The 534,653-nt window shown below is 48.7% G+C and overlaps 189 protein-coding genes across 189 annotated transcripts in view; 97 read left to right on the forward strand and 92 right to left on the reverse strand.

Moving 5' to 3' along the window:
- Positions 1 to 1,657: 1,657 nt before the first annotated feature.
- On the forward strand, positions 1,658 to 5,048 carry T069G_03462 (mRNA capping enzyme, beta chain domain-containing protein; the record flags this gene model as incomplete). The annotated part of the gene is made up of 4 exons (XM_056170672.1): positions 1,658 to 2,187; positions 2,257 to 4,249; positions 4,316 to 4,801; positions 4,866 to 5,048. 4 exons carry the CDS (start codon positions 1,658 to 1,660, stop codon positions 5,046 to 5,048), a joined length of 3,192 nt encoding a protein of 1,063 aa, XP_056031564.1.
- A 730-nt stretch (positions 5,049 to 5,778) lies between these two features.
- On the reverse strand, positions 5,779 to 7,634 carry T069G_03463 (permease family domain-containing protein; the record flags this gene model as incomplete). The annotated part of the gene is made up of 2 exons (XM_056170673.1): positions 5,779 to 7,159; positions 7,216 to 7,634. 2 exons carry the CDS (start codon positions 7,632 to 7,634, stop codon positions 5,779 to 5,781), a joined length of 1,800 nt encoding a protein of 599 aa, XP_056031565.1.
- Positions 7,635 to 10,388: 2,754 nt separating this feature from the next.
- Positions 10,389 to 11,159, forward strand: T069G_03464 (uncharacterized protein; the record flags this gene model as incomplete). The annotated part of the gene is made up of 1 exon (XM_056170674.1): positions 10,389 to 11,159. The coding sequence occupies one exon, from the start codon at positions 10,389 to 10,391 to the stop codon at positions 11,157 to 11,159; it is 771 nt and encodes a 256-aa protein (XP_056031566.1).
- Positions 11,160 to 11,746: 587 nt separating this feature from the next.
- On the reverse strand, positions 11,747 to 13,126 carry T069G_03465 (uncharacterized protein; the record flags this gene model as incomplete). Its single annotated transcript, XM_056170675.1, has 2 exons — positions 11,747 to 12,786; positions 12,865 to 13,126. 2 exons carry the CDS (start codon positions 13,124 to 13,126, stop codon positions 11,747 to 11,749), a joined length of 1,302 nt encoding a protein of 433 aa, XP_056031567.1.
- Positions 13,127 to 13,637: 511 nt separating this feature from the next.
- Positions 13,638 to 14,914, forward strand: T069G_03466 (glycosyl hydrolases family 18 domain-containing protein; the record flags this gene model as incomplete). The annotated part of the gene is made up of 3 exons (XM_056170676.1): positions 13,638 to 13,729; positions 13,790 to 14,107; positions 14,158 to 14,914. The coding sequence occupies 3 exons, from the start codon at positions 13,638 to 13,640 to the stop codon at positions 14,912 to 14,914; spliced, it is 1,167 nt and encodes a 388-aa protein (XP_056031568.1).
- Positions 14,915 to 16,266: 1,352 nt separating this feature from the next.
- On the forward strand, positions 16,267 to 17,517 carry T069G_03467 (glycerophosphoryl diester phosphodiesterase family domain-containing protein; the record flags this gene model as incomplete). The annotated part of the gene is made up of 1 exon (XM_056170677.1): positions 16,267 to 17,517. One exon carries the CDS (start codon positions 16,267 to 16,269, stop codon positions 17,515 to 17,517), a length of 1,251 nt encoding a protein of 416 aa, XP_056031569.1.
- A 304-nt stretch (positions 17,518 to 17,821) lies between these two features.
- T069G_03468 lies at positions 17,822 to 19,038 on the reverse strand (the record flags this gene model as incomplete). Its single annotated transcript, XM_056170678.1, has 2 exons — positions 17,822 to 18,397; positions 18,457 to 19,038. The coding sequence occupies 2 exons, from the start codon at positions 19,036 to 19,038 to the stop codon at positions 17,822 to 17,824; spliced, it is 1,158 nt and encodes a 385-aa protein (XP_056031570.1).
- A 638-nt stretch (positions 19,039 to 19,676) lies between these two features.
- T069G_03469 (uncharacterized protein) lies at positions 19,677 to 20,237 on the reverse strand (the record flags this gene model as incomplete). The annotated part of the gene is made up of 1 exon (XM_056170679.1): positions 19,677 to 20,237. The coding sequence occupies one exon, from the start codon at positions 20,235 to 20,237 to the stop codon at positions 19,677 to 19,679; it is 561 nt and encodes a 186-aa protein (XP_056031571.1).
- Positions 20,238 to 21,704: 1,467 nt separating this feature from the next.
- Positions 21,705 to 23,482, forward strand: T069G_03470 (fungal specific transcription factor domain-containing protein; the record flags this gene model as incomplete). The annotated part of the gene is made up of 4 exons (XM_056170680.1): positions 21,705 to 21,776; positions 21,838 to 22,383; positions 22,437 to 22,732; positions 22,798 to 23,482. The coding sequence occupies 4 exons, from the start codon at positions 21,705 to 21,707 to the stop codon at positions 23,480 to 23,482; spliced, it is 1,599 nt and encodes a 532-aa protein (XP_056031572.1).
- A 484-nt stretch (positions 23,483 to 23,966) lies between these two features.
- Positions 23,967 to 26,157, forward strand: T069G_03471 (pyridoxal-phosphate dependent enzyme domain-containing protein; the record flags this gene model as incomplete). The annotated part of the gene is made up of 10 exons (XM_056170681.1): positions 23,967 to 24,041; positions 24,101 to 24,187; positions 24,281 to 24,494; positions 24,548 to 24,619; positions 24,672 to 24,712; positions 24,764 to 24,928; positions 24,986 to 25,241; positions 25,301 to 25,313; positions 25,423 to 25,586; positions 25,643 to 26,157. The coding sequence occupies 10 exons, from the start codon at positions 23,967 to 23,969 to the stop codon at positions 26,155 to 26,157; spliced, it is 1,602 nt and encodes a 533-aa protein (XP_056031573.1).
- A 2,251-nt stretch (positions 26,158 to 28,408) lies between these two features.
- Positions 28,409 to 29,847, forward strand: T069G_03472 (uncharacterized protein; the record flags this gene model as incomplete). Its single annotated transcript, XM_056170682.1, has 2 exons — positions 28,409 to 28,616; positions 28,679 to 29,847. The coding sequence occupies 2 exons, from the start codon at positions 28,409 to 28,411 to the stop codon at positions 29,845 to 29,847; spliced, it is 1,377 nt and encodes a 458-aa protein (XP_056031574.1).
- A 240-nt stretch (positions 29,848 to 30,087) lies between these two features.
- Positions 30,088 to 30,978, reverse strand: T069G_03473 (nmrA-like family domain-containing protein; the record flags this gene model as incomplete). Its single annotated transcript, XM_056170683.1, has 3 exons — positions 30,088 to 30,182; positions 30,240 to 30,633; positions 30,697 to 30,978. 3 exons carry the CDS (start codon positions 30,976 to 30,978, stop codon positions 30,088 to 30,090), a joined length of 771 nt encoding a protein of 256 aa, XP_056031575.1.
- Positions 30,979 to 31,564: 586 nt separating this feature from the next.
- Positions 31,565 to 33,537, reverse strand: T069G_03474 (fungal specific transcription factor domain-containing protein; the record flags this gene model as incomplete). Its single annotated transcript, XM_056170684.1, has 5 exons — positions 31,565 to 31,686; positions 31,758 to 32,071; positions 32,173 to 32,529; positions 32,612 to 33,340; positions 33,404 to 33,537. The coding sequence occupies 5 exons, from the start codon at positions 33,535 to 33,537 to the stop codon at positions 31,565 to 31,567; spliced, it is 1,656 nt and encodes a 551-aa protein (XP_056031576.1).
- A 2,637-nt stretch (positions 33,538 to 36,174) lies between these two features.
- On the forward strand, positions 36,175 to 36,695 carry T069G_03475 (membrane-associating domain-containing protein; the record flags this gene model as incomplete). Its single annotated transcript, XM_056170685.1, has 2 exons — positions 36,175 to 36,253; positions 36,319 to 36,695. 2 exons carry the CDS (start codon positions 36,175 to 36,177, stop codon positions 36,693 to 36,695), a joined length of 456 nt encoding a protein of 151 aa, XP_056031577.1.
- Positions 36,696 to 38,363: 1,668 nt separating this feature from the next.
- T069G_03476 (uncharacterized protein) lies at positions 38,364 to 39,064 on the forward strand (the record flags this gene model as incomplete). The annotated part of the gene is made up of 2 exons (XM_056170686.1): positions 38,364 to 38,417; positions 38,516 to 39,064. The coding sequence occupies 2 exons, from the start codon at positions 38,364 to 38,366 to the stop codon at positions 39,062 to 39,064; spliced, it is 603 nt and encodes a 200-aa protein (XP_056031578.1).
- A 451-nt stretch (positions 39,065 to 39,515) lies between these two features.
- Positions 39,516 to 41,114, reverse strand: T069G_03477 (putative diphthamide synthesis protein domain-containing protein; the record flags this gene model as incomplete). The annotated part of the gene is made up of 1 exon (XM_056170687.1): positions 39,516 to 41,114. One exon carries the CDS (start codon positions 41,112 to 41,114, stop codon positions 39,516 to 39,518), a length of 1,599 nt encoding a protein of 532 aa, XP_056031579.1.
- Positions 41,115 to 42,196: 1,082 nt separating this feature from the next.
- On the forward strand, positions 42,197 to 43,474 carry T069G_03478 (uncharacterized protein; the record flags this gene model as incomplete). The annotated part of the gene is made up of 1 exon (XM_056170688.1): positions 42,197 to 43,474. The coding sequence occupies one exon, from the start codon at positions 42,197 to 42,199 to the stop codon at positions 43,472 to 43,474; it is 1,278 nt and encodes a 425-aa protein (XP_056031580.1).
- A 674-nt stretch (positions 43,475 to 44,148) lies between these two features.
- Positions 44,149 to 47,966, forward strand: T069G_03479 (mutS domain V domain-containing protein; the record flags this gene model as incomplete). The annotated part of the gene is made up of 5 exons (XM_056170689.1): positions 44,149 to 44,538; positions 44,592 to 44,751; positions 44,814 to 46,999; positions 47,150 to 47,224; positions 47,292 to 47,966. 5 exons carry the CDS (start codon positions 44,149 to 44,151, stop codon positions 47,964 to 47,966), a joined length of 3,486 nt encoding a protein of 1,161 aa, XP_056031581.1.
- Positions 47,967 to 48,360: 394 nt separating this feature from the next.
- On the reverse strand, positions 48,361 to 53,433 carry T069G_03480 (uncharacterized protein; the record flags this gene model as incomplete). The annotated part of the gene is made up of 3 exons (XM_056170690.1): positions 48,361 to 49,059; positions 49,117 to 52,871; positions 52,926 to 53,433. 3 exons carry the CDS (start codon positions 53,431 to 53,433, stop codon positions 48,361 to 48,363), a joined length of 4,962 nt encoding a protein of 1,653 aa, XP_056031582.1.
- A 912-nt stretch (positions 53,434 to 54,345) lies between these two features.
- On the reverse strand, positions 54,346 to 55,615 carry T069G_03481 (transaldolase/Fructose-6-phosphate aldolase domain-containing protein; the record flags this gene model as incomplete). Its single annotated transcript, XM_056170691.1, has 6 exons — positions 54,346 to 54,757; positions 54,804 to 55,035; positions 55,089 to 55,197; positions 55,245 to 55,394; positions 55,451 to 55,494; positions 55,549 to 55,615. The coding sequence occupies 6 exons, from the start codon at positions 55,613 to 55,615 to the stop codon at positions 54,346 to 54,348; spliced, it is 1,014 nt and encodes a 337-aa protein (XP_056031583.1).
- A 510-nt stretch (positions 55,616 to 56,125) lies between these two features.
- Positions 56,126 to 57,619, forward strand: T069G_03482 (ubiA prenyltransferase family domain-containing protein; the record flags this gene model as incomplete). Its single annotated transcript, XM_056170692.1, has 2 exons — positions 56,126 to 56,253; positions 56,338 to 57,619. 2 exons carry the CDS (start codon positions 56,126 to 56,128, stop codon positions 57,617 to 57,619), a joined length of 1,410 nt encoding a protein of 469 aa, XP_056031584.1.
- Positions 57,620 to 58,329: 710 nt separating this feature from the next.
- Positions 58,330 to 59,549, reverse strand: T069G_03483 (uncharacterized protein; the record flags this gene model as incomplete). Its single annotated transcript, XM_056170693.1, has 2 exons — positions 58,330 to 58,821; positions 59,010 to 59,549. 2 exons carry the CDS (start codon positions 59,547 to 59,549, stop codon positions 58,330 to 58,332), a joined length of 1,032 nt encoding a protein of 343 aa, XP_056031585.1.
- A 3,273-nt stretch (positions 59,550 to 62,822) lies between these two features.
- T069G_03484 (uncharacterized protein) lies at positions 62,823 to 63,170 on the reverse strand (the record flags this gene model as incomplete). Its single annotated transcript, XM_056170694.1, has 1 exon — positions 62,823 to 63,170. One exon carries the CDS (start codon positions 63,168 to 63,170, stop codon positions 62,823 to 62,825), a length of 348 nt encoding a protein of 115 aa, XP_056031586.1.
- Positions 63,171 to 63,334: 164 nt separating this feature from the next.
- T069G_03485 (uncharacterized protein) lies at positions 63,335 to 63,631 on the reverse strand (the record flags this gene model as incomplete). Its single annotated transcript, XM_056170695.1, has 1 exon — positions 63,335 to 63,631. The coding sequence occupies one exon, from the start codon at positions 63,629 to 63,631 to the stop codon at positions 63,335 to 63,337; it is 297 nt and encodes a 98-aa protein (XP_056031587.1).
- A 431-nt stretch (positions 63,632 to 64,062) lies between these two features.
- Positions 64,063 to 65,160, reverse strand: T069G_03486 (uncharacterized protein; the record flags this gene model as incomplete). Its single annotated transcript, XM_056170696.1, has 1 exon — positions 64,063 to 65,160. The coding sequence occupies one exon, from the start codon at positions 65,158 to 65,160 to the stop codon at positions 64,063 to 64,065; it is 1,098 nt and encodes a 365-aa protein (XP_056031588.1).
- A 1,826-nt stretch (positions 65,161 to 66,986) lies between these two features.
- On the forward strand, positions 66,987 to 68,446 carry T069G_03487 (fasciclin domain-containing protein; the record flags this gene model as incomplete). Its single annotated transcript, XM_056170697.1, has 2 exons — positions 66,987 to 67,697; positions 67,820 to 68,446. The coding sequence occupies 2 exons, from the start codon at positions 66,987 to 66,989 to the stop codon at positions 68,444 to 68,446; spliced, it is 1,338 nt and encodes a 445-aa protein (XP_056031589.1).
- A 486-nt stretch (positions 68,447 to 68,932) lies between these two features.
- Positions 68,933 to 70,033, reverse strand: T069G_03488 (nmrA-like family domain-containing protein; the record flags this gene model as incomplete). The annotated part of the gene is made up of 3 exons (XM_056170698.1): positions 68,933 to 69,273; positions 69,344 to 69,767; positions 69,860 to 70,033. The coding sequence occupies 3 exons, from the start codon at positions 70,031 to 70,033 to the stop codon at positions 68,933 to 68,935; spliced, it is 939 nt and encodes a 312-aa protein (XP_056031590.1).
- An 812-nt stretch (positions 70,034 to 70,845) lies between these two features.
- On the reverse strand, positions 70,846 to 72,725 carry T069G_03489 (fumarylacetoacetate (FAA) hydrolase family domain-containing protein; the record flags this gene model as incomplete). The annotated part of the gene is made up of 3 exons (XM_056170699.1): positions 70,846 to 71,838; positions 71,896 to 72,075; positions 72,129 to 72,725. 3 exons carry the CDS (start codon positions 72,723 to 72,725, stop codon positions 70,846 to 70,848), a joined length of 1,770 nt encoding a protein of 589 aa, XP_056031591.1.
- Positions 72,726 to 73,969: 1,244 nt separating this feature from the next.
- T069G_03490 (oxidoreductase family, NAD-binding rossmann fold domain-containing protein) lies at positions 73,970 to 75,180 on the forward strand (the record flags this gene model as incomplete). Its single annotated transcript, XM_056170700.1, has 2 exons — positions 73,970 to 74,564; positions 74,630 to 75,180. 2 exons carry the CDS (start codon positions 73,970 to 73,972, stop codon positions 75,178 to 75,180), a joined length of 1,146 nt encoding a protein of 381 aa, XP_056031592.1.
- A 113-nt stretch (positions 75,181 to 75,293) lies between these two features.
- On the reverse strand, positions 75,294 to 75,779 carry T069G_03491 (uncharacterized protein; the record flags this gene model as incomplete). The annotated part of the gene is made up of 1 exon (XM_056170701.1): positions 75,294 to 75,779. The coding sequence occupies one exon, from the start codon at positions 75,777 to 75,779 to the stop codon at positions 75,294 to 75,296; it is 486 nt and encodes a 161-aa protein (XP_056031593.1).
- Positions 75,780 to 77,488: 1,709 nt separating this feature from the next.
- On the forward strand, positions 77,489 to 79,963 carry T069G_03492 (patatin-like phospholipase domain-containing protein; the record flags this gene model as incomplete). The annotated part of the gene is made up of 2 exons (XM_056170702.1): positions 77,489 to 77,758; positions 77,819 to 79,963. 2 exons carry the CDS (start codon positions 77,489 to 77,491, stop codon positions 79,961 to 79,963), a joined length of 2,415 nt encoding a protein of 804 aa, XP_056031594.1.
- Positions 79,964 to 82,224: 2,261 nt separating this feature from the next.
- On the forward strand, positions 82,225 to 82,973 carry T069G_03493 (ahpC/TSA family domain-containing protein; the record flags this gene model as incomplete). The annotated part of the gene is made up of 2 exons (XM_056170703.1): positions 82,225 to 82,565; positions 82,646 to 82,973. 2 exons carry the CDS (start codon positions 82,225 to 82,227, stop codon positions 82,971 to 82,973), a joined length of 669 nt encoding a protein of 222 aa, XP_056031595.1.
- A 4,936-nt stretch (positions 82,974 to 87,909) lies between these two features.
- Positions 87,910 to 91,146, forward strand: T069G_03494 (kelch motif domain-containing protein; the record flags this gene model as incomplete). Its single annotated transcript, XM_056170704.1, has 2 exons — positions 87,910 to 90,276; positions 90,364 to 91,146. The coding sequence occupies 2 exons, from the start codon at positions 87,910 to 87,912 to the stop codon at positions 91,144 to 91,146; spliced, it is 3,150 nt and encodes a 1,049-aa protein (XP_056031596.1).
- Positions 91,147 to 91,656: 510 nt separating this feature from the next.
- On the reverse strand, positions 91,657 to 93,687 carry T069G_03495 (AMP-binding enzyme domain-containing protein; the record flags this gene model as incomplete). The annotated part of the gene is made up of 3 exons (XM_056170705.1): positions 91,657 to 92,805; positions 92,866 to 93,623; positions 93,681 to 93,687. 3 exons carry the CDS (start codon positions 93,685 to 93,687, stop codon positions 91,657 to 91,659), a joined length of 1,914 nt encoding a protein of 637 aa, XP_056031597.1.
- A 2,274-nt stretch (positions 93,688 to 95,961) lies between these two features.
- T069G_03496 (heterokaryon incompatibility protein (HET) domain-containing protein) lies at positions 95,962 to 97,812 on the reverse strand (the record flags this gene model as incomplete). The annotated part of the gene is made up of 3 exons (XM_056170706.1): positions 95,962 to 97,001; positions 97,095 to 97,281; positions 97,324 to 97,812. The coding sequence occupies 3 exons, from the start codon at positions 97,810 to 97,812 to the stop codon at positions 95,962 to 95,964; spliced, it is 1,716 nt and encodes a 571-aa protein (XP_056031598.1).
- A 1,148-nt stretch (positions 97,813 to 98,960) lies between these two features.
- Positions 98,961 to 99,902, forward strand: T069G_03497 (uncharacterized protein; the record flags this gene model as incomplete). Its single annotated transcript, XM_056170707.1, has 3 exons — positions 98,961 to 99,039; positions 99,105 to 99,760; positions 99,828 to 99,902. The coding sequence occupies 3 exons, from the start codon at positions 98,961 to 98,963 to the stop codon at positions 99,900 to 99,902; spliced, it is 810 nt and encodes a 269-aa protein (XP_056031599.1).
- Positions 99,903 to 100,418: 516 nt separating this feature from the next.
- T069G_03498 (phosphatidylinositol-glycan biosynthesis class S protein domain-containing protein) lies at positions 100,419 to 102,096 on the forward strand (the record flags this gene model as incomplete). The annotated part of the gene is made up of 3 exons (XM_056170708.1): positions 100,419 to 100,652; positions 100,723 to 101,754; positions 101,821 to 102,096. The coding sequence occupies 3 exons, from the start codon at positions 100,419 to 100,421 to the stop codon at positions 102,094 to 102,096; spliced, it is 1,542 nt and encodes a 513-aa protein (XP_056031600.1).
- Positions 102,097 to 102,417: 321 nt separating this feature from the next.
- On the forward strand, positions 102,418 to 103,531 carry T069G_03499 (uncharacterized protein; the record flags this gene model as incomplete). The annotated part of the gene is made up of 2 exons (XM_056170709.1): positions 102,418 to 102,677; positions 102,748 to 103,531. The coding sequence occupies 2 exons, from the start codon at positions 102,418 to 102,420 to the stop codon at positions 103,529 to 103,531; spliced, it is 1,044 nt and encodes a 347-aa protein (XP_056031601.1).
- Positions 103,532 to 103,788: 257 nt separating this feature from the next.
- On the reverse strand, positions 103,789 to 105,426 carry T069G_03500 (amino acid permease domain-containing protein; the record flags this gene model as incomplete). Its single annotated transcript, XM_056170710.1, has 1 exon — positions 103,789 to 105,426. The coding sequence occupies one exon, from the start codon at positions 105,424 to 105,426 to the stop codon at positions 103,789 to 103,791; it is 1,638 nt and encodes a 545-aa protein (XP_056031602.1).
- A 3,299-nt stretch (positions 105,427 to 108,725) lies between these two features.
- Positions 108,726 to 110,549, reverse strand: T069G_03501 (uncharacterized protein; the record flags this gene model as incomplete). Its single annotated transcript, XM_056170711.1, has 1 exon — positions 108,726 to 110,549. The coding sequence occupies one exon, from the start codon at positions 110,547 to 110,549 to the stop codon at positions 108,726 to 108,728; it is 1,824 nt and encodes a 607-aa protein (XP_056031603.1).
- A 2,165-nt stretch (positions 110,550 to 112,714) lies between these two features.
- T069G_03502 (uncharacterized protein) lies at positions 112,715 to 113,652 on the reverse strand (the record flags this gene model as incomplete). Its single annotated transcript, XM_056170712.1, has 4 exons — positions 112,715 to 113,005; positions 113,067 to 113,194; positions 113,254 to 113,346; positions 113,409 to 113,652. 4 exons carry the CDS (start codon positions 113,650 to 113,652, stop codon positions 112,715 to 112,717), a joined length of 756 nt encoding a protein of 251 aa, XP_056031604.1.
- A 559-nt stretch (positions 113,653 to 114,211) lies between these two features.
- Positions 114,212 to 114,904, reverse strand: T069G_03503 (uncharacterized protein; the record flags this gene model as incomplete). The annotated part of the gene is made up of 2 exons (XM_056170713.1): positions 114,212 to 114,813; positions 114,877 to 114,904. The coding sequence occupies 2 exons, from the start codon at positions 114,902 to 114,904 to the stop codon at positions 114,212 to 114,214; spliced, it is 630 nt and encodes a 209-aa protein (XP_056031605.1).
- Positions 114,905 to 115,697: 793 nt separating this feature from the next.
- T069G_03504 (uncharacterized protein) lies at positions 115,698 to 116,225 on the forward strand (the record flags this gene model as incomplete). The annotated part of the gene is made up of 2 exons (XM_056170714.1): positions 115,698 to 115,763; positions 115,824 to 116,225. The coding sequence occupies 2 exons, from the start codon at positions 115,698 to 115,700 to the stop codon at positions 116,223 to 116,225; spliced, it is 468 nt and encodes a 155-aa protein (XP_056031606.1).
- A 557-nt stretch (positions 116,226 to 116,782) lies between these two features.
- Positions 116,783 to 117,914, reverse strand: T069G_03505 (alcohol dehydrogenase groES-like domain-containing protein; the record flags this gene model as incomplete). Its single annotated transcript, XM_056170715.1, has 2 exons — positions 116,783 to 117,513; positions 117,572 to 117,914. The coding sequence occupies 2 exons, from the start codon at positions 117,912 to 117,914 to the stop codon at positions 116,783 to 116,785; spliced, it is 1,074 nt and encodes a 357-aa protein (XP_056031607.1).
- A 7,406-nt stretch (positions 117,915 to 125,320) lies between these two features.
- On the forward strand, positions 125,321 to 127,290 carry T069G_03506 (amidase domain-containing protein; the record flags this gene model as incomplete). The annotated part of the gene is made up of 9 exons (XM_056170716.1): positions 125,321 to 125,584; positions 125,636 to 125,734; positions 125,803 to 125,847; positions 125,904 to 126,027; positions 126,099 to 126,466; positions 126,514 to 126,595; positions 126,687 to 126,806; positions 126,861 to 127,052; positions 127,106 to 127,290. 9 exons carry the CDS (start codon positions 125,321 to 125,323, stop codon positions 127,288 to 127,290), a joined length of 1,479 nt encoding a protein of 492 aa, XP_056031608.1.
- Positions 127,291 to 128,110: 820 nt separating this feature from the next.
- Positions 128,111 to 129,801, forward strand: T069G_03507 (fungal zn(2)-Cys(6) binuclear cluster domain-containing protein; the record flags this gene model as incomplete). The annotated part of the gene is made up of 4 exons (XM_056170717.1): positions 128,111 to 128,170; positions 128,235 to 128,852; positions 128,920 to 129,057; positions 129,121 to 129,801. The coding sequence occupies 4 exons, from the start codon at positions 128,111 to 128,113 to the stop codon at positions 129,799 to 129,801; spliced, it is 1,497 nt and encodes a 498-aa protein (XP_056031609.1).
- A 307-nt stretch (positions 129,802 to 130,108) lies between these two features.
- On the reverse strand, positions 130,109 to 131,759 carry T069G_03508 (serine carboxypeptidase s28 domain-containing protein; the record flags this gene model as incomplete). The annotated part of the gene is made up of 5 exons (XM_056170718.1): positions 130,109 to 130,159; positions 130,212 to 130,882; positions 130,949 to 131,036; positions 131,097 to 131,440; positions 131,495 to 131,759. The coding sequence occupies 5 exons, from the start codon at positions 131,757 to 131,759 to the stop codon at positions 130,109 to 130,111; spliced, it is 1,419 nt and encodes a 472-aa protein (XP_056031610.1).
- A 1,103-nt stretch (positions 131,760 to 132,862) lies between these two features.
- Positions 132,863 to 135,170, forward strand: T069G_03509 (bacterial low temperature requirement A protein (LtrA) domain-containing protein; the record flags this gene model as incomplete). The annotated part of the gene is made up of 10 exons (XM_056170719.1): positions 132,863 to 133,033; positions 133,087 to 133,110; positions 133,162 to 133,209; positions 133,266 to 133,318; positions 133,378 to 133,550; positions 133,612 to 133,741; positions 133,828 to 134,015; positions 134,068 to 134,142; positions 134,200 to 134,804; positions 134,856 to 135,170. 10 exons carry the CDS (start codon positions 132,863 to 132,865, stop codon positions 135,168 to 135,170), a joined length of 1,782 nt encoding a protein of 593 aa, XP_056031611.1.
- Positions 135,171 to 136,077: 907 nt separating this feature from the next.
- Positions 136,078 to 137,034, forward strand: T069G_03510 (alpha/beta hydrolase family domain-containing protein; the record flags this gene model as incomplete). Its single annotated transcript, XM_056170720.1, has 1 exon — positions 136,078 to 137,034. One exon carries the CDS (start codon positions 136,078 to 136,080, stop codon positions 137,032 to 137,034), a length of 957 nt encoding a protein of 318 aa, XP_056031612.1.
- Positions 137,035 to 137,409: 375 nt separating this feature from the next.
- Positions 137,410 to 138,588, reverse strand: T069G_03511 (eukaryotic aspartyl protease domain-containing protein; the record flags this gene model as incomplete). The annotated part of the gene is made up of 3 exons (XM_056170721.1): positions 137,410 to 138,126; positions 138,184 to 138,369; positions 138,424 to 138,588. The coding sequence occupies 3 exons, from the start codon at positions 138,586 to 138,588 to the stop codon at positions 137,410 to 137,412; spliced, it is 1,068 nt and encodes a 355-aa protein (XP_056031613.1).
- A 1,880-nt stretch (positions 138,589 to 140,468) lies between these two features.
- T069G_03512 (ankyrin repeats (3 copies) domain-containing protein) lies at positions 140,469 to 146,388 on the forward strand (the record flags this gene model as incomplete). The annotated part of the gene is made up of 9 exons (XM_056170722.1): positions 140,469 to 141,121; positions 141,179 to 141,252; positions 141,301 to 142,028; positions 142,086 to 142,278; positions 142,325 to 142,573; positions 142,706 to 142,765; positions 142,826 to 142,850; positions 142,906 to 143,481; positions 143,532 to 146,388. 9 exons carry the CDS (start codon positions 140,469 to 140,471, stop codon positions 146,386 to 146,388), a joined length of 5,415 nt encoding a protein of 1,804 aa, XP_056031614.1.
- Positions 146,389 to 146,828: 440 nt separating this feature from the next.
- T069G_03513 (methyltransferase domain-containing protein) lies at positions 146,829 to 148,403 on the reverse strand (the record flags this gene model as incomplete). The annotated part of the gene is made up of 6 exons (XM_056170723.1): positions 146,829 to 146,951; positions 147,090 to 147,552; positions 147,652 to 147,919; positions 148,022 to 148,107; positions 148,167 to 148,183; positions 148,296 to 148,403. 6 exons carry the CDS (start codon positions 148,401 to 148,403, stop codon positions 146,829 to 146,831), a joined length of 1,065 nt encoding a protein of 354 aa, XP_056031615.1.
- Positions 148,404 to 149,159: 756 nt separating this feature from the next.
- T069G_03514 (cytochrome p450 domain-containing protein) lies at positions 149,160 to 150,947 on the reverse strand (the record flags this gene model as incomplete). The annotated part of the gene is made up of 5 exons (XM_056170724.1): positions 149,160 to 149,328; positions 149,405 to 149,571; positions 149,655 to 149,765; positions 149,837 to 150,675; positions 150,740 to 150,947. 5 exons carry the CDS (start codon positions 150,945 to 150,947, stop codon positions 149,160 to 149,162), a joined length of 1,494 nt encoding a protein of 497 aa, XP_056031616.1.
- A 726-nt stretch (positions 150,948 to 151,673) lies between these two features.
- Positions 151,674 to 153,662, forward strand: T069G_03515 (uncharacterized protein; the record flags this gene model as incomplete). Its single annotated transcript, XM_056170725.1, has 1 exon — positions 151,674 to 153,662. One exon carries the CDS (start codon positions 151,674 to 151,676, stop codon positions 153,660 to 153,662), a length of 1,989 nt encoding a protein of 662 aa, XP_056031617.1.
- A 733-nt stretch (positions 153,663 to 154,395) lies between these two features.
- Positions 154,396 to 155,487, reverse strand: T069G_03516 (alpha/beta hydrolase fold domain-containing protein; the record flags this gene model as incomplete). The annotated part of the gene is made up of 3 exons (XM_056170726.1): positions 154,396 to 154,511; positions 154,569 to 155,271; positions 155,350 to 155,487. The coding sequence occupies 3 exons, from the start codon at positions 155,485 to 155,487 to the stop codon at positions 154,396 to 154,398; spliced, it is 957 nt and encodes a 318-aa protein (XP_056031618.1).
- Positions 155,488 to 155,813: 326 nt separating this feature from the next.
- T069G_03517 (uncharacterized protein) lies at positions 155,814 to 158,260 on the forward strand (the record flags this gene model as incomplete). The annotated part of the gene is made up of 5 exons (XM_056170727.1): positions 155,814 to 156,020; positions 156,089 to 156,297; positions 156,360 to 156,504; positions 156,568 to 157,513; positions 157,578 to 158,260. The coding sequence occupies 5 exons, from the start codon at positions 155,814 to 155,816 to the stop codon at positions 158,258 to 158,260; spliced, it is 2,190 nt and encodes a 729-aa protein (XP_056031619.1).
- A 1,298-nt stretch (positions 158,261 to 159,558) lies between these two features.
- T069G_03518 (uncharacterized protein) lies at positions 159,559 to 161,236 on the forward strand (the record flags this gene model as incomplete). The annotated part of the gene is made up of 2 exons (XM_056170728.1): positions 159,559 to 159,584; positions 159,655 to 161,236. 2 exons carry the CDS (start codon positions 159,559 to 159,561, stop codon positions 161,234 to 161,236), a joined length of 1,608 nt encoding a protein of 535 aa, XP_056031620.1.
- A 3,071-nt stretch (positions 161,237 to 164,307) lies between these two features.
- Positions 164,308 to 165,558, reverse strand: T069G_03519 (zinc-binding dehydrogenase domain-containing protein; the record flags this gene model as incomplete). The annotated part of the gene is made up of 4 exons (XM_056170729.1): positions 164,308 to 164,492; positions 164,559 to 165,057; positions 165,127 to 165,301; positions 165,413 to 165,558. The coding sequence occupies 4 exons, from the start codon at positions 165,556 to 165,558 to the stop codon at positions 164,308 to 164,310; spliced, it is 1,005 nt and encodes a 334-aa protein (XP_056031621.1).
- Positions 165,559 to 166,860: 1,302 nt separating this feature from the next.
- Positions 166,861 to 167,760, forward strand: T069G_03520 (nmrA-like family domain-containing protein; the record flags this gene model as incomplete). The annotated part of the gene is made up of 1 exon (XM_056170730.1): positions 166,861 to 167,760. One exon carries the CDS (start codon positions 166,861 to 166,863, stop codon positions 167,758 to 167,760), a length of 900 nt encoding a protein of 299 aa, XP_056031622.1.
- Positions 167,761 to 168,104: 344 nt separating this feature from the next.
- Positions 168,105 to 169,194, reverse strand: T069G_03521 (uncharacterized protein; the record flags this gene model as incomplete). The annotated part of the gene is made up of 3 exons (XM_056170731.1): positions 168,105 to 168,229; positions 168,298 to 168,437; positions 168,503 to 169,194. 3 exons carry the CDS (start codon positions 169,192 to 169,194, stop codon positions 168,105 to 168,107), a joined length of 957 nt encoding a protein of 318 aa, XP_056031623.1.
- Positions 169,195 to 170,067: 873 nt separating this feature from the next.
- On the reverse strand, positions 170,068 to 171,681 carry T069G_03522 (peptidase family m28 domain-containing protein; the record flags this gene model as incomplete). The annotated part of the gene is made up of 6 exons (XM_056170732.1): positions 170,068 to 170,142; positions 170,194 to 170,350; positions 170,421 to 170,563; positions 170,624 to 171,001; positions 171,079 to 171,245; positions 171,318 to 171,681. The coding sequence occupies 6 exons, from the start codon at positions 171,679 to 171,681 to the stop codon at positions 170,068 to 170,070; spliced, it is 1,284 nt and encodes a 427-aa protein (XP_056031624.1).
- A 557-nt stretch (positions 171,682 to 172,238) lies between these two features.
- Positions 172,239 to 173,832, reverse strand: T069G_03523 (uncharacterized protein; the record flags this gene model as incomplete). The annotated part of the gene is made up of 6 exons (XM_056170733.1): positions 172,239 to 172,668; positions 172,723 to 172,821; positions 172,898 to 173,259; positions 173,336 to 173,406; positions 173,495 to 173,551; positions 173,625 to 173,832. The coding sequence occupies 6 exons, from the start codon at positions 173,830 to 173,832 to the stop codon at positions 172,239 to 172,241; spliced, it is 1,227 nt and encodes a 408-aa protein (XP_056031625.1).
- Positions 173,833 to 174,957: 1,125 nt separating this feature from the next.
- Positions 174,958 to 176,852, forward strand: T069G_03524 (cytochrome p450 domain-containing protein; the record flags this gene model as incomplete). The annotated part of the gene is made up of 9 exons (XM_056170734.1): positions 174,958 to 174,981; positions 175,044 to 175,359; positions 175,421 to 175,504; positions 175,559 to 175,655; positions 175,719 to 175,848; positions 175,917 to 176,033; positions 176,102 to 176,273; positions 176,341 to 176,614; positions 176,681 to 176,852. The coding sequence occupies 9 exons, from the start codon at positions 174,958 to 174,960 to the stop codon at positions 176,850 to 176,852; spliced, it is 1,386 nt and encodes a 461-aa protein (XP_056031626.1).
- Positions 176,853 to 177,393: 541 nt separating this feature from the next.
- T069G_03525 (uncharacterized protein) lies at positions 177,394 to 177,786 on the forward strand (the record flags this gene model as incomplete). The annotated part of the gene is made up of 1 exon (XM_056170735.1): positions 177,394 to 177,786. One exon carries the CDS (start codon positions 177,394 to 177,396, stop codon positions 177,784 to 177,786), a length of 393 nt encoding a protein of 130 aa, XP_056031627.1.
- Positions 177,787 to 178,418: 632 nt separating this feature from the next.
- T069G_03526 (major facilitator superfamily domain-containing protein) lies at positions 178,419 to 180,140 on the forward strand (the record flags this gene model as incomplete). Its single annotated transcript, XM_056170736.1, has 2 exons — positions 178,419 to 179,237; positions 179,289 to 180,140. 2 exons carry the CDS (start codon positions 178,419 to 178,421, stop codon positions 180,138 to 180,140), a joined length of 1,671 nt encoding a protein of 556 aa, XP_056031628.1.
- A 1,217-nt stretch (positions 180,141 to 181,357) lies between these two features.
- Positions 181,358 to 183,919, forward strand: T069G_03527 (phosphorylase superfamily domain-containing protein; the record flags this gene model as incomplete). Its single annotated transcript, XM_056170737.1, has 4 exons — positions 181,358 to 181,745; positions 181,803 to 182,312; positions 182,374 to 182,460; positions 182,514 to 183,919. 4 exons carry the CDS (start codon positions 181,358 to 181,360, stop codon positions 183,917 to 183,919), a joined length of 2,391 nt encoding a protein of 796 aa, XP_056031629.1.
- A 1,440-nt stretch (positions 183,920 to 185,359) lies between these two features.
- On the forward strand, positions 185,360 to 188,739 carry T069G_03528 (ATPase family associated with various cellular activities (AAA) domain-containing protein; the record flags this gene model as incomplete). The annotated part of the gene is made up of 4 exons (XM_056170738.1): positions 185,360 to 185,675; positions 185,737 to 186,783; positions 186,860 to 187,615; positions 187,715 to 188,739. The coding sequence occupies 4 exons, from the start codon at positions 185,360 to 185,362 to the stop codon at positions 188,737 to 188,739; spliced, it is 3,144 nt and encodes a 1,047-aa protein (XP_056031630.1).
- A 191-nt stretch (positions 188,740 to 188,930) lies between these two features.
- On the reverse strand, positions 188,931 to 189,276 carry T069G_03529 (CFEM domain-containing protein; the record flags this gene model as incomplete). Its single annotated transcript, XM_056170739.1, has 2 exons — positions 188,931 to 188,974; positions 189,057 to 189,276. The coding sequence occupies 2 exons, from the start codon at positions 189,274 to 189,276 to the stop codon at positions 188,931 to 188,933; spliced, it is 264 nt and encodes an 87-aa protein (XP_056031631.1).
- Positions 189,277 to 190,960: 1,684 nt separating this feature from the next.
- On the reverse strand, positions 190,961 to 193,047 carry T069G_03530 (glycosyl hydrolase family 71 domain-containing protein; the record flags this gene model as incomplete). The annotated part of the gene is made up of 5 exons (XM_056170740.1): positions 190,961 to 191,622; positions 191,700 to 192,268; positions 192,345 to 192,517; positions 192,575 to 192,762; positions 192,822 to 193,047. The coding sequence occupies 5 exons, from the start codon at positions 193,045 to 193,047 to the stop codon at positions 190,961 to 190,963; spliced, it is 1,818 nt and encodes a 605-aa protein (XP_056031632.1).
- A 1,053-nt stretch (positions 193,048 to 194,100) lies between these two features.
- T069G_03531 (ATPase family associated with various cellular activities (AAA) domain-containing protein) lies at positions 194,101 to 196,953 on the reverse strand (the record flags this gene model as incomplete). The annotated part of the gene is made up of 3 exons (XM_056170741.1): positions 194,101 to 194,403; positions 194,458 to 195,461; positions 195,522 to 196,953. 3 exons carry the CDS (start codon positions 196,951 to 196,953, stop codon positions 194,101 to 194,103), a joined length of 2,739 nt encoding a protein of 912 aa, XP_056031633.1.
- Positions 196,954 to 199,284: 2,331 nt separating this feature from the next.
- Positions 199,285 to 201,087, reverse strand: T069G_03532 (major facilitator superfamily domain-containing protein; the record flags this gene model as incomplete). Its single annotated transcript, XM_056170742.1, has 3 exons — positions 199,285 to 200,201; positions 200,262 to 200,852; positions 200,898 to 201,087. 3 exons carry the CDS (start codon positions 201,085 to 201,087, stop codon positions 199,285 to 199,287), a joined length of 1,698 nt encoding a protein of 565 aa, XP_056031634.1.
- Positions 201,088 to 203,294: 2,207 nt separating this feature from the next.
- Positions 203,295 to 204,372, reverse strand: T069G_03533 (amidohydrolase domain-containing protein; the record flags this gene model as incomplete). Its single annotated transcript, XM_056170743.1, has 2 exons — positions 203,295 to 204,006; positions 204,071 to 204,372. The coding sequence occupies 2 exons, from the start codon at positions 204,370 to 204,372 to the stop codon at positions 203,295 to 203,297; spliced, it is 1,014 nt and encodes a 337-aa protein (XP_056031635.1).
- Positions 204,373 to 205,276: 904 nt separating this feature from the next.
- Positions 205,277 to 207,710, forward strand: T069G_03534 (fungal specific transcription factor domain-containing protein; the record flags this gene model as incomplete). Its single annotated transcript, XM_056170744.1, has 6 exons — positions 205,277 to 205,814; positions 205,890 to 206,104; positions 206,169 to 206,563; positions 206,623 to 206,699; positions 206,751 to 207,180; positions 207,233 to 207,710. The coding sequence occupies 6 exons, from the start codon at positions 205,277 to 205,279 to the stop codon at positions 207,708 to 207,710; spliced, it is 2,133 nt and encodes a 710-aa protein (XP_056031636.1).
- A 776-nt stretch (positions 207,711 to 208,486) lies between these two features.
- T069G_03535 (FAD binding domain-containing protein) lies at positions 208,487 to 210,135 on the forward strand (the record flags this gene model as incomplete). Its single annotated transcript, XM_056170745.1, has 6 exons — positions 208,487 to 208,906; positions 208,968 to 209,434; positions 209,493 to 209,553; positions 209,610 to 209,805; positions 209,866 to 209,944; positions 210,003 to 210,135. The coding sequence occupies 6 exons, from the start codon at positions 208,487 to 208,489 to the stop codon at positions 210,133 to 210,135; spliced, it is 1,356 nt and encodes a 451-aa protein (XP_056031637.1).
- Positions 210,136 to 210,602: 467 nt separating this feature from the next.
- On the reverse strand, positions 210,603 to 211,735 carry T069G_03536 (dioxygenase domain-containing protein; the record flags this gene model as incomplete). Its single annotated transcript, XM_056170746.1, has 5 exons — positions 210,603 to 210,785; positions 210,840 to 210,920; positions 210,988 to 211,100; positions 211,165 to 211,403; positions 211,476 to 211,735. 5 exons carry the CDS (start codon positions 211,733 to 211,735, stop codon positions 210,603 to 210,605), a joined length of 876 nt encoding a protein of 291 aa, XP_056031638.1.
- A 694-nt stretch (positions 211,736 to 212,429) lies between these two features.
- On the reverse strand, positions 212,430 to 214,304 carry T069G_03537 (coA-transferase family III domain-containing protein; the record flags this gene model as incomplete). Its single annotated transcript, XM_056170747.1, has 4 exons — positions 212,430 to 212,948; positions 213,017 to 213,508; positions 213,573 to 213,871; positions 213,929 to 214,304. 4 exons carry the CDS (start codon positions 214,302 to 214,304, stop codon positions 212,430 to 212,432), a joined length of 1,686 nt encoding a protein of 561 aa, XP_056031639.1.
- Positions 214,305 to 214,977: 673 nt separating this feature from the next.
- T069G_03538 (serine aminopeptidase, s33 domain-containing protein) lies at positions 214,978 to 216,016 on the forward strand (the record flags this gene model as incomplete). Its single annotated transcript, XM_056170748.1, has 4 exons — positions 214,978 to 215,176; positions 215,253 to 215,504; positions 215,592 to 215,838; positions 215,893 to 216,016. 4 exons carry the CDS (start codon positions 214,978 to 214,980, stop codon positions 216,014 to 216,016), a joined length of 822 nt encoding a protein of 273 aa, XP_056031640.1.
- Positions 216,017 to 216,103: 87 nt separating this feature from the next.
- On the reverse strand, positions 216,104 to 218,026 carry T069G_03539 (AMP-binding enzyme domain-containing protein; the record flags this gene model as incomplete). The annotated part of the gene is made up of 5 exons (XM_056170749.1): positions 216,104 to 216,433; positions 216,497 to 216,692; positions 216,757 to 217,264; positions 217,315 to 217,863; positions 217,963 to 218,026. 5 exons carry the CDS (start codon positions 218,024 to 218,026, stop codon positions 216,104 to 216,106), a joined length of 1,647 nt encoding a protein of 548 aa, XP_056031641.1.
- A 1,288-nt stretch (positions 218,027 to 219,314) lies between these two features.
- On the reverse strand, positions 219,315 to 223,879 carry T069G_03540 (tetratricopeptide repeat domain-containing protein; the record flags this gene model as incomplete). Its single annotated transcript, XM_056170750.1, has 3 exons — positions 219,315 to 222,805; positions 222,871 to 223,402; positions 223,460 to 223,879. 3 exons carry the CDS (start codon positions 223,877 to 223,879, stop codon positions 219,315 to 219,317), a joined length of 4,443 nt encoding a protein of 1,480 aa, XP_056031642.1.
- A 1,095-nt stretch (positions 223,880 to 224,974) lies between these two features.
- Positions 224,975 to 225,425, reverse strand: T069G_03541 (uncharacterized protein; the record flags this gene model as incomplete). The annotated part of the gene is made up of 2 exons (XM_056170751.1): positions 224,975 to 225,042; positions 225,098 to 225,425. The coding sequence occupies 2 exons, from the start codon at positions 225,423 to 225,425 to the stop codon at positions 224,975 to 224,977; spliced, it is 396 nt and encodes a 131-aa protein (XP_056031643.1).
- Positions 225,426 to 226,299: 874 nt separating this feature from the next.
- On the forward strand, positions 226,300 to 227,454 carry T069G_03542 (zinc-binding dehydrogenase domain-containing protein; the record flags this gene model as incomplete). The annotated part of the gene is made up of 3 exons (XM_056170752.1): positions 226,300 to 226,810; positions 226,860 to 227,217; positions 227,274 to 227,454. The coding sequence occupies 3 exons, from the start codon at positions 226,300 to 226,302 to the stop codon at positions 227,452 to 227,454; spliced, it is 1,050 nt and encodes a 349-aa protein (XP_056031644.1).
- Positions 227,455 to 229,016: 1,562 nt separating this feature from the next.
- On the forward strand, positions 229,017 to 229,731 carry T069G_03543 (DJ-1/PfpI family domain-containing protein; the record flags this gene model as incomplete). The annotated part of the gene is made up of 3 exons (XM_056170753.1): positions 229,017 to 229,185; positions 229,240 to 229,448; positions 229,513 to 229,731. 3 exons carry the CDS (start codon positions 229,017 to 229,019, stop codon positions 229,729 to 229,731), a joined length of 597 nt encoding a protein of 198 aa, XP_056031645.1.
- Positions 229,732 to 229,871: 140 nt separating this feature from the next.
- On the reverse strand, positions 229,872 to 230,489 carry T069G_03544 (uncharacterized protein; the record flags this gene model as incomplete). Its single annotated transcript, XM_056170754.1, has 2 exons — positions 229,872 to 230,134; positions 230,198 to 230,489. The coding sequence occupies 2 exons, from the start codon at positions 230,487 to 230,489 to the stop codon at positions 229,872 to 229,874; spliced, it is 555 nt and encodes a 184-aa protein (XP_056031646.1).
- A 787-nt stretch (positions 230,490 to 231,276) lies between these two features.
- T069G_03545 (major facilitator superfamily domain-containing protein) lies at positions 231,277 to 233,100 on the reverse strand (the record flags this gene model as incomplete). The annotated part of the gene is made up of 1 exon (XM_056170755.1): positions 231,277 to 233,100. One exon carries the CDS (start codon positions 233,098 to 233,100, stop codon positions 231,277 to 231,279), a length of 1,824 nt encoding a protein of 607 aa, XP_056031647.1.
- A 2,555-nt stretch (positions 233,101 to 235,655) lies between these two features.
- Positions 235,656 to 236,841, forward strand: T069G_03546 (mitochondrial carrier protein domain-containing protein; the record flags this gene model as incomplete). Its single annotated transcript, XM_056170756.1, has 6 exons — positions 235,656 to 235,758; positions 235,830 to 235,850; positions 235,939 to 236,070; positions 236,136 to 236,283; positions 236,340 to 236,597; positions 236,679 to 236,841. The coding sequence occupies 6 exons, from the start codon at positions 235,656 to 235,658 to the stop codon at positions 236,839 to 236,841; spliced, it is 825 nt and encodes a 274-aa protein (XP_056031648.1).
- Positions 236,842 to 237,141: 300 nt separating this feature from the next.
- On the reverse strand, positions 237,142 to 237,645 carry T069G_03547 (uncharacterized protein; the record flags this gene model as incomplete). Its single annotated transcript, XM_056170757.1, has 3 exons — positions 237,142 to 237,285; positions 237,368 to 237,556; positions 237,628 to 237,645. 3 exons carry the CDS (start codon positions 237,643 to 237,645, stop codon positions 237,142 to 237,144), a joined length of 351 nt encoding a protein of 116 aa, XP_056031649.1.
- A 928-nt stretch (positions 237,646 to 238,573) lies between these two features.
- T069G_03548 (uncharacterized protein) lies at positions 238,574 to 239,754 on the forward strand (the record flags this gene model as incomplete). The annotated part of the gene is made up of 4 exons (XM_056170758.1): positions 238,574 to 238,594; positions 238,701 to 238,963; positions 239,006 to 239,117; positions 239,194 to 239,754. 4 exons carry the CDS (start codon positions 238,574 to 238,576, stop codon positions 239,752 to 239,754), a joined length of 957 nt encoding a protein of 318 aa, XP_056031650.1.
- A 1,114-nt stretch (positions 239,755 to 240,868) lies between these two features.
- T069G_03549 (protein-L-isoaspartate(D-aspartate) o-methyltransferase (PCMT) domain-containing protein) lies at positions 240,869 to 241,691 on the forward strand (the record flags this gene model as incomplete). Its single annotated transcript, XM_056170759.1, has 3 exons — positions 240,869 to 240,922; positions 241,001 to 241,479; positions 241,550 to 241,691. 3 exons carry the CDS (start codon positions 240,869 to 240,871, stop codon positions 241,689 to 241,691), a joined length of 675 nt encoding a protein of 224 aa, XP_056031651.1.
- A 364-nt stretch (positions 241,692 to 242,055) lies between these two features.
- T069G_03550 (uncharacterized protein) lies at positions 242,056 to 242,892 on the reverse strand (the record flags this gene model as incomplete). The annotated part of the gene is made up of 1 exon (XM_056170760.1): positions 242,056 to 242,892. The coding sequence occupies one exon, from the start codon at positions 242,890 to 242,892 to the stop codon at positions 242,056 to 242,058; it is 837 nt and encodes a 278-aa protein (XP_056031652.1).
- Positions 242,893 to 245,553: 2,661 nt separating this feature from the next.
- T069G_03551 (short chain dehydrogenase domain-containing protein) lies at positions 245,554 to 246,442 on the reverse strand (the record flags this gene model as incomplete). The annotated part of the gene is made up of 2 exons (XM_056170761.1): positions 245,554 to 246,074; positions 246,154 to 246,442. 2 exons carry the CDS (start codon positions 246,440 to 246,442, stop codon positions 245,554 to 245,556), a joined length of 810 nt encoding a protein of 269 aa, XP_056031653.1.
- A 931-nt stretch (positions 246,443 to 247,373) lies between these two features.
- Positions 247,374 to 248,324, forward strand: T069G_03552 (nmrA-like family domain-containing protein; the record flags this gene model as incomplete). Its single annotated transcript, XM_056170762.1, has 1 exon — positions 247,374 to 248,324. One exon carries the CDS (start codon positions 247,374 to 247,376, stop codon positions 248,322 to 248,324), a length of 951 nt encoding a protein of 316 aa, XP_056031654.1.
- Positions 248,325 to 251,403: 3,079 nt separating this feature from the next.
- Positions 251,404 to 253,179, forward strand: T069G_03553 (uncharacterized protein; the record flags this gene model as incomplete). The annotated part of the gene is made up of 2 exons (XM_056170763.1): positions 251,404 to 251,530; positions 251,588 to 253,179. The coding sequence occupies 2 exons, from the start codon at positions 251,404 to 251,406 to the stop codon at positions 253,177 to 253,179; spliced, it is 1,719 nt and encodes a 572-aa protein (XP_056031655.1).
- Positions 253,180 to 253,583: 404 nt separating this feature from the next.
- On the forward strand, positions 253,584 to 254,583 carry T069G_03554 (4Fe-4S binding domain-containing protein; the record flags this gene model as incomplete). The annotated part of the gene is made up of 5 exons (XM_056170764.1): positions 253,584 to 253,879; positions 253,959 to 253,986; positions 254,070 to 254,162; positions 254,241 to 254,439; positions 254,507 to 254,583. 5 exons carry the CDS (start codon positions 253,584 to 253,586, stop codon positions 254,581 to 254,583), a joined length of 693 nt encoding a protein of 230 aa, XP_056031656.1.
- A 1,276-nt stretch (positions 254,584 to 255,859) lies between these two features.
- On the forward strand, positions 255,860 to 256,714 carry T069G_03555 (phosphopantetheine attachment site domain-containing protein; the record flags this gene model as incomplete). Its single annotated transcript, XM_056170765.1, has 4 exons — positions 255,860 to 256,084; positions 256,392 to 256,409; positions 256,484 to 256,613; positions 256,668 to 256,714. 4 exons carry the CDS (start codon positions 255,860 to 255,862, stop codon positions 256,712 to 256,714), a joined length of 420 nt encoding a protein of 139 aa, XP_056031657.1.
- A 1,651-nt stretch (positions 256,715 to 258,365) lies between these two features.
- On the reverse strand, positions 258,366 to 260,875 carry T069G_03556 (uncharacterized protein; the record flags this gene model as incomplete). Its single annotated transcript, XM_056170766.1, has 4 exons — positions 258,366 to 258,708; positions 258,763 to 259,874; positions 260,181 to 260,299; positions 260,452 to 260,875. 4 exons carry the CDS (start codon positions 260,873 to 260,875, stop codon positions 258,366 to 258,368), a joined length of 1,998 nt encoding a protein of 665 aa, XP_056031658.1.
- Positions 260,876 to 268,952: 8,077 nt separating this feature from the next.
- T069G_03557 (uncharacterized protein) lies at positions 268,953 to 269,339 on the forward strand (the record flags this gene model as incomplete). Its single annotated transcript, XM_056170767.1, has 3 exons — positions 268,953 to 268,957; positions 269,039 to 269,131; positions 269,186 to 269,339. 3 exons carry the CDS (start codon positions 268,953 to 268,955, stop codon positions 269,337 to 269,339), a joined length of 252 nt encoding a protein of 83 aa, XP_056031659.1.
- Positions 269,340 to 271,561: 2,222 nt separating this feature from the next.
- Positions 271,562 to 272,674, forward strand: T069G_03558 (uncharacterized protein; the record flags this gene model as incomplete). Its single annotated transcript, XM_056170768.1, has 2 exons — positions 271,562 to 272,106; positions 272,161 to 272,674. The coding sequence occupies 2 exons, from the start codon at positions 271,562 to 271,564 to the stop codon at positions 272,672 to 272,674; spliced, it is 1,059 nt and encodes a 352-aa protein (XP_056031660.1).
- A 4,179-nt stretch (positions 272,675 to 276,853) lies between these two features.
- T069G_03559 (bZIP transcription factor domain-containing protein) lies at positions 276,854 to 277,462 on the reverse strand (the record flags this gene model as incomplete). Its single annotated transcript, XM_056170769.1, has 1 exon — positions 276,854 to 277,462. One exon carries the CDS (start codon positions 277,460 to 277,462, stop codon positions 276,854 to 276,856), a length of 609 nt encoding a protein of 202 aa, XP_056031661.1.
- A 3,996-nt stretch (positions 277,463 to 281,458) lies between these two features.
- T069G_03560 (phosphotransferase enzyme family domain-containing protein) lies at positions 281,459 to 282,577 on the reverse strand (the record flags this gene model as incomplete). The annotated part of the gene is made up of 3 exons (XM_056170770.1): positions 281,459 to 281,786; positions 281,853 to 282,075; positions 282,127 to 282,577. 3 exons carry the CDS (start codon positions 282,575 to 282,577, stop codon positions 281,459 to 281,461), a joined length of 1,002 nt encoding a protein of 333 aa, XP_056031662.1.
- Positions 282,578 to 283,042: 465 nt separating this feature from the next.
- On the reverse strand, positions 283,043 to 284,748 carry T069G_03561 (uncharacterized protein; the record flags this gene model as incomplete). The annotated part of the gene is made up of 4 exons (XM_056170771.1): positions 283,043 to 283,736; positions 283,800 to 284,201; positions 284,272 to 284,439; positions 284,540 to 284,748. 4 exons carry the CDS (start codon positions 284,746 to 284,748, stop codon positions 283,043 to 283,045), a joined length of 1,473 nt encoding a protein of 490 aa, XP_056031663.1.
- A 1,493-nt stretch (positions 284,749 to 286,241) lies between these two features.
- On the reverse strand, positions 286,242 to 289,084 carry T069G_03562 (uncharacterized protein; the record flags this gene model as incomplete). Its single annotated transcript, XM_056170772.1, has 4 exons — positions 286,242 to 287,537; positions 287,591 to 288,298; positions 288,352 to 288,798; positions 288,917 to 289,084. 4 exons carry the CDS (start codon positions 289,082 to 289,084, stop codon positions 286,242 to 286,244), a joined length of 2,619 nt encoding a protein of 872 aa, XP_056031664.1.
- A 444-nt stretch (positions 289,085 to 289,528) lies between these two features.
- T069G_03563 (ribosomal proteins 50S-L15, 50S-L18e, 60S-L27A domain-containing protein) lies at positions 289,529 to 290,345 on the forward strand (the record flags this gene model as incomplete). Its single annotated transcript, XM_056170773.1, has 4 exons — positions 289,529 to 289,560; positions 289,704 to 289,812; positions 289,876 to 289,965; positions 290,127 to 290,345. The coding sequence occupies 4 exons, from the start codon at positions 289,529 to 289,531 to the stop codon at positions 290,343 to 290,345; spliced, it is 450 nt and encodes a 149-aa protein (XP_056031665.1).
- Positions 290,346 to 290,879: 534 nt separating this feature from the next.
- T069G_03564 (protein kinase domain-containing protein) lies at positions 290,880 to 292,346 on the reverse strand (the record flags this gene model as incomplete). Its single annotated transcript, XM_056170774.1, has 2 exons — positions 290,880 to 292,006; positions 292,067 to 292,346. 2 exons carry the CDS (start codon positions 292,344 to 292,346, stop codon positions 290,880 to 290,882), a joined length of 1,407 nt encoding a protein of 468 aa, XP_056031666.1.
- A 600-nt stretch (positions 292,347 to 292,946) lies between these two features.
- Positions 292,947 to 296,788, forward strand: T069G_03565 (non-SMC mitotic condensation complex subunit 1, n-term domain-containing protein; the record flags this gene model as incomplete). Its single annotated transcript, XM_056170775.1, has 7 exons — positions 292,947 to 293,179; positions 293,291 to 293,796; positions 293,852 to 294,117; positions 294,177 to 295,697; positions 295,758 to 296,413; positions 296,477 to 296,552; positions 296,618 to 296,788. 7 exons carry the CDS (start codon positions 292,947 to 292,949, stop codon positions 296,786 to 296,788), a joined length of 3,429 nt encoding a protein of 1,142 aa, XP_056031667.1.
- A 1,271-nt stretch (positions 296,789 to 298,059) lies between these two features.
- Positions 298,060 to 300,339, forward strand: T069G_03566 (NLI interacting factor-like phosphatase domain-containing protein; the record flags this gene model as incomplete). Its single annotated transcript, XM_056170776.1, has 1 exon — positions 298,060 to 300,339. One exon carries the CDS (start codon positions 298,060 to 298,062, stop codon positions 300,337 to 300,339), a length of 2,280 nt encoding a protein of 759 aa, XP_056031668.1.
- Positions 300,340 to 301,250: 911 nt separating this feature from the next.
- T069G_03567 (short chain dehydrogenase domain-containing protein) lies at positions 301,251 to 302,228 on the forward strand (the record flags this gene model as incomplete). The annotated part of the gene is made up of 2 exons (XM_056170777.1): positions 301,251 to 301,320; positions 301,381 to 302,228. 2 exons carry the CDS (start codon positions 301,251 to 301,253, stop codon positions 302,226 to 302,228), a joined length of 918 nt encoding a protein of 305 aa, XP_056031669.1.
- Positions 302,229 to 302,544: 316 nt separating this feature from the next.
- On the reverse strand, positions 302,545 to 303,250 carry T069G_03568 (GRIM-19 protein domain-containing protein; the record flags this gene model as incomplete). The annotated part of the gene is made up of 4 exons (XM_056170778.1): positions 302,545 to 302,590; positions 302,655 to 302,807; positions 302,905 to 303,011; positions 303,200 to 303,250. 4 exons carry the CDS (start codon positions 303,248 to 303,250, stop codon positions 302,545 to 302,547), a joined length of 357 nt encoding a protein of 118 aa, XP_056031670.1.
- Positions 303,251 to 305,113: 1,863 nt separating this feature from the next.
- On the forward strand, positions 305,114 to 305,752 carry T069G_03569 (uncharacterized protein; the record flags this gene model as incomplete). Its single annotated transcript, XM_056170779.1, has 1 exon — positions 305,114 to 305,752. The coding sequence occupies one exon, from the start codon at positions 305,114 to 305,116 to the stop codon at positions 305,750 to 305,752; it is 639 nt and encodes a 212-aa protein (XP_056031671.1).
- Positions 305,753 to 306,336: 584 nt separating this feature from the next.
- Positions 306,337 to 310,840, reverse strand: T069G_03570 (GRAM domain-containing protein; the record flags this gene model as incomplete). Its single annotated transcript, XM_056170780.1, has 6 exons — positions 306,337 to 306,570; positions 306,629 to 309,313; positions 309,384 to 309,821; positions 309,878 to 309,975; positions 310,039 to 310,173; positions 310,225 to 310,840. 6 exons carry the CDS (start codon positions 310,838 to 310,840, stop codon positions 306,337 to 306,339), a joined length of 4,206 nt encoding a protein of 1,401 aa, XP_056031672.1.
- A 2,250-nt stretch (positions 310,841 to 313,090) lies between these two features.
- T069G_03571 (acetyltransferase (GNAT) family domain-containing protein) lies at positions 313,091 to 313,685 on the forward strand (the record flags this gene model as incomplete). The annotated part of the gene is made up of 2 exons (XM_056170781.1): positions 313,091 to 313,374; positions 313,445 to 313,685. 2 exons carry the CDS (start codon positions 313,091 to 313,093, stop codon positions 313,683 to 313,685), a joined length of 525 nt encoding a protein of 174 aa, XP_056031673.1.
- A 379-nt stretch (positions 313,686 to 314,064) lies between these two features.
- On the reverse strand, positions 314,065 to 315,659 carry T069G_03572 (uncharacterized protein; the record flags this gene model as incomplete). Its single annotated transcript, XM_056170782.1, has 2 exons — positions 314,065 to 315,083; positions 315,143 to 315,659. 2 exons carry the CDS (start codon positions 315,657 to 315,659, stop codon positions 314,065 to 314,067), a joined length of 1,536 nt encoding a protein of 511 aa, XP_056031674.1.
- Positions 315,660 to 316,091: 432 nt separating this feature from the next.
- T069G_03573 (uncharacterized protein) lies at positions 316,092 to 317,351 on the forward strand (the record flags this gene model as incomplete). The annotated part of the gene is made up of 1 exon (XM_056170783.1): positions 316,092 to 317,351. The coding sequence occupies one exon, from the start codon at positions 316,092 to 316,094 to the stop codon at positions 317,349 to 317,351; it is 1,260 nt and encodes a 419-aa protein (XP_056031675.1).
- Positions 317,352 to 318,199: 848 nt separating this feature from the next.
- On the forward strand, positions 318,200 to 319,147 carry T069G_03574 (uncharacterized protein; the record flags this gene model as incomplete). The annotated part of the gene is made up of 1 exon (XM_056170784.1): positions 318,200 to 319,147. The coding sequence occupies one exon, from the start codon at positions 318,200 to 318,202 to the stop codon at positions 319,145 to 319,147; it is 948 nt and encodes a 315-aa protein (XP_056031676.1).
- Positions 319,148 to 319,323: 176 nt separating this feature from the next.
- T069G_03575 (isochorismatase family domain-containing protein) lies at positions 319,324 to 320,205 on the reverse strand (the record flags this gene model as incomplete). The annotated part of the gene is made up of 1 exon (XM_056170785.1): positions 319,324 to 320,205. The coding sequence occupies one exon, from the start codon at positions 320,203 to 320,205 to the stop codon at positions 319,324 to 319,326; it is 882 nt and encodes a 293-aa protein (XP_056031677.1).
- A 2,865-nt stretch (positions 320,206 to 323,070) lies between these two features.
- Positions 323,071 to 323,752, forward strand: T069G_03576 (PLAC8 family domain-containing protein; the record flags this gene model as incomplete). Its single annotated transcript, XM_056170786.1, has 2 exons — positions 323,071 to 323,418; positions 323,498 to 323,752. 2 exons carry the CDS (start codon positions 323,071 to 323,073, stop codon positions 323,750 to 323,752), a joined length of 603 nt encoding a protein of 200 aa, XP_056031678.1.
- A 583-nt stretch (positions 323,753 to 324,335) lies between these two features.
- T069G_03577 (sodium/calcium exchanger protein domain-containing protein) lies at positions 324,336 to 325,481 on the forward strand (the record flags this gene model as incomplete). Its single annotated transcript, XM_056170787.1, has 2 exons — positions 324,336 to 324,506; positions 324,570 to 325,481. The coding sequence occupies 2 exons, from the start codon at positions 324,336 to 324,338 to the stop codon at positions 325,479 to 325,481; spliced, it is 1,083 nt and encodes a 360-aa protein (XP_056031679.1).
- A 1,794-nt stretch (positions 325,482 to 327,275) lies between these two features.
- Positions 327,276 to 328,852, forward strand: T069G_03578 (cellulase (glycosyl hydrolase family 5) domain-containing protein; the record flags this gene model as incomplete). Its single annotated transcript, XM_056170788.1, has 3 exons — positions 327,276 to 328,187; positions 328,268 to 328,545; positions 328,618 to 328,852. The coding sequence occupies 3 exons, from the start codon at positions 327,276 to 327,278 to the stop codon at positions 328,850 to 328,852; spliced, it is 1,425 nt and encodes a 474-aa protein (XP_056031680.1).
- An 843-nt stretch (positions 328,853 to 329,695) lies between these two features.
- T069G_03579 (o-Glycosyl hydrolase family 30 domain-containing protein) lies at positions 329,696 to 331,132 on the forward strand (the record flags this gene model as incomplete). Its single annotated transcript, XM_056170789.1, has 1 exon — positions 329,696 to 331,132. One exon carries the CDS (start codon positions 329,696 to 329,698, stop codon positions 331,130 to 331,132), a length of 1,437 nt encoding a protein of 478 aa, XP_056031681.1.
- A 1,377-nt stretch (positions 331,133 to 332,509) lies between these two features.
- Positions 332,510 to 333,568, forward strand: T069G_03580 (uncharacterized protein; the record flags this gene model as incomplete). The annotated part of the gene is made up of 2 exons (XM_056170790.1): positions 332,510 to 333,044; positions 333,195 to 333,568. 2 exons carry the CDS (start codon positions 332,510 to 332,512, stop codon positions 333,566 to 333,568), a joined length of 909 nt encoding a protein of 302 aa, XP_056031682.1.
- Positions 333,569 to 333,814: 246 nt separating this feature from the next.
- On the reverse strand, positions 333,815 to 334,775 carry T069G_03581 (uncharacterized protein; the record flags this gene model as incomplete). The annotated part of the gene is made up of 4 exons (XM_056170791.1): positions 333,815 to 334,385; positions 334,455 to 334,492; positions 334,546 to 334,592; positions 334,697 to 334,775. The coding sequence occupies 4 exons, from the start codon at positions 334,773 to 334,775 to the stop codon at positions 333,815 to 333,817; spliced, it is 735 nt and encodes a 244-aa protein (XP_056031683.1).
- A 1,356-nt stretch (positions 334,776 to 336,131) lies between these two features.
- On the reverse strand, positions 336,132 to 337,313 carry T069G_03582 (glycosyl transferase family 64 domain-containing protein; the record flags this gene model as incomplete). The annotated part of the gene is made up of 2 exons (XM_056170792.1): positions 336,132 to 336,885; positions 336,997 to 337,313. The coding sequence occupies 2 exons, from the start codon at positions 337,311 to 337,313 to the stop codon at positions 336,132 to 336,134; spliced, it is 1,071 nt and encodes a 356-aa protein (XP_056031684.1).
- A 4,216-nt stretch (positions 337,314 to 341,529) lies between these two features.
- T069G_03583 (CFEM domain-containing protein) lies at positions 341,530 to 343,078 on the forward strand (the record flags this gene model as incomplete). The annotated part of the gene is made up of 4 exons (XM_056170793.1): positions 341,530 to 341,646; positions 341,715 to 341,850; positions 341,904 to 342,576; positions 342,637 to 343,078. 4 exons carry the CDS (start codon positions 341,530 to 341,532, stop codon positions 343,076 to 343,078), a joined length of 1,368 nt encoding a protein of 455 aa, XP_056031685.1.
- Positions 343,079 to 343,899: 821 nt separating this feature from the next.
- T069G_03584 (flavin-binding monooxygenase-like domain-containing protein) lies at positions 343,900 to 346,003 on the reverse strand (the record flags this gene model as incomplete). Its single annotated transcript, XM_056170794.1, has 5 exons — positions 343,900 to 344,606; positions 344,667 to 344,981; positions 345,034 to 345,108; positions 345,214 to 345,822; positions 345,970 to 346,003. The coding sequence occupies 5 exons, from the start codon at positions 346,001 to 346,003 to the stop codon at positions 343,900 to 343,902; spliced, it is 1,740 nt and encodes a 579-aa protein (XP_056031686.1).
- A 997-nt stretch (positions 346,004 to 347,000) lies between these two features.
- T069G_03585 (uncharacterized protein) lies at positions 347,001 to 348,501 on the forward strand (the record flags this gene model as incomplete). Its single annotated transcript, XM_056170795.1, has 5 exons — positions 347,001 to 347,317; positions 347,372 to 347,471; positions 347,538 to 347,679; positions 347,737 to 347,945; positions 348,004 to 348,501. The coding sequence occupies 5 exons, from the start codon at positions 347,001 to 347,003 to the stop codon at positions 348,499 to 348,501; spliced, it is 1,266 nt and encodes a 421-aa protein (XP_056031687.1).
- Positions 348,502 to 351,513: 3,012 nt separating this feature from the next.
- On the forward strand, positions 351,514 to 353,205 carry T069G_03586 (major facilitator superfamily domain-containing protein; the record flags this gene model as incomplete). The annotated part of the gene is made up of 6 exons (XM_056170796.1): positions 351,514 to 351,804; positions 351,885 to 351,899; positions 351,974 to 352,131; positions 352,192 to 352,375; positions 352,442 to 352,634; positions 352,706 to 353,205. The coding sequence occupies 6 exons, from the start codon at positions 351,514 to 351,516 to the stop codon at positions 353,203 to 353,205; spliced, it is 1,341 nt and encodes a 446-aa protein (XP_056031688.1).
- Positions 353,206 to 353,717: 512 nt separating this feature from the next.
- On the forward strand, positions 353,718 to 354,108 carry T069G_03587 (uncharacterized protein; the record flags this gene model as incomplete). The annotated part of the gene is made up of 2 exons (XM_056170797.1): positions 353,718 to 353,963; positions 354,037 to 354,108. 2 exons carry the CDS (start codon positions 353,718 to 353,720, stop codon positions 354,106 to 354,108), a joined length of 318 nt encoding a protein of 105 aa, XP_056031689.1.
- Positions 354,109 to 354,210: 102 nt separating this feature from the next.
- Positions 354,211 to 355,302, reverse strand: T069G_03588 (porphyromonas-type peptidyl-arginine deiminase domain-containing protein; the record flags this gene model as incomplete). The annotated part of the gene is made up of 1 exon (XM_056170798.1): positions 354,211 to 355,302. The coding sequence occupies one exon, from the start codon at positions 355,300 to 355,302 to the stop codon at positions 354,211 to 354,213; it is 1,092 nt and encodes a 363-aa protein (XP_056031690.1).
- An 894-nt stretch (positions 355,303 to 356,196) lies between these two features.
- Positions 356,197 to 358,389, reverse strand: T069G_03589 (tetratricopeptide repeat domain-containing protein; the record flags this gene model as incomplete). The annotated part of the gene is made up of 4 exons (XM_056170799.1): positions 356,197 to 356,840; positions 356,901 to 357,661; positions 357,713 to 358,129; positions 358,184 to 358,389. The coding sequence occupies 4 exons, from the start codon at positions 358,387 to 358,389 to the stop codon at positions 356,197 to 356,199; spliced, it is 2,028 nt and encodes a 675-aa protein (XP_056031691.1).
- An 883-nt stretch (positions 358,390 to 359,272) lies between these two features.
- On the forward strand, positions 359,273 to 361,020 carry T069G_03590 (SMP-30/Gluconolaconase/LRE-like region domain-containing protein; the record flags this gene model as incomplete). Its single annotated transcript, XM_056170800.1, has 8 exons — positions 359,273 to 359,530; positions 359,589 to 359,743; positions 359,801 to 359,994; positions 360,062 to 360,169; positions 360,236 to 360,445; positions 360,498 to 360,594; positions 360,676 to 360,755; positions 360,812 to 361,020. The coding sequence occupies 8 exons, from the start codon at positions 359,273 to 359,275 to the stop codon at positions 361,018 to 361,020; spliced, it is 1,311 nt and encodes a 436-aa protein (XP_056031692.1).
- Positions 361,021 to 361,129: 109 nt separating this feature from the next.
- On the reverse strand, positions 361,130 to 361,762 carry T069G_03591 (acetyltransferase (GNAT) family domain-containing protein; the record flags this gene model as incomplete). Its single annotated transcript, XM_056170801.1, has 1 exon — positions 361,130 to 361,762. One exon carries the CDS (start codon positions 361,760 to 361,762, stop codon positions 361,130 to 361,132), a length of 633 nt encoding a protein of 210 aa, XP_056031693.1.
- A 1,401-nt stretch (positions 361,763 to 363,163) lies between these two features.
- Positions 363,164 to 365,184, reverse strand: T069G_03592 (fungal specific transcription factor domain-containing protein; the record flags this gene model as incomplete). The annotated part of the gene is made up of 4 exons (XM_056170802.1): positions 363,164 to 363,898; positions 363,986 to 364,531; positions 364,583 to 364,870; positions 364,969 to 365,184. The coding sequence occupies 4 exons, from the start codon at positions 365,182 to 365,184 to the stop codon at positions 363,164 to 363,166; spliced, it is 1,785 nt and encodes a 594-aa protein (XP_056031694.1).
- An 863-nt stretch (positions 365,185 to 366,047) lies between these two features.
- Positions 366,048 to 368,110, forward strand: T069G_03593 (ABC transporter domain-containing protein; the record flags this gene model as incomplete). The annotated part of the gene is made up of 6 exons (XM_056170803.1): positions 366,048 to 366,475; positions 366,568 to 366,826; positions 366,902 to 367,245; positions 367,285 to 367,433; positions 367,476 to 367,882; positions 367,937 to 368,110. 6 exons carry the CDS (start codon positions 366,048 to 366,050, stop codon positions 368,108 to 368,110), a joined length of 1,761 nt encoding a protein of 586 aa, XP_056031695.1.
- A 1,291-nt stretch (positions 368,111 to 369,401) lies between these two features.
- Positions 369,402 to 373,265, forward strand: T069G_03594 (uncharacterized protein; the record flags this gene model as incomplete). Its single annotated transcript, XM_056170804.1, has 9 exons — positions 369,402 to 369,516; positions 369,605 to 370,181; positions 370,248 to 370,415; positions 370,461 to 370,593; positions 371,263 to 371,291; positions 371,515 to 371,872; positions 371,946 to 372,421; positions 372,692 to 372,827; positions 372,885 to 373,265. The coding sequence occupies 9 exons, from the start codon at positions 369,402 to 369,404 to the stop codon at positions 373,263 to 373,265; spliced, it is 2,373 nt and encodes a 790-aa protein (XP_056031696.1).
- A 539-nt stretch (positions 373,266 to 373,804) lies between these two features.
- On the forward strand, positions 373,805 to 375,475 carry T069G_03595 (fungal specific transcription factor domain-containing protein; the record flags this gene model as incomplete). The annotated part of the gene is made up of 4 exons (XM_056170805.1): positions 373,805 to 373,864; positions 373,943 to 374,434; positions 374,487 to 374,630; positions 374,684 to 375,475. 4 exons carry the CDS (start codon positions 373,805 to 373,807, stop codon positions 375,473 to 375,475), a joined length of 1,488 nt encoding a protein of 495 aa, XP_056031697.1.
- A 675-nt stretch (positions 375,476 to 376,150) lies between these two features.
- On the forward strand, positions 376,151 to 378,024 carry T069G_03596 (carboxylesterase family domain-containing protein; the record flags this gene model as incomplete). The annotated part of the gene is made up of 4 exons (XM_056170806.1): positions 376,151 to 376,461; positions 376,526 to 376,814; positions 376,885 to 377,076; positions 377,149 to 378,024. 4 exons carry the CDS (start codon positions 376,151 to 376,153, stop codon positions 378,022 to 378,024), a joined length of 1,668 nt encoding a protein of 555 aa, XP_056031698.1.
- Positions 378,025 to 378,261: 237 nt separating this feature from the next.
- Positions 378,262 to 379,438, reverse strand: T069G_03597 (uncharacterized protein; the record flags this gene model as incomplete). Its single annotated transcript, XM_056170807.1, has 2 exons — positions 378,262 to 378,634; positions 378,708 to 379,438. 2 exons carry the CDS (start codon positions 379,436 to 379,438, stop codon positions 378,262 to 378,264), a joined length of 1,104 nt encoding a protein of 367 aa, XP_056031699.1.
- Positions 379,439 to 379,792: 354 nt separating this feature from the next.
- Positions 379,793 to 380,816, reverse strand: T069G_03598 (nmrA-like family domain-containing protein; the record flags this gene model as incomplete). Its single annotated transcript, XM_056170808.1, has 3 exons — positions 379,793 to 380,242; positions 380,311 to 380,724; positions 380,787 to 380,816. The coding sequence occupies 3 exons, from the start codon at positions 380,814 to 380,816 to the stop codon at positions 379,793 to 379,795; spliced, it is 894 nt and encodes a 297-aa protein (XP_056031700.1).
- A 1,076-nt stretch (positions 380,817 to 381,892) lies between these two features.
- On the forward strand, positions 381,893 to 383,979 carry T069G_03599 (fungal specific transcription factor domain-containing protein; the record flags this gene model as incomplete). Its single annotated transcript, XM_056170809.1, has 4 exons — positions 381,893 to 381,961; positions 382,026 to 382,435; positions 382,488 to 382,578; positions 382,645 to 383,979. 4 exons carry the CDS (start codon positions 381,893 to 381,895, stop codon positions 383,977 to 383,979), a joined length of 1,905 nt encoding a protein of 634 aa, XP_056031701.1.
- A 2,142-nt stretch (positions 383,980 to 386,121) lies between these two features.
- On the forward strand, positions 386,122 to 386,612 carry T069G_03600 (PLAC8 family domain-containing protein; the record flags this gene model as incomplete). Its single annotated transcript, XM_056170810.1, has 2 exons — positions 386,122 to 386,292; positions 386,358 to 386,612. The coding sequence occupies 2 exons, from the start codon at positions 386,122 to 386,124 to the stop codon at positions 386,610 to 386,612; spliced, it is 426 nt and encodes a 141-aa protein (XP_056031702.1).
- A 1,390-nt stretch (positions 386,613 to 388,002) lies between these two features.
- T069G_03601 (uncharacterized protein) lies at positions 388,003 to 388,490 on the reverse strand (the record flags this gene model as incomplete). Its single annotated transcript, XM_056170811.1, has 2 exons — positions 388,003 to 388,077; positions 388,185 to 388,490. The coding sequence occupies 2 exons, from the start codon at positions 388,488 to 388,490 to the stop codon at positions 388,003 to 388,005; spliced, it is 381 nt and encodes a 126-aa protein (XP_056031703.1).
- A 1,132-nt stretch (positions 388,491 to 389,622) lies between these two features.
- On the forward strand, positions 389,623 to 390,174 carry T069G_03602 (uncharacterized protein; the record flags this gene model as incomplete). The annotated part of the gene is made up of 4 exons (XM_056170812.1): positions 389,623 to 389,794; positions 389,846 to 389,941; positions 389,994 to 390,058; positions 390,112 to 390,174. The coding sequence occupies 4 exons, from the start codon at positions 389,623 to 389,625 to the stop codon at positions 390,172 to 390,174; spliced, it is 396 nt and encodes a 131-aa protein (XP_056031704.1).
- Positions 390,175 to 397,080: 6,906 nt separating this feature from the next.
- Positions 397,081 to 399,057, forward strand: T069G_03603 (heterokaryon incompatibility protein (HET) domain-containing protein; the record flags this gene model as incomplete). The annotated part of the gene is made up of 1 exon (XM_056170813.1): positions 397,081 to 399,057. One exon carries the CDS (start codon positions 397,081 to 397,083, stop codon positions 399,055 to 399,057), a length of 1,977 nt encoding a protein of 658 aa, XP_056031705.1.
- A 1,241-nt stretch (positions 399,058 to 400,298) lies between these two features.
- Positions 400,299 to 402,040, forward strand: T069G_03604 (cytochrome p450 domain-containing protein; the record flags this gene model as incomplete). Its single annotated transcript, XM_056170814.1, has 4 exons — positions 400,299 to 400,406; positions 400,499 to 400,609; positions 400,691 to 400,857; positions 400,918 to 402,040. 4 exons carry the CDS (start codon positions 400,299 to 400,301, stop codon positions 402,038 to 402,040), a joined length of 1,509 nt encoding a protein of 502 aa, XP_056031706.1.
- Positions 402,041 to 402,514: 474 nt separating this feature from the next.
- T069G_03605 (uncharacterized protein) lies at positions 402,515 to 405,226 on the reverse strand (the record flags this gene model as incomplete). The annotated part of the gene is made up of 1 exon (XM_056170815.1): positions 402,515 to 405,226. One exon carries the CDS (start codon positions 405,224 to 405,226, stop codon positions 402,515 to 402,517), a length of 2,712 nt encoding a protein of 903 aa, XP_056031707.1.
- Positions 405,227 to 409,097: 3,871 nt separating this feature from the next.
- T069G_03606 (NAD dependent epimerase/dehydratase family domain-containing protein) lies at positions 409,098 to 410,199 on the forward strand (the record flags this gene model as incomplete). The annotated part of the gene is made up of 2 exons (XM_056170816.1): positions 409,098 to 409,821; positions 409,883 to 410,199. 2 exons carry the CDS (start codon positions 409,098 to 409,100, stop codon positions 410,197 to 410,199), a joined length of 1,041 nt encoding a protein of 346 aa, XP_056031708.1.
- Positions 410,200 to 410,374: 175 nt separating this feature from the next.
- Positions 410,375 to 412,323, reverse strand: T069G_03607 (sugar transporter domain-containing protein; the record flags this gene model as incomplete). Its single annotated transcript, XM_056170817.1, has 7 exons — positions 410,375 to 410,519; positions 410,606 to 410,683; positions 410,762 to 410,893; positions 410,955 to 411,729; positions 411,778 to 411,976; positions 412,042 to 412,169; positions 412,218 to 412,323. 7 exons carry the CDS (start codon positions 412,321 to 412,323, stop codon positions 410,375 to 410,377), a joined length of 1,563 nt encoding a protein of 520 aa, XP_056031709.1.
- A 476-nt stretch (positions 412,324 to 412,799) lies between these two features.
- Positions 412,800 to 414,021, forward strand: T069G_03608 (alpha/beta hydrolase fold domain-containing protein; the record flags this gene model as incomplete). The annotated part of the gene is made up of 4 exons (XM_056170818.1): positions 412,800 to 412,868; positions 412,942 to 413,236; positions 413,297 to 413,677; positions 413,738 to 414,021. 4 exons carry the CDS (start codon positions 412,800 to 412,802, stop codon positions 414,019 to 414,021), a joined length of 1,029 nt encoding a protein of 342 aa, XP_056031710.1.
- Positions 414,022 to 414,046: 25 nt separating this feature from the next.
- T069G_03609 (uncharacterized protein) lies at positions 414,047 to 415,765 on the reverse strand (the record flags this gene model as incomplete). Its single annotated transcript, XM_056170819.1, has 2 exons — positions 414,047 to 415,631; positions 415,683 to 415,765. 2 exons carry the CDS (start codon positions 415,763 to 415,765, stop codon positions 414,047 to 414,049), a joined length of 1,668 nt encoding a protein of 555 aa, XP_056031711.1.
- An 836-nt stretch (positions 415,766 to 416,601) lies between these two features.
- T069G_03610 (carboxylesterase family domain-containing protein) lies at positions 416,602 to 418,278 on the forward strand (the record flags this gene model as incomplete). Its single annotated transcript, XM_056170820.1, has 2 exons — positions 416,602 to 416,925; positions 416,971 to 418,278. 2 exons carry the CDS (start codon positions 416,602 to 416,604, stop codon positions 418,276 to 418,278), a joined length of 1,632 nt encoding a protein of 543 aa, XP_056031712.1.
- A 272-nt stretch (positions 418,279 to 418,550) lies between these two features.
- On the reverse strand, positions 418,551 to 420,442 carry T069G_03611 (major facilitator superfamily domain-containing protein; the record flags this gene model as incomplete). Its single annotated transcript, XM_056170821.1, has 5 exons — positions 418,551 to 418,601; positions 418,654 to 418,752; positions 418,811 to 419,852; positions 419,928 to 420,100; positions 420,179 to 420,442. 5 exons carry the CDS (start codon positions 420,440 to 420,442, stop codon positions 418,551 to 418,553), a joined length of 1,629 nt encoding a protein of 542 aa, XP_056031713.1.
- Positions 420,443 to 423,091: 2,649 nt separating this feature from the next.
- T069G_03612 (sugar transporter domain-containing protein) lies at positions 423,092 to 424,930 on the reverse strand (the record flags this gene model as incomplete). Its single annotated transcript, XM_056170822.1, has 3 exons — positions 423,092 to 423,389; positions 423,448 to 424,695; positions 424,752 to 424,930. 3 exons carry the CDS (start codon positions 424,928 to 424,930, stop codon positions 423,092 to 423,094), a joined length of 1,725 nt encoding a protein of 574 aa, XP_056031714.1.
- A 3,026-nt stretch (positions 424,931 to 427,956) lies between these two features.
- Positions 427,957 to 430,908, reverse strand: T069G_03613 (glycosyltransferase family 20 domain-containing protein; the record flags this gene model as incomplete). Its single annotated transcript, XM_056170823.1, has 5 exons — positions 427,957 to 428,513; positions 428,598 to 428,805; positions 428,881 to 429,574; positions 429,620 to 430,539; positions 430,783 to 430,908. 5 exons carry the CDS (start codon positions 430,906 to 430,908, stop codon positions 427,957 to 427,959), a joined length of 2,505 nt encoding a protein of 834 aa, XP_056031715.1.
- Positions 430,909 to 433,930: 3,022 nt separating this feature from the next.
- Positions 433,931 to 436,139, forward strand: T069G_03614 (fungal zn(2)-Cys(6) binuclear cluster domain-containing protein; the record flags this gene model as incomplete). Its single annotated transcript, XM_056170824.1, has 2 exons — positions 433,931 to 435,060; positions 435,125 to 436,139. 2 exons carry the CDS (start codon positions 433,931 to 433,933, stop codon positions 436,137 to 436,139), a joined length of 2,145 nt encoding a protein of 714 aa, XP_056031716.1.
- Positions 436,140 to 437,286: 1,147 nt separating this feature from the next.
- On the reverse strand, positions 437,287 to 438,449 carry T069G_03615 (zinc-binding dehydrogenase domain-containing protein; the record flags this gene model as incomplete). Its single annotated transcript, XM_056170825.1, has 3 exons — positions 437,287 to 437,367; positions 437,423 to 437,788; positions 437,859 to 438,449. 3 exons carry the CDS (start codon positions 438,447 to 438,449, stop codon positions 437,287 to 437,289), a joined length of 1,038 nt encoding a protein of 345 aa, XP_056031717.1.
- A 585-nt stretch (positions 438,450 to 439,034) lies between these two features.
- T069G_03616 (nmrA-like family domain-containing protein) lies at positions 439,035 to 440,063 on the forward strand (the record flags this gene model as incomplete). The annotated part of the gene is made up of 3 exons (XM_056170826.1): positions 439,035 to 439,067; positions 439,134 to 439,556; positions 439,617 to 440,063. 3 exons carry the CDS (start codon positions 439,035 to 439,037, stop codon positions 440,061 to 440,063), a joined length of 903 nt encoding a protein of 300 aa, XP_056031718.1.
- Positions 440,064 to 440,901: 838 nt separating this feature from the next.
- T069G_03617 (uncharacterized protein) lies at positions 440,902 to 441,391 on the forward strand (the record flags this gene model as incomplete). The annotated part of the gene is made up of 3 exons (XM_056170827.1): positions 440,902 to 440,973; positions 441,037 to 441,151; positions 441,210 to 441,391. 3 exons carry the CDS (start codon positions 440,902 to 440,904, stop codon positions 441,389 to 441,391), a joined length of 369 nt encoding a protein of 122 aa, XP_056031719.1.
- Positions 441,392 to 441,892: 501 nt separating this feature from the next.
- Positions 441,893 to 442,850, forward strand: T069G_03618 (NADPH-dependent FMN reductase domain-containing protein; the record flags this gene model as incomplete). Its single annotated transcript, XM_056170828.1, has 3 exons — positions 441,893 to 442,176; positions 442,231 to 442,429; positions 442,485 to 442,850. The coding sequence occupies 3 exons, from the start codon at positions 441,893 to 441,895 to the stop codon at positions 442,848 to 442,850; spliced, it is 849 nt and encodes a 282-aa protein (XP_056031720.1).
- A 247-nt stretch (positions 442,851 to 443,097) lies between these two features.
- Positions 443,098 to 444,196, reverse strand: T069G_03619 (methyltransferase domain-containing protein; the record flags this gene model as incomplete). The annotated part of the gene is made up of 5 exons (XM_056170829.1): positions 443,098 to 443,129; positions 443,183 to 443,377; positions 443,437 to 443,779; positions 443,842 to 443,946; positions 444,005 to 444,196. The coding sequence occupies 5 exons, from the start codon at positions 444,194 to 444,196 to the stop codon at positions 443,098 to 443,100; spliced, it is 867 nt and encodes a 288-aa protein (XP_056031721.1).
- A 2,277-nt stretch (positions 444,197 to 446,473) lies between these two features.
- T069G_03620 (pyridine nucleotide-disulfide oxidoreductase domain-containing protein) lies at positions 446,474 to 447,724 on the reverse strand (the record flags this gene model as incomplete). Its single annotated transcript, XM_056170830.1, has 1 exon — positions 446,474 to 447,724. The coding sequence occupies one exon, from the start codon at positions 447,722 to 447,724 to the stop codon at positions 446,474 to 446,476; it is 1,251 nt and encodes a 416-aa protein (XP_056031722.1).
- Positions 447,725 to 449,077: 1,353 nt separating this feature from the next.
- Positions 449,078 to 457,834, reverse strand: T069G_03621 (KR domain-containing protein; the record flags this gene model as incomplete). The annotated part of the gene is made up of 1 exon (XM_056170831.1): positions 449,078 to 457,834. One exon carries the CDS (start codon positions 457,832 to 457,834, stop codon positions 449,078 to 449,080), a length of 8,757 nt encoding a protein of 2,918 aa, XP_056031723.1.
- A 2,097-nt stretch (positions 457,835 to 459,931) lies between these two features.
- Positions 459,932 to 461,487, forward strand: T069G_03622 (cytochrome p450 domain-containing protein; the record flags this gene model as incomplete). Its single annotated transcript, XM_056170832.1, has 3 exons — positions 459,932 to 460,607; positions 460,656 to 461,238; positions 461,322 to 461,487. 3 exons carry the CDS (start codon positions 459,932 to 459,934, stop codon positions 461,485 to 461,487), a joined length of 1,425 nt encoding a protein of 474 aa, XP_056031724.1.
- Positions 461,488 to 463,422: 1,935 nt separating this feature from the next.
- Positions 463,423 to 464,577, reverse strand: T069G_03623 (zinc-binding dehydrogenase domain-containing protein; the record flags this gene model as incomplete). The annotated part of the gene is made up of 1 exon (XM_056170833.1): positions 463,423 to 464,577. One exon carries the CDS (start codon positions 464,575 to 464,577, stop codon positions 463,423 to 463,425), a length of 1,155 nt encoding a protein of 384 aa, XP_056031725.1.
- Positions 464,578 to 465,489: 912 nt separating this feature from the next.
- Positions 465,490 to 466,616, reverse strand: T069G_03624 (short chain dehydrogenase domain-containing protein; the record flags this gene model as incomplete). The annotated part of the gene is made up of 3 exons (XM_056170834.1): positions 465,490 to 465,623; positions 465,687 to 466,188; positions 466,257 to 466,616. 3 exons carry the CDS (start codon positions 466,614 to 466,616, stop codon positions 465,490 to 465,492), a joined length of 996 nt encoding a protein of 331 aa, XP_056031726.1.
- Positions 466,617 to 467,686: 1,070 nt separating this feature from the next.
- On the forward strand, positions 467,687 to 469,465 carry T069G_03625 (FAD binding domain-containing protein; the record flags this gene model as incomplete). Its single annotated transcript, XM_056170835.1, has 1 exon — positions 467,687 to 469,465. The coding sequence occupies one exon, from the start codon at positions 467,687 to 467,689 to the stop codon at positions 469,463 to 469,465; it is 1,779 nt and encodes a 592-aa protein (XP_056031727.1).
- A 1,225-nt stretch (positions 469,466 to 470,690) lies between these two features.
- Positions 470,691 to 472,937, forward strand: T069G_03626 (enoyl-CoA hydratase/isomerase domain-containing protein; the record flags this gene model as incomplete). The annotated part of the gene is made up of 1 exon (XM_056170836.1): positions 470,691 to 472,937. The coding sequence occupies one exon, from the start codon at positions 470,691 to 470,693 to the stop codon at positions 472,935 to 472,937; it is 2,247 nt and encodes a 748-aa protein (XP_056031728.1).
- A 513-nt stretch (positions 472,938 to 473,450) lies between these two features.
- T069G_03627 (uncharacterized protein) lies at positions 473,451 to 474,209 on the reverse strand (the record flags this gene model as incomplete). Its single annotated transcript, XM_056170837.1, has 3 exons — positions 473,451 to 473,536; positions 473,650 to 473,682; positions 473,750 to 474,209. 3 exons carry the CDS (start codon positions 474,207 to 474,209, stop codon positions 473,451 to 473,453), a joined length of 579 nt encoding a protein of 192 aa, XP_056031729.1.
- Positions 474,210 to 477,743: 3,534 nt separating this feature from the next.
- T069G_03628 (uncharacterized protein) lies at positions 477,744 to 478,334 on the forward strand (the record flags this gene model as incomplete). Its single annotated transcript, XM_056170838.1, has 2 exons — positions 477,744 to 477,947; positions 478,098 to 478,334. 2 exons carry the CDS (start codon positions 477,744 to 477,746, stop codon positions 478,332 to 478,334), a joined length of 441 nt encoding a protein of 146 aa, XP_056031730.1.
- Positions 478,335 to 479,973: 1,639 nt separating this feature from the next.
- T069G_03629 (haloacid dehalogenase-like hydrolase domain-containing protein) lies at positions 479,974 to 480,705 on the forward strand (the record flags this gene model as incomplete). The annotated part of the gene is made up of 1 exon (XM_056170839.1): positions 479,974 to 480,705. One exon carries the CDS (start codon positions 479,974 to 479,976, stop codon positions 480,703 to 480,705), a length of 732 nt encoding a protein of 243 aa, XP_056031731.1.
- Positions 480,706 to 482,445: 1,740 nt separating this feature from the next.
- On the forward strand, positions 482,446 to 483,557 carry T069G_03630 (enoyl-(Acyl carrier protein) reductase domain-containing protein; the record flags this gene model as incomplete). The annotated part of the gene is made up of 6 exons (XM_056170840.1): positions 482,446 to 482,497; positions 482,562 to 482,937; positions 482,991 to 483,085; positions 483,149 to 483,180; positions 483,246 to 483,481; positions 483,542 to 483,557. The coding sequence occupies 6 exons, from the start codon at positions 482,446 to 482,448 to the stop codon at positions 483,555 to 483,557; spliced, it is 807 nt and encodes a 268-aa protein (XP_056031732.1).
- Positions 483,558 to 483,806: 249 nt separating this feature from the next.
- On the reverse strand, positions 483,807 to 484,523 carry T069G_03631 (uncharacterized protein; the record flags this gene model as incomplete). Its single annotated transcript, XM_056170841.1, has 1 exon — positions 483,807 to 484,523. The coding sequence occupies one exon, from the start codon at positions 484,521 to 484,523 to the stop codon at positions 483,807 to 483,809; it is 717 nt and encodes a 238-aa protein (XP_056031733.1).
- A 545-nt stretch (positions 484,524 to 485,068) lies between these two features.
- On the reverse strand, positions 485,069 to 487,063 carry T069G_03632 (carboxylesterase family domain-containing protein; the record flags this gene model as incomplete). Its single annotated transcript, XM_056170842.1, has 3 exons — positions 485,069 to 486,477; positions 486,542 to 486,771; positions 486,846 to 487,063. The coding sequence occupies 3 exons, from the start codon at positions 487,061 to 487,063 to the stop codon at positions 485,069 to 485,071; spliced, it is 1,857 nt and encodes a 618-aa protein (XP_056031734.1).
- Positions 487,064 to 488,200: 1,137 nt separating this feature from the next.
- Positions 488,201 to 489,089, forward strand: T069G_03633 (alpha/beta hydrolase fold domain-containing protein; the record flags this gene model as incomplete). Its single annotated transcript, XM_056170843.1, has 4 exons — positions 488,201 to 488,381; positions 488,437 to 488,626; positions 488,679 to 488,943; positions 489,000 to 489,089. The coding sequence occupies 4 exons, from the start codon at positions 488,201 to 488,203 to the stop codon at positions 489,087 to 489,089; spliced, it is 726 nt and encodes a 241-aa protein (XP_056031735.1).
- A 530-nt stretch (positions 489,090 to 489,619) lies between these two features.
- Positions 489,620 to 490,869, reverse strand: T069G_03634 (short chain dehydrogenase domain-containing protein; the record flags this gene model as incomplete). The annotated part of the gene is made up of 4 exons (XM_056170844.1): positions 489,620 to 489,765; positions 489,835 to 489,987; positions 490,061 to 490,735; positions 490,800 to 490,869. 4 exons carry the CDS (start codon positions 490,867 to 490,869, stop codon positions 489,620 to 489,622), a joined length of 1,044 nt encoding a protein of 347 aa, XP_056031736.1.
- A 494-nt stretch (positions 490,870 to 491,363) lies between these two features.
- On the forward strand, positions 491,364 to 492,323 carry T069G_03635 (uncharacterized protein; the record flags this gene model as incomplete). Its single annotated transcript, XM_056170845.1, has 2 exons — positions 491,364 to 491,490; positions 491,554 to 492,323. The coding sequence occupies 2 exons, from the start codon at positions 491,364 to 491,366 to the stop codon at positions 492,321 to 492,323; spliced, it is 897 nt and encodes a 298-aa protein (XP_056031737.1).
- Positions 492,324 to 493,045: 722 nt separating this feature from the next.
- Positions 493,046 to 494,394, reverse strand: T069G_03636 (uncharacterized protein; the record flags this gene model as incomplete). The annotated part of the gene is made up of 5 exons (XM_056170846.1): positions 493,046 to 493,442; positions 493,506 to 493,858; positions 493,926 to 493,993; positions 494,050 to 494,106; positions 494,205 to 494,394. 5 exons carry the CDS (start codon positions 494,392 to 494,394, stop codon positions 493,046 to 493,048), a joined length of 1,065 nt encoding a protein of 354 aa, XP_056031738.1.
- A 1,091-nt stretch (positions 494,395 to 495,485) lies between these two features.
- Positions 495,486 to 497,138, forward strand: T069G_03637 (transferase family domain-containing protein; the record flags this gene model as incomplete). The annotated part of the gene is made up of 3 exons (XM_056170847.1): positions 495,486 to 495,707; positions 495,805 to 496,533; positions 496,605 to 497,138. 3 exons carry the CDS (start codon positions 495,486 to 495,488, stop codon positions 497,136 to 497,138), a joined length of 1,485 nt encoding a protein of 494 aa, XP_056031739.1.
- A 3,249-nt stretch (positions 497,139 to 500,387) lies between these two features.
- T069G_03638 (zinc carboxypeptidase domain-containing protein) lies at positions 500,388 to 501,704 on the forward strand (the record flags this gene model as incomplete). Its single annotated transcript, XM_056170848.1, has 1 exon — positions 500,388 to 501,704. The coding sequence occupies one exon, from the start codon at positions 500,388 to 500,390 to the stop codon at positions 501,702 to 501,704; it is 1,317 nt and encodes a 438-aa protein (XP_056031740.1).
- A 515-nt stretch (positions 501,705 to 502,219) lies between these two features.
- Positions 502,220 to 503,649, reverse strand: T069G_03639 (saccharopine dehydrogenase NADP binding domain-containing protein; the record flags this gene model as incomplete). The annotated part of the gene is made up of 4 exons (XM_056170849.1): positions 502,220 to 503,086; positions 503,145 to 503,217; positions 503,268 to 503,424; positions 503,478 to 503,649. The coding sequence occupies 4 exons, from the start codon at positions 503,647 to 503,649 to the stop codon at positions 502,220 to 502,222; spliced, it is 1,269 nt and encodes a 422-aa protein (XP_056031741.1).
- Positions 503,650 to 504,669: 1,020 nt separating this feature from the next.
- T069G_03640 (short chain dehydrogenase domain-containing protein) lies at positions 504,670 to 505,614 on the forward strand (the record flags this gene model as incomplete). Its single annotated transcript, XM_056170850.1, has 1 exon — positions 504,670 to 505,614. One exon carries the CDS (start codon positions 504,670 to 504,672, stop codon positions 505,612 to 505,614), a length of 945 nt encoding a protein of 314 aa, XP_056031742.1.
- A 298-nt stretch (positions 505,615 to 505,912) lies between these two features.
- Positions 505,913 to 506,779, reverse strand: T069G_03641 (uncharacterized protein; the record flags this gene model as incomplete). The annotated part of the gene is made up of 1 exon (XM_056170851.1): positions 505,913 to 506,779. One exon carries the CDS (start codon positions 506,777 to 506,779, stop codon positions 505,913 to 505,915), a length of 867 nt encoding a protein of 288 aa, XP_056031743.1.
- A 1,195-nt stretch (positions 506,780 to 507,974) lies between these two features.
- Positions 507,975 to 509,291, forward strand: T069G_03642 (GDSL-like lipase/Acylhydrolase family domain-containing protein; the record flags this gene model as incomplete). Its single annotated transcript, XM_056170852.1, has 1 exon — positions 507,975 to 509,291. The coding sequence occupies one exon, from the start codon at positions 507,975 to 507,977 to the stop codon at positions 509,289 to 509,291; it is 1,317 nt and encodes a 438-aa protein (XP_056031744.1).
- A 958-nt stretch (positions 509,292 to 510,249) lies between these two features.
- On the forward strand, positions 510,250 to 511,994 carry T069G_03643 (sugar transporter domain-containing protein; the record flags this gene model as incomplete). The annotated part of the gene is made up of 2 exons (XM_056170853.1): positions 510,250 to 510,899; positions 510,965 to 511,994. 2 exons carry the CDS (start codon positions 510,250 to 510,252, stop codon positions 511,992 to 511,994), a joined length of 1,680 nt encoding a protein of 559 aa, XP_056031745.1.
- A 323-nt stretch (positions 511,995 to 512,317) lies between these two features.
- On the reverse strand, positions 512,318 to 514,364 carry T069G_03644 (sulfatase domain-containing protein; the record flags this gene model as incomplete). The annotated part of the gene is made up of 5 exons (XM_056170854.1): positions 512,318 to 512,697; positions 512,767 to 512,931; positions 512,992 to 514,065; positions 514,120 to 514,212; positions 514,307 to 514,364. The coding sequence occupies 5 exons, from the start codon at positions 514,362 to 514,364 to the stop codon at positions 512,318 to 512,320; spliced, it is 1,770 nt and encodes a 589-aa protein (XP_056031746.1).
- Positions 514,365 to 515,040: 676 nt separating this feature from the next.
- T069G_03645 (sulfatase domain-containing protein) lies at positions 515,041 to 520,959 on the forward strand (the record flags this gene model as incomplete). Its single annotated transcript, XM_056170855.1, has 12 exons — positions 515,041 to 516,374; positions 516,431 to 516,606; positions 516,911 to 516,931; positions 517,672 to 517,700; positions 517,750 to 517,847; positions 517,935 to 518,221; positions 518,286 to 518,376; positions 518,435 to 518,805; positions 518,868 to 519,532; positions 519,594 to 519,786; positions 519,841 to 520,078; positions 520,143 to 520,959. 12 exons carry the CDS (start codon positions 515,041 to 515,043, stop codon positions 520,957 to 520,959), a joined length of 4,320 nt encoding a protein of 1,439 aa, XP_056031747.1.
- Positions 520,960 to 521,105: 146 nt separating this feature from the next.
- T069G_03646 (fungal zn(2)-Cys(6) binuclear cluster domain-containing protein) lies at positions 521,106 to 523,211 on the reverse strand (the record flags this gene model as incomplete). The annotated part of the gene is made up of 2 exons (XM_056170856.1): positions 521,106 to 521,898; positions 523,024 to 523,211. 2 exons carry the CDS (start codon positions 523,209 to 523,211, stop codon positions 521,106 to 521,108), a joined length of 981 nt encoding a protein of 326 aa, XP_056031748.1.
- Positions 523,212 to 524,422: 1,211 nt separating this feature from the next.
- T069G_03647 (lipoxygenase domain-containing protein) lies at positions 524,423 to 526,252 on the reverse strand (the record flags this gene model as incomplete). The annotated part of the gene is made up of 2 exons (XM_056170857.1): positions 524,423 to 525,883; positions 525,944 to 526,252. 2 exons carry the CDS (start codon positions 526,250 to 526,252, stop codon positions 524,423 to 524,425), a joined length of 1,770 nt encoding a protein of 589 aa, XP_056031749.1.
- A 2,640-nt stretch (positions 526,253 to 528,892) lies between these two features.
- T069G_03648 (ankyrin repeats (3 copies) domain-containing protein) lies at positions 528,893 to 531,580 on the reverse strand (the record flags this gene model as incomplete). Its single annotated transcript, XM_056170858.1, has 2 exons — positions 528,893 to 529,281; positions 530,872 to 531,580. The coding sequence occupies 2 exons, from the start codon at positions 531,578 to 531,580 to the stop codon at positions 528,893 to 528,895; spliced, it is 1,098 nt and encodes a 365-aa protein (XP_056031750.1).
- A 224-nt stretch (positions 531,581 to 531,804) lies between these two features.
- T069G_03649 (ankyrin repeats (3 copies) domain-containing protein) lies at positions 531,805 to 533,478 on the reverse strand (the record flags this gene model as incomplete). The annotated part of the gene is made up of 3 exons (XM_056170859.1): positions 531,805 to 532,924; positions 533,003 to 533,099; positions 533,301 to 533,478. The coding sequence occupies 3 exons, from the start codon at positions 533,476 to 533,478 to the stop codon at positions 531,805 to 531,807; spliced, it is 1,395 nt and encodes a 464-aa protein (XP_056031751.1).
- A 240-nt stretch (positions 533,479 to 533,718) lies between these two features.
- T069G_03650 (uncharacterized protein) overlaps positions 533,719 to 534,653 on the reverse strand; it is a gene marked incomplete at both ends in the record, with an annotated part of 2,391 nt that continues 1,456 nt past the window's right edge. The window contains 4 exons of the mRNA XM_056170860.1: positions 533,719 to 534,169; positions 534,220 to 534,234; positions 534,371 to 534,436; positions 534,488 to 534,653. The exon at positions 534,488 to 534,653 is cut by the window's right edge and continues 37 nt beyond it. Of these exons, the coding sequence (XP_056031752.1) occupies positions 533,719 to 534,169; positions 534,220 to 534,234; positions 534,371 to 534,436; positions 534,488 to 534,653 (698 nt within the window). The remainder of the gene's footprint in view (positions 534,170 to 534,219; positions 534,235 to 534,370; positions 534,437 to 534,487) is intronic.

A 534,653-nucleotide genomic window follows, 5' to 3' on the forward strand; every position in this document is an offset into this window, starting at 1 on the left:
GTGATGCAGCATTTATTACAGGGAGAAGACTTGACGGTATTAATCAGGAATAGAATTTATGTAGCAGAAAACAGATATCAATGGTATTTTACAAACAACTTCATTCTTCTTTGAGCTTCTGTCACTTATAACACACTGCACGTACAGGTACCTACTAATTCTGTCACTGACGCTGTGCTCCGCATGAGTCGATTATGTAATACGCACTCTGCCAGTAATAAGCCCCCAGACAATGACCCAACTGCATTAGTCCTCGTTGTAGTAATTTCGCCACGTGACATCAAGCACCTCTCTCTGGTCAGGCTGCAAAAACCGAAGCGCAAGAGGAAAAAGGCAAATCAGGCTACCAAGGGCTAGGCCGCAAGCAGACTAGCGGGGTCGAGGTTTTTCATGCAATTTGAGACAGAAGGCTGAGCCAGCCAGTCGCCAGAGGGCTGGGCATGCAGGAGACGGACTAGTGCAAAGCACAAGGCTAGCAATGGCGCAACTCAACACGGGACGATAAGCGCTGCTGTGCACGGGGGGGGAATTACGAACCTGTGGATGTACTCTCTGATAGGTTGGTACAAAGCAAACAACGACAGTGGGGGAGGAATAACAAGTACAAATAGGTAGTACACAGCAGGGAGAAGACATGGTGGTGGTGGTGATGATGCTGGATGATGTGCTATAAAGTTAAGAGGTGGAAAAGCAGAGGGCAAGCAGAGGTACAAGCAAAGACGCGTGCGGCTGATGCTACGTCGGGGTACCTGTGCTTCTGTTCTGCTCCACACTGCTGCCCGAATTGAGCGGCAGGCCCTCAGGTTTCGGATGCATGGCAAATCAGTAGACGGGCCATAATGCAAGGAGGGACAAGGAGAGCTGCACGCGAGAGACAGACATGGAAAGCAAAAAAAAACCATTAAAAGGGCCCTTGGAGACCGACCCAGTCTGGTCTGGTCTGGGCCGCTGAGTGCGAATTATTGCGAATTGCATTGCATGTGCGTGCTTCTACTTCTGTTTCTGGTGGTGACTCAAAAGCAATTCAACTCGAGTGACCTAGAAACTAACTAACAGTTGAGCCCAGCCCAGCGCTCAGACGCCACTGGCCATCGTCGCTGGATAGCGCCTGGTTGCGCCTACTTTAGAGGGCCATCACGGAAGAAAAAAAAGTGTCCTAGGCGCATCCATCCAGATACCCATCCCTGCGCGAACCGTCCGTGATACCTCAATCCACCAACCCCATAGCCATAGCGGCCGCAACTGCCGAGTCCCCTCGTCGACGCGCATCTGCCCATTGTTCTGTCTCTGTCTCTGTCCAGATCCAGAACCAACAGCCCGGCCGAGCTTGTTGCGCGCCTTGGCCTTGTCCTTGCCTTGTCCTTGTTCACTCTCCCCCCACCAAGGAAACGCATCGCGACGCCTCAGCCTCTTCAGCCTCGAACCCTCGTCATCCCGTGCAAGCTCGAGAAATGTCCGTTTGCGACTCGGACGGCCCTGCATCCTTTGCGCCCTCGACTGCCATCTAAAAATCCCCGGCGCCGACGAATCCTTGCCGTCGCTCCTCCAGGCGCACGAGAGCGCGGCTCTGGATGCTGGACAATTGAGCCCACCGTCCAGTCCCATCCATCGTCTCGCGCAAAAAGACACACGACCGTGTGACAAAGGCCCAGCAGCCATGGATCTCCGGTCGGTTCTTAACACGTCCGACAACAATGGCGACCGCGCTCCCGCAAGGCCACCGCCGGCCGCTCAGCAGCAGCCTCAACAGCAACAGCAACGTCAGCAGCAGGAACAGCAGCAGCAGCCTCGTCATGCTCCCAGCCCGGCCCAGTACACTCCGGGCGAGTATTCGCAGCAGCAGCCGCCGCCTCAAGCATCGCCAGCCGAGCAGCCTGCGATGCACGACTATCCGCACCCTCACCAACAGCAACAGCAGCCTCACCCGCATCGACATGCTTACCCTCAGCCTCAATCTCACCATTACCCTCAGCCGCAGCAACAGCAGCCGCCGCATCAACAGCATGCACAGCAGCTCCAGCAACACCAGCAGGCACACCAGCAGCAAGCACATCAGCAGCAGCTACACACACATCAGCAACATGTACAACAAATGCAGCAGCAGCAGCAGCAGCGTCCTTCCAACGCCTATCCTGCGACGTCGCCCTTCCAGGCCCCGGGCCACTATCAATCCCAATCCCGATCTACGCCAGTACCTGCGCCGCCGCCGCTCCAACCACCGAGTCAATATCATCATGACCCTCGCTCACCCGGCAGCTCGAGGTCCAACTCTGGCCCCGTGATAGCGTCACCCTACCGGCCGTCACCGACCTCGTCCACGACGCCTGGAGGCAGTGCGGGCTATCCATTCCCTACGCAGCAGCAGCAGCCTCCGGACATGGTCAGCCCAATCCAGCGGCAGTATCCGAGCCAATACCAGGACCCAAGACGAGACAGCTATCCGCAGCAGAGCCCACAACTGGCCACGTACCAGCAGCAGCAGCAGCAGCGACAGCAACAGGAACAGCAAATGCGTCAGTACATGCCACCACAGCAGCATCAGCGGCAACAATCACAACCGCCAACACCATTGCAACAGCCATTGCAACAGCAGCAGCAATCACACGCCGGGCCTCATCAGCCTCAACCTCATCCATCGCCTGTCAGGGCGAGCAGCGCGTCCTCTTCGCTCCAGTACCCCCAGCACTCACCGACAGCGACTCAGCAGCACTATGGGCCCTACGCACGGGGCAGCCCAGTCCCTGCAGCGCAGCCTCCACCTGCGGATTACAGCCGCCACCCTTCTAATTCGCAGCCGCCAACCCCTTTGGGCCCTCCTGGCAGTGCTAGCGGCGTGCGGCAGCCCTCGACAGCTTTTGCTCAACCGCCAAGCCCGTACCAGCAGCGCATGTCTGTGTCTTCCATAACGGGCGCTCCAGCTCCGGCACATGCACACGCACACGCACATTCGCACTCGCTCTCCCACCCGCCATTGCAGCCCCAGCCACAGGCACAATTGCAATCGCCGTCGCCCTCACAGTCACAGTCTCAGACCCAGAGTACTCGGCATCAGCAGCATCAGCCTCAGGGACAGCCCCAGCCCCAGGCACAGGCACCGGCTCCGCTGAGCTCCCGGCCGCCGCAGCCTCAGGCACAACAACAACAACCACCACCACAGCCATCACAACCACATTCACACGCTCAATCACAGGCACAGGCTCGTCCACCTTCTGCGCAATCCTCAATCCCGACTGAGGCTCCGGCCAAGACCCCGACCCAGACCCCGACTCAGATCCCGGCGCAGGCACAGGCTCCGCCTCAGCCTCAGGTTCAGGCACAAACTCAGCCGTCGCCAAAACCAGCGCCGCCGCCACCTGCAACCCCTGCCCATCGCCTGTCCTCGCACTCCTCCCACGGCTCCTCGCCCGTTACAGAGTCGACCCAGCATCCACGATCCCAACAGGGCCGAGAGCAGAGTCTGTCCGTTAGTCCCAAGACCAGGCTCGGCTCCATCCCTAGCAATCCCGACGCTACCCCGGCCTCGGCGGACCGAGCCGCGAGATCTTCTCTCAGCGCCCATCCCATGGCGATCGATTCAGACCGAGCGGTAACGCCTGCAAAGCGCAAGCTGGAGGATCTTAACATGAGCCCTGGTGAATTGGAGTATAAGGAATCGAAGCCACCTCCGGGCGAGGTCAACGGCGGCTACGCAGAACGCATCCAAAAGTCGGCGTCTCCTATCCTGCCCAGGAAAAGGCGGGCAAGGCGCTCCCAGCCGCCAATCTGGGCCCTGAGCGTTCACACTCTGGGTAGGAAGCTACCATCCAACGTCAATTTTGTTCTCCAGAAGCGAATTCACTCCCACATAAACACGGCCCTCAATGGCAAGCACGAGCCTGCCGTCAAGAACGAGCACCCTAGCCGCCAGCCTTCGCCGGAAGCAAAGAGAAATCAACAAGCCAGTGTCAGCCAGCAGCCAGCCAGTGCTGAACCTGACCCCCAAGACATATTAGGTCCGTGGGAAGCCAGCATCGCCGGTGTTAAGCCCATTGAGGAGCTGTCCAAGAACGTGGCCGATTTTCTCTTCGTCAACGTCGTTAGCAACCAGGACATACAAGAAATTACAAGCAGGGGAATCCAGTTTGAGATCGAAGCTAAGCTGGGCACGCTCATCGACAAGGATACAAACCAGCGCGTGGACCGGTTTGTTGCTACTGAATGCATCCTTGACGACAACGGGCGGGTTGCATTCAGGAGTAGCATGACTGAGGTACGTCAACATTGCCACTATGGCTGCGGCCACTCTTGTCTCGTATGCTCAACTAACCCGACATAGGCACATCACAAATCATTCAACGACTACCTCAACAACGTCGTCATACAGACAGACCCCCGAAACCCCAATGGCGGCGCCAAGCGAGTCCCGGTCATTTACAAGCACAGGCGGGAGATTGATCGCTTCTACGATCTGCCCCCAGAGATGCACGGCCACCTTCCCGGATGCGTGCGGGCCCGCCTTGGCTCACGCAGTCGAAATGTTCGAGTACGAGTCACATATGACCAAAAGACGAACCAGACCCTGAATAAGATCATCAAGGCGCGTGTGGCAGACATTGACCTGCACATGCCCATGGCCCCGATGGACTGCCGCATAAGCATCAACCTTGAGATGAACTGGGACGGATCTGTCGAGGAGCTAGAGCAGCTGTCGGCGAACAAGTCAGATCGACAACCTGATCGTAACAAGGACCGCTTGAGCTACAAGCAAGGTCACTACCAAATTGATCTAACGCAGGTTACTCATGCCGTCAATGGTCCAGGAGTATGTTTTGTTCTATCCCTTTATTTCACCCTTTTCTCCCAGCAAGCTAACGCAAATGTGCAAGAATACCCAACGGATGGACAAGGAACACGAGCTCGAAATCGAGTTGAATCATCTAGCGCTCCTCGACCAAGGACGAAGAGCCATGAGCGGCGCCCCCCACAGATACCAAGAGCTAGTGGAGGGCTTCGTAGACAATGTACGCCTGTTGGCGCGAAAAGCAAAAGAGTTTGCTCCTAGACCATGAAAAGCAATTACTTAATTTTACAATTCGAAACGGACGAACGGGGGACATTAATCCATCACCCTTTTCTCCCCGGAATCTCGACTAATAGCACATCATCAGACCTTTTTGCGTTTGGACAAAAATAGGGGGAGGCGTATTTCGCGATACGTGGTTTGGCTACCTTTTTTTCTTTTCTTTGAGAGACATTTTCGTCTCTATTCATTTTCAGACGGTGCCTTACGGTGGACGTTGGGGATTCCCTTGGTTTTTTTCTTATTTTTTTGCACTATTAGGTAGATCACTGATATTTCTGGATCATCGGTATTATGCGGGACATGAAAATGAAGGAAGGAGAAGGAAACGAACGAAAGACTAAGGAAGCGCGGCGCATTTTTTTTGATAAGAAATTCGAGGGGTCTTTCTTTATTCATTTTCTGGAGAAGGGGCTGCGAAGACGACGGACGACTACAGGGAAGTAGGTTCGAAACGCGAGGTGGTGAGAGAGGATTTAGCTGAGCCAGAGAAAAACAAAGACATACCCAGGCAGTTGAGAAGATGAGCATGGCGGTGTTTAAGGCTATTTGTTTTACTTGAAGCATTCTTGGGATATTATAACAAGTAGTATTTATGAGTTGGGGTATCTGTAATACATGATATGGAAATACTAATCCACCACATTTGGGCTGGCTTTCCTCTCTTTTGATTCATTCATGTCTTCTTCTTTTTTCATATCAGGCCATTTTGCTTCAGATTAGGCCTGCTTCTCTCCTCTTGTTGTGTTTGAGCCGCCCTCACCTATATCCCGAATCTCATCGCTGTCGTTGTTCTGCTCATACTTCTTCACAGGAAACGAACTGACGTTGCGAACTGCGTCCACATCGTCATCGCCATCCGCACTAATATCATCCTCCATCTCCTCCTCAATCAACAAGTTCAAAATCATGCTCACCGCCGCTGTAACAGCGAAACCAGTCTCCATAACGAGAACAATAGCATCGAGGAAGCCGCTGAGTGACTTATTGTCTCCCTTGTAGGTAAAGATTTTATCGAAGTAATTGGGCACCAGAGTCGCTCCGTAGCCGAGAGCCAGGCCGGCAGTGAGAATGAAACGATTCCTGCGCGTAAATGGCACGCCGCGCGAGATGATGGCGATACCAGAGACAGCAACAGAGGTGAAGAGAAAGGTCGTCATGCCGCCAAGGACCGAAGACGGGATAGCGACGAGAGCGGCAGCGAACTTGGCAAAGATGCCCATCACAAGGAGGAAGAAGCAACAGGCGTATCCGGCCTTGCGGTTGGCGCAGCGGGTAAGCGCAATGACACCGTTATTCTGGGCAAAGGTGCTCATCGGCGTCATGGTCATGAGGGCTGAGAGACAGCCGTTAAGGCCGTCCGCGAGGACTCCTCCCTGGATACGAGACTCGTAGATCATGCCTTCGACCTCAAGATGAGAAACATCACAAGTGGCGGTGATGTCTCCGATGGACTCGGTAAGACAGACGATAAAGACGGCAAGCACTGGAAGCACCAGCGGTCCATAGACAGACAGGGGAAATGTATGTACCCAGATGAAGGAGGCGACTGGGGCAGAGTCGATGCCGGATCGGTCGAAATAGCCACAGGCAGCGGCAATGATACATCCCACCAATAGGCCGATAATAACAGACGTCGACTTCATAATGGGAGATCCGAAGCGCTCACATATGATAATTGTGACGAAGACACTGAAACCCAAGCCAAGGAACTCGGCGGAACCCCAAGGTAGAGCATGTGGTGCGCCAGCGCCAGGACACAGAGCTTGGGTTGTACAGCCACTTCCTCCCATCCAGTCCTGGAAGCCGCTTTTTATGAGGTTGATGCCAATAAGCATGACTGTCGGACCCGTAACGATGGGGGGGAACATTCGGAGCAGGATGCGAGGCGGGATAAAGGACAGTAGCATTTCGAGTAAGGCGCAGACGGCACAAGTTCCCAGTAGAGCACCGTACCCACGAGGGCAGGCCAGAGGATTACCGGCGGCGTCTGAGGGACAAAATCCATTGACATACATCTGAGAGAGAGCTCCTTGGGCAACGGGAATGATGCTGAAGCTGATACCCACGACGGATATAAGTCCAGTTCCGAGATAGTAGCTATAACATTGGTTTAGTACGCCATGGGGTGGTATATATGATCTTTTACAACTTACGGAGTCTTGTAGATGTGGAACCTCGTGATTTGAATGCTTGACAAGATTCCGGATACAATCAGCGCCGTGGAAACCAGGTACTGTTGCTGTTCAGTCGACAAGTTGGCTCCGCCTGGACCGGACAGAATCAACGGCGGCGTGATGATGCCAGCCAACATGGCCAACGCATGCTGTAGCCCTAGTAGCAGACCCAGGAACACGGGCATGCGATCATTGAGGCCAAAGAACGGGCTCTTTCCACCCCCTGAGCCCTTGGACATGAATGGGAGATTGGGCCGGAACAGGACGCCATAGTTGTAGTCGCCAAGAAGGCCATCGCGAGTTGTAAAGGCTCGACGGAGGGACCGAAGTCGACGGCTAAGAGACCACCGGGGCGCAGTTTCGGGGGTGATGGTCGTAGGTCCGGTGCCTTCATCCATGATGAGATGAGATGGATGTCGGCAGAACCAAGTTGAATGTTTTTGAAGGCAGCGATCAGGTCAAAGGGTTGAAACCTGGCGGTTGTTGGTGGCAAACCTGCTGAAGCCTACGTTTTTGCTAGATCAGGAGTTTATGCTGTCACGAACGAGTCGAGATAGATGGAGCTGACGAATTCCCGATTACTTCCAGCAGAATAAACTGTATCGCAAATAGACAAGGTGGAGGATGGGTAATAGGACCGTAACACAGACAATGGATGCGATTGTTGAATACACCTCCTAATCAATCGCACCACAGGGGCAACTGGTGATATATAATTTTTGCTTCTTTAAAAAATCTTTCCACTTTTTCAGTTACGATAAGCAAAAGGCGTAGTAATGCAATCAATAACTATTTTTTTTGCCAACGGCCGGCCGATGGTGTGGATGGGCCAGGTTGATGGACCCCGGCTTTTGCTTATCTTTTCCGAATTGTGAGTGGTTGAATGGATATGGCTGCGTGGAATAATGCCGATGTCAATAGCCAGTGTTCGGACAAACGAAGATTCAATTGCGGAATTGAGTTGAAACTAGCGAATTATTGGCCGGCATGAGTCGAGGAGCTGATGTCGACAGAGTGATTCGCATGCCCAGCCAATTGTTGATGGGACCATGCCAAAGATATACACATCCAGCTAAGGGGTATGACGCCTGGATCAGCGTATCATGCGGAGTATCTGCATTGATGATGGCGGCTATATCGGAGCCTTTTTTTCTCATGCTTGTGTCTCATCTCGTCGATCAGGGAAACACCATCAGATGAATGCAACGGTGTTTGTCTGTAGGATCATTTTCATCAGTCATAATACCACCTTTTTCGACACCGGCATTGCAGCATCGCATTCCGGATGACCGAGGGCCCTAGCAGTGAATTCCCCGGACAAGGCATGCGGACGCTCCTCTTGTGGGGGAAGCGAATATCCAGAATGAAGAGCCTTGCCTTGTTCCGGCATCTCTGCGGGGGCCTGATTGCGGGAGACATGGGGGTTCAGCTCCATCGCTGCTGATAGTGACTGTCCGCGATAAGAGATCAGTTGTTCATGATCGTTATCTATCTCGGGTCAGCTACTGCAGGGCTTCTCCAGACTTAGCGCATTGCTAGGGGAATTATCCCGTCTGTCGATGTGTGAGATGATTCTAGATAGGGGCTCTCCGGGCGCTGGTAACAGACAAGCACTCGGTGAGCTCCGATGCAGGCGCTCAAATGAAAAGGCGCTCTCCGGGTCTTTGTTCCTGTCTTTGGCATTGTCGACACGCCATACGGCTGACGGAAAGACGCGATGATGTTGGTGATGGGCAATGATTCCTAACGTAGTCGCGACATGTCTGCGTTCCGAGGCATCCGTCTAATTAGGCTGATAAGGCTTTCAGCTTGGATGAAAAGAAGAAAAGCAGAAGAAAGATGATGTAAAATCAAGATGTCCGAACGTGATTAGATTAATAGGTGGCGAGCATCTTGTAAGACGGCAGAAGGATGGGAGTCGTGCCTTCCCTTGGGGAACATACACCATAATTCAGCTTACCCTGGAGCTTCAGATGCTTCAGGCGGGCAATCATGAATACCTACTTCACGGCGACTGTCCCGACCAATGAATTGGTAGACAATGTCAAAATATCAGGATTTTACTATATTTCCAAATATACGGGGTAATGCACCGTGGGCAATTGTTCAATGCATTGCTGCATCTCTTTATATGCGACGGCAATAGGGCTTTAGCTTTATACTGATATATCCTAATCTGGCTCCCGTGTCAGTGATGAGACGTGTAAATAGAAGCCTCGGCTTGCAGTTTTAGTACTTAGAACAAATATCTCTGACCAAGGATATCAGCAGTAGGTAGGACTACACGCATGTTTTTGTCATTGTCATGTTAATACTGTGTCATATTAAAACTGCCTTGACAGCCGTCAGACTGCCTTGCTGATATGTAAGGGGTGCGGGCGATGGCTAGACGGCACTTTACACAGCCAGCTCCTTTTCATCCTGTTTCCCGATTGACTTTGACGTATAGTCTGCCATTTCTAGTAGATCCTGATTCATACGCCTCTTCTTGGGCAATGTGTGTAACATGATGACATTAAAAGGCCCCCTAATAACCGAAAGCAGAACAAGCGCCTATTATATGAATCATCTCACAGTAAACAAATTGTTGAATGACATCCGCCACTCTCTAATACATTCAATCACACACATACAGAGACTTTGCTCCAATTATATCCCCCTCACCAATAAGCTCACAACGTGAACGTCAAACCCCCATAAAACAGCAATAAAAAGCCCCAATCCCCAACCCAAAAAATCGCCACTCCCGCTGTCACGCCCCCTTTCAAGTTATCCCATCAAATCTCATTGGCGCCTCCCAAAGCCGGAACACAAACTCCGGAAAGCCATACAAGTCGATCATGGTCCCCTTTCGGCTACCGGCCCGGATTTCTGGATTTTTTTCGACCTTCCCTTCGCTGTTGCCGTTGCCTTTTTTTGCTCTCAAGGGTCCTGTCTAACAGTGCGCCACACATGCAAACATGGGAAAAGTTATGGGGATTTCCAGAATTCCCATGCTCTCGCCACTTTATGATGGAGTGGCGGAAAGGGAAAAATTGCCAAAAATGAATAAAAGGATCGTCCCATTGAGCGTACATTTCCTTGTTCCAAAGATTGTTAGGTGCTAGTTTCTTGAAAACTCGCAACCAATTTTTTTTAACACAAGACAAGTCATGCCATCTACCTCTCCCCATTCCAAGTCGGGTAGCATTCAGAAAGCATCTTCTCGTTCGCCTTCCTCTATTCAGAAAGCATCTCGTTCGCCTTCCTCTCGCTCGCACCGCCATCCATCTCGCTCTCTCATCTCCAAGATCGAGTCCGTGTCGCCCCGTGTCGTGCTCGGTTACGACGCCCTCGCAAGTCTCCCGACAGAGCTCAACAAGCTGTGCCTTTCGTGCCCTCTCGTTATATACAGCCCGTCCCGGCTCTCCCTCGCCAACCGCATCCGCGCGCTGCTGCCGAACCTGGACGCCTGCTTCATATCGTTGGATACCCATCCCGGTCCGGCGATTCTAGCTGGTCGAGACTCCATCATCAGCGTGGGAGGGCCCCGGGCTGTTGCGCTGGCGAGACGAATCAGCTTCAAGATGAGCATTCCGCACATCTGCGTGCCGACGACGCATAGCGGCGGGGCGGCCGGCGATCTCCCACCGTGGGGGCATCCGGGGGAAGAAGACAGCGGCGATTCGAGGATGGGCGAAGAGAGAGGCGATAATGGCGATAGGAATTTGCCGACGGTCATACTATATGATCAAAGGCTGACGGAGAGCCGCATAAGACGATTTTCTGCGCCATCGGGAGTTTGCGATGACACTGAGACTGAAGCCGAAGCTGACGTCGTTCTTGTCGGTCCGGACGTTGCGACAGGCGCAAACGCACCCATACTGAGATCCGCACAGAGCAGTGCGGCTCAGTGGAGTTATATCGACTTGCCTGGCGTCTGAAGAAGACCTGGCGTTCCCATCATTTTTTTTTCATTTCAGCCCGCCGTTAGCTTAGCAATGGCACTTGTTTGGACTATCAGATGTTAAGACCGATCATCTTTCACCATGATCCTTTGAAACGAGCACCATCACAGCTGTATAATCGCATCGCGACATCTGTCATATCCTTAAAACTATTAGAAGGCAGAGCGAGAGGAGCTCCGACAGACAAAGACTTAGAAGCTCTCCAGAGAAGCTCCCCGACAGACACATACTTCCCATCAGATCGAGGGGAAGTCAGGATGATGAAGAAATTCAAACAAAGAGGTACGATTTGAAAAATCGGCCTAGAGGGTTTGGGGATATTAATACGATTTAAATCAAAACAGATTGGGGCGGAAAAAGAAAACGAATCGAGGAAGGGATTCGGCTTCAACCATAACCATTCGTCGAGCACACCTAGATATGCAATGCTATCGTTATATAAATCATGTGAGCTCTGCTCAATCCTTCGAGCCCTTCAAGGTATCACAAACCAAGGTAACACAGACCTTTTTTCTCCCGAAATGCTTGCCCATCTTTAGGGCTGTAAACAGTACAGTTTTCTTTTAATCTAGCCCATCAAAGCCCAAGATGCCGTGAGCGCCCATGGGTCCCAGCTTTTGCTGCTGCATCTCCTTTCGTCTCTTGGCCCGTTGCTTCATCTCTTCCACTCCATCATCACTGTCATCGTCGCTGTCGCTCTCAGCAGCGCGTTTGCCGTTTGTCTTTTCTTCATCATCATCCGAATCATCATCGTCATTGTCGTCATCGTCATCGTCCTCATCATCGTCTTCCTCGCTATTACTGTTGCCGCCCTGAAGCGCTGATAGCTCCTCCCAAATCTTGACTGTTCGACCGCCAGCGCTAATTAGACGGTTCTCTGAGTCGAATCCTAGGGAGACCACGCCCTCCATATCGTCGTGCCTCAGATTGAGGGTCGTGTCCACCTCTCTCCGCACAAGGTCGACGATTCTCAGGCTACCATCGCCAACGCCGCAAACCACCTTTTTGCCCACTCCCAGCTCCTTGGGTACCATGACGACAGCGTCTATGCTTTCTCCTCCAGACTTTGCCGGATCCACAATGATACGTTCTTGCTGGTCATCCCAAGCTCCTTTGTCCCACATGGTCAACACGCCGGATCCAGATCCAACAACCATGACACCATTATTTCTGTTTTTCTTGGGCCCCAGGCCAGGCACAAAGCAGGAGCTCAGAAGTTCGTCCTCTTGGTCCTCACTTCGTACAAGCACTCCTCGGCGCACATCTGTAACAGCTAGGGTCGTTCCACCGGTGCTGACCCATTGCTTGGGAAAGCCGCTGGTGCTTTCTTCCGACGGTGGGAGGGGCGTGATGGACGAGACGTAGTCGGAATGAGGATAGTGCGTTTGCGCAGGCTTTTTACCTAGAGCGCCGTCGCGCAAATCGACAATGTGTAGAGCGCCGGTATCCGTAGCAAGAAGGAGGCTCATCGGGTTGAGCACGTGTAGCAGTGCTGGGCCGTCGGGCCGCGAGGTATTGGTCGGGATGGCAAACTTTGAAATGACTTTGCCCGTGGCAGTATCGTAGTGCTTGATCAGAGCGTCCGTGCCGGCAGAGTACTGGTCTGAGAGATTGGCCTGTCAGTGTTGCGAATCTATGTAGAGGCGATAAAGGCTTCTTCAGAGGCGAATTGGGCACCTACATTGTCCATCGTGGGAGTTGGCCAGACAGCGACAGCTTCCCTTGTGCCTTTTGGTCCTCCAGACCGAGTTGATCGTCGATCTACCGTCGCTGAGCACGCTCGAGTCTCCATCAGCATCGTCATCTGAGGAATTGCTAGATGGCAGTCGAAATGTTTCGACAAGGCCGTTGGACAGGCCAACAGTCAATAGAGGCTCTGTCGGGTGCAGCGCCGTGGTGAAGATGTCCGCGTGAAGCGGGAGCGTGCAGGTGTTTTCGAACATGGCTCGACTGATGGCGGCCGCTTAGCTTCGGCGACCAAGGTAATTGCGACTAATTGCCCGGAGCAGGATTGCTAAAATAGTCGTGGTAATTATGTTGAGGATGCTGTCATCCTGCAGCAAAAGCAGAGTCAAACAAAAGAGAGTTGTAAAGTCAGAGCTACACTTGGAGGCTCAGCTGATGCAATGCTTTCAAGAGAGGAAGAGGAAAAAAAAGAAGCTTTAGATTAGATAGCCGTATCGATTGGAGTTGGTGCACTGTGCGTAGTACTGTGCGGGTGTCAACTGCCATTCTATGGACTGATGGAGTAGCGTCACCACATAATAGAGCCCATCACTCGTCAAGAAGAGAAAAAAGATACAATCCAACTGGTACTGTTCAGTCATGGGATTGGTAGATTTCATAGCTCGATACTGATGAGGAATTGGGCCTTTGACACAGCTTTCATCTTGACCAAGCAGCAATCACCTTGCCAGGTTGACGGCATTTACAGCTCCAGCTATGCATAAGCCAATGGTCTATGCGGCCTTGTGGCTAGTCATGGTGACCGGCTCCCTTGCGCTAGGAGCTCACGAATCTATTCGGACCATCATGTATCTCACTGGGTGAGCTCTTTTACTTTGACCTGATATACTTTATTTGATGAGCGGCTGACGCTTCTCCAGGCAGCATGTTGTCGTCCCGTCGGATGCCCATCTTGTGAATTCCATCACCCATGTGATTTTGGCATTCATGCGCTCAGATGTCTTTAATGTAGACAAGACACCAGCAGAATTCCCTCTGTTTACGACGGTGGATACAGTTCGACAGCAGTTCAAACCGGATACCAAAATCATGGTGGCAATTGGAGGCTGGGGAGACTCCAAAGGGTTCGAAGAGGCTGCGCATGACGATTCATCAAGGAAGCGGTGGGCTACTCAAGTCAAAGCTATGGTGGACCTTACAGGCGCTGACGGCGTCGATATTGACTGGGAATATCCGGGGTAAGCAGAAGTGAGAGTGTCAACGAATGGAATTGACTAACGGCGTATAGGGGAAACCGTGACGACTATAAGCTTATTCCGAATAAACAACGCCGGTGGGAGATTGAAGCATTCATCCTCCTTCTGGGGGAACTTCGTTCAGCTTTAGGAACAGGGAAACTGCTGTCAATTGCAGTGCCGGCTCTAGAACGGGATCTGATGGCCTTTACAAATTCGACTATTCCAACTATTTCGGAACATGTTGATTTCATCAGTGTGATGACTTACGATATGATGAACCGACGTGATAGCATCGTCAAGCATCACAGCGGCGTGACTGAGTCGTTGGAAGCAATGAAACGTTTCATAGACCGCGGTGCGCCTCCGAACAAGCTGAACTTTGGACTTGGCTATTATATCAAGTGGTTCATGACGGAAAATTGCGACAACCAGCACCCATTGGGGTGTCGCACTCAGTTATTGGAAGATCCAACTAATGGAGCTGATCTAGGTAAGACGGGTGCTTTTAGCTGGCATGACGAGGTTCCGTCAGAACTGGCAAGTTCTTTTGCCAAAGCCCAAGCACTGGGCAACTACGATGATGATGGAAGCTACGGGTATTGGGATGCTGAAGAGAAGAGGTGGTGGTCATACGATAGGCCGGAGACGATCAAGACCAAGGTGCCTCGGCTTGTCGGCGAGCTGCAGCTTGGCGGAGTGTTTGCGTGGGGATTGGGCGAGGATGCTCCGCAGTTTGATCATTTGAGGGCGACTGTCGAGAGCGTCCAGGCCTTGAGCGGAGATGATAATCAGAAAGACGAGCTATAGAGCCTATACGAGCACTAGGAAGTTGTTTTGATGTCATCCAAACCGGACCAAGTCTATACGCACAAGTTAGTGTTTCTGTTCCCGAATCCCTCTAGAATTCTTCGCCACGTGCGTGCATCCGATAACATTGAGCTATGAGCTAGAAAATGTAACGCTCCGGCTAAACTCTGCATCACGGCCATAAGATCCGCACGTGGTCCCGATATGTCCATGATATATGAACATAAAACCAGGATGGGACGAGATGGTGCTGACGGACAGAAGTTGGCAGTGGACCTTGAAAGGCTCTGGGCGGGCGAGGCTAGGGGCAAAAAAGCCACCCCGGGCTAGCAATTAACCTTGCCGTTAAGAATAATCAGCCCGAGCTTAAAGCAAAAAAAAAAAAAAAAAGGATTCGGTATTGTTTCGGTACAAGTCCAGCCAAGGTGAGAGCCCCTGGCAGAGATGCAGCACTGGGCGAATCACAGGCGCGGGCCTGGACACGCTGTAATTGAGGACAGCGGTTTGTGGAGAGGGAGAATCGCGGAGGTTCTGGGCCTTTTGCTTGTCATTATCGAGTTCCTGGCCGATATGCTTCTACTAAGGGACCCATGTAAGACCCCATCTGCATCTCCGCCTCCGCCAGTGAGTGACAGGATCAAAGAAACATGGACGCAATGCAACCATAGGAACCCTGGCCTGCTGCGGGTTTCTCGGGCTAGCAGCCAGTTGAGGCAATAGAGGGGACAAGCATGTCGAGGCCGTGTCGCGCGACAGTGATTCCGAAGAGATGTGGTAGGTATGAAGGCAGAAGAGAAGCAGCAAAATCAATGCAGTAGAAACACCATCAATTAAGCGAGTATACAACAGATAATTCCAAAAGCGAGTGCACAGACATAAACCTACACACCAGAATAAGAATGCAAATATATTTGGAACAGCCTATCTAGGAAAAAATAACAGAAAGCAACCACACGCCGTAAGCCTCAGGCACACAGCTTCCCTCGGGCTCCATACCGGCCCCCAAGCGTGATTCTTCGCCTGGCCCGGAAGAGCCCCGAGACTCTCATCCCCTCCATGGCAGGCATGTGGTTGATCCGTGAGAAATAACTCCTCAGCCTGCCAAATTGGATCCTCCTTGGAGCCTTGGCTCCCAGGGCATCGTTAATGGCTGCAATGTCACCGTATCCGCCGGTGGGTGCCAATGCAGACCGCCGGCCTGTTCGGGGAATTCATTGGCAGTCTAATCGGGGGAGAATATAAAATGCTGTCTGAGTCCGCCGTCTGTTGTCGTGGGGAGGTGGTTTCTGGTGGTTTCTGTCCGGCAGCAGCAGCTCGAGTCTCACATCTCTCTCTCTTTTGCTTGAATCAATATGCACTTCACGCCCTCTCTCGTCGCCGTCGGCCTCGCTGCCATCGGCCAAGTCGCGGCCAAGCCTTATCCCAATCCCGCTCAGGGCCTCAAGCCCATCAAGCAAATTGAGCTGGGCCCGCGACCTTACTTCCTGGTCGACAGCATGGAGGACGGCCCCCTCAAGAGCATGCTGGACTCTTGCAAGGAGATGAAGATCAAGCCTTCTTCCTTCTCCATTGCTCACCGTGGTGGTGGTCCTCTGCAGTTCCCCGAGCACTCGCGAGAGTCCAACCTGGCGGGCGCTCGCATGGGCGCCGGCGTGCTCGAGTGCGACGTCGCTTTCACCAAGGATCTCGAGCTGGTGTGCCGCCACAGTCAATGTGATTTGCACACCACGACCAACATCGTCAACATCCCCGAGCTCAACAAGAAGTGCACCACGCCCTTCCAGCCCGCGGCCAACGGCAAGCCCGCGGCGGCCAAGTGCTGCACCAGCGACATCACCCTCGCCGAGTTCAAGTCTCTCTGCTCCAAGATGGACAGCTTCAACGCCAGCGCCACCACGCCCGCAGACTACCTGGGTGGGATCCCGACCTGGCGCACCGACCTCTACAACACCTGCGGCACCACGCTCTCCCTCAAGGAGCACATCGCCATGACAAAGGCCCTCGGCCTGCAGTTCACCCCCGAGCTCAAGACCCCCGAGGTGCCCATGCCCTTCAAGGGCCACTACACCCAGCAGCAGTACGCCCAGCAGTTCATCGACACCTTCAAGGAAGCGGGAATCCCCCCGTCCCGCGTCTGGCCCCAGAGCTTCCTCTACGACGACCTCCTCTACTGGCTCAAGCACGAGCCCAAGTTCGCCAAGCAGGCCATGTACCTTGACGAGATTGCCGATTTCTACGGCATGGACGCCGCCGTCACGAACCTCACCCAGTACCACGCCGACGGCGTCAAGATCGTCGCCCCTCCCCTGCCGTACCTCGTCACCAGCAAGAACGGCAAGATTGTCCCCAGCGAGTACGCCAAGAAGGCTAAGAAGCTGGGCCTCAAGATCATTACCTGGAGTCTGGAGCGCTCTGGGCCTATTGCTGCCGTGCACGCCAACGGCGACTACTACTATTCTTCCATCCAGGATGTCGTTACGAGGGACGGCGACATTTACACCCTTGTTGATGTGCTGGCTCGACAGGTTGGTGTTTTCGGCATGTTCTCCGACTGGAGTGCTACTGTGACTTACTACGCCAACTGCTTTGGTCTCGGACTGTAAAGGGGGTTTGCTGCGTAGGGGATGGAATTCTTTATTTTTGTCTGTATATGTAATTAATGCTGTGATGAATGGACGATGAAGGAGGTGGAGATATATACGACTTCAGAATAGAGTTGGTGTATACGAGCGAATACTGGTTTCGTTCACCCTCATGGCCGAGTCAAGCTTAGTGTAAAAATAAAATAAAATAAGAAGAAAAAGGTCTATCAACGAAATGATTATAGTGAGAATGAGAATGAATACAAAAGAGATGTCAAGATGCAATCCGTCTTAGTGCGCCACCTCCCATCCCATCCATGTCCCCCTAAATGTTGCCCCGCAGAATAGTAACATTGGCAAAGTTATGAGGAATAGCCTTCAAAGACTGCTTCTTGCCATGGAAGAGCAGATCAAAATACGCCATCAAGATGCCATTCAGATCCTTATCAAGCTGGTGCGGGTCAATGCTTCCCAAAACCTGCGCAATAGCCTCCTTAGCCGCGACCGGAAGATTCAAAGCACTAACAAGCATCAAGTCATCCTTGAACGCTCCGTGCTGGGTGTTGGCAATGGAAAGCTCCATGCGCTTGCCCTTGAGACGAGGCCAGAACTGGTTCCACGACGGATCCTCGGCATCGTGGCCCTCGTGTCCGACCAAGACGAAAGGTTTGGCGACGTTGTTGCTCAGGACAGGGTCCGTCACCATGCCGTCAAGGTCAAGGCCGCCGATGACGCGCTTGTCAACGTTGATGACATTTGCAGAGGTGGCACCGCCAAAGGAGTGGCCCCAGATGGCGAGCTGCTTGTAATTGATGGTGCCGGGGAAGTCTGCGAGCACGGGCTTCATGACTTTTTGGTTCTCGAGCTGGTTGATGATGAAGGTAATGTCGTCGGTGCGCACCTATGATTGTCAGTACACGATAATTTCTATATATGGAGTACGAAAAGGGTGCGGGTTACCTTCATAAGCTTTGGGAGAACCTTAGGATCAGAGGGGTCAAAGTCGATGCCCTCGATGATGGTCCCGTCTGGGTACTGGATGGCGGGTGCTTCAAACGGGTGGTCGACGCTGACGACAACATAGCCGTGGCTGGCCAGGGACCGAGCCATAGCACTGTAAATGAGTCGCGACTCCTCGAGACCAGGCTCAAAGAGGATGAGAGGATATTTCTTGTTCTTGTTGGAAGCCTGGCCGCAAGGGGAGAGCTTCTTCAGGTCGCAAAACTCCATCTGAAACGGCTGATAGAGAGTATCCGGCAGACCAACCTGAGTGGCCTGTTGCCCGTAGCTAGCGGCGACTGGAGGAGTCATGTACGGAACAGTTACAGCAGGGCAGGATCGTCTGGATTTGTCGACCGGGAGGTAGAGCGAGACCAAAAGACGGCGGCTCTTGGACTTGCCCGTCGGATCTAAGGGATCATGCCGGCTTGTATCCGTCAGAGGCAGCTCCTTCATGGCAACGGCATAGGGACCAGTTGGGCCAGGGACGAGGACAGCCCTGGTGACGGATAGAAGTAGGCAAATTGATCCGATGAAGCGCATGGTGTCGGTAGCAAGTGGTGAAGATGATGGAATAAAGTCGAAGTGGGAGTACACAAAGATGGAAAATTGTGGAGCGAATTGAACTGAATTGATAGTAGTTTTGAATAACTAGAGGGTTGATGTTGTTTCTTTATAAACTCATCTGAGGCCCCTCTGAATATCGTGTGGAGGCACCTCACAGCCTCGTTCAATGACCACAGCCGTGTAAGTCCCCAAAAGCCAAACCCAAATAGTATATGATGGCACGAAGCCAATGACGACGAAACAGTTTGAGCCTGATGGGGTTGCGACTGTACGACGCGAGATGAGTACGTAGGCATCTCCTTCCCCTATATAAGTATATTGGAAAGGGCATGATTGCAGCCCGAAAGCTGCCAAGTGCGGCTGAGGGCGAATTTGCTGCCGCGAATCGACTCGCCATGGCGTCGCGATATGATTGCCGTTTTGGGTAAAGCATGATGATGAGGTCGATGGTAGATCCGCACTAGCAGGATGGAGTATCTCATCTCGTAAGAAGGGGGCATTATGCGCACACACGCTATCATCAATGACCTTGTCTGCGTTAAGCAGGCACAGGCACCCCCACTAGCGGTTAATCAATCAAGAAACAGAACAGAACAGTGCGTGCTCGTTCCACCTCAGTTCTTCTTGGGGGGCTTATTATTATTGATAAAGGCTTCAGTGGAGGCGTAGAATTGGCCTTCGCGCAGTTTACGTTGGATGAAGAAGATGTCAGCCTCGGAGATGTTGACCGAGGGGCGTTCGTTGCAAATGTCACGAGCAATGGTACTCGTCGATGCTCCCTCGGCGGCCAGGCGAGTTTCCACCATCTGGAACAGGTCCTGAATGCCAAAGGGACGGGGCACCTTGTTCTGCAGGTCCTCCATGCTGGCGGGCTCATGGTTGTGCTGGCTCGACCGCGCAGAGATGATGTAGTCGGCCATTCGGGTGCGCCGAGCGACGATGAAGAAGAAAGGACAGTCGGTCTTTCGAGTCGAGGTGATGTACTTGTTGCGGCTCAGGTGGTATTGGCGATAGATGCCGCTGTGCCGGCACCGCACTTCACCACGCACGACGACGCCATTGCGGCGATTGACCCGCTCCTTGATGGTGATGAAGCCGTGCGAATATTCTGCCCGCTGGATGGCATCGTAGGCTTCCTCAAAGGAGAGAAACGTCTGCCCGATCAGAGAGGACATGGCAGGCAGACAGACAGATGGACAGCTGTGAATGATTTGAAGGACTCAATGGCAGCAGCACAGTTCAAGACAGGTCAGGTTGGGCAAGGCAGGGCAAGAGAGGACAGGCCGGGACAAGACAAGACAAAAGAGGCAGCAAAGCGAGCGGGAGGATGCAATGACGATTATACCACAGGTGCGGAGTCTGGAGGCATGGAAATGGAGACCAAAAGACGCGATCCGTGTCGCTTTTCTTGTTTACGAAGCGAAGCATCCAAGGCAGCCACGTGATGCAGCTCCCGCAGCCAAAAGGTGGGGTAGCTCCTCTGTAGGCCTCAGGTTAGTCTGGACAAAAGTGTGTGTCTGTGTGCGTGCATGCACTTTTGGTCTATGTACCTAATCTAACTTAATATCAGACGAGGAATACAGCTCATTTTTGTCTAATTTATACCAAGGTATACAGGGACAAATAATTTACTTTTTGCTGTGTTTTAGATGTCCTGATTACCTGAAATGTGGAAGCACCAAAGTGGTGCTCAATAGCTGTGGCAATTATCGGCATACACACTCCATGAGCTCCGGAGCATTACAGCACGGCAAATGCGCTAGGGGAAGACGGCACAGAGGGGATCTTAGCACCAAGGTTGCATGCTAACTGAGCAAGGGTGCGACCCCCTCATAGTAACACCTGTAGATCCTGTTAATACGAGTACCAGACTTCCAATGACTGCTCCTCTTCCTTGGCAAAGAGGAGCTGATTCAAAAGGCCGTCAGCACCCGTGTTTCTCAGACAAGAGCATCCATTGCTATTCATTGCTCAATCTTTGAGTCTCATTACTCTTCTCTTGTATGTATTCTTACCCCTTCAGATGGAATCCGTCTTGCCTCGGAAATGTGCAACTTGCGATTGCCCGGGGTCAAGATCCGATCCATCTTCATGTCTGTCATCCTATGTACTCTGCCTGGCTGGCTTGAGGCAGTTCACTTAGACAGTATGAAATAACGACAGAGAGAGGGATGAATGAATATTCCATATGCATCATAGGTTTTTAGTTTATTCGGGATTTTGTCTGCCATGGTCAACTCGATCGGGCTTCACCGAGAGCGCTGACTCACCCCGGCGAGGCCAAAAGCAGCCACTGTAGACGTAGACCCGCCTCAGCAAGGGCGGACGGTAGGTTGATTTCACCTTTGGCAAACCCGTTTGAGCTCCCATCCGATCGGATAAGGGGTCCAACATCAGGAGAAGAAGCCATATTCACTGTTATCATTTCAGCGTCTGAACACACTTTGTGCAGTCCAAATCAGGCGCCCCCTACCCGTAAGAGGCCCAACGCCTAGGTCAAGGGTAGGACATGCAAAGACACCACACACCTTTGTCAATACATTAACAAGACCAAAATATCCTTCTATCATCGCCCAGATACTAGAGACCAGAGCCAGTTCTCAATTTTACTTAGCTCGTATTCATCCGTTCATCTAACCAGCATGTTTGTCGGGCCCTTTGATGGCCGCAAGAAGCGGTCCCGCTGCCAAGCATGTTCAACCAGCCACCTCAAGGTGAGATGTAAAAGAGTCTACCGTGAACTCACAGATGCATGCTAATACATGTGTGTGTTAGTGTTCTGGCCAGATGCCTTGCAGCCATTGCGAGCGCCGGCGTATTGCTTGCGTATTTGGAACCACTCAAAAAGACAACACACGAATTATTCTGGTTGATCGAGGGAAGCAAAAGACTCCAGCAACCTTCAAGTCACCTAATCAAGAGAGGCGGAAACAGACATCGTCAAGTAACGGAGGATCCGCTGTTTCTTCTCCGTCACGAATTTTAGACAACAACCTGCCATTTCTGTACTACTTTGACATTTTCATTGGCCGGAATAACTTTACTGGAAAGGAACGTTCATTGGTCGATGAGGTGAAGCAGCTCTCCGGCCTTCATTCCAACTCATATCTTATGGATGCCATGCTGTCGCTCGGTGCGATCCAAGCAGTCAAGCTGAATGCTTCAGACGTTCCCCCGCGGAATGAATGTTTGGCAACTGCACTAGAATACTACTCAAAGTCCATCATAGGGCTACGCGATTCCATCAATAGCCCAAGGAAAGGTGACGATAGCCTATATGATACAGTGCTATGGACAACACTATTCCTTGGCCTGTTCGAAGTGAGTATCAACTTTATTCTTGCCAAATTCACAAAGAGACTAACCCCGGTCAGTTGATTAATGACGAAACTGGTGATGGATGGCAGCAGCACATGACCCATGGCACAGCAAAAGCCCTTGAAGCCAGCGGCCCGGCCAAGTGTCGAGCTGGCCCTAGCCGAAAGTTTTTTGTCCAAGCACGCATCTTCGAAGTATCGCGTACTATCCTGGGGAATGAATCAACATTTCTCACACAACCTGAATGGATGGATCTTTCTAGGCGGATGTGGACTGGCGAGCACGGAGATGAATGGCATCCCTTGGATTCTTTACTGGATATCATGGTCATGATATCTAATCTGCGAGTTCGGTGAGTACTCTTTGTAACACTGCATATTGATAGTCATGCTGCTTCGTTTACTTATCATGTTATAGAACGGCCAAGTTTATTGAAATACAAGAAGAATGCCCCGATGAGGAGCCCACTCCAGAAGCTCACTCGATATGCTCCGACGCCGTTACTCTTAGAGAAGCTCTCGGTAGCTGGTATGCATCATACGCGCAGCCTGGAGCTAAATCAGCCACCTACCTTTCTGATGATGGAGATGCTAGCATGCTACTTTCGAGGATATTCTTTGCTGCCATCAGTATCTACTTGTCGGGCATATTCGACTATGAACTCACTCATTGGCACCAGCTTGGCCTCATATCGCCCACACTGGATGAACAAGCTGTCCAATCGCATACAAACACAATACTTGGGCTCTCTAGCTTGGCTCTCGACACAACTAATCTCTCGCCGCTGTTATTCTTGTTTCCATTGCGGATAGCTGGAGCTAGATCTAGAACACAGTGGCAGCGAGATTGGATAAGCAAGCTGATATCTAGGATTGGCAGCGGGTTCGCTGTGGCGACTGCTATCGCAACAGAGCTGAGCTATGTTTGGGAAATATTTGGTCTTAAAGAGACGCCTGATGGGGATGAGAATGGGCTGGAGGTGTTTGAAGAGACATCGATGCAGGGAGCACTCATGGTGCCTCTGATGCCCACTGCGGCGACAGAGTTTGTCCAAGCCAGCGACCTTGTTCTTACTTTTAATGACCAGGAGCCCTTATCATGATTTCTTACTTCAGCTGGCGAGCTTAATTCTTCCATTTTTACTTTTATTTTTACCTTTTTCCTCTTCTTCTTTTTTTAAGGATTCAGGCTGTTTTAAATTTTGGCTTGTCCTTTAGAAGAGGGCCGGGGTGATATAGATGGAGTACATATAGATACATGCATTTTGTCCAAGTTAATTCGACGAGGGGGCATACAGGTAACTTTTAGGGTGAATCACCAATTTAATGCGCACATGGATACACATTCGAAGTTATTATTTATATGTCGTCAATATCTCCAATAATAACTGGACACCGATCCTCATTCGTCCTTGGCACAGGCGGCGTTACCACGTGTATAGCGCATTTGCCTCTGACTGTTCAGAGGCTTTCCGGTTTCGGCCGGCCAAATTGATCCTCCGGCGGCTGACTTCAAAACCTACCCACCACAGATTGCAGATCGGAGGGGCATCACCAAGACAAACAACAACGTGCAACTGCGACAAAATGGCCAACAGCACACAGGACAAGACTCACAGCGAGTCGCAAGTCTATCTCTCGACCAGAGGCGGCGATTACGATGTTTGTCTTCTTTTTTCTTCACTGGGCGATGCCCGTGGCCACCTGCTGACTCTTTGCAGCTCTCCTTCGAGACCGTTGTCCTCAAGGGACTCGCCGCTGACGGAGGTCTCTTCTTGCCGCATCAGATTCCCACTGCTGAGAACTGGGTACGTATGCAGCATTCGAATTTATGTTGTCGCATGGATGGCTTCTGCCGTTTTATTGCATCTGCATGGACCAATGGCTAAGACTGGCTGCAGCGCAACTGGAAAGACCTCTCCTATGCGGAGCTGGCCTTTGAGATCCTCAGCCTCTACATTTCGAGATCCGAGATCCCCGCCGACGACCTGAAAGCCATCATCGACCGAAGCTACTCTACCTTTCGCGACGAGAATGTAGCTCCCTTGACTCACCTAGAAGACAACCTATACCTTCTTGAGCTGTTCCACGGCCCGAGCTATTCTTTCAAAGACTGTGGGTTCTACATGGACGATTGTGGTGACATCACCAATCTGACAGTTTATAAGGTGCTTTGCAATTCTTGGGAAATCTGTTTGAATACTTCCTTGTCCGAAAGAACCAGGGAAAGATCGGAAAAGGTGGGCTTCCTATATGTCGATAAGCTCTAGTCGGATGCTAACTGGCCAGCAGAGAGGCATCATTTGACTGTTGTGGGCGCAACAAGTGGTGATGTAAGCTTTTATCCCATACATATCAGCAAACGATGTTCTAACACCTCATAGACTGGATCTGCCGCCATTGAGGGCCTCAAGGGCAAGAAGGATGTCTCAGTCTTCATCCTGCACCCCAAGGGCCGCATCAGCCCCATCCAAGAGGCCCAGATGACGACTTGCCTGGATGCAAACGTTCACAACCTCGCCATTGAGGGAACTTTTGACGACTGCCAGGTTGGCTGAACTAGCGACAATCCGAGAGCGACTCAACTCACTGATGATGGCATATAGGATATCGTCAAGGCCATGTTCGGTGACCCCGATTCCAACGAAGCTTTGCAGCTCGGCGCTGTCAACTCGATCAACTTTTCCAGAATCCTCGCTCAAATCGTCTACTACTTCCACTCGTACTTTTCACTTGCCAGACAGTCTTCTTCTTTCCAGGTTGGAGACAAGGTCAGATTCGTAACCCCCACAGGAAACTTTGGCAACATTCTGGCGGGATACTTTGCCAAGCAGATGGGTCTTCCCGTGGCTAAGCTTGTTGGTAAGTTTTGCTCCAGTTACAGTTGCAATATGTGAAACCATGGCTAACTCATTAATCAGTGGCAACGAATGAGTAAGTAGCAAGGAGTCCCATGATTGCAACAACCACCCAGTGGTCAAATTGTTCACAAAGAAGAGTGCTTAGCAGGTGGAGGAGTATTTGCTAACCACCATCACCATAGGAACGATATCTTGCACCGATTCTGGATGACTGGCAGATATGAGAAGAGTGGTGTTCAAGACGAGAACGGCTCCAAGGCCGAAAACTGCAAGGAAACCATGAGCCCAGCCATGGATATCCTGGTCTCCAGCAACTTTGAGAGACTAATGTGGTTCCTTGCAAGAGGTATTTTTTTTTTGTCCCGTGTCCAGTTTCCTCATTCACAACTAACTCACCTCTAGACTTTGCCGCGACGGTTGGCATGGATGAGGAGTTTAACAGGAAGCAGGCCGGACAGGAAGTCTCTGCCTGGTATAAATCCCTGAAAACGACTGGGGGCTTCGGGCCGGTCCATGACGAGATCTTGGAAAACGGCCGCCGAACCTTTGAGAGCGAGCGCGTAAGCGATGCGGAGACTGTGGAGACGATCAAGTCCTGCTACGGGAAGACCAAGTACGTCCTGGATCCTCACTCGGCTGTGGGAGTCACGGCATCAGAAAGATCCATTGCTCGCGCCGGACCGGCAACACACCACATCTCGCTCTCAACTGCCCACCCCGCCAAATTCTCCGGCGTCGTCACGACGGCGCTGGGCGAGGAGCCTGGGTTCAACTTTGAGGAGCAAGTACTTCCTGAAGAGTTCAAGGCTTTCACTACAATGGAGAGGCGCGTGACGCTTGTGGAGAATTCATGGGAGAAGGTCCGCGAGGTCGTCAAGGCTCAAGTGGAGGAGGATCTCAAGACTGAGAGCAACTAGACTGGTTGGCTGGATACACGAAAAAGTTTGAATTGCATTATATAATCATGGATAGATTGAATTGGTAGCCAAAAAAAAGTGTCATTGCCCATTGAAGCAGTTAGAAACCCCATGCACAGTTTGAGGTTTTGCTCGTAAATGGGCGAATGAGATACAAGTCAGGTAGCATTTTTAGAAGTATACCAGGATCTTTCATAATCAAGAGAAGTTGCCTAGATGCCTGAATGATTGTGGCGTAACATTCGGACATGATATCATTCTCCAACTTCTCGATTCTATAAGTCCATCTCGAAAAAAGGCGCGCAATAATGTGTCGATATTGCTAATCAGCCTAAGGCAATACGAGTAAACTGAGGGACTATCTGAAGTTGCAATCTCGAGTCTAAAGATGGATAATCGGCCGGTTTAGTCCCAACACGACAAGGCTATTCCGACCCCATTCTAGAAGAGTACGGCGCATCCCACATGCCATTTTGTGTTGACATTCCGCAATTGGCAATTACATGGCTTCTAGAGGGCTCCGCATTTGCATGGGGGCTCGTATTGTGCAAACCTCTTTCGGAAGCAACGCGCGTTTATCTTGCCAAATCTATGCATGATGTGTATTGTTATTGCTTTGTATAGTGAACCTTGCTAGTAGTATCGAAGGGCATATCCTGTCTGATGTCGTCACCTGGATGTGTGGAGATGGTTCGGTGCCAGTTGAAGTTAGGATGGGGAGTACTTCCACGAATAGGATACCGTAGGGCTCTCCCCTCCTGCGGTAATAATTTCAGATGAATAAATTATATACTGGATTCTGGCTATTGGTGTTAACTTGCCTGTAGTGGAGATATTCCGTATAGTTCAGAAACCTTGCTGAGCCATTACTCCGTAGCTCTTCAATCGATACGGACAATATATCAGACGATTTGCAGAGCGCCGCCGCTTGATAAGCACCTAAACGACTCTCCTAATCATAATATTAGCTCAGAATCAGCAAAATCGCTGCATCGATTGCGATTATTCGCCTAACGGCCATTTTGTTAAATTGCCGATGGCCGGGATGCATTCGGAGCCGGGGTCCCCCAGAAGTGGGGCCGGCATCCGGCATCCAAAATGGCGCCATGCAAGGCAGAAGGAGATAAAAGAATAGGCATGTGCAGTTTTGGCCGAGACAGGGGGGGTCCTGAACCTAGATTTCACATGCGATTCAGCCAAGCCGAAGGCGCGTCTCGATTAGTTTGATGAGCCTCAATGCGGCGATCCCTCACCTCCACAAAGGTCGCAATCAGTCGGTGCCATCCCCGGCCCCCCCGGTATGTGTCATTGCGAGGTTCTTCGCATGGTCCAAGTTCTTCTTCTTCTTCCCCTCCCCCCCATGGCCCAGTTTGCCGTCCGTACCGGATGTTACTCTCAGAACGTGGGTCTCGAATTGATCTTTATAGGCAGCCGAATAAAGACGAACAAAGAAGGTTTCTAGCCAAGAGAACAAAAGTAGCTCATCGCGTGTGCTGCGTGTGTGTGTGTGTGTGTCTTCACCGAGTGGTGGATATTCCTTCACAGTTCAACCCGCTTTGCCCGATTTTAGCACTCTTCCCATCTCCCCACATGGGCCAATACACCTTCTCAGAAAGACGATGCTGCAATCTGCAACCTAACTGATTAAGCTTAGCCAGACGAGTAAACAACAATCATGGCGAAACGCTAGTACGGGGACTTGTTCCACGGGGATGCCGCGGGAGGCTGTGCACGACGATAACCCAAAAACAATAAAAAAAGATTGAAACAAAAAAAAGGACATGAAGCTGAAGCAGAAAAAGAGTCAGTGAGTAAAGTTGCTAAAGGCTTGGCCTGTTTACTTCTAGAACCCAAGGATACTATTCGCGAGGATCATCGCATGTTTGGGATGTGGCACCCCTTGTCCGCGCGTGGGTTTCGGATGGTTCCGTAAAGGCAGGTGGTTGTTTCAGTCGGGGGCCTTGCTGACAGGCGGCTCCAGTCCTGGGAAGACCCTTTACTTTCACGGCATTGAAGGCAGCCGAGTTAGGATTGCCTTTCTCGGCGTCTCCATCCATTGACGTATCGCGAAGTATATTAGAATGACGATGGCCTCACTCTGTGTTGTTGATGGAATTCCCAAGCCAGCGGTTGATTGTCTATTCGATCTAAGTGTTTCTTGCAAGCCTAGGACCTCGTTGTTGAGTCTCTCGTTTTTCTTGAATTATAACATCCTGTTGTGAAGGACAAAAAAAAACCCCCCCAATTCATCATGTTTGTCAAGAGTGCTGCTTCGGCCGGCCTTTTGTTGGCCTTGACCAACTTTGCTTCTGCGAGCCCGGTGCTCTTGAAGAAGGATGCTGCCACACCAGCTGTGGCCAACAAGATCCTGTTGACTCCTGCTGCCCCCGCCAGTGGTGATGGCTCGAATCTGGCTCTGGCAAGCCAGGACAGCTTCATCTGGACTCACGATGACCAAGGTTCGTATAAGAATGACCCCATCTTATGACAGCTAAACCAGTGTTCTAACCCTCCTCATCAGGCATCCAGGCAAACATGACTCTCCAGGCCTCCAAGAACTTCCGTCTCCTCAGCGCCCCCAACTTCCAGGACGTCGTCCAGTCCGTCGACTGCTCCACCGAAGACATCACCATCAAGTTTGGCAGCGCCTCTTCCCTGCAGGCCGCCCAGGCTGCGTGGAAGTGGGTCAACCAGGCCGCCAGCAACACCATCATCTACGTTGCCGACGACGAGGCCTGCGCCGGCGACAAGGGCCGCCAGCCCTTCTCCGTCGAGTCCATCACATACGACAGCACCGCCAACACGGCCCAATTGGCTGCCACAAAGGCTCACTGGAGGGACTTTGCCGAGGACGCCAGCATCCGCATCTCGGGCGTGCCCGCTGCTGGAAACACTGCTAGGGATATCGGCAAGGACGTGAGCATCGACATTGGACATGACTTCTCGCAGCCCATCTACAGCACTACTATTGATGGTGTTAACCTGGCTATTGCGTGCTCCAACTGCAAGACTCAGGGCACCCTCAACGCCGATATCACGCTGTCGCTGTCCAACGGCTTCGAGGCCTCGCTCACCACCTCGGGCAACCTCGGTGCCACCGTCGAGGTCAGCGTCACTGCCGGCGGCAGCATCAGCTCGCCGCTGTCCACCAACATCCCCATCGCCACGGTGCCCCTGGCCGGCTTCTCCATCGCCGACGTCGTCGACATTGGCCCTCAGCTCACCATCGTGGCCGACGCCAGCATCTCCGGCTTCAGCGCCTCTGCCACGGCCACCGTCGGCGCCACCGCCAGTCTCCCCGACGGCTCCGGCTTCACCCTCGGCCAGGGCGCAAACATCCAGCCGACCATCTCGGCCACCGGTCTCTCCCTGAGCGGCGAAGTGTCCGTCTCGGCACAGGTTGCCCCCGTCTTCACCCTGCAGCTTGCGGCTACCTTCCTCGGCGAGGGTCTCGTCGGAGGACTTGCTCTCCAGGCTCCCGTCCTGAAGGCCGATTTTGCTGGCCAGGCTACTTCTGCTGGTACTGCTCAGTGCGGTGCCAACACTGGCATTGCTGAGGTTGGTGTTGAGGTTGATGTTAGTGCTGAGCTGGATGTGTTTGGAGGATTTGGCGGAGCTACTGATCAGCCTAACAAGACTTCCCTCTTTAACAAGTCGACGACTCTGTGGAAGGCTTGTTTGGTTGTGTAAATATGGGTTGCTATACAGATTTGTATACATGTTTGGATATCAAGTTGATCAAGGGTGGTTATTATGTACTTCATTTGCAAAAAGGGTAGTTTGTTTATAGGAAACAAGGATTATAACTTGAAAGAATTCACTTAATTTTGGAACAATTGTCTTTATTTACTAATATCAAAGCGTCTGCTATAATGCAAGTGCTATACATGATTTAGATGATTAACTTCTATTTAATCAAATCCACTCCCTTCACGCAGTCCAATGCGTTGCCAAAAACTCATCAACCTTGAGTGGCTTCACCTCCGGAACCCTCTCGTTGACATTAGGCGTCAGATCATACTCTCCTAGAGCAATGATCTTGAAGAACTCATGGATCATTAGCGTCCCCGGATCCGGGTTACCAGCAATCACCGCATCAATAGCATCCAGCGAGACATATGACTTGTCGAGCTTCTTTCCCGTAATCTTTTCAATCTTCTCAACGAGTTCATTGATGGTAACCTTGTCGCCCACAATCACACTGTCCTCATCCCACTTTTCGAAATCCAGCGCCGCAGCAGCGTACTTGCCAACGTCTCGCATATCGGTCACGCTGATTATGCCGTTACCGTCTCCGGGAATGGTGATGCTGCCGCTGTTGATATCGAGCAAGAAGGCCGGGCCCTTGTATCCGGCTCGGGCAACTTCTTCGTCTCGCGGCGCGCCAGGGGCCCAGACGTTCATCCACAGACCGTTGATGAAGCGCGTGTACTCCAATCCAGACTTCTTTACCGCCTCCCAGACAGGTTCCTTGGCCTTGTAATAGGCGACTCGGTCGTATGCGGGAATGGACCATTCCGACGGCACGAAGCGCTTTACTTTGGCTTCCTTGGCCGCTTCTAGGAGAGCGATTTGCAAGGTGCCAACGGTTGGGCCGTAAGTCCAGATGCAGCTGAGAACAGTGTGGACTCCTCGGAGAGCGTTGGTGAGTTGCTCGTGGGAATCATAGTCGACGACTTTGACGATGGCGCCTTGGGCTTCGAGCTCGGGGCGTGGAGAGCGAGAAAGGATGACGAGTTGGTGCTTCTTGGTTGCGAGGATGGCGTTGATGATGTTGGAGGCGATGGCTGAGCCTCCTCCAGCAATTGCGACAGTAACCATTTTGATGAAAGGTAGTTAGATTCAATTTGTTACTTGAAAGAATAGAATGGATTGTTGAGCTGTGAGTGTGATGAATGTCTTCGTGTTTTGACGAGAAGAACAAGCACATTTATATACATCTGATACTCCATCACCCCCTTACTATTCAAACGTATCCATTTGTTACAAATGTCTCAATCAATAATCAAAACTTGCAAAGGTCATCAAATTGTTGTTTTGCCACTATTCATCTTGCCGTGTCCGCATCAAGTTGCAATGAAGTTCAGCCCCCCTGTTCTGATTCGTCGCGGCCGACGGCGGCCGCGCTTCTCATCTGGGTTTGCTGTTCCCGGCCCCAGTTCGCTGACTAGCAACTCCGCCGGTGGAGACATTGATCTTAGAAGAGAGCGGAGACTAAGACGAATAGATAATCAAAGAATTGTTGATTACAGGAATTCTAGAGTTATAAAGCTTAGCTGTTGTTCGGTTCTAAAGAGGGTACAATTATATTATATTACATCCTTTTTCATTTCCTTCTTCTATCCGAGTCATATCGTATGCCTTTGAAATTTATAACTATATAATACAAAATAGAGTAAGATGAGCATTATTTAGACAGTAATGCGACCAAACAAGGATCGTTTTGAATTGGTTGAAAGTAGTTAAACGTGGATGGCGAATCAGACATGAGATCCGAAAGCACATTATCCACGGCCTGAAGGTGTTTTGCTGTAACAAGGTAGGGTAAGTAATTAGTCATGTGTTGCTTTCTATACCACCATTCATGAAAGATAACTTACCTGCAGCTTGCCATCTCCTGCCATAATTCCAAGTAGCCTCCCGGAGTGTTTCAAGCGCCGCCGTCCACTCCGCCTCGTCCATGTCGTCGCGGAAAGAAATCAGCTCTAAGGTAGCTCGATAAATGACGTGGCAATACGTCGGCGGAAACGATATTATATTAATCTTACGGTAATGGTTATTAATCGTGTCCGCCACATCGACAACCATGCGGACAATTGTCTTGACTACTAATGCGGAGGCGACGCGACATGATGGTGGGAAACCTTTAATATCGCCTTTGCATAGATCGTCCGCTGTGAGGGGTGGGTGTCGACTGTGTAAAAGGAGAAGTGAACTTTGACAGGGGTAGGTTAGCATTCATCTTTTCCTCTTTTGTTGTTTATCACCACGATGACGTTGAAACAAGTGACTTACACGAGCGTTATGGCGGATGGCTCACAATATCCACACATGGCACCGCCGGACCGCTCAACAAGTATTCTCATAAGTTGCTGAAGTTCAATATCCAACTGATATTTCTCATCTCCTAGATGCTCTGGTGCATGAGCGGTCGCTATACTATGGCGAAAAGACACCGTCCTGTCAAACAAACACCACGCTTTTGCCTGATAGCCAAATACACCGGGCTCTTCATCCTGGGTAAGAACGGCGTCACCAAGGCGAGAGTATGAAGGATCAAGATCAAAGGCTTCAAAGGGAAGGTGCTGCGACATTGAAGCCTGGTGGATTGCAAACGGCTTGGAGAACGTGGCATCGTGCAACATGGTTGACCTGCATGTAAGCGCATCAGTTAGTGCTCGATCAAAGTCATGGATAATCAATCCGGGATTCACACCTGTCACGTATAACTAACGCCCACCAAACGTTGCATCGCTCGGCTACTCTGATCCATTCATCGCTATATCGAAGATGGTCCGACGGCGGCTTCTCATCTTGCAGGTCCATCCAATGACCCATTCGTGCGCATGTGCCAATGGTTTTGTAGCATTCTTTATACATGCCGAACCCGTACTCATAGCAAGACAAGAGCAATCCGGCTTGTATCATTTCCAAAGATGCATCTATGGTTGCGTTTACACTCCAAAATATGGACCGTGTTGCCTTGTACAATGGTTCTGGTGCCGTGCCAGTTGCAGGGCAGTGGATCGACAAGAGGATGCTGAGCAATAGAATGGCAAAATCTGGGCGTTTCGTTTTGCTAAAGTCTGTCATCTTGCTATAAAACAGCTTTTGCGACATGATGGGTATCCATTTGTGGACATTGTCAAAGTAAAGGCTTAATGCTCTGTATATCTCCCCTGGATGTGACTGGAGAAGCTGATAGACCTCTTCACCAACATTCAATTTGGAGGCAAGCGCGTCTAGGCGTGAGATGAAATCGGCTTCATACTCAATTGGTCCCAATTGACTTTCTACCTCGGGAGGGTCCGGATCTGCGGCTGAGGGGGTTGACCTGGGCACTCTGGAAGCGCCAGGGACGAGCATCTCCTCGAATAGCTTGAGTCTCTTCCTAAGCTGGCGGAACTCTTCTATTACCGGCACGCTATCGGCGGCATCTTCGTATACACATTGTATACGTAACCTAGAAGTATGAGTCTAGGCCCACCACCTTGTCAAAAGATCAGAAAAAGGTGTAGTCGCTTACCGCTGGCAATGTAGACATTTCGGTAGCGCCTTGTCACACTTCTTCTTCTTACGGCGACAGGAGAGACAGACGTTGTCTGCCCGTTCCCGTGTGGGTCCTTCAGCACTTTCAGGGGAGGGCAGATTAGAACTCATAACTGCACATCTATGGGAATTTAGTAACTTTGAACCTTGAAAACGAGGAGAATGAGCCTGCTAGAATGATATGTGCAAGTATGTGTTTAGGATTGGACGGCTCATTGAGACGGCCACTGACGGAGCTGCAACTTGTATCGGACTTAAGGCGCCGGAGCCATGAGGCGGACTTTTGCGGATATGAGCCAAGTTGGTTGGCGGCCGCGGTCGGCCGCCAATTGATGGCTCCATTCGCTTGCCATGCAAATCACATAATCAACATGAGTATGTAATCTAGACTCGAAGCCGGGATGCGGATGAGCTGAGCATGATGAGCACATTGCAAAAGCTGCTTGATGTTTCAGTTATGAAGTGCATACCTGGCTTACAAATCTCAAGTCAACTCCCTATTCCGCCCAAACACAAAGAGTGTTTGATTCCGCCATGAAATGAACCCGACTCTGTGGAAGAGACATACGAGGCGCTTCTTCACTGGCAGTTGCTGTAAGAAGACACTCGTGACAACTGCTGCATAGCAGCAGGAGATGTAAGACGGCGCATCTTTCTCCCCGTGGGCTCCCTGGGATTCTTTTGTAGAAGGACGTGGGTTTGCACAGCAAAGTGAGATGATGACTTATAGCAAAACTGAACAATCATAAGAAGGCTCTGGTCTTTCAGAGCATATAGAGCTCTTTCTAACATTTCCATGTCATTCCTCACAATACCGGGGTTGCTGTAGCTTGGTCCAATGTTGCTACTCTGGCCAATCAGTTAGCCAGTTTCGACTAGAAACCAGCGTCTGTCGCACAGCGAGCTGCATGCTGAACAAAGACATCAATCGGGAGATTCAATCTCAGCCAACGAACTGAGATTCTGCCGCCCTCAAGAAGAGGTTTGGACTCAGGCGAAGCCATATAATTGGTCTAGTGGCGCAATGGCAGCGCGTTGCTTTCCGGTGGCAGAGGTTCCAGGTTCGACCCCTGGCTGGATCGAGTTTCATGATTTCTTTTTTTGCAAAAATCTCGAATCAAATCGAAACAAGCAGTGGCCATACTCTCGCTTTCTCTATTCTTTGTTTGGGTGGTTCGATGAGTGGATTCCAGTTGAGCTTCTAACTCGTCGGGGATAGCACAGCGATGGTGCTGTAACTACCGTACCGGCATTCTGCTCCTGTCATCAATGGCAGCTGAGCATCTGCTTTCTGCAGTTTGTGTGGCAGTTAATTATTCCTGGCCTATGGCGCATCAGCAAGTCCGAATACGCGCGCCCTTCCTGGTGTCCTGACCCCTGTCTGTCGGCTTGTAGTCTACATTTTTAGCTTGGCTACACTGATTGTTTTACAACTGATGCCAGACTGGCCAATCATGAGCGCAACAGGCGTTGCTTCAGCGGGAGGAATGTGAAGCGCAAAGAGCGTCGCCGGGTTCTGAAAATAGCATCAGCATTACTAGCTCCCGACACGGTCAAAATTTCATCCTTTTTTCTCTTTGTCTTATGGCTCTCGCTCAAGTTTGGAATCAGAGGGTTCCATATCATTGAAGTCTCACCGTCATCATCGTCCTCAGTAGCATTCCATGCAGGATTGCGGCTAAACCAGCCACTACGCGCCGTCATCAGCACGTAGGCAGGCCACGCCATTTGGGCTGTGAAAAAATGGCATAGCTCAGCCACTGTGGCCCAATCAAGGGGAGGCGTGTAAATTGACCACCATTCTGTCTGATTTTTTCTTTGTTGAGGGTTGAGGGCAGTGAAAGAGGGCCCTGGTCCAGCCAAGCTAGATTCGCAGCTTGCTTGCATCATCAGTGTGAAAGTGCAAGTCTGTACTGTCTGATCATCTGCCGTTTTTGCTGCTAGCCTGCAGTGGAGCTGAAAAGACGATGCGATTAGTCTGGTACCTAGGAGATACCTGGGCGCGGCATGGATGAAACAGGGCAGCAGGCGCTTAACCGGTTCGCATCGTTGGTTCTTGCCGGGTCTCTTGTTAATGCTGCCGGGTTCATGGTGACGTAGTGACGAGCCACATCGCATGACATCACGCAGCGATTCCATGGAAGTGTCTTGTTGCTGTGATTGACTTGCACGGTAGCAGCTGCTTTAGATCGTGTGTAAGTCGTCGGTTGCCTTGGTTTGCAAACATGTAACAAGTATTAAATCCTCTCGTGCCTCGCTCGTATCGTGTCTGGTCTATTGATCCATTCTCAACTCTTCTCATCCTCCTTCACCCACCAAACTCTGACACTATACTCTGGTGATTATTTCTTTGCAACAAGTGAACGTGAAACAGTCACAATCGCTCCAAACGAGACAAGACGCATTCAAGCCTAACTAGCCCGAAACTGGCCCCTTCACCAAGGGCTCTGCAGTGACTGGACCGTCATTACACGCCATCCTCTAGCCGACACACCCTCACAGTTAGCTCCGCAGCTTTCAACATCCAATTCGACGCCACTCGCCTGTGGGAGAGCTCCTTGTTCTGGCAGCTTCTCAGGTGTTATTAAAACCCTTCTCTCCTCCCACCCTCTGCGTTTGATCGGTTTCTTCAGACATTTGTGCGGCTCTCTGCAAAGTTGTGTGATCAAGAGCATTACAAGGCATCCCAGAAAAGAGTCATCGTTTTTATAACCAGAACAAGGCCGTTTGCCTAAACTACTGCCCAACATGGCTCTCGGAATGATTACCATTATCCACATCGTGCTTGCCATCCTCGTCATTATCGAGCTCGGCATCACAGGCTATCGTGAGTTGAACTTAACAAACCTATTCATTTCTTGCTGTCCTCCCCACTAACAGTTCTCCTTGTAGTTGTTAATGTCACTTCTGGCTTTGGTTATTCGTCGCCCGCCACCTATGCGTTTATGCTGTTCAACTCCATCTGGAGCTTGTTGATCCTCGTCTACCTGGCCGTCACGCCACTTTACGTTGCTCGCTTCTACCATGCTCTTGTAGCGTTTGTCCTCTTGGTCATTACGACTATCTTCTGGTTTGCCGGTGCGATCGCCATGGCTGCCTTTATTGGAGTCCCCGCGTGCCACGGAAACACCTTTTGCCAGACGTCGCAGGCCGGAGTCGCGTTCGGATTCTTCTTGTGGGCAGGATTCTTGGGCCTCACGATTCTCGAGGGCTTGACTACCTTGAGGGGCCACGCACGTGCTGATAAGACGACTCCCTCAAATGTCTAGAAGTTTTGAGCCTTCTCGATAGGAACAGGTGGGGTGGAGAAGAGGAAGAAGGGGAAGATGGATGTCGATGAAATGCGGCAATGATGCGATGCGATGCGAAGATGCTGAATGCTTTGGAACTGGAGTGATGATACCCTAATACACCTTTATGAGGATTTCTTTTTTTGTTCAACGGTTTGCTACGGAATTTTATGTCACTACCTGCCTATTGATTAAGCCAGCAAAGGCCAAAAAGAGCGACAGTATGAATATATGAGTCTCGTTTCAATATCCTCATCCAATGGTGACTGTTTTAATGCTAAAGTGCTAGATGCAGTGTAAAGTCTAGTTGAGACCAGCATTGTCCATCCCTGCGTCCTTGGGGTTCGCATCGCAGGTATTGACTGTATGCTGCCCTACCCACGAGAGCAGAATCCTGCATCCGGGAATTAAAAGTCTGTGCAATTGCTGAGTGCCGACCCCACCAGTTGTCTTGGCCCACAAGCGGAGTGACGGAACAAAGGCGTTGACAAAGAGAAAAGAGACACGTCCAACAAGCGGGACAAGGTGGCATTTCATTGTTTGGCATTACTCCCTGTGATTTCAAGTTGCCAGCAATGAGGGCTTACGAGATGCACCAGCATTGACAGCCAAACACGTGGCAGGCGGTGTGCCCAACTTTGCATGATCAATGCCTTGTATAAGTGGCCTTGCTTGGGTCTGAATAGAATAGATGGGGCCGGCTGATGGAATGGGGGGCTTCTGCAGAGGAGATCCCCATCAGTGACAGATTCTGGGTCAACTGCAGTTCCTTTCTTCGTCTCATGTCTGCCATAGAGTTTGCGGCGTCGCCAAAACTAATACGCCGTTGCCGCAACTTTGGCTCCCATTAGCTTGCGGGAACTATTGCCTGTTTACGCGCATATTTCGAGTGGCTGGTTTTTTTTCGCTGCTCTGGTTACCAGCCACTCAATCCACGTTTTTTCTCTCTTCTCTTCTTCAGAAAAAAAAAAGACCCCTGGCAGCCATCCAGCCACACAGTTTGGTTGGTTGCCCCCACCCAACGACAGCTTTTCCCCTGCTATTGCTGCTGCATGCTTGGTTGTCTTACAGCTTCATTGATTGCGCAACATGCATCCATCTTTTTCTTTGACTTCGAGTTTAGCCGTGCCCTCCCCTCCCAAGAGCTGGCTTTAGCTTCATATCGCCAAGTATTGATTTGTCTAGTAGCCAATATTCAGAAAATCCCGCGCAAAAGGGCCTTTTTCTCCCATTCTTTCTCTGTTCAATTTCCCCGCCACACCCCCAAGATACAACCATCTTTTTGGTTTCTTTACCCAAAGCAGCGGGTTTCTTCCCAACCACCTCATATTCTGTTGACGCGCATATGCACGGGTTGGGATTCAGGTACTAGACTATTGACTAGGTAGAATAATAAAAGCGTGGAGGCGCATTGCCACGTTTTTTTGCGAGATCTTCCTTTTCTCTCTCTTTCTTTTCTTGTGTTGCATCATTCCTGTGATTAGAGACTGAGGCTACATAGCTTGGTGTTGCCCGAGACTTCGATTGCTTTAGCTGCAGCGTTCCGAATTGGATCAGCTCAGGTCAAACCCAGTTGCATAGATACCGTCACATCGTCATCGTCATCGTCATCGTCACTCGTCGCATCTGCGACCCCGATTGCCCACGATGTTGTTCGCAATCGTCTTTGTGTGCACTCGCATCTCACAAATTGTCACTCTGGTATGCTCCCTCTCCCCCTCTCTCACCGTAGCTCTCCCTCTCAGCGCATCGCAATCGCATCGCAATTCTCTACCGAAGAGATACTCATATCCTTCCAGACACCGCCAGTTGGCATGCTCAGCTGGTTCGTCGGCAAGTTCAACGACGCAAACGTCCTCACGCCCAACGCCATCCTCGTCCTCTTCATCGTCACCGTCCTCGCCCTCGCATGGTGCCTCTTCACCCTCCTCGCCTACAGCCGCTCCTCCCACAACGCGCTCTTCGTCTCCTTTGTCGATCTCTGCTTCCTCGGCGCCCTCATCGCCGGCATATACTTCTTGCGCGGGATCCAGTTTGCCGACTGCCAGGACCCCTCGAGAGACGAGATTTGGTACAACAAGGTTCATGATGTGGGCATTCCTGGCTTCTCTTGGGGCGTCAACAAGCCCTGCGCCATGCTCAAGGCTTCGTGGGCCTTTGCGATTATGAACACCGTCTTCTTTGCCACCACTGCATTTGCTGCGTGGATGCATGGCGATAGCGTTGTTGTGGAGGAGCGCGTTGTGCGACGGAGCTCGCACTCGCATCGCGGCAGTCACAGCCATCGTCACCGCAGCCATTCGGGTTCTGGTCACAGCTACCACTCCGCTCGTCGAGTATACGTATAATGGGGAGCGCTTCAGGGAAAGGGGGAGAGAAGCAAGCACAATTAATAAATGGGGTTTACTGGGAACGGATTAGACGTCAACGTCTCCGTATACGAAGGACGTTGCTGGGTTCAAAGGAGGATCAGGCGCAGTACTGATGACTTATGACTGAAAGAGAGGCACGATTGCTGCAACGATAATGTTTTGTCTTTTTTTTTCTTGGTTCTTCTTTTCACGATATACATGTTGGGCAGCTCCAATTCAGGAGAATATTTACATTTTTGCGCTTTGTATATAGTACGAGGGGCCAGCAGGTGGAAAAGCCCCCGATGATATCTAGCAGCGTTGATTGTCTGCGACGAGTAAATGATCAACAGCCAAAGTTTCTACCTTATTCAACTTTGCATCCCATATGTGTCCCACGTGGTCATCATAAAAAGTTTGTTCACATCCCAAACATCTCACAGGACCACTAGTGCTTGTCCGCCTCTTCACCCACATGATAGCCTCTCGCTATGCCACTTCGTCCCTCTTCTACCACCGTGCTAGCTTCGTCATTAAAGTCGCTGCCCAGTCCTTGCCATGTCCTCTGAGATCGGAGATATTCCGCACCAGGGCTGGCCACGCCGTTGATGCTCGCCAATTCGCCTACTGTTCTCTTTATCAATGCATCGGATGACCGCGGCTCACTATTGCCCTCCACTTGCTGAGCCTTGGATGCGCTTCTCGTCGGAAGCTGCATTGGCCTGCTACTGCTGACGAGTTTTCCTGTTCGCAGATCAAATACGGGCGGTAGCGATTCATCTTCATCCAGATCGTCTCCGGCACCATCTTCAACCGTCGCATCCGCCTCATCCTTGTCATTGTATTCCTTCTCTTCTTTCTTAGCACCGTCGTCAACTTCAAGCTTTAGCTTCTCGATGCCTCCCCACCACTCTCCACCCCATACTCGTACTTCTTCGCTCATCAATGCCACCTCCATCTCAAAGGGTGTGATGACAGGCCGCCAGTAGCCAGCATCCTCTTCGATCAGCCCGCTTTCCCAGCATCCCACAACGACCCAGCCCTCGATTTCGGCAAAGTTAGCCAGCTTGGCGGGGTTGAGTTTGCCCACAACAACGGTATAGCTCTTCTTTCCGGCGGCCGCAATCTTCTTCCGCAGCAGGTCAATTGACGAGAGGTAATTTGATACGGAGAGGGTGTTGACGAGGATGCCAATGACACCCGCCGAAGCAAGGGTGAGGACGCGAGCGAAGCGCCGGCGCAAGAGACCCGCTGTTCGGAAGGTCGGGTTGTCGAGGGTGGGAGATGACGGTGAAGGTACAGAGAGGACATGTAGGGAGGCGAATCGGGACTGGAGCGCGAGAAGTAGAGATGCGGGAGGATCCGAAATGTGGAAGAGCGAATGCGACTTGAGGAGTTCTTCGTCTATTGAGTTGCCCAATATTCTCCTGTTGGGTATTACCCCAGCAGGGTCTCTGATTACCTCCGTCGCTACTATGTTGCTGTATCCCAGCTCTCCGAGCGCCTTTGATATCGGCTCCACGTGGTTCTGATATGTCAAGTCTGCCATGATGACGACCTTTGTGTCTTTGTGGCCGAATTCTTTGGTGAATTGCTCAATGACGGCATCGTAATCCAGCTCCTGGGATGTGTATACGTATATAACCGGTAGTCGACTCGTCGGACTCAGGCATGTCCTTCCATAGTGGACTACCACATCTGCATTTGTATGTTCGGCTGCAATCTCGTCGACGCAGCAAGCGCTGTAGCTTGTGTCCGCAAGAATGCATATCCTCCAATCCTTTGCGCCCTCTTCTGTGCTTGTGTTTTCCAGTTCCTGCTTTAGCACTTCAACTACTCTTGGAGCGTCGACGAGCATGTGATCTGGAAACTGTAGTGCGACTCTCTTCCATCCACCTTGGCGGATCTCTGTCGCAGTGCGCGCGATCTCGTACGTCGTCCTGAGCGCATCGAGAGAGAGCGTAGACTTGGTTTCGCTTTGTTCGGTGGTTGCGAAGAGGTTATCGTCTGGAGTCGACAGCACGGGGGCTGAAGAGAGTTCGGTCATGGTCGCCTATTTGATCTGTTTGTTGCAAATCGACCGGCCGGTTGCGCTTTGAAAAGTTGACGAATAGCTGGAAAGAAATTTCATATCAGCTCATTCACAAGGGCCTTGAAAAGTTGAAGTTGGAGGGGCACAGCGCCCTGTGTAATAGTGGGGTGCGGGTGTCAATGTTGCGCTAAAGATGCGGCAAAGGGGGTGTAAATTATGTATTGGATTCATCATTCATCATGTCGACTGGAGAGTTGGTTATAAACAGGAAACTTGACATCTATATGGTAAATTCACTAGAAAAGAGGCCTAGCAAGACAATTATCAAGTTGATACTTTTTATACACTTATGCATTTGTGCATTTTAAGTATACGTTCATTAGCACTTCTTTATGATATTGCATCTGTAGTGTTCATTGTGTTACCTGTGCATTACTTGCGCTACTAACCGTACCAAACCCGTAGTAGATCCTAATGATCAAGTGTTCCAGCAGAGCAAGACATGCTCATAACTCCTATTGGTTATTTTGCAAGAAGGCCAAGTGACAGTTCCGACGTTGATAACATGATGCAATGTCTTAGAGGTGTCTCATCCAAACAGGAAATTCGTCTCTTTTACGAGTTACCACAAACGGATACCCGTCAACCGAGCTAAAGGCATCATCATCTCGGCATCCACAAGCTCGGGAACTATTCACCGCTAAGCGCTTGGCAGTTACTTGCTTCCGAGAGCTTACATCGATATCGTACGGTTTAAATACTCGTAACAGTGTGCCTGAAATGGAAATTCGTCTATGTCAATGAGATTGTCCAATTGGATGCTAGGCGACCTCAGATTGTCTCTCAGCCAAATGTCTTGTTTGGTAATTTGTAGTATCATGTTGGGCCAAGTTGAACATGGCGTTGTGGCTCTCGAAATTGAAAGGATCGTGGTACGAAATTAACGGCATTGACATTGTTGTACAAACGTCTGATCAATGAATCACCCGTGACATGTGAGACTTTTTACTGTAGGGCGGGCGCACTTATAATACCTGTTTGTGTCCCATCTTCCCTCTTGTTTTACACTGTCGTCTCGGACATACACCATCGGCACAATGTCCAATGCCAGCGAAAAAGCCCCTTCTAGTCACTTTCTTGAAAACAAGACCATAGTCATTGCGGGAGCAGGCCTTGCTGGGTCTGCTTTCCTTGTCGGCCTTCAGAAACTATGGAATGCAAAACTCGGCCAGCCAAACATTATCATATATGAACGCGATGCACAAGATGTAGCTGCCCAGAGGGAATCGTACAATCTATCTTTGACAGGATACGACGACTCAGGCGGCCTCGTTGCGCTCAGAAATCTTGGTTTACTCGACGAAATCTTGGAAAAAGCTGTGTCTGGACTCGATGGAGCTGGCTCTTTCAAGATATGGGATGCAAGGTGGAAAGAACAGGTCTCTTTCACCAGAAACCCCGTCTCTGGGATTCCAACAACAAGCATTCGAATTGCTCGAGAGGATATCCGTCAAGTGCTCCACAACTCATTCCGTCTTGATGATCATTGTGTTATCAACTGGGACTCACAATGTGTTGCTGCCACCCAACTGCCGAGCGGTCGCCTAAAAGTGCGGGTGGTTCACGGGAATGGCGACGAGAGCGAGCCCGAGTGTGATCTCCTTATAGCTGCGGATGGGGCGAGCAGCAAACTACGACAAAGCCTTCGACCAAATGACACACTTCTCTCTAACGGCGCAGTCCTTCGAGGAGGAATAGCTACATTCAAAGAGTCTCTTCCGCAGCCACTCAGTGAAGATTGGGGCTTCGTCGTCTCACGCACTGGTGTTTCGGCGTTCTTTTCCCCCATTGGTGAAAACAGAATCTTTTGGACTATTGGACAGAATGAAACTCAGGTGCCCAGACTAGATCGAGGATCACTAGTCCAAGCGCAGGCTGTCATAGGCAAGAGTCTGGAGCTTGGATCACACATCCCTGAGCCTTTCTCGAGCATCGTTAAACGGACGGACCCCAAGACCGTTTTGCTTTTGAACTCACGAGACAAGATGCCGTTTTGTCATAACGACATTACGAAAATACCTGCCATCTTTCTTGGTGATAGCAACCATGCGCTCAGCCCGTTTGCAGGAGCTGGAGGCAATTTGGCGCTGGTGGATGGGTGGGATCTAGCAAACCAGATCTGCAGCCAGAGCAGCCTAGAGGAAGCAGTCAAGGCATACGATGAGCTCAGTGTGCCCAGAGCAACAATGTTCATCAAGAGATCGAGACGACTGATAGAGGCCGCTCATGACACCGGCTTGCGATACTATCTGTTTTGGTGCATGTTGTTTGTGGGCAAGTTTGTGAGATGGGTCATGTATAAGATGGGGAACTGAGCTGAGGTTCTAGCGGGGGCTTTGCGGGACGCGGGAGAAGCGGCAGACTACCTAGTAGAACTTATGCAGGGATGCTAACGGGTTGACAGGTCATTGTATGGAGTTTTTGTACTGTGCCTAGGGATAATTTACTACGGATAAGATTGCTGAATTTCTTATTGTTGATATCGTTACTGGAGCCACTACCTTTTTCAAGAAAATTGTTGACTGATCAAGAGGACGGATTGGGTTTTGAGTGTTGAATAAATCACGTACAAGCATCTCCATTACACTGCTAACTATGCACTGTACCGCAACTGTCACTGAGCGGGCTTTCTTCTCCACGCTTCAGGGGATACAGTGCTGATAGACAGTGCACTTGTGTATCGCACGCCACACTTTACGCGAGATAAGCCCAATTCGTAGCGATTAACGAGTCCCGACGCGATCGCGACGCGCTGCACCTCGACCGTTGCATGGGTTCTCTCTCTCCCATGTCGTCTGATTCTCAGCCCGCCGCTGGGGTGCCGGGCTTGTCAATTCTATAACTCTTTACTTCCAATTCTGCATTGTTTTCTACTTTATTCATTCGTTATCGTTCGGATCCTCACCAGCTCCAAAATATCTAGCAATCTGCCCCTCGCCTGGTGTCCGTCGTTGATCTGTCTGAAGCGGTCGTCTGCGTTTGAATCAAGATGCCGAGCGACAAAGCAGCGAGCGCTGCTCGCACGCCGGCAAAGGCCACTCGGCCAGCTGCTGCAGCCTCCTCTTCAGCCAAACAGAAGTCGATAATGTCCTTCTTCCAGAAGTCATCGCCCGTCTCTGCTTCTTCCGCTGCTCGAGAAAAGGTCTCTTCTGATAACCAACACTCCTCCCCTCTGAAAGAGACCAAAGCCAACTCTCTGCCAAAGATGAAGGCCTCTGCCACATTCTCCACCCCAGTGCCCTCCAGCGATGCCCCAGAACCCACAAGCTCGCAGGAGAATATGGAATCGACCGTCAAGCGGACCAAGGGCAAGGCCTCTGAACCTAGATCTGTCAAAGACGAAGGGAGTGAGGTAGCTCCCAGCAGTCCCATCCGAAAGGTTTGCACCGTCTTCTCCGCAGGTCTCCAATGACTGCTAACCAGGCTATGCAGGGGAAGAGGGCTGTCAACTATGCCGAATCTTCCGATGACGATGAACCCTTTGCCTATGGAGCGGCTTCACAGACTCGGCGGCGTGGTAGAGCCGCCCGCAACGTTGTCAGAGACGAAGACGAATACGGTGGAAGTGATACAGCCGAGCAAGAAGAAGAAGGTCGGTACTATCAAACTAACTTTATTCCATCTTCGAGAAGACAGCGCTAACGAGAGTTGCAGATGACATGGACGACTTTGTTGTGTCGGATGAATCAGACGGAGAGGCTTCTCGGTCCAAGAAGAGAAAGCGACCTTCGAAGCCTCAATCGGCACGCAAGCGCACAAACCTTTCGTCTTCTCCCAAGGAAGACGTAGAGCTGAATACTACAAATTTCGATGATGATGACATGGATTTGGACGATATTCCTGCTGGATCTACAGCCAAGCAATGGTCTTACAACCCAGACTCTACCGAAAAGCAAGCGGTCGTCAAGCCTACCGAGCGAGTCGCTACCAAAGACCCCAAGGTGAAGGAAAAGGCGTACATGAAGGAGCCTGACGAGCGTTATACTTGGCTCGCTAACATTCGAGACAAAGAAAAGCGCTCGCCCACTGATCCTGACTATGACCCACGAACTCTTTACATCCCTCCCATCGCGTGGAGTAAGTTTTCACCCTTTGAGAAGCAGTATTGGGAGATTAAACAAGATCTTTGGGACACAATCGTCTTTTTCAAGAAGGGCAAGTTCTACGAGCTTTATGAAAAAGACGCAACCATCGGCCACCAAGAATTCGATTTCAAGATGACTGATCGAGTCAATATGCGTATGGTCGGTGTCCCAGAGGGCTCACTGGACCACTGGGTCAATCAGTTCATCGCTAAGCAGTACAAGGTGGCTCGTGTAGAGCAGATGGAGACCAACTTGGGCAAAGAGATGAGAGAACGCCAAGACAAGAGCGGCAAAAAAGCCGACAAAGTCATTTCTCGAAAGCTTGGTTGTATCTTGACTGCGGGAACCCTGGTTGATGGCGGCATGCTCCAAGACGACATGGCGGCTTATTGCGTTGCGATTAAGGAATCTGTTGTGGATGATTTACCAGCCTTTGGCATTGCCTTCACAGATACTGCTACCGGTCGGTTCTATCTGTCTGGGTTCGTCGACGACGTTGACCGGACCAAGTTTGAAACGCTGGTCGCTCAGATCGGCCCCCGAGAGCTTTTGTTGGAAAAATCTGGCTTGGCGACAAAGTCTCTTCGCATCCTCAAGAACAACACTAGCCCTACCACTATATGGACAAACCTAAAGCCAGGTACAGAGTTTTGGGATGCAGACACTACTAGACGAGAACTCGCTTGTGCAAAATACTTTGTTAGGGAAGAGGACGAAGAAGATATTTGGCCAGAAGCACTCCAGGAACTCAAAGATGACGACCTTGTCATGTCTGCCATTGGTGGTCTTGTATCCTATCTTCGATTCCTCAAGTTGGAAGGCCCGCTGTTGTCGCAAGGCAACTTTGAGATTTACAACCCTATCCAAAAGAACAGCACACTTGTTTTGGACGGCCAGACACTGACCAACCTCGAACTATTCGCAAACACTGTTAACGGCAATACCGATGGCACCTTGTTTGGTCTACTTAATAAGTGCATAACACCTTTCGGCAAACGTCTGTTCCGCCAGTGGGTTGCTCATCCGCTGTGTGATATTGATCGCATCAACGAGCGTTTGGACGCCGTTGAGTTGTTGAACGACGATCCCTCCGTCCGCGAGCAGTTTGCTTCCCAGTTGGTCAAGATGCCCGACCTTGAGCGACTTATTTCACGCATCCACGCCGGCGCTTGCAAACCTGAAGATTTTGTCCGGGTTCTCGAGGGTTTCGAGCAAATCGAATATACTATGACTCTTGTTGGTGCCTTCAAAGGTGGAAACGGTCTAATTGATAGGCTCATTTCGTCAATGCCTAACCTTGAGGAACCCCTAGCATACTGGAGCACGGCATTTGATCGTCAGAAAGCAAAGGAAGAGAAACTTATGATCCCAGAGAGTGGTGTCGATGAAGACTTTGACGCCAGTGTGGCCCGGATTGAGGAGGTGAAGAATCAGCTAAATGATTTGTTGGCTGAGAAAAAGGCCGAGCTCAAATGCAAGACGCTCAAGTTTACAGATATTGGCAAGGAAATCTATCAAATAGAAGCGCCGAAGAGCGTCAAGATCCCATCCAGCTGGCGTCAAATGTCTGCAACCAAGGACGTTAAGCGATGGTACTTTACTGAGCTCACCGGCCTTGTTCGAGAACTCCAGGAAGCTGAGGAAACGCACTCCCAGCTTATTCGGGAGGTTGCGTCGCGCTTCTGCAAGAAATTCGACGTTGACTACGAGACTTGGCTGAAAGCTATCAAAATCATTGCCCAACTTGACTGTCTAGTCAGTCTTGCCAAAGCATCGATGTCACTTGGAGAGCCAAGTTGCAGGCCGCAGTTTGTCGATGAGGAACGCAGTGTCCTGGAGTTTGAAGAGCTGAGGCATCCTTGCATGATTAATACGGTGGATGATTTCATTCCAAATGACATCAAGCTCGGTGGTGACCAGGCTAAGATTAACCTTCTTACCGGTGCCAACGCAGCTGGTAAGTCTACGGTTCTCAGAATGGTAAGTATCCCTATCTACAATCCTCCAAAACCCACCTGTTCGCCTTGGAAATCTAACTCGCATATAGTCCTGCATTGCCGTCATCATGGCCCAAGTTGGTTGTTTCGTCCCAGCCAAGTCGGCTCGTCTCACTCCCGTTGATCGCATCATGTCACGCTTGGGAGCCAACGACAATATTTTCGCTGCGCAATCCACCTTCTTCGTGGAACTTTCTGAAACAAAGAAGATCCTCGCCGAGGCTACTCCTCGCTCCCTCGTCATTCTTGATGAGCTAGGCCGAGGAACAAGCTCATACGACGGCGTAGCTGTCGCTCAAGCTGTGCTGCATCATGTGGCGACTCACATTGGTTGTATCGGCTTCTTTGCGACGCATTATCATTCTCTTGCTACCGAGTTTGAGAATCATCCAGAGATTCGCGCTCGCCGCATGCAGATTCACGTTGACGATGAAGAACGCCGGATTACCTTCTTGTACAAGCTTGAGGATGGTGTTGCGGAAGGCAGTTTCGGCATGCACTGTGCCGCCATGTGTGGCATCTCAGACCGCGTCATTAAGAGAGCTGAGATAGCTGCAAAGGAATGGGAGCATACCAGCCGTTTGAAGGACAGCTTGGACAAGGCCAAGACAGGATGCTACATTCCCCTGGGCATTCTCAGCGATGTCGGTTCTTTGCTCGGGAATAAAGGTGATGTCGGTGCGAAGGGGGTTGAGGTTTTGCTTAAAGCCATTGAAAGCCTGTGATGTTTTTACGCGCGTTTCTAGCATAAAAGTTCGAGGTGGCACATTGATCTCACAACTTCGGACTGGTGTTTGTGGGCATTGTTATAAGGGATTTTATAAGTCATTAAGAAGGGTATATAAACCACACATACCGCTTAAGGCGTAAAGGCATACAAATACGTATATTAGACATAATTTAAAGGTCAACAGAGTATGTCCACTTGTCTATGATGCGAGTAATGATCTATGTAACTGTACAAATAAGCGTTTATATCTATCGAAGCAAAACCAAACCAAACCAAAAACATTTCCTAGCATGTAAAATTCCAACATCAAGTAACACAGCTACCATAACACAGACACTCCGGCAAACAATCTAACCCAAAATACAAAACTCCTAACCAATATAACACCTCTACCCAGTCTTTTGGCGTTTCCTCGCTGATCTTCTAGTCGGCTCCTTTCTTTCCGTCTTCTTTGGCGCCGCTTTTCGTGGTCTGGCTGCCTTTCCCTTCAGCATCTTCCGTACCACGGTTTCTTTCTTCTTAACAGGTCGAGGTGTGGCTGCTTTCTCTGCCTTTGCATCAGGTTTCTGTGGCATCTTGCCAGGTATAGGAGTCGCATGTCTGCTGTTGACCGCAGAAGAAGGCCTACTCTTCCTCTTCCTCTTCCCGTTAACATCCTTGTCCGAAGCTATTTCCTCATCATCCGAATCCTGAACATTTTTGTCTTGGACATATGTTGAATCTCCCACCGCCCTCAACTTGAACTGCTTCCGAGCCTTTCCAGTGACGGGAAGATTGATTGCATCGGGAGCTTCCCAACCATTGGGCAGAGGAGTCGGGCCTCGGAACGGAGGCCAGGGAATGTCCCAGCAGCCTTTGTTGTCGTCGTTGTTTGGGTCGGAACGCCAGTAGGAGCCGTTTGCATTGGAGACGTTGAGGGGGTACAAGGTGCGAGAATAAGCGGGATATGGGCGAAGGAATTGTTTGCGAAGATTGCCGAGGGGTTTGGGCATGGCGGCTGAGGGGATCCAGCCGCTTCGGTTGGGGAGGCGTTTGGTTGATCCTATGCCGCGACGGATTCCGCAGCAGCGATTTTTGTCGTAATGGAGCTGCAAACAGTTAGTTATGAGCACACAGATAGTTTGAAAGTGAGAATTATGTCATACCTCAATTTCTTTCGTTCGTCCCAAGGGTGACCTATCCCGTTTATGTTTCTTGGGAGCCTTGCGGAAGCATTTCGAGCAGTAATAGTCGTCAGTCGGCTCAAACTCCGGATCGTCTCCAAGTTTCTTCTGCCAATTAGGTGATGGAGCTCGTCGAGGTAGCCTAGTGCGAGTCCCATCTTCGTCTGTCTCGCTATCTTCGTCGTCGTCTTCTTCGTGTGAGTATGTGTAGTTGCGGTCTCCTTTCTTGCCTCGCTTCTTCCCTCCTCGTTTGTGGCGTTTCGAGCTTATGGGATCTCCATGAGGGTCATCTTCTGACTCTTCGTCATTGGACTTGTCTTGATCTGGCTCGTTCTCGAAATCAGACCCATTGTCCGGTTCGGATTCTGAAGACTCGGGGGGTTGAAGTTCAAGGGATTCCGCCGCCTCACGGGTCTCTGGTTGGATAACTTCAGGCTCTTTTTCGCTCTCGGTCGCCAGTGAATCTGAGTTTTCTGGTTGGAGGGGAGCCCTACTTTGGGTCATGCTTGGGGAAGATACATCGAGTTCATCGAGTGGAACGTTGGCGAGGACTCTCTTAAGTGCGGTAGGGAGAGCTTCTTGATGTGCATCTGGATCAAGAGCCTCGGTTGGAGGTGTCTCGTAGCCAGTTAGTGCACGGTTAACGGCTGCCTGAAGTGCTGATATGTTAACAGTGCCATCCATTGAAAGATCAGTCGACTCTTCACCGGATCTTCTCGCATGGACTCTTTTTGTCGGCTTCGGTCGTCTTGGCTCTTCATCAGACTCATCCAGATCCATTTCTTCTGGATCTTGCTCTGCTTCAGAGTTGATGGCGTGATGGATAGCTTCGATGTTCGGAATTTCCTCTCCTTCGTGAGAATCGAGGGCGCCTGGCTCGGCTTCATTTATCTGCATTCGAAGATTATCCTGTTGTTGATTGAATGCCGCAACATCTGGTGGTAAAAACAAAGATTTTTGTCCATCATTCTTCTTATAGCACGCGACCATATGAGCTGCGTTCCGATCCCAATCCGCTTGACCAGCGTTGCCACTGAACTCGTCGCCGCAATAGCGACAGTATCTTCCACGCTTTACGCCGGATCCCTTGCAACTGTTCCGATTCTGATCTCGTCCATCTTGAGCAGGATGGGTCGTGTCGGATTCGCAGTTTTTTCCATCGTCGCCACAACGATCACAAAACTCAAAAGCCTTCTTCTGCTGATGATTCTGTGCTTCCGGTTGGTCAACAATCATAGCATCATTCGCCGATGCCACTGGTGAAGGCTTATGACGCTTTTCGACCCTTTTTAGGGGAATAGAGATGACTCCTTTGCCGTCGAACCGCCGTATGGTTGCTTTGGTAACTCCCAGCGCTTCCATGAGCTCATTCCTATGCTTTTGCCTTAGATGGCGATGAACTCGTTCCTTGCTCCAATGATTGGGTATAATGCCGTTGCAAAACGTACACTTTCGCAGCATTAGGGGTGGTATCCGATTCAAGCGAATGTTTCGCATGTCCCATAACGCTCGTTGAAGGCGTGCTTGCTCCGTGAGCGTCCTGAATCTCGTCGCTACCCTTGGCGTCTTGTCTCCTGTGCAAAGCTGATGTTCGAAAGATGGCGCATTCGTTGGGATTTTAATGTCAGAGTAGTTCGACTGTGAGCACGATCCGCAGTTGTCATAGAGACTGGGTTGCCGAAGCCATGAACTTTCCCGCACATCGCTATCACCAGATGCATCTCTGCCTAGACGTTGGGTTTTGGCAGGCTCAGGATGGGTCGCTTTAACCAGTTCTGTCTCTCGTAGTCTTGCCCTAACAGCCTCTATACCAATGGGGCTTTCAGGAGCTGGCGTCTGGACTGCCTCCTGGGCTGTCTCTTCAGCTGCATTCTGAGGAGCTTCTTCTTCCTCTTGCTCCCTGGCATCTTTGTCTTCGGGTTTTTCGATTGCAGCTTGAGCGTCGGCCATGCGTCCATATCGTGGGCCCCAGATGTTGGTCTCGTCAACTTGATCCCGCCAATTCCATGCTTTCGAATCAAGAATATTGATCTTTGCCGATGGAGTCGGTATCCTGGCACGAATACTAAACCACTCCTCGTCCGTGGTATTGGGCCCAATGAAGAAACAAGGCATATCAATGATATCTGCGGACTCATTCTCCATCTCGGGCTGAACGCTTATGAATGCGTCTCCACGCTTCACGTCTTCGATACGACTGGGTTCACACTCAGCGAGCTGCATCAGCTCAAACACGCTGGTCCTGAAGTCATCAACTGTCGAAGATAATGAAGGCATGTGTACAGAATGCTCAGCTCCATCTTCTCCATCAGATGTTGACAGATGGAGAACGTTCTCATCTTCTTCCCACTCTGGGTACAGAAGAACAAAGGCTTTTTTGGTTTCGGCAATCTTAGAAAGAGCCGCAGAGTAGTCAATCTTGGAGTTCTGTGGGATATCATCAGACATGCAAATTGAATGGTATTCCTGATCTCTGCGGATTTCTGGTCCCAATGTTGCACGTCCATCAAGCAAGCGCACATATTTGAGGTTCTTGGCGTAGTCACCAAAGGCTGACGATATTATATTTCGCATAAAGTCCAATACACCGGTCAAGGGTATTTTGCCAAAACTGTCTGACGTTGGGTTACTGATCTTGAAACAACCAGGCAGCACGATGGGAACATTGTTATTGCCAAGGGGGCTGCGGCTCAGGTAAAAGTGCTTCCCTTCACCGTTGGGGATTAGTGAAAGGACGCCAGACGACGGGGTTGTGTAAAGACCATAGACTGGAGGAGCATTGGTAAAATCAAGGTCCCGTCCGCTAAGTTGAAAATTCGCGTGGTGAAAGGAGCCCTGCGGGCGACCAAATAGAACCTCAAAAGCGGTGTTGATGTAGGCATTGAGCTGGTCAGCTCCCCATCCATAAACGTCTTGCTGAGAAGGCTGCGAGTCGTTGAATCTGGGGAAAGTCAAGTAGCAACAAGAATCGACAACACGTGCTACTTTGCCCTCCGTTCCGTCGGATAGGCTTCTGACAGAAGAAACACTGGTGTATAATTCCTCTTCGCTGGGTTGCCAATGAGTGGGTGTTGACTCGTGTTCCAGATGGACAAAGAATGAGTGCTGGTTGTCTCGAGAATTGTCCTCTTCAAGTTTCTTTTCCAAGATGTACTGCAGTGTTATACTATCGGGATTCAAAGGGAGGGAATCCTGGATAGTATTGACGATCGTTTTCGTTTGTACATCGAAATGCACGATGGAGAACGCTTCGTGATCTTGGGGCCCAAGAGAGAGTAATCTCCTGATTGCATTCTCATATGTCTGTCCATCCCCTGGGATAAACGGCACAAACCCCTGGAAACCGTAGAGGTTCATCCCGATTGAGCTTTGGGGAATAATGGCTGACTGGCGGGGAGAAATAAAATTTCCATCATTGTCAGTGTTTTCCATGGTGGCGTCTTCGGCTTCCTTTTCTTCCCTGTGAAGCTGGGCTTCCGGTGTGTCGTCTTCATCGTCGCTGTCTTCGTTGCCGTCTTCTCCATTGCTTTCACTGCCAGCGAAGTCGTCATCATCCCCACCATTCCAATCGTCATTGTGTTTGCGCCAGTCGCTGTCTTCGCTTGTTCCACCGCCTCGAAGTCGCACAGTTGGTTGCTCAATCTGTGAATCTTGTTCTGTCAAAAAAGTATTCGAAAGACTTGACAGCCAACTCTGCGGGAGCTCAACGGGTATAGGATACGATGAGTCCTCTTTCCCTAGACAGCTGTTAATAAACGGAACATCTGAATCTCAATTAGGAGCGAGATTACCTCTGAGCATATCCTTCCCCCAATTGCGCTCTTTATGCGCCGTGAGAAAATGCAACGGTGGATCAATAGCATATCGGGGCGGCTCTGGCTTTCGACTCTCCATTTTAAAAGTCATCTTCGCTAATTGGAAGTCCATTGGCTCAACATGGAGCCCAAAGTATAGCATTGTCAATTTCGTGGGAATATCAGGTGTGACGCCTTGGAACCGGGATTCTAAGAGATCGTGGAAGTCGCGGGTATTCTCCTCTTGTATGGCTTTTAGGATCGCCAACTCCGATGGTATAAACAGACGAGCCTCGTGTGTGGTAAACTTGTCCGATAAGATTCGACCTATCGTCATGTCGGGATCTGCGAAAAGCCTTTGAAATTCCTGAAGGACATCATTCCACTTCTCGTCCTCGGGTGAAACGAGCAAGTCAATTCGCTGCTGGGCTTCTTCTTCGGTAATCGATGAGGTCTGTTCGAAGCCTCCTAAGAATGCTTCTGCGACGCCGCTCTGCGTGCGCATATCGTCTTATAGTCTAAGACGACGTTCGCTTGTTAAAAGATAATAGAAGAAAAGGACCAAGAGTGGCATTGACTCTCAACAGTAGTTGTATAAAAGCGTCAAGACATGAATCAGTGTAAGAAGGGTCGAAGACTAAGAAAGAAAATGAAAATGCATGAATATTGTGAAACGCAGCAGAGGATTTGTGGAAAATAAATGATTGGGATATGTGTGATCCAAAACAAGAGCATGACTATCCTCGGATGCTGTTGGCTCCCGCATTAAGAAATGTCTTTGTCTCAACACCAGTATGAAGCGCATCTCAAAGGCTCTTTGTATTCACATGTCTTAAAAACAGGACGTGCGCCCGAAATGATTTCATATCCGCTTAGAGTTGACAGGAAAACAACCAACATGTGTTCTAATTTAGGACTTCGAAAATCCATCTAAATGCAACTCTTACAAAGAACTGGTTGCAGCTTTCTTATGCCATCTTGCCGGCACAATACTTGGTGTATTCTTGACAAAGCCATCTTTCTCTGCATTATTTGTTATACGAGGAAGGGATGAAGAAGTCTACGCACTTGGATCGGTCTTCATGAAGTAAGATTATCCCATAGCTCACTTCGCTGAGACTTTGATGCCTTCAATTGAGATTCCATCTCCTCCAAGTTGCGCTCTGAGTGTAATTCTTTGTTAGTTTAACAATGGTGAGAAATATGAGCGCATAGCAACGTCTTTGTATCATCACTTGTCCTGTGCTCGCGCACAGATATTCTGGAGCTCTCTTGATGCTCTTACTACCGCATTCGGCACATTAATCATTAGACGACAGGATAAAGCCAGTTTCCGTTAATGAGATTCCCTAAATAGATGTATGTTTCCTCTTCTCTTTCAATGATGAAATAACACGAAAGCGGCCCCACACGCTCTTCATGATACGTAACGTCCAGCAAGCTCTTCCAGCTTCTCTTGGAAGTCGGAAAAGTAATTGATGGCTTGAATGATCTTTCCTTCACTTGTTCCAAAACCGCTCCTTGTGAATGCAAGTTTCCAAGCGCTCTCATCTCGCAGAATGGAGGCATATTTCAGGGCATTCAAGCTCTTCGCGGCTGGTTCATCTGCAAAATACTGGCCCGGTCTCTTTGTCGTTTTAGAAACGTCCAGACGCGATAACGCATGCAGAAGTATCGGAGAAATTGTGATGTGATTCACCCCTGCTAGTTGTAACACTTCATCGACAGACGTGAGAGACGCAGCAAGAACGCGGGTGCGAAGATTGTGTGCATTGTAGTAAGCCTGAGCTTCACGGCAGAAGGCGAAAGCTTTATTGTGGTCAATGTACCTTGTAAAAAGTCAGCTTGCTCATGATACGGTATTGCTTCACATACCCTGTTTCGAAGTGCACCTTCAGTTCGTTGATATAGGGCGCGATATAAGTGCAATTTGCATCCGAGGCTAGAACTGCTTGCTCCATGCAAAACATCGTTGTCGCCAGCGTGGTTACGCCGTTGGCTTCCAAAGTGCGACATGCGCAAAGACCCTCCCATGTCGCAGGTATCTTGATACAGATACGCTTGGTATCAAAATCGGGTGCCAATGCTCTGAATATGGCAATAATCCCTTGCTTGAACCTTAGTTTGCGATTCTGAGCTATGCCTGGTCAAATGACTTACTTTGAGCGTTGACCACCGTTCCCGCCTGTGAGTATGACAATTTGGGATTCGTTTGAACATGAACGTATCCCGTGATATAGGGAGCAATCAACAACTGCAGCTTGACCATCTGTGTTTATTAGCAGAATAGCTTGGTACAGGTAGAGTTTTACATACCATAATCTCGACGATGAACTCGGGTAAAGACGTTTGACCTCGAATCTCATGCAGTCTATCGGCGTCTCTCGCACTCTCTCGGATCAATACTTCATGGTGTAGGGAAGGATCTCCATTAGAAACTTTAGAAAGTTCGAAGAATGCAATGGCCTGATGACACGGTCAACGTCTGTTTGCGGGATAAACTAGATGACTTTATAAGCTACCTGGTTCGAAGTGCAGTCTACAAAAGGCCCCAGATTCTTGGCCACTTGTGAAGCCAATTAGTTTTAAGTCCATATCTTGTCGACGAAGGCGCTGTTACCTTCGCTGTCTAGTGTATCGCAATCAATAACACTGTGTTGCCGGAGAGCATCTAGTAGAGACGGCATCGTGTATCTTAATGTCACTTATAGATTCTTTAAATGAGACCTGAAAGTTGAAAAGCCTGCGGATATTGATTCAGGCAACTCGAAGCCTCAGGAAGCCAAGCAACAGCCGATAACGGCGGCTAATTGAGGTGGTGCCACTCTTCAAGAGGAGAGTTTCAGTCTCCAAATATGAGCGATGATCTTTTTGAAAACAATTTAGCTTGTCGATCGTTTTCCAATAAGGAATACTTGAATGTCTTTCTTGCCGTAAAATATACATGTATGTACGGTATCATCCCCATATCAGCCCACTGACCTCAGGTTGATGGCGCTGAGGGTGGTCACATGATCCACCACGTGCCCCCATTCTGATAGCCGAATGCAGAGAAAACTCCAAGCTATCAGCCGATCAGCGCTAGATTGCCATCGCCGTCGAGCCGCAGAACCGACAACCCGCCAAAAGACCTCTAAAGCAGAGGGAAATGGACTGAGCCTTGCGTGGGACGCCATGCGCTCTGATAGTCGGCGATTATGCGGTCACCATTGGTCTTAGCTCTTGCGCCGGAGCTTCAATTGCTGTCCAGGCGCAGCATTCGAGCATCGCCGAGATGGCTTTCCACAAGCCCCAGCTTGGGAGCTCCTCGAAGCTCCAAAGCGCCGTTGGGCACTGTGTTTTTCCTGCAGAACCGCCTTTTCGACAGATCCAGCTGCCTTGATTCTATAATATCGAGACGCAATTCCAGGGCAACTTCAACCTCTACAAGCTCAACAACCCCGCCATCAAACCCTCAGTCGCAAACGCCTCAACAACTCTCAGAACTCGCTCCCCACCGTCGACGACAGGCCCGAAAGCAAGCCCTTGCTCAAGCTACCTCGTCCGAAGCTCCTCTACCTCCCGATGCGTCGTCACTCCTCACATCAGCCGCAGCTGCACAGCCCAAAGATTCCTTCCGCCGAACATTTTCCACCTTTCTGTCTCTTTCAAAGCCCCGCCTGACCGTCCTCGTTGTCTTGTCGGCCATGGCTCCATATGCGCTGTATCCGGTTCCCGAAATGCTGATGCCGACAATGACGGAAACGCCAAGTCTGAGCCCATTGACCCTCTTTTTCTTGACAACGGGAACTGCGCTGTGCTCTGCAAGCGCAAACACTCTGAATATGCTTTACGAACCATCCACCGACGCCAAGATGACGAGAACAAGGAACCGGCCGTTGGTGAGGGGCCTGATTTCGAACCGAGCTGCGGCATTGTTTGCCATCCTTTGCGGCGCAGCTGGTGCCGGCGCTCTTTACTTTGGTGTCAACCCCACGGTTTCGTTCTTGGGCCTTTCAAACATTGTTCTTTATGCTGGCGTCTATACGCCATTGAAAGCAGTCACTGCGTTCAACACCTGGGTGGGTGCCGTTGTTGGTGGAATTCCGCCCCTGATGGGCTGGGCCGCCGCGGCCGGCGAAGCTGCAACCAAGGACGGTTCCTGGAGGGAGCTGCTCTTGGCTAGTGACGGATCGTCCATCGGCGGATGGCTGCTCGCCGGCCTTCTTTTCGCATGGCAATTTCCGCATTTCATGGCTTTGAGTTGGCCCATCCGTGAGGAATACAAAGCCGCCGGCTTGCGCATGCTCGCGTGGACGAATCCGGCCAGAAACGGACGTGTCGCCTTGAGATACAGCCTCGTCTTTTTCCCATTGTGCTTTGGTCTTTGTGCGGCCGGCGTGACGGACTGGTATTTTGCATTGACCAGTTTGCCCATCAATCTCTGGCTGGCCCGTGAGGCCGTCCGCTTTTGGAAATTCGAGGGCCACAAAGGAAGCGCACGGGGTCTCTTCTGGGCAAGCGTTTGGCATCTCCCCGGCGTAATGATACTTGCACTGCTGCACAAAAAGGGCATGTGGAGTCGAGCTTGGAGGAGCGTGTTTGGAGATGACGAGGAAGGAGAGTGGGAGGAGGAAGAGCTGGAAGAGATGGCGAGCATGACAGCCACTACCGTGGCACAAAAGGACGAGTCGACACAACCAGGACGGTGATGGTCACTGCTCCATGTAGGAATAGCTTTATGATCTCTTTGAAAGAGTGCAAAAAGGAGGTATGTATGTGTTTGATATAGTGTCTGGGCGGCGCATGTATAGTAGAGCTTCACTCAACGCTGTTTGTACAATTAGATAGATCACATTGGGTACAATCATCAACGATGATGAGCAAAAAAAAAAAAGACATTTATAATTCCGTTCCACCAGATCCCATGCATAAGATGCCTCTGTCACTATTATACATTCCCAAGACCATCATGTCTTTTCGATTTTCCTCTTTGATCCAAAATTCCCCGTGTCGACAAAAAATCAAAACAAACAATCTGTATATCCCATACGCATCTATCTATTCAAGTAGACAAGGAAAGGTCGAGAAACCAGTCTTCTGTGACGAGTTCCTCTTTTTTTAAGCTTCTTTTTTGTCCAGAGGACGTGAGTGCGTAGGGGATTAAATGGTTTCAAAAAACGCCAGATAACGCCAGTACTGTGCCATGAATGTAATAAGACAGGACTCAGCCATAGAAGACCTAAAAAGGAATGGAGGTGCAGCTCATGCGTAATTATGAGCTGCCATTACGACGTAGAGTCGGATAATAAAGGAAAGGAAAGCATGTAGCGAAAAAAAAAAGGGGGGGGATAAACGATCAAAACAAAATGCCAGAATTATAAAGAAAGATTTGACAAAAATAGAGAAAGAGAGAGAGAAATCACATTCGACCCCCATTGGGACGGTGGACGAGAGACTCGATGCCCATGTCGCTGGACAGACGCTGGCTATCCAAGTAAGGGCTGCTGTCCTGACTGGTTCCGGTGCCGCCGCGGGACACGTAGCCGTGGCTCATGCTGGTCGTGGAACTGACGCTCGACGAGTATCCGTGACCGCCGTAGTACGCAGGCCCCATGTTGTAAGGGCCCTGATGATGCTGGGGGTGGAGGTGGTGAGAGTGAGGTTGAAGATGTTGCTGGGGTTGTTGCTGCTGCTGTTGGTGGTGGTAGCTGGCGGAGCTGGAGTAGGAGTGTGTGCCGGAGGAGCTCGTCGCGGGGCTACTGTAGGATGCGTCTAGTTCATCAACGGGGGTCAGGCCGATGCCGGAAATGCCGCTATCGTCGTCATACCCTGTGAGTCCCGTCTCGAGACGGTCACGGCGCGAAGCTGCGCGGGCGGCGCTCTGGAGGTTTTTGAGGCCGTTGGACATGCACTAGATGGTTGGAAGGGACACACAGTGTTAGCAAATGGCGTCTGGCGAAAGCGGAGGTAGAGAAGGGGGCACGGCGGTGAAGAGAAGGATGAGTGTCTTCTTCCTCCCCAAGTCGGTGTAAGTGTGTAGAAGCACACATAGAGATGTGTATACAGGAACAAGAAGGATAAACGAAATGGCTTGCTTACCTTGGCCTCGACAACGTTCCACTTCTCTCCGGTTCGAGCTGCCAGACCGCTCCAAATCTCCTTACGCATGCTCATGTACTCCTTGGCCAGCATTTGCATCCTGCGAGTGTCCCAGTCGTCGACGTTCTTGCGCTCAATCAGCCGCTCATGACGCTTGCGGCAGGCATTGGGAGTCTTGGACTGGAAGTATTGATCCCTGATCTGGTTCCAGTTGAGGCCCTGCTGGCGAGCAGCCAGTAGCTGCTCGTCGTCCTGCTGGGTCCAGGCTCCAGAGCTGGGCCGGTGCTGCGATGACTGGGCCGGAGGCATGGGGAGAGTAGGCGAAGGGGCACTGGTAGAGTATGGGCCGTATTGCGGTTGCTGAGAGGGATGAGAGAGAGGCGGGGGAATTGGCATGGCAGCAGACGAGGAGGACGGGGCGACGTCGTAGTAGTTTGTAGGAATCATGCGGGACGGGGCAGCGTACATGGGAGACGGCGCCAGGCCAGCCTGGAGGCCGCTGTAGCCCTGCTCGCTGGAGTTCCTAGTGTGTCTCGGCATCATGGAGAAAAAAGGTTTGACAAGTCGGTTTGTTTCGGTTCGATGAAAGAGGCGAATAGAGTTGCCACAGGTGGAGAAGTTGTGGTGATGATATGCAAAATGATGGAAGAGAGTGGGAAGAAAGACTGATGCTTGGATGAGGTGATACGAGACCGGCTCGGTAACCACTTGCCAAGTAATGAAACAATTATAGATTAAAAGGTCGAAATGACTGGTCGAAGTTGGTCCTCGCGGTCTTGACCGAAGTGGCCTGCAGTGCGGTCTACCGTGAGGGTCTGGTCCTTGTAAGAGGGGGGAGGTCGTCTGCAGGGGGGAGGAAAAAAGTCCCAAAGAATGATGATGACAAGCAGAGAAGATCTCCACAAACTTGACGAGTTGACGAGAGAGTAAAAAGAGAGGAATGCAAAGACCCGGAAAAAGTAAATAGTAAAAAGGGGGGACAAGGAAAGGAAACAGATACGAAACAAGTTTTGAGTGGAAGATTTTGAGTGAAAGGAAAACAAACACACACAGACAAAATAAAAAAGAAAGCTTCTGGAGAAGAAAAGGAGAGGAGAAAGCAGGCTGCCGGGGGAGGACATGGGCCTGCTTTAAGTTTTGCGATGCATCATTCTGTCAAGAGGAAAAGAGATGAAATTCCAATATGGCCTTGGGCGGCTGTCAGGATGAAACAAGAAGATCTAAGCCGAATCGGACATGAAACGGAGCGCGTGTATCTGAACAGCCCAGTTCTCTGGGAATGGCTCGCCCACATTGGTCGGTATGCCTCGACGATAGGGCCACGGGCGGTTAGACGGCCTCTTTGGGAAAGGCGGCTATCGTCTGTCTGGGAAGGCTGGACATTGCTCTACGGACATCAGTACACAAGTCCATGGGCACAAAAAAAGGAACTTTGATGGGTGTTGTGTTGGGGGAATGGTACAAGCAGCAAGTTTACTAGGTAGTTCCCAGGAAGCGCTCGCCTCAAGCCTGCAAGGCGGCTAATAGAATAGTAATGAGACAAGGGCATGGGAAACAAGACACAAAAAAGGGCCTCGAAAAGGTTCTTTTTTCCTCCTCCCCTTGTCCACAATTCTTCTAATGCCCGTTTAATGACCATGTGGACCAGGCCGAGCCGTCAGGGTTGTATGGAGAAAAGCTCGCTCACTGCCTTGCAGAAAATGGCATGTCCCAAGATGCCACCCCTGGCAGTAAAAACCAGGCTGGAGCAGCAGATTACCAGAGCCTGGCCCGAAAATGACATCAAGAGCCATTCCCAAAGGGCATTGAACATCCCTGAAAGCCCTCGAATAGCGGCGCGAACAGGAAATGAACGGGATCATTGCATTGCATTGCATGTTGTTTTTTCATGGGTCAGGCGGGAAGATCACCGTGGGGGAAAAAGACGCGCCTAGACGCCCAAGCCTGGAGGGGGAGGAGCTTCCCAGGGCAAAGACACTCGCATGGCGGGCCCGTTTCCGCACATGGCAGACGCATGGAGCTGCAGGGTTTCTTTGCCGCGCTGCCCTTGCTAGATAGACCCAGCTGTTGCGCATCTTTTGCAGCGTCTTGTATAAGTCGAAGTAGGGTTGATGGAGGGGGATATTACATGGGATCAAGTCTCTTCCCTTTTCGCAATAGCGGCCGCCCGACCCCACAGGCGGGTGAAGCGCGATTGGCTGGTTTGCCATAATCAAGCGCGCGTTTAGGCAGCTTCAGCTGAGGCTAGTCCGCAAGTGTCACTAGCGTGGGTCTATTTCTGGCCTGCGGGCCAAGAAGCGCCGCGCTAGGATCTTACCGCGCTGGTCTGATTGGCCGGCCGCAGCGGGTACTCTGCTTGTACCTTGCCGGTTGCGAACTGGTGCTACGGTACCTCGTCAGAACGGCCGCCGTGAGACCACCTGAGGCCGAGATCCAGGAAGCTTGAATAGGTTCGACGGACTTAAAGCCGGCCGCGCGAACTGGTCATCGAGAATGCAATGCGGGTCATGAGGGCAGAGGAAACGTTTCAGCGTGACCTTGTTTCGGAGGAAGAAACTCGCCGTGTCTTCCTCGAGTTTGTACCTTGAGCTGTTGGTTGTGTCTATGTGGTTATGTGTCAGACCCAACAACAGCTACAAAAGCGCGTAACCTGCTGTTGGTTGCTCTGTGTTGGTTGTCCTTCTGCCTCGATGCAGTAAAAGTGTCTCTATATAGTAAAAGCGGCACTATACCCCAAACTTTGCGCGTAATATTAATTATAGCATCGCTCTGTGTTACATGTTTCGCTTGAGCATCACGTCATGATTCTATTTATGGGAGATGAATGTCTCAATGACGGTTTACAAACGGTATAAGCTTGTGCAACGCTGAGAAGACAGCGGCAAGAGAAGAGGTCTCGAAATTGGATTTTATTCTCTTCCTACCTAGGGAGTGATCGGAATCAGGTGACTCCTTACATAACTCATGAATCATGAGAGAGAAGAGCGACTTTTGTCCTACTCCTTCGGCAACATTCGTCTACGCAACTAAGGCCGAAGTTGCCGACGCTCGGCAAATTCAAATAGACTCAAAAACTACCAGACACGTAAGAAAGCAGACTTAGTAATTTCAAGATGCACTATGATAGGGTAAAGCGCTGGGTAGTGGATGAGATCTAGATGCTAAGAGGCACAAATATCCAGAAACTCAGCCATATCCAAGCCACATCGCACGATGCATCATCTCCCAAGAGCCTCAATATTGACCAAACAGGCAATGCTTCCTAATATACAGCCTGGAACCCTGCCAAAAGCCTCCTAACCGACTTTTTAGGATCAGGCAGCGCTCATGTGAGCTCATATTTGTCCCAATAGGAAAAATAGGATAAAATAGACTCGATGCTTGGCACTACCCTGCAGTAAATAGCGTCGGCCAGTTCACCGCGCTTTGCATGATGCCAAGACGAGCTGAACATGTTAGTTGACGACGATGCGGCTCAAGGCTTTTTTCTCTATGTTTTTGGGAGCCCAACAATGGCATGTTGAACCTGATGGAGAAGATAAAATTACGGAAAAGTCCTTGCAAAAAGTGTTTATAAAGGACATGTCAAGCTTCTCGGAGGCAAAAGACGGAATTGCGACTCTCTGGACATCACGATTGAATTCCATCTACTTGTCACATTAATAATAATTCTCAACGTCTTAATAAACAATGGTGTCCAATTCAGTCATGAGATGCTCGCTCCACACGCTCCTCCTCCTCAGCCTGTCATCAACAACCCTCGCCGCCACAAACCTCTTCTCGCGTAAGCCTCCCGCACGCCTCCTCGCCCAACTATCGCCATCCTCCCCCTTCCAAGACGCCTCCTCTCACTTCCAAGACGCCTCCGCCGTCGTCATCGCCGCCCAATGCCGTCCCGGCGAGATAGTCTGCAACGACGGCTGCATGCCCTCCGTGGGAGTGTGCTGTACCGACGGCGGCGGGGGGTTCTGCAAGCAGGGCTTCTCTTGCGTCGCGGACGGGTGCTGCCCCATTGGACATGTCTGCGGCGATGAAATCACTTGCGATCTTGGCGAGGTGCCCTGTGGCGAGAAGAAATGCATGCCGAAGGACGGGGTGTGCTGTCCGAGCGGGTCGTATTGTCAGGCTGGTGAGGAGTGCTTTCAGAATGGGTTTGATCATTATTGCCAGCGTGTTGGTGGGAGTGGCGATCCGAAGAATGGTGGTGGAAGCAAAACTACTGGAGGGACCATTGGCATTGCCGAGACGTCGAGTTCTTGGAGCCAGAGCACGAGTTTGTCCAAGACGACTCAGGGAGAAGCTCCCGCTTCAACATCAGCCGAGACTCAGGGAGAAGCTCCAGCCTCAACATCAGCTGAGACAGGGACACAGGCACAGACACAGGGAGAAGAATCGATATCCACCTCGACATCGATCTCATCCCAGAGTTCCACTTCCACGCCGATGAACCAGCCCATAGTCACTCCATTTCTCCCCAACCCATCAACCACGTCGACAACGACAACAGAGATCGCCTCGTTATCAACAACTGAAGCAGCCGCAGCGACCACGACAAGTGGCGGAACTCCAGCAGCTGTGAAAATGTCAGGAGTGACACTGGCATTGACATTTGTATCCATCATGATGATGGTTCTCTGAATAGAAGAAGGGAGAGAAAGTAGATTTAATTTGCACTAGCATTGGAAACACATTTAGCAAAGCATTGAGGATCAAGCATGTAGAGGGTATCCAAAAGAAAAAAAGCGCACAGTGGTATTCCAAAGTTCCAAACTATCTTTCCAAATTCCTCCAAAAATCAATGCAATATCAAGGAAAATACCGCGCAGGGTATAAGTATACACAAGAAAATAATACAAAAGAAATTGAGAAATTACGCTGAAGTGTATACCGGCAAGTTGCGCCCAAAACTCTCCCATCTTTAGCATTAACCGGTCTTTCTTTCATTCTTCTCTGTTTCCATCATGCGACTTTTCACATCTTTCATAAAACTGGTGCCTTGTTGCATTTATGCCGTCTTCATCAAAACTCCAAACATTAACTTTCGGGCATGCATCTAGTACTCTGATTTTTCGTTATGTGTTGCCAGCTCTGACACAAAGCCCGGATGTTGGCCCGCGCTGCTGGTAGACCCGGTGCTCATTCTTTGCGGATGCATCATGGACGGGCTGGGCTGGGCAGACCAGCGTGGGTCAGACGAGGATGAAGAGGGTGGACGGTATCCCGGGCTCGGCTGTGGAGACGGGTAGAGACCGTGTTGAGGCGGGTAGTCGCCGGGCAGTTCCATGATGACCATTTGCTCCTTGGGAGGGATTGGCGGTGGCGCGTACATGCCAGGTTGGGGCGTTTGTTGGTATGTTGACTGTCGAGGGTCGTACATCTGCGGTGTTTGAGGCGGGGCAGGATAGGCGTAGGGAGAATAACCCGGGGAGTAATTTGGTGGCATATGGCCTGCCTGTGCCAGCTGAGGGCTCTTTTGGCCCATTCCATAGGAAACGGAAGACTGTCGTCTGGGGTCTGCAGACGCGGCCGTTGCGGGCGTATGGGAACGGTCGTTGGGGTTGACCGTCCTGAGCTTGCCGTCCTCCATCATTGCCTTCAGGACACCAGCATCGAGCAGCTCGGCCTTCTTAATGATGCGCTGGACCATCTCCTTGTTGGCAGCCTTGAGCTGGGCCTTGACAAAGCTGACCATGGCGATGTTGGTCTTGATCTCGATGTCTTCGCGGAGGTACAAGCCGTCAGAGGGGGCTCCGAGGGCCTCGAGGCCAATCTCGCGATGCTCCGGAGGCTCGATTCCAGGCTGGTTGCCGCAAATGCGATACGTGTTGCGCAAATCGATGTTCAGGGGAGCGTAGATGTGAGTCTGGAGACCCCAGGGCATGTCGTGGAAGCAGCCGTTGAACTTGATCTTGCTCCCGCCCATCTTGCCAATGCCAGGGATGACCTGGACTCGCTCCTCAATCTCATACCAAGTGCTGTAAAACTCGTCGGCGGCGGCATTGCGAGGCGCAGAAATGGGCTTGTGGCCGAGGACAAGCGGGTTGAGGGTGATGACTTCGCTGTGGGAGTGGAGGATGTCAATGGCGAGTTGTCGCGGGATGAAGCCCGGAATGGGTGTGACGAGGGTAAAAGCCTCTTTCTTGCGCAACATGGTGCTCATTTACCGAGTGAAAACTCTGAGGGAGCCAGAGTTTTCGGCGTTGTAGAAGAAGAAAAAGAAGAGGGGAAAAGGAGAAGAAAAAAAAGGTGAGATCAGATCCTTCTGACGTCTCTCCCTTGATACAGAGTTCGAATTGGACAATAGCGATGACAATAACTGGATTCAGCCCCGCAACCAGCCTGAAGCCCCCCGTAACCGTAATTGGCGCAACGCTCGAGTGGGTGTAGGGGTTCGATTTACTTTATTTAGCGGAGGTCCAGCGCATGTATGTACAGGTACCGAGGCGGGATAGATGGAAGATAGAAGTTTTAGAGTTGAGATGGATCTAAAACCACAGACCAGACACGGACGGCAGAGAAACGCGAAACGGGCGATGAAGAAGAAACAAAACTCGAACAGAGCCGGGAAAAAAGATTTTAAACGAACCAACGCCGGTTGAGTCCCTGGAGCATTAAATCAAATTCCCAGCGTCAGCATTTGCTTGGGGCGGGGGCGCACAGGCTTTTCCTAGAGCCGCATAGCTGGATCCCGCTAATGAAATAGTAAGCACTGGCAAGGCCTTTTCATGGTCCTGTCAGCACGTCTGGATGGGCACGCCACCAACATTAGCGAGCTGCTTCGCCCCCTCCGATAAACAAGATCCATATTCTGGTAGTACGAGGGAGTGGAAGGGGAGTGGCCGGGAGTATTGCTACATTTGGGCGTTGTACGAGTGTGTTGGTTGGGGTTGGGTTGAGAACCAGAGTCACACTCAGGCTGTTAGTTACAGTAGTATGGAACCTGACTAAAGAACCCGACTGGACACTACATCAAATGGAACTCTTGGTAAGTGATATTGTAACTAGAAATCGAAGGTGCTAGCAGTCCCTGGTAAACTGATACAAAGCACGGACAAATGCGTAATTCTTTCTATCAGTCCTCCAAGTAATTGAAGCCAAGCATCTCAGTACCGTACGAGTACGAGTACCTACTAACTCCTGCGCTTGCGGCGGAGCCCGCGGGAACGAACTGGGCTTGGAATGTTTTGGCCTCAACTTCTTGCTACCCAGTTGATCGATGATGCGGAAGCGTGGCTTTGACGTCAGACGTCCTGGATCACAGCAGCTGGTCAATGCCCGATTCAAGCTTCTGGTAACGTCGTAGGATCCGTCGATTGCGCGTTCAGTGTACATCTACTCGTACATGCAGCCTTTCGGTGCTGTTAGGCTTCGAGTAGCGCACTTGTACTCTCTGCACCGCCTGCCGGAAACGCAGCAACCCGACTGTGGCACTTGAATTGAATGTTGGTCTTAGCAGGGTCTTCAAACGCCCATCAGCCAGTGCACAACAAGTGACTGGAGGCACAAGGTCCAGCTGTTACTGTAAAAAGGTAAACAGGCTGATCCCTGTCAAACTCTGAGAGCTTGGCTTGTCCCACTGTCTCGGAAATATCTGGCCGTGGAACATTGATGGGAAGCTTGCGGCCCAGAATATCAGCGGGTGCGAGTACTTCCGGATACCTGAAATAGATCTGGCGGTGGAGCCCCGGGGTGACTTTGGCGGCGATGCCCCTTGCTGGAGCTTGTAGCTTTTTGCCTCTTGCAGCTTGAGTTCATGGAGACCCGGTTTGCCATCTGTTGCTGTCCCCTTGCAGAAATGGCGGGCAGAGGCGATGCTTGTTTGTTCCGTCCTCCATCATCACCGCCTGGAGCGTCTTGTCTTGCCTGCTGTACAGCTACCTACCTAGTAGCTATTCCTGCTTGTGCTCCGTGACAGCTCAGCTTCGTGCTACAGCCCGTTGATCCCAACATCTACACACCCATCTGACCTTCTGTACAATGGCCAGATTCGCTGCCATTGGCGCGCTGTCGCTGGCCGCTATTCAAGCAGCCCACGCGCTGGTTTTACCCGAAGCAGCCGTGCCAAATCAGGCACCGCTCGGTGCAAATGACGAGGTCACAGCCTTGATCAAGGACAATGCCATGATCGGCCCCCACCACCTGGACGACGATATCGAAGCGGCCGAGAGCTTCTTCAACGCCGTATCGTCCATCCGCGGCCACATCCACGAGGACTTTGGCCAGGCCGTGGCCGATCTCGTCGGGCTGGGTAACGGCAACGGTTACACGGCAGACGTCGGCAGCCCCGGCCACCATCACCACGACGACGACAGCAGCTTTACGATATACGAGCTAATCTCCAAGAGCAAGTTCACCAAAAAGTTCGCCAAGCTAGTCGACGACCACCCTAGCGTGGTGGATCTGCTCAACAGCACCTCTGCCAACTACACGCTCTTTGTACCTGTGGACAAGGCCTTTGAGGACATCCCGGACGATCACAAGAAGCCTAGCAAAGAGTTTATCGAAAACGCCCTGCTCTACCACATTGCCGAGGGCGAGTATCCCGCCCGCAAGATCCTGCACTCGTACACGCTGCCCACTGCCTACGACGAGGAACTTCTCGGCGGTGAGCCTCAGAGGCTTCGTCCCTCTGTCAATCTGGGCGGAGTCAAGCTCAACTTCTACAGCAAAGTGATCGCTGCTGACATTGTAAGTTGCCCCGCTGAGCAATCGCGTCTAATAATAGCCAACCCGTCGCCGGCATCCTGTTGCTCGTATGTACTCGTACTTTGGACTGACCCTTTCATTTTCCTTCCTTTTCAATTAAATAGGCAGCCAAGAACGGCATTATCCATGCCGTCAATCACATCCTGGTGCCGCCCCCTTTTATCGGTCGAATCATCACGCTGTTCCCTGACCGGTTCTCGACCCTGCTGCTTGCCTATGAGAAGACGGACTTTGTCAAGGAGATTCACGGCATCAACCTCAAGGGCAGCACCGTCTTTGTCCCCACCAATGAGGCTTTTAACTGGCTAGGGCCCAGGGCAAATGCCTTTCTCTTCAACACCAACAAGGGCCACAAGTACCTAAAGGCCATTCTCAAGTATAACATTGTGCCCAACGCTACGCTCTACACCGATGCGTTCTACGACGAGAGAGAGTCGGAGCAGCAAAAGGAGCCAGTTGAGGAGCTTACGAGCGAGCACTACGACCTGCCCACGCTGCTCGGCGACGCACACATCAGCGTCGACATTGCCCGCATTTTTGGGTTTGCCTCCATCAAGGTGAATGGCTATTCGCGAGTGGTTATTCCCAACGGTGTGGCCAAGAACGGCGTCATCCATGTCGTCAACCGAGTTCCTCTCCCTCCTCACAAGGGCCACCGCCACCACCATTCAGAGAACGTTGGTGAGATCGACGTCAAGGATCTGATGAACAGACTTGCGGATTACGTGTGATGAATTGTGTGCGACTGCGCTGAAGAAAACAACAATCATTTGGATAACTGCCTGGAGCAGATGATGAATACACGGTAAAAATGAATTTAACGGTATGTACCTATGTTTGAACGACACCTGAGTCAACCCGACTATCGAATGTAAGATTCCATGACTTGAAACGCCGCATGCAATATGTTTGAGACCAGATTGAAGGATTGAACAATGTGTAACTATCGATGACCTCTCTCGTTTGTATTCCTAAATAATATTTTAGGTACATAGCATTAGCATCAGCACTCATACTATGTGGATGCTGCCACGCTCATTGAACAATTTTGGCAGCTACTCTGTCTCGTAGTAGTGCGGTTTAGAACCGAGGTAAGCGACTCAATACACAGAATAAGATAGTATATCTTGTAAGATTAACAGCCACATGAAACCCTAGCAACCATGTCCTAAATAGCAGATGATTGGCTCCTTACTGTAACTGTGCTTATCATCATCTCAATGATCAAAATTAGACCACTTCTCTTTGTTCTTCTCCACAAATTCCTTCCAGGTCGTCGGCTTCTCTTCCAGCAAGGCCAAGCTTCCAGCCAGAGATTCACCGGCATAGTAGCCGGGGTCTTCCAGAAGCTTCATATTCTCCAGCAACTCCTGTGCCGCCACTGGGGAGAGAAACGACTTGAACTTGTCGTCGTCGATCTGCACAGCGTGGGCCGGTTTGCCCATGACCTCCGAGAACTCGGAGATGAGCTGGTCAATGGTGTAGTAGTCTGACGCCGCAAGGATGCGGCTTCCCGCCTGCGAGGGGAAGTTTTTTATAGCTGCCTTTACAAACTTGCCTGAGGTAGTATTGCTATCAATATGTGGATCTTTGTGCTCATATGAAGAAGTTGCAGTAATCATTCTTACCCGTGTCTTCGGCGGCATCAAACAGGGGCGCCTTTGCCTTTGACGGCTCAACAGGCAGAGCCAACGTGTACCCTGCGGGCTCGTTGGGCGGGTTCTTGCGAATCATTGTCTCGAAGCCGCTCATGAACATGCCCGGCAGGACAAACGTGCCGGGGACACCGCTGGAGCGGATGTACTCCTCGATCCTGGCCTTGCCGTCAAAGTGCGAGATGTTGGGCAAGCGGCCGCTGCTCGCTTCGGAGGCGTTGATGAGCGAGGAGAAGATGATGTGCTGGACGCCCGCGGCCTTGCTGGCGTCGACGACGGCCTTGCCTTGGGAGATTTCGGTGTCGGAGGACATGCTCTCCCAGAAGTTTGTGACGAGGAAGACGGTGTGGGCGCCTTGCACGGCGGGGGCGACGGATGAGGATGAGGACATGTCGGCCTATATACACGGGCGATTTTATATATATAATCTCTGATTAGAGCTTTATTACTGGATTGTCGTGGAGAGGATGGTGTTGTCTTTTTACGCACTGAGACGAGCTCGACGCCCTTGGCTGCGAGCGCTTTGGCTTTTGGCTTGTTTACGTCGCGGGTGATGCCGCGGATTTTGAATTCTTTGGATAGGGCTGGGTCTGCGAGGATGGCTTCGACGACAGAGCCTCCTTGGTTACCCGTGGCGCCGAAGACGGTGATGATCTTGGACATGGTGAGATATAAGTGGTGAGATTATAAGTGATGCTTCAATTGATGTCAGCGTGAATTAAACCAAGCAAGTGTAATTGAGTCTCAGTACAAACGAGGTTCAAAATAATTTAAGATTGCCAGCTATAGATTCTATGAGATATACACAGCCTGGCGGGTTAACTCGTCATGACGTATGAAGCTCAACACACAAGAGGAGTAGCGCCCCTCCGCACAATTTGGTGAGGAGGATTCACCCAATCTTCATGTCCACGCATCATCTTTGAGGTGGTGAAAACCACCATTATCGATGGCTTCTCATAGGTCCAGCTGAACTGAGATTTGCCCTCTAGCTCCCCGATTCGCGATGCGATTTGATGCTTTCTGATGCTGTGTGATGTAATGGCGCTGGCTTGGCCTTTAAGAGGTGTGGTGTGCTATGCGTGGATTTTAGTGGCCTTCCGCTCCTGCGCCTAGCTGAATCTGAGAAGTTGCTAGGTAATGCTGCATTTACTTTTAAGATTGACATATTTTTGCATGTGGTATTAGGTTTATGTGGCATTCCACGGTTTGTCTGGGGTACTTATATTCCTGAGTAGGCCAATGAGTACCTAGGCGGTATAAGTACATGCATCTCTAGAAGATTCATGAGGAGAGCTAGAAAATAATTGTATATATGGATATATGGCCTATGGATAGCCGGTATTTCATGTAAGATTCTATTCAACCTATATTGACATGTATCAAGTAATCTGTCACCATCAACGGTTCAGGAACTGTTACTCTTCAACTCTGCGTACTACACAAGATCGGGATAAAGCCACCACTATAAAATTCTAAAGACCAAACTCCGTCAATATTGCGGATACTGCTCTCACATTCTCAAAAACAGCCCATCGGCCAAGATCATTATTCCAATCAACATGTGCTCCCTTGATCCTCTGTGCATATCCCTGCGCCACCTCCTTTGAACAAGTTGAGTCTCCGCCCCCTGAGATAATCAGCGTCTTCACATCAAGATTTTCCAGTGGAAGATCTCCTTCAGCCATGGCAAATGCATCACACGCCTTGGCAAATGACCCTGGGTCTTGCCCAAGCAAGCTTAGCCGAACCGCTGACATTGCAACATATTCCGTTGACCTTGTCTGTTCGGTCGTGCCCTCGGATATAATGTCATCGACCACTGCTCCCATTCCCAAGGTGCGAACGAGTTCACTGCGCTTCTTCCACACTTGCCTAGAAGCGTCGGAGAGAGGTAAAGACGGTGGGAACAACAACACAAGCCTAGTCACCAAACGAGGGTTGAGAATGGCAAACTTGAGGGCAATCAAACATCCAAAAGAACTCGCAATCAGTGTTCCGGGGTTAGACTCGCTGATTCCCACGTGCGAGAATACCCCTGCAAGATCCGCCGCTAAGGAGTCTACGCTCAAGACGCTCAACGGGTGCGTAGGACTGAGGCCATGGCCTTCAAAGTCAAACAAGTGCACGTTTGCCTTTTTCTGGAGTTCTAAGGATGCAATAAGGGGCGAGAAATATTCTGATGTCTCGCCGAGGCCATGAATAAAGGCGACGCTGTTTTTGTCTTCAAGACCGAGTCTTTTGTAATGTAACGGCTTGCCATTGATAATGGTAAGTCCAGCTGTGCCGTTCAAAGAACGTGCGGCGTTGTCAAGACTAAAGACGGACTGGGAAGCGAGACGTTCTGTGGTTGCGTTCACAGTGGTGACTCTATTGTGTAGAGCGCCAATACCAGGAATGGTCACGGTAATTTCGTCTCCCTCTTTTAAAAAGAGAGGTGGGTTGCGTCCAATACCGACTCCCGCAGGCTAACAAAGCAATGATTGTCAGGAATTGTGGCATGTATATCATGGGATAAAACTAACCGTGCCAGTAGCAATCACATCACCGGGTAATAGTGTTTGCCCTTCAGAAAGCGTGTTTATCAAGGTTGGAATATCGAAAATGAGGTCATCTGTCGTGGCGTCTTGCCGTAACTCGCCATTGACATGCGTTTGAACGCGCAGCACCGACGGAAGGGCTTCCTTTGGAACTGCAACCGGGCCCTGTGGTAATCAGCAGCCAAACAACGAGGAAGAAGTACATGCAGAAGACATACCATGGGACAAAACGTATCCGCAGACTTGCCAATGTAAAACTGCTTATGATCTCGTTGCCTCTCGCGGGCCGTCATGTCATTGATAATCGTGTATCCCCAGACATAGTCCATGGCCTTTTCCTTGGGAATCCGGAACCCGGCCTTACCAACAATGACTCCAATCTCACCTTCATAATCCACGCTCTTGGAAAACTCCGGGTGCAAGTAAATGTCTTCGCCATCTGCAATAATGGATGTCGCACGCTTTGTGAAGATGACAGGATGGCTGGGCTTATCGACCTTGTCCGAACTGTCGTATCCCGAGGCATTAAACTCCTTTGCGTGCTCCATGTAGTTCTTGCCCACGGCTAACACATCGCGGCCCACAAGCGGTGCCAGGATCTTGACAGATGAGAGGGGCAGAGCAGAACCAGAGGCAACTATTTGCGATGGGCCGGCTTCGATGACCTGGTAGAGATCTCTGATGGGGTACCCGGAGAGGAGGCTGAGTGGTTGGATTGTGCGGGCTTCTGCGTCTAAATGGCCAATCTGGGTGATGCCCGTTTCGGAGCGAATAAATGCGGCATAGTTGGTTAGATGTTGCGATGATGAACTCATTGCGGTATTTGCGAGGAGGAGATGCTCGCTTGTTGGAGGCGTTGATGATCGTCCCCTCAATACAACTTATAAATATTAATAGACAAAGGAAGAAGTCTGCGTAAATGAACGAAATCTGACTTGAGTGTTTGTAAAAGAAAAAGAGGAAGGCTTTTTGGACGGATAGTAAACGACTTGAATTACTATCTGGAGTGAGGAAGACGGTGATGGTTTAGCTCAATACATGGTTTCAAGTGCGGGCGAATTCATTTTGCCGGTAGCGTGTGGAGAATGGCGAGCATTCATGTAAGATAGAAACCCACGCCTTTGGTTTCACTAACCACGCAAAATGATACAAGCAAGCAAATAAAGATGGATTGAAAGATATTGAACACTACATTGAGATTTCAGCAATACATTTGAATTGCGGAGATAGAGCTTAAGCCTCTGAAAATTGCCGTCGCCTGGGTACATATATGATATGTTGATTAAGTGCCCACCAATACCTTGAGGATTAAGCACTAAACAACAGTGGTCGTGAAGAGGTGAAAGATGAGAAGAGTTGAGCAACAAACACACGGTAGCTACTATATACTCCTTCAGTTTCTTAGAATTTTTCAGTCTCTATCTCATCTGATTGTGATCCGACCAAGTCCCATTCTACAACTCTTAAAACCGCCTGTTGTTTGTAATGCACTTACTTGCTGAAGATAAAGTATCATACCACCTTGCCCACTTTCCCGGAGGGACGAATGCTTTGCATTAGTCGTACTAGGTACTGAGAGTTTCGAAGCTCAAGAAACCCGACTCTAAAATTGAAAGCCCCCTGTAATGGAGACGCATAATGGAAGCGAAATGCCTCAGACAGACCTCCACTTCCAAGACTCTATGGAAGTAACCAGATCTCACCCCAATAAGAGAAATTACTGTTCTTGTACAATGCGTGTAGATTCAGAGCTATACATAGACAAAACCGTATAGTATTTGGGTTAATACTATGCACCCGCCATAATTTGAAATAGCCAGACAAGCAAATCAGAACTGAGATCCTTCGCAACCTCCAGCATTATAAATCGCTGCTTAGAAATCCCCCCGCACCATCCACCTCATTGCACGATATTTCGATTCAAGACGCAATAGTTGAGGAAATACGGAATAAGCCCGCTATATATACAAAGAGACCATGTAGGCAAAAAAGGACTTGGGAGCCAAGTTAAGGAATCATCTGTAATTACAACAATTCACACATTTGGTTATCATTAATCATGGCGCCTATCCGCACGGCCATCATCGGCCTTTCTAGCACCGCAACCACATCTTGGGCCAGCGCTGCCCATCTGCCTTATCTTCTCTCCGCCCGTGGTCGTGCAAAGTATCAAATTGTGGCCTTGTGCAACAGCAGCGTTGAATCGGCGAAGCGCGCCATTGAAGTCTTCAAGCTGCCTCCCGAGACAAAGGCCTACGGTAATCCCCAGGACGTTGCCGATGATAAGGACATTGACCTCGTTGTTGTAAGCACACGTGTTGATGTCCACTACGAAACTGCACTGCCTAGCGTCAAGGCCGGCAAGCAAGTCTTTGTAGAGTGGCCGTTAGCTCATGATGTAGCTCATGCAAAGGAGCTCGTCGAAGCAGCTAGGGTTGCTGGTGGACGAACGCTGGTTGGTAACCAAGGGCGCGAGGCTCCTCCCATTGTCAAAGTCAAGCAGCTTCTTGAGCAGGGAAGCATTGGCAAAGTCCTTAGCAGTGAGGTTAGGGCCTTTGGCGGAACTGTTGACCGAGAGGCTCTGCTGGCAGGACTCAAGTACTTTACTGATAGGGCCGTTGGTGGTAACGTTGTAACCATTGGAGTTGGGCATTGTGAGTGAAATCCCCATCATCTGGAGTATATTGAGTGTCCTCTTTTCACATCTAACTTCTCCCAGTGTTTGACCAAGTTCAGTATGTCATTGGAGACTTTCAAAACATCCAATCACACCTCCAGCTCCAGCGCCCCAATGTCCTCCTTCGCGACCCTTCCACCAAAAAGGTCGTCGAAACAGTAAAGTCCAACGTCCCTGATCTCATCATCATCAACGGCACCCTCGCCGCATCGCAAATCGTCACCGAGGGAGCCAATGTGCTCTTCCGATTCCGTCGAGGCCAGCAATTCCCCGGCGACCCTGCCCTCTCGTGGACAATCAATGGCGAAAAGGGCGAGATTCGACTCCAGGCGTTTGGCGGATCTTCCCTGCACGCTGGTTCGTACGGTGCGCCCGTCACCATTGAGGTTCATGATTTCGCATCGGATCAGGTGCAGAAGAGTGAATGGAGCTGGCAGAGTTGGCAAGAGGAGCTGGCGATCGTGGGGAGAAGCGTTGGTGTTCTTTATGACAAGTTTGCGGACGGAGAGTTTGAGGGGGCACCTTCGTTTGAGACGGCTCTGGTTCGCCATGAGCAACTAGCAACTGTTCTTGCTGGGTGGGATGAGAAATGAAGGGTTTCGAGGAATGGGGGAAACGGAAAGTAAGGCACTTGTAATTGAATTAGCAGCCATTTTCAAATTCAAGGGGTTGAATTTTTTTTTTTTTTTAAATCAATCTGGAATAGCTAGGTCTTCTTCTTGATGAAGTCCTCCAAGTCCGGACAGGCTTGTAAAACACTGGCCAATTCATCGTCGGACAGGCCACTCATCGCACGAGTGTCTTTTGACGTCTCCTTTGCCTTTCGTTTCGATGTCGTCCACTGAACACTGGCTGCTTCATCGCCGCTCAACTGGGGGAGATCGTTCAATGTGAAGTCTCCCTTCAAAGGACCTGTGCTTCCGTCGTCAAGCAATCCTTTCCTGAAGAGCTCAGATAGTTCCTTTTCCTCGACAGTGCAAGATGTCTCGTCGAATCTCTTGCGTTTCTCATCGATATCGAGCCGCCCTTCGAGGTACTTTTGATTCTCGACTTCTTGGTCGAGTGGATTGGTCGGGGCCTGGCTGCTACCCTGGACGATATTCGGGGCCGAGTGCATCTCTGCGGCTGTCATGGTGTTTTGTTGGTCTGTTGATTTCTCGTCTGAGCGAGCGTTGCTCGTTGATTCAGCCATGTTGGAGGATGTGAGGATAGGCGACGCTTTGCTGAAGAGCGCAGCATTGTTGTTGAATATTTCTACTGCTCTTATACATGATGGATGATACTTTATTCACAATGCTATGGTGCCTTGTATTGGCAGATTGCATTAAATTCCAGACGTAGTGCAAATGCGCACCTGTGAGTCACTGGCTGCTTATATGTGTCACGCCGTATGACAGTTTGCTTGAATATTAGCACCAAACATGGTATATATTGCAGGGTATGCTCATGTTTTGAGAACTTGAGGCTTAGCGCTCCATATTCGTTGACTCATTCGCTGTCCTATGTCTTTATCATGAAGTACATATTTATATGGTAAATCCCGTCTCGTTCCATGAACCAGGAACAGACGCTTCTTTCTTTCGCCTATCTAGCGGTAGATATGAGCCAATGCACCCATCTCGATGACGCACCCTGTCGGAACGATTCCTTCTTCTAGAACACGTCAGCGTGACATGCAGATGAGACACCCAAATAGCTTCCCTCAAGCGTAGCTGATCAGCACTATTTCGTCCACCCGACACACAACTACAACTTTTGAACACATCATGAGACAATTCTCGCATCCGACGTCATTCCTGGCTCCCGACCGTATCGGAACCCGCGGTCGCGGCGGTGGGCAATGGCGCTTTCTGGAGCTTTATTGGAACCTTAGCAACTTAGTTCCCCTCTGTGCTGCATCTAGATAGAGCTAACACCATTACCGCCTCTTGCAGCCGAGTACCAGTCCGGGGATCCTGGGGTACGAGATGGGGGAGTACTGCTACTCTGGGTTTGCCAACGTCAGACGCAGCCTGATTGGTACCCGATCGGACGATTTGATGTACAGGTGAAGCATGTGCCGGTGCCCGACCTGATGCAGGGTTGCTGCAGACTGCAGACAATCTCCAGAATGCGGCCCCTTTGGCATGTGAAGATTGATCTGTCGCCAGCATCTGCGAACCCCCGAGTCAGCGCTGCAGCGGCATTGCAGCACGTGGACGCAGCAGCGGAATACGGGGGAGTAGCTGGGGGGAGGATTACGGGGGGCTTACAATATGGGGGATGGATGGATATTGGGGGTGACCCTGGGCTGCACCTAATTACAGATGAAGCTCTGTGGGTGGTACATGATGACGGCACCACGTTTATGTTGAGCTGTTGTCCGGTGCCTTCAGTGACTGCTCGCTACGATGTGCGACAGTAAAACAAAAGTAGATGTACCGCCTCTTGGGTGCACGCAGCGCTGTACTCGGCTTGTACGGCGACCATAACAGGTTCATAGCAGCACTGTAGCCCAACTGCCGGGCTGGTCCCAGGTACGACTCCCCGAGTACCCCCAAAGTACACCTGTCCAGCCCGCGCCCCAAGCCGCTATTGTCCCCACCTGCATATGCCATCAGCGGGTGTGGCAGAGCGGTCAGATGCTCAGATGCTCCAACCATCCCCGGATTCTCCAAGATTGCCTCAAGAACTCCCCTGTCGCCCGTCCTCCCTACCAACAACCAACAGCGCTTTTATTCCCCAAGTCGCATTGTTCCGTAACCTCTTCCTCTTGATTTTCAAACCGCCATCTCAACTGCTCGTATAATTAGAATCGACGCTGCCTTCAGGAATGGGACTGCAGCTGAGCCGAAGCCTCCTGCTGCCCACCTGAAGATCCGATCCTCAACAAATCCCGGATGCAACGCAGCACCTCCTGTCATGGCCGACTTCTTCCTCCGCGCACCTCCGATACCTCAAATACACACCGGCAGCACCTCTCCGCCGTCGCCAAAGCGCCAGAAACAAGCATCGGCATCTTCGCAGCCTCTGCAGCCTGCTGACCGGACCATCGTACAAACCGTATCCCAAACAGTCAAAGGAGCGGCAAGTTACTTGCGATCCTGGAAAGATGGCATCAGCCCCGAAGAGCGCGAGAAGGCGAGGCTCCTCGAGGAAAGAAAAAACATACTCTGCCTGCGCATGAAGAGCGTATGTGCCTATTGAATCCCCCCGTGGGTGTTGGCTGGACCGGACTAATTGATGTGATAGGCTGAGACATTGAAACAATGGCAAGCAGCGGCACAGGAACTTGACGTTCTCGAGGGCAACGATGACTGGAGACGAGACGATGAAAGCGACGATTACAACGCTAGGCTCATTGAAGAGCGACTCCGGGCGCTTGACGAAGCCCGAGAAAGTCGAGACATCCGCACCATGATGCACCTCATCCGAACTGCCCTGTCGCGCGATCTCGGCGGCATGGGTAACGTCGATCTCTACCGGCACTCATATCTTGGCACGAAGACGCTGATTGAGCGCTACGTTGAGTCGACAATTGAAACCATCGATGCTGCCATTGTCCATAGCGCCACGGACCAGGGCATTGCGTACAAGGACCTACTAGAAGGCATGTTGCTCGCGCGCCAGAGCTTTGGACGAAGCGCCCTTTTACTATCTGGCGGCGGGACATTCGGCATGGCCCACGTCGGCGTTCTCAAGGCCTTGTTCGAAAACCAGCTTCTCCCCAGGATCATATCCGGCGCCAGCGCTGGAAGTATCGTCTGTGCCGTTATGTGTACGAGGACGGACGAAGAGATTCCGCAGCTGATTAAAGAGTTTCCCTATGGTGATTTAGCAGTCTTCGAAGCCCAAGACAACCAGGATGGCCTGTTGGACCACTTTCGTCGGCTGCTAACTGAGGGTTGCTGGTCAGACATTGCCCATCTGAGGAGAGTCATGAGGGGCATGATGGGCGACATTACCTTTCAGGAGGCGTACAACCGCACTCGACGTATCCTCAACATTTGCGTCTCTTCTGCATCCGTATACGAGCTGCCACGGCTGCTCAACTATGTCACTTCGCCCAACGTCATGATTTGGTCTGCCGTTGCAGCGTCTTGCTCAGTACCTCTCATCTTTAACTCGTCGCCCCTGTTGGTCAAAGATCCGGTTACGGGCGAGCATCGCCAGTGGAACCCGTCGCCCCAACGGTTTATTGACGGCTCGGTGGACAATGACTTGCCCATGACACGCCTCGCGGAAATGTTCAACGTCAACCATTTCATCGTGTCGCAGGTGAACCCACACGTCACTCCGTTCCTCGCCAAGGATGATCACCTTTCACCCGAGAATCAACATACTCACAAGAGCGCCAAAAATGGTGGCGATGACATGGATTGGATATATGCCTGCACATCGCTCGCCAGAGACGAGGCTCTCCACCGACTGCAGTTTATGGCCGAGATGGGTTTCTTCCCTAACATGATGACCAAGTTTCGAAGTATCCTCAGTCAAAAATATTCGGGCAATATCAACATTTTACCTGATCTGACTCTCGATAACCTCCCCGTGCTTCTCAGAAACCCTTCTGTGGATTTTATGTTGAAGTGCTGTCTCGTTGGTGAAAGAGCAACGTGGCCAAAGCTATCTAGGATACGAGATAGCTGTGCGATAGAGTTGGCGCTGGATCGCGCAGTGCACCGGCTCCGGACGAGAGTCGTCTTCTCAGAGAGCCAGAGCAATCTCCGAAGCATAGTTTCATACATGGGAAGCTTGCGGCTTAACAAGCATGATCAGACACCCAACCAGGCTAATCTTGGCGTACCGATTGCCAGTCACGGCCAGAAGCGTCAACGACGAAGATCAGGCGGGAGCCTCCTCTTGCCCGGCCCAGGGTTGGTCCTCGACACCGATCTAACAGATGAGGAGACTGCTGAGGAGGAACGCCTGGAAATCGCCTCAAGGAGACATGGACTTCCATCTTCCACTTCTCTTCGCAAGCCGCAGCTGAAGAGGTCAGCTTTGAGTCAGACGCATGTGCCTCAGTTGTCCGCCTCCCAGTCTCAATCAAACCCAAGATTCAACTTTTCCAAGCCAATAACACCTCCGGCAAGTGTTCACGGTGAGCTGGATGCTCTTGACGTCGCGAACGTCAACTATTTGGATCCAAAAGTTCCGACTACTTTTAGTGACGGCGGGGATGGCCGCGTCGGGCCGCCGTTGGGGCCTGAGATTTCTCCGGTTGATGAAATCGAGACGAGTGAGCCAAATCACACGAGCGACACGGAAGTGGAGCAAGGGACCGAAGAGAGTGATCCTGATGACAGCCAGTCTGCGCCTGTTGAGGACACTCCTAAGCCAGCTAATTATGGCGCATTTGGCCCTGCTGGGGAAGTCATTGGCGGCTTTTGGTGATTATAAAGGATTGACCCCTCCACTACGAGCCAGAAGGGGGAAGACACACGGCATGGTGTTTTGGCGGATCAAGCCGCACGAAATCCAAGCATAGAATGGCGTTATCGTATACTTTGTTTGACAATTGGGAGCCTTTTGTTTCCGTTTCTTTTCTTGTTCATTATCATTATTGAGGTCAGCTGTTTCAGGATTGTTCGGGCGGATACTTTGGTATAGAGAAGGACCTGGCATCTGGCCTGCGAGGCCACAGACGGTCGTTGAGGCGAATCTTGAGGCGGATATTCGGTGTTGGAAGAGGGAACAGCGCTACATTAGTCGGAGGAGAGGAGTAGCACTGCTGGTCGAACGTGTATCTTGGCATATATCTGAATCAAATTCATACCAAGAGGCTGTCCAAGTTTCTTCAAGTATCAATCGTGCGGCATTACGACTAGCGACTTGTCCATTGTGCGAGCGCCATATACCAGAATAGTAGGCTCATCTGCATCGACGGCCGCGTGGCCTAATGGCTAAGGCGCTAGATTTCGGTTGGTAAACGCCACCTCTAGAGATTCCAGGTTCGACTCCTGGCGTGGTCGATTTTTTGCAGTTTCCGTCTAATTTATAATTTTTTTATTTCTTCTGAATGATATTGGTGCCCTTTTCGTATGAATATGGCGTGGTTGCTTTTATCAAGTCGCTGCGTTTCATCTGCGGCATCTGCGGCATCCTAGATATCAAAAGAAACATTTTTGAAAGCGCTGAGCGGATCTCGGGCTGTCGGCAGTGGTCTGCACAGGCTCAGGATCTCGGGTCAGCACGCCAGAAAGCCACATTGGGTAGGATGTTGTTGTGGCGGCTGAGAAGGCGCTTCAACACGTATGATGTTACAGAAGTACTATGGGGTGACTTTTTAGTCAGGTGGCTACCTTGCGAACAACCTTGAAGGTTAATGGGATAGAGATTGCGAGGTTCGAGGGTCAGTAGGGCTGATGGTCTTTGTGTTACCATCCACGCCTGTTATAGACTACGTATACACAACACAAATTTTGAATCAAGATTAATTGTGTGGAATGAGAAAGAGAAAAGAGAGCTTATTAGGATGACAATAATGCACCGTCAAAGGGTAACGCCGTTTCCAATGTGGTGCCCAACAAAGTGGAGGAAAAATATGCTCACTTACAAACCCACATGCAAAACCCGCTCTCCTCTATATCTTCACCTACAGACTGCAGTACATGTCCGTTCTACAGTGGATGACAAGTGGATTTCTCATCAGTAATCCGCATCTGAATCGTACATGTAGTTAGTTTACCGATACACGACTGCATGCGCAAGACACCAACAACCAAGACGAGTAACGAAGTAAGACCTTGGTCAACAGCAGTACTAGTCCAAAGGTCGAGACCTACTAGCCCATGGCCAAGCTCAACACTTTCAAATCAGACATCTGCAAGCGCCCTGTACTGACACTATTGACCGTAAGGCTTACATTCCGTAACCGCAAATGTATCCGTGATTTGTCTTCTTCGCCCTCCAGCCCAAGTGAGAGCTACCTACTGTAATCAGCTCAGCTCCCTCCCGGCCCATCGGCGTTGGTGTCACCATGGCCCGACCAGCCGCAGCAAAAAGAGGATCCATTCAGCCCGCAGCCCGTCTCGTTCTCTCTTTAACCGCAAGTTTTGATTGCACAAGCATGAGCCCGCAAAGCTAACAAGGGGGAATCAAGAGGGCCCAGCGGGAGCTAGTCGCCCATTGCGTCAGAGAGACTCGAATTGCAAAATGCGCACGGCGGGCCAATGAGGCGGCGAGCTCAGCACGCAATCGCGGCGCCTTGCCGCATTGAGGACCTCCCTAGGCCAGGCACTTGGCGCGGATCGTGGGGTTTGATGAGTGGAATGTTGCAATGGTTCGTTGCTTTTGGTAAGGAGCAGAAGCTTGAGCTTGAGCTTGGGGGCGGGGGTTGATGTCTTGTGTGCTGTGTTGGGTGTTTTTAGCTCCGTAAGCAAGACGAGGGGCAAAAGGGAAAAAAAGGTGATGAGATGATGGAGGGGGAGGGGCTGGCTTGGAGGGGGGAAGAAAAAGAGGAGGGAGAGAATATTGGGTGATTGTGTTGCGTTGATGGGCCCCTCGATTACGTTTTTTGGTGGGATGGGCAATGAGAGATATATATAAGCCTCATTTCTCTTCTTCTTCCTGTAGATGATCCCTCTCTGTTCTTGTTTTCCTTTCATAGCATAAACACCAAGCTTTACAAACAAAACCCCTCCATCATCATCACCATGTCTCAGCCTGCTCCCCTCCGTCTGGGCTCCGAAGCCCCCAACTTCAAGGCCGACACCACCCAGGGCCCCATTGACTTCCACGAGTTCGTCGGCGACAACTGGGTCGTCTTCTTCTCCCACCCCGAGGACTACACGCCCGTGTGCACCACCGAGCTGGGCGCCTTTGCCAAGCTGCAGCCCGAGTTCACCAAGCGCGGCGTCAAGCTGATTGGCCTGTCTGCCAACACCGTCGACTCCCACAATGGCTGGATCGACGACATCAAGGAGGTCACTGGCGGCCATGTCACTTTCCCCATCATTGGCGACAAGCAGCGCCAGGTTTCCCTGCTCTACGACATGTAAGTTATGCTGTTGGTGGTGTTGTTGTTGCTCTCTACTTTGTTCCTGACACTAACAACTCTTCTTCTTCCCCAAACAGGATCGACCACCAGGACGCTACCAACGTCGATGAAAAGGGCATTGCCTTCACCATCCGCTCCGTCTTCTTCATCGACCCCAAGAAGAAGATCCGCACCATCCTCTCCTACCCTGCCTCCACCGGCCGCAACGCCTCCGAGGTCCTGCGCATCATCGACTCCCTCCAGACCGGCGACAAGTACCGCGTCACCACCCCCATTAACTGGCAGCCCGGTGAGGATGTCATTGTCGCTCCCGTCATCAAGGACGAGGAGGCCAAGAAGCTGTTCCCCAACTTCCGCACCATCAAGCCTTACCTCCGCCTGACCTCCCTGCCTGAGGTCTCATAGATTATGGGCGCTGGATACTTGAAAGCAACAAAAAATTAATAAAAACTCTAGAAAACGAGAAACCCTAATTTTGGGAAAGCAATTTATTGGATCTGCGATGGGGGTGAAATGTTGTCAGAGAAAAAAAAAAGTTCCGCTAATCGTGCAAAGTTACGGCATGGCGCTTGAGGGCGGTTTTTCATTCAAGAAGCACGTCACTGATGTCAAAATGTTGTTCGTGCCACGGAAAGCCTGATGATATGCATCTCTCATCATGGCCTATGAGGGGCTTTTCTAGATGGGGGCAATGACCATGATGTTGAATAATAAAAAAGATACCAATTTTTTTCTTCTAATGACATTGTTTGATGATCAGTGTGAAGTTTAAGCAGAAACCCGTATTAAAATCTTGCGTGAATGCATTAAGAGTGTTGATGTTTTACATATGGGGTAGGCATGCATTGTTTCTGCGGCTGTCGAACTTAATATTTAGCAGAGTCAATTATAGGTCAACTCTAATTTTGATGAATCTTTCAAGTTGCATGTGAATGGGATTTGAGAAACGCATTGGATGACGCAGGTTGCGTGCTCCTCACTGGACAGATAACCAATCTTGTTTGTTTCGAATGGAAGCTAAATCTTATGGCACCAACCGCTCTCATGACTTCAGAATCCTTTCTAATCGACTTGGAGAATAATGGGCTAGCATTAGCAGCTTCGGTAGGGGCTCTCGTAAGCTTAATGAGTGAATATCCCTATTGTCGAATAACACAGCTAGCTCCAGCAGTCAGGCCAAATCAGAGAAAGCCACAAAATAGTGTGCATACCAGATAAGGTCCATGAACTTGTATCCGTATCTTTCGAGTCACTGAATACTCTGAGACCTTTACGAATTGCCACAAAGTGCTGCCATCAACCCTCCTCTGCAGCCTCCTGTCATCTTCAGCAACGTCCACTGGCCACAATTGGTGGTGTCAGTATGGTGTAAGCAGCTGCACACCCAGTGGGGGTATATTTTTTGTCCTTGTCTTTGTTGTGTTGGAGATGTGGCACACTATATGCAACGGTGACTGCCTTTACGGTGGTTGTTTCCACGATCATGTATACGTTGCCAGGCGTGGGAGTTGTAAGAGGGGTGTCGTCGGAATAGTTCTTAAGAATGATTGAAATAGACATAGGGCAATAGTGTTAGCTCTTCCTAGTATACATATATACATGACGACACCTCCTGCTAACGCCTAGATCGGAGACTACATGATGTGAGGTTTGTTTGCATGAAGACATGCTGAAACAAATAAGATGACATCCAGATGCAGCCATGATGCTGCCCAATGGCATATACAGCAGATGATGTGTTTGTTGGTTTCCCGCCTTCACCCAACATTGATGTTACCCTGTAGCCTTTCATGAATTTTTGGGCATAACAGCGATTAATGGCATAGTTACACATACATCTTAGTGAGCCATCTGCTCTGTATACGGTGTCATGAACATTCATATCAAATACATACACTGGGCAGTTAGATAAATACGTAAATGCATGTGGCCGTTGTTCGCGTTCGGTATACTATCCAAGCGCCTTTTTTATTGCCAAATCTGGCATCTAATTCGTTGGCGCGCCTGTTGGTGAGCCATCATATGGATGGCGGCAGAGCCACTCATGCTAACGTTTCAGGCCAACGTCTAGCACTTGCATCGGCCATGCACATTGAGTCGCCGATACGAATCATGGCAGTGTCCATGCCTGGAGACTGGAATTTGGTGTGCTATCCGGGTGACCCGACTGGAAGAGGGGAGAGAAAGCTACAAGTAGCTGCGACTGTGATCTACTGCCCTGTTGCTCGCAGAAAAGGAAGAGCGAGAGTCAGGAAAAAAAGGTGGTGCCATCATGATCGACAAAGAGGCTGCTGCAGTATTAATTAGTACGCATAATGGACATGGAACTGCCCTGATGAGTTTGACGGAACAGGCAAGATCCGAGTGCCAACTGCCGGACGGCATGAGTCTTGTGTGCGTGTCTTCATTTTACTTGTTTCCTACTCATGTTGTTGTGCAGAGAGAGGATTTGCTCGTCGATTTCCCGCATATCATCTCAAAGAGTCAATGCAAAACATACAGTACAGTAGGCTGCTGGTTGGTCGCTAGAGGCTGAGCTTATCTAGACTGGCCTGTACGAGTACTGGAGGGAAATTGAGCCTCTTGCCGGAAATCACGTAATCAAGGGCCTGGATAAGGGGATTGTTCAATTTTGACCTGACATCTGCCATCACCACGACTAGACGGGGCCGTTTGTTTCATGAAGCATCAAAGTGGTTTAGCCTGGAAGCATCTCCATTCCATCCCACGTGCTAATATGCCCGGCTGGACAATGTGGACAATGGGCGACCCTGGACTTTTTGCTTGGCAGCGGTGCGGCAAATGAGTCTGGAGGATTCGAGAAGCCCAGCCACCAGCTTTAGGCGCTCGTTGTATGTACTAGCATCAATAGCAGTGGCATATCGAACACTGCTAATGCTAATGCCAACATGATTTGATTGTTTATTGCTAGTCTAGTACAGGTACGGGCAATTCCCGAGGCATCCAGAAGGGCGGGAGAGGAAAGCGTGTGGAGACGGACATGCAAGGGGATTGGATTCGCCTCGTGCTCACTGCATATCCTATGTTGCTGTACGAGCACAGGAGCTTGCGCAAGGAACGTGAAGAATTGACGCACTCGCCATTGTCAAAATGCATCGACTCCATCCATGTACTGCACTGTACTCTGTACTCTCCTGCAAACAAGCACGCGGACCCCCAGCAGTGTCCACGAGGTCTTGGGACGATGAAGAAACCCACGCTGGATGGGGCCATCTCTCTCAGCCCCAGCAAACATTGGGACACCGAGGGAACAAATTCGATTCAGCCAGCCAGCAGAGCGGCTCCCCTTTCGCTGCTTGGCATGGCTGCGTATCGTGTTCCCACTTTGTGTCTCCGATGCAGCAAGGAGCTCCGTTGTTGCAGTGGTGTCGGTAGTCGCTGCGATAGTCGACGGCGCGAACACCCCTATTGAGGCAAAAGGAGAGAGAGGGAGCATGCACTTTAGAGTACCTACAGCACCTGAACACCTCCATTGCTCCATATCAACATGTCCGCGGACTGCAGATTGAGTGGCCTCCGGTGAGGGGAAATGCGGACCGGGTGCTAGCTCTGGGCTGAGTGAGAAGCTTAGCAGAAGCGGACAGGACAAACAAATCTGGAGGAATCAGTCAATCCAATTTCTACTAATGATGCTGAATGTTGAACATCTTGGACGTGGACGGGGTGGATGTGCTTGGCCCCACGATGGAGAGTCATTCTGGGCTGATGTCAAACTGCAAAAGAGTCATTCATTCGATCGATGGGCTTGTCTCTCGAGTTTCAGTAGAGAGCTGTCACTTTTTGCCGCCTTGTTTGAAGCAAGATGACGACAATCGGAGGATACACGTACCGTAGACAGCCCTTGTCCTGCAGTCTTGACCATCTGGAACCGCCATTGAGCGCTTCCCTGCCGCAGTGCCCCTGGCCGTCGCATGCACACTAGCAGTAGTCGAACGTATTTTCTTCTTTTTTTACATCATCCGCTGCCATCATATTGCATTTGACCACACGCAGGCGAGCGAATACGGAGTGCAGAATGCCCTGCCTTGGCGCTGGCATGGCATGGAATGGCAGGGCTCATCGAATGGGATGGGATGGGATCCATTGATGGGATGGGATGGGATGGGATGTACTCGTACGGTACACGCGGAGGTACCTGGTCTGGCGCTAAACGGTGGGTGCTCGAGGGTGTACCGCAGAGGGACCTTATCGAGAGGCCTTTGGTAGTCCCTGGTCTGTCTGTATTTTTGTCGATGCTGGCTGGCTCTTCTTATTCTTCCCCTTCTTCTTCTTCCACTTCTTTTTTTTTTCTTTCCGTAATCCCCCTGTAAACAGTTCCCCATCTTACCCATCTTACCCTTTTGTAAATCCTCGTTTTCAACTTTATCCTTTGCTCTCTCACGCCTTCACAATCTACTACTGCTACTACTGCTGCTAATTTCCTGTCTGCTCCAACTCTCCAGCCACTGCCTCCAGCTACTGCTACTGCTAAAATCCCCCCGCTGTCCAGCCTATCAGAACCGCCTGTCACCCCCTGCCAGTAGCCTGTACTTGTCCCTGTAGTTCTTCGGCAAAGCCCACAACCCCCCTTCTTCGCGTCTGTGCGTCTGTTTGCTGGAGACTGTATTTTTTTTTTGTTGCTCGACCTCCCTCTGAGCCCACATCGTCAGCTCCATCGCGCCAAACGGGCTGCGCACATCACAAGCAACGAAGTGCGACGTTGGCCCTCAGACAGTTTCGGCTGCCGTCTTTGAATGGTACGTCATGGCCGCTTTGAATCTGAATTCTCCCTTGTGTCGCTCTGCTGCCAGCTTCTGTTCTGCCCTGTTCCCCCGTGCCCTCTCTGCCTTGCGAACTGCGAGCCTCGAATGCCACATCATCGCGCACTTTGGACACATTTCACGCCTCGCCGGTCCCACGTCGCTCCTCCGCCTCCCGCAAGAGATTCTCGGTTCCCGGATCGTCTATCCGGGCTCCTGAAAATCGCTGCCTCTGCCGGGCCTGCAAGAGACGGAGGCTGTGGCGACCATCATTGCGTTTCTATCTCGACTGGGCCACGGTGCGGTCAGGGAAAATCATCCCCCCCTGCCTCCCGGCCTCTTCTTCTAGGACCCAAGCGGGTGGTCCTAATCCCCATAGTTGCGCTGGCCAAGAAAGGGCTGATCCCATCTGACAAGCGTCCGGGAAAGGGATTGTCACTGTCACTGTCATCTTTCTTCCATTCTCTCATTCTCTCTTGATCCTGTCATCATCTCAACACCCCCTTCCTTTCCTTCCTCACCTACCCTATCCAGCGGTGTCATCTCTCCTCTCTGCGCCTCCAGAAGCATTGGCCGGTGTCATGGCCGAATTCGCACCACTGACCGGTTTTCAGAGCCCATCACCGAATAGCTTCTACACTTACTCCGACTCCGGGGCCAATGACCCCCGTGCGCATAGCAGCAACACCGACAGTACCTACCGAACAGCCTCCACTAGACTTCCTCGAAAGCCGTCTCTCCAAACAGTCCAGGGCCACGCGACCTCACCATCCGGCGGCGGATCCTCGTCTCACCCTTCCAAATCAAGAGCGGCGTCCGTGTCCAGGCTTCAGCAGCAGCATGGGCGACAGCTGAGCCTTCAACATAGCCTTGAGAAACCATTGCCAGAGCCGCCGGCCTCGACAAGTCCCACAACGCCTCCGACGGCGACCCACACTGCCTTCGACAGCATTTCGCAGAGCATCGGTGCCGTAGACCCGCGCTTCGTCGAGTCCCGGTTGGATAATAGAACAAGCCCCATGGACTCGGCGGGCTCGGCTGGCGCCAGCCAGATGTACGGTGCATCGGGCCAGGAGAATTTCTACACGCAGGAGATGACGAGCAACATGGGCGGCGGCGGCTTGACCGCCGCGAGATATGCCAGTGCTGATGAATATAGAGAAGCTCATAGAGATGCGCATAGGGAGCCACATAGGGAGGGATTAACTCCGAGGAGCAACGGCTCTGTATCAGCAGGCATGTCGCCCGCGATTGTGCAGCAGCCTCAGATGCAGACTCCCTCTGCTACCCCAGTCGGCGGCCCTTCTCAGGGAGCTGGGGGATCTTCAGCACATCTGTCGGGTTTGATGTGCAATGTACATCGAACGACGGGCCAGGAGCCCCCACCGCTGGTTGGAGCTACCACGACGATTCTTGGTGACAACCTGTACGTGTTTGGCGGCCGGATTCTCTCGCGAAGCCGTCCTGCGCCCTTGACCTCTGACCTGTACGAGTTGGATCTCATACGCCGCCACTGGACGCGACTCGAGGTGACTGGTGATATTCCACCGCCGCGATACTTTCATTCCATGTGTGCTCTCGGAGGCACCAAGATGGTTTGTTATGGTGGTATGTCCCCGGCGCCAAATCAGCCCATGGGCGCAGATCAGCAGCAGCCTGAAGTTACCGTCATGTCCGACATTCACATATACGACGTCCCTACAAAGAAATGGTCTTACGTCCCGGCACAAGACGCCCCCCAGGGCCGTTATGCCCATTGTGCAACCATTCTCTCGTCCTCTGCCACGTTTTCGTCGAAAGCCGCCCCTCTCTCTGCTCTCCAGCACAACCCATCCAACGGCAACCCCAACGAAGGCCGAATTGGTATCAACATTGACGGCTCAGGAGGCGCCCAGTTGGTTATTGTTGGAGGACAGGATGGTGCAAATCACTATATCGAACAGATTAGTGTCTTCAATCTGAGGAGTCTCAAGTGGACGACAAACCAACCTCTGGGAAAGAGTTGCGGTGCCTACAGGAGTGTCGCTGCATCGGTACCTCCCGCTGTAAGTGCGAGAATCGGAATGAACGCCCAGAACGGCCAGCAACGCACCGATAGCACCGCTGGCCAGGAACCCGGATCATCAATGCTCATCTACTCCAACTACAACTTCTTGGACGTCAAACTCGAGCTCCAGATTAGGTCTCCTGATGGGACCTTGACAGAACGGCCTATGACCGGCAGCTATTCGCCACCCGGTCTTCGCTTCCCGAATGGCGGTATCATTGATACTCACTTTGTGGTCAGCGGGACGTACCTCACATCATCGAAGCAAGAATATGCGCTCTGGGCTCTGGACCTCCGATCTCTCACCTGGAATCGCATCGATGCGGGGGGCAGCGTATTCAGCCAAGGCAGCTGGAACAGGGGCGTCTTGTGGAACCGACGGAATACATTTGTCATACTGGGCAACAGGAAGAGGAGTTTGGTCGACGACTATAATCACCGACGCATCAATTTCTCCAACGTTTGCATGGTAGAGCTGGAGGCCTTTGGCTTCTACGATAACCCGCGCAAGACAGACCCCATGTCTGGCTTCATCTCAGCCAGCAGCCCTTATTCCGGGTTGGCCCTGAGCCTTGCGAAGAAAGCTGGTGCTACCGCCGGCGGCCGCTTCCACTCTCGGGCGAGCGAGGACTTGGGCGAGAAAGTACTCTCGTTCCGGGAACTTGCTGACATGGACATCCTGTGTATCGGCGGCGAGCGGATACCTGTCAACTCTCGAATTGTTGCGCGGAGATGGGGTCCATACTTTGTCCAGCTTCTGCGAGAGGGCACCGCAACACAGGATGGCAGCGACGCTGTGACCTTGCGATCTGGCTTGTCGAGCAATCCTCTGCGCGCGTCAGCATTGACCATCACGCCAGGCCGAAATTTTGACGATGCGGCAACGCTGGTTGGCAGCACGGTAGGCTCCGTAGGGGGTTCTATCTCAGGACCGTCTGGCGGCTCTGGACCGACGATTCATCACGGAATAGGAAACTCGACCGCACAGAATGATGATGCAGTTGCGGCCGTCAACAACGCCCCGACACCTCGCAGCTTGATGCCCAATTCAAGGCCGCGGTGCCTCTATCTTCCACACACATACCTGACCATTCAGGCTCTGCTACACTTTTTGTATACTAGCTCCTTACCCTCGCCGACCTCTTCGCTGTGCACACCGCAGATCCTCTGCTCTCTCTTACAAATCGCGCGGCCATACAGAATTGATGGCCTTCTCGAAGCCGTCGTTGAGCGCCTACATGCTTTGCTCGACTCTAGGAACGCAGCAGCAGTGTTTAATGCGACGGCCATGGCAGCTGGTGGCGGCCGGGGCATCGACGGATCTCTGAATCCCAACTTCTTCGTCGGCAGCCTGGATCCCGTTGGATCTCCGGTGTCGACATCAGACTTTTCCCTCAGCGGCACTACTGCCAACGACTCCTTTTCGTCGGACCTGGCTTCGCGTACAGCCAGCCTGAGTCTCGCTCCTGGTATGCAGCATCCGGCACGTTCATCTAGCGGCGAGATCTCGGCGTCAACGAGCGCGAGCGGATCTGAGTGGGGATCGGAGATGGGTGACAATGATCGCGAAGGTGTTGTCTGGAATGGAGAGCTCAGCAGTGTCATTGGCCTGCAAAAGAGAGGTCTCCGAGGACTGATGGAGGGCCGAAGAATGAGGGAGAGAACCGGAACCGGGACCGGAGGCGCGGCAGGCATGGGGGCCGCTGGCATTGCAGGCTATGGCGGCCAAGCTGGCGGCCAGCGTGTAGGATTGGGCATTGCCGGACCGTGATCGGTGGAAAGAAAAAAACAGCGGGAAGTGATGAGAAAGAGGAGGGAAGAGAAGGCGAAGGCAAGCTTGGGAAACTCTGATGTTTATATCATGAGCGATTTGATTGATCATTTATGTAGATATTCTTTTTTTGATTGGAGGAAATGCGCTTTGTTCTTTTTCTTTTTGTCAAGATTGGAGGATCTCTTCCAGGTATATATAAATGAGGTTACGAAGCATCGGCGGGGTCATGTTAATGCAATGGCTGATGAACCGGCCGCGATTCTGGAGCCAGTGACGGAGATTTCTCTTTTTTTTTTTCATGTACTACTCTCCCCCTCTTCCTTGTTCAACTTTTACATATTGCAGCGCTGCAAGAATCATCTGAGAAGGATACATGATTTGTGAGACTTGGGGGGCTTGTTAGTATATATATTGCTGACTATGTAATAGATACATGTATGAAATCGACTACGCGAGGCAACCTGTGTGCCCTTATTATCGCCGCTCACCGTTAGGACCTGAAGTCGGCTATAGTTTGACTCTACCTCCTTCGAGCTCTTTCCATTCCTTCTCCCTAAAGGGCACGTACGAATTACCCCTGAGCCAATACAGCTCTGCCTCATCTTCGCCCGCTGTCGAGGTTGGCTTCACGCCCGCAGCTCGCAAGGTCTGCTTCTGCTGCTTATTCGTTCCCGTGGTCTGGCTCCCCACGCCCACGTCTCGGACGAGGCGCAGGAACAACGGCCGAGCATACCGCGGCAGCGACGCCTTGACGTGGGCAGCCAGGCTCTGCAGCGTGGTATCGTCGGGCACGGGGGTGTTGAAGGCGATGGCGGCACAGCCGGCGCGGCCGTCGTGGTGCGGCAGCTGGACGCCGTAGACGTTCGCCTCGCGGACGGACGGGTGCAGGCCGACGACCTCGCTGACCTCGGTGGTGGACACGTTCTCCGACTTCCACCGGAAGGTGTCGCCGATGCGGTCGCTGAAGAAGGTCAGGCCGCTGGCGTCGCGGCGCAGGACGTCGCCGGAGCGGAACCAGGCGTCGCCCGGGGCGAAGACGTCGCGCAGGATCTTGGAGTCGGAGGCGCCCTTGTTGTTGAAGTAGCCCTGGAAGCGCATCTGGATGTCCTCGGGCGGCAGGCGGTAGAGCATCTCGCCGGGCTCGCCGGGCTTGACGCGGCGGCACCGGCCGGTCACGGGGTCGCGTGCCGGAGCGTCGGTGGTCCAGTCGACCTCGACGATGGCCGCGCCGCTGCCCAGCAGAAGCGAATAGAGCCAGCCGGAGCGTCCGATGGCGCCGCGACTAAAGTCATTGCTGCTCAGATTCCACGTAGAGCCGGGCGACTCGGTGGCGGCGTAGAACTCGGCAATGGTTTCGATGCCGAAGCGGTCCTTGACGCGGTCCCAGATATCCGGACGGAGGCCGTTGCCGAAGGCGGCGCGGACGAGATGCTTCTTGTCCAGGTTCTCGCCGGTGACGGGGTCCAGCTGCGGAGGAGCAGCTAGCAGGTAACGCATCGTCTCACCGACATACTGGATCGATGTGGCCTTGGAAGCGCGGCAGTCGTCCCAGAAGGTCTTGGTGGAAAACTTACGGCCGAGGGCCTGAGTTGAGCCCGACACGAGGGTTGCACAGAAGGAAAGGAGGGCGGCGGATGAGTGATATAGGGGCATGCACTAAAAGGCTGAGTTAGGTTGATGTTGAAAAGCTGAAGAGAAGACTAAAAGGGCACTTACAGTATACATGATGTCGCCATTACCACGACCTAGCAGTGTTGAGGCCATGCTTCCGCCATAGATACATTTCCCCCATGATACCACCGCTGGCTTGGGCAAGCCTGTGGTGCCTGAAGTGTAGATGAGCATCGCCATGTTGGCCATGCTATCATCTGATCTGGCTGAGTTGGGGGCTCTCTCCGGAGCTGTTGATGAGGCCTCAGCCTCAGCCTCTGACGTGAAGATGACAAAGTTGACGTTGGGTAGAGCCTGTCTCACGCTCTCATCGTCGAATTTGGAAGCAACAGCAGGATCTATGAGACACAGCTTGGTCTTCGCCGCCTCAATACAGTGCGATAAGGGTTTGCCGGACAGGTTATAGTTGATAAACGCCGGTTTGGCACCTATCGACCACAGAGCGAACCAGATGAAGATGAAGGTGTCTGAGTTTTCAAAGTCCATGGCCACGACATCCTGAGGCTTGACATCGAACCGGGTCCTGATCCAATGGCCATACCGCAGAATCTTGTCGTAGGCCTGGGCGTATGTGTACGTCCTGCCCTCAAAGATAAGAAGTAGTTGGTTGGCGAGGCGAGGATCTTGAGCAGAGGTTTCTAGGGTGTAGAAGAGGTTGATTGTATCGTGCTTGAGGCCGTGACGGACACGGAGAGCGGCCTTAGCGATGCTTTTGATGAGCCTTGCGTCGTACCAGATGCTGCTTTTGGCGTTGAGGTAGGCCAGAGAGGCGGCCGCCGCGGGGAGGAGGATGGGAAGAGGGACTGGCATGGCATTTAACGTTTTGCCTTGATACCCTGAGATGTAATGGGAAAACTTACCTGGCATTTTGTTTTAGTGAGGGAGTCTGGATAAAGTGAGAGCCGCTGCTGAGGATAAAGTGAAGCAAGTCCGGGTTCAAGCCGTTGTTGGACCTCTCTGGCTCAAGTTGTAGTCAACTTCCCCTCAGTTTCGTATTCAGTCTCCTTAAGGGCCTATTGTTTCTCTGTGCTTTATTTACTAGGCGAATTAAATGTCATAATGCCCATCCGGATAGGGATTACCGCCGATTCGGGGTTGATGAGCCTCGGCATTCAGGGTAAATTGTTTCCTAGATGAGTAGGTTGGAGTATCGAGGCGCATGTATATCAATGTACCCCGGATTTGGCGACACACGTACACAATAACAAGACGCAGACACCAGAAAAAGACAAACCAAGCAAAATGCCACGCTGCAAAGGAGAACCGGACAGGTAAAGACAAACAGACAATGGAGAAAAAAAAGAAGAAGAAAAATCTCTGGGCCAACAATGGAAAGACTGTTGGTTGAGTTCGTCTTCAGAAAAACCCCTGTGGGATAGTGATTTTTTTGGCCAGGGAGGGCGGGAGGCGGACATGCGGCGGTCGAAACGCGGCGTTATGCATACTGCATGTGTACTGGTAGCATGTGTGCACGAGGGAGGGATCGGTGTTGGTTAGGTCCGCCGCGGCCGGGGCTATGGGGACGGTAGGGGGCGAAGGCGTGGTTAGGCTTGCGAGAAGTCGATGGGTGAATGATTCAGAGTCGTGGTGATGGTGTAAGTGCCGGTATTGGAGGACAGCAAAGGCATCCAGTCCATCCGACAGTGATGAAGTACCGCTCAACTCGACTAGACACCATCTCATGCTTTGCTCTGAGTGCAGTTCAGATAGACAAACTATCTATACAGACCCAGCAATAGGAGTACCTTCGAGTACATGAATCAAACTCCAGGACCTTTGGAATCTCCACACTATCTTCCACGGGATGCCTCCCCCCTTGCCTCGATGAAGACGCGGCCGGCCGGACCAGAGATTCGTACATCACCCCGACCCTCCGCTCACCAACAAAACCCCCAAATCCGTTTATTCCTTAAAGCGATTAATCGCGGGGAAACACATCATCATCTCATCACTTTCCACGGAACCAGATCCGCGCTGCGTCTGGTCTGCCCTTGGCGGCTTCGTTGCAAGCGATGCCTCGGCTCCACGGGCTAGCTGGCTTCCTATTCCCTGCGCTGCCGTGCGGGGTTCGTCCGCAGTGGATCAAGCAAGGGTTCAGCTGCGAAGCAAATTGGCTGCAGAGAGAGCCTAAATCCGGACGAGGGTTGTGCCTTTGTAATCTAGTACGGAGTAGTTGCCGGACTCTGGGGGTCTCGAGGACGTCTGCTACGCCAATCCAGATCCAGAAAGCGAAGGCGATGGTCGTCAATCCCATCCCGTGTGTGCGTGGCTGTTGAGAGCTGTGCAGACTAGGTCTAAATAGTATAGCAATTCGGCGCTATAGATGCCTCGGAGACAGTGCATCTTTGGGCCATTTTGCTGCTTGGTGGTCCTTACCAGATGGAAATGGCATGCTGTGGAGTAGGATTGTCGCGTGGCCGGTTGCTTTGTGTTCAGAAGTTTAGCTTGCTTTGTGTTTCCAATGCCGTTTCCCCCTTTCGCATCTCTCTTTTTTGGTCCAAGGGTTCATCGCGATAGATGGTATATCTGCGATAAATTCCGTAAAAGCTTGGTATCCCATTCAAGCTCTATTCCTCATCTTCGGTACAATTCTGCAAGCAGGTTCAAAAGGCGGTCACTGATGCGTGTCTTCGGCCTCCTAAAGACTCTATACGTGCTGTTGAGCTGGTGATCTAATGGGTCCCCAATAGTAAGATGCTCAAGTGAGAAGGTCCATTATGACACCCAGCTATACACAAACATACATGCGGCTTCATCAAAAGGACTTCTGGCACTGAATAACTGCTGCGCAACCGAAAGACTGATAAAGCAGTTTTTCATCATTTGGTGATTATGACCTCTTGGTAGCACCGTAGTACCTATTGATGAACCTCGGCTGCCGGCCGCACAGTGCTCGGAACTGAGCCGAGTGTATTGAGACACGCTTCGGCAAGGGTAATTGAATTCCGACGTCGTATATTCTGGTTCCTCTGTGCAATGTGATCTGTCAAGTGTTTGGAGTCCCTGTCTGTGGGATATAAGTGTAATCAAGCAGTCATGGTAGGATGCAAGGTAAGCAGGATTATGAGTAATGAAGGATTTCATAGTCCAGATATCAATCGTGCTTCGGGCCGCCGATAACCAGAGGAGCGTGCTCATGGCTCATGTTAACCATATTCCAACTTTCGCACTCTTGTCCCATTTTTCGCCGCCCATTAGGCCATGGATATATGCGTGGCACACATACAGGAATCGTCCCTGGTCAACCGGTCGTAGAATGACTGGCATGTGTAAACCAGAGATGAGCGCAACAATATCTCCCACTTGTACTATATCTGGAATAAGCCTAATCTCTCTATTCTCTGTTGTGATGAAGCGCTTCCTTTGGCAGGTGATCATGATCTTTAGTTGAAATCTCGATCCTTCGCCTTTGGTAAGCGTAAAAAATGACTGGAGCGCAGTAGACGATCGTGGAGGTGTGTGCTTTTGCTGCATTGTCGTAGATGCATAGGCCTGGATAGCTTCCAACCAAGGCCAGAATGACGACTTGAGATTCACAATCTCTTGTTCAGCCTCTTTGGAGCTGTGATACTCCAGCAGCGTCTCACACAAGGCGTACCGGCTATTTTCAGCATCCTTCCCATTCGAATGCGATCTTGCAGAAGACGCGAGATCAACCCAACTGGTAAAGACTTCAAAAGCTGCATGAATGTCTTCGGCAGTGTCATCGAGGTTCCACCCATTATTCGCTTCCATTCTAAGGCCATCCCAAACAAGCCTCTCGTTTATCGCTGAATGTTGGCGGCTTTTCACAGACAGCGGTTGTCCGACCTGCCGTACGCGGTCGACAATGGATCCCTGTATTTGGATACGAAGCGTGTTCTCTGAGAATTGCAAGCTCGGACTCGACATTCCACTAGCGGTAAACGGTTTCTTTGTAACGGTCACACGTTGATCGGCTGCTATCCAAGCAGCATCTCCCCAGTCTACCGTCCACGAGGGTAGCCCTGCTCTCCGATTCTCTGAGGGGACATGGTAGAGGAATTCCATGCAAGAGTCGTTTGTGAAACATGCCACAGTGGCGGCTGCGTAGATTCGGCCCAGCGTTTCCGAATAATCTGGAGCCGGAACAATAATATCCAGCTCTTCGAATATTCCAAAAAGGGCAAAGATTCGATCTTTTGGATCTGTGCATTTCTTCTCTGTACCGTATAGCAGAATCTCCAACAGACTTCGTTTATTGCTGCTCTGGCTCACGGTTCCGTTACTCTCTCTCTTCTCCGCCAAGAGCCCACTCAAATATGCCTGCAGTCGCATAGCAGAATGCCAGTCTCCCCATTTGTAGTCTGATGCTCTCAGCATATCCAGGGCAATAGCCAAATAGAGCCAAGGGAGAGAAACGCTTCCACAGAGGACTCGTACCAGCTGTTGTGATGGCAAAGCCACTTCCTGGATTGTCCACATGCGAGAAAACCATGATCGCTTAAATAGAGGGCCAATTGGGTCATCTGAATCCTTCTTCACCTGTAAGCCGAGCAAGATTGGAAGACATCTCTCCATGCGTTCCTTGTCCACGCTCATAAGGGCAATATCTTCCAAACAGCCAATGGCCCTTTTGCTCGGTTCGTCTTCTTCTCCAAGCCACACGATTACCTCCGCAGCCTGCTTATAAATGTCTCGCATGAGTGCGACCTGAGCGCTGCGTTCGGCTATGGATGTCTGATCGATACAGATCCCATCGATCCATAAAGTCAGGTCGTCCATGCTCCTCAGTCGCCGGAGGGCAGCCATACAATTTTGCGTGATGAGCAGCGTGGCACCATCGCATTCAATGGGATGTGACGGAGTTTGTGCGTCCCAGGAGTAGGAGAGTGCCTTGTAAACCGGGTTTGAGTCCAGGGCAACTTCTGCTAGAGTGCATCTCAAGTCATCTGTTAGATGAGCCGCAGCTTCGAGATGGATCAACCTTATTGATCTGGTCAACGTGAGGGGGATATGCGTGTACGAGACCATATCTTGTGGAATCGTCTTCTGCGTGGCCAAGCACCATGGTTATGAAATGGTCAACACAATCTGATATTAGCGGACGATGACGATGTCTTCGATGACAGCTCATGTGACTTGTTTCACGTATCCGAGTTCGCACACGTGATGAGAGAACCAATGCGCCATCCCATGCCTTGGTATGCACACAACACAAGATGATAGTACAATATTAGCTGGTGTCTTTCCAGCGGATTGGAGAATCAAGGATTTATTGATATGTATATTCCAATGGAAATAGCCAACGAGAGATTGCCCTCTTGTTTCTTATGGCGGCCATCACTGTATCTTGTGCGAGTATTGGTCATGCAAAAGCAAGTACTAATGAATCCAGAGAGCTCTTGTTTGAGTATGGATGGAATCACATCCACGCTGTTTCTGTTTCTGTTTCTGGAGTAAAAGAAAAGTCTCTCTCGTCTCTATGCGACGGTGTTTCACAAACTCTTACCTGTTCTGTGGACTATAGCCTTATCTATGGTTATAACTTTGTAATTGAATGCCGATAAAGCCGGTCAAGGGGGCCATCTCGAGGTCTTCGCCACAGTCCGGAGTCGACATGGTTCGAGATACACTTTATATGACATCGAATCCATCAATGAGAGCAATCCTCGGAAGGCTAGAACATTGTTAGACCGGGACCTAAAATATAGCTTCTCTCATCGCCATGCTGCTAGGCGTAGAAAGCAGGGGCATCTGTGTTGTTTCTGCGGATTTCAAGGTGTCCAGCTGATAGCCCAATGCACTCTCATTTCAGCTCCGCCACAACCGATCTCCCGCGCGCGAGAGCTTTTCCAGAATCGCATCAAGTGTCCAATGTCTTAATAAACCAGGTACGAATTAGGCGGCAGCAAATTAACATGCCTGGCGATCGTCGCCAATATCGGGCTAGCTGTCTCAATAGTTCGGCCTGCGCCAGCTATTATCGCCACAATATTTGCGCGCTATTGCACCAGCTGAAAACTAGACAGGCAAGACAGGAAACCGTGAGGCATCCAGCACCAGCAAGCATTGTTATAGGAGTAACACATATTTAAAAGCCACAGACTTGGCACTGAAAACGTTTGATGGGAGAGTGAAACCCAAGGCGTTGAAGCAGAAAAACCATTGGTCAAACCACAATGGCGGCTCAAAACAAGTTCACAACCTGTACCTTTATCCTCAAGAAGTGTGACTTTTCTAGTGCTTCGCTCGCACCAAGTGAGTCGTTCCCCAGTACTTGGGTGTAACTCATATCAAAGCCACATTGCTAACCCATCCATCAGCATGTGTTAAGAACTTTTGTCAAGGAGAGCCATACGGCTTTGGCTCTTGCACAGCGGACTTCACTGGCGTACCAGCAGAATGCTGCTCGCAAAGCACGGTTGGCGATGTAGCACAATGCATGGCCGACTTTCAGCAGCAACAGGGATATGGCATCTTTGGCGATGCTTGTCTCTCCGTTGAGAGATATGTGACCGAATGCGAAAATGCCAACTCCGGGTTTGACAACGCTTCCTTCAAGCAGCAGGCTGGGTGTCTTTGCTATGACAGCAACGGCAACTATGCTCCAGACACATGGGATAACGCGGTGGCCACTTGCGTAAGCACAGGAGAGAGCGCTCACCCGACCATCTGGAGCGCTCTGCAAAAGAACTCCCAAGTGATTGGTCTGTGTACCAAGTTTGCCGGTGCTGCTGCTCCAACCGGCCCCGCGACAACCGGTCCCATCCCGACAGACACCACGGCGAGTTCCACTGCCACCGGTGAGGCACCTCCAGGAACGACAGCGGCCGACACGGCAAGCCAAACTGAGACAGGCTCAACTCCTGCTGGAACCACAGGCTCGAGCAACCAGACTCCAGCACCATCCAGTGCAACTAGTAGCAGCGCGGCTGCGACAACCACAACGACCAGATCTGCGGCGGCCAGAGTTGGAGAGGTGAGTTGAAGACATTAACTCTTTTTGCTTGTTCGAATGCATGCTGACTTCTTCGGGATATGTAAAGATGAGCTATTCTCAAATCAAGTGGGCAGCCGTAGGCCTTGGACTGATGTTGCCCGCATTTATGGTGACATTGTAATGGGCAAATCATCGGGGATAAACCTGGCCAGACAGATGGGCATAATTGATTCATGATGAAATGCGGCGTTTATGGATACCTTTGTGTTGATTTATTTGATTTTGAGGTTGGCATCATGAAGGCTGGATGAATTGTGGCTTTGATCGTTCAAGTACAGAGTAGTAGCGGGCGTTAGTACAGATAGCGCCTAATTGGAGATTCGTGGTTATTGTGTGACCTGATAGATCATGGCAATTGTTTGAACAGATTTATCCATTTGAGCGAGAATAAGGACGAAAACAAAGCCCAAAATATTAGGCCATGTGATGTGAAGAAGAAGAAGAAGAGTTAATGTGAAGTTGTCATCGTCACATCAGATGCGTAGAAATGCTGCGGCAGCCAGTGACATTCACGTGACTGCGCTTGTACCTGAATTAATGCCACTTAGCCTCCAACTTCCATCGCGTCTCAAGCAGCCAGTCAGTTCAGAAGCCAATTCGAGATCCAGCTGCTTGCATATCTTCCAGGACGGCAATCATGGCGCCTGGGGAATCAGGGCAGCCGCAGGCATCCGGCGATTCTGCGCCTGCTGCTCCATCGCCTACCTTGCCCCCTCCTGAGAAGCCGTCGGCAGTCAGACAACGGTCATATGTCGTGCTGTCCTTCTGGCTGGTTGTCCTACTGCTTGGATTGCCTATCTGGTGGAAGACAACGGCGATTTACCGAGCCGAATTACCTCTGGATAGGATGCTGAAGTGGGCTGATGGCAAGGTAAGAGATCAAATTCCAAGTCCTCAAAGCGGCGCTTTGTCCCCTCCAACTGACGCAATATGCTGCACAGGCTTGTCGACCCGTCTTCCCCCTCCAGATCTCGATACAGGCCGATTCTCTCCAGGAGCAAGAAGCCCAGAATCTTATCCGACTGACCCAGCATGCATTGGACGATCTAAACGACTTCTCCGGCCACCACCTGCGCTTGCAGCTTGCGCCACGGAATGCGCCCCTTCCGAGAGACGACTTCCAAACCGCTTTGACGATTCGCCTCAAACCGGGCACCAGCAGCTCGGCCTCACTCAACCAAGAATCTGCTGTTCTCGACATAACTTACCCACCCAACCATGTTCCATCTCTCACTTCGCCATCCTCCCCGCTTGCATCTTACATTACGAACGAGCTCCGAGCCACCTTTGCCGAGGAACAGTCCATTATATCGTACCTCCTTTCTACATCGTCCATGTCCACCGGCGTACGTCCCCAAGGCCTGAGTGCTGAGGCTGCCGAGGCCCTTTCTAAGCGGACGACTCGATCTCTGCGATACGCTCCGACGTACCATCTCACCTTTTCTCTATTCACCGATAATGCGCTGCCCAACACCTGGGATATTGAGACTGCATTGGACGAGTACATCAGGCCAATGCTGGAGGTTCTGCGCCCTATCCACAATTTCACCATCGACACACAAGTTCAGCTGTATGCCATACCCGGTGTACAATCTCAAGTGCTCAGCAAAGACCACCTATCCTCATTCATCAATGCCGCTGAATGGCCGCTGTCTCCATCTATTGGCAAAGCGCCGACGGTCAACTTTGTCATATACATTGGAAATCAGACAGTTGGTCTGGATGCTGAGGCGGAAACATCTCGCTCGTGGATGATTCCCCAATGGGGCACTGTATACTTGCTTTCTCTACCCGATACGGAGAGCCATGTGTCGACCGCAGCGCTGAAACAGCCCATGCTTACATTTGGTGGTCATTTGCTGACACTAATGGGCACCCCTCAGTCTGGATCTCTACCTTTGAGGCTGTCCACTCTTGGCCGTATTCGATCTACCGATCTTTTGCTTCGTGCATCATCTACCCTAGGGTCTCTCGCGAGATTGTCACTCGCATTGCCTTCCATCTCAATTCCTCGCAGCGTTGCGGATGGTGTTTCAAAGACGATGCATCACTTGGAGCTGGCGTGCGCCGATCTTGGAGGGCCCGAGGGACTGATGCATGCGAGAATTGCTGAGGAAGAGGCAGAGAGGGCCTTCTTTGAGAAGAGTATGGTGGGACAGTTGTATTTCCCAGATGAGCACAAGATTGCCGTCTATCTCCCACTGCTTGGGCCGGTGTTTGTGCCGCTTATCATGGGGTTAATTAACGAGGTGAAGAAGCTTATAAAGGAGGCCAAGCAGAAAGCACTGGATGCTAGAACTAAGAAACAGCAGTAATAAATTTTAGATCTTTTTTTGGTTATATGAAATAGAAGATACCCACGAATCCGGTCCCTTTCCCACTGTCTTTTGATGTCCTCTTTTCTGATATTTTAGTCATATTATGACAGCTTTCTGTGCTGATTGAATGGTTACCTGCAAATCAAAATGACGTCGCAGCCAAGCTAGAGCGAAGCTTCCCGACGAATAATTGGAGCTCCGGCAGTCCCTTCAGCAACCGAAACTTCATCTCCACCACTAAGACAAATACACACCTTATTGTTATCCTTGGCGATAGCCGCCCTTTGCCGCCCTGCTCAAAATGCGAAAAAGAAGAAGATGCTGCCCGAGCCTTCCTTTACGCTAACAATCCCCAGCATCCACGACGGCACGGCGCTGGATTGTCGAGTCTATCACCCAGCCTCATTGTTTGCAGGCGCGCGCAGCTCACAGCACGGAGCGGCGCCTTGGAAACGACATGCGGCTGTTTTTGCACATCCGTATGCTCCGCTGGGCGGGAGCTTTGACGATGGACTGGTAGACATTGTGGCATCGCAGCTGCTTCGCAAGGGGTATCTGCTGGGGACGTTCAATTTCAGGTGCGTGTCGTGGAGCTGAACTGAACGAGGCGCTCGCATTTGGGCTAATGAGAGGGAAACTGAGATGTAGAGGTGCTGGGCAATCTGGTGGACGGACATCGTGGACGGCTAAGCCGGAACGCGACGACTACATCAGCTTCGTTGGCTTCATGGCGCATTACGTTCATCGCCTCGTGTCGTCTGGCGTAACTGAGCAACAGGCAACGTCAGTTAGCCAGCGTCCTGTCTTGCTTATGGCGGGCTACTCGTATGGAGCCATGATAACGACACAATTGCCGCCTCTTAATGAGCTTCTGGAACGCTTTGCCTCTCCGGACAGTGGATCCAACGCTGCTCAGATTCGACTGCGGGCTGAGAGTTGGGCTGAGAAGCAGAGCCAAGCTCTACAGGAAGCTCGCGGTGCCACCACAGGCGGACAACAAAAACCCCACGGAACCACGAGCAAGTCAGCTAGTTCACAGGTGCCGGCAAATGGCAAACTTTCGCCGGTAAACGGCTTCACCATACCCCAGCCAGCCTATCTGCTCGTGTCTCCACTGCAGGGCCTCGTTACGCATCTTGCCACCATGTCCTTGGTGCCGTCGGTATTCGCGAGGCGAAGTCCCCCTCCGGACGATGAAGCTGAGACTAAGCTGGTGCGAAATCCCACTCTGGCCGTCTTCGGAGATGGTGACATCTTTGTCCCTGTGGGCAAGCTGCGTTCCTGGGTGGCTCGGCTGAGTTCGCAGCACGCATCACAGTTTCGTGGACACGAAATTGCGTCGGCTGGGCATTTTTGGGCTGAAGAGGGAGTGTTGTATTCCATGCTAGATTTGGTTTGTGATTTTGCGGGTAAGCTGTACGACAGCAATTAGAGTGATGGGTATACAAATGGGATCAATATTTATATGTTCGATAGACCTGAAGGTAACAAATGCCTTTATGATAGCAGGCTTAAATTGCTTTTATTAGCGTATTATAATACTGGCTGTCACCTTTTCTAGCCTGTTGTACACATCTACCATCTCCAAGATGCATGTGCTATGCTCTTCCTGTATCCTTCAACCAGGTGGTAAACAATCAAAAAAATCAAAACCCCATAAACGCCTCTGTAGATTGCCACGATACTGGCCTATTTTGTGTCCACCGATGTGGCGACCTGAACATTTTGCTCGTCATAGGAGAGTTCACGTACAACTTGGCCGATCAACTCATCATCCATCTGCATAAAGGAAACCCGGCCCTTTACAAACCAAAAGCCAACGGCTGCAACAAGCATAACGCCGAAAACGGCAATGGCGTAGTTCATGTCGCTAGGAGCTGGGTTGGGACTGCCAGGGAACAGGAAGAAGACGGTTGTGATGACGCAGTATACGATGGAGATGATGTTGAGAGGCACACCGAAGCGACCAAGGCGGAATTCTCCTGGAGGTAGCTTATCACGGCCGACAAGGAGGAGGACGATGATGGGCATGCCGTAAGAGACTGTCAAGGCGATGGTGCTGACACTGAGAATGGCTTCGAGCACTGTGTTTGCAAAAAGATACAAGACGCCTATCAGGCTGATGAGGAATGCTTGAAGCCATAAAGCACGTCCAGGAACTTGCCATACCGGGTCGACGTGGGAGAAGTAGGCGGCGTATGGGATTCCGCCATCACGGGCAAAACTCCATGTAAGACGGGAAGAAGAGGTCAAGACACTGACCCCCTGGCCCATTCCATTGAAGATGAAGAGGGCAACCAAGACGGCGGCACCGTTGAGTCCAACTGTCTCCTGGAGCAACTCGACAAATGGAAGACCAGTGGGAGGGTCCAGAACATTGTCGAGGTTCTGGATGGTGAAGAGGCAGATAACCATGAAGATGAAGCCGGAGATGGCACCGCAGATGACGGACAGATACATGGTCTTGGGGCCATTGCGTCGAGGAGCAGGAATCTCTTCAACCATGTGGATGACAGAGTCAAAGGCAGTCAGACCATACGCGCCCTGGACAAGACCCATGAACCAAGTGACACCATCGGGCCAGCCAGTCTGGTTGATCCAAGTGCCAAAGACAAACTTGGCTGACTGGTACTGGAGGTCGTGCTTGACGCCGACGGAGATGAGCAGCGCCAGGCCAAGGATGAAGAACAAGCCGACGTACCAGACGCCGACGAAGTTGTTGAACCATGGAAGGAACTTGTCGTTGCGGCAGCCGACGTGGTTGATGGCAGTGAAGAAGACGGTGATGCCGACGTAGACAAGGAACTGCACCCAGCCCTTGCTCGCGCCGTCCCAATCCGGATCAAACATGACCTTCATGCCCAGCACGAACTCAGTCATGAAGGCGTTCTGCGAGGCCGTGAGAGTCCACCAGCCAAACGTGTTGATCCAGGCACACATGTAAGCCGTGAAACGCCCAAGCGGCGTCTGGCTCAGCTGTGAGATCCAGAATGCCTGGCCTAGAGCGGTGGGCATGCTGCTGCAGAGTTCGCCCATGGACACGGCAACGCAGATGTTGCACAGTGTGACGACGAGGAGGCCCCAGAGCACGGCAATAGGCCCGCCGTTTGTGAGGCCGCTAGACATGCCCTGGGCCTCGGTCGAGTAGGTGCCCAGGACGCAGAAGGCGAGGGCCAGCATGCTCCAGATGTCGAACTTGCGGGTGAGGGCCTGGGAATGGCCGAGGGCGGCGAGATCGACGGCATCGCGGGTGGCTTGGTCGGCGGTGTCGAGGTCGCTGTCGATGAGCTTGGTGATGTTGGGGTCTTTCTTACTGCTGCTCGCCATTGTGGATTGTTGTTGTTATGGGTTGGATTATTTCGTCTCTGTTCCGTTCCTTGTTTCACTTGTTGAGATATTTTGCAGTGATGCAAGAGGAGAGCAGCAGATGTGAATGGTCAGACAGCATTCCCTGAAAGCCTTTGTCTTGTGAGATGGAGTTTCGTCCAATGTCTCAGATTATGTAGATGAAAAGTGATGAGTGGGCGAATTGCAAAGCGGCAAGTCTTCAGTAATTCAAAGGGTCAAGGAGGTTTTATATAACGAGAAGGAGGAAGGACACAAATTGACATCCCGGCGTGTAGGGCGCGTGATGGCGTTTATGTGACATTCAAGCCGTCTCTCCTCGGTCTTCTCCTCACCTTGGCTTTTAGATCCCGACATGTGTGTGTGTACGCGACAACCCGGACATGTGTGCACGTATGCCGTCGTTACGCACACACACTCTGCTTCCTCTTTCTAACCCCCTGTACATACCGAGTGCTTATCTCTACAACTTGGAGTCTCCGATCTCAGGCCAAGCGTCAATCTGTGTGCCACACCTCATCCACGCCTCTAGGCGACATGCGGACTAGACGATGATAGCGATGGAGGCAAAAAAGACTCAGTTGCCACGACGTAACCTGACCAAGGCCGATAACGACGGGGACCTGATAGGGCGGCCCTGATAACAGCCGCTTTCCAGCCAACTAACGAGCTTCCAAGATATGCTAAGGGGCGGTGCTAAACCAGGGTTACCCCGGACTTCCCCAGATTTCTTCAAGCCCAGCAACCCAGCTCCGAGGCTGGCTTCCCAGAGACAATGGATCGGCGCGAGCGAGAGGACTTGGAAACCCCCTCCTTTTGTTCATGGCTTGCTTTAGTGTTGTCGCTTTTGCTGCTTTATGCCCGTTAGCAGTTTAGTGTCATGTCGTTGACTCCGGCGTTTCTCGTTTTGTGAGAGCTTGGTTCCCGGCATTTTCGCATTCTCTAAGGACAAAAGCTGAGAAAGCGGCCTCTCCCGGCCGAGTTCGATGGAGCGCGTGCTAACGAGGCACAATCCCGCCCTTGACGCCGGCACCCTTGTCAGACCCGGCGAGTTCTCCGCTAGGAAACATATCCAGATGACTTTATCTGCGTATCTCGCATTGTTAGGTCTGATATGTGCCTTGATACCCGTCGATTTCTAATGGGATGCGAAAGTTTGCTGATTTGCATCACGTACGTGAATGTTTGCTGTTTATCTATCTGGTGTCCATGTTCAGATTGGGAAACTCGGCGAGAAGAGAGGGGTGGTTGGCTTCGTGCTTATTGAATGCTCGTACTGTACGCCAACGCACGAGTGCTGAAGCAAAGCCTAAACAATACAATGAATGTATCGGCCTGCTCCCGCGACTAATAGGTTGGCTCCGAAATGCGCATCGTAATGAATTGATGCTTCCGCAACAAATAGAGCAACTATCCAAAGCGTTGAACCTACGGCTTCGCTTAACCTCCGTATTCCCTTTTCGAGCCCTGTTACAGGTCCACAGATCGTGGGTTCTCCTGTCATCTAATACGCGGGGAAAGGAGAATACCGGGCTCGTGAATTCAATGGTCACTCAGCTGGATTCGCCGTTATCGTTTGTCCAGCGTCATCGTGGCGATGATCCGTTGTAGCGCCCAAAGTGGCGAAGATCCGGTGAGCGGAGCTGATGGAGTTTGAGGGGGAGATGCTTCCCGTCTTACCGGTCTTGGCAACGTCTTGACAGGGCATCAAAGCTGGTGCGCGTAAAGCTGTAAAAACGCCCCTTTTCCATTGTCAAATAAAAACAACATTACCTTCTTGTTAATTAACTTTCGGGTTGTTAACAAAGTTGTTAGCATATGCACATGTTGTCATTGGATGTCTGCCGATGCCAAAATGTTGACCGATAAGACATAGTGGCGATTATAGCGTTGCCTAGCAATAAAACCAAACAACGTCGTTACTAAATTTGGACAAGTAGGGGTGTTGAATCGATTATATGTACATAATCCACGGCCATGCGGGCGCGAACAGCGGGAGCTGAAGATAGAAGCTCTGTTGGCAAGCGACTTTGGGTCCTAGGTTGGGCGTGAATTGCAGGGCAACCGGAATTCGACGGAAATTGGGCACACGCAGTCAGTTATCCATAAGCTCTAATGATGAACAACCAGGGATTGACTTTGTTGAGAACAACTGAAGATACGTAATGAAAATATAATCGTTGCATTGAGACTGTAAAGCTCGGACTAGTGGGTGAGTAGATAGGAAAGTGATTGGCCTCAATTTTACAGAAATACGATGCAATGATACAATTTCTCCTCGAAGTAAAGTGCCACAGATCCAGCAACTTACTACGTGTACATGCATCATAAAAGGCGAACTGCAGTTGTGTGTGTGAATAAGATGAGTAGCAATGAGAATTTAGGCTGTAAGACACATGTATCTATGATACCAAATCTTATCATGGTATTCAACAGCATTTCCATTGTCCAATTTGTAAGTGATATAGATGTGCACATGGACTGTCGGTATCAATGATATTCAGCTCTGTTCCCAAGTGGAAGCCTCGCATACGTATTATTATATTAGGCTTTCATAGATCAAGTATAGTTATCACTTACAATGTATTTGGATTCGGGTGTGGAGTAGCAGTTGATGCCAGCCCAGCCATCCCCATTTTGCTTATCGTTCATTTCAGAGCACAATGCTTTGTGAAACGGAATTTGCCCCCTTATACTGAATAGGCTAATCAAATTCTTGATAGCTAGCTCCTGTGAGTGTGCAAGGCACGTTTAATCCCTCGGGCGAAAGGAGCCTTGCAGGAGCCCGCTTGGAGTCCCATATTCTCTCAGCATAGCTAGAATAGCAAGTATCGAAGACCTGGTAATTGCCTATAGGTCTCACTCTCGCTGATATCAGCTTTATTGGCTGAAGATGACAGGATTAATGTTTCCCTGCTTAGTCGTGCCCAAAGTCTCAAGCTACAGAGCATTCATAATCACTCTCAAGATTACAGCAGTAACTTGGCGCACACATGCCTTTGACTTAGCCAACTTGCCATTACTGGCAATAGTTGGTAATGTAAATATATGATCTCCATTGTAATAGTGACTCACGGGCTATATTGACATTGCCTGACAGTTTGTTCTGACAAGAACTCTGACGATGTTACTCCAGGTAGAAGAGCCGTGCTGTTTGAAGTTGTATTTTCGTGTCCGTTCCTGAAACGCACATATCGGATATTTGTGAGAAATTAGGTGCAAAGAAACCTGCTAGACATTTATTGCAACACTTTTGGCAGAGCTTACATACATAACTCTGTTCAGTCTGTTAATCTAGCCAAAGGGAAGCTATGCCACTGATTCCTTCGATCACCCGGACTTCCTGGCCATATATCCATCCAGACAGCTCTTAGGTCATCGCGCTCAAAGAAGTCATCCTTTAGCACGTCAAGGTCATCGCCAAAAGATTTGATTTTCTGAATGACTAGACCTCCGTCACGAGAATTCCTTCTCACAAACCAGCTCTGTCCAACCCATTCCAGAGGGATTTTTGGTTCATTGTCGACCGAGAACCTCCCAAAGTTGCCAGCGCCATAGATCTTTAGTTTTAGATCGACAAGAGAATTGCCGCCAGTGTACGCTCTCGTAGTAGCGATTGTCTCAAAGATGGATTTGGCAAGGGCTGAATCCATTGCGTTATTGATGAGCGCTGCGCGGAAAGCATCAACGGGTAGCTCCCAGCCACCCATTTCAATAAAAGATTCTCCATGCCTTACTTCGGGAGGATCGACGACAGAGCAGTCAAGAATCAGAGAGATATGTTTCAATCGTGGAAGCTGGCCAAGAATTTGATAGATGCCAACTTCGTCTCTATCACCACGGGTTCGAGGAATACGCAGCTCCAGCTTCTCTAGGTTCAAACATATGCCTGAAAGTAGCCTTATCCTACCACAGGAGAGCACGAGAGCTTCGATATCATCATAGTACTCCGAGGCTGGGGCAAAACGAAGCTCTCGAAGAGAATTGCCATGTTGATCAATCACTGCTCGCCAGGCGCTGTCTCCTACTTCACCTTCCAATTCGAGGCTCTGCAGTGGCTTCATAGCTCGCAATAGCCGACATACGGACTCATCGGCAGCTATTGCTTGCTCCCGATTTTGTGCTTTAGGCATTAAAGCGAGAGAAGAAAGAGAAAATAGTCCACCACCCTCTGCAATAATAGCCAGGGCCTGTACTGCATCGATAATAGTAAATCCCAGATGCAGTTTAGTTAGCTTGTTAAAGTCAGTATAGTCAGACCATTGATGAATGCGTAGCTCTGAAACTCCATTAAGGTACAAGGTGTGCAAACTCCCCTTGCCCTGCATTTTATCGCGTACTTGGTCGTCGTTGATGAAGAAACCCTTCCATTTCGGCTTACCAGACTGCCTGTGTAGCTGGATGGCATGGGCTAACTCAATGGTACCACCTACCGGTTGGCCAGCTATGCCAACATATGAGAGCCTTGGCGCTAAACCTCTAATCATCTGGATTACGGCTTCTTCATTGTATCCAATGTTACCATCTCCATCGTAAGAGCAATATTTCATGTAAAGCCCATAGAGATTCAGCGATGTAGCAAGGGCATACTCCTCTGGCGAGATGTCGTGAGATTCGTTCCTTGGCTGATAGAGACTTCGAAGGCTGAAGGTATAAACATGTAGTCTGGCATCTGGGCAATTGTTGCGCAGCGCTGAGAGTAAGCACGACGGGACCTGAGTCATGCAATCATATACAAGATCAGATAAACAGCTCAGTCGGCTGATGAATTTCGCTATTCCGACCCAGGTTTCTTGATACTTGATCTTCATCCGTAGTATCTCCTCTGGCGCTTGTGGTGGTTCCTTTGACTCATAAAGAGGGGATCTCAATCTTGAGGGACAGAGAGGACTAGGCTTCGCAAAAAAGCTTTCCTCTTCAATCTCTTCACGTCCAATTTCGTTTTGTTCCGAGTCCTTTTCATAGGCCTGAGAACCACTAATCCTGAGATTACGAACAAAGCTAAGGCGGATGTTTATGTCGGGTATCTCATCCATGAAAATGAAACTTTCGTCTGGATTCAGTTGATCGATCTTGAGATGGATACGCCGGAGACGGAACCTCATGGCCGCAGAAGCGCACTGTCTATTCGCCAACGAAAATGCGAGTAGGCCGCCGTCTTTTGACGAATTCAGCCAGGAACATATACCCTCCAAAAGATGAAAAGGCAGCCTCTCTAATGGCGCTGAGAGGGTCTCGATTGGCATCCTGGAATTTTTGCTGACTTTGTTTCTCTGTGGCTATGAAGTGAAGACGCGGAAGACTAGAGGACGGCGTCAATATCGGTGGGTAAGCTTTGATGTCGGAGAAAATTAGAGCACGGCAGGTTGTTCAAGGCCAGTCAGTGTTGCCGCCAGATGTCTGATTCCAACATTGAGCAGGTTGGGCAGATCGGTTATTATCGTGTTGTCAATTTATTTGTATAAGTAATGACAAGGGAAAGATAACGCAAAAATAAAAGTGGAAGAACAAATCATATATACCCCAAAAATGGTAAATTTCACGTGTTATTCCTATTGCGCGGCCCGATTAGGCCGAGTCGTGTAATGAAGGCCCAACACCAACATGTAGCTGCAGTAACGATCACATACACGACTACGTGTACTTAAATTTGAAGTGGATATAGGTAAGCATATCAAGTGGTACATCTATCTGGATGTCTCCCTGTCGAGGTCATGTTCATCAACAGCTCGTTCTCATGGTATTTTATCTCCTGCGGGACATTTCCATGGACAACGGACCTGATTTTCATGAAAGACTCTGGCTTTAAGAAAGCTAAATAGGTGCTGACGATGACTGAGTTTACACTCCATGAAGGGACGCCAAGCAGGTCTCCCGTAATTGTCGCTATTCGGACCAAATTGGAAGGATACGTGCCCTCGTTCCGAAATGTCCAGCAGGTCTTCCCCATGAACGCATATTACATGAAGAATGCTGATATTTAAAGGAGGGTAAAACTAGTGAAATAATCTTTGGCTAGATACAGATGGAACTTTATTCTCTCTGGTAGAATTTTCGTAGCTAGTGTATTGAATGAATGAATTATTTTATATCGAGTGCGCCAGAGAGTTCTCATTATATGGATATGTACTTTTTAGATGCAAATGTGTTATACTGGTGAACTAATGGTTCTTGACTAGAATAGGCCCTTCAATCATTACACTTTCCCCCTACAAGTCGCAGACTACGCCCGTTGTAAAATAGGATACACAAAGTTTGCTGGATTGGATATCTATATTTGCTACAGTTCCATCTTCAGAAGGTCTATAACCGCCTAAGAGGGTAGGATTGATGTATCCTATTAGCACGAGGGTGCCGGGTACAACATCCGTAATCAACACCTATATAAGATAGAGCTATGACCCTAACCTCTTGGCTCTAAGCTGTTGAAATTGTAAAAAGGCCGAAAGCTAGAGGACTGTTGAGGCTCATGTATCGTTGGTTTCATCATAAGCCTCACGTCGTCTCACATGTCTCACATCCACGACTCAAGACCCATACCGTTAGGCCATCAACCGCAACACCTCAGGTGACACTCTGGAACAAGCAGTTGTGTACAGACTTGACAAGTGCCGCGGCTCCCCTAAAAATGAATAGCCTATTGTTATCCCGAGTTGGAAGTGAATCTAATGCCAGCATAGCCCAACGCTCGGGGATCGCGCATGCCAATTTGCAGGTACAGTAGTAATCATCATCAATAGTGAGATCGATTTGCGACTCTTGGCAGATTGCCGATATGAGAGGGTTACATTGTTTACCACATTACCCACGTTGCAGTCATGCAAACGTGCGCATCCGCATCTGCAACTACTGTATGTCAGCACGGCCAAGACGAACGAACTCCACATGCACTGTCCACTTCAAGCCAAGTTACAGAATCTGCTTACATAGAAAGACTTGAAAGCTCCAAAAGCATATAGTTGTATATGGATACTATAACTGGCATATAAGATTTGGTTTTGCTTTAGTTAATCAACAGTTGGTGCCCATATTGAGGAGTGCCACACGTAGTTGCTAATATTGAACTTTGCGGCTGTGCATTGTGGCGCTCGTCTTCGTCTTGGCTTCTGCACTAAAAGAAGCATAACGTGCAAGCATCAAAACTTTGTTATTTGACTGTATTGACGGCGCAATATCTTACAAAGCATTCGCTCTGTTAGAAAATTAATTTTTCTGGAGTAAATTTAAAGCCTGTGCCTTCAATATGTCGCTGAGTTGAACCGGTCGCTTTTTATCCCTCAAAGGTCTCGAATCCTTGATTATCGTTGTACCGAAATCGCTCAGCCCAGTTTCTCAGTTTTCCAAAATCGCGACACTGGTGCGGAGTGCCGTATCCGTCTACACCCTTTCTATCCGCAGCGCTGTCAAATTTTGGTTTAAATGGCTCCAACGTTGAGTCGGATGTGCAGAGGATACTCTCTCTAAGGTAATCCAAGCAGTGGAGTGTGTGGGAGTGCGGTTCGGTGATGTTTGCTTCTAAAGCTTCGAAAAGGTCGGATTGAAGAAGATACTGCATCAGGATCTGTTAGATACAACACACAAGAAAATGATGAAGCAAAGTTAGTAATAGATTGTTCACATACTAGACAGTGCAACTGGTGAAATACTGCGACAGAGAATCGTCCGGTGCCATCTGTGCTGGTGTCCTGGACATAATCGGGCACTGGACCTGCGGCCTCTATGTTTTTTATTGAGACATATCCCTTTCCCTCTATATCATCACACGTCAGATGGCTGTGTTATATCGTATGAGAATGTTGAAGGGCGTACTTGGGAACAGGTTCATCCACGCTTTGTGGCCTTGCTCCGTGCGAGGGTCATCATATACCCTCTCAGGCATAAAGGCTTTATGAATCGGTCCAACTATGATCTCCCGTTAGTTGTAAAAGAAGCAACGAGAACAAAATGAAAAGAATTTTGCCTACGAGGGGGAATGTCCAGTCCTGGAAGTAATTTTACATTTTCCCTTGGCCCAGCTCCGGGCTGTACACTTTTCCATACAATGAGGCTCACTGCGACGGAAATCACTGAACTCAGCAAAGCAACGAGAGAAAGCTGTATAATCCCAAGATTGGCTCTTCTTTTCTCCATCATTTGTAGAGAAAGACTCTCGCTCTTGGAGCCCAACAGCGTGTCTTCATCTTCAGAGCCAGAACTTCGCCGAGACATAATGCATTACTTGGAACCAAAAGATCAAAGCAACTCCCAAGATAGGGAACCAGTTGTAGTTTGTCTGGAGTTATCCACCAAAACGAAGTCGGGCGACATCATGTAAGCGATTAATTTAGTTGAGCTGTGCTAAGAAAGGAAGTTGGCTGTGCACAATGAGGGGCATAAGACAAACTACCTCATGTGCTTGGCGGGGACTTGACCCTGCAGATGCAAAAGTCCTGATGGTGATAAACGCCTTGCAAGTGAGCAATCACCAGAATAAGTGGCGACAATGACGTTTCAAATGGCTCGATCAACGACGTCTTGTGCTGTTCCCAGCTTGCCTTGCATACTGTATGTCGAATAGATTTAGCCGATGAAGGTTAAGTCGGCACAAACCTAGCAAAAGTGCATCTAAATCACACCCACAATAACCGTGGACGGTTAAGATGTCTGTGTTCATGCCCACTGAGAATCCACAACCTTGCATAATCTTACAGCCCATCCATGTAGTATAAAAACACTCATTGACTATTGTTTGTGAGCCGTCCTCGTACCACACACAATTAGTGTCTTTCTAAGGCGCGATATCTAGGATCTTATCACCCTCTTGCAATTCCACCACCATGTCCTCGAGACTTTGGTGTGCATGAACCCACTCTCTTACTGGTTCCCAGTCGATGCACTTGTGGTTCGTGTTGAAATCCACGAAAGAACCATCTATGCCCTGAGCCGGGTCTTTTACCCAATACTGTCCGAAAACGCCTAAATCCGGCTTACACTGGATGACCTGCCGTAGCATGTCGATGCAGTGTGTGACATGTTTGGCAATTGTCTCCTCATCTTTTCCAAGGTGGTGCCCGGGGTAGTCGGGGTCTGAGTAGTAATTGTAATTGAAATAGACGGATTTGCGGATCAGATTGAGGCAGTGCAAGTGGTGATTGAACTCGAAGAGAACTGGGAAGTCCCCCGATGGGGTTTTGAGATGGTCGGAACTGATTCCAGCACGTTCTGCCTGAGATTTGGACAGTATGAGCGGTTTTGAAGTGGTACCAAGACCTTCCCATGCTTCGTCCACCTCTGGAGAGGGGGGAAGGCGGAAGGCGGAGGTCGAGTTGGCGAGAAATGTCCCATCATAAAGAACAGAGTGATAATGAATTGGGATATCAATGGGAGTAGCTGGAAAAGAGTTAATCGAACCGTGCTCACAAGAATGTTGGAAAAGGACAAACTCAAACTCACGATTTTCTTGCGTATGCCGTACGCACATTGCGTCGAGGTAGGAAGCCCTGTGGATGTAGAGATATGTCAAGACATGAGAGCCTAGAGATACTCCCAGTAAGCCGATCAAACAGTACAAGAGTATATTCTGCCGTCGATGACTTCTGGTCTGCCCTTTCCCGAGCATTGAGCCCCCTAAGAAAGGGTCTGACTCTTCAATAGAGCTTTCATCTCTTTCCCTCTGCATATCCATTTCTGTTGACTTGCAACTGATTACAGTAACAATCTGAGTTGCTTTGTTTTTTCTTGAGTCGTACATTAAAAAGTTTCAAGCTTACCTTTCTTTGAAAACAACATAATGTGACTGATACGGGTTAGCTCATTCTCATTGTTGTTCTCGGTTATCGTCGCCTATGTATGTAAACCCCCGTCATGATATCAATGACTATTTTAGCTGCATTGTCATACAGGTGTTGGGACCACACTCGTATCTACAAGCATGGAATCCACGACATCTCACCTTCCATTTGCAGAACATCAAGACTTTTTTCGGACAAACCTTCGGAATCACGGAATTCTTATGCCTTGGCACGATCAACTACTCGGACAAATTGTAAGCCTGTTAATAGGCATCAGAACTAGCTTGTATTCATTCACAAAGCAGGTTCCGTTGGGGACTGCCCCCCACTGACTAATGAGCCCCATTTGTCGCACACGACACTGTGATGGTGGGATTAGATATCTTAAAGGAAGAACGATGCCACCAGATCCGATCTCTTTGACTTGTGTTTAATAATTATCCCACCAAAGATATTTGATTCGCTACCAATATCACTATCAAAATGAAGACATCTCTTTTCCTCAGCTGCATTACACTTGCGGCCACGGTGGCTGCTGCTCCTGTCCCTGTAAACCATTCACTTCTTATCCTCTATCTTCTCAAAGCTAACTGCTTGCTCTTTTCCTAGGGATCGGACGCTGTTGCTAGCTACGAATGGAAGAAGGACACCCAGAGCACTGATGGTGTTGCCAATTATGAATGGAAAAAGGATACTCAAAGCACGGACGGTGTTGCCAGTTATGAATGGAAGAGGGGTACTCAGAACACTGATGGTGTTGCCAGCTATGAATGGAAGAAGGACACCCAGAGTACTGATGGTGTTGCCAGTTATGAATGGAAGAGGGGTTCTCAGAACACTGATGGTGTTGCCAGCTATGAATGGAAGAAGGACACTCAGAGTACTGATGGTGTTGCTAGCTATGAGTGGAAGAGGGGTTCTCAGAACACTGATGGTGTTGCCAGCTATGAATGGAAGAAGGATACTCAGAGCACGGATGGCGTTGCCAGCTATGAATGGAAAAAGGAGTAAAAGGGATACTAGCAACATTACCAAAGACAATTAACAGGTTACTATTATAGTGTTCAAATTAAGCTTCTGTAAACTCAAGTTATCAAGTCCCCGCTAAAGATGGTAAAAACTCGTTCAATCCAGAATTCTTCTCTGTTCTTTTCATATCTTAAGACTGAGTAATTTGATTCATTTCAAAACACAATTCGCTGCCGTATGCTCTATTAGGTGCTGAAATGATTGATGAAGCATCACTTGGCTAATTACAGAGCACCGGCAAAATAAATGCCGGCTTTTCGCAATCTGTTTCCTTGGTTCCGTAACGTGTCTTGGCAAGTCTTTTGGCTGTCAAGTGTTACAGAGGTTCGTATTCAGGTAGCGGCCGTCCCCTGCTCAATTTTTGTTCTAGTATCTTTCTATATTCAGAACTGATATCAAGGTTGCTAACGAAAGTTCTTTACCTCAACAGGATAAACAGCTCACAACCCCACCATTCAGTGACAATGCATCGACCAGGGTGACTCCCGGCCTTGATTAGCCACTGTGGTTATTAAGCCACCAGGTAGCTGTGTTACGGACTAATTCCCTAAACCATTGGTATCCGATATCCTCACAACAAGCTTAGTTGCGCTAACTGAACCATTCTTCAAGCGTGTAAGTGCGCCCTCTAGCCCGTGAAGCCCGCCGGGCACTACTTCATGCGGATGCGCGCTGAACCAGCCTTCATTCAATCCTCTACCGATGAATCTCAGCATGACAGTTGTGAAATGCGTGATTCCTACGCTTTGTCCCTTGGAGTTAGGCCAGGTAAGCGCGTCATTGCCAAGGTCTACCTGGCTTGTTTCAACTGCTGAGTTGATAAGCGAAATCCCCTCCGGAATTAGATCGGATGGAATGTTCAGTACAACAGCAATCTTCCCAATAGTTTTGTTTATCACCCGAGAGATGTTTAGAACCGTTTCCTTTTCGCTTACAGCATCAAGGGCGAATTCCGGCTCTTTGTTGCCTAAAGCTGCCTTGATCGCTTCGACCACAGCATCGTCTCCTTGACGATAGTCAACAATGGTGTCGCCACGAGACCTGTCGATAAGCGTCTCTACAAAATCGATTCCCCTTCCTGCGACTGCGACGATAGGATGAATATTCGAGAGGGCGGCTAGTTTCACAGCGTAGGCACCTACAGCCGATGCCGCGCCGTAAATGATGAATGGCTGAGGTCTATCGCAAGGATCCCAAGGGTAAGGGAGTGGGAGACGGCGATATAACCCCAGACAAGAGGTAATGGCTGCCAGTGGAACAGTTGCAGCTTCTGTTCAGCAGAGTTAGCGGTTCGTGTATCTTCTCCGAAAAGTGACTTTGAGACTAACCTTCGAAAGAGACATGGTCGGCCAGATGAAATGCCATGCTCTCCCAAGCAATAGCATACTCAGCCCAGCCCCCTCCCGGGCTCAATGTTTTATGGAAGACGCCCACTCGGTCGCCGACTTTGAACTCGGTTATACCCTGGCCAACTGTATGAACAACTCCTGAAAAGTCGTCGCCCTCGTTGGAATAAGTGACTCCGGGTACGGCACCATCTGCTACTTTCCAGTCCTTGGGGTTCAGTCCAACGCAAGACACCTTGACAATCATCTGAAATGGTCCCACAGTTGGTATAGGGGATTCGACAACATCAACCTTGGGCCCTGGATATGCGAGTGCCTCCTTCATTCTGGATATTGGCACAGAAATTGACAGACAGGATATCCCTTATTCGCAGCAGGGAGTTGATACAAATATCGCCAGAGGCTCTTTCTTGAGTATATGCTCTCAAAAAAAGTATTGCATCATTTATTTTCATGATCATAAAATATTTATATAAAGTCTAAAGCGGACTTTAACAGACAACGCCATCTGTCTCATGCATCATTGAATCGCGACAGAGCGGACATGGGAATAACTATTATTAATATTTCCGTAATTGGGAATTTTCAAGGGAATATTGGTCGGGTACCCCTTGAAGCTTAGAAATCGTTAATATCAAGAACCTACCCGTCCTTTCTCTTTCTGGCCGTGAAGTTCCAGTAGTGCCCATATCTATGCTCAAGAAGGCAACTCATGAGTGGGGCATGGAGTTGCAACAGTTCTCAGAAAGGCATTACATAGAAGCTTCCGCCTCCGCAAGTCCGCATCACAATCCTAAACATACGCAAGTACATGTATGTATGTAATAAGCTTAAAGCGCATACTCCCCGTGATTCATGAATGAATGGATGACTTGTGGTTCCGCGTCAGTAACTTCAAGTTTTCACCAGTGCAATACTACACAGGTACTAGTGGCAACGACAAAGCGGAACTCTGCTCTGGGTCCAAGTACCAGATATAGATATGTATTAGGCAGCAAACGTTTCAAATCTGCTGCGTCAGAAAAATGAGTGTTTCCACAAGCAAACTAAACCTTTGTGCCAGAGTAACTAGACTTAGCTCACTATTTCTAGCCACGTTTACGTGTAACACCAGGAATGCCAGAGGAATATTGTCAGGGGACGTGTATCGTAGGTCGGAGGAGATATCACAGCATCACAAGTGAATGTCCCACTCACTTCACATTTGCGCGTCAGCCACGTCCCTGGCGGTAACACGTGCGTCTGTGAGATTCACGGAGCCCGCGATGATGTTAAGACTCAAGATGGACAGCCGAAGTCTCCAATTGCCAAATTTTCACATGCCACTAGACCCCGGCGAGATTGATATGTCGAATGTGCATAACCTCTAGGATGCGCTCCAGGGTTGGGACGTCCGTTTCTTAGAAAAGTCACCGCATCGCCGAGAGTCAGCGTGGTGGTAATGCTTAGGCTCCTGATCCAAAGTCACTTATCTGTAGGCTGTAGATATAGTCGCCTTTGTATGACAATGGCACCGCCGACAAACAAAATGTAGCCTCGAAATAGGACTGCCTGGCGTCGTTACGCCCCCATCGATATCAAAAATAGTTTAGACGATAAATCGTATGTGCTGAGATACCAACGGATTAAAAGGTTCCCTCTGAAGAGATCCTAGCTCGAATGAGTTTCAGGAAGCCGGTGGGAAGATGCTTCTTCCACGTCTCTAGAGTCGTGCTAGCGTTTGGTAGTGATCAAAGTCTCCATACTGTTCAGTAACTGTGGCTACAGTCTAATGCCAAGGGTGATAATGAAGATGAAGTATTTTCAGTCATAAGGACCGTTTGTAATCTCTATGAAGAGCCCCCTCCCAACATCTCTTCCATCGATGTGAGAGCTGTACCGGGCTCTGGATGGCAGCCGAATGATGTTGTACTCGCCGCAGCATCAATACATACCGTCACAACTAATATCATTGTCCTGTTCTCAGCTCGTAAAGGCGCTAACCCTTGAATGAGTGACTGCGAAGACGTCATTTCAGGATCCTGCAGCAGAATGGGAACATTGTCAAAGTCAAGATACAGCTTTATAGGGACTTGCAAGTCTGGTCGCGGGTTGATCTTGCACACGATATCACTGTATCGATGATTTGCACGTGAATACTGCTTTTGACCAGGCTGATGAATATTACCAACAAAGCCGAGACACAGGACTCAACCATCTCATCTACACCTTTAAACATTACAGGCGGCAACATCTCACTGATTAGTCTCAACTTCGTGACAGAAGGGGAGATTATTGTCCATAGCAATGCAACAGCTGAAGCATTGTTAGAGGCAATCGTGTTATAACTATTCCTTGTGAGGGGCTTGATAAACTTAGGATGGATAAACAAAGTGGCCTAGTATGCTGAGTACTATCTAAATAATAACTACGCCTGCCCCCAAACCAGAGTATTCTACATACATATAAGCTGTGGGCAATTAAACCAAATCGAGGTTAGGAATATAACACAGTTTATCTGCACCAGAATCTTAATTCTGTGACCCCATTGCCTATCTCCGAGTTAAGGTAGAGAGCGTCGCTGCAGGAAACATCTTTATCCCAAAGATGCTGTCTGACAGTTTTCCAAGCTCCCGGCACGCTTGAAGAATATCTGCACTTACAACCCCATCCGTCGTTGAAATGGCCTACCTCGGCGGCAGATTTCAAGCCCCATTGACCAGCCATTTTGTCCATGCACTCTTGATACCAGCCATCGTGATGTGCACCCGCAATATGGGCGTTGCAACGGACCATTACCACAGGCCCGAAGATCGCTGCGGCTTTGGAGGGCGTGGTTGCGTTAACATGAGTGGCAGCATCCACGGCAAGACTGTGGGCGCCGCCCCAGGTGCCAAATAAAGCCAGAGCAGGTAGTCCAATAGATATACGTATCTTATCCCTAATCATAAGATCCTGTAGATTAGCTTTCCTGTTTTACTAGATTGTCATTGTTATGGGGGCATCTGCAGGACAACATACCAATTAACAGAATTTAAGGGACTGAAAAAACGCAAGATAGCCCTCCTTTAGTTTCTGAGGGGATAAAACCTGAAAAGTAGGATCAGGATGTTCTATATTGGTTAGAAAAGACAGGCTTGGTGAATGACCTCTTTCATTTTCCGGCCAATTAAGCATCTTATAAAGGATGTGAGGGTTAGCAAAACTATTACAGCTAGGTCAATGAAAGGCTATGCAGGATCAAAAATTAGGATCAATCCTTAGCTCGTTTCAACCGGTGATGACTGATTGTTTGTTTGTTTGCTTGTTGTCTATGAAGGATCCCGCTGGCAAAGTAATAAAATCCCCTATGGGCAAAGAGGTTGGCCTGAGCTGGATATGTAAGTATTACCGCTCTCAATCAAGCAAACAGGGGACTATTCTAAGTCCGTCGTCTGATATAGGAAATAATAAAAAGAAATCTAGGAAAGCCCTTCTGCGCTATGAGAAGGGGGAAAGCCCCCAAGTAATAAATGCCTCTAAAATATTAACATAATCTCTAAAGAATACGAGCCCTTTTCTCTTTCTTTCCGATTATTACTACGGTATAAGGTAAATTAGTTGGTAAGCATATTGCTGTAGCCTATCTTCTGGCAGCCGATTTACTCCAGTTAGTGAGCCTGTATTGAGTTATTTGCTAGTGTAATTGTTTGTTTGGAAGCAGCGGGCCGAAAGCCCAAGCTGAAGCTGTAAATAGCCGCGGTATAGCGTACGCAGCCGGAGCATAAGCGCATAACTACGGGTAGGTTGCATTGTAGCTATACTTATAGCTAGCTAGCACAAAGCCGGCGAAGGCGTAAGATTCAGGAAGATTGTGAGGTTATGGTTGGAGGAAGCCATAGCCGGAGCCAGGTTTTGGGGAAAGTCAAGTTCCTTGAAGGAGAATAGGCTTATAGAAAAGACGATACCCTTTCTTTTAATATGCTCATTAGTATTTAAAAGAAAAAGGATTGAGCGTCTTTTAGTTGAGCGAAGGAGGTACTGTAATGAACTCTTCAAATTCCCTCCTTTTGTGTGCTGTTAAAGGTTACCAAGCTTTGCCAGCGATTTTTGGCATAAGAGTCCTAGAATTACCCCACTTCTGCTACTGCCGCACCAACAGCTGTAAAAACGGGGAGATGTTCACAGGGAAGAGTTGGTATAACTGATTAAATAGTATGCAAGGCATAGGCATAGCCAAGGGAGTTCAGGACCGGCCGGAGACATAAAATTCAATGAAACACAACAGAACAGCTGGCTTATAAAATACGATCTATCGTTCAATCACTCAACCAATGTAAAAAGCTAGTTGATCCATTTGGTTATAAAGGCAGCGACAATCCTACCCAAAGTGGATTGCACATTCCTTTCAAGATCAAACAACTCCACGAAACAAAGCAACAGGCACCAAGAACCCCAAACCTACCAAGGCGGCAATGATAGTCATCAAATTGGGCGATAAAGCTAGTTGAAGGCAGCAAAACAAGCTTCCTCCATACTGGTATATTCGATTTAATATCACCAGATCTAACTCGCATCATCTTAATAAGTTCTGCTGCTCGTTTCAACTTCTTCCCCTAAATATTCTCACAATTTTGTCATTGTCAGACTTCATGTATACTTGATGTTAAAACAGACTCTGTTTGTTCTTCGGAAAGCTACTTTCTGTGCACTGCCGTTTGATGCTATCCGTGGGTACATGCGGTAAGCCAGGAGTGTTGGTTGAAATAAACTGCGGGCGTGTCTCGTTTGCGCCTAGTCTGGCGGATCTATACCTCTCAATGGCGAAAGATTAAGTATTCATGAAACATCGGGCGAATGCACGATCCTTTCGGCAACGATACAATATTAATTCCCTCATCAGATGTGGAGAAAATGACTGATTGAAATCTGTTGGCATCGGCAGGCGACAGGCCGCATTGACCATCCAGTGACACCCTCTCTGATCCTGTGCTCTTATTCTGACTCTTGTTCTCGGCCTCGCCGATGACAACCTTGATAAGCCGTGCGGTGTCTGTCTAGTGGGTAAAATCATGCCATGCCACCCTTAGTCTCTCATAACTTTAACCTTCTTCTCGTTCTAGTCCTCCCAAGCCCGACCTTTTGATGCCATTTCATTCCCATTATCCAAGTCTCAACACAACATCCTCCTCGATTTGTTTCCATGGCTTCCAGTCAGGATGGGGAGCAAGCCCCCCTTCTACAAGCAACTCATCATGTCGACAATGCCAGAGAACCTGCAGTCGGCAATGCTCCCCTATCATGTCTGGCTATCATTGTTAAATGTCTTCTGTTGCTTGCCTTTGTTGGTATTGGAAAGGCACTCATTATAACACCAATAAACCATATACAAGAAGACATTCTATGTCACAAGCCCAACATGAAGGACACAAATGTTCCAGACAACTCCGCTTGTGAACACGACAAATTGTCTCTACTTCGAAGCTGGACAGCTGCTTTCGAAATGATCATGAATTTTTTGACCGCTGCGCCATATGGTATGGCGGCTGATATATATGGACGTAAACGAATACTCCAATTGTCCATTGCGAGTATCATCTTGGCGCAGGCATTTGACGCGGTTATATGTGCGTAGATATAAATCACGACATATTCGAATACGTCTGGACCGATTGGCTGACTGACCTTATCACACTGCAGGTGGTTTCCCAGAAACGTTCCCAATCCACTTAATGGGGTTGAAGGGACTTTGGGCTCTAATAGGGGGCGGTAGCACCGTTCTTTCGGCTATGACGTTCACCATAGCAAGTGACATCAGTCTAGATACGCAAAGGTAAGTTGTCAAGACTTCCCTCATTTACTTTTCGCGCAAATTGTTAACATCCTTGGCTGGTCAACTACGTTCTTTTATCTTACAGGTGCTGCAATCTTGAGTCAACTGGTCTCCTACCCGGTATTGCTGGCTCTTGAATATGCAGGCAGCTGGATATCCATATACTCCGGGTTTGGTTGCCTAGCCGCATCGTGCTTTATCACGCTCTCCTTGCCAGAGACTCGCGTACCAGATCTCAGGAGTTGTGGCCTAATGATGGCAACCGAGACACGAATCCTATCGTTTTACGACTTTCGACTCACGCAGTTCCTAACATCAATGGCCGGGTTAACCCATCAAATTTTTGCCGAGAACAAGAAGCTAGGCGTCCTTATAGTTTTCTGTGTGTTCACCACGACGGGCAGCAACTTACCACTCCTCGTCACCCAGCAATCTTCACAACGACGAGCCGACTCCGCAGACCTACCAGTTAGTTTAATATATTCTGCGAAAGGCATTCTATGAACCATCTTCCATCGCTGACCACCTGACATAGATCCTTATATCGATGACTTATTCTAGCTTTTTGAAAGTCATTTTGTTGACCATGATACTACCGCTGACCAGCCGCTTCCTGATCGAGAAGCTACGCTTTAGCCCACTGAGAAAAGACATGTCTATCTCACGGGCTAGTATTGTAGCTCTTGTGGCCGGATCTTTAGGGATAGCAATTGCAAAACATGTCCAGTCTACCATAGTGATCGCAGCCATCTACGTCTATGCTCTTGGGTGCGGCTATAGCCCAGCTATGTATAGCCTCCTTGGCCTTTTGTCCGGGGGCAATCACATTGGCATATTGTATGCAACCATTGGCGCTATGCAAAGCGTAGGTACTTTTATAGCTGTCATAATGTTTGGGGCCTCGGTTGAAATCGGGCCCTTTATTTTCACATTTTTGTTCCTAGCCGTTGTTGTGGGTACTTTATTTTGTTTACAGTTGGAAGAGACAGAGGAAGGAGAGCCAATTTGGATTGATCTGGATTATCTTGAATCGCACAGCAATCAGTAAAATAGCTCTTAGTTATGAGGCTAGAATCCGGAATTTTAATGATTCAGTCAGAATCCTATAGCTCTAGATTTGAAATCTTCGACAACGTCAAATCATGTTATATGAGAGTCTATTCATATAACCTGGTCTCATCCAAGTTTTCATTTTATCTTTCAGTCTCGTCTCTTCCATGTGTTCTCGCATTCCAAGCCATTCTGGTGCCACTTTATGCAACTCAATTCTCGTTTAGGCTCGGTTTCGCAAAGAAGCTTCTTGCACGACCTTCTGCCCCATCTCAGACTACGCTGCTACCGATCTTACCTTTCTTACTGTTCACCGGCAGAGAATCTTGGTGCAAAATATACACAGTGTGTCGCTGGCGCTGTCACATATCTGACTTAGAAACATGTCTGGGGTAGCATCTGTAGCTTTGCACTAATATAGTATCGCCATCAGGGTTGATCAACTCAGTGGACGATACAATGTTGGCCAACCCCTCCCAACCTCGAAAATATCCCACCAGGGGCGAATAAGATCTAACGAAGCAATCGCATTGTACAGCAAATGCTGCACGGGCCTCATTCTGTTGTGACCTCATACTTCATACCCCCGCCTCTCTGGACTGACGAAAGGAACCAGCCGTTTCTTCCAAGTCGATTCCCCCATCTTTCCTATCCGTCCGGCCTGTTGCGGTGTCCCTCCACATCTCATCTCGGAGCTATCACGGTTGCTCTCTTCTCACTCCCTCAGTGACTGCATGAAGTTCTTTCAGTCCCTCTCATTGATCTGGAGCTGTGGTCGAGCGACCAGCGTAAAGTTTCAGAAACAACGGCCACCTTACAATCGAAACATTTGCAATTTGCCTCGGCGTTCTTGGACTGGCGGTCGCATTTCATTGTCACAAGAAGAATCCATGGCGTCAAAACCATTCAACCTCCTCACCTCGACCGCTCACGACATTCAACAACTGTTCGACTGTTCTGAACTCAATGCGGAGTCGCTGGTAAAGCAAGTCTTGGATCAGATCAACAAACACAATAGAGATGGACTTAATCTGGGTGCCTTGATCTCTGTTGCTCCAAGACAGCAGCTTCTAGAGCGAGCGCAGTTTCTTGACCAAGAACGTGCCGCCGGAAAGGCTCGAAGCCTGCTCCATGGTATTCCGTTCATCGTGAAGGTATAAGATTCTCTACAGTATCATCTCCATTTGTGCTGATCAATCTCTTAGGATTCAATCGCGACCGATCCTCAATTAGGTATGGGCACGGCTGGGAGCTGGGCTCTTGTTGGCTCTCGGCCGTCTGGGAATGCCCCTACAGTACAGAAGGTATATAGAACTACTAGCCACCAGTATCGAAAGGGGAATTGCCTAATTTAATCTCATGTTCGATTTAGCTTCTTGATGCTGGGGGCATCCTCATTGGCAAGGCTAGCTTGACAGTACGTGTATTGTTACCTTTCTCTATGCAAGTGTTCAACTGACAGTGATACTACAGGAATTCAACAACTTCAAAGGCCAAGGCCTCATTGATGGATGGTCTCCCGTCAACGGCTATACCCGCTCAGCGTATGTCAGAGGACCTCTCAAGTTGGATGAGGGCGCAATGGGCCACTCAGTAAGCCTCCTTATTCTTACCTGGATGAACCAGTTCATTGACTTCTTCCTTTGACACCTACCGGATCATCGTCAGGATCTGCCGTCGGTGTCTCTGCTGGGTTCGGCATCGTGTCTCTCGGTGTGGAAACTGACGGATCTATTGTATCCCCAGCTTCCCGTGCCGCGCTCTATGCTATGAAGCCGACCATTGGGACCGTCTCCATGGATGGAGTAATTCCAGTGTCGAAGAGCTTAGACTCTGTCGGTGCTATGGCTAGGTCCCCAGCTGACCTCGCCATGGTCATCGAGATGTTGCAAGCGACAGGACTGAATCATGATGAAAGACTGTCGCAGCTCATGACACAAAAATGGGACGGGCTAAGAATTGGATTTGTGGATGAGAAGATTTGGAAGCTACCAGAAAATCTTTGCAAACATAACGATGAGGCGCTCATCCAGATGGTAAATCCACCATTCCTCGATGTCACATTGCCCTAATATTCTCACAGAGGGAAGATTACCACACCGTAATGAAAGTTCTATCTGATGCCGGTGTCCACGTCGAGTATCCGGTCCAGCTTCCTCCCGGTGGCAACGTTTGGCCCAGGATTGGAGACATCCTCTGTAGGTATCTTAGAAAGTCCCGAGTTGCATTGTTTACCAATTCTAACGAGGTTTGAAGCCTACGAGTTTCAGCAAGTCATCAATCACTATCTTGAAACTCTAAATTCATCTGAAGTCAGAACCCTAAAAGAACTTGTCGACTGGAATCGCCAGCACGCCGACAGAGAACTCCCCAGAGGTACGCGTATATGGATGAAGTTCACCATTAGTTCTTATGCTGACGCATAGACAGAATATCCATCACAATCAAGCCTCGAAGACTCGTTACAGTGCAAGATCTCTGCCGCCGAAAATGCCGAAACTCTGGCCTTCCTTCGCAAGCTTGCCGGACCCGATGGAATCGATCGAATACTCAAACTGTTTAAGCTGGACGCCGTCGCGTCATTAGCCGACAGTCCACTATCGAGTGTTGCTTCTGCAGCTGGTAGGTTTCCCCCAAGTCTGAATGTGTACAACCAAAGCTAAACATTCTTTGAGGCTATCCCATCGCCACAATGCCTCTGGGTATTTTGGACATGAATGGGCGACCATTCGGTATCAGTATGACTGCTAGCAAGCATCAAGAGAAAAAATTGTTCCAGATCATGAGTGCTTGGGAGACTCTGGGAGCTCGGAAGCCACCGCCTACTTTGATGGAGGAAATAAATCAGGCCCAGCCGTAATAGCCTCCACCAGCCCCGTATATTATGTCATCTTAGTACAAGGGGATATAGATGCCTATGAGTACTTTGAAGTACATATACTGAATCAAAGACATATTCTCTGCAATAGTAGCTACCCTTACCCAGCAAACTAATTACAGCACTGTATCAACAGTTAGTGCGTATCTGTACTGGAAGACCAAAAGTACATATTCACACTTCAATGAACATCACCATATTTTATCCTAACGACGCCTCCAGCAATGCGTGATGGCAATAAAACTACGCAGTGATACATGAACAAGGTTGACATCTGTGTAGCTAGCTAGTCTTAGCCATAGCTTAGGAACGGGCCGTTGTTTTTCGTATGATGGCAGTTGGAGCTGACCTCCATGAGTCTTATGTGCGTTGTATTGGACCTGATCATTCAGTAACAGGACCTGAGCTAAAGCGCCGCATCCAATGACATGGATGCTTCTTATAATCACGGCTGCTTCTTACTGGTTTAACGGCTACGCTGCCCCCAAATCCTTCGGGCAGGGATTGTAGGTGGTTCGACCGCGTTGTTTGCCCAAAACGGTTTGAAAGATCACCACATCCCCCCACGCTATACCCTCTATTGTCTTGTGTCATCCTAGTTAAGGCGACGGAGCTCGCGAGGCAGAACGTTTAGAGCATATTTACTTTGGCGATGAGCTGATGCCCACGCGCCATCACATAAGATAACTATAAATTGCGAAAGCGGCCAACTTTTGATCGCATTTGACTGCGTAAAGGAGATCTAAGGCTTTGTGTTTCACAACCTCAATTAGACCTCGACAATCACAATTCGGACTGAGCAATGCACCGTGGCTCGAGAAGAAGCATTGGGTGCGGGGCTTGTCGGCGGAACAAGATCAAGGTGAGGGATGAAAACGACTGTTTGCGTTCCGCAACGATATCGCTAACATTGTATTGTGTCGCAGTGCGATGAAGTCCGCCCAATCTGTGGGCGCTGTCTGCGAACAGATCGCGAGTGCGTGTATCCGCCTCAATTCCAGTTTGTCGATACGAATACTCGATTCGGGGTGCCTGAGATGGGACAACGACCCGCACTTTGGAAAGCAGGCGCAGAAGATTTAAAGGCTAAGCTGAGCCTGCTTTATGGAGAAGGCGATGACGATGGAATGATCTATAAATTCCAATTGCTTCGTTACAGATCGACAACGCCTTCGTCATCATCAAGAGACTCTAGCCCTCCTGTACCCAAAGCTCCCAGTTTATCTCGAGAAGAGAAGCTTGCTTCAGCGTTGACCGCCTCATTCAAAAGCCCTCCCGATGGGTACCGGCTACATCACCTTGGCAGATACATGACTGAGATACCGTGTCGCCTTGGTCATAATCCCGCCCTCGATGCTGCGGTAGAGTGTCTCCTACAGTCTCATACCCAATTGCTTGAGGCAAACCAGTTTTCTCACCTCAGTCCTCAACCTAGCTCCGAGTATATGAGAGCGCTCCAAACCCTACAGAATGTAATTGCAGATCCTGTCTTGGGCACTTCTGCCGAAACAGTCTGTGCCACCATGTTGATGGCCTACTATGAGGTAAAATGGTCAAGTTCTTTTTTTTTCTTTTAACCTAATATTAAGACTAATTCATAATTTTGAGTAGATGATTACCCCAGAAAGGCGTCCTCACCAATACATAGCGCATGCTGGGGGCGCGTCGAAGCTAATATCCGTCCGCGGTCCGTGGTGTGTACGCACAAATTTTGAGTATAATCTTTTTCGCACTCAACGAGGTCGAATTGTGAGCATCATGGCAGACTTACCTTACACTCTTGGTAATATTGGAGCTTATTCATTTTATTAGGTCCTTGAGGCGTTGCTCCGAGGAGAACATTGCTTCCTACTCACAGGTGGATGGGAAGACATCTGCCCTGAGAAGCGCGACAGCATCAAGTTTTCAAGCGTTGACTACCTTTTTGAGAGTATCTGCAGTATTCCCACACTCGTAAAATACGTTGTAGATTGGAAAGCTGGAGTATCTGACTTAGGTATGGGCGAGATTATAGAGTATGGGAGAAAGCTGCAACAGGAACTGCGAGCCGCTTCGCCTCGGAGCTCAATAGCTGGAAACGTCGAGGATAATCTTGGATTTGAAGAGCGTCAATCTTCAACGCCAGATGCCGATTTCCCACTCAGTATACATTTCTACTCGTCCGAGGGCGCTATATTTCACACGTGGCGGTGGATGGCCTTGATAATTACAGACCTTTGTCTAGTCAATCTTGTGGCTGATCCAAGATTGCGACTGAGCATTGTTGACACTGCGCGGCGAATTTGCATGTGCTATGAATATGCAAGCTTATCAAATCCACTTGGAGCTCAGTTCTTGCAGGTGCCATTAATCATCGCATACATTGTGAGCGACCAGAAAGGCAAGAATTGGATTATCGACAAGATTAATTTATTGATGGGAGGTCTTTATGTAACATATACTGCGGAGTACTTGGACTGTATATCGACGATGATAATGAAGAGCATAAGATGAAGATTGATGTATTACTTCTTCTACTTCTTCGTTGTTCTACTAATTAATCAATGTAATGTGTAAATGTGCATCTTGTGACCATGGTGAAAGCCTCAGGAATGTGAAGCAGAAAGAGAAGTAACGTCGCGCTCCCCTTGTCCAAAAAAAAAAAAAAAAAAAAAGAGAATTATATTTGAAAGATGAAACTAGTGAAATAGACTGGATGGCGAGAATAAAAGACAATGCATCAGAGCCGTAGTAACAAACGTTACTGCCTTGTCAACATTGAAGCATCGTCATGTAGTGGTGCCGCTAACCTGTGTTACTCTCAGTAAAGTCCAAGCCACTCCTTGATCGTCTCCAACTGTACTCGTCTCGCCTAGATGAATCTGTCAGTTGTAGTACCTCTGATCATGTTTTGGTGAGCTTACGTGGACAACGCTTGGTTTATCGCCTGAAAAAGACGCAATAGACTCCTCGCCATGCGCAGCCTGGCTAGTGATCATCCATCTGGAAGCGTTGCGGTCCGGCGAAGGAGGAAATGGATGAATACCAACACCAGTTGTAGGATCGTTCTCTGCATATGCAAATATGATACGAGGCGCTTGGATTAGGTCTGCTCGTGAGATGTGCCACTTTGCCTCAACTTCCTCTTGAGTTGGGGGAATAAGCTTGTATAGCGTCTCGCAAGTCATAGGATCCGATTCCGTTTGAACAGATGTTGGGGGGTAGATATTTCCCTCGAGAATCTCATTGCTGCTCAATGGGAAGTAATTGCATACAAGGTAGTTAAAAGGAGCTTTCTGAAGAGATGCTTCCGAAGATTCATCTGAATCCCAGGAGATGCAAGGAACTAGATTAGGCGGGTTTCTCAAAGTCAGAGTTGCGTTAACAATGTCGATCGGGTTCTTTGCACTAAGAGATATGTTGACCATTTTTTCGGGAGTAGCGCCGAAAGGGTTTGCATCTGGGCTGCTGTAACTGAGCAAGGGAATCAGTTCGGCGTTGGTAGTAATGACTCCCATTACCAACTGAAGGTCTGCTGCTGTCTTTGGGACGTTGCAGAGATTGAGATCTTTCGCAATGTCTTCTACCTCGCCCACTTCAAGGCATTAGCCGACATTCAATCTCAGTTCTTGAGGACAATGATAAGACTTGTAAGACGTACAGTTTTGGAAACGTTTTGCCAGCAAAGCGAAAGCATCCCTCATCTTGGTAGCCGCCGCTGCAGACAAATCCCAGTAGACTTGGTTGACCTAAGAGTTACGTTCACTTAGCAAATTAAATCTCACGCAATAGTTCTAATAGGAACATACCCAATTGAACCAGTCGTATCGCCTCGGGTTCTGGTAGTTTGCTCCAATTGATCGGAGGGGCGGAGCGTACGGAACAGCTCCAAAGAACACTTCAGGATAATTCATCTTGAGTACGGTAGTCAAGAAGCCACCATATGAGCCTCCAGAAACAATAACCTTGCTATCTTTAGCTCCAGGGATAGTATGCTTTATATGATTGACAAAGGTCACGGCATCCAGCATGACATTCTCAAGAGTTAGAGACTTGTACTTTTCGATGGGATCTGTGGCGTTTGACGCATCGCTGAGGCCAAAGAAACGGTGCTCGAGACTGATGACCATGCCGCTGACTTCTTGAGCCCATTCTGGATAAATGGTTCTCTCCTATTCAATGTTAGAATCCACACTTGCTTGAGTACTTGTTCTTCTATATACCAAACAGGCAAATGTTGCAGTCTCGGCTTGCTGATAGTAAAAGATTGGACCCCCAGGCTTGAAGTGAGGTTTGATGATCTGATACTGTTGTTGAAAAGTCCCATTTGTAGTCGAATTATGGTCAACTAGCTGCGTGAAGAATTGCGTTTTGATTGTACAGTTGGGTGAAGAAGAGCTTTGGCCATTAACCACAATAGCTTGGAGTCCAAGCAATGCTGGAAGCCAGCACTCTACTGTGAACAAACGCATTATGCCGTTAAATGGGACCAAAATATAATTGTGGTGGTGAGAGTTGATGATTAAAGTAGAGAGAACTGAAAATTGCTGAAATCATGAAGTGCAACAATCTGCCATGTTTTATATCAATTTGTCGAGCACTGGACCAGTCACCTCATAACGAGGACGCCGCAATGATGTCCAAATCAGGAAAACATGATCCTATTCATTTCGACTTCGTGTAGATGTACTATTTCAGTTTGCCGACGCACCACTTCACGCATGACGCTGTAGACAGCATCATCATTCAACAATACAATAGTTTGCAGTATGGCATTGAATTCTTTTCGGTTAGGAGAGCCTGAACAAGGCTTTGATCTCAAATGAAGCACACGGCCTCCCCGTAAGTAGGCACTGACCCGACATGGCTTATTGGGCACAGATTTAGTTGGCTTCCTCTGACCCGCTTTCATATCCCTTCGCCGGTTTTGGAGCAGATTCCATCGCGTTGTTGCCCCAATCGGGAAATGGTGATCGTCAGGGCTGTGCCAACCTGAAATGGCTACAGATCTTAATACAGGTTTTGCTCTACAACTGACGAGGGATCAGGATGTAAATAGCATACGGGCGGCCTACTTGCATCCTTGATTGGTAAAATTCCTTTGCGGTGCAATTTGTAAATGCTGGTAGAAATTTCGACTGGTTCTATGGTGGGATCCCGAGAAGCAGTTAGTAGGGCGATAGGAATTGTGACGCTGACACCAAGGGGCGAAGCTTGTAAAGCGCGGAATCCTTCCAGCGCTATTGGATTGCGGTTATCCCTTTGAGTGCCATAAGGCATCACCTATGTATCGCGTCCACTTTTCTTCTATATTGAGGGGAGAATACTCAAATTCTCACTCTTTGATTGGCTGCAGCTTTGAAGTGTACATAGGTTTACATACCACGGCAGGAAGTGCCGTCGTATGTCTCAAAGGGATACACTGCTTCTTGTAATGAGAACTTATATAATGGAGAGAAATTCTCTGCCACAGGTCAATTTGTAGTGAAACAGTAACGATACCCTGATTCTTATAATTGCATTTCGACGCATTCCTGTTCTGCGATTGCTTTTAACCACTATTTGTGCTGAAATTATGGCTCGCAGCGAGGATGCTGAAGTCGCTGCTTATACTAGTTCCACCCTTCAACTGATAAAAAGCCCACTAGCCGAAAGAAAGAACGTCGAAGAGGCAACGCTTAACAATTCTACAAAGCCTCCATTCATTGCTGATGCCGATGTAGACGATGGCCTGGAGTTTGCCAAGGTACAAAGTGTCAGCCATTTCTGATAGACACGTTGCTGATACGAAGATAATAGCATGAATCTTCTTCTACTCTTGAGGTAGCGCTGATATCGATATTCTCCGTATCAAAAGTCAACTGACAGTATAAGCTATTCTATGATCTTTGGTTTGTCGCGAACTTAAACGTTTTTTCAACAGTATTTGCACCCTCTATAACCACTTGATGCACAAACTTATTAATTCTACCATCCAGGTTCATGAAATCAACGATGTTTCAAGTCTTGGGTCATTCGTGGGATACATACTGTATGCATATGACCCTATGATATAATTGTTGATACCTGATGTTGCTAACCCTGTAATAGACTTCTTTGGACGACTTGGCTTTTAACAACCCTATATGATGTCCGCTATGTCACAGACAGTGTCTGGGAGCGACTGTGTCGTGCCGTGCACTTAGCTGTCATGGTTGGCTTTGCTGAACTCGGTCCGACATTCGACTTTTTCAAGGAAGCAAAATCTGTCTTCCGGGCCATGTGTATGGTTAAAGATTCAAGCATTCACGGATCAATTTGAGCTAATACGCTAATTGATGATAGGCCTGTTTCTCATGGTGTCTAGATTGATGCTCGCGCTTCAATATTTTACAGTATTGCTTCAAGTTCGCAAGCATAGAGAGACCAGAGTACCACTCATGGTTGCAACGGGTATCCATTCGCTATTTGCTGTGTAAGGGAAACCTTTACTTTTGTTGGCAAACTACCATCAAGAGTACTCCACTTCATCAAGGAACATACTGATTAGAAACTATGCAGAATATATTTAGCAGTATCCTTTTTGTCCGTTCATGAAGCAAGCTCAGTCGTTGCCGTCAGCTGGTATATTGGGGCAGTAGCTGAGGTCACCATCCACCTTGGGCTCTCCAGTCTCAAGGCTCTCAGCTTGACTGATACTCATCTAAGCGAGCGCATGAATCTACTGACTTTAATAATCCTTGGTGAAGGTGTGTTGAGACGAATTAAGTCGGATCTGTCATCGGCTAACTGGTCACATAGGAGCAATCATCATAGCGAGGAATATCCAGACTGTCGTGAAAAATACCTTCCTGAAGAACAGCGGCGATATATGGTGTGCGTAATATTTAGTCCATCTCATTATTTTTGCACTCTTATTAACAGCCTTTGTAGCTGCTGCTCTCATCGGGGTGGTCACATGCGCGGTTGCCCTGATCTACTTCATCTACCAGATGTACTTTGATTGGATGCATTCTGGCAAATTAAGTCATAAGCGACAAATGTTTTGGGTTTCCTGGCATCTTCCATTCCATATCGCTCTAGTACTTCTTCTAGAAGGCGCAAATCAGTTCATTGCTTGGTCTCAAGCGCTTCAGTCGATCAAGGCAGCCGCACAGAGCATCGTCAATATTAATTACGAGCTACCTAGTAGCCCAACTACAAAAGAAGTGGTTCGAATATTGAATGAAACCATCACAGAGCTCCTCGAGTCATACCCTCCCGAAGATGAAGTCGCCGCTCTGGACGATGTCGAAAGAACTTATAAGAGCCTACTTACTCTTCCTGACTCCTTTTGGGATGTAAATGGCCAACTAGCCGACAATGACCCAGACATGGTTTGTTGGCTGAATGGCACAAGGGATCTTGCGCAAACTGTCTTCGATGGAATATTTGCTTCGTTTAGTCTCGCGGCGCCTGCAGAGGAGACCGAATCTACTGATGTACAGTCTGCCACGGAAGCCGCATATTTGGCCACTGCGAATAAGTTTGAAACTGTCGTAAGTTCAAAACCCCCCTTCAAAAGTTCTTCAGCTAATCCGTTCTACAAGTTTATCTATGCCTTTATTACAGCTGGCCTAGTATTGATCCTGATGACCGCTCTACATGTTGTATGGAAACAACGTGGCTGGTCGATTTTCAACATACTTCGAGCACTGATCACCGTTGGGATGGGTCTCGGGCTTGCATTGACGAGTTTGCTCACGTTGAACCAGGGTGCTCTCTCCAACTTTTTACCAACGCCATGGCCACTACCGACCATTACGATCTGTTATTTCGTTGTTCTGGTTCTTAGCCACATTCCTGAGCCTAAACAACTTTTCCCAAAGAGAAAAGCAATATTATATAGCACCCTGGGGAAATAAAAACGATGCTAAGCTAGGGACTGTGCAGGAACTCTGGAGGGATGCTTGGTATGACAAGGGTGGATAGCGCTAACGTTGACTGTTTAACACAGGACATCCAGGAATAAAGACAACATCGAAAACAAACTGACCTAACCGGAAAGAGCCGTTGTAATGTAGTTATATAGTTATGGATAGTCAATTGTGAAGTATTTATATATATAAATACCTTACATGTTCTGAAAGCACATGTAGTGTTGTCTATTCGCAAGGCTGCGACAGCTGTTTTGGTCTTGAAGAAACAGCGGCGCATATAGTGTAGGTTGATCAGGTAGTTGTACCACGCAAAACGCACCTAAATATGCGGCTATGAAAGCAATCTAGTATAACTCAACGCCCTACAACGAGCCAAATACGAAAACAAGAGCTGTGAAGGTATATATCGAAGGACTTTTGTGAACAGTGGATATGCATGGAGGCGCTAGTTAAGATGCAAGTGTGAGTTAAGCCATGTCAAGTCGCTTCTATAGCCAGAAGGATTGTTGACGCATGACTCATCGGCCAGATGATTCCACATACATGTACACATTGAGATATTCGCCATGTAAAAGCGTGCTTATACCGATGGTAATTGGTCACTTAATATGTCCAAATATTGGATATCACGACAAAGAAGTGCAAGACATACACAGAATCACGCTTATGAATCCGTACAAAGGACCAGACGTTGAATTTAATTGAACCTGGTGACTCGATCATCTTGGAATCTTCTTAGACTCTTCTCCTTCAGCACTTAAGGCTTCCACCATAGATTACAACTTGTTTCGCTATTGAGAGCTCTTGCATATTATACCCAAGCTCATCAAGAACTCAAAAAGAGTAGGCTATTTACTGAAGTCTTGAGAGTTTGTAAAATCGTCACTTCAAAATGGCCCAATCAACTCTTCCTTCAAACGGCGCTCTCGTCAACATTGGCACTCACTCTCTAGCCCTCTACATTCATGGCCCAAAACCTAGCAGCTCCAAAGATCCCGTTGTACTTTTTGTCTCCGGTGTAGCAAGCGATGCTCTCAATTGGCAAGCCGTGGTGCGATTGCTTCCTCACTCGCTGCGAAGCTACACGTACGACCGTTCTGGCTATCGCAACTCGGAGTCCTCGCCACTCATTCCTTCAGCCGAGAACGTTGCTCTAGAGCTCTCTTGTTTGATCGAAAAGGCTCCCATTCCAAATCCTCTGATCATCGTGGGGCACTCCTGGGCCGGTGTGATCATACACGAGTTCATCGCACTGAAGGGAACTGACCAGATCGCTGGTCTAGTGCTTGTTGACGCCAATCATGAGACAGCGCCAATGGTTATGGATGTGGATGATCCAATCCTCTGGAATGTTATAGCAGCGGGTGTTGAACCGTACGATGCTTGGGGTGTTGAAGCAGAGCACAAGTTGACGCAGGAAGAATGGGATGCATTCAAAGCTACAGAATCGACCGATAAATACAAGCTGATTGCGCACAAAGAGGATGTAGAGCAGTATTTACCGAGTTTTGAGACTCTGCGCAAGAAGAATCTGAGCAAAGAACAGCCATTAGTTGGGGATAAGCCGGTCTATATAATTGGCGGCACGCGAAGCAGAGACTGGAATGGATTATACAAGGCGGGAATTGCGAAAGGAAATGGAACTGAGCAGCAGAGAAATTACGTTAGAGAGTTGATCAGGACGGTTGATGAGAAGAATGAGCGTCTCATGAAGGAATTTCTGACACTCTCTACTAAAAGCGAGCTCGTCTTTGCCACTGAGAGTGGACACTTTGTCCAGATGACCCAACCGGAAATCGTTGTTGATGGAGTGAAATGGGTCATACACAACTTATCAACATCTTCTTAGCTTGCAAGGGAAAAGATATTTCACACTGATATCCGACCACAGTGAATAAGTGTAAAAGAGAGAAAAAACTTCAAAGGAACTGGTTGCTCCACTACCAATGGCCGTATGTGACTTCAAATGCGAGATAGCCGCTTATATTATAGCATCACTCACGACTCCATTTGGCGGAACCTCTTGCTCCCTCCGTTACGTTGACGTCTTAACATGTATATTCTTAGTTTTTTAGGTATGATATGTAAAGATAGGAAGGCTGTTTCCAGTTGTTATCACATTTACATGCACCTAGCAATGAGCTGTCTATTATGCGCACGTATTGACCTTAGACTGTCATCTTTTTTTTCTCCCGACGATTTCTATTTCCATAGATGACGATGCCTACTGCAAGTTGGCAAAGCCCATTGTTCCATCGTCGACGTTGTGGTCAATGTATTTGCCCTGGAAGAACGCCTGTCCAACCAACCACTGGCTACCAAACTCACTCGTCCCGTGGATACTAGCTGTGCAGTTGTTGCCATTTTGGCTGAATGCCAGGGCCTCGGGCAAGATGTTGAAGTTGTTGCCGCCGAATGCCAATCCAATGGTGGGCGGCGCATCACAGGCGTAGTAGCCAGTGATGCCATTGCTGTTTGTCACAGCTTGGATGCCCGCCTTCTGGAACAGCGTCTTGACCTGTGAAGTAGGCCCGAAAATGACAGTCGTGCCGGAGTCTGTGATGATGGAGGCGCTGCGCTGAACCGTCGCGCCGTTCACCGTGACATCGCCAGTGACGATCCACTCGTCGCTGGCTGAGACTGAAGTCAGGCTGCCGCTGAAGGTGTCCGTCGCAACAGAACCATAGTAGAGCGTGCCGGTCTCGTCCGCGTTGAGCGCCAGCCCGAAGCGGCAGGATGACAGCGTTCCTTGGTCGCAGAGACTCTGGAAGAATGGCGTCTGGCCGAGAGCACTGCTATCGATGCCTGCGTAGCCGATGAGGCCGTCGTGAGGGAAAGTCGGCGGTGACTTGGGGCTAGTGATGGCTCCAAGGTACTGCTGGGAGACGGTCAGGTTGGCGCCGTGTTGAGTGATGACATCTCGGTAAACTTGGCCCGACGCCTGCTGTTGGTCAGTAACCACGACATTTTCGGTAACTGATGTTTATTTTCCACTTGCAGACAAAGTTCCAGATCCATCAGGATTCGTCGTGGCGTATGAAATTCGGAAGGTCTTCTTGGTGTTGACCGAGCTGGAGCCAGGCTTGTAAATGCCCGGGTTCAAGATGGCGTCAGCGGAGCCGGTATCAATTAGGATCTCCAGGTTGGAGCTGCCACCGATGGTGAAATTGGAGAACCAGAAGCCCTAAGTATATTAGCATTTCAAACTGACATAATAGTATCGTAGGGATTCAATTACCTGGTCAGCCCAGAGATCCGCTGTTCCTTGCACCAGCCGTCCCTTTGCTGTGGCAATGCTTTTCGCAGCCACGGCATCGACCTTCTTGAAGTGCAGAGGATGCGAGAAGTCGGCCTGGACAGCTTGAATAGCCGCCAACAGCGACAGCACCGTTTTGAATGACATGGTGGACTAATTCTCAGAGCAACTTGAACCAACACAACAGATGGCAAGTAATTGTCGGTAAGGACAATGCGGGACCATCCTACGTACATATAGTACCCCTTATAGGATGCATAAATTTTCGTGAATCGTTACACCGTGTATCCTGAGGGGTACTTTCACATGCATTCATGCTGACCTTCTCAATTGAGTGTTTCACGGCCGCTGCAGCGTCGCATTGTAAACAAAGCGACGATCAACTAGGCTCAGATCAGCGATGGAGCTATCGTGAGTCTTCGGCGATCCATAATAACGTGACCGAAGCTTTCAAACGTTCCCGGTTTATCCGTTTCCAAAAAGGAAAATAAATAAATTAGAGAGTCGAGATCTTTTGTAGATCAAGATTCTAAGATATTATTGGGTAATTCAGTCCTATATTCGTAACAAGGGATGGATAGCCGAATGCATCAATGAAGGAGTGTGTGGCTGATGTCAGGATACTAGTGAACACGCCCTATAACTTCTGTTGATTCACACCTCATTCGCCCAAATCGTTGAGATGTCTGATTCGCGCTCATTGTCCTCTAGTTGCCTCGAAACCATTTTTGAAGCTTCGTAACAGCATTCTAGGCCAAGTCACGATAGATTCCGCGCATTGCTGAATTACATGAGCCTATATTCCTAAGGCCCTGATCAGGATTCAAGACGACTTACTTTGACAATCACCAGTGTTTCCTCTCCAATGACTTACCCTACGTGCAATGGTAATTGCGCCTTGTAACATCGGAGCTTCTGGGTGATTGCGCAATCCAGGATATTCTCCCCGAAGATAGAGGCATTTACAACATGGAGATAACATCATGGGAAGTGATACGAAGACGGTTTTACTAGCTACCTACCTAGTATGTTATGGAGCAGGTACACAAGTCCACAGCGCAGTCGCGGGAATGCACGAGGCTGCTGATACCACAAATGGAATGAAGCTCTTGCCAATCAATTAAAGTAGCGGCTATAGTTCAGTGCAAATGTGTGTCATCTTTTTTTCTCTGTCACGAGGTTTTTCAGCGGATAGGGAGCTTATTTTATGCTCAGATGGATTTATGATTTTTACTATTTGCTTCCATTCACAAGCCGGGGTGTAGAAGTGGAATGCAATGGGTAAATTTGTCGAGGGTGAAACCCGAAAATTCTGCGGTTCTTGATCATATATGCTCAGTATGGCTAAAAATGGCTTCAAAATGCAAGATAGACCCCTAATGTAGATACTTCATAGACCAATGAGCAAATAACGACATATTTAGACGTAGAATAAGAGTGAACCACACAACGAAACCTCAGAGTTTCTTCTTACTTCTCATCTTGTGCGCAAAGCTATTATTTTACTTGAGTGCCAAGAATAGACAACCTAGACTAACTCATTTATATTTCTAATCTTGTCATCTCAGTAAGTTCGACACTTGAGTTCAACGATAATTCCTGTAATGGATGAATGTGCAATTTTCTCCTTGTGTCAAAGCTGATACTGATGCGACACAATATTGGGACTAGGCATCGGTCCGCCAATCACCAATCAGGCTTCCATAATCCTTGACGTTGAGCCTCACCGTAACCGCCCGCAAATAGGTCATTTTCTCTAGCATTACTTTCTCCTCTCTCAAATCTTGTTGCGACTGAAGGATATTCGAGATATGACCACAATTTTTGGCCACAGACTCGATCGCACCTAGGTCAACGTGATGCAAATCGCTTCAACTGGTTGCGAGGACCGCGGTTGCTCAGTTTTCTCGTTCCGCCAGTTAACCACAGCTTCCTACAGCTACAAGGCCCCAATGAGTACAATAAATCACTCGGAATGCGACATTAGCTTTAGCTGTTATCCACGCCACATCTAGCATCAGCCAAATATGTCGGTTTCTTCGGGCCCTCCCTCATCAAGCGGCTCTGAATACACCTACCATCGCCCATCTCATCGGAGGGACTTTCAGATAGCTATTATTTGTGCCTTACCACTCGAATACGATGCCGCCACGCTTATCGTTGACGAATTCTGGGACCAGGATGGTAAACAATATGGGCGAACATCTGGGGATACCAACATATATAGAAATGGGAGGATTGGCATGCACAACGTGGTGCTCATGCTTCTGCCAAATATGGGCAAGGCCGCAGTCGCTGGTTCAGCAGCCAGCCTACGGACAAGCTATTCGAATTTGAGGATTGCGTTCCTCGTGGGAGTCTGTGGCGGGGTTCCTATCCTTGGTGCACATGAGGCACTCCTTGGCGATGTGGCTATTGGCGAGGCTATAATTCAGTATGATTTCGGCAGACAGTATCCAGGAGAATTCATCCCTAAGAATACAGCCGTGGCTACCCAGAGTCTACCGAACAAAGACATTCGCACCCTCCTCGCTTACTTTAAATCCGATACTGGGAAATTCGAGCTGCGACAGAATACCGCAAGGCATTTGAAAGCTTTGCAAGGTGCAGCTATTCTAAAGGAGTACCAGTACAGCTACCATTATCCTGGTTTTGCCGAAGATAAGCTCTTCGTCGCGACGTACCAACACAGGCACCGCGGAGGACCGTGGGGAGATTCATGTTGCGAAACTGAGAGCTATTGCGACAATGCCGCACAGTCATCCTGCTCTGAACTCGGGTGCGACGAGAAGAAACTAGTCGAGAGATACCGTTTGGAAAGAAAACGACACTTGTCATGGGAAGAGGCGCAATGCCCAGATATTTTCATCGGGCGCGTTGCATCAGCGGATACGGTGATGAAGTCTGGCGATCATCGTGACCAAATCGCTAAACAATACGACATTATAGCCTTCGAAATGGAAGGGGCTGGCCTTTGGGACGAGTGCCCCTGTATCGTCGTTAAAGGCATTTGCGACTATGCCGATAGCCATAAAAACAAGATTTGGCAACCATTTGCTGCAGCAACCGCAGCAGCTGCCGTCAAAGCTATGTTAGTACGATACACCATAGAAGATCATGCTCAACTATCTTTATCTAGTGCTGGTGAGATTGAAAATACCGTTTACTGGAATAACCATGTTAACATGGCGTTAGGTTCTACTCAGCATGGCCAGATCGTTCCCGCACGATATGAGATAACCCATTATGATGCGCAAAAAGCATCATCTGCCTCTATACCCGACACCACAAAGTCGAATGCGATTCAAACACTGCGGGATAGCATTTTTGAATTTCAGAGGGTACTTACTGATGACCAACAACGCGAATTACAAGGCATCAAGGTGGTGCCAGATGCAATTGCCGTCCTGGTATTTACTGCTGAGCTCGACTCGCTGAATAGGAACAGAAAGGGGCGTAGCATTGCCAGCAGACTCCATTCAATCTTACAGTCCGTTCGGGATTTTTCCGCGGCCATCGAAGCAGTTGATTCGACACACCTAGGAATCGCTTCCATCCTGTGGGGGAGTGTGAAACTGACAATGCTAGTAAGCCTATCCCTGAGATTGAAGTAGCTATTACCACATGGATACTTATGCCCTTAGGTGACTGTCAAATCCGTAACATATGACGAGGCTCTCTCGAAATTTTTCATGGACCTTGGCGGGTTATGCCCAAGGTGGACAGATTATCAAATATTCTATTCATCTTCACCGCGCCTTCAAGATACCCTTTATGACTTCTATGCGTCGCTAATTCGCTGTTGCAAGCGCGCAGTAGAAACTGCTCAAAATTCTTGTAAGTTACCATGCTGCAAGCTGTCTCATCTTGTTAACAAGAGAAGGGCCGGGATACCTCTTCAGTTCCCCCCGAGAATCACTTGATCGGGAGTTTCAGCAGGATGCGGACGACATTGAAAGACGTAGCAAATATGTCAAAGATGCGCTATCACTTGCCAAAACAGACGCACATTATCAAAACCAACAGCTTCAGAGCTTAAGAGGGGGGCTAGGTTCAAAGAAAATGAAGCGACCAAGAGCTTTTCGTCGAAAGGGAGAACGGCATGATAATATGGAGTCATGGCAGGCACAAAGTGACGAAAGACAAGCAAAGGAAAGAAAGCAGCGGCTACTCGACTCCTTGTCGACCCATGACTACTTGACTCCATTTAAACAAAGCTGTCGGAAGCGGTATAGCGGCACATTAGAGTGGTTTTTTCATACAGACGAGTTTAATATGTGGAACAAAGGCCGAGAGTTTCCTTTGCTGTGGTGCTCCGGAAAGAGTGAGTTTAAATTTTCTCGTTATACCGCGGTTGAAAGTCAAGTATGTTAACTATTTATAGTTGGTTCAGGTAAAACAACTCTTACGTGGGTACATCAAAACAATAACTTGCCAAGTATGTTGTCTAACGAAAATCTATAGAGCGAGCGTCATCGAAAAACTCTTGACGGAGAAGCGCAGTCCGGATGTCTTCATCGGCTTCTTCTTCATACGATTTGATGATCGACAGTCATTAAACGCTGAGGTCATACTCAAGTCCATCGTTCGACAGATGCTAAATGTATCCAACGTTTATGAGAAGGTTGAAACACAATTGAATAATATGCAGCTCGACTTGGCGTCAGGGCTGAACGAAATTGCGAAATTACTGCGAAGTATAGCTGCACAATTCCAAAAGCTCTATATCGTGATTGATGGGCTGGACGAATGCACAAAATCGGAGCGCCACGATCTTCTTGAAATTCTCCACTCAGTTTTGAAAGTCAGATCGAACACAAAGCTCTTCCTCGCTGGTCGCGATAGTGTCTCCAGAGAGGTACAGATAGAATTTCCGACCCTGAAACAGATCCCCATGGACTGCTCGTCGGCTCTATCTGACATCGCGACGTACGTTGAAGGCATAGTGCAGGAAAAACTGAAAACCGAAGAGCTTATAGTTGGGGATCCCGACCTCATTGAAGATATTAAAGCAGCACTCTTAGACGGAGCAAATGGCATGTGAGTTGTTGCAGCTCAACAGATATTCATTCACTTTCTGACCTTTCCAGGTTTCTCTGGGTTGTCTTCCAAGTAAATGAGCTTTGTTTACAACATTGCGATGAGGACATCCGAACAGCTATTCAGAATTTCCCCAAGGACTTGGAGGAAACATTCAATCGGGCCATCGACCGAATTGTTTCCCGGGGGAACCAAGATATCGCAAAGCGTATTCTCCGATGGGTTGCTGCTGCAAAAGAGCCCCTGTCCCTCGGCCAGCTAGAGGAAATCATCTTTGTTGAAGTCGGACAGGAATACTCAAAGACAGAGCGACAATTTAATGGCATTGCACATATCAGCTCATGGTGTGAAAATCTCGTTCATATCGATGAGGAGCTGAAAACAGTTCAGTTTGTGCATCAAACTGTCCAGCAATTTTTCATTGAGAGGTCGTCTGATTCTCGACATAATCAGTTCTACATAAATCTCGAGGACGTCGATCACTATCTTGGCGAAATATGCGTAACTTATCTCAATTTTAATGATTTCAAAACAACTCTAGCCAGACGACAGCAACCATTGCCACCTATGCCGCCTATAGCTATGGCAGGGACAGCTTTGAGACCACAATGGAAGGCAGCCTTATCTATCCCTGCGCTCTTGAAGCTCAATTTAGACACCAGAGGAGGCTCAACAGCCTCCAATGCTATCGAGGCTTTGGCCACCTTTCAACGAGAGGATACAGAGAGTGCAAGGGAGGGACTTCATGTTGGGCACCCTTTCCTACGATATGCGTCAATTCATTGGATTTCTCATACGACAATGTTTCAAAAAGAAAAGTCGAAGACCTGGAATTTGTGGGAAAGAATGATTGTTCAGGGACATGAACTCGTGAAGAAGCCATGGATCGAAAGGCCTTTCGATAAAAGCATCGGAGCTATACTGGACTGGAGCCAAAATTTTCACCACTATGCACTCATACGCCTTATTCTCCTCAGAGGCATGCTTTCACTCTCAGACCGAGGGCAAGTCATGCAGAACGCAGCGGATCGTGAAGATATTATGTTGCTTGATATCTTTCTAGAGCGTGAAGAATCGGGCAGTATAATAATAGATCATGCTTGCGAAGTAGCAGCTAGGTGTGGCCGTCTCAATGCTCTGAAGAGACTCTTGGCTGCTGGAGCAGATGGCCAACCTGCTCTAGACGCCGCCGCTAGAATTGGCCACCAAACCATCATTATGCACCTGTTATCTGTTGGTACAGATGGTCGTACTGCACTTAATACTGCTGCTCGGTATAAACACGCCCCTGCAGTCAAGTCCTTGTTAGATGCTGGTGTAGATGGTCTTCAATTATTACAGGACCTCATTGACGAGGCTCTTTTCAATGTGATTGATCAGGAGGGGGCTCGGGCCGTGATAGACAATCCTAATAGTGATCATTACGCTATTAAGATCTTGATACAAGCTGGTGTAGACGGCCAACCTGTACTACAGACTGCTATCCAAGGAAGCTCTAGACTCACCATCACACTCCTCCTGGCCGCTGGTGTAGATGGTCAGCCAGCACTACTTGCAGCTTCTAAATCTGGAGATCCAATTAACATAAGGCTGCTGTTAGCTGCCGGTGTGGATGGTCAAGCTGTACTACAGACTGCTGCTAGAAAAGGGCATCAGGATATCGTCAAGTCTTTATTAGCTGCTGGTGCAAGTGGCCGGGCTGCCCTACTTAGTGCTTCTAACAACGGCGATCTAGATGCGATCAAGGGCCTCTTAGCAGCTGGTGTAGATGGTCAAGAGGCATTGCGGACTGCAATCAAAGGAGGCGATTTGCATATTATCAAGTCTTTGTTAACCGCTGGTGTGGACGGTCAGATCCCTCTACAGACCGCTGTTAAAAGTGGCAATGGAGATGTCATCAAGTGCCTCTTGGCTACCGGCGTAGATGGTCAGCCTATACTACAGGCCGCTGCCGAGAATGACGATCTACACATCATAAAGCTACTCCTAGCAAATGGTGTAGATGTTCAAGCAGCACTGTTCGCTGCGGCTAAAGATGGTTGTTTAGTCGTCATTGGGAAATTTTTGGCCGCTGGTGTTCAGATGAGCGCACTCACCTCACGTTCACCGACGGGCCAATCTCTCCTACAGGTTGCTGCTCAATGGGGCCATATCAATATTGTTGACAGCCTGTTGGCCTCTGGATCTGAATCATATGTAGGCTCTACATGGCATATCCAATCCGGTCTATACGCCGCTTCTCGCTGGGGACATCTTGATATTGTTGAGAGGCTTTTGGGTGCTGGAGCTTCTGTAGATGATCAATCTATATGGGGTAATCAATCTGCGTTGCATGCCGCTTCCGAAGGAGGTCATCTCGATGTCATAGAGAGACTCTTAGCTGCCGGATCTCAAGTAAATTCATACCATACATGGGGTGGTCAGTCCGCTTTAGAAGCTGCTTCTGGTAGAGGCCATCTTGGTGTTGTGGAAAGGCTCTTGGCTGCCGGAGCTAAAGTAAATACTAATGACACACCAGAAAACCCAACCGCCTTACAAGCCGCTTGTCAAAGTGGCCATCTTGATGTCGTTAAGAGGCTGTTAGCTGCTGGAGCTGAGGTAGACGAGAATGGAATGTCGGGAAATGCTTTAGAAGCTGCTTCTGAAGGCGGCCATCTTGACGTTGTTGAGACGCTTCTGGCTGCTGGATTTGAGGTAAACACACCCAAAAACAGATGGAGGGGCCGGATTGCCTTGCAAGCTGCTTCTCGAGGGGGTCATCTCAAAGTTGTCGAAAGACTCTTAGCTGCTGGGGCCGATGTAAATGCGGCTGCTGGATCAAAAGCTCAAACTGCTTTGCAAATTGCTGCTAAGGGTGGACATACGAGAATTGTTTCACGATTGAAGCAAGCAGGCGCGAAAGAGTAGAATATCACGTACTTAGCATCAAAATACTAAGAATGTACTAGATAGATTATTGACGTTAGCAGCCAAATACGATGCTTGTTGCAAGCTACCCTAGTGGTCGAAGGTGGTTGTAGTATGTGAATGATATGATTAGCTGCTAGTGTTGTCACACACATTTATTCTCCTAGACTGTTATCGGGATATTGCTGTCTCTGCGGAGTACATGACGCAGTCTTTGGTTCAGTTTCTCATCTCAACTGGTTACTTGATTTGCAATATTATAAGAATACATGTACTTTGTAATCCCACTTCGTTTCCCGGAACCCGTATCTATTATTATCGACCGATATACCAAATTATAACTCGTTAAATACTCCTGATAATACAGAAAATTTTCCTCCTTGCGGAATTGAACCATATACACACATGTTTTTTTTGTCCGTCAATTTATTTTTTCCCCTCTAGGTCATCATGGTATTTGATTGCTCTCCCACAAACGGCTTTCTCCCCCACACCACGAACACGGGCATGTAAGCATGCACCCGCGGGTCCGCCAGTTCCTCTCGGATCTTGACCAGAGAGAGCTAAAAATGAGAGTAAAATGAAGTCAGCGAATGGCCTGACGTCAAGTTCACCACGGCAGGGTTCACCTGCAAGTACATGCATGGCGCAGCGGCGGTTGGTAAGACGATGAAGAAAAATATTGGAGCCCTGGTACTGACCTCAATCTCAGCCGGGGTCCGGCCAAACACTTTGTTCATGAGCTGGACGGAGAAGCCATTGAGTCCCTGCGAAAAGTTCTCTCCCCACATGCGTCCAATCTCCTTGAGGCGCTCGTCCTTGGGCCACGGGTTCATGGGCATCTTGAAGATGAGCTGTTGCACGTCAACGAAGCCGACGCTCTCGAATACCTCCTTGAGGGTGGAGCCCAGGATGGCAGGGCGCTGGAAGTCCTCGGCGGCGACTCGCATCTCGTGGAGCCAAGTGCACATTGGCCCGGCTGGGTCCAGCGTGCCGTCGTCACATGCGAAGACGGCCTCGACCTCCTGGGACTCCAACCAACCGCCGGGCTCGAGGGTTTGGAAGGCCTGCTCGGCGACTTCTTTCTGGAAATTGCCCCAGCTGCCCGCAGTGAGCCGGGTATGTATGTAGCCAAACTTGTCCGTGTAGTCCCATGTCTCTCTTCTGCAAAGGCGCGCGGGAAAAACGAGTTAGTGTGGGTTTTGCTGACTAGAGCTCTCTTGTCTCTCTCACTCGCGAAATTCTGTTTTGGTCATGACCTACGCGTCGTCGACATAAAACTTGACGTTTGGAGGCACCATGTCGGGCTGGATCGGCGAGAGGTCTATGCCGACAACCTCGGACGAGGGGAATAGGTCGCCCATCTCGATGGCCCAATCGCCAACACCCGTGGCGACATCGAGGATGAACTGCGGAGGCTTCGCCGGCGAGAGCGGGGCAAAGTACAGCCTGCCCTCGAAGAGGTTCTTGATAATGGGGCCCTGGAACGCAAGTCGTTCCTGTTCAGGAATATCGTTGGGGTAGGCATATGCTGCGGGCACTGCGGTCAGCTTTGGCTTGATGCAGATGCAGACAAAAGATAACGGGACATGTAAACGAGGGGACGAGGGGGAGGGGTTGGAGCATAGCCTACATCCTGCTCGGTATGCGTGATAGGTGCGGCCAAACTCGTGTGGATAGTCTCTCACGCTCTCGGACAGCGACATGGAGCCGTCGTCTCTAATGCAAGCACGGGTTAGAGGTCTGCGGGCACGGCGAAGATGTCACAATCCGCGTACACTAGTCCCGACGGTGACTGCACGATGTCGCGTAAGTATCGCATCCAACAACATGATATGTGTGAGGATGGAGCAGGGCCGCAGCCAATAGCTAGCAGCCACGGATCCAGCAGAGATGCGGCAACCTACATCGGGCTCAATAAAATTGGAGACGTCAAAGGTGAACTGAAAGTTCTTGAGGTCGAGCAGAGAGTTTCGATTGGGGTTATCACCCCCATTGTTTCCGGAGGTTCCCATTGCGCAGGTACTGTACAATCTGTGTCAAGTTGATTTCACGGCAGTGGTTTGATGGAGATGGTGATGGGACTGGCAACTGAAACGAAACCACCACAAGGGGCACCATTTTAAACAAGCTGAGAATCCGCTAGCCAGGGGGGCTTTTTCTCAGCTGCAAAGAGGCCAGTCAACAGTGGGGCAGCGACGGGCAAATCCGTACAGTCCGACAGGCCGCAAGCACGAGACGAAGGGCAGAGCGAGAAATGAATCCGGGGTTTATACAGTGGCTTTCAGCCCGAGAGAAGGGCTATCCGTTTCTGGTTACCAGCACTAAAGTAGAACAAAATTTCACACCGCCAGACACTGCGGGACAGGGTTTGGAGAGCCCTTAAGCCTGGTAACCAATGGGAGGCAATCGTAGGATTTGAGGCGGCACATGTCTTACTTGCGAGCTCAAAATATCACTGGCTGCCAAGCTCTTGGAATCAGCACGGGTTGTCGAATCCGGGATACTGGGAATGATTAGCTAATGGCCAGTGACAGACTCTCCCCGCAATAAAATTAGAAGCCGCTTTTCACAAGCAGGCAAAAGTTAGTTGGGTCCATGGATGTTTGAGAATTTGGCAGCTAACATAGTAGCTACTTCGTACAAGCTGCCCGCGGATCTTCTCTCGAGTTGCGCGAAATTGCGCTCTATTTTGTCACGGCGGGCGCGGCGGCCCCTAGCAAAGAATCCAAGTCAGGGGAATCATCATCATATCATAGTATCATAGCTACTCATTCAACCGGCAACAGTCTGGCGTAGACCTTGATGCCTCCTCGCCTGGTCAGGCCCATGGTCATGTCCCGGACAATGCGCAAGTCCTCCTGCACCGTATCGTGCAACTCCAGGTTGAACCGACGGGCGAAATGGGCAACTGTGAGGAACAATTCGAGGTAGGCAAGACTAGACAGATGGAGTCAGTTAGTCAGCGCGGAATATGCAACCAGGGTTTGTGAATTTAGTGTAAGGTATTGCATACTTGATGCCAATGCAACCTCTGGTCCCTCGGTTAAATGTAACCAGATATCTCTTGAGGTTGTCTCCTCTTTCCGCTGCCTCGATCCATCTCTCGGGGCGGAACGTGGCCGGTTCTGGAAAGACGGACGCGTTGCCGTGGATAAAGTATGTGGAACTGCTGACGGGGGTCTTTTTTCGGATTGTAGGTTAGACGGTGAAGCCAAGAAACGAGGGAAAAAAGAGGGGAATTGTGCTAGGGACTCGTCACTCACTCCCGGGGGAATTGTGTATTCCTTGTACTGCAGAGCTTCTGTCGGCGCGACCCGTGGAAGGCGTGCAGTTATTCCATAAGCCAACCGCAAGCATTCGTTGATAAAGGCACTCTGGCGGTAAGTAGTCAGCCCCATGTCATGTCATCCATTTGAAGTTGTTGGAGATATGTTGTGTTACGTACCAAATAGGGCAACTGTTCAAGCTCAGCCCATGTCGGCCTGCTGTCCAGCGTGGGCATCGCCTGCTTGAGCTCTGCCTGCAGTGTCTCGCGCACTCTAGGGTCGTTGGCCAGGTAAAAGGAAGCGGCAGTGAGCACTCGCGCGGTGGTTTCTGTGCCAGCAGCGAGGAGGCCAAATGTCTCGTCTCTCAGCCGATAGTAGTCTCTCTCTTTTTCCGGAATACTTGGGTCCGCCAAAGTGGCTACCATTGTCTTTCTCTTTCCCACGTATGCCTCATTCTTTCCATACTCCAAGAAGGCCTCGAGAAACTCGAAAAGCTTTGCCTTACCCGGCATAACCTTTGCCATCATTTGTGGAGAGAGGGCACTCATTGCGTACACCAGCCAGGGAACAAAGCGGGAGATGTGTGTAAACTCAATGGCATTCTCAGCAGCATTGCGGACGTCACTGCGGAAGTTTTCATCCTCAATGAAGTCCCAATCTTTACCGCAGCAGTATGCTGTGACGATGTCGGATGTCAGCGCTGAGAAGGCATCATCAAGAGATATAATGGTCTGGTTATTTCGGGCCACCTCCAGACGAGTCATGAGCTTCTGCACCCGCTCATTGACAGAGTCGGACAGTTCCGCGACAGATCGTCGAGAAAAGAAGTCCTTGAGAATGCCCCGTCGGAAGCGATGCTGCTCGTGGCTCACGGCCGCCACCATGCATCCGGGCAAGGCATATGTAGGGACGTATTTTGGATCCTTGTCTCGCCTGCGACTGCTCGAGGCATAGATTTCGTCGTAAAAGTCCGGATCACAAACATGAACTTCCCTTGGGTTGATGCGCACTATGGGACCTGTTTCATCCCAAGACTTGTCAGTGTGCTTGGTCGCTCAAGGGAATTGCCCACGGCGTCTGACCATATTGTTTGTGCATCTCCTCAATCTTAAACAAAAACTGGCCTGGACGAATGACATTGTAATAAAATTCGTATACGTGCGAGCATGCTGTCAGCTTAGGGCCAGGGATATGAGCCAACGGATGGAAATAGAGGCGATATACAGTCCTAAGACTGAGATACACGCCGAGGCCCGCGAGGGCGACCCAGAGGCGAAGCAAGTCCTCCATGACGATGATGTTGTTGGTAATGCCAGGTTAGAGCAAAACATCAACCGGGACTAGGCCATTGATAATGGCAAATCAGGCTGGCAAATCAGGCTGGCTGATGAGGCAAATAAATACAAGTCAATTACAGACATGTGGCTAGAGGCCAATAATATGCACCTAAAGCAGTAGCTCACAACACGAGAGGAAGAGACCCTCCGCAATGACGCTCGTAATTATGACAGAAAGCACAAAAGCAGCACTAAGCTGCGGTGACAGCGGCCTGCAAGGAAACCGGGATAAACAGAAAGATATTGCGTACGCAGAAGCCAATCATGGTGTTCCGCGTGGAAGTGATATCCAGTCCGCCCGACATTAGACCCCCACGAACAGCAACCAACAGCATATATCACGTAAAACCGACATTAAATCAGGATTGAAGCAAAAGCATACATGGGACGATGTTCTGGATTGGCCAATGGAACAATGGAGAAGAGCCAACTCGCTTCTGCAACCCCGGCGTCGGTGAGCTGATAACCGTGGGTCCTTCACGGAAGCACCATCCCAATTATAACTGGGAACCGTCCCGCTTGCCAAGATAGCGGTGATCAAAAAGAAGAGGTATATAAGTGGCAGTATTTACTTCCAATCAGACGATAGAAGAGAGATCAAGCACAAGCAGGCACACATTTCTTTCACGTTGGTTCCTTACTGTTGGTGAGGCCGTACCTGAAAATAAATTAAGCAAAGATGCCTAAGCTGGAAGATGGTGGCCACCCTTCTTGGCCTGCTGCAGAAGGCGACTCATATGGGGCTGCTGTTGGGCAGGGTGACATTGACATCACCAATATCACCTTGTGCCAGGTCTGTAGGATGAGCGTCTGCTGGAACGACATGAAGATGTGCGTCGGGTGTGCCGCTGGAGTGCAGAGACCCCTCCCCATCAAGTTTCTGAAGCAGCTGCGAGAAGAGCTCGCAAAAAGCGACTCAACGGTCGTTTTGCGGTGGCTTGACGGGAGGGGAAGTGTTGTGCACCACGGAAAGGTGGAGCGCCCACCATCTTGCGGTGACAAATCACACATGGCGGATATGTGTGAGATGCTCTCTTTGTATGTGCTGAAGAATGGTTGGGCCGATTGGGCGTTGGATCTCGCAATCAAAGAGCTGCGCGGGAAGCCGGTGGAGAAGGGACTAGCAAGCGGGTATAAGCGCAGCCGGCCGATCGAGGATGACCGTGGTCCCATAGCTCATTGGTGCTCTTGCGGCAATCAGAAGCTAGAGACGTCTGGACAGTCACAATCCCTGTCCATCGAGGTCGCCATTGGGGCCTTGACGAAACGACCCAAGTCAGCGAAACAACACAAGCCCAGCACACTGACTCGACAAGCCGGCATCAAGAAACAGTCAAAGCCAGTAAAGAAACAACCCATTGTATCGACTAGACAGCTCAGATCATCGACAAAGCTGCTTGAAGCATCCGCAGCCCAAGCCCAAACCGTCGCAGCAGCAGATGCCCCTTCCAAGGAAAAGGCGGTCCGCTCGCGCGCTCCCACCGGAGCGGAGATTGAGTTGGCATACGAACGCACTCTGTGGACTGGCGCGACGCCTCAGATCTTCGCCGACGCAATGTGGCTGGCTGGACCTGGTCTTCGCCATATCGAAAAGGAGAGCGGCCAAGCCAGTAAAGAGGTGCCAAAGGGTGCGCGTGGCTCCGTCGAAACCATGATGCTGCATTACTTCTTCATGAATAACCACATCTATACGCTGATCGAAGGGCTGGAGTTGGCGGCACTCGGAGCCTACCTCACCGCATTAGATCATGGAAACGTTCGAGACAGTGATTTTACGCCATTTGCTGCGGACATTGCACGCCATGGAAGCCTGGGCCGGTGGGCAGTTGCCATCACCGAGCTCGTGATCCGATGGCCAACGATCCTGGACTGGCACGCCGGGTGTGTGTCGAGTCTGGGGTTGGTCCGGGGCCTGACGCTTCGTGCTTGGGCTTTTGCGGCGCATTGGGACGTCCTGATGCACTACGAACTGGCCAGTGGCCCCGATTGGGAGGAGAAACTGCCATCGTGGCTTTACGTTGCAGCTGCGCTTGGGCATGACGCAGGCGATCTGTGTGGCGATACGCGGATGGGATGTGCAGACAATGCCTACTTTGCCGTGGGGGCCACGTCTGGATATGAGGGTGTAGCCGCCTGCATGGACATTGTGTGCGACGCCCTCGAGGCGGTTGTGCTCCGAGACACGCGCGGCGCCATCGACGTCGGTTGCGTTGCCGGCGCCGCTTGTGCAACGTTTGAGCGGACCGGCGGTGATCTGTGTGCGTGCTCCAATGAGGCTTCGTCGAACTCGTGCGAGGCCCATGCCGTGCTGGCCTCCATCTGCGGAGACCGACGAATCACTGCCGACGACGCCGCGGCTCTCATCAGCATCCGGGACGGCATCAGATCGCGCTGCCAGGAGCTGCCCCGATACCGCGGCCGAGACATGGCGCACCTCAACCACGCGGATCGTGAGAAGGTGTACGGACAGTGTTTTGCGGCCATGGCAACGGGCGGCAGCGGTGCGAAACAGGCTCACGCACGCCTGCAAGTTGCTTATTCCAGCGCTGCGCAGTCATTGTGCGGCCAGTTGCGACGAACAGCAGCGAATCTTCGACAGCTGGTTGGCGCCGGTGGGTTGGATCTGAGCGGCGACTGTATGTGTGGGGGAGAATGCAGTATGTGGTGAAGTTGAAGTTTCATGTTGTTTTGGAGAAGTTCAAAGTTCAAGGTTGTCAGATGCAAGTTGTTTATCTCAGGGCCTGCAGGCGGGAGCTTGCACGTTTACAGCTAGGGCAGGCGGCTGATCGACGCCACCAAGGCGTACTTAGGATAGTGTCACGATTAACGATTTTCCTTGTATAAATGAGTGCCTGTACATAGCATACACGTAGTATTGGTTTCAATTTTTGTTCCAAAAAATCATCTCTGGTAATCCTAGCTGTAAGAACACCGGGAGCCATCTTGATAGTCATAGCCTTTGGCGCCAATGCCTCGTCTGCACACACAAAAGATGTGGGACGGTCATGGGGTACATACGTCCAGGTCGCTAATGGCTAAACCAAAGAGTCTGTAGGTGATGACAATGACTGCATAAGCTGCCAATTCACCTGTATATATTGCTAGGGACTATATAGGAGAGGTGCATGGTCAAAATATTGTTTTTACTTCTTTAAAACCAATAGAAGCCTCCAACTGACACTTCGGATTCTACTACTGGCTGCATTCTCGGTTCCGAAGGCTGCATACAGTACCTAGTGCCCGGATCTTGCTGGCACCGGCTCTAAATGCATACCCAACATGAATGATTTCTTGAACTCATTTATTTTCTAGATTATACATGTCTATAAGCAGATTTATAAATAAAATGCACTTCTCAGAAATTCTTACGGCTGAGAAGCGTTACTCATCAACGCAGAATATCAGATCATCGTGAGTTGATCATCCAAGTAGCTCAGATCGACGACGGAGGGCTTAATACCAGCGTTAGCAGCATTTTTATCGATGAAAGCTGCCAACCACTTTGGGTTTTCGTCCGCTGTCGAATTGTCAGTGACGCATCTTCGACACGAGGGCTTATTCAGTCAAAACTCACCTAACCAATGTCCGGCCTTTGGCACATAGACCGTCTTGACAGAAACTGCTGTCGGTCCCCATAGGCTCTGGTTAATCTCATCAGAAACCCCACTGGCTTCTCCCCAAAGCACATTCACGGGAACCTGAATAGGAGTTTCTCTGAGCGGCTTGAAATACTCCATCTCGCGCCAGATATTTCCGTTGAGGAACTCGGTCATAGCACGCAAATATCCTGGCTTTCCCAAGGATGCAGCGTAACGCTCGACATGATCAGGAGATATGAGAGCGCCAGCCGCATAGGCGCTATGCCAGAAATACCAATTGAGGAATTCCTTTTCGCGTCCGCGGATGAGGAACTCGGCTGCTTCAGGGACGGTAAAGAGGGCCAGGTGCCAGTGTCCGTATAGGTTTCTCGAAGGGTCTGGATTTTGGAAAACTTCGTGTCCGTAGGCTGGGAGGGCGTATTCTCCCACGCTCAGGGATGCCACGCGGTCCGCGTACTTCCATGCGAGAACAGATCCCACAGAAGCACCTTTGTCGTAACCGAATACGGCCACTTTCTCGATACGCAAGAAATCCAACAGTGCAATAATAGCTTCTGCGGCCGACGCCGAAGTATAGTTGCCCGATTCACTCAGCGTTGACTGGCCCATGCCAGGCAGGTCGGGGGCGATGACGGTATATTTGGACGAAAGTAGTGGGCCTACTTTGTGCCACATGAGCTGTACCATATTAGTTTAGTCGTTTGTTCAAATTAATAGGAAGCAAGTGTGAAGGGGAAAAAAGTATGTTGGACGTACGGAATGTTGTGGACATCCGTGTAAGAGCAGAACGGCCGGGCCTGTGCCATCATAGCGGGCGAAAAGGCTTGTGTCCGCCGTCTTGACTCGAATTGAACGCCATTCGTCAAACGGCAGAGATACGTTTTGCGCAGACATTGTGAGAATTGTTAATTGTTTATCTTGAATAGAATAGATGTTACTTATAGAATAAAGATATATCCACCAAGCAAGGGCTTTTGCATCTTATATACATGTTTTTTTGTGATGATTCAATTGACAGTATTTGCTATTCTATGGCAGTAGACCGGAATATTGGGCGCTACAGCTGAATTGGTGGTGGCGTGGAACTTTGGCTAGCCTGGGATGGAATGATGTTGCGCAGTTCGGATCCGAGATTCAAGTCTCGCTTTTTTTTCCCGCGCCATTATTCGTAGAATGCTGCTTAGCAATCCAATGACCCAAGCATCTACACAACTTCCACCATGGTCCCAGGCAGACTCGGAACCGAGACTGCACGCAGGCGACAGTTCTCCAGCTGCGACTACTGTCGTAAATCGCGTATTGCATGCGATGCATCTCAATTACAAAGGAACCAAGAAATATCTTCCGGTAGTCCCGACGCGGGTTCGTCGTCATCGCGCGTTCAGTGCACAAACTGTTCGAAGCGCTCTCTGACGTGCACCTACGAGGTAAGTCTAGACAATCTTTTGGTTGCTAATCACAGAGTTGCCATTCTAATGATGATGATTCATCTTAGTGGATTCGGGACCGTGGAACAAGGGATGTAGCTGCTGTAGGAGATGCCAATAGGCCAAGAACTCGTCAGCTCTCTCGTCGTTCGGCAACTGGTCGTTCCAGAAGAGCGCCCACTAGGACACATGTAACCAATAGCCCAGAGCCTTCTGAAGAGACACAACATGACGAAGCAGAGCCAGCTGCAACTGCAGAGACTAATGACCATACCCAGTACGTCCAGATTCTTAACTCTCTACTGCTGATTATTCAGTTCCTTATCCTCGGCTTAATAGGATCATACCCAGTTCTGAATTATCCCAGCAAACTGAGGCCAGGGTACTACATGACCACCTATGGACAGTTTTCAGTCTGATATTCGAGCCTGTTCTTACTCTCTGGACCGGCCCGGACTGCAGTCCCTATGTGGTACCTGATCATGTGAATTACCTTCTCTATTCCATGATTAATACACATTCCACATCGTACTAATTGTGGTAACAGATGTCTAATCTCACAATGCTGCAGCTAGCTGTTTCCCTTGATTGGGCCAATTGCACCTGTAGAACTGACAACCATGTCGCACGCCGTCATGGCTGGCACTGCCCGAGAGGCGATCGCGCCGTCCAACTAGCATTAATTTCCGCAGTACATTCGTTCTCTTTCCGCTGGCTACCGTTAGTCACGGATACTGCAGGGGATGGCCAGCAGCTTCTGCGACTTGGCGAGCACCTCTGGACCAATGCCAAGTCCAGAATCATGTCCGTTTTTGACAAGCTCAGCTATCAAACAGCTTTGGCTTTGTATCTGTTCGGACTAACTCCAATTCCTAAAGGTGCTTCCGTGGATGTCGAGAATGCTCACAGCGCTGGCGAGGTCAGCATCGATATGGCACTTCGCCAAATTCACAGGCTAAGAGTAAAACGACGCGATATCAGATTTTCCGGTACTGGCCTTTCAATTGGTAGAAGCGATGGAGAAACCCCCATTAACCACAACCCTGTGAATGAAGATTTTATCCATGCCGAGAATATGATGTACTGGGCTGGGGTAGTATTCGATACCTCTTCAGCTATGACTAGAGGGTGCCCTTCCATCCTGTGTAGTGGCGTGTTTGGCTTTGAAGAAGAGCCAGTCTTTCGCCTTATGAAAGCCCGAGTTCAACTCTTCCATGAGAGTACAGAGTCATGGAGACAGAATGGGTTTGTCCCGACAAGTCATGCTACGCTATATGTTGTTCACCGGGCGTCCACCTGGAAAGGATACGTCTGGAAAATAATCGGAGCTCTGCGAGAAGCTATCAATCACGGCTATGGAGAGGCTGTCATAACAAGGCTGAAAACGCTTATTGCTGAGGCTCTGGATCGCTTCGATAGAACCTTCAAACCCCTTCTTGCAGCCTGTGAGAAGCACATTCTCTTTTCCAGCAAGGATGCTCGATTGTGTTATTGTAAGTATAGCAACCTACAATGTTTATCATTGTGAGTAAGAGCTTCCAAGCTAACATGCAGTAGACCTTCTTCAATTGCACTACTATATGGGCCTATTACTTCTATGTAGCCTAGCTGTAACTACGGAACGGACAGATATCGTTCCAATGTTTGATACCGTTCGTCGCGAATCTGTTCACACCATTTTCAGTGCGATTAGCTTTGGCCTCAGCTGTCAGGTGGCTCTTAGCCAAGATGAAAGCCAACGCAGCCGGAAACGCTTCTCATTGATCAACTTGGATCCTTATCCACACCATATTCTCGCATCACTGCAGCTAGCTACTTATGTTTTGCTCGATTACCTGAAGCGAGATGAGATAACACAAGACGCGTTTGATAACTTTTGTCGAATCGTCTTTGATGCGCTCGATGAAATTCCCCAGTGCATACAGTCAGTACAGAGAGTAAAGAAGCTCTTGTATGAGACACTGAGTGCCGGCGGTCATCATCTTGATACAGGCTCGGACGCACTACGTGAGCCGGCTACGAGTATTTTGAGCACCTCGGGAGGAGGACAACATCAGCAAGTAACCCGCAGTGATCGTCAAACGAATAACGAAACTATGACTTCTGAGGAGCCAAGTGATGTTATCATGGCTTCAAATCAATTGGCTTCTACTTTGACCAATATCGACGAAGCAGGACTTAGTTGTTTAGCAGAGACACTCTTCGCTAGACCTGCAGTAGTACTTAGTACGGGATCATAGATATGAGAACTGCAGAGTGAAATAGAAAAGAGTTTGTTTAATTAACCTGCGGGTACCTTTTGGGGCTTCGGAGGTTTGGTATCAATGTTTGCCATGCAGATAAGAAGATAGTGAGCCAGATCAACTGTAACAGTCCTCTACCCGTAGCATAGCCCTTGAAACCCCAAGATTATGATGAGCTCGGGATCAACTCCCCAATTACAATTGGGTCCAAGGCACAGTCTTGTCGGCCATGAGGCTCAGGTTAGCTCTAGTTCTTTCTTTCTTGAATGCTACTAGGATATACTTATCAACTCGTGTAAGAGTTAGTTCGATTCTGAGAGTGGGGATGATTTTTCTTCACAGGACTTTTGTTACGACTAGTACCAAGGTTGCTGAGATTCTCGCCGGCGTGTGTTTGATTCACCTATGGCACGAATCGCCAAAAGACGCAATTCCGGTTTTTGTTTTCAAGAATACTTGTAATGGGCGTGACATCATCTAATACGAATCTGAGATGCTATCCGAGCCGGACTTGCGGTACTGATAAAAATGCCATATTTACCACATAAAGAACTTTTGACTCCGCAATAAGTAGGAGTTCCGCAGTAAGATAGGAGTTCCGTAGTAAATATTATTATGGTATTAGGAATCTGGGACCGGGAACTGGTACTTCAATACTTCCGATCAGTTGCGTCCCAATTAAGCATCTCATTCGATAGAAGGCTATTAGCGCTACGCATGTGATATTTTGGTAAAATGACCCGAGATGAAAAGGAATAAAACTCCATGGAAGTCTGCAAGAACTCTTAGAATGAGAGTGACCAAGTGCCTTATCAAACCGGCTTATGCTATTGGCTCGAAATTTCTTCCTGTTCAAGTTAACAGTGTTTTTGACTACGACTATAGAATGATACTAACAACATATCTGACTCGTAACACGATAGCATGGTCTCCGACTACTCTTTTAACGCTTACGCGTACTTTTGTTTCTCACGAATCCTATTCCTATGCGCTAAGAAACTACATGGAATTTAAGAATGGCCATCAAATAGCATCACGTCACTGGCGCAAAAACCAACAAATGATTGATGTTCATCTCAATAGCTTACCCCGCAGTGCGTGCCGCTCCGCCCGTCTGAAGGATCATCACAGTCTCATCTAGATAAGAGATGGAATCCCTCATAAGCAAGAGATATTTTATCGGGGATGTACTTCATTCTTCCTGAAAGTTCTCCATGATCCAGGAACGCAAAGAGATCCTAAACTAGATCGTATTTCATATTGGCTTTCCTCAGCAACTCAGACAGTAACCAATCATGTCTGGTCAATATAGCCACAATGGGTATGAATGCCATTTTCTCAGCGGGAAGCAAAACTTGTGATCATGAAATGAGTTCTCATATTTTTGTTAGGTATCTACAGCCAGGCAATGGAGCTGGAGGTGTCTATGGCCAATATGACGACAACAGACGTGGGTCGTCATCGCAGTTGAGCTCTCACTCGCAGAGTAGCACTGGAGGTCGACAGCGCAAAGGACTTGTCAGTGGCCTCGTGAGGGGTGTGGCTGCCGGCATTGGTCTTGCCTCTGAAAGTTACCATAATCATCAAGAGAAGAAAAAGGCAAAAGCATCAGCGGCCGCTGCCACTGGGGAAAGTTCAACAGCAGGGGAAAGCTCTAGGGCATTTCACAACGAAGCGCATCCAGAAGACTCGTCAAGGGGATTCCCAGATGAGAAGCGTCACAGTTCGCATGAGCACGATGACGATGACTCTTCTGATAGTGAAGAGAATTCCGGCCCAATTCATGTTGATCAGAAGACGTCACGAGATTTAGAAGAGGCACAATGGGAACTTGATGCTGCGCAGCGACAACTGGAACCGCCACCTGATTATGCTACTGTCATGGAACAAGACCTTGACGTCCAAGCCATGGCAGACGGGTTCGTTCGGAGTCATACGTTGCCACCAAACCAACAGATTCAGCAACACGGATTGCCTATGCCTGTGATCCTCCCACAACGGCGACCAGGAGAGCGGGCCCGCGGCTTTATCCACGCGTACGCACCTCTGCTCCAAAACGTGGGAATCGACCAGGCAACTTTTATCGACTTTATCAAGCAGCTGAATATGGCGACAGCGCCATCGCCATGGATCAATGCTATCAATGTGGCAGCTATTGCTGTGCAGGGTGTTCCTGAGCCCATCACCATTGCCGTTTCTATTGCTGCCCAGGTCACCACTCAAGTTAGTCTTCAAGCGCATAGCCGGTCTAAAACCAATACCTTTTTAAACAAAATGAATGCCGAATTCTTTCGACCACTTGGGCTTATAGCCCTTGTCATGACCTGGAAACCAAGCCGGGTTGGTGAGGTCGTCACGCAAATGACGTTTGATGCAGCACTGGAGCAAGCTACGCAGAACGCTTCAGGTCCTCGACCTGGAATGGGCGGCGGTATTAGCAACAAGATGCAGGCTTCACACGGGACAACAAACTTTGAGTGGCCTGAGTCGGCGCCGCTGGTGTTTCCAACTCTGGACAAGCTGTCCGACTCTGCTGAAGGCAGGCAGGTGGTTGAAGAGGCTGAGAAGAAACAGCCAAACGGTATGAAGCGTAGCATGATATTCGCAATGGAGTATATGGATAAGAGATCCCAGGCTCAGTGGGCCAATATGCATCCGGAGAGCCGTCTCGCTCAATTGAACGTCAAGCCTGAGTTCCATTCACGTTACGCGGATCCGAACCATCCAGCTAGCAGCGGCAGTCTCTTAGCTTTACTAACAGGCGGCGCTATCGGTGGCGGAGTCAGCGACCGAAAGCAGGCCAGACGCGATCGGAAAGCCGCAAGACGTGACCGTAGGTCACAGAGAAGAGAGGAGCGCGGACCGACAATCTTAAACACCGTCGGACCAGGAGCTCTGATCCGGGGCATCAGGAAAATTATGCATGAGGTTCGTCCAACTTCTTACCTACCATCAGTTCCGTTCATAATATGATATACTTCTACGTTTATTATCTTTCAAATATATAAACATCGCTAAAGGCTTGATGAAGGATGTCTTATACCTCATGATTGCGAACTTACCGTCAGCTGAGGAAATGGCAGCAGCACAGCAATTCTTACAAATACATCCTGTACAAAGCTGATTTATAGAAGCATATGCATATCTATTGACGACGCATTATTTAGCTTAAGGAGCTTTCAACAGTTACACCATTGAATAGTTTCGCTTCAGTCTGTGTGTTGCTCCATCAGTCATGAAAGTCATGAAATCATCAAATTAGTAACTGGGGCAAAGTAAGACGGAATTTCGTACAGGTGGTTAAAACTTGGAATTTACAAGATCGGTATCTCAGTTATTAAACTCAAATAACAATCGCGAATTTCTTTTTTTACGAAAGTCTTTTACTATAGCTTACGATGTAGCTAGCCTGAACCTCCGCGATTTTATCTGTGAGTATGTTGCCTATGACTTAATTCACGGTGAGATATAGGCCAAGGGATGCTTCGACGTCAATTTGTAAGTGGATTATCTTGTTTCTATTGGCTAGTGCATATACGGAGTCTAGAACCTCCGTCTAATTATGCATTTGCCTACACAGCTTCCACTGGTTTCGCAATATCTCTTTATTCAGTCATTCCGACGGGATCATCCCCAGGCTCTTCATACGACCTTCTCGGCTTAGAGCCTCGAGTCCTTTCGTCAATAATGTTGGACTTATCAATAGCTTCCTTATCGTCTTGCTCTGCATCGAATTAACAAATGCAACAAACATTTGACTAACAAGATGACAGTTGTGAAGAGAGAAGAAAAAAAGGGTACCTACCCAGTTGCTGATCGGTGTCTGCTGAAGATGCCTGAATCGGATCCTCAAGTGGACCATTATCGCTTTGCACGGGAATTGACTCTTTCCCTCCCGTTACATACGAGTCATCTTGGACTTGTCCCTCTGGAACGTTGTCTATTTGCTCCGATGCGTACTCAGACATAGCGTGTATCAATGCCTTCTAAAAGTAAGAATTCAGTTAAAAAAGATTTCAGTATCAATTGTGTCAAGATTGCCTTTATTTCACAGCATCTAGTTGTCACAGGTAGTAGTATTTATAGTTGTAGATTAATGTAGGTTGAACTGTCCTGACATCACTTGATGCAGATTCACATGTGAGCATATAACTACCGTTGACGCGGGGAACGGGAACTTTCCGAGTTCGCGCCATTGTGGCTTTCGACTATGGAATGTGTAAAAGTAAATTCTATCGATTTCTTTAGATCTGGATGCAAATCAATGTGTCATGGACAAGCAAGATCAATCGGTGTCCACGGATGCGCTACCTGAGGATCCATGATGCCTTGAGCGTGGCTTCCGCTATGCCCGGACACTCTTATGTGTCGGAATTGCGTGAGCTTTTCCATATCGAAATTGGTTCCACTAATCCTTTTGGATGTGGTTTCGTTCTCAACAGAAAACGGCTCTCGTCGATATGTAAAGGAAGAATTCGGTGAACCAGTGTCAATATTAATATTATATGACTGCTTTCAAAGAAATACATGACGATATTGCATAACAGCTGAGACGTATGCTGAACAATCTGAGCGTCACACTACAACTATGACGACTTCGAAAGGGTATTGCTAGAAAAAGAGAAAAAGCAGTGATATGGAATCGCGAGTGGCCGATCGTTTACTATGTAGATGTACAAATATGATCGCTTCCATTTAGGCAGGGAAAGCTGCAACAATGAGCATGATAAGAATATCAATGTTCTATAACTGTGCGACAAATTATCCATGGCGACGATGGCCTCACTTGTGGCTGATAAATACAATGCGAGCAACATCGAAGGAAAGGATAATGCTTCATATGGAATTGAAGCCTCCTACAGATCTCATATGGAACAGTCTGCTTATCTAGCTTCCTTCCCCTCACCATAAAGCATTTTCATGCCTGCTTCTTTCCGCCCATCATTGATTGAACCGTACCTCCCACATTGCCCTCTGCTGTGAATTGCTCGCCAATCATTCCTTCCTTGCCGAAAGGCCCTCCTACCTTTTGCCCCATCCCTCCAATAGCACCCTCTTCTACAATGCACGAGAGACAAATAAGTATCACACTTCGTACCAAAAGTGAGAGGAAATCTGTGTGGTAATATCTGCCGACGTACCTGTGAAGTGTTGACCGACGGCACCTTCCTTGTCAAACATCTTGGGCTTCGTTTCATTAGCAGCCGTTTTAGGTGTGGTGTCTGAAACTAGACTCGGTTTTTGTTGAGGCTGAGATGACATGGTTCTTGGATTTCTTTCCGATGCTGCACAAGTTGGAAAGACAATGTTTAAAAAGTCTTGGGAGTTATTTGATGACTGGATGCATTTGAAACCATTCGAAGTATACAAAAGCCAAATCTTATATAGAACATTATTTTTTGTCATATTAATGTGGTAGGAGCGAAGTGCTTGATGGCGCACAGCCATGATTCATGAATGACGCACGAGTCCGGCTCAACTTGAAGAGCCATTCTCAATGACGACTATCATTTACTTTTCTTATAAACTTAACCTGGTAATTGTGATGGAGTTGATGACGCTCAATGACACCTGCATTGATCATATCATTAAAAGTATGTGAATCATTGCCAGTCAATGATATTTCTCGATCACATGATGCTAATTCAGTGGCAATTAACTTGTTGCAAATAGCCTCATATTTCTTCGGTATATGGACAAATACGACGTAGTTCATTACCATCGTAGCGTAAGTCTATTCTCTTGACCTTTTCTCATAATAAACTAAGAACAATCGATATTCTTCTAGGGCCATTCTGTAAAGTACCATCAGGGGATTTATGACTCCTGCATACCTGTTAGCCAAAGCAGTTTATTAGGTGCCCGTTGTGGCTACAGTGTGACAAATACCAGCCAGGACTTGTCAATTCTAGATATCTAACCGACAGATCTATGCATGGTTGGGTTAACTTTGCCATTTCGTTGTTACAGTTTCTACCTTATATCTATATCCAAGTACAAGTTCTGTTGGAAGTAATCGGGTAAAGGATATAATAGCTAGTCTATTACTGAGGTATTTGGACAACGAAGCGACCGACAATATCACCGCGCTTCACTCGTTCGAATAGCTCTCCAGTTTTCGAAAACTCGAAGACTTCAACTTTCGGAACCACTTCTTTCTTGCCAGCTGAGATGAGCAAATCTTTGAGCTGTTTTTCAGACCCTACATGACAGGCTTTAATAACCAAACCTGTGAACTCGCATTAGCATAACTCTTCTCATCTATCACTCCCTTCTTTCCAATAGTCTCACTTACCTCTATATTCAAGATCAGTAGGAGAAATGGGGAGACGATAATCCATTCTGGTAATACCAGCACAGACCATCGTTCCTGTAAATTTTAGATACTTCAGTGCCTGATCAAAGGCTTCAGTTGCTGCTGGGACAACTATAGCCACGTCGGCACCTTTACCATTTGTCAATTCCATCACCCTTTTGATAACATCCTCTGTCTTGAAGTCGATAAAAGCGTTTGCTCCAAGTTCGAGACTTAGTTTTTGCTTGGTCGATCCGGTGTCGATTGCGATGATGTTTAAACGCTTGTGGCTCTTCATGTTAGAGGCAAGTTGAAGTCCCAAGTGCCCTAAACCGCCTCCTGATCCAGAGATAACCAAAGTGTCACCATCCGCAAGAGCATCGTCAGATAAGGATAAGGCCCCGACCATGGTAATGCCGCCGCAGAGAAACGGGGCGGCATGGAACGATGATAATTCATCTGGAATTGGCATCAAGTAATCCGCATTTGCGACAACATACTGCTGCATAGTCCCTGGTCTATCAGTGCCGGTATTTAGCTGGTTTATACACCAGTTATCAAGACCTGCTTTGCAATTGTAACAGTGGCCGCACACACTGTAAATCCACCCAAGGCCAACTCTCTGACCGAGAAGGGTATCCGCAACGTCGGGACCGAGCTGCACAACTTGGCCGATTCCCTCATGACAGGGAACTTCATCGTAATGGGGGTTGTTTCCCGTATATACGTAAATATCTGAGTAGCTGAGGTTCACCAAAAGACAATATCAAGTCAGCCATCTATATTCAGTATAGTATAAAAGAGCAGGTTGCTCATGACTCGGTACTTCATTCGCTTCCATGACACACACTTACCAGATTCCTGAGCATTCCATCTTCAGTAAGACTTCATTTTTCCCAGGCTGCGGAACAGGATAATCATGGCGGATCTCTATCCGTGCATTTGAACCAGGATTCTTGATAAGAGCTGCTGTTTGGACGCTAGGGATTTGCGCGGTCATTTTGGAAGTGTCTCTGCAATATTGAAGTATTAACCCGGGTGATGAACTAGAGTTATGGTTCCGTAGTAAAGTAATATGACTGTTGATTTAAACAAATGCACCCTATTATGGATCATTATATGTAGACAACATCTATTAATAATGAGCTACCAGGATTTCCTCGCTGCAACTGCGCATAAGCAACATGTTTCTAATCAATTCGGAAGCGAGACTTGGGGTTGGTGGGCTGGCTGTAACCAACTGCTGGCTGGGGTAATTGACCGGATCCGAACAACGAAAGATAGTGTAGTGGAAGAGGGGTTGAATGTTATGAGGATTTCGGATCCGAGAGCGACCGCGCCATGTACAGGGCTGGTGCTTACGACGGCAACTTGGCATTATGCTTACGGAGTACCTTGAGCTAATAAGCCCCTACGCCCCGTTTTAGGGAGGCCATTTCTTCACCTGTGGTTTACAAATGCAGAAACCAGATAGTGGAACGTTTGTTAGCTTCCCATAACTTGGTTGTTACTTTTCTCCTTATGTGGACTAATCGCATACGTATTCTTATGATGACATGTATCGAAAAATCCTTGACTCTAGACTAAAGAATGCTCCTTTATTACCATTTCTCTCGGAAGAGGTGATCAAATCTTCTTAGGGAGACTGGAAAATATGACAAGATATAATTCCACAAACATAAACTAACAGGATTTCTGAAGCTCACAGAAAGGGCTCAAAATGAACAGCTCTCAGTACATGGAATGCGGTTAATGAGAAAATACGCAATGAAATAAATCAGTCGCAACCATAGTAGGTGGCTGGCAACTATTCGCATAAGATCACGTTGAAGCAAGGAGTAGATCTCAGGACGTAGGTTCAGGTGACGCTAGTCGCGGAAATAGACCGTGAATTAGTCACGGCCATAGTAGGTGGCTGAAATATGTCTATAGCATTGGGTCGTAATGGTTCCGTTACTGTGGAGTTTGAAGTGATTGGTGGGGATAGTTGCCCATGAGTTGTGAGGATGCCAACTTGCTTGATAAGCTAGGCTACGCGTTGTTTGCGTTCTGGGAACGCGGAATGGCTTCATATGGCAAGCTTTCATAAGCTGTAATTAAAAATCAAGGAAATTAAATGGCTCACAGAAGCATTGCTTTACAGCAGAACTCCGTAAAGGATATAAATAGCCAAATACCCCAAGCGACATGCCTATCCATATCGTTTCCATCAATCTTTATTTTAATCAAATCTCAAAATTTCGGACATCTCTATTTCAGTGTGATACACGGCACGATACTTTCGCCTATAAGAGAAACAAAAATGGCTTTAAGAGTTGCGGTAGCTGGTGCTACTGGAGATTTAGGAGTTCCCATTGTAAATGCTCTCCTGGCGGCAGGCTACCGTGTGACAGCCCTTACACGGGAGGGCAGCAATAACGCCTCAAAACTCCCAACCAATTCAAATTTATCCATCACTGAAGTTGACTACTCCTCAGTGCAATCTCTGACAGCTGCTCTCAGAGACCATACAGTCGTCGTCTCTACTCTTACCTCTACATTCGTTGACGACCAAAATCCTCTCATCGATGGTGCGATTGCTGCTGGGGTTACAAGATTCATTCCTTCAGAATTTGGCAGCGATGTCACTCATCCTAAACGCAACGCATTACCTGTGTTTGAAGGCAAGGTTAAGACGCACGAGTATCTCAAGATTGCTGCAGCTCAGAATCTGGGCTTCACTTACACGGTGATATGCACCGGAGCCTTCTTGGACTGGGGTCTTCATGGCTTCCTGATAAATGTTCCTGCACATACTGCCACTATTTACAATGGTGGCAACATCCCATGTTCGGCTACCAATCTCGATACGATTGGCAAAGCCATCGTCGGAGTTATTCAGCACCTTCCTGAGACAACTAACCGTCCGGTCTATATTCAGGATACTGTCTTTACACAAAACCAATTAATTCAGTACGCTCAAGAGAAGGACGGTATTCCATGGAAGCTCACGCATAAATCTACTGAGAAAATGTATGCCGATTCTATGGCGGAAGTGGCAAAGGGAAACAACGATTGGTTGGTCCTGCAGGACTTTGTTTTTAGCGCTTGTTTTGGAGAGGGATATGGTAGTGATATCTCCCATCTCTTAGATAATGAGCTTCTAGGAGTGAAGGGATTGACAGATGCTGAGGTTAGAGCACTTGTTGAGAGCCTGTTGTAACACATCCCAGTCACAATAAGTATGTTGGTGGAGCAGAAATGGGCTGGGAAATACTCCCGGTGTGAAAATACTCATGTTTATTTTACCAATGTGAATGCGCGGATAATTAGAAAGTTTTAAATCTTAATCGTATCAATATTTGGCCAATATTCCGTTTGCTGTGTGGGCAAAACTTGTTACAGTATTGTTTTGTTGTCTCTTGAAGGACGCATCGTCTTTGAGAGCTGATCTCTTAAAAAGTATCGGCAATTATAACCACATGCTTCTCAAAGCATCAAAATACAATATTATTTAATCAAATTCCATTAATTATTTATAAACATAACGAACTTTATGCTATGTGTTCAAGCTGCAGGGCGGGTAAATCTCATAAAAAAGTTCGTAACAAGAGTTGTAGCGGAGATGTGGGTTGGCAAGTCGCCAGCAGCTATTTGAGAAAAGTTGATATCAGGCGAAGCCCAGTCATGCTCTAAATACCAAATATGTTAGTCAATGGGACTTATATAAACAACTTGGACAGCATGGATTGGATCATACTCTGGTCATCGGTCTTGTAATGCTCAATAACAGCTTCTTGGCCATCGCAAGTCCAGCTGAGGTGATGCACATCGTTGTCGAACAAATCTTCTTGCTGGTATTGCTCATCACATTGGTTCCTCTCCGCCCACCGGTTAAGCCTGTATTTTCTCAAGCATTAGCAACCGACTCAGCCTAAATTACGAGACTAAACGTGGTAACTCACCAGTTCGGAATGGAAGGCTCGATGCCACCCTCGCCCTCACCACCATCATATTTTACATCAGTGTCCGCGCCTCCATGGATCTCAAGGATCGGCATAGGCACGCGAGCCGGCTGGCAGTCAAGATAGTTTGCGTCGTTATTGGTGTAGAAGGAGCCAGACCCAGGCGCAAAAGCAGCAAACTCGCCACCAACAGTAGCGTTGCAGGCAATAGTGTCAACGAAGCCTCCGCCAATAGACAAGCCAGTAGCATAGATTCGAGCACTGTCAATACAAAAGTTCTGCCTCAAGTCGACCAGCAGGTCCCAAACAAATTGCAGGTCTTGTTCGATTGTCGCTTCGGAATAGTTGGCTCCAGCCCAAGCACCGCCTAGCCCATCTGGATACACCATGATCTTGTCGCCTGTAAACTGCGAAGAATCGAAACCGGTGTCTGCCTCGAAGAAGAGGCCAATGCTACTGGAGCCATGAAAGCCTAGGATGGTTGGGTATTTATTATTCGCATCGTAGCTCGAGGGTACATGTATCAAATAGCTACGGTCCACGCCGCCTGATTGAACATTGCGGGGTTGAGGGATGCCGTTGAACAAGTGAGACTTGCCACAGCCAGACGTATCACCGCCAGAGTACGGCGTAGCAGCCGATACACAAGCAGTGAATAGCGCGAGGATACTAAATCTCGTAGCCTTCACCATTGTGGATGTGTGGATTCTTAACTCGATCGCGGTAATGGGCCAGCCGCTCTACTTCATATATAAATGCACCCATTTCTCTCGCTTCTATCTACCTAGCCTTTGAGGTAATTTTCGGTTCCATCAATACCGGAGAACATTCACGTGTCAGGTACAGAGTTCCAACGAGTATACGAGCTACACCGAACTAGGTGGATAGAATTCACATCTAAAGCACTAATTAGGAAGGTATTGGGTTTCACGAGGCCATCACCGTTCCACGCGCCTTAATCATGCTTTGTAATTTAGATATCGCTGAGACATCTTTTAGCATATCACCTGCGGCGAATCACGATGTACTGGATTTTCCAGACTACAACCTAACACAAGGTTCAACTGATCCAAGAAAGGGTTTTTTTTTTTTTTTTTTTTTTCTTTTCTCAATAATGTTTAATGTGTCAAAGTTTAAATAATCTTGGGCGGAGTCTTGGCTTTTCCCGTCCAAATTCGGTTCTTTTCACCGCCGCTTGTTTCATCTGAAACGAATCACTCGGCGCAATCAGTAGCATTTTGATTGGCCCGATCGCGTAGATATCACAAACGTCTTTTATTTATTTATTTTCCCAAAGCACCTATGTGGCGTTGAGGTCACTCCACGCGCTTCCTGGCCTAGGTACCTTATGATGTGCAGGATCAGCATATCCTGGAACGTATGACTGGTCGACTGTACATCATTGTGCGGAAGTCATTACAACCGTGATTGTATTAGGGTAACATGCGTATACAAGTATTAATTTAGGAGCTAGATTGCTAAGACAATATCGGTAACTACATGTACTGGTTGAATCAGGTAGGAACCCGTGGCGCCTATGCTTTGGTAAATGCGCAGGTCATCTTTTACCTCCACTTGTTATCCCAGCCAGCCTGCTCAATGACAAAGGCAATGGCAAGCTCAGAGAATCGAGCCATGTGCTGAGACAAAATTAGCAAATTTATTCGTAAAAGCGGACAAGGGACACCAACCTCAAGGGAGAAAACTCCAGCATCATCATCAACGTGCATTGTGTCCTTTTCCGTATGAATATAAGGATCATAGTCGCCGACCGAAGGGTTGCCCTCAGACGCAAAAGCAGCAGGATATCCGAGCTGCGTATACGACATATAATCCGAACCAGCACCGCTGATCTCGTTAGCCACTTCATCATACAAAAGGCGCACAACACCAGGAAGTAACAGAGTTCTAAACTTACCTAGGCAGCGTAAAGACGTTGGCAGGGATGGAAATATACTCCTTAGCCAAGTCTGCGGCCCAGCTTGTTAGCGGGGCGTCTGCTTCAGTCTCGATGAATCCGATGGATTCTGTCGCGTTTTTGGCAATAAATGCAGTCATGTCCTTGGTGACGTGTTAGTGAAACTGTAATGACTGACGACAGTATGTTCCAAAAATACTCACAAACTCCATCATGGCACCAATCCGAGCCCCAGACTCTTTCTTGTATCTCGCAACGGCCTGGCTACCCAAGAGCCCGCCCTCCTCGGCAGCATACCAGTGGAATTCAACAGGCCCATTAACCGGGATGAACCCGCTCTCTGCCAGAACGCGGAAAGCTTCGAGGATGCTCACCGTGCCAGAGCAGTCGTCGTCGGCGCCTGGCGAGGGGAGTAGCGGGAACAGATAATTCATAGAGTCCTGGTGCGCGCCGAGGATGGTCAGTGGCAGTGAGAAATTTCGCACTTTGGGCTCAAAACGAGCAATGATGGATGATTGAGGGAAAGGGTGAGTAAAAAACTCGAGAGAGATGTGGGTGTGGAATGGTGCATTCTTGATGATCTAGCAATATTGACATTAGTATGGCGAGTCAGATCGGTATCAGCACGTTTAGACTGAAGTCTACGAGCAAATCATACCTCGGCGATGTGGTTATAAAGCCATTGTGAACTTTCCTCGCCAGTGACACTACCAAAGTATCGCGTATAATAGCCTGTCATATGTTCAAGAACATCGTGCATCTTCTCAGTAGATACCCGGGGCAGCAATGACTTGACCAGGCGCTGGTGAGAAAGTTTGGGCAAGTCTGCGTGGTAGAATTAGCAACATTGAATAGACGTCAAACTAATTGCATAGGCAGCGCATCCATCCGACTTACGGGCTTCACCGGCGAGCGCATGAACTTGCTCTTTGTAAAAGTCTTCGTGGTCAGTAATATCGGTAAACTTCTTGCCCTTGCGCTTGAGGCGCAGTTTGTCACCCTCTGTTAACCATTGAGCGCTTGGCTCTCCAAACACGTGAAGGAGGCGTGGTTGAGCCAGCGCTTCAGCAGCCTCAGGATGAAGCGAAACGAACGCGTCAACAGGATCTGGGTGCTTCTCCAAAGCAGCGAGAATAGCTGGATCAACTTGATGATGCTTGGTTGAAGCGGTGAGATGGATTTGCGCGTCTTGGGACGCGGAACAAGCGGCGAAGAAGCTCGCGCTCAAGAGCAGCGAGCTCGTGCAGATTGACTTCAGCATCGCGGCGGTTGAGTCTTCTCAGCACTTTCTGAAACGTGAGAGAGACAGTGTACAAAAGTGTCAACGTAAAGACGCTTCACCGTCAAAATATTGCGAGCGTTCAAAGAAGCTATGTATGAGTCTGAATCCGTGAACCTGAACCATCGCAAACCCCACTTCCCACGGCGGAGTTGATCCTACAGGCTAACTAACCCCGGGTTCTGTACCCCAAGATAAGAGCCCCGGTCGTTAAATAGTGACAGTAAAGAGGTTGTGCGTACTCCGTATTCGCCGGAGCCTAAAGAAAGAATATTTAATGAGGAGTAGAGCAAAAGTTACAACTTCATCTGGGAATTATTCTGATACGTTAATGTTTTACTTGCCCGAGATCCGATATCATGTTCTCTTCATTGCGATGATAAGCCAACTAAGGGAAAAGAGCCGGAGCCGGAGTTACAGTACTTGGCTACAGATGAAAATACGAGTGTCGAAGCCACGAGCTTTACAAGTGCTACTTAGCATTGTACCCTTTGGTAAATCTTTATAGGCTCACGCATCTCAATTTTCACGATAAATGACTACACATATCCGCCATCTCTCGTTCTGTTAGCCCTTATATCGATGGGCTCCCACGAATGCACGTATCCTTGCATCCGGCGACTGTTATCATAACTTTCTCTTCTGTCGGATATCGTCTGCGTGATGACAGTGGATACCGGAATGACGTGTCTATCATCCCCGCGAGGCCATTCATGTAGTTGCTGCTGCGAGGATGATGTTGAAACTTTTGGAAGCTTATACTGGTCATGCTCTTGCTCACTATTCCTAGGAGTTTCTTTTCCATCGTTTGTGATGTATCCTTTCGACCTCGACGACGAGTGTCTTGAGCGGAGAAGTGACATCGATCGAATTGAGGAGTATAGCCTGCTCTGAGAGAATATTTTCAGCCACCAGGCGTATATACCTGGGGTACAGCTGACAATGATAGTTCCAAAAGTGTCGATATATCTATGAGACTTTAGCATACTCCACTTGAAACCCGCAACACCATTATAGACTTACGCGGTGATGGACACATTCGCCCCGTTCCAAGTCGGATCAGTAGAACTCCTGAAGACAACAATCCTATAAGCAAGTCCAACTGAGCTTGTAACAATGATACTGAATATTATGTCCCTTGTTAGAATTCGACCAAATTGTTCTGCTAAAAGATAGTGGGGAGAAATTTGACACGTACGCGAAGCCGATGAGAAACACGATGATAAGACCATGTTTCTTTTTCTTATCCATCTTCAAGTTGGCGATGATGGGAAATGGCAGGACAAAGATGGCTATGTCAATCACCAAAATGCAAACGCCCACAGCTACAGTGACTGGAGCGCCTGTAGCACATCTCGCCATGAGTTTGCTATCCCAAATGTCGTGTCCGTGGGGAACGCAGAGCACAGCGAAGAGCCCTGCATGAGTGATCGAGCCCATGGAGAGCAAGATTAGGAGCACAAAACAAGCGTTACGAACCCATCGAAGGCTACCGAAGATTCTGAGGAAAAATGCCAGGATAGATGCCTTTGCAAGCCAATTGCCCGCAGCGCCAAAGAACTGAGATACGACATGCCTCTATGAAGACAGTTATTGTTAGTATAACCCATATAGTTCTATTTAGATGAATGCATACCTTTAGAACCCAGGGTGTAATGACGCTCACAGGTAGATCCCATGCATGCTTTCCAAGTCCTCTTCCAAAATCTTATGGTAGAGAGTATGAAGGTAAGCGCTGTATTCATGATGCAAAGGACATAATAGAAGGATAGATGATGTGACTATGTTGACTTACTAGCCGTAAGTAGTCCCCAGTAGACGAGCACACACATCTCTGCTCCCAAGCAAAAGCCTGAAGGTCAATATTAGCGAATATTGTTTGTGTAATAGTGGTTTGAGCTACGAATTAACAACATTATTCTTACAGTCATCAAGAAATAGGCGCCCGACGTTTTTGCAACTCGCATAGATACGAACTGCGACAAAGATGATGCTCAGCGAAATGATGACCGCGCCGATGGATAGATTTGCCGTTTCCAACGACTGGCCACCTACGAAGTTTGGTGGACTTCCATCTGGGTTTGGGGATAATGGTAGCTTCGAAAAGTCAATATCTCCTTGGGAAATAGCCATCCTTGCAGAATTCTAACAAAAAGTCAACACTCCAATGTCGCTAAGCTCGAGGATGGAGCAGCAGGATGGAGATAATGTTTCCTGGTATTTCTGGAATACTGGAAACATTTCTATGAACAGCAGACATACAGTACTTGGGGTAGGCCAGAATATCCTAAAACTTGCTAAGGGCGATTTGGCTACCAACACGTTCCCATGATGCAGGAAGGAATCTTGGCGTAAGACTCTCTAAGACAGTGCGACGCTGCGCCATGCCTCATGGAGTGGGACACCGCATGTATTTCGGACGTCAATCACGCCTCTTCGTGTTTTTGTCTCACTTGAAGTTTGTACGAAGTAAGCTTGATCCAGATCCTTCTGTGTGTATGTAAGGAGAAGGGCGGCATTTGGTTTGAAGGCATTTTTCCCTGACCTTTATTTTGTCATCTTCTATCCAAAATGGAAGAGATTTGCTCACGTGGGAAGAGGACCCAAGGAGGAGCTGAGTGTTACAGCCTTCTTCTGGATAAATTTATCTTGTTGACGTACAAAATCGGCCCTTCATGGACGAATAGGGTTGTTCATAGTCAAGGTACGGAATACTGATGTGGAATTCAGATCCCATATCCGATCCAAGTGTGCCTTGATGGGAGTCTTGAGACAAACACGTAAGGATCTATCGACGGAATCAGGAACATGAGTGTTCCTAAATCCCCTTTGGAGGCAGAATCCAGCCTTGCTCGTCTCAGCTGGTTGCCTCTGTGCAAATTTTGATGATGTGTCGTCGTAGCGGATGTATCATCTGCTTGGGATATGGCCGGTAATGGATCTCGTTGGGTATAGATATAAAATAAATATTGGATAGCATCTCTCTATAGTAGGTCAAGAACATACCAACGTTGGTCGTTAGCACTAATTTACAACTCGACTAAATCACGATTTGCACTCTAAACAAGAATGGATCAAGCATTCTATACTGCTTTCAGTTGCCTCTTTTTAGGCTTACTAATTGCTCCGTCAATTTTCACCCGACATGGGACTAGATGGGACATGAATAAGCCTATCACTTGGCAATTCATGCAAGGTCTCCTCTCGGCTGCTAAAAAGCGCATTAATTCATGGCTATTTCTTTTCAGGGGGCCATCTATGATCCAAGAGGAATATGACAAAGTCAGACCACTCTAACGCTACTTATCTTACAATACAACATGGGAATCTAATGAGAATTTTAGTCTAATGGATCTCCATTTTGGATCCAAGCTCCCGAGAATCGCTATTTGGTAGTGTCATCATGGGATCATATCAAAGAGATCGATGCAGCTCCGGAAGATGTTCTGTCCCTTCAGGCCGCAGCCAAAGAGATCTTGCAGCCACGATACACAATGCAAAACTTCAATTGGTTTGATAAGAAGGGTGTAGATGGAACGCCACTCGTGAGGACACTTAGAACGCTACTCACGAACCACCTCCCTGATATCTTACCTGATGCTCGGCGGTCTATGTCTGCACTCTTCGATGGTATCCTTGAGTCACACTCGATGGTAAACGGTAAGATGCCGGAGATCTGATGTTGATCGTCATTAAGGTATATTGCTGACACACTGCGAAGGATCGTACACAACTCCGCTATTCCCCATGGTGATTGAGGCTATCGCACTCACAAATGCAGCTGCTTTCTTCGGAAAGGGCCTAGGTGCGTAGGATTAAACAGTGTGAACGAACTCACTGTTAACTATCTATTCAACAGCTTGTAACAAAGTGTTCATGAGCGCCGCCATGAATTTCATCGAGCAGACGCTTATAACAGCAGAAGTCGTACGAGTGCTTCCCAGCGCCATCGCACCGTAAGAGAATAGATCACATATCAACATATATTCGCTGGAGCATTTCTAATCCTGATTAATTAGCTTCATTGGAAACCTTCTAGCAAAAAAGCTAGGCGCTGGTAAACTTATTTACGATGCATTAATACCTATTGCGGAGGAACGGCTGGAAGAGAAAGCGCGAAAAAGTCTTGGACAACCCGTTCCTGAGCATGTGAGTTCTGCTTGTTTAGATCACTGATACACAAACCGTTATGTTTTATTGACTAATAGGCACAATAGCATGACTGCGTCCAATGGGTTATGGAATGTTCGCCTCGATCAAAACCCTGGTCTGCAGACCGAATAGTTCATGAGTTAATGGCGCTATGGTTTGGGTCAGTTCATATAACATCAACGGTAAGAGAATGCCCGGTGTATGTAATGCTTCATGCTATGTGTTAAAGCTAATTGCAAACTCGAGCCAGACTGTTTGCTTCGCACTTCATCATCTTTGTATTCACTCCGAGTATATTGAGCCCTTGCGAAACGAAATTGAAAGCATCGGGTGGGCAAATTTCGAAAAATCGGGAGGTAAAGCTTTTCCACTGCTTGACAGCTTCATGAAGGAATCTGCCCGAGTGAATCCGGTAGAGTCGGGTAAGCTTTGCAATCAAATACCTTCCATATGGCGCGGAAGTAGAACAGAAAATGACAGCTATCTCAGTGAGCTCTCGTCGCATGGCTCTGAAACCATTCGAGCTATCTGACGGCTCCAGAATCGAGCCTGGCGAATGGATCTGTACAGCTCCTCGAGGCATGATGGCAGATGCACGCTATTATGCGGATCCGCAAAAGTTCCAAGGCTTTCGCTTTGTTGATCCGGATTTGCTCGACAAGAAGCTTTCTGGAATCTCTGGCGATGGCGTTCCACAAGAAACGCCATCCAAATTTACCGACATTACCGACTGGCAGCTTTGGGGTACAGGGCGTTCGGCGTGGTGAGCAGCGATTTGACTCTGAATTCAAAACTACAGGACCAACACTGACAACTAACGGTGTGCTAGCCCTGGTCGGTTTTACGCGACCGCTGTCATGAAGACTCTCCTTGCATTGTTCATTACCAAGTACGACATGCAGCTCGAAGATCCCAAGGCTGCCCGATACTTTGCATGGCGCACCTTTATTTATCCCTTTGCAAGCACTAAGGTTGTACTCCGCCCTCGTTCTGCTGTGTAACCTTTTTTTCTTTGTCCTGTTTCTTTCTGTCTTTCTTTCTTTCTTTGTTTCTTTCCTTCTGTCTTTCTTTTTTTCGGAATACATATTCGCAGGGAATTTGACGGCTAGATGGTACGAGTATTGCAACTGCCTTGAGTGTTTTTACAGACTAGAATAGAGCCCAATCAAATCTTATAGACGTCGCATTCGTGAAACACTGATACACTGATCACATGGTTCTTTCGGTGCCGCATACCAGAAGGCGGAGTAAGTGACACAAAATGGTTGGCTCGAGTGAAACATTTGTCTAGTGCCCAAAGGATGCGATGATCCTCCATTGACGGGCCAACAACACATGCGCCGTTTGCGTGTACGCTGCACATGTCAGCCCGCCCTTTGTGAGACAGTGCAGGCTTCAGTTGTTTTTTTAAATTATCGACGCTTTTTCTCCAGCCACAATCCTTCTCTTCTCTCTTCCATCCACGGATTTCTACCATCTTAGTGACGTGGGTAGGACAATATTCCCATCATCCATTCTGATCGACAATATCATACGCACATAATGTTCGAACACTTTGAGTTACGGCACATTATGCCGCTCTTGGTCGCATCTGCCACGACGTTCGGTGGCCTCTGGCCTTTCTGGTCGCCGAAAAACGCCATGCTCGAGTTTGGTCTGCCCGAGAGCATTGCCGACTCCCCTGCTGCACAGCCTGTCATGGTGCTTTGCAGCGCACGCACCACCGCTCTCGGCATGCTCATGTTTATCTTCTACCAACAGGAGAAACTTGCAGCTGTGGATACCGTTATGGCTGTTATGGGTGCCTACCTGGGCATCGTGGATGGTTACGTGTGCTGGAAGGAAGGAATGCCAGGCAAGGCTGTGTTTCGTTGTGTCTCGGGAATGGTCATCGCGGGATGGGGATTGATTGGGTTGACGGAAAGTGGCTTCTAGAGTGGCAAACGGGTATCTGAGAAGCTTCCGATGCCCCTGTCCAAAGTTTATCTGACACTTGGCGTAGCTTAATTACTCGACGGAATTGGGGGCTAGTAAATACAAAGGGCGCTGTCACACGACTAGCTCGCTCATCTCGCCGACATGCCATAGTACTAGATAGAGACTAACTCTCCGTGACATGAGACATGGATGAGAGATCGGCATCCATGTGGACTAGCACGTATGGCTGAGCCGTTGGAATGTCTCTGATAATGAAGAGGATCAGACGTTTCATTTCATTAAACCTTCCGCCAACATGCTCCGTAGACCGCGTGGGAAGTCTTAATTGTACAGACTAGATTTCTTGAGAGAATACAAGGCACAATTATTGACATTTTCTCTACCGTGTATAAAGAAGGGTGCAACAGACTGTGGCCAACGCGTAAACTCGGCCAAGTTAGCAGAGCATATGTTTCCGGCGGTTGAGCGAAAAAGCTGACCGCATTCTGAACTGTAACTATTCATGTCACAATTATTATTTACTCATAAATAAGGCCAACATCGGATGAGCTATTAGCTATTTGGCAGTTATCCATCTGTGCAGTATTATACGGCCTCAGATCGCAGAGTGTCTTCCGCATACCGTCAAAATGGGCGCCCCAGAAACAGCTGCAATATCGTCAGATACAGATGTACAATCTCAACAAGTTCAACCACAGCCAACAGAAAAAGATCGCGAAAACATTCAGGTTGATGAGTCGGTGGAATTCCAGCACTCGTGGAGACTGTGGTGTGTCTTTATTGTTCTTTGTCTACTATCATTCATCTCTGCCATTGATGCCACCATCGTCACCACTTCGCTGCCAACAATCACACGCGACATTGGCGGCAGCCAAGAATATGTTTGGGTCGTCAACTCATTCCTCTTCACGTCCACAGTTCCGCAGCCGCTTTTTGGCCAGATCTCGGACATCTTTGGCCGTCGAAATCCCATGATTGTCGCCATTGCCCTTTTCGGCCTTGGTAGTGGGCTTGCTGGTGGTGCTCAAAATCCTGGGATGCTCATAGCAGCTCGAACCATACAAGGCCTTGGTTCAGGCGGATTGTATGTACTTTCGGATATAATTGTATGCGACATGGTTCCTCCTCGTCACCGTGGCCCCTACCTGAGCGCCATCCTCTCGACGGCAGCTATCGGGACGACTATTGGGCCCATCATCGGCGGCGCACTGGCGCTGAAGAATTGGAGATGGATATTTTGGCTTAATCTACCAGCCGCAGCCATAGGATTGCTCGCTATTGTCCTTATCCTCAACGTCAAGTATACGCGCAGTCCGTCGTGGCGCCATGCCCTTTCTCGGGTTGACTTCCTGGGCAACATCATCTTTGTGCCATCCATGGTTAGCATATTCTTTGGTCTAATTATGGGCGGCACTCGTGGGTACCCTTGGAGTTCTTGGAAGATCATCGTACCTCTTATTCTCGGAGTCATTGGTTGGATCACATTCCATGTACACCAGGCCTCGCCAGTTTGTCGAGAACCAAGCATGCCCCCTCGACTGTTTAAACACCGCACATCATCCGGGGGGTTCATTATCATTTTTCTGGGAGCAATTATACTCCAGGCTATCAACTATTTCTTGCCTGTCTACTTTCAAGGAGTCAAGGGAGCCACGCCACTGATGTCAGGAGTTTATTTCCTAGCTTTTGCTCTGGCTATCATGCCTTTTGGCGGCATGGCCGGATTTTTCATGTCCAAGACCGGCCTTTATATACCTCTACATTGGTTGGGCTTTGCCCTCAGCGCCATCGGTGTCGGATTGTTCTCAACTTTGGATGAATCTTCTAGTCGAGCAGCGTGGATTGGCTACCAAGTCCTTGCTTCAGGTGGTACTGGAATTATCTTTACAGCCACGCTACCATCAACACTGGCAGCGCTCCCCGAGTCAGACGTGGCTGTTGCTACCGGCACCTATTCATTTGTGCGTTCATTCGGGCTGGTTTGGGGCGCTACTATGGCATCAATTGCCTTCAACGGCCAAATAAATACACATGCCGCTTCCATAAGTGACCAGGAAATACGCAACTTGCTTATAGACGGAGGTGCATACGCATATGCTGCTGTACAAAATGGCGGTATAGCCGAATTGCCAGACCCTACCCGAAGCCAGGTTATCGCCGTCTATGTGAAAGCTTTGAGAGTCGTGTGGTGGATTGTTACGGCTATCTCAGGCCTAGGCTTTTTAGCCACCTTTATTGAGAAACATGTTGAGCTTCGTAAGAGTCACTCGACAGAGTATGGGCTCTCAGAGGAGGATAGTGCAAGGGATGGGCGTCAGACTTTAGTTCCAGACGCAAGGGAAAGAGTATGACCACGGATTAAAAACGAGGACACCGGAAGACGGCGGAGAATAGAGTTTATATAATAGCAAAATGAAGAAATGCGTCCTGCTCAATGCTCCCAATTTGGGTAACCAGCGCGATGCCTCAGCCAAACTCCCAAATGAACTGCTGCCGAATCAATAGAGACGGCGGTTGGCTGCTGGTGATTTACGAACCTGGTGCTAGCGTTCCTCGCTGCTTGAAAGGTTAAATGCACGCTCTCTTTTCATTAGAACGGCATTTGATGGTATTAGGCGCCTTTGGGCACCATTGGCTCTAGGATTACGCCCGGGGTTGTAGAGTCCCAATTGAGTATTACATCCGATCGTATGTGATTTGATGACAGCTGAATCTTATGTAGAACGGTAATGTTTGGAGAGAAAAAGAGAAGTAGTCTCCAGCGACTTGCTTACAGGGTGATCTATCTTCAAATTCTACCCGCAGGCTTTCGTCATCTGTCATTAACAGCCTCGCAGCAGTGATTTCAGGGTCTATATTTGATAGGCTTTCAAAGATTCCATGTGACATTACTATATTTTCATTGGGCAATTTCTGTATGCATGTACGCCCATTATGGAGACTCGTCCTCGGTCATCGATGCGGCTCGATTCGACAAACGCGGAAGCTTGACGTTCTAAGATGTCCAGCGCACCACCGATATGATGCATTTAATCGTGTCATTTCAAAACGATTGGATGAACATTTATAGGCTCATGCACACTGTTGTAATACGTCATTCATCTCTGAGCCCGATATGGGGCGGCCATCGACATCTCAACGAGACACATTGCGGCTGACCGACGGGAGATTATTTTCTTGGTCCACGTATTCATCTCGAGCCCCTCTGCGTGATGGGAAACTAGAATGTCGTTCAAAAATTGGGCTTCGGGCATAACGTTCGCATGAGACATTGTGTAGCGGCTAGAGACTTGTCCTGCGGCTCGTGTGTAATGTGACTGCTTCCCACAATCTCGGGATCAACAACACTGCTGTCAACCCCATCTATTTCCTGCAGTCTACATATCAGTCCACGTTGTACCTAATATTAGCTTGAAAGCGGAATCGAGTTGAAGACTCAAAGACATGCTGAGAGTAGAAAATTGGTCCACATAGCCTTTTCATCCATAATATTTATAGAGGCATAGGTTTCTACTCGAGTTTCAATACACCGCAAGGGCACATTTTTTATTCGGCCAAGTCAGTCACGATGAGCCAACCACAATATACCCATGAAGATTACACTATTGGTTGGGTCTGCGCATTACCGAATGAGCAAGCAGCCGCATTATTCATGCTGGACGAGAGGCATGAAGACCTCGTCAACCCTTCAAACGATCAGAATGCATATACCCTCGGAAGCATCGGGAAGCACAAAGTTGTTATCGCTGGCCTACCTAAGGGAAGGTGTGGCAATAACAGCTCAGCAACAGTCGCAACCCGAATGATATCTACTTTCCCAAACATTAGAGTCGGCCTAATGGTTGGAATTGGTGGAGGTATTCCAGAGAAGGCTCGGCTCGGCGATGTGGTCATTAGCTGCCCAAGTGGCACAGAGCCGGGTGTCGTCCAGTGGGATATGGGTAAAGCAGAACAAGGTGGCCAATTCAAGAGAACTGGGTCACTGGCGCCTCCACCAACTGCTTTGCTCACAGCCTTGGGAAAGTTTGAAGCCGATCAAATTACATCGAGGGCGAAGATGCTTGGCTATCTGAATGGTTTAAAGAGTATGCCCACCGTCCCAAGAAGTTTTTTGAAGTCAGATTCTCTCAAAGACGTCTTGTTCGACTCCACATATGCCCATGTGGAAGGAGAAGACTGCAGTCGATGCGATGAGAAGATGTTGGTCCAGAGAAAGACAAGAGAAGATGACATGGTGATCCATTGTGGTCTCATTGCATCAGGCAACCAAGTGATCAAGGATGCAGTTCTTCGAGATAAACTGTATCAGATGTTTGACAAGAATGTCTTGTGTGTTGAGATGGAAGCTGCGGGCTTGATGAATGACTTTCCTTGCATTGTTATTCGAGGGATCTGTGACTACGCCGACTCCCACAAGGATGATAAGTGGCAAGATCATGCCGCAGCCGTTGCAGCAGCATGTGCAAAGGCATTCCTAGCGGTAGTCCCAGCGAGTGAGGTGGATAAACTTCAGCGAGTCCAAGGTATGTTACATTGAGGGAGATCTTTGGTTGGATTACACATGTAACTCATCTCTTCTTCTAGTGTCAATTACCCCGAGTGTTCTTCAAGGCGCAAGGTCTTTGGTCGCAGGATGGTGGGGAGACAAGCAAAATACCCTCTCTATACCAGGTATGCCAATACCCTACTGGGTCCAACCCTTGCTCCAATTAACGATGTCATAGCTGCAAGTTCGCCTACTAGTGAGCCTGAAGATACTAAGAAAGACGAGATCCAGAAGACTCCAGCACTTGGAACGGTTCCATCAACAGATTCAAGCGTTTCGTCAACGGATACAGGTGTTTCGTCAACGGATACAAATGCGGACTCCATATCTACAGAGCCTAGCTCTGGTTCGAAGTCAAGAGAAGCCAGCCCGGACAGGAGTGTACCTACGCAAACACATCTAGAATCATTGCTCCAAGAAGCTCCGGCACTACTAACAAAGATGGTCCAAGGAGGACAAGTTGAAAGCGCGCTAGATGCCTTAATTGAGAGTCTGAACAATCTCAGAACCTCTCAAAGAGGCATAAGCACGCCGCAAAATGTTGTACCGCCGAATGTTGTGCCACCAAAGGCTGTGTCGCAAGGCCCTGACTGGAACATTTATCCACAAACGCCGCCTATGTCGCCACAAAACACCACTTGGACTGTCAGTGCAAATAACGGTTACGTTCAAGATACTCACAGGCCTGGTTCAAGAAATAGCACTTATATTGCAGCACAACCACCACGAAGCCAATCGTGGACTCCTAGCGGAGACAACGGTTATGTGCAAGATCCTCGCGGCTACGGCTCAAGAAGAGGCAGCTACGTCACAGCACAGCCTTGGCCTACATACGACTACGGAAATGTGTCTCCCTCCATCTATCATTCCCAAGCCGATTTTGGTAATCCAAGTTTCATCAGGAGCCAGACATACCCCAGTGACCCCCGCTTCAACCAACCTTCAGCCTACCAAACAACACCATATCCAGACTATGGACGCAACATATACGATGTTGATCGTAGGGTATTACAACCGAATTACTACCCAAAGGCACCATCGTGGCCTCCAAATTCTCAAAACAATTCGGTACGAGATGGTTATTACGAGGGTACCCGCCAACAGGAATACAACGCTCGAATGAACGTACCAGGATATGCCTCAGATGTTAGGGCCAACAGTCCTCAATTTACAGAACCTCAGAGACAGACGAGGTACTCAGAGTTACCTACGAATAATGATATAACCCAGCAATGGGACAGTGCCAATCTCAATGCAGGTCAAGGGTATCCTACTATGAACCGTCCAGGTATAAGCCCAAGCCGACAGAACGAGATTCTTAGTGGAGGATTATTCTCGCAGATTCAAAAAGGGGATGCCGCCGCTGTGAGAAGACTTTTGGAGCAAGGCGCTGACATTGAGAAGACTAATGGCGAAGGGCTTACTCCGCTCTGGTGTGCAGTACAACTTGGGAAATGCGACGTGATCCAAGTACTTCTTGATAAGAAAGCGGATACTGAGTCGCTTAATATTCGCGGTCAAAATGTTTTGGAGTGGGCTGTGGAAAATAAGCAGCAGGAAATCATCTACATGCTACTGCCATGAAGTTGTATTTCAATTGTGTTGGGAACTTGGATATGGGTACATATGTAGTTGGGCTGATCGGGCAGTTTTTAAAAGCAAAATATGTAACGAATAAACTAAAATTCACTACCTAATGCGGGCTGCCATAACAGGATCATACACCACTGAACATCTAATCATATTGAGATCAATATTGATCTAGTTGAGATGAGTCTCAGACTGCTGGCAGGTGAATAAACACAGTGGCGTCAAAAGGTCAGGTCCAATTACTGCGATAGGCATGGTGTGAGGCTCTTGTCAACCGTAGATTTGTTCCTTATGAGGCTAAAGCGTCATTCCTAAAAGCAAGGCGAGCATGGAAGTGGCCGGCGCTAAACCATTCCCTCCAATTATGGATTCTTTTTATGAGTTAGAGTTTAATATATCGACGTATGTTGAGAGATGGCTTGAGTATTGCCTTGGAAAGTGAAGCCTATGGAGGTATTTCCCTCATGTTTAGCCATGTTTGGCTCATGCTGTGCCTCGTAGCTGAGAATTGAATGCAGTACCATGAAGCACGAGTGGTGTAATCAAGGTACAAGTAGCTAATATACACCTAGCATTTATATAAGGTGACGAATTCTCCGATCGTGTCTACCTGCAGAAAGAATATTAATATTAGGATTCGGCTGCAGCCGAACCAGCCATACCCCTCCATTAAAATGTAAAATAAATGCACGTACAGGCAGCGTCCTATTAACCTTTTATGCGGACGAAAAATGTGCTCTAAATCTCTCGGCCATCGTTATCACAAATATTAGCATTAGGCTTTTGTCAGACATCGTAGTATCAAATGATATTTTACATTTTCTATCCGCTAAAAAGTCAAATGAGGGGTAGAGGCATAGAATTCTATCATTTGCATTCGATAGGCAGTCAATCGCGTTCAAGCCGGTGAGAGCTAGAGCAGGCAGCCTTGCAGTGCATCGTTACACAAAGAGCTGGCAGTACCTGAATGGTTCAATACTGCCTCGTGGGGCTATTTCTTAGACAATATGCTCCAAGTTGACTCGTATTCGACAAAGGATTTGTTCAATTAGCTTGCGTTCGCGTCACCGAGACTTTCAGCCACATGAGTCAGTTTGTTTGCAGACTGAAGTATTCCTGCCCAAGGGGGCCGAGGGCTGCCAAATTGTAACACAGAGGTGCCATCGATGTGCATATCAATTGTGTCCCTGCTGACATGGTACTGCCCCTCGACTTGATAACTCTCATAGCTGCCTTGGACATTCTTTGGGATTGCTCGTATGCCACATGCAAGCCATAGCATCGCTCACAGAATGCAGTTTGTTAACCGTATGTATCCGACACTTCGCCCCTACTGGCCAATTTATGTATGTACATAGGCTGCAAGCACATACTTTACAAACTTTGGCACTGTCTTGGTATTCGCTCGCATGACCTTTGATACGTGTACTTTCAATGCTTCCCCCGCGTCAACCACCTTCAGCCTCATCTGATTCAGGAGACACCTCCAAGGGAACGTCTCCGGCAACATCGCTCTCGGATGACCAGCAGCAGCAAGACGAGAGCGACGATTCAATGTCTCGACCAAATCGCCGAAGACGCGAAGGCACAAAGGAGAAGATACTCTCCGAGGTGAGGGGGTTGGTAGGACTGAAAGAAGTCAAAGAGCAGTTTGACAATATTGAGAGCTGCATTCGCATTTGCCACCTCCAGCAAACAAATCCCAGAGCAGAACGATGGCATGCTGTTTTCCAGGGAAATCCAGGGACGGGTAAGTCTCTGCTTATTGTTCTAGCTTCTAGCAGAAAAGGATGTTGACGCTACTATGGAAGGGAAAACCACCGTTGCTCGACTATATGCGAAATTTCTGCGATGCATGCACATCGTCAAATCGCGAACATATAAAGAGACCTCTGGAGCACAACTCGTGTGTATGGGACCGAAAGAAGTCAAAGAACTATTTGAATCACCCGGTGCCAACCCGCTTCAAAGTTTGCTGGGTGGCAGAGCTCCCCAGCGGCCAGCGCCGCGCGGCAATCATTCCGACGACGATGACGATGATGAAGACGATGATCCAGCGTCATTTAAACGCACCAGCTCTTCACTTGAACCAGGCTGTCTATCGGACGGAGGAGTTTTGTTTGTGGATGAAGCATACCAACTCACCGCTCCACATGCACCAAGTTCCGGACGTCAAGTTCTCGATATCATTCTTACAGAGATCGAGAACAATATTGGCAATCTGGTTGTCATATTTGCGGGATACAAAGAGGAGCTTGAATCGTTTTTCGGACACAATCCAGGACTGCAAAGTCGAATACCACATACATTTCATTTCAAAGACTTCACCGACCAAGAATTGCTACATATCCTCGCCAATCGGATTCAGAAAAAATACAATAGTAAGATGAATGCTGAAGATGGAATCTATGGAAAGTTCATGAGGATAGCTATCCGTCGACTAGCTAGCAGCCGAGGGAAGAAAGGATTTGGCAACGCTCGTGCTGTGGAAAACGTCTTACTCAAAATATGGGAGCGACAAGCTAAGCGACTATCGAAGTATAAGAATCTAGCACAAGGCCATGTTTTTACATTTACGAAAGAAGATATACTTGGGCCAGATCCTGAGGACGTGAGACGTACAAGCTTAGCTTGGGCCAAACTTAATCAGCTTACCGGACTGAAGGAAGTCAAAGAGTCTATTAACAACATGTTCGAGGCGCTTGTGGTGAACTACAGACGAGAAATGGCCGAACTAGCACCGTTAATCTTCTCACTGAATAGGATCTTTGTTGGCTCACCAGGCACAGGCAAAACAAGTGTTGCCAAGTTGTACGGCCAGATATTGGTTGACTTGGGCTTACTTAGTAATGGCGAAGGTAGGTATAAGCATCGCCTCTGCTACGCTGCCTCATTATTTAATGGCTCTCAGATATGGTTAACACATTTTGATAGTGGTTACCAAGAATCCCGCCGATTTTATCGGAGAGGCTGTCGGGAAATCAGAAGCAAACACCAAATCTATCCTGGCTGCTACGGTCGGCAAAGTCCTCATCATCGACGAAGCTTATATGTTAGATCCAGGAGAGTCATCCAATCGCAGTGATTCATACAGGGCCTCTGTACTTGATACACTGGTTGCTGAAGTGCAAAGTGTACCCGGAGAAGATCGCTGTGTAATTCTCCTCGGGTATGAAGATAGACTAAAAGAGATGTTTCGCAACGCCAACCCGGGCCTCTCCGGGAGATTTGCCGCAGATAAACCATTTCGGTTCGAAGATTTCACCCCAGAACAACTTTGGGATATCTTAAATAAGAAATTAGCCGCTCGAAACTTACAGGCAACGAAAGAAGGATTGGTGACGGCGATGGATGTCTTGAATCGAGCCCGAATGCGCCAAGGCTTTAGCAATGGAAGAGAAGTGGATAATATTCTCTCTTCAGCAATGGAGAACCACTTACAAAGGCAGTCGAAGACAAATGGATCTAACTATGGGCATGATATGATCCTAAGTCCGGAGGATTTTGATCCAGACTACGGCCGAGCAAAATATGCGGCAACCAATTGCCGGGCCACCCTACAAAATCAGGTATCAAATTCCATCATCAATCAATTAGAGGAATACCAGCGATTACTCAATATTAATAAACTACGAGGGGCTGGCGCTGCTTCTCTTGTCCCAACCTCATTCGTCTTTAAGGGACCGGCAGGTGCGTTACACGGCTACCCTCATTTATGCAACCCATGAGTTCATTCAGCAGCTCATAGATAGATGAAAAGAGGAGACGCTAACCTATACATAACCACAGGTACTGGAAAGACGACAGTTGCTCGATATATGGGCACTTTATTATACGACCTAGGGCTCATTGCCACCAAGACATTCGTCGAGTGCTCTGCGTCAGACTTCATTGGCGAGCACGTCGGCCATACAGCTCCCAAGACCAGAGCGCAATTTGAAAAGGGCCTAGGAGGAGTACTATTTATCGACCATGCCCATCAACTTAACCAAGGCGGATATGGTACCGAAGCGATCAATGAGTTCGTCCGTCTTCTTCAGAAGCACAGCGGGAAAATTGTCATCATTCTAGCGGGCCCCTCTGAGGAGATCGAATCACTCATGGCAAAAGCGCAAGGGCTCGATAGCTCCTTTTTTAAGGAAATATTCTTCCAAAAGCTCACGGCCCAAGAATGCATGGCTTTCCTCAGGAGAATACTTAGTGAAAATGGAATCAACGACTGTTTCTCCTCCAATCAGGCGGTCCACCACATTTTCACAAACCAGTTCGAAATACTGTCAAATTTGACACATTGGAAGAACGCCAGCGATGTGAAGTCATTGTCGCAGTGGATGGTCATGGATGCTCTGACGAATTGGATCCCTCAAGGACAAGGCAGCATAGGGCCCAGTCTCTCAATCACGCAAGCAAATGTTCACATCCAGAAAATGTTTGAGAAGAAGGCAGCTATGCAAATGAGCGACCCTAACAATATAGTGGACATATTCCACCAAACTGACTCTGCTCATATGACGAACAGTTTCCACATGTCAGAGAACAAGTCTGAGGCTAAATGTGAGGCCAAGTGTGAGGCCACTTTCAATACACAAGCTGTACACGCAGCCACAGACATGAGAGTTTCGGTAGACATGGAAAAGACAGCACATGTGGCCTATGATGAGCAGTGGGACAAAGTCAAATCTGTACAAGAAGCTCTGAAGCATATTGGTCAATGCGAGGCGGGTTTTGACTGGGTTAGAGAAGGAAGCGGCTACAGGTGCAAGGGCGGAAGCCATTATGTGACTGACGCGCAGATACAATCTTATTCCTCATGATGTTATATATTGGTTCTGGTTGAGGTATTGTCCATTCATTTATGTACTACAGCACTCGATAGTTCTCGGAATTTGACATATTCCCCCACAGAAGTTTATTCATTCAACTATTTACTTATACCGTCCATGTACGGAGTACAGAAATTGCAGATCATAGCGTATCATCCTATTGCCAAGAGCAAATAAAGCGTCTACTGAGCGGCGCAGAAAGCCTGGACAGCTGGGAACGCTTGGTCTATAACAAAACATGTCAGCATATTTCCCCTTTAAAACACTTCTATCCGCTTCGTCCGCCAAGTGGAAATTGGTAAACTTACTCGTTGCCACATCTTCGCCACAAGCAGCAACAACACAAGGAGCGCCGGCCGCAGAAACAGCGCTTATGCTAGGGCAAGCGCAGGCAAAGTCGGTAGCTGCGCAAGAGGTCTGAGAGCTAATAGCATCTTCAATGCAAGGAATAGCACAAGCAGGAACGCCGTTGATGGTTTGGCCGTAGACGACAGCAGCAAAGGTAGCGAGAACAAGAGTGAACTGCATTTTGAAGATTGTAGAAGCTCGAAAGTACGAAGGTCTATTGGTATCTTGTGATAAGAAGCAGTTGAAGATGAGAAGCGTGGCCCGATGGATTATTCCAAGCAAAAAGAAAAACTTCAACGGCAAGAAGCTCTCCTTTATATAGTCCGTGAATGAGTAGAAACCGGAAGAAGAAGAAGCAGGCCCGCTCATCATGCACAGTTTCTTTCTCAGTCTTTCATATTTCGTATAGATTTTCCACCAGAATGTTTTGTTGATCCCACAAATGTAATCAACATGTAGATCTATTTCCTCATCTTGAAGTGCCGCGCCTAACATCCTGTGCCTGCATGCACCCCAGATGGACATCGTGATTGACGTAGCAAGGGCATGGAAGCTCCATTTCGTTTTTCCTTTCCAAAACAATTGCTTACTGTCAGCAAATGAACCCATATGTAATCTACGTGACATTGAATCTTGCGGTGAATCGTACCCTGGGTAGATGAGTCATTTGGTCATCGGGTCGTCGGTGATGAATAGTATACTACGATCTGAAGAATATCCAATCTCTAGCACCAACTTCAGACCGCATACATACCGGTGCGCTTACCCTATCGAATAGGAAGCAAAACGACTGGACGTTTTGCATTTCCTCATGGAATATTGATCAATCTTCCAGACATCGCATAGGCCCGATGACCGAGTCACAACTTTGGTTAAGAAATAATGCTTTTTAATACAACATCATCAATAGTGACATCGTATAGTAAGGACGTTATACCAAGTTCCTAGCAAAGGCTCATCGGCTTGGTACCAAGTTGTTTTAGGGTACAGCTGGTCTTTGGACGACGAATCCAAATAGGGTTATAAGTAGCAACGCCATTGAAATTAGACTCGGTACATGTAGTCACGGTGCCAGCATCAGGGATTTCGGGGATCCTCAACTACCAGCATATTAGGCACCAGTAACGTCCCCTCCATGAAATGGCAAATGGAAGTTACCAAATTAGTCACTTCTAACCAATATTCTGCACAGCAATGACAGGGAAAAATTGACAGGCCGTTTCGTGGGGTATACTGGCAATGAGTCGTCCTTAGAGCGGCCCACTACGGCCCGTCGCTCGACCGAGGCACGCGAGGATGAAGCATCTAATGAACCAAGAGCGTATTACGTGTAAGTCCCCGTTCACGATTGTACAGTAATGAGCTTTTAGAGGCTGCCGTGACGTCTTTTTCGAGATTGGGCATATCTGCTTTATCCCTTTGACAAAACAAAGTACACAGCTCCACCTAAACTGAATATGCAAGTCTGGCTGACCCTCCACTCCTCAGTCGAAGTCTTACCAATATGGTGATCTCCATCTTTCTCCAGACATGATATGGACAAATACAGTAACGTCGATGGCCCGATGTTTCTGTAAAAATACGCTTTTAAGCACACCATATTTACCAGCAGGTCCCTAACCGAGCCTCCTGGGCTCATATGTAACCGGAGTTCCGGGACATTCTAACCCCTGACTGCATGATATGGATCTACCGGCATAGTGACGGTTACATTCGCCATAAGCATGCATGAAACTCCATCACCAACCCTTGTTGCCCACAGAATAAGTATTGTGGGAGTCACGATGAATAGAAAGAGCCCAGCGCAATACTTTTCACATCTTTCGTATTATTTATAAACATTCCACTTCTTCGCCCTGAGACTTTACTTGAGGCCAACCACCTCGTAGTTCCAATTGCAAGTAGCGTTGGAGCTCTGAGCTGATACTTGCTTCGTGCCCGTGGCCGAGGCAACCACAGAACCGGCACTGTTCACAACCTGTATAAATTGTCCACTCCCAACGCTCAGCCCAGGAACAGCGCCATAGTTAAGGCCAGCAGAACCCGCAAAGCTGCCAATTTGCTTGTTATTGCTAAACACTTTGATTGTGTATCCATTTGATGGCAATAAGACAGCATAGTTAACTGTGTCTTGGCCCTGCTGGTAGTTCTGAATAGATGGCGAACAGCTGGCGCTCTTGAGCAACGTGCGATACCACAACGAACCGACGGGCGTCGATCCGGGAGGCAAAATTTGGCTGCCACTGGTTGCACCAGATTTGTATGCCTTGATGAAAGGTGTCACAAGTTGCTGCCATCCAGTGTGGTCGAAGCCATTGGCATAGTCACCAATGGTTGAACCTGCAATCTGCTCCTGGAAGAAGTTTCCGATATAATGGCCTTCTCCTGCGTCGTTCCATGTGATTAGTTCCGCAAGATCTGGCTTCAGTGCCAGTACCTGCTCAAACCGCTGCGGTAGATTGACTTCACCGATGCGATACCAGTCTTGGCCTGAGCCAAGATACTTGAACTGGAAACTAGACACAGCTATAGAAGTGGCGGGATATTAGCGACTGTATTAAGGAAGAAGAGCGGTTAATATAGGAGATTTAGGGGCCTCTCACGCATCATGAATACTTTTTTCGCAGCTTGTGCCTGTTGGAGAAGATTTTGGTCATCGCTGCTAGAAACGTTGGAAATGGTGGTACCTGGAGCGGGCCACGCCGACTCCCAACTAAAGGCGCCATCAACAACGGGATAATTCGAGAAGAAATTATTCGGCCACCCGCTCCAGTCGCCAAAATTGGGAACGAAGTATGGGTTGATGCCTTGGGAGGTGAGAGGCTGCTGAAATCCTGACACCCAGTCGGAATTCGAAATGTAGCCACCATCATAGGTGCTGACAAACGGTCGACCAGAGATGGTGTAATACGACGGACGAGAAATATAGTTGCGCAGAAAAGACGGTATCTGCGAGGGTGTAATAGCACGCCAGCTCATGTCAAACGAAATAAAGAGCTTGAAACCGTTCTGATCTGCCGCATCGAATAGATATCCCAAAGCATCCAGTGCCCAAGAAGACGTGATGTCGTGCGTATTTAGCGCAAAAGCGTCGAAGCCTACCGCCTTTGCATCTTGAACATCTTGAATCGCTTCTGCTTGAGTCATAGTTCCAACCATGTAGTGTGCGAATCTGTGGAATACGGGGCCGCGGTATTAGCATCAAGAAATTAAGTTTACTGGTCTATTGAAAGAGCGTCTTCACTTACACCGCTCTCGGGACTATGCTTCCTGTTGGTCCACTTGATACAGTTGACTTTGTAGAAGTGGATTTAATCGTTGTCTGAGAAACTGAAGTACTAGACTTTGTTGTTTGAGAGACCGAGGTGGTGGATTTTGTTGAAGACACCGATGTGACAGGAGTTCCTGTTCCTTTGCTGACCTATGTCACATTTATAGATTAATATCATGAAACCATCACAATGTTCAGACCTCTTACTAATGAAGCAGTAGAGTATCCAGATGGAACCGTAGTGCCACAAATACCGGCTACAGATCCCCCATTCTGAAATGCTCCAGTCAGACCGACTTCGCAACAGAATCCGTTTCCGAAACTTCCTGTCCATAAGGACCAGGCTGGACTCGCGCAACTGGGTGCGCCTTCGACGCTGCCTCTACAATTGCTTGCTGCTCACATAGATTCACCATCAGCTCACTGTTGTAAACTTCTTTTGCATAATACTCACTTGTAGGACAGCAAGCCTCCACTTCGCCATTCCCGGTCGCTTGACAATGCGACGTTGAAGGACAACAGGACCCGTTTCCGCATGACTGGGTATCGGAAGGGCACGACCCCGATTGCAAGGACCAACCTTGGCTGGCAACAGCCCGGAGTTGAAGAGGCGACAAGGCGGCCGACAGGACCGGAGACGAAACAACTCCGACAACAACGAGGGAAGTTAACGCCCTCATGGTTGCTAATATGCGGCAGATGCCAGAGAATCCGAGGAATCTACAGTGCAGAGTTTACAAGAGTCACCAGATGTTTTGGGTTACATTTATACTACCCACGCAGATATTCAAGGCGTATATATACATATCTTCAACTTCTTCTCGCTTGCTGAAGGCTGAATGTCGTAGCTCCCGGCAAAATATCTCTGGAAAAAAAGGCGAAGAGCGAGGTCCGCTTTGTGAGTTAACCTCAATTTGCTATAGCGACCATAACAACGACAAGCAGCTTCCCAAAATCTTGCATTTGCATATTCTTACCCTGGTGATAAAGTCTTGGTATCAGTCTCCATTGGAAACTATTTGACGAGAACGCGCAGAAGAACCCTGGCCGGCTTCACCCCGCATTCTCATTTCTCCACGCGGGAATCGGCCCGTGTTCGTTGCTAATAAATGTCCCGTGATTCTAGTTCCGGGCAAACACGGAGTTGTGCCTTATTCTGGCTTCTGCTCTTACGATTCTTCACTGTTTGCCCATTCTGTGTGATATAGCGTTAATTGTTGTTTATGTAAACTGTGGTATAGCATTGAGGTAAGAAAGTTGACTTCGGTTGAGAGACAAGCAACTCGATTCTAAAATATTCTGCTGCATATTCGTACATGTTCCAGATGAAGTATTGAGGAGCATGATTTCTGAAGTGCTACCCCTGCAAGCCAAACACGATGTAACAGCATGCCTCCGAAAGGTATAAGTTTATGCAGAAGCGGCCCTATCAACGCCCAGCCGAGCACACTGATCGAGCGACGGTGATTGAAATGTCTTAAGCGAACTAGGCCTGGTTTTGCATGCAGTCAGCCAATGTTACTGCCTGAATTTATTTGGAAAAGATTTTGGTGAGCTTCAAAGTTCAACATATCAAAAATGCACTATCCATCTGCCCCATATTGTAAAGAAATCCTTATGATATTGCGCCTATCTGACTAATTCATATACCCGAGATCCAAATCCAAATCAAACACATGTGAAAAGAGTGCGTAGCTCATAACAAAACAATCATCTGTGCCTTTAATAGCCGTTTACTCCTGGAAGGTGCCCTTCAGAGGCAGATCGTCATCATACTTGCCCTCCTCCTTCTTCATGTGCTTGTCAAAGCTCTGAGTAGACATCTGCACCTTGTCAAACAGAACCCTATCCAATACCGGCGCGGCGGGTGGCAGCTTGCCCTTTGCACGAGCGGCATCTGCATCCTTGGCATAGTTGTGGAGTGCCAAGCTCGATGCGATCTGGAAGGCGTTCCTGATCTGTCGACCGTTCCAGCAGCCCGTGGAGCGCGCCAGATCCTCGTAGTGCTTGTTGGCAAACTCGATGATCTCGTCGTCCTTGATAGCAAGTGGCGGCTCGCCCGTCATCTTCTGTCGCTCAGACTCCATCACCTTAAGCTTGGCAATGTTGAGGCGGAAGATCTCAGTTGTCTGAGTCTTGTCGAGAGGCGGGTAGTACAGGGACAGGTGGATACGAGACTTGAAGGCCTCGTCGATGGTTCCCACACGGTTGGTTGTCAGGAAGAGGAGACCGTTGTAGTACTCAAGCACACGAAGGAACACGGACACGAGAGCGTTTCGGGTCATATCCAGCTTGGATCGCTGTGACAGGAAAACATCGGCCTCGTCAAGCAGGAGCACGCAGTCCCACAAGTGGGCAAGGCGGAAGACGTTCTTCAGACGGGACTCAACTTCGTGAGGTGACAGACCGAGATCACCGCAGGTAATGACGAACAGCGGCTTCTTGTTCTCCATGGCTACAGCCTCAGCCGTTGCAGTCTTACCCACACCAGGCACACCGTGCAAGAGGACCACAAGACCACGACCCTTGCCGGCGATCAGATCCTGTCCAGGTCCCTCCGTTGAAGCATCGACATATCGTCTCTCAAGCTGCTTCTTTCGGAAATGAGACATGACAAGACTGCGGACCACATCCTTGTAGTCGCTGTGAATTCGCAGGTTCTCAAACACACCGGCCTCGCGTCGAATAGGCTTGAGGAGGTTCAAGTCAACCGGCATGAAGCGACGTTCACGCAGAGCATAAGCGAACATACGCTTGGGGAGCAGCACCAAGTCTTCGTCGCGCAGCTTCAGAGCCTGGGCATTTGCCTCAAAGTTGCGAGATCCCCTAAGGCGGTTACGCAGGAATGTATCAACAGTGAGATTGTCGCGGCGCTGGCGGCTCTCAACACCATCGGCCTTCTGGATAATCTCCTTCTGCACATATGACCTGTTCTGGCGGCCACCATCGAACCATTTCTGGATCGGCATCTCATCCTCTGCAATCTCGCAACGCGTAGCCTTGCTAACGGCGAGCTGGTGGAAATCAGGTCGCCAGTTGGGCATCTTCTGGTAGGCCTCGGTCAGGTCAACAATGACATCACTCTCCACGAACTCTGGGTGGCGCATCTTCTCGTAGTACTCGTTGTCCAGAATCTCCTGTTCGGGCTCCGTACGGTGAGAAGGAGGGTTTCTGGTAAGCGTCCAGGCATTGTACTGCTGGTGGCGGTCTTCCAAGAGATGCAAGAACCTGCGACCCTGGTCTTTCAGACCCTCGATGAGCTCCTCATGCCCAGGCTGGTAGCGCATGGGGTAGCACGGCAGCGATTCAATAGAACGCTCACCAGCGAAGGCCTCGATCTCGAACTTGTTCTTCACAGCACCAAAAGTGGTGCCATCGTGGTCAATGTAGTAAGCCGAGATCTTGAACTTAGTCTGGTCATCGATATCATCGAACTCATCGAAGAAGCCCCAGCCGTTCTTGGGATAGGAAGTCTCGGGCTGAGGGGCCTGAATCTTGTAGATTCGCCAAACCTCATGGTATCGGCCGCCGGCCTCGACAGCTGCAGGCATGTGGATGAGGTCACCGACTCGGAAGAGCGACCACAGGTCATCAAACTTGACCTTCTCGGCGGTGCTGCCCTCGAAGCGCGCATAGAGGGGCATGATTTCCTCGTCAATGAACTTGACGTAGGCTCGCATGTCCCTCAGAGCCTCGGGGCTATCCATGACACTGTCAAAGTCTTCGTCGACGTTGGAATCGACGGAAGCAAGCGATTCAGTGTCATCCTTATCCTCATCCTCACCATCCTCGCCGTCGGTCTTGGCTTCCGTGTCAGTGTCATCTTTGTTGATGACCTCGACGATAACCTCGGGCTCATCGCTGGCAGCAGTATCGGCAGCATCAGAGTCCTGCTCCTCGAGTTCTTCATAGTCGGCCCACTTCTCCTCCAGCGTGGAAAGAATCTCTCGCATCTTGGGTTGAAAGTATACGAGGGCCTTGAAGGGCCGCATGAAGGTGCGAGGAGTTGATCTGGATTCTGTATCGTTGAGGAATGATGTCAGGTGTCCCAGAATGGGCTGTGACTGCACACGAATCCGCTGGATCTCAGTGTCGGACGAGAGAAGTTCATTTCTCTTCAGAAGCTTCGCCTTGTCGAGGGGGTCGATCTTCTTCTTGCGGTCAAGATGGGTGTCGTAGAGGCTGTACCAGCTCTTGCGTACTCGAGCTGTCTCTTCGCTGCGGCGCATCGCGCGCTCACGTCTAATCTGACCCTGAAGTCCGGGGCCAGCCACAAGGACTTCAACGGCATAGTCAGGCTCATCCTCGGCCTGGAAGCGGTTTTTGAAATTTTCGAAGTTCACTTTTCTAACCTCGGGAACCTTGGGGCGCCACTTGGCAGCAACACGGCGACGATCCGCGAGGATTCGCTCCCGGCGCTCTGCTTCTTCTTGCATAGCAATCAAGTCAAGATCATGAGGGCCGTAGGGGCGTACTGAACGGCCGCCAGTACCAGTTCCGTTGCCATTGCCATTGCCGTTACCGCCAAAGCGGCCGCCACGGCGATGAGGAATTGTCTTCCTGGTGGTCTGCTTTGTGCGAGCCATTGTGGATTGTTTTTAATTGGCTTGAAATAAGAAAAACAAAGACAAAGTGTAAGTGAAGCCTGCTGGGTATGATGTTGAGTGAGTTGTTGTGATGAGGCTTGTTCTGCAAAAGAATTGGCTTCTTAGAGGAATGATGGTATATTAATATTTCCAGCTTTAACAACAAAATTGCTAGACTACTCATCAAAATGCAAATTAAGAGCCTCTTCGTAGTTGTAATCGAGATCGTGACTCACGCCGCAGCTCGCTAGGCACCTGCGACGCAGCCACCGTGAGCATGGACGAGGATCCGCAGCCAATAGACCTGCATGAGTCTTGCAACGATTGCCAGGCAACCATCGACTAATATTTTAGGTCTGTTTCCTACAGATGAAAAACGACTCGTTCTTTGAGTTATCAGCTTGATAAGCTGTTACTTCACACCGTAGGAAACAAGACAAGGATTATTAAACCCTAGCTATAATGGGAGCTTGCATATGAACAAGTTCGTGAGGGTGGTCTCGGGATTTCGCCAGTTCTTGCCGATCTAGTATTCATCTCTAACCCCACAAGAGCTCTACGGAAGTTATTGAGATTGGTGTTCCCTTGAACGTGCTTGGATCGTCCTCCATGTATCTCTCTATCACGTATATGGACTGTCTGGAGAGGAGCTGAAAAGAGAGATCGTCTGATAATCCTTTCACAGCCACTTAGAGGAGGCAGCCCGGGCTCAAATTCACGGTTCTCTTGCAGAGATAAACCCTCATTCTAAACCAATTGAGGAGAGTGATATACTCTACATCAATAATACCATCCACTCATGATGGCCATATTCGTGGTGGCTCCATCTCATGTCGGTACTGAAAAGGCAGCATAAGGCAGCACACACACCACTGAGAACGCTAAGAACTCACCGTACTGTGCCGGATCACTCGTGCGAGACTCCAGGAACGGGGTTGACGGGATCCCTCCCCCTATCCTAGCATCAACAATTAGGCTTCAACGTCCGTGCGTGAGGCTCTTTGGGGGGTTTCCCTCTTGATGCTGGTGTGCCTTGTCAACAAATCATGTTGATGGCTTAGACACACAGCCACACCATCCCCACACTCGTGCCTAGACTGGATCTCCACGGCACTTGAGAAGCCAATCGGGGCAAGATGCTCACATGCAAAATCCACGTTGAAAAGTAAACATTATCTTGTGTCATGCAAGCACGGTTTCATTGGCACAACATCGAAGTCCTACATAAATGCTCGTTCCATGTCCCCCTTGTTGAGATCCTGATGCCTGCCTGTTATCAACATGCGGGGTCTTCAATGTTGCTATGCCCGACCCACATATAAGAGCCTCAAAGAATTACAGGGGTACGGAGAAGAAGAGCGCGAACCATACGATTCCAAAGTCATCAAGGAAGAGATCATATCTCTCTCTTCAATCGATGTGATATGATGCTATGCCACCTAAGATAAGAGTTTGCTCGGTACTGATGAGACAGTGGTGAATTGCCAGTGTGTTCTCAAGCATTCATGTGAGTAGCTTTGCTGTGCATCTTCCCCTGTTTCAATGGGGGTCAGTCAGTCTCTTCACATCTTAACGTCTCAATTACTTTGATGAAATATCAATTCAGGAGTTCCAGTCCATTTTTCGCACTCGCCGCTTAAATACTTCTCTCAATCGTATAAATTTCACTTAAAGACCACACCCGAATGTTTGTCAGCAATGGTACGATGACTTATGTTATTGTTGCTGGCTACCAGAATTACAACAATTCAAGTAACGGAAGCACGCAGCTCAGCAAAAAATTACGATGATAGGTGAGTCTAAAAATATAATACATTTATAAATACATTTAGAGCCATGATCAAAAGACTGCTTTTTTTGGTCACCACACCCGATGAAACTAAGAAAAGTTCAGTCTTTAAATCGAACAGCCAACCATTCTTCAGTTATCAGCCTCAAGATGAAGTATGTACATATAACACCCCGACGCATTAAATTCTATTTCACCAGCACCTACTTTGATTTAATTACGAATAGCCTCGGTCAACTTCCGTTTATTTATTTAAGCAATCACATTCGCAGTTGGGTACCGGCCTGGCAAGTCATCCGGGGTATCATGAGTTCCATTAATGCTATGTAGTAAAAAGAATAACGCCAAATCTAGGCTTCTAAGTCTATGCCGAACAAAGGAAAGAAACACCCCTCTCATCTCCCCTTTTTATTAAAGAAAATAAGCCCAGTAAAATAAAAAGAAGAAAGAAAAAAGCCCAAGGGAAGATTCTGCCACTTAATTTATGCCAAAGCGCAGCATTGCGATGCATGTCATATCAAAACGTCGTAACTCATAACTCTTTAGTCGTAAACAGATGCTTTTGACCATTTGGAACTGGCTCGGATTCGTTTTCCATACTTGTAAAAGAAGAACGGTACAGGGATCAGCAACGCAGCAAATCCGCCAGTAATACTGGAGCCTGGTCCGACGCCAATGTTGTGGAACAAAGGTCCGACAACCAGCGGGAAGGCACCAGCAAAGCATGATCGAAGGAAAGTGTTCGCCGCTACAGCTGATGCGGCGTAAGCCTGGAATGTATCTACCAGGTAGTTGAGCGCAGCTTGGAAGATGGTGAAGAAACCCGTGCCCAACATGACGAGACCGATACAAGGGACGATCCAATGGATGTCACGTTGCGGTCCAGTCCAGCCCATCAAGAACTGTCCGCCACTAAACAGGATGGAGCCAACCATCATGGGTGGTAAACGCTTTTCGGGAACTGCTCGGTTGCCAGCGGCATGATATGCCTTGTTATACAAGAGTTGGTTGTATACATTAGCACCACATCCAAAAATAGCTCCGAGGAAGATGCATGTAAAAGGTAACGTAGCGACCAGGGGGCCCCATCCACGAATTTCATGGAAGATAATGGGAATGCCGCCTAGTTGCATGTACAAAATGCCGTAGCAGAAACTGGCGTAGAGGGCGACGAGGAAGCAAATGGGTGTCAGGAGCAACTGCACCGGGCGAACCAAGAATTTCTTGCACAGGTCCTTGACATTGACATCCCATTCCTCGAATTTGGCGTGCAAAGCCCAGTTTCCGCTCTCATGGCGCAGCCGACGCGCCTTGTATACAAGAAGTTTTGGGGGGTAGCTTTCGTCGATGAAGATGACGGCAATCAGGAGGAAAACAGCCTGGAGTATTCCTGTAAGATATTCGGTCCAGCGCCAGCCCAAGAATGACTGCTCCGTCACAGCAGCAGAGACAATAGGACCTAGATTCAATGTTAGTGAGACCAAATTTTCAACGTGTAGCGATTACTGATCTTGCTTACCCAAAGAAGGGCCACCGACGACAGCCATTGCGTAGCCAGCCATGGCAATGCCTCTGTATGCTGGAGAAAACAGGTCACCCAGTACACCGCCCGTGTTCGTAACAGGTGCGGATGAGAAGAAGGCTCCCCAGAACCGAGTCAGCATGATAGTTTGAAGGTCTTTGGCCGTAGCAGTTGCGAAACTGAAGCAGATGGCAACAAACATGGGAGCCATGACAGCAATACGGCGACCATAGACTTCACTCAGTGGTGCCCATAGTAAGGGGCCAACACCGAAGCCGAAGAGGAATAACGTGGTTCCCAGTGTTGCAACCTGTGTTCCAACGTGGAATTCTTTGGCGACCTGTTGCGTACCAGCAGAGTATGCTGATGAAGCCCAAGTCGCTGTCATAGTAACAAGGCCATAGAGCGCCGTGGTAAGCACCTTTTTGTGCGTGGGCCAGTTGAGAGGGTGATAGGGGTCATCAGGGCCATCGAAGTCGACAATCTCGTCCTCTGTTGTCGGGATATGCGCAAGGGGATGTGTAAACCGAATATCGGGTCGCGAACGAATACGCGACAATACTGTGTCTCGCCGGGACAGGGTACGATCTAATGCAGTGGCTCTTGCATCTTCAGGTCGAGTTCGGATCTTGCTAGCCTGAGATGTATTGGTCCGGATCTCTTGGAGAGCGGGTCGGTGACCATCAAGGTCGTCTTGCTTTTCTCTGTCATCTAGACTGTGAATGCTGGTTCCGCTCTCTTCATTTGGGCTTTCGTCAAAGGCAGCTGTATCACTGGTTTGGGACTGTGAATGTCCAAGGACTTGATCTTCTTTGTCTGCCATATTGAGGATCGTAGCACGTGAGGTTCGTTCAATTGAAAAACGAACTCAAGCATCGCTAGCGCATCTTCAATCCCGGATCCATCATCGTGGGAGCGGGAGCATCCATTTATATAACTACCGGTACGAAAATCCCTAATCGAAAAGACAGCCGAAAGCCGGGAGAAAATTTCCACAATATTCGACCGCTAATCGTCGACCGCTAAATCTACAAACTTCAAGGCCAACAATGGGCGAAGAAAAACATGATCCCAGTCGCCTTCGATATCTGCCGTCGCTATTTCCGATCCACACCCGGCTAAGTCTGCCGATTGATTGTTAGGGGGGCTGCAGCTGACGTCAAAGGCCGACTTGATTTCAACAAAGCCCGGAGAAAAACGTAAAAGCGAGCCGAGGACGGAGCCGATGCCAAGGTATTCTTAGCAGTTCCTTAGTCATGGGTGGGTTTATTCAGTTAGAAGCCGACTTGACCATGCTTATTCGGCTACTTGCCGTGATAACGCAGACTTTGAGGTCTCTTTGTTCCTGAGTTGTGACAAATCTTCCAAAGAAGGAAAGTAGAATACGACGACGAGTCAGAAATGGCGCTGACAGGGGTAACGTTCAAATTGAATTCTGCCGTGCCTTTGCGATATCCAACCATGGACTTTGGCATTGCGGCTATCAAGCCCAGTGCTCACAACCAAATGCTTATGCACGACGATCAACGGAGCGCAGAGTAACAGCCGAAGAATCTTCTTATCGATCAAAATAGTGGAGACTGATCTTACAGTACAACCCCTTGGATCATCCCGCTTATTACTCGCTTCTTTCGGTTTGGTCGTTTGCCAAACACTCGAAACTTGATTTGCTGCTGACTTGGATGTGCAGACACGAGTCAACGGAATACGATTACAAAAGTTATCAACACCAACCGCTTAATGAATCTTTGTAATTAATTCTGCTAGTCAGTAGACCTTTCGTATAATTTGTCAAGGGCGTAAGCACAGCGGCAGTCAATCAGGAACAAATGGCGAAGCTTCGCTTGTAAACCAGTGAGACATTGGGTTAAGCCGTGAGCACGGCAAATGTCCTTCACCAATTCCCCGCTACCCTACAGGATAAGAAGAAAAAGCAACAAAGTCAATAGGTGGCATGCGTAGCATTCACTAGTAATAAAACGCCCGTTTTTTTTTTTTTTTTTTTTTTTTTGGTTTTATCACAAAAGAATACTCTCGCAATTTTGTTTTTATTTCTCGCGAGGGATTGGTCGAGATGAAAACACCATTAGGTACATTTGTTTGCGAGCATGCTCTGCAGATTTAGTCTTCGGCCAATAGATCAGTCTCCGATCTGCAAATAGCCGATTGCCTCGGGAAGAGAAGCAAAAAAGAAAAACATTCCCAGAGTTGCAGAATGGTATGGTGCATCTGCATCGTGACTATACATACAAAAATGAACGGAAGCTTCATATCCGATAGAAATGACAGCTTGATCATATGAAAATTGATTACAGAGTACAACCAAAAATAGATAAAAGAGGCAAAAAATGAAACTTGACGAGAGTGGGACTCGAACCCACGCGGATTGCTCCACCAGGAATTGCTGTTAAGGTAGCCTTAACCTGACGCCATAACCAACTCGGCCATCTCGCCGATTTCATATTTGACCCTCCTTTAAAGTAATATATATACTGTACATCTCCTCCATGAAAAAAAAAAACACCAGACTGGTGTGCGAGGATACGGTATTTCTGGATTCGGCCTTGCCGGAATTCTTTTTAAAGACCTTCTTCAAGTATAAATAAAGTGGAATTTCTTTCATATAAGCAAAGAGAGACAAATAAGCGGCAAAATAGATTGATCGACACAACAGTAATTAAAGAATAATGGTCAGAGTAGAAGAAAAACTTATGGTCTTGGGTGAGCTTCAAATAGGTATGTACTGTGAAGCACGTTGTAGTACATGTGTAACTTGAGCTTCTAGATACAGGTAAACAATTTCAGTGTCTAGACGATTTGACCAACGGTTTCGCCAATGGAAAATTTTGCCACAGTTGCCATGTATTTAGATTATTGGGAATATCTGTGAGAAGTCGTAAATACAATAGTCTATATAGCGTCCTAAAATCGACCCCATATTCTACTCATGAAATGGTTGTCGTTGCCGTGAGATACCCGAAATACATATAAGGGCTTGACTATTCTACAAACTTTGCATGTCGTGCCTTTTTATGCCGAGTCTTTGAAAGCTCCCAGCTTGAACAGCTTCTTCGCATTATCCTTTCCAATCTTCCTCACATCCTCTGCATTCTTCAAGGTAACTCCATCATACCAGTCACAAGCGTCGCCAAAGGACTCAAACGGGTAGTCAATTGAGAACAGGATGCGGTCTGCACCTCCAAGCTCTGTGATGCAGTACTCCAACGTCGGTGTTGAGAAATGACCGCTAGTGGTGATCCAGATGTTCTGGGCAAAGTATTCTCGAATCGTCTTCTTGCAATCCAAACCCAGTGGCTTCTTAACGTCCTCGAACCAGTGGTTAATTCTCCACAGGTCAAAGGGGATATGCTCTCCCAAGTGGCCAATGATGACTTGGAGCTTGGGATGTCTGTCAAAGACACCGTTTGTGACCATGCCTAGGAGATGCAGGCTCACACCCTGAGCAAAGCTGAGCGGAGGTCCAATGAGCCACTTGCGCTTGGCCCAGAGCTTGTCGTGAATAGTTCCAGTGGGATTTCTGGGGTGCAGGTAGAATGGAACGTCTAATTCGGTGACGGTGGACCAGAAAACATCCCACTCAGGTCCATCGTAGAAAACCATGTCATCTCCATCGGCACCAGCTCGCTGTGTGTCATTGACAAGTGCGCCCTTGAAGCCCAGTTGGGTTACACATCGTTTTAGCTCTGCCGCTGCTTCAGCAGGATCATGCATAGAGAGAGTGCTGAGTTTCCGTTTAGCTTCAACCAAGAGATTTGGAATGTAAATGCCATTTGCTCAGTACTTACGCCAAGGCGCCAAATCGATCGGGGTGGTCCTTGATGGCGCCAGCAATGTAATCGTTTATCTCAACGGCAAATGCTTGTGCTTCTTTGCTGTCCCAGATATCCTGTACACCTGGTGCTGTGTAAGAAAGTAATGTGTAGCCAACGCCATGCTTGTCCATATAGGCGATGCGTGTGTTGGTAATATCTGTCATCTCGTGTGCGTGTTGATCAGGGTTGACGGCGAAGAGCGAAGCCCACCACCTCGTCTTCTCCTGCATGCGAGGTAAGGCGAATGCCTCCTCAAGAGCTACTTTGCCGAGCATGTTTGCGGGTTTAGAAGTTGATGAATAGGGTAATTTTTAAAATTATATTAATTAATGGGGAAGAAGTGTTAGCTGTAGATGGCAACGACAATGAGGAAATGGTTATTTGCCTGAGCAAAGAATTGATTGGGGACCGAGTATAAGTAAGAATCGGCTCTCCTACACTCGTCGGCCTCGCGCATTATTGATTAACTTCCCAACCGCATTCAAGATCTCAACACGACACCCCTCATCTGCTGTCCCTCTTCCGCCGGCGGCTGAAGATCAGTCAACTCAATATATTGGCGGATGACGTCCCTTCCTTGGGTGTAGAGTAGCCCCATAACCCATCAAACAGATCGAAGCTAGGAGTAAGCTGAGGGGCTGTGGTGGATTTCGGCCCCGGCGATGCTCTTCCCGCGCCTGAACTAGACCTTGAGGAGGTGACGGAGCGGGCGGCGGTGGGTATCAACGGCTAATGAACTGGAGGTGATTGGTTCAAGGCAGAAGATGCGGGGAAGAGCACCAAAGGGACGATAACCGCACAGTGTATCTTCTGATACAACTGTTGGCGGATACAGTCACACTTTGATAGCCTTGATAGCTTGGTGAAGCACGATAACCGGCGTCTCAATCCTATCAACTCGCCGGTCTTGGAAGCTCAACCGCGTCATCACTTGGTGTACGCTGTGCTAACTAACGGTGGACGAATTTGAACAAGAAGTTGGAAAGCCCTTGTGTCTGGGGGATCCCCCCTGTCTCACAATGCTCGCAGAGCCCCGAGACACGAGTCAAATTACACATGATGAGCCTGTGGTGGCCTGTTGTCGCGTACGACCCCTTCAAGTCATTCTTTCGTACCCAGGCTAGAGCGGATAATCGCTAGCCACTCACTGTCTTGGTCTATCGAATTCCCGACATCAAGATGCCGCGGCCAAAGGTTCACCCAAGTCAGCGTCAGCGTGCCGCTGAAGCATGCAACTTTTGCCGCGCGTCCAAGAAGCGGTGCAGTGCCACAGTCCCTTGTACTGCCTGCCAGAGACGCGGCATCGGAGACTCGTGCTATCTCACCCATCGGCCGCGAGGCTCCAGGAGGGTTCCGCCTCGGACAAGGAGCTCGGCCCCGGAGCAGGCCCCGACCTCACCGAGCGGTGGAGACGGTATCCCGGATAGCCTAGATGCCTCGCTGGACCAGCTTCCGCAAGAGTCTGCATGGAGCCGGGCCGGGTTTGGTCAGGCTATTGCTCCGGAGTGGTGCCCGGAGGATGATCCAGCTTCTATGGACAATGATGCAGATGCCGATTACCAGCCGCTTACTCCGTCCGATTCCCGAATAAGCATGTCTGATGTGACCACGAACAGATCCGCACACCCACCGACGCAATTGCCAGCGAGGCCGGGGTCTCCAGCTCTAGAACCGGAGTCGCATGCCCGGATGCTACTGAATCTACGAGGGGAACGAGGTAAGGCGTCATATCATCATCTAAGCACGTTATACATTCATATTCATTGCGAACTAATCCCGGCATCCCGTATAGTCTATATCGGCGAGGCTGCATCTCTATCGTTTCTTCAGCTCATCAGAGATACTGTGACGGCTCAAATTGGGCCCTCCCAATTTTCTCACAATGAGAAGCGTGATAGTATGCTAGAGACAGAGCCCTCGGCTGTTGACTCGAATGGTTTAGAGCCAGCCAATTGCAATATAGACTTAGAGGGCAGTCTACTCTACGCCCGCACCTTCGAAGCTGCTGTAAGCATGGCGACAAAAACTCCAATCTTTTACTTTCTACCGACAGTGCTAATCGTATATCAAGACTGGTGGGCTTCTAGATATCTTTGGGTCAACAGAAATAGAGGATATTCTGTTAAAGACTGGAACCGATGGGGCTCAGTCTCTCAACCCATGCCAACATGCCGCCATTGACCTTGTGATAGCCATCGGCGCTCAATGCAAATCTCCAATGGATGCGCAACAGATCGGACCAGCTTATTTTCGTCAAGCACAGCAGCGTGCATTCGCCGGCATGCTAGAGGATCCAAATATTGACATGGTTCGTGCCTTTCTTCTAATGGCCTTTTATATGCTTGGTCACTGTCGAAGAAATACTGCATTCATGTACTTGGGGATTGCATCGCGAGCTGCAGTTGCTCTTGGAATGCACAGCCCACATTCTTACACGGACTTGAAAAATCCATTGTGCCAGTTGAGGTAGGCTGACTCTGGTGAAGCTTCTTATTGCCTTCTAATCAAAACTAACGAAGCTACAGGCTGCACATTTGGATGAGTCTATGCGTCTTGGATATGCTAGTATGCTCTATACTCGGGAGGCCACCTGCAACTGCTGGCTTGAGGGCGGAACTTGATACTAGCATCATCGCCTCATACCAGCCGTTAGCTTCGCGACCCGATTCACGCACTGCAAGTCTGTTTGCGTCGTACAAAATACTCACAATCATTAATGAAAGCGTCGATGCCCTATACGGGAAGAAAGTTGTGTCCACAGGGATGGTGGACTCCTATTTGAACAAAATTGAAGACTGGAGTAAAGGTCTTCCCAGCTTTCTCCGTAACCCTCTGACATCTAAGGGCTCTCCGTCGCAAAAAGCCGCCACGGACAGCATACACGTCGCTTGCCTCTACTACTTTGCCATCACTCTTGTCACTCGGCCTATACTTATATCCAGGCTCACGTCTCGCCGCAATTCTGCGACACCTTCGTCTTCACCCATGGCATCCGCCTGCCTTGATGCGGCAGTATATCTAGTACAGACATGCTCGGAGGCACACAAGTCAGGGTTACTGCTTGGCAATATGTGTATATTAAAGTAAGTTATTTGTGTGAGCACAGTTAGATCAAGAGCTAACAACTAGAGTTAGGGCCTTGATATTCGCTGCTGGGCTTATCCTTGGATTTGACATGTTTGCGAAAAGAGAGCTAGATTACGAGGTTGAAGTAACCTTCCGCAGCGCCAAAGACGTCCTCGACTTCTTGGGCATTCAAAGCCCCCAAGCCAGCCATTACTCAGAAATTCTAGGCCTTCTATCCAATGCAATCACGAAACGACGGATGAAACTGTCTTCACGCCCTCGAAGTAGGTATGTTGGAAAGTTGGTATCTTTTAGCGACGGAGGAGACTCTAGTCAAGACAACATCACGAACGACAATGAGGCTATGCCTCTTAATAACACTGGAGGGCTTTCGGTTTCAGTTGGAGAAATTGGTGGAGTCTGGAGCGCCGATCTACCTGCGCAATCTGCAGAGATGGATGAAGATATGTTACGAGGATGGGATAGTTTGGACTTGTCACAGTGGGATAGTTTTCCCTTTTTCAACCCAAGGTCGTTCTGGCCCTGAGAGGGTAGCATGGTCGGTGATTATGACGCACTAATGAGACATTTATTCTCAAATTTCAGCTGCTCCATATTCTGGAGTACAGAGTTGCTAATATGTAGATTCAACCAAGTTCAATTAACACAATTTTCAGATCTTATGGACGTCTCTGCGAATTTCCAGCATTGCACGCCTATGCCAAGTGTCGTCCACAGTGCGTCGGATAAAGCACCTCTGAATGCTGTGGCCAACACTGATAAGCATACCACAAGTATGTATGTTGGCCGCCTCCGACCATCCAACAGAGCGCTAATGAAGTTTCTATGACAAAGTATGCTGAGGAGTGACGGCTCTTGAATACGCATCGGTATTCTATTGTTCGCCTACTAAAACAGTAGAGGTGTATAGCCCCCTTTCTCTGAGGCTTGTGCCAACCTTGATGCGGCTATAACACCTGTCCATGTGCAAGGGGCATAGCCGACAACATCCGCGATAAGCCTTTCAGCTTTCCCCAGCTCGGCGTTCTATCACAAGGCACTGACGTGAATGGCGGCAACAAGGGAGAGATAAGGGTGAGAGATGTTATTCACGTCAGGCGTTCGCAACTTGATCAGTGCAGAGTCCTTTTCCGCTCCATGGATGACCGTGTACCCGTATCAGAGGACATGGGGATAGATAAACTTCAGCTTCACCCAACACTGCCTTTGTAGTTTTAACTCTCAAAATATACTCGAGGCAGTCACTGCTTAGCAGATACAACTACACTGTAATATCATTTCTTTTCTCTTTACTCTTCCAAAATGGGCTCAAATTTCCCTTCAGGCTGGAGACGTCTCAGTGTCGGAGTTGTCGGAGGTGGTATCGGTGGCATGTCCGTCGCCATTGCCCTCCGTCGCGCCGGCCACGATGTAACCATTTACGAAAAGCACGACTTTGCAGGTGAAGTCGGCGCCTCAGTCTCATGTGCTGCGAACGGCACACGCTGGCTTCACGAATGGGGAGTCGACGTAGCGAAAGGAGATCCGGTTGTGTTGAAGAAGTTGATCAATCGCGATTGGAAGACGGGCGAGCCAGTCAGCGTTTACGATTTGGACGACTATGAAGAAAAATGGGGATATGTTTATAACATGTTTCACCGACAATACATGCATGCTATGTTGAAAGATTCTGCCTTGGGAGAGGGCAAGGGGACACCAGCGAAGCTGGAAGTGAACCACCAGGTGAGTATAATGATTGATTATATTAGAAAACAGGTGGAAATGCTAATACTTCCCAACAAAGTGTCAAAATATTGACATTGATGCGGGCAAAATTACGTTCACCAACGGAGTTACGGCTCAGCACGACCTCATCGTCGGTGCAGACGGCATCGGCTCAGTTGTCCGCAGCGAAATTGGGATCCATCCAGCGAAACGACCATCGGAGCAGAGTTGTCTCCATGCCAATGTCACGACAGAAGAGGCTGTCAAGTTAGGGCTTGTTGACTACTCACAGCACGCCGCCTTAGAATATTGGGGCGGCCAAGAGGGCAAATGGGACAAGATTGTTTTGTCGCCGTGCAACGGAGGCAAGCTTCTGTCATACTACTGCTTCTTCCCTCGGTCCGTGGGCGATTACTCTACCCATACTTGGGGAAATGATGACAGGCCGGTGGAAGAATTGCTTGCGCCGTATCCGAATCTTGATACACAAGTGCTGTCACATTTGAAGATTGGAAAAGAGATCCGGCCGTGGCGGCTATGGGTGCAGTGAGTATATGATATGGCTGAAACTACCTTGACCAGTCCGCTGACTACTATGGCATAGTGACCCTTATCCTTTTATCCACAAGAACATGGTCTGCTTGTTGGGTGATGCAGGACACCCGGTATGAGTTCACTTTCTACCAAGAATGCAGTTATAGCAGAACTAACATAACATCAGATGATGCCCCATCAGAGCCAAGGTGCATGCATGGCCATAGAAGACGCTGCTGCGTTGGGAATTCTCTTCAGCGAAAAATACTTCAGTGGAGACATCGGTGAAGCCCTGGCGGTGTACGATACAGTCAGACTCCCTAGAGTGACGAGGGTACAGTCAGCCGCCGCAAAGGCAGCATACAACATTAACGAGAGAATTGGTGAGTCGAGCTGATCCTTGTCGCTTGATGTCGAGAGTATTGAAACTAAGAGTTGTCTAGGGTTCTCACAAAATAAGAACATCTCGACATACAAAGTTGAGGACGAGAAGAAGAAGCTGACCATTGAAGAGATGAATGCGTAAGTCAAATAGCACCAAACTGCGGTATGAGACTGATGGCTAATAATGATGAATCAGATATGACATGTACAAAGATATTGAGCAGTCTCTGGCAGAGAAGCGTGGAGCTGCATTCCGTGAAAAATACATTCATGGACTGCCAGTTGGTCTTGAGCTTCCAAGTGGTATCATCATTGGGCAAGAGGCATGAGATTGTATCCTTGGAGTAAAAAATAGTTGTAGTACTGGCTACAGTAAAATTGTAAATATTCATTTAAATATTCAATTGCTTACAAGAAAACCCTATCTTGAAGCGCAAATACTTCATGGTGCCGATCTAGCTATCGAGTGTGTATACCTCTTCGATCGCGCCGTGCAAATAATGCTGCTTTCTCAACCAACCATTTCAAACTACATCACCTACAATGTTTGCTATGCACACACGCGTATATGTATGCATATGTCTTTATGATATAGCATGCAATAGACCCATTATAAGCAGTAGAAAGAAGTTTTTCATTCATATCATATGAACGGTATCTGATAAAATGTAATGAATGTAATGAATGACATGAGTCTCGCATAATATGGATATTGGTTCCTATATAAAGAGATACAAACAAACGTATAAAGCTACAATCTTAATTCTCATCCAAATAACTTGCATTCATATCATCATTAATTTTTCTTCGCCAGCTTCACATTGTACTCCAGATCCCATTCCGCTTGTGAGTCTCCCGTACGGGGTTTGAACTCAACAGTCAATCCATCCTTTACCGCGAATACGCTGTCATCTTCGAGATACTTGGAATCCTTGTCGAATATTTGAGTAGTCAAGGGGCTATATCCTTCTGTTTGAACCTGTCATTCCACGTTAGAACTACATACAGTGAGTAACGAAGTAAGGCCTCTTACAATGAGATGGATGTGTGCGGGTCGGAACTCGTGGCGATCCATAAGCTTCAGTAACTTTCCTGCAGGACCATCGAAAGGAATCTATTCGCTCAGATTAGTATCAAAATTTTCTCAAACAGGTTCATCTGTTTCCCCAGGGGATTCTTACGGGATACGGTGTCGGGCGGAGGCAGTAAAATGAATATCGACCCTCTGCATCGGTGATGAACTTGCCGCGCAGATTGCAGTCAATCTGGTCGTCATCCTGCTGCTCATATAGACCTATTTATTTCACTCATGATTTAGCGAATATCCGCTAACAGATTCCCGATCAGTGCACACATACCATTTGTTGAAGCCTGCCAAACATCCACTGAAGTGTTTGGGAGGGGTTTGCCCGTCTCAGCGTCCGTCACTTGGCCATGCATGTAAGCTACCAAGCCATCCTTGGGAGTGTTGAATGTGATAGTAGTGCCGTTCTCTCGGATTGGCGCGTCAGCACGCCAAAAGGGCCCAAGAATGGCAGACGATGTGGGTGGCTTGTCTGTCTTGCTGGCTTCTCTGTATGTGATATCATCAACGAGCCTAAAATGTATTGTGTCAGCTCTTACATCAAAGACAAAAATCTCTAGCAAAGCATCATGACAAGCCACATACGATTCCAGTCCAATGACATCGCACACCAGCTGTCCCTCGTTGCGCTTATTGTTGCTCATCTGGCCTGCCCAGTTGATCATTTCCACTCCCGCCAACCATTCCTCTGTCGTTAGATTGACCTCGCGCGCAAAATCATGAACATGCTGTATGAGAGCAGACAAGACGGTCCGCATCCTGGGGGTTGTGTTTGGGCCCATAGCTTGAATAACATGGCTAGTGAACTCCTGGCCAAGGCCGCCATCAGTTGATTGAGAACCCATCTTGAAGATTTTGCTGATGTTAGATGTAGTTATTGATTAATTCTGTCGGTGTTGTTGAGTTGAGAGGAGAATTGAATGCTGTATGACGGGTTATTATTGTCTGGTTTCAAGTGGTGATTGTCAAGCCTGGAGTTCGACCTTATAACTTGAACTCACGGCTATCCGAAGCGATCTGGATACCCGTGCTTGCCGTCCAATTAGTAAATAGACAATTATCAAATAATGCATAAGCCAAAAATGACGCCTGTATCGTTCGTTTTTCTCGTTCGTTTCGCCTCAGCCATGCCCCGAGTCCTGTATCCGCCTCGCGGGGTTCCCCCGATCCGAATCCGAATGTGGCTGCAGTGTCGGATAACATCCCGGATTCCCTAATACTGGATGGTTCAGAATCTCCCCCGCAAAGGATGAGCGCTAATAAGCCGCTCGGCAGCGGATCAAAGTCCCTAGAAGCGTCTGTAGCCCCTCACAGGCCGTGAATTAATATTCGATTCAGGTTGAGTTGTCGGATAAGGGTCCTAGTCCTGGTTGATTGGCTTGGTCTCGTGAGAAGGATGAAACTCCAAGCATAGATGTGCGCTTACGCAATCTGTCTACAGTGACAATGCAGCATGAGGGTATATTGAGATTATTTTGTCATGTAAATTGCTTCATCCATCTATAGTCTTCTAATAAACCCCATGGAAATCTACTTCTACTACAATTGGTAATCCTTTTCCTCGCTCACTTCCCATTTCGCTTCATCCGAACCGTTCGGCCGGCTTGCCCTCCGGAATCCCAATTCTAAGCCCTCAATCTCCGCCACCGGCTTCACCGCATGCACCTCCGCCTTATACTTGTCGGCATACCACTTATCCAGGTATTTTGGGTTCTCCACGAAGTCGGGATACACTTCCCGCATACGCCGCAGCACCGTCCCCGAGATTTGGTCTACGCTATTATGGTAACGTAAAGCGAGCACCTCTGGACCCATGGTATCGCGAAGTTTCTGCTGAACGTGTTCCGGTAACAAGCCGACTTTGAATAAGAGTAAATCGTAATGTAGGAGGCAAACTTTGCCGTGCCAAGAGCCTCCACGAGTTGCTCGATGGTAAAGGCCGATGAGTGCTGTAATGGCGCCGATACAGCCGGTACCGTAGTCTGAGATGGGAAATGGGGGCACCATGGGTTCATTGACACCCATGAACTTGCCTTGTTCCCACGCAATGCCCGTCACCTAAAGTTATTGTGTCAGTAAACTTATGACTGAGATATCGGTCAGATGGAGTAATGGGAGAATCTTACGCAGTCTGAAATCTGCTGCCATCCAGGACGAGAGGCCCACTCGCCCTCGTATCCAAAACAATTCTCATTGACGTAGACAAAACCTTTGCCTCTCTTGATCGCCAGCTCTGAAAGTTGCTTGGGACCGTATCCCAGCTTTGCAATCGCTCCAGGACGGTATCCGTCAACCACAACGTCGGCCTCGGCCAGAAGCTTCTCAAAAGCCTCTCTTCCCTCCGCAGACTTGAGATCCAAATCCGTCGCTCGCTTTCCCATGTTTCCATCCACCTGGAAGAAGGGCACATCGCTGAGATAGGGAGCTGTTACTTTAATGACTTCGGCGCCATATTCACCCAAAATTCTCGTGATTGTAGGGCCAGCAATGATTCGACATAGCTCCAGCACTTTGATGCCAGATAGAAGTCGGTTATCCTTAGTCTGGAGAGGTATTTGTGGTGTCTTATCTTCTAAACTCTCAACCGACCATGGCGGAAGCGACATGTTTGTTTTGCCCTGTGACTCAGGTTAGTATAAACCGCCCTGGCTTTGATCCCATCTTTCCAAAATGCCGACTTACGTGCGGAGTTTTGAGAAATTCAGCATGTGTATATGCTTTGATCCCAGCTTGTCTATTCTGCGCATTCAACTCCTCTAATTCATCCACCGTAAATCTCTTCACCGCAGATTCAATGGTTTGCACAATATCCTCATGTGTCGCCAAATCAGGCCGATACGGTTCCAACCCAATCATTTTCAGCGTCGTCGACGCTTCCAATGACCCATGGATGTGGTAATACTCATTAGGGTTTTTGGTGGCATACAAATTGGCAGACATGCGGCGATAAGGATCAGACTGTGCCTGCAGAAAATCCGTGTCTACATTCGGCGAGAGTTAGCAAAGTCTGCAGCTCACATAGATTGATACACACAAACCTTTTAGCATGCTCTTGACTCCCTTATCAAGCTTTCCATATCCTCCAACTCTAGCCAAGTATGCCTGAAATAGGAAAGCTGTCGTCTTTTCAAGATCAACCACGATTTTTCTCTCAGGGACCTGTCCATCTTGCCGCGTGTCTGCGAGGAGGGTTGCGACGGATGCCTCAATTGCCTTGAGTGCTGCTGTTGTTTCCGTTTCCTTGAATGGAATAGGAAAATAAGGCTGATCTCGTTCCGCGGCAAATTGGACATATTCCGCCCGGCTCGCTACTCCAGCAGGTAAAGATATGGGATCAAATTGATTGCAGAGGTACTGCAGAATGGTAAGGGCCTCTTTCTTAGAGGAGTAGGTATGTATTGATGTCCCATTCATGATCGCGGTAAAGGGCCAATACTGCTGACAGAACTTTTGTTTCTCGTAGTATTAATATATTGTTTTGAAGCGATTTTTATAAGTCGTAAACGCCGTTTGGTGGTGCTAGTAGTGATGTGCAAATGCCCCTGCCATCAACTCTGTGATGGAGATGAACTAAACGGAAATTCGCTGTCTAATACCTAAGCTTGACCGAAAGATACAGATAAAACAAACCCAGAGAAATTATTACTTGGGAGATTCTCAGCTGAAAACTGACGGATCCACGATAATGAATTTGCCGCTCAATACGCCTAAATTCGTCTTTGCCATCTCGGGATCCCGTATCCGATTCCCCAAAACCCGGACTCCGACACTCAGTGGGGCCGCGCGCCCTTAACCGACACCTTCACATCTTCAAGAACATCTTACATCATGGGTCTCCCCTCATGCTGATGGCTTTCTGCACAATTATTCGTTATCAAGGTCGGATATCCATCGGCGGAATCAACCAGCCCGAAAGATCTCAGTGAACCGCATCTATCCGCGTGAGTCCCATCCGCCCATCTCTTAACCAGGGGTAACGCCCATCCCTTGTGCATGCCAGATCAAGAGTTGAGGCGCTCACTAGCTCTATTTTCGCAGGACTACCTATTCAATTGAGAAGGCTATTCGTTGAGAGAAATCCCGAGCCATGCCGTTCCTTAAGTTACAAGACCGAGGCCGGCAACTGTACTACACCTTGAATGCGCCTCCAACTACAACCTCATCGTCTGACAGTATAACAAACATCGTCCTCATTCATGGCTTGGGTTCCTCGAGCTCTTATTATGCTCCGGTTATCCCGAAGCTTGTAGATGCAGGATACTCCTGCTTGGCACTGGATTCTCATGGTGCGTGCATTAATTCTTTCATGCATTGTGGCCTCTTTACTATGCGCTGCTTCTAACTTGACACAAAATTACAAAGGCGCCGCATTAACTCCATTGACTGGTGAGGGCGGCAGCCTCAATACTATCATCGATGATATTGGTGCCGCTGTATCAGCTCTCAATATCTCACCCAGTCGCACCGTTATAGTGGGCCATTCCATGGGAGGAATTGTTGCTCCTGAAGCCACTCTTCGCTACGGATTTGCTGGCACTGTTCTTTTGGGCCCTGTTTACCCAAACGAGACTCTAACTAAAGTGCTCCAAGATAGAATTGCCAAAGTCCAACAAAGTGAGAATATGCTAGCCTCTCAGCACTATTTAATGCGCTGAGTACACATGTGGTTCAGCACTAACTGGCTAATTTTCCTTTCTTTAGATGGGATGGATCCTTTGGTAGATGTGATTCCCATAGTTGGAACGGCATCTTCATCTACACCGCTGCAACGCGCCTTCATTCGTACTCTCCTCCTGGCTCAAACTCCAGAAGGTTATATCGCGAACTGCAAAGCCATCGCATCTGCCTCAGTCCCAGATTACGCGAGCATCAGTACCCCTCTCTTGCTCGTCAACGGTGCTGAAGACTTTGTTTGCCCGATTGAGCTCTCACAAAAAGTATTTGACAGGTATGTAATCGTATTTCTTCCATATATGTGGCAAACTGCTTACTCGCTGCAAAGCTGGGGCTCCAAAGATAAAAAACTACAAATTCTCGATAAAACTGGCCACTGGTACTGCATTGAATCACCGGAACAAGTTGGGGACGCTATTGTTAAATTCGTGAGCGGCATGAAAACTGCGTAATCTCTGTAAAGTCCATCAAAAAGAGTAGTATATATGCACCCAAATATGTTTCATACATACATCAAGAACAGAGTCTAGTACCTCGGTCTAAATTTTCGACTTTGTCTGGCGGTTATACAGTGCTCTCAGATCCTTTCTCAGGATTTTGCCTGTAGGACTTCTAGGAATCGCATCAATAAAGATTACACCACCCCTTAGTCGCTTATGGTCCGCGACTTTGTTTTTAATATAGTCAATAAGTTCGCTCTCGGATACCTTTCCTTTCGCTGCAGGCACAAGGGCAACGTATGCTGTGGGCACTTCCGTGTCTTCTCTATCTGTGCCAATCACTGCAGCGTCAGCAACGGATGGGTGTGATGTTAGAACGCCCTCAAGCTCGGCTGGGGCAACCTGAAGTCCCTTGTATTTGATCAGTTCCTGTAACATAACTAGTCAGATTCTTGTCATGCTTCTCCATGAGGTTGGAAGGTCAAGGCTCGCCTTCTTTCTGTCTACCATGTATAGAACATCTCCTTCCATTTTGAGAATATCGCCAGTCCGGAACCATCCATCAGCGGTAAAGGATGACTTATTGGCTTCGGGATTGTTGTGATACCCTTTGGTGACCATTGGACCTTTTAGCAATGCCTCGCCTGGTTCTCCCTCCTTGACGTCGTTGTCATTCTCGTCCACAAGCCTTGTGGACAAACGAGTTGTTAGCTTTCTTTCATATAAGCCTTGGTTAGTTGTATTGTTCATACCTTAGGCTAACGTTTGGTAAGAGTGGGCTCAAGCTCCCCATAGTATCCTTCCGCTCCGGTGGAGTATAAGTGACAGCACCAGTTGTTTCACTTAATCCCCAAACTTGATAAACAATGCCTTTGAGCTTCTTGCTGGCCGACTCTTGTATTTCATAGCTCATCGGCGCTGCAGCAGCCGTAGCATACTCAACGGTCTTGAATTGGTCCTTGACAGCTGGATGCTTTGCAATCGCCATGTATATAGGCGGTACAGAGAAGAAGAATGTCAGTTTAAGCTCCGCGAAATATCGAACGAAATCATCAAAGTTAAAACTTTGCATCCAATATATGACGGCTCCTTCGTAGACACAATTTATGAAGTAACTTTGCAAGCCAGCGATGTGAGCTGGGGGCAGATGGCCGAGCGTGGACCTGGGGAAAGACATGCCCATTTTGGACCATGATTCGCGGCCCATAGTGCTGGGAAGATAGCATTCAGAAACCATGTTCATGTGAGATATGAGGACGCCTATGACAGTTAAATATCCTTCCACTATCGCGAATATATATCCATCTTACCTTTTGGTAGCCCAGTAGTACCTGATGAGTACATAATGCATACCTTGCTCTCTTCAAGCTCTTTCGGATCAGTAATTCGTCTCCAGTCCAGTGATCCTTTGAAGTCGCATGCCGCTGTGCCATCGGCGCTCACCAACTGGATCTCTGGGTATGACTTCAACACGAGAACATTTCTTTCAGGTAGTCCGGCATTGCGAGCAGCACTCAAAGCAACACCTTTCACATCTTCGCTGCATACAACGATCCTACCAGGTCCGTCTTTGATCTGTCTTGTTAAGTCTGACACCGTGGAGGAAGGCGACGCGGCTGAGTAAATGCCATCTGCAGCAAGCACAGCATAAAATATGCAAGCTAGCGCAGATTGCCCAGTAGATATCGTGACAACCACGTCTTTTTCAGACCCATCTTTCCCAATGCCGAATTGATGGCGAAGGAAGTAGGCGAATTGGCGCGTTAAATCGCGAGCGCGTGCCTTGGTGATGACATGAGAAGGGTATTTAGCCTCAGCAAATATCGGCGCGTCTTCTTTTGCTTGGGATTCTTCAAAATCTGAACAGAACGAGTGTCAGTTACTCAAACCGAGATGAGGGCTGTGGCGCTGTGAAGAGGTGGAAATGGCATCATGCGGAGTAACCATTGTTAGCATACCGAATAAGAGAGTAAGAAGATCCAGGTTTGGAACCTCCATCTGTCTTGGGTTTGAGTATATCATGATGAATGAGCTGGACAAAGTATATGGAAATACGTGTTTACGAATCAATTCGATCTAATCGCCTTCATACAAATACTAAGGTTGCAGAAGGGTGCGTCACTGTATACATGTACGTTGGACGCCGCAACTCTTCCCCTTCCTTCGCTCAATCTTCCCAGCCGCCACTGTCTCACAAAAGCAAGCCGAGGCCCATGCAGCTGAAAAGCAGCGGCCAATTGATTTAATACACTTATCAAGGTATCTTTCTCCATGTATTGTACACTAAATGCGGAGTGTCGGATGCGGTTGGTCAAGCGCATGATCAACATCCTTGGCCCCTCATTGTCTCTTCTGCAAGTTGGACAAGCTACGCCCAATTCGCTATTCCAGTATGCAAAATAATCGAGGCTAAATGCATCTACAAGGGGCATGTCTGGGGAATTTACCCCAGTGAAGCGGGGAGCGGACACTTCAAAGCTGCCGTAACCGTAATGCCACCTGGAGATAGGGAGGTGATATTTTCCTCGTATTCTTACTTACCTGTATTTTGTCTCTTCAGTTCACTCCCAGGGATTTGAGACGAACAAAGTGACAAGGCAATCTTTGGACAAAGCCTTCCTCCACTCGTATATCCGACACTATCGCTACTAACCTGAGTCTAACAAGCCCCCTTGCCCCATTCTTCAGCCCGACGCAGCCCGATGCTATGAATTGATGTGTTCAAGCCATCGCTCATTTCAAGAAGCGCGGATCATCGAAGCCTTCATCAAGCAATCCTGCCAGCTCAATAACACGCCGCATGGGATATTGCTATCCAGATACATAATACAAAACTGGCCTTTTTACTCAGCGCTCTTTTATACTCCTTGGCTGGTAAGAAATTGAACCTGGAGGGCCAACGTCGATCAAATCCGCTCTTCAACTAGTCTTGCGCTAGCTCTTATATAAAGTGAACTATTGCGACAATTCCCATCCGAACCTGCTACAATGACTCCAAGTCATTAATCTTCCGTAGTATAGTGGTCAGTATGCAAGCTTGTCACGCTTGAGACCCGGGTTCAATTCCCGGCGGGAGAGCGCCACCCTTACAAAGGGTTCTTTTTTTGTCTATTTCACCTTTTATTTTTCGAGAAGATGAATCAGTCTTCTTTTTTTTTCTCTCGTTTATCCTAATAATAAACTGTCTCTATTTATGAAATCTGTTTAATCGCTATTGGGTATTTGTGCTCTCTAAAAGGATCCTATTCACATCATGCCGATCAATCGCCAAAGAAAGAAAATAACTGCAGTCTTCAACCAATTCAAAGAATCAATTTTTCTCGCACCATCTCTTTCTCAATGCGCTTTCCCACTCCCCAAAGTTCTTCACCATGCCATCGATCCATAGGATTTCTCCAGTGTGTAAAAATTGATTCAGCGGCGGTATCGTAAACCACTCATGGTCACTGCGGCAAACAACATCGAGTTTCCGATCGCCAGTCTTGTTCCCAGGCTGCTTGATGATTCCATTCAAGCACTTCTCACAATAAGTGTCCACACAGAATTGGCACAGATAGAAGTTCTCAGACATGGAGATGTTGTTCAAGCATTGGGCGCATGCTTTGTTGACTGACTGGATATCCGGCAGCTTCGGCTCGACCCTTGTACGTACAGGAGAAGCCAACGGCGTGGTCATGGCAGCAGCTCGGTTGACCTTTCTCATAGATCGGGCCAGTGCTTGCGCATTTTCAGCGTCGTTGGCTGCGACAAAGATTTGCAGCAGGTTTTCTACCGCATATCGGTCGTTGCGCGGCTCATCATCGAGTAAAATGTCGAGGCTATTGATGACCAGGCTTCCCAACAACTGCCGGGCCTCGAGCTCCTTTTTGAGGAGACGATAGAACATTGCGAGGTATATAGATGCAATGTTGACATCGGAGCCGTATTTGTCCGCAGGAATATCCAAATTCTGATGCTTGCTTTGCTTCTCTTGGACCTGCTCTAATTTCTCCAGCCACTCCATGGCTTCGGGGGAGGTGAGGTCCGTCTGAAGGATCTTTTGCTTATATAGGGCAGACAGCTTTTGGAAAGAGGTTGCATGTCCGTGGCGCGTTGGAACATTACCGCGCGGTCTATATTCAATCAAAGAAATCTGCTCAAAAATAGCAATCGACTGATCGAGATCGCGATTGTACGCGCAAGTGTTCCCATATGCCAGACGCAGATAAAGAACACCCATCTGGTTGCGCGTAGTGTGAGCAATCTCAATGGCAATCTCATATTGGTGTAATATGAAATCTACCTCCCCAGTCTTACAAGCTGCTTTGGGAATCCATTCCATGGTAAGCGGCTTATCGCAATTTTCCAGGAATAGATCGGTTAGCAAGCTCGCCTCTTTCTCCTTGGTGGTCGTTTTCTTCGCCAATTCATGAAGCAGCTTCATCATTTCAGAGTGCAGATTCTCAGTTGCTAACATCTCCAGATAAGCAATTTCAGCCTCAAAGTGTTCAGAAGCGTTCAAATTTGCAGCTGGCGAGCTGTCGATTGCTTTGCGGAAGTACTCAAGTGCAGGCTCTCTTTTCCCAGTCATGTAAGAGCAGCGTGCAATGAGCAGATAATCTTTGTACAGCCGCCATTTGCTGCTGGACAACGCATAGCCTTGCAACGCTCCATCTTGAATGCTTTTCTCTTCAATCTCAGCACACTTCAGAGCCTGAGCCAAAGCCTCGTCATATTGCCCATATTTGGACAGGCAGTAAGCAATGCGTCCGGCGGTTCCGACGCTGTTGTGATCTAATTCAAGGGCTTTGTTGTAATGAATCAGGGCATCACTATAGAGCCCCAGCATCAGATATGTACTTCCGAGTCGTCGGTGCCAATGCGCTGTTTCGGGATAATTGGCCCATTCGATGGCTTTCAACACTCTCTCCCTAATTGGCGTTCCGGACCAGCGACTCTGCGCTTGAGACCACGACCGTTCTTCGCTCATAAATGCCACATTTTGGACAATCTTGAAACAAAACAGTGTCGGGACATATTTGTAAAAGTCTGCACAAAGCCATTGCTTTGCATAAAATCGACCGATTGCTTGACATATTCCCAAATCCTCTTTGACCGATTTGGCCACAAAATCTTTTGCTTCAGTCGTGAGGCTCGCAAGGATCTCGGGATCATTGAGCCATTTGCGAAGGCCTTGGATATTAGAGTCGGTAAGCACCTCCAGTCCTTCGTTATTCTTCTCATACATGGTGCTCCAGTCGTATATGATGTCCTCGACGGTAAGCATGTTATATATACTCATTCCAAGCTCCTTCTTATGTTCTGATGGAACACTTGCAGGATCCAGTGCTGTCAAATGTTCTTGCCAGTACCATGCAGCATATTGTTTTATAGCTTCCTTGCCATGATCCAGCTCCTGGTTATCGAACCACGACCTATCGTTAAAGATTCTCAGACAAGTCTTCAATACACTGATGCGAGCCTTCATCATGTCAAATCCAACCATGACGCCTCCTTTGATAGCATGAACAGTGTTTTCATTGCCATCACGGAAGAACTGTCTCACTGATGTGTGAGAGAAGGTTACATATGTTGTCGATGGGTTCGACCGAAAATCGACTTCGTTGGAAACGTCAAAAACTCCGGGACTTCGTGCTGGGCTGAAATGTCGGGTCGGGCTAGATGGTTCCGCTGCAGGCGGACTGGTCGAACTGCTAAAGATGCCTCTGCTACCAGGGCTACCTCTACCAGCAGGACTGACTCTTCGACCTGGGCTGCTTGTATCGGAAGAGCTGAGGCCTCGAGGACGCGGGCTTTCATTCCTATAATTTCTATCCGGATACACCTCCCGATGCGTTCTAGCAAAATCTTTGAGCAGATCATCTGTGGTTAGTCCATCTTCACGCTCAAGTGCAAAGAAGCACGAGTATTGGCCTCGCAATGACTCCTCAAGTCGCAGGGGAGGATCTCCGAATTTCATGATGAGCGCAGCTTCCAATTGCTCCAACGTGAGTGATTCTTCGGCACAAGACACCCACTGCAGCATCTCGTTGAGGTCACGAGCATCCTCCTCCGATATGGTGACAGAGAGATTGGCGAGTGTCTCGTTGAGCATTCCGTTAATCTCCTTTGGATAGGATTTCAAGCTTTTAAGGATCGAACTGGGGTGTCGCTTCTGATTGATCTCATTGAGCATAAACTTTGCTAGAATGAAGAGGCCGTCGACTTGCTTCTTCATAGACTCGATAACTTCTTGCTTGAAGTCTTCCGGAGATCGACTGAGTATCCTTGAATGACGCACACCTTCAGAAATGAAGGCGCTCACATCATCCGCGATGCGATCCGGTGTCACGTAAATCGTTGTGAATACCTGGCCAACCGCATTCGGATCCAACGCAAAGGACACTATGTCTGCCAAGTAGGACCTTCCAGTCAAGGCGAATTGCAATTTTGAAGGCTCAGAGTCATCTTCGGGGGCAAGCAAGGAGAGAAGCTGCTCGATGTCACTCTGTTCCGCCTCGTCAATGCCGTCAAGAAAGATATAAGTAGTCTTATCGCGAGTATCATCCAAGAACGGCTGTACAAAAAGCCTTCTGAACGCGCTAGGCACCGTCTTGATATCGTCGCTGCTATGAAGCTGCCTTGCAAGCTTTTCGGCGTAAAACGCATCGGTTTCGCTAAGTTGATATGCGACATCGCGTAAAGCCTGGAGCACGGATCTTGTCTCGGGATCATTGGCGGAGAAGAAGAAATATCCTAGCTGTGGGAGATTCTCGAGGCCCCATGTAATAAGTCGTGATGTTAGGAAGGATTTGCCAGTGCCTTAAAGTAGGAAAAGTTAGTATAGGCAATCGTTGTTTTGTAATCAAGTCGTAAGGACGACTTACCAGGATTACCGCACACCCATAGATGGCGAGTCTCGCCCTGAATCCAAGACTTCAACCCTTCATCTTCCAGCAGCCAATCACCAGTACCTTGGACTCTATACTTGTTGAATGCATTGTACGAGTCTTCCGCATACGGAGTAGGCTCTAAGACCTCTCTCAATCTGTCTCTGTAGGAAAGACCCCCATTCTGTTGCTGTCCCAGACGCATGTCCAGAATATTTTGATTCATCTGTGCGACGAGGTTCTCGACTTTGTCTGTCTTGAGGTTGAGTTCGGCAACACCGCCATAAGTCTCTGCAATGACTTGCCGCTCCTCTCCTAGAGTCAGGGCATTGAGCCTTTCTAGCGCTGGTTGAACAGGACTCTCGATCCCAACGAGCTTTTTAAAGTACGCCTTGAACCTTCCACTGCGCGCGACTTTGGTGGCGATAACGAGAACCTCGAACAAAGTTGCCAGGATAGTAACGAGTTTATCACGCAGTGCAGGACTAAGTGCGTGGTTTAAGTAAACGTCCAACCTCGATGTGAAGTCCTGTCACGCATTAACGTTACCGTCAACATGCCACCTAATGTGTCAGAGCTGCCTTACCTTGAGTTGATCGAATAGTTCTAAAATGGAATCGTACATGGAAGAAACATCGTGCGCAGCGTTTATGAGATACATGACAGCGGCAAAGATACCCTGTGCCGGCGGGAAAGCTTCTGAGACTCCCTCGGCAACGATGTCTCCTATCAACTCTACCGGTCTCAGAGTCACTGCGATGGCATCGAAGATACTCTGGCGCTTTTCTCGAAAGTGGCTAAACTGGTCATTCTGAGTGATCAACTGCTGCTTTAGATCGGAGATGTTCTTCATCGGTGGCTTCAGAAACTCGTCTAGTGTTAGGCCTTTGTCGGTTGGGTCTTTGAAGAGCTTCGCAGCATCCGCCAGGATGGCAGCAAACTGCGTCTCCATCCCCGGCGACTTCTGAGATGGCTGCTTCTCATCAGCACCCATCTTTGCGATCATGATGCTGTTTCTCCCAGCACTATCCGTCGCATACGAAGAGTTGGGTATTTTAAATGTTCAAAATCTCATTTTCACGACTTTGGCTACACCAGCGTTTAGTCACTCCGCCTCCTGTGGGGGGCAAGACGTGCCAGTAACAGGGGCTCAAGAGCCTCAAGTGACAGACTAAACACTTTCTCCGCCTCACTTACGCGCGCTAGATACCGAAAAGCCATCGACCCGCATGCTGATCCATACCTAGTCGTTTTCGCGGCGGGAATCGTCACCTGCGCAGGGGTTACCAGTTGCTGCGCCGTCATCGAACCTTTCGACTGCTACCTAGAAGAGGCGGGGGCTTGCTACATGTATGTATCCGTCAAAGTTTCAAATTCGGTGCTTCCACGTTGCATCGGGAATAGGGGCGAACTCGCTGGAGCAGGTCAAATGTGACCAGCTGCCTTTCTTAAACTCAGGGCTCGCTTAATGCATGTACAATACTGGGCTGTGCTTGGCAGATCTTGGCCACCAATGCCACACACGTTGGGGTCAGTGTAACTCCTTGGTGTCTTTCCGAGTGGAACTGGCTCTCTCTGACTATTACATGTTACAAGGGGGTTTGACTCCTGCTGCCACCTGATCATCCCACTATCCACTCATGTCTAAGCGTGTAAATAAGCTGTACATAAACAAGGCTAAAGGGCGATGACCAAGGCGATGCTGAAAGTGGGCGCGAGAAGCCCACGTACATGTATTCAACAAATCCGCCAATTGCTCCTTGCCACTGCTCTAGCATTGGTACCTAACGAGGCGCGGGGCGGGCCGTTGGTGGCATTTCATCCATTGTCTTACGGAAATACAATCCATAGGATTCCAAAGCCGTCTGCATGTGCTTTTCGGTTGTAATGCAACTCGCATTATTTTAAATTAGCTGGCTGATTTTATTTTATAGAACGCTAGCTATTTCTATTAGAAATGAGATTATGAATATAACTATACCGTTATATTCGACCATTTCCCCCACATTACTACTTCAGGTAAAATAGTTCCCCATCCAAATGAACACAGAGAAATGTAGTAGATGGTTAGCTTCACATACGCATCTATCATTCTTCTCTTTTATGGCTTTTTAAAAGTGACACTTTCTGTCCCACCTCGCACGGTGAAGGTAATTTCATTACCGGACACTATGCAGTCAGACATGTACAGTAGTCTTAAAAAGTTGGAATTAGGCTAACTTACGCTCAACATCTAGGAGCTTTTGTTCTGGAAGAGTATAAGATTCCGTGGGGAAAAAATCGCCTAGTCTCTTTCGATCAAAGTCGTAAACCGTAACGTAAGGAACAAAAACATTTTCAGACCCGAGATCCCTGCTCATGGGGGGATCCTGGATCCAACTCCACTTGCCATCTTCATAGACAGTAAAGGCGATTGTACCTATAACTTGCAAGACAGAATCAAATTGAAAACGAACACCTATATAGTCGTCGGTGTTTAAATGCGATACCAGTGTTTCGTGGCGAGCTTGGAGCTCGGTCTCAGGAATAGGCTCTCTATTGATATTCGCCATTGCTGTACTCAAACTTGTTTAGGTAGAAAATAGTATGTTTACCCAGAGAAGAAGGGGATGTCCAAGACATATATATATATACTGATTCGGTCTAAGACTGTAGGAAGCATACTTACCCCTCCAAAAGATGTGGGAAATGGGCACCGTATTGCTTGCTGGCAGTTCTCTTTGCGGAGGTTTGGGGTTGGCGGAGGCAATCTCCATGTAGGTAGTTATTTCTTATTGGCGGTCTAACACCGCGCGCTATCGTAAGAACAGCATAGATAACACGAATATAGCTAGAACAGAGAAAAGTTAACAGCTGTCATCCAAGTACAGTTTAGCCGCCATGTACAATACCAAGCTGAAGGTGACGTGGTGCCCCTCCGGATGCCCCTCTAGAGCGGCTGAAGCCAAACTTCACGCACATACATTTGAATGGAGGATTTGACTGGGTGTTACGACCCGACTCTTGTGGTCGCAGCAATTCATGCTCTCAGGAAAGTGGCGAAACCGGTGAGCTCGGTGAGAGGGGGATTCGAAGAACACGAGCGGTCTGACCTTTGTGACCGAGACTTTGTTCGACAACTTGTTAAAACCATGGCAATCCGGAAATGATGGGGAAGCACAGTGTTTCATAGTATATATTCAGCTTACAAAGCCGACGATCAAGGAATCACCTCATTCGATCACCAACGGAATGACAAATCAACATGAACTACAGTATTCACTATGTAGACATAAAACTACATGTATTTAACTGGCGTAGTAATTCGTTGTATCAAAGATGCAACCGCGTACACCAAGAAGCCACTTCAAACGCTGTGTATCACATTTTGGCGCCTCATTTACCGCACATACAAAGATTATAACTTACCCACACGGAGAAGCCGCAATGACCTCGGTTACCTCTCGCCAAGCCTTTCGCAGGACAGACAATTACACCCCAGGCAGCGCCAAAGTGAAGCTCATCACGGAGGACTTGCCCCTTCCTCTCCACCCAACCGCCGTTCTGATCAAAGTCCACGCCGTCTCTCTCAACTATCGTGATGCCAACATCGCTAATGGCGGTAACCCTTGGCCGGTCATTCCCAATGGCGTGCCTGGTAATGATGCGGCTGGCGAGATTATCGCAGTAGGCGATAGAGTATCGCTCGTGTCCGTAGGAGACCGAGTAGCCCCGATCACCGACACCAAATACGTTAGTGCTCGCTCGACTGAGCGATCTTGGCTCGCGGCAAATGAAGATGGCACCCTCGCAACACATCTTGTTTTCGATGAAAGCCTTGTTACGCGGCTTCCTGAACATTTAGACTGGGTCCAGGCGAGCATCATTCCTTGCGCTGGAACAACCGCTTGGTCTGCACTCAAGGGTGCCACCATGGGTCAAACCGTTCTAATTCAAGGTGAGTCTTTGAGGAATTTATGTTGTCCGGTGGCTGACAATATCCCTAGGTACTGGCGGGGTTGCAACTTTTGCTCTGAAGCTCGCCCGAGTGTCTGGCCTCAGGATTATCCTGACCTCTTCCAGTGACGAGAAGCTCAATAAAGTTAAGCAGCAATTCGGAAAGCCTGAGATCCAGACCATCAACTATAAGACGAATCCAGAGTGGCATGAGGAAGTCTTGAAGCTCACCAATGGCATTGGTGTCGATCTTGTTGTTGAGAATGGCGGCAGCAATTCTCTCGTCAAGAGCATGCTATGCACCCGACGTGGTGGTATTGTTAGTCAAGTAGGCTATCTTGGGGGTTCAAAGCCCGAACATCTGAAGGAATTCGTTTCCACCATCATCGACCGCAGGCTGAATATTAGGTCAGTAGTCTCTCTCAAGTCCACATAGTTCATGGGTGACCTAATCATGATACTAGGGGAATCAACTGTGGCTCTAAAGATGATCAGGATGATCTCATGACTGCTATTTCAGCTTCGAAGATGACCTTTGAGGATATCATTGACTCAGTATGGCAATTTGACAAGTCAGAAGAGGCGATTGAATTCGTCTGGCAGGGTAAGCAACTTGGGAAAGTTGTTATTAAAGTTGGACTGTAAAAAGCACGCATACTCCCTAGGGATATGCTGCTGAAGCGGCGGCAAGATGAGGTTATTCTACCCGCTCGAGTATGTTAAGAATTTTCTTATATTCATTCCCTCGTACTATTGTAACTGCTGTATTCCCACCCTCATTTACACTTTAATTACTAGAGTTTCTAAAGGTACCTGCGGGTCTCCCAATTAATATACTAGGTAAATTAAATAAAAGTACTCTTATAAGCCAGCTAATTTAAAATAATGCGAGCTGCATTAGAGCCTTAGGCACTTGATACGACCGCATCCTTTCTTCAGTGCTGCCACGTTCGCGAATAGTATTCAAATGTACCATCCCGTCATTTCGGACTAGAATCCATCCCATCTCTCAAAGGATGGTAACTCCTATTCGATGCGAGATATGTGCTTCGGAGAGTTACCGCCGCCTTGCTTACACATAAGCCTAGGTTTTGCCCTTTACGGTTTTAAAACCTGATCACCACATATTAACACGCAGAAAGGCGGGGTTGTCTAAGCCTGGGTCGGTCCTGGTCAAGAATACAAATTAAGCGCTGTTATTTACTCGATACCTTGTACAGCTCCAGCCTCGAACTCGTCAACAGTTTCACAACTCCTGTCCTAGATATTCGGAGGATCTAGCGCTGTAACGCCGCCGCCTAAAGAGACACGAGATGTTTGAGACACGGCACGCTTACCATACGAGTTAAGACTCGCTGGAAAATTGTGCATTCAACTCATATTGTTTCCTTGTTTCTCCCCCGCCATTCTACTTGAGCTCAGTTAGCATTGCCTTGTCTGCTGTCATAAAGGCTTAAACGAGATAGACTGAAGTATACGTACAAAAGCAACCACTTTAATATTAATTCCGAATTCAATTTTAGGCCTTGTACTCAGGGCCAACAACATGCTGCTGCGGGGTACGACCTCTAGGTGACCGATTTCGGGTGACTTGAACCAACAGCTTTCCCCTCCCGAGGATTGCCGCTCATTACAAAATGGATCATCATGGCTCATCAGAATAGGCTTTGTGCCACAATTTGAGTGGCCAACGTCAACGAGTTGACTCGGATGATGAGCCAAACGGAAACTTTGGTGGTAACACAGCTCTGCTCTTGTTTTACAATGCTATAGCCCAACTGGCATCGTTGGTGTAGGGCACTGTAGGCACGCATATGCGTCAAATGTGCATTCCCGGATCTCGGGCGATTCCGTTGGCAAGCTCCCATCAGATGCAATTCAATCTTTTAAACGTCGCACTAGACTATCACGCAATTAGAATTCGCCGATGTTAGGTCACCAAATTAATACTAGATCTAGTAAGGACGGAGTACGGAGCACTAGTATACGAGTACAATGCTGATTATCGCTCACAGCGTATGTTTGGTAATGCCAATGTCACCTGGCCCTTGATATCCTCCTCCCTTAACTATATATATATATTCCAGCAAGACACTCAGGGACTCCAAGCTTGCAAATACAGATGACGACTCGGTTTATTTCTTTTCTCATTGCAGCAGTATCACATTAATTATCCAACCAAATTTTAATTACCCCATTGCCCCAAAATGTTATCCGGGCCACCCAGCAAGATCGCCGTCGCCCTGTTTTCAGGCTTCCAAGCTCTCGACGTTTTTGGGCCTCTGGACGCACTCAACATTCTCTCATACACCAACCCCTTAGAATTATATTTACTCTCTACGACCTTGGATCCAGTCTCTACCATCCCCATGAAAGGTCCAAGCCCCGGCGCAATTGGACAAAGCCTAGTCCCAACACACACATATCAAGATGCTCCAAAGGATATAGAAGTTCTTCTCGTGCCAGGAGGTCGGGGAACCCGTGACCTTGAGCTCACACAGCCCGTCGTGGATTTCATTGAGGCAACGTTTCCGAGCCTCCGCTTTCTCCTTACTGTCTGTACGGGGAGCGCCCTTGCAGCTCGGGCTGGTGTTCTCGACGGGAAGAATGCCACCTCCAACAAGCTGTCTTTCGAATGGGTATGGCAATGGACAATTTATACCTCTTTGCTAGCGATATAGCTAACAGGCCTTCACTCTCCAGGTCATGACGCAAGGTCATAACGTGAAGTGGGTTCGCCATGCGCGATGGGTACAAGACGGCAACATTTTGACCTCTTCCGGTGTATCAGCTGGTATTGACATGATTTACGCCTTTATTGCTGGTCAGTATGGCGAAGAGGCCGCCTCGAAAGTTGCAACCGTGTCAGAGTATACTAGAAACACCGACTCTACGAATGACCCGTTCGACAAGGCTGCCTAATATAGGTAACCTGAGATACAAAGTGTTATTGTTATATAACATTGTATCCCAATAGACAGTCTATATAATGAGAATTATGACTTGAAAGCAGAACATATAACCACTTGCCCACAAATTCACTCTACAAACAAGCGATCGAGCTAATTTTGCCTATACCGACAGCTCACCGGTTTGTTATTGTCCAGAGTCCTCGCCGACATTCCCAAGCAGCCCGTGTTGCCGCCAGGCGTTTGGAAGCCCAAACCCAGCCAAATCCTCCACGAGCCGTCAATGCTAACCGGACAAGCAATCAAGCCGGCATCCTTGAAGTACAAATTCTTATCTTTACCAACCCTCCACCCCTTCAATTCCCCATACCGGGGAAGAGACTGGCTCCCGGTAAGGAAGCCTACTATGCCCTGCCCTGTTTCCACACATTCAAGTCAGCTACCATCACAACCAACCAATTAAACAGAATAAAACGTACCCATGCCAGAGCGATCGACAAAGACCTTTTGTTTCTCCCCCTCGCAGGAATACAATACCAGCTCCTCGTTTGCAATGTAAAAGGTCGCGTGGCCGCTATCCTCGCCTTTGCAAGTGGCATTCTGCAGAGGAAAGTTTAGATATAAACCGCTCTTAGCTGCACTCATCTGTGCGAAATGTATGGGACTAGCTGAACGAAGTGCCATCACGTCAAAGGTCCTGGGTGCAGTTGATGGGGCTGCAGTAGCAGAAGATAATAGAAGGGAGATGGCGGAGATGATCTGGAACTTCATCGCGACAGAGTAACTTAATGTTTGAAGAATGTAAACCAAATTTTTAGTACTAGAGAAGAGCCGTGAAATTTTCAACGCAATTACCATCTTGGTATCGCTCATATCCAGCACTTTTTATATCCCTCTCCTTACCGCCCTAGAATCTCAGCTTCTCGCCAGGTGAGACATTGGAGCCGCTAACACCAACGTCGTGATACAATGAATGCTAAGCCACCACAATATCGCTTCGGATCCTCTCCCAGAGTGCAACACATAACGATCTAGATGCATCGGCACACCTTGGCAGCGTCCACTAAACAGCTGTCAAGCAGCTAACACGTAACGCTCCCACCGAGAGCTGAACTATATCCAGAGTAACCTCGTATAACGGTCTGCCCTTTCGAACACGAGAATCCTATTCGATCTGCGATGGGTCGTGGCTGCAGCGTGGCTGCATTTTCAACCTACGTGTAATCAGCTGAGAGCACATGCAAATGGTAAAAGAAGCAAGGGAGACGCTCGCTTACTTATTCACGCCAATTCATAATGTTTGCTTAATTTGTATAAGATTGGAGATCACTTGCTTATGCTTCGAAAAAAAAAAAATGATCCTTGAAATCTTTCATAAACTTCCAGCTTGTGTGCTGGATAAACTCAATATGCGTTAAATTGACTCTATATGGTATCTATGCATAATCCAATCCGCTTGCTAATGTGTCCTTGCTAGAATTCCCATCTGCTCTGAATAACGCTGAAAAAAAAAAAGGTGTTCATGAAAAAAAAGTCAATGACTTGGTTTGGTATCATATCATACGTCGTTTGCTGCCACGTCTTCTGCATCTTCTTGCACTTGCTGATCCGACAGCTTAGGATTTCTAAGGGCTAATGCAAAACCAATCATGGGCAGACATATAAACATGCCCGTAATGCAAAGTATCTGCTGAATGCTTTGGTAACTGTGAATGATGGCGCCTCGAATCTCGGTGCCGACTGGGTATTGAGAAACAATTTGAAACGGGTTTTCGTAAATGGCTCGTGCCAGCGTGGCATTAGGTTGAAATGCCAGGCTCGCCTCCAATGTTGGGTATAGAGTTTGTGTCCAGATTGCTCCAGATAAACAGGTGCCGAGCGCGCTTCCGACATTGTAGAAGGAGAGGTAGAGACCTGTCAGGATGGCAACGTGATCTCGAGAGGCGGAGGCCTGGATCGAGGCCTGAGTGGGATAGGCAAACAAGCCACTGGAGAGTCCCAGAAGAATCTGGCCGCCGATAAGTCCACTTCTGGACGCCGTAGTTGCACCTCCGGGGAATTTGATGAGAACGCCCAGAGCAATCATGAACAAGATAGTGCCGAGGACAATGATGTGTTTGAGGCGTCGAAACCTGTAGATGACGAGGCCCACCGCCACGCCGCTGACAACGCCAAAAAAGGAAAAGAAGGATAGGATTCGGGTTGCGCTCTCAATGGGGAAATCGAATGCAACAATAAGAACGGTATAGAGATAGTTGCCCTGCACGTACCAGGCAAAGTTGAGCAAGCTCCGCACGGCTAGAGCCGCCCAGACCCCGCGATCCTTTAACAGGTGGAAGGGGACAAGGGGGTTTCTGGCGCCGTTCTTCTCCCAAAGGACGAAAGCGGGAGCGAAGAAAAGCCCGATGACCAGCGGGATGACGACCTGCGGGTTCCTCCAATGAGATACCGTGCCGCCTGCAATCGTCAGAGGAGTCAGAACAAGACTAAACGCCGTGACGAGAGTAAGCAGGCCGATGGCGTCCACCTGATCAAAGAGCCGAACACTCCATTTGCGAAGGCTGTCGAGACCAGCGTAGGCATCTCCAAACTCGCTCTTCTTCCTGGACTTATTAGGCCCTGTGCGACGGTCGATCGAGTACAGTGTGATTAGGAGGGGAAGTGAGGCGACAGGGTAAATGATGCACCACATGCCGATTCCCCAACGCCACGTGGTTACGCGCAGCACGGCAGACGTAATGCTGCCGCTAATCCATGTGTTGATCACAAAAGGCAGGGCGGGTATGTAGCTGAAGAAGACGCGAGCCCGCATAGACGAGAAGTCGGCAACAAGGATCTCCAGCATCAGGACGATGCAGGTGTAGCCGACCTGGTACGTGAGGGTGCCGGCGCAGAACGCATAGACGGAGTTTGACGTCGACTCGATCAACATGCCGACGACGTAGAACAAGGTGGACGCAGCCACGACTTCGAAGCGTCCAAAGACATCGGCAATCTTGGCTGCTGTTGGCTGGATCGCAACCGCAACAACGCTTCTGAGGAGATTGATGGTGGCCAGGTATGAGTGTAGCGAGAAACTGGATGTTGCATACGGCATGTACGTTGACCGGACCTGGCTCTCGAGGCCGTATGCGTAGCCTATTAAGAAGATGCCCGAGAATATCCAGAATCGCTCCATGTGGGAGAGTTGGGCCGAAATGGCCTCCATGCGAGCAACACCAGCAGCCCGCTGGCTGGATCCTGCCACTGTGGAATCCGCATATTCGTCGTCCGCATAGCTGTGATGATGATTTTGAGTTGAAATTACTGTATAATCATGGACCTCGGTCATGGAGCGCGGCTCCGAGCCGAGCAACGGGGCCTGTTCGCCTGAAGCCGCCATCGCCGAGTTTTTAGCCTCAGTGGCGATGAAAGGGCAAAACTGGCTGGGCAGAAAAGTCCCGAAAAGAAGAACAAAAAATAAGCCAGTGCCTTATTAACACATGCCTTTACCGCATATTGAACAAAAAAACAAAAGGCTGCAACAAAAAAAAATGAAACGGGAGTCGGGGGGAAATTGAACGGGGATGAGGGCTTTATGAGAGAGGCGAGCTTTCGTACGAGCCTTCGGATCAGATAAGATCAGGTCGGGCTGGTGACAGGCAGCCACGGCCCACCAGGGTCCGCCATAGGCGTACAGAGACCCCGTAAGATCCCAGTAATGGCTCATTAATTGCTCCAGCTGTGGCTGGCATGATCATCGTCACATGGCCGGGTTTGGGCGACTAAAATTAGCGGGCTGTGCCAGCAGGATGAGACCAGACGGCAGAGGAGCACGGCTGAGAGAGGAGAGAGGAGAGACAGACAGAGTCATACAGAATGACTAATGCCGTTGGGCTTACTTGAGTTTTACGTCAACCTCCCCTTGACTAAGAGGCTACGAATGTTTGTCTCAACCAAGGGGAGGGACATGGAAAAGGCGAAAGGATAGGAAAAGTGACAGAGAAAGAAATTGTATGCGTACATGTACTTTGGATGGAGTGCAGAGTACAAAGACGGAATAATTGACAAACGGACCAGGGGTGCTGGCACATGTAAATGCACAAGCAGCCTTGTTCCGAATGCTGCATCACCCCAAGACGAAAATATTTTCAGCTTTTGTCACACACATCGATCCAAGCAATGATGGTTTTGTTTTTCATTTAATTTACTTGGTCTTCGATCTCGCACATGATGAAACATCATCCACAGTTATTGATCTACGACCTCCCTATTATCAATCTCCAGGCTGATTGAAAATCACACCACACTGACCATGGGCGCCCCTCCCGCTCGTTCCCCAATTTTACCCGCACTAACCGCGGCGCTATGAAATGGTGATCGGATGGACGAAAAAAAAAGCTGGACAAGTTTGTGAATCCGTAAATCTTCATAGTCAACCCACGTACAGAAAGACTCTTCTCCAAATACGAATAAGAGAATCGGTGATCAATATTTCCTATAGCACTGTGCTCTCATTACTATGTAGAAAATTAAATACGTGTACTTGGAATGATGAGAAAATTACAACTACATGCACTCGAGAAAGAGATTGCGAGCATGTCCACCGTCTTCAGGCTCAATTTCAAGCGGGTCTAGCCTCGGAGGATTAGCTATTTGTGTTCTCAGCACCGCTAAATGCTTGCAGGTAGCATGCTGTGCGAGGCACCTGTGAGACTTGGCTTACTTTGGAACAAAGGTGAAACAGGGCTTGGTGAGCCAATCGAAGCCACAAATGACGGCCTGTAGACATCGGCGCACAGTAAGATGAATCTCGCTGCTGGAAGAAGAGTATCCCGTATCATCATATTCCGGGGTGAATAATTTGCTATTTTATAATTGCACGTCGTAAGTGCTAGCAGATGAGGTCGAAACATCAAGATAGAGCCAGCCTTACTTCCCGAGAATTGGAGGCATCTCCTCTCCCCAGATTGACGGAACGGGGTTCAGTAGGATGCATGTTGCCTGTGCTTGAATGTAACGCTATCTGCAGTTTTGCAACCCTAAAATTCTCCATATTGTATACAGCATTCATACCACAAGGGATCAGTTGATGTGTGACTTTAAAAGAACTGCACGTAAGATTCCAGCTCTAGTGTTGACGATACGCACCACAAGGATGCAGTATTACTTGGCACCCAGCAGACCTGGCCATTTGCGTCAAGCAAAAGCTCCATGATATTTCTGTCACCAATCCAAACAGACACCATTGTCCCAACTCCTGTTTCAAATAATTCTGCTTTCGTATATCTAGGTGGTTTTTCTCACCGCTGTCTGCAACTCTAGGGTACGAAAATACCTGTAGCATGGAGTCATACGGAAACATGTGAGCCCAGTTGGGCAGCGAGTTGGCCGTGCTCCGAGACATTTTCTCCAGCCTAGTGGATGCCCTGCTGAAGATGTGCACCCAATGTCTTGGGCCGGCTATCGTTAAAGAGGTTTGATGTACTATGTGGTCATCATTCTCAGCTGCAGGCGCCTAAATCTGCAATGCAAGGGAGACGCTGAGCAGCACACACACACACAGTGCTACGCTCTTCTTATCATCGATACTTTGTTCCCAACGCTCGAAAGAAAATATCATTAATCACTTAACTAATCCTATACAAACTCATCCAGTAGAGAACATGATACGGAACAAAACGGAAAAGCAGCCGTAGAAATCATTGGCATCTTCCCCAGACTCACAAGACGTGCTAAGGTGAAATGAGTAATTTTCCCGACCCAGATCGCAGCTCCGGGTGCGGCCCCGTCAATTCACGGGTAGCCCATCGGCGACATCGGAACCCCATCTTCCGGCGTAAGACATTCAAATCAGAGGCACCCGCTAAGCATTTGATATCTGCACTAAGAATTGCATCAATTCCAGACGTCAAAGTCTCCTCCCCCACCAAACCGCTGCCTTTTGAAACAAGCACAATGGCGACGGTCGCCAAGGAGCCGGCAGCTGCTGACAAGAAGCAGCGGCCCAATGCGCTGCGATCAATCATTGCTGGCTCAACCGCCGGCGCGATTGAAATCGGTATGTCTTTTGTCGCACGTGCTTCAGATTCAAAGATTTTTTCGAGATGCTAATTTTGAGATATTGCGCAGCCATTACCTATCCCGCCGAATGTGTGTCTGCGCCGCTGCCGTCTTGAACGAAACGGGAGAAAATCCTCGTACATCCCATCACCAGAAAACTGACCAGATATATGTGCAGTCGCAAAGACAAGGTCGCAGCTCAACAGACGGCTAGCAGAGGGCAAGAAGCTGCCATGGCCACCCTTTGGAGCGCAGTGGTATGCGGGATGCACCACGCTCATCATCGGCAACTCTGCCAAGGCGGGAATCCGTACGCAAGAATAACCCAATTGGCGATTTGGATTTACTGATGCAAGGTGCTGACGTGGGTGACAGGATTTGTTGCGTTTGACCAGTTCAAGAGCATGCTCGCCGACGAGAACGGGAAGCTCTCTGGCCCGCGAACTGTCTTGGCCGGCTTCGGTGCCGGAGTCACAGAGTCGCTGCTCGCCGTCACTCCTACCGAGAGTATCAAGACGACTCTGTATGCTCTCTCTTTTTCCTTTTTTTTGTATTATGTGCTGATAGTGGATCTCTTAGCATCGACGACCGCAAATCCGCCAAGCCTCGCATGCGCGGTTTCCTCCATGCCGTCCCCATCATCGCCCGTGAACGTGGTATCCGTGGTTTCTTCCAGGGCTTCGTCCCTACGACAGCTCGACAGGCAGCAAACAGTGCCACCCGCTTCGGTGCCTACAACTTCTTCAAGCAGATCGCCGAGTCATATACTGCGCCAGGAGAGAAGCTGGGCACCGTAGGTACCTTTGCCATGGGTGGTCTTGCAGGTCTAGTGACGGTGTATGTGACTCAGCCGCTTGACACAGTCAAGACACGCATGCAGAGTATCGAGGCGCGGACCCAGTATGGCAACACATTCAGGTGTGCTGCCATGATCTTTAAGCAGGAGGGCATTCTTACGTTTTGGAGCGGAGCGCTTCCCCGGCTGGCCAGATTGGTGCTCAGCGGAGGCATTGTGTTCACCATGTATGAGAAGAGTATGGATCTGATGAACAAGCTGGACCCCGAGATGAAGTACATCTAAGAGAGGCAGGGAACCAAAAAAAAAAAAAAAAAAGGAAGAGGAAGCAGTCTGGTCTGGCGTTTAGGATTTAGATGGGGATTATACAGCCTTCGTATTGATACAGCGACTAGTTGTACAAGTGTATATACATAGTATACAGTGATGATTGCAAAAGATTCTTGGTTTGATATCTCTTTTTGCCCTTGCCATGTCCATTATTGTTCCATGAAATGCATTTTTTTCTCTCCTCGTCTCTCCTTTTGAGATGCCCTTTTAAATTGATGTTGATATCGATATCGTGTCGCCGTTTTGTTCATTACTTCATTGCAGTCTAATCATTCCCGACAATCTCTTGCCCAATCTCTCCAACCAGGTTCTCTTCGGCGCCTCCTCAATCTCCCTAACCAAGTCTTCGAAATATGTCGGCTGGCTCTTTGGTTCCAGCATAGGACCTTTAAGCTTATACTGCATAGCCCACCTCGTTAGCGAAATTTGCCCGTTTCGCCCCTCACGCAAAGGGAAAAAAAAAAAAGGATCGGCTGCACACCCTATCTCTAAACTTGTTCTGCACCAGGAATTGCAGCGCTCGCGCCTTTAGCAGCTCCTCGGGCTCGATGGACGGCTTGTAGTTCTTGAAGCGCTCGTCAACAACCTTGGCGAGGACATCCTGGAACTGGTAATCGGGTCGGAGGTCCTGCTTGGGCCATTTGGCGAAGACGTCGGAGTAGATGCGGCGCTGTTTGTTTTTTTTTGTCAGTCAGGCATGAGCTGGATGGTCGATGTGGGAGTTGAGGGGATTCTACTTACTGCTAGTGATCGCGACATTGTGCAAAACTATCGGAATCTGCGATGCGCGTGCTTGCGCAATGCAATGCCGCAACTTTGGAACTTTGAATCAATATGCACCGAGATATTGGATTTCTGGATTGGAGCAAAGTTTCCGCCGAACAGTGCTAATCTCACAGTGCATCTCGTTTGACACACTGAGAGTCCGAGTATTCAGGTACACAGTACATGCTGCAACTACTTTGATAGTGCAGGATCCAACGTCCCAGTTACCTGCATCTATGTATTGAGTACCCGCAGAGCTAAAAGGCCGCCATAGAAATGCAAAACACATCAATGGATGGATCATTGACAGCGCCTTGAAAGCTTCTGCTGCCTGAGGCCCAGCCAAATAGCGCTAAATAAGCCCCCCCAATCCCGGCAAAAGTGCCCCAAAGGGACCCAAAGGGACCCTGGATTGTTCCAGATGGTGCTTGACTTGGCGCCCAGAAACAAGAAGAGTACGAGTACGACTACTGGCTAGTACCTAAAATTGCGCGGGCGGCCGGCAGGGTTCGCAAGTACTTTGCGTGCATCAGCAGGTTGCCTCCAGCGCCTCCCTCGCATTGGTCATCAGTGGCCGCATCATCTGGCCTGGCCTGCCCGTTCTGTTTTCGTAATTCCATTCAATCTCAATCCATCCATTTCCCCATCATTCTCACCAAATTCCTCCACGTCGGATTGATTGCGCTTCTTTCTTCTTCTTCTTTTTTCGTTTCGTTTACCCTCGTCGCCCTCACCCTTGTCCCGACTTTTATCCCATCTTCTCCTTTGTCGCCTCTTCCTCCCCTTTGCCGTCGCCGCTCTCCGATTCGTGCTCCTTTTCCCACGGGCGCTCGTGACCGATTACGACATCACCAACTACCATTTCCCCCAAACACCTCACAATTCACGGCGCTGCGCGATTTGACGGAACACTGCTGCAGCCATGTCTGGGCGTTACGAGAGGGTATGTGGACATTTGACGCATATTTTTCTTGATTGCATTCTTGGGGCGATTATCGGGAGGTTACTTTGTCGACGCTGAGGCTGACGATTTGATTGTTAATTTGCAGGTAAATGCCCACGATGAAGACGAGGAGCACGATGTTCCCCAGCGACGAGTCCAGATCCCCAACTCGCCACCTCCGTCCTTTCATTCCCGCGCCTCTTCGCCAAATAATCGAAATGGCCGGGTCAACAACGACCTCGCCGATGCGTTCGACGACGACGACGCCAGCGACGACGAAGCCGACGACAGACAGAGACTAGTTCGCCAGAACTCAACGCCGACCATCCGATCAACCAGCGACTCTTCACGATTCTCTGCGCCGGCGGCGTCAGCTTCCATCCCAGCGACGGCAGATACGACTTCGTCCAGCTCACGACCACGAGTGATGGGAGGTGGAAATGCTTCGGATGGCGTGTTTGCCAACATGTCCGCCCGACCAGAGCGGACAGACGCCAATGCAGAGAAGGAGGAGCAGCCACCTGTTTGTCTACCTTGCTGAGCCCCCCGAATCTGAAACGACTTTCTAGAATTTATGCTAATTATGGTGACATTTACAGACCTATGAACAAGCTGCCGCAGATGCCGCCCCTCCCTACTGGGAAACCACGATTCTTGCGCCTGGCTACGGTGGTGCAGACGAAGTCTACGTCGACGGCATGCCCGTCGGCTCGGTGTTTTCGTTTATTTGGAACGGCATGATTTCGACTTCATTCCAGCTCGTCGGCTTCCTGCTCACCTACCTCCTTCACTCCACTCATGCTGCCAAAAACGGATCCCGAGCTGGCCTTGGCATTACCCTTATCCAGTACGGCTTCTACATGCGAGGGTCGCCTGATGACCCGCCTAAGATGACAGGCCCGGACGGATATGCCGCGCCGCAAGATCCAAACTCCCATGACTTTAATGCTGATGACGTGCGTGATGGTCCCAGCTCCGGCATCTCGGGCAATGACTGGATGGCATATATCTTGATGGTTGTTGGCTGGTTCATGCTTATCAGGAGCGTGGCCGAGTTCATGAAGGCGCGGCGACACGAACAACTCGTCCTGCAGAGCCCTGATCGCGGACTCAACGTCCCGATCATTGCAGAAGGCGAGAGCTCGGAGCACGTGGTATAGAGCTGTTGGTTCATGCATTTCTAGATCTGGGTCCTTTTCGTCATGGCCATCCCTTAAATCGTTTTGCCCAATTTATACGGCAGACTGGGAGTGTGTGAGCAATTAATGCCACACTAGGAGGCACTTTTCTTTTCCTGTCCTTCTTCTTCTGTTTTCTTGTGTCTGTTTGTGGGATGGATTCCGGCGTTATTGGACAGCTGCATTATTAGTTCCCCAGGCATAACGCGTAGCACGCTTCTCTTATGTACAATGTATAGGATAATGGGCCATTTACCTACAACTGATTTCTGTTCACATTGGTCTCTTGTTGAGGCAATCCGGTGATGTGTCTATGCACGTATTTATATATCAGACGGATCGACCTGTTCGTGGCTTGCGTAGTCTTACGGCCACTCCATATCCGGCCAGCTCTTGTCGTGAGATTTATCTACGCAGATCGATCCCGTTGCAGATCCAGGGCATTGATCAAACGCAGCTCATTAAAGGACATCCATGATCCATGCCATCGATTCATCCACTAACGCTTACAGGCCATTCACAGGTGCAGCCGCCACTAACAGGCACTAGCATCTGCCCCGCGCGTGCGGGGTGATAGCGCTCCAGGGCTGTTTGGGCCCCCGCTACTGGGCCTGAGCTCAGCATCGGCAGCTCTGGACCTGGTGACTTACAAAGCTCGTCAGCATGGAGCTGATAAGACGTGGATTTGACGTCTTTCATACATCATGGCGGCTGTGATAACTCTGAGATTTCACCAGATTATCCTCACTTATGCTTTTGGAATACTCACTCGGGCCGTATAACCGCTGACAATTGCGAGATTTCCCGAGTCGTAAGCGCGCCGATAACCACATCATCTTCTCTCCTTTCACAGCTTTCTCTTGATCTTATCATTGGAGCTCCGTCACCTTTGTGTCGTTGCTCTCCTCGGCAGGACCGCGGTTGAAAGCTGGCGCCTCAAACTCTCACGCGAGCTCTAACAAGGCTGTCCAATCCGTCCTTGCTTCTCAAGTCTGCCGGCATCTGCTTCCTCGTTGCAGGAGGACTCCAAGCGCGCAGCGGCATCAACATGGCGTGGCGGTGCTCAGGGAGCTCGAATGCCGGGCTCGTGGCAAACATGTGGACGCACGGCCTCATCACCGAGCCTCTGGTCAAGGAGGCATTTCTAAAGGCAAGGCCCTCTTTTTGAGCTGGTGCCGGACAAGAGGGAGTGGAAAATGAAGGGGACACCTCATCTAACACACAGCAGGTTGACCGGCGGAACTACGCCCCTGCCATGCCGTACCAAGACTCTCCTCAGCCCATCGGCTACGATGCCACCATTTCTGCTCCGCACATGCATGCCTCTGCTATTGAGCATGTGCTGTCTCGTCTCCTCCCATCAGAGGCGTCGCCGGCACCACGGGTTCTTGATGTTGGCTCCGGGTCTGGCTATCTTACCCACATCTTTGCAGAGCTCGTTGGAGAGCGCGGGTTGGTGGTAGGGCTGGAGCATATCAAGGAGTTACGAGACCTAGGGGACGCCAACATGAAAAAGAGCCCAGAGGGGAAGAGGCTGTTGGACGCGGGAATCGCAAAGTTTGTCGTTGGCGACGGGAGACTGGGTTGGGTTGAGGAGGCGAGACCAGGCGAAGAGGAGTTTGGGGCAGGATGGGATGTGATTCATGTTGGCGCCGCAGCCAAAGAGGTGCACGCTCCTCTGTTGGAGCAGCTCAAAGCCCCAGGATGGTAAGTTTTTGCGCATGGCATCTACCAAACGCTTGTCAACGAGAGTTACTGACACTTTGGCTGTCAAAAGCATGTTTATTCCTGTGGATGATGACTCCACCGGGTGGGAACAGAGCGTGTGGCGCATCGAAAAGGACGAAGAGGGAAAGGTGACGAGGAAGAAGCTATTTGGGGTGCGATATGTTCCGTTAACGGACGCCCCAAAGAGGTAATCGGCTTTGCTTCATTCTTCTTTTGCTTATTTAGGTGATTTACTTCTGAAAGCTTACCACCAGATGAGTATGTATTTGCGCCATCCTCGAATGGTATCTCGAGAACTGGAGAGATTGGGCTTGGAAGGATTCTGTATTCTTCGAGCATCGTTTATTTGAGATGAAACTAAGTATCTAGCCATTCAACGAGTGTATTATAACTGGCACAAGCAATGAAAGTACACCACAACGCCATTAAACGCCTCAAAAAGTAATCTATCCGTTTATTCTGTTTTTTATTCGTGTTTTTAGCGTTATTTCAGCCTCTTGATACACCCAACGAGGAATACCTTGTCATCAAGTCGTCACACCACACACTCCTTCTTTACAGCCAACTTACAGCCACGACCATCGCGGCAACAGCTGCCATTAGCACCCCAGACTGGTATCTGGTGCCCTCGCTAATGGTCACCGGTACTTTGGTAGGAGCCGGATCAGGCGTAGGATGAGGACGGGGCGGGATAGGATCCGTGACAAGCTTAACGCATCCTCCTGGCGGACATGTTGGCGATGCCGGAACGGTTGTCTTGCAGTGTTCACCATCGCACTCTGGACGGGGAAAGGGGGCTTTGGGCTCGGATGACGGGGCAGAATGATGCTTCCATGTCGTGATGGGAGACGGAGGATCAACATGGCAGCCTCCAGGTGGGCAGGAGAGCGGACAGTTGGTGACTTCAGGAGGACAAGACGTAATGGTCTTGATGGTGGTGGAGGTTCTCACGGGGATGCTCTTGGTGTGAAATCCGTTATCAATATCTTTGTCCTTGTCATCGTCGCAGTGGTCCTCGTCCATTTTGTACAACGAATATCGCTTCTTCCCCGTCACCGGACACTGAGGGCCTCCGCACCATCCCGCAGTTTGGTTGCCGCCGATGCACGGCTGCACACAGACGGAATCCTCAAGCACCTTGTACTGCGGCTCTCCCTTGGACGCAGGATCCTCGCAGTGACACGAGCCGTCGATGGCGGCGTATTTGCCCTTTGCGTGGCAGGCTTCCTGGCACTGCTGGGCGCTGAACGGAGCAGGGAGATCGACGTTGAAGGAGAAGACTGGGGGCTCGGCCTCGACGCAGCCGATGTATTTGAAGCCGTGGGATGCGTATTCCGCTTGGGCTGCTACGGTGGCAGCCATGAGGCTGACGAGGAGGGCGAGTCGAGACATGTTGGTTCTGTATAACTGGCAGTCAAACTTTACAGAGTTGCTCTCCTCTGGTAGGTCGATGATGCCAAGAAGATGGGAGACTGGCCATGAACAACAGCCGGCAAGTTATATACTCGTCGAAGCTACCCGCGATTTGTTATGAATACTGCAATCCAACCTCATTTTGGGATGCGTAGCCAGACTTGGGCATGGAATCGACGCACCGCACGCTCCAACGGCTGGTTCGCGACACCATGCGCATAGATAGGGAATGGGGAAAGTCAGTCGCGGAACTTCGCCTCCTTTACGGAGCATCGCCGAATAACATGTTGCTACTATTCCTAAACATACGCATGTTCTCAAGTCAGATGCTCTGTATGCGTGGATCGGCGCGTTCATGGTATGCGATGCTAACATGCCTCCCCAAGGTATGAGTTCGAACCAGGGGGAACGAGAGGTTGGCTCGCTCTCGTTTCAGCTACCTTTACTTGCTGGAGAGAGGCTAAGCTGAGACCCTTTCCTTCAGATGCATTGTGTTTGGGAAAAAAGGGAGGCTGGCGCCGTTACGTTTTGTCCCAGCGGAGCGACCATCTAGGTCTTAGGAATGTAGTCGTACGACTTTGCCCGTTCTTTAGCGCATACTCGTGAGCGCGACTTGCGCGTCACCAAGTTTTGGGCTGAATTGCATTCCTGAACCTATACTGGTGATGTCAATCCAAAGCTTACTTTTGTTTGAGTGATCCCATCACTTATGCCGGGAGGGCGGCGTGTCTGATCTGATCGTAGCTTCGCGATCAAGATGAAATAGTTGGAAAGAACTCTTCTCCATACCTTTAATACGATATTTCAGCTGCTCTTACAAACGTACTTTACGGGGACAGTGCATAGAAGCCAATGGATGCTGCTGGGTACAGTAGGTATTACCTTGAAGGCCATGTGTTATTCCAATACACACCCCAAAATCTCATGCGATGCGACTATTGCAGCGTAAGTTTTCATACATGGCCAGACTTCAATCTATTTAATTTACGTTACATCATGGTTCTGGCATAATGTTCGAGCGTACAAGGTGATCCCTTGACCGTACCCATGCCGCATACACGTACTATCACGAGGAATGCCAGTCTCCACCAAGGGCGTAGAATCGACGCCAAAAGTTAATCACGACTTACCACTGAGAGCCGTCTATAGTAAAATGCTGCACTTGTAAATACAACATTACAGGATAGTTCTATGAGCCTTTGCTGAGTTGCATTTGGCATCTCCAGAGTATATATAATCCAAGGTAGTCGTGGGCTTTCTCGTATACGGCGTTACGACGGCTTTTTCTAGTATCACCTCCAAGCCATTATCCGTATTCGCGCGATTCTTAGCCATTTACAGACCACCGTGTATAACTGTTGACCAATAAGCCATACCTTTTTCTCGTGGTCATGAAAGCCTCCACGATTGGCAGAAAGGTACCGCTTCATCTAGCCGAGTTACCACGCTCATTAAGGAGAGGCGCTCTGCCCCGAGAGTGTAGATCCCTACTGTGATATGTATCGGCTCTCCAAATGCTCACGCAGATGTACAAGAAGGGTCTGTTCATACGATAAAGAGGCTTGATTTAGTTCAGGAGAGCTATACGGTTATAGAACAACTTAATAAACTTAATTCCATTTTGCCCGGGTGTTCCTGGAATTCTGCACATGTCAAGTTTAGGTCAAGTCTTGATGTCTCCTCACGGAGTCGAAAGTCTAAATGAATAATGTGTGTAGAGAACCAACTAACAACAGCCTGCTCATTAAGTGTTGCCATTATTATTTAACTAGACGACCATCCTTAGTTGAATGTGATGATGTTACAACCTTCTTCAGTCGTTCGCTCGTTTTTCGCATTCTCTCACTCGCTCATATACGCATTCGCTTAGTTATTCATTCCCCTACTCAACCATTCACTCGCTGATTCACTCGATTACGCACTCGCTCACTCACGCATTTATATACATACACACACATGTACACATATGAACATTTTTTTCAATCCAATGTTGCAGGAAGAATTATCGGGACCTGAGGGCCCCACGACATTGCCCTGGATCAAATACCCCATTCTCGTCAGGGATCGCTACCGTAACTTTAGACGCTGGCTCCGAAAAGACAAGACCATCGTGGCCTGCGTCGAAGACCTCGAGGAGCCACCGCCTGCTTATCAAGCTGTACGAAGAGAGCCTCCGGCCGACGGCGAGCTGTATAACTTGCAATACGAACTCTCTTACTATCACAGCCAGGTATTCGTCGAGGAAGGGTTAGAGAGACAACTACTCTACGCCGACATTGAGTATCTGCACCGGTGGATCCAACAGCTGGAATATCTCACCTATTGGAAGTTGGCTACAACAATTCCCGCAAGGTACCGGCATGAACCTATCAAAGACCGTATAATAAAAGGAATCAGGAGGCTTCGCGCAGAACTTTTATCATCATCATCATCATCATCATCATCTGATGATGATGATGAATTTCTTGAAGATGAAATAATATCATTAGAAACAAGAAGGATTGAAACGATATTGATAGAGAGAAGATTATAAAGCAAGTCTTTCTTCTCTTAATAGATTCATTTGCTAAGCTTTTTAAAAATTGCTAAACACATACATATACATGCATATATAAACGGCTGTACATTTTATGACAACTTTTACCACTCCTGAGTGCCATCTTTGCTCAAAACCTTGCCCGCATCAGCATCTCGCTCTCCCTCAGTCACTTTCCTAATAAACTCTCCTCCAATCGCCGGATCACCCGCACCCAACGACTTGAGAACCTCAGGAACGCCTCCCAGGTTAGTAGCCAAGAAACCCGGGCTAATAGCAAAAGTCTTGACGCCATCGTTGATCAACAGCCAGTGCCAGTTGAGCATCACCATGTTGAGCGCAGTCTTGCTGCTCTTGTAGCCCAGGTTGGCGATGACGCCTGGCTTGGGCCATCCGGCTTCCGGCTTGGGGGCCCAGGGAGGGTAGAAGCTCCTAGAGTGTGCGATAAGGGTAGACAGGCCGGATGTGATGAAGATGAGGCGGGGGGAAGATGACTTGATGAGGAGCGGGACAAAGGTAGCGGTTACGATGTGAGTTCCGGTGACGTTGACGTCGTACGCCTTGTTGAAGATTTCGCGGCTGTTTGAAATGTCGTTTGCGAAGTTCTGGGTGTCAAAAGCGGCACCTGTTTGATGTGCAAAAAGGCAAATGTCAGTCTATTCATTCGACTGATATAATCTATTTTTAAGAGAAACGTAACGAACCTGCATTGTTGACGAGTGTGTCGATTCTGTCCACCTTGGCATTGATAGTCTCAAAAGCCTGAGCAATGGACTCATCGCTCGCCAGCTCAATAGCGACGGGCTCAAGAACACTGCTCGATCCAGGAATCTCTTGGGTAGCGGTATCAATTGCCTTTTGGCCCTTTTCTACAGTACGAGCGCCGACAAAGATGTGATATGGCGTGGAGGAGCGCAAGAATGCTTTGACGGCCTCGTACCCAATACCGGTATTGGCACCGGTGATGAAGACGATGTGCTTGTCGTTAGCCATTGTTTATGATGAAGTGTGAAATGTGATGGAGACAGTTATTGTGATGTTAGCTGGTTATTTGTCTTGTTGAATTGAGTTGATACACCATTGTAAACTAGAAGTTCCATAGCTGGTATATATACACATCTATACCATTGCCAGTGGCTTTCTTCTATGAAAACTCCTTGATAGCTCTTCAATGAACATGTAACCAACGACAGCCGAGCTCTCTTTCTGATTCGCTGTCGAATACGCTGTATTGCTAGACCCGAGCCGAACGGCGAGTTGCACAAGAAATCGGAGTTAAACAATCTCCTAGGTACGATCACAGCCTTATTTCCATCTCGGATGCCCGAGAGAGTCCGCGTTTCGAATAAAATGTGGGGGAACAAGGCCGAGCCGGGGGGTCGTTGAAGGCGTATGGACGCCGGAATTGCTGGGCTGTTCGGAGCCTGAAGGCCAAACTCCAGGGAAATCACATGGAAGTCGTTTAGCAGGCGTAGATGATTGAGCTTGTGTAAGTCTTTGATTGGTATGACAAAGATCATGCCATGCTGTTTGCTGCTGCCTCTTCCTTTCGCTGCCTTCAAGACGCCAACCAACACTATCCTCACTTTGCTTTAGCCTCAAGCTCTCTTCGTCCTCTTTATTCTCCCGACTCCGTTTCCAAGTCCCCATTCAGCAAGACTCCAGTCTAATTGCGAATCACCCTCTAGTCAGTCATGATATTGTATTACGGTATTGCTCTATGGCGTAAGATCGTTTGCCCCACCAAACCTCCACGTTTCTTCAAGGGTCGGGGCTTTCCGTCCTAAACAACACATTGCCCAATCCGGTCAGCCGTTCGAGCTGCCCACCTGAATCTGGCCAGCCATTCGAGTTGCTCGCCTCAATCTGATAACTCAAGCTGTATTACTCAACCACTCATTGCCTGCCTAATTATTAATATATCATGACGCAAACTCCCCTCAAAAAGGTCTGCCTCATAGGCGCAAATGGCACTCTGGGCTCCGTCATTCTCCAGGCGCTCGTCGACGCAAACTGCTTCGACGTGTCCGTCCTTCAGCGCTCAAACTCGTCTTCTTCCACCACCTTCGGGCCCTCAGTCACCCGCTTAGTCGCCGGCCCTGATCTCGCCGTCGAAGAGCTCACAGAAGCTCTCAAAGGCCAGGATGCCGTCATCGCCGCGTTCCCACTAGGCCAGGGCGACCAGCATCTCCGACTCGTAGAAGCTGCATTCAACGCCGGTGTCAAGCGCTTCATCCCAGCCGACTTTGGGAGCTGCGACGCCAGCGACGCAGAGCCGCAAAAGTACCTGCCGCTGTATCGCAAGAAGACGGCGGTGCGCGAAAAGTGCGAGGCTCTGGCCGCCCAGGACGGCACGGCCTTTTCATGGACGACTCTTGTGTGTGGACACTTCTTCGATCATGGGCTGCGCGACGGGCTGCTGCACTTCAACTTTGATACCCGCACGGCTCAGATCCTAGACGGAGGCGCCATCAGGGCTTCGACCTCGACGCTGCGCCGCATCGCAGAGGCAACTGTCCGCATCCTCCAGAGGCCTGTCGAGACTCGCAATCGCGCGCTCTATGTCCAGAGCTTCAATCCGACGCAGCTTGAGATTGTGGCTGCTCTGGAGAAGGCCATGGGCGAGAAGTGGCACGTTCAACATGTCGATTCAAAGCCGTACTTGGCAGATGCTCAGAAAAGGCTGGGTAGCGATGATGAAAAGGCTGTTTTGATCGCCATAGAAGACATTGTTTTTGTGCTGGGAGCTCTGGACGCCGATTGGACAAAGAGGGATGGGTTTGCGATGGAGTTGCTTGGTTTGAAGGATGAGAATCTGGAAGATGTTGTGAACGAGGTGGTTGCCGCGTATAGAGCCGAGACTTCATCGGCATGAAGCGGTTAAGAGCTCAACATCTTGGTTGCGTATAGATATACACACTTTAGTCTTACGAGAGTCTACGTGTAATTACTGCTGACGGTAATGTCTATTCAGGTCTTAGGGTAGCATTCTCATGATTGCCACGAACGCTTACAATAGTACACACACGATCTTCGCAGTACTGACTTCCTTGCGAATAGCCACATACTCATGCCTCGATTCCCTGCCTACATAACTTCTTAGCATGCAGGGAGCACAGAAGTGAGCACCATCAGCTTCAGCCGCAATATATGATATACACAAGTGTCGGTTCGGAAGCGTTTGTAATTGGCTAGCAAACTCTCGCCTGGGCAAGGAATACGAGCTCGAGCTTCATATCGAATCATCGACGTTTCGGCTGATTTCTGTAAACGGATATGAGTGGCACCAGTCAAACGCAATGCTGGCAGATGATCATCCATGTAGCTTGTAACTTGTAAACAATCACCCTTCAAGCTTAAAACTCTGGCCCAATCAACGACGCTCTCCGTTCGGAAGCGGCAACATCGACGTTGTACCCCTCAATGTCTTGCATCTCGCCAAGGAACTGATCTCTTTGTCAACGTCTTCAACCGGCCTATCAGAGCAATTCGTACCACAGCTGTAGGACGCCACACGAGACCTTCGTCTGCAATGCGGCATCAATACTCGGACTGTCGCTAGTGACGATAGGACACCATCACGCCACTTAACGGAGACAAACTGACGTCAAACTCGAGTATTTAGAGCAGGCTATAACGCCCGCGAAGAAAGAGACTGGCGTTGGAGACCTCAGATCTCTTTCAAGTACAATCTTCTCTGTGCACCTATTAATAGGTTTTCCCCGGACATCTGTTTCATTCTAAACAAGTAGTTAGCTGCCAATACACACTTGTCAGAATGCACTTCGCTTCGATCAGCACCGTCTTCACGCTCGCAATGTATGGCACTTCAAGCCAAAGCGTTAATGCCCGATCAACTCACGGTACCCTGCTGACTTTGAACTCTTGAAATAAGTTTCATTTCCGCTGTTCATCCTCTGGCTGTCGCTACCCAAGAGAAGCCCTGCCCCACAGTCACTTCGACAACGACACACTGCAGCACTTGTCTGAGGGCTTTGTGCCTGATTGAGTCGACGATAACGCCGCAAGCGAGATGCGCAGCAGCAGTTCCAACGGTATACACTGGCTACCCATGTTGCGGTCCATGTCCTGGAGGATGCGGAACCATATACATCACGCAGAGCAAAGAGCCAACTGCACCGGCCCCTGCATCGCCAACTAGCTGCGTCCCTACCGTCACGGTAACGACGCATCCTGGCATCAGCGAAGGCTGTAAATTTGACTGCTCCAGCGAGTTTTGCATAGCCGATAGTGAGTGACCCAAAATAGCACGCGCGAGTGAAGCCTCCGTCTCATGATTCGTCGCCACAGACTTCGTGACCCTGCCTTGTGGTTGTTCACAAGCCGCAGGCGTCGTCACCCAGACGGTCACCGCTTGTGCAGCATCGAGTCCATGTTGGAATTGCCATACCGGGTTTCCATTTACAACCACGGTCACCGATTGTCCAGCGTCGACGAGCAAGAATTAGATAAGAGGCTGTGCTGCCAAGGTTTGATGCCGTAACGACGTCTGCCGTGTGCAGGACAGCGGCTCGGCAGACAGCTAGGATAGGGCCCTGTTGATGAAGAATACTTCAATGTAACATGAAGTTATTTTTGTAGAAGCCGAATGCTGCACACCTGCAGATGATAAGAAATGGGCACTGCATAACGGCTGCAATATCACCTCAACTGCGCGGTGATAGGCGAATCAAAGGCGGGGGAGGAAGGACCAGGACCAGGACCAGGCCTGACGGGATATTTTAGGAAAATGAATCATGACGACGTTGAAATTTGCGATTTGACGAGTATCCAAAAGAGGGTATTAGTCGAGTCGAGTGTAGATGCTTGGACCATGAAGCATCCATCAATGTTATAATTGGAACAGGCGAGGCAAAGACGGGAAGACGGGAAGATGATGGAAGACTCCCGTCAAGACTCGGCTCCGACTCGGGCATCAAACCAGCCCGGGTCCACGACAGCTAGGTTGTCCAGGTTGCTAAATACAGTAACAGTTTAGTCAAATCTACTGTGGGTTGACGTGCCGCTCTCCTGCAGCTTGCTAGTGCTATCAGCACTGTATTTGATCGCCCAACTGCACCCCCAGCACGCGACCTCTATCCACCATTGGATCTATCCACAGCGCTCAGCTGGCTGCTAACAATGGATCGCCACAGGCAACGCACGCAGCTGCACAAGGAAACGACATGAATTGCCATCACCAAAACAGGCATACGTGTACCCATCTAGCAATGACCACTACCAGCTGAGCTCATTTTCTTTTGTCTTCTCTCAGCTTCGCCCCATTTACAGCTGACGCCTCAATCACCAGGTCCCTTTAGAAGAGCGACGGCCTCCCGGCTCCGTCCTATCGGCTCGCTCACCGGACTCTCAGCGCCCCTAAAATAAAAAAACCTGGTGGCCTTGACACAGCACAGCCCCGGTGCGGTGACGTTTGTCATTTTCTCCGTCTTCTGAAAAAGCATCACATCAGAAAAACAACAAAACAAAGAAAAGACACACGACACCATCTTCGTCTCACGTTTGATTAAAACCACGTCTTGTGCTAGGGTAATGCCCGTTCCTGCTTACTCTCTGGCAAGGATGCGTTAATCTGCATACTGTCTTTTTTACTTACTCTCTCTCCAGCTTGTCTTTGATTTGTTTGGCCCGGCATTTGCTTGTCATCCTTCCTTTCGGCTTAGGTTTAGTCGCCTTTTTTCTCCGGGCCTTGATGTCCGGATGCCGTGAACCTGCAGCAATCCTTGCACAAAGCCCTCTTTTACATAAGAAAGGAGAAAAAAGCATGATCGTCAAAGTCACTCGTCACATAGCAGAGTGCCTGTAAGCTTAATTGCGCGATACATCAAGCAGCTATTTCTGTTGCCGCGCGCCTTTTTTCCGGATTTCCCAACGTTCTTCAAGGCCTCCAGCATATTTCCCAATAGAGGCATATTTTGCAAGCGACGAGAGCCATGGAGGCCCATTCACTTGCCTCCCTAAACCTGCTGGCGGCGAATCCGCCGCAATATCCCGAAAACCCGTCAGAGACAAGACTAGAGCCTTTGGTGCTCTACATCTCCAGAGTTCCTGGCACCAGAGGTATTTTGAAGCCCCCTCACAGCATTGCTCGTAGCAAAAACTTACAAATTACTGCAGATGTTATTCTATCACCTTTCAAACCTCAGATCAAGAATGTCACAGGCGGCGATGTCTCCAGCAGCCTCTATTATGTTCATCTCGAGATCCCAATGCTGGATATAACCGGCCCTCAGCCATTGAGAGATGACGCGCAAGGTAGATCCAGCGAGGACAGCTCTATGACGAGGACGATTGCTCGGAAGCCGGTGCCCGGATCAATCTCATCCCAGACTCCCAATATCTCGATACAGGGTGATCAGCAACAGCAACAACAACAGCCTCAGATTACTTTTGGAAACCCGACGTTGCGACCACCAAACGAAGTTATTGTACCTTTCAACTCGCAAGATGCCGACTATGCACCCCCTCTTCCCCCCAGACAATACGAATGGTCGGGCTCGGGATTCACAGAGAGCTCTTCCCAGCATAATGCTCCAGATGGATCACAGCAGTTGCGCCCATCTGCCTCTAGACGCAAGCCTGTCGGGCCACGGCAGCTGAGCGATATACCTCAGAGTCGGGTCTCCATGGACGAAACGGCTCGTTCTAGAGACCAAACCAGGGATCGATCAGCTACTATGGGACATACTAGGCAAAGTCGCTCTCTATCTCCAATGAAGAGCAACGAGTATTCTACGCCACCCTTTACCTTGAGCCTGATAAGGAGGGATCCAGGTACAGGAGATCAGTGGAACGTAGGCAAAATTTCGTCGTACGAGGTGAATACAGAGGTTGGGGAAACAGGCCAGTCTGCCACGTATCTCTCTGCATCCTCGGAACAGCAGTCTCCTCGACATCCACCAATCGATATTCACATTGAAAGCGCAGGATATGCCAAGTTCCGTGGAAGGCCATCAAGCGCCATTCCCCCTAGGAGGAGCATGGATGCCGACCGATCATTCATGGACATGGCACCAGGCCCACGAGCCGATGGGATGTTCTCCAGACAGGTTTCCATGGCGTACTCGAGAAGTTTCGGCTCTGCCATGCGGTCCAAATTTCATCAGATCGAGCAGGCGGCTCGGAAGAAGGCACACAATCGAAGCGAGAGCGAAGCATCGGCCAATTCGTTCAGCTCCGGAGAATACAAGTCCGGATCGCCGACATCTTCACGTCCTGACAAGATGAAGCCGAGAGGATACACCTTTACAAGCCCCTGGGGTGGTAGATGCGAGTTTCGCACGGGGAACGGCGGCCGAAGCTTGCTGTGCCACCATTTCTTGCATGAGGGCGAAGTCGGAGCGTATAATCCGTTGGTCCCCGAGGCGAGTCCGTCAAGGTCGTCCACCGTTGTCAGCGAGTTACGCTTCAATCTTCCGGGCTCTGACTTGTTCCCCTCTGGTGAAGTCCCCAAGGGCGACGACCGCCGTCTTGGCCACTTTAGCAAGTTCATCAAGTCGGCCATGGAACGCTATGAAGATAGAGACGAAGACGACGTAATATCACCGTTTGACGTAAACATAGGCGGCGAGAGAGCTGGAGGAGGCAACCGCGGCAAGCGGGCCAAGCTCGGGAAGCTCATCATATACCACGACGGGCTGAAGATGCTCGATCTGCTGGTGGCAGCCAACATGGGGCTGTGGTGGGGGACATGGGAAAAGAGCTTCTGAAAGCGAGTTGTGCATAGCGTCGATTATGCCATTGAGTAATGCATCATGAAGCGTGTAATTGCTGGTTTCTTTTTCCTTTGTTATTTTTGTTTTTGAATTTGTTTTTATTAATATTATACCTGAATGGCATTAGATAGGAGGTAGTAATGAGTCGTAACACGCCGACGTTGTTTGAGCGGGCGTTCAAGTTATATTAAGCGTCACGTGCCATGTCACGAGCCGGCAATACCACCAATCACTGGCCTAGCAATGTAATCCCGCAGTGCACTAAGCCATTCATCCAAGGCAAAAGAGAGCCATCAAAAGTGCATCACGTCAAAAGTCGCCTCCCGCCCAATCGACGTCCCGCCCCAGGCGAGCCCTGCTCTTTGCAACTCCGTCAATTGCAGCGAATCCCGACGACAATGGCGCCGACTCTCTCCGCCTCGGCAGCAGCCATGCTCGCCAAACGCCAGCTTGCCCGAGCTCCGGCCTCTACCAGCTCGCTCATGATGGCGACGAGGATGCTGGCCACTCCCTACCAGCAGCAGCGGGGATATGCGACTCCCAAGGGACCCCCGCCACAGAACTTCCGAACGAGCAAGCAGGTCGAGTGGGTGTGGGAAAAGGACAGCTTGTTGGACCGGCTGGGCAAGTACTTCCTCATGACCGAGATGGCCAGAGGAATGTACGTCCTGCTGGAGCAGTTCTTCCGACCACCGTATGTTATACCGACTCTGGAGATTCAGGGTTTTCACTGGAGACTGGTGTGAATAAGATTGCTGACTGGAAGGACGCAGCTACACCATCTACTACCCATTCGAAAAGGTACGCAGGTTGCACGGGGGATGAGCTAGATATCCATGGAGAGCCGCCTTTGGCCATTGAGCTGCGATTAACACTTTTCTTAGGGCCCCATTTCTCCCCGATTCCGTGGCGAACACGCGCTGAGACGATACCCCTCTGGTGAAGAGCGATGCATTGCTTGCAAGCTCTGCGAGGCCGTAAGGACCCCGCCAATATCCCGGCTGTTGAAAGCGCATGTACAGGGATTGGGAAATGCTAATTGTATATGTGAATAGATCTGTCCTGCCCAAGCCATTACCATTGAAGCCGAAGAACGTGCTGATGGCTCTCGCCGCACTACCCGCTACGATATCGACATGACAAAGTGCATCTACTGCGGTTTCTGCCAGGAGTCCTGCCCCGTCGACGCCATCGTGGAGTCTCCCAACGCAGAGTACGCGACTGAGACCAGAGAAGAGCTGCTGTACAACAAGGGTAAGTTTGTGAAGGAATCCAGTGGAGATGAGATTTGCAGCGGTATATACTGATACAACCATTACAGAGAAGCTGCTGTCCAACGGAGACAAGTGGGAGCCTGAACTTGCTGCCGCCATTCGCGCAGATTCACCTTACCGATAAGCTACACAAATCTAATTCCAAATTGTATGATGTGAGGGGAGAGAGAACCATTAGAAGAGAGGCACCAACGGAGGAGTCATGGACAACAGGATTGTACATAAGATTGGCGCTAAACAAAAAAATAAGCCTTGTATTCGAATTTCGGCCATGGAATGAGTGAATGAGCGGGAAATATGAAGAAAAGTGACTGCTATAGGTTTTAAAGTATGGTAGCAATGAACTGAGGTCGGCGTTACGCTGAAGCTACCGTCCAATTATCTGGGAAACATGTTGGCCCCTTTGCTCAAAAACGATTCTGAATAACCGAGGCCGTTTCCACTAACTCCGAGACATTAAAGATGTCTAATGCCGGCCAACTGTGCTTATGGGAGATTGGAACCATTCTGAGAGGGGTCTTGGTCGTTATCACTGCCTCCAAGGGCAGTTCTGGTTTCTCTGGGGTCATGGTTGTCTACTGGTCTGTCCTTCTTCTTTCTTTTGATACTGTCTTGGAGTTTCAATAGGAAATACATTAGGAGAGTTAACTTGCCAATGGTCACTTTCATATTGAACTTTGGGTCGAGTTGGGTAAGTTCTCAGAGAATGTGTTCAGAATGCCAATTGAGGAGAGATGCGACGTGGTATTCATAGGTACGCTTATGTGTTTCTTTGAAGATGTCCTTTTTGCCAAATATCATTCTAATTGTCAATCTTGGTTCGTCATACGTACATGTTATCAAACTCGGTCATGCAGTGACAAGTGTGTGCTAAGCAAACTGTATAGACTTCTGTGACTGAGTGTCCTACCAATAATACACAAGTATGTACTAATTCAACTCCCTTGATACAGAATCATATCAATAACGAAATTAAGTATGTCTTAAATCTCCTTAGCAACAGTAGAAGCATATACTCTTCACTGCTCCAAGCCATACTCACACAATGCCTTGCATCTTCAGCTTCACCAATCCGGAGCTCTCCATTCCCGCTGATTCAGCCACCCCCTCCAGCCCACCAGCTGCACGTGACTCCTCATCTCTCTCCCCTCCGCACTCCAGCTTTCCCATGTAGTGAATGTACCTTTGTACCGACCCAGCTCCGAAAAACCTCCAATAGACCGAGTAATAGCCAGCGAGAAATTTATCATCGCCGGAGCAGCGAAACCACGTCTCGTCACCTTTACAAAAAAACCCGCCCTGCCGCAAACCCGCAGTCAACCGACGCCCTCCCCTTCCAATTGACCTCGCCTCTTTTTCTTCTTCTTCTTTACCTTCCTCCCCTCACAAAAGCCGCAATCATGTTCCGCACTGCTGTCCTCCGCACATCCGCCTCGGCCGTCCGCGCTGTTGCCCGACCCGTCGCCATCCGAAGAACAGCTGCCCTGGCCGCTGCTCCCCGCGCCGTCGCCGCTCCTTTCCGTGTCCAGAGCCTCATGGGCGTGAGGATGTACAGCGCTGGTGGTGGCTTGCACAAGGAGGAGGTTGAGGGCCGCATCATGAGCCTGCTGCAGGGATTCGACAAGGTAGGCTTAAACCAGCTCGCTCTATTATTTCGCAGTTGTTTGTCATCTCGGAGTCAGTCGGAGGATCGTTTGAGGAAATGGGAGGCGACATCAGTGAAACACTGTGGGATGCATTGTGTTTAGCAGAGGAATAACTGCGCAATGGCAAGATTTGGACCTGAGAAGTTGTTCTTGATGGAGGCGGGGGAGCAAAAGAGAGCGGGGTGCAACAACATCGTCATGTTGGATATGCGCCGGTCCATACCTTGACATTTTTCATTTTAATTATTGTGTACGCAACCATTTTTGCTAACTTCATGCGCTCCAGGTCAACGACGCTGCCAACGTACGTCCGGAAATACCACCACGCGCAAAACCCCCACTCATCGAATGACATTCCTAACTGTACCCTTTTTACAGATCAAGCCCACTGCTCACTTCGCCAACGACCTCGGCCTGGACAGTCTCGACACCGTTGAGGTCGTCATGGCCATCGAGGAGGAGTTCAGCATCGAGATCCCCGACAAGGACGCCGACAGCATCCACTCCAGTAAGAGAGTCGCATCCCCCTAGATATCAAATTGTGCTCACACTCCGTTTGCAGTTGACAAGGCTGTCGAGTACATTCTCAACCAGCCCGATGCCCACTAAATTACTCCCGACCCGAACGACTCTGGAAACGCTGGCCAACCAACCCCTTGTTTTTCTCCTCCTTTAACTCTCCAAAGTCCCTCCCTCGTTATGGCACTTGAAATTCCCTCCTACGATATACCCGGATATGAAGAGGTCAGGATATAAGGGATGGGGTTTACCGAGATAAAATAATGAATTTGTTTGGGGACTTGTAAAATATAAAAAAAGGCCATTCACGGTCAAAACAGGTGATACCAGGTGATGGTAAAAAAAAAAGAATCTCAACTAATTTTTTTTTCTTCATCTTCGAGAGACAGAGAGAGAGGGACAAAGGGACTCTTCTTTTATTTCGCCAGTGTTTTCCAGGATCCGACGGAACGGAGTGTGATGATGGGGGAAAGGTTCAGAAATGGGAAGTGTTAGAACGGGAAGAAAAAAGGACGATTGTATTGATGGTGGTCGGAGACGCTGCGAGAAACGGTCTTTGCAGCTTATCCCTTGTACTAGTGTATAGAAGAATCATTTTACTCTCCACCGAATTGCCAGAGTTGGTATCTGTCGTGATGTGAAAAATAATGAGCTGCCATTAACGATTTCTCTCAAACATATCTACAGAATAAGTAGACTTACAGGACATTCACAAATAAACGCGATAGTACTATAGGTTGATTATTAACGAAAGATACAAACGAATGCCGTAAATGCATCTTGGAACTCCAAGCTCAATATTTCACCTGATTGCATATACAAATTCCCCTATCCTAATGATACATACACCTTAAACGCAGATAAATCATAGTTATTGACGGGCGTAACCTGAGAGGTATTAATTACGGTTGCTTCCAAGCTCGCTGCCCCCAAAACGTGACTCCAACGGTCGACGCAGCTCCTCCGAACATATCCTGGAGAGAAAAAAGTAGATCCAAGTTGGTTCCGCCCCTTATTATATCCACCTTCAATATCTGCTTCATCGTCCGTGTGAAATGAACAAGGTCCCCAGTCTCAGTAACCGCAAAGCGAAAAAGGAGTATTAACTGGAAACCAGGGCAAATGCTAAAATAAAGCGGAGAAAAAAAAAATAGATGATCCAGTAGTTTGTTACTTTCATTTTTTTCTTATGATGAAAGCATATGATGCTTGTTGTTGCTAACTCCTTTGATAGACCGTAGACCAGAAAATGAGAGGTATGACTTCAGGGCGTGGCTGTCCTAGATGGCTCCTCGACGGCATGACGGAAAGATGAAAAAATAGAAAAACGCAAAAAACTCCAACCTATATAGTATATATACACCCCCTGTGTCCCTTTTTGTTTTCCCTTTCCCAGCCCTTGGCGATGTTGGATGCCGGATGATGATTTTGTGTGTTCCCCTTCCAAAGATTGCCATCGATATTGCGAGAGAAGACGAGAGAGAAGAGAAGAAAAAGTAAAGCGAAAAGAAGCAAGTAGCTTGGAAGGACATCCGGAAAAATTCGATGGACTGAACTCTCGGTTTCCAAGAAAAATGCACGTCGCATGGCGCGCTGTCGTCTGGTTCGTAGATCGTCATGCCTTCGTCAAAAATGGTGTGATTCCTCCGTTTCGTCGATTGTAGTTTTAAAGGGTTGGGGGTATCTTGTCTAAAGAAATATGCTCCGCCATATTTTTGTATTTTCCTCTTCGCGAAGTCTATTACCTTCCGTTGACTGGTACAGCGTCTCGTCCCTCCTTGGTGCCGTTAGAAGCAGGCACTGTCTTGCTGGCGGCGGCGGCATTGGCATATGAGCTGTAGGCTCCCAGTGCCAAACCGGAAGAGCCGCGCTTGCGAATCTTTGATGATGAAGAGTCTTCCTCCTCTTCCATGCTGAAGACGAAAGCAGGGTCCTCTTCATCAATCGGAGTGGTAAATCTGCCAGTGACGGACGAACCAATGCTGGCGCTGGAGACGTGGCGCTCTAGACTGCGGTCCTTGCCGATGGGTGAGATACCATTGCTGGCGTTACGGCTGACGGTGGGGTGCAGAAGCGGGCTTGAGCTATTCAACGTGTCATCCAGCCGGCTGCGTTGGAGCTGCTGTGACAGGACCGACATGGTTTCGTTTCCGGCCCCGGCAGATGCCCGGAGGTCGTTCGACATTTCTTTAGCTAGGATCGAATTTCGCAGGGGGCTGCCAACATGGCCGAAAGCTGATCCGGCAGCGCTTCGGGCCGATCTGGTCATCTCCTCCTCTTCCTTCTGACGCTGGAACAGGGGTCCCCATCGGCTCGGGCTTGAACCGATGGGGCTGCCATACTTGCCAAGACTACCGAAGCTGAAGTCGGGCCTCTCGTCTCGCATCGAGCCTCTCCGGGCCTTTTCTGCTGGGGTCAACAGATCCTGCAAATCGCCAGGAACAAGATTTTCCGGCACGTTGTCGTCGTCGCCAAAGGCAAACTCAGCCTCCCAATCGCGGTCAACCATGTTCTTGGGCATGCTGGCACTGAGCAGTCGTGGCTTGGGATATCGGGTCGAATGCATAATTCGCTTCCCAAAGTACTCTTCGCCTGTGAGATGCTGCGAGTCTGGAGGGCTGCCGGCGGTGGGGGTAGCAAGATGCTCGGATGACCCAAAGGCTGACGAGTGGAGCAGCTTGAGCGTCTCGGAGGTGCGTTGGTCCTTGATGCTGCTAAGTGATGGAGACGGTGATTCGAGGCCAAACTTTGACGGCACAGACGAAGGCCATGGCGCAGCAGGGAAACGGGCGGCGTTGGAGATGCCGTTGGAGTCGAACGAAGAGGGCAATGGTGCATCGAGCACGGACAAGCCCCTTGCAGCGGGCGACAGGCCAAAGCCAAGGCGAGAGGGGTCGTCGTCGGGAGGAGAGCCATAGCTAGACTCTGTGACGGAGTATGGCGCATCAATGGTAGGGGGGCCGTTATCGTGGCCACTAGAGAGGCCGAGCTCCTGAATCTCATCGCCGTGATAAGGATATACGGCTTGGTCGGCGCGGTAGAGGGACGAGGTCAAGGCACTGGCGGTCGAATGGCTGAAGGGGCTACTGACAGAGCCCGGGGTCTGGGAGACGGGACTGGCGCCGCCCGCACGATTGGCAAGATTGAGGGGATTTGGGCCGATGGTAACGCCATTCTTACCGTAGTTGATTCGGCGGCCGTCGGGCAGGACGTGGATGTTTGCGCACTTGGGGCCAAACTTGCAGTTACCCTAAGAGGAAAGCCCATGGTCAGCCAACCAATCTAGACACATCTGTCTTTGTCATGCCATGGCGCAGCAAGCGAGAGGTCGCAGAAAAAAAAGGGATTCAGAGAAGGACGTGGAGCACATCGGACGAGCTTCGGAGAGGATGTAGATGGGTGCGGGTATTTTCGGGCAAGGACAAAAAGAAATGGGATCAATGTTGGTTTTTGGCCTTGGTATCTCTGGTTGTCGCAATGGGTGACGATCACGGAACCAAAATATGCAAGATATGACAAACACAGACGCACACACAAAAAAAAGAGCAGTGCTCACCTTTGCGAAATATTTGCAAATCGTCTCCGAGGCGGCGCCCAGGTCATGGCTGAAGGGACAGGCATTGCCGGCCTGGCAGGCTCCCTGGCGGAAAAACTTGCACGGGACGTGCGATGTGTCTACAAGCAGCAATCAGAGGTCAGCGCATGCTCGGGCAATCAGTCGTTGCTCATCGTGAGGCTCGAGCCGTGGTCGTGTGCCGGGCTTCGGTGGGGGAGGCCCTAGACACTGGAGGCGGCAAACAGAAGAGCAGAGGATTTGTGTAACGTACTGGGCGGGCTGCGCGGCATGCTATGATGGCTGCTTCCGTGAGCGGCGCTGGGGATGCTGAGGCTGCCGCTGCGCATGTGGCGATACTCGGGCATCGTGGCGATGGGAGACGAGAGTCGCGAGGCTCGGCGGTCGAGCGCAGAGGGAACAAGAGGTGAAACTAGAGGAAGAGGAGAAGAAGTGCTGCGAGCGTGACGGATCGAGTTTGAGGGGGAGAAATTGGGGTTTAGGTGCTGCGCGGGCGGTAAAATGACAGCGTGGGCGGGGATAGAGGGGACGGAGGGGGGAGACAAGGCCCCTGGAGGCGCTGGAGGCGCTGTACAGGCAGCCGTAGGGGGGCCCTGTAGCTGGATTCCAGCAGCGCCAGCGCCAGCGCCAGCATCCGGGCCGCCGACGCCGAACTGGTACGGGTTAATGTAGTGCATGTGCGAGTGCTCGGCTCCAGAGGCTGCCCGTCCATGTACTTGCAACACTTGGCCGACGCTGGTGATATGGGTATCCCCTTGACCTTGACGATGACGATTCTGATGATTGACTTGGTGACCACTCATATACCCGCTTCCCGCAGAATCTTTGTGTCTCAGCACGGCTCGTAGCAGCGCTCCCGGCCGTCGTAGCCTCTGGGGCGGGAGCACAGTGTATCGGTCGTGGATCGCGGCCATCCGCTTATGGAGAAGCAGGGTGGAACTGTGGTAATAAGAGATAACAGGGCCGAGAACCAGTCCGAAGACGATATGAAGACGGAAAGATAATGAACGAGAGTGGACGAATAACTGGCAAGAGAGAAGAGAATCGGCGAAAAAGAACAGGAAGAGGAAGAAGACAAGTAGAAGAAAGCAGGGCGTGATTTGCGCCTGCTACCACGTTTTTGTACTACTCGGTCCCAACATAAACGTCAAAAGAGTACGGAGTAGGCGCTCCCGTATTATCGACTAGCAGCAGCTTAATTTGAGGCTGTCGATGGGCTCTGCTGTGGTCAGTCGCCCGTCTGTCAGCAGTGCATGTACCGAGTCTGCGGGTCCACCGGGTTCGAGAGCTCATCAGCGGCCGGTACTGCAGAGGATGTGAGATTCCGTAGACTGGCAGTCGATCAACTAAATCGAATGATATCCAAGGCGGCCGCGACAAGGGGGGGTGCAGGGGGAGCAGGACAGGGAGGGTCAGTTGAGGTGCTGGTAATATATCACGGCAGATGTCGATGAGTCGGCCGTCTATCAAGCCGATGCACGGGGACGTCTAGCTTATTATATAGGTATGTCTGCATCTGCAAAGAACAGACGGAGGGAGGTTCAAGTGTCTAAGATGTGTAGGTACATGTATTTACTCATGATATGTGCTGGTATACGCTGCGAGCCCCTCTCGTTCGCGTCAGGAGCACGTCCTGTTCATCAGCTCCGAAGCCAAAGCGCAACCATGTACCCCAGTGGCGAGGGTCTTTTGGATAAGCAAAGAATAGGTAGTTGGATATGATGGTCAAGAGAGAGGCGTGTAGATACGGGGACAGGCATGGGCGTAGGTGTAGTTGTGTTAGTCAAAGTAGACGCTGTGGATGGGAGATGTAGGCGTGGGAGATGTAGGCGTGGGTGTAGATGCGGATGCGGAGGACGGCGTCCTCGGAGTCATCAGGATGGTGTGCTGAAACAACACAGCTCTTTGGCGATGGCCTCGAGGTACTTCACATCCAGCGCCAAATACGAAGACCGGGCATGTATCAGCGTTGGATCAAGTTGGTTGCATGTTATATGCGAATGCCGCTAGCCGGAGCAAGAGCCCGCGCAAGTTGGTGAGGCGGCTGTTCGATGCCCCTCGAGTATCGCCTTCTTCTTCCAAGACACGGCGAGGCGATCATACATGTAGTTAAGCCACTAGTCTCAGAGATAGACTGAGGGCTAGCAGAGCGTTGGCCAGCTCAAGGTTTCGATTCAGCTCGGAAGCGACCGTCGCTCCCGTTTCTGACTCGGGCAAGGCTCAGAATAGCAATGATGGTGGATCTGACAGCCTTGGAAGTGTTTCAAAATACGGTCGATACGGCCCCGAGTTGAGTTGAAAGACGGCGATGTTTCCAAGAAACCGGACTTGATAGCCCACTTGCCGAAGCGGAGGGGCGAGGAAGACATGGAAGCATGCCACTCGCTGTGGGCCGACATTCCTTTGGCCCAGAACAACATCAAGTCCCTCATCCGCTCAGATGCGAGAATCGGCCGGCGTTGAAACTCTTGTGCATGCCTCCTCGTTTGACATGGCCAAAGAGAATTGCGCACCTTGTCTCTATGTGTCTTGATGCATACAGTATGTGCCCATCTGTATGCATCCGAAATGATGCCTGCATCTGTAGCCACCCTGCTGCAGATCATTCATGGCAGCTATGAGCACGGGGCCATCTTGTCGATGATCTTGCCCCGTAGCGATTTGCATGGCATTTGGGCGTCTCCACGGCCGGTAAATAAAATATATAAAAAAGGGCAATAATAACCACACCATGATCCTGGCCTCTTTATCAGATGTGCTCGGCAGAATACATATGTAACAAGACAACATCAGAGGTTCACGCCCACACCATCAAAGCCGCGATATATCCACACGAACGGTAGTACCGCTACGACTTGCATGGTACTCGGAATTCGTACTTCGTACTCTGTAGACACATTTTGGCCTCTTTACCGGAATGTTCGCAACGCTAGTCGAATGGGTTTGCCTCGTGTTACGCATGAGTTTGTCATCCAGGGCCGTCGAAATGTCTTGGCTGAGCCGCGTTTGCGAAGCCATCATCGCCTGCCCACGCAATCTTGTCCCACATCGAGGCGTTTAAAATAGATCAAAGATTGTCAAAGACGGGCCCCAGCCGCTACTGTTACACCGCATATGATAGTACATCTTGATTCGGTAACTTGTCGGTAGTATTGCAGCCGTCTCCAGCGTCTCCAGCTACCTACAGCACATACAGGCAGTAAGCACATATGATTCCACGGCCGTCGAGTGCTTTTCATGTCGACAGCTTCTATGGAGCCTCTGTGCTTACCTGTAGCTTGTCCAGTGCTTCCGGCCTGCAGCTACGCCGATACCTGACTTGTACCAGAAGCATGGATCGTGTACTCTGCTCTCTGCCCTCACCAGCTTGAGCAACCTCCCGCGCGCTAGCACAACCTGGGCTTGTCAAACCGACCGCCGACTCTCAGTGAGGAAACACGGCCGTCGCAGGGAAAAGCACAGACGGATAGAGTGCGCGCGCGAGACAGCGCCAGCGAGCTGATCCCAGTCGATTTGCCTGGACATGGCTAGGGAGCCAGTAGGCGTCTCGGCAAGGTGGTACCTACTACCGGTATATCCAGCAAAAGAACGAGGTCAGTACACTGAATGCGTGAATCCGGGGAAATCGCCCATCTCCCTGGCAATCCCTGCAGGACGCCACAAAAGCATAGAGCCGGGATTCAGAGCCATTAGTTCGGGCTTCATCAGGTGCCAGGAATAGAAGGCATGCACTCGTCATCACCGCCCGGGATGCTATCGAGCCGAGATGCAGATTGCAAGTAGTAGTAGTAATCCATATTGAGGCTGAGACAATGACGAGAGCAAGCAGTTGGTAGTATTTCCATCTCGCCTTGCGGTAGAAAGTTGATATGCAAGCCGTATGTATGTAAAGTATACTCGTATGCACATGTAGAGACGCGCAGTACCTCAACCGAGAGTACGGAGTAGTAGCACATGAGGTTGTGGTATCTCTTATCTGGCGCCAGAATTATTCCGACGCTCCCCCATTCGGCCTCGCCTGCATCAACCTCCAGACGAGACGAGACGCGATGCGAGCGACAAAATGCCTCCGTGCTATCACAAACACAAAACACCTCGATGGCGCCACAAAGAGGAGAAGACGCCAATAATCGCACGCCCGGCCGGACCGCTCGAAACGACTCGTCAATTCCCCCCAGCTCCCGCCATTGTTCCTTTGCCTGGTCCGGTCTCAGCTGTGCAAACTTCTTGATTTTTCCACGACGCTTCGGCCCATGACTTGCATCCATCGTCTGCATCCATCGTCCACTTATGGCTCAGACCAGCCCTCCTTGCCTCCATGGCCGTCGGCATGTCTCAGGGCAAACGGAGCGCTGGTTTTGCCCTCATGCCCGGGCTAGCGAATGGGGTTGTGTGCCAACTCCCAACTCCGAGGCGATGTGCGGTGCCTCTACATTGATTTGGTTAGACAGCTATCTATCTCTTCTTCGAGGCGACATGGGCTACATGCTATCCGCCATGTCTTGTCTCGATACCTGCCGATCCTTGCTTTTTCATGTTTCGCCTTCATTCCGATTCGCTTCCCACTTGCAGCTATCTGCCTTCTAATCCCTTCTTCATAGATGCTAATAACCGCTGACTAAAAGGCGACAAAACACACATCAGATACTCTCCCACCAAAAAAAGAACGTCGCACCTCTCGGTCGATAGGGGCTTGTGCAACATCCACGAAGCTGCCTGTACCTGTCGACGCTTTTCCCTTTCCAGCATCAAGAACGGGAGGCTGTTCGTTGCCTCTGCTTGGGCGTTGGACGTGAGAGGCTATCAACGACAAACGACGCCACCAAGAGGCCATGTGCAGGGGCAGCCGAGTGCTTGGATTCTGACTAGCGATATGGCTTAAGCCCATGTCCAGACACCTGCCCACACCGGCCGGTCAGCCTCAGTCCGCCGAGGTACTAGTCGTCGGCTAGTCTGATGATAGATGCCATCACCACCTCCCGCATTTGACTTTTGAGCCCATCAGCCGCGAATGATATCTGCCGCTCAAACCACGCTACCTTGGCCGATAGCCTTCGATACGAAATGCGCCGCCGTGCTATTGGCGAAGGATGTGAATTCCCAAATGTTCATGTGGCTGTCGTGGGAGACGGACACATGCATGGCTTGTTCTTCCGAATCCCAGCCAACCACAGGACGAGCTTCACGCCTTGCCTGCAAGTGCACCGGCATGCCGCATCTGCTCACACCTTTTGCCCGCCCTATTATGCATCCTTATGCACATCTCAAGCGCTAACGCAAGCATGTGTGAAGATGCATGCATGGTGGGGACGCACTCAGAAGCTCTGTACGAGGGTCATGCGTCCCGCATCGACGTTGCAATACTCCATACTACCGACCTCCCCTCGGCATCACCTACGCACAGCTACACGCAGTTACATGCAGCTACACGGCGCAAACTGTGCTTACCAGATGCGAATCATCGGTTCTAGAAACATGAGTTGATATCACCCCCTGATGCTTTTTTTTACGTCTTGTCACTTAGCCCTTTGGCTTTTACTACTGTCTCCCCCTTTCAGTAGTGAGTTGCTAACCCATTAGCATCCGAAGTGCGCTCCATACAGTTGCGGACACTTTGCGGGCTGGCTTCACGCTTTCTCTCTATTTGCTTTGGCTCTCCCAGTTGTTTCTGGTCTAGGTGTGGGCCGTCCCAGGCGGCCCTCTCCGCATCTGCCACCTCTCATTCCCGTAAATTGTCTTATGGCGAAAGCCAACTTTGAGAAACGTCTGACGCTGGCCTTCGTATCTTAACCACATCTCGGGTGTTCTGGAGTAATACGATGGACCAGAGTTCGGGAAACCATTTACGATGTGGCATTGATAGACGGCCTAGTCGGGTCTTCTACTGTCTACTCGCACGCCCCCTTCGTCTTGTTGCTTTGTTCACTGGAGCCGCAGCTGGCGCAAGCCCTCGGAGGCTCAGACCGTTGCGACATCCCTGTTAGTTTGGTGTCTGCTTCACATCTATGCCTCTAATCCTGCAAGATCTGCCACTTTCAGACCAAGCACTCCATTACTGAATCTCATGATCCCTGCCCACTCACCCCACTGAGATGCCGGCTGTGATGGCCAACCCTGTCCACCTGTCCCGGCTAGTTTTGTGGTCATCCGCCCAACGACACCATTCACACGCCTCCCCCCTCCTCTATTTGTGCGTTTCCTTGCCTCCTGAGAAGTTCTTGGCGGTATCGTCAAGGGGTATCACCATGCACCAGATGATGCGCCATCATATCGTCTTCCAATCAGCAAAGGTCACAGACGCCTTGGGATAGGTAATTATGACGTTTGCTGTATTCTTTTGCGGCTCTTTTTCACCAGAGCCTTCCCGGTTTTGCTCCGGCTTTCACTTGCTCCGGATTTGGAATCCGAATCTTGACTCTCATTGCTTTCCTCTCTGTGGCAAGGCATCTTCTACTATGTAGCTTTGTTCTAGTGGCACCCGGATACCTTGACTTATATAAGCAATTCTCGTGATACTTCATAACAAGCCCAAGCCAGGACAGACGTTGCACTACGCCGGTACGCCGAAGACCACATCAACTATATTCCCGGACTCTTTCACGGCCCTAGTGCCGATTCTAAACGGGCCGCCTAGTTTGTGGGCTCTAGAGACAGTCTGAATCCTGACTGATCCTGATTTGACGTTTACTCGGCTTTGTCATGGGCAAGCGCCATGATGGGCTTACCATGGATCCCTGGCCCTTATTGGAAGATCCATGCAAGCCATGGTTACCGTAAAGAGGCAATTCTTTTGCATGTGACGGCAACAGATTTCGAGAGTGGGTGCATGCGCCCGTCCAGATCTAGTAAATGCAGGCAGCACGGAAACTTTAATCCGTCTTGGCCCAGTAACGGGCCTCTCATCGAGCCAATGAGTGACACACGCCTGAGCGTGTTGCTTGAGAAATCTCCCTGCACCAGGATTCCATTCGATCTATTTGTCCGAAACCTTCTTCACTATGTAAGCCTCTTTTCGCTTCGCGATTCCTCAATCAGGTTTGAGACCTGGCTCTCTTTCAATGAGGGGCAATCATTTGCGTGAACCCCCCCTTTTTTTGGTTTTTACGAGACAATTTCACGTGCTATCAAGAGGTGTTGTGACAGTTTGTCTTATGCAAGCATTAATACTTGTGATGGAAGTACGTCAAGGGGTGTGTCCCAGGATGAGTGAGACTGCCAAATGAGTGTTGTGACTACGCGTATGAGACTACAGTGTGATTTGCAACTCGTGATTCGCAAATGACATTCTTTTAGCATTGTCATCGTTTAGGACTCAATTTTGCTTTTAAGATACCGCTAAAAGACGTAATTGGCCAGTTCTATGATTTGATATCCGAGGTAGCGCACTCAAAAGTAGGGCGAAGTAGATTCTGGCTGTGCCTGAACAGTGAGGCTCGCATTAGGATATCTGACAGTTGACATGATATCGCCTAATTTAGAGTCGACAGCTGTCATCTGTCTTGTGCTTTAGTTTTTGCCAGCGAGGCAAGCTAGCTATGCATACGGATCAGCTGAGTTATTATGGTTCGATCAAGAAGAATTAACTTTTGACAGCTGTAGCTGTGGCGTGTGAGATGTGATGAATTTTTGGGGTTGAGCAGCACTTGGAGATGAGATTATCGAAGAGAGAGAGAAAGTATTATTGTCGCTTCTAAGAAGATTAGACTTGTATATGCAATTGTGATGGAAGATATTTCAAGTTGGAAGTAATATGTCTGATGAGCCAAAATGGGAAAGCAATTGCTCATTGTTGAGCGACAATTCTCATAGACCATGTCAACGGTATATACTACCATCTCAACTTTCATTGATGATGTTTTGGTTTCATCGATTGAAGCCATCAACGACGATATATATCACTGGCTTCTAAATAAGGTGATGGAGTGAAGGCTAACGCCCATGTATAATTAACAACCGCTTTGGAGTCACCATCATAGAACATATATCCGATGGATTCTTACCAACCAGTTAATGGGAATTACTTTCAATTAGCTACAACGGCTGACTTAGAATGGATATACATGGGAAATGCTAGCCAGCACCCTACCTTAACAATCAGAGTAGTCCCGCAGCTGGTATACTCTTGGGAGCTCGATAATACCGATCTTAGGTTTCGGGTAGGCAAGTACCTCCTTTATTCTGGGTATTAATTATAGGAGTTAATAGATAGACAACCCGGGCATTCTCGATTTAAAGCAGGGAATCGCGTCTTCTCTTAGCTAATAGATAATACAAAAGGCTCTTCTTTAGTATATGTTCTTAATAAGTGGCTGTCGTATTTGTTTCGAAAATTAGAGAACATTTATCTAAAAGCTAATGCGGACTTTGATAAGTAGAGTAGAACGCGACAACAGAAGCGTCCATTGCGGAGTAAAATAGGGTCAAGGAAGGCAGCAACGTCGCCAAAGTTTACCATAGACAGGATAGTTTACCTTACCCATAGCCTTGGGGCCAGGAGCCACGTTGAGGTCGTCTACATCCTGCCTCCTGAAATGAGGACTACTGGCATATGACCTTGAACCAGACAGAAAGCGACAATAGGATAATAATGGAAAGTCATACTCACTCAGCCTTGGAATTATGTAAAATCCATTCAACTCCCAGCAATCTTACTTAGTTTCTCCAAGTCTTTTGTTTGTTTGTTTCTTCTTTTCTGCCTCTGCCTCTGCACCACCACCACCAGCAACAACAACACCAACAACAACAATAACAACAATGGCGTATGTTGCTCCTCGCCATCCTATAACTCAAGCATTCAACTAATTGTCCAAGTACACTGTTGCTAACTCGTATTTATATAGAGGCGAACGAATTACAATGAGAGACCTTCGGGGGAGAGGCCGCATCTCCAGCCTCCACAACCCTCCCGCCGCCGCCACCACCACCCCCTCTGAGTGAGTCTTGAATTGATCGACGTGAACAGATTTGTTTAACTAACAATATGCTAGTCTTGAGAGAGGTGCTCCCCCTTCTTCTCGCCGCCGCCGCCGCTCCATCACCACCACCATCACCAACGCCATCACCACCACCATCACCACTCCCATCACCGCCGCCACCACCGCGGCCTTTGCCGCCATCACCGCCCCCGCCACCAAAGAATAGGTTTCTTTTGTGTAAGTGTCTTTCCTATGATATGCTTTAGTACCTAGCTATTTTTACTAATTTAACAATTACAGGGTTGGCATAATATATAGGGGGACTCTGTGGGTCATGGCCGTCGAGGCTATTTTCGTGATGACACGTGATTTTTTTTCAGTCGAAATAGTTATTTCTTATTACCATGATTGAGTGATTGACTCAATATATTTTCTATTACTATAACCATGCGCTATTCCCTTCATACATGCATCGTCATAGTGAGATACACCGAAAACATCAAGCCAACCATTTCCACAAGAAGCTATTTACTTTTGCGTCGGGCCGATTTCCCTAGGTAGATGCCTATATAAACCAAACGTACAACGCATTTTACAAAGTTTCATTTTGTTAAAGCTGCTATTTAATAGACAAGACACTTGGTATCATCAACCATGACTGCCGTATCAATTTCTTCTACTGCAAAATTATGGATCACAACTGCAGAATCATCAACCACGAATACAAGATCATGGACCGCGAATACAGAACCACCGACCACGGATGCAGAGCCATCAACTACGGGTGCAGACAAACCTCGCTGCAGGCACTATATCCCCTGCCATTGTCCTTCGCTACCCGAGTACGCTTGTCTGCCACTAGGAGATGAATCATCTCCATTGTGGCTGCAAAAGACTCATGAAGACGAAGACCATAACAAGGTCATAATTGAGAGGCTGAAGAAGCAGTGTTGGCGACGGATACCTGCTGCCTTGTTCGATGCATGGTTTGTTCTTAAGACTGGTGGTCCTCTTAAGCCACTTAAAGTACGGTCATTCCGATGGCTGATATCATCCGACTTCACTCCCCGAGGATACGACAATAGACAAGCACCATGGCGCATGCTTGTGCGGTCATACCTCATGGACCTACCCAGGCAACTAGCTGAGGGAAACAGCCAACAGCCTACGAGTATTTTTTCATGGCTGAATCATCAGAGACATGTGGGCTATATAGATTATCGCACAAAAGATAACAATGCGCCTCCTGAGATAAACTGCGGGGGACGAATGGTCTTCTCTCAATATAGCAAGGATTTTAATAAAACCTTGTTTGGAGACTGGCTTGTTATAGTCTACGTTTGGGCTATTGATCCTACATGGCTGCTGAAGACCGACATCATGGACTTAGTCTCCCTCGATAGCGTTACTGGGTAAGTGACTGGAACTTTTATCCTGCATATTATCCTGAAACATCACTTACATGTTATATCTTATCTCTCTAGTATTCGCGCTTGGGAATTTGTTGATGCAGTGGACGCTCCCACCAAGATTCCGCACCTGTTTTACCAGTGTCAAATACGTGATTCTCTAGAGGAGGATACGGTATACGCTGGACACCCGTATCAACACTATAATTCTGTTCCAATTAAGCACGGAGACCCTGTACCGGCCAGACTCGCTGGACTGAGACGTTTAATGAACGGGCGGGCAAGAGATTTGTATCGTGCGGCATATGAGTAGCAAGTATATCCTGTTAGGTATTGCTTATATAGATGTCTCCCCTTCGCCCCAGCCTAATATCCACGCCTACTATCTGATCGCATTGCGTAGACACGTACATGTAGCAACAATACCTTTCATTCCTTATAACCTGTTTGGATGCTGGAAAAGTTCAATATCAAGGCTACTTAGTTCGTGACACGAACATCTCAGGCAAGGCTCCAAAGGCTCCCCTCTTGCCCCCACGGCTATTGTCTGAGAGACAACTGTTGTAATTGGGGCAAGGCATGTCATCAGAGTTATACAAGTGCGTCTTCGCCACTTTACAAATAGATACATGACATCTCCTGTCTTAATCCCTCTAGGCAGATCTGCAAGGGTATGGGAGGCTGTAGGAGGCTATAAGAACACCGATATTAGGCCAGACGCTCTTCTTTGTGAACCCAATAATCCTTTAGAGTTGTCTAGCCTAGCGTATATTTGTTACACGAACTCCATCGCGTCGGCGTTTTGGTCAAAGGATGAGGTAAAGGAGATGGTTGTTTAGCCCCTGATGCAGAATGTCTCTCAACGACATATAAGTATCAAAGGAGTATTCCTCCGCTCAATGCCTCAATTTCCACTTGTTTTGTTGAATCAACCATGCTTTTTCCAGCTGCCTTGGATATTTCTAGTTGCCGAAACCTCAATACTGGACATCAATCTCAGCTTAATAACCTCACCCATAGCTCCCGTTGGATGATAACAATGCTCAAGACTGGTGCTAAATATTCTGGCCTTGGGCCGAATGCTCCACCAGCTACACGAAATCATGTCTTCATAAAAGACATTGCACTTGCATTCGCGGTGTCGGTACTGCCTCTTCTCGCCTTCTCCGGCTTACTCCTTGGTCTATTGTTCTGGTATCGGGTTATACCGCATGGCCGCAACGATCCGAGACTCCCAGACGAAAATCCGCAGAAAAAAGGCATCGTCTTTATCAGTCTCAGTGCCACTGTATTTACTACCGTGGGTTCGTGGTCAAGCACAGTGGCGCCGCTCTCGCTCCCGTTTATCCTGACGATTGCGTCCTATCCCGCGTCCAGACTGATGATGCGAGCCAGCGACGGCAAGGAAGGGCGAAAACTGCCCACTCCGTATCAGATTGCTCTGATACTCCGTGTCATGTCCAATTCTTCGCTCAGTTCGGTCTGGCAATGCATGAACTACATCTCTGCAAAGGGAAGGAGGGCACCCATGTCATCTGCCCTGAACATCATGATGTGCACACTTGTTTTGGGCACGATACAGAGGTAACTCTAGACTCCCAAATGTCAAGTTAGCTTGTATAAACTAAACCAATAAAGCACGTTCATCTTTGCGACGGATACGTGGCTTCACGTCACGACGGAGACAGTTCCCATGACCGAGTTTCACACAACATCGCCCAAAAATGCTACCTTCGGCATACCTTCAGCCTGCTTCAAGATTGGAGAGGAGAAGCCCAATATATGCAATACTTTTCTGAAAGACGAATTAATGAAAAACGACAGAAACCACATCACCCAAGAGATCTTCTCCAACATCTCTGACAGGGTAATGGTTCAGAACCACGATGAGGGCGGACATCGATACGCCTATGTTGCCTCTCCGGCGTATCGTTTCCAGACGGACATTGACTACGTAGCCACAACATTTGCAGTCAAGACGAACTGTACCCCTGCAACATCCAGATGCTTCAAGAATCGTCACTTTCCCAACGTGACCTCTTACAAATGCGACTTTGCCATGGACGGACCCATCGATAAAACGATGAGCTTCTTAACCTTGACCGATTTCACGACCGAAGAGGGCTGGAAGCTGGTTAGTTGTGATTCGTAACTCTGTGGAATTCAATGCATATCTATATGGAGGAGTCACTCAAGTGAAGAGACAGTCTACCCACGTTGCCTATCGTTTTGTGAATTCATTTCCTTAGTAAGAAGCATGGCCGTTCCAAGTATAGACTGAGAAGCTTTTTTGTTTGATGCAAAAGTATGTGGTCATAGCAATTTGTCTGTTGTATTATTATATCCATCTAACGCCGCCGGCACATAAGCCGAGCAGCTCTGAATCTCTTCAACTAAAACATTGCGCAAATCATTTCGCTATAATATGATCTCCGTGTCCATAAGGCTTAATCAATTCGAAATCATTCTCCTGTGCATGCAGTGTAGCTGTTCCACAAGATTACACAGCATCAGCCCTCTAACGGCTGCGATAAGCCTGCTGGCGGGTATAAAATACGATCCCTCCTCTTCATCGTAGTATAGGACAAACTCCGTTTAGCACGGGCATGGGAAGATGCAGCAGTCGATGGGAATCGGACAGGGGATGATGAAGCAAAAGCGGCCGGGACAGCAATCGCCGTCGTCGCCTCCGCGCATGTTGACGTCGTCTGTCGTCTCGGGATGCGGCTGCTGAGCATCTATTTGCGCAAGGTTAACAACGCCTTCTCTGGCATTTCGCATCATAATATCGGGGATCAGAGAGACTTGCCCATGGCTTGATGTGACTTTGGCTGCGCATCGTACACGCGTTCAGGCTCCGCCAATTCAACACGATCGCTAGTAGTAGACATGGTGGCTGGCAGTGAAATGGAACGAAATAGTAGTACAAGCAACCAAGCAAGTAAAAAAGAGTAGGCAAAGAGAAAATGGGTAGCTCAATATGCGATAGTACCTGAGATGTAACTTTCGGTGAGCTGAGACTAATAGCGTTTGAAATGCTAAGAGGAAAGAAAGAGAAAAAGCCAAGAGCTGGCATCTGACGAGCTTGGCTTTCATTTCCCTGATGATCAGGGACGCGGCTACGTCATCGACACGTTGCCCTCGCCAGATCCGTGGATGATCCGCCTTGGCACCGTTTTGCGGGGGAAAAATGTTTGTTCCGCCATTTCATCTAATAATTGAGCCCGATTTGCTTCTTACATCTGACATGTACTCAGACAAGGGCAAGGGTGGAAGGGAATCATTTTGGAATCATCGAATGATCGAAATGCTCGTCTGACTCTGACCTTGCCAAGCAATAAGGCTGGCGGTTCTTGCAGCACCGTTGCAGCTAGACCCATATGCAGTAAGCAGCTGGGCTGATGCTTATCACTTTCAGCTTGTCTCGAAGCATGATGACAAGGACAAGGCCACGCTTGTGCTTCGTGGGGAAGACAAAAGAGGAAAGTAAGCTATTGATTTCGTATTGTAGAATGCTCGTACGTTATAGTGCCAAACCCAGCTGTACGGCTACCCGACTTACTTAGACTTCCAGGTTGTGCATAGCCTCGCTCGTATATGTGTGTTCCAGCTGCATATGCGAATAGGCCGAGCCTTGAGCGGCAAAGCGGCAACTGCCGCAATGCCACGTTCGGGATTCCCTAGTACCTGGATATTTCCAGATCCTGAAGCTTGGTGCTCATCGGGTGTGTGTCTGTGCAGTGGCAATTCCACGTGTTTTGCGTTGCAGTCACGGAGCCAGTTCCTTGTCAATTAATCCTCTTGCACGAGTTGGTTATAGGGGACTACCGCAATAGTAAACAACCTTTAAAAGACGTACATCACTTGTATACAAGTATATGTACATTCTACCTGCGGACTAGTTGGGGGGGCCTCCGTCTGGATTCTCGAAAAGGGGCACTGGGAGGAAGATTTCGGCATAACAAATCTTGCCACAGTACTAGCTGTCAAGTAATTGTTCCACGAGAAGCAGAGTAATACTGGCCTTGTTGTCATGATAAGGTAGGGTGTAATGGGCAGACATTGTTTGAGTAGCGTAATAGAACATGACTATCTTGCTGATGAGCAATACGTTTATTGCAAAATCTTACGCAGTCGAGCCAACGGTTTATCTACGAACCGGTCTCTCGGGCACCATTATATACCCGATGCCATCTAGTACCTTAGTAATTCATCAGATACATATACACAGTATCTAATAGATATAGGCAGTATGAATATAATCATGTGTGTATATACAGTAACACCGTGTGGCAACAACTCTTACATGCCAATATACTGTTCATGACACAAATTCAAGTCAATTGTCATAAATAGTTTTATCGGGTCACTGTTTTACCCCGAAGTAGACGAACGTACTTCATACTCCCCGTTGGTGTGGAAATTAAAACTGGACAGGCTTGCCAAATCCATCTCGCCGAACATAAGTCGGATCCTTTACATCCGGAGTTGGGCAAAATCAGTGCATTGCATCAACAGAGACGTGTACTGGCTCCAGATACAGACTCTCCTATTACATTCTTTTCGGGTCGCCGCCCAATCATTGCCCGGTTAATATCAAAATCAACAAAATCACCCTGACTCGGTTAATGTAGCAAGTCCTCTACATTCTCTCATGGGCAGACATGATACACAACAGGGGGCGATGGTCGAAAAGCCCCAATGGCTCATGTTCTGTGTCACTTGGTCTTAGATTTTTTGCCCCTTAAATCCGCGAAACGCCTCTCCCGAAAGTTTCGTGCCAGGAGATTGAAAAAAACGTGTCAGATTATTTTCCTGCAGTCAGTCTTCAGTGACAAGCAGTATCCCCTATTTCGTAGAATCAGAGTCAGTGGATTGAGTCAATCATCATCCATTAACCAACAAACAAATGCATCAACATCAATTTTCGTAATCTCATACAATAACACCTGTACAACGTCAAAAGTGGTCAATGGTGAGTACATGTACTTCAAATCTCCTTTTATGCTGGGGTGAGTCACCGGAACTCTGGCGCCCCCACTATGACTCTATCGCCGACACATACATGCACATAGAGACAGAAAAAAAGGGTTGAACCAACAACAGTCTATGAGTTGATGAAGAAATGTGTGTTTCCGTAGTTGGTAATCGTCGGGGTTCTCTTCTGCCCCGAGACAAGAGAGGAAGAGGCCAAGGCGCTACTGAAGAACGCTTTGTAATTGCCAGTATCGTATCCCATGTCTCATGCATCGTGCTGTCGAGTACTATTCGTGTGTAAGGTAGAGAATAACTTGAAAAGAAATTGAATATGTTCGCTTTTCTGCATATAAAATATCATCTTTTCCAGCTTGGATAATTCTTTTGTCTTTTCCAATCGCCAGTGTTCAAAGGATTTCCCTCTTCTTGTCTCACTGTAGAATACGCAAGCCCAGGGATATCATCAATTATATCTGGATGATAGAATGTCTCTGGATTGCTAAATCTTCTCTTTCATCTTCCTTCTACTTCCTTCTTAGACCTGCTGGAAAAATGAGCTTGAAGCCATGATGAAGATTGTCTAGTTGTGTCTGAAAGATGACACTCTCCGGCTGCTCAGATAATGGCCCCCATGCTTTGGTAAGCCTCTTTATGTTTGTCCCCCAATCATTTAGCACATTCACCCCCTATATTCATTGTGCCTCCTGGCGAATATGACAGCCGTGGTCAGCCATGATGAGGCGAAAGAAGTTGAATAATTTCCATGAAACATCTTGTTCACAATTAAGGAAGAGAATCGACATCGTCTGAGCAACCAGGAGAGGCACATATGATTTTGAAAACACCATCGTTTTTGTTTTTCCAATTCTGTATCGGTCATCATTGATGACTTTTTAAATACCCCCCATCTATATGCGGAAGGATTGTAGCGCTAACATGGGTTTTATATATATGACAAACCCGACGACTTCGGTGGCATTCGGCACCTTTTTCGTTCAAGATCCAATGCCGGGGAAAACGACAAAGGGTACATCAAAAAACCAATAGGAGGAATAATAATAAAAGACTTGAATGAAAACAATGTGCCCTCCCAATGACCGGCTCCCGAGGTCGTTTCTCCCGTGAACACCATGTGACATAAAAGATCTAAACCCCGAAAGATCCAATTGAGAAAAAAAGAAAACACATTTCCGTGAGATAAAGCAAAAAATCCAGTACAGGTTAAGCGTTGTGGGTATGTGGTTGCAGTAGAGTGAGTGCGTCGTTGAGGGCTTCACCCTCTCTTTGGTGTTATACAGGGGTGTATGTATGTAATCGCGCAAAGAGCGAGCATGTAAGTGGGTGGCATGGATGTTCACTTTCTTCCCAGAACTTCTCTTAGAGCTTCAACTTCGGCTTCGCGCCTCGCCAGCTTAAGCTTGAGTTCGTCGCGCTCCCCAGTCATGTCACTCAATGCCCGCTCCAAATCGGCTATCCGGTCAAGGCGTTTCTGGCGATACTTGCGTGCCGCCATCGTATTGCGCTGCCGTTTAATTGCGGCTTGTGCTTCGTCGCTGCAGGCTTCAAGTTCATCGCCGTCTGTTGATCGGGTTGTGCTGCGATGCTTAGAGTGAGAGCCTCCGCTATGTGTGCTGGTGGGAGAATCCTGGCGGTAGTGGTGGGGGGTTGGTGTTGACGCTGACGAAGATGGCGGCATCACATTGGCCATCTGCTGCGCCGGCATCTGGAAAAAGACGCTGTTGGCGCCTTCTGAGGAATAAGTAGGGGCTGACATGCCGAGCCTATCTTCATGCTGTTGATTGTGTGGGACATGTATCCGGGCAGCATGATGAAGGCCTGTGTCGAAAAGATGGTGATGGTGGTGTTGTTGTTGCGCTGAGAAGAATGCTTCTGGAGGGCACATGTCTTCAGTTAACACTTGGTCTGGCCAACACTTGAACGTAAATTCCGGATTATCGACCATGATGGGCGAAGGAGTATAAAATGAAGTCATACACAGCAATAAGACTGGAAAATAACGGCAATGGTATGGGTCCCGCCCGGAATAGTGCGCTTGTGTCTATGTGTGTATGGAGCATGTATGTACGTGTAACAAAAGAGGGAGACGATGTCTCGACAATATATGTAAACACCTTTTTTTCCAAAGAGGTGGTAATATGACTTATGACATAATTGAAGCAGCAGACCAGGTGTATCGCAAAACATCGTATTGAGAATAAGAAATAGTCGACATACCTGATGGGTCCATGCTTGCTTGCTTGCAGAAACGAGTCAAGGCAAGCTGAAGAAAAGGCGGGAAGTGAGACGAAAGTGACAACGGCAACGGGACCTGTAATCAAATCCTTCGGTTTCGCCTACGGCGGTGCTGTGCAATGCTAACCGCGAGAGGAAAGGGACATTGGAGGGTGAGAGGCTGTAACTTGGGTGTCTTGTTCGTATTTGGCAAGCTTTTGGCTTCGAGCTCTGTGTCTGCACGTCTTCCTTTTCTGGGGATTCAGCTCTTATGTGCTGGACTCAATAGTCTGAGTCTGGACAAAGTGAGATGGTGGGCGCACGGCTGATATATATCGAGCCACGTGCACATTGGCATGCACTCAATTTCGACGGGTATTAATGCTGCAACACACACGAATGAATGGATACGGCCTAGTACATGGAATTGGGTAGATTCGACTCCAGTTGCTTGTACGAGGGAAGAGGGAGTACATGTACAGCACAGTAGGCGATACTACCGGGGAGGTATTGGGTGGACTAAGGCAGACAAGCTCAGTCCAGATCAATGGACAGGAGAGAGTGCCGACACTTTTACATGTGCACTGTATGTAAGTAGGCGGCCGGTTGCTTTTTAGTAGAGCCAGCACTTGTATGGGGGATGCAGAGTGTTAACGCGGCAGCGGATTTGCAGATTCCGGCCTCCCCCCCTTGACACGCTGACGGCTCCAATGCCACTTGATGCTGCCAGCTTACATCCGACTGTGCACGCGGCATCAGCCCTCCGGTTGCACAACTCTGGGAACTTGGACGGACTAGCAGAATCCGGCTTCGTGACTAAGCCCGGAACTCGCTGCAACAGGAGCCGTGATAGGGAATGCCTGGGAGCAGTCCCGTAATTTGATCTGTCTTTGTGCGTGCTAGCCTTGCCTTGTCACTGCCTTGCCTGCCTCTCTGGAGCACGAGGGTTCCACACCATGCTGACAATGCCGGGGGTCGCGAAGACGCAAGATGCTCTACGAATACATGGCATGTTTACGGAGTACAGTAGTCTTTGTCTTGTCACAATTGGGCACGCGAGACTCCGCAAGAGGTGCTTCACAAATCTCAAGACTGTGTGTGCTGCTCTCGGTTGATGGAGCGGTCAGGGTCAGCCAAGCGGTCAGCCTAGCAATTGGGCACATACGAGCCCATGGGAGGTTTCGGCGCTATTTTCTACATTATGCATTGATTGGGCCTAGCGATGATTGAACCCTTTCGAAATCCGGCACTCGACTTACAACAGCATCAGCTTGTGATGTGTGGTTGAGTACCTACGAGTAGAAACATGTGGCAAGGTTACATGGAAACAATCATGCAACTCCTTGAATAGGAATGTCGATTGCCTCATATACATCCATCTCATACAGTAGAGAGAGCCTGAAATGGAATAATACCGTGCGTGCTCCAGGTAGTGTATAAAAGAAACGCACCATATTTGTAGTCCGAAAACAAACCTCGCCAAGCAACAACCTTCCGGCGCAAAATGCGCGGCGACTTAGCATGTTCATAGCAAAATCCCTCAAGTCACGACATTAGGCTGCAGCATTGACGCCCTTTGATAGTCAATTTCAGTCTCTTTTTTTTTTCGCTTTGCTCTGGAAGTGAAAAAGGGCTGCTTATGGTGACATGCGTATTGTCCGGACACTAGACAGGGGGCAACAGACAGTGGAAGTGCCGAATATGGCAATCCCTGGTTAGGAAACAGACGATCAAGATTCAGGCAGAGATTCAAAGAGCATGGGGTCTCATCAACCTGAGCAGTCAAGTCAACAGGAGACTGATCGTCAAAGCCCAATTGCTCTGAATTTCCACTCAAGCTTTGGTTCGGTGGTTATTGACAAAGGAACACCGGACAAAGTATCCGACGATAACCTAACGTGGATACACAGACTCCACGCCTCGCCAGAAACCCCCCGAGCCACTCCTTAGCGCCGTGGGACAGCCCGTAGCGGCCGATAGGGCTGGCTTTTTGATGGGCGGATTCGGGGGTGTTGGGGGAGTGCGAGGTGCTATGGGTGCTGCCATGGACTCTAGTGTGTCAAGGAGGTTGTATTGACTATTTGTACTTGAACCAGTGGCAAATATCAACGTGGTACTCTTTGCCTGTAAGAGGAGGAGGATTGAGATATGCCGCCGACATGGAGTAGCGTCGTAACCGGAAAAATTCGGTGTCTATTCATTCCTGGGTAGTACTGTGCTCAGTGCTCCGTACTTACTGTACTGTAGATGATATCTTTGCAGATAGAGCGGCGTTTTAGGGCCAGGGAGGTGCATGTAAGCGAGAATGTTCCATACGCTTGGTGCGGCTTACGCTCCGGCACCTACACAAAATCTCACGGAACACGGCATATATATATCATGACATCGATGGGAACTGGTCGGTTGCATCCAGTTCCGAATCAAGGGATAAACTTAAAGATATGCACAGCGGATCGGCTGTGTCCAAATGGCTCATAAAGGCCTATAGTCACCGGGACACTCTATAAAATGCGGCTCTCAGCATGCCCATGTGAAACACATTGAGAGCAGGCTTCAATTTGACAACTAACACGTAGATGGCTCAATACGGAGTACGAGTTTCGCGTATTGGTTGATTCAAGTTGATCTATTTAACTCCGCTCTTCAGTCTTTATCACACGCAAATGCGGATTGGCGGCATTCGTCCATTCGAGTCTTTTGCTGACCTTCCACCGTTGAAGTAACTTCACACATTGCTCGTATTGCTCGTATTTCGTCAAATCACAGTCCTTTATAAAAACCCTTTCCGCTCCTCTCGCATCTAAAAATGTTTCATTCTCCAACAACAGCCTTAGGCAATGCATTGGTTCCAACTACGGATAGGGTCCGGTAATATGCAATCAGGCATTGTTTGTCCTCCGCAACATGTGGCAAAAACGACAACTCAACTCAGTTAAGCAAAGAGTAAAAAGGAAAGAAAGGATAACAGGAGAAGCTCATACAATTTTCCACATCTCTCAATTTGCCCAATTTCGTCACCTATGTCGGTCTCCAAAGTCACCATCGGCGTTCTAATCCCGACGCTACGTCTCCATGTCTAGATTCAATGGCAACATCAAATGGAAATAGCCCGGCACCCTCATCCGTCGGCATTCTGTGGAGATTAACCACATGCAAGCACGGAGAAGATTGTCGGTGCGTTAAAGCCTAAACGCCGTACCCGGCCCGCACCTCTCCGTGTCTACAAGGCGTATAAGCTGACGCCTAACTAACTGCATACAGTATATGTACGCTTCTGTGAGAACACCAATGATTTGAGGTCTTCCGTGTGGCTATCTGCAGTGTTCTGTCCTCCGCATTTTCCTCCGCTGGGGTTGACTAGTAATCCTTCTATTGGTAATATGGATAATCTTAACTCCGAGATCTACCGTCCCGTGTAGTATTCAAGGATATGCCAGCTCAACGTAGTAACCCACCAATTATATGCCTATCGGCATACCAAACAACCATCACATGGTTGTTTTCGGTTAAGTACGGAGTAGTTCGGACTCGTTTGCTTAGAGTTCACATGTTGAAGGCAGATCTAGCCGATAGAATGAGGCATAGATTGAGGTGTCATTCGGTTCTATCGGATACGGAATCCTATGGAAATCCACGTAACCTTCATTCAGGCCCTAACATACTCTGCATTCGTTGTCGTGCCATGCCCAATGGGAATAAGTCCGCACCCACAAGTCATATATCCGAGTTAATCATGGTCTTTAGTATCTTTAAGGAACTCGCCATAAGGCAGTTTCCATCCAGCTCTCGCCATGGAAGCGTGCACCTGTTTGCTCGAAGTAGACTCCAAGCAAAGGCTGCGGAAATACACGTCTTCGGTGCTATTCAAGTGCGGCATTGATAACTCCATTGGCAAAGTCTGTGATGAAAAACAAGTGATATATGCTCGTATATCCTTTAGCAGACTTTGGCTCGGTGTAACTCCCGCCGGGTCTTTGTCGCTGGACCATAGAAAACACGGCAGGCCTGCGGCTTTTGAGATTGGTACAAATGTGGCAAAGCCCCAGTCGATAACACTACATGTACCACATAATAAAACTATTAGTCTAGTATAAATAGAACACACGATGTTTTCCACATACCATTTGATGTTATAGTCTTCATCGACAATAATATTATTCGGCTTAATATCACCGTGCTTCACGGCAAAGGCAGTATCATGTTGATCTTGGCCAAGCACTTGGCAAACTGCAGCGTACTGATTGATGCAGTCTTCTTCCGAAAGACCAGGAATTCTGCCTTCTCGCACCTGAGTGGATCTGTTCTTCATACGTCGTTGGAAGAAGGTTGCTGTGGAAGTAGAACCTAATACCACTAGATCAGAGTCATATTTTCTTACTGGGACGTCTTACATACGATCTTCTAGTGTGCATGTGATCAAAGACAGCTGTATCGAGGCTATTTGATTAAGTAACACGCCTCGAAGTGGCTGTGGTGGAAAGTTATCATCCCAAGATAAGGGTGAACCCTCAACCCAAGTCAATATAATAAACGGATATTTGATCGGGTTGTCGAACGTCAAGCTAAAGCCGCAACATCTCGGGGACCATTGGAAACCCTTTTTTTCAAGCATCTGAAGAATGCGCACTTCAATTTGAACCATGGCGATTATGTCGTCTTGATCGTCAACTTGATGCGGCACTCGAACGGCGATACTCGCTTGATCTTTGAAGCTAAGCTTGAAGATGCGACACTCGCCTCCGTTGAACTCTCCATCAATGAATGCACCATTTCCGCCAACTCCAAGCTCTGCAACAGCAGCCAAAATATTTGTCGGTCCGAGGTTTTGCGCGGGATATGAAGCCATGTTTTGAAAGGAGCCAAATTGTGATGGTAGGAGATGTTAGTAGCAACCCAACGCCTCATACAGAGCACGGTATCTGTCTGTTTTATATCTCCTGACAAGCCAACCAACAGAACAGTAGAATACTATTGCTGATATAGATGACTCAGCAGAATCACAAACAAAGCACTTAAAAGCAGTGTCTGTAAATGTGGACTGCGTGTGCCGTGCCACTAGATCTCTGTCAGATCTTTATCTTGATTCTCATTATCAATCAAGTGTTTTCTCATATTGAACAATCAAACAGCTCCTACCAAAATCCCAGGACATTGATGAATCACTTCGCGTCCAACCCGTGCACGGACGAGGATGAATCAGGTGTACATTCCATACAATGCAAGAAGATAGGATTTGAAAATGCAACATCTCCACATCATGTTTGCTTTTATTATAATCTACAAAATGGACAAAACATTTTCCCATCCTCCATTACCGGCCCGTAAGCCGCTTCTCCAAGTAACGCAGAGGCACATAGATCAATGAACTCACTGCCCACGCCATCTCGAAACCAATGTCTCCAGTGGTCTTGGCAATCGGACCTTGCCACCACACCTGGTCCATGCATGGAACGACCAACCCAAAGCACAAAATACCGCTCGACAAGGCCGCGATGCCAAGAGGCAGCTTCTTTGCGTCGCTCCAGATGGCGTGGTCATATGAGCTATAGTCCTGGCGGCGGAACACCACGTGCTCAACAATGACGATTCCAACAAATGCCGCAGACCAGTAGCCGATAAGGGACACAAAGTTCTCCAAGCTCTCGAAGAAGTCGCCAACAGCGGTGATGGCCACTGCGATGATGATGCCAGTGATGACGATGGCGAACAGGTATCGAGGCACCTTGAACAGCCACGGCGCCAAAGTTTGAAAGTTGAGCGTAATGGCATAAAACGTGCCACAAGTATTTCCCAGCAAAGTAAGCGCGAGCACCACGACGATGAATTTGCCAAAGTTTCCTGCAGGCGCCAGCATGGCCGCAAGAACACCACCAGCCGAGTACTCGTCAAATGCAGTTTGCCACTCGGGGTTGTTGGGCATGGCTCCCGCAACAGCCGCACCGAGAACCATGAGCAGCACGGTCGGGATGAGCAGGCCCCAGTAAGTATATTGGAAAACTCGCCATCTATCAATCATTAGCACATGTAACCTAACTCATTATCACAAGGCAGTGCATAGGGCAACTTACGATGGAACCTTGGGATCGAAATAAGTGGTAAAGTCACTTGCTAGAGCAGCCCAGGGGATCTGGTAGCTGGCAATGATCATACCAAAGTTGAGGACGTTGGCAGCAGTGGCAGGCGTTTCAGGGGCGGCCTGCTTCTTGAGGCCAGAGCCAGCACAGCCAGTAGCAATGACAACGCTGATGATGGCCGGGATGAACGCATACGTCTCATAAATGTGCAGCACCCTGAAGCCGCAAAATGAGACTAACAGGGACAATACTGCAATAATGACGATGCCTGCGTCTTCGTTGATAGACCCGTTGGAGATGGCAGAGAGGCACTGTCCACCCGTGATGCAGATGATGACAGTGAAACCGGTCATGCTAGCCAGATTCAGGAGCACTGGTACTGATACAATGTATCGTCTATATACCCAAGTGGATGAGGTTAGTTGAGCTAATCTCTTGGGTGGTGTGTCTAGCTAGATATGCTTACCCAAAGCTGTACCGGGCCTGGATCATTTGCCTCATGCCCGTCTTGGGCCCCAACATGGCAAGGAACGCCGGGGGTATAGTGGACAGCATACAGAAGAACAAGATGACAAGAGACGAGTCCCTGAGGCTGAGATTGTACGCCAGGGGTCCCAACATGCCAAAGGTGATGCTGCATAAGAGACTTGGTTAGCAGCTGCTTATTACATGGATAACAGGATGCTCTATAAGAGCACGGGTGATGACACCATCTTTGCAGATTAACAACTTACCCCAGAATGTTTGCGTTTATGGAGAACCAGACAGTAAAGATGTTGAAGAAGCGTGTTGAACTGCGCTCTTCAACGGGCACCGGCAGGATGCCTCGCTCCTCGACACGGCCAGCTCTCAACACCTTGTGGAGCAGCGACTCCTCGTCGCTTTGATGGCCATCCTTTTCTCTGACGGGCACCGCCGACGCCTCTACTGTATCCACCAACATCTGTGCGTTGTATGGCTATGCAGGCCTGTATGGGTAAAATGCCGAGTCGGAGTTTGAAGCTGGAGACGGACGGCTGGTAAGTAAGCCCGAGTCTTGTTGCACAACCAAAGGAGGCAACACAGGAACACAAACAAACAGTGCGATGAAACGATCACTTCAAGCAACCTCACGCTTCAGCAACGCCATGCAAAAACCAAAACGACGGTGACAGTTTCGAATGAGAGTAACTTGCAGTGAGTCAAGAATTTTGCCTCTCTCCCGACACTGAGCGGTTCCGGTTTCCCTCTTCCGCCCCTCCTCCGACCTAGGCCGCGAGACAACAAAATCTTTTCGCATCCGCACGGCCAGATACGGACTAGAAGACGCCCTTGGCCAATCACAAGCCTGATGGCGAGAAACCGGTTCCATGAGCGACCGGCCCGTCGAAGAAAAAAAGGAAAACCCTTGCAGCCCCCTCCCGCCACTTGACAGGAACAGTGTTAGCTTGAGGTTAGTTATCTAGAATGTTTCTCTTTCGAGGTGATAAGAACCGTAGTTTTGTCGGTGACTTAGTAATCTTGGCGGGGAGTTGACATCAGTCATACCACCAAGGGCGCATGCATGGAACATTTACAAACGAGCGGAGTAGAAGTCAGCATACATGGAGGTACATAAATTAACTATTGTGTCATTCACTGGGTATTGACCTGTAGAACCATAAGAATAAAAGTAAATATTTTATTTCCCTTGGTAGCATTGCTTTGGGAACATCATGGGGCTGGCGGATATCGCCAACTGAGTCAGTCTCTAAGTCCCAGTCGAAATAAGGCACTCCATAAGCTGCGTATTTAAGTAGACAAGAGTGCGGGGAAACAACTGACGCAGCTTACTACTGCTAAGACAAATGAGTACATTAAGTCTCTTGATTGCTCAACCATACCCATACCGTAGCAGAATCTCTGAGACAATACATAGCTACAGTCACTATCCTTGACATGATACATACTAGTATCCTACCCTGCAGTCATCAAAAGTATCCAAATCGCAACAACTTTCTACAACCAACGCAGCATCATTAATGAGTACACTCTCGATTGTTTGATAATAAATATCTACATCACTCCTAAATACAACATAGAATTCTCAGCTAATGGGGTGATAGGGGGGAAGAGTGTAAATAAGTTCAAGTTGAGTACCCGTACTTGAACGGAGGCTCCGAATAGAAGTGTCCGAAACACATACCACTCATCGAACCACTGGCGCAGTAGTAGGTGCTGTATGGCCATCGACAAGGGCAAAAAAGCCTCATGCGTACCAGAAAGAAGTAAAATCAGTTAATATCAAGGCTATTGATGATGTTACACGTGATATGACTAAAGTGAGCAGCAGGTGCCCCCTTTTGCATGATAAAACTTGGTAATCTATAAACATTCTCATGTAAAGGGTATCAGTGGTAGATATTGTATGAGAATCCTGCCGGCCAAAATGTTCAAAGCCAACCAAAAACGTGACGCCTATGAGCCACCGCTGCTTGCTTGCGACTTCTTGCGAAAGAAGCCCCCCAGCGTCCCCATCAGCACGCCAAGTCCCTTCTCGTGGCTGTCTCGATGAAGGCCATCCTGAATCCATCCAGGCAATTTATTTCGTATTCGAGGCGTGCCGTATCTTCGGTCAACAAGGATGATCGCCGCGTAGTCTCCACGGTGTCGGATTGCCCGACCGATACTCTGGTTGACGGCTCGCATACAGGCGTTTTCGTAAAAGTCTCGCGCAGCCTGCTTCGCTTGTGCCGTCGCATCGCTGCTACTTTGCCCTTCCTTGATGAGCCTAGCCTCGGTTGTTGATTCAATGTACTCGAGTTTGGCCTTCCAGTCTGGTGATGCAATGTTTGGGTAGGGCAGTCCAACGACCATGACGCAGCGTCCCAGCCGGTCTGAAAAGTTGATGCCTTCGGACATTTTGCCGCCAACAACACTCAGGAGTAAAGCCCCGGTGTGCTTGTCCCCAGCCGGCCTAGTCCCCAGGATCGCTTGGGAGTAATCCCGTAATACCTCTTCACTAGTTTCATTTTTGCTGTCTCTGAAAACGAACTTTCGGGCCTGCAATCGATCCCAGGTGCTTTGAGAGTTTCCGCCCTGACGTTGCTGCCACACCGCCACTATCTCGTCGAGGTAGCCATAGCTGGGGAAGAAAACAACCACTCCGTCGGGGACAATATTGCAAACATTCAAGATTGCCAAGCCCAATTGAATCATCATTTCTTTGTTTCCTCGCTGCTTGAAACTAAACTCAAATGGGGGTGATTCGGCATTGCTTGAAGCAAGAGTCCAGACGCAGAGATTTTCTGGCGGAATAACATGTCCGCAGCTTAATGATGTTACCTTTTCGGCATCCAGAGTGGGAAATAGCTGATCCTTGTAATCTGAAAACGGCGACATGGTTCCACCGGCCAAGATTATAGCACGAGCGCTTGAAACAATTGACGAGAAAGCATGAGTGGGCGAGAGAAGCAGATAAGTAAGTTTCACATCTGCGGTTGCTCCTTGAGTCTTCTGGTAGAAGATGCGTCCCTCGGAGCCAAGGTTCGTAAGAGCGATCAGGAAGGAAACAAGAATATGCAGGACGGGTGTTCCAGCTTTTGAGGGTCCGGGATTCTTGCTTTCGTCTCCGTTCTCAACGTGAGCAACATAGCTCTCAATCTTGTAGGCCAGCTTGGATTCTTGTATATACTGGATTAGCTCGTAAATGTTGATCTGATCAATGCCTTTGTGTCTCGTCAGATCGTTTGGATCAACGATTCCATGTTCGCTCTAGATGGTTGTTAGCTGAGTAGGCATAAGCAATTCTGTCCCGCAACTCATACCTTGAGCTTCAAAGCACCTTCAAGCCACTCAGATAGCCCATCAATGACCCTACCCACTCTTCCGACATTTACTCGATTTATGCCCTTCAACTTTTTGCCAAATCGTTTGACATAAACTCCAAGCATCTGGCGACCTCTGCGGAGATCGCTCAGCTGCAGCTCTGCGGCATGCACATTCGATATCGCATCGAGGATGTTATGCGCCTCGTCAATGATTACCACGTTACCCTCAAGCTTAATTCCTAAAGCCTCGCGAGCACTCCGCTGCAGCAGAAGCGGATATGGTAACGTGATTATCTCGGCTCCAGGTAGGGCCACCCGGGAGGCGTAGTAAGGGCATACCGCCAAAGATTTTCCCAGCAGATGAAGGTCTTCGATATCCGGGAGTGTCGCCAAAGCGGAATCTCGAAACTGGTGGGTTTGGCTTAGAAGCTCTTCCTTGGGCACGAACGAGCATTTGCTGCTAGATTTCGCCTGTTGGAGTTCTGTACAGCGGTCGTTGATGGCTTGAACTGACCCAAGACGAGCAACGGACGGGTTGATGCAGAGTTTTTGTCGTGACGATAATGGCAGAAGCTTCACAGGTTCGGTCGAGGAGACATCTGACCCCTTGGCGACAGACGGCGGCAGCGAGGGTGGAAACGCAGGCCGGCGCAATTCCGTGATGAATTGCGACAGTTGAGAATGAGTTCTGGATGTATAATAGATCTATTGCTCACGGTTACTATTGCCAGAGGTGGATTAAGTGTCGATACTCGCACCTTGATTTTCTCTTCCAGGATATCCTCATCCTCTGTCTGCTTCACACGTCCTCCTAAGCCAATCTTTTCAAGAGTCTCTCGCGATTCTTTACTTAGACCAGATAAGGCATCGTCTTGGTGTGTGTCGTCATCATCAGCATCCAATAGCCATTCGGCGTCTTCATCTGCTGTGGTTTCAACAGTAGTCCTAACATCTTCCACGCGGCGTCGCTTTCGGCTTCGTTCTTCTTGGATTCTTTCTTTAAGTCTGAAAGACGCAAGACGCTTTTCTCTATCTTCCCATTGCCTCAACAGTTCTTCTCTTTTACGAGACAGGAGTTTCTCGATGAGCCAATCCGGTTCGTCTTTGTAGGACTCCCCCGCCACCTGCAGTTCTGCCTCCTGCTTGGTAGCTTTATGATTTCGAAGCCATGTTAAAGATGCGCATATGAGCGAGAGAGATTTACCCTGAGACGGCAATCAGTGCATGTCCCCTAAGCTCATGAACGATCAACCGCGAGACGACAACACTCCTCTACCAAAGCCAATCGACCGATGAACCACTTCCAGGAATGAATACACCTACAGTTCCAGTTGGGCTCTCCAGAATTCCCACTTGTCCTTGTCCCGTCTCCAGAACTTGATACACTGTTTGCATGAACTGATTTTGCACATCATACGGCGTGAATGGGTGGTGAAAGTCAAGGCTCGACAGCTCGTGAGCGATACTATCGACTTCTGCTGTCAAGGCCATTTTGTCACTTTTATCATTTTGCCTCCCTTCAAGTGTTACATGTCTTGCCCGTCCAATAATACGAATGACCTCTCAGAAACTCTTCGTCCTGTTACCGGCAGAATGAAACGCGTATATGGCGTCGCGCGGGCGGTGTGGATTGTTAGTGCACTTGCAAGTAAGTTTAACTGCCAATCGCGCCGAATCGCATTTGGTTGAAAAAAAGCCCCGCATTACGATGCCCGCTTTGATCACGGCCGTGTCACGAACCCACGTGGACCCGCAGCACGTGATTGCAAATAATTCAGTGCGAGCGAACAATCACAATTGGGCTTAGGGCTGTGCTGCCCTCTCGCCTAACAAATTTCCGGGGGTGCCAAAGCCGCTGGCCGCAAAAACATCACCACCCACTTCCAGTCCTTCGACGCAACACATTGGAGAAGCGACAACACCACAACCGTCGCCATGCCTACCCGAACTTCGAAGACCCGCAAGCAGTACGTTTATGAGCCCGTTGGATAATGTTTCTTCGACTGCCGAAAACGAGGGCACCGCCGTCCGGTTGACCTTTGGAAAGGCGCATGTTGAAGAAGATTTGACCAGTTGAGATGGAGGGCTAACAAATTACTTCGTTCCACAGCCGCGGTAACGTCTCCCATGGAAAGGGTCGTGTAGGAAAGCACCGCAAGCATCCCGGTGGTCGTGGTCTGGCCGGTGGTCAGCACCACCACCGTACCAACATGGACAAGGTTCGAAACGACTTGACAATCAACGAGAGAGCGCCGGACAAAATTGACTGACCGTTACGATAGTACCACCCCGGTTACTTCGGTAAGGTTGGTATGCGATACTTCCACAAGCAGCAGAACCACTTCTGGAAGCCCGTCATCAACCTGGACAAGGTACATTTCAACTCTTTTTCCCCTGCAACGAATACTTTTGGGTGGATGTCTCGCGGAGGCTGTGATGGAAGACGAAGAGATCAGAAAGACGTCCTCCCAAATCTATTCGAAGCGAAATCATTCGATCGAGGAGCAATTGACTAACGAGAGAAAAATTATAGCTGTGGTCACTCGTCCCCGCCGAGACCCGTGAGGCTTACGTCTCCGGCGAGAAGAAGGACACCGTCCCCGTTCTCGACCTCCTCCCCCTCGGTTACTCCAAGCTGCTCGGCAAGGGCCGCCTCCCCGAAATCCCTCTGGTTGTCCGCGCACGATGGGTCAGCAAGCTCGCTGAGCAGAAGATCAAGGAGGCTGGTGGTGTTGTTGAGCTGGTGGCGTAAATGCATTAACACTGTGCTGGAGTAAGGCTTGTGGATTTGGAACCGGTTTTTCACGGTGGAAAATAGATCCTCGCCCCCTGTATACCGAGACAAGGTCTTTTGGGGAAGGGATTGGGTTGTTCGGCTACGAGCATTGCATCAGGGACTCCTATAACGGAGTTTTTTAACGAATGAAAAATCAAAATTCGCCCAATGTTCTCGACACTCGGCTTCTGTGCAAAAACGAGATAGAACTGGTGTTTGGCATCGTGATGTCGTTTGAGGGATGATATCACAGTGCATGCATATGTTGGAGGGAAAGGGGGGGTATACAACTATGAATCTGGATTCCAGATTCAGCCATTGTCTAGCTCGCAGAGTTGATCAGTAATGCTCCAAAAAACGCCGTTAACAAGTACCCATAATAGCATACATGATCGAGTACATGTTTGACCCATCCATCTATCTAGTTTCCCTTGTTCGTTTCATCATGGCATGTCCAATTAGATATGCTTTACTCTCGTCAATATATTATGCTAATCCTACCGGCCCTTTTCATGCCGGTAGCATGTCAACCTCGTCTTCGTCGGCCGTTTCTTGGGACGACATGCCCATATTCAAAAATTCATGATCCAGAGCCTCTTGCGCCGTGATGCGTCGGCTCGGGTCCAACTCCATGCACCGTTCCAGGAATCGAATGGCCAGCTTCTCATCGGGAGTCAGTGGTTTGTCCTCTGCCCTGCACGTGCTCCACAGGATAATCTTCTCCATAGTGAAGCCCTGTTGGCCAATTGTGGGTATCGTCGTTTCAAAGACGCAGCCGTGCAGTAGTCCGGCCGCCTTCATTCGCTTGGACCCGAATATCGTTGCAATCTCAATCATTGCCTCGACGTCATCGGCCGAGTTGAAGAAGGGAAATCGCTTTGACAGTATGGTGAGAAGGATGACACCAGCCGACCAGATGTCAATGGCCGTGGTTTGTTCTGTGCACTTGAAGAGTACTTCTGGGGCACGGAATCCTCGAGTTCCTGCACGATTGGCACGACGGGAGGGGCGTGTGTCTGATTTAGGGTAGCCCGGCTGGGTATTCATTGAAGTTTGCGCCCAGACAGAGCCGGCCTGGCGATGCTTCCGCGTTTCTCGTGCTTCATGGCAAAGACATGGCTTGCTATCGGTGCCTTCTCGTTCAGCCAAGCCAAAGTCCACGAGCACGCCGTGTTGAGTTGTCGGGTCGTAAAGGAAGTTGGTAGGTTTGATATCTCGGTGTAGTATCTTGTGCTCATGTACGCTCTTGAGAGCAGTGAAGAGCGAGCGAAGATAGATGGCGATGTCGGGGATGGTCATCTCTCTAAAGTATGCTCGAAAGTCGCCGTGTCGGAAATAAGGGAGAATGGCAACGACCTGGTCGGTATGGCGAAACGCGGTGATGAGAGGGCAGACAGATGGACACTGTCGTAAGTCGTGTAGCAGCTCAAGCTCGTTGAGGATTCGGGCAGGACTGGATGTGACGTAGATCTTCTTGATAGCAACAAAACGCGCTCGTTTCCGTGGGGACCGTGATCGACTCGAGCGTCCCTTGAGGGGAGGAGGAGTCCATTTGGACAAGTCGTCTTCATGATCCCAGCTGTTGTCATATCGGTCGTAGTGAATGTCTTCAGCCTTGAAGACGGTGGAAAATGTGCCTAACAACCATAAGCATTGAGCCGGCCAGGGAACTCTCGTGACGTAGCCAATTGACAAACCTTCTCCGATACGCTTGATCAGCCGATACCGATCTCGAAATCCGGGGAAATCCTCCTGCAACCTCTCCATGTCTGCTTGGACACTGCTTTCGACCTGCTCCTCGTCGGAGCTCTCTTCTTCCTCTTCTTCTGCCTCTTCCTCCACCTCTGGCTCGCCAACCGTTGTGGCATCCTGGCCGTCTACGTCATCCTCGTCCACCATGACCTCTGTTTCTTCTGTTCGTGCATCTTCGTGAATGTCAAAAGTCTCCTCCACTGGCCGGAGCATTGCCGTCGCCATGGCTGCCAGCTTCCCTCCAGAGAATTGGAGGCTGGGACAAGGCAATCTGTATCTCAGCCAAAAAGCAATGCGTCCAACTTCCCAACGAAAGCAGCAGGAGGAATTGCGAAGATACAATTGAGTTTCACTTGGCCGCTGCTCGGCAGAAAAAAAAGATCACGGGCTGGTATTTAACATCAATTGGACCAGAGGCATGCAGCGAATCAATGCAGCTCCCGAAGAAGTTCTCTAGGGCAGTGTGGAGGGGCTTTTTGGTGGCTTCGGGCAGCTATAGCGAGTGCTCAGTGGCTGGAAACGCGCCCGTTAGCGCATGGCGGGGCGCCTGGGCAAGCTGTCGCGTCCGAAGAAAATAAACACAATGGTTGCCAGGTCCCGAAGATTCAATCCCCGCCATTTGCCGCACAAACATCCATCAGTCGCAGCTAAGTGGTCGCGACGGGAACGCAAATCGACGACGCAGGCGCATCGCTTCGACGCTGGGCCAGGCCTCAGCTGAGCGACAACTAATTTGACTAGCAGCGGAATCTCCAGAGCCTCATATTCTGTCCGTCTCGATACCCGGCTCAACCCCCCGCCGACTCGGCGCGCAAACCGCCCATCATGGGGACCATCAACTTCGATATCAACGATGCGCTCAAGCACTACATGTCAGATCCTGCCACGATTCCTACGCCGGAAGCAGATGCCGCTCTATTCGATTGCGAGAATGACCCGGAGGCGCTCACCAACCAGGTGATCAATCCTGTGTTGAATCCCATCATCGACGCGGTTGCCGATAACCCAGACGCCATCCTGCGGGCTGTCAACATCGATTCATTACAATTTCTGCTCAAGTACGATTGCCAGGGCAATTCCCCATCAAATATGCCGAAGGAGGTCGAAGGAGGAGATGATGAAAAAGACAAAGGAGAAAGCAGTGGCTAACTAGCGGTTGAACGAGATAGATATACCCCCTATATACCAGCTCACATCCTAAGCAAGGTGTTCGACTTGGTAATGAGTGGACTGAGTGCAGAGGCCGATGTGGTACACAACGACATCGAATCGCCGGAAGAGCAAGAATCCGTGGCGCATCACAAGCAACTACTGGAACTATACGGATTTCTTATTCAGTGGACCATTGCCGCCGTGGAAACCAAAGCAGCCGAAAAGTCATCTGCAGCGCCAGCCGCGAGAGGGCGAGGGAAGCCGAAGAAGGCATCACAAAGAGATGACGCATGGGATTCAGCATCACAGCTGCAAGTCGCACTGGAGATTATGTGCAAAACCCTCAAATTGAAATTGTCCAAAATCTTCATGACAACGAGCGAAAGGGACACCTTCATCGGTCTGCTCACCCGACCGGTCTATATGATTCTAGAAAATGAGCAACGTGTCAAGACGACAACCATCAGGATGCACTGCTTCAAAGTGTTGTGCATAGCGGTCAAGCATCACGGCCATGGCTATGGTATGTTTCCCGACCTCACCAAGCAGCTTCCGCAACACTACTGACACTGTGACAGCCGCGCAAGTCAACATCATCCAGAACTTGACGTACTTTGAGCATTTGTCCGAACCGATGGCAGAGTTCCTCCACATTCTGGCCGAAACTTACGACTATCCACAGCTAACCGACGAAGTCTTGCGCGAGATAAGTAACAAGGAATTCAACGCCAACGATACCAGAGGACCAAAGTCAGTCTCTGCATTCATCGCCAAGTTATCGGAGCTTGCTCCAAGGCTGGTGATTAAGCAGATGACAATGCTGGCTAAGCAGCTAGATAGCGAGGTAACCACACCCTACAGCTTGTCAGCAAGGAGAGGGAATGACAGCTAACCATCTTCTAGTCATATACTCTGCGATGCTCTTTGATCGAAGTGTGCGGTAACATGATTGCCTACCTGAGCAGGCAAGACGAGCGAAGCGATAACCACAAGTCCCAGCTTAATGCCTTCTTTGACGTCCTTGAGGAGCGCTTCCTTGACATTAACCCATACGCAAGATGCCGTACCCTCCAGGTATATGGGAGGCTTTGCGAGCTTGAGCAAAAGTTTCCCAAGCGGCGACAAAAGGCTGCCGAGCTTGCCTGCAGAAGTCTTGAAGACAAGAGCAGCAATGTGAGGCGCAACGCGATCAAGCTCCTGGGAACCCTTATCAAGACTCACCCATTCACTGTCATGCACGGCGCTCAACTCTCGCGAAAGGAATGGCAAGCTCGTTACGACAAGGTTGAAGAGGAGCTCAATGCACTGAAGCCTCCTCCCGACATTGCCGGCTTGGCGGATGCTACAGTCGACAACAGCCTTCTCGATGAGGCTACTCAAGTAGCTTCGCCAGAAAAGCCCCGGGAAATGACGGATCAGGAGAAGTTTGAGGCGGTCCAAAAGGCACGAGAAGAAGCGGCTACGAGTGAGGCGATTGAAAAGCTCACTCTCACCAAACGATATTACAACGAGGCCATCAAATTCATTGACGTCTTGCACAATGCAACTGGGATCATCTGCCAGCTTCTTGGATCTCGAAACAAGAGCGAGGTCATCGAAGCCATTGATTATTTCGAAATCGGCGACGCCTACAACATTGAACAGAACAAAGTCGGTATTCGCCGTATGCTACGATTGATCTGGACCAAGGGCAACAGCGACGAGGGCAAAGGCGTGCAAACTCATCTCATCGAGTGCTACAAGAGACTGTTCTTTGAAGCGCCAGACTCGTTCAGCCCGAACGATGCGGCCAACTACATTGCGCGCAACATGATCAGCTTGACGTTTGGGGCTACCCCTGCTGAACTTACTTCACTAGAGCAGCTGCTTGCCACCATGATGAAGAGTGGTGCGATTCACGAAATCGTTGTCGCCAAGCTGTGGCAGGTGTATGGCGTCCAGAAACGAGAAATCTCCAAGACTCAGAGACGAGGTGCCATCATCGTGCTGGGTATGCTTGCAACCGCTATCCCTGAGATAGCCGTTGGTGAGATCGAGACTATGCTGCGGACTGGTCTGGGAGCCCATGGGCGGAACGATTTGCAGTTGGCAAAGTATACCTGCATTGCTCTAAGACGAATCAACCCCACGGGAAGGCAGGCCAAGGAATCAAACTCCAAGTTTGCGCGACTTCCAAATGACCATGCGGTCTGCTCAAGGCTAGCAGCCATAACCGACATACCTTCGGACACCAAGGAATGGTATGGCGTTGCGGAACAGGCCATCAACGCAATATACGCTCTCTCGAAGCATCCTGATATTCTTTGCTCATCTATCATCCGGCGAAAGGCCAAGGGCGTTTTTAGCCGTCCTAGTTCAAGACCAACGTCGCGGGATGAGAACATGACACCACCTGACATGGTGGACCTGACCTCTGAGAACCCTGTGCCGGCATCATCACCACCTAAGACTGCGAAGCGTGATAACGCCATTGCCCTTTCTCAGCTCCTCTTCATTGTCGGCCACGTGGCTATCAAACAAATCGTACATCTCGAGCTCTGCGAATTGGATTTCAAGCGCAGAAAGCAGGAGAAGGAAAAGGAGAAGCCGGCAAAGGCGGACAAAGACAAGGAGGACGCAGACGAGCTGGATCTCATCGGCGGCACCACTGAGGATGATTTCACAGAGGCCATGGCGCACATCCGGGAGCGCGAGCTTCTGTACGGGCCGACTTCGCTGCTTGCAACGTTTGGGCCCCTTGTGTCGGAGATTTGTGCAAACAACACCACATATGCAGACAAGGGGCTACAGGCGGCAGCAACGTTGTGCCTTGCAAAGCTCATGTGCGTGTCGTCTGAGTACTGCGAGACAAATCTTCCCCTTCTCATCACAATCATGGAGCGGTCCCCCGATGCTACGGTCCGATCAAATGCCGTCATTGCACTGGGCGACATGGCCGTTTGTTTCAACCATCTGATAGACGAAAACACAGACTTTTTGTATAGACGACTTGCAGATACGGACGTGTCAGTGAAGCGGACCTGCTTAATGACGCTGACATTCTTGATTTTGGCCGGTCAGGTCAAGGTCAAGGGGCAGCTGGGCGAGATGGCCAAATGCATGGAGGATGAGGACAGGCGAATTGCCGACCTCGCAAAAATGTTCTTTACAGAGCTCAGCACCAAGGACAATGCAGTCTACAACCACTTTGTGGACATGTTTAGTTTGCTTAGCGCCGGTAATATGGAGGAGGAGAGCTTCAAGCGTATCATCCGCTTCCTCCTTGGATTTGTTGAAAAGGTGAGGATATTTTCCCCTAATGAAAGCCATGTTTGCATCTATCATAAGACTAACGGTATGCGCAGGACAAACACGCCAAGCAGCTGTCGGAAAAGCTCGCTGCCAGACTTGCCCGCTGCGAGACGGAGCGGCAATGGAACGACGTCGCGTTTGCCTTGGGCTTGCTGCAACACAAGAACGAGGAGATTACAAAATTGGTTTCGGAGGGTTTCAAGGTGGTGCAAGCTGCCGCTTGAGTGAGTGTGTGACAAGAGCGGCCATTATAAGAACGGAGGTACGGAGGCGTAGATTGTTTCATTCCAAGTGGACGGGATTTATTTATTTGTTTATTTAGAGGGGCAGCATCATTTGCCTATGACGGATCATGTATGAATGCAATGCGATTATGATGTCTAACAAAAAACACGCTCACCGAGAATTGAGACCTCTTGCCATTGTTGATTTTTACACACCGAAGTTCTAGATTGGGGTGAGGTGAAAGAGACCCGCAGTTTCATTGAATCTTCTAGGGTAGGCGGCAGTTCAGAGAGAGAGAGCTTCAGGTTCGGTATCAATGCATCTCAAATCCAATAGTGCTTAAGCCATGGTCATGGGAATGTCCCGTTGAATGATTATCTTAAAGTAGCAGTCACTAATTAAAAGAAGATACACATCTCGTTACCCATCCATTGAAGATGTCTATGTACTTTTCATTATAATAAAGGTCTTGAACTAAAATAAGGGAACCAACAACAGCTGTTCGGAGTATTCTTTTCGGCTCTCGGAACTTACCGCGGTGTTTCTCGCTCTGCATCGCCACCTTATCCCAACTTGGCTTAGCGCGCAGTTCGGCACAAAAGTCATGGCACAGAAATCGAAAGACAAACTGCACCACGTGACCCAAAGTGTCTAACCCGGGACGGTAACAAGCGGGTTGGCGGGGCGCGTGCTCCCAGCAGGTACCTTTGTACCTCCCAGCGGCAGTTCAAGTATTTCAGCTTGCTCAATTGAAGGACGTTTGCGGGCAGCTGCGTCACGTCACCCTTAGCATATTATTTTCTTGATCTTTGAAGAACTGACCAAACAAGCGGTCGCTCACCAACCGAGCACAGAAGCAATCCAGCATCTCTTACGACGTATCATTTGATGATCTTTTCCGACGCAGCGTCTATATCTATATTGCCGGCATTCCCACTGCGCCCGTCGCGAGCCGTTCCTGTTCCGCCATCCAGCATCTGCTAGGCATCTACACCGGGCCTCGTTTCTGCCTACAAAACTTCAGCAGCCTCGTCTGTGAGGGCCATGGGCTCGGATACCGTCGTCGCTACCAGGACTGCGCACAGGGAAACCTTTTAGGAACGTTTTGCAGCAAGCAATTGAGGCCTCAATTGCTGTCGCGGTTGTCCGTCGCCGCCGATCGCGCTAGTCGGGAGCTCGAGGAGCTTAGCTCTGCCTTGGAGCTTGCAGAAAAAGGAGACAGAGTCACGACACGCGCAAAGCACGGAGATTTCGAAGCGCGCAGCCCATCATGTACGACAAGGTGGTCTCTCTGGGCTCGCGCCTGCACTACCCCATCACCATCACCAAGCTGCTCAAGTCGGCGGGCGATTCCGTCAAGAAGCAGGAGACAATCATAGAGTACAAGTTCACCTGGCGGCGCAAGATTGGCGACGATGAATGGGTCGATGAGACTACGTACACCGAGTTCGACAGCCCTGCCGAGGGCACTCTGAAAGAATGGCGCATCAAGGAGGGACAGACGATTGCCGCCGACATGCCGTGCATGATGGTCGAGGAGGCCTGCGGACACGAGGTGCAGATTCAGGGCCTGTGTAGTGTCTGCGGCGCTGACATGACCGAGGTCAACTGGGCCACCGAAGAACGAGACACAGACCGGGCCATGATCAACATGACGCATGACCAGACCGGCCTGATGGTGAGCAAAAACGTTGCGAAGAGGGCAGAGCACGATACACAGAAGCGCCTGCTGCGCCAGCGGAAGCTCAGTCTGGTGGTCGACTTGGACCAGACCATTATCCATGCGTGCATAGAGCCAACTATTGGAGAGTGGCAGCGTGATCCGACAAATCCCAACCATGAAGCCGTCAAAGATGTCAAGAGCTTCCAGCTCAACGATGATGGCCCCAGAGGTTTGGCTAGCGGCTGTACCTACTACATCAAGCTACGGCCGGGTCTCCAGGAATTCCTAGAAGCTGTCTCTACCAAGTACGAGCTACACGTGTATACCATGGGAACCCGCGCGTACGCTCTAAACATTGCGCGGATCGTCGACCCGGACAGGAAGCTCTTCGGCAACCGTGTCATCAGCCGTGACGAGAACGGAAGCATTACGGCAAAGAGTTTACAGAGATTGTTCCCCGTCAGTACGGATATGGTCGTCATTATTGACGATCGTGCAGATGTCTGGCCCATGAACCGGCCAAATCTGATCAAGGTCGTACCATATGATTTCTTCAAGGGAATTGGAGATATCAACTCGAGTTTCTTGCCCAAGCGACAGGATATTCTACCTGCCCCTGGAAAGTTAAACGGCGTAGTTCCAAACCCCAGCACCGAAAACACTCCGAGCGAAAAGGTCTCACCACTTGATGAGCTAGCTCGGATGGGTGGCGACGAGGCCAGTCTGAAGGTTCAGGCGGAAGAACAGGAGAAGACACTAGAGAAGCAGCTGACTGATCGTCCATTGCTGCATATGCAGGAGGAGTTGGACAAGGAGGACGAGCGACAAGACTCCGAAGGGGGTGCCTCTGCGAGTATTCACCACAGACAGCATCTATTAAGCGACGATGACGAGGAGCTTGTTACCTTGCAAGATCACCTTACGGATCTCCACGCTGCTTTTTACGACATGTACGATAAGAAACGGGAGGAGAGGAAGAAATCAGAGGGTACCCACCCGCCTGGGCATACCAAAGCGCGGAGAAAATCCCATCCTGACGATGGCGTGGATCTGTCGTTTGTTCCTCCTGTGGGAGATATTCTGGACGAGCTCAAGTCTAGCGTTCTCTCAGGCCTCGTCATATGTCTATCTGGTCTTGTGCCACTGGGGGTGAATATTGAGGAGTCTGAAATTGGAATGCATGCACAAAGCTTCGGAGCCCAGGTCGTGGATAGCGTCTCGCCCCGTGTCACACACCTTGTAGTTTCTCTGGCGCGACCGAGGACAAAGAAGGTGCAACAAGCGGCAAAGATTCCCAGTATCAAGATTGTGAACCAGAGCTGGCTGGCGGATTGTCTTAGCCAATGGCGTAGGCTAGACGAAAGCCCATACTACATGACCATTCTTGATGCCGACCGCGAAAGGTCGGAAGACACTGCAGAAACCAGTGCGGCCGAACTGGAAGACGCTGGTGTCTCCATCAACATGGGGGATTTCGATGAAGAACTTAAAGAGTTTTTGGGTATGGATGACGACGACGACGATGACGAGGATGAAGACGAGGGAGATGAAGAAGCGGATGAGGACGAAGATGGGGAGAATGATAGCGAAACAACGGACGGCGAGGGAGACGAGACCGATGACCCAGGGAGGAGAGGCACAAAACGCAAAACCAGAGCATCCACCATTGAGTCTGAGGGAGACGGATCAAGCGTTATTGGAGAGAGTGCGCTAGCAAAGAAGCAGCGGGTGTCACGGAGTAGAGGAGCCTCCGCACTGCGAGCCGTACATACGCCAAACGGCGATAATGGCGAAAGCGACGAACCCGCGCCTCGAAGCACAGAAATCGACAATTTCGACGAGCTAGAGCGAGAACTGCTGGCGGGGCTTGAGGCTGCTGGCGATTAGAAGTTGGCGTTGAAGTTGAAGCCGAAGGCGATTCGCAGATGCAGACGCAACCTGGCTTTGGATTTCATTGTTTTAAAAAAGAAAACATCTGGCCGGCGCTTTTTTGTGTTAGAGTAGTTATTGGGAAATCTGGGTCAAGGTGTTTTTTTCTTGTTTGAGCTTTTGTTTCGGTTTCTTTTTCTTTTTTCAAGTAGTTCCTTGCTTTTGTTCGTATTTTTCGAATACCCATTCTTTGGCCGGAAGGGGAAAGCAATTGAGCATTTCTCATATGAAAAAGGACCTGATTCTTTGACCCCTGTCAAGTGATGCCTAGTTTCGCAATGTGATGATAGCACGGAGATGTAAAAGGGGGGTTATGTTACCAAAAATGGACGCTACTCGTACGACCGAGGCCAGGTTCTTTGTAAGAGATTCTTTATACAACAACTTCTTCACGTTTCATTCTACCCGTCAAAATCGAAACGGCCGGGCCGGGCTGGGCGGGCTGTAATTGGTCCCAACGGAGATGCAATTCTCGAATATTATCCCGTACTAACAGAAATCGCAGCAGTTTTCACCCAACAGGGATAATATCCGCTAGCACTGCTCCGCCGGTAAGGTAATCCCTCCGGAGACCCACCAGGTCTTCTTCCCCGTATTAACGAGCTCGGCATGGAGGTTCGCGATATTGGAAAAGGAGCAAAAACAGGAAAGTCGTTGCCGCGGTGGAGGTTTTTGCGCATGGTTGATGGGGAGATTGAATGTGCCGGTGAGGAAATGGGGGAGAAAGTTGGGGACTGTGATGTGTATATAAGGGGAGGTAAAGAAGTAAAGAGCTGTTTGCTCAATGAATCAGTTTATCGTGCTTTTAATGATTTTTGTTTTGTTATTTATAAATAATTTGTAGGGTGTTCAAATATTGATATTGCACAATGGGCTTTGGATTCGATCCCGACACTGACATGCCCAACCTCTCAGGCAAAGTCATTCTCATCACTGGAGGTAAAAGTCCCATCTTGTCGAACCCGATGAACAAGAATTAACCATAAGAACCGAAAATAGGCACAAGTGGCATTGGCAAAACCACCATCCTCGAGCTCTCAAAACACAGCCCCGAACACATCTACTTCACCGGCCGCAACGAAAAGTCCGCCGCACAAGTCATATCCCAGTGCACCATCCCTTCTAACATCACATTTCTCCCCTGCGAGCTCGACAACCTCGCCAGCGTCCGCGACGCCGCAGCCAAATTCCATCACAACCGTCTGGACATCTTCATCGCCAACGCAGGAATCCTCGCTGTCCCGCCGGGTCTCACAAAGGATGGCTATGAAATCCAGTTTGGAACCAACCACGTCGGCAACACGGCGCTGCTGCTCCGTCTCTTGCCCATCATGTTACGAACAGCTAAAGAAGTTCCAGATGCAGACGTGCGGTACGTGACGGTGACTTCGCTGGGCTACTTTACGCACCCGCTCAACGGAATCGACTTTGACGGCCTGAAATCCAAGCAGGATAATTTGCTGCTGGGCAAGTGGGCGCGCTACGGGCAGAGCAAGCTGGCTAACCTGCTGCTGGCGCGGGAGCTGGGCAAACGGTACCCGCAGATTACGAGCGTGGCTGTTCACCCTGGTGTGGTCAAGACGGAGATGGTTACGGGGTTGGGGTTGTTTGATAGGATACTCATCTTTTTCAATGCTCCGCTGGGGATGCTGACGCCTCGCGAGGGAGCGTATAATACGCTGTGGGCGGCGACGTCTGGGGAGGTCAGAGGCAAGGTTAACGATAAGACGGCTCTTTTTGAACCAGTTGGAGTACCTCATAGCGGGGATGCAAAGTGTCGTAGTGATGAGCTGGCTAAGAGGTTGTGGGAGTGGACGGTGAAGGAGGTTGGTGTTGAAGTCGAGTGAGTTGATGGGTGTATATCAGTACTGCTCACTTGGAGGCAGTTTTTGGCGTGAAGATTATCTGTAACATTAGCTATACTTTTTGATTCATCCCCCTTCTTCCATTTTCCATAGGTAAATAGACAGCGGGCGGTTCTGGATTGATCAATTTAGCATCATAGCACAAACGAGACCAGCAAGATATTCGCCACGCCTTCCCATGATTCGGATTTTTTCTTCTCATTCTTGTTCACAGAGTCGAGCCAACGGCGAGTGGCACACACTCATAGTGGTATATATACAAAATTCCAATTCGTCCACCCTTGCGTCCTCAGTCTATTTATTTCGAAGGAGCCGGGGATACGGCAAATGTTGGTCGCACGAATCTATATGCTGCCTGTTAGCAAACCCTCCATAAATCTCGACTTGATGACATTGTAAAAGACGCACCTGTCGCTGTTGTAGACCTTTGTGTTCTCGCCCAACAGCTCCTTCTCGCGCTTCTGGTCGGCCCAGTATCGTCGCACCTGGTCACGGTCCTCTTCGGCCTGCAGGAGGGGAATCAGGTGGATTCGCGCCCACATCTTTTCACGAGCAAGCTCACTAAAGGGACCAATGTCAGTCTGCGAACCCTTTTTCTTGTGTTTAAGAGTAGAAATCGCTGCATTGAGCGATATGAAGAGGGGAGAGAGAGACATACTTGGCCTCTCGAATACCGCCGACCAGCTTGTACCAGCCGTAGCCCATGACGGCGCCCATGCCGAGGAGGAGAATTCCAGGTCGGAAGCCCTTGGCGGGAAGGTTTCGCTAAGCAGAAATGTTAGCCTTTCCGGTTGTCTGACTTGATGAAGCTGCCAAGCCATATATCTCTCGCGATTGATGCAGCCTTGTGATTCTCCCAATGCGGATTCGCACACCCAATCCTGCACCGAGAAAGATCATAAAGGCCATAAAAATCCATCGCCACTACCAGCAGAAGCCCTGGAGCAACGCACCTTGTACTGGACGGGCTCGTACCCGCCCCGAGGGGGCATATCTTGGGACATGATGGACGGTTTGCTGCGGTCGAGCCGGGACGGAGACAGGGTCAATCGCAGTGTGCGCTGAGTAATCGAAGAGTCGCCTCGTCAATCGATATTGAGGCCGGTCGGGATACCACTGCTGCACGCCGTTTGCAGGGGAGATTCGATGTCGTCTGGAGTCAAAAGCTATGGTGAGGGCTGTTTTCCGTGAGCCTCCTCAGAGGTTGACGGTGCGATTACATAATGCAGTTTTTGGTGGGGCATAGCTTCATTGTCCACGGCAAGAGAGAAGGACTGGCTGCAGCCAACTTGCCTGCTTACTAGCAAAGAGAGGGCTATCTTATCAGGTACTGGCAAAGTATATGGCTCTGCATACAAAATCCAATCCATTCATCATCATCTGCTTTACTTTCGTACACGTTGGATATGCTTTGTGTCCATGATTAAGTCCAAGTTTGTTTGAGTGCCGGTTCCGCATCTCTCTCTCTTTCACATGCCAGTAGTTGAATCTAAAAACTCAGTGAGCAGGGGCATTGGATTCATCCCGCAGCAGATTCGTCTTCATGGCTCGGCAAACAAAGGCAAACCACACGACGAGGGGCAGAGATGCAAGACAGAGGCAACAGACAGGCATGGCGGATGAATGGACAGATGCAACATGCTATGCTATGCAGTGCCGCTGACTCGACATGCGTCCATGCCTTAGTCTTCGAGCGAATGGCATCTACGGATCCTTAGGCATCATCATCCTTGGACCTTGTTCCAGCACGCGATTGAGACAGCCAGAAAGTTGCGCCGCAGCAGCCACATTCTCTCTTGGTCGCCCGGCCTGGCTTCGGCCACTTGGAATCGCCAACCGCAGTCGGAAAACTAGCTTGGTTCGAATCAATTGCTCATCCCCCTGCGTAATGAGCCGCTGTCTTATCTACAGTATCTGGTGCCGGCTCAAGCCTCCCGCAGGTGAAACTATCCCGGGGACCCTCACGAGCATCAAGATGGTGCCCCAATGCATTGTGCAAGGGCCTGTTTCTTGCGCCTGTATTACTCCGCGCGTCTGCCCGACGACGGAGTGGTGTGGAGTCCTGGTCCGTTTCTAATGCCCACAGGCTCACTTTGCCGGCCTCGGTGGCTGGACTCTCGTCATATTCTCGCTGGCCATGTAACGCAGCATCCGATGAACCAAACGACTCAATCAATCAATCCCTTGTGCCCAGCCTCATCTCGCCCTCGTCTCCACAAGCCTTGACGCTGGCCTCTATTGCTGGGCCCCGCTCTCGACTCATATCGCAAGACTTTCGCCACAGCTCAAATGTCTGGCCAAGCCATTTCCGCTTTCATCCCGATCATACCCGCTATTCGCCGCTTCTGCTTCTGCCTGCGGCCTTAGCTTGCACGGCACTGCGCCGCGGATCGACGTATGAGATGGGCCTTTTTCACGTCTCCCCGGACTGCCATCCCTGGCTGGCTTGATGCTACCCTTTGTGCCTGCTTGGGTTTTGCCTTGTTTTGCGTAGCAGGTTGTTGGACGCCTAAGGGGGTGATATGGGGTGATGGCCACGGCGCTCTGATGAAAAAGACTCAGTCCCCGTTTTTGCATGAACTCTATGTGATTCCTTTTTTTTTCTTGTTTTTCTATTTGACTTAATTCAGAAATACCCAACTCTTTTCTGTTCTCTTTTTACCTCTCCTCTTTGCAGCGTCAAATTGCGCCGTCTGTCCTACCTTCAAACGCATGTTACTGGATCCATCATCTTGTCTTCAACCATTCATGGATCATCATTGCACTACCCATTGGTAGTGGAAGACGAGACTACGACAAAAATAAGAGAGAGGAAGAATTTAAAAAGAGGAAAAGAAAACGGCGCTATCGCCATTCAACACTGCATCATGTACGGAAGCTTTCAACGGATTCCTTATCCCACTCACAAGAGTCCCATGGATGGCGATACAGCCCACCGGGACCTTGACTGGGTATACGCCTCCCAAACCGATCGCATCTACGTTTTACGGGTTGGCGACTTTGGTGTCACACGTCAGCAGAAGCTCGATGTCCTACAAAACGTTTTTTGGCCCGCTCTAGCCCGCTGGGTCATCTCGAGGCAGCTGATTCTGCCTGGCGGCACCATCCTTGGCGGCTGGTGGCGCGCCGACATGCAGGGCATGATGGACTGGTATCGCGAATGCCTTCACATGACGGCCCGCTGGGAAGACGCCATCATCGCTCACACAGATGGTATCTGGAGGACGGCACTGGAGACTTCACCCTGGCGGGACTGGCCCGAGTTTTTTCTGCTCCTGAACGAGCCTGTTGTCGACGCCAATGGCCAGGCTGTCAGGGATGCTCAGGGCCGTATTGTATACAAGGACCGAGACCCAACTACCGATGGCATGGAGGATGCGTTCTTGGACGTGTGGGAGGCCGTTGCTAATTCCCGACCACTGGTGGATTTCGTGGATAAGCGTACTGCCAAGGATGGCGATTTGCTTGCTTCGCGAACACGCGCGACGACGGACTTGTGTGTATAATTGGATTTGGCAGCGTTTCTCTCTATCTCTCTCTTGTTCTTCTTGGATATTCTTCTATTATGGATGCTCTTCTATTTACTGAAGCCGGCGTATGGGAAAGGATTTCAGGTGTACTTGTTTGCTCTCTGCATTATGGGACTGGTATATGACAGTTTACGACAGCGAAATGCTCATTTATGAATAATGAATATTATTAATCCATCGATTTGACCACTACTTTCGCTATAACCGCGTATAGGCGTACTGTGACCATACGATTTGCATTCTTCATTCTATAGCGCGAACAATCTATTCCAGCCATGAAACCAGCAATCACATTATCGTTCCGTCTCGCTCCCCATCCATCCAAACAAGGAAAGATGGCCATATCCAAACCATAGAAAGCAGGAAGAGAAGAGAACACACATATGCAGAGCATTAAAAAGCACCTGTTCTAGGCTTTATGTAGCAAAAGAAGAAAAAAAGCAAATCCTGCTACTCCTCCATTTCATCCAAAACAATCCCAAAAAAAATAAACATAGCCTCGTTTCGTTAAAAGAGAAAACAGAAAGAGAGAGAAGAGAAAAGAAGAGAAATCATTCATCTCATGCCTTGCCCGACGCCTTGCTATTGTTACCCAATGCCACGCCATCCAATCCCTCGCTCAACTTGGTCGTAATCACATCCGGATCTGGCTCGTCGCCCCGGACAAATGTCCAGCTTTCTTCCGTGTCCTCGTCTTCTTCGGTTTCTAAGTGTCCATCTGTATGCTTGATCAAGCTCTTTGCATATTCCATGTCTCGGTATATCGACTGAATGGCAGTTTCGACGCCACTCTCCTGCAAGATTGTTAGCACAAAGGGCATATTTTCAAAACGAATGGGGAATTCTCCTTACCTTGCGAATCTGTTCTCCTAGGAGCCGGGCCTTGACAATCATCCGCTCGTTGCGCGTTACCTCCCAAAGAGCCCGGCCGAAAGACTTGGTTCCCCATTTCTTAACCCACACACCAACGCCCAAATCTTCCACGCGACTCGCAAAGAAGAATTGATCTCCAAAGAATGGTCGAATAATGGTTGGTATGCCGGCTCTCAGACTGGCACCAGTAGTACCGGATCCACCGTGGTGCGCTGCCGCATCAATCTGACGGAATAGCCAGTCGTGCGGAGCAGACTTGATGACATGGATCTCGGGTGGCATCACTGGTTCTGCCATAGGTGGCCCGGTGGGCTCGTCTCTTCCAGTAGTTATGCGATCTGACCATCCCTTGGACAGAATGCATCGAACATCGGCTTTGAGAATGGCATCAATCACCTCCTGGGTCATCTTTGCCGGGTCGTTGACAATGATGGAGCCGAACCCAACATAGACAATCTTCTTGCCGTCGGCCCTCGCCTTTGCAATAAAGTCTCGGAGCTCTTGAGGAGGCTCATAGTCACCGCCTTCATCCAAGAACCAGTAGCCAGTGACTCTGACCCAGTCTGAGAAATCCAGAGGCGGCGCAACAACACTCGGGCTAAAGTTGTATAGGAACGGCACCTTGTTGGGCTGCATCTTTTCCAAGCCAGTGTTTGGTAATCCGAGCGTCTTGTTCCTCCATCTGTTTACCTGATGCGCGGTAGCCTTCCAGAAAATGTTGTCAAACATGACATAAGTCATGTAATTGTAGGCACCGCCCATTTTGTTTTCTGGCATAATGAATGCGTGGGGATACGCCCTTGTCCTTGTCCACGGCATTGTGAATGCTCTGAAATACGGAATGCCAAGCTTCTCTGCGATATGGATTCCTGCCATGGCGGATGGCGACTCAATGAGCAGCTCAGACCCTTCACAGGCCTTGTATGCGGAGTCAAGAAGGTCATCAAGCCAGCCTCGGAAGGTCGCATTGGCTTCTCGAAGAAATGAGAGGGTAAACGTTCCATTTTCAATGCAGAGGCGCATGAGTTCTCCGGGGTCACCTTCGACACATGCAAATTCAATACCATGAGATTCAATCCACCCCTGAAACTCGGCGTGAGTGGCAATCCGTGGCTTGTGGCCGTCTGCGAGCAATCCTTTACATAGTGCAATGTAAGGCTGAACGTCGCCCCTGGAGCCAATTGTCAGGCATGTGATTTTCATGGGATGAGGCGACTTGAACTGAATCATTGATGTTTCCAGGTCATCTCCCATGATGTGTGGAGCCTGAGATAGCGACGCAGTCGATTGTGCTAGCTGAAGCTCACGATCCGCAAACATATCCCCTGTCGCTATTTTCAAGGCATCTCGCTCTGCAACGGCGGCATTTGCCACATCTCTGTATTCTTTCTCTAGGATCACGGATTCTTGAAGATGACGATCGGTTTCCAGGCATTGGAGTAGTGTCACTGCACAATCGTCGCGAATCTCGGCCTGTCGGAACTCAAAGAAGAGCTCTTCATGTCCACGGATAACCACAACCAAGCCAGAGTATCCAAAGCGGAAGCCCTTTTCCTTGTGTGCGTTTTCGATATCCTTCAGGGGTAGAATCAACTTGGTACGGGTGCCAGGAAGCAAGCTTCGAAAGCAGAAATACCGGCCGCTGAGATAAATCTTGCCATACAGCGGCAAGACACGCATGATGTAACCAAAGTATGTGGCCTGCAGTCTTTCTGTCTCGGGGAGTGCGAAATGGGCTCGAAACCGCTCGTTAGAAGTTTGGATCTGGCCATCATCATCCTCTTCCAGCTCATCTTCGTCTGGTCGTAAACCGGCTGGTTCATCGTAGTGCTTGCGCTCGCCTTTCCACATACCAGACACCTTTTCAACATAGCCCATAGACTCTGTTGCAAGGAGAGTGCTCATTCGTTTACCCGTCTTGTTCAAGTAATCAGCAAACGCACCCGCGCGCTGTAGAGGATACGCTCCCATCTTGGTGATACTCTGTAATGTTGGTGTCGAGGTTCGTGGGGGTTCAACAGGCCCGGTATAGACTGATTCCTCGTTCTGACTACCTGCCGCTGAGGCCTGCTGCCCTTGCTTTGACTCGAGAGCCTTGTTCTTGACCTCGGTGTAGTCGCGACTAGAAGTTTGTGAGTGTCTCATCGTTGGACTTTGGAACACATCGCTGCCCCTCAGAATTTGGCTCGCAGAAGGATCTTCAAACGCAGATTGGGTGAGGCTGGCGAAGCTCGGCTCTTCCATTGAGGAATACAGATTGGACTCGGATGATTCCATTATCCGCGATGATGTTCTTTCTTCTGCGTGCCGGTCACTGTCTTCTCCTCTGTTGTCGCTGGATCCTCTGCCCCGCGAGCTCTTTAAGCTGAGCACACCTTCCTCATCGGCGCTGGGGTGTGGGCTAGGACTTGTTGAACCAGGCGATGTTGAAGGAACAACTCCTTGTGCAGGGCCCAGGAACTTGGTTGTGAGTGCGCTATCGACGCGGGCTAGATTTCGGAATGCGCCCCCAGAGACGCGGGGTGATGAAGACTGGTCTGAAAATTCTCCTTCCTGAGCGGCAATGGCTTTACCAGCGGTTGGACCCTCGGCAGATGCATTCTCTACCAAGAGCTTGATGACCTCTATGGCTTCTTTGCCAAAGGTAAAGAATGAAAAGAAGTACTGTGCATTACACGTGTTAGAATTGCAAGTTGCAAACTCCGTAGAATAGGGCTCCATTGAACAAACTGACCTCGTTGATTGTAAAGGTTTCATCGCTATCGATGACTTGAATCTTGCAAGTGTCTGAAAATTCCATCATCTGGGTGTCTTCGATGTCAATGATGCTATCAATGGGCAAAGATATTTTAATACTGTCGCCATCATTGTGGCTTCGGAAAATGACCCTTTGCAGGCTCTTCACCCACTCCTTTGCACTTGGTGCACTTTCGGCTCTGAAGTTGTAGGTACGGTGGCTCGTCACGACTGAAAAGTGCACGCCCTCCTTGTCTTCATCGGTGATGCTGGCAGAGATGCCGAAACTAAGGTCAATATGGCCATGCGGGAAGTACAAATTTGTGGCATCTTGGTAGTACGATAGAACATCGCCTTTGAGGCGAAACCAGTAACGGTTGTACTTTGGGTTCCGTTTGCCACTTTTTGAGAGATAACCAGACTTGGTGACAGTGTGCTATACAGACCAGTCAGACAAGTTGCGCAATACATTTCTTGATACGGTCACCTTACCGTCTTCTTTGGAAAGTACGCATAGAAGCAAATGTGCTTGGAAGTGATGTATAGGTAACCTTGGAGCATTACTTGTTGGAGCAGCCAGCAGGGATACTCTACACATGGCAGCTTATCAGCATCGATTTCGGGGCAAGGGGCGCAACGTAGCGTAGACATACCTTCTATGACTCGCTCCGGTTCGTCAAACCCGAATATTTCCATCAATTTCTTTGCCAGCGCTGAGGTATCCTCCTCTTCATCGTCTTCGTCGCCCTCTGCTTCGTCTTCTGCTTCGTCTTCTGCTTCCCCATCATCTGTGCGATCCGGGCCAGATGAGTCTCTTTCGATATCGAAGCTAGACCGGCTGGCCATTTCAGCCCTGGCTTCCAGCATTCTGCTCATGACGGGCGCTATTCGAACGTCCTCTTCGTCGGGATGCTGTGAGGGCATTTTGGGGGAGGATGGTACACTAGGCTCGCTCTGCTCGTCCACCTCTTGGGTTGGTTCCCACAGCCGGCCAGAGCCGGAGCCTGTTCCCGTCCTGCTCTTCCTCTTGGGCAACGAAGCAAACGACTTTAATAGCCGGTGACCGGGAACCTGCTGCTTGTGTCCCAGTCTCTTATCCTTGGGCGGCAATGACCCGAATATGGCCGTTTGTGAAAGGTCTCGGTGTCGCAAGTTGATGGGTTTCAAGCTGCCGCCTTCGTCCTCGTCGCTGCTGCCGTCGTCGAATCGCGTGTTGAAGTCGACCCGGGAGCCGGCGGCGGCGATCAAGCCAAAGATGCTCTGGTTCATATTCACAGCCATGGGGCTGGGCTTGGCGAGGTCGGCATTTTCGCTTGTCTCGTCGTCGCTGCCTTGGAGAGGTTCAGGGAGCTCAGCTGTCGGTGTCGGTGTCGGATCGTCGTGCGTCGTCTGCGGCAGCTCGACATGGTCCTGACCGTCCAGGCTGATGTGGCGGGGAGTGGGAGTTGTAGCCATGTTGGCCAAAAAGGCAGAAAAGCAAGTCCCAGCCTAGATAGCTAGAGCTGCCTGGAGATGCGGAGACTTGAGAAGAAGGCTTGGGATTAGGTTTCCAATGGGCCGCGGGTCAGCACAGAGACAGAGTTGCAGATGACGGAAGACGTGCAGCCGCGATCAAACGGCCAGGCAACCGCCAGCTCCGCCAACCGCCTAAGATTATGCGAGGCAGCACTCTGCAGACAGATACCGCGCTGGAGGCTGCTTGAGGATCTGCGTCTTGCGTCCACTCAGCGCTGAGGTGATTCGTGCGAGGTTGTTGAAGTGGTGAAGCGGGAGCCGCTCATGTATGGCTGCATCGAATTAGTACCTGATAAGGTTCGCGGACTGCCGGCTACCTGGATGTACCTACTGGGTACTTGCGCTCGCACTCCAGGTTTGGTACACCGCTCGCTATTATACGCAGGGCCCCTGCGTGATTGTAGGTCGAATTAGCGCCGTAGGACTTGGTGTAGAGGTAACGAGGTACGTCAGAGGGAGGAGGCTTCAAATCAGATGAGCGGCTGCTCATGTAGTTCGATCGTACAGGTACCGTGGCGGCAGGTCCCAGCACTAACCTTGGAAGGCACTGGCAGCTGGCGATTCGCCAAGGGAGCACTTATCGATAGAGGCGCAATGCAAGGGAGATGCCGCACTCACTGTCGTTATCTTGTGATGGTTCCTCTGCATGTGTGTCGTACTCGGTGTGTAATGTAATGTAGAGGTAATGTTAATGTTAATGTCAGAGGTAATATTCTCATGCACAGGCCAATCGAGGACAGGCCGTTTATCATTTACACGATGCGCAATGCCCCGGCGGCGACACAAGTCACACTCATCGGCGTCTTAGTCCAGCCCGTGGCTCTGCCTCCACTCACGTCCCCCATGTGATATGATCATGTACGGGCCTTGGGGGATTGGCGATGACGTGCGCTGTAAATAAGGATATGCGCACCGGAGCTCTATGAAACAGGTGACGGGTTACCGACTCATACTTGCTTGGCTCTTGACTACTATTCTGCAAGCATTTGTTTCTGCAAATCGGAAATGATGCGCTGGACATGTTTGGCAAGTGATGAGGTTCATGTTCCCAAGTACCTTATCTACTGTACTGTAAGTGACCACTTTAATACTAAGTGGCGGCAATAAGACTTCCATTCAAATCACAGGCTTGCACTGCCTCATATCCTTAGACTTAGTACCTGGCTTTGCATCTCTCTGTGTATTACGAGTACGAACCGAAAAAAAGGGTCAGAAGTGCTACCAAGGTGCACAGCTGCACAGCACAGGGGTAACGCTGCTGCTTTAGGCCGAGCAAGGCGGACTTGGCCTATGCCGTGCCACCACCTCTGGGCTTCCCTTTTCTGTCTCAGCCTTTCGTTTTCGTTTTCGCCTTTTCTTATGTCTACATTTATATCCCTTGTTGTTTCGATAAAATACCTACCTAGTAGTAGTATTGATTCTGCAGCTCAGATCATTCCGACATTTACACCTCCAACGTGAGCCCAGACTCCATCTTACTTGTCGAGTAATGCACTTAAGCTTTTGCATTCTGAGCTGACTCATCTGGAGTCCCGGCGCCACAGAATCAGTGCTTGCTTTGCTTCGCTCTCATGAACAGTTACCAGAAGCGGAAGAATAAGAACATGCGTTTCTTGTTCAATCGGATCAGTCGGATGACCTTTTGGTGAAGGTGAAGGCTTCTCCCGCCTGCTTTAGCCTTCTAGTTTAGCTGGGCGCCTTGAAATGTTCCATCTCGAATAAGTCGGGCACTACTAAGCTGCCACTCCCGCTATATCACGGGATGAGCCTCGCCGCTTTGCAAAGCTCCGTCATCGGCGTATTTGCAGTTATAAACCGCTTCGTTTTCCTTAAGCAATACTGAACAAGACGCTGATTATTTTATCCGGCAGACACGTTACAGCCATGATTTGGTCTTTTCGCTGTTTTGTATCTCAATGTTCAAGTGAATGCAGATTATCGCGAGATGGTTAATGGGGGTACAGTGATTAGCGTATAGTCCAGAGGAGGCACTACGCAAGTACGCGGGATAGCATTCACTATGTAACGTCACAGATCAATACAATCCAATAGCTTGCTTACATTTATATCAAAATCAATGATATCGCCAACTTCAGACACCAGTTGAACGTTCAACTCTGTACTGAATTTTGTTGTTCTCACGAGTGCTTCGCTTTCACCCAGTCTACAATACCATTTAAGTTCTTTACAATGTCCTCCCAAAGCCCCATATTCCCCGCATCCCTCTTATCTAGCGACGCCGTTGCAGCTCTACCAGAGGGATTCAGCATCCGACCTCTGGAAAAAGGAGATTATGCCAAGGGATTCCTTGAATGCCTTCGCGATTTAACATGGATGGCAAATGTCACAGAGCAAGAATTTAACGAGCGATACGATGAGATGGATACTGGCGGCAAAGGCCCCTACTACTATCTTGTTATTGAGCATGAGGGCAAGATTGTAGGAACAGGTGCTGTGATTGCTGAGAAGAAATTGTAAGCCATTTCTGGAATCTGCATACCTAGCTACTCGTTTCTTGTTTCTAACAAGAATACCAAAAAAAAGCATACAAAACCGCACCACTGTCGGCCACATTGAAGAGATTTGCATCTCCAAGGACCATCAAGGAAAGAGGCTGGGCTTCTACATGCTCGGCGCCTTGAACTCGGTGGCCAAGAACGTGGGATGCCGGAAGACACAACTCAACTGCAGTCAACACAACATTCCGTTCTACGAGAAATGCGGCTTCGAAGTCAGTAGCACGGAAATGCAGGCCGTATTCGAGGAGCAGGGAAAGGAGAATTAAACGATGCCTGCATCACCAATAAGCAACTAAAACCTCATAGATGGCAGAATAGCAATAATATTGAGCAGCCTGCCTCTCCATTAGAGAAAATCATTACATGTGTACATTGAACGAAGTTCTAATTCATGCTCTTCCATCTGTTGCCAGCTACCTATGTACAGATCTAGAAATCCAAGTCGGCGAGTCAAGGAGTAGACCCCGCATTTCTTCATCAATAGCAACGATTCCCCGCCGTCGTCGACGATATCTCTAATGATATAGCCGAGATAAAGCTATAATCGAAATACGGCTACTTCTTCGTCAATGCATAATTATTAACAGCAAGTGACAAAACCAAAGCAATCCTTTTTGGAAGTGTTTCCAGACGTCCCAAGTTCATCTACTGCCATAGACACAGCTTGCCACTTGCGGTTCCTCCCGCTACCCAATCCATGGTTGGATGGAAGTGAGCCACAGCCGGAACAGCAGAAATGCCGTCTCCTCCCAGCTGCGCCAGCTGACTCCCGTCCGAAGCGTATACATCAACAAATCGGTTCATGTTTCCAATAGTGAACTTTTGGATCCCGTCTTTCGGATTCTTCTGCCACTGTGGCTTCAAGATGGTAACCCATCTACCCGTTTGGTTGTTATGCCGAACGGTGTGTGCGGGCTCCATGACCTTTGCCTCAATGCTCTGACCCGGCTTCCACTTTGAGGCTTCAGAAAAGTCATATATCTTGATCGTGTCATCGTAGGAAGATGTTGCGACATGGCCGCCTGCACTCCATGAAGCATGTGAGACAGATAACCGGGATTCGTGTTCTCCGAGCAATGTTGGGTGCCTCAAATCGCCCTTCCCACTCATCTTCCGGAGATCCCACACCTTCATGGTTCTATCAAGAGATGCAGTGACCAGAAGATAGGGATGCAGAGGATGCATAGAAAATCCTCCAATTTTTTGTTCGGATAGAGCCCACAGCTCTTGGCTGCCCGGCGCCCTGGTATCATAACGGCCCACTGATCCATCTAACGTCGAAAAATATAGCAGGTTGGGCTCTGCAGCTGGGATTTCTAGAGCCGAGATTGGCAAGTCCTCATGAGCGTTCTCCGGGGCAAATACTTGGACAGAGACGCCCTTTTCCAAATCCAGTTTTCGTATTGAAGAATCATATGATGCTGAATAGACAGCATTCACGTCAATTTGAGAAAAGGCAAATGATGTGATAGTCCTTGCGTGCGTTTTGAACGCAGAAATGACAGGATCTGGGATATCCTCCTCGTCGTCGGTCACTTCGGGAGCAGTTTGAGAAGCGTCGAAAACGCCCATGGCACCTTCTTTATCGCCCGCAAACACAATCGGCTTGTCTTCTGTTGGATGGAAACCCAGCGCATACACTCTTTGGGGTGTGATTTTGATGTCTGTAGAGGAGAGTCGGCTGTTAGAGCTGCGATTGAGAGACCAATTCGAGGAAACCTACCATTGGGAATCCAATGCTCGTAGAGCTTCAAGCCATTCATTCGCTGTCGTAATTGTTTTAGGTCACCATCTGTGGCCTCCTTTGCGTCGTACTCAAAGGTCCGTACACCCGGCTGTGCACCTCGAAAGATGCCTTTTAGGCCGTCCATGCTGCTTGTGTATTTTTTACCGTCCACGATAATGTCACCCAGATTCATATCGTCGCCGATCCGAAGCCGTTTTGCCTTGACTTGCTCGGCTTGGTGCTCTGCTTCCACCTCCAGTTTCCGTTTCAAGACCTCATCATCGGCAGCAACACCAGCAAGCCGGGAGCTCATGCGCGTGCCCCGACGAGGTTCTCTAACCACCGGTTCTGCTTTGACTCTCTTTCGCGGAGTTGACTTCGATACCGGCTTGTCTGGTATTATCTTTTTCGCAGTGACAGAAATTTCGGACAGAAGCGCCTTGTTCGCAGCGATGTTCTCCAGTCGACGGCGCTCAAAGGCGCTGAGGCCGTCACCTTCGTTCTTTGGCGCCATGTTTCTGTGGTCGAAGAGTGAATGCTTGAAGAGAGAAGCAAAGGGGAAAAAATCGAGGTAAGAATCCAATTCGTGCAGTGAAAATCACCAGATGACAGAAAGTTGGTTGCTAGTATAAGTGCAGCCAAAAGGTGAGCAATGGGTGAGGCGGATTGAATTTGGAGCTGAACCGGAAGCCCGTCGCGTGGGACCGCGTCTGTGCCGTTAATTGTTCTGGCGCGAAGTCACGCGCATTATTTGTCCCTAAATTAGTGGGACGTGCAGCGCTCTTATTAGGAATCAGAGCATCATCGAGAGCAAAATCGTGAGCGCCATTCACCGGGGTTTAGCCGTGTAAAAGACTTTGAATCTTCAGTCGCTGCATCTGATTTTTCGAAGACTCGGGTGTCGAAGCAGCAGGTTTTGGGCATCAAAAATATTTTCATGCCAACAATGGCTTCAACCATGCTTCCGTTCCTGTATCAAACACAGACCCTTCGACGGGCTGTCAGGGGACCCTTTGTTGCGCTGAATCTCGTTCGTTTGGCTCACTCTGCAAGACGGGTCAAAAGGCCTGCAGATAATGCCATCCCCTTCCAATGGGAGTCTGGAGACCAAGAGCTGGCCAACATTGAAGCGGAGCGTGTTTCTACCATCACACCTTCAGAAGCTCAGATCTTCAAGGGCATTTTCCATGAAATCGCCGAGGGGAAAATGCCACCTGCAAAGAGAAGAAGCCCTATCCGGCATCTGCAAGATGGGCTTCAAAACCTCAGCGATGCATCTACGGGCAGCGAAAAGGACAGCCCTGGCTCGGCTCGTTCACTCAAGGAAAAGGCCCGCATCACTGACTTTCGGGAGAAATTCCTAAGCCGGTATCCCAGATCGCTCCAAAACGCTGCACAAGTTGCACTCGGCCTGTATGAAGTCAAGCCTCGGGATTCGGACTCGGGACAAGATGCCCAGATGATGGAGCTGGACGGTGCTGATGAGGCGACATGGGCAGAGCGTGCAGAGCGGGAGCTTGCGAGAAGCGAAGAGTGCGAAAGAGTGGAAACTCTGATGAAGGAATGCAAAACTGATGCCGAGCTGTGGAGTGTGATGGAGAAGGAAGTTTTTTCTCTGCCCGAAAAGCTGCATATAGCACAGGCAAAGCGGTCAGACGTCTCAAAGGGCAGAAAACCCAAGAAGCAGTCTGTTCTATTGGAGGGCGAAGGAGAGCAATCGGCATCGGAAATGGCCTCACAGGATGAGGAGCGCGTGATGAGCATCCACGGCCCGCTGTATTCACGATTCCTCAGCACGGCTCTCGATCTCTTCGACACGGGTTTTGCTCGCCCGTCTCCATACATCTTCCAGATTCTCCCCCGCATCAAAGAGCTCGGCTTGCCATCGTTTGTTCTCGGTGTCTCCACGCCGTTTTACTCCAAGCTGGCAGAGATTCACTGGCACCGCTTCGGTGACGCCAACTCGGCGCTCGACATGCTGATGGAGATGAACTCTGCAGGGCTATTCACGAACAAGAAGGTGAATAGTCTCATTTCGCAATTGCGCAATCAGTTGCACGCTTGTACTTGGGGTGGCCAAGGTCCCTTTGTCATGGCCATGATGGAGTCTCCTCCGTATGATGGCGCATTGATGCGGAGGCTGGAAGAAGTCGAAAAGACGATTGTACAATCGTCACAAGACCGTCTGAAGGACTATTCCTTTTAACTACTCTAACGACATCTTCTCTCTTTTTATTTTAAAGATTTACACGTCAGTACAGCGGTCGAGTCTTTACGAACCTACATGTACCACGAAGGGATGACTTCAGCCTGTATCATATCTACATGTATCAACAACAATTACGACTTTATGCCCCCGAATTTTACTCCGTATACATGGCACTCTTCCGTATAAGCCATAGATAGACAAAAATAGACAATGCTCAATCCCTCTTATACCATCATAGACTCCAACAAAGCATGGAACTATTGTGCAGCTGCAGCAGTAGTATTACCTCGCCTATGTGCGATGGAATCCATGCGTATGTATGTTTCACTCGATTCCTCCCAACCGCCAGGTGGGATGCTTTGATTGGATCTAACGCACCGGGGGCAAAAGGACTTCAGCTCAATACCTCCCCGAGCTCGCTCATTCGGGATTCTCGCACTGTGCCATCGTAACCTTGCTTTTTATATGCATCCATCTACTGCACGAGAGACATGCAATCACACCCTCTCAGGTATTGCCCAAGCAGCCTTGTCCAAATGTTTCCATGTACTATTTATTTCTGCGTTGTCCCGCGATGTTATTTCCATCTTCACTTCAATAATACAGCCGTTCTTTGCTTGGCATTGAGTGATATCCTCACCATTCATGAACATCGACTTAGAATAACACTGTCTTTTAAGCCTCCTGTAGCATTTTATTGTCTATCACTATATAAAATGTCTCAAAATAGTCAACTCTCTATCAATAACCAAAATCAACGAGCTTCCACCAGCGTAGCTGCACCTCAGCGAGGAGACCGTCAAGCCCCTCCTCCATCACTTTATCCAAGGCTGCATCTCTTAAAGATGCCACTAGAGGTTCGCCTAAAGATCTTTAATGAGCTATGGGAAGAGCGAGATTTTGATCTGCTCATGATCATCAAAGACTACGAAGAGAGACATGATGACGAGAATCCCTTTACTCTTGCTCTCATGCACTTCATTCACTTCAACAAGAGCCCCAAGGTTCACTGGCCAAATAAGAAGATTCCGTGGGACAAATACGCAGCGTGCCTCGGCAGAATCGAGCAGCTCTGGTTCAATCAGCGACTGCATGGAGGCACCCGTAGCAATAAAGCCTATTCCAACGTTTTCAACCTGATGATATCCTGCAAACAGATGTGGGAAGAGGGAAGCCTTGCCTACTGGCGTCAGAGGCGATTACAAGTGGTCATTACACGGGAGTTTGGTGAGATCCCACACGGAGACGAGGAAGAGTTTTTGATGTCCGATTGCACAAGCAGCATGCTTCTTGGTGGTAGCATTGGAGAAAGTGTCAGGGTCTTGACATTAAGATTCGATGATAAAGTCTTGAATTGTCGTGTTAAGCGTTGCTACAATGTACCTGGGGTGATTACCTGCGACCGACACGCTGATGACAGCTTCACACCAAAGCTCCGATGGGCTCACGACACGATAATGAAGGCCCTTAGGCTTTTCACCAACATCACTTGCCTAGAGCTTCTTATCGAAAACAACCGCATCTACGAGCTCTATAACAATATGGGCACGTTTGACGAGATATTAGAGTATGTGAAGAAGGAAAGGCCGCTGATCAAAGTCATCCGATTCAAGGGTGGCCAATGCACAGATCTTGTGAAGCAATGGAATCTTGAGCTCGATGCCTCTGTTTCCGGGACAGCCTGGTCCATGAGCCCTTGCGTCCCTACTTGTAATGAAAAGGTATACAAGGATCACGTTGACAAGTTCGATGTCACTCCACGAGAGGTTGATCAGCGTCCAAACTTTGCCTGAATTTGTCTGGGCCTCATCTATTTGGGTACAAAAGATCTATAGGATATAGAATACTTCACGTCAGCGTGGTATGATAAATTAGAGACTAGTTAGAGTATATTCAACTCCAGCTCAGGCGGGAATTCTTTGAATGATTTAGTAGTTAAGCGCCATTACCGCTTCCGTGTGTCTCACCTTTAATCTTGACTCAATGCACTGATGACTTCGGAAGTACTTCGCACTTCAGCAAACTCCTTCAAGCTTTCTACATGTACGCGATGGACTGTTTCAGCATCCACTCCTCCTTTTCCAAACGTCCTCGTTGCGTCGTGAACAAGGATGATCCGAGGCATGTCAACGACAAGCTCACTCTGTCCTCCATCGGGTTTCTCCAAGGACGCATACACCCCAGATCCATCGGTCCATAAAGAAGATAGTGCAACATCATCCATATTGCCTTGGCCTCCCCACTTCCCGGTAAGAGCGAGATTCTGAGCTGAGCGCACAGCCGTGCTAACAGCGTGATCCGTCGGAATCCCGGCAATAAGCAATGTTTTGATGCCCTTTTTGTTCAACAAATGCTGCAGAGGCGTATTAATGAAAACACTGTGGCCATGAGACGTCATCAGGATCTCGTCTGAAACTGGACGAGCAGGATCATCTGGTTTGGGTGGCGGAGGCGGAGCATCGGGTTCATCAAACGTGTACACAAAGACGGGGCCTTCCCGCCTCTGTATCAGCGGAACTGAGCATTCTAGGAAATCTATGGCACGCTTCTCCTCGCCATTCACGCCATAAGGACCGACTTTGCCTGTGAAGAGGGGAGAATCGGTCCACACAGTCTTGAATTGGACGTGGATAATGACTGGCCTCTCGCCCTGGGGAGTAGCCGCAAAAATGCTGCGGAATTTGGCAATAAGACTGGAAATATTGTTCTCGTAGCCAGGGTTAGAGGTGCCATCTCCCCACGCGGCAACGTCGCGATACCCGTACTGGCTGTGGATGATGAGGAGAGCCGTGGTGTTCTTGGCGGGAATTGGCGCGATTGAGACGCCCGGCCAGGGATATTTCTGTGACATTTTATATGAGCTTGATTGGCGTCTTGATGTTCGATTCCGCGTCACGAGGAATCATATCGCTGGCACATTCATAGATTAACCCCGCCCAACGACAGTGGACATCTTGGCTAGATCGGTATTCGGCTTAATCAATATCTTGCAACCAACACAATGATAAGATCGGGTTCGATTGAGCTAGAGATGGAGCCCACTTGGTACACTCGACTTGGCCCAATTGCGCAGGTGGTCAAGAGAAGGTCATATATCGTATGAGGATCATACAAGATGGGCGGCCTATCACATTTTAGAGACTACCTAGCCGAGGATAAAATATGCTTGATGGAAACTGTAGCTGACTCAATTTATTTTCATGATCATCTTGGAACATTCATGTATGCGTCTAGACCTCACTCTGATAACTGAAAGCTTGTGGTGGGGTTGAAAACTTCGTCCCGTAGCAATATGGTATGATGTATTCTTATTAGGCTATATGCAATAGCTTAATCGAGTTGACTGGAGATCAACAGCTATCAAGTAAATACATTATCACTCTTTCATGACATTTATATCGATCTACACATGCATTCTAAGTGGCTCCTTACTACTTCACGGAGATTGTAGGGTAATAAAAGAGACTCCCCAACAGCGACCTAGAGCTGTAGCTTCAAACTTCTTTTAGGCAATGCGTGTTATGCCGTCTTGGCCTTCAAAACAACACCAGCATGCAACTCTAGGTTGCAAGGAGCCCACCTATCTTGAGCTAATCATCAAAACACGTGAAAGCCGTGAAAGCTGAATCTCCACCTCGGGATTGCAGGACTGAGACGAAATTGCAAGCGCTCAGTTCACCCGGAAAGGTACCTAAGTCTAGGCCGCACAGTGCATTTGGCTTACGCCTCGTGTCCTGCCCGGAACATGGGTTTACTGCAGCTAGAGAACCCCCTGGTAGAATCATGGAGTGATCGTCCGACTCCTTGTAAAGTTTTGACTTTGTATCTGGGCGGGGAGATCAATGCCGAACGATTCGGGGGAACTCTCTTGAAAGGCCCAGTTGGTCCATGGAAAAGAGTTCAAGCTGTTGCTGCTAGTTGGTTCTGTCTCTGTAAGGGGTGAGCCACCATCACCAACCAAGCTCGTTCTATCACTCTATGCAACTTATTGCACGCTTCAAAACTACCGAAGGGAACATCAGTACTAATACCGGCTTGTACCTGTCTTGTCAAACCTGGTTCATCTTGTTCAATGCCGGACGCTCACCGGTCTGCCCATCTCCACCACCCCTAGCCGGAAACGGTCTCATCACGCAGCCCAAACTTCAGCCTCACCACTACTAGTCCGAAAAGAAAAGGAGAAATCAAATCACGAAGAAAACAGTGAGGGAGAAAACAAAAGAAAAAAACACCAAAACCAGGTTCCGAGACGCCCAACCGGAGCTAATTGTACCATGCCGGCGGGGATATCGGGAAGCTCTTGAGAGAGCAGGGATCTCAGCTCTAAAAGCCACAGCTGTCGCCAAGACGCACTTGGGTTGATTGTGGAACAGCCTACAGACGTTTATGGCCTGAGCGAGTTCTCTCCTCTTTTCTCCTGGGCCAATGAGACACCCCTGGCGGTGATTTAGCGTCGAGGGAAGCTCTGTGACCCTGAAGCCGGTCAACTAAAAATATCACCCATTGGCTTAAACATCTCGCGAAAAGCTCTTTCTCTGACAAGCCTTCATGCGAGAAGTCTCCCCTTGATGGCTTTCACTGCAATTTCCCCATGCAGCCTCTTGCTTCACATCCAGTCGTGGCGTCATGTGAGTCAACCGGCTGGGAAGGAAAAAGCAAACTAAGCTTGCATTATCCTAGGCAACCTTGCTCGCGAATGCCGTTAGCACGAGAAGTCCTTTGCAGTAGCGGCAGCCCGTGACTTTTGAGCGAGCTTCCGTTTGGCTGTTCAGCTCGAGCGATAGCTTGCAGAGTGGTGATAGGCGACCAAATGGCGGAGGGACACGACTGCCGAGAAAGACGCGGTATACTCGGCTTCGGCCTATGCAAGCCCGCTTCATGTGCGTGAGACGACAGAGTTTGATGTATCATATCATGGGCACCACCACCATCTTTCACATCCTTCGTCTTTTCCTGCAGCCGTCGTTTGCCCACTCGTATTGGCTTTTTAGGCTTCTCTTTGCTTTTTGCTTTTTCTTCTTAGACACGGCCTTGTAAACCCAAAGACACTTACCAAAAGGCATCGCCCATTTCGTAATCTCCTTTGCTCAGCTGTACGACTCGATGGCGTTTATACCCATGTATTGTTTGGGCAAGGTTGCCAATCACAGCAATCTTTTACCCAACTGGTATCAAACGCGGCTGAAATTAGTTTAGCAGGGCTGAAAGACGTCGTCTTGACGCTAGATGAAATGTGTTTGAGCGTGCCTTTTGGCGGCGTTGACGAGAGCCAATGACCATGTCTGGGCTCTCGCGCGTGGGACCGAGTATGCTTATTACTATCAATAGTAAACTAAACAGCCACTGACAGCCTCCTGGGCTTGATGACCCGGCAATCTTACGGCTGGGCCCCCCTTTGGATAGGATAGGCATCATAGGGTACCAGTCTGCCTCGGGCGGACTGCATATGTTTGCGGCTCTGCGTGAAGGAATCCGATGCTGAAAGAGACGGAATGTTTGGCTTCCAGGCTAGTCCTCCGTATTCGTGTAGTATCTAGCTATATATATTAGACAGCAGATGTTCTTCAGAGCCGATGTTGACTACGAAGCTTCTTGATCTCTTCTTCCGTCATCCACACGCTCTCTAACAACTTATTTGAAGCTCCTTCTATTTCACCCTTTGTCACTCATTCACACCGTTTACAGCCTCTTTTGATACCCAAAACTTACGATCAAGATGTCTGCTCCCACTGATACCCCCATTGCTCCTGTTGCAGCTCCTGCTCAGGCTCCTGCTCAGGCACCCGTTCAATCTTCTGCTCCTGCCAAGGGTGGCCCTATCGACGATAACGATGTGAATCACTGGAAGGAGAGATTCAACGATGTCTTGTCTCGACCTGGCGACCACATCAACTCGAGATCACCGGGTGGCGCTATTGGCTGGGCCACGCACCTCTTCGACTGCTTCAACCCCATTGACCTTTGCCTCATCACTTGCTGTGTCCCCTGTGTCACATTCGGCAAGGTTCACCACCGAGTTAACAAGAATGGCAACATGGACGGCTATGAGCCCGTCAACACCTCTGTATGTCTTTACTCTCGCACAGCACCGCTGGTATGAGCCATCTCTTGAACGTCTCACTAACATGCTCTGCCTCTTGTAGTGCCTTCTCTTCTGCGGCTCCGGCTGCTGTGGTCTTCACTGGATCCTCGCCAGCATGCAGCGTGCCTCGATCCGCGAAAAGTACAACCTCGAGGGAAACTGCATCGAGGACATTGCAAAATCTTTTTGCTGTGGTTGCTGCAACCTGATTCAGCTCGAGAAGGAGACGGAGCACCGGGAAGCGCTCTTGAGAAACGGCAACTCGGAGCAGTATAAGTCAAACACTGGCGGCATGGTGTATCCCGGAGCCAACTAAGTTTGTGTGGACTTTGCATCTGACGTACCCGAGCGTGGAAAATAATTATGTGGAAAATGGTTCAGGACTAATAATGGTGAATGGACTGGCATGTTCGTTTGAGTTGATGGGAATGCATGTGGATGGATACCCAAGCTGATGGTTTCAGTTATTGTAACTTTACATTCATTCTTCAGAGTCTGTTTTAAGATGTAATTGCCTTTAGCCTCAATTCCATGAATTGGACCAGGCAAAGCGCAGTGAAAATTGATCTTTATTTCTTCATCAGTATCGTTTTTTAAAAGACAATTGGCTGTCATCTTGAAGGCAGGAGCTGTAAATAAGTCGCATTCGAGTTTCCATTTGAGAGGACTTTTTTCTGGCGAACAATTGTCATTTTACAATTCACTAATACAACTAAACTGCAGCGCAGCCACATTATTTAGCAACCTGGAAGCTTACAGTAGCTCCATCAATTGATGTCATTTGATGTAAACCCCACCAAGTAGCCAGGGTTAAGGCCAAGATGCTGATTCATGCTTCTTGGCTAATTCAGATCCATCATGCTTAAGTTGCGCCAAGAAGAGATTGTCGACTCTTTATGATGGCGCAGACAAGCGTGGTTGCGTTTAATATCGGCGCCTTCATCTCAACGCTATTTCTGCTCGAGTTTGGCGCCGATAAGTTTATCGCTCATGCAACTGCAATCGCAGGACGCATAGGCGTGTCGGAGGTGGTTATTGGACTGCTTACAGCAGGTGCAGAATGGGAAGAGGTAGCTATATCAATTAAACCTAATCTATGAATTTAGGGTAGGTATGAATGCTGATATTATCAGCTTGCTGTTGTTGTCGCGTCTCTGGCCCAAGGGCGTTCCTCTTTGGCCATTGGTAACGTGGTTGGCTCGGCCATCTCCAACATCCTAGGCGCGTTTTCTCTCGGTCTATTATGTTATGAGAAGGGACAGCCGATCGAATTCGATAGGAGCTCTCGGATATATTCTCTTATGACTCTCGTCTTAACCACATTGGTGACTCCAATCATCTACTTCGCGACAAGAATCACTTGGCTAGTTTGTGGGCCTCTATTGGTGGCAGTATTCGGCGTCTATTTCCTACTCATCGCTCTGGCAATTGGCCGGGGAATTCTTACGGCTCCAGAAGATTCAGATGACAGTGATGATGATGATGGTAGCTCTGACGACGCAAGTTCTGTGGGAAGTAGAACAGGGCTACTTGCTGATAACTCTAACACAAACATCAGGCAGCGCCGCAACCGTCAACGGCTTAGCTATCATGGATTCTATCTATCTTTTGGGTTCCTCGCCATATGTCTTGCCGGTTACGTGATTTCGCAGGCGGCAATCAACATCATCGATCAACTTGGTATCTCGGACGTACTCTTCAGCGTCATCATTATTGCCATTGCCACTACACTTCCTGAGAAGTTTATTGCTGTCATGAGTGGTTACCGTGGTCACACTGGGATTCTCGTCGCCAACTGCGCTGGTAGCAACATCTTCCTCCTGTCACTTTGCTGCGGCATCATTATGATTGACACAAAGGGAACCTTGAAAGGGGGCAACGTGACTGTCTCAGAACTGGCAGTATTATGGGCTTCAACGGCTGTGTTCACCGCCACAGTCTGGTTTGGCGCCAGGTTTTCTCGCTGGATAGGTGGAGCTATGGTTATCGGATACATTGCATTTATCGTGCTGGAGTTTACTCTAATTCACGGAGTGGCGGGTTAGTAGTGCCAGGCGTCTATGTATCAAATAAACGTCAGGGTGCCTCGGAACAACTTCCCAATGGGATAAACTAGGAATACGAGTTTACGATAATGAGGAGTTTGTAAATTGTTAGTAATAGTAGAACAGCAAGGCCTTAGATATGCAGAGTGAGACAGTTGAGGCTCTTGATGGAGTAGTTGCTTGGTGGATCACCAATGACAACGTTGCATACATGTATTAGAGATTATTCTCTCCTCACTATTCGCTGGAACTACCCAATGGTTTGAAACAGTTTTCATTGAGCCAGTTATCATGGAATGTTGTCACTAGTATTACAAACGTTAATGCTCTATAGGGAGTCAACAATGGACTATCCCGTAATGATCTCTGGCCTCGACACAAAAGAGGCCTCTTCGCAGGTAACAACATACTGTAAACTTTGCTCTCAGTCTCCGTTTTTCGGTGTAGCCCTATCAAGTATCTGACAGGCAATCTTGTTGTTTATGGCTGAGATCAAGTCTTCCAATAGCCATGGCTGGTCGAGGGGTGTGGTGCCCCTTTCGCCGCCGCTGAGCTTACTATGACCGACATACGACTATACGGCTCGTACAGTTGACCAGTGAAAACCCCAGGCAGCAACAACTCGTATCGAATAGTCAGGCTACATATCCTACGTGGCATGACCTCGGTCCTGCGGCAGCCTTGTCGCTCTTTTCTTTCATGTAATTGCGAGCTAGGTGGGGGACCATACACGTATTTTTGCTTGTGAATATGTCGCCCCAGTTTAGATTGAAGCCACTTCAATGCGGAAATCCGTAACCTGCTAGGTGCAGCGTGCTTACATGCACACAGTTTGGGGAGAAGTCGAAACCGAAGTGTTTGTTTAACCTTGTTTTTAACTGTGCTTGTGGTCTAATTTCCGTTAATACAGATAGTCCATTGGTGGAGGTCTAATGGCTATTGTTACCAAAGACAACACACTAGTATACAACTTCACAACTAATTGAGGCAACCTTTGTTCCAATATGTTATTACACTTCCTGGTCGTAACAAACATATCCCCTATGTGCTTATACTAGCCCTAGATTGCTTCTGCATCCTTCGCATAATGCGCCACATTGAGGACCAATTTCTTGACATTTCTTACCGCACTTTTTTTTGACCCAATGAGGCTCATGATGCGTTACCCTAGCTAGAAGGCTTCAGCCTAGAAGCCAATGCAACGCAACTAATGTCAGCGCTCGAGCCACCGAATCCTTGTGGCGCCGAGGAATCGATTCCTTCTTTACTGAACTTCCTGATACAGTCGGGCCGAAAAAGCAGCGGAAGTAGACGGCATCACCACTTACTGGAAAAGGAAGATGAAACAAACCACAACCAATAGGCTGGGGTTCGGGATGTCGCTAGCTGTCATGAACGGGAGCCCACGGCATCCAGACTTTAGCGCGGAATAAGTGCCGAAAGACATGATCAGACTTGTATTAGATCACATACAGAATCGGAACGTGTCCTTCCGTTTTCCTATTTCGACCTTGACCTGCGCAGTGGGGGCTCATGGATCCAGAGCTGGGTAACTGCTCCTACGTGGGGTTGATGATATTCAGCTTCATGTTGTAAGAGGCTCACAGCAGAGGTACCTGACAGAGAGTTCATAGGGCCTAACCTGAAAGGATTTTGCACATGAAGACGAAATATGGCATTGATTCTGGAAATCTATAAAGATGATGGGAATCCCACTGTTGTTAGATAGCAATCCTCAAGACACACTCGACAATTGCCTACTACTAGTACAAGTACAAGACTCACAGGCTCATCATGAAGCTCAACATTGCGGCGTCTGCTCTGGCCGCCTCTAGCCTCGCTGCTGCTTCAAACTCTTTTGCAGGATCCAGCTTGTATTTCCTTCCTGGACTTTCGGCGTCTGACCAAGCTTATTACATCGACACTCTTGCCAGCTATGGTGCCAAGGTGGTTCGCCTTTGGATCAACAAGCATTCGACTGGTTGTGATAAAGGCAGCAACGTTGTCACGTATGCTGATGATTTCGAAACAACCATTGGATCATACAATTGGGACAATCTCGCAAAGGTTGACAAAGTTCTCGCTCAACTTGCCGCAAAGGGAATGAAAGCTATCATTTCTCCCCATGATGGAAATGTCATTCATTCCACCAGCGTCAATACACCCAACGGCTGTGATATTTATTGCACTACCTACAGGACTTCATTCTATAGCAACGCTCAAGCCCAGGCTCAATACGACGCTCGTATCAAGGCCATCCTGACCTACAAGTCGCCCAGCAGCGGCCTTGCGTGGGGTAACTGGTCTGATGCCATTTTGGCATTTGACCTACAGAACGAACCTTTCCAGTTCACCAACGATGGACAAAACGGCGATCCTTCCAACTGGCTCTGCGGCCGAGCCCAGAACTTCAAGAAGTACATTACGGATTCCAACATCAAGGTCGCAACCGGAGGCATTGGCGGTGACCAGGTCCACGGCTATAACCTCCTCTCCAAGGCTCTGACTTGCTCAGCCATCGACATCATTAGCATCCACGCCTATGTCGGCGATGCTTCTACCTGGGGTTATCTTCTGCCAGGCTTTGAGTCTACCGCCGCTGCCAACAACAAGCTTCTCCATGTCGAAGAATGGGGAGTCCAGACCAGTTACAGTTCCAACTTCGACGCCCAAGCTGCCTCTCTTAACGCTCAAGGTATTCCATGGGTATGTATAATCTCACATCTCAGGCGCCATCCAACTCCTTGTTGAAGCTTTTGTTCCGATGCTAACAAATAACGGTAAAGACTTACTGGCAAATGATCCCAGGTAGCGATGGTACCCAGTCCTGCTCAAGCGGCTGCTGTACCGGCTATGACGGTTTCGAGGTCGGCTTCAACAGTGGAAAGGGAAACCTTAAGAATGCTATTTCGACGGCCAATAGCAAGACGACAAAGCAAGACTGGAGCTTCGTTGGAGCGCCCCCAAATGGAGGCTCTGGCACTCCTCCTCCACCTCCAAGCTCTAGCAGTTCACCACCACCTCCTCCACCTTCATCCTATCCCAAGGATACTTGTACTTGGGGGTAAGTTTCACTCTCTTTTACGTCATCACAGTAATGCATCAAGGAACCAAGCTGACAACTGAATCTTTCTAGCTGTGAGGGTTGGGACTGTAGCAGTTCCGTTCCTTGCCAATCTGCTTACTCTTGTGTTGGAGGATACTGCAAAGACTGCACCTGGGGATGCGGTGGCTGGGATTGCAGCGCATCTCAGCCTTGTAACGCGGATTATACGTGTGTCAATGGCATCTGTCACCACGCTGGTCCTGCAACCGGCAAGAGGGATTTGTCTGGGACACAGGATCTGCCTGCCGTCGCGTGGGTTGCATAATGCTTTACGCCCTTGACTACAGGTATATGTACATGTATATAGCTCAAGCATCTGTCCAATATGCTTTAACGCGCAACTGGATAAAGGATGAAGTATATAAGTTTGTTTTCGTTCTGTAGAGGAGGAGATTAGGGGTAGGAGAATATAATATGAAAAGTTTGGTCGAGTGAGCATCCAAAACTTCTGCATAACACTTTGAAGGTGTGACACCTTGTATTTTCCTCATACTGCAACCTGAATACATATTGCAGGCATTTCCCTCTATTTTGCAAATCGGGGGCATATTATAGCGCTAGCTTGGGGGCGGGGTCTTATTGTATGTAATTGGGAACCTACCAGTTTGGAGTCTCTCTTCCGTAGTATTAGCCTGATCTTCATCACTGTTCTTTGCCTTCAGCCCGTTGGGGTGATTGTGGTGATATTCAGTAATAGCCCTGTTATTTACATCATATATCTTGACAGAAGTAAGTGCTGTTGTGAGAGGGGAGGTGGAACAGCGTGCGCATCAGACCATGGATTTTCAATAAGAATTCTCAATGGTGGAAATAAAATGGATATTCGTGAGTTTGTTTCTCCCTATATCTGCCTAAATGTGTCGCCTCCGCATCGCTATAAACCTTTCGCAATAAACAATACCGAGACCATATGTGCCGAACATACTCTTGTGTTACATTGCAGCGGACATCTTGGAATAGGCGCGCCAATTGCCAGTCGGCTAGAGTCTCGTAATGGATATAAAAATGAGCCATCGGGAGACCAAACGGCCTCAACTAATTTTCTGTTGTACAATCTGCATCGTACATTATATGCACAGTAATAGTAGTACTTTCTCAATAAATCGCCATGCGCTCAACTGTCATTCCATCGCTAAGCCTTGTTCTGCTGTTCCAGACAGCTGGGGCCGACACAACACTTTCCATTGATCCCACCTCGAACTGGGGGACATGGGAAGGCTGGGGTGTATCTCTTGCTTGGTGGGCGAAAGCCTTTGGCAACCGCGATGACCTAGCCAATGTCTTCTTCACTAGGAACAACCAAGTCATCAATGGCCAGAACCTGCCGGGCTTGGGCTTCAACATTGCTCGCTATAATGCTGGCGCATGCAGTACCAACACGTATAACGGCTCCAGTATGGTAGTCTCGTCGAGCATCAAGCCGTCTCGGCAGGTTGATGGTTATTGGCTCGATTGGGCCAGCACTGACCCTGCTTCGTCCAGCTGGAACTGGAATGTCGATGCCAACCAGCGAGCAATGTTACAGAAGGCCAAGGCAAATGGCGCAAACATCTTTGAGCTCTTCTCCAATTCGCCTATGTGGTGGATGTGCCTTAATCACAATCCGTCGGGAAGCGGCTCGAGTGATAACCTTCAGTCATGGAACTACCAAAATCACGCTGTTTATCTTGCCAATATTGCTCAACATGCTCAACAAAATTGGGGAATCCAGTTTCAGTCAGTCGAGGCCTTTAACGAGCCTTCGTCGGGCTGGGGACCTACCGGTACTCAAGAGGGCTGCCATTTTGCGGTATCAACGATGGCTACGGTTATCGGTTACTTGAACACTGAGCTTGCGCAACGTGGATTATCGTCATTTGTTTCTGCATCAGATGAAACCAGTTACGACCTGGCCATATCGACTTGGCAGGGTCTAGGCAGCTCTGCGCAGAATGTTGTTAAGCGTGTCAATGTTCATGGCTACCAGGGCGGCGGCGGACGACGTGATACGCTTTACAGTCTTGTAAGTCAAGCCGGGAAGAGACTGTGGAACAGTGAATATGGCGATGCAGATGCAAGTGGAAAATCGATGTATACAAACCTGCTCCTTGATTTTACCTGGCTCCACCCCACCGCTTGGGTATACTGGCAGGCAATTGACGGTTCAGGTTGGGGACTCATCGTTGGCGATAATGATCAGTTGACACTGTCATCCGCAAACCCTAAGTACTTTGTACTTGCGCAACTCACTCGCCATATCAGGCCCGGCATGCAGATCTTGACCACCCCGGATGGCAACACTGTCGCTGCTTACGACTCTGGTTCTCAAAAGCTCGTCGTTGTTGCTGCAAACTGGGGCAGTGCTCAGACTATCACCTTTGATCTTACTCGTGCCAAGACTGCCGGCAGTAATGGTGCAACAGTGCCACGATGGAGCACTCAGACAAGTGGTGGGGACCAATACAAAAGCTATTCGGATACAAAGATCAATAACGGGAAATTCTCTGTGCCTTTTTCTACTGGGCAAGTGCAGACGTTTGAGATTAGTGGTGTTGTGTTGAAATAATGAGGCAAGTTCCTAGAGTTAAATGTCAAAGTGCCTGGACAATTGTACATTATAGTATCAAGAAATACTAAAACATTGCAATTTACATCAGTGGACAGTAAAATAACTGATACTATCAACAGGGTTTGGTATATGTATACTGGATGAGTTCATCTTCGCACTTCCCAAGAGTTGGTAGCATGATGAGAACTACTATGGAAATTCTAGCGAATATGAGATAAGACATATAAAGACAATTAAAGCCCAAATGGTCAATAAGCTCGATTGGGATTTCATGATTGGTCAATCTCAATTACCTAATCAGCGCCCTTATAGCTCAGTGGTAGAGCGTTGCACTTGTAATGCAAAGGTCCATAGTTCAATCCTGTGTGGGGGCACGAAACAAGATGTTTCTCTTTTTGCATTTTTGCAGCATCTTGTAACATGTTGGTTCTCTCTCTGGCGCCGTGTTTATCTTGTTTTGCCTTCCATTTTTGAGGTGATTTGTTTTAATGTAAGTACAGAAGCTCTTCATATCAACTGAGGGATCCCGAACGAGAAATACTTTGGAGAAAGTGGCAATGTCTGTGGCGGCGTCCTGACTCATGAATGCTCCAGAGGTGTTAAAGCAAGTGGCTTTTTCAGAGCCACACAGACCACGTCCATCCGTGTATATATAGTGGGAGGCAGTCCCAGTAGTACATGAAGCTTTAATCCTCAGAGTACAGCTCACGATTACATTGAGAAACAATTTAAACCCGAATGATGAACGAGGAAGCTACAGGACGTTTGTTCAAGAAAGTTGAAAAAACGGCCACAGCTTCACATAAAATGCGTAGCCCTTATAAGCTGCAATTTGTCGCCGGCTTTTCAATAAATAGTGCCCTTGTAGCTCAGGGGTAGAGCGTTGCACTTGTAATGCAAAGGTCCATAGTTCAAATCTGTGCGGGGGCATTTATTTTTGCCTTTTTTGCCCTTTACCACTGGACGTGTACAACAAACACCAACTGTGTTCTCCATCATAATAACTTTTTTAATTTCTCTTTCGTGTAATGTATTTTCTCTTAGTCGTTGATGCCATTGTCTGGAATGTCGAGAGACCTAGGTAAGATGTGCCTAAGGGGAGCTCTACAGGATGATTGCACCGCCATCAGCCAGAGGAGCACTCGCTGCCAGCTGCCCGTTACCAACGACAAACCATCCAGAAGTGCACGCTCAACTTGCGAAATGTGAGCAAAATGAAACTGCGATGCAGGGCACTTTCAATTCACCGCCTTCAAACCATCTCTCTTCTCCTCTGAAATGCACCAAGGCCTTCTTCCTTCATCAACCCAGACCACAGGCTACAAGACCACAAGACCGGATACTTGACTCTCTTATCCTTCAAACCTCAAAAAGATGGAGGTGATACCGGCGTTGCAGCCGCAGAACATAGACGACTTCATAAACAACTTGGCGAGCATGACGAGAGTGCAGAGGGAGATTCGACGACGAGCCACCTCCATCGCCGATGCGAATCGCATCCAAGAAATCACCACCTCGACACCTCAGCGCAGCCTCAAGCGTCTGCGAACCTCTGCATCGCCCATATCCATCGCCTCGACACCTCCTCGACGAGCACCCCGTAGAGTCAAGAGTGAGCGTGACAAGCTTTTCGATGCTATCGAGGCTGGAGCCGATTATCCTCTCAAGCCCGTGCCCATCAAGAGTGCAGATGACTTGAACGATGTTCAGCTGAAGAAGTGCTATGAGATTCTGCATGCGTGCGGTAGTGCGACGGATCCAAACGCCAGCTTGACCAAGACGAGGCAGAGCATCGACGGTTTCTTGGATGCTGTCTTTAATGACTGGTCGAGCTGCAAGGCTGGGGCTTTGTTGCGCTCGGAGCTGGACTTTTTGGTGGATGCAGAGGTTGTGGCAGGAAGATTGTGTGGTGAGTGAACATTCTGACATGCTTGGTGCCGTTTGCATCTCCTATTCCCCATATCATTTTTCGAGGTGTACATCCAGCTAATGAACAACTTAGGGAAGCCTCAAGAACATACAAAATTGACCGAGTGTGCCGCTGGTTCCCTATGTGCAGCGAATGTTTCCGCCGTGGCCACCTACTGCAACAATCCGCCCATGTTCAAACTCGAGTTTTCAATAATCGACGAGCTCTCTGGCCAGCCCGAAGCATTCTGTCCCATATCCCGCAAGGACATCAGATGGGTAGAAGACGACTGGGTCCAAGAGCTGCGACAGAGTCTCCGCACCAAGGTGATTGCAAAAATCCACAAATACAATAAGCATCTTGCTATATGGCAAGCTCGCAGGCTCATCGTGGAATGGGCCAAGGGAAGCTTGTCGTTGGGGGAGGACGTGAGTAAGATGGGCTTCCTGGAGCGGGAGACGGCGGATGTGGCGACTGTTGGGCTTGGAGGAACTATCGAGAACAAGCAGGGGGCTGGTTTGTGAAGGTTCGGGCCTTTTTTCTTCATCTTTTTCTCAATTGGCGTTGGCAATACCACAGGCATCAAGGATACGGGGAATCACATATTGGGCTACAAACATGGGATATAGCATTTGGGATTTATTAGTCACCAGGATGGACGGCGAAAGCGCAAGAGCTTATTGGGTGAAAGTATTTACTGGGAAGGCAACTTTTAATCATCGAGGACTGTTATATTCAGCCCAACGGGCACTTACCGAATTGCTACTCTATTAATAGTCGTCCCTCTTCATCCAAGGTGCACACGCTTCGAAAAGTCTCTCATGAGCAGCTCTGTCCCCTGTCCTATCCAACAACTCCTGAAACAATTTCTCATCGGTACGCTTCACAAAGATCAATCCGCCCAGCCACACAAAATCCGCATAGCTCACCTCCTTGCCCAAGAAGAACGGTCCCTCAGCCTGTTTTTCCTTCAAGATGGCCGTCAGCTCACTCATGGCCGGCTCCGCTGCCGCCCAGGCTTTCTCGCCGCCGAATTGGCGCTCGTATTCATCGAGGGTCATGCCGTATTCCCTGGTGTATTGGCCAACCCAGTAGTCGTAGCTCTTTTCAGTGAGGATGACCTGCGAGATTTTGTACATGAGGAGGGGGTAGAGAGGCTTGATGGACTTGAAGACGAGTCGCTCTATCTTTTGGACGGTGGGATCATCTAGGTAGACAGGTGGAGAGGGATGTCTTTGTTCAATGGCCTCTGCAATCTTTCTTGACTCCATAACGTACGTTCCATCTGGGAACTGGATCGTGGGGATGGAATATGCTCTGCCCGTTTCATTGGGCGGGAGGCTGAAGGAAAAGTTAGTTGGTTCTTGAGAAGCAATTCATTTTGCTCTGATGAAGGTTATATATGCGTACTGCGGCCTGATTCTGGGCGCAATCTCCGGGTAGTTGAGCTAGCTCATGTCATTAGCTGCAATTACTCCAGACGAGTGGTCATAATGCCTACCCATTCTGTCTTGTACTCAAGGCCCTTGTAATTCAAGAGAAAGCGTGCTTTATGAAGACGTTAGCACTTGATATAGAGAGGAAAATGGACAAGTAGTCTGAACATCTATGGGAGATGGTATATATCACTTATACATATCCCCGGTACTTACTCTTCCAAGGGTTCAAAGACCACGAAACGCATGGCTCCTTGCTAGGCAAGTCAAACAAAGTTATCTCCTGAGGCCCCATGGCTGTTATTTTTCCAAGATGTAAAATTGATCACGAAAAGAAGAAGAAGAAGAAGAAGAAGAAGAAGAAGAAGAAGAATAGTACTGAGGTGTTTTTCTCTATTTTATATAGATCTCCTCTCAGATACTACGCAAAAGACAAACCCCGCGCATACAAAGGGCGTGGTTTGCCACGCTTTGCGGCTCCAGCACTTGGACTAGCTCCTCTGTCCCAAAGAGGGAATTATCTCCTTCACATATATTTCCCTTGTTGACGCAATTGCTGGCTTCATCGATGCGCGTTGTACGATTGCGGTGCAGATCCTCCGATATACGATATGTAAACCCTTTGAGTTGTTTGAATCAATGGATCCTTCCGGAGACAATGCGGCAGACATTCCGCAAGGCTTCGGCTTCTTCCGCGCACATGCCGAGGACCACATGGTAATACTCCGTCGGCATATACACATCATGTATGTAGCACAGCGTTTTAGGCATTGCAGCAAGCATATCAAAAGCAACAAGGCCTGTACTCGCCATCTTTTACCACGTTAGTCATGGCGCGCGCGCGCCCTCGAATGCCAAGAGACGTTTATCCCTTGTGGAACTTGCAAAGGGGGTTAAAGCGCAAGGGTCAAGTGGAAGCTGAAGCGTGAGGCCAGTGCCACATCCAGCAAAGGCGTGTCTTGGCAGCCCTGCTCCCCGCAAAACTATGTGCTGGCGATGGCGTATTTTTTTTTTCTCCTGGGAGTGGGCATGGGGTACGCGGCTTTGGGATGGATGGGAAGATCCGGCATCATCACGGAGAGAAGGATACTGTAGCCGTGATGATAATGCGTTGTGTTGAGGATGATACGAGGAAGGGTTGCCTTGGATTGGACCAAAGTTGGACGATCAGGGGAAGTTTGAATGAATATCCGTCTCTTACATGGATGGGGTAGGCTATTCGACAAGATCGTCATAATTGCTCCTAATGATCAGAATCATATCAATTGGGAAGAAATGCTTGCTCAGAATGAGAAATCTACACACTTATTTCATTCATTCTAAAACTAAAACACAGGCATGTAGAGTAACAAGAGATCCTCCAGGGTTTTTACAAATACTATTCACACAAGAACTCGCGCCCCTCTATTCCCAGTCATAACAAGGCTTCCCGCGCCAAGAGATCGACGCCGTTTTACCCGTCCATCCCCCCGTCCAAGACATTAATTAACCGTCTGACGACTGACGCGTATATGATAACTCCACTGTCGGAGATAATAATCCCTTCCGCCAATGAATTTGCTCTGATAAAAATAAAAAGCAATACTCCGTAGGCTGAGGGTTTGTCTTTAAAAACGCCGTGGTCCCCTCGCCTTTCCTTCTTGATTTAAAATCACAAGACAATAACGCCACGCTCAATGTGAGCCGTCTCATTGACCAGCGGCATGCAGCCAAACATCTTTGTCAGGTCGTTCAAGCACTTGCTTCGGGCCTCGAGGTGGCCAGGCTTCTTGCTGATGCCCTGAGCCGGCTCGTAGTTGACATACTTGTCGCGGCCCTTGACCAGAAGGGGTCCGGTGCCGGTGAGATACGACACGACATAGTTGAGGGCAATGTCCTCGCAATTGAAGTGGTCGTCGACATAATCACGGACCTTTTGCATGACCGTGTTGTTGGACGAGTAGTAGTCGAGGAAGGACATGTGGGAGAAGCACAGGTTTGTGATGATCATGGAGTAGACATCCTGGTTGCTGTCCTTGGAGCAGAAGCCGTAGCCCCAGTTGCCCTCGGCGTCTGGGGTTGCACAACGCGGAAGAGCTCCCGTCAATCGATGCTGACCAAACTTGCGCCACGTCTGAAAGGCAAACTCGAGGTCCTGCGGCTTATAGTATACATCGTCGTCCGAAAGCAACACGGCCTGGGTCTTGAAGTCCGGATCCGGCAGGAGCTTCATGTTGAGGCTGTTGCGCTCCGACACCCTGTAACGCACGGGCACGCCCGTCTCGGACTTGAAGTTGCCGGGGGGCTTCTCCTCGAGGTTGTTCCAGATGATGACAATCTCGTGCAGCGAGGCAATCTTCTCGGACAGGATAACGCGAAGCGTCTCGTCGAGCTCCTTGGGCCGCTTATAAGTCTGCATCGCGATTCTAAACAAAAAGAACAACGGTTAGCATTTCAATTGCAAACAGACAACCGGACTCGCTGAGCTGTCCCAATGACGGCATCAACGTCACACAAAATGCTCCCCGCAAACTTACGTGAACTTGTCATCCATCAATTTGTCATATTTCTGCTGCGCTGCCTTCCACTGCTTGAGGGGCTCGGTAATGTTCCTGTCGCATTTTTCATAATGCTCCGGCTCGTGAGATCCCGAGAATCCGGGGATGTTGGGCAGCTTGGACATGTCGATGTCGGGCAGCTTGACGTCTGGCAGCTTCAAGTCGTTGAGCTTCGCGGGCGGCCCGAGCCGGACAAGAATGACAATGACGCTGGCCAGAACAAAAGCAGCGGCCACGAGAGTCACGACCCGTCGAGCCGCCAGAGCCCGCAGGCCGGCAATGTACTTGGCCACCATGGTAGAATCTCGCGAGGTCTGGCAAGCGACGAGAAATTGGTGATGCCGCGTCAAGGAGAGTCGGAATATCGGAATACGAGGATTTCGATTCCTTCGGTTCGTTTGATGCGCTGCAAACCTAAAGGGGCGCAGTCTTCAGGAGAATCACGTGATGATCGTCTTTGGCTATCTGACGCGATCGGCGGCCCCTGTTTTTGCCTGTTTTGGCATTTCCTGCGACGCAAACAGCAAAGTCACCAAAAATTGTTCAAGTCGCCCAATTCATTGTTTCTGACGCATTCCATGGCTGCTGCAACGCCTACCCGGGAGACGCTCAACAGGGTGCAGAGAAAATAATGAAAACTTCCATGCTGTAGAAGTCGTGATGTGACGACATGTTACTAGCAGTAGTGCTCTTCCCTTTCATTGGCGGCCGGCTGCATGATCAGCAGCAATGTCTCAGAAGTGCTGCACCGATCTGTTACACAACGCCTTAGCCAATGGTAGCAATGCACCGTCTCAAGCCAAGAAACGAGTTTGCAGGAGACGGAGAAACGATTGGAGAAAAAGCCCGACAACGGCTTCGAGCCATTGCCAAGCTTTAACTAGCAACTTAGACTCTGAAAGCCTTTCGTGGCCACAGAGAGTTGAGGTCCAACCTCCTCGTCCATATAATGTAAGCTGGTGGTAGACAGTCGACTCTCGTCTAGAACATGGAGAACCTTAGCCAGCATTGCCATTGCAGCCTTTCATCCAGCAGTTGCCTCAAAGCATTGCTACGAAAGCCCGGTATACAAATACTGGAGGAGACATCTCGAGTAGGCGAGGGGGCCTCGGCCCACAAGTAAGAAAAATATAGCTGCTTCTAGCACCACAGTCCGACACGGCGAGACACAGTCAGATTCTCCAGTTTAGTCGTGAGTATCATCTAGACGCCACCATATGGAGCATAATTTGGCCGCGTTTGTCCCCATTGGCAACGTAAATACAGTGCATAGACGGGAAGGGACTGGCCGGCGTACTCGGGGGGACGGCTGATCAACAGCAGAAGGCCTGTCAAACTGAGAAAATTCTTTCACTAGATAACCTCGGTTGCCATGGTCGCGCGACACACTGCCATCAAAGAACAATTGTTCATGCCGCCTTGCATGATTTAGTGAGAACAAGCAACAAGCGAACCCATTTGCAATGACACCTCAAAAGGCGATCGCACAACAGATTCGGGTGAGAGCGCCGAGATTGCGTACAATCAGCCCGTCTCTGTGTCGGCCAACAAAGGCCCCTGCATGGCTTTTTACGCAATTGCGCCTACATGTATGTAACTAGCAACCTCCCGCCGAGTCTACAGCAGGAGTTGAGATTCCGCTGCTTCTTCCGAGATGAAAAACGGGGGTTCAGAGGGCGGGCTAGTGAAGAAGCAGACAAGCCGCGGGCTTCTTCCACGTGTAAATCGACGAGGAAACGCCAGTAGCAGAACCAGAGCGCGCTGCATAACCAGGCCTGCCAGGTTGCATTGCTAGCTTCCGAGGGCTGTGACAAGGGGCCCCCTCCAGATTGTCTCGCAATGCTTCCCTGCATCGCATAGGGCTCTAGAAAACCCACCCGCCACCCTGTAAGCATGGAGACATATCTGACTTGTTCACTGATTCTCGGCGTCAAGAGCAGGGCACGGACGCCCAGGCCAGATCTGCTAGACTCCCTGTAGGTAGGCTTCGATTTGCTACTGTATGTGCTGTACTCGTACTCTACTGCGGACATGTGCTTTTGCAGGGGAAGAAACGCCGTGCCGCCTATGTTGTTTTAACGAGCCACGGCTTGCAGGCAGGCGGAGCGGGCTTGCGCGTAGAAGACGGAGCGTCGATGGATTCGGCATCGACTGCGCTCTTGCAGCCACTGGACTCTTGGGAAAGCTGCAGCCGGATGCCCAGCTAGGAAGGCAAGCCAGTTCGTGCCATGCCCCATTCCGCGAGGGACGGCACAAACCCTCTCAAAGACACAAACTTGGTGAGTTGTGGCTGGCGGTAAAATGTGTTAGTAGCTTGGCTTGATTTCACACACTCACATGTCGACGCCTCCTTAGTCTAATGGGCCGTGAAGCCAGAGCTAGCACTGGGTAAATTCGAGATAGGTGAAATGCTAATTCAAATCACAGCGATGGCACATGAAAAAAGACGGAATCACACCCCACAACCCGATCCATGTCAGCAAAAAGGGCGTCGTGGAGAGGCGAGAGAGGCGATGCTGCTTGGGGCCCCGAGGTGAAGCAAAGTCTGCAAAAGGGGGCGAAGCGGGCGTTGGTAAATTGGACGGCCAAGAAGTTCTCTCGGTGCAATGTTTGTTCCCGCTTCAGTCTTGTCAATGTGAAACTCGGTACGGCAGCTTCAGCTTGGCGACACCCATGTACTGCAGTCGTAGTCGTTCTCTGGGGTACTGGATGATTCACATCGATAAGAGTTCCAATGTTGAGTGTTGGACATACCTCCGTAGAGAGGCGGGAAGGAAGAAGCCTAGTAAAGCCCTTGCCACCTTTTTGTGGCCACAATGGGCGCCCCAACTTGCCGGAGACTGAATCTTGTCACGTAATAAGAGCTACCTACTTCATAGATGAACCTTCATCCCTTCTCCCCTTCAATGCTCCTTATAGAAAAGTGAAAAAACTTCAGCGCCTCATCCTCAACCAATGTGTCAAGTCTTTTCAGTTATGCCGCTGTCAGGCCACAAAAGCTCTAGCCCTCAACGGTGGCTTCGTCTTAAAATCACCACCACTGCTAAAGCCCTTGCAATTCAGAAAGGTAAAAAGCGCCCGCTAGTGAGCATTCGCCGGCTCAACTCGTCAGTTTCTGCAACGGGGCTTTGCGCCGGTCGCAGGGCCAGACAACTGCTGCTATTTTCGAGTTCGAGTCGGCACCCTCCGCCTGTGGCCCGAACCCACAATCTTGCTCGATCGGTCCAAGGGGGCCCCAATCCGATCGCTGCAAGTGCGGTGCCAGTCATGCGATTTGCGCCTTTAGCCCTGTAGCTCCGTCCCCTGACTTGTTTCTCTTTGTCTCGAACCAAGTTTCTGGAACATGACGCTAGTTGTGGCTTTACTATACGAGCAAGAGCTGAGATGGAGGGTAGCTTTTTCGTCCCCATGCCATCCTTGGCGAAACATGAAGCAGAGACAGAATACACGGGCCAGCGGTAGATACGACCAGTACGAGGCATTGCTTGCGGTGATACCACGTTGCGGTCCCAATTACAATACCCTGAACAATATTGGTTCAGCCGCAACGCTCCCCGGACTGGACACGAGGCCTGGGTTGGGTGTCTTCTCCGGTTGCCAAGGGTCGCCTCAAGGTCCATGAACTCGTGGTTGCTTTTTCCTCTCCCTTCTCCTCTGCTACCACTTGAAGAAATACAAACTCAAGTACGAGTAGTGTCATGACACATCCATAAGACTCCATGACACAAACTCCATACACAGTACGCTTTTCAAGCATCTTCCGCGAAGCCGGAAACCATCCCGCCATTGGCCGATTCTGGTGCGGTCCTCGGTGTGGGGTTTTATACTGTATATGCTCACTGTCCGAGAGCAAGTTAGCTAGACACATCAAGCCCGTCACGCTGCGTAATTGGGCCGGCGGGCCCCTCGCTCCCTCGGGTTCCTGAGTCGTGAGCCAAGAAGGAGGAGCTCCCATACAAGTCAACGCCTCAACGCCAAACTAGTGCCACCGGCCCCATCGCTTGGTTTTCAAGGCCCATGGAGGATGTCCTCATCATGTCCAATGTTATGCGCCCATTCCGTCAAAGCTGCCGTCTAGTGCCTTCAGCTTGTTCGCTTCTTACTGGGCACACATACTCGTACTAACCGAATCGAAACTGTTCTTCGGCAGAGGGTATCAGCGGGGAGGCTTGCATAACGATTGCCCCATACATGCAACCAAAGACTCGTCTTTAACACCAGCATCTCAGCCACTCCTTGTTAACAATTTTTCTCTTTCTCGTTTTCCCCGTTTCTGTGTGGCTTCCACCGCTGAGGTGTTTGAAGATAAGATTGGATTTCCTGGCTGAGTAAAAGTCTCTCACCTCCGCCATATCCAATCATTAGTTGCAGATTCTTGGATCTGGACATCTAAACAGCCACCCACGTCCTCGATTCACTCCACAGACGGCCCATGTTCATAAGACGATGCTCAACACGATTTACCCCTAAGTCCAACATTCTTCGATAGGAAACGACCATACGTTAAAAGTCATGAAATTATGGCTATTAGCCTTTGCGGTTCTGGCTACCGCACCAAAAGCCTTTAGCCAGACCACCGGCTCGAGTCTCTCAGGTATCGAAGCTGTGGCAGAGATGCCCGCGTGTGCTGTATGTGCCCTTCCGTTGGATAGGTCCTGTACACACACAAAGTCCGCCATCTAACCTTCAATCTATAGCGCGAGTGCTTTGCTCAATCGCTTGCCGCATCGCCATGTCAGGCGACGAACACAACTTGCATATGCACGAACCCAACGCTGCAGCAGGATATGCAAGGCTGCGTCTTGAAAAGTTGCAAAACCATAGAAGCTCTGCGTAAGGCTAACAGACACGCCAAAGACGTTCAATGACTCCTAACAGTGATATAGAAACACAGAACTTGACATCGGTAGCCTGCAACCAGCCCATAAGAGACAAATCAAAACAATACATAGCCCTCAGCAACACCTTTGGCGTCTTGGCCGGCGTTTTTGTTCTTCAACGACTTGCATATAAGATCTGGGCCAGGATGGGACTGAGCGGGGATGATTGGATGGCTTTGGCGACTATTTTCGTGGGTATCCCGAGTACCACCATCAGCGCTCACGGAGTGACGAAACCTGGACTTGGCCGTGATATCTGGACGCTGCGGCCTACGGATATTACTAGATTTGGTCTCTTCTTCTGGATTTTGGAATGGAGCTATTTCGCAGAAGTCTCCATGCTCAAGCTCTCCGTCCTACTCTTCTATATTCGCATCTTCCCGAGCCCTGGGGTACGTCGCCTGCTCTGGGGAACCTTTATTTTCGTCACACTTTACGGTATCGCGTTTGTCCTGGTTGCTATATTCCAATGCACGCCTGTTAAATTTTACTGGGAAAAATGGGATGGGTTACACCAAGGCACATGCTTGGATATAAACGCCATTGCCTGGACGAATGCTGCCATCAGCATAGCGACTGACATTTGGATTTTGGCCATTCCACTGTGGCAGCTCAAAAGTCTCAATTTGGACTGGAGGCGCAAGCTTGGTGTTGGAGTCATGTTTTGCGTTGGTGCTTTGTAAGTTGCGAACCCCCTTTTCCCTCTATTAGCGATCCTGCCTGCTCACCGTGTTGCTAGTGTCACCGTCGTGAGCATATTGCGTCTCAGGTCTCTTATTCAATTCGGTACCGATAGCTTGAATCCCACGTGGGATTTTTACGATGTCAGCGTTTGGTCAGTTGTGGAGATTAATACCGGGCTGATCTGTATCTGCTTGCCCTCCCTCCGTCTTCTGCTGGTCCGCATCTTTCCCAAGCTACAGGGCACAACGGAACGATATTATGGAAAGAACTCGAAACGAAACCGAACGGCAAGCAACAAACGGGCAAGCCGACTTCCCCTGGGACATAGCGCTGGTTCGCATGTGGACAGATCGCAGCCTCGTCCCGATATCGAAAGCAATCAAATTGCGTATCACACGTCATACACGGTTGAGTATGGCGACAACGACACGGTTCAACTGGTAAACATGAATGATAAGTTCAGCGCTCGGTCAGACGTCAGATCTGAAGTATCATGACACGATTATGACTGAGGCTGTCTTTTCTTTTGTACTTGCTTTTTTTATTTAATGAGTATGGGACGGGAGGGGAATACCTGGGCTTGGCGACTTCAAAATGTTTAGACTATCTACATCTATTCACAGAGGAATATTCATCACATCATATGTGTGGTGGCTTTTAGACCCCACTACCTTGATGGTAGCTCACGACAAAGTATATAAATTGATGATTTATGATATTACATATTATACAAGTGTCTTTTATCCTGCGTAATGAAATGGGGAGCAACCACATATCGAATAAGACCTGATGGAAAATAGAACAGCGGATTCGGAATATATGGGAGATACCAATGGATCAGCGCACGTTTCCATAGTGATTCCTTCCTTCGTATCTCTCTTATTGGCGTTTTACATGATAACGCCAAGTTTTCAACTGACTCGCAAGATCGTCGGGACTAGGTAGACTCGCGTGGTTCGCGCGTGCGCCAATGTAGACGCCAACGCATTTCTCCACCTCAGCTGTAGGCGATCAGGGTCTGAGAACTATGTACTAAGTAAATAATGGTATAATTGAAGCACCATGAACACTATAGTTGAGCCGATCTCATGCATGATGGAGGCTGTAACATTGAGCACGAAGGCAGCAGTTTAAGAATTACGGCTATGAGCTACTAGGAAAGATGAGACCACGTATGTGGTGAAACGGAAGATGAAAAAAGGGACTCCAAATTAAGGAGCGAATCTCTGAAATTGTGGGTATGCTCTACCAATGGTCTCTCTCGCAATTGACAAAATAGACAACTGGTGGTTAAGAATTCATTACATGGCTGCTTCATTTATGCGGCCGTGACGCTGCCAAATTTGCTCTGCCATTCCTCGTTCACGTCCCGATAGTCCTCTGCACCGTAGGGGCTCGTTATCTCGGTGAGCAGCCCCTTCGGTTTGCGAAGGGGATTTAGGCCGAGGTCCTTCTGCAGCAGGTCGAGATAGTACACGGCGTCGAAGATGGTGGTCGGGGACTTTGTTTCAGCAGGGTAGCGCCACTTGCCAAAGCGATTGTGAAGCATCGTCTCATATCGCAGCTTGGCCATGGCGTCTTTGTCGTCGACGGCTTGGGATGGATCGTTGACGAGAAGACGCCGGAAATACGCACCGATCCAGAGGCCCTGGAGGTGTGCGGTTAGTGTGTTGCTGAAGTTGCTGACGAAGCCGCAGAAGGCGATGTCGCGAGGTCGGAGGAAGCGTTCCGATGGTGGTACGAGGAAGTGGTACAGCATGAAGGGAGTTTGAGGGGTATATGGCGTCATGGACTCGTTGCTGGAGATGCCCTTTTGCTTGGTTAGGGGGATGTAGTTTTTGTTCCAGACGGGTTGGTCTGCGAGTCTGGGGAAGCGCTTCACGATTTCCTTGTCGGCGCGTCTGATGAGATCCTGCTGGTTGGCGAGATCCTCTGGGGGAGCCTCTGTGTCGATTTCATGCGGCATCCCAAGTTCCTTTTCGATACCTTCAGGAAGAAACTTGATAGGGGGGGAGCCGATCCAGCCTGTGTTGGAGATTAAAGCGTCTGATTCGAATGAGGTGCCGTCGGCGAGATGGACTTTGCCGGGACTCAGGTGATCAATCTCGCCGAGGTGAATCTTGATCTTGCCGTTCCGGACGAGCTCGAAAAAGTCGGTGTCGTAGTTGAGAATGCTGAAGCTGGCTGCGGTGAACATGGCTGGGGTCCATGGCTTCAGCTTCGCCATCTCAGGATGCGAATCATATGCATTGAGACTCATGACATCGCCACCGAGGACTGCCCAGAAGGCATTCACGATGAGGCGGCCGATAAAAGTGCCGTGGAGGAAGCGCTGGATACCGGTGTAGCCAGCAGCACCGCTGTAGACACAGGGACTGAACCATGTGAGGAAGCGCATATCTGCAAAGTAGTTAGCTACCTGAGCGGTATCCATGATGAGGACGATACATACTCGCAAGCTTCTCAATCCATTTCTTGAATGGAGTTACATACGATGGGGCCATCCAACAGGGACCGTGGCCAGTTGCTATACATTTACCAAGTCAGTACTTGAGGTTTCATCCAGTTCTCATCTTCGCCAATGTAGGAGATATGGAGAGTAGGAGGAATAAAAAGAAAGAGGCCAACGAACATCTAATGACCCAATTCACTTCCACGCCGGCGGTAGCGTAGCTGTAAGCGGCATCCCAGCCAAACTTTGTTCCTCCAAATACAGTGACTGCTTTGGAAGTCTTGAGGGTGTCTCGGTTCTGTTTAAAGAATTTGCTGTGGAAAATCTTGCCTCCGAAATCTTCCTGGCCGTCAAAGTGAGGCATGAAGGGCCTTGAAGTTAGACCGGTGGCGACAATGAGGCGCTTGGCAAAGACCTTGGACTCTTGACCTTCGTGGTTGACAATGGTCAGGGTCCAGCCGCCTTCTGGAGTATCGTTGTGTTCAGCGACGGTGATCTTGGTTTGAAGACGAATTAAGCCTCCGAGGTTGAAATTGTCCACGTAGGCCTTGAGATATGCATTGGTGACCTCTCCGGGAATGTATTGTTCAGGCTTTACTTGGAATTTGCTGGGATCCATGGGGAAATCCGGATACTCGTACGTCCCCAAGAGGTTGTTGCTCTTCACATCTGGATACAATCGCTCGTCGGCCCATGTACCGCCGACGCTGGACTGAGGATCAAATACCACGAGAGAGTCATCTGGGTGGACGATGCGGTATTGCTTCGCGGCGGCCAGTCCGTACCATCCTAAGGTCAAAGACAATTAGCATATTGGCCGTTTCTTCTTCTTTTCTTTTTGCAAAGGTGCGACACAGCTAGAGACGCAGGAGAAGAAAAAGAGCGACCATTAAATGGATAGAAAAGGAAATCTGACGCGAGGAAATGAGAACTTACCGGCGCCAGCCACGACACAGTCAATCGTCTCCATTGTCGGATTCGGTTGCTGAAGCAGACTACCTCAGTCTTGCTTTTTTCCACGTTTCTTTTTCGTTCCAGTCTCCTCTTTGGCCACCACTACGATGGGGAGTCATGTTGATCAAATACTGGGAACCAGGTAGCACTCAACCAGCAGGGGGGCTTGTCGCACTTGTAAACCAACCCCATTATCGCTTAGAACCTGGGATGATTTTCGAGCTTACGGAGGACAAGTACGTCCTCACTAGGCCGAGGATGACGAAGTGTTGCACATCCAATAACCCGGATGAAGCAACCTGCAGGCCTGTGACCCGCATGTGCATACGGTTTGCTGATTAGGGCCAGACGCGGGAATCCTTCAGCACACATTGTAGAAAAAATTGAAGAGGGTAGTGAGTCAATTGGGCACTTCTGGGTCTTTGAGCTAACGATAGGGCTTAGATCAGATTCGACGAGACAAAATAAATAAACCACCTGATAAGTGCTATGAAATCGGCTTTTGACAATTACGATGAAGGTAAGCTTGAACTTTCTTTTTATGGAGACTGAACTTGCGGGATTCATGCCATCCGCGGCACAGGAGTTGAGCTCCCCTTACGCTAATAACGGTTGTGGAGCTTCGATGCAACTCGACCACTTTGAGACGGCCATGATGGGCCCCCGGCTATCATTGGCACCGTTTGGGTTGTATAGACCCTTGCCATGGCAGGGAACCTGACAAGACGTTGCCAAGATGACCCGGACGAGTATGTATCCTATCAAACGGCATGATCATCCGTCCATTTCTGGTAAAGAAAACCCCCTGGCCACGGGAAGCTTCCATGTACGAGTCCTTGTGTATCGGGAGAGGGCCGATGAGGATGAAATATGATGAAAGGGCCTCGCACTTTTATCGACTTATGTCAGTGGGTTGAATGATGCTTGAGTGTTGAACAAGCACATGCCAGAGCCCAAACACTTCTCCGGGAGTCTTGTATGAGCAAAAACACGCCACTGCTGCTCGGCACATCATGTCATCTCCTCCGCCAGATCCGGCTGCGCTGGCTGCAGCTGCTGAAGCTTTTCACCAATTCACAGTTGAGGCTTTCACTCTCTTGGCAGTTGGTATAGCCATCACCGTGCTCAGGACGTTTGCTCGCGTTAGGTTTGCTGGTTGGCGAGGCCTGAGCGGCGATGACTATCTTGCATGGGTGGCTATCCTCTTCTACATTGCCGAGACTTGTCTGGCATATAGTGTTGGAAATGCGGCCAACGGACTTGCGAATAATAACATGACGGATGAGCAGCGGGCTGCGTTGTCGCCAGATGATCCGGAGTATCATTTGAGGTAGGCAACTCGAGGGGAGGATAGGGGTACTGTCTATGCTGACACGATTGACAGAGTACTGGGATCCAAGATCCAGATTGCGGGATGGTCGACATATTCGACGCTTCTTTGGACACTCAAGACGTCGTTGCTGATATTTTACATCAGATTAACGGTACGCTTGTCCTTACTGATCGGTATTCTCCATGCAAACACTTTTCTGATCATAACCCTTGACTAGGACGGATTGGCCAAGCATTACCGCGTTCGAATCTATATAGGCTTCGCTTTCCTTGCAGCCAGCTACATTGTCGTGGCGCTGAATCTTTACCTTTCATGTCGACCTTTCCACAAGCTTTGGCAGATATATCCTGATCCTGGAAGTCAGTGGTCTCTGACCCCTATTTCCTCCTCAGCCTTAGGCTAATTATGGTACTTAGACGTCTGCCAACCTGCCGTTTCTAACCAGATTATCTGGGTCTATTGGGCATTCAATGTGACGACCGATCTATACATCATATCGATTCCGCTGCCCATGCTCTGGACAACTACTCTGAAGCCTTGGAGGAAAATAGGACTTATTTTTCTCTTTAGCGGCGGAATCTTCGTCGTCGTTTGCGCCACTCTTCGTTGTGCGCTTATCGTGTTGGTATGCTGTCTATACTATCTATGGCATAAAGAGTCGAAGCTAATGTAAAGCAATCTAGGATACGGCCAATGGTGCACAGCTAGCTGGATCTTGGGCTGTAAGAGAAACCTTTGTCGCAGTCGTCACCTCCAATCTGCCTATGCTCGTTCCTTTGCTCAAGACATTGCTTGGCCCTCTTATTGGATCCATTCTTTCTTCGAGGCGTTCAACGCAAAAGCTGGAAGATGCAACACCGAAAGACCTCGTTACCTTTGGTGGAAGCTCCAAGAGCTGGCGTGGTCGGGGTCCCCCAACTGCCAACCCAATTACCAACTTCACGATAAATGAAAGCGAGGAACACATTGTGGAAAATGTCAACATGCAGGACCTCAAAGTATGGAGCGACGGCCACGACGAAAGCCAGCAATTGGGAACTAATGACGACAATAGGAACATTCGGAAACACGTCGAGATTGACATTGTGAGCGTGGATCACCGCCTTTCGCAGAAGCAAATGTCTCCCGATGAGCATGCTAGGAGGCTCCGGGGAGGGTTTCCATTTCCTGAAAGCAGTTAACGAGAATACCATGGCATGATACCCTTTTCGATTAGACTATTCTTTATTATAATTCCTTTTTTTTTTGCGGGATCTTTTGTAGGGCCAAGTCTTAGCGTATGCGTAGCAAGTCTCCAAGTTTATACAGGGCGGGGTTTATCACAAGTCAAAAGCTATCAGTCATTTATGCAGCCCTTTAGCACCTCTGGTTCATTGGATATCGGCACTTTGCTTTGCTTTTTTTCTTCCTCGGCAATGAGCGCTAGCAAGGAAGGATTTGCATTGAGACGTAAGACGGGCTGCTAATTGACGTGTCTTTGCTTTTTGTTTTCAACTTGTAACCTTGGCGAAACTAGCTTCGACTTAAGGTGAATCCTGATGAGTCGAAAATTGCCGCAGTTTGACAATGGGGAACAAGTGTCACGTAAAAGTCTTCTATTTCTATATTTGTTTACCTGTAGTGATGATGGAATGATATGTGACGTACAAGTCTATACGGACCACTTCCTCCACATTGCCCTTCGCCATTCCTTCGCCCCAAGAAATCGGAGACTTTGCGTACCCCTATTTTTCTATCTTTGCAGTATACATGAAAAGCACGTGCAATTGCACCCGGAAATCCCCGCCAAAGAGAAACTTTCTACATTTTAAAGCTCGTATCATGCGGACCTCCGGGAACGATCAGTGGAGATGATTCGCGTACAGAAGTGGCTAGCCAAGAGAGCCAAGACAGCTATCAAACACTCCCCACAAGCAATCGGACATAATCCGATAATCCGGACGAACGTTTGGAAAGTAGGCGAGGTGCACTTTCACATGATCAACCTCAATAGCTGGCTATAAAGGGAACCCATGGGTGTTTGGTTCGGGTTTATATCTGCCTTCGCGAAGTGTTCAAGGTACCTAGCAGCTCATTTATTTTCAGGGTTTATTTTTACGTGCAACCGTTATTTACAAGTATGTCACTGGCGAAAGAAGTAAGATTCGCGATTAGACGACCGTATACGACCAGGAATTGCAAACGGCCCGTTGCCTCAGTGCCTACCCAAATTTGTACAGATCATCAGACACGGTTCCCCTTGCTTCTTCTCCAGGAGAAGAAATTTCCCCTTTAGCAAAAACTTTCCTCTTTCCGTGTACGGTATAAGAAGAGGATTGAGTTTAACATGGGTGCATATACACCGAACAACACGACTGATTCTGTAATGCCATCACAACGGGTGCAACATGGATTCATCCATCTAGTTCATCAACACACCCATAGGATTTCGTAGTGGAATTCTCCATGAACACCAGTTCCATCAATTTGTTTTCCTCTTCACAATTATTCTATAATTGATGGTATGCCAACATTCGCGTTGAGTTCCTGAACTTACGGACTATGCGGACTTCCGGCTCTACGAGGTATCGAAGAGCGCATACTCAAATATCCCTGCCCCTACCCTGTCTGTACAGGGAGTGCGGATAAAGAGGCATAATGATCCGCCAATAATAAGAGATCCCTACTGAACTTGACACCGAGCATATGCAAGCACGGTATTCGCGTACACCGGTATGCGAAGATCGAAGGAAGAGCCGATCTTTAGTGACCGGTCGGTAAATAAAAGACATGCGGCGGGACACTAATTCGAGTTCCCCGGTAGACTAAAAGAAGTGTGCTCAACTTTCACATGAAAGAAATAAAAGTTGATCGGTATCAACATAATACATTCGAACGGATAATAAAACGCCTGGCATTCACCTGCTCACAGCCATTGGCGCCGGCAGAGGGCTTGGAGCCATTTCCAAGCTCGCACAGATGGGGCGATTTTTGCGGTAATTAATACGTGCAGACATTTTCTTCTCTCTACTGAGTTATTCGTACATGGAAGTTCCTTACGTGCCCCTGGAAAGTCATACCGGGATTACCAGGGGATAGTACTTCGTAAGAATGAGTAAACACCGATGCTCGGTAAGCTATATATATTTCCGCAGTATGCATATCCTCGGCATTTCTAGCTCGTTTTTGGATGAATAGACGAACCTCGTAGAATTATCTTCTCATCCTAAAGCCCCATAGTGAATCTTCAGTAGTAGTTGCCCGATTCAGTTATCGCTACTTGACCTGAAGGCTCCTGTAGAATTAACTGCATTTGCGCAGGCGGTTTCAACTATTTGAGTAACATTGATTCGCTAACGAACGGCTTTATTAAGAAGTCCTCTATCGAAGGGGTTTACGCACTTTACTTAACTTCACCTCGTGCCATCGCGAATTCTCATATGCCGATACAACAGTGAGCGCTTACCTCAAAGCTTTCTAGTCCCGGCACCGGGGACAAGCATAAATTGCGCCACAACGGCAAGGTGACTGGAGGGTCTGTTCCGAAGGCTACTGCTTTGAGAGCAATGTGTTTCTATGTACCTCATCCTGCGTGTGTAGAATTTTCTAGCGGCTAATCAAAGACACTTGCAAGTAATACTCCAACAGACAATGTCGCAGACCTCCAATGAAGGCTGGTAGAGGCGCAGTTCTGGAAAGTTCACTACAAGTTGTTACCAAGATTCGGAATTTACCTACTTAGGGCTATGGCGATTCGCTTGATTGAGTTGCCTCCTGAGATCAGCTGCAAGGTTGTATACAGTGAGACCAAAATCGCTTGCGTGTGCCAAGAGTCCCTGTAGTCTACATTTGCGACCTATACAGTCCTACAGCGGTGCTTAAATAACAGATGGAGAAAAGAAATTCGCAGAACAATTTCCACAGAGCTTCTTCTAAAAGTATTGTAGAGAGAGAAAAAAGGCCTCTAGACACCTATTAGAGTCCATACTCTGTATGGCAATGGCCATTGGCCGTGGCGAGTTAATCGGGCTTCGGTTTAAATCACGGGCCAAGCTTATGTCGACTCCGCATTCAATCGCCGATCGCGGCTCGAAACAAGGCTGCGGACTGTGTCTCTTCAGCATCCAGTTCATAAAGGCAACAATAGAAAGAGAAACAAACCCACCATAATAGACATCAAAGTATCTAAAGATTCATCAATTGAAAACGTCGAGATGTCTACCACAACAACTGTCCAAGTTGAAACGCCACCGGCCGTAGAGAGCATCGAACTCCGGCATCTCGGCCCCGGCGCTTCAACCAGCCGCCGAGTCAGCGCCGAGTCCAAGGAGGCATCACACGTGGAGGCGGCACCGCACGTTTCAGACGGCCATGACGGGGGTGAACCGCCGCCGGGTGCTCTTGCGGAGACTGAGAGGTGGAATCGGCCTGTTAAGAACATTGGCCGGCTTGCGTTTGCGTTTGTGTCGTTTGCTATTGCGGGGATGAATGATGCTGCAGTTGGCGTAAGCGAATCTCTGTCTCTTTCTGTTACCCTTTGCAGAATACGATGATACTAATAAGTGGCATATTGCTATCTATCTAGGCTTTAATCCCATATGTAAGTGACTACGCCGCTCAGCATTTATTTTTGGCATTTTGCACATTGGTCTCACTCTCATTCTACCTCGATAGCTCGAAGAGTACTACAACCTCAGTTATACTGTTATATCCTTAATCTTCCTCACACCTTTTGTTGGCTACTCTATCGCCGCCTTCACCAATGCCCGCATCCACGTCCTCCTTGGCCAGAGAGGTGTGGCCATTATGGCACCTATCTGCCATCTCATCACGTTTGCTGTCCTTGCTTCGCATCCTCCATATCCTGCTCTTGTTGTGTGCAATGCCATCAGCGGATTTGGAAATGGTCTGACGGATGCTTGTTTTTGTGCCTGGGTCGGCAACATGGACAAAGCGAATACAATTCAGGGTTTCCTGCATTCGTGCTATTCGCTCGGTGCATTGTTCTCACCGCTGATAGCTACCTCGATGGTCGTTAAGGGTGGTTTGCCATGGTATACCTTTTATTATCTCATGGTGAGTCCCTCACAGATGCAAGAAGAACTTTGAGCATCAAAACTAATTGGTTACTTTCCCATCAAGATTGGTATGTCTGGTCTGGAATTTGCTGGGCTTGTCATGGTCTTCTGGGACAAGACTGGCGCTGTATATCGAGAAGAGCATGCACGCGAGAATGCGGATGCTGGAACTGCTGGCGCAGGCACTCGTGAGGCAATGAAGTCGAAAGTCACCTGGCTTTGCGCACTCTTCTTCTTTGCCTATATGGGTGTGGAAGGTAAGTTATACATGCCTATACTCGATGATATCTTATACCATAGCACATGCTAACGTATACCTATTATATAGTTGGTCTCGGAGGTTGGGTCGTCACCTTCATGCTCCGAGTGCGTCATGCTTCGGCATATGCATCTGGAATTTCAGGCTCAGGCTTCTGGGCGGGTATGGCGCTTGGCCGTGCTGTCCTGGGATTCGTGACAGAGCGATTTGGCGAAAGGCTTTGCCTATCCATTTATCTTGGCATCTGTCTCGGGCTCCAGTTGCTATTCTGGCTTGTCCCCCAGTTTGTCGTTTCTGCCGTCGCCGTCGCCTTTCTGGGTTTCTTCCTTGGCCCGATGTTCCCTGGAGCTGTCATGGTAACCGCCAAGCTTCTGCCAAAACGCATCCATGTCAGCGCCATTGGGTTTGCCATGGCTATGGGAGGCACAGGAGGCACGGTATTTCCTTTCATAATTGGTGCTATTGCGTCTCACAAGGGTGTTTCCGTCTTGCAGCCCATTATTCTGGCACTCATTGCTGTGATTGCCGCAGTTTGGTTGAGTTTTCCCCGTATTCAGAAGCGGGACTGAGGTGAACCATGGAATACTCGATAATCCAACCATGTGCAGTCCTGAACAGTGCGGAAGTGAGTGTTTGGCATAGTTGTCTTCCTTTTTCTCATCTCAACTCACTCAATTAAACAGGCTAGTGTGCACTAAATTCAATGACAACTGACCAACTTCTCATCTTTTGATGAATTTTATCACCAGAGTATGAAGTAGATGCTCATAAACTACAATTATATAAGCTGTACCCGGTGCCTTGACAATCTCGGGAAATTTTGTAACAAATTATGTAGTTCTTGTAAGTCGCAAAGTCGTGACAAATGATGCAATTCTGGGGAAAGTTGACTTAGCGTCATGTGATCGCAATTAGAGCCAATTTCTAATCATTGTGCTCTGAAACTCAGCACTTGCGAGGTTAAAAAATTATAAACTCCAAACCGCAAGCTCTGGCTTTTCTTACCAATTCATCTCAACTTTACTCATATTCTGTAGCTTTCTGAGCTATTTGCAGTCCGATAGTCACGCAAGCCTTCAAAATGCCTATCATCAACGCTGATGCTCCGCCCTCAACCACCGACACGCACTACGTCGTCTACTTTGCGTCTGGTGAGCCGTCCTGGTGTCCTGACTGTCGAAATGCTCTCCCGGCTCTCCAGAGTGTCTTTGGAGCAGACTCAGCGCCTTCAGCAACTCTCATTCTCGCCGGTACCCGAGAGGAGTGGAGGACTCCAAGCAACAAGTGGCGCGGTGCGCCCTACAACATCAACTGTCTCCCGACCATCGTAAGGGTTGAAAACGTAAGTTGGCAGGGTTTCAAATATCTTGATTACGGATAGCTAATACTGGAAATGATAGGGACAGGAGGTTGCACGCCTTGGAGATGTTGAGGGTCAGCAGGAGTCGGCTTTAAGAAAACTGATTGCTTAAAGAGGGCACTCGGCAAAGGGCTACGTTATCTCAAGCAATAATAAATTTGCATTCTAATAATCGACTCATCTGTCTCCTAGCCATAAATCAGGCCACAATTGACTAATTCATGGTGCTCTCTGCTGATGGACTGATGGGAATTTCCTGAGTAACACAGTGAACACCACCACCAAGTCGAGGCAGTTCATCAATCAGAACGGGATAAATCCTCCTCTCCTCGCCAAAAAGCATTTGGGCTACCCTAATGGCCGCCGCATCATGAGCTGGATCACCGAATTGAGGGAGGATGATACCTCCATTGACCAACAGATAATTGACGTAGTTCCTCACCGCGCGGTTATCCTCAAAGCCGCCGCCCTCAAACAAGCTTTCATCAGGCTCTTCCACTTCAATAATCTCGAATGGACGACCTTTTGCATCAGTGGCGTTGCTCAAAATCTCAAGAGCCTCTTCGTAGACGGTAGTCCATTCAGTTAGCTTCTCCTCATTGGCTTTGCTTAGTAGTAGCACGCCCGGCCGCACAAATCGAACGAGGGCGTCGATATGGCAGTCCGTCGAGTCTATGCCCTTCCTTCCAGGGATCCAGAGAACCTTTTCGATGCCCAGACAGCGTTTGAGCTCAGTCTCAATATCTTCACGAGACTTTCCCGGGTTTCTGTTATCATTGATGATTGAACTTTCCGTAATCAAGAGAGTGCCTTCACCATCAGTCTCAAGTGATCCACCTTCAGTGACAATGGATGTCTCAATTCGTTCGATGTTATAGTCTTTTAGGAATGTCTTTGCAAATGTAACAGTTGTAGGCGTGGGATGTTTGTTGCCCCAACCATTAAAGTTCCAGTCAACACCGACGATACTGGCCTTCCCATTGGTTGGCTCTTTGACAACAAATGTAGGGGCAAAGTCCCTCAGCCAGACGTCCATGCTATCACCTTCAATTTTGTGGAGCTGAATATTGAAAGGCGTTTCAATGTCGTTGAAATACGACTCTGCTTCTTCATAACGCTCACTGCCAACAGCTAGAATGACACTTTGGAAGTGGGCAACAGCTTGTGCAATTGATGACACTTCTTGTGTTGCCCTGGCCAATCTTTCAGGATAATCTTTGTAAGTACCCTCCAGGCCAGGCCAGCCTAGAATCGTCTTGCTTTGCGGATGCCATTCCGCAAGGCGTCGAAGACTAAAGTCAGTCATGTTTGGATGATTGGTTGATGGGTAGAAAATAGACGAGTGTGTAAGGTAGGCGTTAGGAAAGTAGGGGTAAAAAGGATTGAATTGAAGTTCAGATTCCTCTGCTCTCTGGCTGGATTAAAGAGGCATATTTATAGAAGTTGCCTTGAGTCGGTCTGACCTCATATCCAACATCAGTATTATTCAGAAGAGGAGTCTTCGTAGTCCCTTGCAGTGTTAGTGTTGCGGTAGCATCGAATCAATCCACTTTGATCGAAGATTTGCCTCGAACACAGCATAAATACGGGTGCTATCTTAGCATAGTAATTGTCAAAATTACGTGATACTGCATTTATTGGATAAATATTGAACTTGTGATGTCACGGGTGCACAAAGATGTTACACAGAAATGTGTTTGGAGGGATAACGTGCAGCCAGGTCAGTGCACGGTTGTTTATGAGGCCAAAGTCCGAGTTCTGGAGTTTGCACAGCTGAGTAGATGGGTGATTGATCATAGAATGATCGAAAGAGATGGTGTAAATTTGCATTGAAGTATAGAAGAACAGCGGTCCGAAGGGTGTTACGGCTTTTTGGCTGGCTTTAACTGCCAACATGAGGAAAATTGCATATCGCAGCCAACCACAAGCATTCGCGTAGATTTGAAGGCATAGAATAATGTAAAAGTCGAAATGTTTTGTAGCTGACGAGCGGGGAATGTTATATTAGCGTCCAAAGGAGTCGAACTGGGAAAAAGAAATAGGTTGTCGAATATTAATATTGACTGATGAGAGGATGAATCATAGGTCCACCGCCGTCTAATAAGCTAGAAGGTTTCGATACGAGTTAGATGGTCCGAATAGCTATTCAAGTATTCTGTGCGTATCTACCAGAGATGCAAGTCTTTTCCAAGGTACCGTCTTAGAGCATAGTCTGCTCATTGCCAGCACTTTCTGCTAGATTATCCCTTACAGCCTCAAATTTAGTGAACCACTCCTGGGTTCTCGTATTTTTCCTTTGAAGAATATCCCCCGCCTCAGCTATGTACTTGTCGCATAGCGCCCGTGCTTCTGAAACTCTATCGTTGGAGGCCAGAAATGAGATGAGATTATATGCTGTTATGAGTGTTTCGTTGTGGGCTAGCCCAAGAACTTCACTTTTATTCCTCAAGCTGCGCCTGTAAAGAGAGATGGCTTCGTCGACCTTTTCGTCATCTTGACTGAGCATATAAGCCACATTATGTTCCGCGACGAGGGTATCCGGATGGAGGTGCCCAAGCAGTTCTCTCTTGAGCTCGTAGGTCTTTAGCGCCATCTGTTCTGCTTCCTCAGTCTTACCCTGTTCGTCGAGAACTGAGGCAAGATGCGCCATACAGTTCAAGGTGTCGTTATGTTTAAGTCCAAGAACCTGTTCGCTGCGGGCCAGAGCTTCACGCTGCATCTTCTCTGACTCTGCGTAATCCCCAGTCAAAAGAATAGCTGTAGCAAGGTCGCTCAAACTATCGATTGTCATAGGATCGTCTTCTCCGAGGATCTCGCGCCGGTATTCCACGACTTGTTTAAGAACTGGAAGGCCCAGAAGGTCCTGATCAAAAGTGGCGAGAGTCCAGCCCAGCAACCCCATACTAACCAATGTGTCAACATGCTTTTCACCCAAATGCTGGTAATTTATTTCAAAAGATTCTTTGAACCTTGAACGTGCTTCATCATAGTTTCCATTCCAGTGGATAAATCTCCCAGTGGAGGCCAGTAACTTTGCTCTCATGATCTCGAAATCCTTTGTGGTCGTCTTGAACTGATACTGTAGGATCCACTCAGCATGAGGAAGCAAAATTTCTCCAAGCTTGAAATAATCCGACTTTGGTTGCGATGATGGCGCAGGGAATTGGGACGTGATAGACTTCAATGCCTGGAAAGCCCACTTGTCTACATCCTCAGGGTTCTCCTCTTCTAACCACCACCTTGTTGCCAGCTGCACAAGGCGATGTGTGCTAAACACCGAGTCGTTCTCATCAATAATCGAGAAGGCTTTTAAGAGTTCGGTAGCTTCCTGGAGGTGGGAACTTTCTCCTGGTTTGTCTGCATCCTGCAAGAGAATGGCGGGGATTCCATGATGTTGAAAGAAGTTGATTAGACATAACAAGTCCGCTGCGTTTCGATTTGAGTTCCGTATCGCTTCAAAAGAAAGTTTCCAGGTTTTTGCGACAGATTCTGGAGTATCTTCCGGTCGTTGTTGATCAGAAAACTCATGGTTGGGTAATGTTGACTTGGCAGCGCTATTCCTGCGGTATTGCTCTAGGTACTTTTGAATGGTCATTTGCTCTTTTACCATGAAGGCAACTGCCTGGGTGATAGCGAGGGGAGTATAGTCAAGTTCTTCAAGCAGCCTAAAGATGGTATTTTCGGGCTCGGTGTTTCCCAATTGCTTCTTTACCAACTCTAGTCCTTCTGTTTTGCCCAATTCGTGAATCACGATTGGCTTTGTAGGATTCGCCAGATCAGAAGCCATCTTGCGGCTCCTCGTAGTAAACAGTATAGACCCAGTTTGGCAGTTCGGGATGCACTCTGAAGGAGTTTTGCCGATTGACATCTGTTCGCGAAAAAAAGTATCCTCGTCGTCCACGTTATCAATGACCATAAGCCACGGGCCTACATGTTCCACTTCAAGCCAATCCTTTAAAAGCAGGGCCGCGTCAGATTTGGCGCCATCCGGAGCGCTTATGTTGCATTCACTCGCAATCCGGCTGAGAGATTCCTCAAAACGAGCAACCGTGGCTGCATTTACCCAGAAAACGGAGCACTTAGCATCTTTATTACGCCTTCGAAAGCAGTATTCTAATGCCACTTGAGATTTTCTGGAGATTATGTTAGGAAAGCATGATCGCAATTACATAAATAGGAAGATTCACCCGATGCCTCCAAGGCCACAAAGCGCTGCCTTCGGTTGGCTGCCGTCCTTGACTTCAAACGCTTGGTCAATTTCTGTAAATGTTTCGTTTCTTCCTACAAATGAGATGTTCCTGTCGAACGGTACCAGCCAGAAAGGGTCTGGAGACGAAGGCTGTTGCTGCTGCCACTGCTCAGCCTCGAGATTGGCTGCAGTGCTGGTATCCATGATCAATGCGACCAGGCTTTCGCAATTCTCGTGGCAAAATTTCTATCGCTCCAGTGATCTTATGCACAATTGTGCTGATAACCTATATTGGTAAGTTCTGAAGGGAAATAATGAGGAACCTGAGATCGGTGCTAGTTTTAATTTGAGGATTCTTATGTAGGATTGTGAGCCTTCCCATGGCTTCCTGCAAGGCATTTTATGGCCTTATTCCAAGCGACTAGTGGCCATACACTCTTACATTTCTGCCTGCCGAAGGCTGAACGGATTCGGATCTCATTGGCCACGCATATATGTCTTACATGCATGACTGTGGATGTAATGCCCAGAAACATGTGCGCTTGTGAAATACGAAACCCCTCTCCAGCTCAATAAGAGACATAGCCTGTTCATGTTGGTAGTATTCATGAAACAGAAAACTAATCATTGGACGAGCGTCTATTGTACCACCTAGATAGTTGAGCTAGGTTGATGCAACACCTTCTAGCACAGCACTACTCTCAATGGCTTAACGGCGACTATCCCTATGTACTCAAGCGCCATTTGGTGGGGTCATGTCGGAGGACTTGATTGAAGTAATGATAAGATAGTGTGGATTCTCTGGAATAAGCATTGCTCTTCGTCAATTTCTTCTTGTAGATATTAGTAGTTATCATGAAAGAAGGCATTGTTGTGGAACTTGATATGAGGGGAGCGCAAGTTGCACAACTTGGCTGATCAGTGGGTAAACTCCACGCTAGAATTAGTTCTCACCTCCTCACAGCCCCTCACTCAGAGAACGACTTTGATCTTTGGGTGATTCACAACGAGTTCAAGGACCGGTTTCTTCGTCTAGCAAAATAAGCAATATTCTCGAGTCGTCAGAGAGGCTGCGAATCTAGACAAAATGTCTCAACAAAAGACGGCAAGCTCAAATACGCCGTGGGTTGTTGCCATAGCAGCCGCAGCCTTTGCAATAGGCGTTGCCACATCTGATGCCGCAAAGGACGCCGTTTTCGATATCCAAGATGTAATCACGACTTACAAGGGAGGAAATACTCTTCAAGAGCTGACTGCACTACCATCGCAAGTACAAGTCGTGGATCCAGCAGGATTCGCAGTGATGCCTTCAGTACCACCAGCAAACATTGCCAATGTTACCACGGTAGATTGAACACTCTTGCCTGAATCTTAAGCGCATCATGTGTCTAATTGATGGATAGAAATTTATCCCTCCAGGATATACTATGGAAAGTCTCAAGGAGAAGCCATTTCATGTTTACCATCCAGACTTCATTCACATCTTGGGTGCAAATCCGACCCTGACACTCATTGCCGATTCAGGCACAGACCCGCTGTTCCACGAAGCCGTAGTATGGTAGGATATATGTCAACTCTTCTACTTCAGTATCACTGGCGCTCACAATGCTTTAAGGTACCCTCCTACAGATGAGGTTTTCTTTGCCCAGAGCGCCGGCCCTTTAGCAGCTGGCACAGGGTTGAAGAAATCTAGTGCCATTTTAAAAGTATCCTTGGAAGAAGCGATGGCCGTCTCGAGCGAGCGAAATGCAGTTGGTAAAGTTCAAGTTCATGTAGTTCCTACAGAACCCCAGGTCATTAACCCCAACGGTATGTCTTATTGATTGGATCATAAGTTGTATCTGTTCACAGAACAAGGCCTGCTGACGATTACTAGGAGGGACAAATTACAAGGGCACCATCTTGTTCACAGGCGAGGGAATGGGCGTAGACGTCGCTCCAGCGCTCTTTGCTGTCAATCCAGTACCGCCTTACAACACCACTAGTAAGTACCGTGCCAGCACGATCTGTCAAACATCCCTCATTATACTAATTGATGCCTCTTGTTCAGTCCTCGCCAATAATTACTTCGGTCGCCAGTTCAACTCCCTCAATGACGTCTCGGTTAACTTCAGAAACAAGCACATCTATTTTACGGACGTTGTATACGGCTATCTGCAAGACTTTCGACCAAGACCTGGCCTTCCGAACCAAGTATATCGTTTGAACCCTGATACTAGGGCTGTTACCGTTGTGGCGGATGAGTTTGTAAATTGTAATGGTGAGTAACAATCTATTCTTTCCGTATTATTCTCTTCTTAAGCTGTGACTAGGAATCACCTTTTCTCCCGAAGGTCGCTATGCCTACATCACCGATACAGGGGCTGGCAAGGCTTTCCGAGGCTACGATAACGCGGGGCCATCAACAATGTAAGTGAATACTCACCCCCGATTTGCAGCTAAGCGCACTAGCGAATGGTGAAATAAATATGTTTCTGACTCAATTCTTAGATATCGCTACACAGTAGCAAGAGATGGAACATTTAAAGATCGAAAGGTGTTTGCATATCCTGGAGTCGGCATTGTGGACGGTAATTGCTGACCTTCTCCTCCTCGCTGGAACATTGCTAATGCTGCCACAATCTAGGAATTCACTGCGACTCCAAAGGTAATGTCTATGCAGGCTGCGGCGACGGTGTTCACGTGTGGAATCCTTCAGGAACTCTGCTGGGCAAGATATTTCTTGGAGAGGCATCGGCCAACTTCCAATTCGCGGGCGACGGTCGAATGATCATCGGCGCCGAAACGCATTTATACTACGCAACTTTAGCTGGAAAAGGAGCGCCAATCTTATGAAAGTAGGATGTTGCCTCAGGAAACTTGGCATGTATGTTCACAATGGACAAGTCAGATCATGAACTGTTGAACAAATATGGATTCAGATGAATGTCTGGTCGGGAATTCCCTAAAGCTTTTTGCGGTATATTCTCATCTTTGTTGGCCCTGTAACTACAGTCGCAAGCCATTCAATAATCTCAGCAGTTTCAGCAACTCTGAGTAGCTTATATCCACGACGCTCATACCATCGCACAACGCGGTGATTTTCTTCGTGTTCCCATCCATCTGGCACCAAAATCTCGAGCTGCATTTCCTCTGCCCCCAACCTTTTCGCCCAATCCTCTGCAAATTCCATAAGCTGTTGGCCAATTCTAGTACCACGGTGTTCAAGGTGACATGTCAGTAGGCCGAGGCCAGCCATACCGGGCCCAACTAGCTCTATGCTCACACAACCAATTACATCCTCAGCGATCTCCTTATCTGGATCAGAAGATGGCTTCCACGCAATCGCTATTTGGCCGCTAAGGATCTTTTGGCTTAATTCCGAGGCAGACGTGCGAATGTGCTTCTTTGTGTCTACCAAGCCATCGTAGTTGGAATGATAGGAACGATTAATGAAGCCAGTCATGTACTCTAAGAGCGCTGAATTGTTCGCCAAGGATGGCGATGCCACGATGATTTTCGCCTTTGGTAAGATCTGAGACTTAATTGGTGACTGGGTAGCCCCAGCAAGTGATTGGACGGCCTCAATGGAGGGCATAGTGACGGAAAACTGAGGGAGAGTCACGACGAATCTGTAGTTCGAGCACAATGCAATCGCAGAGGAAGAAGGCAAGTCGTATGGATGAAAGGACAGCTTTCGCAAGTAATCACATTAATCCGCAGTGGTGAGTCACCTTTTGAAGCAGTGAGACGGCATCCTGTGGGGAACCAAGGGGCAGACAGGCTATATATGCTAGTAATCTTCTTTCTAAGAAGGATATGGAGTAGTGAGACTAATAATCTGTCATGGTTTGCTTACTTGCGGAGGAGAATCGGAGTCTTTGCTAGTGGTCTGGGTCTGTGGATATAACCTGAATCGCATCAATCACTAGCACATACGACCATAGGTAGAGGAAAATTCGGGGTCCCGTCTGCTCCCCCATAGACAAGCCTCTAACCGGCAGATTAGTAGTTGAGTGGGTGACCATCAGCGAACACCGGCTGTTGTATGTTTTTCTTTTTTTTGTTTCTGTTGAACTTGGCTCACGAGATGATGTGTTATAGCTGTCTTGATGCAGTGATTATTGCGACAGGGGAGCACATATAAGACCCTCGCTGTTGGAGCATGCGGGGTTATTTTTACTCTGTAAAGTCAGGCTAATAAACGTTAGCCGGCTTCGCTTTTACATCTCCACTGTAGTGGCCTATAGTTTTACTGCTAATATCTTACGTCCGTTTACAGAGCATCTACGGATGGTTCTTTATGCTTGCTACACGATCAATTATAATAATATTGTACGCTTTGAAGTACGTCTCATTGGTACTTACTTGGACTTTGATACGAGTCGCTTTGTGGAATAGAGGGGATTGTATGATCTCATGGTTATTATGAATTGAGTTACAGCAGCTTGACGCTAGAGAACATAAACTCGGGGTCCCGTCAAGCTCTATTCTCGAGTTTGATATCTTCCATTTTTTGCATTCTACTGTAAGACTCCAAATTTGGAGTCACATGGATGACTCTGTGGTTAGTGGTCAACCAACCCCGGCGCTGAGACGCTCTCCATCGAACGTTTAGTCCTCTGCCCATAATTAAAACGGAGCGGACGCTGCCACCGTTTTCATATATACCTACCCATAAACGCGGTGCACACATTCTCAGGAGTTCCAACGTTAGTGATGTTCTCATAACCTACGCTTTTAGAGTATATCGTAGGATTACAGGTATCCCATGAGTAGTCCTTTTAGGGTGGCTTACGGTCTTCCCGTCACTCCTGCCCTGATGGCTCTTCGGGAGAGACGGTTTTCCGTGGTACATCTCCGATGTACTTTTCCTTGGGTCAGGCTGTAACAGTTAGTTATTAATCTTTAGTAGGTATGGATTATAACGAGCGTTTAAAGGATAGATATAATTTTAAAGCTATATTGCAAAGATTCTTGTTTTTGTTGAATACGTGTTTTACGTACTTTGGTTGTTTATTAGAAGATCTAAAAGATTGGATTCGGCGGATTCTGTTTTCTTTATTCGATAGATCGTCTTGGCTACGGCAGCGACCTGTGCTTGCGCTTCGGCAGCAGCAGGCCAAACCCTGGCGCGGAGTTTTAAAGCGCCCAAGTTCAAGCGAATGCTTTCTCGCGACGCAGAATCACGAGCATCTGGCGACAGCAGTGCCCAGTGGCTGAGGTGAACAATAGACGACAGTGTGAGGGCACATGTAAAGAAATGTGTGTGCGAGAGCAGTGACTTTTGTGTAATCATGGCACTGATGGCGGTGGCCGATGAAACGGTCTCTGTCGTGTAATAATCGACGTAGTCGTTGCCTAAGGTGGTTTGAACCGGCGCGCAGGTATCGATTGCCTGGGCTGGTTTGATATCGAATCGACAATATGGCTGGTATAGGAGTATGAGGATGGCATATGTTATCATATATGCCTGAAACATCATCTCGTCCGGCTCACTGTCTTGCTGTAACATGTGGCGTTTGAAGTGAGGTAGATGCAACCTCCAACTCGTAAGAAGCAATTCCAGTTCTTTGACATTAGGGTCTTCAGGGTTACATATAGGTGGTAATCGCAAGAATTTACCGAGATTTTGACCACATATGATTAGTTGAGCAAAAGACGAGAATTGGTGTTCGTCTTGGTGGAAGTTTCTATCCTGGAGATCCGGGAGAGACAGCGGCTTTGGAATTTCCTAGCGCTAGCAGTTAGAATGACTACAATCAATTTGGAGACCAGCTGAGTAGAACGAATAATGAGGGTAACCATTTGTTTCACCCACCCCCAAGAGATATTGATGTTCCTCACAAGGAAGCAACACATCAGCCGAGACGTCGAATAGTGCAAAGCTGGATTCGCGATGTATGCCTGCAATCATGCCATCCATAATGTAGAGGTACCACCATGTTCGTCGCCAAGACTCTTCAAGGACAGGAGAGTCTCGCCCGTGAAGGGCTGCGAAGTTGCGTTTGTTTAAACCAATTTCTAGTGCAAGCAGCTCCACATCACTCAATATTCTGAGGCTTTCGCGCCGCTGGCAACTGCCGTCTAGAGCCACCAATAGCAGCATCATGGCCTGAACAAGAAAACCATTACGCGGCGCCTGGTCATCATATATAGAGGAATGTGCGGCGTTGTACAAATCGGTTTGGACCGTGGCGTTGATGTACAGAGAGCCCACCCACCTCATGGCCGCAACCAGGATATGCAAGCTCTTTGCATCGTCAATTTGAGAGAGATGGCAGCGTGGAAGGACAAACGGGTTGGATGCAAATGCATGGTAATAAAATGAAGTCAAGAGTCGGTCCGAATCATTCATAATTGTCAACTGCGGCGACGAAGTCTGGTTGTAAAGCGTACTCGTAGCGTATGCGGATACCCTTTTCAGCCGGGAACCGGCCGACAATGAATGTGATTCAGCTCTGTAATCAGAGGCTTGATTGTGGTTTGGTGCATTGCCGCGAGCTGCATCCACTGAAGGTCCTGGCGACGGAGGCTGATACTGCAGCCGTGATGTGCCTACCAGTGGCAACCTTTCCTTGCCTTTAATCGTGGCTCGTCGAAGACGGTTGTATCCTCGCTGCGATGGAATGAAAACGCATTCTACTTGAGAAGTGATGCATCGAGCACACGGATTCGATCCATTACATTTCAGGTGTTTGCGTCGCTATGTTTTATTTTTATGGTTTAGTACATGTATAGAGTTGCTCAAGTAGAGCGGATTTGCCATAAAAAGAAGCATAGGGATCTCGCTGAAGCACCTACACATGCCAGACAGGTCTTTACAGGCAGCGACCTGGAAGCATCCTTCTGTGTCTCCGTGTATGGGGTGACAGGTACTTGATTGTCGTCGATGTTATCTGCTGGTGTAATGTCGGGGTCAATCGATTGGTCGACGACTGGAGACGTGGCCCAAGAGAATGTTGGGCTTAGATGCGACACTTCTGGGTAATCATCTAGGATAGAGAGAAAGTTTTCCATTCCGCAAGCTCGCCTGACAAGTTTGATATTTTTCTTCGTCTTCTCTTTACGTTTCAATTTCACTCTTGAAAACCAAAGAATCACCCCCACACTTCTTTTTCTTTGTTGCCCGTGGCGAACAGCGGCGAGGAGAGGACGGAGACTATTGATTTGAGGAGGAATATGCTCGTTTACATCGTTTACAGTTTGGTTGTAGATGTCTTGAATTCCAAGCTGTTCCAATGTGATAAGAGTAGGGAACGGGAGAGCCGCGGCACTGATCGAGAATATTCCACTTGCTAAGGGCCTAGGACAAGGAGAACCTTGGTGGCGAAAGTCCGACGACTGGGTCGCCGACCTTGGAACTGCCAGAATTCAACACACGCGCCATGGTCGGCGACTAGCCCTACAGCTGGAATCCACCAGCGATAGCGTGTCGGATGTCGCCGAGCCAAGAAGGATTGCCGACGAGCCTTCAAGTTCCCTTAGTGTCGCCGACATCATAGTTGGAACTCTCTCTTTTTAGAATAGAATTTCATTTTTAAGTAAGTGCTGTATTACACGTATAATGTCCGTGGTTGATTGTCCGATGTGCATCACAAAACAAAATTTCATTTTTAAGCAAGTGCTGTATTACACGTGTAATGTCCGCGGTTGATTGTCCGATGTGCATCACAAACTGTAATAATCTCTCCCAGTGTGACTGTAGCCTTTGATTACCTGCAACATGATATAAATACATGTAGCAAATCCTCTCTATATACCGGATACGCCATAACGCTTGCTAGGACACATTCTGAGAACTCATCGTCACACCACGCATTTTTTTCAGCTGCCCTCCGCCCCTTTTTTTATCCGAATCATCATCTTTTACGCGAGCCATTATGCATCCCAATGATGGCCAAAACAATGGGGCCGCAGATCTGGAAATGAACCGCATTCAAAGTACTGTGTCAGCCAATGACATTGTCTCTTCGTTAGCATGGCACAACCTCAGCGTCGTTGTCAAAGACCACCAGACAGGCCGTCAGTTGTCCATCTTAGATAAGGTGTGCGGAACAATCAAGGCCGGAGAGGTGCTTGCTATCATGGGACCCAGTGGCTCCGGAAAGACGACTCTACTCAACGCTCTAGCGCATCGGGTGGCTGCTGCTGGAGCCACAACTCAGGGGGACATTTTGGTGAATGGTTCCAAGGCGTCCCTGCAAACTATTCGAGACTTGTCTAGTTACGTAGAGCAAGAAGATGCTCTGATTGGTAGCTTGACGGTTCGGGAAACAATGATGTTCGCGGCTCGCCTCTCACTTCCAGCGTGCGTCAACACCTCATGTGCTTGCACACTCGTGCGAACCGACTGCCAGTGCTTGTATTTTGTCCACGGTCGACGCTAACATACATCTGCAGAACCGTGACTAAACGAGAAGCATTTCAGCGCGTTGACGATCTGATCGCGAGCTTTGGTTTGCAATCCCAGGCACACACAATTGTTGGCACGACTATGAAGAAGGGTCTGAGTGGAGGCCAAAAGAAACGGCTAGGAGTCGCAAGTCGCTTGGTAACAAATCCCAAGATTCTCTTTCTCGACGAGCCAACGAGTGGGTTGGACTCCGCTCTTAGTCTTGAGGTTTGCACTTATATCAAGGATATTGGCCGCAGGCACAATGTAAGTCATTTTCAATAACCCTAGTTCACGTAAATTTCGCAATCGTTGCCAATCAAGCTCTGATTTGTCTTTTAGCTAGTAATTGTGGCATCGATTCACCAGCCGTCGTCGGCAACATTTTTGCAATTCGATTCCCTCTGCCTTCTATCTGGAGGACGTACCTGTTACTTTGGTCCGATCTCTGCCGCAACTGCATACTTTACCAGCATCGGACACTCAATCCCTGCGGAGACAAACCCGGCCGAGTACTTCCTAGACTTGATTAATACAGACCTGGATAAAGACGGAGAGATTCGCCGTCGAACTCATCACATCTGTCAGTCTTGGGCTGCATCTGAGAATCAGAAGAGCCTTGAACTCGTCGTACAGAAATCTCAAGAAGCCGCTTCAAAAGACATATTGCATTACTCTGTCGAACGGTCCAGTCCATGGAATGTTCCGATTGTGCTGCTTCATAGGTCATGGATAAAGTCATACCGCGATATTATGGCATATGGTATCCGTATTGTCATGTATCTTGGTCTTGCTATCCTTATGGGCACCGTTTTTCTCCAATTTAACGAAGAGCAAAAATATGTGCAGCCTTATATTAACGCTATCTTTTTCGGTAGCGCTTTTATGTCCTTTATGGCCGTTGCTTATGTGCCAGCTTTTCTGGAAGACTTTAATACCTTTAAGCAGGAGCGAGCCAACGGCTTAGTTGGGCCTTTGGCATTTTTAATGTCTAACTTTATTATTGGCCTCCCATTTCTTTTTATTATTACAATCATCTTTTCGGTTGTTGCATATTGGCTTATTGGATTCCGCTCTGATGCATCGACTTTTTTTATGTGGGTTTTATGGCTCTTCCTGGATTTGGTGGCTGCAGAGTCTCTTGTTGTTCTTGTTTCCTCTGTCTTTAATATCTTTGTTGTTGCTCTGGCTATTACCGCCTTTGCCAACGGTCTTTGGATGTGTGTTGATGGGTTTTTGGTGCCGATGAATATTCTAAACCCCTTTTGGAAGTACGCCTTTCATTATATTGACTACCAGGCCTATGTTTTCCAAGGAATGATGGTCAATGAGTTCCAATATCGGCAATACGACTGCGCCGAGCCTTCGCCGGGCCAGTACCAGTGCGCATATTCGAGCGATCTGAACTCTGAGGGAAAATTCCGAGGCATCGATGTCCTCCAGCTGTTTAGCATTAGTACCGGACTTCAAGGAACTTGGATTGGTATTATAATCGGCATAATTGTCGGCTACCGAATCCTAGCTTATTTAGCTTTATTACTACGTAAGTAAAAGGTATATTATATTGTTCAACGGCGCTCCTAGCACAGCAGCGTCGTCATCACAGCCGCTTCCTTTCCTACCAACTCAAGCATGTGAGACGGGATGCTCGAGATCAATGTTTGCCCGAGCAGCAAGTAGAAATGTAGTCATCCCATGATCTTCCGTTTCATATTCAACGCTAATGCACTCTACGTATGTTGCTGCTTGTTTTCATCTACCTGGATGTTGTGATATCCAACATTGGCGATTGTTCCATAACTGAATGGCATGTCCCAGTTCGATGCCTGTACAGCCGGACGGACACTCTCTCCCGGCCCCGATTTATCGGGCTGCAGACAGCCACCGGCGAGATCATCTTCCGATGGAGGTCTGTCTCTTCCTCAAACTCGCAACGTGCGCAACGACACTCTAGTAGCAACCGTGACACATCTGTATTTCCTTTATTCGCAGCAAGTTCAAGTGCTTTGGTGTTGATCGCTGTTTTCCGATGTTCGAAATCATTAGTTCGACTAGGACGAAGCCATCCTATTCTCATATCCATTCCATAACCCGGTAACTAGGTATCGGCGATGTAACCAAGCAAGTGCCGCTGGAACTGTCAATTTCCGGGCGCCGCGGCCCATTCCGGAGAGCTTATTCACTAGCAAAAGAGGCAAAAGTGCACGTCCATGCCATCGTTCAGCACTATCTGTGAGACGGCGTAATCATACACCGCTCAATCGATTTGCTAGGTCTGATCGCTGATCGTAATATCCGATTGTGTCAGCATCAGATTTTCGCCGCAGTTGAGGCAGACTTGATAGGAAGTAAGACATAAGCATACTGCAATGAACTGAGGCTTATGCCAATTGACCGCAGTCTATGTCAGTGTTCTCAGTAGAGGGCAACGCTACACTGAGAAAGCGGACTCTCATCTCTTATAATGAGAGATGCCATAAGTCATTTAACCTTCAATTACTATAGACAGTAGTTATACAGTATCGTGGTCCGCGTTTGCCGATGCGCCGTATAATAAATCATTGCTTCGAGACGAAGACATAGTCAGCTTCATGTGTCACACGCCCGTTGACGATTACATTAGGCTTTGGAATAGTCGACAAGCTGCCTATTTTAAGATTAAACCCCAAATCGGGTCACGAATCAATATCGCGATCTTAATAGAACTCTAACGCCATCCGAGGCTCATCTGACACAGATTCAGACAACCAAATCTTGTGTCTATGTCTATATAAGACCTACGCATTCGTCCCATCTTAATGTGCTTTACCATGCGGTGGGAAGTCGCTTACTATATGTAAACATGCGAATCATTACTGCTTTGGTCGGCACGGTTCTTGTTGCCTGCGCAACAGGTGCCTCGCCTCCCGTCAACCGTCATGAAGCACCCAAGCTGCCAGCATTTGTCCTTGAATATGGTAAGCCTGGCACTCTGCATGCTCTTCTTTTCCTGTGCAACCTACAATCACTTTGTTCATAAACTCTTCCAAAATTAACGTCTTATAGCTCCAATTGTCGCACTCGATGAAGGCGAAGTCCTATTCCCCGCCGACATTGGCAAGCAGTTACTCAACACGATTCCTAAAGTCAACTTCACTAAAGTTAAGGGAGAACCACACTCACTGACACTTAACAACTTGAACGAACTCAACAAGCTTGGAAATACTTCAGTCTTTCTCACCGCCAAAGACGATATTACAGATATCGCACGGGAGCCGTCCTGGGTACACGGAGTCAAACCGAATAGCCGAGGCGAAACAGTAGGCGCCGTCTCTTGTGCCATCGTTCTTCGCACGCATCCAGACAACTCCACTATCCTGGATGCTTTTTACTTCTACTTTTACGCTTTTAACAATGGCGGGCACGTTGCCGGTATTCCTGAAGACTTCCACATTGGTGACTGGGAGCATTCCATGGTCAGATTCCAGAATGGTGTCCCGACTGAGATATTCTTGTCCCAGCACAGCGATAGCGGGGAAGCTTTCTCATATGGAGCGCTGCAGAAGATTGGGAAGAGAGCGCTCATATTTGCGGCGTTCGGCGGCCACGCGAACTATGCTACCAAGGGATCTCATAATATCCCGTTTACTCTTCCACCGCTGCCTACGTTGAACCTGAGTTCAGCGTCAATACCAGGCATCTCTTCCAGTGTTCTTGAGCATTTAAATCTATCCGCAATTCTAGAGGCCGTGATTCCAGCCAATTTCCTGCAGGACAAAACCTCAATGGGTACATTATGGGATCCAGTGGCTAATGCCTTCGCCTACAACTACACCTTTGACTTCAATCCCCACCGTTCTGCGGAAGAAAACAACAAGTTCACACCATTGGCAACGAAGAGCCAACCCAACCCCCCGACCAGCTGGCTGACTTACTTTGGGCAGTGGGGAGACGAGCAATATCCGTTAACAGATGTTCGACAATTTGCGATCCTCAACATTCCTGCATTGGCGTACATCATGGGCGGGCCTAATGGACCTGTTTTCAAACATATTGTGAGATCAACCGTATGTCCACCAGCTATGGTCAATTGCACCATCAAAACTTCATTGAAGGAAGCCAATTAGCGTGAAAGGATCGGTTTAATCCCAATCTTAATGGGTCACAATCAGTCTACAACTTATTAAGAGCGATGTATGGAACCACATTTGGTTATAGTAGGTAACAAATTATTTACCTCTGTACTTTTCAAAATATCGCATCTTAAAAAGAAGAGAGTAAGGCTAAAGAGTGTCATACTTAACATCACCTACACGACAACAACATATCATTTTCCAACCTGGCTAAGGAGTCAGGATTTTTTCTTGTCCAAATAAAATTTAGGCAAGAAATTAACCATTCGTGATCACTATCTTCGGCTCACTCCCCAACCTCGTAGTGCATCCTTCAAAAATCCTGCATATACCCCACCATCTCGCCGTGCAAGCAGAATGAGGATTGTCTTCCCGCCTCAACACACATGTGAACCCCGCGCTTCTTCATGCGCTATTATTATATGAACCCGGAATAATGAATCCGCAAAAGAGAATTAACATTCGATCAACTGCTGGGGCATCTAACATCTATAAAGATGTTACTCCACTTAGTTTACAGGACGAGGAAATACGCATGCTCCATCTTGAATGCGGCTCAGGCTCTTCCTTGCTTCAATGCACACTCCATAGAGTCTCTCTTCGGTCTGTGCCAGCCCCGAGTTACGAAGCACTAAGCTATACGTGGGGGGATGAGAATAACAGAAGAGAAATCGTCGTAAACGGTTATATCGTGGATGTAACCTTTAATCTCTATTCTGCCCTTTGCCGGCTTCGGCTGGAGAATGAAACTCGTGTGTTATGGATAGATGCTCTATGCATCAACCAAACTGACCTAGATGAGCGCTCTCAGCAGGTACAGCTAATGAGAAACATCTATACCAGATGCGACCAAACCGTTATATGGATAGGCGAGCCGCCAGAAGACATGTTACCTACTTGGGAAATGCATTGGACCGGAGATGAGCGTGACGATGAGTCAATAGACTGGTTCTGGAAAGAGTTTTATGCCGACTCCGATCGCTCGAAAATGGATGAGAATAATGCGACTTCAATCGACCAGATTTTTCATGCATTCGCCAATCTTAGGCTATTGTCTAGTGGTCATCTCTCGGACCAACCGCTCTTCATGGACATGACAGGAGAGGAGTTTTCCTATTATATGACATATTCGGACTATTGCCGTCTGGTAACTGATGCTCTTGCACCTTTCTATGACAGTCCTTGGTGGACTAGAATTTGGGTTAGTCCTCAGTATTGGCGCGTTTTTGTTTCCTATCTGTCGGCTAGTACTAACTCATATCATTGCACTGCAGACTGTTCAAGAGGTTATCCTTCCTCCCAAGGCCAAATTCGTCTTTGGACCTATATCAGTCGATATGTCCTGCTTACTCGAGGCATTTGCTGCCCTTGCTTGCCATATGTTCGAGCCTTGTTGTTCCGAATTGTTTTCTCGCTGCGACTTCAGAGTCAGGAAATGTTTCCGACAGCTGGGGAGTGTTCTTACCAATATCAAGAATATGAGAGCTAGCCATGGCGATGGAACTAACGTTGAACTTTGGGAGACCTTAACCACGTTCCGCGCCCGACATGCAACAGATAATCGGGATAAAGTCCACGGTGTCTTAGGTCTTGTCAACACATGGTCGGGACAACCCATTATCCCTAATTACAGAACCGCAACCGAAACCATCTATTGTCAGGCAGCCATTTCTACTGCCATTGGGACCCAATCTCTCTTTCCCCTACATTTCCCACTTCAAAAGCATGCCTGTCCCACTCTTCCTTCATGGTGTGTAGACTGGACTGCAGCTAGTGCGCTCGCTGATCAGCTCAACGTCTATCAATGGAGCCAGCAGCCGTTCAAAGTTTTTCCAACCCACGGCGCGGATCACTGCCACATAGTTCCTCGCTCAGATAACCGCATCCTGGAAGTCCGTGGGCGTCGCTGTGATAGAGTTGCATCAGTGGGCAAAATATGTCAGGGAAATGAGCCCAATGAGAAACGTAAGGCATATTGTGACTGGTTTCTCCTAACGGGACTTCATCGCAATCCCTCTAGGATGTATCGTTCCGGGTGTTCTTATTTTGAAGCCTTCTGGAAATGCCTCTGCTGGGACATGATACTCCATATGTCAGAAACTGCAGGAATAGCGATCTCTGCAAGATCTAAAAGCATAGAGAGCTATGAAGCTTTCGTAGGCTATTGCCACAGCTCCCTCAAATCCATATTTCACCCGGAAGGCCTCTCTCAGGCAAACCGAGAGGCTGTGCTACAGCTCGACAAGAGATTTCAAACGACAGAGGATACGAAATGGGGTCAGTACTCACAGTCTGATTATCTGGTCGAACAGTGGATCAATGGCTTGACTCTAAATACGACCTTTTTTGTGACGGATTCTGGGTATTTGGGCCTCGGCCCCCCTGAGACTAAAATAGGAGATGAGGTTTGGTGCCTATTTGGCGGCCAAATGCCCTTCATTCTCAGACCAGTGGCAACAACACAGGAAGTAATCTTGGGGCAAGGAAAAAAGCAACTTCACCAAGTTTTTGGAACTTGCTATGTGCATGGGATTATGGATGGCGAAATCGCAAACAATGAGAGTATCCCAGCTGAGATATTATATTTGTCCTGAAAGAAGATGGTTGCCAACTGGTTACGGCTCATGCTACCTCTCATAAATGGGTAACCCACATCTATACGGTGATGGGCCACTATTTTTAGTTGCTTAACCTGGATCAGTTCCTAAGGCGTCTTTTGCAACAGCTGCCATTGACCGAACATTAGTGCACCAATAAGAATTTGAAGCCTCGCCTGCAATCTCTTAATTTCTTCTCCTGCCTGGATACATAGCGAATTGAATGCTCCACGGATTGAGTACTAGCATCTCCGTGTAAGCTGTAGCTTCGCACACAAAGATAGATTATGCGCACATTAATGTGGTTCCTATTAGCTTGTCTTACGCTCCTATTTTCTGTCCCCCACTTGCTCAGGAAGATGTTGTGCTTGGAGACTACTTCATAGCCTTCAGTACGCGTAGTTCATTTCCACTAGCATAACCTGATGTTTCACTACAGATCGGTGTCTCAGCACAAGAAATCTGCAACGTTGATCTTTGAATGTCAACTGAAGTATACAGGTTGAATTGTCTGAACGACTAATCAGCTCTCCAAGATGGTCAACACGGGAAAGCCTAGCATGGCTTGCGCCACGTGTAAATTGCGCAGAACTAGAGTATTTATTCATCCCAAGATGTTGGCTATGCCAATGAAAGCTTTGTTGCGCATCTGTATATTCTAACTTGGAAAGTAGTGTGACCAACAGCGGCCTGCGTGCTCTCAGTGCCGCAAATCTGGATGGGTTTGCCCAGGCTTCCCGTCCAAAGCGGACGTCATCTTTCGGCATCACACGCCCGCCTCCCAGCAAGTAATCATTGGCCGCCGTGGCCAGCCAACAGGCAGAGTTATTGACTTATCGCCCGCAGTTACGGATAGGGCCACAGCCTTCTTCCTCCACCAATACGTATTTGATACCAAGACTAGCTCCGACACTGTCCCTCCGGCGGTTCATGAGCATCTGCCAGTCCTCCTTCAACGGGAAACGCCCACCGGAGCGCTTAGTATTATCATTTCGGCGGTGGGCCTCGCTGCTTTGGCGAATGCTGGAACTTCAACACCGTGGAAACACGAGGCGTATCGTCTATACGGCAAGGCCCTCCAACGATTACAGACTGACCTCCAGGATTCAGCCGGCATGAAGTCGGATAGCACATTGGCGGCTGTAATGCTGATGGGTACTTTTGAGGTAAAAAACCTCTTCTGTGATAGGTAACCAACAGGACTGATTCTCCAATTAGATGATCGCAAATGGTGACCCAAGTTCTATGGAGTCTTTCCGCTACCATATTGTCGCCGGAGCTCGATGTGTTGAGATTCGGGGACCAAACCAATTCCGTAACGCAGTATCCGCCATACTGTTTATTCAATTACGTCGCCTCATTGTATGGGTTATGTTCGGTTGATGAGTGGTTGATCGAGTGCTAATCGGCAACAGATTATGACTTGTCACCAACTGCAGGAGCCGTTGCCCTATGCTCTCAAGACGTGGTCTCGATGGGCACAGCCTTCTCAAACAAGGGATGAGGCTTCTTTAAATATCTTCGCTGAACTGAATGAGCACCTCGCGGCTGTCCGGGCCGAGATTAAACGAAAGGGTATCCGCAATCCTGCAGCTGTGGCCGCGATGCTGGATCCAGTCGATCGCCAGCTTGCAGAGTGGGAAACGAGGCTCCCAGACTCGTGGAGATTTAAATCCTACCGAAACCTTGACTCAAAAGACGATTCATTCGAGAGTCACAAACTACAATATGACGAATACCCGGGCCTCTGGGTTGCTTCCACTTGGAATAATTATCGGATGATCCGCATTCTGATTCATGAATCCAAAATAAACGCGATGATGAAACACGGCTCAGACAAAGACAGAAAGGATCTCCAACATTCGGCCAAAATACTCACAGAAATGACAAATGGCATTTGCTATAGTGTTGCATACATTCTAGGTGACCAGCCCAATGGACTCTATTCGAAGAGAGTCCACCAAGCTGAACAGTCCGAAATACTATCAAAACCGGGAGGATACTTGTTGCTATGGCCACTGTTCCTAGCTGGATCTCTAAGTACTGCTCCTAGGGACCAGAGAGGCTGGATTGCGCGTGTTTTGAGAGATATAGGTTTACGCATGGGTATGCAATTGGCTCTATCGATGGCGATGAAGTTAGAGCAGACAGCCATCTCGTTTTCAGATCGGCAGATGTGGCTTATTGGAGAATTTTTCCCTGTCTAAGCGACGTACTAGTATTTGTATTAGTATTTCTTTAATTTTAATCGAGACATGATGCTAGAACCCCTTTGTGAAAGCCCAAACCCCGGGGCAGTGGAATGTCCAAATAGTCCTTGTTGCCGTAACCCACTTGACAAGGATCAAGATATTTGCAATTGCCTGGGTCGCAAAACCTACGATATTGGGAGTACGCCAACGATAGACTTGATCATCAATTTACTTTGTTCTTACAACGGATAGCTAGACTCCATTGTACTTGGACTGTGAGACTTGCACTACTAGGATAACTATCAGCCTGCCTGACACTTCCAATATTATACACACACTAGAATGCAACACTGGTGCTGACATGTAGATTATGCTATACCCTACTCGGCTAGCCTTGCGAGTTGACCAATCAGAGACTCTACAGCCCTCCTCCAATGCCTATATTGGGGTGCATCTCTGTTGAGTGCCAGACATGTGGTAAGTGAAAGTTGCAGTCATTTTCAGCATAGTCTTTTGCTGATGACCGAAGTCCAATTGCGGCTCAAATTCCTCCTGAGCTTATAAATTTATATCAATGTAGATGCTCATCCTCTTCAATATTTAAATGCCTGGTTGCCCCCCTCAGTCTGTCTAAACACTCGCTCTACATGCACTGAATCCTCATCTTTTCTTGGCCCATTTTCTGACAGGATGAAATCCCTCTCCCTCGCACTCGCTGTATTTCTGGCTACGGTGCCAAGCTATGCTTCTGAGTGCCCAACAGAGCCGTCGCAATCGACCCCAGTGGTGACGACCAAAGACGGAACTTTGCTGGGTGGAAAGTGTAGCACGACAGATGTGAACTTCTTCTTGTCTATTCCGTACGCAAATCCACCAACAAGGTTCTATGCTCCTGCATCCTATACAGGAGTGTACCATGATCGAAACGCGACGACCCCCGCCCCAGCCTGTCCACAGTTTGGCACGACCTTCATCGAGACGGGCAAACAGTCCGAGGATTGGTACGCATCGCCATGATCTGCTCTGTGCATATGGCCCTTTTTCCTTGGCTGACAATATCCATAGCCTCTTCCTTGACATCTTTGTCCCGGCTCACAAAGCCCATAAGTCCAAGCTGCCCGTCAAAATCTGGATCTATGGTGGCAGTAATGAGGCAGGTGGCATTTCAAATGCCATGTATACAGGTTGCTACGCCGCTGAGAATGTAATCCAAGTCAATATCAACTACCGCCAGGGACCCCTGGGGTTTTTGGCCGTCCAGAAAGCTGGAATAAATGGCAATTTCGGCATTCAAGATCAGCTGCTGGCGTTGAAGTGGATTAAGGCAAACATTGAATCCTTTGGCGGCGACCCGGTAAGATTTTCTTAATCCCATTTGCATTCTTTCTTCCAGTCACTAATGAGATGTTTTCGATAAACTCTAGGATAAAATGGTGCTCTTCGGACAGTCAGCTGGCTCCTTCGACACTTTTACCATCGCCACCCTGAATGAAGCGCCTGATCTGATTAGTGCTGCCATTATGCAGTCGGGAGGTGGTAGCGACTTTGCTTCTGTCGCCGAGGCTCAGCCCTGGAACGAGCTGTTCGTCACTACTCTAGGCTGCAAGACATCAGATGTAAGTGGTTTGCTTTTACCATTGTACACTTCTAATGATCTTTGTTTAATCTGAATCTGACCATACTTTTAGTTCTCCTGCATCGACTCTAAGAGCGTGGCCGAAATGCAGCAAGCCGTTCTGGCAATGCCTGCCGGGGTAGGACCATCAATCGGCAGCCCTATAGCCCATATCGGCCGTGGTTTCAGCTGGGGTCCTCTTGTAGATGGCAAAATAATCCCAAAGGCGCCTGCATCTGCCGGCGTCAAGGTTCCGTCCATCTTCGGCTCGACCGCTACAGAGGGCATGCTCTTCGTCTTGGCCACCTACGCGAAGAATTTGACAACCCAAACTCAGGCCACTTATGACGACTTCTTGAGCTACCAGTTCGGCCCCCTCGCATCGCGCGTCAATTCAACCTACCCGCTCTCTAAATTTCCACGAACCGCCTCCGCCCCCAACTCCGCTGATGCTGCCATAAGTGCCGTTTATACCGACTACGCTTACAAGTGTACAGCATATAGAGGCCTTCAGAAGGGAATTGCCAACAAGGTCCCTGTTTTCACATACTTCTTTGACCGCACACCTTCCTGTACCTGGCTGACATCTGTTCCAAATACCCCCTTTGTCCACAGCTTTCTCGGTGCTACCCACACCGCTGAGCTTCCTTTTGTCTTTGGCGTGTTGGATGGACTGCCTGCTCCTGGAGGGAACTGCACCTCGACCTCGGCCGAGTTACAGCTAAGTAAAGAGATCATCTCTTCGTGGGACAGTATGGCTGCCACAGGCACTCCTGGATGCGATTGGCCACGCTACTTAGATCAGGGTAAGGACAAAGGTCTGGGAATGATGTATCTTGCGAATGAGACGGTTGTTGGCGAAGTGGACTACAGTATTTGCCCGTTCTGGGATGAGATAAGGGACGAACTGTTAGCTTTGCAGGCTCATGGAAAAGTGAATCGGTCCTAAGCGAGAGAAGTTCAGAGGCGGTATAAGCGTGTATAAGTTTCATTCTAGATCCTGACATTATTTACATTAGATAGTAAACATTAATTTTTTAATTGATTTACACAACATTGGATTCACAAGGCTAGTTCATACCATAGATACAAAACAAAGGTGTACAGACGGCAGCAAAAGGTGGCAGGGTTAATGTAGTCTTTTCTGGACATTTTTGCGACGCGGATTCGGTTACCGACACTGATGCTAAAGAAAAAATGAGATTTTTATAGGAACACGGTTCTCATCATCGCCATCTTCTTTTTCATCATATTCTTCTTCACCACCATCTTGATCTCCATCATCATCATCTTCTTCTTCATCGCCTTCGTCATCACCATCTTGTTCTTCATCGTCATCGTCATCATCTTCATCATAGTCATATCCATCATAGTCATATTCACCAAAGTGATATTCATCCAATGAACTAGGGAATAAAAGTTCATCGTCAATCGCTTCCCAATCTATATCTCCTTGAGGGGTTAATGGAAAGTCTTTTTGATCGGGTATTATGCCGCTCATCAGCTTTCGACGAAGGCTACGAGCAGTGGGGACATCATCTTCGGATAGATCCCTCTTTCTATAGATCATTCAAGCATTAGAAGGAAGCCTATCATACAGAGGGAATCTGCATAACACAACAAAACACTGACCTCTTTCCTTGTCTATGCGGTACCTCCTCTTCTTCGTTTTCCCTTTCCGAGACAGACACATCACTTTCAGGACCGACAGTATCATTGGAAGGCGACGTGCATGGGTCATGAGCAGATACGCCCATACAATGACTTAAAATTCTCACCAACTGCTCTTCCCTCGTTCGACGATCCATAGGAGCCCCAAAGTAATCGTCGCCAAACCATAGGGCCTCATCATGTGTCTCTTCATCATCAGAGTCTTGTATTTGATCAGTGGAGTCCTGCGTCTCCTCGCTGAGATTGCCAGTGCCGTCGTCCAATTGCGAATCTTGTGCTGCATCCTCGTCCCAGCCATGGGAAATGCCAATTAAGAGCCGTAGAAAATCTAGATAGCAGCCGGTCTGGCATAGCTCGGATACTCTATTACGAGCGTTTTTACATAAATAAGTCTCATCCTCGTCTATGGCTCGCATTGCAGCCGTAAACATCTTGGATGCCAGTTCCTGTCGCCTTTTATTCAATGCTTCAAACCTGCGCTCAAATTCTTCTTTCTGGCCTTTGGCGAGTTTCGCGATATGCAGTGCGTTTTCGAAGTAGACATCCGGCCCGAATATTGGAATCTGTATAGTGTTGAATCGCTGCCAATAATCTCCCCAAAGCAAGTGGCGCATCTGCGGTTCGACGTTGTCTGACCAAGCGCGAAGCTGGCTTGGATCGAAGGGTGCCTTTGGCCTTTCGAATGGAGGCATTGTGTGGTCAGTCGGCTCGGTGGCGTTTGTGTGGTCAGTGGTTGCTGAAGCAGTGAATCGCGACCGTGAGATTTAAATAACATTGAAGATGAAGCGGTGAACACGAGTGGCTTCGATGGGCTTACCACAGCACCTAGTACATGCAGATGCATGCAGTTTGCCTTCCAATAGAAAGCTTCAAAGTATAGATCACTCCACAAGGTCAACGTAATGCACTCCAAAAGATTTAATATTTTAAAATAAAAATTTCTCTATCATAGGAAAACGAGGACTGCATGTAAAACTTCAGAGATCCAAAGTACTTCTTTAGCCGGGCACAGCCTGTGATTCCCCCACAGAGAGCACGCTCATCTTTTAGGCAATAACGCGCTTGACAGTCTCGGCGACACTGGAAGCCTTCAGTCCCAGAAGATCATTTGACAATGTCTCGTCCCTAGCATAGTTCGATTTGAGACCAGGTGTATTGCTATAGCTAGTTGCCCGAACCAGAGTGAAAGCGCCGTTAAGGTCACCAGCAGTTAGCTTTTGGAAAGCCTCGTTTACTTGCTCTTTGGTGGTAGTGTTGTTGACGGTCCATTTGGCGTCAGTAGCCTCTTCCAGAGCAGCGAGGATCTCATTTTGAGTGGTTTCAACGGAAGAAACGAAGAGATACTTGTTAGAAGTTTCCTCTGGATTCTTGAGCACTGATGCAATGGCAATGCCAAGATCCCTTTCGTTTGTAAGAGTGAAGCGTTTATCACCACCATCCCAAACAGTAGCGGTCTTGTTAGCAAGATCGTACCCAAGAAATCCATTTCTCAGACCCTGTAAAGATGGTCATTTAATCTTTTGTTCCATCTATTAATGCTATAAATATCTCGATCATGACTTACCCAATCGAACAAGAGAGAGGTGGCAACCCCTGTCCAAGAAAAGCCGGCAGATTGTTTTGTCTTGAGGTACTCTATCATTTCAGATTTCTGACCAAAGAGGGGCAGCAGTTGAAGAACGGCAGAATCTTGACTACTGGAGGAAAATTCCGAAGGCAGGAAACGCTTGACTCCAGCACCGATAGCGGCATCAACAAGCTTCTTCTGTTCGCCGAAGCCAGTGGCACCAAGGGCTGAAATGACGACATCTTGGTCCTTGAAAGCGGACTGGAGATCGCCTTCGGAGAAATCCGACTTGTACACAGAGATATCGGGTGGGAAAGTAGCAGAACTATCCCTGCGAGAGAGGACGGTAATGGCGAATCCGCCGGCTGCGATCAAGCCCTCGAGGACAATCTTGCCAATACTCCCGCTTGCCTAAATAATCATGAGTAAAGTGATAAATATGAAGGTCAGCGCATGGATTTGTGACTACATACACCAACGATAGCGACATTCTTGTAAGGCATTTTATAAGATGACTTATGTCAACAATGGGGATGAGAATGATTGGCTCTATGTGAGGAGCTACTGCCGGGTATCTGGCCGATATAGTGATGCTTTTAGTGCTGAATACTGAAAATCCTTGTTCGCCTTTGAGAAGACATAATGATCAAGGAGAATCTTCTTGGTATTTATATCGGTAAATGGTCTCGCAAGACCCGCCGATGTAGCAAAGTCATCATATCACTAGAAGGATAATGAGCGGAGACTATGTCCGTATACACGGGGTGGATTACACCTGAATGCAAGAGCTTCGTGGGTCAACCATCAATCATTCAGTTCAACGACAGACCAATCGTCTACGAGAAGGGCATATTAGAAAGCAGTTACGCTATCCACGATGCTGCTGCCCAAACAGGAACTCAGATCTGTTCCAGGTACGAGATTCCCCAATGAACCATGAACCCCTGCCAAATCCAATCAATTGGGAAGCTTTCATTGGTCAGATCTCCACTGAATCCTTCACGAACAAATGGCGTTTCTGCTTACGAGTAGAAATGCGGACACAGCTCCGTTAAGTCCGCTCTCACCAATAGGAGCATCCTCCGTACCTCCACTAGAACCTCTGCGTCATTTGGCGTTTCACAGGCCTCGAGCTGTGATGCTCAATCATTTATCGTTTTCATTGCATTCAATTCTTTGTTACATTTTTTGTCAGCATTGAAACGGAAATCAGTACAGACAGGATTCGCAATAGGCCCACTGTTGTCACGGTTCTTCATCTGCGCTAACTGAATCTTCATCGCTTAGTAGCAACAGCTACACCAACAGTTACTCAATCCGACGGTGCAAATAAGAGGCGGGACTCATGTCTCGCAGAGTAATTGCGTCGGGGCGTTCATGTCTCGAATGCCGTCGCCGAAAGATCAAGTGCGATAGGTCTCTGCCATGCGCCTATTGCACACGCATCAAGCTTCAATGCAAATACCCTCTGAGGCGACAAAATATAGGTGCTGATGAAGAGGGCGACTCAGCAAACAGAGTGCATTCCATTGAGTGTGCTTTGAAGTCACTGGATCAAAAAGTAACACATATTGGGAGCATGCTACAAGTAAGTCTAGAGGTAGCAAGCAGACAGAGTCACAGTGAACGAGACTACCAATCATCTATCGTAACAGTCCAGCAAAGACTATAAAGTTTTCCGTTAAATTATATATACTTACAACTCTCTATAGGATGCTGCCCCGAACCTATCATGTCCGAGCTCATCTTCTTCGCGAAATAATCTACAAGTGCAGCAAAGTCAGAACGATACCTCTACTCGAGTATTAAGATCACATCACTTACAGTCATTGCCATTCAATGTCCCAGTTGACGTGTCACGACCTCTTGAATTAGCTCATCCCCCTCCTGCATCTATCTTGTTCCTGTGGCAGACGTATCTCGACGTGATTGACCCTCTAATCAAGATTTTTCACGTTCCCTCTATCCAAAGACAGGTCATGACTATTAGCCAAGGCCGAAAGATTCCAGACGCGGATACGGAATGTTTATTGTTTGCAATCTATTATTCCACAGTAATAGCTATTTCAGCCGCGGAATGCCGTCAAGAACTTCACGAAGAAAGACCCGTCCTGTTGCAACGGTATGTGACTAAACGTATCTGTTTATCACTAGAAAGGACTGACGAGTTTCAGGTTTCGCAATGGGGTTGAGGAATCGCTCAGACGAATTAATTTCTGGAGCTCTCGGAATACGACCGCCTTACAAGCATTCGTGCTATACCTGGTGATTATCTTGATGAAACTGCAAAGTACCAACAGGGTCATTGGCTAACGTTCTATCTTATTGAAGATTTGCGGACGGCAAGACCGAAATGGTCCCGATGTCTCCTCTCTAACTGGGATCGCAATTGGCAATGGAATGAAACTAAATGTTCATATAGACATCCCTGGTATGCGAGCATTTGATCTTGAAATGCGCCGCCGATTGTGGTGGCAGATCTGCACCTTGGACGTTCGAGTCGCCGAAGAATTTGGCCGTGAACCTTTTATCCTTGAGCCGAGCCTTCGTACAGAGCTACCGCTCAACATCAGTGATATGAGCTTGGATCCTGATATACGCGAATTGCCAAGCCAACAACCGGGACGAAGCGAGATGTTATTCAGTCTCGTCCGGTTTGAAGTAAGCAACTTTGCGCGGCGAATTGTTTTTTCGGACAGATTTTGTCAAAGCAACGGCTACCGTATAATGAATGAAGAGCAGAAATGCCGGGAAGTAGACCAATTTGGAGAGCGCCTTGAGAAGCAGTACCTTTCGTATTGTGACAAGGGAGTTCCGCTGGACTGTATCACGGTTAAAAGCAGCCAACTCATTCTTGCAAATTTAAAATTGGCTGTTTGTAAACCGCGAGCTAACCAAAACCGTGGAATTCCCTTACGGGCCGGTTATCGCAAGGCTTGTGAAGAAGTTCTGCAACATGCGCATGCCTTGCGTCAATACAGCAAAGGCCGTCGTTGGCTGTGGCTATTCCAGACATACGTGGAGTGGGATGCTTTGGCGTATCTCTTGCTAGATATTTGCATCACGCTGTCATCCCCATCCTCCAGCGAGCCGTTTACTCTGCCGTGGGAAGTTATTGATGAGACTCATAATCACTGGAAGAACAATGCAGATGTTCATCGGGGCCGCCGCTGGGATAATATCGAGGTACTTCGGTCACAAGCGCTGTCTGTAATAGAGAAGATGCGAAACACAGCGCAAACGCCCCAGACGAGTTCATCTAGTTCCTCTTTGAAGGCTCAAGGTCAGTTTGATGGTATGTCGGATACCACCATCGAGAGTCAGCAACCGTATGAATCGAGTCCTGATTCTACGTTCAATCAGCACACTGCTATGGCGGCCAAAATACTCATCCCCCCGGGTTTAAATCCTTTGGGTAGTATTTTGCAGACGCCACTGCCCTACGTAACAGATCTTCAAAGTTCCGATCCCAATACGACTGATAAGGAACCCCAGGGATGGGCTCCAGCAGATGCATCTTCTGAAGAAGGTCAGGTTTCTGCTGACACAGCAGACCTGCCTGGAGCTGGAACTGTTTGTGAGTGGAGCAGTTCGCTGATAGAGAGATATTGGGAGGTTGCCGGACAAGGATATGATGAGTCTGGTGCATGGCATTCATCAAGTTAGTAACATGCCTAATAAGCTCTGCATTATTACACTTGTGCGCACTTCTGCATGTACGCTAAGACTAGCAAATACTGTCGATATTGAAGCCTAGAAGGTAACGATAAACAATCGCGTCACCTTCAAACCTTTACTAGAACTTTCTCTATTGATTAGATCTTGCTTCTGCAAGGCAAGAGCACGGTGGTTGACGGAGCTAAGATAATGCCGTCGTCGTAGTCTTCGTCGCGTATTGAAGGCTAAACTTCGTCTTTCATCAGGCTTCAATGAGTGAAGGGTAAACCGCCAGAGTACCATTTTAGGCGTACATGCATATCTTTTCCGCCTAATTTCCACGATTGAAATGAACAACTCTGGGTATCTTAAAGCGGACACGGTTAGTCTTGGGACCCAACTCCGTGATTCTAGTATCTAATGCGGTTATGGCTGCTGTTGAAACCCCACCAAATCTAGTATCAAAGAACCTCAACATGACATGATAACATGAAGCTAGGCAGGCATGGAAGGAACCGAGAGGCAACAGGGTGGGCCAGTGGGAGGGGCTGTTTAAGACCTCTGGATTGAAGCTGGTCAAGGTTCCGAGATCCGTTGTAACTACCCCAAATATGCAGTGATTACGGTTCCTCTGCCGTAGAAGGCCCCTTGAGAGTCATTGTAGTGTACCTACATAAGGGTGGTTCTTGGTGTTTTGCTAAAATACTTTGTCTTCTCAGTCAGAACTTTATGAGCTGGTAGTATTAACGGCCCGTCGTCCCGTCAAGTTCTCAACTTCGGATGCAAAACTTTCTCTATCATTCCAAGGGAATGGAGGGGAAAAAATATTGCTATCAGTCCGCACGCTTAAGAAGCTAATGCAAGCAAGACAAGATGGGGCGGTGGGCAGGTTCGTGTCACAGTACGATACGCTGATTACGGAGCAACGCCGCTATTAATCAATCTTGCATTTCTTCAGCTATTTTTGGTCATCCTAGTGTATCGTGAAAAATGGTATTGATTGACAAAAAATCCGAATGAATCAACCTTGCCTCATTGTATAGCAAACAGGTAAGCGAGCTGGCACCAGAGTCTGACGAGAAACGTGTGATGAGCATCTCGAATCCCATTCTTTCAATAATTTTTATTCAATAACCAGGGCCGACCCGCATCATCCGGTAGTTTTGTGGAAAGTCCATCGGATTTACAAAGACAAACGAGCCGTTCTTAGGTTCCACTCTTCAGCATGGATACTTCCCGGGAACGATAATTGGTATCTGAGCTGTTCCTTAACGTTAGTTTCTTAGATCCTCCAATTCAGCCTGCCACAGTTGGATGTCTATATTTAAAGATGAGACGTATAGTAGCCTGGTCACTTCACCTTCCATCTACCCTGAGACACGGGCTAGGTTGAGTCTTTGTATGTCAGTAGGAGCACGGTAACACGGCTATGCAGCTCTAGCGTTTCTGGAGAGTAGAAATGGAACCAAGGGGGCTTAGATGAGATTTTAGCGCTCATCTAGTTAAGTAATCATAATTAGTGTAAATATGGTGGCATCTGTGAAGCGATCATGCGTGTTTGCGGGGATCATGATGCCCAAGCCGTTGTATCACAAGAGACCCTGGGTTTACAACCGTGAACCTTCATCAACTATGACGCTGCAATTCAATAGGTTGAGTGCTGAACATTGATATGGAGCATTGGCTTGAAAATGCTGATAAAACGCTCTTAGTACATGTGCTTTAATTTCCGTTCCATGGAACGGTTCGGACTTTACCTACAGGACTAACTTATAGAAGTAAACAAAAATAAGTTGATTCAGCCTTACCCACTAAGCGCAAGGTAGACATGTCTTTCGGCATCTACAAATTTGGCGCGTCGTAAACTTTTAGTCCTAATTTAGAATTCTGGGTCAGGGATGATTAATTTTGTTCCCCATCTGAGGCTGAAAAGCAAACTGCGTGCCCGAGCCCTGTTAGGCCGTAGCGATTGGTGGTATCTTGTATCTATTATATATAATAGTTGGCACATGCTAAGTCTTTGCATCTCAAGTCATTCGCCGTTTTGTAGTCTACACAGCTACTTCTCTTCAACCGCTTCCTAATCAATTCCTTTCCAGCCATTCGTTCATTCCTTGTATCCTACTTTACTACCTTTGATCAATAGTCAACATGTCCAAGGAGAAGCACAGCGAGACTACCTGGGCCAATGGCTTGTTCGATTGTTGCAGCCCGGGTGGGCTTTGCTTTAAGACGACCTTTTGTCCCTGCATTACCTATGGAAAGACTCAGCACCGAATGAAGCATGGCAATTTGAATGACTACTCATGCTGCAATGCATCTGTAAGTGTTCCCCTTGATACAGTGATTTTCCAAGCATACAGAAACTAACAGCGTCGTATTTCTAGTGTGTCATCTTTGCTTGCCTTGCGCACTGCGGCCTTACATGTATCCCTACCACGATGCAACGAGGAGACATTCGCGAAAAACATGGTCTTGAGGGTGGTTGCTTCGGAGACTTTTGCAAGTCTTGCTGGTGCAACTGTTGCGTCTTGATTCAAAATGAGAAGGAGTTGGCACAGCGTGAGGCCCTCTTGAAGGGCTCGTCTGAGCCGTACAGGCCCAATCCTGGCATGGTGTACTCAGACGCAGGCGCACATTAGCTGGAGCATTGCATCAAGTCCGATACCTAACTGAGTTTTATCCCTGCCATTGGCATACAACTCATTACAGATGATTGGAATTGAGATATGTATGTGCGGGAAGACGACACTTGCAATACATGCAGCTCAACGCAATCAGACCTTCGCCCACTCCAGAGGAATGGAGCGCGGCATACAATGGCAAATAATTTCGGATACCCCCAAGAACTGGAAGATTTTCACAGAGCAGTGGTTTTTATCAATTTTTATAAGCGCGGTTCAATTAAAGTTTATTTCCTCGGTGTAATTGCTTCAATTGCATTTTCTCATGAGGATGTATTGTGCATCATTAGGTAGCGTCAAGTATCCAACTGCAGGTAACGAGAACCTGCTATCTTTTCCTCACGGCTCTTGTCGACTAGGGGTGAAATATTCTCTTTAGAGAAACTAGAGAGGCAGTGTATCGCCTCATGTGCATTGGAGATTAATCTCGATTATCTGTCGAAAATCTGGAGTGCCGAAAACCGTCAGACGGCGGCTTAACTAGGCTCCAATACATTATTAGCAAACGTCTCATGCCTTGAAAAGAGCTACGAAACCATTGTTTGAAGCCAGGTGTTTCAGCTCGAACCCAGTCACCCTTGCACACATTCAGCTTTGCATGCACTGGACTGTGCACGTTGCTTACAGCGGCGCACTGAATTACCGGCATATGTAAAGCCACTAAAATCTTCCGTCCATTAGTCCATATACTGAGTACTCATTTGTACATTGAGCTAACTCCCAAGAAATATTCAGTTGCCGCGCTCAATATTATAGAATAGAGATAGACGGTATTAGCCGCACGTAACTATATGTACCTGTAGTTAACGGTTGAGGTCTTATCAAGCTTTTTCTTAAGATCAAAGTTGTCTTTAGCGCACTATGATACATCTTGAGTCACAGTTTGCATGTTTGGAGATCATTGGACGCTGCGCTAAATTCACTGCACCGCAAGCCAGGGCCTAGATAAGCACCGCCTTGTAGTTGACAGCATTTTGGGCATTTGTGAGCTCAGCCACAGTAGGCGAGAGCTCACCTTTAGAATTGATCTACCGTTACACTATTATCACGATGCCAATTGGACAAAGAATTAAGGCAACCGATTTTTGGCTTTTGGTTGTGATAACTATATCGGTTTAAATAGGCTTAAGGAGAGTGAGCGGGTCGTAAAGACTGCCTCAGAAGAGCCACCCTGCTACGACCCAAATAGAAGAGAAGCAATTTTTCACCGTTCCACATGCCACTGCCCATTTTCTCAAACCCGCCACCGTAGCCCATAGCCGACAAACTTGGACAAGCAGCGCCTTATAAGACTAAGATACAAGCAAATAAGATAGCCATTGCCGACTTCGAGCCTCTGCAGGCAAGCTTAGAGGTAGATGACCTTCTGTTGTCCGAAGGCACTGCAAGACTGGTTGCCGGTGTCGATGTTGTTTTGCTTTCCCTGTATGCGGTCAATGGCGATGTCTCACATGGCGAAGATTTATGGACATCAATGCACGCCGTAGCTGCCGCATAATTGGTTTGGATTGAACTTGTCGTAGGACATACCTGCTGGTTGTTGTTGTTGCTATTGTTGTTGCAGCAAACAATAACGTCGTTGCACACATCATTGAGATCAGAGCACTTCCAGTAGTTCTCGCCCAGGCCATCAGCTGTAGCACTGCAGCAGTAAGGCGAAGCGCCGTTGCCACAGCTATTGGATTGCCAGTTGTTGTTGGTGTTGGTGTTTTGGTTGGTGGGAGGAGGAGGGGGAGGAGGAGGAACATGGGGAGGAGGAGGAGCTCCGTGGCCGGGAGCTGCAAGAGCGCCAGTAGCGACGGTGAAGAGGAGAGCGAGCATAGAAGTAACCTGCATGATGGCGGTTTGAAGTATTTTAATCTGAGAGAAGAGTGAGAGTGGTCTTTTTGGTGATTGCTTGCTGAGTGATGGTTGAGAGTGATGGTCGAGAGTGAAGAGGAATGTTCAAAGTAGAGAAGGGGTCCTTCTTATACTTTTCTCTTCAGAGCTGTTGTTAGGCCTTTGGAGAGTCTTTGCCTCTTCAAAACACAAAGTACAGCGATACGAAGTGGCGACGAGCTGAAAGAGTGGAATGAACTAAGAATCTGATGTATGGCGCATATCCATGCATGTCTATTGAACTTATTTTTGCAGCTCTAACGCACGTAAGAACAAACGAAATGAGGCTACTTAAAGTCTGTTCCTGCTTTGTCTGCCAGCATATTCACACAATTGGTCAAGCCTGGCTGGGAAGAAGCTCAGAGGCTGCATTGAGGCACGGCCTAGGTCGGTCTGTGGGATTTTGGTCTCCTAGGATCCCGAAATGTCGACAGTCTGTGCGGTAAAGGTCTCTCAGTAGCAAGAATTATCTCGTAGTTGTTTAGATGTGTAGTGACGTAGCATTGTATCTACTTGACGACATCCTGATGCCCTGAGATATTCAGCTGGTCTCGTATAGATATTGACTCAAAGTTTCAGGGGTTGTAACTAATCTTGGATAAACTTGAATAATCTCGGTATGTGTGCTGCACTGAGTGGTTGGAGGTGTTCAACAATTATGCATGGTGTATGGGTCACTGCTGGAGATATTCAACAAATTTTCAATGTTGACGAGCCACAGTTGGAATCGTCTAACAGTTTGGTAATATTTGCGAGCCACCGTTTGTGGCATTTAGCTCTCGACTTTGCATACACATATACGAGCCCAACAGATGTACGTGACTAGTCATGTTTGCAGATCCTGCAGCATTTAACTCTCTAGATATTATGCAGTCGTTTATTATTGTGAAATCCAATTTAGCCGAGTGATGGAACCTAGAGGTGATCTATAAAAGCAGAAAGTTTTCGTTTAAATAGGCCTCCTGTCTATCCATTTTCATTCACCTTAATCAACACACTCAGACCTTTCTGAATCGTCTTTCGCTACAGTCCACTTTACCGCTTCTATTTGCTCTACCAGCTCACTATTATCACTCTTTACATCTCAACCATGTATGCCTCTATCATCTTTTACGCTCTCGTCGCCCTTAACGGCGTCATGGCGTCTCCGGTCCAAGGGCCCGAGGTTGAGCCTCGAGCCATTGAACGCCGTGTGCCTAGTATGGGAGACATCCCGTTTCCGAAGTTCCCGGCCCGCAACAAGAACAGCAACAAGATGGGTAGTAAGTTTCGATGAGTCTTTGATAATCATGCCAAACTTACTCAAACTACAGAAGGCAGCAGCGACTGTAGTGGCTCGGGCACGAGCACTCAGGTAAACGCTTGCTCTGCAGGTAGCCCATACTGCTGCAGCAGCGACGGCAACGGTGGTGAGTGATGAGCTACGCTTTTCCCATCCAGAATAATGCTAACATTGAGGAGGCCAAACTTGTTCCAACACCACTGCTTGCACGGAAACGATTATTTGCTGCAACAACAACAACGGCGTAAGTTGAATATCATCCTGTTCACCATAGTAATCATCTCACACATGAGATAGTTCCAAATTTGCATTGGCGACCTCGACTTCAACGTACCGATCACCATCAATGTCTATGAGTAAAAGACTCATTCAAGGGAAAGACGCTGTTAAAGGGGCGTGTGGCCGAGGGGCCGCAGAAATGTATAGGTACACCAGACAGCCAACTTAGATCCGTAATACATGGACGTACCTATGACCTATTTGTAATTTGCATGTGATGTGATTTACCAGTATCGACCTCTGGTCTAAGTGACTTCAGGTACCTTTGATGAATGGTAGACGGAGACACTCGCAATGAAGAGCCAAAAGGTTAAATAAACCAAGGTTACGGTGATATTGCATGAACCCTGGAATTTCCAAGAATAGGATGACGGCCGACGAGCCGACGAGAGACCCGGCTTGGCAGGGGCCGGAAGCCAAAATTGCGGGGATGACATCCAAAGACGGGGATTTCGGCGCCAAAAGCTTGTCTCAGCCCCGGTCCAAGGATCAGCACATCCGGGCTATTGAGAACCGGCCTCTCATAGCCTGCTCGTCACTTGTAATAAACTGCCGTTGTGTGTTAAACTTTCGGTAGTGTTGCATGTCTTGTTTCCGCAGTCCCTGATTGGGCGGTGCCTGGAGCTTGGGTTACGCCTAAACGGATATCGGCACTGAAGTCTGGGGTAATATTGTTTCATCTGCATCGTGTCAGGCCTCCACAGTCGTGCGGATCGAACTTACACCAACACCAGAGGATCTAGTCTACTGCACTGCGATGGACGGTGAGGCACAGCACTAGGGGCAAATACTCAGCCCAGACTGGCCTATCATAATATAAGTATTATGTCATAGTGGCATAGCCAGTATAGTGCCCTCAGGTGTGCACCGAAATTGCCGGTAGATCATTTCCGAGTGCAAACCAATTAGATGCGTGAGTGTGTCACATGTGAAAGAACAGTTGGCCAGCTCGCTTATGGCATTGTATATCTAGCTACTGGCTTCTTCTATTGTTTACTGTTTATAAACAAGAGAAATTACGTTTATGTACCTAAGCTCGGCTCCAAGGCGAGTAGTACCCGCTCTTCTCGAGGTAGCTTCAAATCTGATAGGCTCGGCGTATTTTATTGAGCTGGCATCGAGGCTATGCTTCCCCCAGAGCTTGGAGATATAAGGTTCAATTTAGCATTAACACTACAGGTTGCATAGCTTTGCTGCAGCTGATACCTCGGATAACGTAATCGTTTTGCATTCGATATACGACTTACAGCAGTATTTTTCACTGCTGCACTAGGTAAGATCCCACGGTGGCACTGAACTTCATGACATGCATTCTCCAAAGACAATTGGAAGTTGGCTGCCTTGGAAAGGTATACCCAGAGCAAACTAGAACACCTTTAGTATAAGCTGGATTCTGAAAGGAGGTACTGCCCATTTATCCGAAGCGCGACTGTACATCCCGGTATTGCCAACATAAATCCAACCGAGACCTCAAACTTAGTTTCGCCTCCGCGCTATGCAGCCGAGCCGCCTTAGGTGAGAAACGGTCCATGGCCAAGTTCCAAGATGTAAACAGGCTAATAGACCAGCATACTCAATTTAATCTTCTTATAACGAGTCATGGTAAATAACAACATGTATTGGTGAAGAACTTGCTTGAAATTACTAGTGATAAGTTTACTTTGTAGTAGCATCTCAGAAAAGCATTATTCAAACCCCCTGCATTAGTGCTATGCTTGTCAGCCTTTTTCTCATATTCTCAAACTTCAGTACTTGAGCTAAATCAGGTCACCACTAGATACTAGGGATTATCCAGATGTTAAATTCAAGGACTCGAGGAGCTCTCTGGCTATGTGGCCATTGAAGTATCTTTTCTATCATCCATGCCTAGATATGGTGAAGTCTTTACTCCTGCAGCAAGCAAATACGACCATAAAATATGTTTGCCAAACTTGTATATAATTTGTAGCCACTTCAAACAGCCATATAATGATAGCGAGCAAAATAAACGGCCTGCAAGGTGACCACCGCAATAGATATTGGAACAATGACACCGACAAACCCCATAAAAGTCCAAAACATCCACCATGCACGAATATCTCGGTCGTCGCTCCACAGCTGCAGCCAGGTCCGTGGCTGATGGGCGTCTAGATAGGTCTTCAGCTGTCGCAGGCGGGGACCAAAATAAGGAAAGGTCTGGAATGCCTCAAATTCCCCAAAATCTCGTTGTAATAGTGAGATTACCATAAACTTGATGTCTTCTGGACAAGAGGTGAGTTCTAGTATCTGTTGCATGGCCGCTTGTGTGGTTTTATGTTGATCCCGTGAATGTATTTTTTGGATCGTTTGGGCTGGTTGTGAGATGTTGAAAGCAGCTTGTAGGCTTGGAGGTAACGAACAGCGAAAGAAGTTATCCAGTAATCCCTTTGTAGGGTTTCGAGATATATCCAGGTCAATATTCTCAGCAGGCATATTTTCATATTCTCCATATTTCCGCGCTCTGTAAAAATGAAGAGTCTTATGGCCAGCGAAGGTGACACATCCATGCGATGAATTTTTGACCATAATGAACTTGTTTAAAGTTTTCAGCTTTCTCTTTGAGGAAGGTCGGAATAGCAGGGCATAGGTTAGCGATAGTTCTTTGAATGTGGGTTCTACATAATCCCTCCCTTCCCTATGATGGAAAAAAATAGTTAGGACGTTTCAATAAATAAGGTATTTCCGAAAATGCATTACAATACAGGTATTTGATGCAGAATGTCCCAGAACTCACCTAAAGAGATCGATGCAATTATAAAAGAATGTAGGGTGAGCAAATATCCGGATGGCATTTCGACCCGAGTATATCTTCAGGTGCTCATCTAGACAGTCGGTCCACTCTATCTCCAGATTTCCAAAGTCCTGCAAATATTGAATAGTGAAATGCTCAGGTATGAATGTTGGACTAGCAGATTCTTGCAGCCTAAGCTGCTTGAAATGATCGATGCCACCCGAATTTCGATCGTGTGCTATGACCATATCCAAGATTTTGTGAATTGGCTCCTCTAAATACCGAAAATAGAAGGTTTTAGAGAGTGGGGGACGAATTTCTCTGAACCGATGCGTAAAGTCCAAGGCCATGAGACAGTCAGTTAGGAGTTGCATATGTTCATACTGTCGTTCGGGATCGTTAGATCTCGGCTGCTCGAGGATCCTGTGGGAATAGCAGATCCGAAGAAGTTCTTGTGAACTCATTTGATTCAACCCATCGGCCCAGCTTACCCGGTCCATAGTTCGCGCCACTTGAATCAAAACAGCTAAGATAGTAGAAGCCTTCATCCCTTCATTGTTGTCGTCGCGATTTGTCGTACTATCGTCGGTCGTCCGACGACATTTATTTTGCATATTTTGCCGACTCTCAATCCGAATCAATATCAGTAGTAAGCGGGGCAAACGTGAAAACTCAAATGAGGCCCGTGTGGGCTCCTGGATTCGAGCAAGCCTTTTCATTCGATATGCCTCAATCGCGAAGATAGACTCGGTGAGAAAAGGGCGGTGCTTGCACAGATCGTCGTAATTTAGCGTGAGGCCTTCATTCTGTCGCCACCCTAGGCAGTGATATATATCCTGGAAACTTTGGAATGCTGACTGGTACGCCTTGTTTGTGGTCTCAATCTCCGTCGCAGTGCCTTCGCGCCCCTTCCAAAACTCTGTACACAACCAGGACAGCAGAGTATCAGCACATGGCAAAACAATAGGAGGTAGACAAGAATATTTGGCACGGGCTATTTTACCTTCGTATTTTGCGATACAAGCATCGTTTTCTTGATCAATTGTTTTGAGAGAAAGAGTTTGAACCTCTGCCCACTTTGGGATGTTTTTTAGTTGCTCGCCATGGAATTCTTCATCCAAGGCCTTGCCAACCAAATCTAGGGGGCCTTTTTGAAACCTTTGAGAAACAGATTGAGTTGAGTCATTAGCTGGCCGCTCTTGCGCCTCTATCAATCGGTGCAGAGTTTCTATGACTTCTGGAAGAACCCTGGCAAGCTGTGGCGATGACGCCTCAGTTTCTGTGTCTCGTTTAGTATTATCCATGGCGGAAAATCCTTTTCGTAGTGAACATTTAATATGTTCTGCGTTGGAATCGGAGGAAGTTTTTGAGACACCCATCGACAGAGGCAGGATAGGCGTCCTCACGTCACTTTTCTCCTGATTTTCAGATACCCTCCAACTTCTTCCGATCACGGCATAAAGGATCAAAAGTACCAATATTATGGCCTATCGATCCTATCGATCCTATTGCTCCTACACTACAACTCAAGTAGGAAGCTAATTCCATTTACAATGCATGTTGGTGCCAACACAACAGTGACCAACCCATGTCAATGTCCAATCAAAAAGGGCTACACAATTTAACAGCCAACAGCACCATTATGTGCATAACAGCGGCCGATTGCCATGTAAAATACAATTGGACAAACAGAAATAAAAGATGACTCACATTTAAGGGCCAGTACTGACCCTTTCAGGTAGAAGGCCGAATCATAATCACAGCTCTCATTAGGAGACTGCCCATATCCGGTTGGTTTAAGGTTATATGAGTATGAGCTGAGATTCCTCCCATGTTTGCGAGCAATGTATGTTGCAGGCTACATTGAACTCCACAGACACTCGGCTGCCCCGTTCCAAGCTGTATGGCCGCGGGGTAACAAGAAGATGAGAATGCGGGGTGCGAACACACATACATGCACGATCTGCCCTCTTAATTAATATACGTAGGAGCAAAACAAGACAGGAGGCTATTTCAAATGGAAGAATATGGATATGGAGATATTGTGTAGTTCCTGCAGCCCACAGATGTTGTGCCAAAATGTATCATTGTTTGAGATTCCGCAAGATATAGTTTAATTATGTGTATATTGCCTGCTTATCAAGCTTTTAGATGAGGCAGAAAACATATTTGCTCGTAATTGGCAAGACTGACCTCTCATACCAAAAGTGCTTACCCGGACGAATCTTGAGAGTGTGTGGGAGGCAGCAAATGTTTGTCCAGCCTTTCACAGATTTGCCAAGACCAGTTTAGCAGTTCGACGCGCCATAGTGAATGATGCTACAGCCGGGTCAACATGACAAACTTTATGAAGGTATTAACTGAAATATCACTGAAGTTAGCTACATCTAATCCTTTACTATGTAAAACATATCCCTTCATTATACATCATACGAAGTCCAGATCATAGCTCTAACTGGTTCTGGTGGAACCCGAAGTAAACATGGCATCCTTGGTATTCCATCAAGAAGAGGTCAGCGGCAGCATGACAGCAGTGCTATAGAACTTTTGACTGTAGCAATCTTGTGTGCGCAAGATACGTAGAAAAATAGAGATGAAGTATGGAAAAGGCAAAAAGAAAACATACAACAGCCGGTGTTCGCTGATGGTCACCCACTCAACTACTAATCTGCCTCTCATTAGCTTGACTCTGGGAGAGCGGACGGGATCCCGTATATTCTAATGAATATGGTCGTATGTGCTTGATCCCAGTGGTAGTTGGCCTTAAGTTGTCACGGAAGGAAGGCATCTACAGCAAAAAGGTAAAAACATACAACAGCCGGTGTTCGCTAATGGTCACCCACTTAACTACTAATCTGCCGGTTAGAGGCTTGTCTATGGGGGAGCAGACGGGACCCCGAATTTTCCTCTACCTGTGGTCGTATGTGATAGAAATTGGATGTCATTCGGTTTATATCGATCCCTTGATCATAGGCAGTAATTACGTTGTAATGACCAGGAACCAATGGATTGCTTTCCACGATTATTCGATCACCCTGGGTTCCGCGCTACTCCTAGCCTATTTTCAGCTGTAGAGGGGTCACTTGCTTTTGGCGGGGTATACGTGTAGGTGGATTTTTTTTAGCTGGCGTTACGAGGACAACTGCCCAGATTTGTCTGATGCGTGTTAATAGCAATAGCTAGAAGGCCTGGATCTTCTTGCCACGGCTTTTTTGGGGTTTCCCTTTTATATACTATAATATACTCTTGCGTATTATCGCTGTCTTTTTGTAAGTGGCGGAAAATGTCATGAGGCTAGTGATGTGTACCAATCACAGCAATGGGGTTCAACAGGAGCTGCAACGTAAAATACATTCAACTCTTTATCATTCGAAACAAGAAGTATACGGGCTATCTAACGAGAACAAAATACACCAGCATCCCCAATTGTCTTTCATCTTGTACTAAACAAACCGTTGCAAATTCCAAGACTTTAATGGCGACAGTGGGGCGACGACGACCCAGGCGTTCGAGCCGAGCCGCCACTAATTGACGCGATGGAGGTCTTGGTGCACTTTAGGAGAATCCTAGTCGCATCTATACAACTGCGAGGTAAGTAAAGGGACGGCAGTGTCAGTGATATCTGCCAAAGTAAGGCGTACCTTAGGTAGTAAGAGATGGCTTATAAACGTCCGGGAAATGAGAGCCCCAAGCTGACAAAGAGCTGACAACGGAACCTTCGCTCAAATTGCCAGGGCTGGGATGCACCTGAACCGATTATCATTCGCTGCTCAAAATCCGCAAAGGAGCCATATATGCATCTACTAGGGACCACGAGCGAGGGAATCGATAAGAACAAGAGCATCATAAATGCCAACCCTATTAGTAGATGAAAAACACTCCCCGCCATATCTGAGTCAAATGTACCACGATAACTGAAGTACGCCTATTACTTGCTTAGGATCTAGTATCGAAGTACACCGCAACCTTTAGTAATGTCGAGAAACCCATCAAGCCCGTCACAAAGGGAGGGGTTGGAGCGGGGTATATTCTCATTGAAAGTTTTATAGCCATGGTAGATATCTAAGTCGCAAATTGTAACTCGGTGTCCGTTAGATGCCCAAGTTTGATATAGCCGATTGAACAGATAGGGTCAAGCATAAATTGACCAATTCAGCTCATTTTGATAAACCCTGGAGCGCATCTATCCTAGTAACACAGGAAGCCGAGAAACGACATAGCTCTGCGCAAGAGAAGAAATGTCCGGAGTTGAGAACAGCAGCTCGACGGTGGAAGTTGTGGCACAAGCCAAGCCCAGCGCCCAGAATGCAGATAATCTTCCGATCCCAGGCGCACATCCTTTGGGGGGATATTCGCCGTCTCTGGCCTTGCTCGGCGTTTCTTACGACGTCCCTGCCGATGAGAAATACATATATGAGCCGTTGCCAACAGAAGGCGAGTTTGTCCGGCTGCTAGAAGCGGACTTGGACTCAGAAAGGTTGTCATTTCACTTAACTACTGTCGCGTTAGCTGACTGCTATGGGAGCTATGATGCGCTCTCTTACGTCTGGGGAGATCCACTTGAGAAGATTAACATCACTATTGATGGGAAAATTCTCTCGGTCACAATCAATCTCTTCCAAGCATTGAACGGGCTGCTTTCCAAGGGTGGTCTGCGTCGGCTCTGGATCGACGCCATCTGCGTGAATCAAGAAGATTTGAACGAACGCAGTAAGCAAGTTCGTCTGATGGGAAAGATTTACAAACAATCAGGCAATGTTCCCATCTGGCTGGGTCAAAACAAGACAGATATTTCTCTCCCATGCGTCAATCTGCTCAAGGACACAGCGGTGGCATCAAGAAAGATCTGGGAAACTTACGGGCATGAGAAGAATGTTCCCAATCCAATGGTAGATAACCCCATCTGCTCCGATCCAAACCAATGGGACATGGTTCGAGAAATGACGAGTCTCCCGTGGTTTTCTCGAGTATGGGTTTTGCAGGAGGCTGGGCTGGCACTGCAAGCAACATTGGTATGGGGCGAAGCGACCATTAACATCAGCGACATCGTTGAAGTGTCTAACCTTTGTCTCATGGCTGGGCATCTATTTCCGGTATCCGACATTGGATTATTCAAGATAACCGACACATTTGCCGACCTGTGGAATTCCATGGCCACTTCTGTGTCATGGAAAAGGGAGTTATCCGAGAGGCCCGTCCAATCGCTCGAGGCCCAACGCCCCAAGGTATCTTTCACTGAGGTCCTTCATATTGGTCGTCGCTTCGAAGCTACGGACCATAGAGACTACGTATTTGCATTCCTTGGGCATCCCAGCGCACTGAATCCCCAGACGGGCGATATTCTATTAAATCCAGACTACAACAAAAGCTTACTTGATGTATACTACGAAACCGCCTGCGCGCTTCTTAAAATCGCCGAGTTGTCATTCATCTTATCTTGCGTAGACCGCAATCAGGAGACTCTGGACAGTAATTTCCCGTCATGGGTGCCGCACTGGAATCTGGCCAAGAACGTTTGTGCTCTCGCATATCCTACCCTCTGGTACTACGCAGGCGGACGCGATACAACAGCAGTTTTCTCTTTAAATGACGATCGCTCATTGCAAATCGAGGGATTCATTCTCGACACAGTCACGTGGGCCGGATTGGCCACGACAGAAAGCGACTTTAGCACCCATTCAGTTGGTAAAGATCGCCCGGTGGTTGAGCAGATTTGGCAAGATCTCGTGGAAAACGAAGATGCCGCAACGCAATACCCCCCAGAAGACAAAGTCGAAGCCTTTTCTCTGACTCTAGTCGCAAACGCCGCACAGGCCGACCAAAAACCCAGCGACCTTGCCGACGAGCATCGGGAAGGCTTTCGCGGCTACTGCGCAAAGTTTGGTTGCGCAATCCAGGATGTCGGCCTCGAGGGTGCAAAGTCGGAGTCATGGCGCTTTGAGAGAGGAGCCGCCTGGGCAGCTCACAACCGGCGTGTCTTCCGTACCAAGACGGGCTATTACGGCCTGGCTCATAGATTGATTCGAGAGGGCGATGTATGCTGTGTGTTTCCAGGCCTTAGGGTCCCGTTCGTGTTACGGCCTGTGCGGAGGGACGGAGGCGGCCCGGCGTACAAGCTTGTTGGCGATGCGTACGTTCATGGCGTTATGAGAGGAGAGGCGATGATGATGCTAAAGGACGGGAAAGCTGTCCTGCAAAATATTACGATTATCTGATGGCATGTATTGTAGTCAATGAGAGAAGCTTGTCAAGCAGTCCAAGAGTGAGTTGACAGTACCTCTGTCCTTTCTAGAAGTAACAGCAGCTACACATATGATAGCCTAATTGTTAGAGCTGTAATTGAATCTCGCCCCAGCCAAACGTATAACCTCTCTGCCCGGCACAAGGTCGGCTTTAACCTCTAACTTCTCTCATGATCTTAACTCCATTATAGCAGCTTTTCTGTTCTCTTCTTCTTCTACACAGAGGCTTGCAACCCACAAACTATGTATTAAGGAGTGGGTGATCAAGGCCTGGAGAGGTTTAGTTGTGGGACCCCTAGGTATGCCCCACGATTCTGTAGATCAATTTCCGCAGTCGTCTTGCAAAAATCTCCGCTTGGATCTCTGAAGTTGCCTCTAGACGGAGACTAAAGAATGGAAGACCAGTCATGTTTTTGTAACAATTTCTCCCCGAAACGATATTTAATAAATAAGTTTGTTTATACAAATTCAGTTAGTTAATTATGTATTCTAAAATAATAATGAACAAATATAGGTTAAAGACATAAACAGCTTATGTTTCAAATCCTTTGTTACTGTTAAGTGCAGAGTAGCTATTCTGAGACACGTCTTCCGCCAATGTATTAAGAAGTAGCTTTTTGCTTAGGAACTCTTCTGGTGATAGGTAAGGGAGACTTTGTCTGTATTCTTTTCTTTCTTTTCTTCCATGTTCCTCTTATTCCCTTTTTCGGAGCTGCGAACTCCGGGTGATTTACTCAACTCGCGGGACAGGCCCCTCTGCGGGTAAACATTCCTGCGAGACGCCCCACGGAGCTATTAGTAGTACACAATGAAGCAGACGAATCTATCTAAATTCCACGCTCCTGACGATTACGGCCCGCATGTTAATATCCAGAAGCTCCCCGCTTGATCGGATTTCCACTTGTCTGAGCTCCTAGATCCGATTTCCCCGGACAATGTTCAAAGACTTGCGGGGAACCGCGGGGTAAGATGTCATTGTTGAGGCGGATATGCCGATACGCCCCCTAGCGTACATTGTATAGGACGGAACATACCTCCGTATACGTAGCTCCCCAGGTAAAGTCTGTAATGAAAGGCATAGACATCTGGACTACTTAAAACTCTCGTTTTGGCATCGACATATACAATGAGGACATAGCAGTGAAAAACCGGGGCCATTGCTCTTCAATCATATTTCACTTGTTTCCGTCTTGTAAAACAACACAATCGTGACAATGGAAGAGGGCTACCAGGTAGCTCTCGCTTCCATAGCATCGGGTGCAACCTTCAGGCTATACACATTCTTGGCGTTGGCTGTATTGGGGTGTCCTCTATTTCTGAAGGTCAGTACGAAGGTTCTCACTAAAGCAACAATCACACTCCTATAGCTGGTATAGTGTTGAATAACGCGTATCCTTACACATTCTTCTGTTAGGTTGTCCAACGAATTCTAGTGAGCCCTCTTCGAGATGTACCAGGGCCCAAAAACGCTGCCTTATTTCCATGGACCATCACTATTGCTACTTTCAAGTGGCAGCGAGCACAGGCAAGCTACATACAGTAGTACTAAGATGAATAACCTCAGAATAAGACTAATCTTTCAATACAATTACAGAAACTGTTACAGCTACATAAAGACTATGGGCCTTTAGTGCGTATCGGCCCGAACGAGGTATCAATCAGTGATTGGAGATATTACCGAGCCATATACTCCAGCAACAAAGCTTCGTCTAAAGAACCGACATTTTATCTTCCAATTGTATTCGTTGACCAACATAACATATTCGCCATGACGTGAGTTACAGACTGAATCAAGCACAATTTTGTGTTCAAAACTCATCTCGCTTTGAATAGAAACAAGGAAGAACATGCGGCCCGTCGGAAGATTTCAGCTTCACCCTATTCGCTCCAGTCCATGACTCGGCTGGAACCAATGATCAGATCAAAGGCGGACAATCTCGCAAAACGTCTTCTCGAGATTTCGTCTTCAGCAACTACAGGCACCGTGAATGCGTTTCTCATGTGTGGCCTATTCAGCCTCGAAGTGGTCTGCAAGGCAGGATTCGGAAAGGACTTCCCGTTCGAGGACACTACAGATCTCACTGAACTACTTGAGGCTATGGATGGCAGTGCATTCACATTCATTCTTGATGGACTTTTACCTTGGCTTAGGCCCACAGGCTTCGCCCATAAGATGCCTTTCGTCGGCGAGCCGTATCAACGCCGACGCCAGTGGGAGCAGAAAAGCCGGGCGCTCCTACGTGAGTTTCTACAGCTCCCAGACAAAGACGACGGCTATTTAATTTCTCCATACCTCTCATCTGTGGATGGCTTTCTTGGTAGAAAACTAAATCATGAAGAATTTGTCGAGGAGGCAATGGGAATCATGTTTGCCGGCAGTGGTACAACGTCCACCACGCTAACATACCTCCTGTACGCCTTATCGCGCCCCGGCTATGAAGCTATCCAAACACGTCTTCGTGCTGAGCTGGAGGACGGCGGAGAGAGTGTATCAGAATTACGGAAATTGCCGTACCTCAACGCAGTCATAAAGGAGACATTTAGGTTGTATCCCACCATCATCTCCTCGCTGCCTCGAGTTCTTAACGAACCGATGAAAGTCCATGATATCGACCTCCCTGTTGGCACGGTTGTCAACATGCAGAATTTCGTTCACCATCGCGATCCAGCAGTTTTCCCGGACCCAGAGTTGTTCAATCCCGAACGTTGGCTTAACCCTCATGCGGATATGGAATCGGCATTAACCCCATTCAGTTTGGGTAGGAGAGCTTGCATTGGATTGAACTTGGCATGGGATGAGCTTTACATAGCTGTTTCCTCTGTATTCCGAAACCTGGAGTTGCGGCTTGGAGAGGAAATGACTGAGGCGGATATGGAACTGGAGGATCGTTTTAATATTGCACCTGTTGGCCATAAGCTTATGCTTAAGGTTTCTAAGGCTAAGAATTTATCATGAATGCGAATAAACCTTTATCGCTCAATCTAAATGTGTAAACTAGCGGTTAAATCTCACCTGTCAATGGAATCAGCCGCAGTGACACTCGATGCATAGAAGACGAAGCTGTCCAAACATGAAGAACTACAGTCGCTAGTTGAGTCACTTGGTAAAAATGTGTACAAAACAAAGGGTTCGCAAAAAGTGAGAAAAAGGAAAAAATTCGATTGACTGCGCTAAGGTGACGCCGCTCCCTATTTACGGAGGGTACTATGCTATGTCTATGTAGAGGACTCATTTCAAGTGCTGAAGCATCCTCAGCACTCTTGTGAGCCTCAAGTCGCTTTGTTCTCTAGTTCAAAACAAGTCCAAATTATTAAAAGAGTGAATGTGCTTAAATACATATATTTATGCCATGGGAAGAAAATATTTTCCGACACTGATGCTACAAACTGCGGCATCAAATCTCCTATGAAAACCCATCTCATCGGTCAATTACAGCTTCTCGGTAGGCTGCACAGCAGTGCAAACAATGCTATCGAGTGCAAACGAGTTGGTGTTCTTGGTGGGCGTCGTGGCCTGGAATTCAATCACATCCTTTCCAGTACCAGTGAATGTGAAGGCTGATCCGTGCAGCCACTTGTTAGCATTGAAGATGGTAACAGCGGACGCAGACACGGGGCTAGCATTCGTCTTCGGGTTGACATAGACAGCCACAGCAGGGTAGACACCGTTGGAGGTGTCGGCGGTGCTGAAGAAGTAGTCATACTGGCAAGAGTAGGTCACTCCAGCGCAGGTGGTGAGAGTCTGCTTAACGCCACAGTTGTTGTTCTTGTTGAACGATGTGCACTGGAAAGAGTACTTGGACTTGGGCTTCTCAAGGGTGGATCCGCCGGACACAACAGCGCCGACCAAGCTGCCCAAAGGAGTCCAAGGAGAAATTGCGCCGGTATCAAAACCGCCGTTCGCAACCGGCTTTGCGGTGCAAGTAGCTGTCTGCAAAACGGTGGTTGTGACAGTGGTGGGTGTGTTGTGGGTGGTGAAGGTTGTGACAGTAGTCTTGGGCACAACAGTGGTGATGACATCAACGGTAGTCTTGTGCGCCTCAACGTCCAAGGTTGATGTAACGGTGGTGGCAACGGTGGTGGTAGCCTCGAGCCAGGCAGTCTTAGTAACGTCGACATCCCGGGTTGTTGTGACTGTGGTAGGCACCGTCTTGAAAGATTCCTTCAACACAGTGGCGGTAGCAATAACATCATCGGTAGCAGTTGCGATAGTAGGGACAGTCGTGTAAGACTCCTCATAATCAACCGAGACAACAGCGACTCTGTCGATGGTTGTGGCAGTAACTGGCACTGTGGTGTAGAACTCCTTGAGCTCAGTAACTGTGCTGACAACACCGTTTGTGACGGTGGCAACGTAGGTAACAACAGCGGTTGCGACGAGGTCAACCTCCGTGGTCTTTACAACGTCAGTAAACACAGCATCAACTTCTGTAACGCTCTTAGTGACAGTTGCATCATAGGTAGCAGTGGCGGTAACGTCAACTTCAGTTGTAGCAACAACACCAGCGACAATAGTGGCTGTCTTATCAAGCACAGTGGTCTTGGTCAGGGCCCGGAAGTTGGTGGCATCGACGTCTACGGTGTTGGTGGCAACAATGGACTCCACGATGGTCCTGTCGGCACCAACAGTAGTGAGAGAGGTGGCGGTAGAAGTAGCGCTGACAACAACGGTGGTGGTGAAAGTGACAGGGATCGCCTTGTACTTGGTGACTTGCTTGCCCGTCTTGGTCAGAACGGCCGTGGAGGTGACATGAGTAGTCAGGTGTGTAGTAAGGGTCTTCACTGCGTCAACCGTCTTGGACACAGTCTGAGTCACGGTAACAGTAGGCTCAACCTTGGTCACAGTGGTAGTAGGAGCGGGGGCAATAACACAGCCGCAAGCGTTCTTCACTGCGGCCATACCATACTGCTCAACCCAAACGGCCTCCAAGTTCCGCTTGTGAGATCGCTTGTCAAAGACCGTCATGGTGGACGTGACAGGCGTGTAAACGGGGGTAGGCACGTCAATGGTCTCCAAGGTAGTAATCGTCTCCAAGCTGGTGTACATGGAGGTGACAGTGACAACATCGGTGCCAGTAGTGACAGTGGCAATATCAGTCTCAACAGGCTTGACAACAACATCAGTACCAGTATAGACAGTAGCATAGCCGGTGCTGGTAGTAAGGGTCACTGCGTCGGTCTCAACAGCTGTGAGCACAACACTGGTGCCAGTGTAAACAGTCTCCGTGTTAGTCTGGACGGTAGTGGTAAAGGTGTTTGTTCCAATGACTGTAACAATAGTGCTAACACCAGTGTAGTCTGTGGTGTAACCAGTTGTGGTGGTAGTGGTGATAACATCGGTTTCCACAGTTGTGGGAATAACACTGGTACCAGTGTACTTGGTGACATCATCAATGGATGTCACAACCAGGGAGGTGTAAGTGCTAACAGCGTCTGACACGGTAGCTGTGGATGTGTAGACAGTGACTGGCTTCCAAGAGGTTGAGTCAATGACAGTAGTAGTCTTCTTAATAGTATCAACCTCAGTAGCAACAACATCTGTCACAACTGCTGTAGCCACTGTCTTAAGGTCAGTGGCCGTTGAGGTGGTAACAGTGGCCACACGAGTAGCATCTGTGGTGTAAGCTGTGTCGATGACAGTGGCTGTAAAGACAGTATCGGTAGACACGGTCAGATCAACGATCTTTGTGGAGTAGGTAACATCAATAACAGCAGTTGAGGTGGTGACGGTGACGGTATCGACGACATGGTTCACAGCCGTGTGGGTTTTAGTCAGCGTCCTCGTAGCGACAATATTGGGAACGTCAATGGTGGTTGGCTTGGGTGTGGATGTAGTGGTAGACGAGACTACATCAGTTGACGTGACATAGGCGTCAACGTAAGAGGTTGTCGTGTAGTCCGTCTTGACGACAGTGACGTGCGAAGTAGACGTCGGAGTAACGTCCACGGTCTTCGTCTTGAGCAAAACGGCGCTGCAGATCTGCTGGGCCGACTGCGAATAGGCCGGCGCCATCATTGAAGAAAGCAGATGGTTGTTGGTCCATCCTCTAGTGAAGCAATCGGCGGGAACCTTCTGGACAGGCGAGGCGCTGACGACAGCCACCAGCGGGAGCAGCTGGAGCAGCGCATTTTGGTACCACATTTTGGCTTATGCGGATGAAGTCCGATGGCCAAGATGCTAACAAAGATGGATGAAGAGGAAGTGCACTGAGAAGATAGTACAAAGCTTAACGGGCAGCACGTATTTATGGCCGCATGCTCACTTCCGTTGTGTGATGCCTGAGCCTCATCTTCTGCACAATCGATATCTGAGAGTATCTAGACCGGTCCATCGCGGCCAAGCTATTGTCTTTTGGCCCACGGCCACGACGGACCTGAAGATTCGGCATTGACGCTGCATTGTCTCGTCCTGACCAATGAAAAGCATCAATGGCCCGGGAATCTATCTTAAACCAGGAACCCGTGCCCTTAAGCGGGCATATCCGTTGGTGATGGAGAACGGTGGCTGAGCTGAAATTTTCCCACTATTGCCTTCTAGTACGTGTAGCTTTGTCAGTTCAGGCACGCGAACATCACCTCATGTGGCGTATAATAGCTCTCTTTTTAGTATGACGGTAGAGTGGGAAATGCAATCTTGGAAAGAGCAGAGTGGCGAGCTAGAGACTTTCTGCCTCCAGTGTTAACCAAGGTGGGCATGATATCACTGGTAGCTGTTCCTTTACGGTCTTGTGTCTTTATGGTGGAGGATACGGTTTTTCGGCCATGCCAACAAGTGACAAGGTGTATATAACTCTAAAGGTGTTGAGGAGCGCCTACCAATGTTTAGCATTTTCATACTCGTACTATGTGCTTCTCAAGCGGATAGCTTATTTACTAAGATGGGTTTTATTCAGTGGATACCGGGAAAAGAAGATTCAGTATCGATGCGAGACGAGGCATACTCTAGAAGAGATTGCTAGCGGCCATGACCTGAGTCGCCGCGCAAGAGACTGACGCGGTGCCCCGAAATGGGTCGAGAAACCCTGCATGAGGCTATCGAGAGAGTAATTTTAAGGCTATCGAGATAATAGTGCCAAGATCAATTGATAGCCCATGATGGTTGGTATTTCAGCAGCCATCTATCGATTCTTATTGAGCTAAAGATGAACCTCACCCCACAAAGGGGTCCGGTCCGTCGTTCCTAAACTATTCCTGGTCGATTCTTGGGCCGATCTGGAACGCATCGCTGTCTGACAAGTGGGCCTAGAGAGCTAAGTAGCCAAATACAGAGTAGTCATTCAAAGAAGCAGTTCAGCCAAGCTTTACCAAGCTTTACCAAGCTTTGGAGCATCTCTGCACTAGCGAGGGGCTAGGCAAAGAATTGCCGTGCTTCGCCTTGTTGCGAGTCAGAGTACAACACGCTGTAGTTGTTGTTGTTTTCCTTCTGGGGAGATGTAACCGATGGGTCAATGGGATAGACTGGTCCGGAACCTCAAGAGCAGCGGAGATCTTCAATACAGCCAATAGTGTCTTCATTGGCGTCACTGGGTGTAATTCGCTCAGTGGTGATAATGACGGTGATTGGAGTATTTGATGCAAATATTTTACAGCATGTCGCGATGAACTGTGCCCCTAATTGTGTGTGGTAATGAACAGCCCCATCATTCACGTAAGAATGTTGTTCGCTACAGCTGCACAATGTCCTACGAGTACATTTTTGAAAAATATAACCAAAATTAGCCCTGCAATTGGTTACTGAGAAAAAAGGCAGAAAGAGAAGTCTTCTCTGTCAAGCAAAACAATCGACGGGGCTGACTTGCGGTAGCAAGGTAAAGCTAGAGTGATGCAGGCGTCTAAGACTACCAACTCTACTCCCATCAAGCCACTGAAGAGGCGGAAGACGAGTGACTGCTCGACATCGTTTGGGAAGCAAATGGCGTCTTCGTAAATGGAGTTATACCAATGTTCCCCTATTTAAATAGTAAAAGACCATTGGATGGCCCGTATACTATTAGGCCAACAGGCCATAAGATTAGGTCAATAATACATATTGTAGCAATTATAATAATAAAGTCAGTAGCTTAGAAGGCATTGGCACGTTACGGGGGACTAGGTCGTGATAACCCCTCACTGGGACAACCTAGATATCCATCCTTGCTTACCGAAGGTCCAATTCTGGCAGAGGTTGTTAATAATGTGTGTCTGCTGCCACCTGCCGTTTGTTTTGTTTCTTTATATGGCATCTAATCATCTATATATGGCTCAAACATTCGCTGAATTCAAAGATGGCCCAACAATCTGATCCCAACACTTCACGTTGGGTTGACTCGCCCCCTAAAGACATCTTAAAGCTCGAACAGCAATACTCATGCCAGAGAGATATATTCAAAAAAATCTTTCTACTCATCCTAGCAAGGGGTACATGTTTGCGGCCAGCCAGATGTGCTGACTGAATAGTATCATTGGTACGCTAACAGTTGACGAAACATCTAGCATAATCTCTGCGAATGACTTCGCTGATCAGATCAAGTAAGCTCTCCTCAATCTTACCCGTTGCCTTCTGTTAGCCGTCGTAGTTCTGTTGCCTTTTCAGATCAAGAGTCGCAGAGGGATGGCAGACTTGGCGATGGTTCTAATAACTCTATGACAGGGCAACGACGCTGTCCTGATACGTTTCAGCCCATCAAAAGATATCGACAATGAATTCTCACAGTTGCAAAGCAGCCATATTCCTACTGTCACCCAGAATATTATTATCCGGTTAATAATTAGCCATCTGAAATTTCATATGCCTGACGAGAGCAAATTCTACCCTAGATACTACAACACAATGAGGCGTGAAACGCACGAGAACGGCGTCTTTCGAGACCCTACCCAATAGAGCGCCAAATATCATAGCGATCGTATTGGAACGAAACAGGAAACACAAGAAGATACGAAGCAGATACAAATTTGGCATAACTGCATCGAGTTCGTTGACCGCCTGGAGAGACATACCCAAGGAAGAAACGAACATCGTGACAGATATGATCTTTTCAGCCCAAAGACGATAGCTACTAGAGTCACGAACAGTATTCCTGCTAGTATCTTTTAAGGTGTGCCTTTATAGACATACTTGTAGAAACAAAGAACGGCACTCTGTTCAAATGCTGCTGCAGACGTATATGCGTAGACTGTCTCGGTACCAACCAAACTTCAAGAGACAATAAAAAATAGCGCTGCTGCCATCAATATATAAACAAGAGTAAGCAAATCGGTACTTAAAGTAAGCATTGCAATTTGAAGTCTTTTGCTGATTTCTAAGAACCGCAAGTTTCGCTTTCGTATCAAGATGCTGCCTTGACAGCCTCAGCTAAGCATGAATGATGTGGGTCGAAGGTTAGGAGAAAGCCAAGACTTGCGCTTTCCCAATCCGTCAGGGTACGGGGATGCAGCGTAGATACCAATTGACATGGATTGTAAGACATCGATTTCCGTAAATCCGCATTAAAGAGAACATAAGGCTGCTCTTAATTCCAAATTAGGAAAATGTAATTAACGACCTGAGCATGTTGCGATAACGTCAGTGGGCCGTAGGGAAGCCCTAACTCCGAGAGTTCTCACTGGTGAAGTATCCCATTTCTCTAGTCATCAATCCGTTTTGAGCTTGACGGGCTGTTTGGCATTTATTGCACAAAAAACAGAGAAATCTGCTGCCTCTACTCCATGCTGGAGTATACAACTGCCGTAAAGATTATACTCACGCAACGTATATTATTAATTAGGATTTGTCAGGTAAAAATGTTGAAAGCGTAATCACACGCCATCCGCTATTGTATCTTCATCTCGTGTGTCTTCCGTGGCTGAATTACGAGTTCTAAGTCACTTAGTACTCATTCAAGTTCGAGAGAAGATGTCTCTCTCGGAGATATATAAGACAGCTTGAAACCCATCTCCTTATTCTAGAAAGCCATTCGCAAACCATCAATACATCCTTTCTCATACTCTGAAGAGTAATTATACTGATATACTACTATAAATTTCTTCTATGCATCATGTCTTCGTCCAAAGTCACCGTCCCTAAAGGCTCCTGGGTCCTCGTTACTGGCGTCAACGGCTTCGTCGGAACTCATGTCGCGAAGCAATTCCTAGAGCATGGCTATAAGGTCCGAGGCACGGTCCGCGATGTATCGTTGTATCCCTGGCTCGCCAACGACCTTTTCAAGACTTATGCGCAGAGCGGCGACTTTGAGGTAGTGACTGCAGATCTTGAAGCCGATAATGCCTTTGAGGAGGCTGTTAAAGGCGTTCAGATCATCCAGCATGTCGCCTCGGTTATGAGCTTCTCTCCTGATCCCAATACCGTCATTCCCCAAACCGTCAAAGGCGTTACCTCTCTTCTTGAAGCCGCAATCAAAGAACCTTCCGTCAAAGAGTTTGTTTATACCAGCTCGCTGGTGGCATCTACTGCCCCAGCACTGGGAAATAACACAAATGTCACTCGAGATACCTGGAATGATATGGCCGTCGAGCTTGCTTGGGCTCCGCCTCCTTACGAGCCTAGCCGAGGTCCCGTTGTATACATGGCAAGCAAGGCTATTGCCGAGAAAGCAGCGTGGGACTTTGTCAAGGATAAAAAGCCTCACTTTACTCTTAACGTCGTAGCTCCCTCCGGCATCATTGGTGAACCACTTAACAAATTCAACACTGACAAAGGGTCTTCTTGGCTCAAGTACCTATACGACGGTTCTCTCGAGCGAATAATCGGCATGCCTGCGAGTAAGTATCGTATTTTCCCTTTATTTATATCCAATATGCATTGCTAACTCGTCGACTTCAGATTGGGTGGTAGATGTTAAGGATACTGCGCTGCTCCATGTTGCTGCTGCACTGGATCCCGAAACCAAGGGGGAACGCATCCAGGCTTGGGGTAACAACGTTAATTGGGACGATTTTCTTGCCATTTTCAGAGACTTATATCCAAATGAGAAGTGGGTTGATGACTTCACAGGCAAAGTTAAGTTGAGCATCACCACCGACCAGACCCCAGCTTTAGCTCTCTTGAAGAAATGGGGCAACCAAGATGGATGGACAACCCCTCGTGATTCGGTGGCCCAGGCTGTGGATGTTTACCTCAAGTGGTACCCCCGTAGCTAAGTATAGCAACTTTAAGATGAATTATTCATCTCAACTAGTGTAGCGCAAATCGATATAACTGGTTATTCTGAGGAACATAGTTTATCACCTTTTTGTGAATTTAAAATAATGATATTAGGCTATGTTTTGTAAGACAAACCATCCAACAATAATCGTTTATTAAGAGTTATTGAAGTCAATCAGTTACGCCTGCGTTTTGCGAAGCTGACTTGGCTTCCGATTCAGTCATCTCTATTTTGTAGCTTGCCCAATGGCGCTTGGGTACCTTCCTTTCATACAGTTCATCAATCTCAGCAAGTGTTCGCTTCGCAGTCTCTGGCCTAAACAACAAAGGTGAATCAGTCGCTTTCCTTTTACTTTCCCTGAAACACGAAATTCGGGGATAGAAACGGCAAAGGGGACGTACAAGTAGAAATAGCTCCACACAATAGTGATAAGCATAAACCCTCCAAATACTAAGAAAGCCTTGGCTCCCAAGTTTCCGCTTTACACCGCACATAAAAGATGCATCTATTAGTCATTGTACTCGAGAGCATGAGGAGATATGAGTGGCAAAACATACGCATCTGCACTAGTCAACTGTGGTATAGCAAACGTGGTGATAATTGCAGTCACATATGACCAGAATAAGGTCCATGTCATAGAAGGCTCTCTGAGATGAGCGGTGGGTATTTCGGTCGGGAGGACGTAAATTCTGTGTTTGTCATAGTTAGCTCAATGGAAACGGCAGCAATGCCTGACGGATGAAAGCTTACATCGATTGAAAACTGATTGAGTTAACAAAGGCGAAGATGATGCAGAGAGCCGCAAGGGCCAGCTGCTCAGGTCGAGTTTTGAGCCCAACACACGCAATGATGCCAGCTGCAAGATCCAGAAGAAAGAGGAGGATGTAGCCTGGGAGTGCAACGGTTCGTCTGCCAAACCTATCAAGCAGAAAAGGCCCAAGAAGTGTGCCGACAAATTGCATCAAGAAGATGATGATGGTAATCTTGAACGGATCCGAGACGCCACTCTGCACTAAGATGACGGTTGAGTATGTACCAACCAAGATCTGACCACCAACCTGTGAAAGGCAGAGCAGAGCAGCAGAGGACATCGTTCGCTCCAAGTTTGCTAGATTCAGAATCTCCCAAAACTTAAAGGCTGTCTTCTTTTCGCTTGTTGATCGTAATGCGACGGTAGCAATCGATAACTCGGCTTCTGCAAGAAAAGAATTACCGCCGCGTAGAGCAGTGAGACTTGCTTTAGCTGCATCTGTTCGACCTTTGCTGAGCAGCCAAATGGGTGATTCAGTGAGGAAACACGACAAGACCAACAGCAGAACAGGTAGCGCCGCCTGGATTGCAAGTGGGATAATATACTGTCTTCTGTCCAAAATCTTGGCTGATCCCCACACTACCACCGTGGCGATGACTGAGACTGCACCACTCCCAGCAATAGCAAATCCCACTGCTCGAGCTCGGACATTGGCCGGTACCAATTCAGAGAGATAGATAGGGGCAATATTTGTGAGAATACTGATTCCAAAGTCTATACTCATGTTAGATTCTGCTCAGTACTCGACAGAGGGAAACTAACAGTTCCAAAATCTGCCTACAACGAGGGCTCCTAGATTTGGAGCGAAGAGTTGCAAAATTGAGCCCGGTATGCACATGGTTGCATATGCCACGAGAAAGCCACCTTTTCTTCCTAGATAATTTTGTATGGGAATGGCTGAGAAGGCTCCAAGCGCGGCGCCTACAATTGGAACAGTGATAACCAAATCAAGGTTACGCGCCTTTCCAACCAATATGTCAGTGACTATAAGGCATAAGAGATGAAGACGGTGAGTGGTATAGATACCGTGAACACAGGAAGTCCATCGAATCCTAGACCCTGATATTTATTCACGAAGAGCGGTAAGGAGACCAATGGCGAAGTAAAGGCATTATCGTAGCCGTAAAGGCCAAGGGCGAACCCGACGATAGTCACTATAAATTTGTTAGTTGGCTGATAACACTGAGCAGTTTGGTTCTTACAATTCATGAGAACCCTCCAATTCCACCATTTTTGGTCCGTGGGAAGCGCTTGGGTATGGTCAATAACTTCTTCGTGAGAAGACTCCTGAGTTGGTTTTGTGTCCATGGCGGTAGAATCGACAAGAGTGGCGACACTCTTTTCTATTGATGAGTATCTGTAGACGAGAAGAAGAGATTTCGTTTGAGGAACAGGCGGCTTGTTCCAGCTGTATTATATGTAATTCACATTGGTCGATCAAAAGCTACTCTGGGATACGAGGACATGCTGCAATGGATCTACCCAGTGCCAGGGAGGCGAATGCAAGGCCTCCTTGTCTCCGAGCAATACAGGGGCTCTGAAAAAAAAATTGCAGGCTTTCTCCACGATCTTGAAAATACATGTACCGAGCAAGCGACCGAGCAAGCGACCGAGATGTGCCCATCAGCCGTTCTAGACCAACTGGGGAATAGTGGCACAGCTCAGCTGCATAGTATATGATTCCACGCCGTGCAAACACAGTTGTCCATCATTTCTCACGATATTTGAGCGAAATTCTTTGCATATTGTAGATTGTTAGCATTTCATCATTCATACATGCGAAAATGGAACACACCAACGGGTCAGATGTTTCCCAAAACATTATTGAGGATGCGGACATGAACTATATGCAGGTGGGGTCACAAGTTCCAGCCATCTTTACCCCAATGTGCCATTGACATGCGCTAATCCGAGGTGAATCTCAAGGAATTGTTCAAGTTGCCTCCATCAAGAATCGCAACTATACACCCAGCTGATCATGTAGAGATGCGCAAGTGGCTCACTGAAGAGTACATTACTTGGCCGAAGACTCCTCCTGTTGAAGCAAGATCGCGTGCTATCTCCAAGATACACATCCAGACTGTTCCGGTCACATATGAGGATGGAAATCAATTCGCAGTTCGAGTTTACGATCCGGAAATTAAAGACTCGAGCCCAAGGCCAGCTTTAATCATGTATCATGGGGGTGGTTGGGTTCATGGATTCCCAGAAGTGGACGAAGGTTCGACACATCAAAATACATACCCCTCGATCTTGGAGAGATACCTGACATCTATCACAGGAACTGCGGAATTCTTCGCGTCTGAGTTGCGTGCAGTGGTGATTAATGTCGATTATCGTCTCGCTCCCGAGAATAAATTTCCAATTCCTCTCAACGACTGCTATCAAGCAGTGCAGTGGGCAATAGATAACGCGGCGAAGTATAACATCAATCCGGATAGAATCGGTCTTTGGGGTTGTTCGGCTGGTGGTAATCTTGCTGCAGCCGTGGCACTTCGGGATGCAAAGGAACACACTGTTCCTAGAATTCGCCATGTTAACTTGGTTGTTCCTGTTACATGCCACCCTGATTTGTATCCTGAGGTTTTAAAAGCTTCAAGATCATCAGGCCGCATAGACAAGGACGTCGTTGGACAGTTAGCGGTCCTCAGAGCAGTATGGGGTAAGTCGAGCAACTAAAAACGTCTTCTTACTAGATAATGTATCTAATACATGATCACAGACAACTATGCAGGTGTCGAATTCGCGCACGGATACGCCTCGGTGCTTAAGACTGAAGTTCCAACTAATCATCCGCCATGTCATATCACGGTGGCTGGCCGGGATGGACTTCGAGACGAGGGTATAGCATACGCCCTGCATCTGAGAAATGCAGGTATAGATACCCAACTGGAGATTGTCCCGGGGGTTCCTCATGGGATCACATTTCCAACCACAACACTAGCAGCAAGGCAATTCTTCAGAAACCAAGTCCGTGCGTTAGACTACGCACTGAAGACAATTTAGATAGAACAACAGAGTCGATATTAGTTTAGTTGCCAGGAAATAATTCTACATCAGTATTTCCAAATGCTCGACCATCGTATTCTAATTCATGGCCAGATGTGACAGGCCGCGGCACCTCTTCAATACATATTGCGACGAGGCTAAGTCCAGGTGCAAATGACCCCTCGCAATCTGCTTTAGAAACAATGTGAATCATGTCGCGTATCAGGGAAGAACAACATTGTAATATGTCGAGGGCGGATGAAATCTTAAACATGGTATCCGCAAGCGCAGCCAGTTTACCGTGGCCCACTATTCGACAAGCCCCGGGGTGAAGAAACTTGGTGCGTTGGACTGCAGTCATGCCAATGATTTGTATTATGTAGCGCGCGTTTTCTTTCCTCTCGGAAGAGTACCCATTTTCCGATAATGCATGCCACCAGTGGGTAGCCAGTTGCCATTGTCTGGTGATGGCCACGTCTGCTGTTTGGATCAGACAAGAAGGCTTATTGTCATCGTGATTACTCAAGGTGGCCAAAATATCGTCTTGAAACTCAACACTAGAGACACCAGCGGTATCAAGAGCGCTATGAAGCCGGGTCATAGCGTATAGAAGCTCAGCGGCTCGTTTGTCTAACGATTCATAAGGTAGAGTAGATAGCAGTGGGGGAAGCTGCTTTTGCTTGTGTTCAGAGATATACCATCTATCCAAAACTTCTTTCGGAGGAGGGCTAGAGGGGTTCCTGGAAATTCTTCTCTTTCCCCGGGCGCCATATATCGAGTTAGATGCCGCTTCGGTAACGAATAGCAAACACTCAATACGGTGGTATTGAACTATCTCTATCCGGTCGCATGGGTATTTGACGAGATCCATGAGTCCGATGGCTTCTGTTAAGTAAAGGAAAGCGCGATTGTGCTTATCTCGAACGCTGTATGCTATGAAAAGGAAGATTGAAGCGATCACGGTATCCAAAGACGGGGAATCGGCATAATGGTAGTAGGGTGAATTGGCCCGTGATTTCTCTGTCGCTCTTGAAAGAAGGTCTAACCGCGCTGGGCTGCGGTCGGGATAGTGTCGAAACTGACTGGCCTCGTTGACGAGAAAAATTGAGAGCAGCATCGTGCGAAAGGTGGGATCTGAAACGTGGTCCCCCCGTTCAATCCTGTTGAGCACAGTTTCCAAATTGATGATTGGATGACGTTGGTAGCACTTAAGGCAAAACAAAGCCAATTCGGCGACAATATCTTGCCATGAAAAGGCAACTCCATCGGTGCTTTCGATAGCGGCAACAGAGAGCTGATCATGGCTGAAATGAACCACATTCTGTTCTTCCAATGCTGGATTAAGTATGTCTGCGGATGTCCCGAGAGCCAATCGTTCCCATGGTTGTTGAATGGTGTCAAGATTGGAAGCTGTGGAATCCGCTCCGGCATGACCGTCTAGGTGACCGATAGACGATGCAGAATCATCTTCACCAAAGGAGGAGAGATCAAATTGGACAGGCGATTGTTCCGAAAAAGAATCGTTTGGCATCAAACCGTGTGGTTGACTGGCATCATTGTCTGGAGTAGCATTCACTGCTCTGGAATTTGCTTCCAACGCTTGGCTGGCCCGAATGGCCTCGAGTCGCCTATAGCTGTTAGAAGAAAATTCAACCTTCTAGATTCACAAAATAACACACCTTCCAGTTCTGGGTCCTTTTCTTCCGAATTCGTCATTGTATGTACAGCGGATATCTGTCCGTTGGCAGCGAAGACACCTCATATCTGATGGTGATTCGGAGGGTGACCCTTGCCGTCTCGGACACTATCAGCTCCATTAACGGCTGTGTCTAAAGGAGGTGTGGAATAATGCGGGTGGTACCTTGAGTTTCCGACGACGGCACGCGTCACAAGCCTTCGGCATTGCTGCCTTGGCCGTCGTTGTGGCCGTAGCCGGGCTTTTGCTTTGCTCCATTTCTATTCAGTACTGACCGAAGATTGAATTACAGCCTTCCAGCAGGCACACGATGGATGTCGGGGTACGTTGGGGTATGCCGGCGTTTGGACGTGCATGTTCTCTGATGAGATCGTGATTATGCATCCAACTCTGGGGGAATTGCGGGGGATCCGTGTCGAATCACGCTATCCCCGCAATCTGACCACGGAACTCGGCTACGAAATACGAAATATTGGCTACTTTTTGCGTACTCGTATTAGCTTCGTTGCCCCTTAGTCAATATTAGTCGCCCCGACCGAGAAAGCGACCGAGAAGCAATCCGAGACAGTCGGTGAAAAGGAACAAACCATGAAAACACCAAGCCAGCTGACATGAAAGCGTAGAATTATTACCAAAATTTCTTCCGTTGAGCCATTGTACCGCGGTTGCTTCTGACTACTAGGTAGTTTACTGCATTTGCGATACTCATGACCCGAGGCACATGAGAATACCTGACATGTAAGCAACTCCAGAGTTGTCAGCTTCTAAGAGTTGTCAGCTTCTGTTAAATAGATAGAGGAGGTCCGAATCAGCCACTGCTTGTTTTCTGGGGATTATCGAGTCAGTTTAGTTCATGTTATTGCCTTTCACATAGCAGCAACCTTATTAGTTGCCCCCACACCATGTTCAGCCTCACAACATTAACGGGACTCCTTCTTGCCGTTGCCTCTCACGCACAGTTGGCTGGTGCAGACGGTCCATCCGTGGCCTTGCGCTATTCTACAGTTGTTGGTTCTAGCAGTAATGGAATCGACAGCTTCAGAGGCATACCTTTCGCGCATCCGCCAGTAGGATCGCTACGACTGAAGCCACCACAACCCATAACTTCTACTTTGGGCGAGGTTCAGGCAACTGCTACTCCGAAAGCATGCCCCCAATTTTGTTCGCAATACACTCCCAGTGGCCTACCACCAATTCTACTGGATATCATCACGAATATAACGAATGTAATACAAAACCAAGACGAAGATTGCCTGACACTGAATGTCCAGAGGCCTTCAGATGCTTCAAGCGGTTCCAAGCTTCCTGTAGTGTTTTTCATTTATGGAGGAGCTTTTGAATCTGGCGCAACGCAGGGAGTTGACTCCACAAATCTCATCAAAGCCTCAATTGCTTCTGGTACACCGATAATTTTTGTGGCGGCAAATTATCGACTAGGGGGTTTCGGTTTCCTCGCTGGCAAAGAGCTCTTCAACGATGGGAGTACCAACCTAGGTCTATTGGACCAGCGATTGGCACTTCAGTGGGTCGCTGATAATATTGAGCAATTTGGTGGCGATCCCGATAAAGTGACACTTTGGGGATTCTCTGCAGGCTCTATGAGCGTCTTTGATCAGACGGCACTCTTTGGAGGCAATAACTCTTATCACGGAAAGCCCCTTTTTAGAGCAGCATTGATGGAGAGCGGCAGCATCCTCCCTGCGGAGCCTGCCAATTCTACAAAGGCTCAACTCATTTATGACAAGGTCGTTGACAGCGCCGGATGCTCGACATCTAACGATACTCTAGCATGTTTGAGATCCGTAGATTTTAACACCTTTCTATTAGCGGCAGAATCCGTTCCCATCTCAAGCAGTTATAATTCCATCGCTTTGTCATACCTACCAAGGCCAGATGGAACAGTCCTCCTTGATTCACCGGAAATCTTGGCTTCAAGAGGCCAATTTGCAAAAGTCCCCTTGTTGCTAGGCGACCAGGAAGATGAAGGAACTCTTTTCTCGGTTTACCAATTGAATCTTACCAACACACAAGACGTTGAGGAATATCTTGGCAGCCTCTATTTCCAGCAAGCCACTGCGTCTCAGGTCCAAGATCTGGTGGCCACCTATCCAGACAATCCCTCGGCTGGCTCGCCTTTCAGAACAGGGCCGTTGAATAACCTTTATCCAGAATACAAACGACTAGCCGCTATACTTGGTGACTTTATTTTCACACTTCAAAGGCGCAGTCTTCTTGAGACAGTAGACCAGATAGCCCCATCAGTACCGACGTGGTCCTTTCTTGCGTCTTACTTATACGGGACGGCTTTTTTGGGAACTTTCCACACAACCTCACAAATCGCTGCGTTTGGGCTGATTCCAGGTTATGCTTCCGCCGTTACACAGGAATTTTACATCTCTTTTTTTAACACGATGAACCCAAACAGCAATGGCTCAACACTACTCCCTACATGGCCATGCTGGGGATCAGGAAAACAGGTGATGCAACTTGGTGCAACTTCTTCATCTTTGTTAAATGACAGCTTCCGATCGGCGTCCTTTGATTTCATCAGAGCAAACTCTCAGGTACTGCATCTTTAGTTTCAGAAAGTAGTAGATAAAAAACCAATGTAACCTTCTGGTCTATTATGTCTAGCCCACTTTTATCTATGGACATTTTCTCCTCATTTCTCTTCTAGTACCTCATAACGTTCTCATCCTCGCTACCTGCCATTGAGTACGCCTTCCCATGGATAAAGATTTATCTAATCCTAAGATTTCTTTCATTGTGGAGCCCAGAAGCCATGCTTAATGAGCTTATTGATCTGCGATGACTGTTGCCGTATTGAGTGTCCAGCCGTTGCACAATGTTCTTATAAATCGTGCCGAGCATTCTTACTCATATGACGGATCTTTCCCCCGAACTGCTTGGTGGTCAGTTGTATTCCTCGCAATGTCTCATAATTTTGGACCTACCTTGTAGAAAATGAAGGGGACCGGGATAAATAGCACGGCGATACCACCGAGAAGCGAGTTACCTGGGCCAAGACCTAGCTGAAGAAAGAGTTGGCGCGCCTAAAAGGAGACTTGTGATTAGTTACAGAAACAAAGAAGGATGTACACTATTTCTTACAAAAAGTGGAAACGAGGCACCGAATGAGGCACGGAAAAGTGCAGACCCCGAGAATATGGATGCTGCGTATGTGGGATATGCGATGCCTAGATAGTTGAAGAGCGGATTAAACAACGTGACAACCCCAATAGAGAAGAGACCCGATCCAATAGTGGGTACGATCCAGTGAATACTCGCTCGTGATGTCCAGCCAAACCAGAATAGGCAAGTTGGAAGAGCGAGACATCCCAAAAAAGTTGGAGGAAGAACCATCTCTGGCGTAAAGCCCGGCTTATTGACTTTTGGGACGAGGTTGGTTCTAATCCATAGTAAAAAGAGTGCCAATGAGATGAGAGCAAAGATGAAAATGCTTAGGAAAACCAGGCCTTGCTCGCCTTGGTTGAAGCCGTAAATATCTCCAAACACGAGCGGAAATGACTCGAACCAGATGAATAGTATACCATACAGGAGACCGGCGTACAAGTTCATGAGTAGAACTATGGGCTCAGAGAATGTCAAAGTAAAAGCTCTGGCGAGGACGATCAGATGATCTCTTGTGGTATAATGCGCGGCGTCAATCTCGGACTGGCTCCTAAGTCGACTGTCCCCAGTCGCCTTCCTCAATCTTTTGGCCCTTTTGTACAGTATGTTTGCTGCACTAGTTTCAGGGAAAAAGAAAAACATTGCAGCCAAAACCAGCGTGCAAATCCATGTAATTATCCATATTGTCCAGCGCCATCCTTTAGCAGGGACCAGATATCCGCCAATGATCGGACCAAATACAGGGCCGCAGAGACCAGCTGTTCCCCAAATGCACAGTAAATAGGAGGCGACAGAGGGGTCGTATAGATCAAGGATAGTACCGCCACCGGTGGATAGACACGGGCTACCACAGAAGCCCGTCACCCAGCGAAAGACGAGAAATACTGCAATATTTGGAGCAAATCCAACGGGAAGCTGAAATAGGATAAAAGCGAAGAGTGTCCAGAAGAAGATACCGCTGCGCCCAATTTTTGGCATCTCAGATAATGGAGACCATAACATGGGGCCGACACCATATCCACTGGCAGTAATAGAAAAAGACGTTAGCGAAGACATTAATGCCTTTGAATCTCATAATGGGGCCGAGTTGCCTTACAAAGTGAAGAGAGAGAGGCCCAGGGTTGCTACGATCTCGCTGACGCCAAAGTCTTCCATGACGCCCAGCTCACCTGGAACATAGATAGAACTTGCCATATAGACAGCAAAGTTTAAGACACAAAGCTGAAACATCATGAGATTTTTCCAGGCCAATGGCCAATTTCGAGGATTCTACAAGTCAAAGAGCTGGCTTTAGAGCTACATCATTCCGCAGATAAACATTATAGGGGCAGTAGGGGGTTGTCTTACCTCGGGGTCATCTGGTCCATACCACTCTACTAGGAGAACCTCATTGCCGCCATCGTGAATGACGGTATTCTGCAAAACGCTATGCTCATCTGCTTCGTTTTTGCGCGAACCTCTGCCAGAGTCATTTGCATGTTCGGATGTATCTTGGCGAAGGAACTTCTTCCATAGTAGTGGATTGATCTCATCAGGATATTGAAAATTTTTATTGCGAGAAAGTAGACGCATCAACAGGCCAAAGGTAGTTGTGTGAAATTGAAAAGCCATACTGGGTAAGAAAAGCGCAAGATTATTCGATGGGGAAAAGGGAAATCCGCTAAAACTGAGGTTGATTGATCATTGCCAGTAAACGACTTGAGCCACGATGATAATGGCGAATGTTGCATTTCAACGGCTTCTTATGAATGGAACAAATGGTCCAATAAATATAGAACATGAGATTGTAGATGTTTTCTTGAAAGAGAGTTTTGCGGATTGGTAACATATCCGGATTTTGAATGGAGCTAAGTCTAAAGGCCGCTGTTTGATGTGCCAGCTTAGCATAGCGGATATCACGCAAATTCCTGGGTGTTTTGCCCCCTTACGGCTGTTGAGATCAATACTAATCTGTGATGTAATACCAGTTGATACTCTAGCTTGTCTAAACGTAATGAATTGTTCAAGAGGCATGAAGCATTGGTAGTGTTGGAGTGGCTGGGAAAAGATTGTTGTTAGTTCGGTAGAGCAAAATGAAACTTCCGAATTCATCATTCTCTTCATAATTATACATTTTTGTGCTCACAGGGGTGAAAAGGTCACATTAGTTTCTTTATTTTCCTTCAATAAGGAAAATAACCTCTGCTATATGAGATTTTGTGATATCGCCCAATCATGCCAGTGGATTGTCTTGAACGCATATGAGCCTGAGAATTATACACTTCGTATGTCTATTGTCCCATTTCTAGAGATCTATCGATATATAGGGCCTTGATATGTATGCTAGCCTCAGCGAGAGTATCACATTGATACTATACTTTTCTAGTATTGGGGCGATGCGCGGCGAAGTATCTTTCATTCAGTTATTATTAGTTAAGAAGAGAGAGCCAAGGTGTTTACAAAAAAGAGGGTATCGAGAAATGAGCGTATTCCCAAAACAGATAACCCGCACATACCCACCACACTAAACTCATCTCGCAATGGCGAGCGTATTCTCCCCATGTATATACACACATTCATTTGGGGTCCCTATTTCCTTGCAAACCGCATGAGTGCGTTGTTTGTGTACTCGGACAGACATGGTGTGGTAATGAGCAAACTTTGCCATTGTGAAAAGAAATAGTGCTCCTGGGTTAAGATGTCGGATGATTGAAACATCTGCATGCTATTCTAGTGCCATGCAGCTTTCTGAGCTGCCTACTAAAAAGAACTCAGTGTAAGATCAGTGATAAGAGGATTAAAGTTCTTCCTAATACTAATAGTACGCTGCAGTAGGATGTTTGGTTTCGCCGTTGGTGTCCCACTGTATAAGGATAGGAACCTGGATTGCAATGAAGTGCAATCCTGAGCCACAGCCCAACGCCAAGATGGTCTTTGGCTTTACCCTTTACCCTAACAGTAGCTTGTACAATGTAAACCATAACTTAACTACTCATAATATCTTCTTCTATCTGCAGCTTGCATAAAACCGGAGGAATTGGAGTTAACGGAAGTACCGGAGATTAGTTACATAGCCCCGAGTCTGAAGACAAACTTTCCTCCATTATATGTCCAAGCATCCCACCTTTGACTTGTTAACAGGGTAACTGACAGATGAAAATATTAGTTTTCAATCAATCCATTGTCACTTGCGATGTGAATTGCATTAATGGCATCTAGGGGTGGCTGTATTCCAGCTTTCTTTGTTGAAGAGATGATTTCATGAGAAAGACTTACCAAGAGCCTTGTTATCTCGCCAGAGAGCGAACTGACCGGTCATGAGAACCATGAACAGACGATTATGAACAATTGCAGCGGCGAAAATAGCGATAGGCTCATACAATCGACATCTACTGATACATCATTCGACAAATGAGACTTGTTAACCTGGGAGAGGACAGCTTTCGGAAGCAACGAATCTGGTAGCGGTACAAGGAACCCTGAGTACCTGTGTCAATCGAGATACTGGCAGAGCCTTTGGATGGCCTACTGTTTGAACAAGATGGCGACAAACCTGGAGTAGAAAGTCGCAATTCCTTCTTGAATGAGAATCTTGTCGGACACATGGACCAGTTGGTCGCAACACCAAAGGGTAAAGGCGAGACCGGATGTAGGTGGCATCAATGGAGCGAAGTAGACCGCAGTCCTGTTCTTGGAGAGTTGTTTCGAGCCCGAGAAAGTCAGTAGACTTCTACTTTTAAAAAAAAAATCGCAGACCAACTTGGAGGGCTCCCTGCATTTTTTGACCTATAGTATGGAGCAAGTAAACGGGACGGCATAACACAATGAGGGCCTTCACCTGAGAGCTTTCACCTGAGAGCTTTCACCTGAGAGCCGGCCGCAAGCTTTCCAGCATCTATATCTTTGGCATATTATGAGAGGCGGACGACAACTCATGCGTCAAAAGGTGATGAGCCGGTCCGAGAAGATCTTCATCGAGGAAATGTGTTATTTGATTTCTCACATGCCTCTCACTTCAAAGATTTCTTGATCCGAGATAGTTAAAAGGTGGAAATATCCATCTACGTAATTAAATTTGCACCAGCTCAGTCACTTAAGATTCGTTAAAGTTCAATGATTAAAATTCATATGCTTGTTCAAAAAAATACACACTAGGTGAAAGAATCCCCAGCTTCTGCCATTATCCTACAACAAATCAACTTGGTATATCCAATCTCCCATCATCAATATCCAACATAATCATAAACCGCATTATTTACAAGATAAATCCATCATTTTTCTTTAGACGTGTTCTTGGTGGGCCGGGCCTTCGGGAGTCACATGCTTATCCGAAGTCTCGTTGGCAATTGCGTTCTCGCTGTCTTGGTCGGCAAGGACATCAAGGTCGACGCCAGCCTTTCTGCGGATGTTGGCCATGTGCTCGGGAGGAGGTGGCACCCACTTGCTGCTCTTCCAGGGAAGAACATGCTCGAGATACATGGTATCGATCTCTTCAAGGGTGCGGCCCTGGCCTTCAATGACGAAGAAGTAGATGATGAGGGCTCCCACAAAGTTACAGGCAGCAAAGACATAACCATATCTATAATTAAACTGTTAGAAACATCTTCGTAATCTGTCAAGAAAAAGTGTGCACATACCTAAAGTCGATGGCGCCAGTGATGAATGGTGTGAAGAAACCAATGCAGAAGTTCCAGATCCAGTTACTGGCAGTGGAGAGAGCCATACCCTTGGCACGGTATCGTGAAGGGAAGATTTCGGCCTGAATGGTCCAAATCATGGGACCCCAAGTAGTGGCAAAGCCAAGAATGAAGAGACAGGCGAAAACGATGAGGACAACACCTGGGGTGGGGGTAGCCGAGGGATCGTTAAGATCAAGCATGAAATGACCAACAGAGGCGAAGATCAAGAAGCAAATGAACATCCAAATGGAACCGGCAATGAGAGACTTGCGACGACCAAAGTGCTCAACCATGTACAGACCAATAAAGGTGACACCAAAGTTGATACTGTTGAGAATGATCTGAGTGACAAAGGAGTTGATCTGCACCGACTTGAAGATTGTGGTACCGTAGTAGAAGAAGTAGTTGGCACCGGTAAGCTGCTGGAACATCTGCAGAGTCATACCAAGGGCGATACGATAAGCCATACGGGGAGCTCGGAACATGCCGACAAACTCCTTGATGGGGCCAAGCTGGATCTTGTCTTCAGCGCGGAGCTTGCGCTCAATTTCCGTAATCTGAGTGTGGACAGCCCAGTGGTTCTCTGTTGCACCGTATACACGGCAAATGGTCTGCTTGGCGCGCTCCTCATGTCCGTGTCGGAAGTCGTATCGAGGAGTCTCAGGAAAGAGCAGAATACCGAAACCAAGGATAAGGGTCCAGATCCATCCTAGGCCAATGACGATTCGCCAACTGCCCGAGTTGCCGCTCTGGTGCTTGACAGTGCCGTAGTTGAAGCAGGCAGCGAGCCAGATACCCATGGTGATGAAGAGCTGGTAAGCGCAAACCATGGCACCTCGAATCCAGGCGGGTGCTGTCTCAGCCTGGTACATGGGAACAAGCAAACTCAGGGCGCCAACACCCAGACCGGAAACAAATCGTCCAATCATGAGCTGGTACCATGCCGTTATAGATGCAATCTGAATGACAAAACCGATGGAGACAACCAGAGCCCACAGCGAAATGGAAGGCTTACGACCAACGCGATCAGCGATGGGTGCAGCTACCAAGGCTCCAATAAGAGTACCGATGGACAGCAGAGCGACGATGAGACCAGAGCGAACATTGCTAAAGTATTTTGTGCCGTCAGAGTGAGTGAGACCGAACCGGTCCAGGAAATCGGGCATTTCCAGAAAGCCAGAGATCTGACCAGTATCGTAGCCAAAGCTAGGAACGGGTTAGCTTGGTTCATTAGCTCCAAGTCAAATAAAGCGTCAACTTACATCAATCCACCCATTGAGACCAAAACACCCATGGCGAAAGACCGTCCAGTCACACGTGGCAGAGGAGAATAGTCCAGGCCAGAGACTGAAGGTCGACCAAAGTCGGGGTTGTGCTTCTCCGACGCAGGATCATGCTGGTCGAAGTAGATGGTCATAAAACGGCCCCGTCTAGAACGCATTGTGAAGTATATGTTGTTGTGTCAAAGCCCTTGAATGGCAATGGTGATTGTCTCTGCTGGAGACTTATCGCTTAGGTATTAAGCGACTATATGTAGGATATATATGTGTGTGTGTGCAGGAGGTGACGTGTCAATTGAGTTGAGAAGGAAATTGCTGCTGATCCGGGAGCTTGGTCTCCTAGTGGCAGATGAGGTAGTAGTGATGCTGGTAGTGTATCTTGTTGTTCAATACTGAGACAGATCGTCAACTGAAAGGGGGGGAGGCATTGGGGTATAAATGTTCTCCAACACGACCAAGGCCGCCACTGATGCCCGGTCCGTCTCCAATGACCTAATTCAGCCCAAACACCCACGCCATATGGTCACGATCAAGAAACCGTGGGACCGGCCCAAGTCCGGCCGTTTGGTGGGTGGACGAGCAGGCATCTCGAGGCATGTTGCTAGCCCCGGATCATGACGCCCAAGGGGGAAGAGGGAGAAAGTCTCCCCACCCCACGGGTTCGGGCTCGGGGAAGTCTCCAACGAGTCGAATCCTGGGGACGGCCGACAGCAGAGGCAAGTCAGGTGCAAGGTAAAAAAAAAAACCGCTGAGAGGGCGAATTGGGTGACAAACCGCGGCGCTCTTCCCACCATACCGAGAATCTCCTGGCCCAATTCGGTCCTACTCTCCAGACTTTCTCCATTGCCTTCTCCAGTCTGCTGTGGAGAGGGAAGACAAAACAAACCAGGACAAGAATCCGGGTTTTTGGGCGGCGGCCTCGTGACACGATTGGTCGGTGACCCCCGAGAGAGAGCGGGAGAGGCGAGGGAAATGCGAGGTGAAGACGAATGAGGATGAGCAAAATCGCGATTGACCGAGTCTCCACCAGGCAGAGGGCAGATCCACCAAGAAAGCTTATGTACACCAGTACTCCGTACAGTACCAGGAGTGACTTGTTTCTGCTGCTTTATGCGGAAGTTTTCCTGTTTGGGGGACATGTCTCGGCATACTCGGGCTCCAATTTTTCCTTCTTTTTTCTTTTTTTTTTTTTTTTTTTTTTTTCACTCCAGAGACTTAAAACATGCGTATGATTCAGCACAAGCCGCATTTGCAGATCCCCCTATCATAAAAGATGTCGCTCACAATTCCATACGCGCAATTTGCATTGATATGTCTCAGCTGAATTAGAATTAACAACGTGAAATAGTAAACCAGCAGTCGCAGAACAGCATGGTGCCTTCCCAGCCTCTCTCGTGTCACCACAGCTCCTTCCCTCACCCAGCAGTCGCCCCTTCCCACACACGCGCCCATGACGTCGTATCTGCCGCCCCGGCGCCGGCAAGTGGGGCAAACGCCAAGCACCGTCTCTTCCGGCGGCCTGCCCTCGGCACTTCCAGCCGATGACGTCGTCTTAGTGGTACATCATCTGTCACTGGCCCCCAAGCAAGGCCAAGCGGCCAAGAAGCAGCAGAACAAGATAGTACTGTAGCATCTACAGGGGGTTTGGGCAATGCGGAACAAGAGCCGCGTGGTAACGGGGCGGAGAATATTAGGAAGCTATTACAGATGAAGAGGTTAAAAACCTACGAAGCACGCCTAGACTGGCTCCGACTGGTTACTAAGTCGACTGCATTTTGCCCTGCTGGGGTCGACTGACACTGACAAAGGCATGACAAGAGAAGCCTGGAGAAGGATCCACGAAGCCCCGTATAACATAATCCAGCGGGAAGAAAAAAAGAGAAGAGAAGAAAAAAAGTAAATGGAAGAAGAAGAGAAAAAAAAAACCTCCGAGTCAGCAGATGTCCTGCTTTCGGTCCTTTCCCGTCCACAGAACGCGGTTGCTCGGAATCTGCATAGTCCCCATGACCCTTTTCTGTGTATGCATATGCAAATCTCATCCGTCTGGTGCTGATTCAGCGGCGCTTCTTCGCTGCCACGGTCCATCTTGTCATGCAAGAGTTGACAAAACAATCACACATAAACACCAGATCACCACCCATCTCCCCATCCGTCCTCCCATCCCACCTCCCGCAATTCGCCTCGGGTCCCCCGGAATAGAGTTCAACGGCCTCTTTTCCTATTCTGCCCTTCTCCAGATTCTTGTGCCATCCATCACACGACATACAAGGCCCTTTGAGGTCGAATCAGACAAGCGGGCGTGTGACAGGCCCGGATCCCGCAAAAGGCCACCATCCCCAGTTATTTGGAAACAGAAAAAAGTCGGGCTGCCGAAGAAAGGCCAGAGAGTTTCAGCCCGTCTTTGCCTCCACCATGATATTTCCACAATGCCACAGCCAATTGAGCCTCCAATTGCAGAGATCTGCCTCGTAATTCGCCGTCGGATTCGCCTATTGCCGCCACGCACGTGCGGCGCTGTCCAAATGCCAGAGTGGCATTCCTAGATCGACAGTGTGGTTGAGACACTGTCAAAAACACGTTTAAGCGCCGCCTCTCGTGGCAGCCACCTCTGCAAGAGGCTCTGCTCTAGCCAATGCTTAGCCTTGTGTCCGCAGCTCAGCTTGTCTTGCTTATCCCAATTCTTCAATTTATGCCCAATATCTTGGAAAGCCACAGCATACTTGATTAGTGCCGATGCCATTGCAAGATCGTCGATGTCTCTTCTGAGACCCGATTCAGCCAGCCACGTTCAAACAGCATGTCGTTTTAAACTTTGTCTTATATTCCGTGCTAAATGAAACGGCCAATGCTATAGGTACTTTGCCAGTCGACAAATGTCTTCCGTTTCAGATGCGTCGGGATGGCCGCAGCCCCCTATGTCCCGTATTTGCTTTCCATTTCCATCCTCAGTTACTCTTCACCTCAAGGTTATTACTAGCCCCGTACGCCACGCGCCATCCTTCGTTCTATTACCGTTTCTATACATCCCAGCCCTCTTCTCTCATCTTCAAAGTGCAATCGTTAAGAAATTCCCAAAGCTTTCAACATCTCGTTGAAGCTCAACTTTTCGGTCAACAGCTCCGTAGTTTGCAATGAAACAAACATGCTGCAAAGTAACAAAAAAAAAAATGCGATGAGAAGTCGTTCTTCACAGCTCCTCGGCCGGGATGTGTCCCTCGACTGTGCTGAGAGCTGCCAGATTGACCTCTCCCACACGCTCGAGGCTGGCTGGGTCGCCAGCACCGGCCAGCAGTCCCACGCACTCAATCACATCTTCGGGCTCAAGCAGGTGCCATTTGGCGAGCGTCACCTTGGTGCTTGCCCCCACAGTAACCGTAAAGACGTGTTGATCATCCAGGATCGTACCTGATGCCCCGTTGAGACTGCGGAACATGTCCTCATCCGTAAAGTCGTCTCCGGAGCAGAGAGCAAACTCGATCTTTCCAGGGTGCGGATCCTTCTCTGTCGGGGCAGCTCCCGGGTTGTGATAGGTGGCCACCAGCCGCTTGGCAATTTCACCCTTGCTGATAAAGGTAGGGCGTACCTCAATGTTGGCCTTGCCCGGCATCACTTCGACCTCCCACTTCTGGCCCACTCCAGCTTCCAGCTCCTTGTGGCACTCGCGTGACATGTGTAGGCCCTGCTCGGGCTCGGCAAGTCGGTAATGCCAGGTCAGGGCGCAACGCTTTCGCTCGATGAAGGAACCTATGAATAGGGCGTTAGCTTCTTTTTTCTACCAATAGCAAAAGTGTACTCGTTATGGTAACTCTAAATCAATCAGTAACTCACCTGGAACCTTGTCCGTGTATCTCTGGAACACCTCCATGACTTCTGCTTGCCAGCCCATGTCGAATTTCTCCGCCAGGTTGATCCACTCCTCGCTACCGGGGTCTCTCATGAAGCTACCATGCTCAGCGGAGAACCCAATCTGGGGGATGTGGCCAAGGTGCTGCTGGAGGAATTCTTGGTCTCGGCCCGAGATAATCCAAACCGAATTCTTAGTATCCGCGGCAAGGGACTTCAGGTACCGGATGATGCGCTCCGAGGGCACCGCAGCGCTTGGTTCGCGTACAATGGGCGTCAGGGTGCCATCGTAATCAAACATGAACAAGCGCTTCGATGCAGAGCGGTAGCGAGACAGCAGGAGGGCACGATCAAGCAAGGGCGTTGATTTGCTTGAGTTGGTTTCGGCCAGCACAGAGTGCACTTTGCGAACGAATTTGGTGATCCACGACTGCACATTTTGCGTCGTGACGTGGTTGTAGAGGCTAGTCTGCATCTTGGTGCGCTCCTCGACAGACATGGTCAGTGCCGCGTTGATCTTCTCCGCTACGCCCGTGATATCCCAGGGGTTGATGTGGATTGCATCGCGGAGACTACCCGCTGTTCCACTAAACTCCGAAAGAATGAGAGGGCCGTTATTGTCCTTTTGGCAAACAATGTATTCGAGACTGGTCGTATTCATGCCATCGCGAACCGAGGTGATGAGGCCAATGTCGGCTGCACGAAGCAAGGCGAAATACTCGGCCTGGTTGAGGTACTGGGGATAGTGCTGCACTGGCGAGAAGCCGAGGCTGCCATATTCACCATTGATCTTGATGATGAGCTCGTTGACTCGACTGGCATTCTTGTTCTCCGGGTCGTCCTTTTCAGCCTCGACGCTGGTGGGAGATGTGACCTGGATCAAAACCACCTTTTCTCTCCAGTGAGGGTACATTTCCAAGAAGCGCTCAAACGCCTGAAGCTTTTGAGCCACGCCTCTTACACTGTCCAAGCGATCACGGCCGACAATGATTTTCTTGCCCTCGTACATCTTCAGCACCGCGGCGTGCTTCTCATTGACAGTATCCGCCCAAGCGGTGCTTTCTACCTTGTCGGCATCAATACCGATGGGGAAGACTCCGACCTGTACTCTGGAGCCGTACGCATCGATGCCAAGGGTGTCAGATGGGAAGCCGAGAATGCGGGTGCAGCAGCTGAGGAAGTGGCGCGAATAGCTGTACGACTGGAATCCCACAAGATTTGCGCCAAGGATGCCCTCGAGCACCTCTTTGCGGCGAGGCAGGCATCGAAGGAATTCGCTGCTGGGAAACGGCGAATGGAGGAAGAAGGAGATGTACATCTTCGGAGCACGTTGGCGTAGCATGCTAGGCAATAACATAAGATAGTAATCGTGAACGATGACGACATCACCAGGCTTGTAGATCTCAATGATCTTGTTGGCAAACTTCTGGTTCATACGGTAGTAATCTGCCCACTGAGCGCGTTCCTTGCGGCCATCGGTAGGCTCGTGCTGCTTGTAATGGAAGAGTGTGTAGAGGTCATGCTCAGCATAGCGCCTCCAACGGGCCTGGTCCTTGAGCATGATGCCATCGTCGGTGGCCTCGCTCTCGTCCGCAAGCCAGACAGGCACGGTGCGAATGGTTTTGCTATGGGCCAGCTGCTGCTCCAGCCGCGTCTGGTCTCCCTTAGGGACCCAGAGTCCATCAACTGGGGGAGGTGTAGGCAATCGCGTAGTGGCATCGATCGGGACGGGAGCCGACAGCGAACTGACGGCTGTGGTAGCGGTAGCCGCAGCTGAAGGGGTGTCTGGGGGAGAGAGCGGGTCATCGTCAGGGTGTCCAATCTCGCCTGTCCAGGCGACAACAGTATGATTCCATGGCGTCGCATCAGACGAGAGATAGGCGAAAGAGTCGATGAGGGCCGACTGACCACGGCGAGGCTTCAGATCCTGCATTGTGAAGCGAGTCAATATCAAAGATGCTCACAGTTGGGTAATGGGAAGGTAAAATATTCAATCGGAAGGAAAAGAATCAGAAGAAAAAGGGCCAAGAGGTCAAGAAGAGCGAAGAGTCGCGAAAGCTCGCTGGCGTCAACGTCAAAAACTATGCGATCTGCGCAGCAGAGCTTCACATCCCTGGGCTTGCTTCTTCCTCGAAGCCGCAAAGTCAAGCTCGAAATGAAATGCACTCACCCAAGCGCCGCCCTTGTGGTATGTCACAGCATGGGGGATGTTGAAGGTCGCGGAGATGATGTTCCCAGTCAAGGAGAGCTCGGGGTTGGCTGCGCGAATCTCTGAGAGAGACTCACGGCGCGCCATTGTGCCGTTGCGCGCAAAGAATGAGGATGATTCTGGTGGTTTTGTAGAGCTTCAATGTCTCGAGGAAGTCTGGAGGAGGGGGAGGGGTACAAAGTCAGCTGCTGGCAAACAGGCGGAAGTGGGCGTTGGGTGGCAGGTATCTTACTTTGGTACTAAACGCTTTTGATACTTGGTGCGGAATCCTCAATGCGATGGCGGGGTGCTGTTACTTGAAGGGCAGAGTAACAGCTCAGCTCTCGTAGTACCCGAGTTGCCCTGGCCAGCCCAAGATGTTGCACGATAAAGGAAAAGGGAGACTGTAGGAGTCAAAGGGAGGCTCGCTGAGAGGACCTGGAGTGTATCGGCGCAAGGCACTCCGAACTCCGTGCTTCGTATCGATACGTGAAGAGTTCAAAATTCAAATCGCTTCGCTGCTGGTGAATGTGGGAGATTGCAGGGAGAAAGAGCAAGAGGGAACCGTTGACACTTGGACGATAAAAAGGTGTGGCTTAACAGCGATACTAGTACTCCGTGCTCTGGGGGCGTCGCAACGTTATCTCCTTTCCATCAATTCCCTTGAACTCGAGTCCATGACCTGTGACTTGTGCCGTCGCCCTATCGGGAGCTCCAGCAGCGGGTCGTGGCCCCTTGTCAGCCGTGGCTCGTTCGAAGCTTGTTCTACAGCTTTCTGCGAGCCGGGGCGACATTACCATTAATGAGGGGCATTTATTGCCATTGCAAAGAACATGGATGCACATATCAAGCTAGGTAGGTATGCTCCGTACCTTGGTAGTACTTGTGCTGCGCGTACAAAGAGAGGGCCAAGCTCTACCTAATCTATTAATGGCACACGGTGCAACGCTGTCGAGATTCTCACAACCTCAGCCCGCACGCAACCGTTAAAACGCCCTCACACCCAACCAGATGCTGCTCTCTTCAGCACGTCCGTCCATAAATTCACTCAAAGAGGGGGTTTTTCAGGAAGGCTGTTCATAAAGACCTCTCGGGCCGAATGAAAAATCTAGGCATTGCTTTGAATGTGCCTCTTTGTCTGTCTACGAAAACCCATCGGACACGTCGGTAGGCGCTGACAACTCTACTGTGGTCGTCAACGCGTATTCGACCTTCCTCGAATACAGAAGCCCTGTTTGGACCGACGACGGACGTGGGCTCCAGCACGCAGTCTATGACCTCTAAAAAGCTAACCAGTGCTAATGAAATGAAGCTGGCTGGCAAACCTGGGCAGTGGAGCAGCACTAAGGCAGTTCCAGCACAAGCCTCGGAAAACGAAATATGGCGAATGGGGCCGAATGGTTCATGGCTATTCACCAAGTAAAAGGCAATACGGAGTAGCACCCACGACTCCATGCAATAGCGAGGCTGTGGTTGGATGTTGGATCCCAGCGGAGATTCTCCGTACGGAGTAGCAGTAGCTCAGCGGGGGAGCGACCATTGCTTCTTCCCCCAGGCCGATGAAGGCCACCCCTTTTTGCTGCTGGCCAGGAAAAAGGAGCTCGTTAAGGAGAAGGCAGCTTGTGCTTTGTGCGTGTAAACTATACCTGAGACGGCCGGCGGTGAATGAGAAAATAAATATGTAGCATGTGACTCCCATGAAGATAATTTCATTTCTCTGGTTAATTTCAGCTCATGTGTTTGGGTGCTCGTATGGCTGCCAACTTTCGAGGCTGAAATAACTTGCAGGTGGGCTCAGGCACGGAGTAACTGTTGGATGCAACGCTACACATGGACAGATTACACCGGCTCAACACGGTGTCAATTTGGATAGCTGCCCCCCTATAACAAAGAAAATCCGAGTAGGCTACTGCTACTTCGTACTTGTGCTTACACTTGGGTTGGAAGTGTTGCTGCCTGTCACCGATCCCGCCCGTCCCTGACAGCCATGCCGCTAAAATACCCACAGCTGCGTAGAAGCATGTTGCTAATGATGCAGAGAGGCTCCGGAGCAGAACGTCGGAGCAGAACGTCCTGTCAGATACACGCATAATAACGAGCATGCACTTCTAGGCCATCACATCGATTTTGACTACCGAGATCCTTCATAAAATTCAAATATCTCTGACGCGGCGGCAACTCGATAGCCTTGATCAAGCAACAGAGCGACAGCTTGCACTCGTAATGAACCTGCTGTACAGTACAGAAGCAGAAATAATGGCGAGATGGATGGAGCTTTTTTCACGTGCTTTTGTGAAGCGCGCATCCAATATTACCCACCCTCACTCAACAAAGATGTGGATGCGAGTGACTTTTTTCCAATCAGAGAGAAGCTAGGGAGAAAAAAATGTCGCGCGTCACGACAGCCGTTGATCGGCTCGCACAGAAGCCGATCTGCGAGTAGTCAAAATCATTGACAGCGATTCTGTTCACTTCCTAAACGACGCTAGTATGACAAGCACATTGCAGGTTTGTACGGCCACTACGTCAAGCTTACGCGTGGATTTTGCAACGTCTTTTTTCAACTACTAGTGCTGCTTTGCTGTTGAAACCAAGATGTGCTGTGATTACTACAAGCTAAAGCCCTACATTGTTAGGTAGTAGGAAAACGTAAGAGAAATGGCTTGTTGTCTCTTTTGTTATACCGGTAAAAATGCTCTCTTGCATATGAAACTGTTTCTGGTCACAGTGGTCTTGACTCGGTGGTAAACTTTCGAGTCTGAAATATGTAAAAATACCGACTTCAGCAGCTTCGTCAACCAACGGCTCGTAACCACGCAACAAGTCAACAAGATGAATGATGTATATGAACGGATAATAAAGAGCTGCATATTCGCCCGAAAATGAATCAAAATCCTACATCAATGTCGAACAAAATGCCAAAATGTCAAATGCACGCCCCGTCAATATGGCCTACCCTGTACCAGATGGTAAATCGTGATACGTCACGTGATCTCGTACCTCCATCCCCCCAATCTTCCTCTCGCTTGCGTCTCGGTATCGGCGTCACCTCGCTTCAACAACCCACAACATCCGGGAATCCGCCGACAATCAGCCATCGCGACAACAGCCTCGCTCTGTCGTTTTCGCCATGTCGGCTTCTCCCCCACCGTCGCCGTCGCAGCACGCTACAGCCCACGCCTACGCCAGCAATGGGCTGGAGATCCTGCAGGCTGCCAGCGATGCTGCTCAGGCCATCCAGAATCACCATCCTCTGCAGAATGCCGCTGCCGAAGCCGTCGCCCAGTCCCATGCTGTCGGCGTGCCCATCGCGCCCGCGCCCGAGCTGGCGCCGGGACAGCTTCAGCAGCATCTCGTGGCCGGGCCGGGAGGCGTCATGCGGGATCCCACCATCAACCCCAAGCTGACGCGACTTCGACGCGCCTGTGACATGTGCAGCATGCGCAAGGTCAAGTGCGACGACTCTAACATGCCTTGTCGCCCTTGCCGCGAGCTTGGCGTTGACTGTACCTTCAATCGCGAGACCAAGAGACGCGGACCGCCGAACAAGCACGCCGAAGCTGCTAAGGCGGCTAAGAGAGCTCGCATCGATCAGGCTGTAGCTCCTCCTGGCTTCCCCTCGTCTCCATCGCCCCAGAATGCTGCCAAGACGCTCATGACCATATCGACGGATGGTGTCTTGGATGCAGAGGCAATTGCGCCAATGCCCGTGTTGGAGCTCCTGGTGGATGATTTCTTTACATACATCCATCCGCTTGCTCCGTTTCCCCACGAGCCCACCTTTCGACAGTCCTTTGCGAATAGAGAGGATCGATTGAAGCCCGAGTTCCTGGGGTTGCTGGCTAGTATGATTGGTACTTTGGTCGCATCGTTTCCGCGCAGTGCGAGAGAGCATCTCAAGGCGCAGCACAGCACGCATTTGTTCCCCAAGGCCATTGTCATGATTGAAAAATGTCGTGACATTGCCCTTCTCACGCGTGGGAGCAGATGGGTTTTGAAACAACCAAAAACGCTGGACGACGCTGCCACCAGCTATTTTCTTGGACTGGCTTCCGGCTACACCTTGCAGTGGAATGCATCTCGCCATTTCATGGCCGAAACTTTGACTCTGCTCAGAGAACTCGGCTTTAGCAGGCCCAAGCACCCCGGAGAGCTGCCTACCTTTGGGAGTGACAGCTTCGCTCCTGATTCGATGCCGTTCAATCACGTTAAGGACCAGATTGGCAAGCGTATCTTTTGGTGCCTGCTGCTAGGCGTTCGGTAAGGCTTCTTGTTCATGCTCATCTCCCCTTGTCTATCAACTGACAGCTAATTTCATCTTTAGCTCGTTCTCGCAGCTCGGCGCATCCCATACCGATATCGTTATTGCCCCATCAACCCCCAGCCTTCCCTATCCTGCATATCCCGAGAACGTAGATGACATTTGCGTTCTTGCAAACGAAATCATTCACCAAGCAGAGGGCAGTGTGACGCTTCTTACTGGATTCCGTTTCGGTATTGATATCTACACAACTATGAATGGCGTCGTCAGCCTGGAGCTAGCGTACGGCATGAGCACTCTTCCTTGGGCAGATCAAAGACTCCTCCTTAGGGATGGCCTTTTGGCTGCCAAAAGCATCATTGATAATCTACCGCCAGAGCTCCAGCTGGGCAATTCCGGAGACGAAACAAATCCTTTGGCTGGCATGGAGGATTCCGGCCTCCAATACGTGCCACCAGTGTGGCCCAACACGCAGCCACCACACGATGTGCGCAACATCATCAAAACGCAACCTACGAGGCGTCGACAGCTTCAGTACGAGATACAGAAGGCTAATATTTTTGTATCGCAACTGGCTACAAGATCGTATTTTGTGGAACTGTACTTCAACCTGAGAGATGTCCATCTGAGCGAGCAGCAACAAACTCTCGAGGTCGAGGGTACAAGTGAAGAGGAGAAAGCTATTCAAGAAGATGACAAGGAGATTTTGGAATTCATGTCGGCTGAGCGAGAAATTATCGTTCAAAACCTCTTGACGGTGCTGGGATCCATCTCGCAACGAAATCTCGAACCCAATGGAGGATCTCTCATCAACAAGATTCGTCAGGTTGCCTCCACGCTCCTAAACGATGCCCCTGAAAGAAAAGGGCCGTTTGCCATCAAGTCAGAAGAGGCTCTGTCTCAGCTCCTTGAAGTCTTAATGAAGCTCGAAAAGACAGGTCCCGTGGGAGAGACCCGTGCACCAGACCCGCTTCAGATGACGGCGGAAGATGAGGAAGAAGAGCTGCGACACTGGGCCGACTTGAGGGAATACCAGCTACGTTTCGCCGCAAATGGAGGCTTTGCTGGAGAATTGTAAGATGTATTCCCATCCGAAAACTGGGGTTTCTTTTTCTTCTGCTTCATGTCGTTTCTATATGTGAACTCGGCCGGGTAGCATCCTTGAGACACCCATCAACATATCACATACTTGGCAGATTCTGAAGCAATCATGTATTACTGTTAACCCTTGGAGCTGAGTAGCAAAATTTTTTGGAACGCGAATCAAAACATACGGCTGTAGCTGGTAGAAATAAGATTGCGTCGGTGGTCCACTCTTGCAAGACACTACCCAGTGTGCGAAAAATTCTCCCCTCCCTCGAACTTTGAAACACCAAGGTCAATAGGCAGCATGAAGGCACACAAACAGAAGCAAAAGAGCAAAACAAAGAAAAAACAGATAGGAAAAAATGCAAAAAGAAACATACAACAGCCGGTGTTCGCTGATGGTCACCCACTCAACTACTAATCTGCCGGTTAGAGGCTTGTCTATGGGGGAGCAGACGGGACCCCGAATTCTCCTCTACCTATGGTCGTATGTGCTTGGTGATAGTGTAATTCAGCTTGTATGCACATTGTGAAAATGAGACATTACGTTGATATCTGGCTCAGAATAGCACAGCTGTAAGGCGGGACACTTCTATTCTTCGTTGGACAAGAGGGCCCTTGGGATGAATGCAATCATTATTTTGCCAAGTCTAGGTTGAACATGAGAAAGAAGCCAATACACCGGAAGACTAAGGATGCCCGAAAGCAGTTGTTGTATTTTCTAAGTGAGATTGACAAACTCCAGTCATATTATCCCTGTCCTCTCTTCTGCCATCTCTGAGAAATGGGCTAAATTAGTACAACTTCCGAAAAAGGGAAAAAAATAAAAATAAAAAAGTTGGCGCTTTGATCTAGCCAATCGGTAGTGATCGAAGCTGACAGCCGCTTGGAGAGGTGCTCAGGAGGGCGAAGAGCCTTACCTTCTCCTCTGCTGTGTAATCTATTAATTAATTCTCTGTTGCGGTGACGTGGCTAGATGTCTTGAATTATAAAGCCTTTGTCATGCGGAGAGTTGATTTCCGCTCCGCAGGACTCGCCAATGAGCCCATGACTCTGTCATGCGGCATCTTCTCGTTCGCTTCTTAGGACGGGGTATTACGACGAGAATCTTGAACCAGCAGTGCTAACAAAACACAGCTTTACTGATCTTGTGTATCCATATTCGCTATGTCGATGACAACTCTGCCTTGAGCTTGACCGCTCTGGTAGCGGTTGTATCCCTTGAGACTGTGTTAGTATAGACACACAGAAGCCACGGTCATCTCGGAATCTTACGCTAATGGCGTCTTCTAACGGGAATGTCGAGTCAATGAACACCATAATCTTGCCATTCGAAGCCAAGTTTCCAAGATATGCTGCATTTTGCCCATTCAACGGCGCGCTGAATGTCATATATCGCCTCGGCACGCCACCCAAGATACTCGGCTGCAACACATTTTGAAGTGTGTGTAGAATTAGACTAAGCCGACCTTCGCTGCCGTCACCGACGTTGATGAACACGCCCTCAGGCTTGAGATACTTTGGGCATCGCAGAAACAACTCTCTCGAGCCTACCGTGTCCAGGATTGCATCAAATTGGCTCGCGCTGTAGGACTTCTCAAGGGCAGCAGGTATGGACTTGACTAGAGCGTAATCAATAATCTGCATATTGGCGAGGGAGAGGTTAGCCATTCTCTGTGTCAGTAGCAAAAATGAAACCAGGTCCACTTGCCTCATCTACTCCCAAAGACTGCTTCATCCGATAGGCGTTTTTGGTGGAACAAGTTGTCACGACGAAGGCGCCCAAGTCCTTACAGAGCTGGATAGCGGCTGATCCTACAGCACCACTACCCCCATTGACGAGAACTCGATCGCCGGTTTTAATTTTAGCTTGACGGACCATTTCCAACGCCACTTGTCCGAGGCAGCTTAGACAAGCAGCTTCTGCAAATGTTATATTGGTCGGCTTGGGGGCGATACAATTGACATTCAGTACAATGTACTCTGCCAGCGTTCCCTGATTATGAATGATACTGCCCGATTTAGAAACAGTACCAAACACAGCCGCACCTGGAGCGAATTCAGCCGGAACATCAGGGCCAGCTGAGACTACGCGCCCAGAAAAGTCAAGTTCTGGTATTGCGTTTTTCCTCAAAAGAGACGGAATGTCCCTCATCAAATTTGTTCCTGGGGAAGAGAGTGAAGCGTGAGATATTTTGATCAGGACATCCGAGCCCTTTGGGGCTGCGGGTGCAGGAAGGGACGGGTTGAATGACAAGACTTTCTCTGGCATACCGCCGCTGCTGAAAGTCCAAGCACGCATTGTCGACGGCTGAGAAGTGTTTGCTGCCATAGTGAGTGTTGCTAACGAGTCTGGCTGTAGAAGAGTAATAGTTGAAAGAAAAAACAGCACTGCGAAACTGGGGCGAGGTTACGCGTATATGTACCTCTGTTGCATGTTCTCGCTGATGGCTTTGGACTATCTGATCTGATGATGCGGAGTTTAATGCGGAGTGGCTGTGACTGACTACTCAAGTTATGCCTAGCCGTTTGGCGTAAAGTTGTAACAGATCATGCCTGAATGTAAGACACGGCTCCTTTCCCATGTCGACAGAGCAGGCAGGACGCACACCTGTAGCCATCAAGATTCCAAAGATCTTTAGGATTCCAAAGACTACAGGCTTGCGTCATCAAAGGATCTTTCTGGCATACGTAACTCATACTATACTCGTTAACTGTTGGTTAACCGTTTATTGTAGTTGCGGCTGGTATATGGGGAGAAGCCCCGGTATAAATACTGGGCGTATTCAGTCTATTGAATGTAGAAATCTCAAACGCAGTTCACCTTCAATCGACAACACGACAGTAATTACAGACTTGGCAAGTTTCTGTTCGTAACTGCATAAGAATGGCGAGTTTTCACAATATCGCAGTTCTCGGCGTAAGACGTGCCCTTCTACCGTCACAGTTGTGAGTGAACAGCTTACTAAGAACTACTGGCGTGTAGGGAACTGGCCAAGTTGGCCGACCGATTGTTAAAGCCTTGATAGACGCAAAATTCAACGTTACAGTCGTGACGCGGAGTCTAGGCTCGCATCCTAAGGAAGTCAATGGGGCGAGTTTCGTGACTAGCGACTATACGTACGAGTCCCTTGTTAAGATCTTAACAGGTCAGGAGGCAGTGGTGAGTGCCGTGGCTGCTGGGCCGCCCATCGCAGCTCAGAAAGTCATGGTCGATGCGGCAATCCAGGCCGGGGTCAAGCGATTTATCCCCAGCGAATATGGCTCTAGCAGTATTGATCAGCCACTTGAAGACTTCAAGAAGCTCATGGCACCGAAGACCGAATTGATTGCTTACCTCCGGGAAAAGTGTCGAATACATCCAGGATTTACTTGGACGTGCCTCTCTGGAGGCGCATTGATTGATATGGTGTGTAACAGATATGGTACTCGATGTCGCTGTACCGCAACTAACGTAGACGATAATCAGGGTATTCCCAACGGGGTCTGGGGGTTTTCGGTGTCTGATAGAACAGCCACTATATTTGACACTGGTGAAGCTCGTTTTGACTCTACCACAATTCCTGCTATGACGCGAAGCGTGGTGTCCGTTTTGCAAAAGCCTGCGGACAGTGCCAACAAATATCTGCAGATCAGGAGCTTCGTCGTTTCGCAATCAGAGATTCTTGCATTGTTGGAGGACATTACTCAGTCAAAATGGAGTGTATCTTATGTCAATGCCGAGAATCTTCGCCAAGAAGGCTGGAAGTTGCTTGCGGGCGGCAATCCAAAGGAGGGCATCGAAAATATTGTTAGAGGTGCTCTCTTTCAAGGACAGAAAGACATCTCAGTGTCTCAGGATGCCCTTGCAAATACACAGCTGGGATTACAGACGACGAACCTACGAGACTATCTAGAGAGTATGGTTAAGAACTAACACAACACTCGGGCCAAATGAATGGCAACCTATGTATTTTTCCTGTTGAAATGAGTCTGGCTACCTTCAGAGCAGCCCCCACAGTCATTCAGGCGCCCCCTTATTTATAGCTATCTAACTATGATTGACGGAGATATTAATTTCTTAGCAGACTTTTTGGTCGCACTGAATGGAAAGCATTAAACGTAGGAGTAAGAATGCAGAAAAGGAAAGAAGTCTCGGTAATTCGAGCGCATGATATAGCTTAAATGTTTTTGGAACAACGGTTTAGCGCGAGCGACCCCGATTCCATATTATGCATCAGATGCTACCAAAAGGAGAAACCACATGTAAGCTAGGATATTCGGCACTAGGGAATGCCAGCCAATCCCACGCGGGGCCTGACACACTCCCTACAGCCCACTGAATGGAAATCTGCCTCTTGGAGAGATGTGGTATCTTTCTCTGGTCATATTAGTGATGAGAATGACTCTCGGAATATTTTATCGCTTTTTTTTTCTCTTTTCCTTAGTTTTTGTTGAACAATGCCAAGGCGTTCTAGATGGGGTTGTCACACCCCCTAGCTGTCATTGGATGCCCGACCATCTCTAGGAACAAGAAGTCTCAATAGATGTATCATTTATGACTTGCTGCAATGAGACCTTCTAAAAGCTGGTTTCCCGCAACTAAATGACGCCCTTTTGTCAAGATTTCTGACTTTAGGACCATTTCTAACAAGCAGTTATTTTACCAAGAGATAATGACTTCGATGAATGCACCTGAGGTGCCATGGCACGCAGCTTTTCCCTCACCGAAGAGACAAGAGCCCGAGACATTGACGCGGGGAGAAGTTCTCAAGATGATGAAAGAAGACGAAAGCGTGGCTGGGAAAGACTACTTGCTGATTGATCTAAGGAGAACCGACCATCAAGTATGTTGCAGCCTCGAATAGCTCGTAATCGGCTGTTCTCTACTGACGAGAGCCTGAATTCAGGGTGGCACTATCCGGGGCTCCATCAATCTTCCCGCGCAAAGTTTATACCCAGCTCTGCCAACAGTCTACAATATGATCAAAGCCGCCGGAATTCGGAGGGTCATATGGTACTGCTGTAAGTTTATCCTTGGCTTTGTGGGGTGATAGCCGGACTAATGACTCGAAATGGATAGCATCCTCTCGTGGCCGGGGCACCCGTGCTGCTTGCTGGTTTAGTGATTATCTAGAAGAGAAAGGAGATACGAGTACTCAAAGCCTTATTCTTCTAGATGGAATCAAAGGATGGGCGAAAGGAGGCGCTGAATACGTAGAATGTATTGATGACTATGACCACGCTTACTGGGAGAGTCAGTAGGGTTGCCTAGACCGCTGGTGGTGGGAAGCTATAGAAATCCTGACTTTTTATTGAGAAGAAGGAAGCACCTACTTACTTATTTTACAGAGATAATGAACATTGTACGTCACCGGCCACTAATACACTACAAGAGGCTGTTTCTTGAGTTAGGATGAGACATTGAATGGGGTGGAGCATTAGAACCATGAACAAGGCGTATAATTAACATCGATGAGCCCCAGTAAGCCTGCCAATTAGCAAAGCGACCCTTATTATTAGCGCCTAATACTGATGTTGACTCGAGTATATAAGAATACGGGATACGGCAGTGCTCTCTGGCCACAGCGAAGTCAGTTCCACCTCACAGCCCAAGTAATGAATTGGACTAACTTCCTTTGTGCTTTTGTCGCCCGCCAGAGCCAAAATTTGACATTGTTACACCATCACTTACGACATAGCTTGAGGCTTGGAAATATTTATCCAGAACCAAGAAGGCGCTCTCTATCGCGAGCTCGTCTTATCATGAACGGACACGGAGATTTGAACAATACACACGCTGCTAGGGCGACTAATATACTAGAAGTTGACCCCAAGTTTAGCAATAAGTCGCTGGCTGTCGATGCCCACGAAGATGAAGCTTCTATTCGGAAACACTACCGGCCGTTCCTATTGCCCACAGCTACGGGGGACGACTGGGTGGCGGATTTGGAACTGGCTACGACGTTGAAAATGGTTGAGTCAGAAATTCTCGATAAAAAGCAAGATCGCCTTCGAATCCTCGTTTTATACGGAAGTTTGAGAAACAGGTGAGCGCACTAGCGAATTTGTTTCAAAATTTTACTACTGACACAGCGACACAGATCTTTTTCTCGCCTTTTGGCCTATGAAGCATCACGTATTCTGTTTCGCCTTGGTTGCGATGTCCGCGTATATGATCCATCTGGCCTACCGCAAAAAGATGATGTGCAGCATGACCACCCAAAAGTTCAAGAACTACGTGAGCTGAGTAAATGGAGTGATGGGCACCTTTGGGTCAGCCCGGAACAGCACGGAAACCTAGTGAGTTCATACACTGAACAGAATTGACAGTGCAGCTGGTTCTAAATTCTGGCAGACAGGTTTGTTCAAACAGCAGATAGACTGGATTCCGTTGTCGTCTGGCTCCGTACGGCCTACTCAGGGCAGGACCCTGGCCATTGCGCAGGTCAGTGGTGGCTCACAGTCGTTCAACGCTGTCAATTCGTTACGGATTCTGGGGCGCTGGATGCGCATGTTCACCATACCGAACCAGAGCTCTGTTCCAAAAGCTTATACCCAGTTTACCTCTGAGGCAGAGGGTAGCCGCATGATTCCCAGCTCCAACCGCAATCGTCTTGTGGATTGCATGGAGGAGCTGGTAAAGTACACAATAGTCATGCGTCCTCATTTTGAGTTATTTGGAGATCGATATAGTGAGCGCGAAGAAAGAAGGCAAAAATAGGCAGTGCAAGTATAGACTCTGTTAGGATACACAAGAGTCATTCAACGCCGAGTCTTATGGGAACTAGATTGCGCCCGCCTGATAAGAAAATTGCAGATACGAATTCATCGTGTGATTTCATAGAGGAGTTTAGAAATGCGTACATAACTAGATCATTGGTAATCAAGGGCCAGCCGAATTATGCATTTCCCACAATGGTATCTTTGCAACCTGAGGTGCGATCTCCACTATGAATGTTTGATGGACATCAATCTTTGATGGCGAATATCTTGTACGAAGCTATGGAAAAATTTTAATTCATGGAGATAACAGAAATGAGAGGGCCAACTCACCAGTCCATTCATTGAAGTCAATGTCTCGAACATTGACCGCGTCACTTTCGGTCGGCCTGCAACCGGTATCTGTGCAGCAACCTCTGTCCTGTTCCGCAGAATCAGAGTTGCAAGCGGGGAGACTGTTGGAGCAGTTATCGGATGTCTCATTATGATAGACATTCAAATCGTTTCCCGAATCCTGTATGACGATGCCTAGGTAGATTACCCAGTTAGCAAGAAATATCCCCATCTAAAAACCTCGCTTCACAAACCATTGAAGCCGGCTTCTTTCAGGTACTTCTCGTACATCCCCACCTCGCTTGCTCCGGCAATGCAGCCGACGTACAAAGCCATGCTCTTCTTGATAGTATCTGGCAGCGGGCCCTTGGCAAGAATGTCCGAAATGGCAACCCGTCCACCCGTTTTCAAGAGACGAAACATCTCATTAAAAGCGAGCTGCTTCTCCTCTTCGGGGACAAGATTGACGACGCAATTGGAGATGATGCAATCCGCGATGCCGTCTTCGAGAGCAATGCGCGTGATCTGAGACCGGACGAACTCAACATTTTTCTGGCCCCATGAAGCCTTTAGTGCCTCTGCCTTTTTAAGCATATCCTATGTAAAAAAGAAACCATGTATTAGATAGACAGCTCATGATCGTGGGGTTTTGAACTGACCTCGTTCATGTCCACGCCAATAACCCTGCCGCTTTCCCCTACTTTTCGCGCGGCGAGGAAGACATCAAAACCAGCACCGCTTCCAAGATCAATCACGGTTTCTCCCTGTATTATTCATGAGCGATAATATTAAAAATGGATTCTTGCTTCGACAATTACGCACTTCACGCAGAGTCGCGATCGCGAGAGGATTGCCACAAGAGAGGCCCAAGTTGGCATCCTGAGGAATATCTGCCAATTCCTCCTTTGTATACCCAAATGCTTTCGCCACAGAATCGGCATATCGAACTTCTACTCCTCCTGCAGCGGCTGAGTACCGCTTGCCAACTTCGGTGTAAATGTCTTGAACGTTCATTGCTGATGAGATGCTAGTTAGCGTTGCTGCTGGATGGCTTTGAAGGACGACAGCTTTGAAGAAATAGCTATGGCCTTCTTATACCTGGACTCAACAACTATTATTCATCAATATACCCGCATTGTGAAGCCTTAAAAGATGGTTTACACATATCCGTCGGGAATCGTATGGAGAGTCACTCATTTTTTGCCTAATCGAGAACTTCTCTGGGCATTTGGGGCCTCTGTCGGGGCGCTGTTGATGATGCCTGCGCTATTCTCGAAATAGTAAGAAATCGGTATGTCATCGCGCCCCTCACCTCTTGCGTCTCTTTGCCGCCCTAAATGGAAGAAACAAATGCTCTTTCTTAATTCTCCGTCTTTCTGCATGGTCAATTGTCACATAGACAAGCATCAAAACAATATTGCGTCAAATGACTGACTTACTTGGCTGTTCAAAGGTCGAAGGAGTATCTACAATGTCTGGTTCCCCGCCTTCAACCATGATATGCAAGTGGTCATCCAAATCTCCGAAACAAAAGGCGACTCGAATTCGGAACAATCAGCGGAGACATCGGGCCAAAGTCAAAACTCATATATCTACTCTTGAAGCTGAACTGGCAGAGTCGCAGAGGCAGTTGATTGCCGCCGAGCATCGCATCACGGCGCTTACGGCTGAAGTGGAACGGCTACTGAAAGAGGCAAGAAGAGAGCCCGCTCTCGGGAGTGTTTCGCCCGTATCGGAAGCTTCTTGCCGCTGCCCTTGGAACAGCCAGAGACAACTGAGCAATTCTCTATCCTGCAAACAGAATACCCCGGTAGACCTACCGTTTGACACGCCAGTTATTCCAAACTCCATGTTAATAGACAATACCAGCGCTCATCCAGGGATAAACTTTGGGGACGCTATGGAGAAGAACGACTTGACGCTCGCTGTAGCTTTTATAGCCCAATATGACTGTCAGAATCTGCCACCGCCGCAGCCTGGCGAATCGACAACAGATTGCGTTGCTGCATATGGAATCATTGAGCAACAAAACTTTAAGGGTGTTGACATGGAAGCTATTCATCAGCGGCTCCAGTCAGGATACAGAAGAGCCAAAAGACCCGGGGATGGATGTACGGTTGCAAACAGCCTCCTTTACAGCATCATCAGCTATCTTAGCCCAGTATAACACACGGCACCAATATGTTTTTCCAAATAGCTTTTAGTATGTACAACGCCTTCAAGAGATCAATTACAGCGTTTCAATAGTTATGTCATGAAAAGTTGGTTCTATGGGGATGTCATGGCTTTAACCATTTATGGTGGAATATTTGGAGACTTAGACGTTGTTGCATTCCTTGGTAGAGAAGCCAATGTTTGGTAGCCGAGTCATGTACGCTAGGTCCACCTTTTTACCGAGCTCGTGAGCGTTACTTTTCCTTTCTAGAAAATACCCGTATGATGATTACCAGCAATTGGTGGCTCTACCATCTTGGCTAACCCACCTTGTTCGTCTACCATGTGCTGTGAAGATCTCCGCATACTCGCCAGTTTACAGAATCTACCAACACCTAAATAACGCAGACTGGCATTAAATACAGTAATACATATATAGAAAAACTTGAAGAGCTGGTAATGCCCCGTGGGGAAGTATCTCCACTTGTTAGGCTTTGAGTCTGGGAACTCCGCATTTCCCCAAATCCCAGCTCTTCCCCGTCAGCCCCCCGGTATCTCGAAACGCGTTTAAATCGGCTTTAGCATACGAGTATGTACGTTCTTTTAGACACGGCACTGGAGACGCCATAAACTAGCTTGTCCGCCATTATATATGGAGACCTGATCTGAGCTCTCAGCTGGATCTTGGAACGGCTTCGAACTAAAAGACGGCCAGATCGACAATCGTGATCAGTCCTCGTTATCTATTGTTCATTAAAGTTTTGCGAGTCGTGTGCCCTTAGGTCTTCTATTTTTGTTACGGGATTTTATCTATTCTCAACAATCTCATTGTAAGCGGCTTTGAATCTGAGCTACGCAATGAGTACGAATATCTTTACCCATTCAATTACAAAACCTTCCTATCAATTGGTGAAAATATCATGATTATTTCATGGTAGTCTGTATCCCAGGCTCAGATATTATGGAAGGTATTGCTTTTCAACGCCAAATTAATATTTCTCGCTATCGGCTATATGATTGATAGGCCAAGTCAGTTGGTAGCTGGGTATGCCTTCATGTCCAGCCACCTGATTGTTAAGCCTTCGGGTAACCACCAAGCAATCTGCAGACCTGTCATTACAAGGCTAGTACGAGGTACTAGTTGCGAATGATTTCTCTTCCATCCAACCAATCCATAAACCATGCATAGCCCATCAAGATCTTCCTTCGCCATGACCGGGTCCAGAAAAAGTTGCCAGATCTCCAACTAAGCCATGCTCCATAACCCGTATACTCACGTTTTCCTTGGACTACACCGTCCCATCGTCCAGTGTATGTCACCAGAGAGCGCTGTTTGTACTCAAACGGGGCTTTAGCATTCTTGTTGAGCAGGTTGATGATATAATCTGCTTTTTGAATCGCAACTTCAGCGGTTGTTGGGAGGGTCCCGCCTTCAATATCTCCCGCATCTCCCAATGCGAATACATTCGGCAGGACGGTGCCATCTGGTGCGAAAGCATTGAGGTGGTCATCTGTCAGGATCCGGACCAATCCTCTCTCCGTCTTACGAAGGTTCAATTGGTCAATTAGAGGAACAGACTTGTTTCCAGTGGCCCAAATGAGCATACCGTAGCCGGTAGCCCCATCCTCTTGAGTTTCAATCGTATTGGGGGTAACTTTGAGGATGTGCGTGTTCGTCTTAACGTTGACTTTGCCGGTTTTCAGGGCGGTGCAAGCGTATTCTGCCAGTTTTTGATCGAATGGTGCCAGAATCTGAGGAGCCACGTCATACACAGAGACAGACGCCTTGCCCTTCAAGTGGGGAAACAAGACTCCAACGTCTCCGTCAAACAAATCGGTTAGCTCAGCTGCGACCTCGATACCAGTAGGACCGCCACCAACAATAGCCACGTGCAGCAGTTGCCTCTGACGGTCTTCCGATGTTCCTGGAAGTGAGGCCATTTCAAGAATGTCGTTCAAGCGGCTACGAACTGCGTTCGCGTTGGCAACATTCTTGACAAAGATGGCATTCTCCGCCACACCAGGGATGCCGAAAGTGTTGCTGCGGCATCCCGGTACAAGAATAACCTTGTCGTATTCGACATTAAAACGCTCATCCTTGAGCTCCTCGAAAGCTGGTTGACAAATGAGGGTTTGAGAGTCAAAATCGATGTCGACAACCGTAGCCTTGATGTATTTTGCATGGAAATCCCTGCGCCGAAGGGGCTCATGTGCCAATCGAGGGTCAAACAGTCCGCAAGCAGCACTTGCCAACAGTGGAGTAACTGCAGAAGTATTTTCTGGCGAAATCAAAGTGACATCGTACTTTCTGTGATCGATACCGTAGCCCAGGCTATAGCCAGCCCAGCCACTTCCAATAACAACGACTCTTTCTTTCTGTGCGGCCATGATTGAGTTGAGGATGTAGACAAACTAACAGTGGTTGTTGAGTTATGGAATTGATGGAGAGCTCTCATCAGGACACGTCCAATTTATATACATTTGAAGAGGAGAGCGATCAACAAGATGCATGCATGGGGTTAAGAAACTAATGGCATTAAAGTTCGACGCAATTACTGCGTCCTGACGTCACAAAAGCAACAAATACGATCCCTAAAGAGGAAAAGACAATTAAAAAACCAGCATATTGATCAATTAAGAGATGACTTGGAAACATATAGAGCTGATAGTAAGTTATTGTGACTCTACTTCTGACATAGTAGGTTTTGCTTAGCGGAAGCGAGTTACAAGCTACCCACGAATAGCTTAAGCTATAGTTACAACTGCCGGGCACAGTGGCGAAAAAGTAGCTTCTCCTTTTTTTCTTGGCAAATCTTTCAGCTGTATGGTGCAGCGATAAGAGGAATCGCGATTTGTTCGGGGGTTTTGAATCTTGAATGCGGATACCGAAAGCCGAATCTATGAGGAAGAAAGGGAAGAGTGGGGATTGGATTCCTGAGATAATTCGGGGTCGTGGCTGAGAATATTACCTAATTGCCCTGTCGGGTAAAAGAATAAGCGTCTGTCGGGGAAAAAAGGTAGCGATATCTAACAAGAAACAGAGCCTTGATGGCAAAAACTTTGCACATGAATCATGTTGTGAATCAGACATCGATACTAGGTTTGTTAGTAGACTCATAGGTACAGTTGCTAAAGGACACGCCGTGGTTCTGGATTCAAAGATTCAATGTTGGCGGATGGACTAGGCTGGATGCTCAGGCAATGTGAGGGTCACCCAACTTAGTACACGTATTAGTGGAGAGTATCAGGTGCCGGGATTCAATCAGAACATAACATTTACAACGGCTTATCTAAAATTTTTAAATACGGGGTTATCATTTTTGGATCGATCAAGAGTGATGGTCGCTGTCTGTTTCCTTGTGAATGTGCTTGTGTGCGTTGCCTTTATACTAAGCGATTGCTGATTGGTGGCCCTCTTAATCCGGAGATACGCACCAGTGTCACCTGGAATTGAACCTATCTTCATACAATGCTCAGTTTTTATAGGAAACCACAAGTTGAAACAAACACTCCATTTTTATAAAAAACGCCACCAAAAGAGCCATCGCAACGAAATTCATAACTATCTTCATAAATATGCTTTTTGCACAAGACTAAAAATAATCAATATCAGTCGATACCACTCGGCTTATGGCCTGATGTAGTAATATCCCGGTAAGCGTGCAGGTAAGCATGATAATCCGTCTCTACTTTCATTTTCTAAACCTCCCCAATGTCAAATCTATTCTACCAGTTATTCCATCAAACTCGACGACCGCTCATACCCCTCCACAATCTCGGGTAGTTGACACCAGCCTCATCCATTGTCTCAATGAGCACACCAACACCAGGATGCAGACCGGCGGCCACAGCACGCTTCGTCCATTCCTCTCTGGGAAGCACTTTGAGGGCCTCGCCGTCGGGCTGTCCATTTTGACCAATAGTCTTCAGACCATCGAGAGCAATCACTTCGTCTCCCACCTCGTTGAAGTAAGTCACGTCGTTGCGCTCGACAACCACGGCAGACTGGCTGTCGTCAAACATGCGCCCAATAATGCCGTTGCACACTGTATCGACGAGCACGAGGTCCATGAATCCCCTGTTGCGTCGAGACTCGGGCGCCGCCCCCAGAATCCTAGCATATTTGATAAAGGCGTTGACCCAGTCCTTCTCTGCCTCATCGCCGACAGCATCGCTTCCCTCACGCACAATGGTCGAAGGGCGATGGATCTCGACGCGCAGATTGGTCAGCGCACACGCCTGCTCGAGGAACTTCTCGCTCGCCCACTTGCTGCACATGTAACCTTCAGTTCCATCGGGGATCATTTCCTCTGGTATATCAATGTGCGCCGCAGGGAAACCATCCTCCTTGCTGTTCTTGTGCAGCATACCCAGACCCGCCGACGACACGTAGTACATCGGAATGTGACGCCTTAGACACTCGCGCGCGATCTGCATAGTCGAGCCCAGGTTTGATGCCCGGACGTCCATGAAGTGCTTAACATGCGAAGTGTCTGCACCGCAGTGGATGACAGCAAAGGCCGAATCGAAAACGGACTGCGCCGTCGACTCTGAGAGGCCAAAGAATGGCTTGCCAAGGTCACCAGCGTGGTAAACGGCGCGCTGGTTTGACGGCAGAGAGCCCTTTGCGAGTCGCTGGTCGAGGTTACGCACCGCCAGACAGTGAACTTGAGTGACGGAGGGATGGGCCAAGAGGTGTCTGAGCAAGTGCCGGCCGAGAAGACCGGTGCAACCCGTCAGGATCACAACTCCGGTTGCCGTGGGTTTTCCACCAACGCGAGAGTCGACGAGTTCTCCGAGCATGTCAGCTGGTACCTTAGTCTCTGCCTCCCAGTCGACCGAGATCTCTGCCGGCTTGGCCTTCTTGTCCCCCTCATCAGAGACCGAGGTGGCGCTGCCCGAAGTTCGGGAAGGAGTAGAGCCTCCAGAGCTCTGCGCGCTGCTATCATCGGAAGCGGCCAGCAGCTCCGTGGGCAGATTCTCCACGGCATGCTGGACGAGATCTGCCAGGCTTCCGCTTCCCATGATACTCAGGGTTGGTACGTTGACCTGGAGATTGCGCAGGAACCACGAGTGAAGGTCCACAGAGACCAGCGAGTCGATACCGAGGTCGGTTGAACGCGAAGCCATGAGTTCTTGGTCCGTCGTGGAAGCGTCCAGGCCCAAGGCAGTGCGCACTTGAGCGGCGAAAGCCTCCTTAACGACCTCTCTCGCGTCGTCCAGCGACTGGCACTGTCGCAGCCGCTCCCCAACGCTCGCAGTAGCAACATTACCAGCGTCTGCCTGATCATCACGGCCGTCGTTGACGACGACAAACGCACTGAACTTGGGGTTCTTACACCATAGTGGCGCGTCAAGGGCACCCGCCTCGTCGAAATCAACGTCAGCAATGGACGTGGTCAGCTCGGGTCCAACAGGACTCTCCAGACGGCATGCGTCGATACCCTCGCAGATGGACTGGCACCAATCACCGTCTGACATGCGCATCATGCGGTATCGGCGGACAATAGCGTCGAGCTCGCCACGAGCCAACTCTCGCTGCATGTAACCCGCACCGAGAATGGCACCACCATTGACCGTTGCAGCGCGGAGTCCGCGCTTCCGTCTCGCTCCGGCAAGTCCGCAGAGGAATGTATTGGCGGCAGCGTAGTTGGCTTGACCGTGGTTGCCAATGACGCAGTTGATGGAAGACACGAGAACAAAGAAGTCGAGGTTTGTCTTGGCAAACAGACGGTCCAAGTTGAGACCACCAATGATCTTGGGACGGAGCACGTCGATCAGCTGGTCAAATGTCATCTTGAGGATTGACGTGTCTCGGAGAACCATGGCACCATGGATAACACCGACGATTTCTGGGAGGGTGCTGACGATCTGAGCGTGAGCTTTGTGCAGAGCCGCTTCATCAGTCACATCGCAAGGGAGGACAACGACCTTAACGCCTTTGCGCTCATGCATCGCCAGCCAGTCTGCAGAGATATCGGGCGTTCGACTTGTCATGACCAGTGTTTTGACACCCGCATCGATCATCCAGTCGGCGAGAGCGAGACCCAAGGCACGGGACATACCGACAACCCAGTAGGTCTTATCGGCCTTGAACATGGGCTTGGCATCGAGACGGCTAATGCGTACAGGAAGAGCCGAGCTAACTGTCCAGTCGATCAAGCTCAGCGACTCAGGACCTTCCTGAAGACGAGCGGTTCCCTCAACGAGGTCTTCAAGACGCTCGGTAATCGGGGCAGGGTAACCAGTCTGAGCTGAGGCCTTTACATCGGCGAGTGCCTTGCTCAGCAGAGTTCCCAGGGCAGCAGGAGAAACAGCCCGGTTCGCTGTACCAACGCTCGAGCTTAGGGAATCAGTGCTCAAAATAACAAGTGAGCGGTTCTGGCTTTGTAAGGCGCTGACCAAGGTTGCCTCGCCGTCAAGGCCATCTTGGCTGGAGAAGCCAACAAAGGCAGACGGGATGGTAGGGAGTTGCAGCAATAATTCGCCCATGTCAGACTGCGTTGCAAACGGAGGCAGGCGGATCCAAGAATCGTCACCGTCAGCAGAATCCGTTGTGAACACGACCTGTATGCCCTGAATCTCGGACTGGATGCGAAGTGCTACTGACACAAGAGGTGGCGGGTTGTGAGCGACCAGAACTGCCTTGAGTCCCGTCAGGGGGCGGATAATTTCCGTGGCGATCAGATGCGCCGAGAGAGCTGCCAGCGTAGTGTGATCGTCCCCATTGTCAGGAACAGCCACGGCTGATGAGGCAGGCACTCTCAGACGAGGAGCGAGAGAGCTGCTGAGAACGAGGTATCGTTTCCCATCAGCTTGCGCTCCAAGCACCACAAACATGTAGCCCAGGGCGCCGCATCGGATAGCAGATGACGTGGAAAGAACCGTCTGTAGCTCGACGGAGGCTTCTGAAACAGTTGTTCCTGCGTCGCTGAGACTCTCGATGAAGGGGTTCTGGCCTGGGAACTCCCGAAGAGCAACAGTAGGCCCAGTCTCCTGACCAGCAGAAGCTGTGGACTCCAGCACAACAGCCGCAGACTGCTTGCTAAGATCTCGTGGGCGTGTAACAGTGCGACGTGCGGACATGTATCTGTCATTGACCTCGGAAATGGGTCTGATTCTTGAGAGAAGCTGACGGCCATTCTGCTCGATGATGACCTCGGGTTCGGAGCTCCAAACGGTGCCGCCAGTGTCTCTGCCACTGTTCTTCTCAGCTGCAAAGTGATGCAAACGCAACAGCGCCTCGGCCAGGACCTCAGGCTGGACGCTGTCGGGATCAATTACGTCTAGCTGCTGCAAGAACAGGTCAGGCGTCTCGTTCTCCGCCACACGCCCGAAGCCGACTGTCATGTTCGAAAAGGGCGTTGATTCAACTCTTCCGTTTGTAACCCAAAGGAGCGTCTTGCCCGCGCCGAACATGCGTCGCACTCCCTCGAAAGCCTCGGTGTCGTTGCGCAGGGTGATGTCCTCGAAGACGGGCATATCGAGCTCACTTAGACTGAGAACCGTGGAAGAAGCATCTGCGATGCTGTGATCAACAGTTTGCAAAGAGGAGAAGTGGTGCACCTGGCGTGCGAGCTTGCGCGAGGTGAAGATGTCGCTGAGGCCTTTGATGAGTTTCTCAGTGCGTGGTGTCTTACCACCGACGAGAACCAACTTGTCAACGACATCTTGTTGTCGAGGAGCCTCGATGGGCTGTCGGAGGAAGCGGACTGTGTCGTCGATGGCCTGCGCGACGAAGCCGACCTTGCTGAAGATGCCCTCGAACTCAACGGGCGTGCGTGCGTCGATGCCAGAGAAGCCTGTCTTACGCAGGATGCGATCCCACTCGGCGGCCGTGACATGCGGCGACAGAGTGCGGTTCTCATGCGTACCAGCGCCGAGCCACCATCCGTCCAAGGGGCCAAAGATGAAGCCACCACTGGCAATGCCGTCCCACGCATCCAGACCCTCACCCACGACCAAGAAACCGCCAGGCCGGAGGAGTTTGCGTGCGTTGGCAATGCAGACCTCGAGATCAGGCGTGGCGTGAAGGACAAGGTAAGCGACGACGAGGTCGTAAGTGCCCGTGGCGAAGCCTTGAGCGGCGGGATCACGTCCAATATCGAGCGTCTTGAAGATCATGCGATCCTTCTGGGTGCTGAAGGTGTTTCCGGCCCTTTCGAAGAAAGAGGGCGACAGATCGGTGTAAGTGTACGACTTGAAGGACTTGTTGATTCTGCCAAACACTGCCTTCGTGGCTGAACCTGTACCCGCTCCGATCTCGAGCATGTTCAAGTGAGGGTAGCGGTCGACAAGCTGCTTGACTGCCTGGCCAACCCAATCGGCCGTCTCACGGAAACCGAAGCCGCCCGCGTAGTAGCGGTCCAGAATATCGGAGCCATCGGCACGGAACTGCTCGATCATTGTTGTCTCTCCCGCAAACACGCGCGGCATCTGCGTTCCCACGAGGTGCATGATTTGCACATCAGGCGTGTCCTCAAGCCCTGCCTCTCGGGCAGCAGCGTCGAGGTCGGCTCGGGTGTCATTCTTCCAGCTGTCCTCAGCCCATTTGTGTTGTCCAGCGTCGACAACGCTGACGACGTGTTTCGCAAAGTTCAGGTACCAACTCTCTGGAGCCTCACGGCGCTTGGGGGAATCAGCACTGACGTCGCGGTCGAACTGCCTGAGGTAGTAGATGGAGATACGCTCCAGGAGCCTGATGAAACGCGAGTCGGATTCGGTGGCTAGGGTGGCGGCTGCGATACCGTCAGGAAGGGAGGGGATCCAGTCTACTTTGGAGAAGACCTTGCGTTCCTCAATACGAGCAGCACCGAGAGGAAGGAATGTCGCATCTTGAAGCTGAACGGCAGCATGAGACGGGGTTGAGGCACTGTAGATGGCACTTTGGCCGGTGATACCCGATGCATTGGCCTTGGTCAGTTGTGATTCAATGGGGAACACGTTGCCACCATCGGCGCCCCAGCAGGCCGGGTTGAGTCTAACATGTCGAATTGTGGTGGGCAGATGCATGATAGTCAACTCCTGATCGTATGGGTAGCTGTGTGCCAACATGACGGACTGCAGCGCGGCATCGAGCTCGATAGGATGGATCAACAGACCGGCCTCGTCCTCTTGACGCTCCCGGCGCATCTGGCAGCCTGAGCGGCGGTTCTTCCTGCGCAGTTCTGACAGCGACTGGAAACGGCCCGAGAAGCCATAGCCAAGGTCCAGCAGCGCGGAGTAGAAGGGTTCGGGATCAACCTCAATGGCGTGAGACAATGGGTTCTTCTTCGCAGGGAGCAGGGCCTTGTCCGGTTCTCCGAGCAGAACGTCGACAGTGGCGCTCGCAGCCAGCTGGAGGTTGTCGTCGCGTTGAGGTCGAGCAATCGAGTAGACGAACCTGGCACGGATGTGATCTTTGGTTCGCTCAATATCGGAGAGACTGACGAGGATTTCGATGCCACCACGTGCGTCGTCCTCTTGGTCGAAAGCGACAGCCTGGTGGATGACGAAGTCGTACACATCAATAAGCCGGATCGATGCTTCACCAGCGGCCTGGCGGGCTGCTTCAATGGCAGTGCACACATAGCCTGCAGCTGGAAGAATGATTTGATCCTGGACACGATGTCCCTCCAACCAATCCAGCTCAGAGACTCGGATACGGTGATTCCAGCTCATGTCGTGAGGGCTGCTGTGAGGTGCTGCGTGGCCAAGCAGCGGGTGGACATTCTCAGGTCTCGTTCGCAGTTTCTTGGAGACTCGAGACTCGTGCCAGAAGCGCGTGTTGTGGTTCCAGCTGTAGGAGGGGAGGTTCTTGACGAGCTTGAATCGCTTCTCTTGCTGGCCGGTGATGGCCCGCTCGTAAGCGTCGAGGTTGATGGTTCCAGGAGGCAGATACGACCAGAGGAAACCCACGAGGGAAGACAAAGACTCGACATCGCCGGATCCACGAGCGAGCGATCCATGATGGGGAGCATTTCCAATGGTGTGAGTGGTGGGACCCTTGAGGGCAGCGTGAGGGCCGACCTCGACCAGGACATCGCACAGCTTGGCTTCTGAAGCGAGAGTGAGGGCTTGCAAGAACTGGACGGGTTGGACAAGATTCTCTGCCCAGTACTTGTCACTGAGGTTCACAGCAGCGGCGCCGTTGATGGCCACAGGCTTGCTGTGGACGCTGGAGAACCAAGTGCAGTCCGACTCTCCAGCAAGAGGCGAGATACCGCATTTCTGGAGCGAGGCCACATATGGCTCGAACAGTGGGAGCATGTGGTGCGAGTGGTATGCCTTGTCCACCTTGAGGCGGCGGTTGAAGGTGCCCTCGTCTTGCAGGATAACCTCCAGCTCCTTGATGGCCTCCAAGTCACCCGAAATAGTAACGCTGGTGGCCGAGTTGACGGCGGCCACGACGATACGGCCCTTGAACATGTCATCGGAACACAGCTCGGCAGCGTCCTCAGGAGAGGTGCCGACTGCCAGCATAGCACCCTGTTGCTTAGAAGCGCTTTGAACTTCATTGAGTCGGGCAAGGTGAAGACCACGGTAGTATGCGATGCAAATAGCATCACGGGCCGAGAGGAAACCCGCGGCGTGGGCAGCGGCGATTTCTCCTGAACTGTGACCAACAACGGCAGAGAAGCGGACGCCGGTATTGCGCAGCAGATGGACGACCAGGAGCTGGACTGCCGTGCAGAGAGGCTGTGAGAATGCGGCCTCGTGAACGCGAGAGGAAGAAGCTTCGGAAAGCAGCTCTTTCTCAAGAGACCAATCTGGAGCATCGCTGCCGAGGGTGGAGAGATGCTGGTCCAACTCCTGAATGAAGTCGCGCGCCGCCTTGGACTGTTGGATAAGACCAGCGCCCATACGCGGCCACTGAGCGCCCTGACCAGTGAAGACTCCCAGGACCTTGTTCAAGGCCACAGGAAGAGCCTTGACTACAGTTGGAGCATCCTCGAGTGCGCCGAGCAGCGCCTCGACGGTTGGTGGGGATGGGACAGTGACAGAAGCTCGCCAGCCGAGGGTCGACCGACGTTGACGCAGTGTCCAGGCGAGATCGCCAATGTTGAGGGCTTTGGCTTTGTCGGTGGCAAGGAACTCGCGATATTGATCGAGGTTTGCTCGGAGAGAAGCCTCGGATGATGCTGAGAAAACGAAGGGGGTGAAGAGGGATTGGGTGTCCTCTCCTGCTGCTGCGGAGTCCGCTTCCTCTTGGAAAGACTCCAGGATGGCGTGCGCATTGGCACCACCAAATCCGAAGCTGTTGCAGCTGGCTCGCCTCACGGAGCACTTGGGCCACGGCTTGGCGACCGTTGCGATCTCAAGGTTCTTGTAAAAGGGGGCAACTCGGTCGCTGAGCTTGTTAAACAAAAGGTTGGGCGGGATGCTGCCGTGCTGGATTGCCAGAGATGCCTTGATGACAGCTGCCAATCCGGCAGTACCCTCAGTATGACCCAAAACAGTTTTTATTGAGCCGGTATATAGGGGAGTTTCTGGCGTCTGAAGAGAGCTGAAGACGTCGTGAATGGCCTTGGCCTCGACGGGGTCACCAGCTGGTGTACCAGTTCCGTGGGCTTCAAAGTACTGGCAGCGATCTTCTGGGTTGTTTACAATGTCAAGGCCAGCCTTGGCATAAGTTTGTCGGATCAAAGCCTCCTGGGCGGATGAGCTGGGCATGGTGATACCAGGGGTAGCACCGTCCTGGTTCAGGCCCGTTTCACGAATAATGCACTCGATATGGTCACCATCCGCGAGGGCAGCGCTCAGTGTCTTGAGCACCACGGCGGCAACACCATCACCTCGAGCGTAGCCGTTGGCAGCAGCATCCCACATACGGCTCTGGCCGTCGGGGGAAAGCATAGACAATTTACTCTCAGTAACGAAGTTCTCGGGTCCCAGGATAATATTGCTACCACAGGCGAGGGCCACACGGCTGTCTCCAGCTCGTAGCGTCTGCACTGCCATATGGACGGCTACCAAACTCGACGAACAGGCCGTATCGAGTGAGACAGACGGGCCATGCCAGTCGAAGGCGTATGAAATACGGTTGGCCAGGATACTACGAGCAGTACCAGTGGCAGCATAGGTAGGTGTGTCATCAAGATCTCTCAGCAGCATGGCGGCATAGTCGTCCACCATGGCTCCGACGAAAACGCCGGTGTCACTGCCACGGAGGTCCCGCATCGGCAGACCGGCTGCCTCGAGCGACTCATAGACTACTTCAAGGAGCAGCCGCTGCTGTGGGTCGAGAGCCCGGGCCTCGACGGGCTTGACACTAAAGAAATCGGCGTCGAAGTAAGCCGGATCCGAATCAAGGAGATACGCTTGTGTGGCGTTGGTGTGTCCATGATAAGTGCCATCGCGATGATGGAAGCCTTTGGTGCTGAAGCGGTCGTCAACAGGACGCCGCAAGTCATTGTTCTGTGGTGACTTAAGTAGGTCCCAGAGCTTAGAAGGTGAAGTGGCCGGGCCAGCAAAGCGGCAGGCCGTACCAATAATGGCGATGGGCTCGGGTTTAGACATTGTGGTTTGTGTTTGTTTGTTTGTTCCAAGGCTTCCTGGAGTTTGATCTGACCTTCTCATCATGTCCTTGCCAGACATTATATCTCTTCCGTTTTGACAGTCTCTGACTATATCGCAGCCCGGCTCGACAACCTCTTGAGTCTATCTCAACTAGCTTGACGTTACGTACATCGTAACTCAGTCTGACAACACTAACCTCTAACCCTTGATAGATACGTACGTACGTCCAAGCCAGCTTGACGATAACTACGTCGCAGCCGGTCTGACTGCATTCTAGCCTGTCTGACTGCATCGGACCGCACCATGGCGATTCTACTATAACGATACAGCCAAGGGGTTTCAAAAGGAACCGAGATTTGACAAGTGATCAACAACACGCAATATGCATACAACGACCACGCTAAACCCCTGAAAAAGTTGCTCTCATTATGCTCGTATCCAATCCGCGGTCTCGGCTCTTTCCTAGGCCCCTTGGCCGGGAATATGGCAAAGATTGGCGGTGTAATACGACTAGAGATATTTACAACTTAAAAGGCCCCCTAACACAGTCAGCCCTTGTCAAACAATCATCCTTGATGCAGAAAACATCCGCAGCAAAGATCTGCAATACGACATCAGTAGCTTCGTCAACGGGTTGATAGATTCAACCCCTAGAAGCTCCGCGGTTAACACCTAGCGAGCAAGTTACCCGATATAGTAACTAACATTAACTTCATGTTATGCCAACAAGGATCTGCAATACGACGTCGGTCCGGTAGATTCATCAGCAGCTTGATAGACTTAACCCCCAGAAACAATGCAGTTTAACCTTTGCCGAAAAATGATGCCGATATAGTGAGCCTCCACAACAAGGCATTGCAACACTTGGTCAGAAGCTTCATCATCGGCGGAATAGGCAGCCGTCTTAGACTTTAATTCCAGAATCAACGGACATGCAGTCAGCCCGTACCGAAGATTAATCCCGATCTAGTTAGCTACAGCGAGTAATTACATCAAATACTACGCCCTAACGGCATCTAAATTATGAGTTTATTAAAGATTATCACTAAATTGGCAAGCGTACAGTGTCTTTGATTATCAGTTGGTTTAATCGTGTAGGTACCTAAGTAGAGTTACTTGAATATATACTTAGTAATCAAGGGTATCAAGGTTCCCCTGAAATAAGAAAAGAAATGGCTATTTGTATTTTGTATTAGTAAATAAGAATATGTTTAGTTATAATAGTATTACGTCGTGTTTCCTTACGCTTTGAGTTTAGCTTTTTCTTCCCCTTGTCAAGTACATTCAACTTCCTCTTACAGTACGTTTCCAGAGGAAGAGATTTACTTTCTAATAATTGTTCTATAAGTAACAAGTATCCAGAAGAATACCACCGAACGAGCGATTTAGATCCTGGCAGGGTGTGCATCAGTAGCTTTATCAGTAGCTTTATCAGTAGCTTTATCAGCAGCTTTATCAGAGCTTCATCAGCATCTTCACACCTTCAGCAACACCTCCATCACCATCTTCATCGAAATCGACATCAGCATCTCAATCGGCAGCCGATTTACCCGTTTTGTCGCTCAAGTCCCGACGTCTAGTGTAATGCAACCCCATTGAGAGTAGGTATGTCTCAGCGAGTCTGACATGCATCGTAGGTGTGCATATTGATAATGCCAGTGAAAAATAAGCGGAGATAGCTGGAGATAGTCCTTGCAACTTCATCCCAAGTCCTTGCAACTTCACCCCCGTAAATCAACACAGTCAGCCCCCGCCAATAAATCATCCGTGACATGGTTATCCCTCCCTAGCTGGAAGGCGTTAGGTTACATCGGGATTTTCAACAGATGCCGTCTTAGCCGTCCTGTCGTTGTATTCCCGCCCTTGCCGAACTCTAATGGTGTCTAAGTGCAAGCGCCTTATGATAGAGAGCCATTGCGTGATGTTTGGCCTGACCGAGAAGCTGCTAGAGTCACCGGAAGTTGGTCTTGAACAGGGACTGAATGAAGGGCCTCAGCCCGTCGGGTGCTACTTATCGAGCACGGTGACCCTTCAGAACTTAGAGAACAAGCAGTCCGCCTGAAACTGCTTGTTTCTTCAGAGTCCTACCCAACAGTCATGCAGTACGCATCAATAGCAGCCGCCGTGGCTGCGGCGGTTGCAGCGTACTTGATATCAACCTTCATTTACAACATTGCCTTTCATCCGCTCCGTTCATATCCCGGCCCGTTGCTATGGCGTGCAACCGGGCTCTTCAAGTGCTACCACTTTCTCAAGGGCGATATGCCCTTTGTTGTGCGCGAGCTCCACGTGCGCTACGGATCGGTGGTACGCATAGCCCCAGGGGAGTTGGCCTTTTCCGACACACAGGCCTTCAAGGATATTTACGTCCACAAGATGGTCAAGTGGAAGGGCATGTATGGCTTCAAGCCTGAACATGTCCAGGACCTTGCCAATGTCACAGACCCGGTCCATCATGCTTTTCTGCGCCGCCACATGGCCGCAGGCTTCAGTGAGACGGCCCTGCGCAACCAAGAGAGCATCCTCGTCCAGCATGTCGACCTGTTGATCAACCAGCTGCGTGAGCGCGGCGGCGGAGGCAAGGTGCCGCAAGATATGCGCGACTGGTTCATGTGGCTCACCTTTGACATCACGGGCATGCTCTCCTTCGGAGCCGAGTTCGGGGGTCTCCGCTACGCCAAATCGGCCGAGTGGGTGGCGACGCTAACTGACAATGTCCGGGTCTTGATGGCCATGAGTGCCCTGTTTGGTTACGTCGGTGCAACCACTCGCAGTATCCTCACGTACATTTTCATGAGCGGATTGATCCCATCTGTCGCAGCCCACACGCAGAGGACCAAAGACATGCTGCGTGAGCGGATGGACCGCAAGGGTGCCTACGACGACCGCGACTACATCATTGATGGCTTAATCAACATCAACGACCACAGGGTCGAATCCAATGCCGTCATGCTCATCATGGCTGGCTCAGAGACAACGTCAACGGCCCTTACCGCCACGCTATTTGCGCTGCTTCAGGCACCAGAAAAGATGGCACGCCTAACCAAGGAGGTCCGGTCCACGTTTACTCGCGATGAAGACATCACCATGGCCTCGACCCTGGACAAGTTGCCATATCTGATGGCCTGCATTAACGAGAGCCTGCGGTGGTATCCACCTTCCGTGTCCGGCCTGGCCCGCGTGGTGCCCAATGGCGGTGCAAAGATCTCTGGCCACTATGTTCCTGAAGGCACCATTGTCGCCGCCTGGACCTGGTCCGTGACACGAGATCCGCGGTATTTTGCTGACGCCTACGAGTTTCACCCTGAGCGGTGGCTGCCAGGGGAGGACGAGCGCTTCGCCAACGATGAACTGGATGCGTCGCCGCCCTTTAGCGTTGGGCCGAGGAGCTGCATGGGTAAAAAGTAAGTTGTCGATGCCTTATCTCCTGTCAGCACCGAAACGCTACCCTACCTGTCTGTTTGACTAACACGTGCCGTTGCAATAGCCTCGCCATGGCTGAGATGCGCCTTACACTGGCCCGTATGATTTACAACTTTGATGTCACATTGTCCACACCGTTTGACGGTGACTGGTTCAAGGGTCAAAAAGCATATCTTGTCTGGGACAAGCCATCCGTATTAGTGAACTGCACCCCGGTTGGCGAGTCCTAATCTAGCTAGCCCAGCCCCTGGCAGTTGAGTCGCCGTGTAACGCGGATTTTGTTTATTTGCCGCTCCGGTGACAGAGGCGTTGTAAGACAAATTAAGGTTACATAGTCTATGGACTAAGGATCCTTCTCCTTTGTGCCCAATAGAGGGGGCTGCTCAATGTTAAGCGAAGGAAGGATTGTGCATGATGAAGAAATAGCCCGAAACATGTACAAAGTAACAAGGGTTAGAAGCGAAGAGAGAAGAACAAAAAAAAAAAAAAATAGAATTTATTATACCTAAGCGATTCAAACATAAGCCAATCGTGTAATGTCCTCTCCTGAGACTAGCGATGCTGTCAAACCATCAAGCGATAATGTGATCACATGAAGGAAGAAAAGTTCCACTATAGCTTGCTATAGAAGTTGCGATATAGTGCGTTGTTCATCTATGTTTCGGACGAAGTGTTGCTCCCTAATTGGTGCGATTTATGACGGGACTCCTTTTTGTCATAAAATGATAATATGATATTTCAAGAGTTACCCCGAAGCACGGACGCTACGTACATGTACCCACTGGTACTAGGTAGCTTTCAGGGCATAGGATTCTATGCACTAGACTTGAAGCATTTGCTATCTACATGTTTGTATACTGTAGGAAGTTCAAGGAAACTGTAAGAAGGCAGAGGTGAAGACAATCAAAGACTACGACTAATTGCAAAGCATCTGCGTATGTTACAATACAGCACTAGCTGTAAGTCCTGACCCTTTTCCATTACTGTCACTTCTGAAAAATAATAATACTAATAACAAATCACATTCTAATACAATACAATAAAGCTATCTATATTTCTTTTGTAGGGTAGGCAAATGCTGGGGGGAAAATGAGGTTGTAGTCTAGGAATGACATGGTTGCCTGTTGAAACAATGAGTTGCCTGCCTAATAGGAACAACGGGTCGCTTATCGAAACAACAAGTTGGCCAAAAGGCACCTGTGTGTATAACGACCCAGTATTATGATGTAGGTCTGATATGCCTAAAAGGCACTTGTCAATTATCCAGCCTGTAAAATCAACGAGTTGGATCACGACCTTAACGACGGCGGATCTAAGTACATTTCCGCCTCATCAAACGCCGGCGGAGATTACGGATCTTCAACACCCATTGGCTCCTGCAGTCAGCACGCAAGAATCCTCATGCTGACGGCTGGTGGAGATGCCAACGGTTAGTGGCCGGTGGAGCCGCCGGGTAGATCAACCATGGCAGTGTCAAAGCGTATCCTTGCAATACTCCGTATAAACTCTTAGCTCAGCTCATTTGGCAAAGCTAACGCTTAGTGTCACAGGGGGGACTGCCGCGTAGATCAACCTTGGCACAGTATCCTTGAGCTACCGTGCGGAGATTCTCAAGTTGCTTGTAGTTGGTGGAGCTTCCGGGGAGATAAACCTTGGCACAGTATCCGTGGTCTACTGCGAGGACACCTAACCCACAGGTTTTTACTTATCCCTCCGTAGGATTGCGAAAAGACAAAGGGACCGGACCGCTAAATGAATACGACAACATCCGATCGATAAGCACTGCACCATATACAGTAGAGGCTTTGGAATATCTGTAACATATCACTAATTTCGGTATGTTGATCTTTTCCGAATTCTCTCAATTTATTGCTGTATACCACTTGCCCTGTAACTACCTATTAAAGCAATCTTTAACCAATCAGGAAGCGCAAATTGAATATGTGCATATGCACATCGGGGGAACACCACCGACGTTCTAAATGAGCTTATTGGGCCGGGTATGTGCGGATTGTCAGTCTCTGTATGCTATCACTTGATTTCCACTTTTTGCAAGATATCTTATCGTGACAGAATCGGAGAATCTCGTCATTTAATTTTTTCCATTTTGGAAATTAAAGTTAGGTATATTCCATGTCAGCAAAAGAAACTATTCCCTGGCTCTACTACAGAACTGCTACCTGAATGGCCAGCTTCTCACCCCTTACACCACCCTTCTGCAGCGTCGCCAGGCCATTGATGATGCCCTCCCATTCCCCCTTGACCTCGCGGACCGGATGGCTCTTGAGACGGTCCGTATCCACTAAGCCCTGAACCTCGGCCGTCCAGCGCTTGCACAGCTCAAACAGGACCGGGCTGGCGGTCCGCGAATACGTGGGGTCGTTGACAATCATGTCACGCCCGTGGCCCTCAAAGGCCATGACCTCCTTGACGTGTACGGCGCGCCGAGTGCGCCACTCAGCAGGCAAGCCCTCGAGACAGGCGTAGCGGCCTCCCATGCGATGTAGAGCGGTGAAACACAGTTTGGCCGATTCTCGCGTAGTGATACAATCAATGGCGTGGCGGATCGGCTCCGTGATGCCAATATCGGCCAAAGCCTCTTTGATGTCTTGGTCACACGTGGGCGATGTGTAAGCCGCGGTTGCGTGGGCCCCGTACGTAGTTGCGAGCTCAGCCGACTGCTTCGATGCGATGGCGATGGGGGCGTATCCCGACAAAGTCAGCAATTGGCATGCCATGGTGCCCGTGGCCGTGGCGGCGCCGTAAACGATCACCGGGACTGGCTTGCCGTTCTTAGACTTGGCAGCGGGGGTGGACGGGTAGCCGGGCAGCCCCAGGGCGTCAGAGTCTGACATTGCCAGAGCGGCCGTCGTCCAACCAATTCCGCCCAGAACCGCCCCTTGGAGATCGCTCCACGTGTCCGGGACACGGACGAGGAGCCGGCTGTCGGCTACAATGTACTGGGCAAACGCCCCGCAGTCTGGCTCAGCACCCCCTTGGGGAAGGCCGTAGGGGAAAAGCCCCCCGCACACGCGAGCGCCGACCTGCATGAGGCTGTCCTTCTGGACTTCATCTCCAGCCTGGACAATGACGCCGCAGAAATCGCAGCCAACCCTGTTTCCGGGCGAGGGGAAGTGGGAGGGCATCTTGTGGTCGGTCGGGTTGAGTGCGACGGCGAGGACACGTACAAGGACGTCGTGAGGCGAAGTAAAGGCAGGGATCGGGACCGTATTGGAGATGGTCAGGTTCTGGCCCCCCTGGCCCCCATCCCCGGACTGAATAATGGCTGTCTGAACCTTTGGTACCGCTTGGGCTGTCATGGTGAAGGAGGAAAGAGTGTGCGGATACTATGGGACATCAACACAATCGTCGTGCCGCGGACTAAATTTTTATATTACAGTCGGCCTGGGATGTAGCGATGTAAGACAGCTGCCCCCCTGTGAGCATCGTCATGGCCTAACGATGAGTCCCACCTGTGTTTTATTTACAATGGCCCACTTTTGATAGGCAATTTCTTAGCAATTAATAGAAAAAATGAAACCTTAGACTTGCCTTAGTGTATCTAACTTGTATGGTCTGTAAGTTTATATTTTAGGTAATACGGAATGATGTAAAACAGACTCCCTGTTGACGTGGCTGGGAGCAACCTTTGTCTTGGGTATTTTATCGTTATAACCAGGTTTTTTGCCGTATGTGTGACTCGTTATAACGACAGATTACTATCATTACTCGTAGACTGTTTTGGGGGCAAAAGGATACTTGATGAGGAAGGTGTGAACTACTTTTGTATACCTAGGTAGTTGTTATGCCGCCTGCTCCGTCCCTTGGGGGCTTACGTTTTAACATGGTTTACCATACGGAGTATTAAATATTAGTTACGGAGTAAATGAGAAAAAGGACGATTAACAGGGAAGGTGGTTTGGATTACGTTCTACTTCGTATACTTAGTTATAACACAAGCGTACTTAATTCTACACGTATTTTAGCCTACGGATGATGTACTCTCATTCAAAGCCTTGAGGATCCAAAACGGCTGCCTCACCTCCGTTCACGAGGTACTAAGAATACTGGTATCATTCATACTGTTGCCTAAAGAGGAAAAAATCACGAGATCTGGCATGAAAGGCATAAACTATTCTGTAACTTGCTCAGCCGTGTCGTGGGCTGGCTGTATGCTCAGGACACGTCACCGTCGTCCAATGATGCTGGCTCCTACCATTGGCATCGCCCCGTTAAACATACTCCTTGATCTGTTCCTCGCACCAATCCCAAAACTTGGCTGTGCCCCCGTTTCCGCCATCTTTCTCCAACAACGTGGCGTTTGTCAAGTCGGGCCGGAGAGGAAACATGCGTCCAAACGGAGCAACTGCGGGTCGAACAAGGTTAGCTGAGTCTCGGCCCCGGATTCTTCTAGAAGCTCCACACTCACCCCACTCCTTGGTCCAGTCCGCCTGGTCGGAAACGACGTCCGGTGAAAAGCCGGCGTAGAGAGCCGTGTAAGCGCCGTACACGGTCGGGTAACACACGATCTTGGCGACGATGCGCAGCTGCAGGGCTTGGTCTCGTGGTAGGCCGGAGATGACGTTGCCGGGGTCGATGGGCACGCTGGCGACGCCTTGGGCCTTGTAGTGGCGGTTGTGCTCGATGCCCAAAGCCCAGGCGCCTGTCTTGCTGAGGATGTAGCGCTGGGTTTCCTTTTCTGGCCTGTGGTAGTCGAGGTTATCGAGGGAGACACCCACGTCCTTGTGCGCGCCCATCTCCATGCCGAACGAGCTATACCAGACGATGCGCGTCAGGCCCTCGGTGGCGATGAGAGTCGGCGTGAGCATCTTGGTCAGCAGGTGAGTGGCGACGCAGTTGACGCCCAAGCAGAGCTCGAAGCCCTGCGCCGTTCTGGGAATGGGCTTGCCGGCCTCACTCGGGCCAACCATCTGCCGAGTGTTAGGGGTGAAGACGACAAAAGAGGGAAGAATTGGGTACGGAGGGGTAGTAGACATACGACACCGGCATTGTTGAAGAGCACGTCTAGGCGCTGCTCTTGGGCGAGAAAAGCCTCGGCGGCGGCCTTGGTATTTGGCAGGTCAGCGAGGTCACAGGCGATGAAGACCAAGGCGCCCTTTGAGCTTGGGTTGGCCTTCTCAATGTCCTGAATGGCCTCGCGCGCCTTGTCCTCAGAACGACATAGGATGTAGACCTTTGCGTTCTTAGCATGCAGAATGCGGGCAATGTCCTTTCCGATGCCACTGTTGGCACCTGTGACGACATACACCTTGCCCGAGAGGTCTGCGGGCAAGCTTGCCTCGGTGAAGGTGGGCTTGGGGGGGAAAAAGTGCCCCAAGAAGTGCGACAGCGACGGCATTGTTAATTGTGCAGTGAGGTTCAATTAGCAATTAGCAGGTCTCGCCCCGGGCTTTCAAGTGCCTGGCAGAGGAGGAATACGGATGCTGAAGAGTACTCGTAAGTGAGTTGAATTAAATTGCTAGCGGCCGCTGTCAGAATTCTAGTGATAGAAGCTAGCTGTTTTAGCAAGAAGCCTGGATAGCTATTGCCGATTATCCAGCGGGCGGACTATTGTAAGCAGGCACGGACCGACTAGCCTCCTGCCTCTTTATCAATGGAGGACCTTGTAGCAGGCACTAGTATCAGGTACTAGTACAACTAGTATAAGGGGCACTCGATCAACCCGCTGGGCAGATTAAGTTAGGCCAGCCAATCAAGGGGGTTGCTTTAAACGAGGAGGGCGCTAATACTAATTCGCGTATGCATCGGATCAATACTAGACGTCTAGGTACAACGTTGTAGAGAGACTTTTGCAGGACATGGGTGTGCATCACTGATTTCCTTGCGTCGATCTTTTCCGGATTCCCCTGCTTTATGCAAGCCCCTCTTGCTCATATTCTCACCAGCGTGCATAAGATAAGTATTAGCATGAATAAACACGGCGAATGTGCGCGCCACGTAAGCAATGAATGCATAACAGGGGTCTTCCGGGTTGAAAAACATCCGTCGTGCAAGTGGATCTGGCCTTGGATGATGATGATTCTCGGCTCCTTCGTTTGAATTGATACGCCTGCATTGGATTCTATTAGCTCTAGAACAGGGCGTTAACTGCATACACGAGCAAAGGGACAACTCTCTTCGCCGGCCGTCTGATGTGAGCCGGCAACTTTGCGCCGTAGTTTGCACACGTTGCTGTACACCCATGATGCTGCTAATCTACATGTTTCTTGTAGATGGGGCAGAGCTGACATGGCCAGCTTAGAATCTCACTGCTCGCCAGCCTCTTTTTCAGCTCAGGCGATCATGCCATCTGATGGCAAGGGGAAAAAGGAGCTGGTGAAGAGATACATACGTATATTATTACCCGGGCTTGTGCCACGTTGCCGTGGACTCAAGTAAAGCAGGGGAAAATCAAACTCGATTGCAAAGATGGCTTCCTTAGCACGAGCTCTCGCCGCTGTATCTCTGGCCGTATCAATTGGATCGGCCGACGCTTACACGGCGAACAACTGCAAGAACCTGCCCGGTGACGCAGGCTGGCCCAGTCCTTCTGCCTGGTCCAAGCTAAATGCGACGCTCAAAGGCCAGCTAATCGCCACCGTGCCTCAAGCACATGTGTGCCACACACTACCCAGCAACAGCTTCAATGCAAATGCATGTGACGAGCTGCAGTCGACTTGGACCCAGGCAGAAACCTACGTTCCGAAGCCTGCCGAGATCCTCAACGCCTATTTCCAAAACCAGTCCTGCGACCCCTTCACTCCAATCAGCAGATCCTGCGAACTTGGAAACTATGCCTCCTACTCTATCAACGTGACGACTGCTCAGCACGTCGCTGCCGGCTTTGACTTTGCGCGCCAAAACAATGTCCGCCTGGTGGTCAAGACGACCGGCCATGACTTCATGGGCAAGTCCACCGGCAAGGGCGCCCTCTCTCTGTGGATGGCCAACCTCAAGGAGAAGACCATCATCCGCTCGTACTCCAACCCCAACTCGACCTACAAGGGACCTGCCATCAAACTCGGTTCAGGCGTGATTGCCGGCGAGGCTGATGAGTTCGTCGGCGCAAATGGCTACCGTGTCGTCACGGGCGAGTGCGCCAGCACCGGCCCTGTTGGCGGATACACTCAGGGTGGCGGCCACTCGCTGCTCGGCGGTGCCTACGGCATGGCAGCCGACAATGTTCTCGAATGGGAGGTCGTTACACCTCAGGGTGACCATGTTATTGCCACTCCATCGAGCAATTCCGACCTGTACTGGGCCATCAGCGGCGGTGGTGGCGGCACCTACGGTGTTGTCCTGAGCATGACAACCAAGATCTACCCTGACGGAAAGGTTGCGACCGGTTCTCTGTCGTTTACTTTGGCTGGATCTGGGTCGGCTGGCAATGATGAGACAGCTTTTTGGCAGGGTGTTAACCTCTGGTTCCAGTCTGTTCCCGGATTTTTGGGCCTCAAACAAGGCACCGTTGGCTCAGAGAACGCGACGATGCTTAGCCAAATCACCAACAGCTCGTTTGCCCTCCTGGGCATCACTTTCCCCGACCAGACCGTTACGCAGCTCCAGAATACCTTGGAACCGTATCTCAACGGCCTCAAGGCCCTCAACATCAACTACACGTTTTCTACGACACAACAGCCGTCGTACGTCCAGTCCTTCAACCAAACCAGAGGTTTGGGCCCTCTTCCATGGGGCGTCATCCCTACGACCGAGGTGTGGGCTAGCCGCCTCGTCCCCGTGTCCTTCGTGGAGAACACCACGGCCGTCGCCAGCCTCGTGGACGTTTACCGTTCCGCCGTCCAAGACAACGCTTTCTCCGTCGGCTGCAACGTGCTGGGTGGTTTCAACGCGCCCGCTCACCCTGATAACTCCGTCTTCCCCGGCTGGCGTGACCTCGCCGTCATTTGCAACGTCTTGCACCAGTGGGATTTTACGGCGCCTCTCGACACGAACCTTAGCTTCAAGCGCCGGCTCGTTTCGGAAGTCCAGCCGGCCGTCGAGGCTGTCACTCCTGGCACTGGTGTCTACTTGAACGAGATGGATCCCTGGTACGAGGGCGACTTCAAGACCGAGATGTACGGTGTCAACTACGATAAGCTGCTCAGCATCAAGCACAAGTACGACCCCGATTCTTTGTTGTGGGGTCTCTTTGCCGTTGGCGGTGATGAGTCTACCTTGGACGCAAATGGAAGACTCTGCCGAGTCTGAGCAATACATGTAACCAAAGGGTAACATTTGCGCAAGCAACTGCGAATTGCGCATGGCATTTGCTTAGAGGAATTTTAAACAAAGAAATGTGTTCTTGGCTAGGCTGTGACTTTTCTCTCTGAATTGTCAAACTCTCCTGGGCTACTTGGTGAGTTGGCTAGTAAGCGATGTTATTAAGGGCTCTTCCTGTCTATATTAGACCGATAGAAACACAACCTGTATTTTGTAATAATCCGTATTTTATTATAAAATTTTAATTATAATATCATACTATTCCAATCAATGTTAATAAAAAATATTAAACATCTATGAAGTCTTGCGCTTTCAATCCAATGGAAAACTACGATATGTTTGTCGTGATAATCTTTTACTGCTGTTCTTTTGATATACAGAGGCGGGGGCCAGTGAGCTGCTTGATTAACCCGCCGGGTATATCGGATGAACAAATTCCATGTGATAATTGATCTCGGGACAGTACAACTGGGAGATCTCTACATGACATGCCATATCGCACAAGATGGCGGCTGGAAGGATCGTAACCCCTGATGCGCCTGCAACTTGAACAAAGAGCAGTCAGTCTCTCACGTAAGAACTTGAGACGATTTCTAATCTCCTCAATCATCCATTGTGTAATAGTATGAGTGACCGCTGATGTGGACAGCTGTAAAGATGCTTGTTCGATCGAGAGCTGCGGTCCTTCCGGTAGAGCTACTGTAAATACACCCCCCTCCCCCTTCTCAGCAGCTAGGAGAAATGACTCGTCAACCGGATTGTAGCAGATGGAAAGACTTAAAATATTACTGTTGCGGCCTTTTCCTATTCAGGGAGTTATATCATCTGCATGAGCGTATTGCGGCGTAACTGCATGGGATATCATTTTCAAGCATCTGACCACGGTGCTAGGGCTCCCCTGGATGAGATGCAGGGGTGGGGGCTATGTTGCATCGAGAAGTAGACCCTGATAAGAAAAAAATTGGAGGGGTCGAGATCTGAATTATCTGACACCGTGTTGGTGTTCTGGAGCGCTTAGTCGAGGTGTCTACTACCCGCATTAGTATATACATACTGTACTATATACGGGCGAAACGTTTTAAGCAATACGACTGGGTAGTCCATACCACTCCATCAAGCTTTTCTTTCATTATCCGTGTGGGATCTATCACTTTGAGTCTCGTCTATATCACAATTGAGATCTAATCTTGACTCATTGCTAGAAGCAAACAACATGGAGAAATCTTTCCTGGTGCCGTGCCCCCCATTTGAGCTTCAACTGTCTCACTTGGATCGGACTTTTCCACCAACTCACTCCAAAAGAATCTTATGCTTCTCGCTATCACCAGATGTAGACCGCCAGCGCGTAGTAGACTACCTCTACATCGCTTTCCATCACACCGTCCAGCGTGTTCCTTTTCTTGCTGGCTCAATAGTCCCATTCTCTGAGGAGGAAGGGGGACGTCCTTGGCTTCGCAATCTTATACCCCAAGGAAACGCGAGATTGGAAATCAAAGACCTGTCGAGCGAGCTCAGCTTTGCTGAACTCGAAAAGTCAAATTTCTCCCAGAATCTTCTAGACACTGAGAAGCTCTGCCCCTTACCAGATGTTGCCTATGTTTCGGAAGAGCCAGTACCAGTCTGCGCGTTCCAGGCCAATTTTATCGAGGGCGGCTTGCTTCTTGTCGTATCAATCGTCCACATCGCTGCCGATGGTCGAGGAGTGACGCAAGTGATCAATATCTTTGCCAATCAGCTCGTCAAGGCGCAGTCCGGCGAACTTGGCTTTCCTCTGAAACAAAGAGAGGACATCTACCAGTCTGATCGGACGGTCCTCGTTACAGGCAATGGAGCACAGGGTGCTATTGAGAATCACGCTGCTTGGACCTCAGAACCTATGAGCGCCCATCTCCAAATCAGAGATGTCGAGACCTCGTGCCGGACATTCCGCATCAGCGCCAAAGCTCTGGTGGAATTGAAACGTGTCGCTTCCGCACCCTCTCGTGGCCCTGATGCCTGGATATCAACAAATGATGCCATCACAGGGTTTATCTGGCGGAGCATCATGCTTGCTCGTCAACGTGCTGGTATTCTGGCCGATGGAGCAACTACACATCTCGCCCAGCCCATAGATTGCCGAACCCTTCTTCGGCTTCCTGACCCGTACTTCGGTAATGTCCTTTATGTGACCAAGACTTCGACGCCCCTGGCGGTGATAGCAGATGACCAACGCGGTATCGCAGAGGCGTCCTTTATGGTGCGTGCCGAGCTCAATTCCATGACTGGGGAGAAATTTCGAGACCTTCTTGCATACGCGGAGCGGACCGAAAAGGAGTTTCACACGCGTGGCAATATTATCGAGGACTTGGCCACAGGAGGACTCATGATAACGAGTCATTTTAAGTTCGGCCTACATGAGATGGACTTTGGACCTATATTTGGTGACGGACATATGAAAGCTCTCCGTCTGCCAGCTACAGGAACCGTATGCGGCGTGATCATCGTGATGCCCCGGCTGGATGATGGGAGCTGCGAATTCCTGATTACGGAGGAGCCAAAAACTATTCAGTGTCTGTTAGAAGACGACGTCTTCACTCGGTTTACCAGAGAAGGGGATGCTACAATCCCAGCCGCCATCGCTCAACCCAACAACACAAAAATACCCTCAACGTTGTGCGTAAGTAACGTTGATGCGTCTCATGTAGGAACCATCCGAATCATTCAATTATACCGTCCTGAAACTAAAAATGCCATCTCCAGGCAAATGTTGCAAGAGCTTAGCCAACAAATCGAAGAGATACACAGCGAGAAATCAGCGTCTGGAACCAGAGCCCTGATACTCGCCAGCGCAGTGGACAACGTCTTTTGCGCCGGAGCAGATCTGAAAGAGCGAAAGAAGATGAGTGTTTCTGAGACCCAGCAGTTCTTGGTCGCCCTGCGAGACATGTTCTCCCGACTCGCAGCGCTTCCAATCCCGACCATCGCCTGCGTGTCTGGTCTGGCTCTCGGTGGTGGCTTGGAGTTGGCGCTTTGCTGCCATCTACGAGTCTTCTCGTCCAATGCACGCGTAGGCTTGCCCGAGACCCGGCTGGCCATTATTCCTGGAGCTGGTGGTACCTACCGATTGTCTAAGATTGTCGGTTCCTCCAATGCTTTGGACCTCGTCTTGACAGGGCGCCACTTGGAGGCTTCCGAAGCTGCTTCCATGGGCTTGTGCCACCGTCTCGTCACAGTAGATGCGGAGGGAACCGGTCAAAGCCCTGACAAGCAGCGGGCTCTGTCTATCGAGACCGGCATCGCTTTGGCTCAGGAGATATGCATGGGCGGACCTGTCGCTGTGCGAGCTGCTGTCAGTGCGCTTGCAGTTCCCGGCGAGGCGACGGAAAATGCAGCCTATGACTCTGTTCTCGAAACAAAAGATCGCATCGAGGCTCTACAGGCTTACAGCGAGAAGCGCAAGCCGATTTTCACTGGAGAGTAGCTGCGGTTTATGCCAGCGTGATAGAAGTAGCTGTGTAATTTTTAGATTACTTAGATGTCTCTTACAAATGAACTGATGCAAAGAAAGATGAAGCGATAATTTTATTGAAGCCAACTTAGATAGAGGAAGCAAAACTATACTTGCTGAGTAAACCCAGCATAAACATATATGCGCAATGTCAGAACCAAGAGAGCGGACGGCGATTCGCCTTGTATTGTAAATGAATGATGTTGCACCCAAAGCTGCATTCCCTTATTCTCATCAAACTGATCGTTGAAACAAATCCACCACCGTCCACCTTACCACTCCATAGGTACCTATATATGTAGGTACTATAAAATGAAGCCAATCATTGATGTTTATACGCGTACGCAAACGTCGTAGTCCAGAAACAACTTCTCGCAATCGGCCCCCACCGAATTTAAGTTCATAATCTCTCCAGGTGTCGTTCCTTTTCTCACAGCAATGCTAACACATGTGTCGCTAGGTTGGACGTGTTCGTGTTCCTTGCAGTTAGTCGGATATCCTGGATGGGTGCGCAGTGAGGTCGCCGCCGTGCTCGTCCCGGTCATCTTGTTCTCCGAGCTTGTCGTGGCCGCCTTGGTCACAGTGGTCATTGTGGTCATTGGGGGCATCGCAGTCGCTGTGGCGAGAGTAGTTTTCGCCGATGTGTCGATGGAAGAGCTGCTGGAGGAGTCGAGCTTTTTCGTACAGTAGGCCAAACCAGCAATAAGGTTTGTACAATCTGCAACATTGGTCAGTCGCTTTGTATTTCAATTTACTCCCATCTTAACACATATTATGGTACATACCCTGGTTGATCACTGGATTCAAATCTAAAAACACATCCCGGGCGATGCCGAATTTACTGCAGTCATCGTGCTGTTGAGCTAGCTGGAACCCGATACAATTGGCGGCAAAACGCGGCGATTCTTGTGGCTCGTTTGAAGCCAATGATGATGTAGCCGGTGCGCGTGGGATGAGGGTTGGGACCGTGGTTGGGGCCGGAGTTGGCGCACGTAAATCCCAGCCGACCACGCAATAGTAGTAACCAGCCACAAGATTCGAGCAGTTGATATCGGGATTGAGAGACGTAAAAAGCGTCTCATTTAGGTTCCATTTGGAGGCGAAGGATGCACAGGTATCTCCGGCAACTGCTGGGTTTCCGCCAGTACAACTGATCAGCGGATGGCGAGGCAGTATCATGGCCCAAGTCAGGTGTAGCTGAGAGAGGAGGAGGAGCCCAACCTTGAATAATGTTGGGGTCATCATGATTGCCGATGCTTATTCTAAGATAGATGGGTGATTCAGAGTAGGTAGGACGTGGTAAAGGTGATATTGAAGGTGATTCTTGAGAAGAAGATGTAATGACTTGTCTCTTCGAATGAAAAGGGTATGATGGCCAACCCTTTTATATCCAGAGCGCTGCTGAACAGTCGTGGCACGGTTGGCATGCCGCATGCCTGGCAGCCAAGACGGCTACAAAGACTTTTGAAAGAGAGCGTCTGAGTTCAAGTTAGCATACATCGTTTACAAAGGAATATGAAACAAATAACAGAACACGCGAGCACGCGAGCACGGGAACAAGTCTCGTGTTCTCGTGTTCTCGTGTTCTCGTGTTCTGTTCCGTTTCATATTCTTTTATTACACTTCTAGTTGCAAAGGGGCAGCTATATTGTCGTTCAACTGCCTCTTTGTCCCCGTCACTCTTCTCTTTTGGCCCAGACTTCTGGCATGGCATTAGAAGCTGGATCCACACCAATCTACGGCGAACGATACCCATGCAGTGATTCCTACAGTATGGAATATATGTCATAGGTATTAAAGACAGAGAAAGAAACCGGAGATGCGGTCGTTCAAGGCAATGTGCTGAGGTCTTGGTGAGCCAGGAGCATGCAATGTGAAATTCGCTACCAGCAACGCCCCTCTCTTCATATGGGCCACAAAATCCACTAAGAATAGCAAACCTACGTCGTATGTTGTATACTAATGAGAAAAAAGCCATAAGGTATCCAGCTGTCCAAGGTCTAAAACAAAGAGAAAAGCGATGAACAACTGTCGAAAGTCGAGATCAAAGAAAGGGGCGATGAACAACTATCTGAGATCCAGTTCAAGGAGGAATGAAAAAGACAAAGGACGAGGATATTATATTCTTTCATATTCCTTTGTAAACATTTGAAACATGGAAGCACGCGGTATTTTGGCCAAGGCAAGAAATAATTGATTGCTCTATTCGAAGAGACTACACCAAAACGGATCGAATCGTGCTATTTCTATACGCCCAGCTTAAAAAGTACAGGTCTTTAAGGGGAAATTAGTATTCAGTGATTATGGAAACGGAATTTTAATGGATAAGAATGGACGGCCCATAGGAGTGTCTGCGGACGGTGAAGGCGTAGAAACCCCCACGACGAAAGTTTCCCTCGCCGCAGGCGTCTCATTCTTCAAAGCCCACAACGGCTTATTTTGTACAATAATTTGGGCAGATATGAGTATGCCGAAGCTGGGCTAATGAACACATCTAACTTCAATTGGCATTGGTCAAGAGTCATAATCAGGACAAACGGCTAGGCAATGTCAAAGGCGTGATTAATGTGTGGTTTCAAAAACAATGCATCAGACATTGGTGCACAGATGGTGGAGCTTGTGGAAGAGCGCACATTGTCATTGTTGAAAGGCCTAGAGCAAGACAAGCGGAAAAAAAAAAAAAAAAAAAAAATCTTCTATGGATTCTATCCACTTCTTGCTTGTTAACATATCGCTCATATGAGGTCCCCTTGTTTGAGGTAGACGAACTGAACTATAATGCCCGGTCACCTGCCTCGCCACTTTACCAATAGAGATTGTAGTTGATGCCTCACAGTCCATCGCAGAGGCTTCTAGTGTAGGGAGCGGCTTATAGTCCTTTTCGCCTCTTTGCGTTATAGATATGTGATATTCCTAGCATCTCCCAGCAAGTACTGGCGTTAGTACCAACTCTCTTTCGCCTTTGTTGCTATAATAAGGAGTCTTCTTCCCGACAACGAAATTACAGTTGCCATTGCGGCGCCATTGAGATATCTATTGCCTTTGAAGGCAAGAAGAACAAAAAAAAAAGAGGCAAAAACATACAACAGCCGGTGTTCGCTGATGGTCACCCACTCAACTACTAATCTGCCGGTTAGAGGCTTGTCTATGGGGGAGCAGACGGGACCCCGAATTTTCCTCTACCTATGGTCGTATGTGATGGAATCTTGGTGTAGAATTGCTGATAGGAGCTCAGAGTATGCAGCAATTCTGAAGGTAGAAATCGCTGCAGAATCATAATTTTGCGTTGGAGAAGTGAGTTGTCAGCTGTCCAACAACGCTAGTACTCTCTTGGCAATACCATGCCGCGTCTCTCTCTTCAGACGTGCCGCGGGGTATTTCAGCAACCTTGAAGAATCCCCGTAAGGCCAGTTGTTTTCTCTTGACGGCACCGTTTATTCTACCAAGGGCAGGGTGTATCCGAGGGTCTGGCCCACGTTGGATGATTCAAGACCCGAAGAAAATAGTATGTTGAAACTATGGAATTTACCAGTAACTATGTAATGGATCTAGTCGAGAAAACATGGCCGAAGGATAAATGTTGCAGCAATTGCCCAATGACAGTATCATAGGCGGCCTCAAACCAAAAAGGCCGTAGACCAAAAAACGGGACGAATATCCTTTTTAGACAGTAAATGAAGTATCCTCATCCGTATTGTCGTGGTGGGGGCCTTGGGGGCAAGCGGAGGTCAGAAAAAGCGTGACTGCGAAATAAATAAGTGCATACGGAGCACATTCAGCAATATAAGCTCCGTGTCAGTTTATCAATCAGGCGTAGTATAAAAATACTACTGATAGGTAAGTAGTAGGTAAGTGTAAATATAATAACAGCTATTAGAAAAATATAGATATAGTAGCAGTTACTAGAGAATAATGGATATAGTAGCAGTTACTAGAGACGTATAGGTATAGCAGTATTTACTAGAGAAATATAGATATAGTAGTAGGTACTAGATAAACATCTATAGTAGAAGATACTTAACGAGTTAGGATTCGTAGGCGTATTAAATGAGGCATGTGTGTTCGTAATCTTCAATTCAGTCTCGATTTTTCTGTCCCCCGCTGGGGGGATCTTTTTTACTGCCCCAAGATATGCACATCTGTCTTCCACTCCCTGTCTGAGATTGAGTCGTCTGATAGGCCCTACCCAGCCGCACATTGCTCCTGGATGGGGACCTTTGCTCTGAGTATTCGATCAATGTGCTCTATAATCCTTACCACCGATACCCTGCCCCCTAATGTACCGAACTTTACACAGGTCTTCCCTGATTTTCTTATCCCCAGTCAGGTTAATCCCGGCATCACCAGTCTATTGGGTGTCCAAGCATCGCCCAACAGTACATAGTAAACAACGCATCAAGCTTTTGCGTTAGGTCAGAAAACTCAGAATATCCTTAATAAAGTTTTGTCTAAGGATTGCGTCCCTTTACGGCTGCAATCTGCGGCTGTCAACTTCAAGGCAGCACATATTTGGCTCACAAAAAGATCTTTTGATACACATCCATTCTGCTTTCAAACTGACATCGGGCCTGCCTAATCCCATCGATATTATACTCCCAAGATAGCAAGCAATCTAGACCGAGCCAAAAGCACTATATGCTAAGGATTCAGAGGAAGGCACAACGTGCATAAATGCATCTACAAGAGGCCGCCTCCCTTTACTGCCAGGAATCATTGGACAAACTCAACCTTTGTATTCAGCAAGCTATCACAGGTCATTCACACTCTACCTACGTCAAGATGATTTGGTCTCAGCACCCTTCCGAAGTCAAGTGCATGATTCTTGAAGCCTTGACAGATGACAAGAACTGCAGATTATCCAACGCTGCTGTCGTGTCACGGGAGTGGCAGGCTGTTATCGAGCCACACATCTTTACATATATACGAGTCACGTCCCAACGCATCGCCCAACTCAACGCCATGACGCAGCGCAATCGGGATCATGTGCGTTATATATGGTTCTGTATAGAGCTTGAGCGATACGACTGCCGCAAGTGCGATTCTTTTGATCGTGGAGGCTTTCAGACAAACAAAAGCGAGAATAAGCTCATCTTGGAATCATTCCAGTTGATGTTCACAGCTTTGGCCACGTAGGAGCCAAATGAGAGCCTGACCCTCGACATTAGCTTGTACTCGAAGAGCGATAATGAGCACGCATTCAAGTACCTAACCTTCATACCCGACGCTACGGGATACCAGGTCGAGCCGATGTCGATCGCTAGAAGCCAGGAGCCCGACAAGCACCGATGGGAAACGACTGCATTGGGGTCTATCCCACCAAAAGGAAGTCTCGATCGTCTCTTTGGACATGTCGCTCCCCATCAAGGATGAACGAAAGTGTTGGGCGCAGACACCAAAGGTTCCGGCCGTGACATGCCTTGAAATGAGGCTACAGACTTATCGCCGATGGGAGACGTTTACGGTCTCCCAGATTCTTTCCCACCTTCCTTCCTAACCTCCGTGAGTTCCACTATGAGATATGGATGCAGTGGTTTCCCGAGGTGCACGAAACCTGGAATGCATGTGAGTAATTCATCACTGAAATTTTCCAGGTGCTAACATTTTCACTGCGTTGTTTGAACTTCTTTCGGCTACCGAAGGGCTGAGCAAGTTAACAATCTTTGAAAACTCCAACCAACAATACCCGCTCTATTTTCTAAAACAAACCTCGCTAGCCCATGATCCCACTATTCATCTTAGCCAGAGGCTTGCCCGAGTGAATCTCGGGGTAGAAGTTCTCTCAGCGTCATTCATAATAGATGCTGCAGAGTTTTTCTCTGAATGCTCAACATGGCCAAACCTAAGCCATCTTACCCTTACTTCACAGCTTCTAGCACCCACAACATGTCCTGCAAAGATTATGGACCTCTTTCAAGCAGCAACATCTGCAGCTTGTCACATGCCTAAGCTCAAGATGATAGAGATATGGTATGGACGAGAGGGGCTGGCAGCTTTATTCAAGTATGAGTTTACCCCTGGTCATTTGCGGCAGTCTGTTGTTACTTGACGAGCAACATGGGATATGAGTATACAGCCTCGAGTGATTGAGGCGTGGGAGGGAGTTGTACGCAGCCGTGGTGGATATCCTAGCGGCGTCGATGTGGTATATGAGGCGGTCAACGAGCGCATCATATCACATGCTGATGCGATTATTAGCCTGGGGCTATCAGAGACAGTGCTCCGGCCAATCTCCTTGCAGCAGATTAAGAGAGAGTAGAGCTTTGTTGAATCTTTGACAGCCTAGACTGAAGTCATTATACACGAGAACAATCGATGAGAGCACAGCAAGCACTTGAAAGATCCGTTTAAAGAGAAATGATGCATTGAGAATATCCTCCGGCCTGAGACAATACTAATCATCAGCAAAGGAAGCCACAAATGCTATAATATGAATGGATCTGAACTACTAAAATCTCCTCATTGAGTGAAAGACAGGTTTCTGCGACTCGCAAGAGGCGTCTCAAGGCTGAGGATGGGCACCAAGTTGAACAAAGCTGTGAAGAAATGCCTGAGGTTCTTGGACCCAAACAACGAGGAATTCAGAGATGAGAAAGACTGTCGGGACGTAGATGGCACTGCGGTAGGGGCTAGATATATTGAGAAAGTCGTACAGAAGCTTGGTGAGTATCCCTCTAAGACCTTGTAGCTTATCAGAGTTCTTGTGCTTTGGTGGCCGCAATCTGAGTTTGCCAAAGGACTAAAATTGGCTTTCCATCATGTTTCAAAGCTTCCTCGGGATGAAATACTTGCAAATACTTAAATCGTTACTTGAGCTTAGACCAACGGGTACGGAATATGTGGCTACTCCGATACAAAGCTTGAAACCACGTATCGATTGTTACGGTGTTCAACAGAAGCTTTGTGCATTTGGCCATAGCTTCTTGGACAATTGCCCTTCCATAACATATTTTGGCTGCAATGTCCGCAATCCCACTCCATTCTTTCACACTTAGCGCAACGATGACTCGCTATGGAACTAACACGAATGAAAGTTGTCTTTTTTGATCTGGACGGCACGCTGTTTGACCACTACCATTCGCTGCGCCTTGCGATAGCCGCCATACAGAGGAATTATAATGAACTCAAAGAGAAGAATATTGATGAATTGATCGACAAGTATAACCTTGCTCTTCAACAAGCCTATGATGCTTACCTAGACAAGGTGATCGCATACGAACAGGCCGACGTCCAGAAGATTCACCTATTTTTTTCATCGCTTGGCTTGCCAGAACCCAGCCTTGACGAGGTCCAGAAGTTTCGTGGCACGTACAAAGCAGTTTATAGAAAGAATCGGAGGGCAACACCAGGAAGTATCGAGGCTCTAGCCCGGCTGCGTGAGCATGGATACCGCATTGCCATCATCACCAATGGGCAGGTCGAAGATCAGACAGCCAAAGCCAAAGCCATCGGCATACACCATCTGATCGACCGCATTATCACTTCTGAGGAAGCTGGATATAGAAAGCCTGATCGCCGTATCTTCCAATACGCCATCGAACAGCTCGGCGCTTCTCCCGACACAGGATGTTTGATTGGCGACTCTGCCGACTCGGACATCAAAGGTGCCTTGGATGCACAGATGGTCGCTATAATGTACTCCCCTACAGCCCAGAACTCCCAAAAGCTCCTGTTTGGGCAACAAATACCAATCATACGACACATGACCCAACTCCTAGGCTATTTGGGCATCGGCGACCATTGAGTTCAGCCGCATTTTGTCTCCACTCCGGGCCGGCTGACGATCGAGAGCATTGACATTCGCTTGGTTAATGAACCACGACACTGCCTGCAGGTATCTAAAGATGGAGTGCAGTTCCTGGCCGAAAGAATGAGCATAGTTTTTAATTGCGCTGCTAAGAAGCGCCCACATATCAGCCATGTCTCACATAGAGAGTTTGGTCAGATTGATTACAAAATTGGTAGGCTCTATTGACGAGGAAGTGATGCTGATTTCACTCCCGGGCCGAGACTTGGGTGAAGGATCACCGGCAAGCCCGACCGCCACGTCACCAATAAAGATCAAAGCGTGCGCGCAGAGTACGTGTGGCTCACTCTGGATACTTTCAGAGAACGATGCAGCATTCCGCGAAATTGGAGTCTCATCTACAGGGACAGTCCAACTATCTCACGAGAGATTATCCAAGAGCAGCACTCCGGCATCTTCGTTCCGCAGTGGTGATCTTGGCTGAGCAAGGCGGTATCAGACAGAATACCGCTGTTACTGGCGAATAGATTGACCAATAACTCGAGACCGAGGGCCAAGAACAGGCAGTAAATTAGGTAGCCAGCTAAGCTCAAAATACCAAATTCTGAAAGTATCCTGCTGCGCATCGCATTGTAGGTGGAGAGCGACAGGCTAACGAGATGCCCTCCTTCGTAGTCAATTGATCGACTCTCGGCCCGCTGTCTAGACAACCCCTGCTGGCAATGTTTATCTTACAGCTCTTCAATGTTGCATTGGTGGTGCGATGGAAACAACGCTGGGCAGGACAACTGCGGCATGTGCCTTCGCCATAACTAATTGAGAAAACTCGAATCAATGTTCTGGGAGAGGTTCATTATGTTATAGGTATAGAGATTTGCTGAGAAGGGCTCTTCATAAGCCGGGTAATCTAGTGTGTTCTGGGCAAGACCGCCACCATTATCCATCTTCAGCAGTAACACAAGCGCATTTACTATCATGAAAGCGTCGCACTCACCACGATTCAGCCCGACCCAATTATATATGAACCTGTATATCAGCAGATGCAAGAGCAGATAAGCCTTATTATGCCAGAGAACAACTTATACTCTTAATCGCCCACAAGCCCAGACGCTATGCTCCCCTCGCGCAAATTAAACCTAATCAGCCTCTCTTTCTATTTGGGTGTGGTAAGACGTACTGGAAAGGGACATTTATGTGCCAAAATTCTTCTAATTTCTCAACACAGGAGCCGGGGCTCACTATTCCTGCCTCACCTAGAGAAAAGTATCTCTTGCCGCTTTCCTGCTACTACTATAATGCATGAAGGATGTCAGATTGGTCCACAGCGGAGTCCGCTCTCCGCGTGTGTTTAGCTGCTGTATTCCCTCCCGCATCCGCCAAAGTGCGAGGGGCCGCTTCTCTCGGAGTCTGCCTATCCAAGTCGCGCCATTCATTAACAACTATTAAGAAATATGACCACCATTCTAATCCTACGAGTATACGATGCGGCCCAATTAATCTTAGTGTATCTCATTGACATTGAAAGCAAATTATTTACCCTTGAGGCAGGATAGAAGCGTTCGCTAAAAGCGATCGCTTCAGCTCGTATTCCTCTTATCAAATGCACGTATAAAGAGCATTCGTTTAGCTTGCTTTCAAATATAATGTGTCATGAAAACAGCTCTCTCACAGCCTGTGACATACAGTAATACTCATCGGAGATCGTAATATATCGGTGCATACCTCGCTCACATCACAATGCTTACCAAATTCCTTCATGGCCCTTCTTTTGTTAGCGGTGCTGCACGCGGTAAATACTGATGCTATGGCGATGGCGATACCCCATGTTAATAGCCTGGCTAATAATATTTTAGGTATCGGAAAGGCCACTGCCTTTGCGTTTGCGAAATATGGAAGCCCCCAAGTCGCCATCGCTGATGTTGATGCGGCCACGTTAAAACAGACGGCCAAAGAGTTGAAGGATCAGTACCCGAACGTTGAGATTTTGCCAATTGAATTTGATGCAGCGAACGCAGACTCGACCATCAAGGCTATTGAAACAGCCTATTCGAAATTTGGGCGAATCGACCATGCGGTGAACAACGTCGGCACTCCAGGCCCCTTGGCCCCCAGCATATCCGTCTCAACGAGCGATTTCAAGAACCTCATTGATATCAACTTGACAAGCATGTGGATTGCACAAAGAGAACAGATCAAAATTATGCTTAAGCAAGAACCTGTTCAGCAAGAGTGCGTGGCGTCTCTGGGCACATTAACGAGACAGTAATTTAACCAGAGTTTAGGTTCGGTAAAGTTCGAGGTACAATTGTAAACATGTCGTCTGTTTGGGGCGGATTCGGTACAAGAGATTTTCCAGCAGGGACAGCATATTCTACAAGTATGGCATCATCTAAAGTATTATGCGCCAAAGGCTGTCATGAAAGCTAACCTAGATTTCTAGCTAAACATGGCATTAGAGGCCTAACAAAAAGCGCAAGTTTTCTTATTCGAACGCTTTGATTGGATACATATGGAGCACTTCTAATATCTCATGATAGGATGCGAACCAATATGCCTCGGAAGGCATACGAATCAATGCGATTTGCCCAGGTTACACATTCACAACCATTGACATAGGAAATGAGGGTCCAGAATTGCAATACATTCTGGACCAGGCAATGCACAGAACAGCAATGAAAAGATTTGCCCAGCCTGAGGAAATCGCCAATGGCATTACGTATCTGAGTTCTTGGATGAGCTCGTACATGAGTGGCGAGGCTATGTTGGTCGATGGGTGAGTATACTCCAACTTTTCAGGCTGGTGAGGACTGCTTGTGCTAACAGACACGATTAGTGGATTTTCTTCTTAAATGGCCTCTCTATCAGATGGATTTGCAGAAAATGCTCAATTACCGCTCACCTAGTGATGCTGCTTTTAGAATTAGGAAGGAATTCTCAAGGGTGAGCGAGTGACTGCGGCGCGCCACCCGAGCCGACAAACGGGATGAAGAAGAGGACGCCAGTGGTGAATGATAGGATCGATCATTTTTTGGCGTTTAGCCTTCTTGGTCTCTTATACTTATTAATACCTATAGTAGAAACTTCAAATACAAACTTTTTCAATTCAGCTCATGCATTTGTGCCAAAGTCATATGCCAAAAATCGTCGAGGGCATAATCAATCTCATCCGAGAGCCTATCCGGGTCGAGCGGGTTTCCCTCGCTGTCAAACGAGAACACTGTCCGCCAGTCGCCCACCATCTTTAGCTGAGGGCCAGTGAGCACGAGGCCGGACCCCTCGTCGAGGAACGTGATGTTGTCTTCAGGACAGCATCCAAAGCCATAATCCGCGAACACGTCTCCCCACATCAAGTCGCCAGGCTCCAACACAACCTGAATTTCCCTAAGGCTCTCCATTTTGGAAAGAGTGGACAGCCCATTATATCGGGTGGCCGACTCGTACCAGTCAGGGTGATCGTCAGTCCGAATCTGAAGCCGCTGGACCTCGGATCGGTGGGAGACAATGTCCGAAAGGGCATAGAGATTCGAGACGCAGAAAATGTCGAGCTCAAAGTTGACCCACGTCCAGCGCGGCTCGGTGCCCGCGGTGAATGCGCGCTGGTAGGGCGCTTGCTGACGAGACTCGTGGCACACATGCATGAGTGCCGGGGGCGGTGTTGACGTGGTCTCGTAGAGGATGTCCTTGCCTTTCTGGCGCTGCTTCTTGCTGAAGCTGCCATCACTCTTCTTCACGCGCACTTTTGTGATGTGGCGAGGCACCACGGCCAAGCTCCAGATGCGGGAGCGGAGCTCGAAGGGAAGGCTGGCAAAGGACATGTGGGGAGATTGCAGGAAGCAAAGAGAACACCTAGTCTGTTGGAAGGGGGAGCTGAGGATGCTCTTTGAGTATCTTTTGTGCCAGACAGAGGAGATGCGGCGTAGACAGGACACGAAAACGCTGGCAATGAATGGGAGGATGGAAAATGGAGGAGCCGTGTGAGTGAGTCAGGGATGTAAGTCTGATCGGCTGGCTGCGGTTGTTCAGCTCCGCTGCCAAGCTCACCAATGAAATCCTGCATCCCTTGCCAATCTGGTCAAGATTAGCTGGAGAATTTATGGTTAAAATAAGGCCGCCAACCCGAGCACTAATAGCCGCTACTGAGTACCTCTACTTTTCCACGACACAATTACATATACCGGACTCCTCCGAGATGCGCTCCGGTCTCTTCCACCACCACCAGCAGTACGGACTCACATGTGCCCTCTCCCTCCTGTTAGACCAGGTCTCTTTTTGTCGATGTTACTGATCAAATGCACAATCAGGAATAAGAAGAGGAATCCGTCACATGATAAATAAACTTTCTATGTAGACGTATAATTCACTAGAGGGCCATACCTATGACGCTCCCTACAAGTCTCCTCGTAGCAGTTGTCAAAGAAGCCAAATCCTTATTCAAGAGCTCTAATTTCTTCCTCTTCAATACCCATTTCTCATTACTAGACCAATTATCCACGCGAACCGATCTGTCGTGAGAAAACGTCGTAATCTCATCGGGACTCGTGCGCTGGTCGGTCTCTTGGCAATCTTCGACAACAAATTGGATTAGCTTATCCTGCAATTCATAAGCTAAGTCAATATTGGAATGGCGATACTTTCCATTATCAGTGTTTGATAGTGGTTGAGGTACAGTAGTTTCCGCAAGCTTTTGATGGGGTTCAATATAACCCCCCAGAATCCCCCGGTCAGTCTTCTCCAGCGCGTCATGGAAATTGTCAAAGGCATAGATCAACTCAACGCCATGGTGCGCAATTCCTTTCATGGGACCTGGGAAGGGATTGCCGAACTCGAAATGGTAAGATTGTACACCCACACGCTTGGGGTCCTTTCCTTGAAGGAGAGCTTGTTCCCCACGGTAAGCCTTGAAGAATTCGCCGGCACGATGTACTTTATGTATTATTGTGACATCAGATATAAATTCAGAGAATGCTTCAAATAGCTCTTCATCTGATGATGCAGGCCTGATACCGTATGCTTGAAGAATATCCTCAGCTGCTGCCTCTGAGGGATAGCTAGACGTGAAAAGAGAGCGAAATGTAGCATAATTCCAGTTAGCCATCTGGACAAAACCTCTGAACTCATCGTCCGTTGTGCTCAACATGACTTGAATGCTTTCATCGGCCGACTTGATTTGAACGTCCAATCCACCTTGCCCAAGGTGGACCGAAACGCCGCAGCCCAAGTTGCTTTCCCTGACGGTCAATTGGTCAATGACCAACGCAAAAAGCCTCCAGTGAATCTCCGAGATGCTACTTAGAAGATCTTTGGCAGGTATTCTTCTCAACATGTTGAGTCGATCCGCTGGATTGTCAGCTTGGACTGACCACAATCGGTACAGGTCTGCCCAACGCTCGTCTGCTTTGTCCAACGATGTCAAATCAAGATCTCCACATGACCCTGACATCAGACCAGCCTTACGGAATAGCGGTTTCTTCGTGCCCAATTCCGCCTCGAGAAGATGAAGATGGCAGCAAATTCCGCCGGCGGAATGGCCCATGATTGTGACCTTTGTGCTATCTCCTCTGAACGCTGCAATGTTGCATTTTATCCAGATCAAGGCAACTTTTTGATCGTACAGACCAAAATTCACGCCCTTAAGAGAGCCATGTCTGTCTTGGACTGCAAGCATGTCGGATGAACCGCCGAAGCCAAATATGTTGAGACGATAGTTAATAGACACTGCAATAAGAGGAGTCTTCTCAGCGAGAGCACGAAGGACAAGCCGGGTGGGATCTGTATATAGTCTTGCGGTTAGCGAATATTCTCTACATATGATTTGTACGGGTATATTTTATACCCCATACTGGATCTGTGGCCGCGCCATCTGCGAAGCCACCACCATGAATCCAAACAAGCACAGGTAGTTGGGTCGCCTCGGTGTCGATGTTGTGCTTCGCGAGCGCTTCCTTGCTCGGGCGCACGACAAGAAGATTCAGGCACTCAAACTCATCTTCGCGGTCGTCTGGGAACGGCAAATATGATTGAAACGCACGCGAGTCGCCTTTCTTTTGCGTAGGGCATCGTGGCCTACGGGGTTATTAGAACGATTGGTATTTTATCCGTTGTGTAATGATGTATGCAAGCGCAAGACCTGGACTTACCCGTTCTGTGTAGCGTCGAATACATCACGCGGCAAACGATCTCTTAGTTGCGAGTGCTCCCATCTCCCTGGCACATGAGCGTACGGAATACCACGAAACTCCTCGATGTCTTCGGAGATGGGCGATTGCTTGCCGACAATGGTTTGCATGTAGCTGGGGACGGAAGTTGTAGGCAATTGCACAATGGCAGCCGCTTCTGGCTTCCACCGGGGAGGCATAGTAATGGCGTCAAGACAGTACAAAGTACGGAACGGGGAAGAGTATCGCCAAGTAAGACCCCAACTTAGTATGCAGCCGCTAGGCTTTGGATGTCCGGGGACCACGTATAACCCATTCCGAATCTTAACTTATTTGTGTTCCTCCTGTAGATCAGTCTCCTTTTGCGTGACCTTGATGATGAAATTCTTTTTCCCTGGGGACGCAATCAACCGCAGAAGCCGATATACAGACCTTCACAAAGAACAGATATGTTACAAATGTTGACTCGTCCCGGGATCTTGTTAGAGCCCGGCTGAAAAGATGTCATGTTTTGATTAAATCAATATCCAGTGAGATGACTCATGTGACTCATGTGTGACTCATGTGTGACCCATGTCCTGAGTGTAGCGTTTGGAGATCAATCTCTCGCGCCTCCAACCACCACATACCTATGCTTGACTGATCAGAAATACTGTAAAGGAAAAACTTGCTCTAATGTTGCCTTCCCCCCGTACGGTTGGAGAGATGGCAAGACACGGGAGACCGATGATCTCTGGTCATAACCGTGTAAGTTCAGGGTGAAACCATCAATACATAAAAATTAGTTGGGTCTGCTAATACCTATCCCAACCACTTGTTCTATAGATTTTTATAGCTTAACCCGGTGTAAATTCTCTGCCAGCATCTTTTCTTTCTTATAGGCACGATGCCATACAAAATTCCTGAAATTGCCAGACCCTTCACTCTCCACATTTCTGATGAGGACTGTTCCCAGCTCCATGAGCTTCTCAGACTCTCCCGCGTAGGGCCTACGACCTGGGAGAATCAGCATCAAGATGGACGCTACGGTATCTCACACCAGTGACTTGTCTCAACTAAAGGCCACTGGTTGAATGAGTCTGATTGGCGTGCCCAAGAAGCCCGCATTAACGCATTTCCCAATTATAAGATAACTGTCCAAGATGATACCAGCAATACAGACATCGACCTTCATTTTGTTGGCCTATTCTCGCAGAAGCACGATGCTGTCCCATCGTATTGCTTCATGGTTGGCCAGGTAGCTTTCTTGAGTTTATACCTACGTTGGAACTTCTCCTAAAGAAGTACGACCCTCCACGTTGCCATACCACGTTATTGTTCCCTCGCTCCCAGGGTATATGCTTAGCTCGGGGCCAAGCCAAACCGAAGCATGGACTCATGGAGACGCAGCACGCGTGATCAACAAAGCAGTCAAGGCTCTCGGTTTTAGCCGTTATGCTGTACAAGGAGGAGATGTTGGATCTCTAATCGCTTCGACCCTGGCCGCAAACTATTATGACTCGGTCGCAGCCATCCATCGTAAGTAGCCATTGATCAAATCCAAGTAGCTTTCTTGTTCTTAAATAGCTTATAGTCAATCTGTTGCCAAGTCTGGACAGGGTCAGCGCCGATGACTCCTCGTTATCCAACACGGAAAAAACCGCCATCGTTCGTGCAGAACAGAGGTTCTTAACCCCAACAATAGGGGCCGCTATGCTGCAGAGCACAAGGCCTGCCACAATTGGGGCCATGGTTTCGTCCAGTCCCCTCGCTCTATTGGCGTGGTAAGCTTCGACTTCACAGCTCCTACGGGGAATGGTTTTAATGCTTGTGTAGGATTGGCGAGAAATTTCTTGAATGGCCCGACGACCCAATTAATATTGATGAGCTTTTAACTAACGTTTTGCTCTATTGGTTCACTGAGACGATGCCGCGATGTATCTATACATATCGCGGGACGTTCATCAATGGGCATCAATATTCATTTGCACCATTCAAGCAGCCATTTGGCTATTCCTGGTTCCTGCGGGAGCTTGTCCCCGGTCCAAGGAGGATAGTTGAGAAAAAAGGAAATCTAGTCTTCTATCGGCAGCACGAGAAGGTAAGAGCTCATGCAGACCTTTTGGCACACGCGAATTAAACTGACTCTCGCTGCAGGGAGGGCACTTTGCAGCTCTTGAGAGACCTGTTGAATTTCTTCAAGATGTTGAAGATTTCATTGCCGTCGCTTGGCCTCGTAATGATTGAGCTTTTTAGCTCGTAAGTCATATCAACTACACGTGAGGCTTGTAAGCGTTTCAATACTTAACCACTTGACCGCCAGTAGTTTAGCATAAACTGCCAGTCTAGTGGGGTGCTTGGCCTATACCATATACCCATTATTTCCTTTTTAGTAACTACATGTAATCATAGGTCTTTGCCTTATGTACATAGAAGAAAGTGAAAAGACATTGGTTTATGAACTCAAGCTCCGTTGATAAGCGGATAATCCAACCCAACTTGTAAAGATTACTCTAACTTGGTGCCTTTTCAGAGGAGTGTAGTTTCCTTCCCAATTTACCATTCCTGACACCACGACTCATAACATGCAACATACGTACTAGGTATCTTTAACAATTATGCCAGAATGCAGCATGGTTCACAGTATAAAGGAAGTGGTGAAAATATGTATACAGCTGACCAAGCAAATACAACAGAATGAAGACTTCTAACGGCAATTACATTTTCCTGTACTCACGTTCCTTCTATATCTTGTTCAAAAATTTATAAGACAATGCCTATGCATCAGACTCTACTTTTAGCGAGAAGCTTTGCCCAACGATAGATTCACTGAGCTTCCAGAGTTTAGCTGCCAAGTCAGGGTCGCTGGCGTAAGCTTCAGCAATACCATTATGACAGTCTTCCAAGTATATAGATGATTCAGCTAGAAATATTGGTAAGTACCCTGCTAAATGAAGAATGCAACGGCATAGGGAGATTGCTTGAGACACACCATTTAGCGATGGATCGAAGGCCGCAAAAATTGAAGTTGCGGCACCCTGATCAAGAGATTTGAGGGCAGGGGCGTTTCCTCCCGCTGGCGCATTTTTAGTGGAGGCTTGCAGTTTAGCCAAGTCCATGTGTCGGATGAGATTTGTCATGATAGCTAGAAAAGAAGTTGTCAGCCTACATGACTATATCAAGAGGCACTGGCCATCAGGTGCAGAGTCGTAGCATACTTCCTGGATGCACACTGAATGACAATATCCCACTTTCGACCAAGTTATTCCGCAAATATAGAGAGAACAGTATACTGGCTGTCTTGGACTGGCCATATGCTACAAGTTTCTCATATCCGTTGCTCCATTCCAAAGTCTGGCCTCGGCTTTTGTACGCCTCTTCATCTGCTTGTTCTTCCGGAGGCACGGTCTTGTTCTCAAAGTTCCAATCACTGAATCGAACCGGCGAAATGCGATGACCGTTGCTGCTGAGGTTAATAATGCGTGTGTCTCCTTCGTTCTTGGCATCTTTTGCTGCAGCTTGAAGTTTCTTGAGAATCAAGTTGGTGAATAGGAAGTGGCCAAGATGATTGGTCGCAAACTGGATTTCAATGCCATCTTCAGACAGTGTGCGATCTGGCACAGCCATAATTCCAGCATTGTTGATGAGAACATCTAGCTTCGAAATGCGAGAGTTAATGTCTGCTGCTGCAGCACGAACAGACCTCTGGGATGATAGATCCATCAATATTGGCTCCACAACAGTGGATGGATATACAGAATGAATATTATCAATCACAGAATGGATGTTTTTCATTGTGCGTGAGCCAAGGAGCAGGCGCTGCGGCTGTTGTGAGGCAATGGCCATCGCCGTAGCGGATCCAAGACTTCCGGGGCTTACGCCAGTGATCAATACTAATTCATAATAGTAAGATATTTGTCTCAAAGCCTGGCAGCCATATTTTAGAAGTAGTCTCACCCGTCTTGCCACGAATTTGTGTTGCCAAAGCCTTTGCAACTTCTGTTGCTGTAGATTTAGGGCTGAACATTGCTGCGGTATACAGGTAGTCAAGGAGAAGAACTGGGCGAGATGCACATCATTATGAGCGAGGAAGCCAGACGGATGAATCGATGTATTTATATTGTTGTCAACTATATAAATCACCTCTAGCATCGGTTTGCAGTTGCTTCTCATCCCCTGTAGAGGTATCATTGTCTTCCCAATCCGGATTGCGATACAGTTAGTATAGACACATCGAGGGTTCCACTGGCAAGATTCATCTGGCTACTATCTTAATTAGACCGACTATAATTGTGACATCATTCTCCACTGCCGCGTCTATATCGAATCAAAATTCGGTCAGCACAGTGAACAAGTTGGTTCTAAGCCACTGTAGTGCCAGTTTGTCCCTGTTGTGGCATTAGCCCTGCAGAAAATCCGTCAGCATCCCGATGCGACGTTCGGACATAACCCTTTGTCCGTCTGAATGACGACGCGTTTTAGCAGCGATGAAGTGCCATTCACAACAACGCCAGAGACACAATGAGCCATTCTGGTATGGGTACACAATCAGGAAATACCTCAGAAGGTGGGAGGAAAGATGAGGCCGAAGTGGCGAATCCTAGAGTTCGACGAAAGCTGCAGAATCGTTTGAATCAGAGAGTTTCTAGTACGTGATTACCACTTTACTTTTTCGCTATGCAGTTTGTTCGCGTTCCTCACCACCGAGCAGGAGAGCGCAAGCTACGGCGAGAGGAACTGGCAGGGATCCAGCGGAGATCCCGAGGTCGCCCTAGGACGGATGTTCAACCTGTCAATCGTCGCGTCTCCTCGGTGCCGACGTCACAAAGCACCAGCAGGTGTGCTGATGGCGAAACAAGTATTGAGCTCATTGGACTCCCGCCTGGAACCTCTTCTCTATCTCAGCCTGCCCTGGTGTGTTTCCTTGACAGTGCTCAGACCAGGGCGGTTATGGATCGGCTGGCCTACGCTGTGAATTGTAGTCTCTTACAAGGCAATCCAACGTCTGACCTACTCCTATCTGTGACACAGCTCAATAGCTTCCGGGCTATCAAGTACAACATGGATGTACTTAATCTCAATTTGGAGATAATAAAAGATCAAAATGCAATCTCGTACTTCAATGCACCAGCTGCAACATTCAACACATATTCCGTACCACCGAGCCTTCACCCAACAAGTCTTCAAAAATCTCAGGTTCATCATCCTTACATCGATCCTCTACCCATTCCATCGCTCCGAGATGCTCTCTTACGCTATGAGGGGCTTTACAATGACTACGATTTCTGTAGAGACATGATTGGGGATGTCGGGAAAGCTGGTATTATGGTTTGGGGAGATCCTTGGGATCCGTATGGTTTGGAAGTGTCAGAGAGCTTTGCTAACAAGTGGTTGTGGCTTTTGAAGAGTTGCCACGAGGTGCTTGTCTCGACCAATTACTGGCGAGCGCAGCGTGGAGAAGCTGACTTGTTTTTTCTCTGACACTGTCCAACAACACAACTGGATATGATACCTGTATATAAGAGCTCTCAATTTCGCCATCAAATCGACATTACAAAACTGGGACAAATTCCTTTACAAAAACTTAATGTAGTCTTAAAATACACTATAAGGGAAATTATACTTCCATGGTTCATTGTAATTACGGGATGCATTACCATTGCTTTCTAAGCCGGACGCGCCAGGTAGACAGCAGGGAGATTGACCGTTGCCTCATTGCTACGCCCAGGAGAAGAAGCAATCTTGCGAGAGAACCAAGCACATACGACCATAGGTAGAGAAGAGTTCGGGGTCTCGTCTGCTCCCCCATAGACAAGCCTCTAACCGGCAGATTAGTAGTTGAGTGGGTGACCATCAGCGAACACCGGCTGTTGTATGTTTTTAATTTTTTGTTAGCTCTTTGAATGCAATGCAGACGATTTATCTTTGAGAAACAATTGCGAATTCTAGGTACGACAAACGCAGTGTTAGTTGCCTTATATCTGGCTGCCTCAATGGCCTGTGGGTTCTTTTTCGATCTTTCACATTTGCACTTCCAACATTTTCTAGTTCTATACTATTCGATCCAATCACCAATCCATATGTTTGAACGCCGTATACCATTCCTTTGAGAAAGTCGATTGCTCGAAAAATCTAAGTTGAGGCCCAGTAAGATCCCACCTCTACATTGACAAATAAAATATCCATCTCTTCTCAGCTACGTATTAACCCAATATTTTATCAGTGCTCTCATTATCCGAGTCTCTGCTTCTCGGGCCGGGTCTGTATAAGTCGCTGATTCCGCTGTCGAACCCTGGCTCATTTCTTTCCTTACGGACGTTGTGAAGCTGGTACGATCGTTGGGCGTTGTCCCCATCTTTGTGGAGGCCTTTGCGCCTCGAATTGTGGGTTTCGCTCTCATGTTTGTTCGAAGAGAAGAATCCAAGCTGGGGCAAGTATCTCACGGCTAGCGATTTTAATCTCATTGCACAGCCGCAAGTGATGCCAAGGTTGATCTCGACGATTGACCACACACCCAGAATGGCCTCGGTATAGGTGACATCGGTAGTTTTGTCGAGGATGAGAACGTACGGTAGACGAGCTATGGAGCAAATAACGACACTAAAGAACAGTTAGCAAATATGAAAGTGAACCAAAGTGGAAAGTGTAGCGAGAGAGACGGACCCGGACCCTATAGCTAAGATGCATCCAACCGAGAGTTTCTGTTTCAATGAAAAATTAAGCCTGTGGATAGTTGGGATGGGTATAGCTATGACAGCAAAATCGGAGACAATGTTCATCACAGCTTGTGCTAAAGCCACGTTCTCCAAACAGGTGGTCGTTCCAGATTTTAGAGGATTACACGGGCCGCCGGTGATGCTGGTCAAGGTCAAGGTGTAGGCGAGGATTGCGACGGCAGCGCTGACAACAACGCAGCGGTAAATTAACGAAGGATTGATGCGGAACAGAACGACCAACATGGCCATCTTAGTGATGGAGGGAGTGATCAAATAGGTCAGGGTGTTGGGGAGCAATTCCTAAGCTGATGTCAATACGATACAAGACTAGTGCTGCTGCGTAATGTTCTATGATGTTATGGCTCACTTTATTGAACTCCGTGATTTGTGCTATCGATACATCCCACAGATGTTTCCCCCAGCCGTGGCTCATTACTATGTGCCATTTAGTTAGGTTAGAGGACATGTTAGTGAGCGCCAAGTAAACATACGGTTGACCAATGTTATGAAGTAGTACAAGGAGAGGCCGTAAGCAAGAGTGAGGATAACTGCAAGTAAACGAAAGTTAGCAAAAAGATCTGGGATCCAGTCTTGACGCCTTGGCCGTCGCTTATTGAACGTTGTTGAACGACAAAGTGAATCTTACTTAGATCTATCTCAACCTGTTTAACCAGCTTGGCAGCCTGAAAATAACGTAGAGCGAGGAAAAATGAAGCGAAGAAATACGTGACTCCGAAAGCGACTACCGTTCGAATCTGTAAAGAATTGTAGGGTGCATCAAACTGTGGTGTTTGGCCATCCGGCGGCGGCATTGCCGGTGTCGTAGAAAGATCCATGGTCTGCGATACCAGCACCGTTTAATCGGGTGCAATTCAATTGCATGATTCAAAAAACCTGGTTAGCAAATCCGAGGGCGTGGAGGCATTTTGAACAGTTCATACCAGTTTGTTGTCATATTGCCGATCTGAACCGTTTATATGTATGATAATACTCCGACCCCAGACCAAACAGTTGCCGAAGGGGTTGTACAGACAAGGGCCCTCATCATTATTCGACACTTTTGATTCCCAGCGTCAGAAATACGGGCCTGTCAAAGGCCTTCGCTTGTGAAGAAACACATGGCAGGGGTTCATTGTAGCATGCATCTACGGAGCACATCTCCGTGAACCCATTGTAACGTGATCCCCATCTGTTATGTGCTGATTATGATTTGCTGGGTTACAATCCACCCCGCACGCCCCAATTCACCAAGAGTTGTTGGTAAGCAGTTTTTGCATCCCACAAGCATTGAATTGTCCTGTGTTTAGCCAGTCTGGCGCAATGTCAATGTGTGCGTATAAAATATCTTTTAGATGGCATTGATAATGCCACCGTTAAGTGTTAAAGGCATTATCCGTGTCATGAACGACGGAAGTGGTTGTTGACTGGCAGACCGCGCCTTAACTTTCTCACATTTACTCGTAACGTCTTACCAAACATCTTCAGCAATGCCTGGGTATTTAGCCGTTCAAAAGGTCCAGGTTAAAGAAAAAGGGGGCCGGCATGGAGATCCGTCGTGCCTGTGGCATGGCAGCTGCATGGCTGCGGCCGCAAGACCCTTCAGCATATAGTGGGACTGGCCAGGGCTTAAAGAGAGACACCTGCAGCTTCACGGTTCGTATCATCCGTAGCTAATTTCATTGTCCGTGGGTAAAGCCAACAGTAATAAGATACCCAAATCCATAAAGGGTAACAATCAGCTCTGCGCGCTGTTTGAAAATTTGTCTGCAGCAGTACTCCGGATCTGGCTTACGAACCGCTTTACCCGCGAGGGAGTCTCTGTAATAGGCCGCGCATACAGATTACCGATAGTACTCCTATATTCTCTCAATGCAAAAGAGAAAGAGAAATTCTTCTTGGTGTGAATCTAGTTACCTGGCAAATCGAAATGGACTTCTTGTTCGGACGAAAGCCTGGTCCGGTGCACATACCGGGCGATCGAATCGTGCCACTACATTTTTTTGAGAAGAGCCCGCTTGTGCAAGGCAACAACTTCGCGGTCTCTCTCGTTTTCGATGACGTGCTTGATCCAGAGAAACTTCGCGATTCTCTTGAAGGACTCGTCAAACGGGATGGGTGGCAACGTCTTGGAGGTCGGCTTAGGAAGAATGTGAGGACAGCTGCATCGGATCATTTTCCTGCAGTTCATCTTGAGGCTGATCTAAACTCATCAGCACACCGATACTGACACTCGTGTCATTGATTAGGCCGCTGGCGAGATTGAATGGCATATTCCCGCAGAGTTCACAGCTGAGCGCCCAGCAATTGCGTTTGCCCACATTGATCATGGCATGTCTGCCGCTTCCCATCCGGCAGCCTCCAAGATACCGCAACCCAGTACTCGGCCTGCCGTCTTAGGTGATCCAGATACTCTAGCGGACTTGGCTTGGGAGGCCGGATACCAACCTGGAGGAATCAGCGACTACCTCACTTCTGATCGTCCTGTCTTGGGCCTGCGCGTCAACTCCTTTACTGACAAGACAATCGTGGTACTGCAGTGGCAACATGTTGCATTTGATGCCCTAGGGATGCAGTACGTCGTGGCAGGCTGGAGTTCCATGCTTTGGGGCAAGACGGATCAGATCCCGACGCCATGCGGATTTGATACGGATCCATTTGACCCAATGGCAAAAGGTTCCCGTCCAATCACGGAACAACATGTCTTGTCTGACAAACGGGTTGGTTTCGGCGGCTTGCTCCAATGGGGTCTCGGATATGGTGTTGATATGCTTGTTCGAGCTAAAGAGAACCGCATGGTTTGCATCCCCGAAACGTACTGGCGAGTGCAATTAGGTAAGGCCTTGGAAGAGCTCCGTGCCGAAGCAACCGCGAAAGGCGAGGATGTTTCGAAAGTGTTTTTGACTGAGAACGACATCTTGACGGCTTGGACCATTCGCTGCATTGTTAATTCCATGGAGATGAACTCTGATAGGACAGTCAGTTCCAGCAATTACGCCTTTCCCTTCCACCTTATGATGGCAACAGTTCTGACTCCATATTCTTGCAGGTTGCTACTTCAATAGCCATGTCCCTGCGTAAAGCTTTTGAAGGCGATCTAATTCCATCCTCAGATGAACATCCTTATGTAGGCAATGCCTACGGATGGGCCAATGTGCTAGTCAAGGCAGGCGATGTCTCCTCCAAACCTTTAAGTTGGCTCGCTCGCCAGGTCCGTCGAGCCATTAACGAGCAGGGAACGCGCGCACAGCATGAAGCCTATCACGACATGGTACGGACGTCTTACTCTGGCCTTCCTGTTATCGTCTTTGGTGACGGTACTATGGCTCAGATTGGCTTCTCCAACTGGTCCAAGGCCGGTCTATTTGACCTCGACTTTGCCCCCGCCCGTAAAACACCCAAAGGCGATGTACCATGCAGACCGTCCTATGTTCAGGAGAATCACGGCCCTATCAAGCCTGCTGATGGCTGGTTCATCTTTGGAAAAGATGAAAATGGAAATTACTGGAGTTCTGCTTGCAGGGTGAAAGGGCAATGGGCCAAGTTCCAGGCGCAGATTGACGAGGATTTTAAGGACGCTTGAACGTATTGAGGAACGGACCTCAGGTTACATGTTAATGTTGGCCTTAGATAGCTATTATTTGTACATTAGTTCGGCTCGTATTGTCGTCGCAATTTGGTGGTCATGGGCGTGCTTTACAAGTAGCAAGTTCTGTAGAAGTGTGCTTTGGCCTCACATCTCCAGATCGCCGATGTACAAGCTATAATAATGTAATTTTCTTCAAGATTTGCTCACAGGTTGAATACGATTAGCCGCGTCGTACAATGCAAAGAATTGTGTGAAGAGTACATATACAGACGTCATAAGTGATACTTGATGGTCTCTATCCTGTATACCACTTTGGTCGATACATACAGCATCAGCCCACAGACCTCTGTTTCTTCTTCTGTCCAGGTGAATTTGCTCATTCAAGGCTTTGAGTAGGTTGAACAGATTTCTTGATATCTCGATAGTTTGCCATTTATTTGGACGGGCGTTTTCTTCTGAAGGGTCGCCCATCTACCCATCGAGCGGTTGCACTTGGAAATGATGAGGGTGAATTGTTGGATGGAATGCCGCTTCAACGTGGCAAAACGAAAGACAGGCATCAATATTGGGAGAAATCTTATCAGATGCAAATGATTGGCAAACATGACCAATGGCGGCGACAATAGGCAGCAATGCAATATGGCCCTCAATGCACAGTATGTACGCTCGCACTGCCAGAGCGAGAAAGGCTGTGCTGAGCATGAACTACAGATCTAGTTGCATGCACTAACTGGGCGACCACATGCGAACCCATGTTCTCGGTTTAGTTCAGTATGCGAGATGCGGCTGGGTGTCGTGAGGCTCTGACTTCAACATGCCGGTCTTTAGGGTTACTCAGCTCCTCCTAATTGAGACGCGGTAACCTCATGGTTTCTCTTACAACCTCTTCACCGCACCCCACATGTCTGTGCACAAGAATAGAGAATGCTATGGCATCGTAACATAGTACGTCGATTGAATTGTAATCTTCTCACGCTGACCTAGCTCTCCTGCTAGAAACCGCAGCTTTATAGTACGGATGTGTTAAATTTGGACTGATCCTTCATATCGCAAACCTAACCACACAAGAAATGGGTATTGGGTAACGCCGGCGACCCTTTTTAGAACAGATGAGTTCTGTACAACACTACTAAAGGTTGGACGTCATATCTTGCCTGGCTTTGAACCGCTGTCGGGGCCGTTGCAACAGGAGCGACGATAGTGACTACTCCTCTTTTGTTTGAATCAGCGTCAATTGGTGTGGACAAGCTACATGTATCTGTTATAAATACATTGGATTCAGCGGTTAGGGGATGCTTTCAGAGGTTGAATACGGCCAGGCAGAGAAAAGACGAGTATCTTGAGCATGCGATAAACTTGTGAAGCTGTGAGGCTTGTCTGCTTTCATTCGACAATTTGGCCATCGCGTTGGCCAGAATTAAAATCTTCTTCTAGGGTGGGACGTCGAGCGTAAAAGCGACGCCCGTACTATTGAGAAACCCTCGCCTCCAGCCAGCCGAATATGGCTTACATACATGTAGTTTTAGTTGTCAAATCACTTGGTACAATAGCTCTTTTAGGCCTATTGTCTCGAAAATAGATGTCGAAGAGTACCTAGAAAAATGATCCGGAGAGATCGTGCATGAAGGAATGACGTGGACCGTGTAACGCGCCAGCTGCCGCAAACGTCCTATACTCTTTGTCTCACATCTGGTACTTATGTATGGTAACCCACGCAGTGGGAGCCAATAGACACAATTCACGATGTTACTCGAACTTTTTGTATCACCTCATATACGAGTACGCGCTCGCCGCCACTTATCAGAAAGATGACGCTGATGTTGTAATGAGTTGAGTGGCCTAGGATTTCTCTGCTGGCGCGGGGCATAGCGCGGTCTGCATTACCTACAATGCAGCACGTTCAGCGATAGAGTGATTGCGGGCAATAGTTTGGCACAAGAAAACGGATATTTGAACAGTTCCCAGATTGAAACCTCGGTTCTATCGCTGGCCCCTCTCACCACATGCATGCAGTGGCTTCTTGTCTCGAAAGTTCTCCTTCCTAAACAGGCCATGTGCCCAAACCAGTCGGAGACCAAGCTACAGTTTCTTGCGAGATAAACTTATAGTTTTAAACTTATAATCATAAATAAGTTAAGCTAAAAACGGAGCTGCCACTTGTTTGCTGGCCCGAACAACTAGCACCAGTTAGGCAAAACAGAAATGACGACAGCAGAAGCGCCCGGCAACGCGAGTCGGTTTGACAACAGCATCACACATTGGTCAGTAAGTATCGTTTGCCTTGGCCTTTTTAGGAGAGTGAATCGGAGCTTCCTACCCAACTAGAAGAGAGAGCGCGCGTGCCACAGCAACAATGTCGTGACTGCGTAGCATCTATTCACACATCGGAGGGCGCCGATTTGCCAGGCAATCTCAAGCTCTACGGTGATCGAGAACCCGCAGTCTTGAGCGCTTGGTTCCGTGACCTTCCTATCCTGGTGTTCATTGCCCGGTATCTATATCTATGTCAATGCACAAAAATTCCTTGCAGAGTGTTCATTTACAAAGATTCCTTGCAGTTGATTCACCCAATTGTGAGTTAATTACTTGATGTATACTACAGTTGTCGGTATGTGCTAGTCGAAACAATGTAGGCCATGCACCTCCATTGGCAACGACAGAGAGGTCTGAGCTGAGACCTCTTACTCGTATACCGCGATCTACTATTCTGACATTTGCCAAGGGAACTAGTTCAAAATGCATAGAGGTAGGGGGAGAGACTGATCGGACAGCGCACAGCCGTTTCGATCGCCAGCCCCGTCATTACCAGCCCCCTTCCCTCCCACGCCACTTATACACAGCCCCCACGATCCGAGTGCCAAGTGCGTTCTGTAACGAGATGCAGATCCCTTTGGGAGCGGGGCAATCGGCACTTTTGTTTCTACGGAGTATAATACGAGCCGGTGGCCGGCAGTCAACGCAAGGGAAGTCCCAAGTATTATTTTTGTTTTCACATTTGGGTCAGTGGACTATCTCCATTTGGCAGTTGCGGGCCTCGCTATTTCCAGCTTCCAGATGAAGGCGGATTGCCGTTTCCTCTCGATGTGACACCACTATCAAGACTTGACATAACGTACATCAGTCTGAAATCATAACATGTCCTCGATCGTTATATAAATAGGATCTAGCAGCTCAAGAGGACAACCAAGTAGCTCACTCACTTCTACCTTCATACGCATCCATCAAAGGCAGTGATACCCTAAGATGAAGACATTTATTCCCTTCGCGCTTCTTGCGCTCTCCAACGTGTCCTCGGGATGTCTCCTGCCCCACGAGCGAGATGATGCCGCTGGATTGAAGCCTCTTGTCCGTCGCCAGGGTAGCAACGGAGCTCCAATTGGCTCAGGCGATAGATTCAGTGGCGGTGCAACTGCGCCGCGAGGACTTGGAACTCAATCCTCATCTGCTTCAATCGGCACGATCCTCAACACCAAGGAGGTTATCAGTGGCATACAGGGCCTCGCGAACACGTACGGAATCGAGACATTCAACACTCCGTACAAGACTCAGAATGGCGCAACTGTCGTCGGAGCGAGAGTCGGGGGTACTGGAGGCAATTGTACCGACGCCTATCGTGTCTACTTCAACGGCAACATCCACGCTCGAGAGCGTGGTTCCGCCGATAGCGTCCTATATTTCATCTCCGATCTGTTGTACGCCAACAAGAACAACGTCGGACTCACGTACGGATCCAGGTCGTACACCAACGCCCAGGTAAAGACGGCTCTGGCCGCGGGAATTGTCTTCGTCCCTCTGAGCAACCCCGATGGAGTGGCCTATGACCAGTCATCAAACAGCTGCTGGCGAAAGAACCGCAACCCCAACGGTGGAGTTGACCTGAACCGCAACTTCGACTTCCTCTGGGACTTCCGCAACCTGTTCGCCTCCTCGGCGCAGTCAAGCGTTGCCTCAACCTCTCCTAGCTCCGAGACATACCACGGAACCAGCGCTTTCTCTGAGCCTGAGACCAAGAACATCAAGTGGGTGATGGACACACACTCCAAGATCCGTTGGTACATCGACCTTCACTCATATGCAGGCGACGTCCTGTGGAGCTGGGGCAGCGATGAGAACCAGTCCTCGTATCCCACCATGAACTTCCTCAATGGGACTTATAGCAAAGTCCGCGGTATTCTCACCGACACTCCCTCTCCCGGCAGGGGCTATGGCGAGTATATCCCCCAGGCGGACTCTGATACTCAGATCGCCGTGGCCAAGCGTGTGGCCTCAGCCTTGACTGCAGGTGGCGGCAGGTCTTACACGGCTTTCCAGTCGGCCGACCTGTATCCCACATCGGGAGCCAGCGACGATTATGCCTACTCACGACACTTCGCTGATCCCACCAAGAACCTCATCCACGCATACACTGTCGAGTTCGGTTTCGAGAACAGCGCTGCATCATGCCCCTTCTACCCCACTGTCTCCACGTTCAACTCCAACCTCCGAGCAACCAGTGCTGGTTTCATGGAGTTTTTGTTGGCAGCTACCGACAATGGGCTTGGAGATGCAACAACTTGTTAAATGAGAGGCAAATATGCGGCGTTAGCTGGGTCGGCGGAGAAAAGGGACAAAGACTAGTCGGGTGATTATGATGGACATGGAACACCTGAGAATGCAGGGCAACACACTTAAGAGGGCTACTACTATATATTGAATAGAGCTCAAGTTAGTAAAATTTTACATTTACTTTAAAGTGACCGCCTCCAATGCAAACACCGTAAACGTGATGGATATCGGCCGACTCATACGACAAAGTACATGTACTATATAGTACTGCTTCGATTAAGGTCAAGTCTGCGGCTCTATCCAAATTATTCTGATACCGCCTATGTACCCTACAACACTCTTTTGAGAAACTAGATCTTTAATACCCTAAAGTAAACGCAAAATTGAAGCTATTATACCTAGGCTAGCGTGTCTATGATTATGTATGGCTGAAGGTCTATAGGGTAGAAAGTCGATTAATCACAATATGGGGAAACTACATCTTCTACATGTATCTTCATGTCCAATATCTCCGAGACATCCTCTGCAAATTACCAGCCCTCTGCTCTAATCGAAATTTCCACGCCTGATCCTGGGCGCTGCAAATTTTCGGCATATTTATCCCCAAGCATCGCGGGCGTCATAACACCGCCGCCTAGCCGGTGCGCCTCTGTCCCGCCCTGAAGAAGGGTCACAGCAGCCTCTACCATTGCGATGCCAGTAAACTTATACTGATCACCTTGAAACTTGAAGTCCACCATAGCTCTCTTCGTCGTCGACTCGTCTCCAGTATCAGCCACCGCCAGTGTTCGATGGCTGAACCTGTGGTCCTTGAGCCGTTTGGGGTCTGGACTGTAACCCTCTGGGTAGATAAATCGAGTGAGGATAAATCTTGTAAAAGAGAAGCTCAGTAAAAACCCGACACTGATAAGAGGCAGAACACGGATGAAATCGCGCACAGTGCTGGGTATTCGAGGTCGCGCAGAAAAGTGAAAATTAGGCCCATATCCGCCGGTGGTGGTGTTAGAATCGTCTGGTGCATATAAATCCCAGCTTCGTCCCACAATAGCCGTGTCGTTCCCTTGTCCCTCTTTTGCTACTACACGGCCGAGGCTATCCAAAGTCTGTGTTCCAAAGAAACCAGAGCCTGGGAAAAGGCTAGTCTTTGCCTTCTCGCTTGTAGGTTTACGAGGAGAGATTGCAAACGGCGCGGTCGCCTCTGCGTAGCGGCCCGGTTCATATAACGTGTAAACAGAGGCCATTGAGTTGATAGTGCCGCTGCTGATGGTGCCTCTCATCTCTTGTAATGAAACAATGACTTCGCGTGTCGGCGTGTTGAAGGATTTGCGAATGTGGGATACGGCGAGATATGTTGTTAGATCAGGCGGCACAGCGTCCAAGCCACAAGTGACAATCATCTGGCGTTGTAAGTGATACTGACTACTGAAAAAATATCTAAGCGAACATAAGACATACTTTTGCACCCGAAACTTGAGCTGATTTGTGGTGTCCTCTAATCATATCCTGTACCCAGGGCATATCCGCGCTGCTGAGTTGATGTTAAGATACATCGATCATTGGCAATTTTGAATCTCGTACCAGTCGACATAGTCAGTGCCATTTTCAGCACATGCTTTGAACACTACAGGTCCACAAGTTGTTGGATATGGACCAATAACGTTGATGATGACTCGTGTTGACTTCACAAGATTCTGGATCTCTGCTTCAGAGTTCACATCCAGGACGATAATGGATCCTAAATGCAATTAGCTATGATCAAATAGCTATAATGTTTAAGAACACACTCACCTCCTGTAGCTTCTACTTTGAATTCCCTGGCCAGTGCTTCGAGCTTTGCTTTATTCCGGGCCGCAATCGCCCATCGCAAGGATGCTGGAAATGTGGCGGCCATGTATTCTACTATAAGGCCTCCCGTGAAGCCTGTTGCTCCAAGGAGCACGATGTCGTACTTCCGCTGCATGGCCTAGATTAAGTTCAAGAGACGTTTCTCTGCAAATTAGATAGAGAGATAGTATATAATAAGAGGGAAAGAATATCATTACATTGTAGCTCTATATATATTTACTTTTCTTATCTGCCCCTATAATTAATTCTCCGCCTATCAATGGCCTCATAAACCTACCACTACCTCTGATATTCAGATATTAGGTTTCATTTTCTTCTATATCTGTACCTAAGTAGCCCCAGAACCATGCGCCTGAAGTTGTGTACTGGCGGATCTGCAATCCTCATAGTCCGCACTCGGCCTAATATCTATCCGCAGATTATATAGAAGAAATTATGCAGTTTAATAAGCATCTTATTGGATATGTACTTTGAAGCTATTCATTTCTGTTCATGCTGGAAAAGGAACTTGTCAATTCTTGAGATGGCCCCAAAGTGTTATTATGTGTACAATGTTTTTGCTCTGTGTCGGTTTAGTCGCCTTCACAATGTCGCTGTTATCAACGCAAGCCCCAGGGAACATATAAACTCGGCGAGGAGCTTCACATAAGTTTATAATGAAATTTGAATAACTTTCACAGACTTGTCTACAGAACATCAAAACATTTGCGGAATTTGAATTGTTTGCGGAGCGGAGAGAGGGTGGACAAACTTTACGCCGTCCGCTGGACTCGAGTCAGAAATTCTTCCACCCGGCATTTGCCACAAAACTCGTCTTTTCTTGAGCGCTAAGATGATAGTTTGTAGATGTTGCCAGTCAGGGGATAGTTTTGTCAGCCAACTGCATACTTCAATTCCACCACAACAGCTCCCGTTAACTATCTTATAAATCAAGTTCCCTAACAAATCTTGCTTCTAACATTTAATAATATCAATTAACTCTATACTGCATACTATTTAACGCTTATGCGTTACACCAGGGCGTTTGATTTGATCAGTCGCCTGTCCAGTTAGACAACTCTGCGTATCTCATCCTTCATATTTGTTTTACACCACGGACAAACTCTCTTGGAGCCGTACTTGATATAAGAGAATCATGGGCGGTTTCAATCCAGAAAGAGACATTCCATCGCTGAGCGGAAAAGTCTGCCTCGTCACTGGAGCAAACTCTGGGTTGGGTGAGGCAGCCGTAACAGCGTTCGCCCAGCACGGCCCCAAGAAGATCTATCTTGCAGCTCGCTCTCAGATTAAAGCTGAAGAAGCTATTGAACGTATCAAAGCAAGCTCTGCCGCAGCTCGATCTGTCAACATTGAATTTCTGGAATTAGACCTCGCCTCTCTGGAATCGGTCAAGACAGCGGCAGCTCGAATCAATGCTGAGGCGGATCGCCTTGATATCCTCCACTTAAATGCCGGCGTAGCGTCAGTACCGGCCTCGCTCACAAAAGAAGGATACGAAGTGCATTTCGGAACCAACTACCTGGGTCATGCGTTGCTGACGCAGCAGCTGCTGCCCAAACTGCTGGAGACAGCGGCACTACCCAATGCCGACGTTAGAATTATCTCTGTATCATCCTCATATCACCGTCTGGAAGGAACTAGCGACGGAATCTCTTTTGATAAACTAAAGACAACCATGGAGGGTACTGGTGGCGTTGTCTTGTATGCGCAAGCCACGCTGGCCAAGGTACTTTTCGCTCGAGAACTTGCCAGGCGGTACCCAAGCATAACTACGTTGTCAATGCACCCGGGCATAGTTAGAACGGAAATCTGGAAAGGGAAGAAGGATGCAAGCTTGCTGATGCGGACTTTCCTCCGTCCTCTGGTGAGCTTGATTGGAGTTGCCCCTGAGGAAGGCGTAAAGACACAGCTTTGGTGCACGGTTAGCAAGGACGTGAAGAACGGCGCATATTATGAGCCGATAGGGAAGGCAAATATGCGTGGAAAGTTTACGGAGGATGACGAATTAGCGGGCGAGTTGTGGAGTTGGACGGATAAGGAGTTGCTCGCTCATGACGCACCTGGATGGGTTGAGGCATAGGCATAAGCATAAGCATGAGGGTATTTAATAGCTTGGTTGCGAGAAGTATTTAGGAGTAGTTTAAAATTGCTAGAATATTATTTGATTATACATCTAGAATATATTCGTTATGTTTTGGTCGCTATTCTACAAGCGCCTCTTCTATGCTAGTTACGGGTACAATTTCAGGAAGTTCGTTCTGTTTTCCAAGCACATATAACCATAGGTAGTGGAGACTTCGGGGTCCTGTCAGTATTCAAATTGATCATATATACTGGTAAAATCTTCGCATATCCTGTGATGAGCCTATAAATTGCCATTAAGCTGTGATTGCCTTGAGCTCATTGGCGATCCAATCCCATGTCCCCAAGCCAATTGAGTTGTAAGACTGAGTCAAAGGAGGAGCCCAGTGTAAATTATATGAATCATATTGGCTAGTGATGTCCCCAATCGTAATTTTGAACGCGTCGAGGGAGGAGCCCTTTTGTTGATTCTCCTCGTTTGTGAGAATTGTCTGCGGACCTGGGCTCTCATAATTGATCAAAATTGGAATATGTGGGATTAGAGCCCGAACTTGATCAATTGGTCCAATGTCAACGTGCCAGTTGAGTGGACTAGGGTCCAACACATACTGTGAACTCCTCTTGACAATTACCGAATTGAATGCAGAATCGCACTCTGCACAGTTAAATGATACAAGACTTCCATTGCTTGTGGTAGGCCAGGGATTCATCATGATGTGCTTAAAACCCTGCGTCCGGCAGTAGTTTATGAAATTTTGAGTGCCAGTTTTGCCGTACATGTCGTAGAAGCCTTGCATATTTTCGATGCGCACATAGTCGGTGTACGGCTTGACAGCGGCAGCCATGTCGAGGTAAACCTGGCTGTCCATATCACCCGCACTAGGTGCCCTCCCGATTCCAGGAATTATGGTGATGTTTCTGGCTTGCACACTGCGAATCATACTCTCGTAGGCTGACGGATTGGCAACATTGAGAAAGAAGGGAACGAGAGCCGTCACATCAGCCTCATCAAAGGCATCTAAGTATTGCTGATCTGAAATCGAGGGAATGCCCAAGCCGCCATTCAAGGCATAGACCATATGGACGGACCTTTGATAAACAGAACCCGCAGCAGCGATGGAAACAAAGCCCGTCGTCACACAGAGAGCTTTGAGCGCCATCATCTTGGCAACAGGTATTTCAGCTGACGGTAGGGAAGAGATTTGTATTGCTGGGTGTGAGGTGTGCGGATGAAGATGAGGAATATTTATTTCTTTTGTAATAAAAAAAGTCTCTAGCGCGATCAATGCCGTTTCGCCAATTCCAAAGACTATACGATAGCCATGGGAATAGAAAGGATTTGATTAGGAGCGGAACAAACTTGAGCGCACAATTATGTAGTCCACTGGGCATATCACTAGCAGTAATACTAAAATTTGCAAGCTGCATGCCTAATTAGGCCACACCGACGAAATCGCTTGGGTTTTGTTTCTTACATGAAACAGAAGATGAATCACGCAATCGCTTCTACGAATCGGCACGGGGAAATCGCGGACACTGTTGTTGACATCGCCATTTTTGGCCGTGGTTTATAAAAGAATTCATCAGGATTTATCCTTGGTCATTACGTTAGTAACTGTAGAGTTGTCAGGAAGTTGAACGATGTATTAGTGCCTGTAATCTGGAGATTGCCCCGCAGCAGGGAACCGGGGAGGTCGGGGAAGCTGGTTTACAGGGCTTCATTTACGATCTATCGCCCGAAAGAATACGAAAGAGGTCAAAATTGGTTGTCGCTCAATGTTGGTTGTCCTAAACAAGAAATAGATGGATTGCATGATTATCTAGGATTCTTCCAAATGTTTTTGAACCCATGATATGAATCAACGATACTGAACAAAGGTTCACTGAAGGAATTTCCCCCAAAAGTTAGAACATTATCATCAAAGAGTGCAATGCTCTGCCACCATTGTTTCAAACTATACAAGGGCTGTCTAATATGCCTTTGTTTGGAAGTGATTACACCAAATACTGTCATAATCTTCAGTCGCGACAATTATCTGTCAATGATTTACTTTGTGGGAGACGGATTAAGGAAGAAATCGGGGAGACCGGGGACGTTATCGTTTCCATTTTCATATACAATGGTTTACACCATTTCCAGGATATGTGAGGCCATATCAACCAGGATTTCTCATCCCGTTTTGAGCCAATAAATGTGTCAAATATGCCAACCTACTCAGGCGTAAAATAATGATAAGGTTGATAATACTCAACCTTGTCTCATATATTCACATCAGAGAGTGGTTACAAGGAATGTTGCTATCAGCTCTTGTCATTTATTCCTAACCATTCTGAGAAAGCACGCTTGACCACTCTACAATGAAGTTATCATATCTATCAGTCGTTTACACCCTCATAACGGCTGCGTGGTGTTTGGACAATCCACACTGGGTTGATATTTGGAATGGGTCACCTTTGCTCGCGAGATTTACTCCTCCAGACTCTTTTATAACCCCCCAAGGCTACTTCCGCAATGCAACCATCAGACAGACATTACACCTGACCTTGGCAACCGGTGTATTCCGGGTAAAGCTTTCCAATGAATTCGGTTCATCCCCTCTAGAGGTAACCGCGAGTACAGCTGCATTGACCGCAAACAATACAGCTGGAAGCGACAGTATTGATGCCAGCAGCCTACAGCGGCTCACCTATAGTGGCGCCTCTTCCATTGTCATTCCTGCTGGTGGTACTGTTCTTTCGGATCCAATCAATCTATCCACCAGCACCCAACAACATCTCAGCGTTTCGCTCTACCTTGCCAAGGGCCAGATTGGTACAAATACCACGTCGCATGATGTTTCGCATACAACCACCTGGCTGGGATTTGGAGATCAAACGGCGAATCAACATATCAACGGCGGATCCTCTGTTACCCACTGGTACTATGTCACAGAAGTGCAGGGCCAGCTTCCTGCAACATCAAGTGCATTGATCTGTATCGGAGATAGCATAACAGATGGCACAGGCTCCACCACAAACGGGAATGACCGCTGGGTAGACGATCTTTTCCGTCGAACTCAGGCAGCCCCAGCAACTAAAAACATCGCTGTTCTGAATGCAGGGATCGGTGGAAATCACCTTGTGACATCTCCTGGGCAGGGTCCATCTGCATTAGAACGGATCAAGTCCATCATCGCTCAGCCCGGTGTACGATACATAGCCATTCTAGATGGTGTCAACGACATTGGCCACGTTGCCAAAACTGCAGCAGCACAAGATGCTCTCTACGATCAGATGGTTCAAGCGTTGGAGGAAATAATTGACGAGGTTCATCAAGCCGGCTTACCTATTTTTGGTGGCACTCTTACACCTTCGTTCTATGATCCACCTTCAAATCCGGACACCTCCAATTATGCCGATCCGCAACGAGCGGCCACCCGGAATCGCCTCAATCTTTGGATCAAGAATGAAGCTAAATTTGACTACGTGATTGACTATGCAGCTGTCCTTGCGGACCCAGGCAACCCCGATTCATATAAGGCCCAATATGCCTTCACCAACTACATCCACCCTAATGTAGCTGGTCATCAAGCTATGGCGGACGCATGGGATCTTCGCGTATTTCAACAATTCAGTGGTACATCGGCTAGTTTCTTTCTCGAGGAGGAAAACGACATTCATGGTCCTTCTCAATGAGGAACAAAAGTTTGGTGGGTTGTAGTGAAGCGCATTTCTCATATGATCCAGGACAAGCTCAGGCGGATGTATCTTTTAGTAGCACAAGGACGAAATTAAAGAAGCCCATGACCCATCTCAAATCCTCAAGGCCACTTATGCATATTATGCTTCTTTTTCCATGATGATTTGAAACTTTTGTGGCTACTTGGCGCCATGATGCGAATTGAAACGACAAGTCTGCATCGTGCAGGGCAATTGGAGTTCGGTGCGCAAAGTCTGCCAATCTACTTTCGTGAACTTCAGACCATCATTTTATTTTAGGTTACGTTGAAGTAAGAATTAGATGTGGTTCAAATCAAAGTACCCAGCGCGAATGCTTGGATCTGGGTAGGAAAACGTACCTGGATGTGTCTAGGGCACTTCCTACCGGAGACCCTGGGCAAGGTATTGGGGAAAGACAGCTGAAGTGATGCCAAGATACAGGTACATGACCAAGACCATCACCATCGTGAACCCACGTGCATCGGCGATCGGGGCTTTGGCCTAAATGGCAATAACCATAAATCAAGAATATAGCGCCATCCTTACAGCGGTTTCCCCTGTTTGTTAGATACGAGGGTCGGCAACTTTGTGCCGATGGCTGTCTGGCGGCGAACTTTGGAAGAATCATACACAAAGAGGGTTAGGCAGGGCCCTCACCAGCTCCCCGAGCTCCCCGGCATCGACCTGAATTTCTCAGCCACAGGGCCATCGAGGATAATTGCTTCAACCAATAAGATAGACGACTTATGTCAACGGAATTGAACAGGAATATGTTGCCATTTGTGATATTGTTAATGATTGTTCGTGTATCCTGGGTATAAGGGCTTCGTGAGATTCCACAAAGAAGATTTTCGAATGCCAACAATTGATATGTTTGTCGACTGCCCCTGTCAGCTTCCTTAACACAGTAACGCTGCCGATTAGATTGCTGACTATGGCCTCTTCATCTGCAGACCTACCGCACCAGGTTGAGCAGTCAATTCATTCCGCAAACAGTAAAGAGCCCGGTAAATCAGATGTGTCTCAAATCGACAATGATGGATATGGATCTTTTGCCAAAGATGTCTTTCATGATGCCAAGGCAGCAACTGAGGCGGAGCATATGACAACTCCGCTCCAAGCCTTCAAGAAATATCCCAAGGCTGTTGCTTGGTCCATCTTGGTCACAATGGCCGTTGTCATGGATGGCTACGATGAATCGTTGATCAAGAGTCTTTTTGCCCAAAAAGCCTTCCGAAAGCGATTTGGCCAGCCGACACCCGCTGGTGGCTACCAATTGACCGCTGCATGGCAAGCTGGCATGGCCAATGCAAGTGTCATTGGTATCATGATCGGCATGTGTTTCAATGGCTACGTTCGGGAGAGATTTGGAATGAGAAAGACCATGTTGGCTGCTTGCGTTGTTCTCACTGGTCTCATATTCATATTGGTATTCGCGCAGTCGGTGGCAATGCTTCTTGTCGGTGAACTGCTGTGCGGTATCTGCTGGGGAATTTTCCATGCAACGGCCCCGATTTATGCCTCTGAAGTTTGTCCAACCGTGCTGCGAGGATATCTCACAACCTTTATCAACTTTGGCGCTGTGTAAGATCTCCTAAGTCTTCCGATGCAGTCAAGAGGGATCACCCACTAATGAGATATGTGTTTAGATTTGGCCACCTTATCGCAGCTATCGTATTGAACGCGACGCAGTCAATGACAGGTAGATGGGCGTATAATCTGCCATTCTCTTTGCAGTGGATTTGGCCTGTCATACTTGTTGTCGGCCTCATATTTTGTCCTGAGTCACCATGGTGGCTGGTTAGGACAGGTCGTCTCGAAGAAGCAGAGAAAGCCTTGAAACGTCTAACAAGTGGCGAAGGAACTCATGAGGCCGTCGCTCTGATGGTTCGAACGACCGAAGAGGAAAAGGCACTCGGTGGTTCCTCTTATCGGGACTGTTTCAAAGGGTCAAATCTTCGACGTACTGAAATCGCATTCGCTGTCTGGAGCATTCAAGCATTTTCGGGCTTGCCTATGTCGGCTTACAACACCTACTTCTTCGAACAAGCAGGTCTGTCGGATTCCAGTGCCTTCAGTATGAGCATTGGCAACTCCTGCATGGGAATAGCAGGAACAATACTGTCCTGGTTCCTCCTAACTTGGTTCGGTCGCCGTACCATCTTTATTGGTGGTCTCGTAACCATGTGTTTCATCCTTTTCATCATCGGCTTTGTGTCACTGGCGCCCTCGTCCAACGATAGTGCGTCATGGGCGCAAGCTGTGATGTTGCTGATTTGGGTCTTCACCTACGACTTATCTGTCGGCCCGGTTGCTTGGTGCGTTGCTAGTGAGGTCTCAGCAACACAAACACGTGCAAAGACAATTGCCGTTGGTCGTACGGGCTCTTATATCATCAACATCATCTTCAACGTTGCCACACCCTACATGCTGAACCCCACGGCAGCTAATTGGAAGGGTAAGACAGGCTTCTTCTTCGGCGGGACATGCGCCCTTTCTCTTGTTTGGACTTTCTTCCGTCTCCCAGAGTTCAAAGGCAGAACATATGAGGAGCTTAACATTCTCTTCTGGAAGGAAGTGCCGGCTAGAAAGTTCAAGAGTACAAGCGTCGACGCTTATAGCGAGGAGTCCAGCAATGCTCCGGCTATTGAAGAGGTGACAGCAGCCAAGCAGACTTGACCCTCGCTATCATGGACAATAAGTTCAGCTAGATAGTGAACTTAACTCCCCAGACAATATTTGAATTGGACATTCATAATTTCATTTTAATTAATGATTACACTGCATTTTGCTTGACGTTTGGCTGTTGCTAGTAGCATGTTACTTGTATTCGAACCATCATATTGTTTGATGTTCTTGGTGTTGCATGTTTACTGTCTACATGTATCATTGCCTTCTTCGCCTTCTTCTGTGTCTCCCCGTACGTGTCTGACAGTAATGGCAAAGTTTCATGTCCTGTGAAATTATCTCAGTATCGAAAATAACCAAGGTATATATCTATATCAACCACCCCTAGTAACCTGACCCCTCCTCGTCTCTTCACCAGCTTTAATGTGCATCCAACCCTTCATCTGTTCCAAGTGATTACCCCCAATGAGATCGTTCCGATCAAAGCCATAGTCTTGGCCAATTTTCAGAATCTCTTCATGCGGGATCCATACGACACCAGTCTTCTGAACATAGTCGTCCCAGAGACGCAGCATTTCTTCTTTCTTTTCTGGCTCCTTTTCTGATAAATCTTCCATCTCACCAGGATCACGGTAAATGTTGTATAACTGCCAGCCGTTGCCGCCTTTGGCTGACTCAATGTTGACCATTTTCCACTCTCCCTTTCGGATCGCACCACGACCGAAGAGTTCCCAGCCCATGTATGTGTCAGTTCCTGAATGAATGCCGTCTGTAGACTCTGATGTGGAATTGCTGGAAGTCATAAAATCCAACCAGGACTTGCCACGCATAGCGGCCACCTTCCTGCCCCTAAACATTCCATCTTTCTCAGCAGGATGTTCTATGCCTGCCATTTGCAAGAAAGTCGGACAAAGGTCCATTACAGTCGAGAAGGACCTGATGATGGTACCATTTTGAAGGTGTTTTGCAAACTTTGGGTAGTGTATCACTAAAATGTGGTTAGATGGAACGCCTGAAAGTTGCAAATGGTGGAAGGACGGTTGCTTACCGAAAGGAACACGAATACCTCCCTCGGTAGAGAAGGCTTTGTATAGGCGGCTGGGTGCTGTACTTGCTTGAGCCCATCTCGAACCGTACCATACGTAACTGTTGGCATGTCCGACGTTCTCGAAGGAGTTATCATAGTACTTGCGAATCGTTGCAACGACATCTGGCCCCATTGTTGGCTGAGCCTCGATATCGGCACCTTCTGCCCCATTGTCACTCTGAAAGATAATGACTGTATTATCAAACTCGCCGCTCTGCTTCAGATATTGAATCATTCTTCCGACATTTTGATCAATGTTATCCACCATGCCGGCGAAGCACTGCATCGCCCGAGCACTGAGCTTGCGTTCCATTGGAGTCATCTCATCCCATTCGCGATTGGTGGGTCCTGCAACGACATCATGTGGTGTGATATTTTCACTGATAATGCCAAGTTTCTTCATTTTTCTCAATCGCTTTTCGCGAAGGACTTCGGGGCCGTCATCGTATACGCCCTCGTATTTGTCGCGATCAGCATCACTACATTGTAGTGGCCAGTGCGGTGCGAGGAATGGAAGATATGCAAAGAATGGCTTTTCGCTATTATCAGGGGATCGGTCCTTTAGCCAATCAATAAGGTTATCAGTGTAGGAGTCAGAAGAGTAAAACCCTCTCGGGTCGTTAGTGAGGTTCGGCTCCACGTTGTATTTCCTGCCGTCCATCGTATATAGTTGCGGGCTGACGCGAGTGAAGAATGGGGTCTGATGTTTCTCCTCTAGTAGCGGCTCCCAGCCATAGTGATTGCTCTGCCCTCCAAGGAGGGTGAATGCTCTGTCAAAACCTCGTGCCGCAGCATTACTCTCGGGCGTATATCCAAGATGCCACTTGCCAGAAATAAGCGTATGGTAGCCGTTGTCTTGGAGGATCTCGGACAACGCAGCCACGTCATGATTGAGAAATCCTTCGTACCCCTTGACATTAAATTTTGACGAGACTTTGCCCTTATTCTCGCTCATCATTCCCACTCCAGCGATGTGATTGTCCGTTCCGCTCAGAAGCATCGATCGCGTAGGGCTACAGGCCGCCGCGGCATAGTCTTTGGAAGTGTTAGTCAGAGCTTCAACTTACCCCCAGCTATAACTGAACTTACAATCTGTAAACTGGGCTCCATCACGCGCGAGTGTGTCTAAATTAGGGGTATGAATCTCGCTCCCAAAACATCCTATATCGCTATATCCCAGGTCTTTATATGGGTCAGCCGAATTCGTGGAAGAAGATTTTATTGTCGAAGGTAGGGGGGAGTTGAGGGCCTTGGGAAGGGAGATCTCGCCACATACCATCGGCCAAGATGACCAGGAAATTCGGCCGACTGTCTTTCTTATTTGCGATTGGCATTTTGAACTTAGAGGCAACTTCTATATGGCGCCTTCAAGATACTTGTCATATCAAGCCCCCACAAGATCGTGACGGATCTTTCTAATTATATGTTCATTCGAACGCTCGCCGCCAATTTTACAGTTCTCTTCTCATGCATTCTCTCTTCTAATTACCCCCCACGTAACTGCACCATGGTGTAGACGATGATCTGATGCAGGTGTTGTCCTGCCTAGCTGAATTCCCCGGTCTCCCCGAGGACCCGCCATCCTTCGTGCGAGACTTTACCATGTATTGATCTCAATCATGCTTAGCTTCAGATCGATCACAACATTTTTACCGGGCAATAAATGCACCGAAAGCGGAGATACATGCGTATTTTTCTCACCTCACTCTCCCTTTCTATGACTACATGTATGCGGGGAAATAGCTTATCTTCGCTGGAGGCATTGAAATTTGCCCCTCTATGCGATTGCGCTATTGTATATCTATATTTTGCCAGAGCAAGAGGTAGTGGTAGATCCTATTGAATTAGCAAATGCTGCCACCTCAAGGGTCGTGTAGTTTGCTCCAGAGGCAAATGCTGATACTTAGAATGAATGTTGAATACACTTCAGGTTACAATCTTAAAGACACCCAGTTTGTTTAGGCTTTATCCTCCCAATCATCTCAGCTGGCAACACAGCCGACCAGCAAGATGGCAGCAACACAACCAAACATTATCTTTATTATGGCGGATGATCATGCAGCAAAGGCTATCAGCTGTTACGGGGCCGGAATAAACGAAACACCAAATCTTGATCGAATCGCCAATGAAGGCATGAGGTTTGACCATTGTTACGTTACGAATTCTATCTGTGCACCAAGTCGGGCGGCCATCATCACCGGAACTCACAATCATGTCAATGGGGTGTTAACCCTTAACTACAAGATCAACAATGTTCTCCCAATGGTGCAAAAACATCTGAAGCACGCTGGCTATCAAACCGCAATGATTGGCAAATGGCATCTGGGTGAAGGACCCGCACATGAACCTCGCGGGTTTGACTTCTGGGATGTCCTCCCTGGCCAAGGCCTCTACTTCGACCCGATCTTCATAGGACCTAATGGCCGACACATGGAGAGAGGATACGTCACCGATATCATCACGGATAAGACACTCGATTTCATTCGTAACCGAGATACAACAAAGCCATTCTTTGTCATGTGCCACCACAAAGCCCCTCATCGATCTTGGGAGAATCATCCTAAACATAACTCGCTCTACCAGGAGGACATCAAGGTGCCAGAGAGTTTCAACGACGATTATAAGAATCGAGCCAAAGCTGCAGCTGCGGCAAAGATGCGAGTCACCGAAGATTTGAGGTATAATGACCTCGGGCTTTGTCAACCCGAAGGCGGATCAGAAGTCGGCGAGTTGGATGAGCCAAACTTTCCGCAAAGGCCGGATCGCAAGATTCCATTCCCCGAAGATGTGTCGTCAATGGTCTTGATTGACAAACTGACGGGCGAGAATTTTCGATTCAAAAATCAGGATGAATTGCGCCACTTCAAGTATCAGCGATACATGAAGCGATATTGTCGCACCGTTCACTCTGTGGACGAGAATGTCGGTCGAATCCTAGATTACGTTGATAGTCTTGGTAAGGAGGTGGCAGATAATACGATGATTATCTATACATCCGATCAGGGTTTCTTCCTCGGAGATCACGGATGGTTTGATAAGCGCTTTATCTACGAAGAGTCGTTCCAGATGCCGCTGCTGATCAAATATCCCAAGGAAGTCAAGCCTGGCTCTATTTGCAACGACATCGTGTCAAATATCGATTTCGCGCCTCTTTGGTTGGACTTGGCAAATTATCCAATACCTTCATACATGCAAGGCTTCTCGTTTAGGAAGCTCCTCCAGGGAGAAACACCAGAGAACTGGCAAAAGGTAGCATACCATCGGTATTGGATGCACAACGACTCGCCACATGAATGCCGGGCTCATTATGGTGTCCGAAATCAGCGCTACAAGGTCATATACTGGTAAGGGTATTCAGAAATATCGGTCGTAATTTTCTATCTGACTCAAATGATCGCAGGTATAACAAGGACTTCAAGTTGGCGGGCACAAGGCCTGGTGGAGAGCCACCCGAGTGGGAGCTGTTTGACTGTGAGAAAGATCCACTAGAGCTTCTCAACCAGTATCACAATCCTGAATTTGCAGATGTTGTGAAAGAGATGACTAGGCTACTGGAAGAAAAGATGGGAGAGATTGGTGATGTGTGGGATCACTGAATCTCTGCATGCGGACAAGATCAATAGTTCTGCTTCCCATGATAAGACCCCAACTCATCACCCATAAGTACAACGAGACATTAATTTTAAAGAGCAATGCAATATGTCTATCAATCCTGTGAAAATCGCATATGTAATTCCTTGCGTCGACTGCTACGGTTTGGTTAAGGCGTCATGCCCCGCGGCGGGGAGGAAGTGGCATAAGCAATAAGCTACAACGTTCTCCAACGCTGATCCATCGCGAAGCCGCTATTAAACTCACTGATAATTTTCCAACCCCTCAGGAGATGCACCAGTGCCAGGAAGTCGGCACCGAGGCCCGAAGAGGGGAAGAGGGGGAATTAACGACAAGTCGAAGGAATTTGCCTAAGCATTTCCTTACTACATGGCCCAATGACAAGCTCATAGGTAGTGCGCGTATTTGTTGAACAGAGATAAACCCCCCTAACCAAAGCCGACCCTGCAAATTGGTCATTGGAGGTCAATGTGGATTCTGGTAGAGGACTCGGGTCGCGCTCTGTTTCCTACATTGGTCTCCCCGGACTCCCCGACCACTCTAGCGTTTCCACATTCTTAGCTTTCACACCAGCATTCGGAAAGAAGGCCCGTTTAATACGATGGTTACATTGCAAGATTGCTGAAACATGAGAAAGAACTGATATGGCATGATTAAAACAAGGCACCTGGGTTGCACACACGATACACTCATTCACCCGTAAACTCAACTTGCCAAGTTTAGATCGGAAACGCCATGGATTCTCGAATACACAGTCGCCAAGGGTGTTGTTCGCAGCCTACTATGAAACCTGTCGGCAAGAAGGTCGGTCACTTATAGTTCTCGCGAAATACATCTTACTACCTATTATAAGCTCGTAAGCTCATTATAGTAGTAGATTCGGTCAATCCATCAAAAGTGACTTACACACTTCACGGATACGAGACAGTACAAGGAACAAAGCATATTTCCGTAATCCTCATATCGATTGGCGTCTCTGGGGCTTAGCAAATGCTGATGATACTCACAGAAAACTTGCTCATGCAACAGCCTCTGGTGGTGACAATGTTCGACTCTGGGTAAGTTACCCTGAAGCTTGCTCTGGAGGCATCTTGTTGACCTTTTCAGGTGTACTCTCCAACTGCACCGTCACGCCCTACGTTCGTGGAAGTCAAATCTCAGGAGTTCAAACCCACGGAAGTAGGCGCTTCTTTCGGACCAAGTTGGTCTACCCATTGGTTTCGGGTGGAAATCGTTGTGCCACAATATATGACGAAATATTATCATCTAGAGTTCCATTGGAACTCTAATAGCGAGGCTATGGTTTGGACGGAAGATGGCGAGCCTGTGCAAGGCCTAACAGGGGGGAGTGAACGTGGAGGTGAGAGACAGGAATGGGTCTTCCCTCAACAGTGGAAGGATGGGAAAAGACATACCTTTTTCATCGAAATGGCATGCAACACCATGTTTGTAAATGCTGAAATGCACGACATTATCCAGCCTCCTCCCACGGATAAGTACTTCAAACTTGAAAAGGCAGATATTGTGGCCGTCAATGTTGATGCACGGCAGCTACTATTTGACTTTTACGTCATAAGGGGTATGCGGTCCCCTTGCTATGAAAATTCGTACTACGGTGAGCTACTAATATTTGACGATAACAGATGCGGCACTGTATCTACCTCAAGACTCGTGGCAATCGCATCGTGCTCAGCAGGCATGCGATGAAATCCTAGACACTTTCTGCTGGCGACGGTAGCTCGGGTGCTATCTCAAAGTGCAGAGAAATTGCTCGAAGCTATCTTGGTGACAGAATTGACACAGAAGAGGTTTTCAAGACAGATCAGACAGCAATAGTCTCGGCTATTGGCCACTGCCATATCGACACATGTTGGCTTTGGCCTTGGGATGAAACAAAGAGAAAAGTCGCTCGTTCCTGGGTTAGTCAATGCAACCTTATGGACCTATATCCTGAGTACCGGTTCTGCTGCTCCCAAGCACAGCAGTACAAATGGCTGGAGACTTTGTATCCAACAATCTATGAGCGGGTCAAGGAAAAGATCGCCAAGGGAACCTTCCAGCCCATTGGTGGAAGTTGGGTTGAGCACGATACAAACCTCCCCAGTGGTGAATCTCTGGTCCGTCAATTTCTATACGGACAGCGATACTTTCAGAATCGATTTGGTCACAGACATACTACATTCTGGCTACCTGACACTTTTGGTTATTCGGGTCAACTCCCCCAGATTTGTCGCTTAGCGGGAATGACGAGGTTACGCAGAAGCTAAGTTGGAACAACATCAATAACTTTCCACATACGACCTTCAACTGGGTGGCATTGGATGGTCGGAGCAAAGTGCTTTGTCATATGACACCTGCAGAGAAATACAATGCGGAGGCGACATTGCAAGACCTCGTACGCTGCGAAACGAGACACAAGTCACTGGATCAGGATAACACCTCGCTATTAGTCTATGGAAAGGGTGACGGAGGAGGCGGTCCAACAATCGCGCATTTGGAAAGCTTGAGACGATGCCGTGGCATGAGCGATCAAGTAGGTCGCCTGCCTCGCGTTCAACAGGGTAATTCTGTGGACGACTTCTTCTCTCAGTTAGAGCATAGAGAAAAGGATACCAATAATCCTTTTGCTACTTGGTTCGGTGAACTGTACTTCGAATATCATCGAGGCACTTATACTACCCAAGCTAAGACTAAGTTGAACAACCGACGGGCCGAGATCTTCCTACATGATCTGGAGTATTTGGCCACGCTTGCCAGTATACAAAAGGATTCAACTTACAGGTACCCAAAGAAGGAGATTGACGAGATGTGGGAGAAGGTTCTGCTTTGTCAATTTCATGACTGCCTTCCAGGGAGCTCGATTGAGATGTGCTACGATGATACGGATAAAGTGAGTTATTACACTCCCACTGTTTCATATTGCTAGTTGAACTGAAGACTAACGATACTAGCTCTACGACGAAGTATTCTCCGTAGGAAATACAGCACTTACGAATGTTGCGACTGCGCTTGAGCTAAACTTGCAACCAACAGATTCTGCCAACCTTGTGGTAGTAAACACGCTCGATTGGGACAGGGTTGGTCTAGTACCATTGCCAGCCATAGCTCATTCCGAGGATAACCAGAAGTATGGTTTCTACCTATGTGAACCCGGGATATCACCACTTCAGCCCCTGTCAGACGTTTCTTTCGAGGCAGCGACCATATCCGAAATCAGCAAGGGTGTCTGGATCTTGTCAAACAGCCAGTACCGTGTCACGGTGACTCAGGGCACCATCATCTCGCTCTATGACCTCCGACGAGACCGTGAAATAATCCCTGAGGGTGGAAGAGCCAATCAGCTCGTTGTGTTTGGTGATATGACCCTTTATCATCAGGCCTGGGATGTGGAAACATATCATCTCTCCCACGGCCGCGAACTGGAAGGAGGGGTCTCGTATGGCTGAAAGTGGTCCTGAGAGAGTTTCAGTGACAACAATCACAAAGATATCTGGAAACAGCTCGATCAAGACTACTATATCGCTCAATGCTGTCATTGATCCCCAAGAGGAAAGTCATATTGAATGCTCTGCAGACGAGGACTGGCACGAGAACATGAAGTTCCTCAAGGTCCAGTTCCCAGTGGATATTTACAACACAAAGGCATCATATGAGACTCAGTTCGGTATTGTGGAACGGCCAACACATTACAACACCTCCTGGGATATGGCCAAGCTCGAGGTGTGCTGTCACAAATGGGCCGACTTATCGGAAGCAGGATACGGTGTGAGCATTCTTAACGACTCCAAATATGGCTTCGCTACGAGCGGAAACATGATGCGATTGAGCCTGCTCCGTTCACCAAAGGCTCCCGATGCCAACGCTGATATAGGTCGTCATCATATTAAATGGGGCATTTTCCCTCACGAAGGACCTGTAGGTTGGCAAACAGTGAAGAAGGGCTTTGAGTTCAACATTCAAGTCCGTATTGCCTCGTGCCCTAATGGGATCCGCTCGCCGGAGTTGTCAGCGAGCCCCGTCAAATTGAGAGACGGTCTAGGACTAGTGCTGGACACCATCAAGAGAGCAGAAGATGATACGGATGTGAGTTGCGGCAATTTGCCTACAAGGGATGGCAAAAGCATCGTATGCCGAGTATATGATGCCATTGGTGGGAAGAACAGGGCTTTCTTAGAGACCGGGCACGCTAAGATTCAGAAGGCGTGGAAATGCAATCTCTTGGAAGATGACCTAGAGGAGCTGCCCATTGTGAATGGTGGTGTAGAGATAGAGCTGCAAAGATTCGAACTGGCTACCTATAGACTACTTTTAGAGTAGCTGCTAGATGTTGGAATCACTGGACGTGGTGCCTCTATGCTGAAGTCTGTCGCAAAGCAAGGGTAGAATTTAGAGGTGAATCAATTATGCGCACGAATAACATCTATAATCCATGAGCCATCATAGACTAGCCTCTCCAGATAAGTCTACTCATGGTCTTTCGTGACGTGTTTCAGGAGTGTTTCTAGCACTGGCCGTGCCTGATCAATGTATGCTGCGCGCGCTGTGCGAGCAGCAAGCACCCGGAGCGACAACGAAACCAAGGCTTGCCAGTTGTGTACATACAAAGGAGGTCCACGCAGTTGCGCAGCCAGAATCAATAGCGTTGCCGTGGAGATGGCACGATAGCTGAACCAGGTCGCCTCGTAATAATGTGGTCTTGTGAGTCGCTTGATCGTGAGAGCACAGTACTGGAGGCATTTCTGTGCTAAGGGTAATACACGATCAAAGTATGGATCTGTGTCGGGCTTGTGGAGAGCGTAATAAAGTAATGGTCTGTAAGAAATCTGGCGCCATTGGAGTTGCCTGCATTCCAAGATAAATGCTAGGTCTTCGGGAGCACCATCGTCAGCATCAAATTCCAATGTTTTGGGTAATATTGTTCGCCATTGGTCAAGCTCGTGCTCCTGGAGAATGGCCTGAGCCATTACATGCTCTACATTCGCCAGCCAAACATGTTCTCCTGGCTCGTAGAGTAGATCATTAATAGAATCAGCCTTTTTCCTCAGCGCTATACACGCTAGATAATAGTACCAGCTATGTTCTTCTTGTTGTTGTATGACGCTTGATGGCAATATCTGCCAATTTGAGTTTGTGTTGGATGAATCATCATTCACACTGCTGTGGAATGAGGTCCAGGAAGGGAGACTTGGAAACTCTCGAGGAAAGTGTAAGCTGGTAATACCCGCTGGTGGAAGGTCGAGCTCTTCTCGAAGGTCTCTGTGATACTTTTAGCATATGACATGACCTATGTCTTGGACAAGGCAGACGTACCGCTCAGTTCTACAACATGAAAAGTACAGTCGCTCTAAAACATGGAACTCTGTGTCGAGACTGTCATCTCTCACGTTCCTATGGGATAGTATAAACTGCAAACGACTGCAAGCCTGACTATAATGAACCCAGGCATTGGTAGGTCTCAACCGACACACTTCATATAGTCCAGCTAGAAAAAAGCACTGAACCGATGTGAGCGTGACGTCTAAGAGACCAAGGCGCTTCTTGGCCGCAAGGTAGAACGCATCGCCAGGTATGCAGTTCATTCCCAGGGAGTCATAGAATGTCTGATTGTAGGAACCTGGGGAAGGGTTTGAGTATTCAAACGACTCCCCGACCTGCTTCACGGTATTGGCAAGGGCACATGCCAGCATCTATTGGAATTTAGCAATTGGAATACAGTCCAAGTTGATTTCCGACGAGAAGTCAGGTTCATCTCACTACAACGCAGGAGTCTTCACCCCAATCGAACCCACCGTCTATTATCGTCTTGACCTGTAAGTTGAATCTTGAGACGTCGAATATCGGATTCTTCACGTGCGCTACTGTTAGATACCTCTGGCAGAGGTTTTGAATATGAGCCTTGTCTGTTGGTGATAATGGTGTTGTTATTTCCTCCACCAGGCCTTCAGCATTCCCCGTTCTAAACCCAGCCGGGGGCTCATCCCTCTGACTATGTGGGCTATGGTTTGACGTCGATGGACTAGATGGCAGTCTAGGTGAGATAATGCCTTGAGAAATGATGTTATGAATTATTGGCCACTTGGTTGTAGCTTCAAATGAGATCCCGGTTGCTTTGACAGCATGTGCGGGCCGTCCTAGATTAGACGCTCCTGGGAAAGTGGTGTTTTGCGCTGTGTCTAAAGAAGGCGAAGATGAATGAAGCGATTTACAGTTAGAATCAGTCGAATCTGCATAGGCTGGTCGTTGAGAAAGCTCCAAAAGTTGAGCAACATGATTGATGCGATTCATGACATCTGTCAACGTTGGCTCCCTGCTCACAAGGTAGGTTACACCAGAGTCCAGTGACTTACAGGCAAGGTACAGGTACCTTAGTCAATCACTTACTGTGGAATTTGCTGTCCATCCAGCTCCCCATATACACATTGAACGTGGTTCTCCACGCAAACACCACATGAAGGCCGGCGGTTGTCGCATTTTGTTTTCTTCGAGCGACACCGACGACAAGCCGTATGGCCTCGCTTGAAGCGCTTAGCGCGACGTACCTGAGTCACCTCTTCCTCCCAGAAGTTCATTAGGGTTATTTGGAGCAGGGCAAGGCACAATAGTTGAGGCGAGAAACAGTGCAATAACCGTGTGGCGACAGCAATCGTTTGAGGGCGTTTGTGAAAAACGGACTGTTCTTCCTTCAATTTTCTCTCAACCTGAGAACCTACTAAGTCGTGATATAACTAATTACCTACATAAGTACCTATGCATGATTGTGTAATTGAGAGTGCCGATGGTGAAATTGGCTTACCACAGTGAGTTAAGGGTGCGGGGAACTTTCGCCTGATAGGGAATCCATTTAGATATAGGGGACTCATTGATGGCTTGCAGCCATCCTCATGGTTGGCTTCTCGAGTGAAAAAAAACAAACGGCTGCAGGTGCCGGGCGTGGGATACAGGTAACTATGAATATCCTGAAGATGATGCCATTGAGAAGGGGCAGGAACTATAAAGTACTGGTAGAAGGATAATATATGGGGACAATATGTGATATTATGGATGAGAAAAAGCTCTCTCTCCGACCTGTCTAGTAAGGACATGGATATAGCGCTATAATATAGGGTTCGATGTCTTCCATTTTTTGCCTCCTGAGACTCGGCTCCAGATTAGGATCACATGGTTCCGTTTTTGGAGGACAATGAACCCCGCGCTGAGAAATTTATCACCATTAAGTCACCTTAGCAACATTGAACTTAGAAGACGGTGATTACGCCGACTGTTTTACACACGGCGGCGACATCGGTGGTATTCGTGCCTGCTGACATTTACGGGCATGGCAAGCTAAGAGTATAATGATTAGCTGCTAGGAGGAGCACAGAGTGTTGAGTAAGCCTATAAACATAGAACTAAACGCACTCTACTGAGTCCTATTGTGCTGGGCAAAGCCCCTATCATCATGAGATTAAAACTTGCATAATATGTAGATTATTTAGACATTCATTTTTATACTTCTATCTTTATTAATATTAACATTGAAGATGGGGCCAGGCGTATAACGCGTGACATGTGCTCAAAAGCACTTATCTGAAAAGACCTATGTCCCCTGTACACCAGCGGAAGTATTCGAGGAACCCGTTCCAAAATAACTGCCTTTTAACCTTAGTCTTTTCCTGCATAACAAAGTAAGGCTGCGCATTAGATCACAGTAGGTTTTCTATTTTCGGATGTCTTCATTTACATCTGCATAAAGTCAGAGATAAATCTTGGCATAAACCCAAGGAAAACATTCAACTTCGCTCTAGACGGCGCAGAAGAAGGGAATGTAAGCAGGATCCAGAGTCCTGTAAATGAAAGGCATATTCTGACTCAAACCCTGGCTGTCGAACGCACGGCTGCGGATCTGCTGGCTGAGCTTTTGCATACTGTCCAGTAAAACCTTGGAAGCACTTTTTGTGTCCTGATTTAAGCTCTGCACAGTAGTGGCATCAAAAGCATCCTTAAGTGTCCGTCCGTCGCTGCCGTAAAATGGTCGATTAAAAGAAGCCATAAATCCTAGGTAATGAACAGCGGTGGCAGGGTCTGGCAGATACGGCATGAGGTCTTTGACGCCCTTCTCCTTCGGGATAGCAGTGTAAATGGCGGGAATATGGAATGGCAGGGTGCCGGAGGCAATTGGAGCGCCCCCGTTGACGCTGTGGTGCGAGACTGAGGTAGCATAGGCGAAGTGGGTGAGGACATCGATGAGAACTTTCTTGCTTAGGTTCTTCTCTTGGGGAAAGTCCTGGGCCTTGGCCATTGTGCTGGCCTCGTTGAACCAGTTGTGGACCTCAAAGTCGCCAGAGAGGTCATACTCGCTTTTATAGTACGAGTTGACAAAAGATGTGAAGAAGATGTGGTAGTTGTCACGGATGCGCTTGGCATCGTCGTAGAAGGGGAAAGAGTTAAAGACAGACTTTCCATTATCATCAATCAAACCACGGGCTTTCAAGTTGTTTTCCAGATATCCGCTCTGGTATCGACCGTCAACGGGCCAGCTGTCAGTAACAAATTGACGGCAGCCAAACTGATTGAAGACCATGAGCTGATCCCAGTGGCCGCCAGGGTTGAAGCAAAGCTCCTCTCCAACGATACGAGAAGAATAGGCTTGCACCATGAGGCGCTCGAGAAGAATCATTATGGGGTGCTTCTCGCTAAGAGTGTGAAGAGCAGCTTGGTGAACAGATTCGGTGACGTCGTGCGACACAACAAGGTGCAGCATTTGTGCGTGGAACATATCATTGGCGTTGAACATCATCTTTGCCAGCAACCAGTCATTCGCGGAGTCAAGAGGAGTGTAAGTCAGATCGGCGTCAACATTAGTGCGGATGGCCAAAGGCAAAAAGTTGCCAGACTCTGGGTCGATGTAGAAGTAGGCGCTGCAAGCGACGGGGAAACGCTGGACGACAGTAGCAACGTCGTACTTGGCCTGATAGGAGTGGTCGACAATGAAAAGGCGGTTGCTAGCCTGAAGAGACTCAAGCGTATTTCCAGAACCGACAATCTTACTCGTTATGACATCGTCTAGTGGAAAAGGAAGAGGCTCGTCGGCCATAACGCGTCGGACGGCATGGGGGTGCTCGCTCAGGCGTTCCATGGAGAAAAGGAGATCTTGGGTCGCATTGGAAATGATACCAGGAGCAATACCTCGAGGATTTGTATTATTGAGCTGGCCATCGTAGAGGATTCTTTCGTAGTCTTGCCAACTGTTGAGGCCGCCATTCTGCAATGTGAAATTAGTACTTAAATCCATCTTCCAGTATGATGAAAGTGTGGCCGTTACAGTTTGAATAGCTCCTTGGAGGGACTGGACGTCGAGAGCAATCAGCTCATCAATGATGGCACGGTCCTGGCTCCATGCATCGTAGTCGGCCTTGCTACGAGCATTGCCAAGTGTGCCATTGGGGAAGGGGGCGGCCTCGCCGGTGAGGGACGGGCCGTAGATGAAACCATCACGACGAGCAGAGACAGCAGCGGCACGAGCTTCGGGGTTGGGATCAAGCTGAGGGATGCAAGCTGGGTAGGTTGTGGGAGCAGCCAAAGCAGAGCCGAAAAGGACCGCAGCAGCAGCGACGTAATCGGTAGATCGCATGTTGAAAGTGAAACCGAAGATAATAATTGACAAGCCTTATGACCGTGGTACTTTTCATAGTCAAATTTGGTAGCAACGAGACTCTTTTATAGAGAAATGATACCATTACCATAGATCTGCAGGAGTTGGCACTCCACTCCCTTGTATAAATTTGACGCCCCTGCATTTGGCAGTATGCTTAAAATGCTACAGTACAAATATGCCTGCTAACCAAGATTCGTGTCAGCAACCTTCCAAAAAGGGAGTTGAAGTCGGAAATTTATTCCAAGCTGGGTTTTCTTTATATCGGCTTGCCCAGCTAGCCTCGGCACTTTTATAACTGTTGGCATTTCTTAGAGTTTAAGAAGCGCACTCCTAGCGAGCATCTAAAATTTCAATTCTCACGTCAGCTGCGGCCCCTATTACCCTGCTCCGTGGCCAACTGCCATATTGAGCCGGCCCACCACATTGGATTTGTCTTCATCTTAACTCATTACCTAACGCCGTGATGCAACTCGCCTGAAAAGGTAGAAACGGATCAAGGTTAGAGCAGCGCTCGAGGACTTGATTCCAGTCCAGTTTGCGGGTCTGGCCGAGGTTCCGAGCCTCGTTCTTTGCTCCGAGTGCAGTCTCATTATACCCGAGGACAACAAAGTCATTTACGATCACAGACCACTACGCTAACAGCTGCTGAGGACAGGAAGCCGGAGACTGGACTGGAGACAGTCGCCGCCAGTCCAGTTGAGACTCATTCGGTTATAGACTGGTTCAGTTTCTTAACGAAACTTTCAATACGAACGGAACATTTATTCATGGCAGTCCGTATTCGGCCTAGATGCCGTTTCATGTCTTCAAAGGTGGCACAGGAACCACGTCTATCGACTTTAGATATAATCCACATTGCTCACCAGTCCAAGCACATACGACCATAGGTAGTGGAGAATTCGGGGTCCCGTCTGCTCCCCCATAGACAAGCCACTAACCGGCAGATTAGTAGTTGAGTGGGTGACCATCAGCGAACACCGGCTGTTGTATGTTTTTCTTTTTGGGGGTTTCTCTCTTTTTATATTATTTTGTTGCTGCGATCTGATCTTGCGGTCTCTCTGGTAGTGTGTTGGGTGTCTTGCATTTAATGCGGGTGAGAAGAGCCTAGTCTCTTTTCGGCCAAGCACATACATAGTAATTCGGGCTGTCAGCCTTCAAGACTCTTTGACTGGGAACACTCAGTAATCCCTCCCCCAAAAGAAAAATTAGAGAAAGAAAGAAAAGAAAGAAAGGAACTTATTCATCTCCCATTTGGAATACTTCTTTGTACTGCCCCTTTGTTATGTCACAAGCATCCAAGTTGTTTACCATAAGTGCTAGCTGGCGTTGTCCTATTTTTGAGTTTAACACTGGGGACCCGTATTACCTAGATTATCACTCTCGATCAATGAGGTTAAGATTTATTTATTTCTTTACAAAAGCCCACTGTATGAACCTCCTCCTCAGTATATATTTCTAACATGAACACCACGAAACTCTTAGAAGGCTCTTCTGTCCAGTCAATAGAGAATAAATTACACGTTCATTCATAGTGAATCCTATCTATTGGGAAAGCAGGTCAGCTGTTGTATAATACCCCTGATCAAAAGCGAGGTATTCTGCTGTACAGCCGTCAAGAGTAGTACTCTTTGGATCGGCGCCATTTTCCACAAGAAATTTAACTATTTTGTAGTGTCCATAATATGATGCTATATGCAACGGTGTCTCACGATTAACGGTTGTAACCGATATATTAGCACCAGATCCAATAAGCAATCTCGCAATCCTAAGATGCCCAAAACGTGAAGCGCAGTGAATTGGTGTCCAACCACTTATATCTTGACAGTTGATGTTAACATCCCTTTGGGTAAGTAGTAGCTGAACAATTTGGAAATGCCCATTTTCTGACGCATAGTGTATTGCCGTCGTACCCCCCTTATCCGTGGCTTGGGCATTAATAGTGCTGTGGCCCAGCAACAGTTGGACAATTTGATGGTATCCATGCATTGCAGCCAGATGGATTGGGGCCACAAGGTCGTTATCTTTGGAATTGATGTCGATGCCGTTCTGTTTAAGAAGATGTTGAACGATTTGGAAGTGCCCATACTTTATAGCCGAATGCAGCGCTGTACGATTTTCGATATTCTTAGCATTTAATGTAGCCTTTTCATCAAGTAGCAGCTGAACGATTTGAAGATGCCCATTTGCCGCCGCAAAGTGTAAAGAAGTCTGGCCATGGATAGTTGCAAAATTGATATCGATATCTTTGTGACTCAATAGCAGTCGAACAATCCCTAAACTACCATTGATCGAAGCTGATTGCAATGCTGTAAAGCCGTTCTTAGTCCTGAAATTGATTCGAATGTTCTCTTGCTTTAAAAGCTGTCGGACAATATGTAAATGTCCACATTTTGTTGCAATTATTAATGGCGTTAAACCTTCGTTATTCGTCGAGTTAATGTTGATATGGTCTTCAGCAAGAAGCATGTCAAAAATCTTTGAATTGCCTTGGTGAGAGGCCATAGTCAATGCAGTTTCACCTTCATCACTCCTGAGGTTGATATTCTTGATGCCTTTAGCAAGAAGGAGCCTAACCACAAGCTCGTCACCCCTTTTGACTGCTACTAGTAGCGGTGTTCACCCGATCAAGTCCGTTCCGTTTATATCGATCCCATCTTCATCGAGCAGCAATCGGAAAATCTCCGTATACCCATAGATGGTTGCGATAAGTAGCGGTGATTGATCTACATCATTTCGTGTGTTAACTTCATTATCAGCATGAGCGAGTAAGAGTGAAACTATTGACTCGGATCGGTTGTCAACCGCATGCCATAGAGCTGTTGCACCATCTTTATCTTGGAGTGTCACATCGATGTTTTCCACAGTCAGTAGACGTTCAGCCACCCCGCTTTGTCCCTTCTTTGCCGCTATTGCCAACGCAGTCCGGCTAGCAGCGTCTACTGCATTAACATTAATGCATTTAAGAAGCAACAAATCAATGATCTTTTCAGCTCCATTCGCAGCTGCTATATGCAAAAGCCTATTCCCGTCGTCGTCTTCGATGTTGGGATCGATAGTTTTCTCACTAAGCAATAGCTCTACAACTGCTTTGTGACTGTTCAGAGTCGCAATGAGAAGTGGTGTCTCATGATATCGATTCCTGGCGTTGATCTCAATATCATTTCTTGCAAGCAACTGTTGAACCGCTCCTTCACGCCCAATTGTAGCCGCCCAAGAAAGTGGGGTTTGGCCCTGATTGTCCCTCACATTAATATCAATACCATGAGCAGAAAGTAGAACACTGGCTAGTGTTTCATTCCTACTTTCCACAGCATAGAAAAGGGGAGTACGACTCCATTTGTCCCTGATATTGATATCAACATCAGGCGTAGCAAGTAGAACCTTGATTAATTCCGTATTGCGCTTCTCGATCGCAGCGATAAGGGGAGACTGGCCCTTGTCGTTCTTGATATTTATATCAATGCCCTGCGCAGCAATTAGAGCGTTGGTTGCATCCTTATTTCCACTCTCAATCGCGCAGAACAGGGGGCTCTTGCCCTCGGCGTTCTTGATGTTGACATCGACGTCATGCGCAGCAAGTAAAACATTCATTTTCTCCCTACTCCCGGTTTTTGCAACCCATCCTAACACTGTTTCGCCAGATCTATCTCTATAGTTGATGTTGGCGCCATGCTTGATCAGCAGTCGTGCTAACTCCAGGTCCGTATTTCCCTTCATAGCGTGCCAGATGGGTGTCTGACTATTCAAGTCGTGACAGTTGATATCGATATTATCAGTGTCAATCAGTAACTTTGCAACTGTTAGATTATTTCCTTGTACTGCTTCCACCAGTGGTATGTTGCCGTCGTTCTCCTTTGCGTTGACATCAATGCCTGGTTTACTCAGCAATGATTTGACAACGGCTTCATTGCCTTTGAGAACTGCGATGAAGAGTGCGGTGTAACCTATCAGGTCTTTCGCGTTTATATCAATCCCGTCTTTCGTTAATAGCAGTTCAACAATTGCAGTGTCGTTGATGAGAGCTGCTTGTAACAATGCTGTTTGATCCTCCTTGTCGGTGGCATTAATATCGATGCCGCTTCCATCACAGAGAAGGGCCCTAACCATAAGTCTATCTCTCTCAGCCACTGCCCATAGCAAAGGAGTCTGCCCCGCATGATTTCGACTGTTGATGTCGAAATTACTATGGCTTGAAAGCAATTTCACTAGAGCAGTATCTCTGTGGCTGATTGCTGACCATAAGAGATTCATCCCATCTGGCCCTTCGAAGTTGATGGAAACATCGCTTCTGGCTAGCAGTAGCTCAATCATATTCTTATATATGTCTTCCTTATTGGCTAATTTGTGCCTTTTGAGACCAACTGAACCATGTCCGTATTCCGGATTCACCGAATCTTCGGAGCCTTCTGTGTCTTCTGAAAGCTCTGAATCTTCCCAGTCATCCGAATATTCCGCGTGTTTTGAGCCATGTGAATCAAAGTGGACAGCTCGAGGACTCTTCGGAGCTCGGCGAAACCGGAAAGAATGGAAACGTCTAGATGTTGGATCATTTAGAGTATCTGGATGAAGGCTGTGCTTATTGTGAGAATGCTCACTCTCTTTTTCACGCAAAGTCCTGCTCTGCCATCGGTAGTACTCAGCTAGCAAGAGTGGCGTCCGGCCAGAGCGGTCTATCCCATTAACTTTGATTCCTTCCTCTCTCAGCAATATCGTAAGAATCGATAACCGCCCCGTACTAATAGCGCACCATAGAGGCGTCTGCCCGTGAATGCTTTTGCTATTGATATCAACGCCCTCTGAGCAAAGAAGTAGCCTGGTTATCTCCTCATTTCCCATAGTTACAGCCCACCACAGCGGAGTTCGAGGTTCTTGGCCTTGCGTATTTACGTCAAAGCTCTTGTTTAGAGCCAAAAGCGTTTTAACCGTGACAGCGTCCCCGCGCTTAGTAGCCCATAATAGAAGTGTCTGGCCATCGTCGTCTACCGCGTTAAGATCGACATCGCTTTTCGACAGGAGTGCCTCGAACATTCTTCTGTTTCCCTTATGTAGAGCCTTCCTTAGTATTGTTTGACTGATATTGTTTCGAATATTGGGGTCTCGATGGAATAGTAATTCAACTACCACCTCGTTCTCCGTCTCGACTGCCCACCATAGTGGACTTTGGCCAAAATTATCCACTGTGTGGGAATCAATACTCTCGCTATCCAGTAAGAGTTTGACTACCTCTGTATGTTCTCCCGCAGTGGCCCATAAGAGCGGGGTTTTATTAAAGTCGTCTTTTGTATTGATCTCAACGTCATCCATTTCCAGTAACGCCTTCACCAGGATACTATGACCCTTTTTAGCCGCCCATAGCAGGGGTGTTTGGCCATAATTATCTTTGATGTTCACATTGATTCCATCTGTAGCTAATAATAGCTTGAAAGCCGCCTCATATCGTTTCTTAGCTTCTCCCGATACTGGCGTTGGATGCGATTCTGTGTTGTCGTCAGGCTTCTCGTGCGATGGGGGTAATCGAGTATTTCCCTTTAGTCCCCTCGCTTTCTGTTGTCTTCTTCTTCTTCAGCGATTGAAAATCTGTTTCCTGTAGAGTATCGCATTGCCACTGTCAGAGGTGTGTGCCCATTTTTATCTGTGACATTAACATCGATACCACCCTTTGTAAGCAAGAGTTCCATTATTGCAGTATAACCCTCTTGGGTTGCAAACAGAAGTGGTGATTGACCAGATCCATTCTTGATGTTGACATCCACGTTCTCATTACAAAGGAGCAGTTGAACTACTGCCTTGTATACCTTCTTGGTTGCCCACCAAAGTGGCGTCAGCCCATCTCTATCTTTGGTATTGACATCAATGCCAGGCACAGTGAGTAGTAGCTCAACCGTATTCTCATTGCCGTAGCGGGCTGCCCAAAGCAATGCCGTTTGTTGAAATGCGTTCTTAGCGTTTATATCCGCCCCTTCTTTGTCAAGGAGGTATTTGATCACAGCTTCGTTTCCACTCGCAGCTGCCCACCACAATGGTGTCTGATTGATTCGATCAGTGGCATGAACATCGATGTCTTTATGGTCAAGTAGCATCCTAACGATTTGACTATGCCCTCTCTCGCTTGCAAATAGAAGAGCAGTCTGATGATAGCTATCCTTGGCGTTGGCATCAATTTTCTCAGTTGCAAGCAATTTTTGCACTATGGCTTCATATCCATAAATTGTTGCATATAATAGCGGCGACTGATCGTTAAGATCTTTGACATTGACGTTGACGTTGGCGTCAGAAAGCAAAAGGGCGACGACATCTTCATGTCCATTTTTAACGGCCCATAAAAGTGCATTTTTGCCGCTCTCGTCCATAACATTGATATCCACATTACTGAAGTCAAGAAGAAGTTTGACTACAGATGCATGTCCATATCTGGCAGCGAGTAGCAGTGGCGTATGGCCGTAATGATCTGTAGAGTTTATATCAACGTTCTCTTTGGTAAGCAGAAGTTGGACTACCGTATCATGTCCCCTCTGAGCAGCTCGCCCCAGTGGTGAGTGGTTATATTTATCCTTCAGGTTGACGTTTATTTTCCCCTTTTCAAGAAGTAGTTTCACAGCTTCGACATCCCCATTTCTCGCTGCCCACCAAATTGGAGTTTGATCGTGACTATTTCCCATGTTAATGTTGACATTTTCTTCATGAAGAAGCAACTTCATGATAGAAATATCTCCATTGCGGACTGACCACCATAGTGGCGTCTGATTGTGATCGTCTCCCGCATTGATGTCAACACTACTCATGGTAAGTAGTAACTTCACCACAGATTCATGTCCGTTCTTAACTGCAAGAAGGAGTGCCGTTTGGTCAAGGTCATCCCTAACATTGGCGTCAATTCTATCGGCTATAAGCAATGATGCAGTGGCGTTGTAATGTCCTCCCTTGGCCGCCCACATAAGCGGCGTTTGCCCATTCTTATCTCGGGAGTTGGGATCAATAGTTTGCCTTTGAAGCAGAAGCCTAACCGCTACCTCGTACCCACTACCCGCAGCATATGAAAGTGGCGTCCGGCCAAAACCATCATCTGCGTCCAGTGTTGGGCCATCGATTGTGTTTTGAAGCAGTTCCGTAATTCCGAAATATGCCACCAAATGTTGCCCAGTTATCTTCTTAGGAAATTGCTGGCTGTAATTCGAGTCATTCCAGGTAGGTTCAGAAGTCATCATGACTTGGCTTGACGCCTGCACTTTGGCATCACACCTAATAAAGTCTACGGCTGGTTGTGGGAGTGGTGAAAGGTTATGAGCGTGATGGCCCCAATTATGAGCAGAGTAATTGTACAATGGATTGGAAACTAGTCGTTTCTCAAAGTCCTCATCCGTAGTGCAGAATCCACTGCGGAAGACGCTGAAAGATAAATAAGTGATACAAGAATTGGCAATTTCGATCTCTGCATCTGGGAATCATTCTGCCTGAGTTCGCTCAAAGTATTCTTGTGCTGTATAGTGGACGAGTCGAACGATGCCAGATTGTTGACCAGATGATTGATTGGAATATTGGTCAGATTGTTGATCAGATTGTTGGATAATAGTAACTAGGCCCGCACACACCAAGACAATGTCTTCAATGCTGGTAAAATTTCGGTTGTCAAGTTCGTGGCGCCAATACTCTACTGCGAGGGCATGCTGGAGCTCCGTTGTGGAAAGGGGCCTCTTTGCATGCACAATCCACGACAGAGCTCTCCTCGCTAGCTCTTTTCTCTGTGGGTGTTGACTATCGATCCGTGTCATCATGTTTTTGTATGCGTCGTCGTATGCTTCTAAACCAACCGATAACTTGTCAAGGGCATTTCTGATATCTTTCGTTGTGAATTCTCCCGTCAATGCGTTTAGATGGAGCTTGGCAAGAAGAAACCTGTTGTAATTTAGTACATAAAGGTAATGAGTGAATCAACAGTGCCTCACATTCCGCGCACGGAGCTAACGATTGCTTGCTCAATTTCATTTCTCAAATGTCATTTTGAACTGAGTGCGATAGTAGGTGTAGATTTCCTTTTAAGTATTTTCGTATGTCTTCTTCTCTTGCACATATTTCATAAATATCCCACCTCTAAACCTGTCCGCGATCTCCGTATCGGGCCTGGAAGTTGCGAATATATTTACCGCCGATTTAGTACGGAGACTGAAGATTTCCGCCAAGAATCTCATCCGACAGTCGTTGTAAATTGTGCACTCATCAAGCGCATCAATAATTATGAAGATCTTCGAAAAATCTTTTGCCACAGTTTGCAGAGCTTGTGATAGTGCCTCCAATGAAGGTGGGATTCCTCGAATGCCCTGCTTATAGAGGGTACCCACACAAGCTGGCAGGGAGGGCCTTTTCTGCGCCAACTGTCTCA

The sequence above is a fragment of the Trichoderma breve genome, chromosome 2, assembly GCF_028502605.1.
Source record: "Trichoderma breve strain T069 chromosome 2, whole genome shotgun sequence".
NCBI classification, from domain to species: domain Eukaryota; kingdom Fungi; phylum Ascomycota; class Sordariomycetes; order Hypocreales; family Hypocreaceae; genus Trichoderma; species Trichoderma breve.